The following is a 576716-nucleotide window of genomic DNA, read 5'->3' as shown; positions in this document are numbered from 1 at the left end:
TTCAAATGATAGATGTGTGTGCGTGTACCTATATATATTCATACATATGCACGTACACGAGGACATTTTCTGGTGTGTGTTTAGTAGATTATTGAAGTTCATTAATAATAACAATAATATATTTCAGTAGGTTCTCTTCTTTTTAATTAATATTTTAAAAAGGTTTGCAAAATTTCCCAGCAAACCCTACCTTGTTATGGAGTAGATGGTGGTGGTTTTAAGCCTGAATTGGGGGAAATTTTTGAATGATTTAAAAATAAACTTTTTTTCATATATTACCACTCAATCAGTGAGGGCTTACTATATGCAGAGCACTGTACTAAGTGCTTGGGAAAGTACAGTTACTACAAAGACCTGATAGATATGATCCTCGCCCCTTTCCCACGTATAACACAAATTAATTTTTGCATTTGATTTTAACCCTGCCAGCATTCCCCAAAAGGGAAATCCTTTGTTTATACTTGTAAAAACTTTGCTCAGAAGTATTACAGTTAGCATGTAGCAGTGCTTTCTATGAACTATTTTTCTCCCAAAGAGATCCAATTCCGACAAACGAGGAGTAACTTGTTGGCTAATTTTCTAGGCCGAAAGACTGAGGCAGAGGTGCTTTAAGGAAGGAGAAAATGTGCCTCAAAATCTGGTTAGGAAGCCGTGAGCATCTTAGAAATGGCCTCCAGGCTCCATGTCCAGAAACTTTGCCCCTAGTGCCTCAACAGAGCCATGTGGTTGCTGGCATATTCTCACAGCAGGCCTGGGGCTTTGATCGCTAAGCGACCTTACCTCTTGAGGGTTAAGGCATTCCCAGTGCCAAAAAATAGGCTAACTTTTTCTATACCCTTTGAAAAAAAATAGTTCATGGACAAGTGGTCCACACTGGTTACCAGTCAGAAAAATGTAAAGGGATGGAAGTTAGAGGGAACATCTATTAGAATGGGGTCAGGGTAAACATCACACCATTCCTCCAAACTTCCTCAGAGGTCGTGGTTGGCACAGAATATCTACGTTATATGGACTACTGGTGTGTCTCCCTGGTTCATTACTTATGCTTGGCCAGGACCTGTGTTTTTGGCTACAGCATTGTTGGGTAATTAAAAGAGACTGTATCTCCAGCACTGTGAACTTGTATGATTCCACGGGCCGCGGTGTCACGAGAAACGTTTATCAGTATGCGGGCAGCATCGGAATGGGTGAGTTCCACAACATGGGTTTTCTCCTTCCTTTGCAAGAATGGAATTCCCCTGCTACAGGAGAACCTGATATATTTTGCCCTGAGAGATGCATGATGTACAATGCCAGGAATCTTACCTGAAATTCCTTTCAGGAATTCCTGAGGAATCTTTTTCTATCCTTGAATTGATTTCTCAAATAAAATAAAGAGATCCTGGTAAAGGAAAGGAAAATGGATTCTCGGAACTAACAAGAAAGCCCTAAGGGAAATATTCTGGGGTGTAAATTGTGAGCAACACCAGAGGAGTCATAGTAAAAACACTCTGTAAGGAGAAAAAACAAGCCCGGATATTCCTGGTGTGATTCTAAAAGAACTCCATTGTCTTAAAAGTCAAATACAGTCATGTAGAGGGTGCAAATGTTTGCTCATGTGGAAGTCATTTTTATTTGTTTTTTGTTGTGTCACACAGGCTGGTTAGCTTAGTCTTATCTGTGCCCATTTCATAAACAATGAGGCTGAAGGACAGTAAGATGGATGGAGCACATAGGGGCCAGACCAGGCAAAGCAAAGGATGGAAGCAAGACAGAACTGGTATTTAGAGAATTCACCAGAGGTTCAGTTCCTCCCCTGAACTAGCCTTTGTACCTCTGACTGGGGAAACCCAGTCAGAGCACTGTTTGTTCTGCCAATTGCCATTTTAACAGGCCAGAAAGAGCTGCAGTCTTTTTAGTGCTGCAAATTTCTCCATACCTCCTAATCAAATGAGAAAAGAGCGCAGGAGGGGGTAATATGAACAACATGGATTTTTTTTTTCCAATTGTCCAGATAGTTGCTGCAACCCTCTTTTTTGGACTATGGAAACTGATCCCTGATGGGGTCAGGTCAGGAGGAAAATTAGCTGAGAGTAACTCAGAAAGCAAAGTTGGTGCAGTGTCAAAAATCAGTACATGAGGAACCCAAGGCCTTCAGAAGTCTAGAAGATTCTATCCCTCCTGTTTGACTGCCAGTGCTTGAAAAAACACTGTGTTTGCCCACAAATTGTGGCTGGCCTCTCTTTCTGCCTCTGTTGTGACACTTTTCCCCAAACCCCTTTCACCTATTCCCTGACTGCCCCCCACCCAAAAAAAAACAATCCCCAGAAATCAGGAAGAATAGAGAAGCTGTGTCCAGACCCCAAGATCTAGAAATCATTCTAGATTTCTGATGACCCTCAGAGTTGCAATTATCATCCAGTCCCTGTCTGCCCTAGCATGGCAACATGGGAGGTAAATCTTGAAACTCTCTTGCAGCTGAGAACCAAAACTCAGATTCAGGTGACTAGCTGTGTCATGCCAACACCCACAAAACTGTGCAGTGTTGTGGTCGGCTGTGTGCCTCAAGTCTGGCCCTTTATGACACCAAAGAATGCCCCAGATGAGGAAGATCAGGGCTCTTCCACTGTTTTCAGTGGAAGACTCCATTCATCACACACTGCACCAAACACCACCTCAGAGTTGTTCTATGAGTTGAACAATGGCAAGACTGAGAAAAACCACTCACTATAACTCCATAGGTCCAACGGAGACACACAAGCCAGAGAAGGAGAAAACATTTTGACATTTTTTAAAATTAAAAAAAATGGAAAATCCAAAGGAATAAACAGACCTGCAGTGTCACAGCTTGTTTGTGGCAAATCCAGGAAGCATAAATCAGAGCTACAGGCATATGGTTTTCAAAACATGCCGTACTCTGCCTCTCCACCTTTAATAAATATCACAGAGTCATGATCTTACAATTCAAGCACAGAGACCAAATATACATGAATGCACCAAGTCTGCCCAGCCAGGACCGAGGGATACGACGGTGACTCAAGATGTTCTGAGTCCCGGTGGTGTTAGTTCTTGGACCTTTCTAGCTCAGAAAACTGGATCCATAACTGGAAATCCAAGCCAAGTCTCCTAGCTGGCAGTATGGAGTAGTTGCCACAGGGTCCCTAGGTTAGACCAAAACTAACAATATTACTCCAGAAGAATATCACAATTTTTCCAATCATAGTCACTCAGCAAAGGCTTACAAAGTATAGGGGTGGGGAGGAGGAGGGAGAGAAGACTAGGGAAAAACTGGGTGAGCTTCTTCTGGTGCATGGTGGAATATTGTCACCAAAAAAGAAAAGAAGCCATAGTGTATGCCTTGCCTGAGAAGCAAGCCAATTATGAAAAGTTTTTTATTTATGTTTATTATCTATGTACGTGTCTTATTTTCAAGTGAAACTGGGTCAAGATCTGTTGTGTGCTGCCTGTTACAGTACTTCCTAACTCCCTGTAGCATTATTGTCTCTTAAAAGTATCTTATCCCAACAGCATAGAACATGGCCATGAAGTGGACTCATAGAATTCTAGGAGTAATTTATTCATCCTTCTTTTGCCTATATTTCTTCCAAGGAAGCTGGGCTGTGTTCAGCAATTTTCTCAACTTTGACTCTCTCCTGCCAGGGTAATTAGCAACCATTTCATTACATGATTTAAGAGATATCACACTGTTGGATCCATTAGGTGAGATACCAGGCTGAGCTTTGCCTGTTTTGTGATCCTGTTGGGCAAATCACTGAACTTTTATGTGCCTTAATTTCCTCATCTGTTATATGTGGGATTAAATACTTGTTTTCCCTCAAAAAGGAGAGCCCCATGTCTCCAACCTGATGTCTTGAATCTACCCCCAGCACTTACTATAATGCTTGGCACAGAGTAAGCACTTAAATACCATAATTTTAATATTATAAAATCACAAATTAAAAAAGCAAATCATCTTATTTGGTAAGTGCTTACTGTCAGACACTATTTTAAGTGCTGGGGTAGCTACACATTAATCGGGTTGGACACAGACCCTATTCCACCTGGGGCTCAGTGTCTAAGAGGTAGAGAGAAAAAGTATCTGTTCCCCATTCTACTGTTGAGAAAACTGAGGCACAGAGAAGTTGTGTTAGCCTAAAGTCACATAGCAAGCAAATTGACAGAGATGAGATAAGAAACTCAGATCTTCTGTCTCCCAGGCCTGTGCTCTTTCCAGGAGGCTGTGCTGCCTCTAGTTCTTGGAGAATGACCAATTTGCTTTTCTATAAAGTTCACTGGGTCCTTTTGGAGTTATTAAGTTGTACGTGTAACTTCTAGTTCCATTTGTTCCCCTGCAGCACAAGGAACTGTGCCATTCTATCCAGTGATTTTAGGTGGGTGAAGTTAAAGATGCCAGATTTCAAGGATGGGCATTAGTTTTCCTCTCACCTCATTAAAGGAAATGCCTTATGGGAACATGCTTTGGGGTAAGAGGAATAGCAATAATAATAATGGCATTTGTAAAGCACTTCTTATGTGCCAGGCACCATACTAAGCGCCGAGGTGGATACAAGCAAATTGGATGGGACACAGTCCCTCAATCCCCATTTTACAGAGGAGGGAACTGAGGCCCAGATAAGTGAAGTGATTTGCCCAAGATCACACAGCGGACAAGTGACAGAGCTGGGATTAGAACTCATGACCTTCTGACTCCCAGGCCCATGCTCTATTCACTATGCCATGCTCTTTCCCAAGTCAGTCAGTGATGTTTTACTGAGAACTCTTGGGGTGCACAGTACTCTCCTAGCTGTGTGTGACCCAAATTATGGAAAAGGCGTGGTTTCTACCAACTGGAGCTCATGATGTTAAGAAGAGAAGAGTCAAATGATCACGTAATCAAGATTCATAGGTAGACGTAGAAGCTCACCATAATGAAGCAATGCTCGTGGTAACTCTTCACCTGGGTGGGTCATTGGAGGAGAATGGGTGAAGCAGGATGTCCAAGCAGTTGCTTTTCAGGGAACAGAAAGGGAGCACACCCAACCCTGCAAAGGAAAAAAACAACAATGTAAAAGAAAAGTCTTAACCAATGCAGCAGGCAGAAATCAGGAGGGGTTTTTGTTCATCTTGGATAGAAGCCTCCTGCTGATCTGGATATAAGGACTATGGGCAAGAACTTGTCTACCAATTCTGTACTTTCCCAAGCACTTAGTCAATGGTCTCCACACATTAAGCGCTCAATAAATATGATTGATGGATTGATGGAAAGGGAGACAGATTCAAAAAGAAGACAGGCCCAAGATGGGACAGACTCACTAGATCAAGTATCTATCCTTACTTGTAAACAATGTGGGAGGGTGAAAGCTAGGGGTGTTAGTCATGCATGTGGTCTTTACACCACATTTGCTCCCAGATAAAATCTGGCCATCAGAATCCATCTTCAAATAAGGAGGACGACATTGTCCCCTGGGCTGGAGAATGGGTTAGTCCGAATTCTTTGAAATGCACAGTAATCAATTCCCCTTTCTATCTCAATTTATAAACCCACAATGAAAGAGGAATTACCATTTAATCTCCTAATAATCCCCAAACGTGGTTCAGGTATCTTTCAGGATAAGGCTGACTTTTGAACAATTATTTCATCCTGTGGAGGCAATTATTAATACTGAAATGCATCAATTTGCTTCTGCTTGGTTTCTGTCAACATATCAGGAACATCCATTAAGCACTGAGCCAAAGACAGAGTTCCTTGGTTTCATGAAATGACTTTCTAAATTGAAAGACTTAAACTTGGGAGAGAATGTTCTTTTACAAACATTCCCGAATAAATGAAATTATGATAGTATCATCCCGCTAATGCATAAAAGCATTGCTAACTACATCTCCTATTAGACCTAACTTCTTACATAAGGTATTTAGCAGCTGCTGTGGTTTAGTTCCTGATTTTAAAATAGATTATTTTAGAAAACCTGTATTTTTAATTACGGGCATATGCCAAAGAGTTTTGGCATGCTGGGAAATTTATTTTATCCCTTTAGATACATAAGGCAGAGGGGGAACTTAGGGCTGTCACCCTGACTGGGGTAGAACCTCTTGATTTGTCTTCCCAGCCCCTTCCCCAATGGATAGCTTGGTGGGTTTTTTGTTGTTTTTACGCTTTATCTTGGGTTTTAGTTTTTCTCTATTTTTACAAGGAAAATATATGTGTCCTCTCTAAATGTTTTACAGATTTGAGATGAATGGTAAGATTTTTTTCATCGTAATATTTGACTGTTTGTAGAGAAGACAGATCTAGTCACATTAGGAAATGTTAATATGTGAAACTTCCTTTTTGTTAAGGTAAATTTTTCAGTTAACTCTAAAAAAGGACAGGTGTTTTATTCAAGCAAGCACATCACCTTAAATTTATGCCTTTTGACCCAAAGGTAGCATGCCAAAAAATGTTGGTTGGTGAAAAACATTTTTTAAACAGATTTTTTGGATATTCTAGAAAATTTAGAAGTAAAGGTCTTTGCAAAGGCCCATCTCCCACAGTATCTGGGTACAGTTTCACCTCAGTAGTCTCAGAGTACTATTTCTAGCATATTGCCTAGTGAAAAGAGCACCAGACTAGGAATTAGAAGACAGGTCCTTGTCTTGGCTTACCACTTGCCTTGGACAATTCACTTAATGTCTGTATGCCTCAGTTTCCTCATCTGTAAGATGTGGATAAAATACCTGTTCTCCTTCCTCCTTGGATTGTGAGCCCAGTGAGTGACAGGGACTGTATACATTCAGATTATCTTGAATCTACCCCAGAGTTTAGCATATGGTTTTGTACATTAGTTCTAAGTGCGTAACAAATACCATCATCTATTATTATTATTTGTAGGTTTCCAAGCATAAAATGAATGTAGATTGTCCAGTTCCCTAAAGATCTGGGAGGAAATACATCAAAGCAAGTTGAAGATTTAAGCAACTTCCAAGCAAGTAGGATATCTAACCCAGCAAGCATTAAACAATACCTGTGCCCTGTGTAGGCAATGTAGCTTGTTTGGGTTGCATCTTCAACTGGATGAAGAAGCAAAAATGTCAGTTTTTCTCCACAGAAAGCTCTATTCAATGACCACAGAACTCACTCTTCCGCCATTTTGTCAGTGCCTCAGTCACAGCCCTTGACTTGGCTTTCTCCCCTAGAGAAGGGGCTTGGTTCCCCTAGGATTGCGAATTCTTGGGGAATCTTGTTTCGCACTCTTTTATACCATTAAGACAACAACTAGTCTTCATATTTTGTCAGTCACTGTTGGCGCCTAAAGTGTGCCGTGGTATCTACACAGGGTGCACCTCAGAGACGGTCAGTTAGGTTTTTTCACAGAGGGCAAGCCAAGGATGGTAACTCAAAGAGAGGGATTAAAGGGCTGTCCCTGTTTAACATGTCTGAAGTCCCTGGATGTGGTTACCCTTGCCTGCTGTTACTCTCCACAACTACCATCCTTAGCACAAAGCCAGTTAGAGTCTGGAAATGTAGGAGCGGGAGGTGCAGGATAAAGTAAAAGTACATACTACAGTTTTCACTCTCACAGAACAGTAGTTCAATACTTATCACAATAGCCAAAGACCTTCTGGCAAAATGATGACACCCCTTTATATGGGAAGTTGTTTCCATTCATTACCTACATTTTGCTGTACAACCTTACAGGAGCCCTGCTGGATGCAGGCACAAAAATCATGGAAGTAAAACCTGCATTAAGATAATACATTCGGTTCTTCCACAGAGTAGGTTTTCGCTACGCATTTCTGTTTAGAGTGCTGTTAGAGAATTAGGATGCATTCGTCCCACCACATGAGTCTGTTGGAAGTGAGCATCAGCAGAAACAGTTTGTATGTGGCACTGAAACAGGTGAGAATTTACAGTGCTAGTTTACCTTAATCTGGGGCTTCGCAAAATTGCAAACCCTGTGTTCCTGGAGAACTGGGTGAAATTCTTCTTTGTTTCCTTTTCTGCATGCTCTTTGGAGAGATTTCTGGCTTGGTTAGGTATTGAGCTGACTGAGGTTCTATTTTTCATTCTCCTTCCACTGTTTCTTCCCCATTTTCCCCTAATTACCCTGCAGTCAGCAGGTTCTTCATTTTGTAATGACTTTCCCTTCTTCTGGTTTGGAAAGCCTGAAAATGTAAATAATATTTGGTTAGGAGCAGGGTAACACGAGCAGGTCTGCAGTATTTTTTGCCTTTGTCTTTGATCAGTTTTTCTTTTAAGCTTAAGGTTTTATAGAATTAATAGTAAATGAGAAGAACAAGCCAAAAAGTTGTTTCTGAAGAGTATCAAGCCAAATCATATGGGTTAAATATTGACAGAAGAAAAGCAGAAAATCATTCGAGAGTTCACTGAGAACCACTTCTGGAATTTCTGAGTATAACCTTGGTTCCACTATATTAGAAATTGCTATGCTGGTGGAGAAACTGAGAGGCCGAAATCTGTTCGCAATTACCAAATCAAAATGCAATTAACTAGTCACTTGGAACAAACAGTGATTTCTTTAGATTCCCTTTTTGAAATGAAAAGTTGGTAATGAGGATCAGATTCCTATGGTTAGGATGTTTTCACTTATGGAATCATCTTATAAAATATCCCTCAGAAGACCACTAAAGAAAGGTTCCCCTGTGTGAAGAAAAGTGGTTGGTAAAACAAAGCAAAAAAAATTTTCATCTTGGCAGTTAGAGCTTCTTATGCTCTTAAAAGACTTCAAAGGATCCATCCCATTTCCTCTTGCTGGCATTTTGCTACAGACTGAAACATAATGTGTCAATTAATTGGCAACCTAAAGTTTGAATTTTGCAGGCACTTGACCTTTTCTGAATAATTATTTCAAGTGATGGATCTGATAGTATTAAGTTCTGTAATTCAGATGGAGGAAAAAAAAGATTCTGCTGCCTGTTAATAATAATGGAAATAGTTAAGCACTTACTAGGTGCCAATCATCGTTCTAAACACTGGGGTACATACACTCAATCAGGTTGGACATGGTCCCTGTCCCTGATGGGATGCAGTCTAAGTCATCATTGTTGTCTTACTTCATTTCCAAGAAAAGTACAGCAGAGTAAAGAAGTTAATATTTAGGGTTTTTTTTAATGAGTTCTTTATTCTCCTAACATCAGCCCATCCTTTGGGAATGGACTGTCAGTCATTCATTGGTCTTTCCCATCACACGCACAAAGATCACTCACTGTCAATCAATCAATTGTATTTACTGACGTTTACTGTGTGCAGGGCACTGTAATAAACACTTAGGAGAGTACAATATTACAGAGATGGCAGGCACAATCCCTGCCCAGAATGAGCTTACAGCCTAGAAGGGGAGACAGACATTAATATAAATAAATTATGGATATGTATATAAGTGCCATGCAGCTGGGGTGGGGGGGAATAAAGGGAGAAAAAACTGCATGAATGACAGAGGAGTGGAAGAGGAAAGGAGGCCTTAAGGAAGGCCTCTTGTGGGGAGAGCACGTTGTGGGCAGGGAATGTACTGTTTATTGTTGTATTGTACTTTCCCAAGAGCTTAGTACAGTGCTCTGGACACAGTAAGTGCTCAATAAATACAATTGAATGAAAGAATGATCATGCCTACAATAAGGCTTTGAAGGTGGGGAGAGTAACTGTCTGTTGGATATGAAGAGGGAAGGTTTTCTGGGCCAGAGTTAGGAGGTGAGTGAGAGGTCGATGAGGAGATAGATGAGATCGAGGTACAGTGAGTAAGTTGGCATTAGATCAGATACAGTCATCTTCAGGCCAAAGGACAGGGAACATTCGTTTTCTTCCTTTCCCCTCCAGCTCTCCCCTCCTCCGTACTCTCCCACCAATAGATGGTAACTAGACTTCAAGCTTCTTGTGGGCAGGGAAAATATCTACATACTCTGTTATAGTGTACTCTCTCAAGCACTTAGTACAGTGCTCTGTGCACAGTAAGCACTCAAAAAATGTGATTTGATTGATAGAGGCTTAGAGGTATATGGCAGGCTTTTTGCATGAATACCTGCAGGTAGGTTACTCTTTGTTGAGCTGTTTTGGTCAACTTCATACCTTCTCAGCGGCTCATTGAGCAGCACGAAATACAAATCAAAAGCAGCTCAACAAAGAACCACCCACTGAAGATCCACACCCACAGATGGATTCCTTCATTGGCCGAAGGAAAAATGTTCCCCACTTCGGCCAAAGGTATACATACCTGACTGGAATGGAGAATTCGGGAAAGGATTTTCTTCTGTCAGTTGGGAGCATTGTGGCCATCATCTGAACTTTCCAATCAAATGCATTGCTAGATGAAAAAAATGTAAGAAAAACATTATTTTGGAATATAATTGTAACTATGAGCTTAACAAAATGAAAGATGAATCGTGTGCAAAAGAATTCCTTGTCAGAAATTTATGTTCCATTGGGAAGTAAGCAATTGGCTTCTTGTACACAGAGCCCTTTTTGAAAGTGATGATGGTTTGCAAACCAAGGGAAGGATTTTTCAAGACACTACTCAGGTAGCCTTAGGATTGCCAGTACTATCAACTGGAGTTAAGCACCCAGATCTTTTCTCACTGCATTGGAAATTAATCCCTAAAGCCCTGTTAGTGGCATCAAAATCCATGGGAAGAGTGTATCTGCCCTCTCTTTTTTATGATACTTCGTTATGCTCTTACTATGTGCCAGGCACTGTACCAAATGCTGGGGTAGATACAGGGCATTCAGGTTGGACACAGTCCCTGTCCCACAGGGGCCTCACAATCTTAATCCCTATTGTACAGATGAGGTAATTGAGGCCCACAGAAGTTAGGCGACTCACCTAAGGTCACACAGCAGACCTGTGGTGGATCCAGGATTAGAACCCAGGTCCTTCTGACTCCTAGACCCAGGTTCTACCCACACTGCTTTTCACACAGTAAGTACTCAATAAATACAATTGAATGAATGAACTGCTTCTCTCATATAAGAGAAAAATGTCTCTGAAGGGAGCTGCCATGCTATTAAAGCATAAAACCAAATTTTGAAAAGCAGAGATTTAAACACACCAGAGGTATGGCTTCCTTAGGAGAGATGTATTTTTTTAGAGAACGATCACTGCAGCCAGGAGAATGAAACCTTGACTCCAGCCCAAGCTTCCACCGTGGATCTGTAGCTGAATGAAGGTTTTGACTGCCTCTGCCTTTGTCCTATCATCATGGTCTTTGGGGGGGGGGTTGGCTTTTTTTGCCTTCAGATTTTGTATAGCATTTTGTGAACTTAATTTCTAAATAAGGTCTATTATTTACTCCCCAAAGCTGCTGCTTGTTCCTCATCTCTCTCTGATCACCTCAGTGCTGCAATTCGGATTTACTTGTCCCCAACCATAATAGACAAAAGAAATAAATACAAAAAGGGCTGAAATCCACATTTTTTGAGTACCCTGTAGTGGGTGACTAATTAAATGGTACTCTGTGTTCTGAAAGAATTGTTACGTCTTCTAGAATCTCCAGGTTATTCAGAGCAAGTAGACAGCAGGGCCTAGTGGAAAGAGCACAGATCTGGGGGTTGGGAGGCACAGTTTCTAGTCTCAACTCTGTCTTTGGTCCTTTATATGACTGCGTGCAAATTCCTTAACCTCTTTGGGCCTTTGTTTCCTTATCCGTAAAATGGGGATGAGGTCCTTTCTCTCCTTCTCTCAGACTGAGAGTCCAACATGGGACATGGATTATGTCTAGTCAGCTTATTTTGTATCTAGCCTAGCACCTGACACAGTGGTTTGGGAAGCTGACATCTGTTTCTGACCCTCAAAACCCGCAACCCCAGTTCTCCAGAAGCTCACACTCCTAGCAAGAAGATAGAGCTACTTCCATGATGGTGGTTTGGGCTGCGTTCAAGGTTGCAATCTCCAAGGTGCAATGATCTTCTATTAAAAATGAATCTGAATCTCACTTATGAAGCCCTCATAGATGTGTTAAAAAAACAACTTACTGTCCTTTCAAAGTGGGGCTTCTTGGGGCACCTTCTCTTGTGCTTATCCTTGGACCGAGGCAAAGACACTCTTTGCTACTAAAATCAAGCAGCTTGGAGCATTCCTGAGCCTGGGAGCCTTCAGGAATCGCTGTTAAATGGGCAACATCTGATTCCCCAGGCAGGAATGCCATATGTCCAAATCCTGATTTTTCCAGATTTTCCACAGATCGCTTATTTGTTAGTTTTCACAGATATGTTCAAATGTGTTTTATTTTAAAAACAGTAACAGCTGGGACATCTAATCCCTTGTTAGAAGTGATGAAAATCTAAAAGATTTGCAAAGATGTTCACTTCACCTACCTCAGTGTTTGCGGGCCTATTTGGGCTTAGGTAGGGTTTTCAGATTTTCGTTCTTCTTGTGAAACTCCATTATCCTTGGAAATCAACCTGTGGTCTGCTCTAGCCACTGAACCATATCATCTGAAAAAAAAATAAGCAAAAGGAAATAATAATGATAAACATCCGAAGAAAAGAAGGAACACAATTTAGAAACTAAAAACTTTGGTGCTCTTTCACCAGTTACAAATCCACGAAAACCTTCTCAGTTCTAGAATCTTAAAATTGCGGGGGGAGGGGGAGAGGGGTGTCTGTTAATTTACCATAATTAAATGTACCATGTACCTTTATCTATCCTAAAAAGAACTCCGAAATTACGATTATGATAGCTCGAGCATTAGCAGAGGACTACCTGGTGTCTAACCTATATTTCCACTTATCTTTCTTTTCTCTTCTTTTGTGTCTCTCTCCCCGAACTAAACTGTAGGATCCTTGAAAGCAGGGATTGAACTCTCCCTAGTACACACAATAGATGTTCAAAAAGTACAACTGATTGAGAACCCAGAGGAATCATAAATGGTATTTATTGTGCACTTACTGTGTGCAGAGCACTGTACTAAGCACTTGGGAGAGTGCATTACAACAGGAATCTCTCCCCATTGATGGAGATCAACAGAAAACTTTAAAATAGCAGCAGTGTGATAAGTGGCTTATAAGCAGGCCAGATGGATATGTGTGAGAATGTTTGTAGGGCTATTTTTACTTTTCTCTTCCCCCTTTCTCAGAGGTAAAAATGGATTCAATTGATAGTAGTTTTTATTCTCTCTCCTACCAGGAAGAGCTACATGTCTAAACATGTCCTTGTTTTTCAGGTCCTAGAAACAGAAACCTACTTAGCCTGGAGTGGAGAATGGGCATGTGTCCAATTAATTGTCCAAGGTAGCAGCGTGGTGTAGTGGGAAGGGTAGGGAGCAGACTCTCCAGAGGTCTGGGTTTCTTTCTTAGCTCTGTTTCTAATTGTGTGTGCTTGGGCAAGTCATTTACTTTTCGTGGGCCTCTGTTTTCCCATCTATAAAATGGCATGGGGTGGATGAAATAGGATAATAGTTGTGAAAGATCTTTTGCGTTCTTAGGAAGAGACAATCCCATTATTGTCACAGTCTAAATGGTTGAGAGAACAGATACTCTGTGTACATTTTGGGCTCCAGTTTTCTCATCTATGAAACAGGAATAAGTGACTTGCCCAAGATCCCATAGCAGGCCAAGGGCAGAGCTAGGTCTAGAACCTAGGACTCCTAACTCCCAATCCCATGCACTTTCCTCTAGGCATTTCATAAACAGTAAACTACTTAGAACAACTATGTAGGGTCCGTCAGCCAGTTATCAAGTCTGTGCCGTTGAGAAAGCCGAGTGGAGGAGTGGTTGGTAGAAGGAGCTTGATGAGGTATGTCAAACTCATGTCTCCTTTCCCTGTGTCTCATTTTCTCTTGGTTGGAAATGGAGCAAAGAAAAATGGCCTACTGTCTTGTGTCTATGGCAGGCTCAGACTAACATCTGGGTCAGCCTTGTCAGCAGGCACGCTGGGTGGTCTGAGCTGAGGGAGCTGTCACTCACCTCCGGCGGGTTCGGGGAGGGAGTTCTCCAGTGAGCTGGATGAGTCAGTGAGGAAAAAGAGAGTCTCACTTCCCTTCCGCAGTGGGGCATAAGCCGGTGCATTCCACAGAGCTGAACGTTGGGAGTAGCCTATTGAAGAATTGGGTCCGCTGGGGCCGTTCTTGCCAGAGAATGACCAGTTGTGTCCTGGCTGTCTTTGGCACTGGTGCACTCCCTTGTTAAGCAGCTGCCTCACTTCTGACCAAAAAAAAAAAAAAGATAATAATAACATATCTCCTTTAAAGCTGGCTGAATGGAAAACAGAGAAATGTCCTTTTTTCAAGAATTCTGCCCTAATTCATCATCTAATTTTGGTGTCTAAAATAATCCAATGGGCCAGAGATTTCTCCATGATTAGGGCAAGAACAAAAAGACCAGATTTTATGAAGTTCAAATGGCCCTCTCCCCAGTTGAGACCCTCATTTCTGATTAGATCTCTTCTTGGGAATGTTATTGATCCCAAGGCTCAGTCTTGCCCACCTCTAAGGCATCTTGGGACTTGCGGCAGTCCAGTTCGGTTCTTGCCAGGCCCTTGGCTGTCCAGAACGGCTCTTCCCTTCCCTATTAGCTGCCACAAAGTCACAGGGTTGAGGCACTCTGTCCTGTAAGTCTCCTCCCGTACACAAACTTCATCCTTGCCCTCCCATGGCTTTCTGAAAGGAATAGTCCCACAAACTTCTCCCAGTTGTACTGAATCAATCAGTAACCCTGACTGAGCACCTACTGTGGGCAGAGCACTGTTCTAAGGTCTTGGGAGAGGATGCCAGAAGCTAAAGATCTGATCTTGGCCCTCACAGAGTTTACAATCTTATGGGGAAAAGAGGCAGACCTAAATCATTGAGATGAAGCAGGAGGATATTATTAGGTAGAAACAAGAGTCTTTCAGGATGAAATAGCTGAGTAGATAATTGATGGTATAATTGAATGTGCAAATACACCAAGGCCCTGAAGATGTGGGTAAATGCAGAAGCGCTAACTGCTCCAAACTCATCTCTACTGCTCTCTTGCTCTCTCTCCCAGGATTCAAAGTAGACTCCAAAAAATCTGGTGCTGAGAAGTGATTTTACCTAATAAAGTAGGCACCTGCCTGCTTCAGTCACCCAGTAAGTGACTTATTAGTGGCCCAGGAATCGGTAGGGGACAACTCAGCGTCAACATCAGAAGCAGTATGGCTTAGTGGAAAGAGCACAGGCTTGGGAATCGGAGGTTGTGGGTTCTAATCCTGCATCCACCACTTGTCTGCTGTGTGACCTTGGGCAAGCCACTTCACTTCTCTGTGCCCCAGTTACCTCATCAGTAAAATGACGATTAAGACTGTGAGCCCCATGTGGGACAACCTGATTACCTTGTATTTACCCCAGTGCTTAGAACAGTGTTTGGCACATAGTAAACGCTTAACAAATACCATAATAATTATTATTATTACAAACTCACAGTCTAGAGGGATCTTCAAAGATCTTTATAAGCAAAGAGTGAACTAGAAAAAGTGAACCTTTGTGCCGTTCTTCTCCCTGGGATAAAGTGGCTTTTTTGGTGGGGTGGGGGGAGCCGGTGGGTGGAGGGTAAAGCAGGGAAGTAGCATGGCCTAGAACAGCAGCCTTGGGAGTCAGAAGGACTTGGGTTCCTATCCTGGCTCTGCCACTTAACTGCTGTGACCTTGGGCAAGTCGCTTAATTTCTCTGTGCCTCATTTCATTTGTAAAATGGGAATTAAGACTGTGACCCCCCGATGGACATGGACTTTGTCCAACCTGATTAGCTTGTATCTACCCCAGTGCTTAGATCAGAGCTTCACATATAATAAGTGTTTAACAAATGCCAACATTATTATTATCCCCTCTTCACTTATGTACATATTCCTCTTCTCTGCCCCTTCCCCTACCGGTAATTTATGTTGATTCCTGTCTTCCTTCCTAAATTGAAGCAGCCCTGGCCTAGTGGATAGAGCATGGCCCTGAGTTCTAATTCCAGTTCTGCCACTTGTCTGCTGTGTGACCTTGGGCAAGTCATTTAAATTCTCTGTGCCTCAGATACCTCATCTCTAAGATTAAGACTGGGAGCCCCATGGAGACAGGGACTGTGTCCAACCCAATTTGCTCGTATCCACCTCCGTGCTTAGAACAGCACCTGGCCCATATTAAGTGCTTAACAAATACCACAGTTATTATTATTAAATTATAAACTCCTTGAGGGCAGCAATTATGTCTACCAACGCTATTGAATTGTACTTTCCCAAGTGGCTAGTACAGTGGTATGCACGGAGTCAGCACTCAATAAATACCATTGATTGAAATTTGAAGAGTACTTCGATGTGTGGTTCAGTGGAAAGAGCACGGGTTTAAGAGCCAAAGGTCATGGGTTCTAATCCCAGCTTCACCACCTGTCAGCTGTGTGACTTTGGGCAAGTCACTTAACTTCTCGGTGCCTCAGTTACCTCATCTGTAAAAATAGGGATTAAGACTGTGAGCCTCACGTGGGACAATTACCCTGTATCTACACCAGCACTTAGAACAGTGCTTGGCACAAAGTAAGCGCTTAACAAATACCAACATTATTATTATTATTATGTCCTGTGGGATTGACGATGACACAGATGGTGGAACTTTACCAGGAGGGCAGGTGGAACTACAAGGATAAGGAATTGCTGACCTTTCTGCCCTAGGCACATTTCATGTGATCTTAACTTTGCCTAAATTCAAAAGTAGGAATCCAGGTAGAGGGACAAACACTTCTTACTGAAAATAGGGTTTTTTTTGTTGTTGGGGTTTTTTTTAGACAGAAAGAATATAAAAATTATTGAAGGAGCAGAAAAGCAGCAAAATATGCCCCCCTCCCTAACACACCTCCAGCGATTTAACTTGGTAAAATTTACCTCCACTGTAGCATGCCTCTGTTAAGTTAAGAATGAGGTAAATGGGTCTGAGGATCAGAACACCCAAGTTCAGATGTTAAGCTTTTGTAGGAAACAAAACTTCAGAATTCCTTTCTGTTTATCTTTACATACAGATTACTGGAAATCGCCTTATTCCTGTAAATTCAAACAGACACATTCTTCCCTCCCTCTGTTATTTGTCCAAGGGTTACGCGGGAAGGCACAGCTGATTAGAAGGCCTGACTGGTAGACTGCTCTATTAGCAGAAAGTCTACCTCAATAGATAATTTGTTTAAGATACTCTGGAGCCTCCTCCCATCCATGGAAATGTTTCCTTTCCTGCCCTCACAGTGATAGCCATCCCTGACAGGACTGGGCTCCTTAACTCATTCTTGATGCAGCCGGGAAGGGGAGGACAAAGACCTATTCCACCATTTTGTGGAGAAATGTTATTCTGTAACTTGATAGAGCCCAGGCGTGTTCAGAGCCAGAGCCAGGGAGGGGATCTGCATGCCCCTGTACTCAAAATAAGCTGATTTATTTCAGACCACACAGCCCTTCTCTGACAACAAAACAAAAGGTTTCTTACAAAGTCCAATTCCCCACTGGAGACTAATCTTTAGTCCTCTGGGAAAACCAAGTTGACTTTTCATCCACTGCATATCCATCAAACTCTGACAAAGGCTAAATTAAGGAAATTCAGTCCACCTCCCCTGTTTAAATAATGACAGAAAATGTTATTTGTCCTTGTAAGTTTGCCAGTCTCTCAACACATATGGCATAGGCGGGAGTGTCTTTCAGTCCCTGCTCTGCCTCGTGCCCCCAAACTGCCCCCCACCCCCAATCCCCTCCAAACACCTCATTTTCAGTACTCTGAAGGGACTGACGGGACCTTATTCACTTTCCAGAGAAAATTTTCCTTAAAATCAGTCTCAACTAAAGCCCCATTTCAAGAAGTGGAACTCCTGAATGAAAAGTGAAATACTAAAGACATTTCTTTGTACAGGTAGCAGGTGAAAGTTTGGAAAGTGCAGGCTTTGGCCATTTTCAAGGGCACAGCCCAGTTCCTCAATAGCCTGTAGAGGCAGCACTGGTCAAAAGTGAATTATTTTTCTGGTCCCTCTTCCCCAATTCATAATTAATCTACGGGTGACCCAATCCATGGGTTTTTCACAGGGTTAGGCTCCCTTTCTGACATGATAAATTTGACTCTACATTATCCCAAAAAGCAGCTCATCATGAACAAAGAAGTAGGATAATGTTTATTGGCGGAGACACCAAAGTCTAGCAGAAAAGGTCCCGGGCTGAAGTGAGGAGCCTTGGCTGGTATGCTTGGCCCACCTGGGATTTGAAATTCATCAAAAGTAAATGACTGGACTGCTCCAGTCCTCTCAGCTGCCAGGCAGCTACTTTCTGACCCCCCACTGTCTGCAGGGCAGACCCCGTGGAAGGTGAAGAATCAGAGAAAATATATGCCATTAAAATTCCTATGATCCTTACTAGCCACTTTGCAGGGATAGTATGAATCCACAGAACTCTTTAGGGAACACTCAATTATCCCTTAGCCTTTGTTTTCAGTACTGAGAGCACCCTGTGTGCAGTACACTGTACTAAGCACTTTGGGAGGGTTCAACACAACAATATAACAGACACATTCCCTGCCCAGAGGAGTGACCAGGGTCTACAGCACATATACGTGATGTCCACTAAACCTGAGCCATTCAGACAGAGAGCTATGGACTGGAAGAACCCTGATTAATTTATATTACTGTCTAGATTGTAAGCTCAGTGTGTGCAGGGAATGTGTCTACTAACTCTGTTACACTGTACTCTCCCAAGCAGTTAATACAGAATTCCTGCACAAGGTAAGCACTCAATAAATGTGATGGATCGATCTACCCCAGCATTTAGAACAGTACTTAACACATAGTAAGTGCTTAACAAGTACCAAAATTAAGAGCCCAAGAGACAGGCCTCAGGGGATGAGGCTGGGGAAGGAATCTTAGGCAATGCTAAGATTCAGGCTTCCGAGTGAACTAGTGGACATGAAAGAGGCAATGGAGCTGCTCTGCCTAGAAAAAAGGTAACTCTAGTCACCCCCAGAGATACCCCCTGCTCCGGTTAACCATTTAACAACTAGTGGGCCAAATGGGTGGAGCCCTTTATCATGCACAGATCAGCAATCATTGTTTTGGCACAGAGAGATGACAGTCAATCAAACCATCCCCAAACATGGAAAGAAACAAGTAGGTAGTTTCTGATGTTGAGGATTTCAAAGGAATTCATGACATCTGGATTAGCCACTACTCAGAAATCAGAGAGACACTTCCACTTTTATTTTGGTCCCATGAAGATGGACACTTTTTGATTTTTTCCTATGCCTCAAACACTCATTTTTTAAAAACAACTTGGTTTATTAGGGTACAGGCCACTGTTTGAGATAAATAAATTCTTCCTCCCTAGAAAAATGAATATCGAGGCGATAAAAGAGCAGCTTTGCAGCTGAGATCATCTGGATCACTTTGGTTCATCAGGCATTGCCCTGAATTAAATCTGGGCAAGAAAAGGATGCCCAACACATCACAAACAATGCACAATCACTGGGTTGGAAGAGACTTCCACAACAGGGAAGGTGTCTGTTATATTATTACACTATACTCTCCCAAGAGCTTAGCACAGTGCTCTGCACACAATAAGTGCTCAGTAAATATGACCAGATATTTTCCAAAGAGACGCTTCATGGCCACGAAGTCCTAATGATCCAGATAACTGGCGAGAGAAGGATCACTCATGACCCTATTTCTACCCATTCTCAGCATTTTTAACCTAAATTTACTCATTTGTGTATTCAAACATTTCAGTCACTTGTATTTACTGAGCACTTACTGTGTGCAGAGCACTTGGGAGAGTACAACACAAGAAGCAGCGTGGCTCAGTGGAAAGAGCATGGGCTTTGGAGTCAGAGGTCATGAGTTCGAATCCCAGCTCTGCCACTTGTCAGCTGTGTGACTATGGGCAAGTCACTTAACTTCTCTGTGCCTCAGTTCCCTCATCTGTAAAATGGGGATTAAGACTGTGAGCCCCACGTGGGACAACCTGATTCCCCTGTGTCTACCCCAGTGCTTAGAACAGTGCTCTGCACATAGTAAGTGCTTAACAAATACCAACATTATTATTATTATTACAGTAGAGTTGATAGACTTAAAGCCTTATTGAAAGCATATCTCCTCCAAGAGGCCTTCCCCAACTAAGCCCTCATTTCCTCTTCTCCCACCCTCTTCAGTGTCACCCTTGCACTTGGGTTTACACCCTTTAAACCTTCCTCCCTCAGCCTCACAACATTTAGGTATTACTTTTATATATATTCATTTTATATCTATATATATATATTCAATTTACTTATATATATTCAAGTCTATCTCCCCTTCCAGACTGTAGTTTCATTATGGGCAGTGAGAGTGTACGCTTACTGTAATACTGTACTCTCCCAAGCACTTAGTACAGTGCTCTGCACACAGTAAGTGCTCAATAAATATGACTGATTGGTAAACAAGATCCCTGCCCACAAGGAGCTTAGAGTTTAAAGGAGGAACCTACAGTCTAGAGTTTACCAGTCTATATTGCACAGAGCCACAATCCATACCATTGAAATACTGTCACAGATAGCAAGAGAAGGTGGGGTGGGGTATCTGACGGTACATAAAATGAGGACTTTCACCTTACCTTCCCCCATCACCTACCCTTTGCCAGATGGTCTGCTGTCCCAAGTAAGCATATTCCTTGATAAACTGATCTGAGGTGTAAAGAGGACATTAACTTATACACAATCTGCTGCTCTAATGCCAGCATACTCATCGTGCCCTGATCTTGTGTGTCTCACTACCGACCCCTTTCCCTTGTCCTCCCACTAGCCTCTCTTCCGTCAAAGGATTATTAAAGTCACATCTCCTCCATGAGGCCTTCTCCGATTAAGCCCTTTTTTCTCCCTCTCTCCCTTCTCCGCCATCTATTCTCTTGAACCTGTGCCCTTTGGACATTTAATCCTCGTTTCACCCGTAAGCCCACAGAATTTATGTACATATCTTTAAATTATATATTATAAATTATGTATTTATCCATAGTAATGTCTGTCTCCTACTCTGGACTGTAAACTCATTATGGGCACGGAATGTGTCTGACCATTCTGTTGTGTTGTACTCTCCCAGGCACTTAGTACAGTGCTCTGTACATAGTAAGCACTCAATGAATACCATTGATTGATATCCTTTTGTTAAAACAATGTAAAGTAGACAGGACATTTTGCCTTGTTGTGACAGAATGCAGCTCTTCAACCTCAGGGAAGTCACATTTGGGTTGGGTTTCAACACAGGGTAAACCCTCTGTTGCCCCCAGACCACACAATGCCTTCTCTGCATATTTTCCTCTCCTAAACAGGGGTCAGGTCAGTAGTCCAGTCCACCATCTGGACTCTTAGCAATTCATCTGTTAACTTCTCTGTGTTCGCCGCTGCCTAGCTTGCTAAAACTGAACCTGATTCATATGGAAGAATCTTTATTTCATAGTCATTTAAGTGCAGTAAAAGAAAGTATCTTTGTTTTAAAATATTTGAAGAAAGAAGAACAAAAAGAAATTTCAAACCAAATGCAGCTGTGAATCTGCATGATGTAAGAGACTGGGTGAATCCAAACCTTGTATTTTATTAATAGACATGGTATAGTCCATTTGAGGCTATACATATGTAAAGATAGTACAAAAAGTGCCCAAAGATATCCTTGAGGATGAAATGGAAAATGTTAAAAAAATTTCCAGAAAAATATGGAGATTGAATAAATGCAAATGAGTTGTCAGATAATTTCATAGAGGCACGTTGTTTTATTGACTGTAATGGAGTGGATGTATTTTTGATCAATCTCAAAAAATAAAATATTTAAATCTTGAAATTAAATAGTATGACACTTTTTTTGGTTTAAATCATTGATATATGCTAAAAAAGTGGCACTATAGTATTCCTAAGAATATTCCTCCCTTTTTTACACCTATTTTGTTTACCTGAATCCATTTTTAGATTACTAAGTGTATGCATTTCTGCAATCTCAGGATGCTAGCCTAGAAAACCTGAATAAAAATAATATTTTTATGGGGAAGTGGAGAAACTATTACTAGCCTTTCAATCAACCAATGGTAATGAGTTCTAAGCACTGTACTCAGTCTTCAGAGAGTACACTAGAAGCAAGAGAAACACATTTCCTGCCCTGGATAAGCTTAAGATCTTATATACGTGTGTGTGTGTGTATATATATATATATATATATTTGTATTTGTTAAACATTCACTATACATCACACACTGTTCTAAGCACTGGGGAGGCAGGCAGAAAAATATTCTTTACACATGTTGGTAGCAGGAGAAAAAATAATTCTGTATTAAGGAATAGTGCAGTAGTGAGAGCGGCCCCCTCTCCTGCCTACCTCTCCCCCAGCACTGTCTCAAGGAGAACATCACTACCTTCTGCCTCTCAGCTCATCCCACACCTTGTCTTCACCCCCCTCCATTCAGCACTTCTACTATATTTTGTAACTCTAACTTGCTCTCCACCCCCCTTCGATAACAGAAGAGAGGAAGTGGCTACTGAGAGGTGACGAGCGAAGCAATCAATCAATCAATCGCTTCTGTGGCTTCCACTCCCAAATCTACCTCGCTAGCCCTGACCTCTCACCCTCTCTGCAATCTCATATTTCCTCTTGCCAGTAAGGCATCCCCACATGGATTTCCTACCAGTCCCCCGGGCCGCATTAACCAAATCCGGGGCCCAGGGCTGGGCCGTGGACCACAGCCTCTCTCATAACCCACAATGCAGATGATGGCATTCCAGGCCACCAGAGTGGTGGCAGAGACAGAAGGGAGCTGGGGGTGGCCTTAGTTTTCCGTACCTCCCGGCCGGATATGGGTGGCCCTTTGTCTGGGGGGTGAGAGTGAATGGGAAGCAGTGAGAAGTAGGAGAAGCCCTGTAGTTTCCAGATGAGCTTCCCCACCCTTCTCTCCCTCCTCAATCTGTGGCTTCTTCTTCAGAAAGAGAAGATGGCTGTAGGACAAAGGAGCCCTCCCATTCCCCTCACCCCTCAGCACTGCACAAAGGGGAAACACCCCAAACAAAGAGTGTACTTGTACATACACGCACGCGCACACACACACACACACACACATATTACCTCTGACCTGGTACCTCTGACCCAACATTTTGTGCCTGGATGGGGTGCCAGGTTTGAAAAGGGCGGAGTGGGAGAAGCCATCCTTCAGGTGCAGCCAGGGCTGCCTGGCCAGGACACCCTCTTTCTGGCGGAGCAGGGACCAGGAGGACTCCACCGTGACTGGGTGGCACTTCCTGACGGAGATCTTCTCACTGTTCTGCTGCTTCTCACTCCTCTGTGACTTGCTGTTCTGAAAGCAAAGGCTGTTTGGGGCAGTGGGGAGTTCCTCTCTTCCCCCATCACACTAACACCTCACAGTGCAGCAGGGCAGCTCCCTGATCAGCACATACACACACACACACACGCAGAGACATACATGCATCACCTCTGCCCCATAGAGAGCTATCTTTTTTTTTGGTCCTGATTCCCAAAACTGCCTGGCAGAACACCAAATCTACTTTCCTTCTCTATTGACTCTCTGCTCATTGACCCTCTCCAAACCAAGAAATCAACAAGAGTCCACCCTGGAGTACTGAGTTAAATTTTCCAAAGGGGAGGAGGGTCCGAGGGAAAGAGGGAGGAGGAGGGAGGAGAAGGAAGAGCAGATTTTAAAGAAACACTGTTAGGTCTGCCTGGGATGAACTCTTTCTTGAGCTGCCCATTCCCCACAACTTAAAGAGCACTGTCCCTTATAATAGCCAGAACCATGGCACAGGCTGACCTGTGGCAGCTGTTTTTAGAATAAACACCATCTTCTTAATGCTCCTAGCAGCAGGTATATTGGTGAGGCCAAGAGGGGATGGGATTTTGCCCTGAGGCCCTGTTTTCCCCAGCATTAATCCATCTCCATCAGGACCTTAAACTCAATATTTCTAAAACTGAACTTCACATCTCAATTCCCTATTTTCAAAACCCTACTTAAATCACATCTCCTCCAGGAAGCCTTCCCTGACTATTCTCTCATTTCCTTCTCCCCTTCCCCTGTCCCGCCGAACAGTGCTCATGTAACATATGTTCAAACTCTGTTGCTGCCCCATGGCCTAGTGGAAATCAATATATGGTATTTATTGAGCGCTTACTATGTGTCAAGCACTCTTCTAAGCACTGGGGGAGATACAAGCTTATCTGGGTGGACACAGTCCCTGTCTCACATGGGGCTCACCGTCTAAGTAGATGGGAGTAGGATTTAACTTGTCAGCTGTGTGACTGTGGGCAAGTCACTTAACTTCTCTGTGCCTCAGTTACCTCATCTGTAAAATAGGGTTAAGACTGTGAGCCTCATGTGGGACAACCTGATTACCCTGTATCTACCCCAGCACTCAGAACAGTGCTTTGTACATAGTAAGCGCTTAACAAATACCAACATTATCAGAGACTGCTCTCTCTAAGGTCACCCATGACCTCCTTCTTGCCAAATCCAATGGCTCCTACTCCATTCTAATCCTCCTTGACCTCTCTGCTGCCTTTGACACTGTCGACCATCCCCTCCTCCTCCATACCTTATCTCACCTTGGCTTCACGGACTCTGTCCTCTCCTGGTTCTCCTCTTACCTCTCTGGCCGGTCATTCTCGGTCTCCTTCGCTGGAGCCTCCTCCCCCTCCCATTCTTTAACTGTTGGAGTTCCTCAAGGGTCAGTTCTTGGCCCTCTTCTGTTCTCCATTTACACTGACTCCCTCGGTGAACTCATTCGCTCTCACGGCTTTGACTACCATCTCTACGCAGATGACACGCAGATCTACATCTCCGCCCCTGTCCTCTCCCCCTCCCTTCAGGCTCGCATCTCCTCCTGCCTCCAGGACGTCTCCACCTGGATGTTGGCCCGCCACCTAAAACTCAACATGAGCAAGACTGAGCTCCTCATCTTCCCTCCCAAACCCGGTCCTCTCCCAGACTTCTCTATCACCGTGGATGGCATGACCATCCTTCCCGTCTCTCAGGCCCGCAATCTCGGTGTCATCCTTGACTCGTCCCTCTCGTTCACCCCACACAACCTATCCGTTACCAAGACCTGCCGCTTTCACCTCTACAATATCGCCAAGATCTGCCCTTTCCTCTCCACCCAAACGGCTACCTTACTGTTACGGGCTCTCGTTATATCCCGGCTAGACTACTGTGTCAGCCTTCTCTCTGACCTCCCTTCCTCCTCTCTCGCCCCGCTCCGGTCTATTCTTCACTCCACTGCCCGGCTCATCTTCCTGCAGAAACGATCTGGGCACGTCACTCCCCTTCTTAAACAACTCCAGTGGTTGCCTATCGACCTCCGCTCCAAACAAAAACTCCTCACTCTAGGCTTCGAGGCTCTACATCACCTCGCCCCTTCCTACCTCTCCTCCCTTCTCTCTTTCTACCGCCCACCCCGCACGCTCCGCTCCTCTGCCGCCCACCTCCTCACCGTCCCTCGGTCTCGCCTATCCCGCCGTCGACCCCTGGGTCACGTCCTCCCGCGGTCCCGGAACGCCCTCCCTCCTCACCTCCGCCAAACTGATTCTCTTTCCCTCTTCAAAACCCTACTTAAAAATCACCTCCTCCAAGAGGCGTTCCCAGACTGAGCTCCTCTTCCCCCTCTACTCCCTCTGCCATCCCCCCTTTACCTCTCCGCAGCTAAAGCCTCATTTTCCCCTTTTTCCCTCTGCTCCTCCACCTCTCCCTTCCCATCCCCACAGCACTGTACTCGTCCGCTCAACTGTATATATTTTCGTTACCCTATTTATTTTGTTAATGAATTGTACATCGCCTTGATTCTATTTAGTTGCCATTGTTTTTACGAGATGTTCTTCCCCTTGACTCTGTTTATTGCCATTGTTCTTGTCTGTCCGTCTCCCCCGATTAGACTGTAAGCCCGTCAAACGGCAGGGACCGTCTCTGTTGCCGACTTGTTCATCCCAAGCACTTAGTACAGTGCTCTGCACATAGTAAGCGCTCAATAAATACTATTGAATGAATGAATGAATTATTATATGTAACCCCACTAAGAGTCAGAGAGTTAAGTGCCTTGCCCAAAGTCACAAGTAAGCAAGTAACTGGCAGAGCTGGAATTAGAACCCAGTTCCTCTGACTCCCAGGCCTATGCTCTTTCCACTAGGCCATGTTGTTTCTCACCTTTCCACCAGTCAGTGAGAGCTACTATATGGAGCAGAAGAGCATAGCATGAGATAATTTCATAAGGGAATAATTAAATCCTTGCATAATTAGTTGCTTCATTACACAGAGTGACTTACTTGATTATCAGTAAAGACACAGTAGGCCCCTGGAAGGGAGTATTACCCAGTGGGAAGAGGATAGGGCTGGGAATGAGGAGATGCAGGGATTTAGTCTCAGCTTTTATCATGGACCTGATGCATGACCATGGTAAAATCTCTTTTTTCTTAATGGCATTTAAGTGTTCACTATGTGTCAGGCTAAGCACTTGAGTAGATACAAGCTAATAAGTTTAACCTCTTTGGATCTCTTCCTTCATTAGTAAAATAGGGGCAAAATTCCTGCTCCCTAACACTCAGATCATGAGTTCTATGAAGGAGAAGGACAGGGACTGTTACAGAGACTGCTACATTAAATTTGAGGGGTCCTAAGAATGACGTTAGGGTCCTCAAACTGTACATATGAGAACACTGGAAGGAGCAAAAGAATGGAGTAGGGCAGGCAGGTCCTGGAAATAATACAAAATGGCAGGTACCATGAGCCAAATAAGTAAGTAGAACATGAAAAGGAGGATGGATTTAGGGCAGTTACAGGGGACAGTAGGGCTACAACAAAAACAAAGGAATGATAACCCCATACCACCAGGAAAACTATTGATATTGGCTATATTGAAGGGGCAAGAAAACTTCCTCAGACTCTCAGCCTAAGATGGTCATAGTAGCTGTCCCAATCGTGACCCTTATGCAAGAACTGTGCTTAGTACAGTGCCTAGCACGAAGTAAGAGCTTAACAAATACTACAATTATTATTTATTAACTGTGCAGACTCCCAACGAGGGGGCACCCCGTAATATGCAGGCACCTCAGGAACGCCCTAGACCACCCTGAGTGCCATCAGAGGCTAGGATACCCACCTTCAAGGCAGAACTGGAGAGGGGAAAGGAGTGGTGGAAGGGTATGAAATGTGTCCAGGGGCCAGTGGTCTTTCCTCTGACGGCCAGAATCCACTGGACCCTGCACCATCGTAAAGGTGAGGCAGCATACTACCTTGCTGTGAACCTCCATCCATCCATCCATCCATCCATCCATCCATCCATCCATCCAACATATTTATTGAGCACTTCCTGTGCGCAGAGCACTGTACTAAGCACTTAGTACAGAGAAGCAGCGTGGTTCAGTGGAAAGAGCATGGGCTTGGGAGTCAGAGGTCATGGGTTTGAATCCCAGCTCCGCCACTTGTCAGCTGTGTGACTGTGGGCAAGTCACTTAACTTCTCTGTGCCTCAGTGACCTCATCTGTAAAATGGGGATTAAGACTGTGATCCTCACGAGGGACAACCTGATTACCCTGTATGTACGCCAGCGCTTAGAACAGTGCTCTGCACATAGTAAGCGCTTAACAAATACCAACTTTATTTACTTTATTATCACTTGACCTCTTGAAATAAGGCCTCATTCTTGAATTGGTAATTATACTGAGGTAACAGATGGGTTGATGTACTTTCCCAAGAGCTTAGTATAGTGTTCTGCACATAGTAAGTGCACAATGGATTGATTGATGGATGTGGCTGATTTAGGAGCCAGTTGTCAGCAACAGTAGCTAATGCTATCAACTAATCAGTGCTATTTATTGAGTGCTTACTGCAGGCAGAGCACTCTATCAAGCGGGTGGGAGTATATAATACAACCTAGTCGGTAGACGCAATCCCTGCCCACAAGATGCTTACAGCCTACAAGGAGAGACAGACACTAAAGTGGATTAGGGAGAGGGGAGGGACTTCCAGACAAGAGCAACATCATGGGAAAGAGGTTGGTGGTGAGATAGACAAGACTGAGGAAGACAGAGGACATTGGTTTTAAAGAAGCAGATTGTGCAGATTGGGTTGAAGTAGGAGATCACTGAAGTTAGGTAGGAGGGAGAGAGCTGATTGAGTGCTTTCAAGCAGATGGTAAGTGGTTTCTGTTTCATGCAGAGATGGATGGGCAACCACTGGAGGTTTTTGAAGAGTGGGGAGATAAATGACAATATTTTTTTCAGAAAAATGAACCAGGCAGCAGAAAAATTGTGCACTGCAGTGGGGAGAGACTGGAGGCAGGAAGGTCAATTTGGAGGTTAAACCACAATTCAAGGCAGGAAATATAAGCGCTTGGATCAGCTTGATAGCAGTTTGAATGGAAAGGAAAGTGCGGATTCTAGGGATATTTTGAAGGTAAAACCAACAGGATTTGTTGATAGATTGAATATCTGGGTTAAATGAGAGCGCTGAATTGAGGATAATGCCAAGATTATGGGCTTGTGAGACAGGGAAGATGGTGGGGCTGTCTACAGTGATAGGAAAGACAGGAGAGAACAGGGTTTAGTTGGCAAGATGAGGAGTTCAATTGTTGATATGTTAAGTTTGAAATGTCAATGGGACATCCAAGTACAGATGTCCTGAAGGGAAGAGGAAATGTGAGATTGCAGAAAAGGAGCGAGATCAGAGCTGGAGAGAAAGATTTGGGAATCATCCAGCTAGAGATGGTAGTTGAGGTCATGGGAGCGAATGTGTTCTCCAAGTGAGTGGTATAGATGGAGAACAGAAAGTTACCCCATCTTCATTCTGCTATTCCTGTCCAAGCTCCTTGAGCAACTGATTTTCATCCTCTACCTTCTTCACTTCCTGCCCTTCAATCCTGCCCCTGGTCCTTGACACTCCAACTTTCTCCCTCTTCCTTGCCACTCCAGAATTTCCACCCCCTCAGTTATAGACATGTCCATGTCTTCATACTCAACTGCTTTATTTTAGCATCTGTCCCAACCACTAGATTGTAAATTTCTGGAGGGTAAGGATCCTGTCTACTGATTCTATGGTACCCTCACACGTGTTTTAATACAGTTATCTCCTCAGAATAAATGTTCAATAAATTCTGATTAATTGATAATCTACCCCCCTGCTTATAATGGTGCTTGGCATATAGTAAGTGCTTAGAAAAAGTATTAGTACTATTATTGAGTCAATAGGATACAATAGTGAATGGAGAGATCCTTCCTTAAACATTGAATGAGATTGATAAAAATATAAAAGATGGCACTAAATAGAATAAGATTGAATGAAAATTTATATTAAAGGAATTGTCATATTTAGGGGAAAGTGTTACTAGTTTGCCTTGACAAAAATCAAAATTGGACATGCGTGATCAGAAACACAGCAGTTGCAAAGTTCACAAATTGGTTATAATTTTCATTAAATGCATTAAAACTTATCATGATAGATAAAATAAGACTTTTTCACGGAAACTACATTTAAAAATAATGCAGTGGAAAAATGATTTGAATTCTTTTGGATTGTCCTCAAAAAAAAATGACTTTACCCTATTTGGGAAGTAGCTATGAATCGAGTGTAAAAAATGGGATACTTTTCAAATCTAAGTGGATTGTGGTGCTTTATATTAAGAGATTTAGCTTGACAATGCAATTATATGAGGGTCACTTGGATGGGGAGAAATGTTAATATAGAGTCAGAGACATTATGTATCGCCCATAACGGTGATATGAAGAAAATGCTGGAATCTCATTAAGCATGTCAAAAATATCAACCATCAGCCAATGTTATGAATCATTGATAAGTGGGACTGGATTGATTTGTATAAGATAGGCACAATTTTGTTTTAGTATATAAATATCTTTTTCAAATTTTCCTGAAATTGCTTTGCTGGTTAACACTACAAAAGCAAATTTATATTTACATTGGTTTTTGCAAGATACAGTGCTCTTGTCAAAAATAATGACACGATGTAACAGAGTTTATTGTAGTAGGACTCAGTCAAAGAAAAGCAGCCTGGTCTAGTGGAAAGAGCATGGGCTTGGAAGTCAGTTTGACCTGGAGATCTAATCCCAGCCCTGCCACTAGTCTGCTGTGTGATTTTGAGCAAGTCACTTAACTTCTTTGGCCTCAGTTACCTCATCTGTAAAATGGGGATTAAGACTGTGAGCCCCATGTGTCAAAACCAATCACCTTGTACTTATCTCTGCCCTTAGTACAGTACCTGTCTTACCAAATCCCATAAATAAAAAAAAAGAAATTTGTCTTTATATGTATCACAGCCAGTCAGAATGAACAGAAAATGGGACAAAAAGAGTTAACCAATTTTTTTCAAGAGCAAAAGATTCCTGAGAGCATCCCTATTTGACATCATTAAATTACCAATCCCACCTCTGGCAATGGGAGGGACAATAGCAGAGTTATAATTCGGGAAGAAATCCAGATCGTGACTGCCAACAAATTTGGAAATGAAATCAGTGAGGGAGAGGACATTTAATTGAGACAAGATGAGGAAAACAAAACAAAGCAAAAAGCTGTGTATGACAGGCATCATGCTTGCTGAAATTAAAGATGTTAAATGAATTTAGGTTGGTCAGTAGACGATATTTGGGGAAAAATGGCGTCTTGCAGAAAGTGGCACTTAGGTCATGCCCAGTTGAAAAGGGAAAAGGACAGAATGAAATTCCAACATTTATTACTCTAAAGCAACAGGTACTTAAAACAAATCTTGAGGATAAAATAAGTACACTTATTCTATTCAGTGTTAGAGTGCAGGTGAAAAACATGAAGATGCTGACAATATTGATAAACAAATTTGCAAAAGATGAGGTACTTTAAGAGAATCTGCAACAATTAGGAAGTCACCTGAAAAACTAAAGAATTATGTATCATTTTAAATACACCAATTTCTCTTATAAAGTGGGGGAAATGTGAGGGGAAAATGGCATTATAGTAGCTATTAATTGGGTAGGAATTATGAGTTTGAGAATATATGGTTTGAAGATACGGTATGACAGTTTGAAGCAAATTCCTCTATTATGATTATTCCCATCGCTGGACAATGCATTTACACCCTTGACCCCATTGTTATTTTGCTATATGAAATACTGTAAAGTTGCACAAACACAAAGTGCTTAGCAGTAAGGTTAGGAAGCAACTCCATCAATGCCACATTCACACTCCCAACCAATTCTACCTATAATCCAAAACCCTAATTGGCATTTCAAAATCACACCTGCCTGAACAAGCCTTTCCCAGTTAATTACCAACACCTGAAATCACAGCAATATAATGTCCCTTCTAGCATGTTCACATTTATCACTATAAGTATAGTCTTTTTGTATGTTTGTGTATATGCATATTCAATTGCACATTCAATTTTTCATTTTGTTAAAATTTTTCTGTCTCCACCATTAAGAATATAAACTTTCTGTGGGCGGGGAACGTGTTTCTTACTTCTGTTGTACATCCCCAAGCACAGTGTACAGAGCTTTCCAACCAGCTGATGCTCAGTGTACATCGTGACTCAATATGTCTATCATTGCCAACTTGTGGCTAGACTGTGAGCCCATCATTGGGCAGGATTGTCTCTATCTGTTGCCAAATTGTACATTCAAAGCGCTTAGTACAGTGCTGTGCATATAGTAAGCACTCAATAAATACTATTGAATGATTATGTCACATCAGGTTTGTGCTGTGGGAAGAATGCTCCCTAATTCTTCTGTAGTTTTCATTCGTTCATTCAATCGTATTTATTGAGCACTTACTGTGTGCAAAGCACTGTACTAAGTGCTGAATGAGAGTAATACTTAGCACTTACTGTATATCAAGCACTGTACTAAACCCTGGGGTAGATACCTGACAGTCCTTGTCTCACAAAGGGCTCATAGTTTTCATCCCCATTTTGTAGATGAGAGAACTGAAGCACAGAGAAGTGAAGGGACTTACCCAGGGTCACACAGCAAACCGGTGGTGGAACCAGGATTAGAACCTAGGTCCTTCTGACTCCCAGACCCGTGCTCTATCCACTAGACCATACTGCTGTATTGAAAAACTGTACTATAACAGAACTGGGTCTATATTTTAATTTTAGAATATAAGCTATGTGGCTATATTATAAAAGAGATGTTGGTATATGTTGAGAGAGGGATCAAAATTGAAAAATGTAGCACAAGCAGCAAGAAAAGATATTATTCAGGTTCCTTCAAGGTAAAAAAAAAAAAAGAAATAAATCAACTATTTATTATTCATAAAACATGTAATGATTACTATGACTACCAGTGCAGATATATGATGCTTGGAAATATCGAGGACTATTGTAGATATAGAATATTGTATAATAGATATAATTATAATAGCAGTATTTATTAAGAGCTTACTATGTGCCAGGCACGTCTTGCTAAGGAACTAAGCCCTGGGGTAGATACAAGATAACCAGATTGGACACAATCCCTGTCCCACAAAGGGCTCACAGTCTTCATCCCCATTTTACAGATGAGGTAACTGAGGCCCAGAGAAGTTAAGTGACTTGTCTAAGATCACAAAGTAGACAAGTGGAGGAACTGAGATTACAATTCAGGTTCTCTGGCTCCCAAGCCTCTGCTCTTTCCACTAAGCCATACTCCTCTCTCCCCCTTCAGTGTTATTCAGATAATTTCAAGGCATAAAATATATTGAGGAGATTAATCTTTTATTATCATGGACAACTCCTAAACACACACCCCTCTTCACATCTCTCTCTCTCTTTCTCTCTCACACACACATACATACACACACATCACCTTCCACCCCAAACCCATAGAAGTGGGGTGGATAGAAGGCTCAGAGCCTGCTCCTCGTGTACTTATAATGCCTCAAGTTCTCTCAGGAATCTCAGGATGGGGGAATCAGATGCCACAGGGTTGGGTTCAATACTCACCAACCCCACAGGGAAGATGCCAAGGGCTGAATGGAGTCCATGGACACTTGTGAAGCTATATCTTAGGGTAACTGAAGGACAAGTAACCTAATTGGGCTTTTAAACATTCGCGTCAGCTTCAATCAATGGAGAACGCGAATAATTTTTGCAAATAAATTCCCTCAGATTTGCCAGGAATCAGCAAGAGTCTGGGGGAAAATTGATTGAGGAAATAAGGATTTCTGGACTGAGAAAACCTATAAAGAAATGTCTTTGTCCTATTGAGTTCTATAAATGATTTACATGAAGAATTCTCCATTAGGCAGAATACTGGACTTCAATAAGTTTAAAGTACTATTTTTTTCATAAAGAATACAAAATGGCAAGTTGGAGGGTCTGACCCAATCAAAACAGTCTCCGGAGCATCTTTTCCATCTGCCACTTTCACAAAACACTGAGTTTTATGTGACTCAATAGTAACTGTTTCAAATGTATTTAAAATGTTTTTAAATGGCATTTATTTGTATGATTGTTCTGGGTAGTTTTGGTAAATGGGCCCAGGTAAGAATGGAGTAAATTATCAACTGAGGATGAAATAGGAGCAGCTCCCTCTGCTTTGCTTAGAATGAAAGCTCCTTGTGGATACAGCGTGTGTCTTAGTGGAGAGAGCACAGGCCTGGAAGTCAGAAGGACCTGCATTCTAATCCCAGCTTTTCCACTTAACTGTTGTGTGACCTTGAGCAAGTTGCTTCACTTCTCATGGCCTCAGTTACCTCATCTGTAAAGAGGGGATTAAAACTGTGAGCCCTATGTGGGGTTGCTTGTTGTGGGCAGGGAATGTGTCTATTTATTGTTATATTGTACCCTCCCAAGTGCTCGGCACACAGTTAGTGCTTAATAAACACGACTGACTGACTGGGACTGTGTCCAATCTAATTAGCTTGTATCTACTCCAGCGGTTAGTACAGTGCCAGACACATAGTAAGCACTTAAAAAATACCATTTTAAAAAAAGGGGAACATTCTTAATACTTCTGCAGTACTTCCCCATGCACTTACATTGCTTCTATTACTATTTTGTTGGTTTTTTAAATCCCTGAGTAATTGCGGTTTAAGCATTTTCCTTTTAGAAACTTTTGGCATTTGATTCTTGGCCAACACCCAAGATCAAGCTGACAAATTGTTCTACAACAATCTGTGCAACAAACAGAAAAAATTTCAGTTTTACCATAATCCTGAACATTGCTGTCTAGAATGTTCCTTTAGCAGGTGTCAGTGTGTGACTGGCCAAGTCAGGAGCAAAATGTAATCTGCTGGAGTACTCATTCAGGCTTTGAAACCACAAAATGAATAAATCTGGCTGTGCACTGATGAGCCCCAGCCGCTTTCAAATTTCTCTGATCCAGGTTCTACACCACAAGAGTACAATTACAGTGCTTATCATGTTCTGTCAGAGCAGATCTTTCAAGATAAATGGTGGGGGAATCAAAGAGAGAGTCATGATTGTCTCTTCCATTCTCAAAACACCATAGAAATCTTAAATAATAAAAGGGTGAAATCCAGACCAGATCCAAGTCCTCACACTTCCCTAATCATATAGACTTCCAAGGACAGCGATAATATCTACCAACACTACTGAACTCTCCCAAGTACAATGCTATACCTACAGGAAGCACTGACAGAACTGAAGATGATAAAAGAAAGAAAAGGAAAGTGAATCCATCCTGAAAACTCAAAGTAAATCAAATAAAAATAAAATTCTTAAGGTCCTCTCTAGTTTGGATAAGGACTTTTGCCTTCCCCAAAATCTCTGTCAACAGTCATCATCTCCCATGGGGTCTGCACGAAGGCAATGAAACAAAGATGCAATGGAAAATGAAAACAGGAAACAAGTAATATTCATATTTGTACATAAGGCTTGTGTATAAAGTGTGTGATGTGTATCATTCTGCCTCATCATCATTATTATTATTATGGTTCTTCTTAAGTACTTACTATATGCAGAGCACTGTTCCAAGCACTGCGGTGGATGCAAGTTAATCAGGTTGGACACAGACCGTGTCACACATGGCACTCACAGTCTAACTAGTAGGGAGTAGGATTTGATCCCCATTTACCAGATAAGGTAATTGAGGCACAGAGAAGTTAAGTGATTTGCCCAATTTTCATTCAATCGTATTTATTGAGCGCTTATTGTGTGCAGAGCACTGTACTAAGCGCTTGGAGTGTACAATTGGGCAACAGATAAAGACAATCCCTGCCCAACAATGGGCTCACAGTCTAAAGATCACACAGCAGATATGGGGCAGAGCTGGCATTAGAACTCAGGTCTTTTGACTTCCAAGCTTCTGCTCTTTCCACTTGGCCATCCTGCTTCTCTTTAGAAAGTAGGCTCTTAGAGGGCAGGCTGTTTGGTAGTATGTTTGGTCCAGCACCTAGAACACTCATTAAGTAGTCATACACCTACCTCTTTATAATTCCCTCACAACTCCCCTATCATTTAGCACTCAGGGTCCCTAAAATGCAATCTTTCTGGAGGGAGATAAGGAGTAGAAGGTGGGGAAACACTTAAATCTGGGCTCTGAGCTCATGTTAGGCCGGGGGATTCACTCATTCTTCGACATCAGGAAATGTCTTAGATTTCCTTCCCTTTGGGCACCCAAAGACTGCCACTGAGACACCCGACCTCTAAATGTGGGGCTCATGAGGCAACTGTGTTGTACTGGCACTGATGCCAGAGAGTGATGCCCTACTGCAAAGTTTGGCTGCATTTTAAAAGACAGCTGTGGCCTAGTGGATAGATCATGGGCCTGGGAGTCAGAAGGGCCTGGGTTCTAATCCCAGTTCTGCCACTTGTCTGCTGTGTGATCTTGGGCAAGTCACCTTACTTCTCTTTGCTTCAGTTAGCTTGTCTGGAAAATGGAGATTAATAATAATGGTATTTGTTAAGTGCTTACTATGTGCAGAGCACTGTTCTAAGCACTGGGGTAGATACAGGGTAATCAGGTTGTCCCAGGTGAGGCTCACAGTTAATCCCCATTTTACAGATGAGGTAACTGAGGCACAGAGAAGTGAAGTGACTTGCCCACAGTCACACAGCTGACAAGTGGCAGAGCTGGGAGTCGAACCCATGAGCTCTGACACCAAAGCCCGTGCTCTTTCCACGAGCCACACTCATATCCACCCCAGTGCTTAGAATCCTGCTTGACACATAGTAAGCACTTAATGAATATCATCATCATCTTCAGATCCTTATATTCCTCTAGACTGTAAACTCATTGTGGGCAGGGAATGTGAATGTGTCTGTTTATTGTTGTATTGTACTCTCCCAAGCACTTAGTGCAATACTCTAAACACAGTAAGCACTCAATAAATACAGTTGAATGAATAATCTCAGAACGCCCCACGGCTTGAATTATCCAGGGAATAAAGGCCACACTGTGGGATTTTTCCTGGTATTATTGGGACAACTGGCTCATGTCCCAGCTTCTCTTTGCCTGGAAAGACTGGCTTGAGGGCAGATTTTTAGGGCTTTGTTATCTGGGAAATCAGTCCATAAAGAACCTGCAATCCCACAGGAAAAGCTAAATCTATTCCCTTTCTCTTAATCTCTGAGGAAAGCCATCTTCATCCACTTAAAAAAGCAAGCCATTCAAGTGGCTGTCGTGAATTGTCTTATGCTGTCAAGTCATCTCCAATCCGTAGCGACACCATGGACACGTCTCTCCCAGAACTCCCCACCTCCATCTGCAATCATTCTGGTAGTATAAAGTGTTTTTTTTGGTAAACCCTTACCATTGCCTCCATTCACACAGTAAATTTGATTCTCTGCCTTCAACCGTCTCCCAGCACAGCACTGAGGAGTCTTGACTTATAGCAGACGGCCTTCCACTCACTAGCCACTGGCCAAGCTAGGAATGGAATGGGTATGCCCCTGCTTGACTCTCCCTTCCATAGTCGAGAGTGGTAGAGTACTGGAAACTCTCCAGGTACGACCCTGAGAGGGGCAAGTGGCTGTAGACCTGTTAATATTGAGGGAAAGTACCATATTTTCAAATAAAAATTGCTGATGACACCAGCTTCAGTTTTGTTAATGAATTGTACATAGCCTTGATTCTATTTAGTTGCCATTGTTTTTACGAGATGTTCTTCCCCTTGACGCTGTTTAGTGCCATTGTTCTTGTCTGTCCGTCTCCCCCGATTAGACTGTAAGCCCGTCAAACGGCAGGGACTGTCTCTATCTGTTGCCGACTTGTTCATCCCAAGCGCTTAGTACAGTGATCTGCACATAGTAAGCGCTCAATAAATACTATTGAATGAATGAATGAATATTGAACCATTCCCATATGCCCCTGTTGGTTGCTAATTTTGGATTGATGGAAAAAGTGCAAAATTACGAACTCATTGAAATGCATTAAAAACAATATGGCCTGTTAGATGTGAGGCTTAAACACCAGAGATTATTGGTCTCATGCATCACTCTGCAGTGGGCAAGTCTCTCAGTCCCTTTGAAAGCTCTCCACATCTGGAGGGCTGTGAATAGCCCCACTGTCAAAGCAAACAGCTCCCATACCTGGTTTCGTAAGAACTAATTACAACTTCTGAACGCCAGAGTTAGGAGAGTCAGGGGGCTTGTGACCGGAGTTTACGTGACCTTCTTAAGACAAAGGAAAGCCTGTTCTTCATTAGGTTACTATACTTCATTAGGAAGTGTGTTTGATCACTGGTTACATTAAGAATCGCTTAGTTAAGGCACAGTACTTTGTGATTTTGCAAACATTGACTCTAAGCAGCACCTTGCATTTTTGCCCTGAGTGATAGGTCTGTTTCATCAGACTTTAAATGTGATTTGTGTCACTGTTAGGAGTGGTGGAGAAGAGGAGAAGAAAATCTGATTTCCCAGAAGTAAAACAGGGACAGAGAGTGGAAAGGTGAGTCAGGAAGATTATGGCTTGGTATATGATTGGGCAGGAGTTGGCCAATGTAATCCCTCAAAAGACAAAGAACTCGGCAATCCGACTGGCTCTCATTTGAATACCTTCTGGAACAGTTTGCAATGGAACTGTCCATTGCTCTGAGGGATTCCTGACCTGTCTGAATATCCCAGACACATTCTACCCAACAGGTTCCCCAGCTATAGAGTGAGATCATCAAGTGGAAGATGGGGCATCTCTGCCAGTCCTCAGCTGTGACAGCAGAAAGATGACCATTTGTCATTTGTGTAATGAAGAGTGTCAGTCTTTTTGCTGGTGTGGTGTGGACAATTGCCTGGAACTATTTCAAAAGAGTCATTAAACTCTGAAGCCCAAGAGCCCTGGCACTGTGGTGGGAGAAGGTTTGTCTCCTCTCCTTTCTCATGACTCACCGCCACCATCGATGAAGTACGGCTTGATAAGAGAGGGATGGAGGAGGGTTGTGCAGGTAAGGGAGAGGGGAAAAGTACCAGGAGCAGCATTAGACTTTCATAGGCACAGGTGACGGTACATAATGAATTTTGGGTAAGGAGTTGCTGGCTCCAGGTTTTACTGTAGTATTAAAGAAGCAGTATAGCCTAGTGGAAAAAGTGGTGGCCTGGGAGTCTGGGTTCTAATCCTGGTTCCACCACTTACCTGCTGTGTGGCCTTGGAAAAGGCACTTAACTTCACTGTGCCTTAGCTTCCTGATCTATAAAATGGAGATTCTACCTGTTCTCCCTCCTGAGTAGACTGTGAACCCCATGTGGAAGAGGGACTGTGTCCAACTTGATTATCTTTTATCTGCCCCAGTACTTAGGACAGTGGTTGGCACATAGTATTCATACTAATGTCCGTTTCCCCTCTAGACTGTAAGCTCATTGAAGGAAGGGACCATTTCTGCCAAATCTGTTGTACTGTACTCTCCCAAGCAGTTACTACAGTGCTCTGCACATAGCAAACACTTAATATGTACCACTGATTCATTAATTGATTGCTAGTAAGTGCTCAGCAAATACTGCAATTATTACTATTCACTGAATCATTATTATGGCTAGAGACCTCTACGGATTCCCCTCCTTGCTGCTCTCCCTCCGTTCCCACTCACAAAAATGTTTCCCAACTCGAATTTTCATGGCCACATATTTGCAGGGAAATCAGCAGACACTAAGAGGGGGAAGCACATGGGGGCATATGGTGGGGGAGGGGAGCGGGGCAGTGGGTAGAGGAAAGATCTCTCTTCATTGGCAGCAGAACGGACCAGATAATTGAATCGGCCTTTTCCATCCATCATTAAAATCCATCACTTTTAATTGAGTTAGAGCTGCAAAGCTTCCGCCCAAAATTGAATCATAACGAAAAGCAATCTAACAGAGGTGGGAGAAGTAATCGCTCTTAGGACACTGCATCGTTTCTAAAGTAGCTGTGCAAATTAACTTCAACAGCCAAAGAAGCTAGTTAGTGCCCCCCACTCCAGCTCAGATATCATGACCAGGCAAAGTTCCGAGGGCCCCCTTGGTTAAGATTAAACTACTGAATTCTTCCCTGGCAGACGATCTGGCCTTTCCCTAGAAATGTGGTGAAGCCAGTGTTTCATTCTGGTTTTCAAGAGCAGCCTAATTCCTTTCTAGACTTTGGGAAGGGAGACGGTCGGGTGTTGAAGGCCTGGACAATGCACCGGAAAGCAAATCATCTTTTTGCCCCAAGGGATGAAATTTGGACTCATTTCCCAAAGTATTTACTCCGAAAAATATGTATTGAGCTAGATTTTCCCACGTCCCATGCATAATTTAGGCCTCTTTAGAAAGTGCATTAACTTTTCCAGTCATCCAGGGAACTATTCATAGGCATGACTTATGACCTCCGAGTGACAGGCTCTGAGCCCCAGGGCCCTGGGTCATGTCAGCACAAAGCCAGCTCAGTTGGGATTGGGCAAAGTGTGAACAATGTCCCAGCCTCCGCTAGAGTCCTGCCTGGTACAGATGAATAGTAACTGAGGCTCTGCTGAAGTCCCCTCAGAACTAGATCCCAGGCCTGAAGGACCCCCAGACCTGGACTCCAGGCCATTATGTGTTGAACCTGCTTGCTATTCGGAGTGCAGGGATCCTGTTTTCTAACTCTATTATACTCTCCCAAGAGCTCAGTACGTCAATTCAATTGTATTTATTGAGGACTTACTAGGTGCAGAGCACTGTACTAAGTGTTCAATGCCCTACTCATAAGTAGGTACTCAATAAGTACTACTGATTTTTTGGATGTCTGTGACACCTCACTATCTGCACCTTGACTGTACCAGGCTGGCACAGGTTGGATCCAGTGCCAAGTGAGGCTCATAGAGTAACTGAGGGAGGCTGGGTGAAGGCTGGGTTAGGCAAGACAGGGCAGAGTTACTCCCGATAACTCTACACTACAGATACATTTACAGTTACAGATCAAATACATTAACTACAGATGCTGAAGTAGAGATTCAACTTCAGTTATTTTTAGAAGAAATGACCTCTATCTGGCGTAACCTGGAACATTCTTTTAACAGCTACCATGCTCATCCAAGCCCTCATCATATCCTGCCTTGACTGTTGCATCAGCCTCCCTCAGTCTCCAGGCCATACTTCACTCTGCTGCTTGGATCAGTTTTCTGAAAATCTATTCAGTCCACGTCTCCCCGCTCCTCAAAAACCTGCAATGGTTGCCTTTCAACGTCTACACCAAACAGAAATTCTTTAGCATTGGCTTTTAGGGATTCAGTCAGTTCTCTCCCTCCCATCTTGCCTTGCTGATCTCCTACTACAACCCAGTCCTCAAACTTCACTCCTGTAGCCCAAACAATTATTCTCCCCATCTTCAAAACCTTATTGAAGACACATCTCCTCCAAGAGGCTTTCTCTGACTAAGCCCACATTTCCTCTTCTCCCACTCTCTTCTGCATTATCCTTGCATTTGGATTTGTTCCCTTTACTCACCCTTCCATCAGCCCCAAAACATTATATTCATATCTGTAATTTATTTATTTATATTCATGTCTGTCTCCCCTTCTAGACAGTAAGCTTGCTGTAGGCAGGGAACAGCTCATGGTGGGCAGGGAATGTGTCTGCTTATTGTTGTATTGTACTCTCCCAAGCGCTTAGTACAGTGTTCTGCACACAGTAAACGCTCAGTAAATGACTGATTGATTGCAAAATCCAGTCAGAAAGAAAACTCATGCTGGAGTCATGTTAAGTGGTACCACTTACCTGCACCCAAACCACTGCGTTCAGCATGATGGTGTGCTGGATCCAGATGTTGATGATAATAACAATAGTAATAATTGTTAAGTGCTTACTATGTGCCAAGCACTGTACTAAGTGCTGGGGGAGATAAAAAATAATCAAGTCCCACATGGGGCTCAAAATCTAAATAGGAGGGAAAACACGTTTTACATTCCCATTTTGAAGATGAGGGAAGTGAAGCACAGAGAAGTTAAATTCCCTTAGGTCATACGACAGACAAGTGGCAAACCTGGGATTAGAAACCAGGTCGTCTGACTCCCAGGATCAAGCTCTTTCCGCTAGGCCATGCTGCTTCTCAATGTTTGGGGAACATTCTCTAACAACATTCTAGACCAAACCTGTAGTGGACACATGCACGCTGGCAAAACTGCGGCATTCCCCTAAACACTGTGCACTGTTTTCTTAGCCCCTCCCCTCTTTCACATTAAGAGACTCCACGGATTTGAGCACAGTTTTGTCATCGTTATGTTTACTAAGAAATTACTTTATGCTGAGCACTGTACTAAGCCCTGAGGTGGACACAAGAGAAAGAATCAATTAATCATATTTATTGAGCACTTACTGTGTGCAGAGCACTGTACTAAGCACTTGAGCGAGTACAGTATGACAATATAACAAATTCCCTGCCCACAACAAGCTTACAAAGACGATTATTTTTAAAAACACCTATCATGTAATTTGTAACGATCTCCTCATTAGGTAAATAAGAGAAAATAGATTTTTTCAATGTGTGTGAAAGTTATTTGAAAATTACCTACATCCCTGAATAGGCAAAATGCTGCCCATTTGCTGAATTTGTGCTAAACTCGGACTGTTTTCTCTCATGAACAATTTCAGTGAGACCTCTGGGGGAGTGTCACATCCCATTGAGGGTCAGCCTCACTATCTGTGCATAAAGGGCATACAGAAATGCCAGGAAATGAAATGACGTGATGTCCACTTAGCAGCCGTGACTGCGGCAGCCATGCAGGTGACCAAGATGAAGTGAAAGGGGACAGCCGACAGCCACACCATATCCTTCCCTGTGCTTGCTCACCCCCAAACCTCCCTCAAGTGTTCACTCCCTAAAGGGTACTTCCGACAGCATCTCGAAAAACTGTGAGGGACTTGCTGGTAAAAGTAATGATAGCATTTGTTAAGTGCTTACTATGTGCCGAGCACTTTTCTAAGCCCTGAGTTAGATACAAGGTTATCAGATTGTCTTAATCCCCGTTTTACAGACAAGGTAACTGAGGCCCAGAGAAGTGAAGTGACTTGACCTCTGACTCCCAAGCCCGGGCTCTTGCTACTAAACCACGCCGCTTCTAGGAACACACCTCATTCTCCTATGATGTGCTTTTGCAAAACCCGGCGTTCAGAAGAGCTCACTGTGGTACTCACCTCACCCACCGTGATTACATCCGCATCTCTACCCAAGCCCACAAACCCCTCCATCCAGCACCATGTCCCGCTGCACCCAAACAGGATCACGCCACTGGAAAAATATTCCCTAATTCACCAAAGGCGCTCTAATCCAAATGCAAAGGGAAAACAGGTGTTCTGGCAGGATTGTGGTTACAGAGTATTCCGATTCTGCACATTTCCTAGTGGGGCTGTGAACTGATCATGCAAGTGAGCTTTGGATCCACTTTTCTTTGGTCTGATCACATATTAGTCATGGGAAACAGGGGTTAACCTGAGAGCCCAGGCTCAGTGAGTGAAACAGTGCTTTGCCAATAATGTACTTCCTGCTCAGACTGAAGCATGCCTAGGATGGATGGTGGACACAGCTGCAGTGTCTCCGGGGCCCACAAGTGTCACAGATCAGAAATCAGTCAGGATGTCGTCATGTCAGGCGCATATTGAGTATAAAGCTAAAAATGGATTGAGCCTAGTGCTGTCCCAGTTTATATTCTCCAGAGACTATGGGAACGGAAATCCGAAAAGGAGAATACGAAGCTTCTTTGGATCACTGTTCAAATCCTGGGCAACTTCCATTTAGCTCAGTTTTTGGACAATCCACGCCTCTCAGTGCTCATTAAGAATTATGGTCTTTTATTAAGCACTTACTAAGTGCTGAGTACTTTGCTAAGCCCTGGGGAAAATTAATATAAAACAGTTCAGACCTAGACTCTGTCTCAGAGTGGGCCCACAATATAAGTGAGGAAAGATAGGCATATAGTAAAAGGAATAGCAAATCACCTTGAAAACAACCAGAGAATGGACACTACTGGTAGTGGCACTGAAGCACGGGAACCAGCATATAGTGGAAAATCACAAGGTCAGATGGATCTGAATGTGACCTAGAAATATGAGGAGCAGCCGAAGTGGATAAAATAAGCAAGGGGAAAGTCCAACTAGCACCATTAGTGGTGAATAAAACAAAAGAAGCAGAGGTAACATGGACAGAAACGATCGTAAAAATATATGACAAATCAGGCATAGACTTGCCAAATATTGGAAGAGAGCAATCTAAACCTGGCATCAAAAACAATAACGATGGAAATACATTTCTACATTTCAAGACCCAGCCCCACTACACATCCATTCTTCAAGCATAGGCTTATTGAATTCACAAAAATGACCCTGCCACCATTCAGTCTTTTGGGATAATATCTTGGGAAGTCAGGCAGAACAGTTTTCTCAAAAAAATAGGAAGACTTCTTTCAGTTAGAGAGTGGGTCTGATTTCTTATATAATTGAAACAGGAAATTTCTCTCTGTCTGATTCTCAAACCCAGTGAGAGTTTACTGAAATTGTCAGAAATAGGCCAGTGACCTGAGCTCCGGGAAATGGCCTATTCTGTGAATCCCACCATGTCAAAGATCTTCCAAATGTAGGTTCGCAACGTCACCCCACAAATCCAAGACAATTCAGCTCTCCCCATGTTCCAAGCCCTCCTAAAATGCCTCCTCATGCAACAAGCTTTCCCCCATTAATTCCCACCACTCCAGGTCATATTGACCCAATGGCCACTTCTCTTTATATCCATTCCCGGCCCTTTGTTTATTTGTATATTCAACTGTAAGCTCTGCTACTCCACTTGAAAATATTTTTTGTCTGTCTCCCCCCTTAAAGTGTAAGTTTCCTATGGGCTGGTAAGTTCCTTTTGCTTTTGGTGTATTTTCCAAAGTGCAATGTACAGAGCCTTGGCCCGAGTAGACACTCAATAAATACAACTAATACAGCCAGGACACTAGGTATTATTCTTCCCTGAGCCCTCCTGTGAGACTGAGTTTGGGTTTTCACCCACCCCAACACCATCCGTCCGGCCACCACCACCCCTGCCCTTCCCCACTGGCTTGGAGGACAGCCAGGAGTTTCGGGAATTTCTGGCCCCTCTCTCCCCTTATGGAATCTTCTCTTGCCTTTCTTGCTTCCCTATGATAAGGTCGAAAAGCCAGTAACTGCCAGACAGGCGAGGAAGGTCTCTTCCGGAGAACATGGCTTGATTCTTATTAACCAAGTTGAGCACTTTTGGCCAGAGGCCTATTCAGTATCAAAGTATCGCCCACTTAATTCTCATATCTTCAGCTAAATAACATTCACTTTCTGTATCTCAGAAGGAGGAAATGCTATGATAGCACCTGCTTTTCCAGGAAATCTAGTCATTCAGCTGATTGGCCCTCAAAGCAATCCGGAATGAATGAAATGAGGTCAAGTTTCTCTCATCTCTGAGCCACTGCTTGTACTTTACTCCCAGCCTGGGATTCTCTTCCCCCTCAAATCAGCCCAGCCACATACCCGCTTTAAGTCCTCCTAAATTAGAGAAACCTTCAAGATTGCCTTGATTTTCTGTCAGCTATGAAAACTTTCTTCCCTCTGCCCAAATTGAATTTTATCCCTCCTCCTTCTGACCATTCCAACAGCTTTATGCTGAATCTCATACACTTTAAGATAGAAAACGCACATTTTTGTCCCCAGCAGCCTTTCTTTGAAAACCCAAATTCCCATGAAAAATACAAACAAAGGGAATAGAGAGCAGGGTATTTTATATTCCTTTTGATCCACTCCCTGGTAAATTTTTTGTCTCTCCCACCCACCCCTATTTCTTTATACTCTGGGCATGTGCTTATTTTCATGGTTGGTAGAACAGCCTGTGTCCTAAAAAGGGAAAGAGACACATTAAGCTTTAATTGCTTGGCTCTTTAAAAGAAAAAACACTGGAGTGACAGCCTCCTCCTCTGAATTTCCCAGGTTGTAAATTGAAGCGTAGATTCCTCCAGTTAGTTAAGCATAAATTCTTGGACAATTTGGAACTATTTTTTAATTCTCACAGTAGACAATACAAGACAATTCAATGACATTCTCTAACCCTTTAGGTTTAGAGTATTAGACAGGCTATGTTGGAGGTAGGTAATGTGTCTGCTCACTGTTGCATTGTACTCCCCCAAGCGCTTAGTACAGTGCTCTCCACACAGTACACACTCAATAAATGTGACTGAATCTAAAGAGGTAGAATTAACCCAGTTAGATCAATGGCCCATGACATGATGGGTCGCCACAGTGGGAGAATAGGTTGGAGAGGGAGAAGGAGGTGGAGAAAAGAGTTGATTGAAGGGAGCCTTGCTCTCCTAATCTCTCCTCACCCCTTCACCACTGAGAGGGGGAAAGACCCACCAATGGGGAGCGGGGGGGAGGTGAAACCCTCCAACTTTCATGGTCAAGTCTTCCCATAACCCACTACTGCTGGCCCACCAATCTTCACTGAGCCACATTCCCCAACCATCAGGCAGGACCTGTGTGATTTGAAGAGAATCTCCTGGCATTAGCATAACGGGATCTGATCATTAACCACCATCCATGCTGAGTTGCTAGTTCTTCTAGAATGGGTGCCTTTATTTTGGGATGCTCTTCTAACACCATGAAACTTTCTGGATAGAACCTGATGCAGTGAAGGGAGAAAGGCAAGAACAAGGTCATGTATCAGGGCATAAGGACTCAAACACAGTGCTTGGTTCTTCAAGAATGAGATTCCTATATTGTAAGAGAAATGACTGTAGAATAGACCCCAGAGAATGTGCTTATTTACAAAGCCAAGGCAGTTCATCGGGGTCCAAGGTAATGCTACCTTTTGGCCCCTTGGGATTTCCTTGGCCAAAAATCTCAGTCAGGTTTACCTGTGCCTGGCCTCTCTAGACCCACAGGTCCCATCATTACCTGTGCCTGGGAAACATCAGAGATGCTCGTAAACCGCACCTAGCCTCTCACCCCACTTGTTGAAGTATGTGTTTGCTACAGTTTACCCAGGAATCCCTGCCACAATCCAGCAACTTGAAAAATGATTTGGAAATACCACTGGAAACCACTGGAATTCCAACGGCTGAGGTAAAAACCTACCTTATTGTTCGTCTTCACACAAGTGAGGTTATAAACGAGGGTAGGAATACCCAGAGCACCAGATTCTGGTAGGAATACCCAGAGCACCAGATTCTGCACACAGAAAATTCTTTCCTCGAAAAATGATCAGAAAACTAAGTATTTTGCTCAAACTAAAAAGAGATTTGAAAATCAGAAAAAATGCACAATGGATAAGAACTTAAAATTGTAACAGCATCAGAACTAGGCAAAACCAGCAGAAAATAAATGCCAAGACAAAGTATGGAAATTTTCCCTCTCACGAGTCAACACGAAAATGGAGTCTAAAAAATTTTACACACCCTTTCCAAGCCTGGTCTAAGCTTTTCTTCTCAATCATCCAGCCTCATGAGGTTTCTCTGCCTAGGGCTTCTCTGAAGTCTCGGTGAGCTTCACTCCAGTTCAGAAAGTCCAAGAATTTTCCTGTCTGACCCTCTAGATTGAAGCTGTCCTCTAGTCTCAGTGCCAGCCCCAATTCCTAATGCAAGACCGACGCAGACTCCTGGAAAGTCAGTCAGGTGGAGAAGCTCACTCCGTAGACTTGAGTGTTTTCCTCCTAACTTGTTGTTTTGAAAGCCCATAGGACTTAAGAAATGCCATTACAGGGTCAGACTAATGCTCCCTCCATCTGTCTTCTGTCTCCAACAGTGGCAAGGATATGTTTGGAGAAACCATGTGATGCTTGCCCTCTTGACATCCATTCTAATGTTTATAGATGTACCATGTAAAGTTCCAAACATTTCCCTCTACATCCCTAGCTTCCCTTACCATTACTCCATTAGTAACCACATGCAGATGAATTTATCCAAATCCACGTTGAACCTATGGAAACTTTCAACCTGCACAACTTCCCGGGGAAACACATTCCGTAGGTTTACCATCTGCTAAATGAAGACATGACACCTTTTATTCGTTTTAAAACTACCACTTCAAAGTTTCAATGGGTGTCCTCTGGTCAGAGTGCCTCAATTTTTGAACCTCAATTTTATGTTCTTTTTGATCATGTATTTCCATCATGTCACCTCTCCAGCTTTCATATTTCCAATCTGAAGAGTCCTAATCAATATTATTTGTTGAGTGCTTACTTTGTACTGAGCAACTGGGGAAGCACAATCAAATCTTTTCAGTCCATCTTCACATGGAAGTGCATACATTCCCCCATTTATTTTGGCTGCTTTCTCTCTCCATGCCTTCTCCTGATCGACCTGAACTGCATGCAGTGTTCAAGGCCCAAGTGAACTGTGGTTTACATAATGGCAGGACTATGCCTTATGCTTTGCTTTCTATCCCTTCCTGATGAAAGCAGATGTTTGGAAACTATGAAATTACAGATGAATTTCCATACACAGGTCTCTAATTTTAGGAGATCCTTGCCCTAGGGATTAGCCCCAGGCTAGTACGAACCTTGAAAAATGACTTTAAAAAAAACTTGCAACACTTCAGAATCAAGAATTTAAGAATTAAAACATTTCTACCAGAGTGTTTTTGTGGGTTTTTTTTTTTTAAGAAGAGCTTTGGACCATCTGTCACATACATATCGTGGTAGAAGATAGTATTCCTCCTCTCAGGGAAGCATAATGTGAGAATAAATACATCTTTCCCAGATGTAATGTCCAGATTGTTTCAAGATCACCTTTTAGTCAGTGAAATATTTCCCTCTGGTATAGATCAAAGTGGTCTGATCACTGGATCCCTCTTTCTCTTATCCATTTTTCCTATTCTTATATAGTCACCACAGTTTATCTTGTTACAATGTGACTGAGGCTTACAAGAATGCCTTAATATAGCTCCTCAGTCTTTCCAAAGAGACAGGTACTGAGCACTGGAAATCGTCAGCCAAAGAGGGGAATAATTAAATCTGACTCCCTCAAAGAGGAGTGGCTTCCGTTACCTATCAGGTCTCTAAAAGTCATCCAGTATCACTGTCTCTCCTAGGTCATGAGATGACCTGGAAGGACAGTGTGCCTTAAAATGGGAACCATTTACCTTTTCTGCTCCATCTGGAAGTCCCAAGCCTCTGACTCCAGGGGAGACAGAATCAAAATATGAGTGGTCAAGTTGTCCCTAGTTTTTTGGGTTGACACAGTCACTACCATTTTCTCTGTTGCTCTTAGAGTTATCAAATCAACCCCTGAAAAAGTACCTGATGCCATGAGGGAATATACCCATAAAAAGTCACTATGAGAAAGCTAGTAGCAAGTGCTCCCTGTGTCATGAAGCTAGAAGGCTAGATAGTTGGTATAATGGGTATCTCTTCTCTACACTAGTCAGGCAATGATACTAATGGAAATAATAAAAATAATAATTATGGTATTTAAGTGCTTACTATGCACCAGGCACTGTTCTAAGCACTGGGGTAGATACAAGATAATTGGGTTGGACACAGTCCCTGTCCCACATAGGCTCACAGTCTTAATCTCCATTTTACATATGAGGGAACTGAAGCACAGAGAAGTTAAGTCACAAGGTCACACAGCAGACAAGTGGCAGAGCCGGGATTAGAACCCAGGTCCTTCTGACTCCCAGGCCAAAGTTCTATCCACTATATCACAAGGAACTTCCACTTTGTTTCCCTCAGAGGAATTCTTTGTGGGTAGAGAACATGATTGCTGCTTCTGTTGTATTTTACCAAGTGCTTAGTCCCATGTGTTGCACTCAGTAAATCCTGTGCGTGCTATGTTTTCCATCAATTAAGTGGATGGGAGGGGGAAAACTTACCCCTTTCTCTCACCAACCAAGGTTTTGGGGCAGGATGGCTACGTCTAGCAACTAGGCCAGGGATGACTGGTTGGAAGTGTTCCCAGATCAAAGTTTGCTCCCTTTTGCTCTCCCTGGAGCACAAAGATCTCCATGAGTATTCTCCCTTTCTGGGCCCTGTAGAGAGCTGTAGACGCAAACAATTGTGGCATAAAGATAAGCTGTTGGGACAGCCAGAGTGAGAGCCCAGGACAGTGCTGGGCTGAACTCTTCTGAGCCCAGTGGCCTCTGGTTGAGTTAAAACCCAATTGGTGGGGGTCAAATATCAATCCCTGATCAAAGACAAATGCTGAACTGTTCAAAATAACATCACATTGAGTATGCCTTTTGATGTGCATGCAGCTTGAACTGAAAAAAAAAATAGCACCGCTAATTACACTTTTACTTTTATGGAAATGTGAATGCTAATTTTTGTTATAATTAACCTGAGAAGATAATGAGCTTTTTAAAGTTAAACAACAAGTCTATATTTATGCCTGATTCAATGGAAGGATTTTGTAAACATAAATATTTATTTTGCATCCTATTGTAAGGCTTCATAAATAAATATTTTCCCACTTCGGGTCTTAATTTCAACTGTTTAAGTTTTATTTGGAAAGCAAAACCACTTGATATTCACTCCACTTTCCGCACCAAAAAACTTCTGTACATAGACTTACACTGTGCCTGATCTGTCATTCATTTTAATATCTGTCTCCCCTTCTAGACTGTAAACTCCTTGAGGGTAGGGATCGTGTCCATCAATTCTATTATATTGTATTATCTCAAGCCCTTAATACAGTGCTCTGCACACAGTAAGCATTCAATAAATATTACCGATTGAGAGATCATTTATTTGTTAACTTCTAATAAATTCTAAGATAGCTGAAGTCAGGAACTGTATCTATGTTTGCAACATCTTCCCCAAACAACTTGCATCATCTGTCTTTCAGTCTTCAGGAAAACAGGAAAATATGCAGTCAGTAACACTATTAAGAAGCCAAATAGAAGCAGTGTGGCTTAGTGGATAGACCATAGGCCTGGGAGTCCGAAGGACCTGGGTTCTAATTCCAGCTCCTCATGCCTGCTGTGTGACTTTGGGCAAGTCACTTAACTTCCCTGGGCCTCAGTTACCTCATCTGTAAAATGGGGATTAAGAGTATGAGCCCCATGTGGGACCGGGACTATGTCCAACCTGATTAACTTCTATCTACCCCAGCACTTAGAACAGTGCTTGGCACATAGTAAGTGCTTAACAAGTACCATAATTTTCATTAGTAGTATATACAGAAAATTAGAGATTCTCTTTTACCTGAAGTTCATTTGATGCAATTCCATGGCTCCTTTTTCAGGTAACCATCCTTCACTTTCAAAGATACTACTGAAAGTAGAATCCACCCCACGGATGCAAGTGTGGCTATACCTGGGCATGTTTCTTGGAAATGGCCGGAGAGTCCGTGTCTGATTAACCATCAGACTTAGAGTGGACCGACAAGGAAAATTCTTTTTGGCCTTGGCAAAAGAAACCGATCAACCACTTTGCTTGTTAACTTCACTGCACATTTAGCTTTCCATTAAAATTTAATGGAGTTCTCCACAGAAAGAGAAATGTACTTCAAAGTGAATTCCCTGGGGCATTAGTAATATTTACTATTATCAGTTCGCAAAGCTTAGATGCTTTGAGCACAGGTTAGGAATCTTGTTCGACATCAATATTTTGATTATCGAAAGGAATCAAAAATAATTTGAAAATGCTTCTGGGGAATCAAAAACGTGGATTATATCCAGGAATCCAAATTATACGCAGGGGCTCAGGACTGTACGCCACCAGAAGCAGCTACTATTGGGGAAAATATCACTGTACGTCAATTGGGCATTGTTCTCAGCATAGATTTCCACATTTACTTCAAGAGGCCAGTGCCCTCAGCCTGTTCCCACACCTACATTAAAGGCAGCATTGGTGAGAGCCTGGTTGTACCCTTGAGTGTGAATGCTCTGGAGAGAAAATCACTTGCACACACACTCCATCAAAATGTAAGAATAGTCCTTTTCTGGCTCTGTGCTATTTGTGTAAGCAATGCCCACAACTCCTATACTTAACCCGAGAAATAAAAATCAACCCCAAAGAGCTAGAACATGATTCCGGGAACAACAAAAACTGCTAGGAGAGCTGTTGGTGGTTTAAATATTATTCTGTCACCCCTGCTGCGACAGGCTCCCAGATACTTCCAATACAGCCCTGTCAGAGGGATTGGTAGCCCCAGCCACCATGGCCCTGGCAGAGGCTGTTGTGTCTGGCCCCAGCTTGCCTCCGCTCCCACTCTTCCTTCCTCTCAGCCACTTGCTACCACCCCTGCCCTCCTGATCTTTTTACTTTCCCTCACGCTTGGCCCCATGAAAGGGGCCACAAAAGAAAATAATTTTTCACCTCCTGTGGCTTAGCTTGGCCTTGCAAAGAAAGAGCATCTGTTTAGGTAGCATAGAGGGCATCTGCTAAATGTTATCTCTTGATTTTGACCTTCTCAATTCTCCCTTTCACCCACCCGCTCCTCAACCCCCGTCCCTCTCTCCTTCCTTCCCCCATTCTTTCCTGGAACCAATGGCTAGAATTGTTAGTGATGCTATACTTTATGCCATGCTACAAAAGCTACCCAGGCCAGCTCCTGCATGCCAGGAGAGCAGATTTCAATCTTTCAATCCTATTTGTTGAGCACTTACTGTGTGCAGAGCACTGTACTAAGTGCATGGGAGAGTACAATGTAACAATAGACACATTCCCTGCCCAAATGAGCTTACAGTCTGGGGGGCGGGGGGGAGACAGACATTAATATATAAATTACATATATGTACATGATTACAGATACGTACATAAATTACAGCTCCCCGTGGGGCTGAGACCCAAGGGTGCAGGTCCAATGACAGTCTCCATGATGGCACGAGTGTGTCTGTGGAGGGCCGAAGGACGGGGTTCCGGCTCTGCTTTGAGAGCAGCCTCTCTCCATGAGGGGGTGGTGGAGTGTCTGTGTGTGCGTGTGTGTGTAGGTGGTTCCCCACCCTGTCTCCAGTGGACCCACTAGGGCCCGGGGCTGAAGGGAGGGAAGCCACGGTGTCTTAAGCCAGCTTGGCATGGCCAGAGTCAGGGGAGGTTCAATGAATCTCTGATTTCTATGGCAGCTCCCACATGAGGACGTTAACAATATTATATTAAGTGAGAAAACACCCTTCCTACACAAAACTCTTGGATTAGGATTTTTTTTTTTTGGAAGAACCGACTGCAGTGATTCCAACAACTGGCATGAATTTAGAACCACAAGTTGCTATTTATCCAGCACGGACTATGTCCCACATTGGACCTTATGCTCACACCCCCTAAGCCCGTCAAAGGGCAGGGACTGTCTCTATCTGTTACCGATTTGTACATTCCAAGTGCTTAGTACAGTGCTCTGCACATAGTAATCGCTCAATAAATGCTATTGAATGAATGAATGAACCCCCGCATGCAGTTCCCCCCCTCACAATATTTTCCCCAAAGGATAAGGAGGGAAACATGACAATCAAGTCTCGAGGCCATTTCTCGCCGCATCCAATTCGGAAATGGCCAACAGCATTACGCATCCCAAACAAGCAAAATCTTAAACCCCACAACTTCCTGGCTTGTGAAGCTTAGTGCCCTCACGATATCACCGCCCGGGACCAAGGAGGAGGACTGTGGGCTATTCGGGGGGGGTGGGGGGAGAGTCAGGAGGAGATAGCCAAAATAAGCACAGAGCTAGTTGAAAAAAGAAGTGTGTGTGTCTGGCTCTCCCTATGAATTATGACTATTCAAAGAATAAAGTTGAACGCTTGCCAAAAAGACTGGCACGTAAAGGGGGCAGCTGGAGTTTGCTGCCGGGAGACACAATGCATTACTGTTCAGGAGGAAAAATCAGAACACTTGTCAGAACCACTCACACACTGCAGAAGACACAAGCTATCTCGCCGATTGAAGGTGTTTTCCTCAGAGGAAAAGCAGCAGGTATTTGAGGAAAAGAATGGAAGGGGTTTCAGCGAAGAATGCTTTGAACCAACTGAGATAGTTACTATTTTTTTCAAAGTTTTTAACAAATAGTCGTGTCTGCAACAACGCGGGTTTTCATTAAGCAATTTGGATAAAATGCAGTGGGAATACCAGGAAGCATTCTTCCCACAACACGAGTCTGTGCTGGAATGACACAACCCACAAGTTAGCACAAGTAGATCCTGTTAGGAAAGAAATAGTTATGTGCACTTGGGAGGTATCGGGTTAGTCATGAAGGGGCTGTGCTTTCTAGCCTCACTGTTCCATGTACTATTTCTTAGTGTTTTCACAACTTTACAGCATTTAATACAATAAAATAAAAATGGGTAGACATAATAATCATAAAGTCAATCATGATGGCATAGTCAAACCAACCACCTCCTAGCCTATTAATTCCCAGTGAGAAGGTGGTTACTCTAACACCACTTTCCAGTAGTACAAAGTTCTTCTAGAACACAACTGCCAAGTTCGAGCAGAACTGACTGTATTGTGTAGAGACCGCTTGGGGCTTCCTAAATTGTGCCATGATTTCTCTAATTACTGCATTGTTGAATATACTAACTCTTAATCACACTCTCCTTAAAAGATTCAATTTTCATAATACAAGAAAGATTTTCGCAAAGGAAACTGAAGGAACTATCATGTGCAAAAACAGGAATGAATTGACTGTTAGTTTTTGATGGAATCTCCAGATTCAAATGTTATCACAAGCAGTGGACATGGAATAAATGCCATCAATCGACACACCAATATTTTCAACAATGCTAAAATGACTGTTAAAATCATAGGGATATATATTCTACAGCCAAGACTACCGAAGCTTAGAGGATAAATTTAGGATTTGTCACTCTCAGAATATCTTACTCCAGTGAATACGAGCAGGGATAGTAGAGGACTATACAACATTAGTGACACATCCCTGTTCACCACCCAGGATGCGATCTCTACCAAGTTCCCACGGCCATTATCACAGGACTCTGAAGCCAGGTTTGGCCGGATCCAAACAGCTTTCCTTTTTTCCCCTTTCCTCATTTTCAAGACTGGCCCAACTTGGCCATTAACCACCACTTACCAATCTGATGCTAAAAATCGCGCTAGAGGGCTCGAGAATGGGACAAGTGGTTGGCCTTGCTTTCTGAGCTGCAATCTATTTTAAATGAAGATTAGTAAATAATCTTGAGATGGCTTTTTTAGCATGATTTTTCTAGTGTCATTTTTACATGAAAAACATACATCAGCCTTTCGTAACAGGTACCCCTCTGCTTTTCCCATTGGAGGCTGACAAAGATGCAAGCCGAAGAAAAAGTACAAAGAAATTCTTATTTTAATAGAAACTTGTATTGCCCATGGGAAACTCAGACCTATCATTAACAGCCCATTTTAGGAAAGTATTCTATAATCATTTCCAAGACCTCCCACCTAGTCAGCAGCAGAATTTATTGAGCACGTTACAGTATGTACTTGGGAACATACAAATAAAAGACATATTCACATTGCCTTTAGGCCACACTCAGAACTTCATGGCATCAGAGCCACAGAACCAAAGATGTAGTCCGAGAGGACTGACACAGAGCCTGTGGTGTAATGGTTACTGCTCTGAATATCTGGATGTGTGTTTTTTTGAAAATAGAAAATTTCTATGGAAAATTCTGGTTTGCATCTGAATCAGTATAGGGATACCTAAGCTAACAGTAAGGATGACCCACACCCTACTTGTCCCAGCCTCAGACTCACCCTGATGTCAGTCACCAGTCTTTCAGTCAAATTTATTGAGCACTTACTGTGTGCAGAGCACTTTGGTAAGTATTTGGAAGAGTACAATATAACAGACACATTTCCTGCCCACAACAAGCTTACGGTCTAGAGGAGGAGAAAGACATTAAAATAAATAAAATTAACATTACTATAAATAAATACAATTACATATATATATATGTGTGTGTTGTGGGGCTGAGAGGGCAGAGGAATAAATGGAGCAAGTCAGGGCAACACAGAAAGGAGTAGAAGAAAAGGAAAAGAGGGCTCAGTGAGGGAAGGCCTCTTGGAGGAGATATGCCTTCAGTAAGGCTTTGAAGCAGGGGAGAGTAACTGTCTGAAAGATATGAACAGGTTGAGCATTCCAGTCCAGAGGCAGAACGTTGGCGAGGGATCGGTGGTGAAAGAGATGAGACTGAGGTACAGTGAGAAGAGCAAAGTATGTGGTCTGGGTTGTAGTAGGAGAGTAGCGACGTGAGGTAGGAGGTAGGAGGAGGTAGGGCAAGGTGTATGAGTGCTTTAAAGCTGGTGGTAAGGACTTTCTGTATGAAATTCAGCCCATGATGTCAACCCATCAGCCAGAGAGACACACAACACTTTATCCTTTTCCACTTCCCCAGTGTCCCTCTGTACACTGCTGCCCAGCTTTCAGAGAGGCTGGTGGGAACGCTGGAGATGGTGGAAAAGAGGAGGGCTGTCAGCACCCCCAGGCAAAACCTGCCATGAACAGCTGACCCTAGCAGGAAGTGGTGACGTAGCCTAGCCCTTTTCAATTCCATTGAGCTAAAGTGCTAAACAAAGTACTAATTCATGGTATCAAATTCTCCTCACAATAGCTGGCTAATATTAGCCATTAAGGTGCAGGCAGATTCCATTAAATTATGTTAATCCACTATGCCTTTTCTCCCTCGTATGTAAGACTGTGAGCTGCTTGTGGGACAGGGTCTGTGTCTGACCTGATTAACTTGTATCTACCCCAGTGGTCAGTACAGTGCCTGGCACATAGTAAGCATTTAACACAATAATAATAATAATAATAATGATGATGAGGTCTTTATCCAAGGTATTAAGCCTCAAAAACAACTCAACATCACTAGTAGAAAGCAAAGGCAAGGAAAGGCTAGTATGTAGGCTTTAAACTTTCTAAGTACTTGAAAGCAAAGTCCTTGGCATGTATTTGGGTACCTTAGAAGAGTGCAAGCAAGGAATCTTTGAGATTGCCCGAATCGTCTGGATGCATGACGAGCAAGCAAAGTTGTACCTTTGGACACTTGCACCTCGACAACGGCACACAGTAACGGTGCATGACAAGGGTGCATAATTGTCGGGATGCGTAACAAGTATGCAAAATTGTTCCTTTGAACACTAGCACCACGACAAGGGTGCACGATCATCTGGAAGCATGAGAGCATGCAAAGTCATTAGCACCACCCTCTCCTAGGCACCGCCCCAGCAGGGGGAGACAGTTTCATGAGGTTCCTGATAGCAGAGACTGGGTCCAGTCAAACCAGATCACCAGGGAACATAGGCCACTTGGGCCAGCTTCTTCCTGCCGTGAGGCCACCCTGAGTCCCTGGAGGTACAGGACATCAAGCATACCCTTTCATGACTCTGGGGGGACAGAGCTGGGCTCCCTCGAGGAGCAAAAAAGGAATCAGGGACGATGAGTTTCATTACGTCTCCCACCTCAAAGTCTCATACCTCCCTTTTGGCATTATATTGGGTTCCATAATGGGCCCCATGTTTTCTAGTGGCCGAGACTGACAATAAACTGGGCTTCGGTTGAAACGTGAATAGACTGATTCATTTCACCCTCAGTGATGTCTTCGAGTACAAAGGGCAGTTATACATATCAACTAAATCACATAGATATCGATTAATTCACTAACTCAGAGTCCACTGCTCTTTTCCCAGGAACTAATTTGCTTCCAACTGCTGCATTTATTCTTCCAAAAGTTCAACCACAGGGAGAGACTGATTTTCATTGCTGTGCCTTTTAGTTCCCTTTAATAGAATAATAAGGGTAACAAATGTCATATTTAGGAACATGAACAGAAATCAGTGCCTTCAAAAATGACAGAACAAAAGCGAGAGACATTGTTCCTGTCTTCAGAAACCACAATTAACAAGACCTGCCTTTCTCCAAAAATGAAATCTTTTGATCTGCATTGAGACTAAACAGGGGCTTCTCTGTTTACTTTTGGAAGTGCTGAGAACTGAGAAGCTTACTCTGGGGGATAAAATATTAAAGAAGCTTTCTTTGTGTTCGGGGAGCTAAAATCCAACATTTGAAGAAGACTTTGTCAACATAGTATGAGCAAATATGGTGACAGAATCATAGGTACCCAATTGCACAATCTATTTACAAACTTGCCATAGGGTTTTAGGGGTTTACAAGGTAAGTGGCGGGGCTGAGGGGGTGGGGGGAAATGTGAGCATTTCAAATTGCATTTTTAAAACTCTATCTCCATGGTCACCATTCTCTTCCGACTTGCTAGGAGACCTGTTGACATCATGCTTCTAGACTCTGCCAAGATCTGTTTTAGGTTCAGAGAGTATGTTTGTGTCTCACGGTTTCTGTGTTCATTGCACAGCTCTGAAAATGGTGAAGAATTTTTCACAGGAGTTTCTTTGAGCTTATTATAAATGTGCCCCTAGGCCCAAGACATTCTAAAATTCTGTATATACACTGCCTCCTCCAATTATCAGAATGCACAGGCATTTGAGAGGGTTTGTATTTTGCTGAAAAGGGGTGCAGAGGAGGATACTGACCTCTGCTGTGGGTCACTGTGCCTGGTCTTGGCCAGGCGTGACCAAAGAAACTCAGCTAGAAATGCCTGTCTCACCACCAGCAGCTGACTCTGTTACACAGTTTGGCCTAGTGGATAGAGCAGGAGCCTGGGAGTCAGAAGTTCATGGGTGCCAATCCCTGCAGTGACTTGCCTGCTGTATGACCTTGGTCAAGTCACTTTACTTCTCTGTCCCTCAGTTACCTCATCTGTAAAATGGTGATTGAGACTGTTAGCCCCACATGGGACAGGGACTGTGTCTAACTTGATTTGCTTGTATCCATCCCAGCACTTAGTACAGCAACAAACGCCATTATTATTATTGATGAGCTGCCTTCGCTTCCATTCACAGCTTGAAGTCGAAACTCCTCCATGGGGACCACGAGTGTCACCTCTCCCCTGCCCGGCCCAGCTTTCTAAGCAGGACCCCCAGCCCTGCTCATTCCAGGGGTCTGAGAACATCTAAGAATTTCAATCTGGACTGAAAAAACCCCAAATGGTGGCTTTCTGGCCCTCTAGCTCTCATTCCCCTAAATCCCTGACTACTTAATGTCTGTCTCCCATGCTAGATTGGAAGCTCCTCGAGGGCAGGGATTCTGTCTAATACCTCTATTGAATTGTATTCTCCCAAGGGCTTAAGTGCTCTGCACTGAGCAAGTGCTCAATAAAAACTGTTCACTGACGGATGAATTTTCACCCCTGTGCCCAAAATGGAAAGGTGTCAAAGTTATACTTCCAGCTCTGGCTATAAACTGCCAATCTGACTGCGCTTGCCCTATTTAGAAATACTAGGTTACTGGGATGGGAGGGGTCATCCAGGCTCATGGCTCCTGCCTTGATCAGAGTAGGTGGTCCTGGGAAGCTGCAAAGGGAAGACCTGGAAAGGAAATGTGTAGCTGGGATCCCCATTACCTTTATTTGCACCAAGATTTGTCACTAGCATCTCTGCCCCACTTCCCTATGTTGAGAAATGGTATTCATTACCCTCTACCTCCTGGTTGTCTTTGTGGCTCAGGGGGAACTTTAGGCTTGACAAAACATACAGGAAGTTCACCTGATCTCAATTCAGGATTCCTCCTCAATAATTACTGAGCATTCATTGTGTGCAGAGAACACTGTACTAAGTGCTTGGGAGAGAGAAATAAGGTTGATAGACTCAATCCTTGCATTTTGCTTCAGTTTTGAAAAACATCTTAAAACATGTTTTCATTTGACAAGAGCTTCACAATCACTATTCCTGCATTTTCCCCTGAGCTCAAATTATTTCATCCTTTCAGACACCAATTATCCTTTCCTGCTAAATACATGAAACATCAAAAAATAAAATCATCGACCTTGCCAGTTAAATAACTGTCAATTAAAAATGAATCCGCCCCTGAATAGAGGAGACCAATATCCCTGGATTGAAACACTGCAATTTTTAATAAAACTTGCATTAACTCTCTCTTTATGGAAAAAAAAAGCCCAACACATCCACTCAACTAAATGCATCACGACAAGTTTTTGCAAGTTCTTTGATCGTCACTGCACTTAGATTAAATGACTATAAATATTATGAGAGCATGGGAATTCTTGAATAACATAAACCAGTATGGCAACGATGACTGAGTGGACATCCACTGGGCAGGAGCCTCAGCTCCACCCCATTTTGCTTCACAGCACCTGTGTTCAGTTCCAAATCATTCACTCAGCCTTAGTGTCTAGGTGAGCATGGAGCTGTTCCAGGCCTTCTCAAAAAAGGGCAAAATCCTGAGAATCCTGGTGAGGTGAGGGGACAGAGACAGTTCATGGGGCAAAAAAAAAATCAAAGAGCCTCAGGACAGGATTAGGATAGGCCCTGACCATATTAAAGAACTCTTTCCTGATAACCCATTGTTGGCCCCACTCTGACTTTTCAGATATGACAGACGTACATTACCACGTTACAAAATCTAATAATAATGTGGGTATTTGTTAAGTGCTTACTATGTGCAGAGCACTGTTCTAAGTGCTGGGGTAGATACAGGGTAATCAGGTTGTCCCATGTGAGACTCACAGTTGATCCCCATTTTACAGATGAGGGAATTGAGGCACAGAGAAGTTAAGTGACTTGCCCACAGTTACACAGCTGACAAGTGGCAGAGCCAGGATTCAAACCCATGAACTCTGACTCCCAAGCCTGGGCTCTTTCCACTGAGCCATGCTGTTTCTCTAAAATCTAACATATGCATCTGATGACCCCCACAAAAGAGTTCTTCGTGGAAATTTGCAGAACCTGTACAGTTGCTGAGCTGAATGAGGGCACTCCTGACTCTCTGCACCACCCCCAACCCCCAGAGCCATTGTGTCCCCCTCCCAGAACCTACAAACAAATGCAGAACTTGATAGTGAGAATCAAAGTGGTTAGAGGCTAGGCATTTAAAAATAACAAGGCTGGACATGAAGGTGACCGGTGCCCTCTCAATACACAACAGGGGACAAACCAACTGAGAGCCCCTTGAATATCAACCCTACATGGGGTGGGGTAACCTCTGCCTCAGCCCCTCTATCAGGGCAGGGATCCTGTTCACTAATTTTTCTGTCCTCTCCCAAGTGCTCAGGACAGTGTTCTGCACATAACAGACACAAAATGCTATCTATAGATAGATAGCACCACTCTTCAGTCAACTCTAGGTTGATCAAAGTTCAAAAGAGGGAATCAAGAGAACTTGATTCAGTATTTCCCTAGTCTTCAAATAGTCTCTAAATAAAGTCACTCTTGAGACGCAGACTCTGCCCTGCAAAGAGAGCACATATGTCTGACACTATTTTATATGGCAGTATTTCATCAGGTGACCAACAGAAGGGGTGAAGTGAAATACAATCTTGGCAACTGCCTGGAATATTGTAAGCCCCTAACACCAAAAAAATGGGGAAGACCCGAGGGAGTGGGGCCACAGGCTTGTAGAGGCAATAAATTGCTCAAGGGTTTTTACTGTTGCTATTTGCAGTCCCATCCAGGTGACAGGAGATGGGTGTCTTTTAGGCAACTGTAACGTCTAGTGGGCATAGAGCCGTGACAAGCATCCCTGCAGGATTTTATAGTCGATGGGCTATAGGCTGATTAGAATTGCCAGGCTGATATAGGCTGATATAATTGTTCAAGCCACAGACAGACACCAGCCTCCAAGGCTTTTTACATTTATTAAAGTTGTTGTGAAGTTGCTGAGATGATACATAGCTAGCCCCGCAACCCTGTGGTGGTTTGGAAGGGACCCCTAAAAAAGATTTAAGTCTAGAAGAACCAAAAAACAAAAGCAAATGAAGAAGATAAAGGCAGAAGACAGTCTACAGTGGGATCATCACATTCATTTTGCTCTAATTAACGTGAGTGTTAATACTCCCACAACTAATGTACATTATGACAGCACTGCCCAGTGGATAGAGTACAGGTCTGGGAGTCTTAATTCCAGCTCCACCACTTATCTGCTGTGTGTGACTTTGGATAAGTCATTTAGCTTCTCTGTGTCTCAGTTAATCTGCAAAATGGGGATTAAGATTGTGTTCAACCTGATGAGCTTGTGTCTACTCCAGCCTGTCACACAGTAAGCCCCTAACAAATACCCTTAAAAAAGAAAAAGCAAGACAAGCTGAGTGGAGACTTGCTGCCATTTTCAGTATTCACACCATTCCAAGGCTGGCACCCAATTAAAAGAGCCGTTCTTTGCTGGACTGAAAACAAGCTACTTAACCTACTGGGCCTGTGGATGGATCAGGATCTGGGTCAATGTAGCATTTTCAAAGGTTGCAGAGAAAACAGGTATTTTTGTGGTTGTTGCTGAGTGAAAAAAAAAAAGACTTATGATCATTATCCATTACCTGGAGAGGGATCTTTCCAAATCTGGCACCCCACCATGACAGAGCCTGTGGCATGCATCACTGGGTGGCATGAGGCAGCGAATAAGGTGGCTTCCATTGCTCCCAGGGCATCTAGGCACATCCTAGATTGAAACACAAACGGAAAGGAAATGAATGGTCTGGCAATCGCTTATTTATTCTGCTCAGTCTTCTCTGGAGATATTATTTTTTTCCTAGGGGGACAGTAAACATAATGGGACCGACTCACGTTTACCTTTTAGCAAAAGGACAGATGTTCTCCTTTTTATCAAAATAAGCAGTAACGTACGACCGGATGTGTGGTCGTAAGACGATATCCACATCCATCAGATGTGTCCTGGGGAACCAGAAAGAAGGACTTGGACATATAGGTGTTTTTCTGTGCCTGCACACACTGGAGGGCATTGTTCTCTGTTTCTGCTGAAAGCATTAAATGGGAGTTTTGAAAAGAATGTATTGTATTTTTTAAGCGCATGGTTCACTTTGGGGAAATTTCTGCCTCAACAATGAGGTATCCAGTGGATTGGGTGTTCATTTTAAAATCGTTTCAGAACAATATAATCTAAGAAAAATGATTCAGTTTTGTTGCTGTGGTTTTTAATAGTTGCCAAAAGATTTTACCTTTTTTTAAAAAAAAATAAGCAAAACTTTTTACTCTGCTACACTACAGGTCAACTAATGACAGGATCATTTCTCTATGATAAAATGTATAACTGCATATTGTGGAAATGCTTGAGTAAACAGAAAGCAAGGAACCCTAAGTAGTCCCCGGGCTAGGCACCTTCAATCTGAACATATATCAATTGGCATTTTCACATTAACATTGTGGTTATAATAGCAGTAATATTAATTGTGGTTTTTATTAATCCCTTTCTGTGTGCTAAGCACTGTACTAAGCTCCTGATGCAATCAGTACCCGCTAGCTTGATGTCAGTCCCACCAACCGAAACCAATATTTTTCCTTTGACCTGGTGACCCCCCCACAGAAATGTTAAGCTCTCTCTGCCACTAATAAAAGTGCTGGGTGTAACTGGCATTTCTTCTTAGATTAAAACGGCTCCTTAGAGTCAAGGAGTTGAGTTTCTGTTTCTAGGAAAGCTTCACATCGATTTATTTATATTAATGTCTGTCTCCCCCTCTAAACTGTGAGCTCATTGTGGGCAGGGAATGTGTTTGATGTTATATTGTACTTTCCTAAGCACACACACAGTACGCACTCAATAAGTACAATTAATAAATAATAATAAATATTTCTTGAGTGCTCTACTAGGTGCTTGGAAAAATACAACATGAAGAAGTGGTGTGTTCCCTGCCCTCAAGGAACCCACATTTTAATGGTATTTGCCTAAAAATGTGCCCTTTGTTTACAGTGGGCAGTCTACATTTTGTCAGTTGCAGCAATGTGTTGTTGCTCTCTTTAAGGTTAGCACTGATTTTTTTCTTCTCTACTCCTTTTGACTCTTTCAGCTTTCCACAATCCTGGTACAGCAGTAAGGACCCTGTGGGAATTCAATAAATACTTTGGTACCAACAGATTTTCACCCAACTGCCAAGCCAGACCTGCAGAGGATGGGTGAGAGGGATGGCCAACCTGAGGAAAGGGCAGAGGAGTTTGAAGGGGTTGCTTGAAACTTTTGCAGACTACAGTTGGAAGACCTTTCAATAGAATTATGCACTTAGGTAGATCTCTTCTAAAGGACTCCTAGTCCCTCAGGCTCGAGAGGTGGGTCTGAGTGCCCTGTGAAGACAGGAGTGCCCACCCAAATCAAGGGTATTTTTTCCAGGGGGACCCCTGGGTCTTCAGTTTGGCCCAGAGCTTTGTTTTTTTTTCTTTCCTTTCCTTTTCCTTCCTTTCTTTCTTACTTCCTTTTTTCTCTCTCTCTCTTTTCTTTTCTCCTCTCCTCTCTCTGTCCTCCCCTCACTCCCCATCCTGTAGATTCCTGTGAACATGGATGGATGTTTCTTCTGGGTATTGGGACTTGGAAGCAGAAGTAGAGAGAGGCTGGGGGCTAAAAATAAAAATACCGAACAGGAAAGGTGTCCATGGCCATATCCATTGCAGAAGATGGGAGACAGACTGGCTGAGAACCAGATTGTCTAGGATAAAAGTGGACTAATGTCTTCCCTACTTCCTACAAGAAAGATAAATGGCCTACTCCCTTCCTGCGGTCCAAACTCCATTCAAAATGCCAATCTGCCTGGCAAAAGAGGGAAATGGATATGCTCTAAGGCCCAAGCTGTTCGGGAACACTCTTGTTTATCCTGTTTGAGCCCAAGTTCAATTGCCCTGGAAGCCATCCCATAGAAACACAAGGGGATGAAGCTGTGACCGCTACTCGGGATTTGATATTGCATCAGAAATATCAAGATAAAAGAGACTTTGGCCAAACTCTGTGGAGCCTGGGGCATTTTCATTCTGCCGTCCGTCTGGCAGACGCAAGAGCGGCTGAAATTAGAGCTCTGGGGCCAAATTCCCGTCGAAGCGTCAGATCGCTTTGCGAGAAGAAATGTCTTAACAGTCCTGGCTCTCTCTGGCAGATTTGTTGTTTGCAAGATTCAGCCAGAGGGGACGTGGGGGCCTTCATCCAGACCCTGAGCCTGGGCTTCCATTAAGAAAAACAGGAAACCATTTTGTTCTCTTGAAATCAACGCGCCTTGCTTTTGAAGGCGTTTCCTCTCTCGCAAGAGTGAGATCAGACCTTTGCTCTTGACAACAGGGCCTTTTGGGATTACAGTTCTTTGGGATCCATGACGCCCCTGATCTGGACCACAACCCTCTAAGAAACAGGCAAATCCTTTCAGAGTAGTGTGGAGAGAGATGGCAGATAGCCTGGCACTGACTGAAAGCCAGACTGCTATCTCTTCAAGAAACGGATAGGGGCCCGACCTGCCAACTCCTTTCTGGAGTACGTACAGTTCTATTCTCTTTCCTTTTTTAAAAAAAATGTCATGACCAACTTGTTTTGTATTTTTAAACCCTTGCTAAATATCCTACTCTGGCCCATTACATCTTGTCTTTGGCTCCCCATAAAAGCCCTGAGAAATAATAAAATAATTATGCAGGGAGAAGGTTCCACAACGGAAGTTCTGTTTACTGTCATCATTAACATTTATTGACCACTTACTAAGCAATGACTGAGAACTGTACTGGATACTGGAGAACATTCAATAATAATAACAATGAAGATGGTGGAATTTATGAAGAACTTACTAGGGTGTCACTGAGCTGGAGTAGCAGTGTGACTTAGTTGAAAGAACTCAGGCCTGTGAGTCAGTGACCTTGGGTTTTAATCCCGGCTCTGCCACTTGTTTGCTGCGTGACCTTGGGCAAGTCACTTAACGCCTCTGTGCCTCAGCTACCTGATCTGTAAAATGGGGACTGTGAGCCCTATGTAGGAAATGGACTGGGTCCAACCTGATTAGTTGGTATCTACTCCAGTGCTTAGTACAGTGTCTGACATATAGTAAGTGCTTAACGAACACCAGTAAAAGAACAACAGAGAACAAGATAATCAGTTCAGGCAAAGTCTCTGTCCCTCATGAAGCAACAGAAGTAAAAGATTCACTCTCTAAACTTGAGGAGTTTGCCTCGATAAACGATTTAGTAAGTGCTTACCCTATGCCAAAGCACTGTCCTAAGCACTGGGGTACATACAAGAAAGTCACTTAGGGCAATTAATGTTGGTATTTAAGTGCTTACTATGCACAGAGCACTGTTCTAAGCACTGGGTAGATACACCGTAATCAGGTTGTCCCACATGAGGATCACAGTTAATCCTCATTTTACAGATGAGGTAACTGAGGCACACAGAAGTTAAGTGACTTGCCCACAGTCACACAGCTAAGTGGCAGATCTGGGATTCGAACCCATGATCTCTGACTCCCAAGCCCAGACTCTTTCCACTGAGCCACGCTGCTTCTCTGACTTCATCCCACACAGAGATTACAGTGTGTGTACACCTTGGGAGCCTTTTTTTATAGAATTTGTTGAGTGCCTACGGAGCCTGGCAGTGTACTAAGCACTGGGTTAGGAACAAGCTAAGGCTCACAGTCTTAACTTCCATTTTACAGATGAGGTAAGTGAGGCAAAGAGCAGCTAAGTGACTTGCCTAAGGTCAGAGAGCAGATAAGTGGTGGAGAAGGGATTAGAACCCAGGTCTTTCTGATTATCAGACCCGTGTTCTATCTACTAGGCCATGCTGCTTCTCTGGTTAAAATAAAATAAAGCATGCCCAATACCTCTCCACTGTTTCTCCCTTCCTAATTTCCTTCTCTCACTTGTCAGATTACAGGCTACTTCTCTGATGACCTAGGCACTGTTGGTGGTGATGAAGGTGGCGACTCCTGAGAACTGTTCAAGTTTCCTTAGTGATGCTTTTAAACGGTGAATTTAGCTTGTTTTTATTTGAACCGTACCCGCACTGTGCTTTGTGTCTGATCTCCCTCATTTAGACTGTCAGACTCTTGTGGGCATCTATTTATTGCACAGCTGACTATGCTTTGCACATACTAAGTTTAATAAATGACAGGGCAGAGGGGTAAAAGGAACAGATTCATGATCCAAATGAAAAGAATGCTGAGCTAAAGTCTCAAGTTGAAAACTAGTGCAAGACAAGAAGAGAAAGATGTCCTCTACACCAACCCCAAGCTCTAGTAGAGTTTGGGCAAGGGCATCAGAGTGTCTTACACATGAGCCTCATGTCTTAGTATATGGGCCCTCTCGAAAGGGTGTGGCCTAGTGGATAGAGCATGGGCCTGGGGCGTTAGAAAGACTTGGGTTCTAATCCTGGCCCCACCACTTGCCCAAGGTCACACAGCAGACAAGTCATTTAACTTCTCTGTGCCTCAGTTACCTCATCTGTAAAATAGAGAGTAAGATTGGGAGCCCCATGTGGGACATGGACTGTGTCCAACATGATTAGGTTGTATCTACCCCAGCTTATTACAGGGCCTGGCATACAGTAAGCACTTATCAAAAAGCAAAAAGTCAGTTCTGGCTTAACCCAGGGGGCTTGAGGTTGTGTTTTTCTAGTACTTAATCCTCTAAACTTTCTCTGCTCTTAGCAGGTTTGGCAACACCAAGAGAAGCTGGCCATTAGTTTCAACTTGCTGACTCCCAGCAGCAGTGCCAAGCAACCCAGGAAGACATTTCCATGCACCTCTTTCACTTTCCAGCACTTACTTCCCTTTCTCTTCCCTAAGTGAGGGCAAGGGAGGAGCCTTAAAAGGACAGCAGCCCATGGGAGCTGTAGAAGTCAGAATAAAACACTGGCTGGCCAAGATTCATTCTATACACCTATCATCTGGGCCCTGCCCCTCCACAAAAAGTATAAGCAGTAACAACCATGAAATGTTCAGCAGTCTCTCCTATTCGCCTGGCATCGACTGGCAACTCTGACAGCCTAGATGAGTGGCTATTATCAGAACTTGCCCTACTTGCTCCTTTCCATGTTCGCCTCAACAATCCTGATGACCAAAGACAGTATTTCCTCATTAGCTATAAATGTCCTATTTGGGTATCATAGTGTTTGTTTTTTTAAACCCCCTTTCCAGCTTCTCTTCACGATTCTCTTCATTATTTTCTCTTTCTAATGTACAACAAATGACTTCTTCATTAACCCCACACCAAATGGTATCTAATTCAGCATCCACATCTGTGTGGCTCACTGCTGGGTCCTCCATAGCAAAATCGAATCTGCCCTAAGGATCTTATCATTTAAAGGAGACTTTGCTGACAAACCGACAGCTTGGTTTATTAACCCTCGGAGAGATAGAGAGAGAGAAAGACACTCAAATAGGGGAACCTATAACTAAATATCAAATAAGGAACAGAGTTCAGAACTCCTATTCTCTCAGGGAGCACCCCCCCGGCCCCCATTGCTTCAGCTACCACCTCTCTGAGGATGACTCCCCCATCTCTCCAGCGAACTCTCCTCGCTGTTCTCCCAAACCTCCATCTTCTCCCTCCAATCAGTAGTACTTATCGGTTGCTTACTCTGTACACAGCTCTGTATCAAGCACTTGGGAGAGTCCATTAAGGTTAGTAGGCTTGTGCCTGCCTTTTATCTACACCAAATGCTTCTGCGTAGGTCATCTTGCTGACACATCACTCGGCCCACATCTTGCTTCCATTCAAAGCCCTCCTCTGGCTTCCTGTATCTCTCTGAATCAAGCAAAACCACCTTATAATTTCCTTCAGAGCACTCCACCATCTGACTCCAATTTTCCTATCTGCTCTAAGCGCCTGCTATTCACCAGTTATCTGTTTTCTTTCCATCTAAACCAGCCTTCTCACTCCACCTGCCTCCCTCCTCTCATCTACAGTGCTCTGCACACAGTAAGCGGTCAATAAATACAATTGAATGAATGAATCTACACCGTTTCTCCTAGCTTGGAACCCCTTCTCTCCCATATAAGTTAGACCTTATTTTTCCCCATTTTTGAATCCCTCCTAAATCCCACCGCCTCCAACAAGCTTTCTGTGATCATTTCCTCAGCACCTTGACCCATATCATCTCTCCCTCCAACTCCAGCACTTAAGAACTTTCCACCCTTAACACTCACATATTTGTCTACTTATATACATCTATCATCTTGTCTATATCGATTTATATTGACCTTTTTATTTGTAAATAATTTTATATGTGTTTCTACGGTTAAAGTGTAAACTTTTTTAGGGCAGGGAATGGGTCACTTTGTTCTTCTTTACTTCCCAAATACCAAGAACAAGTCATTGCACCAAGTGAACGTTCAGTAATTGCTGCTACTACATCTCCTTGGGCGGGGAGCTGTCAGTTCAGCAAGATCAACGGTTTGGAGGGCCTTCAGGGCAAAGACATCTTTGAGAGTTCCTTTGCTTCTATACACTCTTCTACCTTGCCCTTCCTCATCTCCCCATCACCCCCCGCCATGTCTCTTCCCTCCACACCGCCCATTATCCCTCACTTCCTCCCACCCAGCTCCTCTCTACTCTTCCTCTGAAATCCATGTGTGCCCTGCTCCATCTGCGGAATTCTCCACATATGCAGCTGCCCCCGCAGATCCGGCCAAGATCTCTTCCTTATAATTGGCTCTTTTTTGGTTATTTGTTTTAATCATACCCTATACCGTGCCTTTTTAAAAAAATTCTTCAAACGTATTGTTTCCTTGAGATGTTAAATGAGGCTAATCTTCTTCGGCATCCATTCATCACTTCAGCTGTGTGCAACTCTGCCCGAAGAACCCTCTTAAATTAATTCAGCGATGGGGCTTTCCTTAAGGTTTAATTCAATAAAATGTATTACTTGGCTTCTTTATGTGTTGTTTAATGGAGGGCAAGGCTACCAGGCCATGGTGGATGCTTTCAATCTCTCCACTGGGTTCAGGCTACGCCGGTGACCACATCTAAATGTCCAGAAAAATATATGTAGCTGGAGGCGGTTTGTCGTCCCTTCACAACAAGGAGCAAGGCGCAGGCTGAATCCAGCTGTTTTCTAGGAACTTAACTAGTTCTTTTGATGGTGGCGGAACAGTTACAGATGGGCTGCCCAATCATGTGATCCTAATTAGGTATCCAGCTGCCGTTACTTTACATTTTTTCAAAGAATAACTAGTTTCAATGCAGCTTCCAGCGGGAGTTGATGTTTCAGCTCTTGCAATGTTTTTTAAGGGAATTAATAAAGTGCACCAGGGACTGCTTTTGATTTTTATTGATTTACCTCTACCCCTACGAGATTTATAACCCATCGTTTCCTGTATACGCCATCGCGATGTATTTTCTACATTCAATTTGCTGACCCTGTAACCATCAATTCTGATAACAGAAGGCTTTGAAATAAAAAAATCTGGCTTTGAAGCAAGGAGCTGAGAGTCGACACATCACATGTTGGAGGCACAGTCACTGGGTGAAGAGTTTAGCAACTTAAGAAAAGAGGATTCTGATCATAAACATCCAGATACGTGGAAAATGTAACTATAAATAGGATCTAGGATCTGCTGGGCCAGTTGAATCAATCAGTGGCTCAAGCACTCTCAGAATCCTAGCATACAGTTCAATCAATCAATTGTATTGAGCACTTACTGTGTGCAGGACACTACGCTAAGTATTTTGGGTAGTAAAATATAGCCGAGTTGGTAGATAGGGTCCTTGTTCACAAGGAGCTTGCAGTCTAGAGGGGGAGCTTACACTTGGGGCACATTTGGAAGGTAAAATAGAAGCAGGATGACCTTATCCTCCCCAACAGAAGACTTCCAAAGCTGAGGATGAGCTAACTACAAATCTCTCTACGTGAATTAAGTTAGGTCCTGAGAAACAATCTGAGGAGCAGTGTGGTCTAGTAGAAACAGCATGGGCCTGGGAAGCAGAAGGACCTGGGTTCTAATCCCAGATCTGCCACTTGTCTGCTGTGTGACCTTGGGAAAGTCACCGCATTTCTCTGTGCCTCAGTTACCTCATCTGTTAAATGGGGATTGAGACTACGAGCCCCACATGGGACAGGGACTTTGTCAAACCAGATTAGTTTGTATCTACCCCAGTGCTTAGTACAGTGCCTGGCACATAGGTAAGTGCTAAACAAATATCATTAAAACAAAAAACAAAAAAAAGTCAGCTGAGACTCCAGCAGTAGGAACGTGCCAGAATCCACTGAGAGAAGACATAATCTTCCTAAAGCTGACTAGTGTGAGTCCATGGGGAACCCATTTGGAGAGAGACTCTTAGGAAGTCAGGGATACCTAATGTAAAAAAAAGAAATTAATTCACACTTGGGCAGTGACCTTGTCTTCTATCTGTATTTCCCATCAGCACCTAGGCAGGAAGTTTCTCCAAGAAGATGGAAGCGATATGGAGTAGTGTATAATACAGGGTTCTGGAGATCAGGAATTCCTTGCCTGAAGATCCACCCACCTCCCACCAAAATTTGATCTGCTAAATTTTTTTGCATTAAACCCATTCTATCAAAGTCTGAATGTTCTTTTTTTATGGTATTTGTTAAGCCCTTACTATGTGCCAGGCACTGTACTAAGCTCTGGGGTAGATACAAGCTAATCAAGTTGGACACAGCCTGTGTCCCACATGGGACTCACAGTCCTAATCCCCATTTTACAGATGATTTCAATGAGTCACAAAGAAATGAAGTTACTTTCCCAAGGCCACACAGCAGGTGAGTGGCAGAGATGGGATTAGAACCCAAGTCCTTCTGACTCTGTACTCTATCCACTAGGCCACGCTGCTTTTCATCTGCCAAACGGGGTTGATAATCTCTCTACTTCACAGGGGCATTCTGAGGACCAAGGGAGATAAGGATGGGAACTTGCTTGTTTGGAAGATGAACAAGCACTAAATACTAGAGATTATTAGACTAACTGATGCTATTGATTATCCTGTTTCATTTCTGACTTTGGACATAGGGTACAGTTATTGTTTTAAGCCTCTGCCTTACCTGTAATGCACATTCATTCTGGAGATTCAGTGAGCCACTTGGAGATTTGAGCTGCTATGTTTGCCATTTCACTTCCTCTTGGGGAAGGGGCAAGGAGAGGAGGTAGATTTAGATGTAGGGAGCAATTCAGAGATGTATTGTGCACGGTAATGTTGAATTCAAAGGTTTAATTCCTCTAGATTGTAAGATCCTTGGTGGGAGGGAACATGTCTACCAATTCTGTTGTCTGTCCGCTCCCAAGTGCTTAGTACAGCACTCTGCACACACAGTAAACAATAAATATCATGGATCGATTGATACAAAATGGGCTTTTCGAATGCCATACTGAATGGAATTGTGGATATGGTTTCCTTATCAACCAACTGTATTTATTAAGCATCTACTCGGTACAGAGAACTAGACTAAACACTTCAGAGAGTAGAGAAGTTGTCCTTTTGTTCACGGATGATGCAATCAGTGGCTAGACTAGATCTATGAATTTTTGAGATTGATTGTTTCATCCACTGACAGTAGCTTGGAGAAAGAAACATACATCTGTAGGAGGTCGGAGGCAGTCGTTACCCTCTGCGTGTCTCTCATTTATCTTAAAGTGCAGGCTGATGGAGAGAACAGTCACAGGCCTTCAATTAGAAGAAGGTTTATGTCTGCTCCCCGCTCCACCCCATTTCTGACTTTTCTTTCTTTTCCTGTTGCTTCAGCTGCTGCTTCTCATCCCTTTTGTCTCAGAGAATTTTAAGCCTTCCTTAGGAGATGATTCCCTGGCCTGTGTATGTATATCATCAGCAGCAGCAATAGTATTTATTGAGCGCTTATTGTCTGTAGAGCACTGTACTAAACACTTGGGAGAGTATAATAGTCATGTTCCCTGCCCAAAACAGATCTAGAGGGAGCTTTGTCTCATAGGCCATGTCTGGCTGTGCTCTGTAATTCAGAAGCGACTCCTTCTGAATAATAATGATAATAATAATAGCATTTATTAAGAGCCTTTTATTGGCCACACACTATATTAAGCGCTGGGATAGAGACAAGAAAATCAGATCAAACCCAATCTCGGTCCCACAGAAGGCTCAAAGTCCAAATACAAAGGTTATCAAGCCACAAATTCCCATTTTACAGATGAGGACACGGAGGCGCAGAGCAGTTAAGTGATTTGCCCAAGGTCACAAAACAAGTAAGTGGCAGAGCCAGGATTAAAACCCAAGTCCTCTGACTCCCAGGCCCAGGCTCTTTCCAACAGGCTGTGCTGCTTCTCTAAAGCAGGATGGCCTAAAGTTTCCTTCTAAATTTAAAGCTTCAGAGGGAAGCAAGATTAGGCTTTAGCAAGGCCCACTCAGGTTCTACCCAATCAATGATATTATTTAGGGAAATGAGGACTCCTTGCCTTCCATTAATACTTAATATTTCAGAAACAACCATATCCCACAAGGTTTTCCTTGACATTGCCAAATAAGCTACTCTAACCATTACTATTCAATCAACGTGAAGCTCTCCCAACCACCCGTCCACACACACACACCCCGCCCCTACACGTGCACACTTTTTATGGTATTTTTGAAGTTCTCACTATGTACCAAGGACTATACTGAGTGCTGGGGTAGATACAAGATACTAGTTTGGACCCTAGTCCCTGTCCCACATGGAGCTCACAGTCCAAATAGGACAGAGAATGATTTAGCCCCATTTTATAGATGAGGAAACTGAGGCATAGAAAAGTTCATTCAGCCATTCAGTCGTATTTGAGCGCCTACTATGTGCAGACCACTGTACTAAGTGCTTGGAATGTACAATTAGGCAACAGATAGAGACAATCCCTGCCCAACAATGGGCTCCCAGTCTAAACGGGGGAGTTAAGTGACTTGCCCAAGGTCACACCACAGACAAGTGGTAACATGACAATTCATTCCAATAATCAATCATTCAATCAATCAATGGTATTAATTGAGCACTTACTACATGCACAGCACTGTATTAAGTGCTTAGGAGAGTACGGTACAACAGAATTAGCAGACACGGTAATTTCCAGAAACTGCCGAAGTACTGTTTATTGTTTGACTATCTTGAATTCTCTTTGCCAAGTGTCAGCAGAGCTGATAGTAACAGAAATAAAGCAATATTCACCCCAAACCGCTGTGAAGCAGTGTGGCCTAAGACAGAGCACTGGTCTGAGAGTCAGAAGGACCAGGGTTCTAATCCTGGGTCTGCCACTGTCTGCTGTGTAACCTTGAGCAAATCACTTCATTTTTCTGTGCCTCAGTTCCCTCATCTGTAAAATGAGATTAAAACTGTGAACTCCATGTGTTGTGTCTAGCCGGATTAGCTGGCATCTACCCCAGCATTTAGTAAAGTCCCTGCAACATAGTAACCACTTAAATACCATAAAAAATTAAAAAGAAAAAAAAAGCCTGTCCATGAATGGATTATAGAAACAAGGTTGGTATACTAAGCCAATTACTACAGTATCTTTTCCCACTGGCAAGGAGTCTGTTTAAATCCTGCATGAGAAAATTGAAATATCAAGATTTGCTCAAAGCAGTTTTGTCCTTAATTAGATAGTGAGCGTAACTGAGGACACGGTTTCCTTATCAATTAGTAGTATTTAGTGAGCACGTTCTCTGTACCTAGAATTGTACTAAACATTTTTGAGAGCCTTGACGCTGTCCTTCAGTTCGTAGATGATGCAGTCAATGCCTAGACTAGCTCATGGGTTCCAATCCCAGATCGGCAACTTGTCTATTGTGTGACCTTGGGCAAGTCACTTCACTTCTCTGTGTCTCAGTTAATTCATCTGTAAAATGGGACTTGAGACTCTGAGCCCCGCATGGGGCAGGGACTGTGTCCAACCAAATTTGCTTGTATCCACCCCAGCACATAATGCAATATCTGGCCCACAGTAAACCCTTAATAAATACCATAATTATTATCTAAATATTTATTTATATTAATGTCTGTCTCCCCCTCTAGATTGTAAGCTCATTATGACCAAGGAACGTGTCCACTAAATCTGTTATACTGGCCTCTCCCAATTGCTTAGTATAGTGTTCTGCACATAGTAAATGCTCAATAAATATCACTGACTGATTGATCTATGAATTTTTGAGACAGGGTTTCTTGTACAAGTGCGCATCCCTGTGGGCAGGGGATGTGTTGGTTAACTCTGTTGTACTCTCCCAAGTACTTAGTATAGTGCTCTGCACATAGTAAGTGTTCAATAAATATCACTGATTGATTGGTCAAAAAAAATACAGTAATGCACTTTTCTGGGCCCTTGTCATTCGTGGTATACTGAAGTACAAAAGAGGTGAAAAACAAAAAAAAAACCCACAGTCCCTGTCCTGAAGGAACTGATAAAACTAAATATAATATGGGATACCATAGATGCTAGGGTTTTTTTTTCTCTTGATTGACACATTCAATCTCTTCTGGAGCCTTTTCAAACCAGAACAGACGTGATCAGATCAACCTGTGAATTATTAATGGCTTTCCAGATTTTGCAATGGGACCCCATCAGTTTCCCCCATAACATTTAAGGTGTGTAATTTTAAATGGCCCAAGTCCTACCTGAGAGAACAAAGGGTCTCAGAAGCCCGAGGAACTCATTTCATGGCTGGGCAGCCCCGCAAGAGGTGAGGTTGGGCCATCAATCAACCAATCGATTGTATTTACTGAGCACTTACTGTGTGGATATGCCTGAGGAATGACTGAGAGGTGCCACGCAGGGCACAGCGGTGGCTTTTCTAATAGGAGAAATTTCCCAGTGTCCTGCTGCGATTAGGCCCAGCCAGGCAGGACAGGATGCTTTGGAAGTCTAAAGGACCTACGTTCTAATCCAAGCTCGACCACTTGTCTGCTGCGTGACCTTGAAAAAGTCACTTCTCTGTGCCTCGGTTACCTTATCTGTAAAATGGAGATTAAGACTGTGAGCCCCATGTGGGACATGGATTGTGTCCGACCTGATTGACCCGTATCTACCTCAGTGCTTAGTACAGTGCCTGGCACATAGTAAGCACCTAATAAATGCCATATAAAAAAGAATGTCCCCAGGATGGGGGGAATATGTGTCTGACAAAGACAGGTCCTATTTCCTCTTTCCTGGCAAAAGGGCCAATGCACAGGGTGCAATTTCCCAGATAGATGGAGACTGTAGGGAGAGAAAGGGTGACAGAGTGGTCTGATTGCTGTAAAATCCATTCATTCAGTCATTCAATCGTATTTATTGAGTGCTTAATGCGTACAGAGCACTGTACTGAGCGCTTAGGAGATTCCATTTATTGATACTGTTCTTGTCTGTCCGTCTCCCCCGATTAGACTGTAAGCCCATCAAAGGGCAGGGACTGTCTCTGTTACCGATTTGTACATTCCAAGCGCTTAGTACAGTGCTCTGCACATAGTAAGCGCTCAATAAATACTATTGAATGAATGAATGAATGAGAATACAATATAACAATAAACAGACACATTCCCTGCCCACAACGAGCTTACAGTCTCGAGGCTAGATGATGCTAGCACCAACGTGTGTGGGGAAGTGGAAGAATTGTTGGCATGTGTCTTAGAGAAGCAGCATAGCTTAGTGGAAAGAGCACGGGCTTGGGAGTCAGCGGTCGTGGGCTCTGCCACTTGTCAGCTGTGTGACTGTGGGCAAGTCACTTAACTTCTCTGGGCCTCAGTTACCTCATCTGTAAAATGGGGATTAAGACTATGAGCAATACGTGGGACAACCTGATTACCTTGTATCTCCCCCAGTGCTTAAAACAGTGCTCTGCACATAATAAGCGCTTAACAAATACCAACATTATTATTATTATTAGGGGGATGAGTGAGGAATGGTGTGAGTCCTTCCCAAATGACTCATCACTTGATCCAATCACATCCCTTTCCAGAAGAATTTTTCAAAGGGGTGTGGTCTACTGGAAAGAGCACCGGCTGGGGAATTAGAGGCTCAGGGTTCTAATCCCAGATCTGCTACTCATATGCTGTGACCTTGGGCAAGTCACTTAACTTCTCTGTGCCTCAGTTCCCTCATCTGCAAAATGGGAGCTCAATACTTGTTCTCCCTCCTGCTTAAGACTGGGAGCAGCACTGGGGACCTGATCATCTTGTATCCACCCCAGGGCTTACTACAGTCCCGGACTCAAAATAAGCACTTAACAAATACCATAATCATTATTATTCAAGATGCCATCTTGACAGTAAAGAGCAGGAAAATACCCACTGTCGACCCTTCCCTTCTCCTCCACACTTTATCTAACCTTGGCTTCATGGACTCCGTCCTCTCCTGGTTCTCCTCTTATCTTCTGGCTGTTCATTCTCGGTCTCCTTTGTGGGCTCCTCCCCCCCCACCCCCCATCCTCTAACAGTAGACGTTCCTCAAGGGTCAGTTCTTGGCCTTCTTCTGTTCTCCATCCCTTGGTGAACTCATTCACTCTTACGGCTTCAACTATCATCTCTACGCAGATGACACCCAAATCTTCTTCTCCCCTGTTCTCTCCCCCTCCCTCCAGGCTCGTATCTTCTCTTGCCTTCAGGACATCTCCATCTGGATGTCTGCCCGCCACCTAAAACTCAACATGTCCAAGCCTGAGCTCCTTATCTTCCCTCCCAAACTCTGTCCTCTCTCTGGCTTCCCTGTCACTGTGGACGGCACGACCCTCCTTCCCGCCTCACAGGCCCGCAACCTTGGTGTCATCCTTGACTCTACTCTCTCATTCACCCTACACATCCAATCCGTCACCAACACCTGCCGGTCTCGCCTTTACAATATCGCCAAGATCCGCCCTTTCCTCTCCATCCAAACTGCTAGCGTGCTGGTACAAGCTCTCATAATATCCCGACTGGATTACTGTGTCAGCCTCCTCTCTGATCTCCCTTCCTCCTGTCTCTTCCCGCTCGAGTTTATTCTTCATTCTGCTGCCCAGATCATCTTCCTACAGAAACGCTCTGGGCACGTCACTCCCCTCCTTCAAAAACCTCCAATGGTTGCCTATCAACCTTCACATGAAACAAAAATTCCTCACTCTTGGCTTCAAAGATTTCCATCACCTTGCCCCCTCTTATCTCATCTCCCTTCTCTCCTTCTACTGCCCACCCCATACACTCCTCTCCTCTGCCGCTCACCTCCTCTCGGTCCCCCGTTCGCACCTGTCCCTCCGTCGACCCTTGGCTCACGTCCTACCGCTGTCCTGGAATGCCCTCCCTCCTCTCATCCACCAAATTAACTCTCTTCCCCTATTCAAAGCCCTATTGAGAGCTCACCTCCTCCAGGAGGCCTTCCCAGACTGAGCCCCCCCTTCCCTCTGCTCCTCCTCCTCTCCCCATTCCCCCTTCTCCCGCCCTCTGCTCTTCCCCCTTCCCCGCCCCCCAACACCATGCATATTTGTATATGTTATTTATTACTCTATTTATTTTGTTAATGATGTGTATATATCTATGATTCTATGTATCTTGATGATATCTACGCCAGACTACTTGTTTTGTTTTGTTCTGTTTTGCTTTGCTGTCTATCTCCCCATTTAGACTGTGAGCCTGTTACTGGGCGGGGATTGTCTCTATCTGTTGCCGAATTGTACATTCCAAGTGCTTAGTACAGTGTTCCGCACATAATAAGCACTCAATAAATATGACTGAATGAATGAATGAGTGCAGTAATACAATTTAAAGAGTGTAAATTTTTACCTCTGCAGCTTCCATACATCAATTTAACAATTTTCAGCAAGAAAGATTTATTTTGTAAGTCTCTGAAACCAAACTCCAGTTTTAATGCCCAAGTGCTAAAACAAATATAGGTTTACTTGGAGAAGCTTTCAAAAGACCTCGATCCTCGCCCTGATTCACTCTAGTACAGATTTCCTGAAAAAGTCATGCACAATTGACTAGCGTTTGAATAAATCGGATGCAATTATGTTGCTTGGCTCAATTGCACTTGACAAAATAGAATATAGCTTCATTGTGCTTGAATAGAACTGTCAGGTTCATCTCCACGGTAGTGGCCTTGGAAACTCTTTAAATGAAGTTATATGTCTATTTTGGGTGCAATTCAGGAATACCTTGCCCAGTGTAATCCTTGGATAGTTCATTTCCTCATGGTAAATCCATTGCCTTTTACATCAAAAATCTTTAGAATTCGCAGTTAAGAAATGAATCCTTAATTCCTCAAATAAAATTCAAGACAAATCTATGAAGAAGAATGTCACCTCTCATCTCTCATCCTTCCATGTATGTGTTTCCCTGCCAAAACATACTGTGACTCTTGTCCAACAATATTGTACTATCCTCATAATAAAAATTGTCTAGAGGGCAGCCCGGGGTAAAGGCACTGAAATACGGTGGCTATCAATGGCCCTTATAGAGAACAGAGAGACACATGGGAAGCAGTGTGACCTAGTGGAAAAAGCAGGGGCCTGGGAGTCAGGCGACCTGGGTTCTCATCCCAGATCCACTACTTTCCTACTGTGTGACTTTGGGCATGTCCCTAACCTTCTCTGTGCCTTAGGTTCTTCACCTGTAAAATGAGGATTAACACTTATTCTCTTCTATTTAAGACTATGAGCCTCCTGTAGGACAGGGGCTGTTCTCAACCTGATTATCTTGTATCTACCCTAGTGGTTACTATAGTGCTTGAGTGGCACATAGCACTTAATCAATGCCATAATAAATAAAATGTGACATGCCATGTCACCTGAGATATTGTATGCACTACCTTGTGCATGCAGCATCATAGAATGACATCGTATGGGCTATTTTACTGGTTTGCCCATTCATTCATTCATTCAGTAGTATTTATTGAGCACTTACTATGTGCAGAGTACTGTACTAAGCGCTTGGAATGTATAAATCGGCAACAGCCCATGGCCACCCACCTCAGACTAATAATAATAACAACTGAAGCTGTGTGGCTTAGTGGAAGGAGCCCAGGCTTGGGAGTCAGAGGCCATGGGTTCTAATCCCGGCTCCGCCGCTTGTCAGCTGTGTGACCTTGTGCAAGGCACTTAATATCTCTGTGCCTCAGTTACCTCATCTGTAAAATGGGGATGAAGACTGTGAGCCCTAAGTGGGACAACCTGATTACCTTGTATCTACCCCCGTGCTTAGAACAGTGCTTGGCACATGGTAAGCGCTTAACAAATACGTGTGGTATTTGTTAAGTGCTTCCTATGTTACTGGGCACTGTACTAACCACTGAGGTGGATACAAACCAATTGGGTTGGACACAATCCTTGTCCCACATGGGGCTTACAGTCTGAATCCTCATTTTACAGATAACTGAGGCACATAGAAGTGCAGTGACTTGCGCAAGGCCACACAGCAGACAAGTGGTGAAAATGGGATTAGAACCCATGACGATGATGATGATGATGATGATGTTGGTATTTGTTAAGCGCTTACTATGTGCCGAGCACTGTTCTAAGCGCTGGGGTAGACACAGGGGAATCAGGTTGTCCCACATGGGGCTCACAGTCTTAATCCCCATTTTACAGATGAGGTAACTGAGGCACAGAGAAGTTAAGTGACTTGCCCAGGCCCATGCTCTAGCCACTACTCCAAGTTGCTTCCCCATCTGGTCCAGAGTCTTGGCGTTATCCTTCCAGGTCATCATGAACATGGGTGCTGCTTGTGAGTCACAGGACTTGGCAGCAGAAGCCAAGGCAGTGGGCTCAGCTACAGAATAAAATCATTCAGTGACAAATCCATGGCAGACATGATCCAGACAGACAAAAAGCAAACTCCCTCATATAAACTCAGACCTCTGGCTATCCTTCATTATGGTGAGAAAATCACTAACTCTAAAATCAATATTTGGGTCAATAACTTTCTTTTTTGCTTCTACTTTTGTATTTCAACCTATAAATGGATTTCAGAAGTGAAAAGAAAAGGAAAATGTATGGTCTCAGGTGGCTGAGCCAGGGCTTCTGGGTTACCCTTTCCCTTTCATTTCTGTCTTCCTTCTGATTGTTTTCTCAAAGAATAGGACAGGGCATACATGGCAGCCAAGAATCTGCACCGGTGCCAACCTACTTCTAATCACGAACCATATTTCCCTTTAATGAGATGGGAAATCTGGAGCTATAAACAAATAATACATTTTAACTGTTGCATATTTCAGACACCACCCAAGTCCAATCACTCCTTGCTCCATTAAGTCCTTGGAAGAACATAAACAAATTAGGGATTTGGGTGAATAAAATACATCGTGTTTATGCCTGAAAATTTTATTTAATGGGAAAACTGAAATACAAAGTGATACCAATCCACTCCCAGCATCAAGTCCTGTGCTGTATTTCTAAAATGCAGATGGACATTCTAGAGTGGACTTCACCTCTCATCGTATGGTAGGATGAGAGGATGGAAGACAAAGCCATTTATAAAATGAAACATTGGGAAAAGTCAGACTCATGTTTTTAAAGGCGGGCAGGGTTTTCATTGAAAGGGCTACAGTTTGAAGGTTTTCCCATGTCTGACTTACTCAAAGAAGTGCTCTGAGGGATCCTGGGGTTTATTTTAAATGGAATGACCAGCTCTGGCTCAGACGAACTGCTATGGGCCACCTGGACCTGCTGAGAGCAGAACCCGATTCCCCATGTAATATTTTTACCTCATCTGCCCCTGAAGCAGAGAAGCGATCACCATTAACTGTCCCTGAGGTTGGATTCCCTTGAACGAAGTGGACCAGTGTTTCTGGGGGTCCCTAGGATGATGCAGTAGCAATAAGAATAATGGTTTTTTTAAGTGCTTACTGAGTGCACTGCACTGTACTAAACACTTGGAAAAGTACAACCGACGCAAAACACATGTTCCCTGTTAGGAAGGTTTAGTGTCAGTTTTTTATGAGGGGGGCGGATATGGCATTCATTAAGCACTTACTATGTGTCGAGCACTGTTCTAAGCGCTGGGATGGAAACGAGATTATCTGGTTGGAGACAGTCCCTGTTCCACATAGGCTTCACTGTCTAAATGAACAGATGAGATACCTGAAGCACTGAGAGGTTAAGCGACTAGTCTAAGGTCACACAGCAGTCACATGGAGGAGAGTCAGGATTAGAACCCAGACTCTACACAGAAGCTGTCATTTTAGAACAAGGCTTAACCCGGTTCTCTCACAGTCACAGAAGTCTCATATAAATCCATCTTTACATTCCCCATAGACCTCAAGGACTCTTTCAATCGCAAAAGGACCACTAAAGTTGGTTTGATCCGTCCTCTTGGGGAACAATCCATGGAGAGCTGCTGTTGAAGGTCTGCTTAGAGAAGCCCAGGAATGGGATTAAGGCATTTGCTGGGCTCTTGGAGGGGGCTTCTAACTTTTCTTTTAGTGTTTGCCTCTCCTTTAGCACCAAGCAGTCTTACTCCTGTGGGATGTTTTTGGTTTTGACCTCTCCATTAAACAACTAATTTGCCTCTCTCAGGGATATAGAGAAAGTACAAGGTAAATCAATCAAAGCAGACTGTAAATTGGTCACGGGCAGGGAACATGTCTGCTAATTCCGTTACTTTTTGCTCTCCCAAGTGCTTAGCACAGTGCTCTGGATATAGTAAGTGCTCAGTAAATACCACTGGTTGATTGATGGACTGATCATGGAGATAAGAAGAATTCTCAGAGTAAGTGAGAACCAGGAGAACCATTCCTAGACTTTCAGCTGATTTGGGTTCTGTTGCCTCAATATTTGCCGCTATTTGAATGGTGACATTCCAAATTCAAGAGCTCTTTAGATCACCACCTGATAGTCTACTCTAGGAAATGATTTGGATAATTGAGGCCCCCACAGTACATTTTGACAAGCAATCTGTCTCTCACGTCCCCACTGCTGGTTTGAATCTGAGGAGCTTGGATTGTAGTGAGTCATGTGATTTAATTCTGACGTTCTGAGCCTTCCTTGAGCATCTCATGGCAAAAGTGGTGATACACCCCATCTTCTCTGCTTCTGACTTTCTTTTCAGGGTTCCCAGAAGAGGAATAGATCCTCCTGCCATCTTTACTTTTAATCCATTCATTCATTCATTCGATGGTATTTATTGAGCACTTACTATGTGCAGAGCACTGTACTAAGCGCTTGGAATGTACAATTCGGCAACAGATTGAGACAGTCCCTGCCCAATAACAGCTCACGGTCTAAACGGGAGATAGTCATCCTACCTTACTCAATGCCTGAAGTCAACCAGCTATGTTTCCAAACTTCACCTCTCATTCTTCCTACTGCTGTTTAAATGTCATCCTTATGACTTGATGGAGGCTTCCAAGATAATGTGTACCTGAAAGTCCCTCCACAGTGTACATGTAAAAGCTATTCTTTTTGGGACCGTTGCATTAACAAGGCAGGCTCAACAGAAAGGCTCAGTGCCTGTTATTTTTATGGTGCGAAATCTGGTAGAAAATGTACGGTAAGAACAACCATGCTCCGGCCACTGGGCATAGACACCACCATGCAGAGAAGCAGCATGGCTCCGTGGAAAGAGCCCGGGCTTGGGAGTCAGAGATCATGGATTCTAATCCCAACTCCGCCGCTTGCCAGCTGTGTGACTTTGGGCAAGTCACTTCACTTCTCTGTGCCTCAGTTACCTCATCTGTAAAATGGGGATTAAAACTGTGAGCCCACCTGGGACAACCTGATCCCCTTTGTATCCCCCCAGCGCTCAGAACAGTGCTTTGCACATAGTAAGCGCTTAACAAATACCACCATTATTATTATTATCATGCGTGAACAGCCCTTTTTCAGAAAGAATAATACTTGTGTGCAAAGTAGGCAGAAATGAAGCTGATATTCCAATGTTCCATTTAGAAAAGGGTTAACAAAATATGCCTATTCCCTGCTCCTAAATTTTGAGCAAGAGATGTGCCAAACCAATACTAAGGAAGCTCGTTTCCTATGAGGGAACTGGGTGATCATAACCACTGTCACTGCAAACTCCTTGAGGACAGGGACTATGACTCTATTGATCTCTTCCAAATACTTGGTACAGTGCCCTGCACACAGTAGGTGCAGATACGAGGTGACTGCAGTCCCATGTTTGAGAATGCTGATGCCTCATCTGCCTCACAAACCTCTCCCAGCCCGAGGTTTGCCCTCAGTCTAAACCCAGACTCTACTTCCCTCCCTCTCTGCTTCCCATTCACTCTCTGTGGCACTTATAAGTAGAAGGAAAAGAAAGGGGACCATAACGGCTCTCATTTAAATATAATAGCAATGATAATATTTGTGATTTACTTATTATATGCCAAACAATGTTCTAAGCACTGGAGTAGATAGTGAATAATCACATTTGACACAGTTTCTATCCCAACTGGGACTCACAATCTAAGAGGCTGGGAGAACAGATATTTTATTATTATTAAGTGCCGTCAAATCACTTCCGATTCATAGCGACTTTCTCTAGAACATCCTGTCCTCTGCCATAATCTGCAACCTTCCTAATAGTTCTTTCATAATCACTGTTATGGTCTCTATCCATCTAGCTGCTGGTCTGCGTCTTCCACTTTTTCCCTGGATTTTTCCTAGCATTAGTGTCTTCTCCAGAGAATTAGTCCTTCTGATTATGTGCCCAAAATATGCTAATCTAAGTCCAGTCATTAGGCTTTCCAAAGACCACTTTGGCTTAATTTCCTCTAAAATCAATATGTTTGTCTTTCGGGCAATCCTCTTTATTTAAAGAAGAGGGCACTGAGGCACAGAGGAGTTAAGTGACTTGCCCAAGGATACACAGGAGGCAAGTGGTAGAGCCGGGATCAAAATTTGGGTTTCATGATTCCCAGTACCATCCTCTTTCCACGAGGCCAAAATTGGGATGGATGTCCCCTGGTGAACTTTTATCAGGACAATGGGTGAGATTCCTCAAGAAAAGGGGCTGACCAGATCTAATACCTGGAGTGGTCAGCCTGATATTGGCCCACTGAATTGGTGCAACTAGGCAGTGCTAGGACAACTGTTTATGTTCACCACAAATAGGGTCTAAAACATATTTCTCACTGTAAATACAGTATTTTACTGAGGGTACAGATCACTGTGAGTCTGTTTGCAGGAGCAATTGGATTCCACGCAATAACAATAAGCAATGGGAGAGGGAACACTCAGTAGAAGTTTGTTGATTTTGGACCACAACTTCAAACAGACTTTTGAGTTAAAAGAAACTAGGTACTCACTTCCCCAAATAGATTGCCTGCAGAAATGAGCAACCGATGTTACACTTAGGGTCTTCCTCAACTGTATTCAGATCTGCCACAGTGAAAGATGAGAACAAGGCTAAACCTGACAGATAAAAGTGAGGAGGAAAAAAATCCTTCCCAAAATCAATGGGGCCCTTCAGCCTGCCCCTCCATTTCCCGGATCGCAGATCTCATTCTACCCATACTGAGTAAGTAGTCTGTGATGTCTTTAGCAGATGGTCTTCAAGCAGCACCCTGAGCATAAATATTACTGTTAAGGTAGTTCAGCTTCAGACTGTTAGCCAAACCCTCTCCTCTAGAGATATGTGAGAGGTCAGCTGTACACAGGTGGGAGGGGTGGAGGGAGAAGTGGTGGGGGGGAGAAGAAAAGAGGGAACAAGGAAATGAGGATGAGAAAAGTAGGTGCAGAGAGTGGGGGAAGGGGAGGGATGGAGAGAGAGGGAAAACACCCAATTCATTCTGTTTCCTAGGCAGCCCACTGACCAATGGTACACTGAAGAAGTAAGTAGAAAACCAAACTAGGAAGGCCAGCACATCCTTTGGGAAACTGCCAGTATGTGGCGGCCATGGGATAGCAGTCTCCAGACCAAACTGAAGGTCTGCAGAACTGTAGTTTCATTCAAACTTTTCTCTAGCAGTAAAACCTGAACCCCAATCAGGAATCACATCTGGCTTCTTGAGCATTTCCATCATCTTTTACAGGCCATATTCAATGTCAAACAGCAAGACAAGATCATGAACCATCTATCAACCAGTGTTATTTATTGAATGCTTACTATGTGCAGAACACTATATTAAACACTTGGGAGAATACAATAAAATCGGTAGACTCGATCTCTGTCCACAAAGAATTTACCACGAACAGTGAAGTTCTGGAATGTAGTCAGTCTTCTAGCATCGAAGCTATGTTTGTCTTAACACAGCTATAGTGGGTGGGACGTGTGAAGAAAATGAGAGAAAACAAGACAGCCAACAACTGCTAAATGGAAAGCCAAAATTGAGAAGCCAAAAGTAAGAAGGGGAGAAGCAACATCTCTAGGACAAATTAAAAGGGAACCTCAGGCAATGCTGAATCCCAGCTGAACACTGGAAGACAACTGCTGAGGAGAGATCAGCACGGTGTACTGCTATCAACCAAAGAGTGCCTGACAGACCAAAAGTTTTGTTAGGAATAAGACTCAAGAAGGAAAAAAGAAAAAACAAGATCAGGTGGTGCAAATATTAAGCATGGGTCTCAAGATACGGCCTTTTTTTGTGCACAATATGGTTAGGACTGTAGATCCTGTGTGGCCTTTTCAGCTACATGTGAACACACAGGGGAACTTCGCCTTCAGTGGAGTGTTCTTTGAACGCAAAGAACAATGATATATATATATATATATATATATGATCTATGTCTAGATAGATGATATATAGAGATATCTCTCTATATAGATATATAGTGATATAAAAAATGATATGTAATGATAAAAAACATTTTATATATATACATATATATCTTTATATATTTGTCCTTTATGCCCCCTCCATCTCCTAACACCCTTCCCCTGTCCACATGAATTTTCCAGTATTTCACATCTTCCCCATGGCAATTGTATGAGATAGTAAGCTCCTAGTACCAGACTACAGTTAGAGACCCCATTTAGTACCCAATTGCAGAGGAGTGTCTTTCTTCCACACTGTGAGGGCTGATAAAATTTGCCATTCCCTCTCACTCTCCAAAAGGGGAAGGGAGAAATGGGCTCAAATTTGTCATTTTAGGTCCATTAAAAAAAATGGTTATGACTTCAACTTAGTGATCAAAATGACAGAGGTCCTAGAGAACAGGCAGAATGACAGTAGTTTCATCTCAGGAATTTTTTTTCCTGCAGGTGAAGCAAGAACTGAGGAATAGGGAGAAGTTAGTGAAACTCGAAACTCACAAAGGCCTATGTAATAATGACGGTATTTGTTAATTGCTTACTATGTCCCAGACACTGTTCTAAGCACTGGGGTGGATACAAAGAAATCGAGTTAAACACATTTGGAGCTCACAAGTCTCAATCCCCATTTTACAGATGAGGGAACTGAGGCACAGAGAAGTAAAGTGCTGCTTAGAGAAGCAGCATGGCTCAGTTCAAACAGCACCGGCTTAGGAGTCAGAGGTCCTGGGTTCTAATCCCGGATCCGCCACCCGCCAGCTGTGTGACTTTGGGCAAGTCACTTAACTTTCTCAGTGCCTCAGTTACCTCATCTGTAAAATGGGGACTAAGACTGCGAGCCTCACATGGGACAGCCTGATTACCGTGTGTCTACCCCAGCGCTTAGAACAGCGCTCGGCACATAGTAAGTGCTTAACAAATACAAACATTGTTATTATTAAAGTGACTTGACCAAAGTCACAGAGCAGACAAGTGTTGTTTATACGAGATGTTCTTCCCCTTGACTCTATTTATTGCCATTGTTCTTGTCTGTCCGTCTCCCCCGATTAGACTGTAAGCCCGTCAAAGGGCAGGGACTGTCTCTATCTGTTGCCGACTTGTTCATTCCAAGCGCTTAGTACAGTGCTCTGCACATAGTAAGCGCTCAATAAATACTATTAAATGAGTGCAGAGCCAGGATTAGAACTCATGACCTTCTGACTCACAGGCCCGTGCTCTATCCGCTATGCCATGCTGCTTCCAATGACTATCATGGGTAGCAGACAGGGAGACTTGGTGACATCACATAAGTTAAACCGGGCATAATTCAATGATGTCATTAACATTTCGTGGAAGTGGCGGTCACCTTGGATGTTTCTCCAGGGGAACACCTGACCTCCTGCAACTTACTCTAACTTGCTTTGCCCTCCCAGATCTCTCAGAAAACAGGCACCACTTCTGAGCCCTGGGGCTCAGAGGCAGGCTGGGCACTGAAAATAAAAATGTCTTACATAAAGGCTTTCAGTTTTGGATCCATCCTGGGCAGGGACCAGAGAGCTGAAAATCGGACTGCTACAAAATCGAATGACTAGCCACCTAAGGTACAAGGCTACTTGCCAGTGATAGTAAAAACCCTAGGATGCACTAGAAAACTATGCTGTTTATGTCTATGGATGTCATTCCCCACAGCTCCCGTCCCTCCTCACTGGTTAGCCTTCCTAGTAAAAGAATCAGGTCCTTCCAATGGCAGAGCAAGTGGAGTGCAGTGCTGGAAATTCATCCAACGAGGAGAGATGTGGAACGTCACGCTGGAGACACTGCTTGGGAGTGAATGGTCTCCTCTACTATTTGAGGTGTAGTAGTATTTACGGAGCACCCACTTAGTGCAGGTATTTAGTGAGCGCCAAGTTAGCGCAGCGCACTGTACTAGGCGTTTAGTAAGACCAAGGAAAGAAGTAGCACGTTTGTGGCCCACAAGAAACTTACACTCTAATAGGGAAACAAGCATAAAAAAAGCATTCTGCCAATAATATTTCCAGTCATTAGTGGAAACGAAGCCAAAAAGAATGATCCTTCCCCCCATCTCCACTCTTTTTTTTTCCCCCTTTTCCACTTAAATAAACTAGCAACTGAACATAAAGCTTTCTGATTTGCCTGATTGCATTGCACAATTAAGCATCCCAAAGTGCTGCTTTAATCTCCATTTGCACACTTAAACCGATGAGTATAATGAGCTTGAAAAATCATGTTCCTCCCACACTCCTGTGAAATAGGTGGAATCTGTCATGATGCTTACCCCAGAGGAAAAGGAGAGAACTGAGATGGTAAGAGACTGATTGCTGGTCACAAAGTCTAGTCAGTTGGCAGCACAGCTGGGATTAGAGCCCTCTTCACCTAAATCCATCCAGCTTCCTCTTCATTAGATTTTATTGCCTATTTAGTGTGAGGAAATGAAGGTTCAGGCTCTCAGGACTGTATTTCTATTACTCTGTCCACATTTCACACGTGTGGTATTTTGGATTGAGAACAGAATATGCTATAATGTATACAGAATATGGATTACGTGTAAGTGTTAATGTTACTCTGGTACTGTTCACTTTTCCATTTCCTGACTGAGATTTGTTTAAATTCACCACCTTATCGCTGTGGCGCTGTAGTTTTCGGCAGAAATGTGTGGGGATGCACATGCCGGAAAACGGATTTTGCTTGACACCCCATTGAGTTCAGCCAATACACATTACCAATGTCAACAGTCCCTACACCCAGGCTGGGCTATGAACATGCAAGGAAGGCCCTGAAAAGGTTCTGGCCTCCAGCCTTTGGAACCCACCCACAGCTGCTTGGAACCTGCAGTCCAGATCTCGGGGACTGACGTTACTGAAGAATCTGACATTTCTCCCTCTCCATCTCACAGCCATTCCTGGACCCGGGGGGATCATTCTGAGACACTCTCTGACTGATGTAACAAGGCCCAAGTTGGGATGAGTTAATCAGCCTCTAGTGTAGCTACGAAGAGGATACACTGAAGTAGCCCCCACCCATATGAGGATGGTGTTAAAATCTCTTAATGTCAGGTGAGACAAACCCTTGGTCTAAGCAATACCTGACACTGATCTTCAGGCCTGGGATTTCTTCTAGAAGGGATTCCAAGAGTAGAAGGGGCGTTAGGGTGAAAATTAATCAGGAAGAATTATCGTGAGTGATATTCAATAGGCCGTAGGCTACCCCAATTGAATTTTAAAGGACAAACATCCTATAAAAATCCACAATCATTTGTTGTGAGCATTGCCAATCTCCTTCAGACAAGCTTGGACTTTCTTTCGTTCTTCATGGACCCTCCACTTTGAAGCCAGAGTCAGGCCTGCCTGGGGAAGGGGAGGGGGGGAGATGGGTCAGGTGATGACTCTACGGAGCAGGGGCAACCAACCCCATTTTGGTATCGGGATCACCATCTCCTCTTGGAACTGTTTCAGCCCCTGCGGGGTTCTTGTTGAGCTTTTTGCCTTCCCTCAACCCTGGAGTGCTGTTGCCTCTTCCTGGGAAGAGCCCAGCCAGAACCCGGACAGCTCACCCTGCCCCTGCGTCTACCTTGGCCAATCCAGGACCCAGTTTGGCCCCTTTTCTCTAAAACTCTCAAAGTATCCTGTCCTAAAGACTGTTCTGTTGCCTCAACTGTTCTTGAAGCTGACCTTAGAAACAGGGTATTTTCCCTTTTTGTCTCCTCTGGGGTTTTGGGGGATTTTGGTGGGGTTTTTTTTGTTTTTAAAAAATATTAGAAGTCACTCAACTTTCTGGCTTTACCATTCCATCACCCTTTAGTTCTTATGTTACTGAGTTGTTCCAGAGGAACCCTCAGTAAAATAATCCCAGAGAAAGGTCACTGGAAATACACAAGAAAAAAAAAAAAGAAAATGATCCATGGGTTATGTACCCAAACCAAGATAAAGGGGGTTTCACTCATAGGAAAATGTATATTATTACTTTCATCTTTTCTCTTTCCCTCCCCTTCTCTCCTGCTGTCTCTCCTCTTTTCCCCCTCCTTATCCCTCTCCCTCCCTTTCTCTTCAGTGAGGCAGGAAAATTAACTCCAGGATCTCCAAGGTAATCCCTTGTTCTAGATTGGGAAAGTCTTATCAGTCAGTAAATTAAATTCACTGAGCACTTCCCACGTGCAGAGTACTAAGCAATTCTGAAAGTACAATAAAAGAGAGTTGGTATATGCGATCCCTGCCCGAGCCTTCCAGAACAGACAGTAGCCTTAAAAATACATAGTTCTGAGCTCTTGGAAAGATTTCCCAGCCCTTCTTAACAGGGTTCTTGCAAGGGAGACTTGCATGTCCATTTGATGTCTTTTATAATAAAGAAAACCTATCCACTGAATACCTATCATCAGACTTAGTTCAGTTTGCATAAAAACAAGTCCTTCTTGTAGTGCTGATTTGCATTAGCACTATTGCATTTTAGTCTCATACTTTGCAATATCAATCCGGTTTTGTCACCCCTGAGTTGTGAGCACTGAACCTCAGAAGAGACTCTAAGAAGCTACTTAGTTTGTCCAATCAGTATCAGTCCTTCCCTCTCTACTCTCTCTGACAAAGGATAGTAAAAAATGATTTCCCTTGAGCCATCTCACTACTTTCTAGAAACTCTGCCGTAGCCTCCTACATCAGAGAAGCAGCGTGGCACAGTGGAAAGAGCCCAGGCTTGGGAGTCATCCCGGCTCTGCCGCTTGTCAGCTGTGTGACTTTGGACAAGTCACAACTTCTCTGTGCCTCAGTTACCTCATCTGTAAAATGGGGATTAAGACTGTGAGCCCCATTTGGGACAACCTTACCCCCTTGTATTCCCCCCAACCCAGCACTTAGAACAATGCTTGGCACATAGTAAGCGCTTAACAAATACCATCATTATTATTATTATTATCAAACTGAGTGCATGACACCAAATTCCCCAATGGATGCTCAAAAATTGGTCCATAATTGAGCATCCATAATACCCAAGAAGTGGAAAGGGAGAAATCCAACCAGATTCAAACACTTCATTCCACTAATTAAACAGGCTTCAATAAATATATAAGCAAGAACAAATATTCAGTGTTTATTGAATATCATTCAGATCATTCAGCACAGGAGCCAGCAGTCAGTCATTCATATTCATTGAGCACTTACTGTGTGCAAAGCACTGTACTAAGCCCTTGGGAGAGTAAAATTTAAGAATATAATAAACAAATTCCTTGCCCACAATGAGCTTATAGCTTAGAGGGTGAGACAGACATTAATATAAATAAATTACAGGGAAGGGAAGAGAACCGGTCACTTCTGCCATTCAGAATTTGAACTGCCCCCCTCCCCCACTTCCTCCAGATGGTAAACTCATTATGGACAGGGACTGAGTCTGCTATTTCTGTCATATTGTACTCTCCCAAGTGCTCAATATGGTGCTCTGCACATAGTAAATCACTCAATAACATTGACTGATTGCTGATTGGGTTTCATTCCTGGAAGATTCTGGGAAATGTAGGGCTCCAGTCTCTGGGAAATGTAATTCTCAGGCAGCAAGTGTGGCAAGAAGAAGCTTCTCAACTCCACTTTAGTCCCCTTTGATCTCTACCTGCTATAAGAGCTTGATCATTTACACAGCCAAGCTCTACCAGCAGAAACCTAGTCAAGCCCAGATTTAATTGCATGCCTAAAATATGAGGGTTCAGAATAGATCATTAAGCTTGTTGTGGGCAGGGAATGTGACTACCAACTCTGTTATAGTATACTTTCCCACGTGCTTAGTACCGTGCTCTGCACACTGTAAGCACTCAGTAAATACCACTGATCGGTTGATGGATCATTTTCTCAAAACAAATCCCACACACTCTATTTCTCCCTTCTCCTTTCCCTCTTTCCTCTCTCTTCCTCCCTCTCTCTGGATTTAAACCTGTGGGTATGCATCCACTGAGTGACAGTAATTGAGTAACTGTGTGCCTCACTTTATGATCCACTCCAGAGAAACTTCCTCCTCATGGAATTTCTAGGACACCACTTGAAAGAGTGGTTTCTCCTTTCCTCCTATTTTCCCGTCACTCTTGTGCATGTGGTCATGAAATCCTGAGAGTGGGCACATTTCTAGAGTAGGCACTTTGTTTAGCGTGAATAGCACATCTGTTATCTGTACCTACTTTTAAGTAAACAAAAAAAAATGAAAAAAGTGATGATGCAGCTGTCCTTTTTCCAAAAGGTCAGATCTCTAGAAAGAGATGAAATATGTTATTTGTTCATTCTTGAGCCTGCAGAGAAGAGGCTCACCGCCATGATAGTGGAAGGTCTTTCCCAGACTGTGTCAAGGGAAGAATGAGTTCTTTTTTTTGCTGATTCTGAAGAATCGCTCATTCTCTTTGAGACTGGAGAATTTCTCCAGTGGTACTAGGGGAAGTTAGGATTCTGACTTTGATATTATGAAGACTTAATCTTCTTACATTACAAGGCCTCCTGCCTGCCAAATAAACTAATATACCTCTCCTCAAGACTCCAGAATCAGAAATTGGTGTTGTAATGTATAAAAAGATCTGGAAAGTTTCCAAGGGATTTCAGTTCTGGTCTGTAAAAACAGTAAGCACTGTTGCACAGTCAGCAGAGTCTATCAGACTCCATCTTTGATGGAATTTGATTAATCATTTAATTTTAGGAGGGACCCTGGTGTGCAGGCTCTACGCTGAGCATAACTAATATACAACCCAAAGCGTTAAGGGTAGTTTTCACTCCAGCTGTCTTTCCTATTTATTACAGTTACATAACTGAACTCATTGGTGAGCACAATCAGACTCCACTTTTCCCACCATAAATTATAGCTCTAGAGCAGCAGTTCATCGTGGATAGATAGCTGTGTTGGCAAATATACAAAGAGACATCTGTAGGCTAAAATAAAAAGCATAGTTTTGCCACTACAGAAGAGCAGGGTTCATCCACACCTCAGTCAATTAATCAATCATATTTATTGACTGCTTTCTTGTGCAGAGTACCATCCTAAGAGGTCGAGAGAGTACACTGTAACACAGTTGGTTGATGCATTCCCTGCCCACAAGGAGCTTACAATCTAGAGAACTAATCTAGACTCTAATATTACAAAGGGCAGCTGTGGTCACTATGACTTAGGAAGCAAATAAATGAGTAGAAAAAGATACAGAGGAGGGACGCTAAAATAATCTGGTTTGATAGGAGATGTAAGTTGAGTCTACAGAACCCCAAAGAGTCTGGACCCACTGAATGTAGAATTGTTATTCACTGAATCTTGTCCCAGCAGACCTAGGGACATTCAAGTGATTTAGAGAGGGGAAGATACAAGGCAAACCAAAGTTGATGACAGATATTTTGGAACTGGAACTACAGGATATTTCTCAAGCAGATAACAGCAACAGATTTAAGAAGAATTTGGATTACTTCTGAATACCTCCCTCCAGGAGACTTTCCCTGATTCATCTCTCACCTGCCCATCCCATACTCACCCATTAGCTGCAATCTCAGCACTTCCACATCCTACGACCACTTGGCTCCTCACCCTCTGCCCGCTGTAGCATTTTTGGACCTACTGTATTGCTTCCTCCTACGTGTAATTCATTTTAGGACCTGCCTCTCTGTGCTAGATTGGAATTTTAAGATCCTTGAGAGCAGAGATCATTTCTTCTTTATTCGTACCTTCTCTAATGCTTAGGAGAGTGCTCTGCCAAGCATAGGTACTCAATAAATATTACTGATTTCCTCTTAAAAAGGAGTTGAAATTGTTAGAGAGAAAAGTTAGGCACGATACATTATTCATGAAGGTTTCAAATAAATTCATTGACAATCGTTTCATGACAAATTAGGAGAGGGAAAAGCAGCGGATGTTAAGTTTATCCCTTACCATAAGGGTGGATGTCAATCATACTTTACTTTTTGAAAATTTATTTTTCTGAAGTGCTTACACATCAGTTATTTTATCCTCTCAGCATTCTTGTGAGGTAGGTATGATTATTCCCATTTTAGTTAGAGAAACTGAAGAACAGAGTGGTTGAGTGACTTATCCAAAGTCACATAACAGGACTATGGCAGAGCTCCCAGTACTGTACCCTTTCCTCTAAACCACACTTCCTCTCAAGCACAGCAACCATCACAGTGTTCTTCTAAGTATCCTTGAATGCCCCCAGGAGTACTGGATGGGCCATTGGTTGGCTCAGTCTGGCACGACTTCTTTTCTAATGAATTTAGCTGTTTGCATTGATTCCTCAACCATCCACTTCACTTATGACCATTAAATATCACTTGTTACCATTTGTCAGGGCCTGATTAACCAACAGGCTAGGGGCAGATCAGCAAATATTGCCAACATTCCCTCCCTGAACCTGCACTGCTATTGTTATTACTACTAATAAAATGATTGTGGTATTTATTATTAGTAGCAGTATTAGTATTTAGGTATGTACCTAGCACTGTATTAAGCTGTAGGGGAGACACAGGATAATCAGGTTGGACACAGTCCCTGCCCCATATGGGCTTCACAACCTAAGTAGGAGGGAGACAGGTATTTAATCCCCATTTTACAGATGAGAAAATGGAAGCACAGGGAATTCAGTGACTTGCCCAAGGTCACACTGTAGGCAAGTGGCAGAGCAGGGATTAAAATTCGGGTCTTCTGACCCAAGCCCTGTGTTCTCTCCACTTGGCCACACTGCTTCAGCACTACAGGCCAAACTATGGATGCTGGATTCATGCTAAAAGAATATTACTGTTAAATTTTCATAAGATTAGAGAGCAAAGCAAACATTTGGGGTTGGGCACTAAATCTGGATAAAAACATACTGGTCATTATTTACAAATAGCAGATTAAAATTTGGGGCTTCTGGCCCATTTTCAGAAGGCTCTCTATACTACTTGGTACAAGAACTCCTGACAAATCATATTTTTTAACTACACTGCTGGAAAATCAAAATAGCCTAGGCACTTTTATCTTAATAATGATCACTGTTTCTAAATAAGTAGGCACGGAACCTTTTTGCTGAAGGAACCCATAAAACTGTGGAGTTCTTCAAGGACAGAACCTAGACTGTAAGCTTCTTCCCCGACTGGACTGTAGGCTCCCTGAGGGCAAGGATCATGTTTAACAAGTCTCGTACTCTCCCAAATGATTAGTAGTGTTCTGAATGCAATAAATGCTCAATCAATCAGTCATATTTATTGACCACTTAAGATGTGCAGAGCACTGTACTAACCGCTTGCGAGAGTACATTATAGCGGCCACATTCTTACACAAGCTTACAGTCTAGAGGGGCAGACAGTAATATAAATGAATAAATTACAGATATGTACATAAGTGCCCTGGGGCTGGGAGGTAGGTGGGGAAACGAATCTTTTGACAGTGCCTTGGACTCAGTACATGCTCATTAAGTACCATATTCCTACTATACTTCTAAAAATCTCTCAATGACTAATATAGGGCTATGCACAGAGAAGAGTCTGAAATATTGATAATGCAGCGGATCACGTTTTCTCTACTTCTATTAGGGTATTTATTAAGTACGTTCCTGGCACCAAGCACTGTGCTAAGAGCTGGGGTAGCTTCGAGATAATCCAATCGGGCACAGTGTCTCTTTCATGGGGCTCTCAATCGAAATGGAAGGAAAATCAGACATCTTAACTCCATTTTACAGGTGATAAAAGTGACTTCACTTACAAAGAGGTTAAGTTACTAGCACAGAGTAGTCAGCAGACCAGTGACCCAGCTGGGACTAGAACCTGAGGCTCACAACTTCCAATCCCCAGGTCTTTCCACCATGTGAAGCAGTCTCCATGGTAAACTCACAGCAGCCAGGTCAGCAGGGACAAGGGTATTTCTTTAAGATCATTTTTCCCAAGGAAAATAATCTTTTGACCAGAATTCCCTCAAGGCAAATCTATCCTTTGACGGTAATATAAATTAGCGAGGGTGGCTCGGTGCCAATCAGGCTAATGCTTTTATTGGCCCCGGTCACTTGGCTACCGCAAGGTCTCACCAGAAGCCCTGAAATCACCATGCCCACAGGGTTGGCCATTTTTTTTCCTGGTATTTGTTAAGAGTTTACTATGTGTCAAAAACTGTTCCAAGCCGTGCTGATAGATACAAATTCATTTGTTTGGACATAGTCCCTGTCCCACAAGGGGCTAACAGTCTACATAGGAGTCAGTCATTCAGTCAATCATATTTATTGAGTGCTTACTGTGTGCAGAATACTGTACTAAGCTTTTGGGAGAATGCAGTATAACAGACACCTTCCCTACCCACAACGGGCTTAGGAGAACAGGTATGGAATCCCCATTTTACAGTTGAGGAAACTAAGGCACAAAGAGGTGAAATCACCTGCCTAAGGTCGCACAGCAGGTGATTGGCAGAGCTGAGATTAGAACCCAGGCCCTCTGACCACCAGGCCCGACCTCTTTCCACTAGGTCACGCTAACTTTCAAAAACCAGTACCGGTTTTGCCTAAACAGTCTCAGCCACTAAGGCCTCAACAAATATCACTCCTAGGCTTAGGAGAAGACTAGCAATCTGTGAAGATTGCTGTGCCTATCAATTCTGTTATATTGTACTTTCCCAAACACTTAGCGCAGTGTTCTGCACCAGGTAAGCACTCAATAAATTCCACTGATTGGTAATAACACCCATTAACTGAGTTCCCTCTAGTCTAGTTCTCCTAGACTGTAAGCTCCTAGTGGGCAGGGAATGTGCCTACCAACTCTGTTATATTGTACTCTCCCAAGTGTTCAGTACAGACCTCTGCACACAGTAGGGCACTCAAATACAATCGATTGATTCCCCTCACCTGACCATTTTCTCAATAGGTTTTTCTGGACAGGGGAATCTTAGGTGAAAGATGAATGGTCCTCAAAATTTCAGGAGAGTGTCTATTCAGGAGTTCTGGTTACCTCTGTGTCCATATGAGTTACCAGGATAATTGAAAGCTACAATACAATTGTCTGGGTATTTCATGCCAAAACTTCTGTTTGCAAAAAGACATCCATGCAATTAAGTTCTACTTTGGGGGCTTACATTACCCATGCAATCTGTGACTCAAGAAACATTCCCGAAGGATGTGCCTGCCTTTTTAGAGAAGTGATACTTATCCAAGAAAACTGAAAGTAATCAACATATTTACTCTCTGGAATAGGTTTTTTTAAAAAAAAATGACTTGCAGATTAATTTCTCTATTTAGGATGAAGATGATTAATTTTCTTGTAAATGTTCCATCGAGTTCATTTCAATCAGACATTCAGCTCTTTCTTATTAAACACTGCACTTAGAGTGGGATTTTACAATATCTGCAACATGTTCACATTTTAAAGGCAACTGTTACAGTCTATGTGTTTAATTACAGTCCATATCCCTGGCCCATCTCCATACTAGTATTAATTAGGTTGCTTTGGAAATATTTATGCACTTTGACCACATTGTTTCACTGTCTTTATGTGTTGTCTTTATGCACTGGGTCCCGTTCTAAGCTTTATTTTACACTGCTGGTAATGAGAACATTATCCTCATGACAGAACTTGAAACTATATAGAATGTGTCTCAGCTAATATTGCTTGGGGAAAATCTGGGCTATGTCAAATTGAATCTTGCGAGCAAGGGCAATATAATATGGGAAGATTTTCGTTAAGTTCCTTGGGGGCAGGAAACATGTCTATCAATTCTGCTGTAGGCTATTCTCCCAAGTGTTTAGTGCAGTGCTCTGCACATGGTAAGCCCTAAATAAATACCACTGATTTCTCCCCACCCTGAAAACTCAGTTATCAATACTGTGAATTAGATTGTACAAAATATCTAGAAGGAACCAAGTTACTGACCACTGGATTGCCTAGTGAGAAACCCAACTTGTTTTCCATATTTAAAGTTAGTTGCTTTAAATAAGTTTTAAAACAATGTAGGGTAATCAGAAAGTTATAGTCCTCAAAAGTGGGCCATGACGCATTATAATGGGATAAATCCTGGCTAAATCCATAATTATGCATATCCTTCACCAAGGAACATGTTGAAAGCTAGCTAGACTAACTACTGAGGATTTTTTGTTCTCTAGCTTTCTTCTGCCTTCTCTGGTCTCTCAAATTTTCTTTCATGCAGAATGCATGGCCATTCTAATGTTCAGCCCCTGCTTGTGAATCTGCAAATAGCTGAATGAATCATATCCTAGCTATGCATAAGTAAGGAGTCTAATATAAACCCTTCACTTCGAGCTAGGACTGAAGCTGTCAGTGCAGCAACCAAAATAGCAGAAAATGAATTAAAATCACACTCCCTGCCATAGTGTGTACAGAGACATTTCACAGTCCTTTAATCCTTCACTTTTTTTGGCCACCACCAGTGGTTAAACAAAGGATCAGGTTAAAGTGGTCTTCAAACTTGAAAAAAAAAATGAAAAAACCTTGCTGCATGTAAGGTCTACTTTAACCCAATCCTAGTATATATGTGGCTGTTCAAAGCCACTTCCATGGTAAAAGTCATGAGCTGACCACAGTCTGGCACTTTGAACAATCTATTAGCTACACTGATTGCTACTGTAGAGAGAAAAAAATCCGAAATAATTGTGCATTTACAGGGCAAATGTTGATTTTACCTGTATTAACTCCTCATGACTTGTGAAAATCTTCTTTGCCACTTACAATGTAAAGGGATTTTAAGACTAAAGTGGCTTTCTATGCAATGCTGCCCAGGCCAAATGTAAAACTGCATTTTCAAACATTGTTTAAAGTGCCTAAACAGGATACACCCAGTTCTTCTAATATGCAGGAATTCCATTTTCACAAAACCCCACATTAAAGTACATTTTCAACCATGCTCACAAGCATGGGATGGACTCAAGATGATTCCGTTTGAGCTTGTTTCAAAAAGGAATTAAACTGAGAGGAGAGATGAAGAATATACATTTGGGATTTAATAACAATCCAAGATGGCTTTAGGGGTGCACCAGAAGATAACATCAGGCAATTGGAGTTACTCAGTTGGCTCGGAATTTCACTGTCTCTGTCCCAAAGAGGCTGTCCCCTCTTCCCATTGCCCAAGGTCCCTGATCCCTGTGTCAACACCTTCCCTTCTGCCCACCCCTTCCTGATCTCAAATCCTTCTGGTGAAATACAGCCTGCTCTCTGAGCTCCTTGTAGGCAACGGTCAGCGTGGCTCAGTGGAAAGAGCCCGGGCTTGGGAGTCAGAGGTCATGGGTCCGAATCCTGACTCTGCCACTTGTCAGCTGGGTGACTGTGGGCAAGTCACTTCACTTATCTGGGCCTCAGTTCCCTCATCTGTAAAATGGGGATGAAGACTGTGAGCCTCACATGGGACAACCTGATTACCCTGTATTTCCCCCAGCGCTTAGAACAGTGCCCTGCACATAGTAAGCACTTAACAAATACCAACATTATTATTATCTCTACCATCTCTATTGTACTGTGCTCTTCTAGGCATTTGGTACGGTGCTCGGCACACAATAAGCACTCAATAAATACTATCATTAGTAATAATAATAATAATTATGGTATTTGTTAAGCATTTATTATGTGTCAAGCACTGTTCTAAGCGTTGGGGTAGATACGGTAATCAGGTTGTCCCACGTGGGGCTCACAGTCTTAGTCCCCATTTTACAGATGAGGTAACTGAGGTGCAGAGAAGTTAAGTGACTTGCCCAAAGTCACACCACTGATTAGCGGTGAAGCTGGGATTAGAACCCACGACCTCTGACTCCCAAGTCTGTGCTTTTTCCACTGAGCCACACTGCTTCCCTTGCTGTCGTACAACTACAGCAAGCAGTTGCTCCTGATTCCAAAGTGTGCTCATGTTATCCGACACGCGTTCTGTGTGTCCCCAACAACATTTCAGGCAAAGCACGTATGGAGATGTGTTAGAGTGGAAGTGAGTGTGTGAATTTTTTTTCGCACTTTGATACATTTACAATTGGGTTTCAGAAAACAGTTCGGTTACTTCTAGTTTCAGCAGTGGGCTCTCCCAGAAAATTCTTGCCCTGTAAATTCTGAAAAGCTTCTTTTCAGATGAAGATGGTACTGTAAATGCTGCTTCGGACTGGTAACAGCCCTGTGAAAGGATACCACGAATGAAGAATTTAGCAAAATCCCAAATTCTGAAAAGGGTCTCTCGGCTTTCACCATGTCAAAGGGTCTAGAATATGCATCTGGGCTGCTCTGTCTCACGGTGAAAAAAGTGTGATATATACTAATCAGGGCCCAGATGGATGGATCCACAACAGACTCTTCATTGCCCAGCAACAATAAATCAATCAGTCATACTTATTGAGCGCTCGTGTGTACAGCACTGTACTAAACACTTGGGCGAGTACAATATAACAGGGTTGGTAGACAGGTTCCCTGCCCACAACTGGCATACAGACTAGAGGATAACTGCACCGTGCAGTCTTAAAGCAGCGTACTTTGGTCCCAGCATTAATAAGTTCCCCAAAGAGATCTGAAGACAGAGTCTGACCTCTAACTGACCCGGAAACCCCTAGCCTCTGAATGGCTTTTATTTATAGCTAGTGAGGAGGCACTGAACAGCCTCCAGATGTGCTTCCAATAGAAGCTTGGGTAGGAAATTCACTTGAAACAGCTGGCCTTTGTAGTTTGGGATTCTTTTGCAAACTGCTGGAAGCAGGAAGGAAAGGCTCACCCCGTCCACTTCAGGAATGCAGTGCTGCCATCCCCAGTTGCTGCATAATCATGCCAACGTGTGCTCAGAGCTGGAGAATATCAGAACATCTAGGGAAGGGTCTGAGGCTTAAGTTGGGGATTTGGATCTCTAGTTTGGAGGCAATGGGAAGAGGCTTCCCCTCTAGACTGTAAGGTCATTGTGGGGAAGGGATGTGTCTACTTTATTAAGAAAATCGACAACATCAAGTGGGAGCTCCCTAAAATGACCCCTGCCCCTCTTCGGTCCTTCCTCATCCCGGCCCCCTCTTCAACTCTCCCATCCTTCCCAGTAGATTCTCTAGCGGAGATCTCCTGCCTCCTCTCAAAAGCCACCCCCTCCACCTGCGCATTTGACTCCAGTGCTTTGAACCTTATCGAAACTCTCACCCCCATCCCTTCTTCCCTCCCTAACAGCCATCTTCAACGGTTCGCTCTCCAGTGGCTTCTTCCCCACTGCTTCACTCCCATGCCTTCAACTACCACCTTTATGCAGATGATACTCAAATCTAAAACTCCAGCCCTGATTTCTCTCGCTCTCTCCAGGCTTGCATCTCCTCCTGCCTTCAAGACATCTCTACTTGGATGTCCTCCCGTCATCTCAAACGTAACATGTCCAAAACAGAACTTACCTTCCCACCTGAACCCTGTCCACCCCCTCACTTTCCCAATCACTGTAGATGGCACCACCATCCTTCCCATCTCACAAGCTCATAACCTTGGCATTATCCTTGACTCCTTTCTCTCATATATTCAACCCATATATTCAATCCATTACTAAATCCTGCCAGTTCCGTCTTCACAGCATAGCTAAAATCCACCCATTCCTCTCCAACCAAACTGCTCCCACATTAATACAATCACTCATCCTATCCTGCCTGGATTACTGCAACAGCCTTCTTGCGGATCTCCCAGACTCCTGCCTCTTGCAGTTCCAATCCATACTTCACTCTGGTGCTCGGATTATTTTTCTAAAAAAATGTTCTGGACACATCACCCCCCCCCCTCAAAAAACTGCAGTGGTTACCATCCACTTTCACAACAAGCAAAAACTCCTCACCATTGGCTTCGAACCACTCCACCACCTTGGCTCCTCCCACCTCATCTCACCTCTCTCCTACTACTCAGCCCACATACTTCACTCTAGTTCTAACCTTCTCACTGTGACTCGATCTCGCCTGTCTCACCGCCGACTCCCAGCCCACATCCTGCCTCTGACTTGGAATAACCTCCTTCCCCGAATCCAACAGACAATTACTCTCCCCCCGGTTCAAAGCCTTATTGATGGCCACATCTCCTCTAACAGGCCTTCCCAGACTAAGTCTCACTTTTCCTCATCTCTCACTCCCTTCTTTGTCACCCTGACTTGCTTCCTTTGCTCTTCCCCACTCCCGGCCCCACAGCACATATATACATATCTGTAATTGACATCCGTTATGTGGGAAAATTGGCATTTTGCTATGATATTTTGAATGAGTATCTTAGTTCCGTTCAGGTTACTAAAAGAAAATCATGCAACAGATGTATCGGCTCCATCTAGCTAACCGGGAGCCATTTCTGAGAGAAACTTCACAAGGGCAAAATGTACAAACATGTGGTTTGGAGAAAGCACTGTGTCAACAGAAATGTGATTCCCCCACTCTAAGACTGTAATTCAGTAGTGGGCAGGGAATGTGACTGTTTATTGTACTCTCTCAATAGCTTAGTACAGTGCTCTGCACACAGTAAGTGCTTAATAAATACAGTTGAATGAATACCAGCTCTGTTATATTGTACTCTCTCAACTGCTTAGTAGAATGCTCTTCACACAGTAAGCACTCAATAAATACTACTGATTGATTGACTGATAGATTGGTCCTGTTTTCTTAGCGTGGCTGAAAATATTATTCCCCCAGGGCTGCCGTCTCTGAGAACTATACTTCCAGGCATTCAATAAATACCATTGCTTCACCAATAAGGTCTCGAAAAGCCTCAGCAATTGCTGAGACATTGCAGCGAATGTGTTTATTGTTATATTCTACTCTCCCAAGCACTTAATACAGTGCTCTGCACACAGTAAGCACTCAATAAATACAATTGAAAGATGTTCTGATGAAGACCCTAATTCCATAACCAGACATCATGATTTTGGTTATTAATCTGCTTTCTCTTTCCTTCTCCCTTTTTTTTTTCCTGTTCCCGTCACTCCTTCCAACTTCCTCCTGCTGTTTTTGTCTTGACATTGGCAAGAACCTCTCTGTCCCTCATGGGATATTATTGTTCAACAGCAGCACACATTTCTGTTGACACAGTGCTTTCTCCAAACCACATGTTTGTATATTTTGCCCTTGTGAAGTTTCTCTCAGAAATGGCTCCCAGTTAACTAGATGGAGCCGATATCTCTGCTGCATGATTTTCCTTTAGCAACCTGAACGGAACTAAGATACTCCTTCAAAATGCCAATTTTCCCACAAAATACAAAGTCTCATTTCAATGAACCATCTTATATAAGTTCCTTTCACTGCTCTATAAATCAGTATTGAAGAAGAAAACATGAGGGTGTTTCTTCACCCCAGAAGGCACCAGTGACCAAAATAAATTATCAGAACATTAATTAAAGAACCATGCTCGCCTTATGCAGATGCTTAAAACTTTGAAAATAATTAATTCCCACAACTAAATTCTGGGTACAGAGCTGGCAGTTATTTTGACAGTGAAATTTTAGATATTTCCTTGAGTTCTGTCTGAGTCCACATAATCAGTTTTATAGCAAAATTCAGGTTAGCAAGAGCCTCTTGCAGACTGTCCCTCTCTGTCTCTGCACAAGGACTTTTATAAGTCAAATGTTTTGTCAACAATTCATCAAGAAAACTAATGAGATGGTTGACAGTTTTATCTTGATGTACTATGTTTTCCATTTGTGAGGTCTTTAAGGTATCTGTCACTTGGGGATGCTATGTAAAAGAAACATTTTTTAGGTAGTAACTTCAGTAGGTAAATCACTGTCCTCCTTTATTTTCAGGTCTGGAATCCAGGCCTGACAATATGGCCAAGTAACCTTTCTTTAAACTTCATTCTTTCGCTTAAATAAATGTTCTGTCTAAATGAATGTTTCTTGGGAGGACTAACAGTTTGCTGCAAGAGTGAATCTAAATTTTAACTAGTTCTGCATTTGAGATTGAATTTTATTTCCTTCCCTCCATCATTCCTTCATTCAATCCTATTTATTGAGCCCTTACTGTGAGTAGAACAGTGAACTAACTCATTAAGTCTGACCCACACTTCACTTCCCCCATCAGGTTGAAGATTTTTGACCTTGGAACCACGTAGGGTGTTCCACAACGTGGACAAGCTCAGCCGGAATCTAAAAATGGGTGGTTGGCTTACATAATTAGCCATCGTCGGCACTCTGCTGTGTTCTCTTTGGACGCAGGTGGGTTATTAAAAGGGTCCTGCACATAATAAACCTTTATGGGAACGGAGAGAATGAGGAGTGCTGCACAAACCACCATCATTACAATCATTTCCTTCTCACAAGTTCTCGGTCCTGAAGACTTCGATGCAAACAAGGCTCATGGGTCACCTTCAATGGGAGAATCTGTTAGCAGTTAATTATTAAGTTGAGAAGAACTTTACTTCCTTCTTCAAACATAACACTACCTGGCACTGATTCTGTAATAATAATAATGATGGCATTTGGTAAGTGCTTACTATGTGCAAAGCACTATTCTAAGCGCTGAGGAGGATACCAGGTGATCAGGTTGACCCACGTGGGGCTCCCGGTCTTAATGCCCATTTTATAGATGAGGTAATTGAGTCCCAGAAAAGTTAATTGACTTGCCCAAAGTCACAGAGCTGACAAGTGGCAGAGCCGGGATTTGAACCCATGATCTCTGACTCCCCAGCCCGTGCTCTTTCCACTGAGCCACGGCTCCTTCTCTAAAAAATCCAACAGGTCCCACCTATGATAGACAAGGGACAGAACAAAGAGTTAGACATGTATTACTACTACCTGTAATAATAATGGCATTTAAGCACTTACTATGTGCCAGGCACTGTACTGAGCACTGGGGTAGATACAAGTAAATCAGGTTAGGCACAGACCCTGTCCCTCTTGGATCTCACAGTCTTAATCCCCATTTTACAGATAAGGTAAATGGGGAACAGAGAAGTGAAATTAATTTGCCCCAGATCATGAAGCAGACAAATGGCGGAGCCAGAATTAGAACCCAGGTCCTTCTGACTCCCAGGGCCGTGTCCTATCCATTAGGCCGCGCTGCTTCTCCAGCTGAGCTGGAGACTAAAGCAGAGGGTGAACAGAGGATGGGGGAGACAGTGCTTGGTGTTTCTCATGAATGTACCTTAACCACCCTGTGTACAAGCTTGTATACCTGTGTGCAGAGAAGCAAACTACTGATTCCTCCCCCTCCCATTCACTGACATGGGGCACACATGTAATGGCCCTGAATCTCAAAGGCTCAGCTCCTTCTCTTAAAAAATCGGCCCTACCTGGACTCTGGCTGAAGGAGAAAATCAAGGAAAGGCTGGTTGGAAGAAGGGTTTTCTCCTCTGTGACCCAGAAGGATTATCATCAATACTCTCCGAGAGTTTGAGGAAAAAATTAAACTTTTATTCCTGTTTACCATTTATCAGCTATGCCATTAGACCAATATAATAATTATGGTATTTGTTAAGCACTTACTCTGTGCCAAGCACTGTGCTAAGCTTGGGGTAGATACAAGGTAATCAGGTTGAACACGGTCTTTGTCCCACTTGGGGCTCACTTTCATTCATTCAATCGTATTTTTTGAGCACTTACTGTGTGCAAAGCACTGTACTAAATGCTTGGGAGAGTACAAAGTAGCAATAAACAAGCACATTCCCTGCCCACAACAAGCTCACAGTCTAATCCCCATTTTACAGATGAGGTAACTGAGGCACAGAGAAGTGATGTGACTTGCCCAAGGTCACAAAGCAGACAAATGGTAGAGCAGAGATTGGAACCCATGACCACTGACTCCCAAGCCCATGCTCTTGCCACTAAGCCATGCTGCTTCTGTAATAGGAGTTCAATTTGGAACTAATCTTTAACTATCGACTATCGAAAGCATCCACCAGATCTGTGTCCCCTATTTACATTGTAAGGTCCACATGGGCAGGGATTGGATCATCTGCCTTTATTGTATTCTCCCCACTGCTCAGTTCAGGTCTCTGTACCCAGTAATCCCGGCTCTGTCTTTTGTCTGCTGTGTGACCTTGGGCAAGTCACTTCACTCCTCTCTGCCTCAGTTGCCTCATCTGTAAAATGGGGATGAGAGTGTGAGCCCCATGTGGGACAGGCACCATGTTCAACCTGACTAGCTTGTATCTACCCCAGCACTTAGTACAGTGCCTGGCACATAGTAAATGCTTAACAAATACTGTAAACAAACCAGCAGTAGGCATTCAAGAAATAGGATTGACTCACTGATTGATAAAGGGCACTCGTATTTTCCCGCAACCACCAGTCACTTTACGCTCCTTGAAAGAAATCCTATTAGGCTATTAAAAACTGTTCTTCATGAAGTCTTGTTGATCCATTGACCGAGTGTCCTGGAACCTTCGGGGTATTTGCAAAGGATATTTTGACTGTGTTTTCAGAATATTTTCAGATTTTGAAGTTATGCAGATGGACCCTTTCCTATCAATCAATGGTACTGAGTCCGTGAGCAGACCACTGTGCTAAGTGTTTAGGGGAAGCAGCATGGCATAAGGGATAGAGTATGGGCCTGCAAGTCAGAAAGTCATGGGTTCTAATCCCGGTCTGCCACTCGTCTGCTGTGGGGCCTTGGGCAAGTCACTTAACTTCTCTCTGCCTCAGTTACCTCATCTGTAAATTGGGGATTGAAACTGAGCAGGAGAGAGACTGTGACCAACGCGATTTGCTTGTATCCACCCCAGTGCTTAGTACAGTGCCTGGCACATAGTAAAGGCTTAATAAATACCACAGTTAATGCTATTATTATTGGGAGAGTACAATACAATCGAGTAAGTAGACCGGATCCCGGCTCACAACGAGACTAGAGAGGGAGACAGACTTTAAAATAAACTACAGGTGGATATGTACTTAAGTGCTATGAGGCCATGAGTGGGGTAAAACTCAAATGCTAAAGATCACAGACCCGGGCAATGGAGAAAGGAGATCAAATAGGGGAAGTTAAGCACAGCGAGGGAAGGCCTCGGAGGAGATTTGATTTGAGTAGGGCTTTAAAGATACGGGGAGTGCTAGTCTGTTAGATGTGACTGAAGAGGGAGCTCCGGGCCAGAGACACGGACAAAGGATCAGCAGGGAGAAAGATGAGATGGAAGTACAGGGAGTAGACTGGCATTAGAGGAGCAGAGTGTGCCGGTTGGGTTGTAGGGCAAGATCAGTGAGGTAAAGTAGGAGGAGGCTAGCTGATGGAGTGCCTTAGCATTCCGCTACTCTCCCAAGTGCTTAGGACAGTTCTCTGCATCTAGAAAGCACTCGATAAATACTCCTGATTGACTGATCGATGGATCTGTCGGTTGAACAAATGTAAGAGTTCTTTATTGGTGAGCCATTAGTAGAAATAAATGGAATGTGCCTGAGTGCCTGTCATGAGTGCCATTTGAACAAGGCAGAAAAATTAATCTAAGTGTGGATCCAACAAGCAGTGTGGCCTATAAAACATGGGCCTGAGAGCCAGGGGCCCAGGGTTCTAATCCCAGCTCTGCCACTTGCCTGCTGTGGACCTTGGGCATGTCATTTGACTTCTCTATGTCTCAATTTCCTCAAGTGCAAAATAGGGATTCAATATCTGTTTTCCCTCCTACTTAGAATGTGAGTCCCGAGGGAGACTGTATCCAGCCTGATTAACTCATATCTACCCCAGCACTCAGAACAGCACTTGACCCATAGAATGCATTTAACAGATGCCATTTAAAAAAGGGCAAGGAGTTACAGTGTGAGGACATTCACTTTCCAAACTGGTTCCCCATCAGATCGACCTTACCTCCATACAATAACTTTTAATTTCTCAAACAAGATCGTATGTTTGCATCTTGTCATGGTGAACTAGTTTTCCATGTGGGTTAAATGTTACCATATAATTGAGAGAAAATGTAATTGGAAATAATTTAAAGTTGTTACTTTCCTTTAGACTTCTTGGAAAAGCATCTTGTTCCCACAGGTATGCCATGTATATAAAAGGTTTATGTTCCCTGCAAATATTAGAGCCAAGAATATTTCACAATATGCTATAGGAAATTGTAAACAATACCATATGTGCATAGCCTGAGAGAAATACTTGGAAGAATATTGTCCTCTATAGATTTTTGGAGCATGTTCTTTCAGCTGCACGTGGAAAAATATAAGACGTAAAGTTTTGGTTGTGAGCCTGGATCCGTGGTTTCTCATTGTCCAGTGATACTTTAACAACTTTTCATAATTAGCAAAGTATCGATTTTAGGGAGGTTTGAATTGGCCACTGCTTTGTACCCTTGAGGTGCCCAATATTTGCAAGTAAAAACAAACCTGAACTTAGAGGATAATGAAGTCGGGGGGAGGATTAAGAACCCGTAAATTCAAAGGGCCTAAAGAGGAGTGTTATATCCTCTACTCTGTGGAGTTTCCCCACATGGCTGGGTGTGGGATAAGACTACACAGTTTGGGAGTAGCTACTCGATTCTCCCATAACATGGCCTAGTAAATAGACCACAGTTCTACGAGTCAGAAGGACCTGGGTTCTAATCCTGGCTCCGCTACTTGGCTGCTGTGTGATCTCGGGCAAGTGACTTCCCTTCTTTGTGCATCAGTTACCTCATCTATAAAATGGGGATTAAGACTGTGAGCCCTATGTGGGACAGGGACAGAGTCCAACCTGATTAACTTGTATCTACCCCAGCGCTTAGTACAGTGCCTGACACACAGTAAGCGCTTAACAAACACCACAATTATTATTATTATTCACTTAGTAGGTGCTAAGTAAATACTACTAATTGCTTGATCGAAGGAGCCCAGCTTTGTACTAAAGGAAGTAAAGCTTGCTTACACAATCAACCAATCATTAAAATAAATCACTGGTAGAGTAAGCAATTGAAAATAAAGATATAAATATATATATATATATAAGTGTTATAGGGGTTTATGAGTACTTAAAGTGCTTAGGTGGTGCTTAAATTGAGGGGTAGAAGCTGGTAGAGATTAGAAATCAACTAGAGGTTTGAGAGTCATTTAATTTTGGCACTGTTACTTACTGAGAGCTTACTATGTGCAGAGCAGTGTAGGAAGTGCTTAGGAGAGTACAACATAGTTGGTAGACACCCCTGGTTAAAGTAATAAAATTATCAGTGCTTTCCCTGCAGATAGTGAGTTTGTATCTCGGTCTCATCAATGATTGGTTAGGTAGGGAGTTTTCTACACACACACACACACACACACACACACACACCCCAAGACAATACAGCTCTCCTTTCCTTTTCAAAGAAAAATGCACGCTGGCTCCTCTCCTGGGGACAGAGGACTCCAGGAAGAGAGCAGAATGTGGGTTATTTCCCTTGGCAGCTTTAGTTTTCCAACTCACATTCTTAATAACATATTAGGATGTTGCTAAAGGGCAAGGATGGTGATTTGAAGAGGCGGAAGTTAACTTGCCTTTTCACTGGAGAAGCAGTGAAGCCTAATGGAAAGAGCACAGGCCTGGGAGTCAGAGGACCTGGTTTCTAATCCTGGGCTCTGCCACCTGCCTGCTGTGTGATCTTGGGTAAATCATCTAACTTCTCTGTGCCTCAGTTTCCTCATCTGTAAAATGAAGAATGTTCCCAAACTGACTACCTTGAACCTACCCCAGCTCCTATTCAGTCAACTGTATTTATGGAGTGCTCACTGTGTGCAGAGCACTGTACTAAGTGCTTGGGGGAGTACATTACAACAATGTAACAGACACATTCCCCGCCCACAACAAGCGTGGTGCATAGAAAGCACTTAACAAATACCACAATTATTCTTTCTTTTTGGTTACTTTAGCGAGGCAGAAGTGTAAGCATGTTTCACTGCAGGCAGAGCATTGGAAGATTAGGGCCCCTGTGCACTGTGGCTCTGGACTCCACGTGGCGCCCATCTGGGGCCAAAGGAAAGGCGATTATGCTTGGATGCACCTGGTGATCCGTTGTCCCCAACTCGGGGTACGCTCTGTTTTTTCTCCACTGTGGGCTGGAGGGCCGGAAGGGACCCAGCAGCCTTCCCAAAGTCCCAAGTCTAATCCTCACAGTCTGTCCGTATACACAACCCTGCTTGCATTTAGCCTCCACGGGGAGATTGTTGATTTTCTTCTGGGGCTTTGTATTTTCTCTTCCTATCATGCATTTCTCACATTAGATCTGGGCAAAAAGACCCTGCCCAGCTGGAAAAGTCTGCCTTTGCAGGACGCTTGCTCCTCAGAGCTCCCCCGAGTCTATTCCAAGCAAATGTTACTTTAAAAGAGAGAACAGTCCAAGCCTAGGACAAATAGGACTGGTGTCTATCTAGGGTTGGGGGACTCAGAGGGGAAGCAACTTTGGACCAAAATTTTTAAATCCATATCTTTCTTTGGGAGAGCATCTTGCTCTGTTCCAGACAATTTGTTTTAGATGCGGAAGAACAAAGGGAATTACACAGAAAAAGGATAAAGGCAAACCCATAAAATCTAAGATGGAATGAAAAAGAGAGTCCCTGCTTTTCCTTCCCATCCCCCACCAAATATTATGCCACTGTTCACTTCCATCTCACTGGGACTGCCTGGAACTACCTCTAACCCGGCAATTTGCCAAATTTCTGTCACTAGTGTTTATGTTCATGTGTGGGTACGTTCATGATGTATGTGTTCCTGTCACCTAATAGGCATTTATTTGAATGTGTTCTGACCCTGCTGTTACAATGTATGTCCCTTGAGGTGGGGTGGGGAGGGGGATGACAAAGACGTCTACTTACTTTGGGATTCTCCACAATACCTAGGCAAGCAGGGCATCAACCACAGTAAATTTTCAACAAATCTTGACTGACATCTGGGAAAGTGGGGCTTCTAGGGAGCAATTGCTAAAAGAGAGGGAAGAGCCGAAAGAGGGTGGAGAGGGGAACAGCGAGATGGGACAGAAAGAAAGAGGAGATGAAGGTTCCATTCAGACCCAAGTGGTAGAAGATGGTTGTGAGGCTCCCCACACCACCTAGGGTGAAAACTGGATTCTAACTGTTCCACCTTGACTTTTCCCAGTAGTTTTTTTTATGATATTTGTTAGGCATTTACTAAGTGATGGGGTGGATACCAGCAGTTTGGTTTGGACACAGTCCCTGTCCCACGTGGGGCTCACAGTCTCAATCCCCATTTTACAAATGCGGGAACTGAGGCCCAGAGAAGTATAGCGACTTGCCCAAGGTCACACAGCAGACAAGTGGCCGAGCTGGGAGGAGGAGCCAGGTCCTTCTGACTCCCAGGCCCGTGCTCTATCCTCTAGACCACACTGCGTATCTATTGAGTGCCTACTGTGTGCAGAGCACTATAACAAGCTCTGGGAAGAGTACAATATAAGAGCTAGTAGGCAAATTTCCTGTCCACAATGTGCTTACAGAACAGAGTAGGAGATAGACATTAATAATTATAATAATGATATTTGTTAGGTGCTTACTATATGTCAGGCACTTTACCAAGCATTGAGGTGGATACAAACAAATGAAGTGACTTGTACATGGACACAGCAAAGTGGCAGAGCCAGGATTAGAATATATTAATATAAAATCAACAATTTATGGATATGTACCTAAGTGCTGTGGGGTCGAGGGTGGGGGCTGAGGATGAGTCCTTGAGGGACCAGCTCCCTTGACTATTTTCTAGTTGGCCTGTGTGGGAGCACCGGGCCTGGTGACCCATCTTGTCAGCCTGAGACTCTCTCCGGTTCATACGTGTTCCTGTGCCTCTAAGGCAAGTTCATCCTAACATGGAAACTCTTCCTTCTGCATTGAATAAGTTACTTATATGAAATCGAAACCCAATTATCTGCAGCTGTCCGGAATTCCTAGAAAAGGGTCATAAGAGGGGATGGCTAGGGATTGTTTGAAAGGACCTGGCCAGCCCTGGATGGATGTAAACTGAGCATCATGCCTCCTGCAGACGTCCTCTGGTGCCACTGTCAGGGGCGGAGTAACGGGCCGAAGGGATGACTGATCTGACCCATTAATGGCAACTATGTTCCTGTGTGCCTAACGAAGCATGTAATATGTCAGGAGCCTCCGATCCGTTTCTAAGAGCAATTTACTTTTATTTATAGTTATTGGCCCTCCTTGCTATACTTCTGCCATAAAATCCTTCTGGACAACATAAACATGAAAAATTAAAATGTGGTCCTTTGTAAGAAGTGACTGATTTCACAATAGTTTGACTATGTGTGGACTTGATCACTTCCAGCAGTTTTCTCTCTATTTGGTTTATTTATTAGCAACAGGAAACTGTTTTTATTTTGTTACAAGAAATGATAAACTTTTAAGTAATTTCCCATACATTTGCAAGTTGAACCGAAATAAATAACGCAGTGATATTTAATACTAAAAAAGGGAGTTTTCCTCTAACTTGATTGTGAACCCCATGTGGAAAAGGGACTATGTCTAATCAGATTACCTTGTTTCTTACCCCAGCAATTAGAGGCAGGGATCATGTCTACCAACTCAAATTACTCTCCCAAGAGTGGAGCTCTGCATACACTGAATGCTCAATAAATACCACTGAGCTCAATAAATAATTAGCACAAAATATTTAATTAGCATTACTATTAATGATGATGATAATAATAATGATAATAATCACTGCAGGAGGTATGCTGTTCAAGAACTTTATATTATGAGAAAACTGATGTAGGGACCCGATTAAATGAAAATTAACCAGTTAGTGGGTAAAGAAGCAGCATGGAATAGAATAGAGCAAGAACCTGGGAATCAGAAGGTCATGGGTTCTAATCCCACTTCCACCACTTGTCTGCTGTGTGGCCTTGGGCAAGTCGCTTCACTTCTCTGGGCCTCAGTTACCTTGGGCAAGTCGCTTCACTTCTCTGGGCCTCAGTTACCTCATCTGTAAAATGGGGATTGAGGCTGTGAACCCCATGTGGGACAGGGATTGTGTCCAACTCGATTTTCTTGTCCACCACAGCACTGAGTAGAGTGCCTGGCACACAGTAGTAAGCACTTAACAAATACCATGATTATTATTATTAGGTAGAATTTATTATTAGGTAGAGTTTTTTATTATTATTAGGTAAAGTTTGATGATAACATTTCCCATACTATTGTCACGCCACCATAGGTAGAATGCTTTACGTTCTTGCCACTCATTACTAGTTTATCAAAAACCGTAAAATTATAAAAACATGAAATACTTTATGGTGCAGTAGAGTATGGCAGAGACAGAGCCTGGGAAGTGTAACAACATCATGCCTCGACTATTACACACTCAAGTGCCTATCTGTTATTTCCTCCACCAAATCCACTTGTGTCCGCTTATAGATCTTAAATCAGAACAAATTCATATTGTGAGACAAACGTTCCCTAATCCCCCTCTGGACTGAAAACTCCTTGTGGGCAAGGAACATGTCTGCTAACCCTACTGCGTTATACTCTCCCGTGAGTTGAGTACAGTGCTCTGCACGTAGTAAAGCGCTCAAAAAATACCACCAATGATAATACTCCAACAATATTGTATCTGAATTATGTAAAGAAAGCATGTATTAGAACTGGGTGTAATATTCTTTGGAGGGGGAATGGAAAGGCTATTGGTAGCTGCTACAGCCCAGAAACTCCAGCTTTTAGGTTTTGTGTGACTTTCTCAAAGAAATTGTAGAGGGGAACACATCTTCCAGCAGCGTTCTAAACACACGTCATTTTGCAGATATAGTCTGAGGAGCAGAAGACTGAGGTTTTAGATAGCTGCACATCCCAACTAATAATAATAATAATAATCATAATGACATACGTTATGCACTTGCTATATGTCAAGCCTTGGTAGTTGTTAAACCCAGGGGTAGAAACAAGATAATAAGGTTGGATACCATCCCTATCTCTCATGGGACTCACCGAATAAGTACTAGGGAGAACAGGTACCTTATCCTCACTTTGAAGATGAACCGACTGAGGCATAGAGAAGTTAAGTGACTTCCCCAAAGTCACCCTGCAGGCAAGTGGCACAGCCAGGATTAGAAATGCAGGTCCTCTGACTCCCACATCTGTTCTTATTCCACTATGCCATGCTGCTTCACCAATACAATAAAAGAACATTTCTGTATAATATACAGAATATGCTCAGTTGGTACTCAGTAAAATCTGTTGAGGATGATGGTCGGGCAAATCTAAAGTGAAAGCAGTCTTCAGCCACTACTCTTAACAATGCTCTTAGTTTCAACCTGAGCTATTTTGTCAAGGGGAGGAATATCTTCCTGTATCTCAGAAATAAAGATGTTGAAAGTCCAGATTCCATTGATATCTATTATTGCTTTACTCTTCATAAAGAAAGTGAGGAAGCAAGACAAGGTTCATCCATGCAAAAAAATTTGGTCCAGTGTCTGTGTCAAATTGGGAAACACCAGAATTTGACTGCCCCTTCATTCAGCTGCCCCTTCATACAAACCAAGCAGGTCTAGTGGCTATCGGTCCTCTTTTCTAAAATTATACAGCATTTAGGTATTTCTCTAGAGATTTTGTTAACCCCTGCATGTGTATCCATTGGATAATTTCACGGCAAATGAACCCTAGTTATCTATCTCTGACCTATGTAGCTCCATGTCAATAATCTGGGTGGAATTGGATTTTAACCTGGCTCGACCCGATCACTTCAGCGACAGTCTGGAGGCTTAGTACGTCTCGAGCTGATCCTCTCTAGGCTATGGAGGTTATGGTTACATCTGGAACTAGATTTCCAAATGATGATAATTTGGTGAAATTCACTCATAATGTTTAGATCTAAATCCAAGGATATGTTCCAGGATAATTGCCGCAGGGATGTCATTGTATTTGTGCATTAGAGTGTAGTATTCTGCTTTACATCCTTGGGTAAAAGTCTATTGAAATTAGACCCGAAGGATAATATTCTTAAACAGTTCTGGGATAAACAACCATTGTTGTTGTTCAACTGAAAATGAGGCTAACGAGATTCCTAGTCTTAATACCGTAATGTAATAGTATGAGTCCCTCTCACCCCATCAACACGGCCTGCCATTTGGCAGTGCCTGGGGGTTGGCTACATGGAGAGCAGGCAGGGGAGTGAGAATGGCTGAACATGGCCTCAGCTGAGAATCAAATCAAGCGTGTGTCCTGCTGGCCGAAGGCTAGCCCCGCAAAAATGGGCATTATCACATTTGGCTCTTGGCTGGGGAGAAGGCAGCTCAGTGGGAGGCTGAGCAGCACTATGTGCGATTGCTCTGCCCAGCCCAGGGCCATTGGGTGGGATGGTTGGGGGCCCTGGAAAGCTCTATGATTCTGGCCTGGGTAAGAGCCATAGGATTTGTTTGGGGTTCTTGCCAACCTTTTGTTTATGCTGAGAACCAGACCTCTTCGTTACACACTCAATCTGGGTTTGAAAAATCAAAAGGAATATGAGAATAAGTGCACAAGAACCCTCCAGATCTTCAAAAAAGTTCCCAAATCTTTCGTCTCTTTGGAATGGGATAAATACTTTTTCTTCTGTTCCCCTTTTAACTCAAGTCACTTCACCACACCTGCACATATTCTGTGCTCAACTTTATCAACATTTACTCTTCTCTTCAAAGATGGCAGCAACTCAATCTTGTAATAATAATAATTGTGGTTTTTGTTATTCAGTCATTCAATGGAATGTACTGAGTGCTTACTATGTGCAGAGCCCTGTACTAAGCGCTTGGAAAGTACAATTCAACAATAGAGAGAGACAATCCCTGCCAACACAGGGCTTACAAAGGAGGATAGGAAGGGGCTTAGAAGGTAGGAGACAGACATTAAAACAAGTAAATAGGCATCAATATAAATAGAATTATAGATATATAGTCACTTAACTTCTCTGTGCCTCAGTTACCTCATCTGTAAAATGGGGATTAAGACTGTGAGCCTCACGTGGGACAATCTGATTACCCTGTCTCCATCCCAGCACTTAGAACAGTGCTCTGCACATAGTAAGCGCTTAACAAATACCAACATTATTATATATACACATCAAAACAAACCAATAGGCATCAATATAAATTAAAAAGATTATAGATATGTACATATATGCACAAGTGCTGTGGGGTGGGGAGAGGAGTATAGAGCAAAGGGAGCGAGTCAAGGTGACATGGAGGGAAGGGAGAGCTGAGGAAAAGGGGGGCTTAGTTTAAGCGCTTACTGTGTGCCAGACACCATACTAAGCACTGTGGGGGAACACAAGCAAATCGAGTTGGACACAGTCCCCGTCCCACATGGGGCTCACAGTCTTAGTCCCCATTTTACAGATATGGTAACTGAGGCACAGAGAAGTGAAGTGACTTGCCTAAGGTCACACAGTAAACAAGTGGAAGAGCTGGGATTAGAACCCATGATCTTCTGACACACAGGCTTGTGCTCTGTCCACTAGGCCAGGCCGCTTCTCAGGGAATGTGTTTGTTAAATTGTTCTATTGTACTCTCCCACGTGCTTAGTACAGTGCTCTGCACACAGTAAGTGCTCAATAAATACCACTGAGTGACTGACCTTATGTGTCAACAGCAGAACTAATGGGGTCCAACATGATCCTCATCAAGAGCAATGAATGCCATTTGACTTTATGTTTTCAACCCAGTGGTATGTATTAACCCTATACTATGCACCAAGCCCCGTGCTAAGCACTGGGGTAGAGGAAAGATAATCAGATCTGCACAGTCCTTGTCCCGCATGAAGCTCAGCGGACACGTGTTGGAGTGATGATTAGTACTCCGCCACTCTTGTACCCGCAATGCCTGGTGCCATTTTGGAAACGGTCTAAGGTTTACCAGCAGTATCAATATCATCATCAGGATTGAATGGCCTCTGTGTGCCAGGCACTGTATTAGCACTTGAGGAACATACAGATGACAAACGGACCTCAATTCTCGAGTAATTTAAATTCTAATGGAAAGCAACAAGGCCTAATGGAAAAAGTACACTACTGGGATTCAGGAGGCCTGGGTTCTAATCCCAGCTCTGTCACTGCCTGCTGTGTCGCCTTGGGCAAGTCACTTTCTCTTTGCCTCAGTTTCTTCATTTGTAAAATGGAGTTTAAAGACCTGTTCTTCTTCCCCACATTAGACTGTGAGCCCCATGTAGGACCTGGAACCATCTGATCTGACTGTATCCACCTCAGCCTTTAGCATAGTTGGTAGCACATAGTAAGCACTTAAATACCACTTTATTGTAATTTTTATTATGAAAAGATAAGCAGGCATAAATGGATGAATATCCACAATAGAGAATGCGAAAACAATTCTCTTCCCCAGCTTGGCATGTCCAGCTGCAGAATATGCTTTCCTACTTTCCCCCTAACCTCCACCAAGTCCAAATAAGAAAGGGAGGATTGGTCAGCAGTGAATGCATCAAGCTGAAGAGAAAAGAGAACTCTCTCTGGCTCAGTTAGATATAGTCTGAACCGCCAATATTTCCCACTAAAAAAGACATTGACCCTTGCAAACCTGAAGACTGGAGCAAAATATGATATGAAGAATCACACTGTGACTGTCTTTCCAGTAAAATATGATCCAGGCGATAGGTGGGGTGGGGGTGGGGGGCATGATTTATGGACTATTTTTCCTAAATTTTAGATTTTATAAGAAAGCCAGTGGTGTATTTTTCTTCTTTCCTTTTAGTACCTGGTAGAGAGTGTCCTTTGCAAGATTTTAAAGGCCATTTCATCTATTTCTCTACATAAATCCTCAAAGCTGGTATTACTCCCGTGTAACTTGGAGTTCTATTTTATGATGCCCACATAAAAAGTCTCCCCTCTAGCCAATACTAGATGATAAGTGGAGAAAGAGGAGTAAATAGTGAGACAAATTCATTACAATGTGCATGGTCCCGAAGGCAAGAAGCAGAACAACCTCAGTACCAATAGATGCTTCACTGATAATTAGATTGGATGCTTTGATGGCATTTTCTAAAAGTCTTTACTTGTTTTAACACGTGGTGGACTCTTTAAAATATAATTTTGCATTTGTCAGTTTCATAAGGTACACAGCATTTCCTAGTGGTCTTTTGTGAACTCCAAATTTATAGCCCATATGTAACAAAGTCAAACATAAAGACCACATTTTCCTCCTAAGGTGGTAATTACACTTCAGTTTATATAGTTCAGATGTTGTTGGGAGATCTTTCTAACTTACCCCTGGGGAGAGAAGTGTTCTTTGCCTTTGGAGGGAACTTTGAAACTAACATCCTTGCAAATTGGATAAGTGTTACATTACAGTGGTTTGCAGTTCTTTGATAGAGACTTATCTGCTTTGAACTTCAATAACAGCATTAGAAAGAAAGATTAAAATCCCCTTAACAAGCAGCCACTCACTTTCTAAAATGTCTCGGATTTCCCAAGCATGAAAGACTTCAGTTTCCAAAGCTTGGACTATGGCACAGGAACACAGGCTCCTCCTCAAGTGATTAGAATGGCTGAAGTCCTGAGCATGATTTTATTCTGGGATTGTCAGCAGACTAGGGAAAACAAAAGCTCTCCTTTCCCTCACCAACATCGCTGTCTTCTTTCACATCATATTAATGTACATGTTGCTAATGAACAGTGCTTGGCACATTGTAAGAGCTTAACAAATACCATCATTATTAATAGAGAAGCAGCGTGGCTTAGTGGAAAGAGCCTGGGCTTGGGAGTCAGAGGTCAAGGGATCGAATCCCGCCTCTGCTACTTGTCAGTTGTGTGACTGTGGGCAGGTCACTTCACTTCTCTGTGCCTCAGTTCCCTCCTCTGTAAAATGGGGATGAAGACTGTGAGCCACACGTGGGACAACCTCCTTCCCCTGTATCTACCCCAGTGCTTAGAATAGTGCTCTGCACATAGTAAGCGCTTAACAAATACCAACATTATTAATAGACCATCCCTGCTAATTCTCTTGTATTGTACTCTTCCAAGCATTTAGCAGTGCTCTGCACATAGTAAGTGCTCATTAAATACCACTGATTGATTGTCCACTTCAGACTGGATTTAGAGAAAAGCATCATTCACTGAGGAAATGCTATTTTTCCGTTATTTGTAAACAACTCTGTCCCCATCCTCTTACAAAGATATCTCGAGATTGAGAGTCGGAAAGCAGAACTGACTGATATAATCCATGCTGTTTATGAGTTGTAGGAAATAGTCTTTAGAGACCCAGTAAAATAGCTGCTGGCTTTAAAACTTGACATAAGTTTGCCCCTATGATGCTGTGCTGGTATATCTCATATGGAACGTCTTTTTCGGGGCCGTGAGTCAATTCACCATGCAATGCTTCATTTATGCTGGACTGGAATTTTTGCTCACTGTTTCTGAGCTCAATCCCGCAGCACTTACATACATATCCATAATTTATTTTAATGTCTGTTTCCCCTTCTAGACCCTAAACTCCTTGTGGGCTGGGAATGTGTCTGCCAACTCCGCTGTACTGCACTCCCCCAAGCTCTTAGTACCATGCTCTGCATACAGAAAGTGCTTAATAAAAACCACTGTATGATTGTGACGCATGCAATAGGGCTCTCTTTCGGGAGAGAAGCAAGTTAGTGCTGATGTCCAAAGATGTATTTCACAGTCATGATTTTGGACCTATCTGAAAATGTGAAACGTTTGCCTTGCTGAAAGTCCTGTGTGAGCCAAGTGTGACATTACCATCCACCCTTCCATCCAGGTGAGAGAGTCCTTGGTTTCATTTGGAAAATGTTACCGTTGATCTTCCGAGCTCTCTCCGATGACCCCAACTTGTATCTGAGGAGAACCCTTATGGGAACTGTCACTTCTGTGGCAGCACAAATGTTTCAAATTGCTCCGACATTCGCAAACCTTCAATGACTCAGAAGTCCCACTTTTAGTCAATATCAAAGAATCAGGGCCTGAAAATAGGGAGGTAATCCATTTTTAATGGTATTTATTAAACACTTGCTATGTAACAAACGTAATCTAAGCACTGGGATAGATAGAAGATAATCAGGTTGGACATAGTCTCACAATCTTAATCCCCATTTTACAGATGAGGTAACTGAAGCATAGAGAAGTTCAGTGACTTCCCCAAGGTCACCCAGTAAGTAATTGGCAGAGCCAGAATTAGAACCCAGGTGCTCCGACTCCCAGGCCCATGTTCTACCCACTAGGCCACGCGTCTTCGGTTCTGAGAGGAAAGCAAATACATTATAATAAGTGGGCTAGCAAAGCCACTGTGTGGGGCTTTTAACGTTATTATCAAAAATAATATTAAGTGATATTTGTTTAAAATGTATTGTGTGCCAAGCACTGTACTAAGCATTAGGCTAGATTAAAGATAATCAGCTCGTACTCAGTCCCTGACCCACAAGCGGCTTACAGTCTAGTGAGGGGAAGGAAAACAGGCATTTAATCCCCATTTTACAAATGAGGAAACTGAAGTACAGTTGAGTTAAGTGATTTGCCCAAGGTCATATGGCAGGTAAGTGGGGGAGTTAGGATTAGAAACCAGGTCCTCTGAATTCCATTCTGCTGCTCTTTCCAAAAAACCATGCTTTCTCTCTAACCTTAACTTTTCACCGCTCAGTTGATGAACCTATGAACTTGCTTGTATCAGATAATTTGACTAGATTAATTGTGGAAAAGGTGGCAAGTTCAGTTACTATGTATTAACAGCGAACACTCACATTTCTTAGTTCAGTGTGTGTTTAATACTACATTACTACAATTACAGCTATTTTAAAGTCAGTTGAGCCTCAGTATTTATTAAGCTCCTTTTGGATATAGAAAGAACCCTGTACTAAGTTGTGGTAGCTCACAATAAAAGTCAAAGGTATAGTCTCCACCCTCGAGGAAACTGTGATCTCCAGCAAATTCCCCAAAAGTATGAGAAGTAAGAATACGCAAGTTGTCATGATCCACTGGGCCAAGATACCCTATCCTAACCCATTCACTGCATCTGGTGCAAATCCTGTTGTGTAAACTCTTCATCATGAGGGGTCTTGTTCTTTTCTTGGGCAGTGCTAGAAGCCACAGGGATGGGCACATAGAGGGGTCTTGGCCTTAGGCAGAAACTCTGGTTTGAACTATCAAACTCATATTTTGTGTTTTCATGAGCTCTGCTGCAATTTGCTTCATTGATGCAGCCTGTAAACTCCTCACCCTGGCTGTTTCGACTGAGCTGTTTCTGAACGAGCTTGATGATTGCTATTGTACAGTGCCGCTGCCAGACTCGGAGTGATTTACAGGCAGAAGAGATTCGGAAGATATTGCAATTAGCTGGAATTCTGCTCAGCTTTCCATTTGTGTCTCTAAAGATTCCACTTTCCCTTACGTTGTGCATTTCCCTTGGGGATTGCCTTCTCTTGGTCTGAATTTGTTATGTGACCTGTGGATGAGGCATGTTTTCTTAGTTGGAAACTGCCTGGCTCCTTGGTGATCGCTGCCATATGTTGCAGGTTTTTCCTTTGTTTCTCAGCCCCGTTCCATTAAAATTTTTTAAAAAAACTCATTATTTGGTGGACCATTTATTTGGGTTACCAGGTGAGAATTTGTCCTTTTTCTGAGAACATGAAATAGTATCCATCTCTGCAAGGGAAGTGTTTTGGTGTTTATTTGTTACATTGCCTTGAGAAATCCTATCGGTGGATTTTCATGTGAGTGAGAGGAATTTCAACCACAGATCTGAAATGGTGCACACTTTCATCCTCAGAGAGGATCAGACCCCTTTAAAGTACTTAAAGCAAAGCTGTGTGTCTTTGGTTTCTCCAAATTAGTGGGATTTTCAGTTTGAATTTGAAGAAAAATTGGGGTGGTGGTGGAAGGGGGCATGGGGGGGGTGGGGGTGGGAGGTGGGAGGAGAAGACAGGAAGGCCAGGCATGTCCCTGATCATTCAGGAATCAATGCATCAATTAATAGTATTGAGTATCTACTGAATGCTGAGCTCTGTACTAAGAGCTTTGAGAAGTACAAAGGCAGCAAGATACGTCCCCTACCCTCAAGGATCTCATAATCTAATGGAGGAACCTGGCAGATGCATTTTTTTTTACAAATAGGGAGAACAGGAGAAAAATCAAGGATATAATAGATATATATTATCTATTCTAGCATCCCAAGGAACAGGAACCAAGTCTAATTTCCACCTGAGTATTCTGTCCCTGTGCTTAGTACAGTGCTCTGCACAAAGTAAATGCATAGTAAATACCACTGTTACTATGTCAGCTGAATTTTTAAATGTATACTTGAACATATAAACATAAGCAGTGAGAACTGATCGAAATACGATAAAACGTTAAGGGCGGCTGTTAGGTGGAAGCAAGTAAGGATGTTGGGAATTGATTCATTCATTCAATCACATTTATTGAGCACTTACTGTGTGCAGAGCACTGTACTAAGCACTTGGAAAGTACAGTTTGGCAACAGATAGGGAAAATCCCTACCCAAAAGTGGGCTCACGGTCTAGAAGACTTCCTGGAAAAGGTAAGCTTTCAGGAGGGCTTTGAAGATGGGGAGGGCCGCATCTAGCAGATCATGGAGGGAAGAAGGTTTGAGGTGGGGAGAACAGTTTGAGCGAAGAGCTGGGACAGATGACATGAGGGAACAGATGACAAGTTGAAGTGAGCTCAGGAAGAGCAAGCGGTCTTAGCTGATGAGTACTAGGTAAGGAGAGCCAATAGATAAGATGGAAAAAGCTAGTGGAAAGCCCTGAAGCCAGTGAAAAGGTGTTCCAGCATGATGCAGAAGGAAATTGGTAGTCACCAGATGCTTTTGAGCATGGGAAAGACATGCAGGAAACATGTGTGCCAATTCTGCTAAACTGTATTCTCCCAAGTGCTTAGAACAGTGCTTTGCATAGGGTAAGCACTCAAATAAAATTGATTGCTTGATGTGTCAAGCGATGTTTTGGCAAGGTGAGCAAGGACTTTCCACAGTTCCAGAAATGATGGCTAAATACCTTGAAATATCCTTGAGGGAATAATTAAGGTATTTATTGTGTGTCATGTCTAGGTCAGAGCCTTTTTACTGGTCATTTTTAATTACTTACTATGTGCCGGGCACTGTACTAAGCTCTGGGGGAGATCAGTATATACTGGGGAGAACAGGTATTGAATCTCGGTTTTACATATGAGGTAACTGAGGAACAGAGATTTGCCCAAGGTCACACAGCAGACTAGGGAAAGATCTGGGATTAGAACCCAGTTCATTCATTCATTCAATCGTATTTATTGAGTGCTTACTGTGTTGCAGAGCACTGTACTAACTGCTTGGGAAGTACAATCCAGCAACAAATAGAGACAATACCTGCCCGCAACGGGCTCACAGTCTAGAAGCAGTTCCTCTGATTCCCAGGCCTGTGCTTTTTCCACTAGGCCACACTGGAGAAGACCTTTTTAGCCTTTCTTTTTCCAGAGATCATTGTGAGATGAACACATGACTCCCTTCTTCCTCACTGCACTCCACCCTTCTCCTTTCCAGTTGATCTACATTGCCACTTCCAGAGGAATAGGATGAGTTCTTCTAAATCATGGGAAAAGGAGATAGGAGCCTAATGAACCACTCTTTGGATAAATTTGGGGAGATTAGTTCCCTCTTTCAGATGCAGATTCTTCCTAGACTGCCCAAATCCTGTTCGCAGACTTCCAAGGCAGAAGTTCCTGATTCCATAATTGCCTCTTTTCTTTAAAATAGTGCCATGGCTTCCTTCAGCCCCTGAAAAGGGCCTCTCCACAAGGTATAATTCTGTTCTTCCCAGAGAATCAGTGGTCCTTGATTAAAACCAGCAGCAACTGCCATGAAACTCTTCCACCCCATTTAATCCAACATTCCACTACCTGTGTACTCATGATCCTAAAATCATAGACTGGAAGGGGCCTGGGAACATCATTCAGCCTTTCCCCTTCCTGGGAGGCAAGATGGAATTTAAACCTGTAAAAATATGCATCCAATATGCCTCAGAGTTTCGTTCAGAAAAAGTACCAGATAAAGTTCTTGGAACAAATAGCGCTTCCTCTCTCCCCATTCTACCACCCACCCTGAAATCACCTTTCTAAACCTCCTTTTAAAAACATCTTCATTTATCGTGGGTGGCACTCTGTTGCAATAGGATTAGAACTATGAAAAGATCATCTTGATATATGTAACTAGCCACTTGATGTCATTCTTTCCTATGCAACAATTCAGCCAAAAATCTATTTGGCTGAGCTTTTTTCAACCATCACCATAGAATGACCGGATTACTTCAACCTAAGGTCGTCTGTCACGCTCAATAGAGTCACATCAAACTCACCGTTTGATTATCAAACATCCCTCTAAACTGTAAGCTCTTTGTGGGCAGGAACGTGTCTGGCGAGTCTGTTGCATTATATTCTCTCCCGTGTCTAGTACAGTGCCTTGCACAAAGTAAGCACCCAATAAATACCATTGATTGATTCAACAGTAAATCTGGCTAGGATGAAAGCTGATAAACTTTCTTGACTTAGCCGAGGGAGTGGCCTTGCTAAGCAAAGGAGGCTACTTTCTCAGATCCTGTTGGGCAACTTTGCAGAATGCTCAGGTACAGGGAGAGATTGCGATGAGGATTAAGTCTGTGAACGCCATGTGGTACAGGGACTGGGTCCAACCTGATTAGGTTCTATGTACCCCAGCTCCTACTATGGCACATAGTATGGTCTGGCCCATAGTAAGCACTGAGCAAATACCATAAAAAAGCGTCAACTACAACAGCTCAATGCTACCTATGGAAAACTCAGGCAGATGAGTATTGCACAAAGAAATAAAAAATGAAATTGAAAATGCAAGGAAGAAAGTCACTCCTCCTCAAGGAAAAAATGAAAGACGTATTTTTCCTCCATCAACTTTACAACTCCCCATCTCTACTGAGAAGCAGCTCTCAGGGACCCTGGCTGATCCTTTCCAAATTAAAGCAAACCACAGGACTCCCCCCCTCCCTATTATTCTTAGAAGACTAACTGTCCATGTTGAATGGGATCGCCCCTTAAATCCTTTTCTAAATAGTAGGAAGGCTCCCAGGGGAGCTGGCTCAAACAGTAAACAGTCAGAAGAATAATTTGTGGTGACAAATGAACTATTGAGTATTTATTTAGCGTTATAAAAACTGTTTGAATGAAAAAGAATGCCACAGGCTGACTGAGACCAACATTTACTTTGGGCTTCCTGTTTCTGCTCTGTTCTCATTGTTCCCCGGAGGCAGAGGAAGCCTTCAGGATTAATAGCGGCAGATACCTCCAAGGATCTCTTTAAAGTTTTTGTAACAACAGTGGTCATAAAAAAAATTTTAAATCTAATTATTCCTCTCTTTGGCTACATGTACTTATTTCGAATTAAGAATGGCCAGAATCTGCCAAAGAATTGGAACCCCCCTGCAAAAGCTCCAGTTTACATGTTTGCTAATCCTGCCGTATTGTACCTTCCCCAGTGCTTAATACAGTGCTCTACACAGAGGAAGCGCTCAATGAATACTACTGATTAACGGATAAAAAGTGACAAGTACAGTGATACCACATTTAGAGCTACATGTGGCACCCAAATGACTTTGACCCTGTGCTGGGCGTATTTAAACTAGGGTGTAGATGGTCTGGCCTGAAAACTGAATCCATACCACAGGGCAAGTTGTTTCATTTGTCTCTTGCAATTCATCTTTGCAAATACCAAGATTCCCACCTGCAACACCAACACATCTTCCCAACTATCTCCCGGGAAAGGCAAAGCCGAGGATTGAAGATATTGGAGCTACGCTTCTAACACTGTCATGGGGGGGCGGGGGTTGCTCAGAGGGGATTTCAACAGTGTTATTAAGTTCTTCGGGGAACTGCAGAAGAAAAGCCTAGCATTGTTCAGGCAGCCTCTCTCCTCTCTCCTCCTCCTCACCGGCCTCCTCTCTCCCTCAGGGCTGTTTCTGAGAACAAAGCAATTTGTAGGCTACATAGAAATAAAACTACCTAGGTCTGAATGCATACAAGCAGAACAGGACAGTGTGATACCTTAAAGACAAACGAAAAGAGAAGAAAGCATTCAAGGTTGAAATAGCCGTTGAATTTTTTTTTTTTTTAATTTCTGCAATCTCTCAACATTCTGGCCTGTCTCAAGTGGGAAATAATCCACTCAGTAAGCGCTCGATAAATATGATCGAATGAATCTAAAAGCATTAGAAAGTATTTTTCTACTAAAGGAACTTTCCCAGATATGTTTTTAACATGTTCAAGGACCAAAATAAGGAACCTGAAATACTTCTCATCTATCCACCATGCCCTATACCTCTTAATGTACACATCAATCAATAGTATTTATTGACCGCTTACTGTGTGCAGAGCACTGTACCAACTGCTCAGGAGAGTACACTACAACAGAGTTGGTATACATAACCTGCCCCCAGTGAACTTAAGTCTAGAAGGCATCATTGTTCTTTTCATCTATCCTCGGTGTTCTGCCACAGAATCCATCTCTGTTCCTTTTTCTTAGATTGTGAGTCCCTTGGAGACCAGGGCCCAAGTCTAATTTTCAGCCATTTATCTTTTCCGGGGCTTAGTTACAGTGCTTGGCATACCATAAGTGTTCAATAAACACTTTCTAATAAACATATTGAAAATAAATGATTGGCACAAGTCTGCCTAATAAAAAGCAAGTTGAATACATCTCCCCACGTTTAAAGCTCATCCTGCAGATCACCGATTCCTTTGTATAGCTTCTCGATCCCAAAGTCTCAGGACGAAGCCTCTTCCCTCTACCTTTTGGGGAGACTCCATCATGTTAAGGAAGGCCCAGTCTCCCGGCATATACAGAGGAGATTGGGCAGTTGAAGGGCAATATATGGCCAAGTAGTTTTCCGCCAGTATCATAGGTACTGAAACAATCGAGCTGGTTGTGAAAGGCCTAGAAAATAGGGTGGCCACTGACTTGCTGTTCCCACCCAAGATCACGGCAAGGGAGCCTCATCATGTAAATGAAGAATGAGTCTCAGCCCACTCATAAATTCAGGAATTGCATGCAAAAAATTGATTAGGGTTCTAGTGCTTTACCACTGGCCCTCCCTCATCCATGCCAGTTATGCATAGACATGCAATACGTTGCCAAGTCCACACCAAAATTTGATGAACATAGCATCATTAGAAGCAGCATAGCCTAGTGGATAGAGCACAGGCCTGGGAGTCAATAGGTCATGAGTTCTAATCCCGGTTCCTCCACTTGTCTGCTCTGTGACCTTGGGCAAGGCACATCAATTCTCTGTCCCTCAGTTACCTCATCTGTAAAATGGGGATTGAAACTATGAGCCCCACATGGGACAGGGACTATGTCCAACTTGTTTTGCTTGTACCCAACCCAGTGCTTAGTACAGAGCCTGGCACATGTAAGTGCTTAACAAATACCACCATCAGCAGCAGCAGCCCACATTGGGCCAAAAAGACCTTAGCAGAATGCCAGAGCTCGTTAAGAGCAATCAACCAATCAGTTATATTTATTGAGGGTTTACTGGGGGCAGAAGACTGTACTAAGCACTTGAGAGAGTACAGTACAATAGAATAGGTAAACTCAGTGCCCAGGATAGATCCTTTGGTAGCCACTACAGCCTTCACTGCTCCTGCTAACCTACTATGTTCAGGATTCCTCCTGAGTCTGAGGTATTTACAGTAATGGTTCTGTTTTTTGTATTTTGTTTAAATGGCATTTAACTGCTTACTATGTGCCAGGAACTGTACTAAGTGCTGGGGTAGTTACAAGCTAATCTGGTTGGACAAAGTCAACATCCCACATGGGGCTCACAGTCTTAATCCCCAAGACTATAAGCTCATTGTGGGCAGGGAATTTGTCCGTTCATTGTTATACTGTACTCTCCCAAGCTCTTAGTACAGTGCTCTGCACACAGTAAGTGCTCAATAAATTTGTATTGAATGAATGAATGAATGCAGATGCGGTAACTGAGATACAGAGAAGCTAAGGGAGTTTGTGAGAGGTCAAGAGAATAGGGTGGCCACTGAATTCCTAGACCAGAGATGGTGCCAGGGTTGGTGCCTTAGTGATGGCTGAAGTCTTTACCACCTGCATTAGCAGGGTATTTTTCAGGATCATTGATTTACTCAGCTGGTCCTCATGGCTTTTCTCGACCATAAGCTCGTCTCTATACTAAGTTTGTCGTGGGCAAGGAGTGTGTCTACCAACTCCGTTTTATTGTACTCTCCCAAGTGCTTAGTACAGTGCTCAATAAATACTATTGATGATGATGATGATTCTGGAAAGCCTGTCCATCTTACATAATGTCCTTACATAGTTCTTCTGTCAGAAACCTTCCCAACCAATGGCATAGCTCTAACAGGGCTTTTGGGTATGTTTCACCTTCCCATCATGGTGGGGTGAGGATCAGACACACACATACACACACAAACACAAAGTACCAGACAGTACCAGCTGAGGAGCAGTGACCAGACCAAATTGTTGACCTTGGGCACCTTACAAGAGAGACGGTAAGATCCAGTTAATAGGTCATCGGTTAGCTGGTTCTCTTTCTAGGACAAAACGGGGTGTCATATCACAATATCAGTAAATGCTGAATGATGAGGAGGTGAGCTAAAAATCAGCTTCTAAAATTATTTGAACTCTTTAAATCAAAAAAGTCTCCAAGAAAAGATTTTACTATCTGATACAATTCTGGCTTATTCAAAAGACAAATGCATAAACTACTCTTTGAAGTCTAGTTATAGCAGGTTGGCTATTAGCATTTCCCAGGTACCTGAAGCCATTTTCAATTCAACATCAGTTGAGCTGGTATCTGTTAAAGCCCTTCCCCCTAACCCCCTAAACGCACACACAGACTTTATGGGTTATTGCTTCCTTACAGCACTGAATGTGTGGCAGGACTCCAAAATCCTCTTGGTCTGTTATTATACTGTTGTATTTCTCCAAAACAGAGGGAAAGGGGCTTTTTTTCCCCCACTTTGAAATTGTTTCCCATGCCTTTCTTAGACCTTGGTCACTTTCCAAGACTTTCCTAATCAATCTAGCATTGTAAGCTGTCAGATCTCATTTTCTTGCCTGCAAACGTGTATGACACTATACATTTAATATTTGTCCCATACAAATCTTGCTTTTTCTGTTCTTCCTCTTTTATATTAGCTCCTTTGTTCCCTAAAAGGTTCTGTCTTGTTCCTTGCAGGGCTCCCATTGAGTTATCTCCAGTTTTTAAGGCTAGAGATCTGGAAACATTTTTCATGAAAAGCAGAATCAGCGATCTTTTTGACACCTCTGAGCAGGTTGTTAGAAGATCTTTCCCCCATCATTGCTGCTTAAGAGCCTCTCCACATGACAACCCAGATTGAGCAGAACCTCCTAGATGAGGCAATAAAACTATATCATCCAGGAGGAGGCTGCAGACTTTGATTTACCAAGCACCTAAGTGGTTTCCATGCCTTTGAATTTCAATTACCCTTGGTAGGGGGTTGTGTACACAGATCTAGGACTGGACATGGGGATGAAAGCTTAAAACTGAGGTCTCTGGGCAAGGGCAAAATGGCCCTCTACCAATCTATGGAAGCTGAGGGACCTTGAGATGTTGTAGGTTCTTTGGCAGCCTCTTCCTGAGGCCTTGCTGGACATTTACTCGTGTTCTGCGTTTATACTCTTCCTAGATCTTAGTATGGTGCGTTCACCATTGATTGATAGTGATGGATCATCATCAGTGGTATTTATTGAGCACTTACTGTGTGCAGAGCACTGTACTAAGCACTTGGGAGAGTATATTAGAGTTAGTAGACATGTACCCTGCTCCCAACGAGTTTGCAGTCTAGATGGGGAGACAGACCTTGATGTAACTATGAAATTCACAATATGTAACCTGTAGATCTGTACATAGATGCTGTGGGGCAAATAGCAAATGCCCAAAGGTCACAGATCCAAATACATAGATGATGCATAAAATAGACCTTAATCGGGGAAGACCTCTTGAAGGGGATGTAACCTTTATAAGTCTTTGAAGGTGGGAAGAGTGGTGGTCTGGTATATAAGGAGGGGTGGGTGTTCCAGGCCAGTGTGAGGATGTAGGAGAGGGGTCAGTGGGGAGATAGAGAAGATCAGAGCATAGTGAGAAAGCTGGTGCTAGAGGAGTGAAGTGTGTGGGCTGGGCTGTAGTAGGAGATAAGTGAATTAAGACAGGAGGGGAAATATGCTCGAGGGCTTTAAAGCTGATCTATAAGGAGTTTCTGTTGGATGTGGAGGCAGATGGGTAACTACTGGAGGTTCTCAAGGAGTTGGAAGAAATGGAATGAATGTTTTAAAGAAAAATGATCTGGGCAGCAGAGTGAAGTATAGACTGGAGTGGGGAGAGATAGGAGGCAGGGAAGTCAGCAAGGAGGCAGATGCAGTAATAATAATAATAATAACGATGGCATTTGTTAAATGCTTACTATGTGCCAAGCACTGTTCTAAGATCTGGAGGGATACAAGGTAATCAGTTGTCCCACATGGGGCTCACAGTCTTCATCCCCATTTGACAGATGAGGTAAATGAAGCACAGAGAAGTTAAGTGACTTGCCCAAGGTCACACAGCTGACAAGTGGCAGAGCCAGATTTAGAACCCATCACCTCTGACTCCCAAGGCCAGGCTCTTTCCACTGAACCACACTGCTTCTCTAAGCAATAGTCAAGGAGGGATAGGATAAGTGCTTGGATGAGCTTAGTAATAGTTTGGATGGAGAGGAAGGGGTGGATTTTAGTGATATTGTGAAGGTAAAACCAAGAGGATTTGGTAACAGATTGAATATTTGGGTTAAATGAGAGATGAATCAAGGACAATACCAAGGTTATGGGCTTGTGAGACAGGAAGGATAGTATCATCTACAGTGATGCTAAAGACAAGGGGAGGACAGTGTTTGGGTGGGAAGATAAGAGATGTCAGCTGGGCATCAGGTAGCAATGTCCTGAAGGCAGAAGAAAATGCAAGACTGCTGAGAAGGTGAGAGGTCAAGGCTGGAGATGTAGATGTGGGAATCATTCACACAGAGATGGTAGTTGAAGACATGAGAGTGAATGATTTCTCCAAAGGAGAGGGAGAATAGAAAGGGAGCCAGAAGTGAGCTTTGAGGGACCCCCACTTTCAGAGAGTAGGAGCCTGGGACAGAGACTGAAAAGGAGAGGTCAGAGAGCTAAAAGGAGAACCAAGAGAGGACACTGTCAGTGAAGCCAACGTTGGATAAAGTAGCAAGGAGAAGGGGGTGGTCTATAGTGTCAAAGGCAGTTGAGACGCCTAAAAGGATTCAGATGAAGTAGAAGCTGTCAGATTTGGTGAGGAGAAGGTCACTGGTTACCTTAAAGAGTAACTCGTTCTCGTAACTGGTTCTCGTGGAGTGAAGGGGACAGAAACCAGATTGGAGAGCATCAAGGCGAGAATTGGAAGAGAGGAAGTGGAGACAGCAGGTGTAAACAACACGCTCAAGGACTTTGGAGAAGAATGGTAGGAGGAAGATTGGGTGATAACTAGAGGTAGCCGTGGGGTCAAGGGAGAGTTATTTCAGGATAGGAAATATGTAAGCATGTTTGAAAGCAGTATTTATTAAGGGCTTACTATGTGCAGAGCACTGTCCTAAGCACCTGGGTAGATACAGGGTAATCAGGTTGTCCCACGTGAGGCTCACAGTCTTAATTCCCATTTTACAGATGAGGTAACAGGCACCAAGAAGTTAGGTGACTTGCCCAGAGTCACACAGCTGACAAGTGGTGGAGCCGGGATTAGAACCCATGACCCCTGACTCCTAAGACCATGCTTTTTCCACTGAGCCACGCCGCTTCCCTGAGAAGCAGCAGCCACTGGAGAGTGAATCAATCAAATAAAGGCATTTATTAAGCACTTACCTATGTGCAGAGGACTGTACTGATTGGGAGAGTACAATACAACAGAGTATGCAGACACATTCCCTGCCCACAAGGATCTTATAGTCTTGAGGGGGAGACAGACATGGTTGAAGACAGCAGTCAAGAAGGGAAGAAGGATGGAGGCAAGTATTTTAATAAGGTATGAAGGGATGGGGTCAGAAGCACAGGTGGAGGAGATGGATTTTGAGAGGAGTCAAGAGATCTCGAGATACTGCAGCAAATATAAGGAGAGTTAAAGAGGGCAGAAGAGAGGTGAGGACTGGAGAGGAGCTGGGGAGATTTTAGGGAGACCATGGTCCAATGGTTTCAGTTTTGTTCACTGGAGAAGGGGACAGAAGGGAATTAAATGCCTGGAACAGCTCTGATTTCTCTCCTTCTCTGAAGTCTCACATTTCCTCCTGCCTTCCAAGCGCTTAGTACAGTGATCTGCACATAGTAAGAGCTCAATAAATACTATTGAATGAATGAATGACATATCTACTTGGATGTCCTGCCATCGCAGCGTGGCTCAGTGGAAAGAGCCCGGGCTTGGGAGTCAGAGGTCATGGGTTCGCATCCCGGCTCTGCCCCATGTCAGCTGTGTGACTGCGGGCAAGTCACTTCACTTCTCTGTGCCTCAGTTCCCTCATCTGTAAAATGGGGATGAAGACTGTGAGCCTCACGTGGGACAACCTCACTCCCCTGTATCTACCCCAGCGCTTAGAACAGTGCTCTGCACGAAGTAAGCGCTTAACAAATACCAACATTATTATTATAATTATCACCTCAAACTTAACATGTCCAAAACAGAACTTCTGATCTTTCTACACAAACCCTGTCCTTCCCTTGACTTTCCCAGCACTCTAGACAGCACCACCATGCTTCCTGTCTCACAAGCCAGTAATCTCGGTATTATCCTTGTCTCCCCTCTCTTATTCAACCCACATATTCAATCCATCACTAAATCCTTCATATCATCACTAACATCAGCCCTTCCCGTGCCATCCAAATTGCTACCACGTTAATCCAAGCACTTTTCTTATTCCTCTTTGATTAATACGTCAGCCTCCCTGCTGACCTCCCTGCCTCCTGTTCCTCCCCACTCCAGGTCATACTTCACTCTGCTGCCTGCATCATTTTTCTACAAAAATCTTCAGTCCATGCTTCCTCACTCCTCAAGAACCTCCAGTGGTTGTCCATCCACCTCTGCAACAATCAGAAACTCCTTGTCACTGGCTTTAAAACACTCAATCAACTTGTCCCCTGCTATCTCACCTCGCCACTCTCCTACTATACCCCAGCCCGTACACTTAGCTCCTCCATTGCCAACCTACTCAAGAAGCAGCGTGGCTCAGTGGAAAGAGCCCAGGCTTGGGAGTCAGAGGTCATGGGATTAGAACTGTGTGACTCTGGGCAACTCACTTCACTTCTCTGTCCCTCAGTTCCCTCATCTGTAAAATGGGGATTAAAACGGTGAGCCCCACGTGGGACAACCTGATCACGTTGTATCCCCTCAGCTCTTAGAACAGTGCTTTGCACATATAAGCACTTAAATTCCACCATTATTATAATTATTACCACCATAATCTTGTCTCTCTCACTGCTGACCTCTCACCCACATCCTGCTTAGTCTGGAACACCCTCCCTCTTCATATCCAACAGACAATTACTCTCTCCACCTTCAAAGCCTTATTGAAGGCACATGTCCTCCAAGAGGCCTTCACTGACGAAGCCCTCCTTTCCTTTTCTCCCATTCCCTTCTGCATCACCCTGATTTGCTCCCTTTATTCACTCCCCACTTCAGACCCATGGCACTTATGTACATATCTGTAACTTATTTATGTATATTAACGTCTGTCTCCCCCTCTAGACTGTAAGCGTTGTGGGCAGGGAATTTGTTATATTGTTATATTGTACTCTCCCAAGCGCTTAGCACTGTGCTCCGCACACATTAAGTGCCAAATAAATATGATCAATTGATTATATTCTGCTGCTTATCTCTATAATTTATTTTAATGTCTGTCTCCCCCATTAAATTGTAAGCTCTTTGATAGCAGGGATCGTGTCTATGAACTACTGTACTCTACTAAGTGATTAGTACAGCATTCTGCACACGGAAAGTGTTTAATAAAAGTCATTGATTGATTGCCCTCGAGGAAGTTTCAATCTAGTGGAGGGGAGACAAACACTAAAATAAATTGCAGACAGAGGGAAGCAACAGAGTTTAAAGATACGTACATCAGTGCTTAGAACAGTACTTGGCACATAGTAAGTGCTTAACAAATACCATAATTATTATTATCATAGTTATTTTAAGTGTTTCCAGGGTGGGTAGCAAGTGCCTAAGCTATGTGTATCATCTTTAACCAATCAATCAATGGCTTAATGCGTGCAGAGCATTAGACAAGTGCTTGGGCGAGTACCACACAACAGAGATGGTAGATACATTCCCTGCCCAGCAGGAGCTTACAGTCTAGAGGGTGACACATGGTAAAATCAATTGTTACTAGACTCCTTCCCTGCAAAGGTCATTTGATTACACTGATGTCAGTGTTCTACTAACAGCAAAACATGGATTTGGGAGGCAACTGTATTAAATTTATTTTAAATAAGTTGACTTTGATTAAATAGCTCACAGTGATTGTTTATTTTATTTAAGGGTACCATTGGAAAATACAAAGACGTGGATGTTTAATAAACTTTGAGCCATCCATCCTCTGCTTGACATGAAAAGACCAAAAACAAAGTCTTTTTCTTGCCTCCCAAGAGCATGTCACTGATTTGGTTGCCTGGGGCTATTCAATTCCACGTCCCTAGGTTAAAAGCAGGGTGGGTAACTTTTCAGAAAAGCATGCTTCAATTTTACAATTTAAAGTAACATCCTCTGCCTAGTTCGATTTATGGGTTAAAAAAAAAAAAAGATTAAGCATTTGTCCAGGCCATCACCCTGAATTGGGGGGAAACGGATTCTGTTCCACCATTTGATTTCTAAAACATCCAGAGTCAGACAGAAACCCCAAAGTATTTTCCAAGCTTGTTTCCCATTTTAAAACTTGTGTAGCATGTAGCCCATATGTTTCTGATTCATTTACACTTAATCTATCAAGACACGGTTGGGAAAAACTATTTGATTTCCACCACGCCTGGGGAGCCATTTTTTAAAAACCTTCCTAAGCCTCTCGTCTTTAGTTTCTTCTGACAGAATTACTGGGTCTAACGTCTCTAAAGGTTGGAATTTATTCAAATTTAAGACCCTCTATGAAACTGTCCATCTCATTTTTTGGGCCCCCATTTTTCTCATCTTTTTTCCCTGAGGGCCATGTTTCATCCCCTCAGTCCGACGTGAGCCTCACTGATGGAAAACATTAACCAACAGCTTCCGCCTCAGCGACAATCAACAGAGGAATGTTAGCCTGGACTTCAGGTGGTAATAATAATAATACTAATAATGATAATAATCTATATGCTAACAAGTCACTTTGTGCCAAGTACTGTTTTGTAGAATTGGATAGTCCTAGACAACCAGATCGGTGACTTGCCCTGGGATAGATACAAGATAATCAGGTTGGACATTCATTCAATCATATTTATTGAGCGCTTACTATATGCAGAGCACTGTACTAAGCGCTTGGAATGTAAAGTTTGTCAACAGAGACAATCCCTGCCCAACAACAGGCTCAGGTCCCCATCCCACATGGGGCTCACAGTCTAAGTAGGAGGAAGAACAAGTACTGAATCACCATTTTACAGATGAGGAAACAGAGGCATAGAGAAGTGAAGTGACTTCCCACGGCCGCACAACCAGCAAGAGGGAAAGTTTGGATTAGAGCTTGGGTCTTTTCATTCTCAGGCCCATACTCTTTCCACTAGTATATGCTGCTTCTCTCACTTGCCCATTACTAAAAAAACACTGGGTAAATTAGCTTCCCCAAAGCACATCCCCACCTTCTATGAAACTATTCTAAAAGAGGTCACCCCCTCCAGGTTCACCAGAATCCTGAACCAAAGTTATTGATGAAATTTAATACCCCTTTGTTTCCTAGCTCCAGTCTCAGACCCAGAGGTTGAAGTCCTCGATCTTTCCTTTGAAGAAAGAACACCACGCTGATCATTTGGAAAAATTGGCATTGACTTTAAGGGTAAGAGCTTGACTTCCTTTAAACATTAAGTTAATTTTCCCCCTCTATTGCAATTACTTGAACACTGATTTTTTTTTCCAGAAACAATGATTTCCTTTAGACACAATAGCTAACTACTGAACTTTTAAGACTGAGTCCTCTAAAAGTCAATAGATCCGGAAGGTCATACAGGTTATGGTAAAACATTTGTGTGGCCACTCATTCTTTCTTGCCATTGACCATCTTGCTTCCAGCTCTGAAGCTGATTTTTTTTTTCCAGTCAGCAGAAAAACTCAATAAAGAACAAAAAAAAAGAGCAAAACTGATTTAATCCTGCCTTCTATTTCAAATCTCCCCAAGCTGCTCCTGCTCCTTTTCCGTAGCACCTTATTAAGACTGAACATATATGTGTAGGACAGCATTTTGTAATGCATTTTGCAATATAGCCTCTGCTTTTGGTGAATTACATTTGAGCCCTTACCCATGTCCATAGCCTACTGAGTAATTAACACTGATTCAGGGAGATATGTCCTCTATATGGACCAGTGACAGTCCCTGAAACTCACAGGTCTTCATTCTCTCAATGAAGTCTTCAGCTGGCAAGCTTGTAATAATGTGGGTATTTGTTAAGCGCTTATTGTGTGCAGAGCACTGTTCTAAGCGCTGGGGTAGATACAGGGTAATCAGGTTGTCCCACATGAGGCTCACAGTTAATCCCCATTGTATCTACCTTAACGCTTTGAACAGTGCCTGGCACATAGTAAGCACTGAACAAATACCTTAAAAAAAAACCTGACCCAGCTCAGGTTCTGGTTCTTCCTCTTCTTCGCTAGCACATTTCCCTCTAAATATTTGTTATCATATTTTTACGAGCTTACTTTGTGTCAGGCACTGCACCAAATGCTAGAGAAGTAGCAGGGGATAGTGGATAGAAGCAGGGGCCTTGGAGTCAGAAGGTCATGGGTTCTAATCCCAGTCTGCCACTTGTCTTCTGTGTGACCTTGGGCAAGTCACTTTACTTCTCTCTGCCTCATTTGCCTCATCTGTAAAATGGGGATTGAGGCTGTGAGCCCTATGTGGGACAGGGATCGGGTCCAACCTGATTTGCTTGTATCTACCCCAGTGCTTGGTAAGCGCTTACCAAATACCATTATTATTGTTGTTAGATACAAGCTAATCAGGTTGGACACAGTCCATGTCCCACATGGGGCTTAGAACAGTGCTCGGCACATAGTAAGTGCTTAACAAATACCAGTCTTAGTCCCCATTCTACAGATGAGGTAACTGAGGCACAGAGAAGTTAAGAGACTTGCCCAAGGTCACACAGCAGACACATGGCAGAATCAAGATTAAAACCCACCTCCTTCTGATTCCCAGGGCCATGCTAGATTCGCTAGGTCTTGTTGCTTCTCAGATCCTGGTTGGTTACACCAAAGACCAGGGAGGTATTTACCTGGCACAGAATGGCTAGTCTTCACTGCTTCTTGGGAGGACTCAGAGTTGAATTAGCTAATTTCTCTAATTGACTTAAGTAGGGTAAGGGTGTCACTGGGACTGTTCCCTCCTTTAACTTCCCAAGTGAAAGAAAGATCCATGTTCCCTTTGTCTATGTGTTGCACAGTCTCAATTAATGTTTGGATAGTGGTCTTTACGTCAGGATATAGAGGAAGTGGTGAAGAAGAATATTCACTGAAGAAATAATTCTTAGCTAGAGACCAGCCCTTTAGCTAGTGTTCCTCCACATGAAGGGGAAGACGGCCCACCGGCACGGGGGCTACAAAAGGTTCTTTCAACTTTCCCTTCCTGCCAGGGCTAAGACAGGAACCAAATGGAAAGAGATTGAGAAGCTCAAGTGGAGAAAGCATGAAGGAGGGCAGAGAAATGTTTTTAAACACTCCATGGAACAAAACCTCAGCATAGCCGTGGGCAGCTGGTAGACAACAGCTGTGGGCAGATCAACCTGGTGTGCAGCAGTTAGAAATGGAGCACCTCACAGCAGAAGTGGCAAGGAGATAATAATAAAGATCATATTTGATAAGTGCTTAATATGTGCAAAACACTGTTCTAAGCACTGGGGGGATACAAGGTGATCAGGTTGTCCCACATGGGGCTCACACTCTTCATTCCCATTTGACAGATGAGGTAACTGAGGCACAGAGAAGTTAAGTGACTTGCCCACAGTCACACAGCTGACAAGCGGCGGAGCTGGGATTAGAACCCATGACCTCTGACTCCCAAGTCTGGGCTCTTTCCATTGAGCCAAGGAGATGGTATTAACAAGAGGGAGACATAGAACCATGCCAGGGGCTGTGGGTAGAATGCCACGCTGCTAAAACAGTAAATGTGGGTATGGCCATTGTGGAATGAGTTATCTCCTAGCAGACATTATACAAAATGTTCTCTTCAGTCCTGAGCCTCCCCGCACCCCAACACAGGAAGGAGGTTGGCACGTCTGATCCATAAGCTACTGGAGAGTGGCCTCTGGACCAGGATTGCTCTCATGACCAACCTCCAAAGCAACACCCACTCACCAATACAACTGCAGGACCAGTGGTTTTAAATACCTGCGCTTTCTTTTAAGAAAAAAAAAATTTCTTTCACCCCTACAGAGGACATTCTTTATGCACACATGACGCAGAAGGAATTTCCAGACATCTACACAGTGATCTTATCCTTTTTTAATGGTATTTGTTAAGCATGTACTATGTGCTTGGCACTGTATTAGGCATTGGAGTAGATACAAGTTAATCAGGTTGGACACAGTCCATGTCCCACCTGGGGCTCATAGTCTTAATCCCCATTTTACAGATGAGGGAACTGAGGCACAGCGAAGTGAAGAGACTCTTTAAATGTCACACAGCAGACAAGTAGGGGAGCTGGGACTAGAACCAAGCACTTCTGCATGCAGGAAGTGCTCAGTAAATGGAAGGAAAGCTGTCCCCTAACTCTGAATCGTGCTTTCCCAACATCTTAGTACAGTGCTCTGCATGCAGGAAGTCTCAATAAATGGCCAGAAAGGTGTCTGCTAACTCTGAATCATGCTTTTCCAACATCTTTCTCAACTGTGAGCCCGTTGTGGGCAGGGATTGTCTCTCTTTGTTACTGAATTGTACTTTCCAAGTGCTTAGTACAGTGCTCTGCACACAGTAAGCACTCAATAAATATGATTGAATGAATGAATGACCTTCTGATTCCCAGGCCCATGCTCTATCCACTAGGCCATGATGCTTCAATTCAGCCCTTCACGCTATGGGTCTTTAGAAAAAATATCTTGCAAGAAAGTGCAGCAGGAAGGAAGCATCCCTATCTGCTGAGCCAGGGATTCACAGCTCTTTCAAAGGAACAGCTGTGGAAAAGAAAGATTTGGTCCTTTGAACCCAATTTTCAAAGCAGGAGTATCTGAATAGCACATGCCGAATATGCAATTGAATGTGCCACTGCAAAGGAAACAATAGCCAACTGCATGCATAATTACCCACATAGTTTCCATGGAGAATTTTATATATACTAAAAATTGAAAAGCAATCAGCTAAACCTCTTCCACTAGCCAAACATAACAAAAAAAACAGGTTGCAGACACTGCTTTAGATCTTACTTTTGCAATGTTTTTTTGCCCAGAAAAGGAATCTAATCGCCTCCTGTCCCTTTCTCTGGGACTTCCAAATTTGTTGGTGACATAACTACGGAAAGTATTTTTTAAAAGCAAAAGCATCGAAGTGGGAAACCACGGGCTGCCCAAATCACCAAATTTCCCTGTGAAAATATCCAGTGCTTTAAAGTGACTCAGTCGGGTATTCGTCAAGTCGTATCTACAGAAGGAAAGCAATTCCTTCATCCCTCCCCACCAGACTGTAAACTTGTTGAAGGCAGAGAATGTCACTGTTTATTGTTGTACAGTTAGTCACTTAGTACCATGCTCTGCACACAGAAGGTGCTCAATAAATACACGATTGAATGAATGAATGAATGAATGAAAGAAATACTTGGTCTTCACTCCAGGGCCATCATTCCCTGGTTTTGTATTAGTCACTTACACAGCCAAGAAAAGTGGAGGCAGGGAGCAGAGTCATCCCATACATCAGTGCACTTGTCTATGCCAAAGTGGTCCTCAAAGGCCCAATGTGGGGAATGCTATTCGACAGTGGAGTGGGCTTTAGGGCAGTGATTTGAAAATCTCAGACTACCAGCCAACATTGGGCCTTCTGGGGCGGCAGGAGAGGAGGGATTAGGAAGAAAGGAAGGAAAGAGAGAGGCAGATTCATCAATCAATGAAGGATATCTATTGAGTGTCTCTATATGAGTGTCTAAGTACTGCTAAGTACTTAGGAAGGTCAAGGGAAGCAAGATGTCATGCTCTCTGTTGTTATCAAGCTCACGGTATAATGGAGACAGCTTAGACAAAAACTGAATAGCTAACTTACTTGAATATATAAAAATATATCATTCACAATTAAATATGTACAAATATATTTAAGTGATAGGAATAAAGTACATAATTACTAAGGGCAGATCATCTGGTTCATGAGTGGTTGAACATAAAAGGAGACATTGACCTAGGGGTAGTCAAGGTCTGTGAGACTTTTCTCACTCCCTTCCTACCTTCCTCTTAACCCTAACCTTCTCTTTTACTGAATCATGGCTTTTAATTTTCTCTGTGCCTCCATTTTATTTCTCTGTAGACAATTAAAACTTGTGGTCCCTGATGGGAATGTTCAATTCTCAAAGTAAGTTAGGGTAATAAGTAGTCCATTTTTATAAATCATCCCCAATCATCCAAGCCTGGCTTTGAGCCCAAGCTAGGGGCTAGGGGGTATGATGAGCAGGAGAAGACTAATTCTGGGGGCTGGATCTGGAAGATGTTGGACAACTGAGGTTGATCAGAGTCTTCCCAAAATCTCCTCCCCATCATATATTTCTGAAGCCAAAGCATTGACTTTCCAGGTGAGCTTTGAGTGCTTGTTTATATGCCCCAATAAGCGAGGAGCTCATATCCCATTCCTCAGCAGTCCAAGAGGAGAAGAACCTATTGTTATGTAGTTGTTTATGTGGAAACAACTGTCTTCTACTACAAACTTCTCCAGCTATGATGGGCCCAGTGAAAATTGCACCCAAACATCATGCTGGTACAAACAAGTTTGCAGGGGAGGAAGTTGCAATAACGCTGTTCAAGAGTTCATTACTCATAAAATTGGAATTGTTTCTAATCTGTCAGAGGAGAGACGAAAGCTTTGTTTCCTCACTCTTTCCTCAAAATGGTAACATATCTCAATGTAGTTTTAGAAGCCTTCTTTCTCATATTACTAAAAACACTGCTGAGGCATTTTTTGTCTTCTGCTACAGGCTGTTTCCTTTACAGAGATTAAAAATGTTGCCTCGATTTTCCAAAGGAAAAAAAAACACCTCTTTTTTGTGGGGTTGGGGAAATAGGATGTGAAGAGGGGATGTTAAAAGTAGCCTCATGAGATATTGCTTTTCTAGATCACACTTTCATTAAACAACAATAGAAGAAAAATAATTGTAATAATAATAATAATAATGTTGGTATTTGTTAAGCGCTTACTATGTGCCGAGCACTGTTCTAAGCGCTGGGGTAGACACAGGGGAATCAGGATGTCCCACGTGGGGCTCACAGTCTTAATCCCCATTTTACAGATGAGGTAACTGAGGCTCAGAGAAGTGAAGTGACTTGCCCACAGTCACACAGCTGACAAGTGGCAGAGCTGGGATTCGAACTCATGACTTCTGACTCCAAAGCCCGTGCTCTTTCCACTGAGCCACGCTGCTTCTCTACATCAGTCATTGAATAATACAGACACCCCAGATCTTTATAGTTTCTTTAAGGTCTGATTTCTTTTGTATGTGAGCCAAAACACACTTGCCAGAGATTACAGTGAGGAAAAATGTGCAAAGCAAGACCAATCGTCAATAAAAGCCAGAGTAACTTTCCCTGCTCTTTCCTCCTCGCTTAGGGCATCATCTACCTGAATCCTTGATCACATGCTGCACCACAACAACCTTAGCTTTCAATACAGTTTTAAAAAACTAGTGAATCAGAAAGGCAGTTATTTTCCCCCAATTTTTTTTCCTTAATGCCGAGAGACATATTTCAGCAAAATGGCAATCATGAAGAAGGTTTAAACTTTATATGCTGAAGTCATGCATTTGACACAATTTCCAAAACCTTTTCCAAAAATAATAATCTGGACTGGTGGCAACTGCGTCTCAAAGGTAACTCCTGGGATATGAGGGTATACAGCTCAAGACACTGCTTTGCAGAATGAAATCTGGTTATGTCTTACACAAACAAATCTGTGATTCTATAAGTTGTAGCAATAGTCATGGTTCATTTATCTGTAGGGCATACAGAAAGAATTGAGAAGCTATTCAGAAAAATAGCAAGGGCATTCATTTGTTATTTACTCAGTCATTTAAATCAAAGATGAAGGCCATCTCAAGTTTATATACTTCCTTCCCCTGAGGTAGGTCAAAATGAAACCGTGCAATGACCCAATACAGTCTGAGGAAGACACTAACTCTTAACAAGATAAATGGGTAAAAATTGGAGATGTAATAATAATAATAATGGAATTTTTTAAGCACTTACTATGTGCAAAGCACTGTTCTAAGCGCTAGGGAGGATACAAGGTGATCAGGTTGTCCCACTTGGGGCTCACAGTCTTAATGCCATTTTACAGATGAGGTAACTGAGGCCCAGAGAAGTGAAGTGACTTGCCCAAAGTCACACAGCTGACAAGCGGCGGAGCTGGGATTTGAACCCATTACCTCTGACTCCCAAGCCCGTGCTCTTTCCACTGAGCCACACTGCTTCTCTAGCATACACAGCGTGAGGCAATTCCTTCTACTTTCTGATTTTGTAAGACTGTCTCCTTCAGGAATAGAGACTGTGAGGTATGCTTGGTTGTCTTTTTCATGTCTGGACTTCTATTCACATTCTTGGACGACTACTTCCTTATCTAATGCATATTCTGGCTGAATAATGGCACAACACCTCTGCCACCACCTACCTCATAGGGATGATAAATCATTTGTTGTGTTCTTAGAAATTGAAACAGTTTCAATTCTTACAGAGTCTTTAGAAAGTCATTTGATTTTTAACTCCTCAAAACGAGAGACCAACTTTTACGTTTTATTGTACTCTCACCAAACAACTAGTTAAGTACAGTGTTTGCACAGAGTAGGTATTCAGGAGTAACTATTGAATGAACTCAAAGCAAATAATTCCCAGCCTTTCTTTTATTTTTTGCTTGACTATTTCAAAGTGTTAATCCTTAAAGTGTTGCAGCATGCATAACCTTGTATTTATTGAGTGTTTACTTTGTGCAGAGCACTGTACTAAGCTCTTGGGGAGTACAATAGAGCAGAGTTTATAGATACATTCCTTTCCCACAAGTTCACAATCTAGAGGGTTGCTTTCTTTTCTATTTACTCCTTTTATGACCCAAAATTACTTTAACTGAAGCTCCATTTACCAGTAACAAAAGCCAATCCTTTCATTCCCTCAAAGAGATTTTGCTCCCTTTAATTCATTCTTCATTGAGTCTACGTTAAGGTACTGAAGAACAACACACCAACTACCATTTCCCTATTTCCTACCTTCCTGTGTGGATTCATATTATTCCTCTAATGTGAAATTTGTCCAATCTTAAAAAAAAAAGCAAATGCTGAGGGAATGTCAGGGACAGGATAGATTCATAAACAATTATTCTGAACATAAAATGGTTTGCAAGTAATTGAATTTAATAGCTTATATATTTACACACTTATTTAATCTTTAGAATTTGCTCCAGAGGTGATCTCAGAGGGAGTGGTTTTAAATTGAAGGTTGGAAGCTCTTTTTCCTATTATTTTCAATTTAAGCACATTTTACTCTAAATTCCTCTGTATCAATAGGCTTTTTTCTGATTTTGTCCCAAATTGTATAATAATCACTGAAAAATATTGATTTATATAATATGTGTGAGGTAGAATGTACAGCAAACTCTCTGCTTTCTACATTGCTCAGGTAGGCAAATTTTCCAGATGACTCAGAGGGTGGCAAGAATTTCGGCTGAGCCTGTCCACCTCATGAGCCGCTCTAAGTGTTTCTTAATCAATCAATCGGTGGCATTAATTGAGCGCTTACTGTGTGCAGAACACTGTACTAAGTGCTTGGGAGAATACAATTTAATAGGGGTGTTGTCTGTCCACAATGAGAAATCTTCGCCACCAATGGTTTAGCAAACCTTCTAATCTCAGAGCTAGGACTAAACCCAGGTCACCTCCATTTCCAGGGTTGAGTTTTTTCCAACAGACCGCCACTCTCCCCAGCCTCAAAGTCTCATTAAAATCATATCTCCTCCACGAGGCCTCCCCTAACTAAGCTCTTATTTCCCCTACTCCCTCTCCCTTCAACGTCACTCTTGCACTTGGATTTTTACCCTGTCAGCACTTGATATTCACCCCACCCTCAGCCCCACAGCACTTATGTACATATCTGTAATTTATTTTAATGTCTGTCTCCCCCTCAAAACTTAAGCTCCTTGTGGTCTGTGAACATGACTACCAGTTCTGCTATACTATACTCTCCCAAGCACTTATTTATTCAATCATATTTCAGTGCTCTGTGCACAAAAAGTGTTCAATAAATACAACTGATTGGTTAATTCCACCAGACTCAGTGTTAAACTGAGTAAAAAGGTTGCTTAAGAGAAGATGAAACAGTACATTTCTAAGAGATACACTATATAGTGGCCCATTCCACTCTGACCTTTAAGCTGAGTTACAATTAAAATCTTATTTCCAATTAGAATGCAAATTATAAAAGAAGGTGGGTTATAAAATGATACAGGATATTTTGCTGTTTCAAATTCCAAATTACTTTTACCCTGGTTTGGAGGGTAACAGTTGTTTAAAAGGCAATTTATTCCCCTCTGTAATGGTCTAAAATGTATTAGTCCAACAGAACACTGGTGGGAGTTGGCAGGAGGGTATCAATTAAGTGGCTTAGTTCCATGTAGAAGGAAGCCTTCCCCCAAAGTTGAAAACCACTCCTTTAGAAATAATGAAATAATCCTTTGAAATTTAATGGTCTTCATTTCCTCTCATTAGAAGCTAGTAAAGAATTTGGTCAAATTTTTTCTATTACTCTATTCTAAATACCTTGGTTCTAGCAAACTGGTTATCTTTTCATTAGAGTGACAATAAAGACAGCTTCCTTATGATAACAAAAACAGTTGAGTGAAAACACAACAAATCACCTGGAACACTCGGTACATAATTCAGCTATGGTTAATTAATCAACCAAGAGTATTTATTGAGTGCTTACTGTGTGCAAAGCACTATTCCAAGCACTTGAGAGTACAATAAAATAGAGTTGGTAGACGTGCTCCCTGTCTGCAATGAACTTACAGTCTTGAAGGGGAGGCGGACATTGATATAAATAAAAAATTACGAATATGTACCCTGGGGGTGAGGGTAGGGTGAATATCAAGTGCCCAAAAGGTACAGATCCAGGTGCAATGATGATGCAGAAGGGAGAGGGAGTCGCGGAAAGAGGGCTTAATCTGGGAAGGCCTCTTGGAGGGGATGTTACCTGAAAAAAGCTTTGAAAGTGGGGAGGATGGTGATCTGGCATATAGGGAGGGAAGGGAGTTCCTGGACAGAGGGAGGATGTGGGAAAGGGGTCTGCAACAAGATCAGGACACAGTGAGCAAGCGGGCACTAGAGGAGTGAAGTGTGTGGTCGGGGTTGCAGTTGGAGATCGATGAGGTAAGGCAGAAGGGGACAGGCTGACTGAGTGCTTTAAAGCCGATGGTAAGGAGTTTCTGTTTGATGCAGAGGTGGATGGGCAACTACTGAGAGGGGAGATCAGTTTTAGAAAAATGATCCAGGCAGCAGAGTGAAATATGGGCTAGAGTGGGGAGAGACAGGAAGATGCCAGGGAGATCAGCGAGGAGGCAAGACAAGTGCTTGAATTAACAAGGTAGTAGTTTGGATGGACAGGAAAGGATGAAGTGTAGGGATGTTGTAAAGGTAGAATCATCAGGATTTGATGACAGATGGAATATGTGGGTTGTATAAGAGAGATGAATCAAGAATAATGCCAAGTTTATGGCCTTGTGACATAAGAAGGATGATAGTATTGTCTACAGTGATGGAAAAGACAGTGGAAGGACGAGGTCTGGGTAGAAAAGTAAGGAGTTCTGTTTTAGACATGTTTCAAGTGTTGGTGGGACAACCAGCTAGAGATATCCTGAAGGCAGGAGGAAACAAGAGACTGCAGAAGAGACTAGTGCCCCAAAACTCTAAATGGCATTACCACAGTAGCTTACCACTCTGCTCTTCTGATTTAAAAAAAAAAAAAATGAAAGATCTAGATTTGAAGCTTTAAAGTGTTCACAACAATAATGACTGGCAATTTCCAATTGGAGTAATATTTTGGAATGTGAATAGGAAATTATTTTCATACTTTCCTCCTCAAAACCTCCCAGTGGTTCCCTATGACTCTTCACAGACAAAAAACTGGCACAATCAGCTAAGACTCTCCATCATCTGGCCCCACCTTACTTATTAGCTCTCTTCACTCTTTGTCTCTGTTCCCCCTAAGCTAACTTTCTATCTCATACTCAACTCTGCCATCTCTAGCCCCTTGCTCATGCAGTTCCCCTAGCATGGAAATCTCTCCCTCCCTACATCAGGCAGGCCACAGTTCTTCCCACAGTAAAATGCCTCTTAAAATCCCAAATTCCCTGATTGATTTTCTAACACCCTGAGTCTTATCATTCCTTCAGCCCACTCCAGTGGTTCTGAACTTATTTATACCCTCCTTAACCCTCATGTACTTACGTCTGTTCAATTAATTTTGACAATTATAGTTATATATATTTTAAATGTCTCCCCTGTTAGAGCAAAAACTCGCTAATAATAACAACAGCAGCAGCATGGCTTAGTGGATAGAGCTCAGGTCTGGGAGTCAGAAGGGCCTGGGTTCTAATCCCAGCTGTGCCACTTGTTCATTCATTCATTCGTATTTATTGAGCACTTACTGTGTGCAGAGCACTGTACTAAGCTCTTGAAAGGTACAATCTAGCAATAAAGAGGGACAATCCCTGCCCACAACGGGCTTACAGTCTGGGGGGGCGGGGGAAGACAGACATCAAAACAAGTAATCAGGCATCAATATAAATCAGTGGAATTGTAGATATATGCATAAACGATGAGGGGCGGGGCAGGGAGCAAAGCACAAGGCAAGCATAAGGTCACACAGTACTTGTCTGCTGTGTGACCTTGGTCAAGACACTTAACTTTTCTGTGCCTTAGTTACCTCATCTGTAAAATGGGAATTAGGACTGTGAGCTCCATGTGGGACAGGGACCGTGATTTGCTTGTATTCACCCCAGGGCTTAGTAAAGTACCTGGCACAGAGTAAGCACTTAACAAATACCACAGTTATAATAATAAAAATAATAATATTGTTAAATGCTTACTATTTGCCAAGCATTGTACAAAGCCCAAGGGTAGATGTAAGATGATCAGATTGGACACAGCTCCTGTCCCACACGCAGCTCACAGTCTAAGTAGGAGGTAGAGCAATTATTAAATTTCCATTTTATAGATGAGAAATCTACAGCACAGAGAAGTGAAATGATTTGCTCAAGGCCATACGGCAGGCAAGTGACAGACAAGATTAAAACCCAGGTCCTCTGACCGTCAGACTTGTGCTCTTTTCAAAGGGCTACACTGCCTCTCACTTTATTAGTCAGTAGTTTCCAAATGCCTAGCCCAGCGCACTGCCCCAGTTGGAAACTCGATAAATGCTGTTGCTGCGGCTGCTGCTATTACTGTTTTCACTATCATTACTATGACTACCCTACTGAGGACACATCTCCTCCAAGAGGCCTTCCCAGACTAAGCCCCACCTTTCTTCATATCCCACTCCTTTCTGCATCTCTCTGACTTACTCCCTTTGCTCTTCCCCCACCCCCACAGCACTTATATATCTGTAATTTTATTTATTCGTATTGATGTCTGTCTCCCCTGCTCTAGACTGTGAGCTCATGGTCAGGGAATGTCACTGTTTATTGTTGGACTGTACTTTCCCAATGCTTAGTACAGTACTCCGCACACAGTAAGCGCTTAATGAATGCAATTGAATGAATGCATGAATACTAGAGAGGAGCAAAAGAGCAAAAAGGAAAGTCTTGTAGTTTGGGGAAAAAAATTATTTAGGAGCAGGCCCCACTTCCCTTAGTGATGCCTGACTCAAGCTGCTGTGGCTTCAGATGGATAGAACTGTCTTCCTGACTCTACTGAGATGGTCACCACTTGAGACATTATTGAGATGGTGCCCGAAATAGACTCCCAAAATGGCCACTGCGCAATGTCGGAGGAGAAAAAGAGTTCGCGTGGACCTGTGGAGGAGCGCCTGCTTGGAACTCGGATTTGGCCAGAGCCAGAAGACAGGGTCTGGACCCCATCTGCCTCCCCTCCCTGCCCCACAATGGGTCCCAGTAAAATCTGTCAGGGAAAGGACAGAGGTCCTGGATGGGTGCAGATGTGGCAGTCTTGACTTTTGCCATGTGAAACTGCCCAGTCAACCTCTCTTGCTAGCACATGCTTTACCACTCCACTGCCCTTACTGTGGCCAAGGTCAGAAGTCAGAGCAGGGCTTTTTGCTTCAAGGGTGGGAAACTGGAGCAAGTGCCAAGAATGCTGAAGACATTCAGTACCCATTTGACCCATTTTCCCTTTGGCCCAGCATCTGCTCCCCTTACTGAGCACTCAGCCAGACAGTGACACTCGCCCTTTCCCCCAGCAAACTTTCCTCTCCACCTGAGAAAGGAAAAGGGCTTCTCTGGTACATTAGGAAGGTGAGAGGGTTAGGGTGAGAGGGGTCCTCACAGATCTGTCCAGTCCCAGGACCCACCCTTATCTACTGTGAGGAATTGACTATAATACTTGTGGTTTGTGCAGCCAGTTGTATTTTCATGAGAACCAGATCCCCTGATTCCCAGAGTCATGCTCTCTTCACTGAATCAACTGTCTGTCTCTGGCTCAAACATATTCTAGCACATACAACTTCCACCTTTCCCTCTTCTGAGTGAAAATTCTGCTTCTCGAGCTTCATAAATCACACTAAGTTACTCCAGCAAGGATGATTGAACATGTAAGCAATATCATACTGGGTTGGATACTATATTCAGTAGTGACAACAAAGGATGATTGCACGAACTTTGAGATTTGAGGTATTCAAAAATTGTCCAGAGAAAAACATCCCCCCCTTTTTTTAGGGTATTTGTTAAACACTTACTCTGTGTCAAGCAGTGTTCTAAGCACTGGGCTAGATAGAAGATAATCAGATTGAACACAGACAGGGGCTCACAGTCTACTTCAGGGGCGTTAATCCCCATTTTACAGATGAGGTAACTGAGGCTGATAGAAGTTCCTCTCCCTTTCCATCCCCACAGCACTGTACCCGTCCGCTCAACTGTATATATTTTCGTTACCCTATTTATTTTGTTAATGAATTGTACATCGCCTTGATTCTATTTAGTTGCCATTGTTTTTACGAGATGTTCTTCCCCTTGACGCTGTTTAGTGCCATTGTTCTTGTCTGTCCGTCTCCCCCGATTAGACTGTAAGCCCGTCAAACGGCAGGGACTGTCTCTATCTGTTGCCGACTTGTTCATCCGAAGCGCTTAGTACAGTGCTCTGCACATAGTAAGCGCTCAATAAATACTATTGAATGAATGAATGAAAAGTTAAATGACTTGCCCGAGACCACACAGCAGACAAGTGGTGGAGCTGGGATTAGAACCCAGGCTCTCTGGCCCCCAGGCCCATACTCTTTCCACTAGGCCACGCTGCTTCCCTTCTCATACAGCCAGAAGGGAATTGGAAAGATCTTCTGACCAATCCTCTGCTTCCAGGCAGATGTAATTTCCTCTAATAGCTGTGAAGATTACAAATGAAAAAGCAGCTGTTCTTCTAGCAATTTTGGCACAGTTTATCCTTACAGGGAAAGAAAAGAGTCCTGGGACTGCCAACATCCTCCTAGTCTCACAGCCAGGTTTTGATCTGGATTTAGAGAAAAAGATTCCTCAACAATGTTGGCCCTGGAAGATGGAGGTGGGGTTGGGGGCTCTGATTAGGTGATTGGTGGGGGTCGGAAGAGGGCAGAGCCTTAAAAATAGTCTCCTCCATCCACTCATCTGTTCGTAGCATATTGTTCCTTTCCACCTATCTTTTTCATCATTTTATGCTTAAGGTCTGAGCCCTGCATTTTGGTGCATTCCTAAAGAACAGGAGCCCTATTAGCAGAAATGCCACTGACTGATAAAGGTAAGGAGAAAAAACTTTGAAATATCATGAAAGTTTGTCATATAGCAAAATGAAGACAGTCATATTTGTTTTAATGCAGTATTTGGATTCCTGAAGAACCTCATGTTAGGAGCAAATTACATTATATCAACCACTAATTCAAAGGGAATTAATTAGTCAAGCATTAGATGGTCCAAGAAACCACCCCATGATAGGCATTTTTTGGTACACATTATACTCATCACTAGCAGGATGGTTTACACCCTTGCCACAGTGTCAAATATTGGGAAGCTTCAAAAACACAAAGTTCTGTATCATACACTTGACTGAGGCTGAGGCAGAGACTAGGAAGCTGGTGAGCAGCATGCCTTGACTGACACCACATGCATTTACAAGCAGACTGGTTTTTCCTCCTGAATCTATTTGCACCAACTTAATGACGTTATATCCAGAACAGATATGTTGTGGGCAAGATGTTTCCTAAAACTTTCATCATGTTTCAGTAGTAAGTCCACACATCATAGCAGAATTAATTGTTCATTTATTGAAAAAAGCACAAAGAGCAGTGTTTTCAGGAAAAAGAGGGAAAAGATGGAGCTAATGGTCACCTCTCCTATCTTGTATTTCTCTCACCTGATGACAGTCTCATTTCTGCCACTATCTCTAAATTTATTCTCAGCTTATGTAAATCCATTTAAATCCAGAGTTTAAAAGAAAATTTGCTTAGGTCATTAAAAAGACAGTAAACAATTCTGCATCTCTAGGTCACATAGCGCTATCTTTCCTGGTTATCATACAATCTTCCTGCTGCCACTTGAAATTTAACCCTGATACTTTTCCCCTTTGTTTAGGTTTTGTGTCTTTAGGGAGAAACTATGTGAGGGCTAGCAATTAGCATAATTGATTTCCACTTGGGAGAGCATTTTCTTTTAGGTTGAAATAAATTGTTCAGTTGTATTGCGGTTGCAGGAGTATACACTCAGACCCGTGCACCCACACACTCATCAATACAATCTGAAGGAGTTATTTGATGAGAACTACTGAAGGTCACTCCAGAGGAGAATCACAAAATATGGTCAAGTTATTGCGAGGAGAGATTTTGAGGTTTGTCAAATTTACTTAGTTCTTTGTTTTAATCAGCAAAACGGTCCATCATTAGACTTGGCTTTGCCAAACCAAAACAACTATAAATTGCAGAGCTTCCAGGGGTGAGGTAAGCTCCTCAGATATGTGGGTTAGATACTTGTTCTCAAGCCCCTATCGAGGCACAGTAGAAAACCAATCATCCAAACTAGTTGAGACCGAAGCTTGTTCTGGGAACAGGAAGGTTGGATAACTGAATAGAATTGTATTTCAGACAGATGTTCATCCAGTTTTGTTGGGAGTCTGTGCTTTTGTTTATTATTGTCCACATTAGCTCTGGTAAATAAGTTTGAATTTGGATCGAAGCAAAGTATTTCTTGGATATTCATTTGTTTGGAGGCCCCGAACTTGACCCCTTTTTCCACAACTTCAATCAGTAAACATTTATCGAGTATCCCCAGTAGATTTGCCACAGGATTACACCCTGGCTGAATTGTAAAGTAGATGGTAAACTCCTTGAAGACAGAATCATGCCTACCAATTCTATTGCAGTCTCCCAAGCTTTGAACACAGTTCCACTCGATCAGTTCTCATGATTGATTCCACATGTGTTTTCTCCCTCTTTCCATTTCTTCCTCTGACTGTCAGGGAAAATTCTACTTCTGATCCATTTAAACACTAGGAAGGTCACAGAAACGTGTCTGAGAGCTATCTGCTCTAGAAGAAACAAAATGTTGCTTTTGTTATTATTACCTAGGATTTTCCCTATTATTGCCCTGACATCTTGGCCACATAGTATCCATCCTCCCTGAACCCGTTCCCCTTTCAGATTATTAAAGACTGTGAGCCCCGTTTGGGTGCCAAACCACATCTGATTCAATAACCATGTCCCTTACTCCAGCATTTAATGCAGACAACCACAAGGTTCATTCAATTGTATTTATTAAGCACTTATTGTACGTAAAGCACTCTACTAAGCGCTTAGGAGAGTACAATACAGCAACACTCACATTCCCTGCCCACAGTGGGCTTACAGTCTCCAGTGGGGGGAGACAGACATCAATACATATAAATAAAATTACATATCTGTACATAGGTGCTGAGGAGCTGGGAGGGGGGAAGAGCAAAGGGAGGGAGTCAGGGAGATGCAGAAGTGGGGCTTAATCTGGGAAGGCCTCTTGGATGAGATGTGCCTTCGATAAGGCCTTGAAGGGGGGGGAGAGTAATTATCCCTCGGATTTGAGGAGGGAGGGCGTTCCTGGCCCGAGGCAGGACTTGGGCTAAGGGTCGACGGCAAGACAGGCGAGATCGAGGCCCAGTGAGAAGGTTAGCACTGGGGAGCTAAGTGTGCGGGCTGGGTTTTTGAAGGAGAGAAGTGAGGTGCATCTAACTAGATGAGGACAATTATGTCTCTTGAGGGGAACACCAGATAGGCCCCAGGACTGAGCCTTCAAGATCAAGAACCTGCAAGAGGGAATTGAGTATAATGCTAGCGGTTTGCACACCACTCACGCTCCCTCTTCTCTACCAGTGAAGGTGCCTGGAGCAATACACTGCACTCAAGGGTCACTCAGTAAATATCAAGAGTAGTAGTGCTACCACTGGGACATGGAATGCAGAGAATGAGTAGGAAGGCAGTGTTGCCGACAATCAAAACAGCTATAACACATTGCCAATAGTTTGCCACAACTGTCCTTACTGCCCACATTAACCAACTGTTCTGCGGGACTCTTCAACCTGTAGTTATTGTTGTAGTTAAGGTATTCATTGAGTCCCTATCGAACACGAGTGAATATTAAGTGCTCGGGAAAGCCAAACGGGAGCACGATACACTTCTCTGTTTACAGGGAGCTGACATTCTAAAGGGGGAGACGGACATAAAATATTTACTATCAATGGAGTCAGAATAAGTGGGTTGAATGTTTCTTCCAATATGCACATATACACATGTGCAGAGGATGGGCATAAGTACAGGGGTTGACTAATGGGCGGATTCAACTTGGGATGCTGATTAGTTGGGGGTTGCTTCTTGGAGCAGGTGGACTTTGAAGGTGAGAGGGCTGAAATCTGGCAAATTTCTAGGGCCAGAGAGATCACAGGAGCAAGAGGTTTGGAGGTGGGAGTGACCTCAGAGAGGTGCGTTATGGGGTGAGCTTGGCGGGAGTGAAGAGTGCAAAATGAGAGAAATGGCTTAGGAGAGTCAATATGTTAAGAGAGCCAGTAGAGATCCTGGAGGTCAATGGCAATCAATGGCCTGGACACCTTGAGGAAAGCCCTAGGTGTTTCTTCTGTTAAAAATCTTTTCCACCGATGGCCTAACCCCAACTGGTATTTGCAGAAGCCAGGACTTGGACCCTGAGCTCCTGATTCCATGAGCTCAATCCTTTCCACTGAGATACCAACAGGACTAATATATAATAGAGAAAATAATAGATCAATTAATGGTATTTGTTGAGCACTTAGTATGTGCAGAGCACTGTACTAAGCGCTTGGAAGAGTATAATAGAATTAGCAGGCAAGTTCCCTGTCCAAAATGAGCTTACAGTCTAGAGGGGGAGGGAGACATTAGTATAAATAAAATATAATTACTTGATATAATAACATTAATATTGTCATACTATATTATTAATATAATAATAATAATAAAAACAATACTGGGTGCTTTTAGGTTATTCCTGAAGGATTTCTTTCTCTGAAAGGCCATGATTATTTCAGTTTGACTTTCAATTTGTTTACAGTCTCTGAACATTAATCTCTAAATTCTTGACCACAGAATTTAGTTCTTTGGTATAATTCATTCATTTTTATTGTTAAATTACCTCTGGGGAGCTTGGTCTATCTCACCGACGCCTCACCCCTGTCCTGCCTCTGGCCTGGAGCACCCTCCCTCATCAAATCTGACAGACAATTACTTCAAAGCCTTATTGAAGGCACATCTCCTCCAAGAAGTCTTCCCAGACTAAGTGTCCCTTTCCTCTTCTCCCACCCTTTTCTTCATCTCTTTGAGTTGCTCCCTTTGTTCTTCCCCCCCACCCCCCCCCCCAGCCCCACAGCACTTATGTACATATCTGTAATTTATTCATTTATATTTAATCTCTGTCTCCTTCCCTCTAGGCTGTAAATTCCTTGTGGGAAGGGGTCATGTCTGTTTATTGTTATTCTGTACTCTCCCAAACACTTAGTACAGTGCTCTGCACACAGTAAGCTCTCAAATACACTTGAATGATTGAGCCCAGCTTAAATAAAAGTAGGATAATTGTAAGAGAAAATGGCACCAGAGCAAAGTTCTTTCTAAAACTCTAGCAGTTCAGCATGTTCAATCAATCAATGAAGTTTTACTCAATAGTCCTTCAAATAGAAACCAAAATCTCAGGGTCCATTCCCTGGCAGAGCACTGCTTCTTTGAGCTTTTCTTGGACCCAGAAAATATCGTAGCTTCAATTGGAGAAAAAGTGAGGGACAGAAAAGGAGATGGGACTGCTTTAACCCTCCCAACCCCCCACCAAGGAATAATGTTTTTCACAGAAGTAGACTGGAGCCATAGGCCAGCATCTTCTTTTAGTATTATTTAACAGACTTTTTGCATATCATTTTGCCCTGAGGAAGGATAGTAAAAGAAAGGGAAAGGGGAAAAGATGCAATTAGCTTTGGAAAAAAAAGGGGTGCCGCCAAGAGTTTTGACTCTTTCCCCAGAATCCCCTTTTATGCTCACTTCTCTCCCAGAACTTAGTTCAGTGTTCTGCAGACAGTAAGCATTTACCAAACAGAACACCTTTCTCCCCCTCTCTCTCTCTCCCCACCTCCACCCCACCCCAAAGGACATGGAAAGCTGGTGCATCCCTGGAAAAAAGCACTTTATCTATGGAGATTTCTGATTTCTTCTCCCACTGTCTTCTGTCACCCTTGCACTTGAATTTGCACCCTTTACTCATTCCTCCCTCAGTCCCACAGAACTTATATAAATTTCAATAAATTATTTATATTGTCTTCTCTCTCTAGACTGTAAACTTGTGGGCAGAGAATGTGTCTACCTACAACTCTGTTGTACTCTCCCAGCCCTTAGTAAGATGCTCTGCACATGGTAAGTCCTCAATAAATACCTCTGATTGATTGACTACAGTGATTTATGAGGAAGTACTCAATAGCTTTACTGATTTGCGTTATAGGTAATAGGGTCTAACAAACCAGACAATGGCTCTGATAGAGAACCTAGTTGAGTCTGATTTCTCTTCACACTTTCAGAAACAATTAGGGTAAGAGAATCATTGGTATGCCTTTACATGCACAGATGTCATGATTTAGCACCAATATAAAGCTGCACTCTCTTGGTTTAACTAAATGATTAACATCTGATATAGTACGTTTTTCCTCGACTTGTTTAATCAGAGCTAAACAAAAGGCAAGAAAGAGGTTTTAGAGTCTGGTGTTGAAATTCTCTATGATCACAGTCCTCACTAATCAGGCCTAGATTAAATCTGTCCAAAGTTTGGTGTACATACGGGGAAGTGGATCAAAGGGGGCTTGAGTGTGATTTAGGAACCCAGACTGACTGATTTTGAGAAATGACAGGGGGAGGGATAAAGAACAAGTCTTACAGAAAAATCCTGACTGCTTACCACCCACCCCGAGAGAAATCATTTTGGATCAAAGATTTCTCACCCTATTTTCCCTGTCTTTCCAGGGGTCTTAGCCTTTAGCATGATAATCTGCTGAAAAACAATGTTTAGCTCAGTTTGTGAATAAAAATGTGAAGCTGCTAAGTGACTGTGAGTGTGGAGATTCTGGCATTTAAGATTCTAGACAGCGGGAAGCCTCTGAGAGGGAAGACCGAGACAGCTGTCTCAACCGCACGCAAGCTCCTCTGGGTTTCCAAATGGCCTGCAGAAGAGTCAGTATAGGGTTACTCAGTGGCAAAATTCATAAAGATGCCCAAGGGAAGAGAATCTCACTGGAGAAAATGGAAAACCAAAAAAACACCCCCACCACACTACTAGCTAAATATTAAAGTCTGCTCTTCTTCTCCAAGGAGATTAACCTTTGGGGTCAGCAGGTCCTTTTCAGACAACAGAAACTGCTAAAGGAACTCAGATAGTAATGTATATGTTTTTTCAATAAATAAGATAGGGCCATTCAGTGTGAATATTTCATTTGGGGCACCTTTAAAAGTACTCTGTGCTATGCACTGTTCTAAGCGCTGGTAGATACAAGGTTATCAGTTTGTCCCACCTGGGGCTCACAGTCTTAATCCCCACTTTACAGATGAGATAATTCAGGCACAGAGAGTTAAGTGACTTGCCCAAAGTCACCCAGCTGACAAGTGGTGGAGCCGGGATTAGAACCCACAACCTCTGATTCCCAAGCCAGCGCTCTTGCCACTAAGCCATGCTGCTTCTCAATCAGGCTAGACTCAGTCTCTGCCTCATATGAGGCTCACAGTCTAATAATACTAATTGTGGTATTTGTTAAGCACTTACTTTGTGTCAGACACTGTACTAAGCATTGGGGTAGATGCAAGATAATCAGGTTGGACACAGTCTCAATCCCCATTTTACAGATGAGGTAACCGAAGCACAGAGACGTTAAGTCACTTGGCCAAGGACACAGAGCAGACAAGTGGGGGAGTCAGAATTAGAGCCCAGGTATTTTTGACTCTCAGGCCCACACTTTATCCACTAGGCTGTGATGCTTCTAATAAGTAGGAGGAAGAACAGACATCGAGTCCCCATTTTACAGATGAGGAAACTGATATGCAGAAAAGTGAAATGACTTGCCGAACACCATACAGCAGATAACTGGCACAGCCAGCATTACCCCCAGGTCCTCTCATTCCCAGCCCTGGGGTTCTTTTCACTAGGTCATGCTGCTCCTTTATTAAATATCTCTTTATCTCCCTTTCCTTTCATTTAACACCTGATCTAAAGAGAATAAGAGAAAAATTGTTGGAAGGATTATCTGGGAAATATTCTACCCCTCGGGCAGGACACACTTCGGGCATTCAAACTTGTTTTGCCACTCACAAATACTTGAGAGAAAATGAGAATATAATAATAATAAGGTTGGTATTTGTTAAGCGCTTACTATGTGCAGAGCACTGTCCTAAGCACTGGGGTACATACAGGGTAATCAGGTTGTCCCTCGTGAGGCTCACAGTCTTAATCCCCATTTTACAGATGAGGTAATTGAGGCACAGAGAAGTTAAGTGACCTGCCCACAGTCACACAGCTGACAAGTAACAGAGCTGGGATAAGCACTCACCCCCCTTGGTTGCACTTATGAACATATCCTTATACTCAGATATGGCTCTGGCCTGGGAGCCAGAAGGACCTAGGTTCTAATCCTGGCTGTGCCCCTTGTCTTATGTATGACCTTGGCCAAGTCACTTCACTTCTCTGTGCCTCAGCTCCTTCATCTGTGAACTGGGGAGTAAGACTGTGATCTCCATGTGGTTCAGACCCTGATTAGCCTGTATCTATCCCAGCACTCAGTACAGTGCGTGGCACATAGTAACTGCTTAACAACAAAAAAAAAGGAAAAAAAGAAAAGAAACAAATCTACCTGTAATTTATTTTAATATTTTTCTTCCTCCCTTCTTGAAGGCAGGGGTCTTGTCTACCAATTCTATTGTACTCTCCTAAAGACTTTGTATAATTCCATGCCTCTTGCCAACTGTGTGACTTTGGGCAAGTCACTTAACTTCTCTGTGCCTCAGTTACCTCATCTGTAAAATGGGGATTAAAACTGTGAGCCCCACGTGGGACAACCTGATCTCCTTGAGTCCACCAGCGCTTAGAACAGCGCTCTGCACATAGTAAGTGCTTAACAAATACCACCATTTTAAATGCTCAATAGATATAGTTGATTGTGAGATTGTAGAGAAAACCCACTGAGCACAAGGGTCTGTAGTAAGCTCTTGGCAAAGGTCAACAGAAGCCCAAGAAATCTTCCTGCCTAGAAGCATCTTACACGCTAGTGGGGGAAGCAGACATAAAAATATTTACAAAAAGCAGATTCAGAATAAATAACTGAATGTACAATTGGATATCCTCTTGCTCTCATTCAACCACATATTCAATCCATCACCAAATCCTGTCGACCCCACCATCACAACATCACTAAAATCCACCCTTTCCCCTCCATCCAAATTGCTACATCGCTAATACAATCACTCATCCTATCCCACCTGGATTACTGTATCAACCTCCTTGCTGACCTCCCAGCCTCCCGTCTCTCACCACTCCAGTCCATACTTCACTCTGCTGCCCTGATCGTTTTTCTACAAAAAACATTCGGGACATGTTTCCCCACTCCTCAAAAAACTCCAGTGGTTGCCCATCCATCTTCACATCAAACAAAAACTCCTCACCTTTGGTTTTAAAGTACTCAATCACTTTGCCCCCTCCAACCTCACCTCACTTGTCTCCTATTACAACCCAGCCCGCACACTTCGCTCTTCTAATGCTAACCTTTTCACTGTGCCTCAGTCTCGTCTATCTCGCCGCCAACCCCTCGCCCCTGTCCTGCCTCTGGCCTGGAGCGCCCTCCCTCATCAAGTCTGACCGACAATTACGCCCCCTTCCTTCGAAGCCTTATTGAAGGCCCATCTCCTCCAAGAGGCCTTCCCTGACTACGCCCCCCTTTCCTCTTCTCCCACTCCCTTCTGTGTCACCCTGACTTGCTCCCCTTGTTCTTCCCCCACCCCAGCCCCACAGCACTTATATACATATCTGTAATTTGTTTATATTAATGTCTGTCTCCCCTGCACTAGGCTGTAAACTCGTTGTGGGCAGGAAATGAGTCTGTTTACTGTCGTATTGTACTCTCCCAAGTGCTTAGTACGGTGCTCTGCATACAGTAAGTACTAGTGAATGAATGATTGAATGAATTAATATGCACAGTTTCTGAGGACCGAAGTATATATGTAGTCCTCGATCGGGTGTTGGGATTTCATCTGGGAAGGCTTGTTGGAGGAAGTGACATTTTAGGAGGGCTTCGAAGGTGGGGAGGGTTGAGTTTGTGTTCAATCATTCATTCAAAAGTATTTATTGAGCGCTTACCCTGTGCAGAGCACTGTACTAAGTGCTTGGAATGTACAATTCGGCAACAGAGAGAAAATTCCTGCCCGATGACGGGTGGATTTTGGGGTGCTTGGAGGGAAGCCAACCTTCTCATGGTCCACTGCTCTCATCTCTGTCTTCCACCCTTGCTCAGACCCTCCCCCAATTTGGAATTCTCCTCTCTCTTCAGGTCCACCAGACCCTGGCTCTCCCTACCTTCCAAGCCCCTCTGAAGTCCCACTTCCTTCAACAGCCATATCCCCCACTTCCTTCCCTTGTCATAGCCTCCCAATGACCAACACACTCACCCATATAACTTAGGTTAGTAGAACATATTAACACACTCCACTATTTAAGCACTCATTCACTTGTTTGCCCATTCTCTTGTACCTCCCAACGAAATATTTTCATATCTGCCTGCCCCATTCCTGGAAGAGCAGGAATCATGCCGTTTGTCTGTAAAATACTCTCCCATGAGCTCAGTACACTGCTTTGGATTCAGTAGACATCCAATACATACTGTTAACTGATACTCTGTGATCATATGTAGCATATATATTTTGTACATTTACAGGGCATAAAAAGATCCTTTTTTTAACCAGAATTCTCATAATACAGGATATCCAAGTGAAAACATGAACTTGGTCTAGAAAAATACTTATCTAAATGTGTTTAAAAATGCATTAGTGCCTGGTGGGGAGAACACAGTCCTGGTAGTTGAATCCCAGCTCTGTCGTTTGCCTGTTGTGAGACCTTTTCCAAGCTTCTGTGCTCAGTTCTGTGCTCATCTGTAAATGGGGCTTAAATACCTATTCTCCCTCTTCCTAAGACAGTGAGTGGGGACAGGGACTGTGTCCAGTATACTTATTTTGAATCTATGCCAGCATTTAGTACAGTGCCTATCATATAATACTTAACGCATACCACAGTCACTGTTATTGTTATTAGTGGGAACAGAGAGAGGGCATACAAGTTGTCAGGACAAGACAACTGAAAACACTAATGAGGGCCATGGAGCAAAATCAATCTCAATCATATTTTCAAAACTTTAATGTTCAGTCAGTCAATCCAGGGTATTTATTGAGCACCTACTTTGTGCAGGGGACTGTATTAATGAGACACGGTTGGATTTGCGCGATGCAAAACGAGCAGCCCCCAAATGCAAAGTGACTCCCCTGCCAACCAATAACCAATCTACTCCTTCCAAATATCTGTTTCGGGGCCTGGGATTCACCAACCAGTGACAGATGATAAACAGGACCCTGCTCTGTAAAGTGTCTCTCTCTCTGTGTCGAATTTTTAAAACTTAGAATTATGCTGTAAATTTTTCGGTGAATGAAAGTAATTTTCATTCTTAACAGAGGCAACCTGTACTGGCTACTGAGAGAAGTGATAACATCTGGGAACGTGGTCATTAAATGCAACTGGATCCGATGCTAAGGGTATTTCTTTTTTTGGAGGGAGGAAAAACCCCCTCCAACCTCTGCGTCCCCCCCACTCCCCCCTCAAAGTAAGAATCACAAGAGGCCATTATGGCCTGTAGTGTCTAGCAGCTGGCCCTATTGTAAATTAGAATTTGTTAACACAGTTGGTGGTAACTGTCTATTTTTTACACCCTGGTTTTTCCGTGGTGGAATGTCCAGGAGGTGTTAGCATGTTGTACTGATCCATCAGCACCTCATGAAGGTGAGGTGTTACTGGATCAGAAGCTGAGTGCAATTCTTGTAACAGGATTCATACGATGGGCAAGCTTCAAGCTGCACATAGGGGAAAGAATTGAAGAACAGACGAAGAAAAGCGGGTAAAAAAAAGTCCTAGGAAGTATTTTAAGGCAGCCAACCGGGTGGTGTTCTTTAGAACCCTGAATTTTATTGTAAGTGTTTACTCTTTTGAGGTAATTCTTGGGTTTTTCAGACCAGTCAGGCAGACCTGTTTATAAAGTGTGGGATATTGGACTCCTAACTCACCAACTCTTGACTTCAATGGAAAAATGCAACTAGGGTAAGATTGCTCAATTCAAGCAGAGAGCCATAAAACCCAATGCCACATGGTGGGATTCACATCGAAAGTCCCCTGACTAACCAAATTAAACTGAGAGCATCCAGAAATGAATTGAAATTAGGTTTTAAATAAAGAAGATTTGATTCAGGTGACGCACTGGAAAGCAGTTGATTTCTCCCCAACCTTTGCACACAGCAAGCGCTCAGTAAATATCACTGATTGGCTAAGTAAAGAATCGCTCAGGAGGAGAATTGACACCCAATTTTTTTTTTCAGCTAAGAACCCCTGTCTTGTTTCGCCTAGAGTAAAGTAAATTTCATTCAACTTTGAATTTCATAGTCCCACTACCATTTGACCCTTTTACTGAACATTTAATGAGTTTGATTCAAACCATTGATTGAGTAGCTTACTGGGCTTCCCTGACTCATCCCGCTCTGCTCTTGCTTCTTGAGTTTTAATAGGAATCTAGAGATATTGTTCAATCATTCTTCAAAAACATGTATATTTATAGACACTAAATCTCTTGCTGTGAGACTAAACCATTTTAAATCTTTTTTCAGATAATAAAAACACCAGATGGGGGCCTGTGTCCTTTGGCCATGTGCTATTCGCCCCACCCTTAGCCCCCATAGCACTTTACATATCTATAAATGATTTATTTATATTAATGCATGTCTCCCCCTTTACACTGTAAGCTTGCTAATCAGTTAATGAATCAATCACATTTATTATGTGCTTACCCTGTGCACTTGCTTTTGAGCGGAATATCTTACTATCCACTACTGTGGAATTCCTGAAAATTTTGGCTTTACTTTGAGAAACCAACTTCACGTTCATATCAACCATTCGAAGGTAGATACTGAGTGCTCACTGTGGGCAGAGCACCGTACTGCTTGGGAGAATAAAATAGAGTTGGTAGACTTGTTCCTTCCTAAAAGGGGCTCACAGTCTAGATGGGGAGAAAATTATAAAATAAATAACATATGTACATAAGTGCTGTGGGGCTCAGGGTGGGGGTGAATATCAAGTGCTTAAAGAGCACAGATCCAAGGGAATAGGCAACAGAATGAAGCTTGTGAGAAGGGAATATATCTATCAACTCTGTTAAATTGTGATATTGTGTTCGCCTAAATGCTTAGTATGGTGCTCTGCACACAGTAAGAGCTCAGTAAATATAATTGGTTAATTGATTGATTGAGAGGGAGTAGGGGAAATGAGGGCATAGGGAAGGCCTCTTGGAGGATATGTGATTTTGGAAAGACTTTGAAGGTGGGGAAAATGGTGGTCTGGTGGATATGAAGGCAGAGAGAGTCCCTAGCCAGAGGGAGGACATGGACAACGAGTTGACACAGAGATAGATGAGATCAAGGTTCAGTGACTAGATTGGTGTTAGATGAGCAAAGTCTGTGGGCTGGGTTGTAGTAGGAAATCAGCAAGTTATGGTTGGAGAAGGTGAACAGCTTGAATGCTTTACAGCCAATCCAGTGATCACTGTGTCCTGTGCACTGTATTAAGTGCTTGAGCGAATACCACAGAGATGATTACCACAATACCTGCCTACAAGGAGTTTACAGTCTAGAGAGATAAGTCTTCATTCTTGTCAAAATCCAGAATCGCAAGGACTCAGATAACTTTCAACTTTATTCTCTCCTCTCTGGGTCCAGAAAAGAGTTGCCCTTCTTAGGATGGGCAGCAAATTTTTTTAAAAAGTATTTTTTCAGTGCTATGTGTTTAACACTAGAGTAAATAAAAATTATCAGATCAAACAGACACTGTCTTACTTGGTGCTCATTATCTAAGAGGGAGTGCTGGGATCTTATCTTCAATTTACAGGTGAGGAAATTGAAGCCCAGTGAGGTTACATGTTTTGCCCAAGTCACTCAGCAGACAACTGGGAGAGCAGGACTAAAACTCGGGGCTTTTGACTCCCCAGACCTATGCATTTTCCTCTAGGCCATGTGGCTTTTCTTTCTAAACAGAGTGCTTTTGTTCCCAGGGTTGTCCTCTTCCCAACCACTGAGTCACAGCTCTGCCAGGGGATGTCATGAGGACCTGCTTGCTCTCAATCCATGCCAGTGCATCAGGCCACTGCTCCCCTGAAAGGAGTTACTGAATGGTTGAATCACCTTAACCTGATCACTCTCCCCTCCCTGCAGTACATTACCATTCTAGACTTCCCTGTCCAGTCCAGCTATGCAGAATAACAATGAAACCCCAGATACAGGCGTTTTAACAACTTCTCTTCCTCCGACTGTCCAGGAGGGAGAGGAGAACTGGTCATGGAATGTACACCCATCCAGGAAGAACATGGCAATGCACCCTCTTACAGCAGGAGGGGGATGAATCTTGCTTCCACCTCCCCACAGTTGCCCCAAAGAATGCTCCGCCCAATCTTCTTGCCCACACTCCTAGAAAAACAGGGTGGGGAAAAGTTTGACACGGATCTTCTGGGCATAGTTACTGGGAACATTTTGAGGCAGAGAGAGTGCATCCTAGTGACTCTCTCTACTGCCAGTCCCAAGCAGCCCCTTGGCACACAGATGCAAAGATGGGTGACAATCTCCCCTTCCCTGAATAGCCATTTCACTTTCTAAAATTCTATCTCCATATGGGCAGGGAACACGTCTCCTAATTCTGTTGTATTGTACTCTCCCTAATGCTTAGTACAGTGCTCTACACATAGTAAGTACTCAATAAATACGATTGATTCATAAGGGAGCAATGGCCAATAGACTTCTATCCCTTCCACTGGATGAGATGTAGAGATTGTCAATACAACACACACCATCGCTAATATTTGAAATAAATCGAGTCTGAAGATCATTCTGAGACTGTTGATCCTCAGCACAAATCTCATAAAACTGCCATTTGGAGTCTCATTTTGTATTTTTGACTCCCTGTAAAGGTTAGATAAGCACTGCAGGGCAAATGGCTCCTCACAGTACGGAATAAATGAAAGCTTCTCTAATCTCCCAAGAATCTTGTACAGTTATAAATTGATAAGGAGGATGAAAATCTTGATAGGAGGAAAATATCAGTCATCAATTGGATACAATTGCTCCCTGAAAACAAACAAGCAAAACATAATAAAGGCTGCCACAGCTATGGTATTTGACTTCAGTGGTAAAAGTTTTCTATTTTGGTAATTTAGATAAGAAGCTGCAAAACGTTTCATAGCAAAATGAAAGGAAAATTAACATCAGGACTTCACTCATTTACTTTTTGTAACCTGTATAAAAATCCTGTGGTAGATTTCAAAGTTCTCCTATGCTCTATCTACTAAACCACACTGCTTCAAGGAGGGAAGCCTAGGCCATGCTGCTTCGGGAAGGAAAAGAAAGGAAAGCCTAGTGGAAAAAGCAAGGGCCTGGGAATCACGAGGCCTAATAATAATGACTGTGGTATTTGTCAAGTGCTTACTACATGCAAGGACTGTACAGTAATAATAATAATAATAATAATTGTGGTATTTGTTAAGCACTTACTATGTACCAGGCACTGTACTAAGTGCTGGGGTGGATAAAAGCAAATCGGATAGGACGCGGACCCTGTCCCACAGTCTCAATCCCCATTTTACAGATGAGGTAACTGAGGCACAGAGAAGTTGAGTAACTAGCCCAAGGGCACACAGCATACAAGTGGCAGAGGCAGGATTAGAACCCATAACCTTCTGACTCCCGGCCCCGTGGTGTATCCATGACACTATGCTACAGGGTTGTATAAGCACTGGGGCAGATAAGATCACCAGGTCCCACATGGGGCTCACAGTCTAAGTAGGAGGAAGAACAGGTATTGAATCCCCATTTTGTAGACAAGTTAAGTGACTTGCCCAAGGTCACACAGCAGCCAAGTGGCAAAGCGAGGATTAGAACCCAGGTCCTCTGACTCCAAGTCCATGCTCTTTCCATTAGGCCATGCTGCTTCTCTGGGATTCGACCTGGGTTCTAATTCCAGAACTACAGGCAAGTCACAACTTCTCTGTGCCTCAGTTTCCTCATCTGCAAAATGGGGATCAAATACCCATTCTTTCTTCTCCCATGAAGGACAGGGACTGTATCTCATCTGATTCTTTGTACTTACCCCCGTGACTTAGTGTATGGCACATAGTAAGCACTTAGATTCCACAATTATTATTGCAAGTCATGGAATCCTCACCGATAATCCAGTGATTTGATTACTTAGAAGGGTTATGCTAAGTCTCTTCTGCTAATTCTAATCACTTCGGTGAGCTCCTAGAAAGAGTTTCACTGAAAGATTGCTTATGAAACAGTGAATCCCCTTGGCCGTGCCGAGGACATTTTCCCAGGCTCTTCTTCCTTCCACCATCAGAACCCAGAGCCAGATAACGTAACACCACAAAGGGAAAAGACACACTAGATGGGTGTGTGTGTGAGTGTGTACTCAAGGCCAATTTCAGAGGAATTTCAGAGGATCTTCTCTAGCGATTTGAGCCAACTGGCACTGTGTACTGTCTGACCTTTGACTCGGGTTCTGCATCCTGCTTCTCTATGCTGGGCTTTCCCACAGGAGTGACTGCAACAAAAGAATAAAGAAACAAGCTTCTGCTGTTCAGTTCACCTTTCAGGACTCACCAAAGCAACGTGGAATCGGAGACCCTGGAAGTTGGCAAATTTCCCTGGAGGCTATTGCTTGTGCTCATCAGTTGTACCAACAAAGAAAAGATTCTTGTGAATCTATATCTTATCTGAGATTATAGGTGGCTTCAAGAAAATAAATATCTAAGTGGTTAGAGAAGACTCAAGTGCAAACTGTGCGTTGTAAAAGAGACTCATTGAAGGATGGAATGTCAGACTCTGTATTACACAGTGTAATAGCATAGGGAGGAGCCTGGGTCCTTTGGGTGATTTTACAATCAATTTCTAGAACTGGAATGGAACATGTTATCTGCAGCCCACCCACTGCAGTCTTCAGTATGTGAAGTTCAAGATATCAGGAGAATTACACCTCCTGTATTCTTCGTTCTCTCAAGACCACATCCTGTCACAAGTTTTTTGAACTGCAGGCAAACACCTTGGCTGTTGAAGGCTTTTTAAATTCAAATTTCTGAACAATGAGGAGATTCGAACTTCATTTCCTCTGGACCTCTTAGTAGATAGGTGAGAGAAGCTTAATTCTCATTATTAAAAATCTCTATCTTTTCTCAATCTGCCCCTTTTCTTTGGGAACCTTGTACATTTTTTGCCTTTTCAACTTTCTCTTCTTTTTTATATCTCTTAAGCACTTACTAGATCATCAATCATATTTGAGTGCTTACTGAGTGCAAAGCATTGTCCTAAGCACTTGGTACCGTACTATATATCAAACACTACTCTAAACACTGGGGTAGGTACAAGTTAATTAGGCCGGACACAGTCCCTGTGGCACATGGGGCCCTCAGTTTAAGTAGGAGGGAGAACAGGAATCCCCATTTTACAGCTGAAGAAACTGAAGCACAAAGAAGTTAAGTGACTTGCCCAAGGTCACAGAGCAAGCAAGTGATAGAGCCAGGGTTAGAACCCAGTTCTTTCTGACTCCTTGGCCAGCTTTTGCTCTCTCCACCCTGCTTCATTTCTTTTCTCTTCCTCTTTTTAAATTCCATATCAATTAACAAATCAAAGGCATTGATCTGCAAAGCACCTAAACTAGTGAGAATACAGCAGGGTCCCTGGATCACAAGCTAAGAGGAAAAGCAGTGAGGTTCTAGTCAAAAAAGAGCATGATAGTGGGAGCCAGGAGACTTGAGTTCTCATTCTAGTTCTTTCACTGGCCTGCTGGGTGATCTGAGGCAAGTCTCTTGACCTCCAGAGGCCTCAGTTTCCTCATCTGCATCAGGAGGATAAGATCTACTTGCTCTCCCTTATCTCTTAGATTCTGAGGCCCATTTGGGGCAGGAACTGAGTCTAACTTGATTCTCTTGTATCTTCCTCAGCTCTTTGTATTCAGTAAGTGCCTCAATAAATGCTTAGTAAATACCATAACTAACAGAGCCAAGAAGGGTGGGAATGGACACATAGGAAAGACATTCTAAAAGAAACAATTCAGGAACAGTGAAAGGAAAAAATTAACACCACCTCATCAACTCAGGATTCTCATTACTCCAGTGGTGGTGCTCTGTTTAAACTTCCAGAATGTTTCCAACATTCTAAATGATGTTGTTGTGGGGGAGAGTGGCAGCAGGAGAATGGAAAGAGGGAGACTGGGTTGACTCCAGAATTCCCTTGTGGGGTTTCAGTTTTGGGGGCTGGATTCCACCCATCCTGTATCTTATTGCATTGTAGTGGGGCACCTGCATGCATTCCTTTGAGAATTTCCCCTGCTACTTGGCTTGGCTTAGTTGCAAACCCTCCAAACTCCTATTTATCAGATGACCCACATTCAAATATACCACTTGCCCATACCATCCTCCAAACTCTTATCTAGGTAGTGGTCTTCACTGTCTCCCTGACCTAAGCTACCCTATAAACAGCATCCCTGATAGGCACATCACCAGGCCTTCATCATCTTTCTCACAAAATCACAAGGATGGGAATACAATGTTCTAGAGAGAAACAGCATGACCTTAGTGGAAAGGAGCCAGGCCTGGAAATCAAAGGACCAGCTCTGCCATTTGCCAGCTCTGTAACCTTAGGCAAGTCACGACTTCTCTACGTCTCAATTTCCTCATCTGTAAAATGGGGATTAAAATACCTGTTCTCCCTCCCTTTTAAGACTGTGAGCCCCATGTGTCTGGCACATAGTAAGCGCTTAATGAATACCATAACTAATTATTATCTGCTTTTATTGTAACAACCCCAATGCTTAGTAGAGTGTGTGGCATACAGTAAGTGCTTAACAAATACCAGAAATTATTATTGATTCTCTGATCGGATTAGAGATATAATACGTGCCGGAAAACATGGCACAAAAGTGTTACCTGAAACAAGCTCTAATATTGGGAGGGAAGGAGTCCAGCAATTATCTCAAAGAGCAAGAGGGCAGCACAACCCGTGGAAAGACTTGTTTTGAATTAAGGCTCCTTGACATCTAAAATCAAATGTTCGAATAAAGAATTCTTAAAAATTTCCCTTTACATGCTCATTTTGGGATATTTCCAACCCCATTAGGAGTGAAATGGACTGGAACTGGAACAACAACAAAAAAAGCAAGCAACTGAAAAACTGAATATCTAATATTCTGATAAAATAATCCACCGCCTGTGGGTCTGTGAGTGTAAACCTCTATGAATACTGTCCTTCAGATTATTAGATTTACTGAAATATGAATACCCTAGAATAAATTAAATCATTACCCTGTTCACAAAATACTTCAGGCTTATTTCTCAAAGACACAAGAGAGTGTATGACAAACACCAGTAATATCTATTTCAGAAAGAAACATTTCTGTTTATGGAATATCTGTTATATTTCACTGCATACTGTCTCAACTCTTCAGGGCTTTTCCCTCTGGTCTTGGCACTGGTGGAAGGTTAGCAGATGACAAAACTTGGTTATCAACCTTTTCAATCAGAGGAAAGGCTACCAATGGGAATTATGTCACAGAAAACAAACACACATTTTTAGGTTGGATTACTCCTAATAGCATTTCTACATCAAATAGAATTCTATGTCATTAATATGAAGGCAAATGAGTACAGGGCTACAAGCAAATCCTAAGGAAAAAATGGGTGACAAAGAACTTTGTTTGATTCTTAATAATAATAATAATAATGTTGGTATTTGTTAAGCGCTTACTATGTGCCGAGCACTGTTCTAAGCGCTGGGGTAGACATAGGGGAATCAGGTTGTCCCACGTGGGGCTCACAGTCTTAATCCCCATTTTACAGATGAGGGAACTGAGGCGCAGAGAAGTGAAGTGACTTGCCCACAGTCACACAGCCGACAAGTGGCAGAGCTGGGATTCGAAATCATGAGCCCTGACTCCAAAGCCCGTGCTCTTTCCACTGAGCCACGCTGATTCTTACAGTACTGGAAAATAAGAAGAATATAGCGAAGTGAAAATAATTAATTCTGGTTCCTAAAACTAGTCATCAGTGTCCCTGGTGGTGGATCCTGGCTCTCAGGAAGATCGGATCGGTGCCAGAATTCTAAAGATGGCTCTCGAATTCCCAAACTGAGCCAGTCTTGCAATCAATCAACTAATTCACAATATTTTATGAGCACACAGTAGGTGTGCAAAGCACTGGCCTAAGTGTTTGGGAGAGAACAATAGACTTAGTAGCTGTGATTCCAACTAAGGGTCCTTGGGACAGTAACTGGCAAGTATCAGGTGTCTACAGGCCAAAAGAGGACTCTGTTTGTCCAGGGTCCATTTCAGACCTGCTGCTATCCAGAGGTGGCTGCGACCCGCATGATACCAACCCATCAAATGGCACACACACACACACACAATATAACATCATATGGAACATTTTGCAGAAGAGCATTTCTCCATCACCAGTCCCTTCACCCACGAGGCAGATCAATCAATAGTATTTATTAAGCGTAAAGCACTGTACTAGGGACTCTAGACTGTGAGCTCATCGTGGGCAAGGAATGTGTCTGTTACACTGTTGCGTTGTGCTGTCCCAAACACTTAGTACAGTGCCCTGCACACAGTAAACGCTTAATAAATACAATTGATTGATTGATTAGAAAAGTGTAACAGAATCAAGACACATACTCTTGCCTACAAGGAGTTCACGATGGGAATAAAAGAAGGGCAGTGATTTTTGGCAGATGTCACCAGCGGGAATTCTCAAATATAGCCTCTTGAATCCAGTTGCTCACCCCATTCAAACCTATTTGGTACCTATGGGCTTGAGGGGTGGCTTACATGTTACTTTGCCAGAATCCCCTCTGAGCTAAGATTCTGCTTTAGAAAAATTTAACATGAATGGAAACTAAAATGCTTTGGTAGTGCATTGTTAACAAGGATATCATGATCACTGAAAGCACTCTAGTGGATAGAGTCTGAGCCTGGGACTCAGCAGGACGGGGGTTCCAATCCCAGCTCCATCACTTGTCTGTTGTATGACTTTGGGCAAGTCACTGAACTTCTCTGTGTCTCAGTTACTTCAATCTTAATCCCCATTTTACAGATATGAGCCCCACGTGGGACGTGGACTGTGTCCAACCTGATTACCTTGAATCGACCACAGTGCCCAGTACAGTGCCAGGCACATAGAGCTTAACAAATACCATTTAAAAAAAATTGCGATATGTTGGGAGTGTATTGTCTGGAAATTTGACTCCAGAAGGGGGAAACCATACTCCACCATTTCTAGACCTGTCTCTTCCGTGGCAGCAGAGGGCTTTCCACCTCCTTTGCCAGTTCTTCCCCACAAGAACCATCTGGATGAAATGGTGGCACAAGAATGGCAGGGGTGGCGAGGGCTGGTAACTCATTATAGAGCTCCTTATCCAGTTGTTCTTCCTAACCCTCTTGACTGTAAACTCATTGTGGACAGGGAATGTGTCTACCCATTTTGTGTCTACTGTAGTCCCCCAAGAGCTTAGTATAATACTCTGCACACAGTATATACACTCAAAAAATACCACTGATTGATTGATTAGCCAGCTGTGACTGACCCATCATCTGTGGGAACCTGAAGATTAACATGTCGGATTTCTGCTCTGGAATGGCTTCCTGGAAGCCAGTGATTGGATTAGATGATTTCCATAAATCCTTTTAGTCCTGCGATTCTGATGATTTCTGTAAATCCTTTTTGCTCTGTGATTCTGTGAAAAAAGAACCTGACCCATCAAGGCTTTTTGGTTTGCGATTAACAGTGGTGATTAATGAAGGTTTATTTGCTTTCATTCTAGGAAGTGAGGAACATAATATCAGAAGAAAAGACAAGTCAGTGATTCTGCTCGAAGTCAGTGCCCTTTACGTATTCTTGTTGATGGGTCGCCAAATGTACACTAGTCCAGGTAGTGGAGGAGAAAAAAATTTGAGTAAGTGAAATTACGCTAAAATAATCATTTGCCTCAAGATTCTGGTTTTGATCTACAAACCACAACAGGACTGCCAACTCCATCTGGTCTCCATAAATTACCTGTGCGCAACACAGATTGCTACTGCTGTCAGCCTCCGCTTAAAGTAGTTCACAGGTTGGATTAACAAGGGGGTGGCAGGTGAAGGATGAAATGCCAGCCACAGGGATAAGCTTAATTTGAACCAGAGTCACAGGGTCGGGTCATGAAAATGCACATTATACTCTGTGGCAGACCTAACTAGTACTGTAAGGTGTATCCATGTTGGAGTAGAAATGTTGGAGAAAACCTCTTCTTGGCACTGTTTATAAACAGCCAAGCATTGGCTTCAGGGGCAGTTGTGCTATGTAGGAAAATTAATTTTATAAGTCTATTTCTCACTTTGGTGCTGAGAATTATCTCTGAAAAAAATCTTCCAGCCTCGGGCTCCTTTTGGAAGTTAGTCTACTCTCTGGTGTTTCCTTTAACAAAGGGAGGCTCAAGGAAGCTTAACAAAGCTTGGCAAAGAGATATTCCTCGTTCATCTACTTGGATTGCTGAAAGTCTGTGTATATATCCCAAGGGTCTTTTCTGATAGAACCAAGCCTATGTTTTGACATTTCATGCGATGCTTAGTAAGACTAAAAAATGCTTGTAAAATAATATAACCTTTGGGCCTTTGCTCTTTCACTTCTCTGCCTCCCCTAAAGCGTCCCTCCTAACATTTAGCTAGAGCTTCCACCCAAAACCCAGGACACTGATGAGCAACGGTAGTCCTTAATGAACTCACCAATCTCAAGCATGAGATAAGGAGGATTTATTGATTTTGATGGAAGGACCATTCAGAGACACACTCCAGTTCTTCAAACACACTGTAGACCGGCCACAAAATCCCAATTGAATCCTGAAAACAGGAGCAGTCTATGGATGCTAATCATCCAATTGCTGCCTAGGACAGTGATGGCATTCTTCAGGCAGGGGTCACAGACCCTGTTGCCAGTCTCTGTGAGGGCAGAAGACCTTCTTCAAGCAGCCCTGGTCTAGGGATGCAGATTGAAGCCTTCTCCCCCAAGCACAGTTGCCAGTTCAGGGACAGCCCTTGGGTGCTGCTGGTTCAATCGTTGGAGGGGCAGAGATTCTCCCCTGAGACAGATTGAACCTGGGTACCCAAGCAAGTTCTTTGGAATCAATCCTCTTGTTTTCCTAGCCAAGAATGATTTTCTAGCTGGTCTAGCCATAACAATAATAATAATAATGTTGGTATTTGTTAAGTGCTTACTATGTTCTAAGCGCTGGAGTAGATACAGGGTAATCAGGTTGTCCCATGTGAGGCTCACAGTTAATCCGCATTTTACAGATGAGGTAACTGAGGCACAGAGAAGTTAAGTGACTTGCCCACAGTGACACCGCTGACAAGTGGCAGAGCTGGGATTCGAACCCATGACCTCTGACTCTCAAGCCCGGGTTCTTTCCAATGAGCCATGCTGCTTCTCCATGCTGCTATAGCCAGTAGTAACCTGACTCTCCTGGCCTGTGTTCCTTCCAGCTTCTACCAATTCACAAGGGGTGACTTCCTTTCCTTCCTTTTATAGAGCTACCTTAGTTCCTCTTTCCTGGGGTCCACTCTTAACCTCAAGTGGAGAATAAGAGATATCTGAGCAAGGACCCCCCCCCCCCTTCCTTGTTTACCCTAACAAGAAAGGAGCTGCTAGTCTCAAGTCAGATTAAGATATGCCAACCTAGGCTTTCTGAGGCAACGAGGTGAGGAATTGGTTCAGTAACTAGATGCTAGCGAAGCCCCCTTAGTAAGGCCCTTGCTTTCAATAACACCATGAAGCTCTCAGGCGACTTAAAGTTTAAGGATGCCACAATGCCAAAGGACAACATGAAAGCCAAGTTCTGAATGACTGCAAGGATGCAGACTTCTCTTCTGTATCAATTGATCATATTTACTGAGCACTTACTGTGTGCAGAGTACTGTACTAAGCACTTGGGAGAGTTGGTAGACTGTAAGCCCGCTGCCCACAGCGAGCTTACAGTCCAGAAGGGGAGACAGACATTAGTATAAATAACTGTGAGCCACCTCGAGAGTGTGAGCCCACTGTGGGCAGGGATTCCCTCTCTTTATTTGCTGTACTGTACTTTTCAAGCTCTTAGTACAGTGCTCTGCACACAATAAGCACTCAGTAAATATTATTGAATGAATAAATTACAGATACGTACATAAGTGCTTGGGGGCTGAGGGAGAGGTGAATAAAGGGACGCAGAAGGGAATGGGAGAAGAAGGAATGAGGGTTTACTCACTGAAGACCTCTTAGAGGAGCTGTACCTTCAATAATAATAATGATGATGGTATTTGTTAAGCGCTTTCTATGTACCAAGAACTGTTCGATAAGGCTTTGAAGGTGAAGAGAGTAACTGTCTATAAGATATAAGGAGGGAGGTCGTTCCAGCCCAGAATCAGGACGTGGGAGAGAGGTCAGTGGCGAGATGGATGAGATAGAAGTACAGTGAATAGGTTGGCATTAGAGGAGTGCAGTGTGTACATCTGTACATCAGTGGGGGAGGTGAAAACCCCACAGTAGTTGCTTAATAAAAGGCAACCATCGTAGCAGGACAGCCAACACCGAAGACCACAGAAATGGCTGGATAAAGTTTTCTAAAGAGATGGCCTGGCCCTGTAGCTTTCAAACAGCAATTCTCAGAGACCTCAGCACCTGTCTTTGGAACAAACATTTCAGAAACTTACTTCCAGCCCACAGTTGAGCTTGGAAGGCTAATTGGCAAGGTTCAGGTTCTTTCTTTAGTGAAGCAAATGCGTTGACAAAGTGTGCAGAGAAGTGATTAACTTTTACTTTGATTAAACCATAATTTGGGTTTCTATTCAACTTCCCAAATCTAATCTAAGCCTTTGAGAATAGACTTTATTTGAACACAGTTCTAAGAATAAGTGTGAATTTGCAGTTGTGTTTTTGAAATGTTCCGATCTTGGAACAAAAGGGATGTGATATGACAGAATTAGTACATCCTGGGCTGTTTTGGCCAGATTCAAATTTCCATTCTCACTGGACACATCACCTCTATCTTAATGAAAACCATAATCTTTGGAAGATGTATTGTTCAAACTTCCCCTGCCAATTCTTGCTGAGCTATAATATGCATGTCCATGAAAATCTGCTGTAATTCCCTTGGCAGCACTCTCTACCCCTACACCCGCTTCAGGGAAAAACTAACAAAACTAACAAAAATAATTTATATTTACAGAAAATTCAGCAGAAATACCTAACAGAAGCTTTTTTTTTTATCTTTTAAAATATTATGTCCAGTTCATTCGTGCCAGTGCTCCACTAGTAAGGTGTCTAGATAATGTGGAACCCTTAAAAATACATTTCATATATTTCCGGTACCCAAAATCTGGATATTTCAGTTCAAAAACATTTTCAATCTGCAACTGGTAGAAAATTAAGGTCAAAATGGTTTGGAGCAGAGGGAGGGCAATATTATCAAGAATGTTTGCTAGTGCAGATAGCATTTTTGTGGTTCGTGGTTGGTAGCATCCCTCTTCATTATTCATTCCAGGGAAAATGACTGTTATATCTCAAAAGATAAATGATGACTTCACACCACGAAACAAAGGACACCCAGAACGTCAAGCTGCATTCCAAAAAATACATACAGAGATTAATAAACTATAGAATTGATGGGAAAGGCTAAAGTTTCCATTAGGATTTATACCTCTTGAAGGGACAGAACACATCTTTAACTGATGTAGAATCTCAGCACTTATCAGAGGGCTTTGCATGCAGTAGGCACTCAAATACCAGCCACCTTGTGATTCAAAATTTGAGAGCAAAGAATTAAGAGTTTTTCAGCTCAACATCTTTAAAGCGAACAAATATTAATCGCTGCCTCATCTTTATTCCAAATTTCTTCCTGTTGACCTTTGAAGTTTATATTCCACCCATTATTCTCCTCTTAAACTCCTCCACCCAGGGATATTTCATACATTATAAGTGCTTTACACAAGTCATTAGCTCTGTTACAGGTGAAACTTGGGTTGCAGTCAGCAGCTTGGCCTAGTAGAGCACAGGCTGGAAATCAGAAGGACATTTGTTCTAATCTGACCTCCTCCACTCCACTTGCCTGCTGTGGGACCTAGGATAAGTCACTTAACTTCTCTGTGCCTCAGTTACCTCATCTATAAAATGAAGGATGAAGACTATGAGCCCCAGATGGACATGGACCGTATCTACTCCAGCATTTAATTCAGAGCCAGGCACATAGTAAGCAATTAACAAATGCCATAAAAAAATACCACAATACCGGCAACCAAACGTAGATCCTGCACGACTGCTGATTTACCTCAGCATATAAAAGTCCCACTTGGATGTTATAATAATTATGGTATTTGTTAAGTTCTTACTTTGTGCCAGACACTGTACTAAGCGCTGGGGTGGTTACAAGCAAATCGGGTTGGACACCGTCTCTGTCCCACGTCTCCCAGTCTCTATCCCCATTTAACAGATGAGGTAACTGAGGCACAGAGAAGTGAAGAAACTGTGGTATTTAAGTGCTTACTAAGTGCAAAGCGCTGTTCTAAGTGCTGGGGGATACAAAGTGATCAGGTTGTCCCATGTGGGGCTCACAGTATTTTAATCCCCATTTGACAGATGAGGTAACTGAGGCCCAGAGAAGTTAAGTGACTTGCCCAAGGTCACACAGCTGACTAGCGGCGGAGCCGGGATTAGAACACGTGACCTCTGACTCCCAAGCCCGTGCTCTTTCCACTGAGCCACGCTGATTCTAAGTGACTTGCCCAAGGTCACAGGGCAGACAAGTGGTGAAGCCAGGATTAGAACCCAAGACCTTCAGTCCTCCAGGCCCGTGCTTTATTCACTACGCCATCCTGCTTCTCTGTTACGTGAAGTCACTGCAAATAAATCAATCCCCTTCATCTTCCTTCTCTCTCATCACTCTAGCTCTAGCTGCTCTCTCTTATTCCCAGTGATTTTCCCGCACAGGGTAGGAGTTCAGAATTTGGGAAGGTGAGGTTGGAAGGCAGAAGGTTGCTGGGAACAGGAGTGGGAGAGGAGGGCAAGATCATACTCGTGAATCTAAATGGACAATTTTTATACTCAACAAAGCAATAATTATGCAATTACAGCCACATTTTCAAAGAAGGTGATCCGATTGTCTTGTGAGGTGTGCCTGGACTTTATTGACTTAATCTGTACTCCAGAGGACTCATTTGTCTCATTCATTCATGGTCATAATCATACCGGTAATTTGACTTTGAAAGCCAGTTTACTGAAGCAAAGATAATAAGCTTTTGGGTCCAAATGACTATTCATTTTGCCAAAATTCACCAGGTAATTGCCGAGTCCCCCTTCCACTTTAGCTGTACAGACCAGACGAGTGAGTATAGGGAGTACGGGAAGCAGCGTGACTCAGTGGAAAGAGCCTGGGCTTGGGAGTCAGAGGTCATGAGTTCGACTCCCCGCTCTGCCACTTGTCAGCTGTGTGACTGTGGGCAAGTCACTTCACTTCTCTGTGCCTCAGTTACCTCATCTGTAAAATGGGGATTAACTGTGAGCCTCACATGGGACAACCTGATTACCTTGCATCTACCCCAGCGCTTAGAACAGTGCCCTGCACATAGTAAGCGCTTAACAAATACCAACATCATTATTATTAAGTACTCATTCACTGGTGTATCCCTTAACGTTATTTTTTCATTGAATTTGGTAAGTGCGTACTATGTGCCGGAAATACCTAATGACAGAATAATTCTACTAAGGATTGGAGTAGATACGAGGTTGTCAGTTTGGACATAGTCCCTATCCTACGTGCTCTGAATCCCCATTTGACAGATGAGATAACTGAGGCACAGAAAAGTTAAGTGACTTGTCCAAGGTCACACGGGAGACAGGTGTCAGAGCTGGGATTAGAACCCAGGTCCTTCTGATTCCCAGGCCTGTGCTCTATCCACCAGGCCACGCTGCTTCTATACTGCCTCTTCTACAGCTGACACAGGATTATACAGTTTGAGAGAAGCTGTGTAAGGGCAGACCACGGATAATAGTAAAAACACATCTACAACAACAATAAGTAAGACCTCTAGGCATCTCCGTCATCCAACAGTATGAAGATGACATTTTGACAGAAAGGGAGCTTCAAACATCATTGAAATATTGCATAACATTTTATGGACTATAGTACAGGAAATTCTTAAAGGTTTGGCAAACAGTAGGGTTGAAATGGAGTTCTCAGGACAGTCATAAAAGGTTCTGGCAGTCTCATTCTTGTCCCAATATCTGTATTTGCTAACAGCTAAAATATCAAATTTCAAATGTATTTTTCTATGGAAATCTCCCTAAAGACAGGGACTTTCTGACTTCTACCATATATTCCCCAAGCACCTAGTTTAGTGCACTGTATATAAACTATTTAACAAATACCATTCATTAAAATGGTATTTGTCCCCAGTCAATGGTATTTACTGAGTGCTTATTATGCACAGAGCAGTATTCTAGGCACTTAGGAGGGTAAAACAGAGTTGGCGGACATGATCTGCCAACCCATAATGTTAGTTTTTCAGAGGTGGTGATATGATCTAATTAATCTTTGTAATGACCCATCAGTGCACAAGTGATGCAGCCTGGTCTAATGGGCCGAGCCCAGGCCTGGAAGCCAGAGGACTTGGGTTCATTTACCTGCTGTGTGACCATGAGCAGGTCACTTCACTTCTCTGTGCTTTAGTTCCTACTTATGCTGTGAACTCCATGTGGGACAGGGACTGGGTCCCACTTGGTTGTCTTGTATCTACCCCAGCACTTAGTAGAGTGCGTGGCACATAGTAAGTGCTCAACAAATATCACAATTTTTAACACCTTGAGAGCAGGCATATGGTGGTTGAGGATTACTGAAATGGTTGTAAAGGTGGAGAAACAGGGGCAGGGTGTTGTTAGTCAGAAAAAGCATCAAGCCAGAGTTGGAATTTAAGAAAGACTTGGCATGCCTAGAGAAACAGCGTGGCTCGGTGGAAAGAGCCCAGGCTTGGGAGTCAGAGGTCATTGGTTTGAATCCCGGCGCTGCCACTTGTCAGCTGTGTGACTGTGGGCAAGTCACTTCACGTCTCTGTGCCTCAGTTACCTCATCTGGAAAATGGGGATTAACTGTGAGCCTCACGTGGGACAACCTGATTACCCTGTATCTCCCCCAGCGCTTAGAACAGTGCTCTGTACATAGTAAGTGCTTAACAAATACCAACATTATAATTATTATTAATGCCCATTTTGGCACCACCACCCAGATTCAAATAATTATTTGATTACATGATTATCTAGCCAAATTCTTCTTAACTCCCCTCCGGAGGTTCATTAAACCCTTCGGAAAACTTCATCACTTCTCTCAGACTTCCGGGGTCCCATTCGTGCTCTGAAACACTAATCGATCTTTGACTCTGAGAGAGTCTGACCCAGCAAGTGCCTGGATGGGTCCGTCAAGCCCAGGTCAATGGGGAGCATAAGCATTCTCAGCTTCAACTGCCACTTCAAACCTCTTGAGTTGCTTTCTAGGAAAATAGCCTATGGAGAATCCATATTGTTTTCCTGATATTTTTCAGAAGGGTTCTTGCTCCACCTACTCAATCGATAAGGACTTACCCAGCCCTTCAAATTCCATTTTTGGGGTCAAGGCAGTTCCCAGGGCTTTTTCAACTTGACTTTGAAAAGCTAAGGTTAAAACTTCATTTATTCTCTCATCAACGTCAACAGAAATGAGGAGCCTGGCAAAGTAAAGTCTCCAGAATTAGGTGGCCATTTATTTCATTTTTTTTTTGAAATGCAAAATAATGAACCCCCCCAAATTTCCAAAGTAATTTGGATACTATCACTCAACGCTTAGGCAAGACTTGGATCGCAGTTGCGTTGGCCCAAGTTATTCAAACCCTTGACTGACTCATCTGTTTCAGAACTCTCAAATTTCCCTCTGTTGCAAAGTCTTTGACGTCATCGTGGTGCAGTCTTTTAGATTTAAAGATTTTGAGCATATGCAAAAAATGTAGTCCGTGGCATATAGCTATAGCGTAAACACATAGTATGTCAAGAAAATATTTAAATGAGGTTCCGATTTCCAGTTTCTTATGTGTTCCCAGGTGCCTTTGTTTAATGAAGTGGTATAGCTCTGAACTAGAATGTGAGTGTTTTTTTTTTTACATGGGCTCCTTTTTGCTAACTGCATCTCTGAATACTTTCAGAGAAAAATAGAATAATACCCCACATGTTCAATAAAGTGTACACTGCAGATTCATTTGAAGATCTTCTTCCAAGGAATTAAAAATAATTTACACACAATAACTCATGCATCTTCAGAATCTTCCTGGGGATAGGTGAGGAGTAGGTTCTATTTTGACAAATTGGGAAACTGCAGCAGAAAGATTATCCCAGATCACAGGATCTACTCAGCGTACCTCAATCTCACCTATCTCACTGCTGACCCCTCACCCACATCCTGCCCCTGGCCTGGAACTCCTGTCCACTTCATATCCAACAGATGATCAATCTCCCCCCTACCCTTTTTTCATGGTGTTTGCTAAGCGCTTACCATGTGCCAGGCACTGTACTAGGTGTAGATTCAAGCTAATCGGATTGGACAGAACCCATGTCACCCATGGGACTCGTGGTTTTAGTCACCATTTTACAGATGAGGTATCTGAGGCACAGAGAAGTTGAGACTTTCCCAAGGTCACACAGCAGACAAGGTGTGGAGCCGGGATTAGCTCCAGGTCCTGCTGACTCCCATGCCCATGCTCTATCCACTAGGCCATGCTGCTTCCCACTTTTAAAACCTCATTAAAAGCGCACCTCCTTCATAAGGGCTTTTGTGACTCAAACCTAATTTCCTCTTCTCCTACACTCTACTGCATCACCCTTGCACTTGCAGTCTTTATTCACCCCTCCCTTAGCCCCACAGCTCTTACATACCTATCTATAATGTATTTTACCTCCTTAGACTGTAAGCTCATTGTGGGCAGGGAATGTGTCTATTATTGTACTGTAGTCTTCCAAGTACTTAGTACAGTGCTCTGCATACAATAAGCATTCAGTAAGTAAGACTGAATGAATGTCTCTCTCCCCACCCTAGACTGTAAGGTCGCTGTGGGCAGGGAACATGTCTACCAACCTTGTTTTATTGTATTCTCCCAAGTACTTAGCACAGTGCTCTAAAATTGCTCAATAAATATCATTGATTGACTGACCTAGTAGCAGAACAAATAACAGAACCCAAGTTGTCTAACTCAGGCCTACAATTTTAGCTCATTGCGGGCAGCGAATGCATCTGTTTATTGTGATATTGTATTCTTCCAAGCGCTTAATACAGTACTCTGCAACACGATAAATGCTCAATGAATAGGATTGACTGACTGACCATTTGACAACATTAATTCCTTATCAAGAAGTCTCTTAGGAAGAAAATAGTACTTCTTCCTAAATGGTATGAGGACTGGTATTGATTGCATGTCAACCAAAGGCAAGCAAGTATCTTGGATGAGTTCTGGTGACTACTGAAGTGATTACATTGTAAGTGGAAAGACCCCAGGCTTGGGAGTCAGAGGACGTGGGCTCTAATTCCGACTCCGCCACTTGTCTGCCGTGTGACCTTGGACAAGCTCCTTAACTTCTCTGTGCCTCAGTTACCTCGTCTGTAGAGTGAGGATTAAGACCGTGAACTCCACGTGGGACAACCTCATTACCTTGTATCCACCCCAGCGCTTAGAACAGTGCTTGGCACATAGTAAGCGCTTAACAAATACCCTTATTTTTTTTCAGAGAATCTTTCTTGGCCTCTTTTTATCTTTATTTCATGTGCTCATTATGAAGCAAAACTCATTCGATTCTCTGGCATAGAATACTGTATGTGTAGTCCTGGTCATTCCATTTGGTGAAGGGCATCACTCAGGTGGAGAAGAGCAACAAGGGTGATCACATTTTGGGGAAACTGCTGAACAAGGAGAGTAGGTTCAGACTCGAAAGACAAAGGCTGAGCGGAAACATGATTCAGATCTATAAAACCATGCATGGGGTGGATTGGGGGAAGAGTGAAATTGTTGTATACAAATCCTGTAACACGATGAGGGGGCATTCACTGAAGCTTGAAGGTGATAGCTTCAAAACGTTAAAAAGGAAACACTTTTTCACCCAGAGGTGACGAACATATGAAAATTGTTACTACAGGAAGTTGTACAAACCAAAAATACTAGCAAATCCAAGAGAGATTTGGATACATACAATGGGGAGCAGTTCACTGCTGACCAGAGGGGAAATTGAGGAGCGTTAGCTGGCACATCCCTAAGCGTTAGGATAGATGGACAGGACTGTATCCATCCCAGCGCTTAGTAGAGTGCCTGGCACATTGTAAATGCTTAACAAATACCATCATCATCATCTTCTTCAGGCAGCTTTCATCATTCAGTTGCATTTATTGAGCACTTACTGTGTGCAGAGCACTGTAGTAAACACTTGGATAGTACAATTCAGCAATAAAGAGAGACAATCCCTGCCCACACCAGGCAAAAGTTTCCCCAGAACATCCTTTTTGTCATGGTTACAGCCATGATTAGACCAGAAGGAAGACAATCACAAAGGAGAATTGAAGATCAATCGGTTCTATTTATAGAGTGCTTACTATGTGCAGAGCACTGTACTAAGCACTTGGGAGAATACAATATAACAGAATTAGCAGACACTTTCCCCGCTCATAGTGGGTTTACAGTCTAGAGGGGAGACAGACATTAATATAAGTAATTTCTCATATATAATTTAAAGATATGTATGTAAGTGCTGTGGGTTTTGGGGTGGGGCAAATATCAAATGTCCAAAGGTCACAGTTTAAAGTGAACAGAAGACACAGAAGGGAGAGGGAGTTAGGAAAAAGACAGCTTAATCTGGGAAGGCCTCTTGGAGGAGATGTGACCTTAGTAACATTTTGAAAGTGGAGAGAGCGGTGGCCCAGCCTTTATGGAGGAGGAGGGAGTTCCAGGCTAGGGGAAGGTTGAGGGAAAGGGGTCAGCGGCAAGATAGATGAGATTGGAGCACAGTAAGTAAGCTGGTGCTAGAGGAGCAGAGTGTGCTGCCTGGGTTGTAGTGGGAGATTAGTGAGTGGAGGTAGGGGAAGAAGCGTGGCTCAGTGGAAAGAGCCCGGACTTTGGAGTCAGAGGTCATGGGTTCAAATCCCAGCTCTGCCACTTGTCAGCTGTGTGACTGTGGGCAAGTCACTTCACTTCTCTGTGCCTCAGTTCCCTCATCTGTAAAATGAGGTTTAAGACTGTGAGCCTCACGTGGGACAACCTGATTACCTTGTATCTACCCCAGTGCTTAGAACAGTGCCCTGCACAGAGTAAGCGCTTACCAAATACCAACATTATTATTATTAGGATGGAAAGAGCTGAATGAGTGCTTTAAAGCCAACTACAAGGAGTTTCTGTTTGATGCAGAGGTGGATGGGCAGTCATTGGAGGTTCTAGAGGAGTGGGGAGACATGAACATTTTCACCAATTGAATAATCAGCCTCTAAAAAAACTGAACTCTACATCTTGGGGAAAGATGGAGAATGATGATAAGATCCAAGCAGAAGGAACTAGAGCTCAGTCAATGGAATCAAGTTTAAATGAGTTCACAGCTTTCTTAATTGAGCCAACAGACAAGTTATGGAGAAATAATAAGCAATGGATGGTAGTTACGCATTTCCCACTCCCTAGTTGGTATTTTCTACAATTCTAATTTTGGGGAAAGGATGTCAATTTACTTTTTCTGAAACAAACTTATTTTCATTCTTAGGTAGAGCACTGCAACTGTGGAAGTGTTTTAGGTTCCTTTTGTTTGATGGTGGAGAGATACCTAAGATAAACTAATTCCTTCCATTGCACCCAATTAAGGGTTTTGTTTCCAATACTTTCCCTGGAAAGTTCATTTCCAGTTTCAGATGTGGAAGGAATTCCTTTCCTGACTAAGGAAAGGGCTCGGGTGATGAACACAGACTACATATGTCTAGGGTCCTGGGTAGTTCAGGTGTCAGAATGAGGTTAGACTCTTGACTGTGCATCCACGAATTTCCTCAAGACACCGAGCAGCCAACACGGCAACTCTCCTGGACAGAGCACAGAGAGTTCTTTGAGCAACTTGAAAAGTTCACATTTGTTCTTAATCTAGCAAACGCTCTTACCAATGTTCGCAAACACAGATTCTGAGTGTTCTCTGAGGTTATAACTCTGCTGGGTTTTACGACTTCACGGAAATTGGTCTCGTCCCACTGGCAGGGTAAGATTTAAATTTGGGCCGTTGTGTTGATCTCTTTCTTCTTTCAGTGTTAATAAGTTAGAGGAAAGTTTTACACAATGGCCAGTTTTTCTATTGCTATCTTCAAGGTAGAGGTATGGGTTTGGGGTCATTATTTGAGCCAAATGGGTCGGTTTGGAAGACACAGACTGCGGCATCCTCTGAGGTTACCGCTGGGTTCTGGACAAGGAGGTGAGCTAGGCATTTCAGATGGAAACTCCAGAAAAGAGAGACAGGACAGTGGGTGTGAGATTGAATTTCTCCTGGTGAGCGCCACTGATTTCCAGAAACATACCAAATGCTTAGCACAGTGTTCTGCACATGATAAGCACTCAATAAATGCCACTGATTCATTGACTGGGAGAATTAGGTGGGGAATTGATATGTAGTGTTTACTCACATAGAATAAGTGACATGGAGGCAAGATTAAAAAACAGCAGTAGCACACCGACACAAGGGGCAGACAACATTGACATTTTCAGCCTCATATTCATTCATTCAATTGCATTTATTGAGCACTTACTGTGTGCAAAGCACTGTACTGCACTCATAGATGAATTTCACTGAAATTCACCATATTCAATGATGAATATGAAGGACAGTCACTTGGATAGCGTTTGATAAACAGCAATCGTAGCATGTCCAGATATGTCGCATTAAACTTGGCCGGACCAATATCGGGGAGTTTGCAAAATGACTTGGTACTGAGTATTTATACTAAAGAGATCTTGACCTAAGAATTGCAAAGATAACTGGGCTGTCAGCATAATCGGAAAGAGGTCAGTGTACTTGAAGATTTTAACTAAGACGTAGGGACAGAAGAAGTGGGTATGAATTTGAACTTTTCTTTCCCGGTGAAGGTTCCTTCTCTGGATAAGGAATACTTTGGTTCATCTCTCATAAGTAGCATGATCCAGTGGAAAGAGCATGGGTCTGGGAGTCACAGGCCAATTGCTGCCAATTGCTTGCTGTGTGAACTTGAGTTGCTTGCTGTGTGAACTTGAGCAAGTCACTTAACCTCTCTGTGCCTCAGTTTCCTCAACTGTAAAATGGGGATTCCATGCCTGTTTTCCCTCCTACTTAGATGTGAGCCCCATGGGGGACAGGGACTGTGTCCAACCTGATTAACTCATATCTATCCCAGCACTTAGAACAGTACTTGACACTTGGTAAGTGCTTAATAAATACAACCACAGTAATAATAATGATAATAATAATAATAATGAAAGAACATAAGGTCGTAGACTGCCACAAAGCTGCCCTACCATTATGATGGCGGGGGGGGGGGGAAGAAGATTGTTATTCTTCTTCATTCTCTCCATGCCTGTTGCACTTTATCAATGGGTATAGGAAGGCTCACTCTGCTTCTGCATCCAGTTAAGGATGGGACCGGGAAGCTGATTGTTTGGGTTTGTACGCTATCGACACCACTAGAACAGAAAATGTTTTGCATCTATCTTTTGCTCCAGATTCATCCTGCAAGAAGCTCTGAGAAATCTACTCCTCCACAACAGAATGTGTTCTGTCCCTTTCCTTCTCCCTGTGTTCTTACAGAGATTTGTTTTCTTTATCCCACAATGGCAGCCAAAGACATTTGAGCCGATAATTAGTTGCAGTGCGTTTTCCCCATTTGGCTCTTCTTGAGTAAAATGCTAACACTTTCTGGGAGATGTTCTCTGGTGAAATTCAAGCGTGAAAGAAAGGCATTTTATATGGGTCTATGTGGGTCAGCAGCTTATTGTTTCCCTGCTTTGGCTAGGGTGCCAGGTATTGGAACACAGAGACTGACCCGCAGGCTGAGAAAAGGAAAAAATGAGATGCTTAATGAGCAAAACCAAATGTCATCACCGGCTTCTTTGTGTGGGTTGCTGCGTCAGAAGCCATTCACATGTAAAAAGGACTTTTATCAAATTGCAGCCATCTGCGGGGTCAGAGAAACTTACAACACTTCCGTCTCTTGAGGGTCCCTCATTTCCATTTAGAGTATTTTCAGGGCTGAAGAACAAACCTTCCAGATTTTTCCTTGGGCCTTTATAACAGTAGACCCATTCTCTCTCTTGTAGGAGTCAGAGGCTCAGCTTGGACTTCTGGAACCAAAACCTTCTGGAATCATTTGGGGAATAGCAGTCTTGGCCAAACTGGCCCCACCCAGTCTAGCTAATGGAGAACTGTTGGCATTCTCCTTAGATAAAGGCTTTCAAATAGAAAACTTCATGTCTGTCTGTGTTTCTTAGAGGGATCTCGCTTGAAGAAAGACACCTGAAAACTCAAATGTGAAATTCCCATGGTCTAACAGTTTGGCAGAACGTAAGATCTTGGCTTTGTCTCCTACCCATAATAATGACCATAATAATAGAAGTGGTATTTGTTAAGCTATCGTTATAGGCTGAGCACTGGGCAAGGGCTAGGGCACAAGGTAATCAGGTGGGACTCCGTTCCTGGCCTATATGGAGCTCACGTTCTGAAAGGGAGGGAGAAAAGGAATTTAAACCCCAGTTTACAGATGATGAACTTGAAGCCTAGAGAAGTGATTCGCCCAAGATCATACTGTGCAGACACCCATGCTGAATCAGTGACTTTTTTCCTACACTGGTTACCCCCTTCCCTGCCCCTCGGGGTGACATTTCACCTCCCCATCCCTATTTTCATGGCCTGATATGACCTCCTGGCTGTCTTTTTAACCCATGTGAGTTCATTCTCCTCTCAACCTCGGACTTAAGACTGTGAGCCTCCATGGGGGACAGAGACTGTGTCCGACCTAATTAACTTGTACCTACCCCCAGGGCTTAGAGCAATGTTTGACACATAGTAAGAACTTAACAAGTGCCATAAAACAAACTAACCTTTTCAGTCATTCTGAGCCCTCTCCTTTTCTTCTGCTTGCTTTGATAACACAGGGGATATATTTGGTTGGTCGTTTTTATCAGGATCACCTTTAAGCCACATTTGCCATCAGATGGTTGAGCAAGATAATAATAATAATAATAATAATAATAATAATGGTATTTGTTAAGTGCTTACTAAGTTCCAAGCACTGTTCTAAGCAGTGGGAAAGATACAAGGTTATCAAGTTGTCCCCCTTGGGGCTCACAATCTTAATCCCTATTTTACAGATGAGGTAACTGAGGCACAGAGAAATTAAGTGACTTGCCCAAAGTCACACAGCTGACAAGTGGGGAGTCGGCATTAGAACCCACAACCTCTGACTCCCAAGTCCTGGCTCTTTCCACTAAGCCATGCAGCACAGGACCACAGAGGCTCTGCTCACTCCCACAAACTTTGCTGGGAGGGTCATGTGAGAGAACAGACCTCAAACAGCAGCTGTACGGTGGTCAGAAATTGGACATTTTAAGGATGCAGTGAAATGCGGCCTCCAATAATGGGGCATAACAGAAATCGGGCCGGCGACTACGGCAGCACGTACCCCAGTCTGGCTTCGACCCTGAGATGGGCGGCACATTTTAAACCCATGAACTGCTCTCCACATCTAGAGACTGAGAAGATTGGATCATCAAGGGGCTGACTTGAAAAAACACTAAGTAGGGCAAATAACAAACCCAGCAACCCAGCAAAGGGGCACAGGGTGAAATGACTTAGAATGCATAGATCTCTTCTACCTCCCACCACGTATGGACAATCTCTCGTCATCACAAGTGTCATCTTTGAACCAAAGAGATACGCGTACATATACACACACATGTTTATATAATGTAATCTCTGTTTACAGTCACAGCAAGATAGGAAAAATTAAACAAATCTGAGCAGAGCAGGAGTGACAAATTGAACTAGCCGGGTGCCAAACATGAAATAAATGAAATTTGGAAAAATTTCAAAGCCAAGTGAGCCCACCACTTTCCCCTGAAAAGTGCCGTCCTCCTAGCTCCCCAGAGCTCCGAGACTGATCTCTGTTATGTTTTAACAAACACCCGGTGCACATGTTAACAAACCACACATGTGGCTTCTAAGCCTTTGGACAGAAAATGCCAATACAGTTTGTTCTGAGAAACACCAAATTCAACTAGTAGGTCCAAAGGAGGAAAAGACTGCAGCTGCAGGTTGCCTAGGGACCAAATCAATCAACTTCATCTGCATCGGTAACGGGGATGGGGGATTTCTCCGTGAAACAACAGGCAAGTCATTTAATACAGAACTCAGAATTTGTTCACCCGTATTGATGGTATACCCAGAAAAAAAAATACCATTTTTATTCCTCATTCATTCATTCAGTCATATTTATTAGGTGCTTACTGTGTGCAGAGCACTCTACTAAGCTCTTGGAAAGTACAATTCAGCAATAAAGAGAGACAATCCCTGCCCACACCGGGCTTACAGTATGATCTATTCCTTAGTTTCAGGAGTCTCACTATTGAAAAGCAAGGAGATGAAGAATAAGCTGTAGGAATGAGGGCCATCTCTCAATAAAGTAATTTGCTGATTGTCTCCTATACAATGGTTTTTGGCAATTTCCCACATAGCTTGCAAAGAATCGCCTAATACCGCACGTGATCACAATCCCATATTTACCAGACTGAGAAAGTTTCTCCCTAAAGTGGGATGTAAACTAGCTTTTTCCCTCACAGAGGGCAGCAAAGAGTTGCTAGGATGAGTGCCCTAAAGGGTTATCGTAAGTACCACGAGTTTCTTTTTTTTACGGTATTTGTGAAGCGCCTACTACATACTAGCCACTGTATAAAGCACTGGAGTAGATACAAACTAACCAGGTTGGACACAGTCCACATGGGGTTCATAGTATTTTACATTTTACAGGTGATGTCACTGAGGCACAGAAAAGTTAAGTGATTTGCCCAAGGTCACAGAGCAGACAAGTGGCGGAGCCAAGTTTAGAACCAGTTCCTTCCAACTCCCAGGCCTGCACTCTACCCATTAGGCCATGCTGCTTCTTTGCCAGGGTTCCCACCCACGAGGCATCCATCCTTATGGGTACTGTGAGCTAAGAACGAGTGACGTGTCCACATAGCAAGTTGGGAGTATAGCAAGTTGGGAGTTCCGACAGGCAAGAGGAAGCAATTTACCCTTCCCAGGTATCACCACATCAGCATAATGCACAATCGTCCAAGACCTCCTCTCAGGTGTGAAAGGGAGATACAGGCTCATGACTTTTGTTTGCCCTGACAGTTCCCATTTTTGAACCTCTTTGATGCCTTAACACAACCAAATAAGCAGAGCGATGACTTTGTTTCCTCTGATTCTGCTCAAAGCCATTTTAATGCACTCTTCACTTTATGACACAACATTTGAAAAATAGCAACTCCAAAGTAAATAATTTTCAGGGAAATCAAATTCAGTAGAGCAGGTCTTCAACTTGAAATAATCACCTAATCTGTGTCATTATTTGAAATCACTGCAGTCTGTTGTATCGTGAACACCCTCTGGATGTTTCCATTAAAATGAAGTATCGTAGACGGAGGGCAGTTTTTTTTTTAAAGTGAAAGGTCTAAGCTATTCTTAATAATCTTCTGTAACAGTGAAACAAAACCCACACTCTTTCTGTCACACCAAGGGTAACACCCATGAACTTTAACTTTCAAATACAAAAAAAAATTATAAATCAACTGAACTACATCTGAAAGCCACAGACTTCTACTGCAATCTTAAAAGGAGCCAAACAGTATTTCGTGTTAGAGAAGCTACATCACACTGAAGAGAAAGCAGTAATAACAATAACCGTTATTTCAACACACAAATAAATAACAAGAGTCGTCTGAGAAGCCAGAATTTAGTCCTGTCATTTCAGTTCAGTTCTTTCCTCCTCTGATTTGAGATTTCTCTACGAGCATGTTTCGCTGGACCCAGTCTTCGTCTTTTCCTAGGGAATATGTTAAGTGTTTTCCTTCTGCAGAGCAGAAGACGAAAGATTGTGGTAACTTTTCTGACCAAAATCTCCCCAGTGACCCATGTTTAGTTTGTTTTCAATGTCCTAATGGAAACATCACTTAAAAAAGTCAATTTGAAGCAGATTCACTTTGAATTAGACAAAGATCTTTGCTTAACATGGGCAAGAAGTCTGGTTTCTTTTTCCAGGCAATTTGTGTTAACAACATTATTTTTGCTTCAGTTCTCATAGTTGCTCAGCTCCAGTGTTTTGCTTTGAGTCTGAAGCTCCACACTCATCCAGACACAGAAATGAAACTGCCAAACTTCACTGTGATTCCTCACTCATTCCTTCAGTAGAAGTTACTGAGCACCTATTGTGGGTACAGGTGCTTGGAAGAGGTCCTGAAAGTAAAAGAAACTATCCCTGTCCTCTAGGGTCTGTGGATCAGACTTCAAGTCTCACCTGATTTCCACCCATAATTTTGACATTTAGGGTTGGTTGCCAAACAAGCTCTAGTAGATCAACCAATCTGAAAGTGGCAAGTCCGTAGTTCAAGATTTGGGTTTCTAACAAAGTCAAAAGCCAGGAAGAAGTATTTTGTTTCAAATTTCATTACCAAATGGCTTGCTCACCTGTATTCATTGCCTTGAAGACACGTTGGAATTTCCACTGTTTTGAACTTAAATAAGAACTTCCTTGTTTCTAGTGTCTATGGTATGATTCTAACAATTCCTTACTAAACTGACAGTTCAAAAATCCTGAATCTTATGAAAGCCCACGTGGAAATCTAGTAACTAAAGTCACTGTTTTCTTGGTCGCTATGTGCCTTCTGCAGTTTCACAAACCATGCATACTTGTGCCAGAGAAAATATAAGATCCTGATATTTTCAGAGTTATCATGATATCCCAAACAATAATAATAAAAAGGGTTACAAATTTTAAAATTAAATCTCTTTTTCATAAATCAAAGTGTCTTTGGTCAGAAATGGGTTAGAGCCCGTCACCAGGAAATGTTACAGATATTTAAGAACGAGGAAAATCCAAGTTCCAATTCTCTTCAATGTTAAATCCCATATATCGTAAGGAAAATTTCACTGAGATACTTCATTCATTCAGTCATATTTATTGAGAGCTTACTGTGTGCAGAGCAGTGTATTAAGTGCTTGGAAGAGAACAGAATAATGATAAACAGAAATATTCCATGCCCAAAATGGCCTTAATGATCGCAACAATAACTGTGGTATTTGTTAAGTGCTTACTATGTGCCAGGCACTGTGCTAAGCACTGGGAGAGACACAAGATAATCAGCTAATCAGCACATAGGTCTACAATCTAAGTCCTTCTGACTCCTAAGCCCCTGCTCCATCCACTACGCCAAGCTGTTTCTTGGTAATTGGTAATAGTTAAATCATGGCCCAAACAGAAACAGAACTGCCCCTTACTACCTGTACTCCCCTAGTTGGGCGTTTACAATAGAATTGTATTGTATTGTACCTTCCCACCCACTTAGTATGATGCTCTGCACAACAGTAAGCTCACAATAAATACCTTTGATTGACTGATGGATTGGAATTACCCCACACAGTCAGAAGAATATAGGAATTGCCATACTCAAAGAAATTCAGATGGCCCACCCGTAATTCTGACCCCAACAGTGATAACAGTGAAGAAAAATGGAAATCTCTCACAAAATATCTGACTTTTCCCCCTAACATCCTTAGTTTCCTTTCTAATTAATCCAAGTACATTGCAAACTGTGCAGAAATTCTCATGATCCAGCTCTTGTTTTCTATCAAGTTTTCTCAATAATTTTCTTTGGCTGTTGAACCTTGAGGGCTCAAATCATGCCTGCCCTTGTTGATTTTTCTCAAGGTATCCAGCACCATGTTCTACTTGCAAAAGACTCTCACAAAAGGGTATGATGGATTCCATGCTATCCACCTGTTCATTTTGTTCTGTGTTGCCCATCGCTATCATCTCCCCTCTCCACCCCGAGGACCCTGAACTGTGCCTGTGGGGAGCTTGCTGCCTTCAGAACACCACATGGGCCAAAGGGGTCAGCTCTTTGAGGGTAGGAATTGTGTCTTCCTTTTGCTTCATGCTCCCAAGCATCTGGTACAGTGATCTGCACACGGAAGGTATTCCACAGGGCAGTTGATGGTAAGAGACAGAGGAAGCCCCAGGACCTACTCTAGATCACACTATAACGTCCCACCCATTAGACCATAAGCCCATCAATGGGCAGGGATTGTCTCTATCTGCTGCCGAATTGTACATTCCAAGCGCTTAGTACAGTGCTCTGCACATAGTAAGTGTTCAATAAATACTATTGAATGAAAGCATCGTGGCCTAGTGGAAAGACCACGGTCCTGGGAGTCAGAGGACCTGAATTCTACTTCTGGCTCTGTCACTGACTTGCTGTGTGTCCTTGGGCAAGTCTCTCAACTTCTCTGTGCCTCAATTTCTTCATCTGCAAAATGGGGATTCACTATCTGTTCTTCCCCTTTAGACTGTGAGTCCCACGTGTGACAGAGGTTGTGTCCAACTTGATTTTCCTGTGCTTTAGAACAGAGTTTGACACATAGTAAGTGCTTAGCATACTGCAATTGTTATCATGTCCCCAAGGAAGGAAAATGCATCTCTTGCTGCCACCCTGGAGATGCAGATGGAATGAGGTTAATGTGTGAAAAGAAACATCTGGTTTCTATATCCCAAATTTCTTTGTTGTGAGCTTATATATCTTCCCTGCTTGAGACTTTTTTGGCAGAGGAGGACTTTTCCCATGACACTTGCTATCTGTTCAGGTTTAATTCGTGGGGCAAGGCAGGGTCACGAGGGTTTGGTGTGGTGCCCAAGGCATCTCCAATACCCAAACCAGGTGTGTCCCTGACAGAATCCAGCTTATTTTCTGAACGTCACTGGATTTTACAAAGGATGGTGGGCTGGATTCAGTATTTAAATCGGAAATTCAAGTTCTTAATGTGTTACTAGTAGAAAAGGTAGGGATGTTGGATTGTCCGTGCTTACATTAGAATGGATGTTAAGGAAGGCAGCCATCACATGGTTCCTACCAGAGGGGAACTGGCTAGAGAAGAGGAAGAATAGTTTTCCAATTTCCCATACACGATAAACCTCTAAAGTAGCCCCATGGCAGCCAGGCACGAGCTTGAGCCAGCCCCACAATTTTCATCCTTCATTTCTGGAGAAGCAAGGCTGAGGGGAGGGGGTGGCGGGGAGAGCCCCCGAAATGTGAAAGGGACTCAGGAAAAGATAGGGACTCCCTTGACTAGAAGGCTGCAGGCTAAGATGGGACCAAATCAAAGGCTACAGAGCCTGTGGGAAGGACTAACAGAATTATTCTCCAAAGCCCAGGGTAACAGAAAATGGTACACCCACTGTAGCTTGAAGGTGGCTGATTCTAAACAAAAAGATCAGTCAGTGGTATTTTTTGAGAACTCGCTCCATGCAGACCACTGTACTAAATGTTTGGGAGACTACAATAGGGTTAGTAGATATGATCCCTGCCCTCGAGGAGCTTATGGTGCAACAGGGCAGACAGATTCTAAAATAAACTCCAGGTAAGAGGAAGAGCATATAATGATACATACATATGTGCACAGGGGTTGGGAGGAAAAGAGAGAGGGAAGAGGGAATTCAGAGGGGGCTAAGGATATGGGATTTGTGTTACCCAGAATGTTGTTCAGCCAGAAATCATCAGCAGATCCCTGAGATGCTTAGGTAAATTTATATACAAGCTGTCCTTGGGGGGATACTAGTAGAAAAGTCAGGGATGTTAGCACATGCTTGCCTTAGATGGTACATTAGAAAAGGCATCAAGGAAGACAGCCATCACATGGTTCCTTCAAGTATCTGGAAATAGAATATTGAGTTGGATGGATCATTAATTTGACCCAACAGTGCCATTGCTTACCTCTGTTGTACTCTCCTAAACTCTTAGTACAATGCTCTTCCCCCGGGAAGTGCTCAGTAAATATCACTGATCGACCGATTGCCTGCTTATATTCTTCTCTTCTTAATTGGAGGATAGAGTAGTGGAGTGATTGAGTGAGACAGCCTGTGGGGTGACGCCGGCTCAATCCTTGGGGCTCATACCCACTCAGAGCTGTCCTGGCAAATGAAGCAAGCGAGCAGGCCATCTCATACCCCTACCGAGCCCCAGAAGTTGGCGGGTTCCCATTCTCCTTTCCCATCCCCAATGGAACATCCCTCCACATTCATTCATTCAATTCAATCTTATTTACTGAGAACTTACTGTGTGCAGAGCATGTTCTACGGGCTTGGGAGAGTTCAATACAACAATAAATAGGGACATTCCCTGCCCAAGAGCTTACAGTCTGGTGGCGGGGTGAAGGGGAGTGGGGGGACAGACATTAATATAAATAAATAAATTACAGATATGCACTTAAGTGCTGTGGGGCTGGGAGGGCTGGAAGAACAAAGGGAGCAAGTCAGGGTGACGCAGAAGGGAATGGGAGAAGAGGAAAGGGGGGTTTAACCAAAGAAGGCGTCTTGGAGGAGATGGGCCTTCAATAAGGCTTTGAAGTGGGAGAGAGTAATTGTCCGTCGGATTTGAGGAGGGAGGGCGCTCCAGGCCAGAGGTAGGATGTGGGCGACGGGTGGGTGGCGAGATAGACAACATCCAGGCATAGTGAGAAGGTTAGCACTAGAGGAGTGAAGCGTGCAAGATGGGTTGTTGTAGGAGAGTAGTGAGGTTAGGAAGGAGGGGGCCAGAATTCCTGGGACAGACTCTGCCTTTCAGAAATTCTGGAGAGGGTGTTCCTAGAAAGGGGTTGAAGACACCATTTTTATTCATTGCCCTACTCCCTGGGACTCACATTCAGTCAACCGACTCCATGTCCCACAGTCCCTTTATGACCCCTAGTCAGTACAGCCTGTCCCCCATTTGATATGATGGAAATGAATTCTCGGTCCTTTTTTTAAAAACTGATTTTACCATGAAAATTTAGACCGGATTAAAGCTAATGCAAGAATAGACCCAGTCCTGGCCGGCTGCCCTCCATGTGGTTGTTACTGAATGTACTATTTCCTGTTCGTGTTAAGAGTTCCAGGAGCTAGAATAGACATTGCTCTGACTGTTTTGTCATGGAGAGCACTTTTAAGCAATGTGAACTAATAAAACACTGGCTCCAAACCATAATTTTTATCATTAAGCTATGGTTAAAGCAGAGTTAGTACAGTAAAAGTGCAAGAACTATACAGCTGTTATCATATGAGTCTGGTTTATTAAGTGAAAACGACAATAAATCTGTCATGACTATAGGAACGCTACAGCTCAGAATCTAAGCCTCCAAGTAATAATGTGCTACAACCCGCTGAAATCAAGTTTTATGCCTGCATCTGCTTAAATTTGCTGTGCTAAATGAGTTCAAAAATAATAGCACGGAAAAGGGGTTTTGCTCTGAGAGATTTTATTTCTAAAACACTTAGTGCAATGTTATTCTCAGAATGCAATCCTCTGACGGTAATTTGTGAGGCCCTGAGGAGGTGTTAAGAGGGATGGGGGAGACCTGGGGCTTATGGGACGAGTGTGGGACCGTGAATTTCAGTGTGGAGAAATGGGCCTTCGGAGGTAGACTGGTCAGATGTTCCCTTCCTGAGAGACTGTCCTTTCACATGGGGTCTCAGCGTCCCGAGAGGTCTTTTGGAGGGTAGCCAACGGTCCCGCCATCCCTTTCCAAATTGGAAACTGGAGATCATTTCTGTGGGCTCCTCTTGTCCAACAAAAGCATGAGCCAGGACCAGTGCAAGAGACAAATCGTGAGATGGATTCCTTTGAAATACGTCTACCGGCTCTAAGGTACTTGCCCAAGCAAGCAGCGTGGCTGAGAGAAGCAGCGTGGCTCAGTGGAAAGAGCACGAACTTGGGAGTCAGAGGTCATGGGTTCGAACTCCGGCTCCGCCACTTGTCAGCTGTGTGACTGTGGGCAAGTCACTTAACTTCTCTGTGCCTCAGTTACCTCACCTGTAAAATGGGGATTAAGACTGTAAGCCTCATGTGGGACAATCTGATGACACTGTATCTCCCCCAGCGCTTAGAACAGTGCTCCGCACATAGTAAGCGCTTACCAAGTACCAACATCATCATCATCATCAAGTACGTAGTACAGTGCTCTACACGTTAAGCTCCTTGTAAGCCGGGAACATATCTACCAACTCTGTTGTATGGTCCTCTCCCAAGTATTTAGTACATTGCTCTGCACTTAGAAAATGCTCAATAAATATTTATTGACTGCTCTGAACACAGTAAGTGCTCAATAAATACTACTGATTTCTTGATTAAGTCAAAAAATTCTACTCCTTGGGTCTCTTAAAAAATGGAAGAGAAGGTTGGGGAGGAAAGGTTTTCTCAATCTGATTATTAATATCACTTGAGTGGTCTCTATTTCTTCCCACCCATAAGCTAAGAGCTTCCAGCGGAGGGCAAAATACTCATTCCCTACCCTGCTTCCAGCATGACTGGATCTGAAAGCATTCCTGAGGTTGCCCAAGCTGGCAGGACAGTGAGGAGAAAGAAATCAATAACAGGAGGGGAAAAAGCCTTGGAAATGCTGTCAGCTCAATCAACAAGTGGATAAAAGAATTATTTGAGCAGGTCCAGGAGGAAACTCATGGTTCCATCAATGTCTGTGTGACTGGCACACAGTGTCAGGTTTGGCCTGGGTGGTATCCTGCCCAATCTGGGCATTCTATTACAATGCCAGTCAGCAAAGCCCGTCAAAGGGCAGGGACTGTCTCTATCTGTTGCCGACTTGTTCATTCCAAGCGCTTAGTACAGTGCTCTGCACATAGTAAGCGCACAATAAATACTATTGAATGAAAAACAGTGTCATCTAGTATGGCCCTGGTACATGGACACTAGATGATGTATTTGCTGAACTTTTGAAACTCCCCTCACTGAATGTGGGAAGCTAACTCTGAACCAAGGGGAGCTAATTGATCGTGGAATTTAAGTGCTTGCTAGGCACTACGGAAGATACAAGAGACTGAGATCAGACACGGTCCCCATCCCATTTGGGACTAACACATGAAGACGTAATCCTGTTGTGCAAATTGATGAAATCAGAGGTACAGAAAAGGTTGAGCTTGGACTAAAACCCCAGACTTCTGAATTTTAGTCCCACGCTCCTTCCACTAAATCTCATTGTCTCCAATGGGTGCAACTTTGCAAGTGCCTATCTACGTCCTGAGAAAACAGTGTTGGGGAGCAACATGTTCTTTTTTAAAAAATGTTATCGGTTAAGTGCTTATTTTCATATGGAAATTTGACCAGGTTAGGTCGTAAACTAAGGCACAGTCAACTGGGAGAGTCAGGGAAGGCCTTTAGTAAACCTGGTATCGCTTAAACTTGGTGTCTCCAATGGGTGGAACTTTGCAATTGCCTATCTACGTCCGGAGAAAACAATGTTGGGGAGCAACACGTTCTTTTTTAAAAAATGTTATCGGTTAAGTGCTTATTTTCATATGGAAATTTGACCAGATTAGGTCGTAAACTAAGGCACAATCAACCGGGAGAGTCAAGGAAGGCCTTTAGTAAACTTGGCATCGCTCAACGGCCACTCGGAGGGGAACGGAGAGTTTTAGTCCACTGGCAGGAAAATGCCACCTTAGTCACAGAATCATAACAGTATAGAGCTGGAAAGACCCTCAAGCTGCAGACAGGATGGAAGTGCACTCCTGCTGCCAGATGGGTGTTTTCTCTACACTGTTTGGCTAAAACATGATGACAGACTTAAGGAATGGTCTGCCGACAACATATGTCTGTCTGGATACACCACTAGACTGTAAGCTCCTTGATGGCAGGGATCCTATCTACCAACTCCCTCGTACCGTACTCTCCCAATTGCTTAGCAGAGTGCCCTGCACACAGTAAGTGCTCAATAAATACTACTGGTCGATTGATATGGCGAGACGTGGTCAGAGAGAGCGACTTCGTGCCCGCGCACGGCACCGGACGCAGGTGAGCACCGCAGCACAGGTTTTTGTGAAACAGAGCTAGGCAGGATGGCAATCTCTATGTCGTGTGAGAAATGAGTCTACCTAGTGCCCCAGCAGTGTCCCGGCCAACTACTTGCCAAACCCAGGCCTTCTAGTGACTGAGATTGAACCAGATTGGGCTCAGTGAGGCCATCGGGAGGTGTTGTCCTACTACGAGGGTAGCCACCTCCTCAATCCAAAGACCAAATTAACCAGCAAGGCCTGAGAACGTAGATCCCGGTAAGGTTCGCAACCGTCCCGGACAATGGGTTAAATGGGTATTTTTGCGGTGAGCTGGCAATAGCCCTCGTAAATGAAAACTTTTGCTTTGAAGTTGTATTCTTTAGAAAGTTACTCTGACGGAAGGTAATTATGGTCACTGAAATTAGGAGTAGAATTATGGGTGAGCTCTAAATAACATGGCCGTTGCTGGAGCCTTTATTTAACTGCCATGCAGAACAATTTTGGGCAATGGAGAGCAGGGTGTGTTTGGGGAGAGCTCTAATTTTAATTTGGGGGTCGCCAGCGGGTAGGGTTTTCAGTGCTTCCTGCAGGGTAGGAGAGGATCTTAAGGGACCTCTTCCCTAATGCTCGGCTGTCTAGAAATAAAGCATAAAGATTCCATTTTAGACAATGAAATTCTCTTCTTTTTGTTAATAATTATAACAATTATCATTATTATCGTATTTGTTAAGCACCTACTATGCCAGGCACTGTACTAAGCACTAAGGTGGAAAAAAGCAAGTCGGGTTGGACCCAGTCCCTGCCCCATATGAGGCTCACAGTCTCAATCCCCACTTTACAGATGAGGTAACTGAGGGACAGAAAAGTGAAGTGACTTGCCCAAGGTCATCCAGCAGACAAGTGGAGGAACTGGGATTAGAACCCAGGTCGTTCTGACTCTCGGGCCCCTGTTTTATCCGTATGCCACGCTCTTTCTCGACTTCATCTTGACATTTCACCACATCAGCCAATTAGGAAGGATTCAGAGTTCAGTCGCTTTAAAGATCAAATGGATTCAGATGATACATCCGTTTCATTAATTTTGTCCTTTGTGAAAGCTAAGGTCCCTGTTTCTGACTGTTCAGTCAAAGGGCTTATGGACTTGAAGCCCTATTTTCTGAGAACTAGGATTCTTTCTCTTCACTAATCCAATTGTCCAAAGAGGCAAACAGTCCCAAATCTCTCTTGTGTGATATTGACATCATATATTTGGTACTTCTGCCAAGGGTTCTTAGTTTTATATATGTTTAAACTCGAAAGAAGAAACGTAGGGGCATTTTGAAAGGTAGACACTTTGAGGCAGATTATTCAGGTGCCTACAGCACTCCACTGGTGTACATTTGCTGATTTAGGATGCTAACAGAGTACATTTTAGCAAAGTGAAATGAGAGTCATGCTTTCAGACCTCCAAGCTATCACATTTATGCCCCAAATTATAACCCCACCCAAATCCATCCTAGTCAACCAACCTCCATTGCTTGATGCCTTTTTAAAACACAAAAATAGTATTTGTTAAGCACTTACTATGGGCTAAGTGCTGGGGTAACTATCGGATAATCAGGCTGGATACAGATCATGTCCCACACAGCGCTCACAGTCTTAATCCCATTTCACAGATGCAGCAACTGAGGCACAGATAAATTAAATGACTCGTTCCAGGTCACACAGCAGACAAGTGCCAGAACCGGGGTTGGAACCCAGATCCTCTGACTTTAAAGTGTGTTCTCTTTCCGCTGGGTTATGCTGCCTTATCCCAGGACTACCCCAGAGCCAGGTCCCGAAGTTCTTGCTGAAGACAACAGGTAAGTAAATTTATCCATGCCTCCTTCCCACTTGAGCTAAAATTAAGCAATCTTGGAGGAAGTTCTGCCCCATTCTGTCAGACTTTCACAGCATCAAAAGTGCCCCGGTGCAGAAAATCAAAGAATCTATTGACTGAAAAAATAATTTAGAAGTGGATGATGCAGTTGCTCTTTACTTAGCTGTATCTCATTCAGAGGAAGCACTCTCCACCAAGGACCTCGTGGAACTTCAGCAAACCAATGCATCACTTCAAGATGCTGAAATAGATAAAGGAGTGGTCATGGTTCTAATTCTGGCTGGGCCAATTGCTTGTTTTGTGATCCTGGGAAAGTCACTTAACTTCTCTGTGCCTCAGTTTCCTCAACCCTAAAATGGGGATTAAATACTTATTCTCCTTCCCACTTAGACTTTGAAGCCTCATCTGGAATGGGGACTTCATCCAACCTGATTGACTTGTATTTATCTTAGGACCTAGCACAGTTCTTAGAACATAGTAAGTGCTTAACAAATATATTAATAATAACACTATCGACTGTTTTTCCACCAATAGCTAAAAATTCTGGATTAAAAATCCTTACGTGAATTTTCAAAAGAGTAAATGAGCTTCTAAACATGATGAATGAAGAAGACACTATCATGGAGAGACAAGTTCAAAGCTACATGGAGGTGCTCGGAAGGAGTTAGCCTGCTACAAGGTAATTTGTGAAGAAAGGAAGAAAGCTGCTGTTCAACGTAAATTGGCCGAATTCTTCACTTGGGTTGAATGACCACTACCCAAATCTGCAGGCCAATCTCCTAGTTTCACAGCCTCATATAAAGTAAACATATTGCAACTCCTTATTAACACTGGGATCTTATGCTTTGTACTTTAATACAGATTAAACTGTACTGATGCTTATCATTACAGTAACATGTAAAAGAATTTCATCCTACTTTCCCAAAGGTTCTGGAATAGAATTTAAAACACGACAAGGTAGGCTACATGAAAATGTATCCCACGATACCACTATTCCCAGAACAAGCACACATAACCCCATCTTCTTGCTGGCCATGCCTGTATTACAAAATGTATTGCTTCAATCTGCCAAATTCTGCCCCGGCAGATGGAAACCGGGAATGTACTTTTCACTAGTCACACGTACAACCAAAGAGTATTCTGTCTCCTGGGACAGTCTAGTTTGAAGGCTGTCATCTGGTTGGCACCAGACAGGACCAGACAACTACAGGAACTCACGGTCCCTCCTTCACAATATGGCTCCGAGCTGCACAAGTAGCTGCTGCAAACCCAAAAGCAGCCCTCGAGCCTGGCCAGGTGAAACGTGCGTATCCTCTCATCCGAACACTCCTTCCCCATCCCTCATCACTCCTCTTTGGGGAGGGACAATTCCTGCAGGTGAGTACCAATCATTGGTATTTATTGAGCACTTACTATGTAGAGAACACTGTACTAAGGGCTTGGGGAAAGTATAGTGCGCTAGAGGGTTTTTTAAGGTATTTGTTAAGCACTTACTATGTGCTAGGCACTGTATTAAGTGCTGGGATAGATATAAACTAATCTGGTTGGACACAACCCTATCCCACATAGGGCTCATAGACTTAATCCCCATTTTCCAAATGAGGTAATTGAGGCTCAGAGAAGTGATTTACCCAAGGTCACACAGCGGACAAGTGGCAGAGCAGTAAGTCAGTGACCCAAGGTCCTCTGACTGCTAAGCCAGGGCTCTTCCCACTAGGCCATGCAGCGTGGCTCAGTGGAAAGAGCCCGGGCTTGGGAGTCAGAGGTCATGGGTTCGAATCCCGGCTCTGCCACTTGTCAGCTGTGTGACTGTGGGCAAATCACTTAACTTCTCTGTTCCTCAGTTCCCTCATCTGAAAAATGGGGATGAAGAATGTGAGCCTCACGTGGGACAACCTGATTACCCTGTATCTACCCCAGCACTTAGAACAGTGCCCCGCACATAGTAAGCGCTTAACAAATACCAACATTATTATTATTATTATTCTCAAGAATTGGTAGACACCATCCCTGCCCACGTTGACTATTACAGAGCAGCTTATGCTTGGCAAGGCAGATCTGGGGGTGGGGAGGAGTGGGATGAAGGGAAGGTGAAGACACAGGGATTGGTCACATTGGAAGAGGGAAGAGGAAACAACATCTTTGGGACCGAGACCATACAACCTGAGATATCTGAGGGTACATCAAATGGCCTAATGACATCTTCCGGTGCTTCCCTAAATCCATCCTGGATAATTTTTAAAATCCCAAATGTATTCTTTGTGGTCCCTCAGTTTATTCTTTTTTGGGAACTATTTGACTCATCTTGATTCCATCTCATGCATCTTGGAAGGATGAAAAAAGACTCTTCTTAATATGGCTCCTTGTTCCCAGACCAACAAAAGAAGCCTACTGAGAGAATCTTCTCTCAGACAGAATTTGCAGACTATAATTACTTATCCTAGAAAGTTTGGAGTCAGATGCAAATATAAATCTAACATCTTTGGGGACACTAAATCAGCATTCAGACAGTAAAGTGAGTGAAAGAAAATTCTATTGTCCAAGACCTAGACCTGAATTCTGATATGGAGAAAACATAAATCCTTCCCATTAGATTGTTACTTTTCTTCTCAGCTATTCCCCTTTCTCCTGATTCATGGTTTGTGTGCTCCTTTAAGGATCAAATTAGCTTTTACTCTTCTTGCAAAATATGCCTGTAGGACACAGTAGTATTTTCTCTGTCACACAAACAGAAGCCCCAACTTGAACAAGAATGTAACCTTTCTTAGGAAAAAACATTTTAGTGAATTAGGCTATCAGTACCGGCATTCCTAGCATAAGGTCTCACTGACATTAAGAGCAATGTATTATTTATCAAGAAACCTGCTAAACTTCTTTCTCTCTCTTTAATGGGGCCACAGAAGTTTGACAAAAACTCAACTCCTCGGTGGAAAAGCTGCAGCTGGGAAGCAAAACAGTTTGCATTTTTAGAAGGAAGCAAAGGAAAGCCCTTTCACAGGATCCAAGTTTATTTATGGCATTCAGGAAATGAATTAAGATAGTGGGTGTCCTGCAGCTGAGCTTAGCTGTAGCCCAAACTGTACAATAAAACACAATTTTTATCCAACTGTCTTTGTTCCCCTAGAATAGCATCTGCATCTCAAATCCCCTAGGCCTGTATTAAACAAACCAGACAGCAGATTAGAAAAAGTTCATGGATTTTGCCACGCTCACTGATACAAACATTCCCTGACTCTTTAGCCAGCTGATGAAACTCGAGAAATATAAATATTTGGTCTCAGTTCAGCACTGTTGGGATCCTGCAGAGAGAGGAGTTTCGTGAAATATAGCATCTTTAGCATATCTCCTGATTTGCTTTGCTGCCCAATTAACACCTGTTGTCCCTGAGGGTTTAACACAGGAATTGTGGGCACAGAAGCCTGGCCAGAAAGAAGGGCATCTGGGGAGGTGGGAAAAGTGGACACGGGAAAATTTTTCCCATGGGAGTGAAACTTTCTCTGGCTTCCTGGTTATCACCCAAATCCATCCTTTCACTGATCCATCCCAATAGTCTTCCTATTTCCCTCATCCTGTCTTCTTCTCTCCCCATCCCAGTCTAGCCTAGGGCATCTACTTATTTCTAAATCATGGATTTAAAGATGATGAGATGTTCTTGAAATTGAACTTGGGTTCTAAGCTGTCAATATAGCCTGTGTTAAGAAAAGCTGATTTGGGACAAGTACCGTAAAATACCTTAAACATTTTTTTCCACATATTTGTCAAGGATTTCAGCGTGAAGATCTGGTTCCATGTTCAGGGAGTCATAAAGATTGGGGATTTTCTAGAGAGTGTAGAGAAGGTGATATATGAAATTCTGTCAAACACCTTTATCAATGGGAAGGGAGAAACAAGGTGGGAAATCCCCCTCCCCACCCCAGAAGTAGTTTCAACAGGAGATAAAGTAAAGCGAATCAAATAAGCAGCAAATTAAAATAGTAAGTAGTGATGTTGGAAGGCTTTAGTTACGCGCACGGATGGCCAGTTTGGAGCAGCAAGGGGAGACGCAGAGAAAAGGTGTTTAGAAAGGTTAAGAGATGGTTTTCTGAAGAAAGTTTTCCAGATACTTAGTAATGGATGCTTTTGGTTGGGAAGGGGAGGACAAAAGCAAAAAATAAAAATAAAAAAGAGATCATGGTTATTAAATTTTAGAAGAGAATTATGATAAATGTGATTTTATCTAGGAAATATCTGAAAGGAGTAACTTAAAAAGCAATCTAAAATAACCTTTAAGAAGTTTAATTTTTAAAAAACAGCAGAATAGAAGTCAAGGTGAAATGGAAACCACAGAACAAAGAAGCTAAGTAATCAAACACAGAAAACCTGCAGAGCTAACTGTAAAATAGGTTCTTCTGAGGCAAAAGTCATCCTTTAAAAAGTACAAAGCTCACTCAAATGAGAACAGGAAAATCTTTAAAATCAGAAGGTCAGGGGCTAATAGGAAATTAGCAGCGTGAAAAAAGAGAAGAGCATTTTTCCAGCAACGTCAAAGCTAACACCAGTTTCTTCAAATACAAAGAAGCCTGAACCAGCTTAGGGAATCAGAGGGGCCATTTAATGATGTTTGTGTAGAAAGTACACTCAAGAATGGAAAAAGGATAGCAAGATGTTCCATGAATTCTTCGGCTTTTTTCCCAGGAAGGGATGACGGAGATTCCCACACTCAAATTGCCCTTCAGACGAGATAGATCAGAGGTACTGGCTCAAACTGGGGCAAACCCTCAGTGTGTTTTAGGTGCTGTTGATAAAGTGGCTAGATATAATGCTTGATGACTTGGTGTCATTCACACAAGAGTCCACGGGAGAACTTGGAGGGAGAGTCAGTGAACGGTTGGCAAAGAAGTGGTAGGGGAATTTACTGAGTGCCCACTTCATGTTGTGCATGGAACTTTGAGCCCATCATTGGGCAGGGATTGTTTCTATCTGTTGCCAAATTGTACATTCCAAGTGTTTAGTACAGTGCTCTGCACACAGTAGCGCTCAATAAATATGGTTGAACGAATGACTAGATGCTTGGGAAGTTCAGACAGTAAAGCACTTGGGAGAGTACAATATAGCAGTTTGTAGACAGGATCCCTGCCTATAAGGAGTTTATAGGAAAGACAGACATTAGAATAAATTATGAGTATGTGCGTAAGTGATGTAGGGCTGAGGGTGTGGCACATATCAAGTACTTAGAGGATACGAGTCCAAGTCCAAGGGTGACGCAGATGGGAGAAGGGGTAGGGGAAATGAGGGCCTAGTCAGTGAAGGCCTCTTGGAGGAGATGTGATTTTAGTAAGTTTTTGAAGGTGGCGAGAGTGATGATCTGTGAAGGGGGAGGGAGTTGGAAGCCAGAGGCCGGGCAAAGGTGAGGGGACGGTGGCAAGATAGACAAGATGGAGATAAAGTGAGTAGGCTGGTGTTAGAAGGGCGAAGTGTGCAAGTTGCGTTGTAATAAGAAATCTTCCAGGTAATGTAGGAAAGAGTGAGGTAATTGAGTGCTTTAAAGCCAGTGATGAGTATCTATTTGATTCAAAGTTGGATGTATAATAATAATAATAATAATGTTGCTATTTGTTAAGTGCTTACTATGTGCCAAGCACTGTTCTAAGCGCTGGGGGGGATACAAGTTAGTCAGGTTGTCCCACATAGGGCTCACAGTTTTAATCCCCATTTTACAGTTGAGGGAACTGAGGCCCAGAGAAGTGAAGTGATTTGCCCAAAGTCACACAGCTGACAAGCGGTAGAGCCTGGATTAGAACCCATGACTTCTGACTCCCAAGCCCGGGATCTTTCCACTGAGTCATGCTGCTCCTCTTTTTTTTTTTTTTTTTAAAGTTCAGTTCATGTTTCCGTACGCCTTAAGAACCTCCAACGGTACAACCGTTGAAGGTTCTCAAGGAGTACGGAAACATGAACTGAACTTTAAAAAAAAAAGATCCAGGCAGCAGCATGAAGTATGCAACAGAGTGAGGACAGATAGAACGTAGGAAGGTCAGCGAGGAGGCCGACGCAGGAGTCAAGGTGGGATAGTATAAATGCTTGGATCATCTTAGAAGCCGTTTGAATTGAGAGGAAAGGGTGGATTTTAGCGAAGTTGGGAAGGTTGAATCTATAGGAGCTGGTGACAGATTGAATATGTGGGTCGAATGAGAGAGTTCCCTGCCCACAAGGAATTTATGCTCTAACGAGGTAGGTGAACATAAAAATAGCAAATGGTCTCCATAGTGAAAGTTTCATGGACCCTCCCAATTAACTCCCATCTGGAAGTGGGGCTCCCAAAGTGACCTTGAGAATTAGGCCAGGGTGCTTCACTTCTCTATTGACAAAATTGGATGTTAAAGTTTAGTGTCACTGAGCAGTTAACCAAGTATAAACAACATTTTCTGAAAGGGAAAATCATGCCTAACTAATCTGCTGGAGATGTTTGAATAGATTAGCACATAAACAAGGTACAAGTGGGCAAGAACGCGTTAGGCTTCTAAATGGCCTTAGACATGGTTCCACAGGAGAGGCTTTATAAAAAAAAAACCTTGAGAATTGTGGGGTGGGAGGAAATGTCCTACCAGGGGTAGAAAACTGTCAAACAGATTGAAATCAAAGGGAAGCAACAGCCACTTATTTGGATGGAGAAGTAGTAAAATGATGGGACCCTCCCAGAGAAGTGCTATAACTGGCTTTATTCAGCATTTTTGTGAACAGTCTCATAAAGGGAGTGCACAGTGAAATCTTCTGGTTCTCAGATTAACAATGGGTTCCTCTAGGTGGCAAAATGCCATGCTCATGGATAGAAACTGCAAGAACACCTCATAAACTGAGGAAGCGGGCAGCAGAGGGTTTTAGTGTAAGTGTATGGTCTTGTAGCTGAGGAAAAATAATAGGTGGTGATAGACCCTCAGCTGACCCACACCACTAAAAGATGGTATTGGAATTATCGACTTGATTCTTTCACAACAAAAACCAAGAAAACACTGGGTATTGAAAACAAGAACACAAAGGAGAGTGTGACAACTTTCTAAAACTGTAATGTATCTTTACCAAAAATATGGTGGGCATTTTTAGTTAATAATAATGATAATAATAATAATTGTGTCATTTAAGTGCTTACTATGTGCCAAGTTCTATACTAACCACTAGGGTAGATACAAGAAATCAGGTCCCACATGGAACTCACAGTCTCAGTAGAAGGAAGAACAGGTATTGAATCCTCATTATGTAGATGATGGAACTGAGACACAGAGAAATTAAGTGACTTGCCCAGTCTCATACAGTGACTTGTCCAAAGAAGAATTAGAACCCGGGTCCTCTGACTCTCCGGTCTGTGCTCTTTCCCCCAAGCCATGTTGCTTCCCTATAAGTTCCACATAAGCTCTTGTAAGCACCTTGTGGGCAGGGATCATGCCTACCTATTCTATTGTAATGCATTCTCCCAAGAGATTAGTAATAATAATCATAATTATGCTATTTTTTAAGTGCTATGTGCCACACACTGTTATAAACACTGGAGTAGATACTAAGTAATCAGGTTGTCCCAAGTGGGACTCACAGTCTTAATCCCCCTTTTACAAATGGGGGAACTGAGGCACAGAGAAGTGGCTTGCCCAAGGTCACGGAGAAGACAAGCGATTGAGCCGGGATTAGAACCCTCGTCCTCTGACTCCCAAGGCCGTGTTCTTGCCATAAACCAGGCTGCTCTGCACACAATAGGTGCTCAATAAATACCACTGATTGGCTGACTGATGAGGAAGAACATAATTGGAAAAGATACAGCAAAGAGCAAAGAAAAAGAATAAATCGCTTGGAGCAGATTTAAAATGATATGCACCTTTTGGTGTGAAAAAATGAGGACTGAGAAGCAGGATTGGGGCATCATGAAGGATTGGCCGATCAGTGGTGGGACTGAGTAAAAATGGAATCATTATTCATCAATCCCACAATCAAGACTGGAGGCTATGGGATCAAGGCAAGCCTAGGAAAATATTTCTTCATCCAGTAGGTAGCAAGTACACGTGTGGGGTCTTATTCCACAGCAAGCTCTGGAGGTAGAAATATCAATAGGCCCAGGAAACGTGGGGATAAATTCATGGATGAGAAGTGCATAAGAAGTAACTGAAGAGGAAATTTTAAGTTGGTGTAACACGCAAGATTTCCCCATGTAGATTCAGGTGATATAAGCTCATTGCGAACAGGGAACGTGCCTGCTAATTCTGTTGTATTGTACTCCCCCAAGTGCTTAGTACAGCGCTCTGCATGTAGTAAGCGCTCAATAAATATCGCTGCTTGACTGAGTGATTGAAAAGGCGTTTCCAGAAGAATAGGCATAAAAGAATATGGTAGACAAAATAGAGCCCACGAGGAATGCTCTGCTAACTGTTGTTATTATTATGGTATTTGCTAAGTGCTTACCATGTGCCAAGCACTGTTGTAAGAGCTAGGGAAGTTGCAATTTAATCAAGTTGATGACTCCTGGATGATTTGCAATGTGATTACTACTGTAGTCAAAGTTGGGAAAACAAATACAGCGCACACCAAAACATCAGTGCCCATTTATGAGAGTTAAGAAGAAAGCATCTGTACTTCCCTGCCAGATTTCTACGGGAACAGTACCATGTGTCCTATTGCTCTGATTTAGTTTAACGTCAGGGCTGAGAGGATGGTCATTGCAAAAGAAATTCCAGGAACCCTCAGGATTGGAGGTCAGATTGATTCCAAGTGGGCCCCCCTTGCTCTGGCAGCTGAATCCCGTCACTGTTGGTGAAACATATGGAATCTAATATTACGCAGAATCTCTCAGGATTCTGAGATGCAAATACAAAATAGAGGGAATTTAAAATGGCGATATAAGGAACAAACAAAAAAATTAGTATTTTTTTAAAATTTCCTGCCTGCTACTTTCCTTTTCTAAAATTAAATTATGGAAAGCTGACCTATTTTAACATATATTCATTTTACAAAATATATTCATTGTAGGTCTGAATTGAATTGCATTTTTCTTTTGTATTTACTTGGGAATTTTATACTGAAGACCTTAAAAGGAAAATAGGGTTTTGACTGGGGGAATCAAACTCTCTACTTCTGCTTTCTCTTTAGGGAAAATGTAAATCTTCCATGACATCATAGAGATGATGTCCCACAAAGAGAACATTATTTGGTGACTACTAAAAAGAATTTGGCAAAAATCAAGATTCTGATTTGATATAAATGTTGCTGCTAAGGGCAAACAACAGGAGAGAATTCCAATTCCTCACTGGAATTATAATTACATAATATATATAATCCCAAGGATCTTAAAGCACTGTGGGAAATGATTTGCTTCAGCCCCAAACTCTGGAACATTCAGATGATCCACAGAGAGCGTTAACCCCTGTTGAAACTGCGGAAATTGAAGGTTTCGTCAAAAGTTGAACAGGATGCACTACGGGAAGTGAGAAGCAGCGTGGCAGCGAGGCCTAGTGGAAAATGCACAGGCCTGGAAGTCAGAGGACATGGATTCTAATCCCAGCTCCCCCACTAATCTGCAGTGTGACCATGGGCAAGTCAATTAACTCCTCCCTGCCATTTTACCTCATCTTTAAACTAGGGGTTAAAACTGTGAGCCCGATGTGGGGCATGGACAGCATGGCTTAGTGGATAGAGCACAGACCCGGGAGCCAGAAGGACCTGGGTTCTAATCCCGCCTCTGCCACACGTCTGCTGTGTGACCTTGGGCAATTCACTTAACCTCTCTGTGGCTCAATTACCTCGTTTGTAAAATGGGAATTAAGACGGTACACCCATGTGGGACAGGGATGGTGGCCACCCTGATTAACTTGTACCTAGCCCAGATCTTAGAACAGTGCTTGCCACACAGTAAGCACTTAACAAGTACCATAATCATTGTTATTATTATCTGATTATTTTGTATCTACCCCAGTGCTTAGTATAGTACCTGGAACATTGTAAGCGCTTAGCAAATACCATTAAAAAAAAAACAGTAAAATGTATAGGGTCATAAACCCTTTGAGCAAATGGTATTACCCATATTGTTTTTCCAGACTAAACTCTTCCTAATTTTTTTTTTTTTTTTTTTTTTACAAAGATTCCAGTGAAACTACTACTTTCGAAACATTCACCGAGGAATGACTTCTCAACAGACAACCTTGTGCCTTTATATTCTCTTGCACCGCAATATAAAAAAAAAAATCGTTTGTGATTTTAGGGTTTTACCATTCAAGGCAGATTATTTTATCAAAGCAACAGAAAAGTTTCAACACCAGGAGATCGTGTGAGAAATAAATTGTTTATGACTATGATGCTTTCCTAAACTATCATTCTCTATCACGTGGCTGAGGGAAAAACAGCCTTCATTGGTACAAAAACATATACGCTCCAACACATGTTTATGCTATTCATTGTGGGTAGGCCTTGGAGCTTAAAATTCACTAACCGCAAACATGTAATAAGAAACTCCATATCCCCTCTGATAGGACCTAGTCCCATGAATCATTCAGATTCCCCACGTAACCCCAGCACCTCTCTTCTGAATGTATCCCACTGTGCTTTCCACTCTCAGGTAAAGGGATTCATCCGAAATTACTCAAACCCCAAGCACTCGTTTTGGGGGGTGGGGTTTTGGTTGGGGCTCTGTACAGACAGGGAGGAAATTGATTCTGCAAGCTCTCCAAGTAAACACTTCTTGGTTATCAAACTGGGTTTCTTACCAGTGTTTTCTCTTTCACTCCACAAAGAGAAATGAGAAAAGTCAGTGTTTATGGTGGCCGGCCATTTGTCCAGCAATGAGTTCCAGATGCCGGAGCATTTCCGAAGACTAGGCCTCTGTTGAAGATCTTGGGAATACTAGCCACCAAACCTCCAGGGAGGAAAGCTGTCTTTCAAGCCCTAAGATCCATTTGAAGAATAGTCCCCCAAACTCCCAGCTCTCAATCCACCCTAAGTTGCATGTGAAATGAAACCAGGAACGGGCTTGAAGATGGGTAGTTGAAATATGTGTTGCTGTTTGTCTCTGATGCAAGTGACAAATAGCAGCATGTATTCCACTGAATCGGGTTTCCCTTCCTTTTACGGAAAAAATAGATCCCCGGCTCACTTTCCTATTGATTATGCACTGATCTAATGTGTCTGTGTGGGCTAATGCATTTACAAATATGTGAATGTTCAAGCTGTATTTCTCCATGCTTGTGTGTTTGTTGTGTATACAGGATAGTTAAGATAAATGCTATGGAGGCTAACTAGTTCTCTCAAAGCAAAGTCACTTTCAAAATTCAGTTTCTTCCAACCTTCCAGTGCCTGGAAAGGCCAGTGTGCACTCTTGTTGAGTTTTGCTCATCTTGAGAAATCCATGAGTGAATACAAGACAGATATGCTTAGGAAGCCCAAGATCCTGCTCTCAAATCGCACTGTACTCAAGGATTGACGCTGAGGGTCTACCTAGGTGGTCCGCTCCCTACCCACCTGATGGGCCGTGATACAGGCGGAGAACAAGGAAGAAGTGAGAGGGGTCAGGAATGGCATCTGAATAATGACAAGAAATTTGGCTGCTTTACAGGGCTTGAGGTGGATGAAGCTAACAGAGGGAAGAACCTTGAAAAGGGGGATAATAATTGTGTTTTGTTAAGTGTACTTACTATGTACCAAGCACTGTACTAACTGCTGAGACATACAAGATAATCATGTCAGAGGGAAAATGAGGCCAATCCAAGGAAGGAAAGGGAGAAGTGGAGGAAGGAAAGGAAAAAAAACTGAGGGGAGAGGGAAGAAGCCTTCCAGACTAAGCCCCCCTTTTCATCAGCTCCCCCTCCCCTCTGCCTCGCCCAGACTCGCTCCCTTTGCTCTACCTCTCTTTCCCCGCCCCACAGCACTTGTGTTAAATGTACATATCTATAATTCTATTTATGTTATTGCCTGTTTACTTGTTTTGATGTGTATATATCTGTAATTCTATTTATTTATATTGATGCCTGTTTACTTGTTTTCATGTCTGTCTCACCCCTTCTAGACTGTAAACCCGGTGTGGGCAGGGATTGGCTCTCTTTATTGCTGAACTGTACTTTCCAAGCCACCCTCTCAACATTGCACCTGGAGAGTTTCCAGTACTCTTTCAGTCTTGGCTGTGGGAGTCAAGCAGAGGCATCCCCATTCTATTTCTAGCTTGGGCTGTGACTAGCGATTGGAAGGCAACCTGCTACAAGCCAAAACTCACCCAAGCTGGGCAGCAGCGGCATGGGAGAGAGCCGAGGGTGGACACTCAAGTATACTGTGCAGAAGGAGGCAGTAATAAACCCCTTCTGTATTTTTACCATCAAAACTCTATGGATACACTACCAGAACAATTGCAGATGGAGGTGGGGCATTCTAGGCGATATGTGTTTATGGAATCGCTGTGGGTCCGGAAATGACTCGACAGCACAAGACAAGACTTTCCAAGTGTTAGTACAGTGCTCTGCACCCAATAAGCACTCACTAAACACGACTGAATGAATGACTGAATGAAAGAAGGGAGCAGAAAAAAGGGGCAAGGGGCAGCAGGGCAATCCTGTCTCCTCCTGCTCCTCCACCCTGCTGCAGCCTCATTCATGTCAGGTCCATATCCCCTATGCACTTTGAACAGAATATTAGGCTGGCAGAAAAATGAAACCACATTCTTTCAATTTACTGATCTTAACTCTTGCTATAACCAGGTTACGTTCCTTGAAATTGTGGTTTTGGGGTTTTGGGGTAGGGTTTTTTTGGGTTTTTTTTAGGATTGGTTGGGTATGTTCGCCCAACAGACCTCTTCATTATAAATTAGGATCCGCTACAAAACCCCGGGGAAAATAACTAGGTATTCCTTTTAGTCTCCACAGTGTAATGATAAACATCTCTAAACTATTGTCTAATCGTTATTAGGCAAACACTTAGAACGGTGCTTGACACATAATAAGTGCTTAACAAATAGGGCTATTATTATTAATAATAAAATAATGCAAAGCATAACATCACAATACTAAAATAAATAAGGGGATGTAATAAATTTGAGTCTTCGCAGGAGTCTGTAAAGTAGAAGCTTGTTCTGATAGCTATGATGGGGTTTTTAACTTTAGTGAAAGATATGTTTGGTTTACTCTGAACCTTCGCCTTTTCTTCTTAAAATAACTTGTAGCAGGCTGACTCCTATGCACCTTTGAACTCATCTTTCCTCTAAGGCAATTGTTTTGCATCCTATTTATAAATTCATCTACTTTCTTAAAAACTGATGCAGGACTTTTTAAACCCAAAATCTTTGTTTATGGCAGAGGAACCCATAACTACTATTTCATCCATTTTGGCATCTTGCAGGGACACATTGGATCGCTGAAGTTTGATAAGTCCTCAATCGATCAATCCCTGACATTTTTATTGGTTGTTTAGTGTGTGTAGAGCACTATAGTAAGTGCTTTGATGAGCACAATAGAGTTGGTAAACCTAATCCCTACCTACAAGGAGCTTACACGCTGTTGGGGAAGGCAGACATTAAAATAAATTGCAAAAGGGGGAAGCAGGAAAGTATGAGGATATGAATATAAGTGCAGTGGATGGGGGAGAAAGGGGGAGGTCAATAGTAAAGTACAATAGTGGTTCTCCTGGGCGTGCTAGCTGGCTTCTCCAGAATTCCTTAAGGAAGGGCGAAGACTATACCTGCAGGTAGAGCTACCGGAGTGGGTGGGGGAAAGATTGTCTCTTCATGGCGTTTAAAGCACAACTCTACATAACTCCAAGTTAACTTCCCAGCTCTATCTCCCTCTCAACTCACCTGCCTCTGTCCTCCCACTCACGCTGTTCCCCCAGCTTGGAACTTCATCCCTCCCCAAATCCGACCGACCACATCTCTTTCCACATTCAAAGCCCTCCTGAATTCCCACCTCCTCCAACAAGCCTTCCCAGCTGAGCTCCCAGCAAGAGAGTCGAATAAACCCACAACCAACTCCAGCATTTTTATGCTTGTTTATACCCACTGTCAGCACCTGTAATGCTGAACATTCAGTTATGGATTTTGATTGTCTGTATGAATATATTTTTATGCCTGCCTCGCCATTAGTGTGTAAGTTCCTTGTGGGCAGGAAACCTGTCATTTCTAAGTGTTTTACAAATGCGCAATGAAGAAAGAGAAGCAGGATAGTCTAGTGGATAGACCATGGGCCTGGGAGTGTGAAGGACAATCTCAACTCTGCCACTTGTCTGCTGTGTGACCTTGGACAAGTTACTTAGCTTCTCTGTGCCTCAGTTCCCTCATCTGTAAAATGGGGATTAAGACTGTGAGACCCATGTTGGACAGGGACCTTCCAACTTGATTGTCTTGTATCTACCCCAGCGCTTAGTATAGTGCCTGGCACATAATAAGTGTTTAAAAAATATCACAGTTATTATCATCGGTACTACTATGTAGACTGCATTGCGTGCTCAATAAATACTCGGGGCTTCTTGATGGTAAAACAGAATTCACATCTCCTTAGGGAACTGTAAGCTTTCTTCAGCTCCACTGGACTCCACCGTTTCCAACTGCTTTACTCAAGTCCAGTGAAAACTTATTTTATCTGGTTGATGGTGCTCCTTCATATTCATTTCTGTCCCATGTTGGTCTCAAAGTGGGACATTCTCCCTTTAAAACCCTCTTGAGCTCCTCCCTCTCTCTGAGGATCACTTCAAAGAAGGCCCCTGTCCATGACTGGCTCCTCTACTTTCTCCATCCAGACCCCTCCTCAGGGCACTCTAAGAATCTGCTTGAAGAGTGTGTGACCTGCTTTATTGTTTCCCCAGCAGATGTCTGGGGATAGTCCCATTCCCACTAATTTTAGCCTTTGGAACTTTGTTGACATAGACAAACAGGGTGTGCACATGTGCAAAACACAGAATAAGTTACAAAATTACCCCAAGAGAGAAGTAAATTGACAACCTTAAACCAAATGTGAAGGTTTTCTAGGATTATCACTCATTTCAGCCAGCAGCTTGACCTTATTTCTCCAGTTCAGATTTCACGTGGGGAAGGGCAATGTTTAGTACCCGGTAGCAGAGAGCTCTGCTCTTCCTTTAAAGGGTTCAAGTATTGGTTCAGTTTAGGGGAAGACAGGTCACATTATGAAATGTTCTGAAGACCAAGCAATCTGGGTTTTCTACTTGAAAACCACTCAGAACGGCACTTCTGTTCTTTCAAAGTAAAAGGGTGAAATCTTCTAATAGTACAGCTCTCATCACATGACTGAACACAGACTTAGAATGAAGAAGTTAGATCTTCCAGTCAAGCCATTTTCCATCAAAGTTCCGTCTTGCTCTGAGTACCAGAGACACTGGCATGCACAGCCAAGCCTGAACGTTAGTATTCCTTACACTTGGGCCAACGTCTAAGGAAACCACTAACTCCATGGTCATAGACCCATGAGACTGTAAGGTGAAAAAAGTCTCTATGCTTTTCATAATGTGAAGGCTGAGAAACCTGAAAAGTAGGAGGAAAGAAAAGTTGAACAGATTTTCTTCCCCCGAGCTATCTGGGTGGCACAATTCACCCTTATTCTGGTCCCAAATGATGTTTGAGTCATTCAGTCAAGTACTTAAACTAAATATTAGCACAAGAGAGAGAAGGGAATAATGAGGAAATGGGCTTATGTAAACAGCATCCTTACAACCATTTGCATTATTCTTACATTTCAGTTGAACAATAGCTAGGTTTTTCCTGCACTGAAACACAGATGGGTTTTAGGTTCCAAATATAAATTGTATTTATTTAGTTCTTCAGTGACAGTTTCTGCTTAAACAATGCTTTCTTGTTTTCTTTCTGGAGGCTATTGTAATGGACAACTGTTTCTGACTCACAGGAGCTGTATAAGAGACGGGAGAAAATTTCACAGTAATATCGCCTTTGTTCAGATTTCCCCAACCTACCAATTATTTTCAGAATGAAAATTTTGATTTTTTACTGTTGCTCCCAAACCATAAACTCTGAAACACTGTCATCTGCTGAATATTAGAAAAGATCTGCAAAGTTCAACCCATTCTATGGATTCGTCACAGAATCAGCATCAACAAATGCTTCCATCCGGATCCCTGCTAGAACTTCACAATTGAAAGAGCAAAGGTGACTCAAAACTGACAACAACCTTCCTAGGTGAGACCTAAACTCTGTTCTGAGATGACTATTAAACGTGTTACATGGTGATGCATTGTGTAAAAATAATAATATCGTTAACAACAAAAATGGCATTTGTTAAGCATTTACTATGTGCATAGCATTATACCAAACACTGGGGAGGATACAAGATAATTGGGTCAGACAGAGTCACAAGACAATCAGATGGGATGCAGTCCTTATCCCACATGAGACTCAAAAATCTAAGGATAGGAGAAAAAAGGCACTGAACCCCCATTTTACAGATGAGTAAACTGAGGCACAGAGTGTTAAATGAGTTGTCCAAGACCACACAGCAAGGAAATGACAGAGCTGGGGTGAGAACCCAGTTCCTTTTACTACAGGATCCATGCTTTTTCCACCAGGCCTCACTAGATCTACTCTACAAACATGTCAATAATAATAATAATTGTGGTATTTATCAACTGCATAGTATGGGTTGGAGTAAGTACCAGATAAAAAGATCTGACACAGTCCCTATCCCACACGGTGCTTACAATCTACAAAGTAGGCAAATGCCTTACTTCCAAACCTCCAAATGAAAAAAGCGAAAGATGAACAATCCAGCTAACACCTTTGTTCCAGCAAGTCATAAAATCAATCTAACTAATCAGCCTCGACTGCGAATTGGGTTTTCTTAAGGTGCTTTATCTTTAGGGACAAGAAGTTGCTGTCTTATAGACAGAAAGGAATGTGAAGTGAGCGGAAAAGAGTATATTTCCTGTCTTTCAACTACAATGAACCCAGAAGAGTCGATTCAAGGATTAACAATTTAGATGGACATCTCTTCTGTCAACATCACTGTTTCTCTCTGTCCCCGTGGTGATATTGGAATCAGCCTGTGCAATCAAAGGTGAGAGAAAAGAAAAAAGAATCTTCCAATCCACCACAGATTCAGTTAGTCAAGCGATCCAACTCATACCCACTCAGATTTTTGAAAATTGAAGTCAAATTTTAAAGGTTGATTTTATTTTTTCTTGGTCTACTCTCCTCATGCTAGTATTTCATATTAAGGAATAATGATATTTATTAAGCCCGTACTATGAGCCAAGAATACAGCATCTGAAGAATATCCACACAGATACATTCCAAAGGCACAAGAGGTTTGGAGAGAACAGAATTAAAATCTTTGAACTCTTTAACTGCTTAGTCTGGGTGGAGCTTGCATTTTCCTTAAAAACACTATTTCTTCTCTAACCTGATGTTGACTAAACGGCTTTGATTTTGAAAATGGAAACCAGCTTTAGGCCTTTGCACTGAATGAATGAGCTTATGTGGAGAAGGCAAGTCTGTAGGAATGTCCCGGCAATCTCCCAATGTGTTCATGGTAGTAATTATGGCCAAGGAGAACTCTCCTGAATGAGATATCTCCAGGGGACAGTAAATTGCCCACTTTTGAGGTAATTTCCTAATGAAGATGCTTTTAGCCTCTGCTATGAAATCTCCTGGACACCTCCCAGGGAGTGAGGGATTGACTTGGGTAAACAACATAATGACTACGTGTCAGAGAGAGAGTGATAAACTGTGTGTCTTCAAAGGAAGAGAAGGGGCCCAAACTCTCCTTCCTACTGTTGATATGAGAAACATAAACTCAGCCCCCAAGACATTTGAACCTAGGTTTTCTCTTTGCACAGGAGGGCAATTATTCTTCAACACAACTAAGTGCCTCCAGCCAGCTCCTACAAATATCCCCTTTTATTTTTCAGTTTACTCAATATCATGTGAAGTTGATTTTTATTCCCCAAGCTCTATTTACAAGGGAAGGAAATCCAAATACTTGGGATATGCCATCAGCCAAATCCATCCAACTCAACGAGCCTAATCCTCCCCTTTCCACTACAGAAAGCCTCCAGGATGACTACGGAGGCTATTTGCCTGCAGGGTGGCTACAGAGGCTATTTGTCCACTTTTCTGTGGATGGTCTGGATTCAAAGTGGTCAAGTGCCAGTGAGTAGCCACGTTCTGCATCACCAATCCTGTGCCGAATCCTGACCGGGGAGTCTCAGAAGGGGAGGAAGTCAGGGAGCACCAGAGGTTACTCACGAGCCCGCATCAGCCCCACAGTCAATTGGCTACTTGGTTTGAATTTGGCCACACTCCTTCAGAACCTTCGAGGAAATGTTCGAATTGATTTGTTCAATGAGCCCCATGTTTTCAGGCTCTGAGGCTGTTAAATCCACTTTAAACCTAACTGTACCTTCTCCAGTTTTCTGCCAGATTGAAAGTGAGAATTGTCCTGCAATTTGAAGGTGACCCCACTGATGAGAAACTATCCAGATACCCAGGTTGTTACCCAGTAGTGCTGCATCTCTTCAGCACCCTAGAGATCAGTGCTCTGGAGTGCCAGGATGCCTATTCGTGAGGGCCTTTCAATTACCAGACAGAAATATCCACAGGCTCACTCACTGGGAAACTATGGACAGACGGGTGGCGAATGGCTCCACGGGTCCATTCTATCCCCTCTCTTGCCAATCAGTCAAGGACATTTATTGAGCACTTCGGGTGTGCAGATCACTGAACTGATCACTTGGGAGAGCCCAGTAAAACAGAATTAATAGACAAGTTTGCTGCCCACTAGGAGCTTTATAGCCTAGAAGAAACTTAGAGTCTAGGGAATGAATGTATCTGACAATGGCACCCAGTGATGATTTGGAGAAACGGGATGATGATTATCTTCCTTGGTATGGGTCCACATGGTTAGGAATTGGCCTTCTAACATCTCCGACCTTGCCCTCTAATGATCTATCGTGCACGGATTTATTCAAACTTAACTAGTATTTTCTACCTGTAGTAATGAACGACATGTGCCTACTTTAGGCACCAAAATGAATTGTACCCTATGTACTAAAGTCAGTCATCTTTTTCAACCACAATTTGTCTGTGATCACCAAGCTTTAAGATCAGTGCAGCTACCTTGTCTGAAACCCACCATCCCTTCTGGTCCAAGCTGAATCATCCCAAGCCAGATTCCTTCCTGGAGGAGACCAACGCCACGGCTTCCCCCGAGGAGGGCAGATCATTGGATCTGGGGACTGTATAATCTCTGGGTGGTAGCGACAACCCAGCCTACAAAGTGAAGAACTCATTTCGGCATCTGGCCAGCTCTTTTAAAAGGATGGCCATACCTAGGTCAGCAAGCCAAACTGTCCAAAGGTGACAAAAAGCGTGACCTAGCATTTCTGGAAAAATGAATCAATTAAATTACTAGATGTGAGGTGCCCTGGTGACTGCCACGTGGTCATGGTCTTGGTCACTGCCCTGGTCATGGGTTCTAATCCCAAATCTCCCACTTATCAACTGCGTGACTTTAGGCAAATCATTTAACTTCTCTGTGCCTCAGTTACCTCATCTGTAAAATGGGGATTAAGTCTGTGAGCCCCAAATGGGACAACCTGATTACCTTGTATCTCCCCCAGTACTCAGAACAGTGCTTGGCACATAGTAAGCGCTCAACAAATACCATCATCATCATCATCACTTGGATTAACCTATTTTCCTGGGAGCTACTCTTGTCTGCATCTTAATTCCTATAATGGCTTTAGTTACTCTATTGCACCATATAAAGAGAAAACTAAAACACACATATGCAATTTAAATATGAAACTACTTCCCTGTATATTTAGGAGAATACTGCATTACCCAGGATTATTTTGTTATCAGTCGGTGACATGAAAGGTTAGACGCTCAGTAGCCCTGAACTAAGGCTCCCAGCATTATAGCTCCATTCCACAGGACACGAAAATAGAATTGATGACAGTAGTAGGGATAATAATATTAATAATTGTGGTATCTTTTAAGCTCTTACTTGGTGCCAGGCACTCTTTTAAGCTCTGGAGTAGATACAAGCTAATAGGATTGTACACAGTGGCTGTCCCACATGGGGCTCACAGTCTTCATCCCCATCTTACAGGTGAGGAAACTGAGGCACAGAGAAGTGAAGTGACTTGCCCAATGTCACACAGCAGACAAGTGGCAGAGTCAGAATTAGAACCCAGGTCCAGGCTCTAACCACTAGGCCATGCTTAGCACCGACTTTCAAAGTGACACATTCCCTGCCAGAAGAGAGCTTACACTTTAACAGGAGAGACAAACGTAGAAATATTTACATCTCAAATGGTCAAAAGAAATGAGGACCCATATATACATGAGCGCTAAGGGGAGTTCATATAAGTTCATAAATGTTAAAGTTGGCTGAAGGGATGTTAAGGATCTCGGTGCTGGGAAATCAATCAGGGAATGCTTGTTGGAGGAGATGGTGTTTGAGATGGGCTTTGAAAATAAGGATATTGGATGTGGGAACGGTGGAGGGCCGACCTGGGGAACAGCATGAGCCAGCAGTCAGGGGCCGGGAGGAGCAGACTTGAGAGTGAGATGCAGATAAAAGGTTGGGAAGAGAGAAACAAAGGCAGTGAAAGCAGGGATTGTGTCTACCAACTCTATTTTATGCTCTCCCCAGAGCTCAGTATAGTGTTCTGCACACGGTAAGGTTTCAATAAATACCAGATTGACTGGCTCACTGGGTGAAGCGAGCAGATACGTTAGAAGGAGTTAGGGGACCTGAAAGGAGGCCCAAAAAGCAATTTCAAGAGAAACACAGCCTCAGACAACAGACGGAGCAGTAGGGGAGCCCCGGCAAAGACAGACCAGCCTCGTGGACAGAACTTGAAGGAAGGGCAACTGCTCCTTGAGCGAAGGCTTTTTGAAAGCTGGGGTGCCAAGGGGAAGGCTGAAAAACAGAGAAAGGCCCAGTGTGGGGGCTACCCCTTAGCACCGGGAGGATCTACCCTGACTTCACTGTGTGAGAGGAAGCGCTGCTCCTGGAGCAGTCTTTTCAGCCATATTTGCATGGATCATCTTTGAACACAAAAGATACCTCTGTAAGTAAGCACTATTTCCTGCTGGAGAGTTTTCCTATCAGACATTAAGTTGCTACACCAGTATCTGTATATATCTATATATAGTGGCTGTAGCAATGGGAAGTCTGAGAGGAAGACTATCCAAGAGCAATAATGTTATTCCTTCAGGCCTTAAACTGTCTGAGGAAACAGTCCAAACTATTATACAGTGATGCCAAATGGATCTGTATGTGCACAAAAGTAATAAGACATAAAAATACACACTTTACATTTAAAACTGAAAAAAAAAACCCCTCTTGTTTTTACAGCTTGCGTCTTGAATGAAGTCCTCACTTTCAGGAATTTTTTTCTGAATTTGCTAAAAATTAGTATTATCAAAGCTCATAAAAAAACCTTTCACCATCTATTGCTATTCACTGGGGAAATACGTTACAGATCTGCAAGCTTTTCTGTATCTCTTTCAAATGTTTTCTGGGTATTAAAAAAGGCCTTGAATGAAGCCCTATCTTACATAGACTGTCAGTACAAATACTGAACAGAGAATTTGACCATTTTGAAACCATAGAACTTTACAAATAGAAGAACTTTATTTCTTTTGCATGCCACTGAAGCTCTGCGGCACAGTGCTCTGCCCTAAGAATGCACCTGAAATGCTGTTAATCCTGTTGCAGTATATCTGAGGGATAAGCCAAGTCAAACTTCTCATTTCCATCTCTATAACCTATTCTAGGAAAAGCAGTGCATCCTAGTAGAAAGAGCATGGGCCTGGGAGTCACATGACCTGGGTTCTAATTCTGTGTCTGCCACTTGCCTACTGTGTGACCTTGGGCGAGCCGCTTTACTACTCTGTGCTTCAGTTTCCTCATCTGCAATATGAGGACTAAATTACCTGTTCTGTCTTCTGCTTGGGACACCATGTGGGACAGAGACTGTATCCAGTCTACTGGCATGATATCTACCCCAGCAGTTAGTTCTTTGCTTGCCACATAAGTGCTGAACAAATATTACAATTATTATTTTTATCAAAAGATAATGAAGGGTAAGCAAATTTTCAAGCTACAATTAATTCCCATGGTCAGGGTAAAACTCTTGGGGAAGAAGGTGCGTGACTTAGTGGAACGAGCACAGGCTCGGGAGTCAGAGGACGTGGGTTCTCTGCTCCACCACCTGTCTGCTGTGTGACCTTGGGCAAGCCACTTAACTTCTCTGTACCATAGTTACCTCATCTGTAAAATGAGGATTAAGACTGTGAGCCCCACGTGGGACAAGCTGGTTATCTTGTATCTATCCCAGCGCTCGGCACCAAGCGCTTAACAAATTCCATAATTATTAGTATTATTAGAAGGTGAGGAGGCAGACATGGCAGAATGGGGGAAGGGGCAGTAGCAGTCAGTGCCTCATTCTCTCCATCACTCACCAAGAAAAACATCACTTCATGTATTTACGGAAGGGACCCCAGGAGACCCAGCCACCCCAGAACCAGACAATTAGAAGTCTCAACCAACAGCCTCCTTGAAAATTTGCTTTAAGGAGGTTGTCCAACCCCACTTGACCTACAGATTCTGCCCTCCAACCTCACATAAACCAAAGTCTTTTTCTTTATATTCCTGAGCTCCATTCAGACTCTTGACTCCAGTTTCTTCCAAAGTTTAGCTAGTGGCCCCAAGAAATGAAAAATGAAATAAATGCTTTGGCAAGAATTTTGTATATCGTAGCATCATATTTGTGAGTCAGTCATTCAGTTGTATTTATTGAGCACTTACTGTGTGCGGAGCATTATAATAAACACTTGGGAGAGTTCAATATACCGGTAACAGACACATTCGTTGCCCACAATAAGCTTACAGTCTAGAGTGTGAATAATGTGAGGTGACAAGGAGTATTTAGTATTTATAAACTTAATAGCCTTCAAGGTAGTTACCTTCAAAGGTGTCTAAAGCAAATACTGATTTCTTCTAGATAATTTGAAAAGAAATGTTCTATTCATTTTGCTCCATTTCACCTTTGGAGTGAGCGAGTTAGTTCAAAACTTGGGTGTTTTAATCTGGTTTTAACCCAGTTTCCAAGACCTCTTTACAGATCCTTTTTTCCTTGTATTCTCAGAACAAGAGTACTACTCTTTACTACTTTACAGAGGAAGCAACTGGCAGCCAAGGAGATTAAATTTTTTTCTCTAGGTCACTGGAAGAATTAGCAGGGAGACAGATTTATGGCTTAGAGAGGCTAAGTAACCAGTTCAAGAACTCTAAATGGCTATTTAGGGGCAGACTGGGACTAGTATCCAGGTCTCTCTACCCCAAGTCTGTTGTATCTGTTTAATGACGCTGCCTTTTTCTACCCTTCAGACAAAAGACTGGCCTGTTTGTTTGGCTTCAGGGTGTCTAGAGACTCACCACTCACATATTCAGCTTTGAATTTTTTTTTTTAGCACCATCTAGCATAGTATCTGAGGTTCTCAAAAAAGATGTCAACAATTATGGGGAGAGCCTACCTTTATGTCATGCTCAATGACTTGTGGAAGTGACTACTAAGAAGCAGCAGCATGGCTTAGTGTAAAGAGTATCGGCCTGAAAAATCAGAGGACCCGGTTTCTAATCCCAGTTCCGCCAATTGCCTGCTGTCCAACCTTGGGCAAGCCACTTATTTTTTTCTGTTTCCTCCTCTGTAAAATGGGGATTCAATACCTGTTCACCCTCCCTCTTGGACTGTGAGCTCCATGTGGGTTCAGAACTGTGTCCAATCTGCTTACATTGTAACTACTCCTGCACTTATACAGTGTTGTACCCTTAGTAAGCACTTAAATACCACAATCATTATTATCATTATTGAATCAGACAAGCAAAACAGAATTAAAGTCTCCTTCCATCCTATTTCCCCAGCTTGGGAACTAAGAGGATCCCCATGTGTACCAAAGTTGACTATAAATGAAAGTGATAGGTGTGGAGGAAGCAGATGGGGAGAGAACTAAAGATTCAAAAATTAGGGGTTCGAGAAGCAGCCTGGCCTAATGAAAAGAGTCCGGGCTTGGAGTCAGAGAACCTGGGTTCCAATCCCAGTTCTGCCAATTGCTTACTGTGCGGCCTTGGACAAGTCACTTGACTTCTCTGTGCCTCATTTTCCTTATCTGTAACTTGTCGTCTTATGCCGTCGGGTCATTTCAGACCCATAGCAACATCAAGGACACATCTTTCCCAGAACGCCCCGCTCTCCATCTGCAATCGTTCTGGTAGTGTATCCGTAGAGCTTTCTTGGTAAAAATCCACAAGTAGATTACCATTGCCTCCTTCCGCGCAGTAAACCTGAGTCTCCGCCTTCGACTCTCTCCCATACCGCTGCTGCCTAGCAGGGGGGAGTTCTGATTTGTAGCAGATGGTCTTCCACTCGCTAGTCACTGGCAAAGCTAGGCATGGAATGAGTAGGTCTCTACTTCACTCTCCCTCCTGTAGCTGAGACTAGCAGAGTACTGGAAACTCTCCAGGTGCGACCCTGAGAGGGGACAGCTGTAACTAATAGGTATTAAATACCAGTTCTCCCTCCCTTTTGGACTCTGAGCCCCATGAGGAACAGGGAGCTTGTCCAACCTGATAAACTTGCGCCTACCCCATCGTTTACAAAAGTGCTTGACACATAGTAAGTGGTTAAATACCGTAACAGTTATCATCGTCATTATTATTCAAGCTATCCACTAGATCCACTAGGATATCCACTATCCTGATGGTGGGAAAGGAAAACCACTGAAGATCCCAGAAGTCCACCCCTGTTTCCCACTGCACTACAAGGTCAGAGATGGCCAGCGGTGCCAGCTGCACTTTCAGGTTGAGGATATCGTGAAGACTGACTCTCCTCCTAGGCTTGACAGCTGAGCGAGTACATGAACTGACATTTAACGCTCTTCGCTTTTCAATGGAGAACTCCGATTTTTATTGGGTACAGGTATGAGTGTGTTCATTTCTAAATCCCTTTCGTTGTGATCCTGTTGATTTCTTAACTCAACAGTGAAGTTTAAAGGCATGACCATAGTGCTGAGAGGTACTTAACTTTTAAAAAACCTATTGATCTGATATCATCTTAAAGAAAGTAGGGCTTTCAAAAGAGATGGTGGCATTTATCTCCTCCGATAACATTGGCATAGTTCCTTCACTTACCACAGCACTTATGCACATCACTGTAATTTATGTAATTTATTTATATCAATGTCTGTCTCCCCTCCTCTAGTCTTTGAGCTTATTGTGGGCAAGCAATGTGTCTGATTATTGTCATAATAATATTGATAATAATGATGGTATTTGTTAAGTGCTTAATGTGTGCCAAGCACTGTTCTAAACACTGGGGGAGATACAAGGTTATCAGGTTGTCCCAGTTGAGGCTCAAAGTCAATCCCCATTTTACAGTTGAGGTAACTGAGGCACAGAGAAGTCATGTGCCCAAAGTCACACAGCTGACAAGTGGCAAAGGCGGGATTAGAACCCTTGACCTCTGACTCCCAAACCTGTGCTCTTTCCACTAAGCCATGCTGCTACTCTTCCAAGCACTTAGTACAGTGCTCTGCACACAGTAAGCACTCAATAAATATGATTGAATGAATGAATGGGGAATTTCCCCAAGATAGAAAGCAAGGGAATTAGAAAACAACATCCCCATCACTCCCACATACAAACCAGTTTCATTTTAGAAACAGCTTTTCAAAAAAACAAACACTGAAACAACTGGAGAAAATGAACTCAGTTTGCTGACCCAGCAATACCCTGAATATCATTGTGTAATCATCTTAAAGCATCTTTATTACCCTTATAAAAGGCCAGAAAACACACTAATCATAAACACATTGGTCCCTCACATTAACTAAGCTTCTTCAATTCAAGTCCACAAAACTGTTTTCATTCCGACACAATTAGCTGCAGGTGGTGGTGCAAAAATCCTTCCCTGGAGACTTTATGCAAATAGTCTAGGCAGGAAAGCTAAATGTTAAAAGGACCTGCCCAATGGTGGATTCAAACATTAGAGTTCTATTCAAACTTGCATGGGGCATTTTAATTATTTTTCTCTCCTCTGGGGAAGAGAAGGGGAAAATCTAACAAAAGTAGCCCATAAAGTGCTCAATTCAGCATTGCAGACTGACACTCCTAAGAGGGGTATTTTGTTTCATTTTGACTTAGCAGGTCACTTGGCAAGCATCAGATCTCATACTGTCATCAGTGGGGATGCTGAAAATTAAATGGATGAAGCAAGTCCAGTTGATTTTTTTTTTTCTGATGGAGATTTCTCTGGCTTTCTGGCTTGATAGTCCAAGGGGATAGTTTGGGAGAGGAGTGTACTGGAGGTGAAAATCCACCATAAAAGAATCTGATAAAAAAGGAAAGGGTCTCAAGTAGCTTATGGTCTCTAGAGTCTTTACACTGAATTACCTTTGGTGTAAAGGGAATGCCTAAACTGATATGACAGAGTGCTGAAGACCGTATTAGCATACCAGCATGGGAAAACCACCCACTTTTTCGAGGACCATCAGCTCTGCAAAGTGTGATAAAGCCCTGTCACAGCAAATTCTACTAGACAAATGCTTTCATCATCATCTTCCCCATTATGAATGGGCATTAATTGCACAAGAGAACACAAATCACATGCTTCTCCCACAGCGTGGGGTTATGTTTGTGAGGAAAGTTGGTTAATAGAAAACTTGCATTCTGGAATGTGTACCTGGAGTGATGGTTCTTCCTGGTCCCTTCAGGAAGCATTTGCTATGTGAGAAACACTGTTCTAAGTCCCAGGATAGACACTCACTAACCAGGTTGGACACAGTCCCCGTCCCACGTGGGACTCACAGACTAAATAAGAGGGAGAACAGGTCATGGATCTCCATTTTACAGTTGAGGAAACTGAGGTTAAAGAGAAGGGAAATGCCTTGCCCAAGGTCTCACAGCAAACAATTGACAGTCACGATTAAAACCTAGGTCCTCTGACTCCCAGGCCCATGCTCTTTTCATTTATTCATATATAGTAAGCTCTTACCATGTGCAGAGCACTGTACTAAGAGCTTGAAAAGTACAATACAGCAATAAAGAGAGAAAATCCCTGCCCACAGTGGGTTCACAGTCTAGAGGGTGGGGAGACAGATATTGATACAAGCAAACAGGCATCAATATAAATAAATGGAATTAAAGATATATACGTAAGTGCTGTGGGGCGGGAAGAGAGGGAGGAAAGAGCAAAGGAAGCAGGTCAAGGTGATATGGAAGGGAAGGGGAGCTGAGGAAAAGGGGCCTCAGTCTGGGCCACTAGGCCATTCTGGTTGTGTATTATTGGGGGAACAGCCCTAATCCGATAACAGTGCTCATCCCAAAACGTTTAATGAAAGCATGTGATGTGGAAGAATAGAGTCCTCTGCTCCACAAAGGTTAACACTGGCAGTTGCTTTTCCAAGAGCTGTTTCTTCACTCACCCTCAAATCCAGCTCTTTTTACAGTTCTGGTTTTTATTTAACTTAGGGTCTGCATTTTATTTTATTATGATAAGAATCACCAGTTAAAATTTCTCAACAGTCTCTCTTAAAAACATCCAAAAATCTCACTAAGATTGTCTATTTCAAGTTCTGTAACATGAAGAGATTCCCCATAGGAAGTTGCCACTTCAATCAATCAGTTACCATATGCAGTATGTTGTTCGAAGCGCTTGGGAGAGTACAATATAACAGAGTTGGTAGAGTCATTGCCTGCCTATAACAAGCTTACAGTCTAAAGGGAGAGACAGACATTAATAAGAATAAATAATTTATAACATAAAATAGTAATTTATAATAAATGTCACTTGAAATAGATTTTAGGAAACAACAAGGAAGAGTTTGACTCCAGTTCGGGGCAGGCTGGCTCAGAAACAATCAAGAAATGGATTTGTGTGGGGAGAAGGAGGACAAGAATTAGAGAATGAGCTTCCTTCTCCTGTGTGTTAAGCATTCATTCATTCAATCGTATTTATTGAGCCCTTACACTGTGCAGAGCACTGTACTAAGTGCTTGGGAGAGTACAATATAACAATAAACAAATATAAGCCTGCCTTACACATGTAAGCTTATAGTCTAGAGGGGGAGACAGACATTAATATAATAATGTTGGTATTTGTTAAGCGTTTACTATGTGCAGAGCACTGTTCTAAGCGCTGGGGGAGATACAGGGTAATCGGGTTGTCCCACGTGAGGCTCACAGTCTTAATCCCCATTTTACAGATGAGGTAATTGAGGCACAGAGAAGTTAAGTGACTTGCTCAGAGTCACACATCTGACAAGTGGCAGAGCTGGGAATCGAACCCATGACCTCTGGCTCCCAAACCCGGGCTCTTTCCACTGAGCTACGCTGCTTCTCGTTAATATAATTAATATAAATTAATTGGCAGAGACCGAGTTCAACAGCCAGCCTGGCCGTGGCAGCCAATGTAACAGTACTGACAGTGGTTTTAGAAAATAACGATAAGCGATGCGTGAGTGTGTCTGTTTAGACACGAGATCATATTGGCTCCAAATATCTTACTGGATATTTGAGAGGAGAGAAGGGCAGTATGCAGGTAATTTTCTTGTCTTCTCCCTTGCCCTGAGCTGCTCCTTGGCCCAGACTTAGTAAGAGCAGCATGACAGAAATAAAGACTTTAAACTCGTCTCTAGACTATGAACACACTGTGGGCAGGCAACCTGTCTACCGACTCTTTCGTACTGCACTCTCCCAAGTGTTTAGTACAGTGCTCTGCACACCATCAGTGATCAATAAATACTACTGATGATAGTGATGACATAGTGGAATTTCCATAAATCGCACAACTTGATGAGGCTGACCAAGCCACGCTGGTCCACCAGGATTTTCCTAGCATCCTCCTGGGTCACTTTGGCTCTGAAGGAGAGCATGTTGACAATCTCTTTCACGATGCATGCACATGAAGCATACTCCTTGCTGCTCAGTTGCATTTATTACCCACACAGCACCTAGTTTTTGTTCCACTTCTTGGTGACACTACTCTCCTGAAAGCTCTTCTCTAAAACCCATACCTCTCACCAGCAGGGTGGCTTTTGAATCAAAAGACAATTTTCCGATAGGTTTAGAAATGAACTTCTCACAGTGAGCGGGGAAGGAGACTAAAATATGCCCCTAAAAAACAGCCTCGTTCACCACAGGCCTGCCACTGCCAAGCTTCCATCAGGCTATGGAAAAATCGAACAAATATCTCCCGTGTAGCGGAAGGAACCGTTGGTCACCCTTCAGTCACGCCCGCATACTCTGATTATATCCCAGCAACAATAGCATCATCAAGGGCAGTAATTCATTCCTCTCTATTCATCACCTTACCTCTATTTTGAAGCTGCCAAATATTTGAAATTGGGAATCACTGACAAATACATGGCATAGAAAATAGGCAGATTTAGGCTGAGGCTAACTGGAAATGTTATGAAAAATGTTATAATTCATTGTTTCATTTATTTCCCCTCTATCCCATTCCTGCTGCTATCTTCCTGCCACCCCCCCTCCAAAAAAAAATAAACAGGGAGAAACCTTTTCTTCATCCTGTCCATTTGCTCACCAATGCAGGAGGCCTTTGTGTGATATTCTATTTCATTTCAGAAGTCCCCAGTGATGGAGGCTTCAGCCACCCCTTTGGGAAATTAGTCTGCCATCTAATAACTCTTGGTGAAAGGAAATTTCTCCTGACATTCTGCCTAAGTGTTCTATTTTCCTTTCCATCTTTCTGCACAAATCAATCTCTTCAATGGGCTTGTGCTACTTTCCTCTGCAATCCCATCAACAAATCTGTTTTCCTAGTTCTAGAATGGCCCGTACCACCCTGACTATTCTAACTGCAGTGTCACCCCTCACCATCGTTGGGCCATTTCATTTTTATTTTTATTTTTTTTTGGTGGGGGGGAGTTTACCATGCTGCCAGCCTCGGACCCTCACACTTGCACTCTGAAGACGATAACGCTTTTACACTCAAGCCTTCCCTCTAGGCTTCCACAGATCCCAGAGGAAGTAGGGATGGCCGGGGAAGAGGGGGTAAGGAAGCAAAGTGGCAGAAGTTGTTGTTTGGGTGTTTGGAAAGGCAGCTCAGGCCCCCAGAATATGAGTGTGGGTGCAGGGCCAGCTTCACTTATTTGATCATCCCCTCACAAAGTCTCCAGATCTTTACCTCTCTCACCACCTTAAACTGGCCCCAAGTGGGTGGCGGGGACTGAACGGAAGCATTTGATTGTTGAGGCAGTCCAGGATAGCTAGGTGGAGGCTCCTTTGGGTACTCACCAAATGGTAGTTCTCTCATTCATTCATTCAGTCATATTTATTAAACACTTACTGTGTGCAGAGCACTGTACTTAGACCTTGGGAAAGTACAATGCAACAACAAACAGTGCCATTCCCTGCCCACAACGAGCTCACAGTCTAGAGGGCGGGAGGGAAACTGGCATCGATACAAATAAATAAAATTATAGATATATACATAAGTGCTGTGGGGCTGGGGTGGGGGAAGAGGAAAGGGAGCAAGTCAGGGTGACGTAGAAGTGAGTGGGAGATGAGGAAAAGCGGGGCTTAGTCTGGGAAGGCCTCTTGGAGGAGATGGGCCTTCAATAAGGTTTTGAAGCAGGGGCCCTAAAATCTATCACAGAATGACTACTTTACTGGTTCTCTACCTGCTAGATCATTAATTCATCACCATGGATCTACCCCAGACCAAATGCTTAATAAATATCACAATTATTATTTGCCATTGATTCATTTGCATATCCCCCCTCCTACTTCTCCTTTGCTGGTTTTTACCACAATTTCTCCATCTTTTTGCTTCATTTTGCAGTTGCCTTTAATCCAAAGTGGAAGATTTCTGTATTCTTATATTTTCTTTCCTCCCAGAGCTCGTAGACTATTAAGTGACTATTTTGTTCACATACTTCACCTTTGCATTTCCATTTATTCCAAGGTTTATTCTCCCTTACCCTACCAAGTCTTTTGTGCTTTTCAGAGGAATTAATCTCCTCTGTTTTTATGCTTCCCCTTGAGATTCTTCAGTTTTTCACTCACAAATTCTATTTAATACTTACTCCCTAGACTTTTCTAATTTTCTAAGCTTTCCTTTGAAGTTAATACCCCTGTAGTTCTCTATCTCATGACTCTAGCTATTGTGTACTACATTAGAGAAGTGGAGCTCGCTAGCATTAAAGTTGCCGGATAATCTCACATATCCAATCAATCAGCTCCTGTCAGGAAGCAGTCTATCATACCTTTGCCTCTGTTCAGATCAGTTGATTAATAGTATTTACTGAGCACTCACTATGTACAGAGCTCTGTACTAAGCATTTAGGAGAGTACAAGCAGCGTAGCTCAGTGGAAAGAGCATGGGCTTTGGAGTCAGAGGTCATGAGTTTGAATCCCAGCTCTGCCACTTGTCAGCTGTGTGACTGTGGGCAAGTCACTTAACTTCTCTGTGCCTCAGGGTACCTCATCTGTAAAATGGGGATTAAGACTGTGAGCCCCACGTGGGACAACCTGATTCCCCTGTCTACCCCAGCGCATAGAACAGTGCTCTGCACAAAGTAAGCGCTTAACAAATACCAACATTATTATTACAATACATCAGAGTTGGTAGACATTCCCCTATCCACAGCGAGCTTACAGTCTAGAGGGGGAGACAGACATAAATTATCTGAAGATAAGTGCTGTGGGCTGAGGGTGGGGCAAATATAAAGTACTTAAAGGACAGAGATCCAAGAACATGGACGATGCAGAAGAGAAAGGGAGTCAGGGAAAAGAGGGTTTTAACTGGGGAAGGCCTCTTGGAGGACATGTGGCCTAACAAGGCTTTGAAGGTGGTCTGGCATATATGGAGGAGGAGAGAGTGTCAGGCAAGAGGGAGGACATGGAAAAGGGGTCGGCACGGCAAGATAGATGAGATGGAAGCACAGTGAGCAAGCTGGTCTTACAGGAGCTAAGTGTGTGGGCTGGGCTGTAGGAGATCAGTGAAGAAACGTTGGCGGGAACAAGCTGATTGAGTGCTTTAGAGCTGCTGGTAAGGAGTTTAGCTGGCAGTAAGGAGTTTAAACACACATATGAAACCTCTGAATGTGAGTCTAGTAAGTACTTGCTCCCCTCTGTAACTAGGACAGTGTGAGTCCATTGAATTGATTTCAGAGTCTCACTAGAAAAAGTCTCACTTGCCACAAGTTCATGGAAGGCTACCTCTTTGGACATATGATAAGGGACAAATTACCCTCTCTTTCTCTCTTTTCTCCCTCCAGCCAGAAGAGCAATAGAGAACAATCCCCCTAGTGCCCAAATGGTGGTTCCGCATATCCTGTGGGGAGGGTGAAGCTAACGATTTTGTTGTGAGTACGGGGATTGCAGCTCTTCTCCCCATAGAAAAGTTCCCTTGAAATAGGAAATGTATGTCTCTGTCAGGACAGTCCACATATGCCACATCCCCCTGAGAATAATTCTTTGCTCCAATCAGCAGTCGGCCCGGTTGGAGCAGAGATTGAGGGAGGAGCCCAGGAGAGAGACTTGTCTTCCCTCTGCAGGGGTAGGGAGCCTTTGCTATTCCCACTGGAAGCCCAAGGAAGCTCATTTTAATTTGTCCATGGTGAATCCCATTTGAACCCAGCAATTTGTTGAGAGTTTTGAAGCAATTCTTAGATCATAAAATCGGTCTTTTAACATTTGGAAAAAATCCAGGCATGATTCAGGTTAGGCTGTACTTTTTTAAAAATTGGTATTTGTTAAGGGCTTACTATGTATCAAGCACTGTTCCAAGCGCTGGGGTAGATACAAGTTTATCAGATGGACAGTTCCCTGTCCCACATGGGGCTCAGAGTCTATGGTGGAGGGAGTAGAATTTAATCCCCATTTTACAGCTGAGGAAACAGACACAGAGAAGTTAAATGATCTGCCCAAGGTCATACAGCAAGCAATGGGAAGAACAAGGATTATAACTCAGGTCTTCTGACTCCCAGGCTGATGCTTTTTCAACTAGGCCACGCTGCTTCTCCACTTGTAGAAAAATTAGTTATCAGGACTAGCAATCTATATGAACTCAAGAGAGTTTGCCTAGACATATTATTTATTTTAGCTGGACAATTGGAGCAAATGTTTTTCAGCCCCTTTTCATCTCTTCTCTGTAGGAGATATCTAAGTTCCCCGATTTTTCTTTCCTCCTATCCTTCTCCCAAAATCTATACATTCTTCATAGTGTCACCTGCCTAACCATTAGACATGTTTGGGCAGTTTCCAATTCTTCCTCCTCTCTAATTTGCCAAATAGCTTAGACCCCTGTGAACTGGCCCTCCACGAATGAGAAGCATACCGTGAGACTTTAAGACAGACTGCTCAGTCATTACCTCCTTCGATTCTTCCCTGAGTTCTCAAGGTCTAATTTGCCTAATGTTGGCTCTGACAAGAACATTGCTCATACCTAAATAAAGGAGAGACCAGTTATAAAGTGGTTCATTAGACTGTGAATTCAGTTATCACACCCACACCAGAGAGGCCCAATTTACTAGAAAAATGAGTGCGTATGCATAGTTCTATAAGGCATCACCCATCTATAATATAGTTTGGTTGAAGTCCGCGCTTTACAAGTTTCCATTATATTTCTTTTCTTCCTACAGACACCAGTTTCAGCTTCTATAAATACAGACAAGATTATTAGTTTAAAGATATAAATGCTTGCAGAGGTTTCTCATAAAATATGTTGGGGGGGGGCAGCAAGGGGGAGCTCTCCCAGTTTTTTAAAATTAGTGCTCAGTGTCAACTAATTGTCTTGAATAAAGAAAGACATTCCAATGGCCCATACATCTATTCAATGGGGCTTATTTTTTTATTAATAAGAAATCTATCCCCTCCTTTGCATCTTATATGCCTGCCTCCCAGAATTGCCAATGGCTCGATGGAACAATGCATCTTAAGAGTTCCATGTACGGTGAGGGGGAAATTGGCAAAGTGGATAAAGCATAGACCTGGGAGTCAGAAGGTCATGAGTTCTAATCACAACTCTGCCACTTGTCCTGCTGTGTGACCTTGGGCAAGTCACTTCACTGCTCTGTGCCTCATTTACTTCGTCTGTGAAAAGGGGCATGAGACTGTAAGCCCCATGTGGGACACAGACTGTGTCCAGCCCGAGTAACTTGTATCTACCCCAATGCTAATAGTACTTGGCACATAGCATGCACTTAATAAGAACCATAATTATTATTATTAGACTCTAACCTAATGAACATACCACTCAGGAATGGCCATGGCTGTCTCATAAAAATGCTCTTTTGATGGTTAGTATTGATACTCGAGGTCAGCATCCTGCTGTTGCTGCCCATGCTAAGCTCTTCCTGAGGTCTTTACAGATTTTTCTATAACTGATGGCAGGATATGGCCCTTAGGTTGGATTTCTGACCTAAGATCCTAGGTGCACCTAAGGGATTACTGGGGCTATATGTGTTTCTGCGACCTGTGTTATTTTGGCCTGGAGTGTGCCATTTTGCCTCTCGTGGAAACCTTCACTTAGTTTTCAACTTATTCTTTTCTTTAGAAGCTAAGTACTTCTTGTTGACCGCTCAGTTTAAATGGCTTGTGAGTCCACTGTAAGTTGTAGAAATCATTATGACGTTCATCAACTCCACCTCTTGCCTACTGTGAGAACTTAGGTAAGTCACTTAACTTCTCTGGGCCTCAGTTTCCTCATCTTTAAAATGGAGGGAGAATATCTGTTTTCCCTTCCCTCAGACTATGAACCTCATGTGAGAAAGGGGCTATATCTGACCTAATCACATTTTATTTAACCCAGTGCTTAGCACATCGTAAGGGCTTAATAAATATTCTTAATTATAATCTCAGCATCACAGCCATCCAGGTGGAGAAGATTCACGGGGTGAGTCGTGTCTCCCAAATTTCATAGTGCCGTGTCCCAACCTACTTCATGCCATCACCCTGCCCACACTCCTCCTAGTGCCAAGTAGTCAAGGTGAATGCCTCTCCTCCGGGCACTGTGCCACTGCCTCCAGGATGATGTGTGGTTTTTATAAAACGGCTGAGGTGTGTAATCTATAGAAAATACAATTAGCGCTGATTCCCACCTATTTCGAAAGACATGTCAGGTCAGATCTGGGAAAACTGCTAGGAACGGGAATGTGCCGGTGGTCTGAAGATGTTGGCAGCACCTTTGACCCAAGCAGGCCCACAGAAGTGGATTTATCTGCTCTGCAGAATATGGGAAATTGTATGTTCTCATTTCATGAGAAATTTTTCCATGTAAGATTTTTAATGCTATTTTTGGCCCTATTGTATCTACAGGAACAGGAAGGATAAATAAGGGCAGTGTGCTTTTTTTTTTTTTTTTTACTATTTTTAAGGTGTTGAATTTTTTAACTTACCAAAATTAAGTAGTAATATGATAATTTATATGCTTTGTGAAAAATAGGTTTAATTTGAAAAATAAGAAGGAAAAGGAAGAGGATGGGGGCAGACAAGACAGGATGAGGCATAAGAATAAAAGTAGAAGGAAAGGAAGGAAGAGAAACAAGGAGCAAGTACAGGAGAAGCCTCGGAAGAATTTTACATCTTCTCCACACACATCACCACTCACACACTCTCTGTCATATAGTCACTTGGTCTTCTTCCTCTTGAAGTCAACAGCAGCAGTCCAGTTGGTAAAGGTCTTAAGCGTGGGCTTTGAACTACAAGGTGACTGGGAACCACCTAGAACTAAAAGCCTCACGGAGGGCTTTGAGCTCAAACCAGTAGGTAGGAGTGCAGGCAGAAAAAATACCCAGATGGGCTCTCGAGTCCTAGGAGGACAGAGCTTTGGAAGGTCCATCAGGTGGATGATGGCAACTGATGCTTTGGCTTTTGAAGTGGATTCTCAAACATCAATTTTCGAATGGCCCACTGTTTGGGGGACTCTCTAAACTTTTCCTTAATTTTGGAATATTATGGTGCCCGGGGTTTTAAAATCTAATATTCCACAACTGTAACGCCTGTGGTTTAACATCAGTAAGAATTTGTTTGAACATTCAGTTACACATTCAAAATCCAACAATATTTCCAACGATTTGAAACAAACTGATGAAAAATTTCAACTAGCAGGATCATTTATTTTTGCTTTCACAGACTCCACAGGTCTATGTGTGTGGGGGCTGATTAATAGTTGGTGGGGAAATGTAATCTAACTTAAATATCTGTAATAGTTTCCACTCCATGAGAAAGATTTATTATAACTCAACTAGTGGGATTTGTGCTTGAGGCCTCAAAATGAACAAGCACTCTTTCCTTTTCCTACCTGATTGTTTCTCGAATAACACAGTTCTCTCTGGAAACCCAAGCTCTGGCTGTGTAGTAGTAATATTATTTATTAAGTACTTATCATGAGCAGATGGCTGTAATAAGCACTGGGAGAAAATATACAGGTGTGAATTGGACACAGTCCCTGTCCCTTGAACAGCGTAGAGAAGCAGCACAGTTCAGTGGAAAGAGTCCGGGCTTGGGAGTCAGAGGTCATGGGTTCGAATCCCGGCTCTGCCGCTTGGCAGTTGTGTGACTGTGGGCAAGTCACTTCCCTTCTCTGGGCCTCAGTTCCCTCATCTGTAAAATGGGGATTAAGACTGTGAGCCTCACATGGGACAACCTGATGACTCTGGATTTACCCCAGCAGTTAGAACAGTGCTCTGCACATGGTAAGCGTTAACAAATACCACCATTATTATTATTATTGAAGAGCTCACAATCTAAGTGTTTGTGCTGTTCTAAGCTTTATGGGGAATGCAATGCCATGTAGATCAGATTTATGGAGGTTAAACTGGGTTCTCCCTCTAATAAGGGGAGGAACGACGTGAGCATTCATTCACAACAAAAAACAGGTAAAGAGAATGGTACAAGTATTAAAATGTACCCACATCCTAGTACTAGACAGAAGAGTAGGGATCTTCTCATCTACCTCTTGAATTCTCCCAAGTGCTTAGTTCGGTATTCTGCACAAATTAGGAGCCCAGTCAATGCTACTGGATTGACTGCGGGAATGTGAAATTCATCAGTAGAATTTATTACTTTCTTACTGAGTGCAGATCACTGAGCACACCAAGTAAAAGACAAGAATCCTACCCTCAAGAGGCTTACAGCCTAACGGAACTGGTATTAATCCAAGAACGCTTCCTGGCTCGGGTGGATTTTAGTTGGAACATGTGGGAAGAGAAGGATGTAGGATGCAACTGCAGGTCTAAAGCCTCTCCTTCTAGAGGGAGAACATTATGTAAGAGTAACAGTCAGGTGTGTCTCATGGAAACAGAGAATACAAAAGGTGAACAAAAGATGAGAGCCATTAGGATTCAAATGATGGCGCGTCTTGGCGCCTAATATTAGGAGCTTAATTCTGATCTGAAAGATTAGAAGCTGATCATAGAATACTTAGTTTTCAGAGATTTAAAATTGTATCCACCATTCATTATTTTTGGTTTCAATCAATACTATTTATTGAACATTTATCGTGTGCAGAGTATTGTACTAAGTGCTTGGGAGAGTACAGTATAACAGAGTTGGTAGACAAGTTCCCTGCCCACAACGAACTTACAGTCTTATTTTCAACATCTTGATAAGCATCCAGAAGCATATCGCTATAGGGTCTAATTCAGTTTAGCCAGCCACAATTAGCACGTGTAGCTTCAGGGACCCCGGATTGGAGTGAGTCACTGGGCTAGCTCCCCTCAGTCGGCACTTAGTCGAAACAAATATTCCCACTGACCTATCATCTGCCCCAGTGAACTTGTCTCTCCTCAGAAAATAATTTAAGAACGTAATCCCCCCGGAGAGTGTGAGCCGTAGCTTTTACTTCTTTCGTATTTCCCGAAGTACCTAGCCCACTGCTTTCTAGCCTTCAAATCACGTCTCCTCTCAGCCTCTGAGAGGTCTTTATCCATTCCAGTCTCTTCTCCAGGGTGAGGAGAAATCAGAGAAACAGGGGGAGGGCTCAACTGTCATGGAGGTTTAGAGACTAAATCATTTAGAGACTCCACGAAAGGAGATGCAGCTCCACCTTCCTGGGTCTAGTCATACAATTCACACCCGGGTATTTACGGGAAATGAATCTGTAATTCCGAGAGAAAGAAGGTTGCTCCCATAAGCCTAGAGACAGTGTTCTGGAATAAGCAGACGTCATTAATAAGGCTGAAGTAAACAGCTGCCCAGAGCTATACCCAATACCAACAAAGTCATAAAATAAGAAACGTTCCTGGGAGAACATCGGTCTCCGGCCTGCCCGTGTTCATAGCCAATCATCTGGCAGGACCGACGAACATGCCTAGCAACAGATGCTCTGTGGGGTGTGAGGTTTCAACTAAGGGAGTCCAAGTCAACAGAAAACACGTTCCAGGTAGTCACGCAAAAATTCCCTGACCTTTGAAAGTAAATGACGAATCTCAACCATCCATGCCACAGGGAAGCAGGTAAAGGCAGAGCCACTAAACCCAGACCTTTATTAAAAATAGACGCTAACTGGCAAATTGAGTTTCTCCATTCGCTCTGTAGACTCAAGAAAGGATCAAATGTCTTGCCCAAGTAAATGCGTACTATTTGAGGAATTTTTATGGTGAATATATTACTCTTTCTCTCTGTTTAGAATACACTTTGCTTGTTTTGCAGAAGCAGAGGAGTGGACTGGCCCTCAAGAATAATAATTGTGATACTTATTAAGCAGGTACTATTATTGGACAATGCAGTCAGATCAGACACAGACCCTGTCCCTCAGGGGACTCACAGTCTAAGAGGAAGGGAGAACAGGTATTTAATTTCCATTTTACAGATGAGGCAACTGAGCCACAGAGCCATTGGGAGAAACAGCATGGCTTAGTGGATAGAGCACGGGTCTGGGAGTCGGAAGGTCCTGAGTTCTAATCCTGGCTCTGCCACTTGTCTGTGTGACCTTAGGCAAGTCACTTCACTGGGCCTCAAGTTCCCTCATCTGTGAAATGGGGATTAAGAGTGCGAGACCCATGTGGGACTTGGACCGTGTCCAACCTGATTAACTTATATCTGCCCCAACACTTTGAACAGTGACTGGCACATAGTAAGTGCTCCACGAGTATCATTATTATTATTGATTGGCTCTGGGTCACACAGCAGGCAAGTGGCAGAGCCGGGATTAGAACTTGGGTTCTTTCTACTAGGTCACGCTGCTTCTCGTTTTCTCCAATCCCCAGCCTGGAGGCTGGGGAAAGATGAGGGAGGACGAGATGGGGCGGGGGGCAAGCAGCAGTGGGAGGACCACTCAGGGACCGCCGCTTCTTAGGACTTCCGTTACCAGGCGACACACAGAGCTAGCAGAAAAATTCCACTGGATCAGTGTGGCCCTCTTTGGGTCATAGCTACAACCAGGCAATTCCTGGCTTGCTTGGAGCTCAGAACAGGGAAGGAGCACCTAAGGAGAACAGTGGAGAGAAGCCGAGAAGCATGGGCCCCTCAAGCTTATTGCCCCACTTAAACTTTCATGCCAGGATTTCCCAGGAATGATGCCGGAGTCATCTTGGCCCAGTATATACATAACAGTGATGGTGTTTATTAAGCTCTCACTACATGCCAAGCATTGTGCTAAGTGCTGAAATGGGTACAAGATAATCAGATTGGATCCAGTCCCTGTCCCACACAAGGCTCACAGTCTAAGAAACTGAGGCACAGAGAGGTTAAGTAACTTGTCCAAGGTCACACATCAGGTAGGTGGTGTTGCTGGGAAGAGAACCCGGCCCTTCTGACTTTCGCTAGGCCCACTCCGCCTCGGATTGGCGATGGTATTAAAAATCAGAAAATACAAAGCTCAAGAGGTTCCTTGGGACGAATTTTTGCCCTTTTTTCCCCTCTCCCATCCACCCACATACACAGTTCCTCTCTTCCTTTCACAGGGGGCTCAAGACAGTTTTTTTAAAAAAAACTTCCGTAGCTCTCTTCCAAAACTTTGCCCATTAAATTACAAACACGGCTGACTTTTGTTCTTAACAGAGACATTTTCTTCAGGGGATTACACACTGCAGTACAGGTGGGAGGATCTGGAAACCCTTTGTCTAGCAACACAAACACTTTGCAGCCTTTACTCCTCTTTTCCCGGTGGCAATCTGCCCAAAGGAGCACAAAGACAGAGCAGTTTCAACTCATTTGGCAACAGGCCGCACGTTTTTAAAGCAGACTAATGACACATCAGACCACTTCACTAACCTCCCAGAAGGCAATCCCCACACACTGGTCTATTTCTGAAAGTGACTGCAGCCCCAAGCTCCAAACTGATTCCTGGGACAGCAACTAAACAACCAAATTTATCCAACACAGGAATAAATTCATAGTCAAAGCTAACACCTGGGGTCCCTGGAACCTCTTATAGTTCAATCATCCTCTACAGATAATGTTTACTCATCTCACTTCTGCTCAGCACGTAGTTTGTGATATGCTAAAAAACTGCGTGGACAGACACAGTTGCAGTATCGGTCTTCCAATGCTGTGACACCTCTAGAAGGTACAGTCTAAACAGATCACACCAGAGCACACACAATGAAGGATGTACAGCAAAAAGCGTACTTCAACTTTAGAGACCAGATAACAGCAAGGGTATTAAGTACTTACCCAGTGACCAGATTTTCGTGTTCCTGGTTCTTGGGTCGAAGGGTGCGTGACAGGACTCTGGGAAGGCTTCATGGTACAAGTGGGATTTTAAGGTTCTTTGAAAGATGACTTTAAAATAAAGGTTGAGAAAGCCCAGAAATAAACGTATTCAACATAGTAAGGGTGGAGGCTGGGAGTTGAGAGTAAGAAAACTGTGCGGTGCAAGAAGTGAGCAGGCTGTAGCACAGACCATCTAATGAGAACAAGAAAGAGAGGAGGGATTCTGGGGAACCCGAGAAGATCTGATGGAAGTCCAACGGAACCGAGGATGAGGAATTTGAACTTGGAATGGGTCTGGGAGCAGTGCTAAGGTTCCAGAAATGAGAACACATGACTGCAGTGACCCGTTAAAACACTTGACTTAGCAGAACCTTAAATGTAGGCTAGCTTCTGGAGTAACCTGGAGGTTACCATGACTCAGACTTGGAACAGGGAAAAGGGATCAGAGTGGTGTTCCCCGATGGGGAGAAGTCGCAAATCATTCTGAAGCTCCTTGCTTGAGAGACTATATTATAAATTATCTATACTGGCCTCCTCCATTAAATTGTTAGCTCTTTGTGGGCAGGGAATATGCCACTTGTTCATTTTGTACAAGTGCTTAGTACAGTGAACTGTATTCAGTGGACACTCAAATAATAGCATTAATATTGGAGCGGAGGATTCTCCAGAGTCACCTTGATCACCCTGCACCACTCCAATGCTGACAGCTGACACCCTGAGCGTTGAGAGTTGACTGTAAGCTCCTCTAGACTCTAAGGTTGTTGTGGGCAGTGACTGTCTGTCGTCGTACTATACACTCCCAAGCGCTTAGTACAGCACAGTTAGAGCTCAATCAATACGACTGACTGACCGACAAGGGGTAAGGCCTGTATCATTTCCCTTTCACCAATACCCTAAAGAGAAAACCTATCACCTCTGGAGGGTGGGGGTAACAGAGGAGGAATAGTTAGAAGTGTGGCTTCTTACTCTGAGCCAACTGTGATGGTTAAGAGAAAAAAAAAAACAAAACAAGTTTAAGGGTCCACAAGGCCCTACTCTTACGAGGTAGTTGTGCCTGCCATTTCTGCTACGCTGTCCCAGAGTGGACAGTTGTTCAGTGTTGCAATTTTGTCACTTGCTGACAGTGCAATTTGAACCTTAAATATTTCTGAAGCTTTCGAGGGAAGTAATAATAAGAATAATGATGACGGTATTTGTTCAGCGCTTACTTTGTGCCAGGGGTACTACTAAGCGCTGGGGTGGATACAAGCAAATCCGAGTTGGACACAGTCCCCGTCCCATGTGGGGCTCACAGCCTCAATCCCCATTTTACAGATGAGGTAACTGAGGTCACACAGCAGACAAGTGGCAGAGCTGGGATTAGAACCCATGACTTTCTGACTCCCAGGCCCGTGCTCTATCCGCCATGCCATTCTGCTTCTGAGTGTGTCTATCCCAGTTACAATAGAATCTTCTTGAGTGCAGGAGCTCTGGGCATGTCACCCCCCTCCTCAGAAATCTCCAGGGGTTGCCTCTCAACCTTCACATGAAGAAAAACCTCCTCACTCTAGTCTTCAAAGTTCTCCATCCCCTTACCCCCTCCTACCTCAACTCCCTTCTCTCCTTCTGCAGCCCAGCCCGCACACTCCGCTCCTCTGCCGCTCACCTCCTCACTGTGCCTCGTTCTCACCTGTCCCGTCATTGACCCCTGGCCCACGTCCTACCTCTGGCCTGGAATGACCTCCTTCCTCATATCTGCCGAATTAGCTCTCTTCCCCCCTTCAAAGCCCTACTGAGAGCTCACCTCATGCCTCATGACACACCCGGATCTAGAAAACCTTATCCTCGGGAGTGTTCCAGGGGTACTTCTTGCCTAGAAACTGTAGTTAGAAGTTCATCTTGGAGACATAACTACTAATAGCTTGAAAAGGACTTTAATAGTTCAATGGGCGCTTTGATGAAGCTTGGTTTGTCCATGGCCCTTTCTTCAAGCACCATTAAGCGACCCAACATTTGTCCAGCTAATAGTCACGTCACAGAGCTAGATATAAGAGCAAGAGTGCTAGAAAACATCCATGCTCAGAGACAAACCCACTGACTGTATGGGAGGTTTGATAAGAGTTGGTCAGAGTTACAAATTGTTCAGTTTGGGCTATTCGGACTCTGTCATTACAATGCTTTGATTACAATGCTCTGAGTTCCATAAGCACAGAAGAGAAGACAAAGAGAAGAATCTACTCCTGATGTATCTGCACCTCTCTCCTGCTCCTTTCAGAGAACCACTGCGAGGTAGCCATCCCTTTTATTCACTCTTTCTTCAATCTTTTATCTTCTGACACCAACCTGTTTCCACAGCTGATTAGAGCAGAAGTGCTCTTTGGATTGGCAATTTAAAATTTGACCCAATAGAATGCCCGGGTGAGGTCTCTGTGCTCTGCATTTCACGAAGGAATTCCTGTGATAACACGGGATTCAGTCCAATCAAGAACACAAACTGCCCTCTGCGTTAACACCATTTTATCAGATCGCAGAGGGAACTGAGCTGCTAAAGATTCCATCTTTCTTCTTGCTCCAATTATGCGAGAATTAGAAAGGTTTGGAGTTAAAATCTAAATAATCCCAACAGGCTGTGTGACTCAGTCATTACCCCATGTCAGAGAGGATTAAATAACATATACTGCTGACCTAGTAGATAAACTTTCTCCAGTTAAATCTGTATGGTCAATATATGAAACATTCTGCACACAATTGTTTATGTTGACAGTGAGTGAAATAGTTAAAGCCCTGTTAGATTGTTACTGCAACAAGAAAGTGTAAATTATTTTAAAGAAGTGTACTCTCAAGTGACTTTATTAGAAAAAAACAAAAAAACATGATGGGTGGTCTCTAGAAATCCCCCAGTCTCAAGCACCTTTTTCCTGCCTTTCAAATACTGAGTTTCCACTGATACCAGAGAATGGATTTCTAAGGCTGATGGTGGATCTTGTCCTACCCTAAGACCTTGGTCTTATAAATCACAAGTCAAGTAGAAATCTTCCGCATGACCAGGTCAAACTTGTCTGCAGTTAAAACTAACCATTATAGGTTGGATGAATAGAAAGGAGAAGTTTTAATAAATAAGAACACTGGCTTTGGAAGTAAATAGTAGCCTAGTTGTAGAGAGAGGGTATTTCTAGAGGTTTGGTCAAGTAAATAGAAAATTGGGACCGACGAGTATTGCTTGCTCTTATTTATAAGGCTAAAGGAAGTCACTGTTCATTTCTCAGCTGTCCTAACTTTTTATTTATATTTTTCTTCTCCTGCTTTCTTACAATATATAGAAAGGAAAAATGGCCTCTTTCCAACCTACCAAGTCAACATTTAGGTGGGAGAATCCACTTTGAGGCTAATGCATATGACAGAAGTATTATTTTCCCTTTTCAGGAACAGAACTGAAATGTTTCAACATAGCCTCAAAAAGAAATTTGTTTAAAGCAAATGACAAAGAGAAAAGAACTTCACCAAGAGAATCATGGGACATCCAGCAATGAAAGAAAATCTGCAAAATCAACACTTGATTTGTAAAGCCTTGAAGACTGACCTAATATGGAGGCTAAAGTATTTCAAGTCACCACCTCTCTTATGGTGGCATACCCAAGGTTGTAAGTATGGGTTTATACATATGCAGACACACAATTTTTTAGAGGTAACTCTGACAAACACAAATCACCAGGGTGCCTCTTGGCCCGGGAAAATAGACTCCAGACAGTTCCATTTTATTGTAGCCCCGATTTGCACTAATGGCCCGCTTGCAGTTGTCAAACTAAATTTTCTCATCAACCTCCACCAGACCAAAAGAGGGTTTCGGGCACCGGGGAAGGAATGATTCGAAAAGGTAAATATTTTTCACCTCATGAATAGCTGGAGTGCTCCCATGCTCCACAGTAACCTATGACTCACTGGTGCACCCTTTCAGAGGAAATGTTGAGCACAAAGACTGATGCCTCACACGGCTCCGATACACGCCAAACCCTCCTCGCCTCACTCCTCTCCCTCCCCCTTTACCCCACACGCTGCATGAAACCCTGGGCTGAAGAGAACATGATGTGTGAAAGCCACGTCTACACTTTCGGAGAGAAACAACTCTTGTTAGAGGATGACCTTGAATTAATGGAGGGAAAGGTCTCTTTTCAGTCACCATTATGGATTTGGTTGCCTAGAAGACTTCTGCTCATGAGCTTCAAAAACACTTAAGTCAAGACTTCAGTCAGAAAATGCCTTATTGTTTTTCAGCTGAGGGCTGCCTTCAGAAAAACTTTTGAAAACAACATCTGGCGTTGGATGGAAAATGAGTACCAGATATGCTTCCTTATCCTGTGTTTCGGTACACATGATCAGAGTGCCAAAAATGGTGGAGAGACTGGTGGTTAATTCAATTTTTTTCTTGTTTTCGAAGAAATGACAAAGCATATCTTTTTAAAACAAGGAACATTTTGGGGTGGATGGGGGTGTTGGAGGTGTTTAGGCCACACTTACAGGTAATGGGGGAGAAATATTAAATATTGTATGGAAACAGATGAGAAGTATACAATACATCCCACAGTAAAACTACTCTGTGGATTTCCTTGGAGTGATTCCATTTCCAGACATGAGAGTCTACTGCAGGTTCTTTGTCCTCCTGCGTTTAAAAGCCCAAACTGGGAAAAAAGCCATAGATGGCTCTATAAACTGATTTTTCAAATATGTTGGTGAACTGCCTCTGACCTACCGAGACTAGATTCTTAGGATATATGTGTTTCTCTGCAACAGGTGAGAGGCTGAATGGGCTCAGACCCCGGAGGAATTGTATATCTTAGTTTGAAAGCCATGGGAAAACAGCAGTGGGTATTTCTGAATAAGACAGCATCAGAAAATGTTTCATATTATGTAAAAAATTGCTGATATTGGGGTCAGAGACTTTTCATTTAAGTGAAACCGCCGGTAAATCCTGCAAGACTAAATAGTGGTCAGCAATTGCAAACCAAGGAGGACTCTTGAACCTCTTTTCTTACAGGTGCATGGAAATTTTAAGAATAAGTGAACTTTATTACTTACATTTCTCGTCTTTACTTGAGACCAAAGTTGTGACACGGTGACAATTTCATCACTCAGTGTTGCCAGTGGATTTGCAAGAGGACTTGTTCCGTAGTAGCTCATGATGCCAAGTCATCCCTTTGTCATTAAGACTTATGCACTTCAGACCTTCAACTGTTTCCCAGACTCAGAATAAGAATCCTGTTGTCGGATTTGCACTCTAACTTCATTTAAACATGATCTTTACTTGCGCAGCTTTGAAAATATAGTCCCCAACTTGCAAGTGAGAAAATTGACTTTAGTGAATGTGTTTCCAGCTTCCAGTGCATTTTCCAGGTTCTATGAGGCCTAAATCTCCAGCAATCCATTTTTATATCTCGCTTCTGGAGTTCAAATCGGTCAGGATTCTAGACAGATATATAGAAATCCTCTTCTGCTTAATGCTTCCTAGAATTGACTTAAGGTTCTTCACTATCTGCAAAAAAAAAAAAAAAAAATTAAGGTTCAAACCATTTGATAGCCTAAGGCATTTTACCTCAGTCCCTAAGACACACACCACTATTCCCAAGAAGTTTCCCATCTAAGGGGAGTAGCATATACATTATTTACACATAGTGAGGGCTGGAGAAAAAACAGTAAGTATAAACAGTTCAGGTTGAAATGGCTGAATAATTGAATGTAAAAGCATGGAAACAGAAATATGCATATGTAAATAAGCGCTGAGGATGGAAATAAATTCATTAATTCTAAGGGTAGATGTGGGGTTAAAACAACTGAAGTGTGGTTAATTAATGAAGGAACAGTGTCTAGCAGACTTAACGATACATCTAAGATCCTGGAGACCCAGGCCTACTCGCTGCCATTTCCAGCCGTGATTCCATCGGCAATTCTGTGCAATTCATTTCACACCAAGAAGTGAAAGCAGTGTGGCTTAAAGAAGGAGCACAGGCCTGAGAGTCAGGAGGACCTGCATTCTAATCCTGCCTCTGCCACTTTGTTGTTTGACACTGGGCAAGCCACTTCACTTCTCCGTGCCCAGTTTCTTCTCCTGTAAAACGTGGACTACATATCTGCTCTCCCGGCTTTTTAGACCCTGAGCCCTGGGAAGGATGGGTACTGTGTCCAACTTGATCATGCTGTATCTGCCCCGGTGCCTAAATCGGTGCTTGGCATGTAGTCGACGTTTAACAAATGCCACAGTTATTACTGTTTTAAATCAGTTTTCCTATCTTTAAAATGGGCATAATGCTTCCTAATTCCATTTGCTTGGTGACAAAGAGGCCATGAAAGCTAAAAGCACATTATTCTTTGATTTATATGTGCAGTTCACGTTTAACATTATTGAATGGGTAAGATCCTGAATCTCCTCTCAATCACGACTACAGGAGGCAGAGTCAATCAGAGGCATATCCATTCCATTCCTAGCTTGGGCAGTGGCTAGTGAGTGCAAGGCAATCTGCTACCAGTCAAAACTCACCTATGCTGGGCAGCAGCGGCATGAGAGAGAGTAGAGGGCGGAGACTCATTTACTGCGCGGAAGGAGGCAAAGGTAAACCACTTGCGCATATTTACCAAGAAAACTCTGTGGATACACTCCCAGAACGACTGCAGGTGGAAATGGGGCGTTCTGGGAGAGGTGTGTCTACGGCGTCAGTATGGGTCGGACACAACTCGACAGCATAAGACAACAACAACAAGTTCCTGAATAGTGCAAACTCAGAACAAGGTCCTTGCCCTCTAGATTGTAAGCTCTTTGGGGGCAGGGATCATGTCTACCAACACTATCCCAGTTCTGCCACTTGTCAGCTGTGGGACTGTGGGCAAGTCACTTCACTTCTCTGTGCCTCAGTTAACTCATCTGTAAAATGGGGATTAAGACTGTGAGCCTCATGTGGGACAAACCTGATTACCCTGTATACCCCAGCGCTTAGAACAGTGCTCTGCACATAGTAAGCGCTTAACAAATACCAACATTATTATTATTATTGTACCCTGTACTCTGTGTGCTCAGTAAATACCATTGATCGTCCCTGCCCAAAGTACACTTTAAGGCAGAAAGCTCTGATGACTGTGTCTTTCGCCATCCTGATTTATCCTGAACACACTGGACCACCTAAACCAAGAGCTTCCTGAAGCTCTCAGGGAGATTTACCCTCGGGATCCTCCCATGGCTATCCCAAATGCCTGCCTCTAGTTCCTTCCATTGATGCGGGCCGGGGGGTGGGAGTGGAATTAAATAAAGTATCTCCTTGCAGTGAAGGGGAGAGAATGGGACCGGGAAGCACAGGCATCCCTTCCACCAGGGAGGGTGGGAAGGAGTGAACTTTGATCCGGAGGGTCAACCCTTCCTCCTCTGCACCGGGCCCGCTAGAGCTTTGATCTGACCCGAACATCCAAATTTCATTCACTATTGTTGATTTGTCAGCCTTGCGCTACAATTTGATGTTGTTCGCTAGAACAGTTTCGACAGAGGAGATTCCTCCTTAGATCAACTTCTAAAGGGGCCGGAGAAAATTCTCCAGGCTAAACAGGGATCTTGCTTACTTGGCAGTAGATGATGAAATAAGGGCTGCGCCCTAGGTTATATAGTGATAAATAAAATCAGATGGTGTTGCCATATATGCATCTTCCTTTGATGGTAGGGCTGATGCGAAGATGAAGCATCCAAACAGAGTGGGGAAAGTTGAAACAAATGGGAAATGCAATCAAAATGGTAGGGATGACTAAAAGCCAAAGTATCTAACAAAATAGTCCCATATCCCTTTTGTTACTGCATGAAAATTAAGGACCTCGGCTATGCTATATTACGATATACACCCACCCACAGGAACAAATTTGAATTTCTCAAAGAGTTGGCCTTACACCTTTTTCTGAATTACTGAACGGCCAACAACACATACATCCCTCATTTGCTGGGTCCTTGGGAGAAAGAATGACAAAGGCTCCGAATATTCATTTTTATTGGCTTAAACTATGGAATTTTTTCTTTTCAGTCAGCCAGCAGCCACATCACAAGACCAGGACAAGATTAATCTTTCAATTTAATGGGTAAGAGAAGAGCCAGAGCACAGAGGCACATGTATATACACGAGCCTGCAGAACATATGTTTCAAACATACATAATCATGTGTATGTGGGTGTGGAGAGAGGATATGTGTATGTATGCATACTCCCACAAGTAGCTCCATTAAAATGATGCCTGGAAGACCTAGCCAGACTGAATCTATTTAGTATGAGGTGATAGAACCCAACTCTCTCCTGACATGGATTTAAGAAGGGTGACGGTGACACATGCAGAAAGAAGGTGGTTCTGGAATCTAAATATTCCTGGAATTCCAGGTCCTAGAATAATCTCCACGAACAAACCGTCAGGCAACAGTCTACACCGGAATCCAGTAAAGACAGAAGGATTTCCGTGAAAGAAAGATTTGACTTCTGAGAAAGCTTACATCCTGCTGATAATGCTTCCCACATTTTAGAAAGGGGCGAATGGGGAGCTTTCAGAGCTCTCTCGAAATGGCATATGGAAATCACGAAGAGGGTGGTTCAGACTGTGATGTAATTGCTAGTGTCTGAACTGCTGTGGGTGTAACTTCATTCCCATGTGGCTAACAGTGGGCATCTCCATTTTGACACATTGGCCCGGTTGGTCATCAAGCTGACATTTAAGGTCCCAACGGTTAGGCAGCTGGGTCATGGGAATGAGCTGTGCCCTGGACATGGCAGTGATACTTCGACTGCATGTCCAATGAAGGCCAGGGACTATGCCCAATTTGATTATTCTGTATCTACCCCATTGCTTAGTACCACGTTTGGCACAGAACACTTAAATACCACAATTATGTGTCCAGAACTGCTCCTTGCCTCACGACCCCTCACCTTAACCTGTCCCCTTGCTAGACCTGAAAAGAATTACTTATTGCCACAAAGAGAGTGATTGAAACCTCATACTCTTTTTCACTAGGTTTCATGATGACATGTGGAAGGGATTATTAATTGAAATATAGATAACAAAAGGCACCCAAAATACACTTTAGCTTCACTTATCTGACTATTCTTTGAAATAATCAGAACATAGGGAAATAGAAGAGGCAGGAGAGTGATTGCACAGGACTGGCAGTTAAGAGATGGCACTGGCCTACTGGGTCACTTTGGACAAGTCACTGCTCTGAGCCTCAGTTTCCCCCAGTACAATAATAATAATAGTATTTGTTAAGTGCTTACTATGTGCAGAGCACTGTTCTAAGCGCTGACCTGCTTTTCCTATCTTAGTTTGGGATTCCTGGGTGAAACAGGGACTATGTCCAATCTTATTAACACATACTTAGTCCAGCTCTTGACACAGGACTTTAACACATAGCAAGCTTTAAATATCATAATTGTAATCTAGTTGTCTAGACAATCCAATTGTCATTCAGAAAAGCCACCTTTGTAGACCCGTGTATGCTGGCCTTAGCTTAGCGATATGGAACAAACAAGAGGAAATAGACGATAAAAATGATACACATATGTATATCATTACCCACAGGCAACAAACTCAAACCCTGAAACATGGAATGATTATGCAAGTGTTACCATGGTTTTGAATATCTTAAATGAGATATTCCATGTCCTTAACACTGAGTTTTGGGAAGAGAGAGCTATTAGCGCAAGCCTTTTATTTAAGCCAGTTTCACTTAATTCAATCTTATTTTGTGAGAAAACTGTAGAAGTGAGAAGTTTCCCCAAAACATTTCACTTTCCAACAAAAACTCTCTAGGTTGTTTTTTTAAAGACTACAATTCCAAGTGGGAGAACAATCCACATTCCCATTCATCTGTAACTCTCTTCCTTTTCTCTTAGAATACCCACCTCCCCCCACATTCTGCCCTGACCTTCCCTTCCCTTACCTTATGTTCTGGTCCTGAGACCTCCAGAACGAAACCCAGGTGACCGTCACGGTTTTTCAGGCTGCACTTTGAGAGAAACTAGTCTGGATTCAACGCAAACGGTAGAAGGTGTTCAAATAGCAAAGCAGTCATTTCCACAGAGCCCTGGGGAAGAGTACCTGAGGGAAAGCGAGCCGGGAGTCCACTGGCCTAAACGCTCAATGAGCATCAGCTGGCTAACTCAGCTGCATCCCATGCCCTCACCTCGTTATCTGGGGTTACTGGCTGTCAGGTTTTAAGTCGAAGAGAATGGGGGAAGGAGAATCTCACAGTAGCCCTGCTAAGGGTCCTTTTTTCAAACCGTGCCTTTAGTTGAGCAGGATCCAGGAAGAAGGACTAGAGTATCTAGTGTGATTTTTTAAAATGGTATTTGTTTAGCACTTACTGGGGTAGATACAAGCTAATCAGGTTGGGCACACAGTCTCAATCCCTATTTTACACTAACTGAGGCACAGAGAAGTTAAATAAATTGCCCAAGATCACACAACAGACAAGTGGCAGAGCTGGGATTAGAATCCAGATGGTTCTGACTCCCAGGCCCGTGATCTAACCACTAGGCCACACAACTTTTGAAGCCACTCTGACGCCTGAGGAATAAGCAGTCCTCTATGCAGCTTTCCTTGGCTGCCCCTGCTCAATTTAGACTGTAAGCCTGTCAAACGGCAGGGACTGTCTCTCTCTGTCGCCGACTTGTTCATTCCAAGCGCTTAGTACAGTGCTCTGCACATAGTAAGCGCTCAATAAATACTATTGAATTAATGAATGAACTTAATTGTATCATTTGAGAGACAAAAGGGCATTGCTCCTTTAAAGATCAACAGCTAGATTTAACTCCACTTGTCAAAGTCAGCAATGCAAGATATACCATTAAAAAAGAGACAGCGATCCCCACCTGGGTTTGAACCCCACAAGCCATAGCAGAGTCCCCTCCAAATGGGGACATTCAATTCAATAGTATTTATTGAGCACTTACTATGTGCAGAGCACTGTACTGAGCGCTTGGAATGTACAAATCGGTAACAGATAGAGACAGTCCCCGCGCTTTGACAGGCTTACAGTCTAATCGGGGGAACCACTCAAGCGCTTAGGACAGTGCTCTGCGCACAGTAAGAAGCAGCGTGGCTCGGTGGAAAGAACACGGGGTTAGGCGTCAAATGTCATGGGTTCTAATCCTGGCTCCGCCATCCGTCAGCTGTGTGACTTCGGACAAGTCACTTAACTTCTCTCTGTGCCTCACTTCCCTCATCTGGAAAATGGGGATCAAGATTGTGAGCCCCACGTGGACCAATGTGATAACCTTAGAACAGTGCTTGGCTCATAGTAAGCACTCAACATATACCAAAATTATTATCCTTAGTAAGCGCTCAATAGCTCTAAACCTTTTTAGAGAAACAGCGTGGCTTAGTGGAAAGAGCACGGGGTAGGGAATCAGAGGTCATGGGTTCTAATCCCCGCTCCGCCACTGATCAGCTGTGCGACTCTGGGCAAGTCCCTTGACTTCTCTGTGCCTCAGTGACCTCATCTGGAAAATGGGGATTGAGACTGTGAGCCCCACGTGGGACAACCTGATCACCTTATATCTAGAAGCAGCGTGGCTTAGCAGGAAGAGCCCGGGCTTGGGAGTCAGAGGTCATGGGTTTGAATCCCGGCTCTGCCACTTGTCAGCTGTGTGACTGTGGGCGAGTCACTTCACTTCTCTGTGCCTCAGTTACCTCAACTGTAAAATGGGGATTAAGACTGTGAGCCTCATGTGGGACAATCTGATGACCCTGTATCTACCCCAGCGCTTAGAACAGTGCTCTGCATATAGTAAGTGCTTAACAAATACCAACATTACTATTACTCCAGCGCTTAGAACAGTGCTTGCCACATAGTAGTGCTTAACAGATTATTAAGCACTATTAATAATACATTATTATTACTCCCTGGAGAACGTATGAGAGAAAACACTCAAATAGTGGTTTGTTGCAGTCCAAGGGTCCTTATAGTCCCATGAGGTGGTTGAGCACGTGTTGCCTACAAATTGACAGCTGTGCAATTTGGGGTCATTTACATAATCCCACCCCCCGGGTGGGGGAGGTGGGGGGGCAAACTCTTTACCATCTTTGATTGGTTTTCGAGCCATCAATCTATTCCTGCAGCCAATCAGCAGCAAGCACTCAGGGTCGCTGGAGGGCCGGGAGTTGGGGAGGGGCGGGCAGAACGACACCCACCACTCCACTCCAGAGCACGGGGGGGGGGGAGGGCGTGGGGAGACTTGCCCCTCATTCAGTCATTCATTCATTCACTCATTTATTAATAATAATAATAAGGTTGGTATTTGTTAAGCGCTTACTATGTGCAGAGCACTGTTCTAAACGCTGGGATAGATACGGGGTCATCAGGTTGTCCCACGTGAGGCGCACAGTCTTAATCCCCATTTTACAGATGAGGTCACTGAGGCACAGAGAAGTGAAGTGACTTGGCTACAGTCACACAGTTGACAAGGGGCAGAGTGAGGATTCGAACCCATGACCTCTGACTCCCAAGCCCGGGCTCTTTCCCCTGAGCCACGCTGTGTGCAAAGCACTCTACCAGGTGCTTGGGAAAGCGCAATACGGCACTGAAGAATGACAATCCCGGCCCACAACGAGTATATAGCCCAGATGGAGAGATGGATGTTAATATAAATAAATTACACAGAGTAATATAAATACATGAATGACAGGTTTAATAATAATAATTAGGGTGTTAAGCGCTTACTATGTGCCAAGCACTGTTCTAAGCACTAGGGTAGTTACAAGGCTATCAGGTTGTCCCAAGTGAGGCTTACAGTTTTAAGCCTCATTTTATGGATGAGGTAATAATAATAATGGTATTTGTTAAGCACTTACTATGTGCCAAGCACTGTTCTAAGTGCTGGGGTAGACTCAGGGTGAATAGGTTGTCCCACGTGGGGCTCACAGTTTGAATCCTCGTTTTATAAATGAGGTTACTTAGGCAGAGAGAGGTTAAGTGGCTTGCCCGAGATAATAATAATAATAATGGTATTTGTCAAGTGCTTACTATGTGACAAGCACTGTTCTAAGTGCTGGGGTAGGCACGGGGTAATCTGGTTGTCCCACGTGGGGGCGGTCACAGTTTTAATCCCCATTTTACAGATGAGGTAACTGAGGCACGGAGAAGTTAAGTGGTTTGCCTAAGATCACACAGCAGGCAAATGGTGGAGGTGGGATCAGAACCCACGTCCTCTGACTCCCAAGCCTGGGCTCTTTCCACTGAGCCACACCGTTTCCCTCCATCCCCGAGAGCTTATGTACATACCCACAATTTATTTGCATTAATGTCTGTCTCCCCCTCTAGGCTGCAAGTTTCTTGTGGGCAGGGAACGTGTCTATCACCCCTGTTGTAGCGTATTGTTCCGAGCGCTCAGTACAGTGCTCTGCACGGACAGACCGATCAATCAATACCATTATTTGACTGTCCTCCGTAATTTGTTTTTTTCTGCTTATGTCTGTCTCCCCCTTTAGACTTTAGTAATAAATAATTTTGGTTTTTGTTAAGCGCTTACTATGTGCAGAGCACTGTTCTAAGCGCTGGGGGAGACACGGGGTAATCAGGTTGTCCCACGTGAGGCTCACGGTTAATCCCCATTTTACCGATGAGGTAACTGAGGCACAGAGAAGTGAAGTGACTTGCCCACAGTCACACAGCTGACAAGTGGCAGAGCGGGGATTCGAACCCGGGACCTCTGACTCCCAAGCCCGGGGCTCTTTCCACTGAGCCACGCTGCTTTAAGATCGTTGTGGGCAGGGAACGTCTACCAACTCTTATATTGAACTTTCTGTCTCTGTGGAATGTTGGGCAAGTCACTTCATTACTCTGTGCCTCAATTACCTCCATCTGTAAAATGAGGCTATGAGCTATGGCACATCGTAAACGATTAATACCACAATTATTATTAAACGGTCTCCCTGACTTTGTGAGCAGGGAGTGTGTCTGTTTATTGTTATATTGGACTCTCTCAAGCATTTAGTACAGTGCTCTGCACACAGTAGGCGCTCAATTCATTCATTCTTTGTGCCTGGCACATAGTAATAATAATAATAATAATGTTGGTATTTGTTAAGCGCCTACTATGTGCAAAGCACTGTTCTAAGGGCTGGGGTAGACACAGAGTAATCAGGTTGTCCCATGCGAGGCTCACAGTCTTAATCCCCATTTTACAGATGAGGTCACTGCGGCACAGAGAAGTTACACATCTGACAAGTGGCAGAGCCGGGATTCAAACCCATGACCTGTGACTCCCAAGCCCAGGCTCTTTCCACTGAGCCACGCTGCTTCCCATAGTAAGCACTTTACAAATACCATAATTATTATTATTCATCCGGTCGTATTTATTGAGCCCCTACTGTGTGCAAAGCACTGTACTAAGAGCTGGGGAGAGTACAAGTGGGAAGCAGCATGGCTCAGTGGAAAGAGCCTGGGCTTCGGAGTCAGAGGTCATGAGTTCGACTCCCGGCTCTGTTACTTGGCAGCTGTGTGAGCGTGGGCAAGTCACTTAACTTCTCTGTGCCTCAGTTACCTCATCTGTAAAATGGGGATTAACTGTGAGCCTCACGTGGGACAACCTGATGACCTTGTATCTACCCCAGCGTTTAGAACAGTGCTCTGCACATAGTAAGCGCTTAACAAATACCAACATTATTATTACAATACAACAACAAACAGGCACATTCCCTGTCCACAATGAGCTCTCAGTCTAGAGGGGGAGACAGACATTAACAAACATCAATATACATTAATACAGGGGAAGCAGCACGGCATAGTGGATAGAGCACGGGCCTGGGAGTCAGAAGGTCATGCGTTCTAATCCTGCCTCCGCCTCTCATCTGCTGTATGGCTTTGGGCAAGTCACTTCACTGGGCCTCAGTTACCTCATTTGTAAAATGGAGATTTAAGACTGTGAACCCCATGCGGGACAGGCACTGCGTCCAACCCTATTTGCTTGTATTCACCCCGGCGTTTAGTACAGTGCCTGGCACACAGTAAGCACTTAACACATACCGCAATTATTATAATAAATAAATAAATTGCCTGTTTACTTGTTTGGATGTCTGTCTCCCCCATTCTAGACTGTAAACCCGGTGTGGGCAGGGAACTGAACTTTCCAAGCACTTAGTACAGCGCTCTAAACACAGTAAGCACTCAATAAATACAATTGAATGAATGAATACCGATATATACATATGTGCTGTGGAGATGGTGGGGTAAATGAAGGGAACAAGTCAGGGTGACCCAGAAGAGAGTGGGAGAAGAAGAGAGGAGGGCTTAGTCAGGGAAGGCTTCTTGGAGGAGATGGGTCCTCAGTAGGCTTTTGCAGGTGGAGAGACCAATTATCTGTCTGATATGAGAAGCAGCGCGGCTCAGTGGAAAGAGCCTGCGCTTGGGAGTCGGAGGTCATGGGTTCGATTTCCGACTCTGCCACTCGGCAGCTGTGTGACCGTGGGCAAGTCACTTCCCTTCTCCGTGCCTCAGTCACCTCCTCTGTAAAATGGGGATGAAGACCGTGAGCCTCACGTGGGACAACCTGATTACCCTGTATCTACTCCAGCGCTTAGACCAGCGCTCTGCACATAGTAAGCGCTTAACAAATACCAACACTGTTATTATTATATGGGGAGGGAGGGCGTTTCAGGCCAGAGGTAGGATGCGGGCCAGAGGTTGGCAGCGAGATGGACGAGATCGGGGTAGAGTGAGAAGGTTGGCATTAGTGGAACGAAGGGTGCGGGCTGGGTTGTAATAATGTTAGTATTTGTTAAGCGCCTACTATGTGCAGAGCACTGTTTTAAGCGCTGGGGGAGATACAGGGTAATCAGGTCATCCCACATGAGGCTCACAGTTAATCCCCATTTTACAGATGAGGGAACTGAGGCGCAGAGAAGTGAAGTGACTTGCCCACAGTCACACAGCTGACGAGTGGCAGAGCCGGGAGTCAAACCCATGACCTCTGACTCCCAAGTCCAGGATCTTTCCACCGAGCCCACGCTGCTTCCCGTGTAGAAGGAGAGAGAATAGGGAGGTGAGGTAGGAGGGGGCAAGGGGATTGAATGCTTTAAAGCCAATAAATACGATGGAACGAATGAATGAGAGGAGTGAGGGAGAGGTGGCTGGTGAGCTCCAGCCTCAGCTCTGCTTTTTGGTAACCGCTGCCCGTCGGCGTCGCGTTATCCGGTCCGGCGGCCTAGCGTCCCCAGGACACCCTCTTGCAAATGTTGTCCACTGAATGTTCCCTAAAACTGCTAACGGCATTCATTTCCTCAGAGCATTCGGGGACTGGGGCTAGAGATGTCTGTCGTATCACTTAACCTCCCTTTCTGCCACATCTCCAAGGTTACCCTGTAACAGAAGGGCAGCAGCTGGCCACGGAAGCAAAGGAGAAAGAATGAATTGCATTCAAAACCTTTATTTCGCTCTCTATATGATCATTATTTAATATTTAGCGAGGGCGGGCTGTGCGCTGGAAAGGACACAGAAAAGAATCCGGCCCCTTCCAAGCTGCAGTGTAAGATTTTCCTTTCACACACGGCGCAGGACCGTGAAGGAGAGATGAACTGCCACCCCTTTCTATAAACCGGGGTGGCTTTGCCCTCGAGGTAAGGTAACCAAGGAAACGGCCATTTACAAAAAACTACACACTCATTCATTTTGTTTGATGTTGAGAGGCTTGTGAGACACCAAAGTACACAACACACTAGAACCCTATATTGGAATCTTTTATTCCTTTTTTCTCCTCCTTGTCTATTGAGGGCTCTCTCAAAGCCCCTAAAAGATGCCCGAGGTCTCTTTAGGTGGCTATATTCACTTTCCAGAGAGGATAATGCCCTCGGATGTGTCTTGCAAGAAAATGTCTGGCCACTCAGGGAGGGACTCCAAAATAAGATCGTTTTATTGCTTTACTGTGTAAGATTTCACACTATAGAAACTTTTCACGTCTTTCCTAGATTTTCTATTTAAATCCAGGTACAGGTGAAGTGCCTTTTAACATTTCACTTAAGGCTAGCCGAGTATTGTTTTTCATAAATCCACTTGGTAAAAGTGAATACAGACATTTTATTCTATTGGAAAATGGAGGACAAGTTTTTTATTTTATTTCATCATACGAGGCAATAGCTGAGCAAATCAAGATGCTCTGAGTACTTCTCAGCAAGACGTTTGTTCTTGCCAGGTACATGGCAAATTATTGAAACAGAAAACTTGTCAGTGATTATTTGCTTCTACAGTCTTCACTTAGTCAATTTCTGATTTTCTGCAGAAGGGAGAGGAAAGTCGAACTGCTTTCTAGTTGGTGGCCCTTATTAATAATAATGCTAATTGTTATTATTATTATAATGTTGGTAGTTGTTAAGCGCTTACTGTGTCCCAAGCACTGTTCTAAATGCTGGGGTAGATACAAGATGATCAGGTTTGACACAGTCCCTGTCCCACATGGGGCTCACAGTCTCAATCCCCATTTTACAGCGTGGCTTAGTGGAAAGCGCCTGGGCTTGGGAGTCAGAGGTCATGAGTTCGAATCCCAGCTCTGCCACTTGTCAGCTGTGTGACTGTGGGCAAGTCACTTCACTTCTCTGTGCCTCAGTTCCCTCATCTGTAAAATGGGGATTAACTGTGAGCCTCACATGGGACAACCTGATGACCCTGTATCTCCCCCAGCGCTTAGAACAGTGCTCTGCACATAGTAAGCGCTTAACAAATACCAACGTTATTATTTTACGGATGAGGGAACCGAGGAACAGAGAAGTGAAGTGATTTGCCCCAGGTCACACAGCAGAGAAGTGGAGGAGCCGTGATTAGAACCCAGGTGCTCCTGACTTCCAGGTCGGTGGTCTATCTGCTTACACCACACTGCTTCCCTTAGATGGGCGTCACCCACATCACCCATGGCTATCTCTGTGGGGCGACATAAAACCTGGCGAATTCTTTTCAGGGAGAATCAATTGCCCCAAAACCAGCCGCCCACCCAAGAACAGGTCTCCAAATCTCTCAGTGGAGAGAATAACAATAGAACTGATCTGATGTTTGCATGGCAGAATTAGATCATGGAAATTCTTGTCCATGTTTTCTGGTCATTTACTTCCTTAGTTTTAGTGCTTTATCAGTATCTTACTAAAAGACAACGATTCAAGACGCAATTTTTTTGTTAATTTACACTTCACAGAATAACGAAATCTAATCAAAATCCAGTAAAGCAATTAAAAGAGAAGGGCCCAAAGAGTGTATGCCTTGGATACCTGAGGGGGACAATACAAACAAAGTCAATTAGTGCAACCATCTGAAGTTTAAGATTAGCTGCCAAAGCCCTATAGGGACTATTAAGAGAGCCCATCCTCCTTTAGTGAAGGTTAAAGGAAAGTTAATATGAATTTCAATAAACTTTATGAAAGGAGGAACTAGTCGTTAGAGAAACTCATGCTATAATCCAGCCAGATCTGAAGTGGTCCCTTATAGCATCTAGACCCATTTCAAAATGTTTTCGCTGAACATCACAATCTCCCTCTCACTTTACCTTTTCCTCTCTTCCCTCTCTTCCCTCTCTGAATCCTCTTTTCCCTCCCCCACCCTTTTCTCCCTCTCTCTTCCTCTGCCTCTGTCTTTCTCTTTTTGTTTTCCTACTTTCCTGCAACCGAGAAGAAAAGTATATAGATAAAAATAGTGTGCGTTCATCCCCACATCACCCCCGATTGCTGTACCTGGGGTTCAAAACTGCCTGCTGCTTTTTTTTTTTTTAGGAATTACATCAGATTTATATCTGTGCACACTTCATCAAACATTTTCTGGACTACCTTCTAATCCCCAAACATTAGCTTGGCCTTGAACTCTTTTCTGGCTTTGCTTAGCACAGTAGGCTGGCTTCGGATACAGAAACACTTCATCTATCGCTTTTAGGTCATCTTTTCCGTTTCACATCTGGAAGCCAAAACTGACTTCTTTGATGGTGGAATCAGAGTTTTCAGGCCTTGGATGTGTCACACTCAATAGTCAGTGAGCAGTCACAGTTACTGCCGAGCGGCCATGCGGGGAAATCCAGCTAGGGTGGCACAGGGGTGGGGCCAGTTGCTAGGCTGGTGCGTCCACCCAGAATGGTGAGAATGATGCTCTCCTAGACCCTTCCCACCAGCCTCCTCACATCTCTTCCAAGTTGTCCTTCCCTGGAAAGGCCCGCTTCAGGCAGCCGTTTGCTCTGGGCTAAAGATAGAATTAGTGCCCATCCCTATTAATAATAACTGCGTCGTATTCTAAATGTTTACTATGTGCCAAGCCCTGTGATAAGGGCTGAGGTAGGCACACTACAATCAGATCCCAAACAGTCCCTGTCCCACAAGGAGCTCACAGTCTCAGGGGAAGGGAGAACAGATACTGAATCCCTGTTCTGGGCATGAGGAAATTAAGACAGAGAGAATTTAAGTGACTTGCCCAAGATCATACAGCAGACAATAATAATAATAAAAATGTTGGTATTTGTTAAGCGCTTACTATGTGCAGAGCACTGTTCTAAGCGCTGGGGTAGATACAGAGTAATCAGGTTGTCCCATGTGAGGCTCACAGTCTTAATCCCCATTTTCCAGATGAGGTCACTGAGGCACAGAGAAGTTACGTGACTTGCCCACAGTCACATAGCTGACAAGTGGCTAGATCCGTGTTTCGAACCCACGCCCTCTGCCTCCCAAGCCCATGCTCTTTCCGCTGAGCCACGCTGCAGACAAGTGGTGGCCCTGGGATTAGAACCCAAGTCTCTTGACTCAGTTCTGTGCTCTGTCCATTAGGCCAGTCTATTTCCCCACGCTGATTCTCTTGGTCCTTATATTAAGTCTTTTAGGTTGAACCAAAGTTAAGTTTAACTAAGGAAAACTCTAGATTCATTCATTCATTCAATTGTATTTATTGAGCACTTACTGCATGCAGGGCATTGTACTAAGCGCTTGGAAAGTACAATTCACCAAAAAAGAGAGATAATCCCTACCCAAACTGGGTTTAGATCTTCTTGTGCCTCTCTCAAAGTATTATTGCCATTTATTTGGGGGGGGGTTAACCTTTTTGCCTTTTTCACCACCAACTTGGTTCTCTTTCTCTGTTATTTTTTGTTGGTTTGGAAAAAGGATGACATTAAAGATGACACAAGAAAGGACAATTGCTTTGTGTCAATCGATTACTGAAATCTTTGGGTACCCAAAGAGTAATTTTTACTCAAGGAGTAATTTTTAAGAAATCAAAGTTAGTGAGAAGTTTTCCAAGTTAATCTTTGGTCCCTCTGAATTTTTCTTTCATAGTAGCCCATGGAACCATTACCAGTGGTTCCTTTGTCGTATTACACTTCTCATTTTAATCCTATGCTTGACTAGCATCTCTGCCCCAACTGTTCTTTTTACATCAGTCAGTTGACGATTCTTATCTCAGTGCACACAGTATGAAGAGGTCTGTCTTGGCTCTCCAAGCAGCTTCCAATTTATTTTGCAATCTTAATGTGCAGCACTCTCCCTCGATTCTTTGTGGTTTCCCACTTCCAGGGACCTGAAGTTCAGATCCCTGAAAAACCTTCCTCCTAGTTTCTCTTACAAAATTCTCAGATTCTCGCGTAGCCCTCGACAACTCATTAACATTTGAGTGTTCTAAGTTCTCCAGAGGCCCTTCTTGATTTGGCAATGGAGTCCTCATGCCCCATTTCTTGTTTTCTTTCTGAAATGCCCTGATTGGGTGGAGTGGATCGGTGGAAGGCGGCCAGTAGCGACTTCTAGCCGGGCAAGGAATCAGTTAGAGAAAGAAATTCTCTGCCTTTATTTTGCCTAGGCTTTGGGGCATTTAACTCCCTGGCAGAATGTTCCTGCCTCATTCCCCTTACTCTTTGAGATCAAAATTCAAATAGTGATACTAGTCCTGGATATCTCTCATCCACTGGGTATGAACATGCTCAGTACTAGTAGTAACAGTATTTATTAAATGTTTATTGTGTGCAGAGCCCTGCACTAAGCACTGGGAGAGACTACGTAGGTGGGAATCAGACATGGTCCCTTCCCTCGGGTGGCTCACAGTCTAAGAGGAGGTCTCCCTTTACCCTCCCCGCTTACTTAAATTTCCCACTGGGTGGTAAGCTTCTTCAGAGCAGGAAACCTATCAGATCAATCAGTCAATCGTGCCATACAGTGTGCAGAGCACTGTGGTAAGTGCTTGGGAGAGTACTGTGAGAGTTGGGAGACAAAATCTCGATCCACAAGGAGTTTACAATCTTGCTTATTCTTCACACTTAGTATTCACTCATTCATTCAACTGTATATAGTGATTGCTTACTGTGTCCCGAGGACCGTACTAAACACTTGGGAGAGAACATTACGACAGTAAACGGACACATTCCCTGCCCACGAGGAGCTTTCAGTCTAGAAGGGGAAGAGACAGACATTAATATAAATAAATAAATGGCAGATAAGTACATATGTGCTGTGGGGACTGGAGGGGGGATGAACAAAGGGAGCAAGTCAGAGCGACAGAGAAGGGAGTGGGAGAAGAGGAAGGGGGGGCTTAGTCAGGGAAGGCTTCTTGGAGGAGATGTGACCTAAATAAGGCTTTGAAGGTGGGAGAGTGATCGTCTGTCGGATTCGAGGAGGGAAGGCGCTCCGGGCCAGAGGCAGCATGTGGGTGCGGGAGGCAAGATCAAGGCGCATCAAGAAGGTTAACATTAGAGGAGCGAAGTGTGCGGGCTGGGTTGTAGTAGTATAGCTAGATGAGGTAGGAGGGAGCAGGGTGATTGAGTGCTTTAAAGCCAATGGTGAGGAGTTCAGTAGGTAGTTAATGAATACTACTCATTAATTGACTTTCTCAAAAGCGACCCAAGTGGCACAGCAGGAATGTTTTAGTATCTTACAAATCAGCTTTGCAGTTCTTGGAAGAAAATAGCCCACCCAGTATGCCCAAATTATATATTTAACTCTCTAACTGTTATCATTTTTAAAATGCCGAGACTCCTCAGACCACCACGAACCGTGACTCAACGGCCGAGCAACTAAGGAGGACAGCCCACAGATGCTCAGTTCAAGTGGCTTTTGGAGCTGTTCTTCTAGCTGTGCAATCAGTACATTTCCGGGTTTATCTCAACCTTTCAAAAGCTCAGGATTTATTGAGATATCACTAAGGCTGATGTGACTTGGAGAAGCCTAATTTGTAAATACCAAACGGCTGCGAGCTAGCAAAAGCTAAGCTACTCCATCGCGTCCCCCCATAAATTGTCCATCGATTGAGGGTAGCTTTCTCTGGAAGTTTTCTCAGGGAGAAGCAGCGTGGCCTAGTGAATAGCACAGCGGTCCGGGAGGCAGAGGACTTGGGTCCTAATTCCGCCTCCGCCACTTGTCTGCTGCGTGACCTTGGTCCAGTCACTTCATTCTGTGCCTCAGTTACCTCATCTGTAAGATTGTGAGCCTCATGTGGGACATGGATTGCCTCTAATCTGATTAATTTGTAGCCACCCCAGCACTTAGAACAGTGGCTGGCACAGAATAAATGCTTAACAAATACCATAAAAAAATTTTTACCCTACATAAATGTGAGAGTTTTACCAAGTGTCAGATAGGTAAATATATTTCATCTTGGGTATCATTTTCAGGGGTTAATAAGACAGCCAGGTCCCCCAGTTAAACACAAATACCCCTGCCGGGAACAGCATATTCCTGCACTTTGCTTCTGAATAGGCTATTTTATTTCCAGCCCTCTAGGGAGTCATTTATGGCATCAGGCCAGCAATTAGAAAGCCCGTTTCTTCCAAAGCCACTCTGGTAGCCTGGAAGAATCAGTGAACGGGTCTTGATGACACAAGTATGCCCAGGGGCCAGGTTGGCCTCCCTTTCGGAAAAGATGACTGATGGTGATGTTGATTTGGGCCAGTGAGGGGGCTGGAGATGGGTTTTTTGGTATCCGCACTCAGGTTTCATGGACAAACTCAGTAAAATGTGAGTCCAGAGTCCAGCCCGTCCGCTGGCACTGAATGCTGATACCAGTGAACTCCATTTAGTGAAATTCCCTGGCTGCACAGTGAGGAACTGCCTTGATGGCAATGGGAGAGCGCAATTGTGGATTAGAAAATTCATTCAATAGTATTTATTGAGCGCTTCCTATGTGCAGAGCACTGTACTAAGTGCTTGGAATGTACAAATCTGCAACAGATAGAGAATGGTTGGGTTAGAGAGGGTTGGTTGGGGAGGACAGTTAGCCAAGCTCCTATCTCCAGCCCCCAGGACAACACTTTCCCTTATTGAAGCCCCCTGAGGCGTGGTAAAGGATATGGGATAATCTGCAGAATTGGGAAGAGTACTGGCCAGGCCAACTTTCTTCTGGACCAGGATTCCACACTGGAAACCATGCCACCAACGTCAGAGGATGGAGTAGGCAAAAGCTCTCAACCCTGTACTCCCACATCTTACGTGTTATCAGTTATTTATTTATTTTGATGCCTGCCTCCCCGTCTAAACTGTAAACTCACTCCTGGAAGGGAAGTTATCTACCAAGTCTGTTGTATCGTATTCTCCCAAGCACCAGTACAGCATTCTGCACACGAGTGTTCAGTAAATACCATTGATTGATCGATAGATAATACTCCCCGGGATCTGTGCAGCACTAACCCATAGCATCTGAAAGATTTAGGAATCACAGTTTGCCTACATGAGAAACACCTTACGTTTCCATTTTTGCTGTTCTCTGGTTTTCAGTTTCATCTTCTGAGCGACTCACCGTTTTGTTTTTTTTTCAATGTCAGATTAATGAACCTCCTTGCAGTGTATTAATGAATTCAGATGAATGGTATCCTAGCAACCTGACACCATCATTTACACTTGACCTATCCGTCCCAGTGAGTATGTGAGGCTCAGCCTTTTCTGACTTAAGCACGTCCTCCCATTTTAATCCCGGAGCACGAGTGACAAGATTACCTCAGGAATATGACACTTGGCTAGAATTCCCTGTTGCTCTCCAGACTTTGCTAAGTGAAAATCTGTCACTTGGAAAAGGCCGAGGGGAGTAGACGATGTTCATTCCTTCCTCTAACCTCATAGCAAATGACTAAAAATGTTTTAAGACATCTACACGGGCCAGGAAAAAGGGAAACTTGTCTTTCGCATATTGTGAGCAGCTTCCCCACCAGCAGGGGCCTAATAAATGCGCAAATCACAATAACGGTGGGCTCCGTTGTGCCCTGAGAGGAGAATCAAACTGCTCACTTCTGGGAGGACCACCATTCTGCCGACCCGCAGGGTGTGATTTCACGGTCCGTCCGGAGGAAGGGGCTGAACGGCACCCTGGGACCCTGAAAGAATGACCACCCTTACAAAACGGAGCAACATCTCACCGAAGGAGTCGGGTTTCTAAAGAATAGCACTTCCTTGGTTCCCACAAGGAATAACGGTTCCTAGGATGTCTGGTATTAATCTTTGCCACTCTCTTGCCTAAGACTCCATCCAGAATGGGAAGGGTGGATTCATGGGTTCAGAGAATTAGTGAAAGAAAACAGAATGAGATTATACTTTTAAATAAAAGCTGTTTCACTCATTTCGGAGGATATTTATTAAGCACTTACTAGATGTATGCTCTGCTGCTAGATGGTAAACTCCTTAAGGACAGGGATGGTTTCCACTCTACTGAATCTTCCAAATGTTTAGTACAGTGCTCTGCATGCAGGAAGTGTTCAATAAACACCATTATCTTTACCTCAGTTTCTTCATATGTAAAATGGAGATTAAATACCTGTTCTCCCTCCTACTTTGGCTGTGAGACCCATGAGGGGTAGGGATTGTGCCCAACCTGATGATCTAGTTTCTATCCCAGAGCTTGGTGCCGTTATTATTAAATTAATATTACTATCACTAGTAGGTTGATTATTAAGCAGCGGGGAGGTACGAGATGATCATACTAGTCATGGTTCCCGTCCCACGGGGTTCACAATCAGAGAGGTAGAAAGAGTAGGTAACAACTTCATTTCATGGGAGACAAAGCACAGAGAGGTTAAGTAATTTGATCAAAGCAACACAGTAAATTGGAAGTAGCAGAGCTGGGGTTAAAATCCGGGTCTAATGACCAGTTCCTTGGTCAGGTCCCGTCTAGATTAGGGCCGAAGCCCGAAACCTACCTTTACTTTCGTATAGGTTTGAGGAGATGGAATTCTACTAGAAATAGGGAGTTTTCCTCATGGAATTTTTGGAAGATACTTCTGTTTTAGCCTTGTTCCCATACAGGATAATAGAAGCCCAGTGCCGGATTCCCTAATAGGGTCTAAAGGCCCCGAACTAGGTGGAAAGGTTTGAGAAGATTCATGTGGGACTAGAGAAAGGTGGCAATTTTTCTGGAAAGAAAAACAACCGAAAAAATGAACAACAGTGCAGCTTAGATGTTTTAAAGGGGACACAATGCATGGACTAGTGGAAAGAGCACAAGCCTGGGAGACAGGAAACCTGGGTTTTAATCTCCTCTCTGCCACTTTAATGCTGTGTGACCACTGGCAAGTCACTTAACGGCTCTGTGCTTCAGTTTCCCTATCTGTAAAATGAAGATTAAGTATTTGTTTTCCCTCCCTCTTAGACTATGAGCCAAGTGTAGGACAGGGATTGTATCTGACCTCATTAGCTCGTATCTACTCCAGTGCTTAATACAGGGCTTGGCACAGAGTAAACCCTTAACAAGTATTACAGTTATCAATCATCATTATTACAGTGTGGTTGGATTCTTCGTGATGATGATGATGAAGGTGACAATGAGGATGAGGAGAGAGTTGACCGTTGTAGCAAAAAGCCTAGTGGAAAGAGCACAGGTCTGGAAGTCCAATTCTTGGATTCTAATCCCGGTTCTTCTCCTTGCCTACCGTGTGACCTTGGACAAGTCACATAACTTCTCTGTGCTTTAGTATCCTCATCTGCAAAATGGTGACGAGACACCAGTTCTCCTAGCGTGGCTTAGTGGAAACGACACGGGCTCGGGAGTCAGAGGACGTGGGTTCTGATCCCGGCTCCGCCACTTGTCCGCTGTGTGAGCCTGGGCAAGCCGATTCACTTCTCTGCGCCTCAGTTACCTCATCGGTAAAATGGGGATGAAGACTGTGAGCCCCACGTGGACAATCTGATGACCTTGTATCTACCTCAGCGCTTAGAACAGCGCTCGGCACCGAGTAAGCGCTTAACAAATACCATCTTTATTATCCCTTAGCTGTAAGGCCCGTGTGGGACAGGGACTGTGGCCGACTTGATTTAGTATCTATCCCAGCACTTGGCACATAGTAAGTGTTTAACAAATATCATCACCAACAGTGGCACTCACTGAGCATTTACTGTACGCAGACCACTCTACTAAACGCTTGAGAGGATACAACGGCCTGTTCCCTGCCCCCAACGAACTTAGTCTGGCGATCAATATGATTATAATAAATAACAATCCAGCCTCAGTTCAGTCACACGAGATCTACCCAAAGGAATTAATTATAATGGTACTGGTTTGCTCAATTCCACTCTTAGTCCCTCTTCCTTGCCTGTGGTTTTCCCGTTGAGGCACAGGATACAGTGAGTGCTTGCGTGGGCAGAGATGCAGCACATTGCAAAGCGCAGCGAGCATTTTACATAATAATAACAGGGGAAGCAGCGTGGCTCAGTGGAAAGAGCCCGGGGTCATGGGTTCGAGTCCCGGCTCTGCCGCTTGGCAGCTGTGTGACTGTGGGCAAGTCACTTCACTTCTCTGTGCCTCAGTTACCTCAACTGTAAAATGGGGATTGACTGTGAGCCTCACGTGGGACAACCTGATGACCCTGTATCTCCCCCAGTGCTTAGAACAGTGCTCTGCACATAGTAAGCGCTTAACAGATACCAACATTATTATCGTTATTATTATTATAAACCTTCTTAGAGCCAAAATCACCATAGTCTCAAGTCCTGAATGACCTCAGAGCAATCCTCACAGGTCACAGACCAGGGACCAGATGTGGGGTAGAAGGAAAATCAGGACCCTCGGTAACCATGAACATCGATTGCCCCCAACATTAGGCAAGCTAGCCCTCCGCCAGCCATTTGGTCTCCACTCATCCAACCTAGTGCCCCTATGTTTAAAAAAAAATAATCGAGCAATGCCCAAGCCTCCTCTGATTGACCTGAACCAGAAATTGGCACTGTCACACACAGACAGTACCCACCCTGCTTCTTCTATTTATTCACCTATTTATTTTGTTAATGAGGTGTACATCCCCTTGATTCTATTTATCATGATTATGTTGTCTTGTTTTTGTCCATCTGTCTCCCCCGATCAGATTGTGAGCCCATCACTGGGCAGGGATTGTCTCTATCTGTTGCCGAATTGTACATTCCAAGCGCTTAGTACAGTGCTCTGCACAGAGTAAGTGCTCAATAAATACTATTGAATGAATGAATGAATTCTTCAGAGATTTTGCTGACTTCACCCACTGTAAATTTGGTTACAAATGGCCTAATTCCATTTGATCAGATTCCAGGGGAACAATCACTGATTGCAAACCCAGAAAGGCCCTGACATTAGATCTAGCGTGGCTCAGTGGAAAAAGCACGGGCTTAGGAATCAGAGGTCATGGGTTCTAATCCTAGCTCCGTCGCCTGTCAGCTGTGTGTTTTTGGGCAAGTCACTTCACTTCTCGGTGCCTCAGTTACCTCATCCGTAAAATGGGGATTAAGACTGTGAGCCTCACATGGGACAACCTGATTACCCTGTATCTACCCCAGCTCTTAGAACAGTGCTCAGCACATAGTAAGCGCTTAACAAATACCAACATTATTATTATTAATAGATCTCTTGGAGACAGGTATGTTGTTGGGGGGGAAGAGGGGTGTCAGAAAGGCAGAAAACACAGTTCATCCAGAAGGGAGCAGTTGGCACCCAGTTTTCCTCGGTATCAACCCATCTATCCCTTGCCTGTCATTGTCTGCCCCTTGTTTTCACCCTTTGGGATGAAAAGGGGAGCAAATCGAAATGCAAGGGCAACACGGAAGAGAGTGGGAGAAGACAAAATGAGGTCTTCATCAAGGAAGGCCTTTTGAAGGAGATGAGAATAATAATAACGATGGTTATTTATTAAGCTCTTATAAGGCACTGGCAAATTAGGCCAGTGCTTCGAATCTCCTCTCTGAGGGGGTGTGTGTCGGGGGGGTGATTGGGCAGGGCGGAGATGCTTCAATTCCTTGGCCAAAAACCGTAGCTTTAGAGTGAGCTGGATTTTCCGGGATGGCCCTGGGAATAACAGACTCACTCCTCTGTCTCATCCCAACCCAAGGCCATTGTTCTCTGGACCTCACAATAAACAGATGGAATGAGTCACCCTGGTCTGTGAAGAACTGGGGCTCCAGAAAGTGATAAGGAAGGAGGTGAGAATGTCTGTGGTGAAAATAGGAAGGTAATGATTAATAATAATTGTGGTATTTGTTTAGGGCTTACTATGTGTTAAGCACTGTACTATGCTGGGGAAGATACAAGATAACCAGGTTGGACACATCCCTGCCTCACAAGGAGTTCACAGACTAAGTAGGAGGGAGACCGGCTATTTTAATCCTAATTTTAGGAAACATTCTTCCAACACCACACTTCAGCTTGGATAGAGTGTGATGTAGTGTCAGAAGAAATGTTTGTATACGGGCACGCTCAAGATGTGTACCCTACAACCTGGGTTTTCTTCAGTGCTGGCTTCTTCAAAAACCTAACCCCCGCCGGGCTGAAACTTTCCTAGAAATTACCTCTGCCTTTTGACATTTTAGTTCTGATGTTTATAAATGCAGTTCTCCAAGGGCTAAACACAGCTAAGAAATCCTGTGGCCTTAATTTCTTAAATAGATAAACCTAATCAAGAAAAAGCCCAGTATTTGCCTTAAGCAAGAGTAAATGACTTTCTCTAAGTTTCAGGGTAATTTATTTTTCCGTTGAATAAAAACTGCTTCTAAACAGCCTTGTTTATTTTCCCACAAAGACTATTTATCTTCCACAGGCAGTCTTATTCACAGGCATCCGATGTTTCCTGTTAATAAGGGTCTCTCTTCTCCCTCCTTGGGAAAACAACACGAGGGTCTCTCCTTGCCTGTTTTTCTCCTACTCCTCAAAGATTTCTCTTTGATCTCCTTTTGCTTTCTCCCCATTTATGGAATGAGCTCATTACAGTGTCTCGGTTGTACGGGGGAGGAGAAATGATGTGCAGTTTGTCGCTCCTGGAGACACCTTAGTTTTCATCAGGTACAAATACCGCGAGCTGCTTCATCTCCGGAGAGCTCACTTCTGTTCTGTTTAATGAATCCTGGCATTTCAGTCATCTTAGTCATTAGGAAAAAGGAAGGGATGGAAGCAGGAAAGCCCTCATTTATTCTCCGTGGCATGTGTAATTACACTATTTATTTCCCCGATGGCCTCACACTTTCACTTCACTTTTTCTTGCGGCATATTTCTAGAGGGGCTCATCAAGTTGAAAAGAAAGAATGACGGACAGAGAACAAAGAACACATTCCTTCATCTGAAGACAACACAAGCAAGGGCAAAGATGCCATCTGTCTGCTAATTAAATAGAAAATATCCTCTAAAAGAATGTGTGTCTATTTTAGAGCTGCTGATTTTTAATCGGCCTAAGGTGTTGGCTCCACCAAGAGCGTTGCAGTTGGGCTGTAAATTACAAGGTAAAAGGGGTTAAGTTCATTTGACTTTAGGGACTGGAGGTCTACGGGAACCACACAGATACATTCGTTTTCAGTTTTATTAACAAAATACATCCTCGAGGCACGTGTGCATCAGTGACCGAAGCAGCTGTTGTAATAGCAGCAATATGTACATGGTTGAGGACCCGGAGGCAGCCATTATAGCTGCTCCACTCACTCCCCTCCATCCATGGGGGCCCCTCCCCTCAGGGGATCTACAGGGTGAGGATAGACTCCCATCTGTTGGTAGGGAATTAAGTGCAGTAGGCTTGGAGAAAGGCTTATGCACTAATTGAACGTTGATGGATTTTATGAGAAAGGTCCTGAAGCATCTGAGACCAATTCTCACTCTCTCTTCAAAAAATTCTAATTCATACACAATCCCCTCCTGAGGAGAGATGGAGTTTGTGCCGCTCAAAGGCGGGTTGATCACATGCCCCTCTTGAAAGACCTTTCTGGGAATAACACCTTGAATTTGAACAGTGCTTTCATTTTTCTTCAGCGCTTAATACACATCAGTGATCACATTTTAGGCTCATTACATCCCTCTGAGGCGAGAAGAAGCAGTTATAGCACTCCCTGTTGTACAGATGAGAAAACAGGTTCGGAGAGGTTAAGTGATTTTTCCAAGGTCACTCGGCCTGTCAGGAAAACCCAGGTGCTCTGATTCCCAAATCTATGCTATTTCCACAACACCATGCTATCTCCAGGCACACTGCTTTTAAGTAAGGGAAAATCCTAGCCATATTTTGGTCCAGAGTAACATTTGGCCCTGGGAAACAATGAAGCAGAGCTATGAAGAGGAGCGCTCAGAATAGTGCTTGACGACGCTTAACAAACACTGTAATAAATACCATAATCATATGTAAACTCAGTGAAGAAAGACCTGCATTAAGATGTCGGAAATGAGCTATTAAAGGGAACGGAGAGTGAGGATAGGCCTTATATAGCCCTAACTACAGGGATGGACATTCAGGAGGCAAACAATCGTATGTATTGAGCGTTTCTATGCGCAGATCACTGTGCTACGTGTTTGGAAGAGTGGCAACCACAGTACTGTTCTTTTCAGCATGTTTCGGTACCTCTGTCAAGGTGGAATCCTAAGTGGACGGTCATTTTCACTGACCTGGTTTGGAGCACGCACACATACCCAGCCCAGATGAGAGAATAGATTGGAACATGACTTATGACCTAAAGAGATCGCTAAATGAAATTATTATGAAATTTATTCCAACAGAGTCTGACCTCTCTGAAAAGGAAAGACGGGAGATATTCTGACTCACGGCAGATGAGTCGATAAAACCAGGTGGTCAACAATGTCAAATGCTGCTGATCCAAAAATTTTAGTCCTGACATGCGATCTTTTCCCGATACCAAGAGCTCTTACCGACTAGTCCCTCCTCCCAGAAATATCTTTGCCCTGAAACAAAACTAAGAAGGTCAAAAAAGTCAAAAAACCCCAGATGGCATCAGAGTTGAATTCCCCCAGGCTACTGGATACATTTTCCAAAACATGAAAGTCAGGGGGGAGTAGTAAAAGATTTTTAAAATCCAGCAATGCCTTTTTAGCCCAAGGCCCCACTGGTGCTTCCTTTAAAGCATTTAAGGTCCTTTTCCTATCAAAAGAGATCCAGGCACGTCCCACAAATTTTTGCTCGAACTGGAGAAACAATTTGTGTTTATGGAGTTGTTGATGAAAAAGGAGGTTGTATTTTCTATACATGTTATATAGGGTGTCCAAATTTCTATCAAGAATCACACCCCCACTCCAACTCACTTCATTCCATTTGCTTTCATCAACGAAACAGGGGGTTAAAGGAGAGTTTTCACAGTATTCCATAACACCATATAGTTCACTAACTCCAGAACTTCGGTAGCTCAAATTGCCTGAAAACAGGCCTGTTGATTTTGCTATTATTCTATGTTTCTGGTTCTTTGAAGTTGGGCAGCCCAAGTACCCAGGTTTTACCTGCAGAGAAAATGGAAAACTCCTCACACCATCCTCATCTAGGATATACCTTGAAAAACACAAATAGTCAGGCTTGGAACATATGAATGAGCTTGACCTGTTTGCCTTGCCTCTTCCCTGCCTCATGTGCAGATTGATTCATTCAGTAGTATTTACTGAGCGCTTACTATGTGCGTTTATACTGGCCTATCATCCTGAGACTGCCTGGAAGAAAGGCTTACCAGACATTAAATAGTCCCCCCAGAAATTTCTTCAATCTTTTTCAGGATCATAGCCAGGCTCTCTCTCTGATTTAGTAACACCGCTTCATTCATTCAATCGTATTTATTGAGCGATTACTCTGTGCAGACCCCTATAATAATAATAATAATAATGTTGGTATTTGTTAAGTGCTTACTATGTGCAGAGCACTGTTCTAAGCGCTGGGGTAGATACAGGGTAAACAGGTTGTCCCACGTGAGGTTCACAGTTCATCCCCATTTTACAGATGAGGTAACTGAGGCACAGAGAAGTGAAGTGACTTGCCCACAGTCACACAGCTGACAAGGGGCAGAGCCGGGAGTCGAACCCATGACCTCTGACTCCGAAGCCCAGGCTCTTTCCACTGAGCCACGCTGCTTCCCAATTGCTACACTAAGCAATTGGGAGCACAATAAACAGACACATTCCCTGCCCACAATGAGCTTACAATCTAGTGAAGTAGCATGGTGTAGTGGATAGAGCATGGGCCTGGGAGTCAGAAGGTCATGGGTTCTAATCCCAGTTCTACCACTTGTCCGCCGTGTGACCTGAGGCAAGTCACTTCTCTGGGCCTCAGTTACCTCATCTGTAAAATGGGGATTAAGACTGTGAGCCCCTTGTGGGATGGGGATTGAGTTCAATCTGATTACTTTGCATCTGCCCCAGTGCTTAGAACAGTGCTTGATATAGTAAGTAAGTGCTTAACAAATACCACAATTTGAGGGGAGACAAACATTGATATAAGTAAATTTCGGATATGTACATAAGTGCTGTGGAGCTGGGTGGGGGGGTTGAGTAAAGGGAGCAAGTCAGCGTGACAAAGAGGGAGTGAGAGAAGAGGAAAGTGGGGTTTAGTCAGGGAAGGCCCCTTGGAAGAGACCCACTTGCCTGCTTGAATCACTGAATCACAGGAAAAGCAAGCCCTCAGTGGTCTGTGTTAGTGTAGTTCTCTACCAGCTGTGTTCACACACAGTGAAGGAGGCTTCCATGTTCCTTTGGTCGGGGTTCCCAAAGACCAAGTGGCCTTGGGTGGATGATATACTTTGAAATATCCTTAGGGGTTCTCCTGGTTCTCCTAGAGGGATTCTTCCTAACATGGACTGTTCCCCAGAGTCCACCTCAGAATGGTTCCCATAGGCTTCCCGAAGTAGTTACGCCTGACCCGAGGAGCAGACAAATTCCTAATTTCTAGGTTTCCAGAGACACTGTTAAGACGCTGGAATTCCTTCTCATTCATTCAATAGTATTTATTGAGCGTTTACTATGTGCAGAGCACCGTACTAAGCGCTTGGAATGGACAATTCGGCAACAGGTAGAGACAGTCCGTGCCCACTGACGGGCTTACGGTCTAATTCCTGGCTCTGCACATCACACAGCAATGCCCAAGGGAACCTGCTTCCAGGATGCTTAAAGTTATGATTGGACTGGGACTTCCTAGATGGTAGGATCAATGCCAGCCACTCTGTTCCCCATTCCCCGAACCCACGGCTTGAGCCAGAAGGTCGGTCCTATTGGAGTCCCTAATCAGAACACAGGGGAAGTGATCCTCTCCCTCTCGTAGTCCCCGGGAGGGCACCATAAATCAGTCAAGCAGAATTTATTAAGCTTCAGTTGGGAGAGTACAGTATAGAAGTAGTAGACTGTGAGCCCTTAATGGGCAGGGATTGTCTCGGTTGCTGAATTGTACTTCCCAAGCGCTTAGTACGGTGCTCTGCACACAGTAAGCGCTCAATAAATGCGACTGAATGAATGAATAGTAATAATAATAATAATAATGTTGGTATTTGTTAAGCCACTTACTATGTGCAGAGCACTGTTCTAAGCGCTGGGGGAGATACGGGGTAATCAGGTTGTCCCACGTGAGGCTCCCGGTTAATCCCCATTTTACAGATGAGGTAACTGTGGCACCGAGAAGTGAAGTGACTTGCCCACAGTCACACAGCTGCCAAGTGGCAGAGCCGAGATTCAAACCCATGACCTCTGACTCCCAAGCCCGGGCTCTTCCCACTGAGCCACGCTGGACACGATCCCTGCCCTCAGGGAGTTTACAGTCTAGTGGAAGAGTTGACAGTCTAGAAGAGGAGTTTACAACTGGTCTTTGGACTGGGGCCTAGGTTCTCAGCTCCAAACCCTGTCCCAGCCTCTGACTTTCCCAGCCCTGTAGACAGCACCACCATCGTCCCTGTCTCACAAGCCTGTGCCTTAGCACTCGTCCTTGTCATTCAAACTGCATATTTAGTATCACCAAATCCTATCTGTTCTACCTTCACAGCATCACTAAAGTTTGCCCCTTCCTCTCTAACCAAACTGCTACTATGTTAATACAACCACTTATCCTACCCCGTCTTGACGATTGCAACAGTCTCTATTGCATCAGCCTCCTTGCTGACCTCTCGGCCTCCTGTCTTTCCCCACTCCAGTGAATACTTCACTCTGCTGCCCAGATCATTTTTCTAAAATAAACATTCAGTCCGTGTTTCCCCACACCTCAAGGATGTCCAGTGGTTACCCATCCATCTCGGCATCAAACAGAAATTCCTTACCATGCATCTAAATGCGGCTGAAAGATGGGTGTGCACAGAAAAAGATTAATCATATTCATTGAGCATTTAAATAAATGTTATATTATATTATAACATTATATTATATATTATATATGTTATATTATATTATATGTCCTAGCGCAAGGAATTGAAGCAGTGTGGCCCAGTGGAAAGAACCTGAGCCGGGGAGTCAGAGGATTTGGGTTCAAATCCCACCTCTGCCACTTACCTGCTGTGGGACCTTGGGTAAATCGGCAAAAGGGAGATTCGATACCCGTTCTCCTTCCTACTTAGATTGTGAGTCATATCCTTGTAGGACCTGACCATCTTGTATATACCCCAGGGCTTAGTACACTGCTTGACATGAATACAGTAAGCACTTAACAAATATTGCAATTATTATATATTATTATATACTATATATCATATTATTAGTATTATATGGGGAAGCCCTGTGGCCTGCTGGAAAGAATATGGTCCTGGGAGTCAAAGGACCTGGATTCTAATCCCAACTCTGCTGCTTGTCTGCTGTGTGACCTTCGAGAAGTCACTTTACTTCTCTGTTTCTCAGTTATCTCATTTGTAAAATGGGGACTAAATCCTACTCTCTCCTACTTAATTGTGATTCCCATAATAATAATGATGGCACTATGTGCAAAGCACTGTTCTAAGCGCTGGGGGGGATACAAGGTGATCAGGTTGTCCCACGTGGGGCTCACAGTCTTAATCCCCATTTTACAGATGAGGTAACTGAGGCACAGAGAAGTTAAGTCACTTGTCCAAAGCAAAGCCGGTATTAGAACCCATGACCTCTGACTCCCGAGCCCCTTCTCTTTCCACTGAGCCACGCTACTTCTCCTAATTGCTTCCCACGTGAGACCTGATTATCTTTCATCTACCCCAGAGTTCAGTACTGCACTTGGTCCACGGCAAGAACTTGACAATTAAGATATTCTTGGATGTAAGAGGAGCTCCCTGAAGTCTGAGGGTTCAGAATGGAAAAGATATAAGTAATACAATTCAATTTCCCACCCCTTTCTCTGGTCTACCATTTGTCTCTTGGTACTGTAAATGATCCCCACCTCCTCAACCTGAACTTCCAGGAGAGCAGGGAGCTGAGTTGTTCTGTGTTCGAGTTCCTGCTGCAGGACCCAAATTTGCCTTTCCAGAGGACCAGCACCTCCGGGGATAATTTAGCACTCACCAACAGAGGAGGTCAGATGTTTCTGGTCGTCCAGAGAGATTCTACGCGCAGGGCTCTGACGATGGCTACCCAAACCTCAGACTCGTTAGGTTTCGAATGAACATTATCGCTCCTGTGAGATTCAATTCATTTATGAGCCTGGGATTAATGATCTGTAGTATACGTTAGTGAAACGGCACTGGTCGATGTCAAAGTTGGGCTTTATGTTCTAGGCAAGAGCCTGAACATATCGTACCATCGCTATCTCACCTCTAGTTGTATCCGACTTGTTTTCAGCAACGTGTGAGGACAGCAGACCTAGTTGCATACAGATGTGAATGATGAAATGGGAAATTTGCCCCAGGTGTGGCCATCAGTGAGTTGCAAGGCCCAGTAAAATCTCTCTATAACTGACTCTTTTATAACCTAAGCCTATGAAGTCTTTCGGCGGGCCCGGCAGCTCACTGTGTAATTTGAAACTCTTAAAAAATCCACATAGGTTGAAATCCCATAAAACAAAGCCCCCTTACCCAAACTGAGCCCTCCCATTTGATTATAAAGACGTTTTATTGTAAGTAGTTTAATTGTGGAGCAGCGAGGGAGGCACGGGGGAAGGCAGGCAAGTTAAAAATAATCAAAAAAAGTTACAATGAGCAGGAGGTGCCTGTGAACAGAAGGTCCACTCTCATGGGCCTGGGCCCAGAGGACAACTTGGGGATGTGGAGACAGTAGAGTAAGACTCTATTTCTGGGCAATGTCCACCTAGTTGCGCCACTATCTTCATCCCGGCCATCTTCCTTACAGCTCCACTCCTAGAAAGGGTAGAGATGAGCCCTTGAGGGATTGTAGAGCTATCCTACCTACATCATTTTCAAAGAAATCCATTTAATCCACAGCTAACGAGCATTAAGTACAGAGAATTCTCTAGAATGCACTGTGTTCCTGCAGTGCCCCTTGTTACAGAAAACCATATAGTATCCGTTGTTTCAGTGGAAATTCATGAGTGATGTGGTCCCGCCGTGGCAACATTTTAAAAATACAAATCGCTGGTTTATTTTTCTGTCCAACAGTAAGCAGCAGAATGGTCTTACATCTTGGTCACACACCACTATTTTACTTTATTGAATAAATAAACAGAAAGAAACTCAAAGTACTGTATGACCGAGGCAAAGGCTGGGAACGGTACACCTTAACTAACACCACATACATGCTCACAGTTGTTTCTTTCTACATCAAATCTCCATGAACGACCCTGAAGCTCTTGTCGTTTTAATACAGAACGATGCTGTGGGAAGAATGCTGCTTCCTAATTCCTCCATCAGGTTATATAATAATAATGTTGGTATTTGTTAAGCACTTACTATGTGCAGAGCACTGTTCTAAGCGCTGGGGGAGATACAGGGTAATCAGGTTGTCCCACGTGAGGCTCACAGTTAATCCCCATTTTACAGATGAGGTAACTGAGGCACAGAGAAGTGAAGTGACTTGCCCACAGCCACACAGCTGACAAGTGGCAGAGCCAGGAGTCAAACCCATGACCCCTGACTCCCAAGCCCACGCTCTTTCCACTGAGCCACGCTGCCATGTGTGGGACAAAACTCGTGGCTAGCAGAAATAGGCATGTAGTCAAATACTAGGCAAGACACACAGTTTTGGAGCTGATTAACTTTGAAGAAATGTATTCAGATGATTTTTGGCCACTGTATCATCAATCATCATCAGTGGAATTTATTGAGCATTTACTGTGTGCAGAGCACTGTACTAAGCGTTTGGGAGAGTACAATACAAGAATGGTGTAAGAAATGTTCCCTACCCACAACAAGCTGGAAAGAGCCCGGGATTGGGAGTCAGAGGTCATGGGTTCTAATCCCGGCTCTGCCGCTTGTCAGCTGTGTGACTTTGGGCAAGTCAACTTCTCTGTGCCTCAGTTACCTAATCTGTAAAATGAGGATTAAAACTGTGAGCCCCACGTGGGACAATCTGATCACCTTGTATCCCTCCCAGCGCTTAGAACAGTGCTTTGCACATAGTAAGTGCTTAATAAATACAATCATCATTATTATTACAGTCTAGAGGACTATATTTATTTATTAAAAAACTACCAATTGTAACTGAACTTATTGTGTCACCCTCCCCAAATGACAACATGAAGTACCACAACTATTTTTTATTTGTGTCTTCATCTTACTGCTTACTTTTTCTCATTTTTCCAGTACTTGAAATACTTAACAATGCTAAAATAGACTCATTCAAGAAAACTGGACGTTTGTTGAAAAATAGTTGCTCCCTCTCACTTTGGGTTTTACATCTCAATCTTTACAAAAGCTAAACCCTTCTTTTAATAAGCAAAATGACAGATTGTCAATTATGTCCAGACCCTGTGGGAATAAGAATAATTTGCAAGGGAAAACTTGGGGATAAATAAGTCTTTCTCTTGTCAGTTATAAATCTCAGTGATTTGTTTTTTCTTGATTGCTGGAAGAGATAAGTTTTCAAGACCTAAAAGTTTGCAATTCATGGATAAACCCTTTGTCTGACAGGTAAAAGTCTTTAGAACCCTCCCTCCCCCCAACTCCAATCTGATTCTGAATTACCACTACAAACCGAACTATAGAGGGAAAAGATGAGAGAGGGACCGGGAGAAAAACAGAGAGACCGAGAGAGAAAGAGACCATATAATGTAATTTAAGGGAATGGTGAGCAATAGAGACTCAAACAGGAAGCTAAATATAATCAGTCTGGGGTTCAAAATCTGTCATACATAAACGAAATGAGTTGCCTTAGTGATTTATGCGATTAACATAATAACAATGAAAAGTTTCAAGAGTCTGGGAAAGTGAGGCAAAGAAACCTCTACATTGATCAAAAATCCATTTCTGCCTTGAAGAGAATTACTGCAAATTACCAAAGCTCTGCTCATTCATAAATCCTGAGCGAATTTAAGACAAAGGCAGCCATAGCATACTCCGGGGGGGCCCTATCGCGTTCATCCTCCAACTTTTCCAACCCAAGTTTTCCGTTGAAACTTCTCTGGCCTTTCAAGCACACATCACCTGTCCAACCAAAAATCGGACAGGAGAATGTCATGATTTCACACTGCTGAGGAGGGGAAAAGGCCGGGCGTAGCTTTCGTTTGTTTATCCAGGGGAAGGGTACTAGCTGAGACAGGCAATGTGGGGAAGGTGGCAATGAAAAAAGTGATAGAAAGTCAGCACAGTACTCTGCATGCATTAGGGAATCATAATAATAATGTTGATATTTGTTAAGCGCTTACTATGTGCCAAGCACTGTTCTAAGCGCTGGGGTGGATACGAGGTCATCAGGTTGTCCCACGTAGGGCTCCCAGTCTTCATCCCCATTTTACAGAGGAGGTAACTGAGGCCCAGAGAAGTGAAGTGACTTGCCCAAGGTCGCACAGCTGACAATAATAATAATAATAATGTTGGCATTTGTTAAGCGCTTACGATGTGCAAAGCACTGTTCTAAGCGCTGGGGGGATACAAGGTGATCGGGTTGTCCCACATGGGGCTCACCATCTTAATCCCCATTTTGCAGATGAGGTAACTGAGGAACAGAGAAGTTAAGTGACTTGCCCAAAGTCACACAGCTGACAAGTGGCGGAGCCGGGATTTGTACCCATGATCTCTGACTCCCTAGCCCGGGCTCTTTCCACTGAGCCACACCACATGGGGCTCACCGTCTTAATCCCCATTTTGCAGATGAGGTAACTGAGGCATAGAGAAGTTAAGTGACTTGCCCAAAGTCACACAGCTGACAAGCGGCAGAGCCGGGACCTCTGACTCCCAAGCCCGGCCTCTTTCCACTGAATCAGTTTGTGTCACCTATTGACTGTTGAAAAGACACAGGCAGGGAAGCAAAAGGAGGAGAGCCTACCACCACCAAACATCTGTTGAGAGCTCTGTAATCTCAGGCCCCTGCATTCCCCTCTGACTGCAAAGAGGGATGTGGCAACGGCTATCAGAAACCCTGCAGCATTCAGTGGTGTTCGATAGAGCTCTGCAACACTCTCCCATTTCCCGATTATTGCAGAAAGAGGAGACGCGACAATAGCCAGAGAGAAGTTTAATGCTCTTGAGATTCGTCCTTTGGAACCATCTGCTAGTCAGAAAAGAAACGACGATGGCGCTCTCCGTCCCTCACACGCACCCCAGAATACATCCGAGGAACGCGACCTTTCAAGCGACGGCAGCACGGCTCAAATACGATTCCCGACTGTGGACTGAGTGTTCTCCTGGAGGCCGGGGAAGCTTCCTTTCCGCAAGACCCTCAACGGGCTGCTTGGACCATTCCCTCGAGAACGGGTTTTGGAAGTCGACGAGGTCCTCACCCCTCCCGAAGAGGAATAAACAGAGGAAAGCAGGACCAGGTCCAGTTTAGCAGCTCATACTGTGCTGGGATTGTTACAAAGCGAAGAGACAGCTGTTGGAGTGTGCTGTCTTGGATCACAGTAAGTGAAAACAGATGGGGGGGCAAGGAGTAGAGGGAAAAGTCCAAACAAATAAAGATCTAGAAATAATTTTCAATTCTACTCTTCCTGCATCCTCTTGTCTCGCTCTCTTTCAATGACGTTTACACTGCTTGGATCAAGCTGTAGACTACTGAGAAGTCAGCCCTTCAACCGATAGCGAGATTGATCTACGCGCTTCCTGATGGAGAGAACGCAACAGTGGAGGCAAACATATTCTTCCCTCGAGAAACTAAATTTGGGACATTCTGAGCCTCCCTACCATGCAGCTGACTATAACTCTCCCTAGTTATATGAATATAACTCCCCCATATTCATATGGGGACGATGAATATAACGTCCCCATGTATGAACGTTATATGGAAGTTCAGAGAACTTCCAGAATATCTACTCCTGGAAGACTGGAGGTAGATTTCTGAGGTCACTTCATCTATAAACTGCCTCCGAACGGGATTGGATTTTGATGGGAGGAGTTTGCTAATCCTAACCTGAAAATAGAAGCAGGGCGAAAAAAAGAAAAGGCAGATGAAGAAGTCATTTCGAGCCGCAGCTCTCACCGTTTTTGCAATTGCTGGGAAATGAAAGAGGAGATGGGGGAGAGCAAGCGCTAAGGGAACAAAGTGAAATTGGGGGGGGGGGGCCCAGCAGATGTGAAAGTCGGTTAATATCCAAGTCCTCCTCCTCCTTCATGATACCAAAGGGAAAGAGGAAGGATGCTTCTCGGCTTTGATTCTCCCTGGGTTCTTAAAGGTCTTTTTCTTGACTCATCCCTCTCCCTGGAGTATACTTTGTCACTTTCAACAGTTCAGTGCTAAAATATGTACCTCAGCGGGTGGGCACGGTAGGAAACGAAGAAGCAGTGAGAGAAGCAGTGTGCCTTCATGGATAGAGTGCGGGCCTGGGAGTCAGGAGGAACTGGGTTCTAATCCCAGATCTGCTGTGTGAGCATGGGCAGGTCACTTAACTTCTCTGTGCCTCATCTCTAAAAATAGGATTTGAGACTGGGGGCCCTAGGTGGGACCGGTACTATGTCCAACCCTATATCTTGTATCTTCCCCAGCGCTTAGTACAGTACCTGACACCTAGTAAGTGCTTAACTTGATTCTATTTACTGCTATTGCTTTTGTCTGTCTGTCTCCCCCTGATTAGACAGTAAGCCCTTCAAAGGGCAGGGACTGTCTCTATCTGTTACCGATTTGTACATTTCAAGCGCTTAGTACAGTGCTCTGCACATAGTAAGCGCTCAATAAATACTATTGAATGAACAAGTACCACAATTATTATTATTCTTTGCGCCTCAGCTACCTCCTCTGTAAAATGGGGATCGAGCCTGTGAGCCCCATGAGGGACAGGGACTGTGTCCAACCTGATTGGCTTGTATCCACCCCAGTGCTTAGTACAGTGCCTGGCACATAGTAAGTACTTAACAAATAGCACAATTATTATTACTGTTATTATTATTATTATTCACAACCTATAATTCAACACATATTTTCATAATTATTTAAAAGCAAATAGTCACCCAATGGATCAATCACTGTGAGCTCATCACTGGGCAAGGGATTGTCTCTATCTTTTACCCATTTGTACCTTCCAAGCGCTTAGTACAGTGCTCTGCACATAGTAAGCGCTCAATAAATACTATTGAATGAATGAATGGTAATTTTTAAGTACTTACTGTGTGAAAAGCACTGTTCTAAGTGTTTGAGAAAGTACAATACAAAGTTTGGTAGATGTGATCCCTGTCCATAATGACTTAGCATAAAAACTTAATTCCACTGCTGGGCTTAACCAATGGCCAATTCAGCCCGGGACTTGATCTCTGACAGGGTAACAGGAGGCCTGTGAGAGCTGCCCCCTTGACATCCATCCAAAAAAGCCACCATTTTTTTTTAAAAGCACATCTAGTGTGAGAAAAATCCAAGCACTGTCTTTGGAGTCAGTGTTTATTTCAGTAAAAACAGAGCTTCTCCATCTGGCAGCCAATTTCCCTGGTTTCCTTTTCTAATTAAAAAAAAAAGGGGGGGGGGCGATGAGTTTGGATAGAGAGGTTGAATGGTAGGGAGGATGGAAGGGCCCATAATATGTCTTCAGAGAAAGTCAGATCTTCAGAAAGATGAGTGGCCGGTGAATTCAGGCAGTCAGTCTGGGCTTACTCATGTCTGTGATACACCCGAAAAGCACGTCGGTTGTGCTAGATGGGGAGACACAGTTCTCAGTATTGTCCAGTGACCATTTATTTCCTCGCAATTCCACTGGGTGTGGTGCTTATGGCATCCAAGCACATCTATCATTCTCCTGGACTTCTTCTTAGCCTTGGGGCTGGGTTATTTATGTGTCTTTATTCCGCACGGGAAAGCCCAGCTGTTAAACTTTTCGATCCCGGGAGAACAGTTAGGCCTTTCAATTTCATTTTTTCCTCCTCTTGGAGGGCTAAAAGAGTCTGCCCTAACTTTTAAAGAAAAATTGCTCTGTGTTAGGTTGAAAAAATGAAACATCTGGCTGATTGGGATTTTCTTAGTTTAAATCACCATAATACAATAATAATGTTCGCTTTGTATTTACACTTGTGACCTCCCAGAAGGCCTGAGCTCTTGGCGGCTATATCATTCTCATTCATTACAGCCCCACGAGGGAACCAAGGAGCAGGTATATGTCCTCCTGGTCTTCAACAGAGGAAAGAACCATGGCGAGGTGAAGAGGACACCAGGATCAGCCTCCTTGCTCCTAGGATGCTGCTGCTATACTCACAGTGGCTTTCAATAATAATAATAATAATGGCATTTGTTAAGCGCTCACTACATGCAGAGCACCGAGCAACCAATGCTCAGCTGGTATTTATTGAGCGCTTACTGTGTGCAGAGCACTTTACTAAGTGTTTGGGAAAGTGCGCCACGATAGAGTTGGTCAATGTGAACCCTGTCCACGAAGAGACAGACATTAAAAAAGATCAGGGGTAGGAGAAATGGTAGAATGTAAGAATACTACGTAAGTGCTGTGGAGCTGGGGTGAATAATGAAGTGGAGAGAAAGTGCTCCTATCATATTACTTACGCTGTGTGTGTACCTGGGGATGTGCTTAGACTGCAAGCCTGTCAATGGGCTCTATCTGTTGCCGAACTGTACATTCCAAGCGCTTAGTACAGTGCTCTGCACATAGTAAGCGCTCAATAAACACTACTGAATGAATGAATATGCTCAGACATTTCTAGATGTACAGATGTTAAACATGTGTTTTGCCATTGTGGCTAAGTTTCTACAGAGTTAACACATACCTCAATGAAAAATATAATGAAGGATCATCTTCCAGTTAATGTTTGTCATGTCTGTATGAGTCAGTAGCCTTTGAACTCTTTGTAAGAGCTTTGATTTACACTATTTGTAGTCAAAGGCACTTACTGACCGCTTAGTATGTGAGGAGCAACGTACTAACCACTTATGAGAAGTTATCCTAAAGGAAAGTGTTCCTGATCACGTTACTCATGCTGTGGGTGTACCTGGGGGTGTGCTCACACATTTCTAGGTGTACAACTGTTAAACATATGTATTTTGCCATTATGCACTAAAGCTAAAAGGAAAATAATCCACCTAAACTGATTGAGAGTTAGGAAACTTTATATTTAGGAGAAATATGGTTGAGAACTTGCATGTCAAATTCTGACCTGCCACGGATGTTAACAGAAGAGATTTAAGGCCCTAAAAGGAGGTGTTTATGATAGAAACACTAACAGATTCTTACCAGAGAGCAATTTCTGTGGGAAGGTCTGCAACTGGGTTTATGGGACCAGAACTGGCAGCCGCTCTTATAAATGTCACTTTGGCTTCATGGTTCATTCCTTTCTGGAATGAGGCAGGACTCCATCTTGAGGAATCAGAACCATAGGCAAATTTGATGACCCGGAGTCACCTCCTCGCGGGAAAAAAAACTAATGGGGCCCAAGTAATTTATAAATCTCTATCTTTAGCTTACTCAGTTAAACGTTATAAATGCCCTTCCTTCTGCAGTTTCAAAGGAAGAGGCCGGTTTGATTTCAAGATATTGGAACGGAACCATTCCTTGAGCACATTTCTCAGCATCATATATAAAGTAGTTACAGTTCAGTAGCACCTAGGGAATAATTAGCAGGATTTGGAGGCATTATAACATAAATGCTGTGAATTAGTAAAAACCTGTGGGTGGAAGCAACAGGAAAAGAATGACTATTATCTCTGTCCTGCTCAAGAGTATTTTCAGAAAGAACTCTTAAAAAAAACAAACAAAAATCCTCCAACCAATTTCTAACTTGGGGGTGTTTCAATTTATTTCAAGTCCAGAGGCACTGAGTTCCTCTCACTTTTCCGTGAATTTTAACACTGTCTCCTAAGGATGTCGTTAGATGCTTTTCATATTTGGATCCAAACTCTTTTGTAAATATGCCTAATTGTGTCTATCCTAATTCCCTTTTTTCTAGGCTTACCAAATTGTTCTTCCTCACCGTTTAAGGGGTTCAGAATTGCATTATAGTAATGGCATTTAGTGAGCACTGACTGGGAAGCACTGTAGATGGGAAAATACTGCAGAAACCAAAGACATTCTTCCCGCCTACAAGGACCATACAATCTACAGCTAAAATACCACATACAATATTCCCCTCCCTACCAACTCCACATCATTTCCCTACATGTCTTTAAATTATATATCATAAATTACATAGTTAGTCATATGAATATGTCTCCCCTCTAGACTGCAAGCTCATTATGGGCTAGGGAACGTGTCTGCCAATCCCGTGGTAATGTATTCTCCCGAGCGGTAGTACTGTACTCTGTTCATAGTAAGCGCTCAATCAATACCCTTGATAGACTGATTGAGAAAAATTTGTTCGCTGGGTCTGTGTTCTATCACCTGTCAGGAAGCACCCCTTGACATCCAACCAAAGTCTCTCCTGCTTTAATTTGAGATTATTTGCTCCGTTCAATCATCGGTATCCTCTTCCTAAAGACTGTTCAGGTGTTCACAGGCAGAATTTCTATTATCTCTGAGCTGTCTCTTTTCCGGACCGAAGCAACCCACATTCTTTCTTCATAGGAAAAGCTTGCTATATTTTTATGGTATTTAAGGGCTTACTATGTGCCAGGCATTCCAAGTGCTGGGTTAGATACAAGCTAACAAGGTTGGACACAGTCCATGTCCCATATGGGGCTCAGAGTCTCAATCCGCATTTTACAGATGAGGCAGTTGAGGTCCAGAGAAGTGAAGTGACTTGCCCAAGGTCACATAGCAGACAAGTGACGGAGCTAGGACTAGAACCCATTGTGAATTTATTTGAAGGACTTTAATGGCGATATTAAAGACTTTGGAGAGAAAGTATTTCCAAGCCGAACTTACTGTAGCTCCAAAAAAAGTTGTGAATTTGGGATCTTACAGGATTCTGCCCAACTTAATCTTGGCATATTTGCTTTGGAAAACTGAGAGTGAAAGTTCAGATCGGACTATGGGTGCTCTTTCGTTCTGGACAGTTTATGACTTTCTCTCCCAAATCGTGTGTCCCATTACCTGGGAATTTTACATAAAAGATGCTGCAGAAGAGGCTTAACCCAGTTGTTGGGAATTTTAGCAAACAGCTGGGGGTGGCAATTAATGAGTTATACCAGAAGTCCCGGGGAAACAGAAGATAGAACCGAGGGCATACAGAGAATGCCCCCAGTTCTGACAAAACTCTTGTACTCTTGTTTTCAGTAGTCCTTTTGGCTAGAACAATGCTAGAAAATTAGGGAATGTTCACCTGACAATTTAAGCCTGTCTATTTTGCTGGTGTCCAAGGGCCTGGCATTAAGTTCAGCATTTTGAGAGAAACATTAACTCCTTCAATTGTACTCTTCCAAGTCCTTAGTTCAGTGTTCTAAGCACCGTAAACACTCAAGTAATATGATTTATTGATTGATTGATTTAAAACCACTGAAATCAGAAAGCGGTTACACAGCATCCACAGTGTGGGCCAGTTGCAATCTTCTTCAATTGGCTCTTCTGAGTTACCCACAGGGAAGTCTGAGAAAGTCATTTAGCCCTTAGATCCCTCCCCTCTGCAGTTTTGCCAGACTATCTGAGAACTTTTACCGGAAAAGTCCAGGTTATGTGATGAAGGGGAAAGGAGGAAGGGGAAATGGTAGGAGGTGGGAGGAGGGCATCCCACATCAGATATGGTGGATGGTCCTCAGAACTGAGGCTGTAGGACTGAGAACCGGTGTGAGAGGAACGAATTGTGATGCTAGTTTAGTGCCAGTCTCAATCTCTTGTCCCTGCTAGCCATGTTTCCAATGGGGTACAGAGTGTAAAAAGCAAGGAGGTGACCACGGGTGTAGCACAATGCAAAGTCATAATATGTAGTCTATGCCCACATTAGACAGTTATGAGCAGAACTGGGGCTAGAAACAAGGTCTCCAAATTTTTAGAGCAGTGCCATTTCCACCAAACCAACAACAAGCCTCTCAGGGTATGTATCTCCACGCCTGAGAGCACTGAAGTCATAGGATGGGGAAAGACTGTAAATCACCAGCAAATTTCTATTACGTGGCTTCTATGGTACTATTTGTTGGTGATGCTTCCCTGACCCAAGCTTCCTCCCAGGAAGGGACTCGCTGGTCAATAACGAAAAAGCAGTTGGGTTATTAGAAATGGTGTACTTCCTTCCTCCAATTAAAATATTTATTACTTTGCATTTTTTTCACAGATGGACCTGTTATGGTTGATGCTATGCAAACAAACTGCCCAAATTGAAAACAGATTTTGCTCTTCCAGCTGTGACAAATTCAATGGTCTCAGGCAAAATCCACATTGGGTACCTTTTACCGGCCGAGCTGGAAGTTACAAAATACCATTGACAGTGTGTTTCCTGCTAAAAACTTACATCAAAGATTACCTGGGTAAAATGAACCCCAAAATGATAAAACGAGCACTAGAAAATGCAAAGGAAAACTTGGGGAAGTTCCATTCTATTTATGCATTTATTTCTGGAACAATTCACTTTTTCATGCTAGCGTTCAATATCAAGTGTAATCATCATGGTTAAACATGGTTCAATCATAATAGGGTGTTCGTATACAGTGGCCTGATAGGTTTTTATGGTTCACCTGAATTCGGAGTTTGGAAAAGGAGTAGAACTTGGAAAATAATTCTCTTGGGTAAGGACAAATGCAAAATATCAGTGGAAAGAGCACAGGCCTGACTCTAATCCCAGGTTTTAATCCCAGTTCCCCCTATAAACTCCACAAGGACAGGGCACATGTCTACCAACCGTTATATTGCATTCTCCCAAGCGCTCAGTACACTGCTCTGCACTTAGTAAGAACTCAATAAATGTGATGGATTGATTGCCACTTACCTGCCCTGTGACCTAGGGCAAGTTACCGAACTTCTCTGCGCCTCAGTTTCCTCATCTGTAAAATGGGGATTAAATACCTATTCTCTTTCCCCCGAGACATGAGCCCCAGGAGGGAGGGAGAATGTGTACAAAGTGTCTACCCCTTGCACTTAGTATAGTATTTGGATACTAAATGGAAAAAGCCTGGGCTTCAGAGTCGAACCCACGACCTCTGACTCCTAAATATTGAAGTCTGGTTGTCAGAGGTCATGGGTTCGACTCCCGGCTCTGCCACTTGTCAGCTGTGTGATTGTGGGCAAGTCACTTCACTGTGCCTCAGTTCCCTCATCTGTAAAATGGGGATTAACTGTGAGCCTCACGTGGGACAACCTGATTACCCTGTATCTACCTCAGCGCTTAGAACAGTGCTCTGCACTTAACAAATACCAGCATTATTATACTATGCACTTAACGAATACCAGTTATTTTGGGGGGTGTGGTGCAGATTGGAAGCAGTTAGCTGTGCAGGAACCTAAGTGGAGCTAAGTAAATTCAGGATGGAACTTGGATGTTCCCAGCTCATTAGACTTTGGGACGGAGCCACGGCTAAAAATGGGACTGAGATACATCATCAGCAATTAATGATAGACCGCCGAGGTGGATTCCTATCATCTCTAGACCCAACTAAGGATTTCATATACCTTGGCACCGGAAAACTTCTTAAAAGAAACAGCCATGCAATAAAGTGAACGGTGCTATTCTGTTGAGAAGCAAATCTGAGCTTGGTTGCTTACAAAGAATGAGGGGTAGAAGGGAGTGTAAAGAACATTTCTAGGGATGGGCATTTTCAATTGCTTTTCCAAATATTATCCTTCCTCATCTGGCAAAAGGAAGAGGGTAGAAGGTCATGGGCAGTTGGTTACTTTGGGATTGACCTAAATTGGTGTGAAATATTGAAGTCTGGTTGCCTTTCTCCCCCTTGGTGAACAGCATTAGAGCAGCACGGTTCTCTCTTCCCTTGGGAATTATCACTGAGGCTTGCTGATTAGGATTTACCACATGGAGAGAAACAAAAACAAAGCTGTTTCCAGAAGGGCACGATCTTTATATCTCCCCCAAGTAAAGCCTCATTAAATTAAAAACAAAAGAGTTTGGAATTAACCAGGCACAGATTATGTGCTATTTTTCTTGGGGAACAATAGAGCATCAAATCATCTGAAGAATAAGAGCTACTTCAGCATATGCCTGCTTTTGAATAAAGTGATATTATACTGAGATGTGACTGTACTGTTTACTTGCTTTGACAGATGCCGTCTATTTTCTCACTTCTGGGGAGGAAAAGGGTGAGCGGATATCAATCTTATTTAAGCATTTACTTTTCCTGCTCTATTTCTCATTAGCTGCTCCAGCGGGATTCACCTGCCTTATATTATACCTATCTCCTCCTCTAGGCTGTAAACTCATTTCGAGCGGGGAATGTGTCTACCAACCGTTGAACTGTAGCCTCCCAAGTGCTCCGCACACAGTAAGCACTCAATAAATACCGTTGATCGATTATGGGGAATGTGTCTCTCACCACACTTCAGTAGACACTTGCCCGTAATGTAGTGGCTCAATTTAGGAAGTGGGCAGTGTTTTGCCCAATGAAACAAGTGTCTTGATGTGCTTCCTGTCTTCGTGAGAGGCAACTACAATCAACTCGGATACCAGGAACACCAACGTTCAGTATAATAACCCTGTCTGGCACGGGTAGGGATGTGTAGTCATGGCTTCAAAGCTCGCCATCACCTTGCCCCCTCCTACCTCACCTTCCTTCTCTCTTTCTACTGCCCTAACCCGCACGCTCCGCTCCTCTGCCGCTCACCACACTGTCCCCCGTTCACACCTATCCCGCCGTCGACCCCTGGCCCACGTCCTACCGCTGTTCCGGAATGCCCTCCCTCATCTCCACCAAACTAACTCTCTTCCCCTCTTTGAAGCCCTACTGAGAGCTCACCTCCTCCAGGAGGCCCAGACTGAGCTCCCCAGTTCCCGCTGCTCCCCCTCTTCTTCCCTTTCCCTCAGCTGAGCCCCCTTTCCCTCTGCTCCTCCCCCTTCCCTCAGCACCGTGCTCATCTGTATATATTATTACCCTATTTATTTTGTTAATTAGGTGTACATCCCCTTGATTCTATTTATCTTGATGATGTCTTTTTGTTTTGTTCTGTTTTGCCGTCTCCCCCGTTTGGACTGTGAGCCCATCATTGGGCAGGGACTGTATCTGTTGCCGAATTGTCCATTCCAAGCACTTAGGACAGTGCTCTGCACATAGTACCAGCTCAATAAATACTACTGAATAGCTACTAGCTTGATTAAACATGCCCAGCTCTATATGTGTGGGGAAAGCACACTTTTTTTTTTTTACAAATTTCCCCAATGGACTCTAGCTAAGCAAAAAGGCTGTACAATGGCAAGGCTTGAATTATGCTCGCAAAAGCATTTCTGGGGGAGGAAGACAGAGCGGGGAATGAGGCAGAATAAGTGTACTAGTAGTTCCCAAAATGCTGATCTTCTCTTTATAATACATTCCCTGATAACAGGTTGCACTCACTGCTAACCTGCCCAGTTCTCAAAATGGAGTTTTCTGGAGAAAAATGTTACTTTCAGAACACTTCTCCAGTTGAAAAGCATCTAGTATGGGAGACAAGGTTTACAATCCAAAGGTACCTCAGGAGGTGTTGAAGTCAACAGCTAAATTGTTTGCAAAACATTAAATACAAATAAGTACATCCTGCATTTCTGTACCTGATTTACTACTTTTATTTTTCCCATAAGAAGATTGTGTTACTAATAACGTGATCGGAGACAAGTGCAATAGTGATTTGAGTTAGGGATTTATACAATGGAAATTCATATATTGTAGCAGTTTCTACCAGGTTGAATTCTTCCTCCTCCCCTCTCCATAGACTCCTCAAAATGAGAGGTGCGGTTTCAAAGGTAGCTTGTCTGGATTTGTGGATTGTGTGCCTCACCTTCCAAACCTGTGTCACAATTAAGTTATACATTTTACTTGATTTTGGCACATCAAAACCTACAAGGCTCCTGGTGCATTTCCTTAAAAAAAAAAAAATCTAGGAGTTGATGGTTTTCTTACTTGAAATAATGGAGATTGGCACCAACCGCTTAATAAATACGACTGATTGATCAATCGAGGGCAGATGACCAGAGAGAGAACCCAAAGGTCATCAACTTTTTTTTCTTTAAAAAAAGGTATTTGTTAAGTGCTTACTATACACTAGGCACTGTACTAAGTGCTTGCCTCAGGCCAGGGTCTGCTCAAAGGATAGCTTACTTTCACGATAGCTTAGAAATCCCCTAGCTGGAGCTGAAGGCAAACCTGAGACTAGCATTTGGCAGAGAGTTGTGGCTTTGTTCTGATTTGCTCTCTCAAGGAGATTTGCTACACCACTTTTAACCAGTCTTCATCATGCCAGAAATTGCACATAAACCATGGAAATGACAGCTCCTATCTGCTTAGGGGAAAGGCAGGAAACAGATATCGTGACTTTTCCTCAGATGTATTCCACAGTTCTTTCTGAATGGCTCAAATGGGTTTAAAAATGAGACAGCTTCTCTCTTCATGCAGGAATAATCCACAAGAGAATCAACTATATAACCTGAAATTGTCTTATTTCTCTAAGAAATCTTTCTCCAGGCCCCCGAATGGTGTGCAAGTAGCCAAAACAATAACTAACAAGGTCTCCTCAATATTGAAGATGTTTCATAAATTGTTTCTGGGTAGCATTGTTTTTTCAGATTAATTTTCATTTTCTGTTGGTAGGTGTAGCTTTTATTTAGGATATGACAAATGACCAGGATCCTTTTTTCTCTTCTCCCCAGGTTACATCCTCCAATTATCTCAACATTTTTACACTACCTTAGCACTTTTTCACTCACAATTTGCCACAGAGCTTTTGTACATCTCGCTTTACATATTCTACCATTTAACCACTTCTTCCTAGCTGCAATTTATTATAGGGCTGTGCCCCATCTCAGATTTTAGCCAGTAGTAGCGTCTCCTAAATCTACACTAATCTCCTGAATGCTCAGTACAGTGTTTGCACGCAGAAGGCAGTCAATAAAGGCATTCACTGATTGATTTTTATAGAAGATAGTATTGGCTCAGTCAGAAACCTATTTTTAGGACATGCCCACTGCTAAAAATCACATATTTCACTAGGAAAAGCAGCCTCTTAAAAGCAATGCTGGAGAGGTCTTAGCTGAAGAGTCAATTGTGAACTGAGTTTGTAAAACAAAAATCAAATCAGAGTTTATATAATAGTAGTTGACCCTAAACAATCCAATTTCACTAGTCAAGTAATTTTATCAACAATATGAAGAGCACTAATTTTTACAGAGTATAGTGGATCCTCTGCACCCTGACCACTTTTTTGGGGGAGGGGGGAAGGAGGGCGCATTTAAACATGACTATTTAAAGAATTCAAAAGGAAATGTGTAGTTCTACGTAACGGAAATTTCCATCCTGTCAGCCTGAGTGGTAGGACTGGTGAGACCTGGTGTTTTAAGATACTTCATACAGTGTTTAAAACAAGCAAATGTGTTCAGTGACTAAAAGTACTCAGCTTGATGGCAACGGAGTGCTTTACCTTGGGTAGGCCCAATCTGATCTGGTGAATTTAACAATGAGGAAGATCCCAAACTGCTGTGACTACATTCTTAGGCTCGAATTCTTAAAGACATTTCGTTATCATTTAAGCTCGTAGTAACTTCGCCAAGGATTATTGACCATTTTTAGAGATAGGATATTCGAACTTAGTGGCTTAAGTATATTTCTTAACGCTCTTTGCACCGGCCAATTATAAATCAGAAGCTAACAGATAACAATGAACTGGTACAAAATCTCATGCATGAGGAATAAAAAAATGACTTTATAAACCCACATTTAGGAAGCGAGGAAGTGAAAATACTAATTTAAAGATCGACAATAAAACTATTGAAATCAATGTATGGGTAACATTTAACAAATTGTCCTAATTAATGAACCTCCAGTTTGGAATGCATCTATCTTCAATTCTATCTCCCAGATAAATCCTTATTACACGTAGACTCACAGCTTTTAAGGACTAGTTCTTAGTTTATTAATGAATTGCTCCTTAGCACCATGGTCATATTTGGGATTTCTTATTTTATTGTGCTGAAAACAATGAGACTTCCTACAGTGGTGGGTGAAGAAAAGATTTCTTTCTCAAGGCAAATGTTACAGGAAGCATATTGGTATCTTAATGATATAAATACCGCAGAGATTGATTCCGTGTTTATGACAATGTAATAAACTTTAGGTTTTGCTCAGAGTGAAGGTACTCATTAAAAGTGCAACGCTAATTGTCTATGGAATACAAGAAGCATTTAGTCACTTAAAATAACAATTTTTAATGCTCGAATTTTAACCTTTTCCTAATTTTAGAAAAATGTTCATCCCTGAAATATTCTCATTCTTTAAAGATGAATATCATTTCTAAATCATATAGACAGTAACTTGAGTAAATTTATTGATCAACTTTGTTCTATTGTATTTCAGGTCCTATTCTATTCACTTAAAATCAAAATGCAAAGCAACAGAATGGCCATGATAGGAACAGTAATACCAAATTGATAATTGCATCCATATCACACTTCTGGAATTAAACCTGCATCTTAATTACTCATATAGCACCAACATTGGTCCATTTTCAAGTGAAACAGAGAATGACAGTCATGAGTCTCTCTGACCCAATGCATCAAGAGCTGATGAATCACTCTTCCCATTGTTGTTTCCTATAGGCAAGTCCTTTTATTCTCCGAAGTCACATAGAAAGGAAACTCTGTGTTTTCCAACTGTTACTGCATAAACAGAATGCTGAAGGCCATAACAATACAGCACACTGCTACATAAGGACTCTTTCGTTCACCTGTGGAAAAAGGAGAGCATCGTTATTGACTATTATTTCACAAGAAATTAGTTTTTCTACATGCAACTTTGAGTAGCTTTAGAAATCTCCCTGAAGGGTTTATGTGGTAGATTGATGACAGAGACATCATGTCATCATGATTAACTTGTACCTACTGATTTACCTCTATCTACCCTAGCGCTTAGAACAACTACCATAATAATAATAGTAATCATAATTAAAGGACGTAAGGATGGAATGAAGCAGGCTTTAGTCAGTTAAATCTTTTCAAAAGCAGATTTTAAAAGTGTTTTAATAGATACAATAATATGCTTATCGATTCACTTTACCATTTACAATACCATTATGACTTCTACCTGCCATAGTCTTAGAAATGCTTCTAAAAGGATGAACAGATACACCTAGAATCCAAGGCTGGAGGGGGAGAAGGGGAGGTGGGCCTATTTCCTCTGGTGTTAAAGGATCGTTTATGCTGGCACAACTTAGGATCGCAGCTTGGTACTGGCTGGTCGCCGTGGACGCAGCTCCAGCCCTGGTTTCCCCAGAGGCTCCAGGCTAATGCGCCCCTGAGGAAAACAGTGCGCTTCCAGGCAACAGAAAAGTCTAACCCTCCTTCCGTCCCCTGCTCCACCCCCTCTTCAAGAGTCCAGACGAAAGTGACGCTTAAAGGACTTGGGCAAGCACTGAATCAGCCCACCAGGTCACCCTCCCGGCACCCAATCTTTAAGGGATTTGCCCAATAGCAGCACCATTTCCAAAAAGGCTCAGTTACTTCATGGAACTGTGGTAGAGAGGAAAGGACAGATTTTAGCAACGTTGAGCAGGCAGAACCGAAAGAATCTGGTGACAGATCCAATATGAGGGGTAAATGAGAGAAATGAGATGAGGATACTGCCGAAGCTACGGGCTTATGAGACAGGGAAAAAGGATAGTGGCGTTGTCTACAGTGAACAGGAGGACGTGGATGCCTTTTGGGACTTTAGGGTTTTCACAGCAATTTTTCTGTTCTGTCTTCAAGAAACTATACAGCAGTAAGTATATCTCAAACTTCAAGAATGCTACCGATTACAGATATAAATTGTCCATTATGTGATAACATGAAGTTTTTCTGGTTGAAATGGCTTAGAGACTAGTGATATTGATATGCTGTTTTCTTAACCAAATATCCTTTTATCATGACAGAGACTACATCCATGAAAAAGGATGTGTGCTTAATAGGGAAAGGCACAACACGAATCACCTTATCGCTTGACACATCACATGGCAACAACTGTTTCACATTCACTGGTTTGTGGACTTTAAAACCAGCCAAGTGGTAACACATTTACCCCATTCAAGTAAAAGGATAGTGGGTTCTGGCAAATGATAATCTCCTTTAAAAGAATTAAGGACAGGAAAATAAAACCCACATGTAAATTGTAATTCCCTGAATTGAAGTAGGAGGAGGACTTCCTTACAAATTAATTTCAAACAGATGGAAAATTGCAGACAATATTAATTTTCTTGGTTGTTTGAGTTTTAATAAACCATATGCTAGATAACAGTGTCTGCCATATGAGCATTATGGCAACTGTTTCTTGTAGGAGATATCTGAAAAATTTAGGAGTAACTGCTCTTTGAAAATGTGGAGATTTGCCATCAAAGTTTCTGAGTTTCGGGAACAAGTGTGTTTAAGAGAAAGCATCTTCAGCTACAGTAATCCATATGGTATGCTGCTATTTTAACTAGTGGGACTGGAAATGAATTTTTTTCTTGTCCATTTTTGGGAAAAGATAGTACAATTTAGAGGTGAATTCTTACCCCCAAATTTGGTGATGTAAGTTTTTTTAAAAAATGAACATTGACTTAAACCCACCTAACCGTATGAATGGAACATTATGGACAGATACTGATATGGCACAGTGTCTAGATATGATTATTTTATTTCGAGCACTTAGCAAGGTGTTTTGACCTAGAAATACCCATGAACCACGCTGATCCAAGCAGTTACAGCATCCTGCCTCGACAACTGCATCAGCCTCCTCACTGACCTCAACGTCTCCTGTCTCTTGCCATTCCAGTCCATTCTTTGCTCTGCTGCCCATTTTTCCAAAACAAGTTCAGCCATATTCCCCCATTCCTCAGGAACTTCCAGGGGTCGCTCACCACCCTCCGCATCATACAGAAACTCCTTACTACTGGCTTTAAAGCAGTCAATCTCTTTGCGCCCTCCTACCCTAACTGATTTCCTACTACAACCCAGCCCATTCACGTTGTCTAATACCAACATACTCCCTTTACCTCGATCTTGTCTGACCCCTTGCCCTCATCCTCTCTCTGGTTAGAAATCCCACCTCTATCATATCTGACAGACCACTAATCTCCCCACTTTCAAAGCCTTATTAAAATCGCATCTCCGAGAGGTCTTTCTTCAATAAACCCTCATTTCCCCTACTCCCTCTCCCTTCTGTGCTTCTTATGCATTTGAATCTGTACCCTTTAAGGACTTGGTATTCACCCCTTGGTAAGTCCCACAGCACTTAAGTTCAAATCTATCATTTATTTTAATATCCATTTCCCCCTGTAGACTTTAAGCTCCTTATGAGGAGCGAATTTGTTGTACTCTAGGCTCCCAAGCACTAAATACAGTGTTATGCAATTGATCGATCATATTTATTGATCACTTACTATGTGCAGAGCACTGTAGTAAGCGCTTGGGGAAGTACAATTCAACAGAATTAGCAGACACATTCTCTTCCCACAGTGAACTTACAGACCAGTAAGCTCTCAAAAAATACCATTAATTGATTGAGAAAGCGGACTGGGCGATTAAGTCACCTCAAATATAGCACCATGTTTTCTTCCAGATTTATTGAAGATATTAGGCTTTCCATTTTTATTACCCGGCCAATGAGCTATAATTTCTGTACTTTATTCGGCCTAGTTTTACATCCCTATAGGCAAAGATCTTTGTGAAGACCTGCCAGCTTGTGCACAAAAGAAGAGATCAGAAAAACTTGCACTTTAAGGTGCTTAATATAAAAATGGGTTATTAGAGCTTATAGCTAAAGGGGGAGAATGGGTGTCCATGCCTCCACACAGGTAGAAAACTCGTGCACATCGGATTTAAGGCCGCAATCAGCTCTCCTCCCAGCTTATCTTTGCTTTCCTACTTCTACAATTCAACCCACATGTTTCGCTCTTTTAACAGAAACCTATTCTCTGTACCTCCCTGAGTTTCTAGTTCAGGCCCCCCCTCCTGTCTGGAACTGCCTCCACTCTTCACATCAAGCAGACCACTGACCTCTCCTTCTTCAAAGCCCTTCTAAAAATCACATCTTCCCCAGAAGACCCTTCCTGACTCAGCTCTGACCCTCCCCCTACCATTTCTATTTCCTCCCTACTGTCACTTCAATGTGTCCATGTCACCACGGAATTGAGTCTTTCCCCACTAAATACTTGGGTAACTCATCCCATTTCTTCATTATAGCACTCATTTACAAATCCTTAAACTCTAGTGCTTGTCCCTAACTTGCAATTTATTTTAGTTTCACCTGCTAGATTGCAAGTTTCCTTGAGGATAGGGATGCCTACCAACATGGTTGTATTCTACCAATGCTTCATACAGTGTTCTGCATAATAAATAATATTGATTTACTGATAGCAGGGGGAAAAGAAAAGAGAAACTTACCAATTCTGGCACACTTCCAAAACACACCCAAAACTCTGGGGGAAAAAAAAAGGTCAAGATTGTAATTACTGTTAAGTCAGAATTTTTTTGGGGGGGTATTTGTTAACCACTTACTATGTGCCAGGCACTGGGAGGGATACAAGCTAATCAGGTTGGGCACAGTCCCATGTGGAGCATTCAATCTTAATCCCCATTTTACAGAAGAGGTAACTGAGGGACACACAGAAGTGACTTGTACAAGGAGAGGAGATAAGTGAGAGAGCTGAATCAGAACTGAGGGCCTCTGACTCCTAGGTCCGCCTCTTTCCACTAGGCCATGTTGCTTCTGAAATGGCTGCTTCTCAATGGTTGTTATATTACAAGCCATCAAATTTCTTTCTTCGTAGCACACCCTAGCCATTCATCTTTGGAACCTCATGCCTGGCCCCAATTATGCATAAAGCAAGACTGCCATCTCATGCAAATAACATGGAAGATGTGGTGTTGCAGACCGATCTTATAGCAAATAAACAAAAAATACCTCCTCCAAGAAGCCTTCCCTGACTCTTCTCATTTTTCTACCTTATCACCACTTCCTTCAGTGTCTTCAGTCTGCGCCTCTTCAGAACTTTGATACTCACCCCACTCATGTACAAATCTCTACACTTTGCTGCTTCCCCTATCTGTAATTTACTTTAATGTCTGTCTCCTTGAAGGCAGAGATCGTGCCCACCGACTCTATTCGTATTGTATTATCCCAAGTGTTTCGTACAGTTCTCTGCATTAAACAAGGGTAAGTGCTCAATAAATGCCGCTGATCGATTGGGAACGGTAACCTCGTTAAACCTAACTGAAGATCGCTTCGATTCCTCTGGAGCATGGATTTAAACAAAATCAATGTTTAGAAAACTATAGTATCTAAAGATTTCCGATTTGACGTCTTTAAGAATGAAGACACATCTTTATTCATCTATCGAATGGAGCTCTAAACCTAATTCACCCTAAACCATGAACTCCGATCCCAGTATTTGCTGACTTTAAATTACTATGTCAAGTAATGATAAAATTGCTTGTGCAAAACCCCCTGGAATATACAGCATTGATTCTATTTCAGGAAAATTAATTTTGGTCCACCCTTACATTTGTAGAATATATACATATTGCAATAACTATTTATTATTCAAAACCAATATTCCAAATGTGGGAAATGATGTTATTTGTAAATAAACATTCAGAAAGGATACCTCTTCAGAGTTTAATAAACTTTTGTGAAATTATTTTCGGCTATGATTGCATGTTCCTACCTACCATTAACTTAAAACACAACATGCCCTGAAAAGATGTATGAAGGCTGAGGTTTCCAACAAGTTGGGAAGTACTGGTATGTAAAACAAATGGATAAGGACAGGTCAATAAGATCCTTATTTTCCTTAAACAACAACTAAAATGTATATATCTATAAATGAAATATTCAGGGAAAAAGACTGAGCTGGGCTTGTTTTTATGTCAGGCTATGGTTTGATATTTTACAGTATTGATATAAAATTTAGAGAAGAAATGTATATCAAGCCTTCTTGTTTAACTATTGAGGTGGCCAATGAATGACACCATTTGAGTGGCTAAAGAAAATGAAAATACTGATGCAATAAAATTCTATACTCATTCATTCAACAGTATTTATTGAGCACTTACTATGTGCAGAGCACTGTACTAAGCGCTTGGGATGAACAAGTCGGCAACAGATAGAGACAGTCCCTGCCGTTTGACGGGCTTACAGTCTAATCGGGGGGTATACAACTACCTCTTCCACCACCCAAGTGTAAAAAATAAATTTCTAACTGCAAAGAAAAACGTTTTTCTTAATTCGAAATGAACTGGACAAAAATGTAAGCGGAAATGATGTTGGTGGGTATGATCGTTTTATTAGAGTAATGAAAGAACAAAGGTCTTGAACATGACATAGCCCTGCACGGCTTAATGGTCCATACATCACTCAACTATCACTTCAAAATCTGTTCAGATTTCTTCCTTAAAAGATGAAAGACATCTGGGTGATGATTCATTTATACTTTATGAATTGTGCTGTTCAGAATGTATCTTTATAAATGACATATAATTCCAAAATAAGGAACTTAGTGAACAGTTTTCCAACAACGAAATAATTCAATTTTTAACTTTTCAAAAAATATTAAAATGGGATTTTATAGCTAACTACTTTTTTACATTAGCCATAGCTAGTAAGTCTTGTTTTAAATTAAGTCAAGAACAAGTGGTATAGGGGGTAATCACCACCTGAGATCTGACTTAGAAAATAAGATTCTTGGAAGCAAAAATATACAGTTCTCCTTTTCAAACTACCCTGCTTCCATAATTTCGATGTGCAAAGACCATGCACATCAGGTTGTAGGGCAAATATGATAAAGAAATAGTGATTTTCACACCTTACCCTTACGCCATTTGCAGACTGAACAAACTCTTTCTAAAATGGGAAAATTGAATCTGATATGCAATTACCCATAGTAAAAGAGTGAATATAAATTATATTTAATGCACTACCCCCTTTGAAATGTGGGGGAATAGAAATCAACAAGAATTTGGTAATTCAACAACAAGAACAGTGTACTATGTATTTTCAGAGTTTCTTAAGTATAAAAATATAAGAGGATGGGGACTCGATGGCTCATCAACCCACCTAACGTTTTTATATCCACATAAATCCTTGTAACTATCACAATACCATTTCATCAAAAACACAATTAAACCAACAGCTGATGAAAAATATCCCCCAATTGTGCTATTTAGTTACTAGGTATACCTATCAACATATGTTCCTATTAAGAGTGATATCAGGAACCTGTTACTGTGAAGAACACGTAGACAAAGAACCACTATATTTTTGCTGCTAGCGTCACTTGATAGATGCAATATCTGGTGCAGAAGAGCATGGGTCTGGGAGTCAGGGGACCTGGGTTAAATCTGGCTCCACCACTTGTCTGCTGTGTGACCTTAACTTCTCTATACCTCAGTTACCTCATTTGTAAAATGGACATTAAATCTTACTCCCTCCTATTTAGATTATGATCCCGATATGGGACAGGGACTGTGTCCAACTTCATTATTTTGGGTATTCCCCAGTGCTCAGTAGAGTCCCTGGCACACAGTAAGCGCTTAACAAATACCATGAAAATAATTTAAAAAACCATAATTACCCAACATGAAAAACTCTAACATGTCTTGAATGAAAATAAAACAAATTCTAATTTGTCAATTCTCAGCTGCATCCTTTAAAACTATGGGCCCTGGAGTAATAGCGGGGACCACTGCGGTTGATATCATTTGGCATTAGGGAAACAGCTCCAGGTTAAAGAACATATAGTCTATGTGAATATCAGTTTTAGAATTTGAAATTGATAAAAATTAATACTGGAACTCCTTACTTTATATACATAATTTCCTGTTACACCCTCCATTAGCAACACAAAAAACATCTCACACTTCCAGTGAATTAACATCTCTTCTTATATACATGAGGTCAAAAGAAATCCTCACATAAATAGTAAGTAATCATACATCTTTTTAGTAGAGGTTGATTTTATATTCAGCAAATGGATAAACTTTATTTTGACAAACTGCACAAAGGCTCCTGGTGGATAGAGAGAGTACCTTCCTCTTCTATTGCCCACTCCAAACATTCAGCAAAATGCTCAGCACACAGCAGATGCTCAATACTATTAATCGATTGACTGTGAGATCTGTTCTCATGCTCTGCATCTCTTTTCATAACAGTTGTCAGCAACTCCGAACGGGTAAAAGGGGATTCCCATGTGAAAAAAAATCTCAGTTCAACTTTCTTTGTTGGATAAAGAGCCAATCAATGATTTAGTAGATGAGTGGGGAGAAATATTTCCCTTTATAAGTTTGCAAAAGTTGGATTTAGTTATTTGATGGGATGAAGTTTTTTCCATGGGCATGATTCTTGGAACCATGAAGTTTCTAACAGATGAAAAGTGACATTTAAATCTCGATCTGTACTGTACATTGTATTTTACTTCACAGTCCCTTCAAAGGTGCACTGTGTGAGGCTTTTGTAGAGAAGCTGGATTTCAGGTTAACTTTGTAGAGAGCACAATCTTGTACCAATAGAGAAATAAATTAAAATACAATCTACTTTAAGGGTTCCATAAATACGTGCGATACTCAGTATACAGAAGATAAAATGTGATCCAAAAGGAAAAGTGACCTAAAGTCCTTTCTCCATTTGTAAGCTTGAGGTTTCTATAAGAACTTGGTCAAGGAGCACCTTTGGAAGTCATAAATCAGTACAATGGGCTAGAAGGGAAGATTTACAAAGGCTTTTTAACTGTAAGATCCCAGGTTCATTTGTCAAATCTATCCCTTTGGAGTAAGGTGCCCTTAAATGTCAGAAACATTTTTACTTTTAAAATAGAGTGAGAAAAATAGGAATACAAAACCAAAATGAAACAGCTCCAAAGCTTTAATTACAAAATGAGAAATATTTATAAACTGAGCATCAGTGAGGGCGAGTTACAGTGATTAGACAATAGAAACATACCCCGTCTTATTTTTATCCAGTAGGCTGGGGGCCAAGGATCGGATATAAGCACAGGTACATATGAGCAGCAAGATTACTGTCAGTAGACTTTGAAAGTTGAAGATGGCAGACTAAAAAAAAAAGAAAAAATGAATTTTATCTCTAATAACATTAATCTTCTTGAAATACCTGTCCTTAATTTTCACCTCTTTACCTGCTACTTGCCCTCATAGAAGAAAAAGAATCTGAAAACTTGCAGTCCATTTAGCAACACTTTTTTCTCCACTGGGCAAATACATTAAGTAGATGCTGATCACAGAGCCGAATCTTACCCCGAAAGGGGCACAAACTCATTCAATTACTACTCACTTAGCAATCCTTTTCATCTCTGGCTAAATCATTTTATTCTGTATTTTGGGGACACCTCTTCATTTTTAAGATCGAAGCAAATTAAGTATAGCTTTCATGGACTTGGGGGAAAAAGAAGCACCTTAAATAATTAATTGAATCAGCAGTTTAAGGAATAACTTCTCAGGGTCACACCTGGAGAGTTCCCAGTACTCTACCAGTCTCGACTAAGGGAGGGAGTCAGGCGGAGGCATATCCATTCCATTGTTAGCTTGGGCAGTGGTTAGCGAGTGGCAGGCAATTTGCTACAAGTCGAAACTCACCTTTGCTGGGCAGCAGCGGCCTGGGAGAGAATCAAGGGCGAAGACTCTCAAATTTACTGTGCAGAAGGAGGCCAATGGTAAACCACTTCCTTATTTTAACCAAGAAAACTCTATGGATCTACTACCAGAGCGACTGCAGATGGAAGCGGGGCATTCTGGGGGAGATGTGTCCACGGTTTCGCTATGGGTTGAAGATGACTCGACGGCTTAAGACGAGACTAAGGAATAATTGACCTTCACCTAGGAAATCTGAGAGGACGGTGGAGTCTGGAGCTGCAAAGAGCTCAAAAGCCGTTTGATGGTGGCAGGTTTCTGGCTCCTCCACAGCATCCATCTTTCTCCTTTTGCATTTAGTCCCTTCCAGCCTTTGGGATTTGCTGGGTTGCCAAGAAAATAAAACTAAGGGCATTTTCGGGGAATGAGGGATAGACAGTGGAGAGAGGGATGCACTGATTTCCTACTTCAACCCAGCCCTCTCACTTCCCTCCTTTAATGCCCGGGTTTGGGAGTCAGAGGTCATGGGTTCAGATCCAGGCTCTGCCACTTGTCAGCTGTGTGACTGTGGGCAAGTCACTTAACTTCTCTGTGCCTCAGTTACCTCATCTGTAAAATGGGGATGAAGACTGCGAGCCTCATGTGGGGCAACCTGATTACGCTGTATCTACTCCAGAGCTTAGAAAAGTGCTCTGCACATAGTAAGCGCTTAACAAATACCTACATTATTATTATTATTATTGTTAACGCCAGCCTACTCACTGTACCTCAAATTTGTCTCTCTCCGCCAAATCCCTTGCCATGTCCTTCCTGTTCTGAAACTGCTTTCCCTTCATAGCTGACTTTTCCCACCTCCAAACCCTTATTAAAATCACATCTCTTCCAAGAGGACTTCCCCAACTAAGCCCTCATTTTCCCTACTCCTTTTTACATTGGATCTGTATCCTTTAAGCACTTAAAGTTCACCCCTTATTACTTCATCTCTTACATATACATGTTTAATTTATTTTAATGTCTGCCTTTCCCTCTAGACTGTTAAGTTCCTCATGGCCAGTCAACATGTCTACCAACTCTACTGTACTGACCTTTCCCAAGCACTTAGAATATTGCTCTGCACACAGTAAACACTCAGTAAATACTGTTGATCGATTGATTACGGCCATGAGGAAATGACAGAATGAAAAAAAATTAAGAACCACTGCTTGTGTCCCACGTATAATGGTCACTTGCACCTGTTTTCAATTGATCTACAAAAATGTCATTAATTACAAAGCCAGATTGAGAGGAAATACATGTATCACTTCAAAGAGATAATTTAATTGGAATTTGCAGAAAGAAAATTCATTCATTCACTCAATCATATTTATTGAGTGCTTACTGTGGGCAAAGTACTGTATTAAGTGCTTGGGAGAGTACAATATAACAGATACATTCCCTGCCCACAACAGGCTCACAGTCTAGAGGGGGAGACAGATGTGATCAGAGGAAGAAAAAATGAAGAAAAAGATCAAAACAGCGGCAAAAATCATAACAGGTAGTGAAAGTTGTTAAAAGAAATTATATTCTCCTCAAATCCTCACTATGACAAGGTAATTTTAAGCCAACCTGAAAATAAATTACAATACTTTTCAAATCACATTTTGCTCTTGCTCAGAAATGAAATAGTATAGTTTTAGGCCAAAGAGTTTATTTTTATAAAAAGTTTAAAATATACTACAGGAAAATGTGTAGGTATGTAAGTGAAAAATCAGTGAATATTCTAAATAACTGTAAAAATCCTGCATGGTCAATTTTTTTGAGCTGGAGCTATCCCTAATGGATTTTTGTAAGCTGTTGCAGGATACCTACGTAAATATGTAGGGATCATAATAATAATAATAATGGCATTTGTTAAGCACTTACTATGTGCCAAACACTGTTCTATGCATGGAGTTAGTTACAAGGTAATCAGGTTGTACCTTGTGGGGCACACAGTCTTAATCCCCATTTTACAGAAGAGGTAACTGAGGCATAGAGAAGTTACGTGACTTGCCCAAGGTCACACAGCAGACAAGTGGCGGAGTGGGATTAGAACCCACATCCTCTGACTCCCAAGCCCGTGCTCTTTCCACTAAGCCACGCTGCTTCTCAATATCTATCAGCAAAATAGTTACGACATTTATTGTGTAAATGAGTCTTCTCTCCAGACTTTAAGCTGGTTGAAGGCAGGGAATGTTGTGTTTTACTCTCCCAAGCACTTAGTATACTGCCCTGCACACAGTAAACTCTCAAATACAATTGATTGATTGATTCATGTGGTTACCAAATTCGCAACACTTGAGAAGTACTAATAAATTTGACACACATTCTCAAATGCAACAATAATCTCCCTATTTTTACTTTTCTTGGAGTGGGAAGCTGGATAGAATCAGCTGGTGAGGAGGGTGAGGCGTCTCAGTATGAAGTGCATACGAACATAAATGCCTAGAGAAAATCTTTTAAGATTAAAAATTTAAGACAGTGGTGGAAAAGTTAAATATTCAGCTAGAAAACATGGTACATTTGGTTTCTGAAGAAATATTTTACCTTTTTCTCTGTGGGCTTTCTGGACATAGCCCCCCAACTCACTGCTATTTGTCTACAAACCATAGCACCTTTTGTGTAACTGCAGAATTAGATGGAAGGAAAGCAGACCTTCAATTGTGATTTCTTTAAGTCCCTCAGCAGGCATCATTAGTCATTATCTATGAAAAAGCCTGACAGCTACTAATTTTCCTGAATTGCTACACCATTTAGGTCTCAGTTGAAAACAGTTGCAACCTCTGTGGTCCTTTGGTCTCTCAATCTCAGAGGAGTTTAATTTCATGTTAGACATTTGCTAGCGAGGTTTTGTGATTTGTTTATTACAATAATTAGACTAACTTCGTGAACTGAATTTAACTATTTTTTAAAAAAAACCAAAAACAAAGTCACAATGTTTAACCTATTAAGAACTACAGTTCTCCTGTTTCCTATTAGGTGTTAAATACGCCAATATTCGCATTTAAAGGGCCAGTGCTAATTCGGTTAAGGAAAATTTAGGAGTATATAATTCATTTTGTCTTCTCTCACACACTGGGGGAGAGTTTAAACCACTCGAAATCTGAAATTTAAGAGGCAATGGGAAAAGCGAGGGAAAGTTCAGCCACCTTAAACGACTCAACGTACTTGGTGTGATGCAGACAATTTTTATGATGATTTCAGCGTGGCATATTTTCAATGAAATGAATTTTGAGTCTGAATTTGGATCTACAGGCGGAGACCCACAATCATGGGGTTTGAATGGAACACTAGAGTTGGAAGCACCCGACCCTATTTATGGCTTCCACTATTTCAAGGTCCTCTTGAGCCTGAAGAGCCCGGTTGGACTAGCATTCGACCTAAAAGGCTGCCCTGACCCCTCCACTGTCTGACAGGAAGATAAAGGAAAAGGGAAGGAAAGGGGTAAATGGAATTTTAAATGTCATTCTTTTTTTTTTTTTTGCTTTTGGTCTTTATTTCTGTTGACATAAGCCAAAGCCAAGATCCCCTAAACAGTGTGAGTCTATTAGCTGCTGCTGCGGCTTATCAGAATTGGGTTGAGACCAGGCTGCACAAATAGGCCCAGGCAACAGCACTCATTTAAATGGACTGTGCTCCTTTGAAATGGCGGCACTATTAAAGGCAAATCTTTAAGCTTTTTGGGGCATTTGGGCATCTCAGACCCAAATTCCTCAAAGTCCGTTGGAGTCGGGCTCTTTAAGTTCTCCCTCTCTACCCCCCGTCCCCAATTTAGGACACACGGGGTCCTGCTCCATGCTTCAGTTTCTCCATATGTAAACTCGGGACAGTATCTATTTTCTTCATTCTTCCAGAGTGGTCATTAAATGGTATTTAAATTATAAAATTAATATTATTAAATGGCTCATCTGTGACAACATCCCAGTGAAATACATCCCTGAAAGAAGGATTGGGCCATTTTGCGTAATGACTGCACCTAGGAGAGAATAAATTATTTTTCATGACAAATAAGTGATCATAATCTTCTGCAGGAACTCCTGGTCTGGGCTCAAAATTTAGCAACTCCTTTAACCAAAGCACCAGTACACTGAATAAAGGAACTTTTTTTTATTTAAGAGGGGCTTTCTGCCCTGGGCCAGTTGAACGGGGTATTTTATTCGCTTGGAACAAGGTGTTTTTCACTAGCTATATGGTTTAATCTCCCTAAAGAAACAAAAAAGCCTGTTTTAAAAATAGCATGGCCAGCAGCAACCCCTATTTGCAAGCAGGTCTGCCATAGGACCTTTTTATTTTTTGTAGATCATTGTCTTCACAGCAGAGAGCACTGTAGTGCCTCCAGACCATGACAATTCCACTGGCCCCCCAAATAATTTCTAAGGATGGAAAAGGTTAATAATGCTTACAGTTGAAAGGATAAAGAGGGTTTTCTGAGGTGGGGGGAAAACAAAGGAAAAGAAAGGCAGATGACAGCGATCCTTCTGACGACACAACATTTCAGGTCTTTTAACAAGATAGAACAATGCTGTCTCAAGCCTTAACAGGTTTTAAAAAGAATAAAAGGTGAGACAAATGTATACTCCAAAAAGACAACATGAAGAATGTTTTCTAACCTAGACAGTTTTCAACCTGTATAATGTGAAATCGGTAAATTGGTAAGTTTGAAAAATGAAATCTTTTGGAAGATAATGAAGAAAAGTACCCAGGTTGTTGATCCCCAAAAACAGCACTGAATACCTGAGTTCATTTGCATTTACACTCTGGCGCACATTTCAAAACACACATCAGAAGTCTAGTCTAAATAAAGCCAAAAATGATGAAATGATGGGTATGGTCTGTCAACCAAAAGTACTTATCGAGCCCCTACTCTGGGAAGAGCACTGTTCTAAGTGTTGGAGAGAGTGCAGTAATAATATTTGTACTCGATATACTGGAATGGGAAAAGACTCAAAATTTACTGAAGCAGAGAATGGCAAGCATGACAATTAACAGAGTCACGATGGCCAAGTGGTCTACGGCACCAACCTAAAGCTCCGTCCTCCCTTTGTTGGGGGTTCCGATCGCCACACAGAGGTGTGGGTTCCAATCCCACTTCTGACATCTCTTTGAGGCGCAGCATTGCCTAGTGGAAAGAGCCCGGCCTTGGAGTCGGAGGACCTGGGTAATCCCACCTCCAACACTTGTTGGTTATGTGACCTTGGGCGAGTCACTTCGCTTCTCTGTGCCTCAGTTCTCTAATCTGTAAAATGTGGATTAAGACTGTGAGCTCCACGTGGGACATGGACTGTATCCAACCATGATTAGCTTGTAGCTACCCCAGTGTTTAATATAGTGCCCGACACATAACAAATGCTTAACCATTACCAAATACCAATACCATGGGGGAAAGGTACTTCTAATACGCTGATACTCTTGAAAGATAATTCCTATTTACCTTTCATTCATAACCTGATAGGCACAATAAATGGCACAGCCTAAAAGGTTGCTGATGGAGAAGAGAATGTATTTTTGAAAACAAAGCACAGGACAGGGAGTAGGTATTGACAAAAGTTTCTTCCTTATGCCAAATTATGGGGGCTGCTGAAGATGCGCTGAACACACCTGGGCCACGGAGACAGACCACTTAGAGCTCCTCTCCCCGTCCCTCCCCCAGTACTCACTCCTATTAAGGGAGCAGCAAAGAGATGGCAACCAGTGGTCGGCCGGGTGTTCTCTACCCTACCTGAAATTCTTTGTCTCTCTTCCCTCCGGACTGCCAAGCAAAATTGTGGGGAACCCCACCCTCCTTCCCAAAAGGCTCTGCGCACGTGAGGTCACGGGGGATTTAGTTGTGGAAACATGCAGCTTCTACAAGGTTTTTAAGGCTGGGAAAGACTTGAATATGACTGGGTTTGGATGGCCCTTGGTGGCAGGACCCCAAGGTCCTCATTCGGCTCCTTTGTCACTGGACTTCTTGGAATCTAAGCTTTGTCTCCTTTTATATTTTGGGTTTGCATTACTTCAGTGTTCCTAGTGTTTCTACGGCCAAAGCCCTCTCCACCTTATTGGGAGACCTTGGAGGGCCAGGAACTGTGTCTAATTCTCATCTGTGTATTTTTTTCCCTGGTGCTTTACACAGAGTAAGCACTTAATATCTCTCCTCCTCTAGACTACAAGCTCATTATAGGCAGGGAACTGTACTCTCCCAAGTGCTTAGTACAGTACTCTGCCCATAGTAAGTGCTCAATAAATACCCCGATTTATATCACTATTATTATATTTTAAAATTTAATGAGCCTCACATACAAATGTTGAAAAATTTTGGAAGTACATCACATAGATCATAATAAAAACACAGAGTACTCGGGGAAAAAATGAAAGATAATATTTCACTCTCCCGTTCTATTTTAAATAGCTCTTTAAATGAGATATTAAAACATCACTGGAAACAGCAAAAATGTATAGCTAGCAAGAGGAGCCTTAAATTTAGATTAAAAATGTGTTTGTTATACCACCCATCGAAAAACCTTGCTACAAGCTACTCCGGTCAAGCCTGAAATCTGTTTCACTTTCACATAAACCTGAACCCTGGTAGACAGTAAGCAGTTAGCTCTATAAAGGTTATTTACCTTCTTCCTCATAACTGTGCATGAAGTCCCAAGGGCTGACAAATGAAGACTCTGCATTATGCAGTTTCCAACAGTGAAATATACTCAACCTGATATTAGCCTCCTTTTGCATTTCTAGGCCATTGTTACAAGACATTCTGAGTCTCCTGCAGGTTTTCAGTCATCAATTAATCAGGGTATTTTTGTCAACAGCAACAGGGAAAATTAAACGCAGAACGTGGCCATATCATTCATTACTGACACATAACATGCAGCCTACGGAAATCTGAGTTTTTAGGTAAGTTGGTTACCATTATTTCTCATTTGAAAAATTAAAAGACTATGGTCTCTCCAGGTTTTTTAGAATAACAAAAGCCCAGTGCCCAGAATCAATAATGCAAGTGCTTTGTGGGAATCTGCCGCTTAACCACCTCTCCCTACTAGTACTAAAAGCACTGATAATAAGAAACTTACCTGTGACATAATCTTTTTAAAACACGACACAGAGTTTGTGAAGTTTTTCTCCCACATTTTGCAAATACACAAAAATCCTCATCAGATTTTGCGGGATGGGGTTTTCCACAGACCCCCCCCCCCCCCGCCGCTGGGCTGTGAACATTAGAACTTGGCTATAGGAAGGTGATAGCAATTCTTCATGGCAAGCAATTCTTTTTTCTCTCTTCACAGGTTTCTAACCAGCTTTCCCAAGATCATTAGCTAACCCTACGTTATAAACTCTTATAACTGCTTCTATATATATAAACTGCTTCTATAAACGTTATAGAAGCAGCGTGGCTCACTGGAAAGAGCACGGGCTTTGGAGTCAGAGGTCATGGGTTCGAACCCCGGCTCTACCACTTGTCAGCTGTGTGACTTTGGGCAAGTCACTTAACTTCTCGGTGCCTCAGTTACCTCATCTGTAAAATGGGGATTAAGACTGTGAGCCCCACGTGGGACAACCTGATTCCCCTGTGTCTACCCCAGTGCTTAGAACAGTGCTCGGCACATAGTAAGCGCTTAACAAATACCAACATTATTAAACTCCTTTTGTGCAGGGATTGTCTTGGATTTATATCTTGCTTGTCAACTAGAGTGCTGTGCAGAAGGTGTCAATGATAAAAAGCACGATAAATACTCAGAATTCCATATACAGGTTGGCATCCTTTAGATTTGTTGTGCTAACCACTTTATACAAACCCTGTCTGAACCTGTTACCAGTTGTACTACTAACCCATCTGGAGTTTTGCCATATGCTTGATTTAGCTAGGCTTTTTGGCTACACGGCTAAGGAATCAGATCGCTCATCTGACAACATGGGTCCGTTTGAATACAGCGCGGCAGGGTTTTGGAAGAAATGGCTTGTGTTCACATGCACTGAAGCTCGAGTTTTTCTTAACAAGGGACTTTGTCTCCCATGTTAACGGAGACAACTGAGAGGTGGCCATAAGGCCCTTTCATACTAACTGAACATGTATTGGAGGGTGTCAACCCACGGCCATCATTATAATTGATTTCTATGGAGGGGCTGCTGAGAATTAAACATGGTAGACACTGCCAGGAATCTTCTGACTTGGGGTCTTAATTCTTTTGACTATCAGCATGATATTAATCTTATCTAGCACTGCTTACCTCTTAGACTACCTGTCCCACGTGGGACAGGGACTGAGTCCGATCTATTTATATTGTTTCCTCCCGGAAGAGTGCTTGGCACATAGTAGGCACTTAGTAAACACAACTATTATTATTATAATTACTTCGTGCCACACCGGTTCGCCTGCAGGCCGATCAGACGAAGTTTGGGTACATGAGTACGTGTACTCACTGGAGCAGCGTGTGCTTTACCTAGACTTCATGAATGCCAAGGGGTTTCACCTCAACCCCGCTGCTCCCTGCCCGGCTACTGCCAACCCCTAGGAAACAAAGAGCCAGAAGCCTTTTTTTTTTTTTAATAGAAAATGGTATTTGTTAAGTACTTTTTAAGCGCCGGGGTAGGGACAAAATAATCAGGTTGAACAAAGGGCTAATCCTTCACTGGGCTCACAGTCTATGTAAGACTAGAATAGGTATTTCATCCCCATTCTACAGATGAAATTGAAGCGCAGAAAGGTTAAGTGACTTGCCCAAGGTCACAGAGCAGGCAGAGGGCAGAGCTGAGATTAGAGGTCCTATCACTTTCATGCTATTCTGAAGTTCTAATTCTAAATTCTGCTATTCTCGGGAAGAGTGCTTGGAGCCATGAGAAGCATGAACTAATAGTGTGAGGACCCATCCGGAAGTTAATAATAATAATAATAATTATGGTATTTGTTAAGTACTGCTCTAAGCGCTGGGGCAGATACCAGGCAATCAGGTTGAATACAGTCCCTATCTCACATGGGACTCAACAGTCTCTATCCCCACTTTACAGATGAGGTAACTGAGGCACAGAGAAGTTTAATGACTTGCCCAAGAGACCTTACTCTCTTGTCAGAGACTTCTTGCTCACGAGGTCCTTCCTGGATGGAATTCCCTCCCTCTTCACACCTAGAAAACCACTACTCTCCCCACCTTCAAAGCCCTTCTAAAAAAATAAAATAAAAATCACATCTCCTCCAGGAGGCTCTCCCTGGTTAAGCTCTCATCTCCCTACCCTAAATCTCCACCTACCACCCCTTGAAAGCTTCCCCATCGACTAAGCAGTTGGATACTCAGCTCCCTCTCCAATTCTAGTAGCACTTCAGTACATATCCTTAAACTCTGCTGCTTCCTCCACTTTTAATGTTTCACCAGCTAGACTGAAAGCTCTTTGAGGGTATGGATTGTATTGACTGACTCTACTGTACCCCTCTAAGCACTTAGTACAGGGCTCTGCCCTGAGGAAGCACTTAACTGAGGGAAAAAGTTTTCATCACATCTAACGATTCCAGCCCGTCAGTGGGCAGGGATTGTCTCTATCTGTTGCTGAACTGTACATTCCGAGCGCTTAGTACAGTGCTCAGCACATAGTAAGCGCTCGATAAATACTACTGAATGAATAAGAAATACCCTATTTGTACGGTGCAGTGGAAAGTGCATAGAACAGCGAATCACCGGGTCCTCGTTCTGATCCCGGCCCCACCACTGGCTTACGGTAGAAGTCACTGAGCTTCTCTGAGCTCCTCAAATGCAGACTTGGGCAAAAAATAAATTTTTTTCTTCCCACGTGGATTATTTATGAGTCCACCTATCAGTAGGTCTAATCCATTTATGGCTCACTTTGTTACCACATGGACAGACATTCCAGGGCAGGTGGATAAGTTAATTCTAACCTCTGAGTCAGAGTCAGGACAGGAATCACATCTTCCGGGCCTCTGAAATGGTGGAAGCACTGGGAGAACATTCTACTTGCCCACAGAGCGTGGGAAACGGAGGAGGGATGAGGGCTAGGGATAAAGAACACATTAAAAAAAAATGTTTTGGGGCATATGTGCTTTAGAGGCCTTCCCAGACTGAGCTCCCCTTTTCTCTCTGCTCCCTCTACCCACCCCTTCACCTCTCCTCAGCTAAACCCTCTTCTCCCCCCTTTCCCTCTGCTCCTCCCCCCTCCCGTCCCATCCCCTCAGCACTGTACTCGTCTTCTCAACTGTATATATCTTCATTACCCTATTTATTTTGTTAATGAGATGTACATCACCTTGATTCTATTTATTTGCTATTGTTTTAATGAGATGTTCTTCCCCTTGACTCTATTTATTGCCATTGTTCTTGTCTGTCCGTCTCCCCCGATTAGACCGTAAGCCCGTCAAAGGGCAGGGACTGTCTCTATCTGTTGCCGATTTGTACATCCCAAGCGCTTAGTACAGTGCTCTGCACATAGTAAGTGCTCAATAAATACTGTTGAATGAATGACTATGGATTTAATATGACAAAAATAATAACGATAGCATTTGTTAAGCACTTACTAAGTGCAAAGCTGGGGAGGATACAAGGTGATCAGGTTATCCCACATGGGGCTCACAGTCTTAATCCCCATTTTACAGATGAGGTAACTGAGGCAAGGAGAATAATAATAATTATGGTATTTGTTAAGCACTTACTATGTGCAGAGCACTGTTCTAAGCACTGGGGCAGATGCAGGGTAATCAGGTTGTCCCACGTGGGGCTCACAGTTTTAATCCCCATTTTACAGATGAGGTCGAGGCACAGAGAAGTTAAGTGACTTGCCCTAGGTCACACAGCAGACAAGTGGTGGAGGTGGGATTAGAATGCAGATCCCCTGGCTCCCAAGCCCGGGCTCTTTCCACTAAGCCACGCTGCTTCTCAATACCACAGGCAACAGAAAGCAGAGCTTTATCTCCTCCATCAACAAATATTTACCGAGTGCCTATTCTCTGCCTGGCAGTGTCTCGGACATTTATGGAAAATGATGCATCTGTCTTTGTATTGAACAACAGTATTTCAGGGCTTATGTGCAAAGCACTATGCAGCACACTAGGAGAAAAATTCGTAGATGAGGTATGGGGAAATTTAACGTTTACATTTCTGGAACAGTGAATATTCAATCGCTTTGTTTAATTTAGTCATTTAATTTAGTTCGTTACATACAAAAAGGTCAAATAAAACCTTATAATTTAAAAAATCCTACATTATGGAAGAGTGACATTTAACTTGCAAACCCTCTCTCACATACACATTTCCCTTTTTCTTTGAAATATTATACAAAACCTTTCTGCCTATTAACTATTCACAATCTTTCTTGAAGGGTAAAAAAATTATTGGGGTCACTTTCTTCCCATTTGTAAAACTAGGTCAGCATTCTCCAAGATGGCTTTCTTTCTCTTTAGAAAGTCAGATCAGAATTGTCTAATTTAAAAACCCAGGTTTACAATTCAAAAATAAACTTGCTCAATCACGTAAAGTTACACATTCCCTTATCCATCCAAGTTTGGCGGCTATAACCGATTTCGGGTTTTTTGGCAGCCTTTTTAAAAGTACAGTGTCGTATTACCCAACTACCTCTTTTAAAAATTAATACCAAGAAGTAAAGCTTAGAATACTGTCTTTCACCTTTGAATGGGACATATAATTGTTAAAATCTGGAGGCTGGCAGAAGCAGTTTTGCAGGTAGCTACTTGTTTCCTAGAATGAGGACTACTGTCTCCCCCTTCTAGGCTGTGAGCCCGTTGTTGGGTAGGGATTGTGCCTATCTGGGGCCGAACTGTACTTCCCAAACGTTTAGTACAGTGCTCTGCACAAAGTTAGCGCTCAATAAATACGACTGAACGACTATTTCTGGGTTGCCAGGCTGGGAACAGATGCACTAAGCCTTCAGGAATACAGCAAGAGGAATGGTAAGAAACCAAAATAAAATAGCTTAAATTAGAGTACACTCAGCACAGATAGTCTGGCTAAGGTTTTTCTACTTTTCTCAACACTTCTCTGAATTTCAAAAGTGTAAAGTCTGACTTCCTCTGTTTAAACATTAAAAACACTTGGTGTGTTATACTGTACTCCAATTCAAACACTCAGTCTTAACAAAAAGAGTTCTTTAGACAGATGTTACTTCTCCTTTAACTAGTGGCTGCAGTTTTGAAGAACCCTGGATTAAGGAGAAATCTCACTGCGATCTTCACCCTGTGCCTGATGCCACACACGAGCACAACGGCGTCTGCTGACGTGGCACCGTGTTCAAGCCAGACAGATGCGTGCCTTCGGAAGAATGCTCCCTAATTCCTTAACGGCAATCTATCCAGACAGAAGTTTCATTGGGAGGCTGCACTACAACCAACGGAGAAAGAAAGCAAACGCTCTGCTTACTCCTAGTACTCAGGATTTCTTCAATTCTTTGTTTCAATGTTGACTTCAAGTATTACAGAGATTTAGCTTCCATCTGACAGAAATTCCATCTTCAGTGTCACCCTGTCCACTGTCTTTTCCAACGTACCACTCGCTTTTTTCCCCTTAGACAAGAATCATTCCCCAATCTAAGTTCTCATTTAATACTAATCTCCTCACACTTTGGCAATACGATCTGTCTTTGCCACTGTTGATATTAACTCTGCCCGGTTTCAATACTGCTGCGTTATTTCTTAATCCATCCTCTCTTCGAAGGAACTCGAACTCCAAAATCTTGACCTAGATAACAGGCTACATGGAACCACGCCTTGCTCCGGGCAAATATATGGCTAATAATAATAAGAATGATAATAATGTTGGTATTTGTTAAGCACTATGTGCAGAGCACTGTTCTAAACACTGGGGGAGATACAGGGTCATCAGACTGTTCCATGGGAGGCTCACAGTTAATCCCCATTTTACACATGAGGTCACTGAGGCACAGAGAAGTTAAGTGACTTGCCCACATCACACAGCTGACAAGTGGCAGAGCCAGGAGTCGAACCCATGATCTCTGACTCCAAAGCCCAGGCTCTTTCCACTGAGCCACGCTGCTTCCCCAAATGTCATATCTGATCTAACTACAGGTCCATCAACCACTTCCGGTACATCGGTGCTGACCAAAAACTCCCGGGATGCCCCGCTTCAATCATAGTAAGTGCTTCCTGAGTGCCAAGAACTGTACTAAGCACTAGGGTGGATACAAGTACACTGGGTTGGACACAGTCCCTGTCCACCCACGTGCGGCTCACAGTCTCAATCCCCATTTTATGGATGAGGTAATAGGCACAGAGCAGTGAAGTCACTTGCCCAAGGTCACACAGCAGACAAGGGGTGGAGCCGGCATTAGAACCCATGACCTTCTGACTCCTGGGCCTGTACTCTATCCACTGCGCCATGGGAAAAAAAGAGGGACACGTGGGTAGGTGAGGAGGCCAAACTTTGGGAAAAAGGGAATATTACCACTGAGGCTGTTAGGATGGGTCTGGAAGAAATCTCTAGAAACAATTTTTCCAGTCCTCCAAGACCGCCCCCAGGTCATCCTCAAAAGCCAGCAACCATTATCTCCTTAAAGATGATTCTAATACGTCTCCTTCCTTTAGTAACCAATTCTGGAATTTAATAGTTTCATTTTGTGACGTTCTTCTTTAAATTTACCCAAGACCACAGTTAAAGCATTTCAAAGGCAAGAGAGAAAAAAACATTTCGTTGCACAAAAAGATGGCAAACAGAGAAGGAAGCCTAATTGGAAAGCTAAAGATTTATATGAGGAACTGAAAAACAAAAGAAACTTTATAAAAGATGGATGCTGAGACAGACTAGCAAGGACAAATACAAAAGAACCGCCAAATGTAGGAATAAAGTTTGAAAAGCTGAAACCAAAAGGAAAAAAAACCGAATCACTCATATTTACACGGCTTCATCTATTATCAGCTTCCTTCGCCAACAAGGCAGTTCTTGCTTTCAAAAAAAAAATTCATTTTTTTCCCAAAATGGCCACTGTGGAAAGGGGCAGAATGTGTGGAAAATATGAAGTCAGAGGCCAGAAACTACATCAGTCAATTGCAATTATTGAGCACTGTGCTAAGCACTTGGGAGAGTACAATATAAGACGCATTCCCTACACAAAATGAGTTTATAGTCTAGAGGATCTCTGGCCTTCTCTTTTAAAGAAAGGCATCCGGAAATGATTCAAGGGAGAGATGAAGTGAGGTTTTTTTTTTTTTTTTTAAAGAACAAGCAAAATATAGCTTTCTAAGGAAACGGATTCTAGATCTGGGCATTATTAATGAGCAAGGCCAACGAACGATAAAGGTCCTGAAGAAACCAGTGAGGAGGTGGGTGAGGAGAAAGTACGGAGTGGAAAGCCAAGACCAAGCAGAGGGCACTGCGGCAAGATGTTTCAGAACGGGCCTGAAGAAGGCGGGGTTGGAGACCACAGAAGAGCAGATGGAAAGGGACAGGAAGGAAGTCCTAAGACTAAGTAACTTTTACGGACACCTGCGCTCAGTTCCTCACGACACAGTTACACATTTTGGACGGGATGTAGTACAACGTCTGAAGAAAAGGCTGCGTGTGCCTGCCTGGTGCTGCTTACCCGTCAGGAATGCAGATCCCTCGTTAAGTGAGTGATTTTTAAATGTTTTTTTGGGGGGGTACAAGTGGACAAAGTGTCATGGGTGATAAGGAAACTACATTTTGACCGAAGCATGGGCCTGGGAGTCAAAAGACCTGGGTTCTACCCTGGCTCTCCCACTCGCCTGCTGTGTGACCTTGGCAAGTCACCTAACTTCTCTGTGCCTCAGTTCCCTCATCTGCAAAATGGGGATTCAATACCTGTGCTCCCTCCCACTTAGACCATGAGCCCCATGTGGGACCTGATTGTCTTTCACCTCTTCCAGCGCTTAGCTACAGTGTTTTACCAACAGTAAGCGCTTAAATTCTACAATTATGAAGATGATTATAGCATACGACTGGTGGTAAGTTTTAAATTCCTTTTTACCCCCGCTGTGTATGGATGATGCCTGGGACCTTTTAAACGTTGCTTTTTAAAAACCTTCTCTCATATCCTATGGAGACATGGGACTGATAAGACAAAATGAGAAGAACTTGTTTGAATGGGAATGATGGTTTGGGGATGATTTAATGAGATTTTGATGCATTTGGCTGTGCGAGGGGCGTGAGAAAGTTTTAAAGGCCGGCACCCACGGCTGGACAAATGCAGGGAAGGCTCTGGGAGGCCAAAAAGGAGAAACGGAATGACCGGGAACCCGGTCCGGTAGCCCGACTGGGGTTGATTATGAGAGGATAAGCACACAGCTTTGACAAATCCACCTCAGAGAAGCTTATTCGGTATCTAAATACCCATAACATCCTCGTTTTCACACAGCACACAGCATGGCACTGTCAAATCTGTTGCAGTTATCGTTCCGCAAAAATCTCCACCCCCCCTTTTCGGTTGGACTTTCAACCAGCCGGTCACTGTTCAGATTCTGCACTGATTCCTAGGGAGCAATGCTTGCTCTTATCACTCTGACCTTTATTCTTTTAACGATCAGTACGACAATTTGATTGGATCATTCTGATTTCCAATCTCACCCTTCAAACAGTCAGCGAGGCTGCTTAAAACTAAGAGTCCAGGTTTCGAGGAAAGGCCTTAAACCGCCACTTTCCAACCTGGGTCTCCAACCCGTGGCACAACCGCATTCAGCGTCCGCCCGGCCAGCATGGGTGTCCAGACTGTCTCCCCCTTCAGCAGGCCCCACCATCTTCTCCTTATCGGAGCTACTCTCACCTCTCCTTAGGTGGAACGAGTTGGGTTCTAATCCCAGTTCCTCCCCTGGCCTGCTGTGTGACCTCGGCCAAGTTACTTAACCGCGCCGTGCTTCAGTTTCCTCATCCGAACAATGGGGATTCGGGACCTGTTCTGCCTCCTACTTAGACTGCAACTCCGGTGGGGGTCAGGGATCAAGACGGTATTTACTGAGCGCTTACTAAGTGGAGAGCATTTGGGAGAGTACCACAGAATTAGCAGACATGTTCTCTGCCCATAATGATCTTACAATTTAGAGAGGGAGACAGACATTAATAGGAATGAATAATTTATAATACATAATTTAAAGATGTGTACATAAAGGCTGAGATACGTACACAAGCCCCGCCTGATTATCTTCTTACTCTTCCCCAGAACTTGTACAGTGCTTGGCACATAGTAAGTGCTTAAATAAAGAACAGTGAGTCAAGAGGACCCACAGCTATCACCACCTTCTAAAGTGGGATAGCCCCCGTTAGGCCCTAATCGGATTTGGGGCAGTCGGTAATTCCTACGGGATCTGCAGACTAGGCCCAAAGCCAAACATACTTTGCTTCACAGCCCTTTTTTTTTAAAAAATTTTAAAATGCTACTTATTAAGCGCTTACTTTTTGCCGGGTACTGTACTAAATCCTGGAGTAGATAAACGTTGATCAGGTTGGACACAGTCCCTGACCCACATGGAGTTCCCAGTCTAAGTAGGAGGGAGAACAGGTACTGAGCCCCCATTTTACAGATGAGGAAACCGAGGCACAGAGAAGTTAAGTGCCTCGCTCAAGATCACACAGCTGGCAAGTGGCGGAGCCGGGATTAGAACCAGGGTCCTCTGATTTCCAGGCTTGTCATTTTTCCACGACGCCTCACTGCTTCCCCAACTTCCTTAAGCTCTCCCAGCTCGGGTAAGTAACCCTGACAACGAACCTTATGCATTCGATTTCACTGGAAATATATAGTGTATCTATCCACTATATTGTTCACTCTCAAATGCTCAGTACAGTGCTCCACACAAGTGCTTAAGAAATAGCACTTATTGATCCCCATCTCATTGTCAGCTGGGTCGCTTGTCAGCTGGGTGACCCTGGGCAAGTCACTTCGCTACTCTGTGCCTCGGTTCCCTCATCTGTAAAATGGGGATGAAGACTGTGCGCCCCATGTGGGACAACCTGATGACCTCGTATCTACCTCAGCGTTTAGAACAGTGCTTGGCACGTTGTAAGCGCTTAACAAATACCAACATTATTTCCTCAGCAGCAGATTTCTGGACAATTTCTGTTTTAACACAACTGTGCTTCTAGTTGCTAGTAATACCAGGGAGGGCCCAGGCAGGGAGACTACCCGCCCATACAAGGACTGGCATACGTTCTCTCGACTTCTCTCACCTTCTTCCCCGCCCTGACGCACGACATCGCGAGGCCACGTCTAGATGGCTGACATATGTGTAATTTCATTAGAACAATCTACTATTTCCCAGGGATGCTACCCAATTATCCCTGGCCTACCTCAGGAAGGAATGCGTGTTGAGTCTTAAACTCAAAAGGATGCCCAAGATACTTATTCTGTGTTTTATAACTACCAAATTAGCCTGTTCAAACTCTCATTACCCAGGCCTCCCAACATTCGGATTGCATCTGTTGAAACCTCTGACTTCCCACGTGCACGGGAAGAGATGTTGTCTTGTTTTTTTTCCATCTGTCTCCCCCAATTAGACTGTAAGCCCATCATTGGGCAGGGATTGTCTCTATCTGTTGCCGAATGGTATATTCCAAGCACTTAGTACAGTGCTATGCAATAGTAAGCGCTCAATAAATACTACTGAATGAAAGATCAGGTGTGAGGCGGACCGACTTATGAAAAACATTTATTCATCACCTACCTGGCAGAAAAGAATTATTTTACCGAGTTCTACCTGTGCAGAATCACTGCTTATTTTTATAGGAAAAACACTTTAGAAAAGCACTTACGTAAGTCTTTTCATTGAACAGTAACAGGTAGAGAAGACATTACGGCAATCGAAATACGCTAGCCGTATTTAATTCTTAGTTTTAACCCATGTTTGTGAAACAAAGTTTGATCCTGGTCACAGAACACACATTCTGCAGCTCAAGATCAAGGTGCTCCGCACAAGGTTAAGCACACAATACCACTGGATTGACAAGCAGGCACGCCACCGAAAAATCTAGTTTCAAGACTGATTATCTTTCAGGAAGGGGCACTTTACCGACAAACCATTTTCACCATCAGTTGACGGTGAGCAATTCGATCCTTACGGAAAACTTTCTGTGGTAGGAGGGTATCACGAGATGGGTTGAACGAGAAAGTTGAGAGAGAAAGGGAAGGATGACAGCCCTTTTTAGGATCACCGGCAAAGGCCTCATGTGCAAACTTGGCACGGCTAACGGACCACGATGAAGAAAGTCAAGGGAGGACGCCCAGGATCACAAGGACTGTAATCTTTTAAGACGAGAAAATCCTAAAATCTTAATACTGTATCTTTCTTCTGTATTCTCCCCAAGCGCTTTAGCAGCACCCTGCAGACAAGTTACACTAAACTCCCAATTTTGTTTCTGCTTAAAGTCATTAGGGATAGTAATAATAATAATAATAATGTTGGTATTTGTTAAGCGCTTACTATGTGCACAGCACTGTTCTAAGCGCTGGGGTAGATACAGGGTAACCGGGTTGTCCCACGTGAGGCTCACAGTTAATCCCCATTTTACAGATGAGGGAACTGAGGCAGAGAGAAGTGAAGTGACTTGCCCAGGGTCACCCAGCTGACAAGTGGCAGAGTGGGATTCGAACCCATGACCGCTGACTCCCAAGCCCAGGCTCTTTCCACTGAGCCAAGCTGCTTCTCTAAATGAAGTAAATGAAGTAGACTACGGCAGCCACTCATCTGCCTTTCGAATGATCAGCGATGGAGTTCGGTGGACTTACTGCTTTTGCGCATTTCCAGGCTGCTATTTTTAAGCATAACAGATCGGGGAGAACTGCACACATTTAAAAGGTCGTTAACACCCGCCGTCAACCTCGAACAATCGAAAGTTAAAATGGAAGGGAATCCTAGTAACACAGCCAGGTCCTCACATCACCGGTCAAGCCTAATTTACACCTCCCCTGTCTATGGATTAAAACAAATTATTCACCATATCAGATATTTTCAGACCAGGATCTTCCGGGCCTGATCAGGGAGGAAAGTCAGACGGGAAAGCGTGAAGAGAAGCAGAATGGCCCGGTGGAATGAAACGAGGTCTGGCCACCGGGAGAGGCATATTCTAATTCTAGCTTCATCACTTGCAGGTTATATGACCTTGAACAAGTCACTTAACTTCTCTGTGACCCACTTTCCTCATCTGCCGAATAGGAGTAAATACCGGTTCTTTCCTCCCCCTTAGTCTGTAAGTCCTATGTGGAACGGGGACCGCAAACGGTCTACTTATCTTGTACCTATCTCAGAGCTTAGCAAAAGATCTTTGTGCGGAATACCCCAGTTTCTATTATTAATGGCAAAAGAGAGGGAGTTAAAAAAAAAAAAAAATCAGTTATTGTTCGCAGAAGAAAATGGGACAAAAATAGAGTGAGTCAAAAGGAAAAACAAGCTGAGAAATACAATCGGTAAAAGGGGCCATCTGGATTCCTCTGAGATCGGTGAAGAAGCACCGGCCCGGGAGTCGGAGGACACGGGTTCTAATTCCAACTCTGCCGCATGTCTGCTGTGTTTTGGGGAAGCCACATAACTTCTCTGTGCCCCAGTTACCTCATCTATAAAATGGGGATCAAGACTGTGAGCCTCATGTGAGACAGGGATGGTGTCTAATCTAATTACCTTGTATCTGCTCCAGTGCTTAGAACAGTGCTTAAATACCCCAATATCAACATCATTATTAGGAGATTCAAGCAGAGGTTTTTTTTCTTTTTACCTTCACCCAGTTTCCTAGGAGAAAGGGCAAAAGAGGAGGAGCAAGGTGACGGGATCGGCACAAGAGCGGCGATTCCTGGCCAGCAGCCAGGGGACCTAGCGCCCGGGAGTCATTCCTTCATCCATTCTGTATTTATTGAGCGCTTACTGTGTGCAAAGACCTGTACTAAGCGCTGGGGAGAATACACTATAACAGACACATTCCTGCCCACAACGAGCTCACAGTCTAGCGGGGGAGACGGACGTTAATAGAAATAAACTGCGGCTATATAGACATCAATACATATGTGCTGTGGGGATGGGAAGGAGGATGAAAACAGGAGCAAGTAAGAGTGGTGCAGAAGGGAGTGGGAAAAGTGGAGAAGAGGGCTTAGTCAGGGAAGGCTTCTCGGACGAGATGGGCCTTCAATAAGGTCTAGAAGTGGGGAAGAGCAATTATCTGCCTGATAGGAGGAGGGAGGGCGTTCCAAGCCAGATACAGGATGATGATGATGATAATGAGGGCGGCGATATTTGTTAAGTGCTTAATATGTGTCAAGCACCGTTCCAAGCGCTGGGGTGGATCCGAGGTGATCAGCTTGTCCCACGAGGGGCTCCCGGCCTTCACCCCCATTTTACAGATGAGGTCACTGAGGCCCACAGAAGTCAAGTGAGTTGCCCAAAGTCACACAGCTGACAAGTGGCGGAGGTGGAATTAGAGCCCACCTACCCCTGACGACTCCTAAGCCCGGGCTCTTCCCGGGGATGGGCGAGATGGAGGTGCATTAGGTGAGCATTAGAAGAGTGAGCATTATTCACTCATTCAATCGTATTTATTGAGCGCTGACCCATGACCTCTGACTCCGAAGCCCAGGCTCTTTCCACGGAGCCACGCTGCTTCTCGTTCATTCGTTCAATGGTATTTATTGAGCGCTTAATGTGCGCAGAGCACTGTACTAAGCGCTTGGAAGGCAAAAAACTCCTCACTCTTGACTTCAAAGCTGTCCATCCCCTGGCCCCCTCCTACCTCACCTCCCTTCTTCCTCCTCCAGCTCAGCCCTCACACTCCGCTCCTCTGCCGCTTTCTTCCCCTCTTCGAAGCCCTACTGAGAGCTCACCTCCTCCAAGCGGCCTTCCCACACTGAGCTTCCCCTTTTCCCTCTGCTCCCCCTTCACCTCCCCTCAGCCAAGCTCCCTTTCCCCCCTCCCCTCAGCACTGTGCTCATTTCTATAGATTTTTATTACCCTATTTATTTGGTTAATGAGGTGTCCATCCCCTTGATTCTATTTATCGTGATTGAGTTGTCTTGTTCTTTGTCCGCCTGATCAGACTGTGAGCCCGTCAATGGGCAGGGATTGTCTCTATCTGTTGCCGAATTGTACATTTCAAGCGCTTAGTACAGTGCTCTGCACATAGTAAGCGCTCCATAAATACTATTGAATGAATGAACCTCCTCACTGGGCCTCTTTCCTGCCTGTCCCGCCGTCGACCCCTGGCCCACGACCTCCCGCTGTCCCGTAATGCCCTCCCTCCTCACCTCTGCCAAACTAATTCTCTTCCCCTCTTCAAAGCCCTCTGGAGAGCTCCCCTCCTCCAGGAGGCCCTCCCAGACTGAGCCCCCATTTCCCTCTGCTCCCCTTCCCCCCGACTCCCTCCTTCGGCTCTACCTCCCTCCCCGCCCCACAGCACTTGTGCAGAGATGTACACATTTATTGCTTTATTTGTTTTATTACCCATGTGCCTTTATCTACGGTTCTATTTATCTATTTTATCTATTTCGATGGCGGTGACGCCTGACAACTTGTTTCGTTTTGTCGTCTGTCTCCCCCTTCCAGACCGTGAGTCCGTCGTCGGGCCGGGATCGTCTCTCTCTGTTGCCGAACTGTAGTTTCCGAGCGCTCAGCCCAGTGCTCTGCACACAGTCAGCGCTCAGTAAATACGATCTGAGTGAATCTATAATTCTATTTATTTTGATGCTACTGATGCCCGTCTACTTGTTTTGCCGTCTGTCTTCCCCCTTCTAGACTGTGGGCCCGTTGAGGGCAGAGATGGTCTCTATTGCCGAACGGTACTTTCCAAGCGCTCAGTCCAGTGCTCGGCACCCAGTAAGCGCTCAATAAATACGACTGAACGAATGAACGAGAAGCGGCGTGGCTCCGTGGAAAGAGCCTGGGCTTCGGAGTCAGAGGTCATGGGTTCGGCTCCCGGCTCTGCCACTTGTCAGCTGTGTGACTGTGGGCACGTCACTTCTCTGTGCCTCGGTTACCTCATCCGTAAAATGGGGATTAACCGTGAGCCTCCCGTGGGACCACCTGATGACCCCGTATCTCCCCCGGCGCTTAGAACAGTGCTCTGCACATAGTAAGCGCTTAACAAATAGCAACATTGTCCTTACTATTATGAATCTATACTTCTCTTTCTATTGACGCTATCGATTCCTGACTACTTGCTTTGAGGGTCGTTTTAGGCCGGTGCCCTGCACGCAGTTAGCGCTCGAAAAACACCACTGAATGTAACTATAATTCTATTTATATTGATGCTACTGCTGCCCGTCACTGTGAGCCCGCTCTTGGGCTGGTCTCTCTCTGTTGCTGAACTGTCCATTCCAAGCGCTTAGCGCAGTGCTCTGCACCCAGTAAGCGCTCACTAAATACCACTGAATTAATGTATAATTCTATTTATATTGACGCTACTGATGCCTGGCTACTTGTTTTGTCGTCTGTCGCCCCCATTTAGACTGTGAGCCCGCTGTTGGTCAGGGCTGGTTTCTATCTGTAGAGAAGCAGCGTGGCTCAGCGGAAAGAGCTGGGGCTTGGGAGTCAGAGGTCATGGGTTCGAATTCCGGCTCCGTCCCTTGCCAGCTGTGTGACGGTGGGCCAGTCACTTCACTTCTCTGGGCCTCAGTGACCTCATCTGGAAAATGGGGATTAACTGTGAGCCTCACCTGGGACCACCTGACTACCTGATGACCCTGTATCTCCCCCAGCGCTTAGAACAGTGCTCTGCACACAGTAAGCGCTTAACACCAACATTATTAATACTATTGAATGAATAAATGAATTCCAAGCGCTTAGTACAGAGCTCTGCACATAATAAGCGCTCAGTACTATTGAATGAATAAATGAATGAATTCTGAGCATTTAATACAGTGCTCTGCACACAGTAAGAGCTCAATAAATACTATTGAATGAATAAATGAATTCCAAGCAATTAGCCCAGTGCTCTGCACATAGTAAGCGCTCAATAAATACTATCGAATGAATGAATGAATTCCAAGCATTTAGTCCAGTGCTCTGCACATAGTAAGCGCTCAATACTATTGAATGAATGAATTCCAAGCGCTCAGTCCAGTGCTCTGCACATAGTAAGCGCTCAATACTATTGAATGAATGAATTCCAAGCGCTCAGTCCAGTGCTCTGCACATAGTAAGCGCCCAATACTATTGAATAAATGAATTCCAAGCGCTGAGTCCAGTGCTCTGCACCTAGTGAGCGCTCAATAAATACTATCGAATGAATGAATTCCAAGCGCTTAGTCCAGTGCTCTGCACCTAGTGAGCGCTCAGTACTGTTGAATGAATTCCAAGGGCTTAATACAGTGCTCTGCACATAGTAAGCGCTCAATAAATACTATCGAATGTATGAATTCCAAGCGCTTAGTCCAGTGCTCTGCACCTAGTGAGCGCTCAGTACTGTTGAATGAATAAATGAATGAATTCCAAGCGCTTAATACAGTGCTCTGCACCTAGTAAGCGCTCAGTACTCTTGAATGAATAAACGAATGAATTCCGAGCGCTTAGCACAGTGCTCTGTACAGAGTAAGCATACATGAGAAGCAGCGTGGCTCAGGGGAAAGAGCACGGGCTTGGGAGCCAGAGGTCATGGGTTCGAATCCCGGCTCTACCACCTGTCAGCTGGGTGACTGTGGGCGAGTCACTTGACTTCGCTGTGCCTCAGTTTCCTCGTCTGCAAAATGGGGAGGAAGACTGTGAGCCTCACGTGGGACAACCTGATGACCCTGGATCTCCCCCAGCGCTTAGCACAGTGCTCTGCACAAAGTAAGCGCTTAGCAAATACCAACACGAATTAATTAATTAGTAAGCGCTCAAGAAACACTACCGAATGAATGAATGCATGCCAAGCGCTCAGTCCAGCGCTCTGCACCTAGTAGGCGCTCAGTACTAGTGAATGAATGGAGTCCAAGCGCTTAGTCCAGTGCTCCGCACATAGTGAGCGCTCAATAAATAGAAGCAGCGTGGCTCAGTGGAAAGAGCACGGGCTTTGGAGTCAGAGGTCTTGGGTTCGAATCCCGGCTCGGCCCCTTGTCAGCTGTGTGACTGTGGGCAAGTCACTTCACTTCTCGGTGCCTCAGTTCCCTCATCTGTAAAATGGGGATGAAGACTGTGAGCCCCGCGTGGGACAACCTGCTTCCCCTGTGTCTACCCCAGCGCTTAGAACAGTGCTCGGCACATAGGAAGCGCTTAACAAATACCAACATTATTATTAAATACGACTGAATGAAGCAGGAGGAAACGAGTGAAAGGAAAAGAGAGAGAGGAGGAGGCGGCGGTCCCGGGCCTCGCCCCCATCTTACCATAGCGACAGGTCCTCGTCCCGGGCGGCGGCGGCGGACGGGGGGGGGGGCGGGGGCGTCGGGGTCCGGCCACCCGGCACTTCCGGGGAGCGGGCGGAAGGGGCGGGACCTCGCCCCCTCCCGCCGCCCTCTCATTGGTCCAGGGCGCGGCCGCCGCCCGCCCATTGGCGGGCTGCGCCCCCCCCTCCCGCGCGCCCGGAGTGCCCGGATGCGAGGGGGGCGGGGCCCGGCCGGAGCCGGAGACCGTGGGGATTGGGCGCGCGCGCGCGCGCGCGGGGAGGGGGGGGCGCGAGAGCGGAAGTGGAGGGGCCGCAGGTAGGTGCCGCCCGGCCCTCGGGGGGGGGGGGAGGGGAGGGAGGGATCCCCCGCCCCCCCCCTTCCCCCCAGGACCGGCCCGGGCCCCGCGTGGCTCAGCGGGAAGAGCCCGGCCTGGGGAGCCTGGGGGGGGAGTGAGAAGCCACCGGTTCGAATCCCGCCTCGGCCACTTTCCTTCAGTAGGATTTCTTGAGCGCTTACTATGTGCAGAGCCCCGGACTGAGCCCTCACTTGTCCGCTGGGTGACCGTGGGCCAGTCACTTCCCTTCCTCTGGGCCTCAGTGACCTCAGCTGCAAAATGGGGATGCAGCCTGATGGCCCTGGATCTCCCCCAGCGCTTAACCAATAACATTATTAGTATTCAGTAGGATTTCTTGCACCTAGAAAGCGCTTAACAAATAACTTTATTATTATTCAGTGGTATTTCTTGCACCTAGTAAGCGCTTAACAAATAACTTTATTATTATTCAGTAGTATTTCTTGCACCTAGTAAGCGCTTAACAAATAACTTTATTATTATTCAGTAGTATTTCTTGCACCTAGTAAGCGCTTAACAAATAACTTTATTATTATTCAGTAGTATTTCTTGCACCTAGTAAGCGCTTAACAAATAACTTTATTATTATTCAGTAGTATTTCTTGCACCTAGAAAGCGCTTAACAAATAACTTTATTATTATTCAGTAGTATTTCTTGCACCTAGTAAGCGCTTAACAAATAACTTTATTATTATTCAGTAGTATTTCTTGCACCTAGTAAGCGCTTAACCAATAACATTATTAGTATTCAGTAGTATTTCTTGCACCTAGTAAGCGCTTAACAAATAATATTATTAGTATTCAGTAGGATTTCTTGCACCTAGTAAGCGCTTAACAAATAACATTATTAGTATTCAGTAGGATTTCTTGCACCTAGAAAGCGCTTAACAAATAACTTTATTATTATTCAGTAGTATTTCTTGCACCTAGAAAGCGCTTAACAAATATTATTATTATTCAGTAGTATTTCTTGCACCTAGAAAGCGCTTAACAAATAACTTTATTATTCAGTAGTATTTCTTGAGCGCTTACTATGTGCAGAGCACTGGACTAAGCGCTCACTTGTCCGCTGTGTGTCCGTGGGCCAGTCACTTCCCTTCTCTGGGCCTCAGTTCCCTCATCTGCAAAATGGGGATGAAGACTGGGAGCCTCACCTGATGGCCCTAGATCTGTCCCAGCGCTTAGACCAGCGCTCTGCACATAGTAAGCGCTTAACAAATAACAACATTATTATTATTCAGTAGTATTTCTTGAGCGCTTACTATGTGCAGAACACTGGACTGAGCCCTCACTTGTCCGCTGCGTGACCGTGGGCCAGTCACTTCCCTTCCTCTGGGCCTCAGTGACCTCAGCTGCAAAATGGGGATGCAGATTGGGAGCCCCACGTGGGGCAACCTGATGGCCCTGTGTCTACCCCAGCGCTTAGAACAGTGCTCTGCACATAGCGGGGCTCAGTGGAAAGAGCCTGGGCTTCGGAGCCGGAGGTCATGGGTTCGAATCCCAGCTCTGCCACTTGTCAGCTGTGTGGCTGTGGGCAAGTCACTTCACTTCTCTGGGCCTCAGTGACCTCATCTGTAAAATGGGGGTTAGGACTGTGAGCCTCATGTGGGACAACCTCATTCCCCTGTATCCACCCCAGCGCTTAGAACAGTGCTCTGCACATAGGAAGCGCTGAACAAATACCAACATTATTATTATTATTATAGTAAGTGCTTAACAAATACCAACATTATTATTATTATTCAAGGGCCTGGGCTTGGGAGGCAGAGGTCATGGGTTCGAATGCCGACTCTGCCACTTGTCAGCTGTGGGACTGGGCAAGTTACCTCCCTTCTCTGGGCCTCACTTCCCTCATCTGTAAAATGGGGATTAACCGTGAGCCTCACATGGGACAACCTGATGACCCTGTATCTCCCCCAGCGCTTAGAACAGTGCTTTGCACATAGTAAGCGCTTAACAAATACCAACATTATTATTATTATTATTACCCTTCGCTTCAGCGCTTAATGACAGTAGGAATAATCAAAATAATGGCACTTGTTAAATGTTGAGAAGCAGCGGAAAGAGCCCGGCCTGGGGAGTCAGAGGTCACGGGTTCGAATTCCACCTCTGCCACTTTCATTCAATAGGATTTATTGAGCGCTTACTATGTGCAGAGCACTGGACTAAGCTCTCGCTTGTCTGCTGTGTGACTGTGGACAAGTCACTTCCCTTCTCTGGGCCTCAGTGACCCCAGCTGGAAAATGGGGATGAAGCCTGGGAGCCTCACTTGGGACAACCTGATGGCCCTGTATCTCCCCCAGCGCTTAGAACAGTGTTCTGCACATAGTAAGCGCTTAACAAATATTAACATTATTATTCTCTACCCCAGCGCTTAGAACAGTGCTCTGCACATAGTAAGCGCTTAACAAATATTAACATTATTATTCTCTACCCCAGCGCTTAGAACAGTGCTCTGCACATAGTAAGCGCTTAACAAATACCAACGTTATCATTATTATTATCCTTCACTTCAGCGCTTAATAATAATAACAAGGATAATCATCATAATCATAATGGCAGTTGTTAAATGTTGAGAAGCAGCCGAAAGAGCCCGGGCTGGGGAGTCAGAGGTCATGGGTTCCAATCCCGCCTCCACCACCTGTCAGCTGTGTGACTGTGGGCAAGTCACTTCACTTCTCTGGGCCTCAGTGACCTCATCTAGAAAATGGGGATGAAGACTGGGAGCCCCACGGGGGACAACCTGATGGCCCTGGATCTCCCCCAGCCCTTAGAACAGGGCTCTGCCCGTAGTAAGCGCTTAAATACCAGTATTATTATAATTATGAAGCTCTCACTATGTGCCCAGCACTGTTCTAAGCGCTGGGGGTGGATACAAGGTGATGAGGTGGTCTCCCATGGGGCTCCCAGGCTTCATCCCCATTTGACAGGGGAGAGAACTGAGGCCCAGACATTAATAATAATAGTAATAGTGGTATTTCTTAAGCGCTCACTAACAGATAATAATAATAATAGTGGTATTTCTGAAGTGCTCTCTAACAGACAAGAATAATAATAGCAATGGTGGCATCTCTTAAGGGCTGTCTATGTGCCCAGCACTGTTCTAAGCGCTAGGGGAGACATGAGGTCAGCAGGTTGTCCCCCGTGGGGCTCCCCGTCTTCATCCCCATTTGACAGAGGAGAAGACTGAGGCCCGGAGAAGGGAAGTTGTTTGCCCAAAGTCACACAGCTGATGATAATAATGATAATGATATTTGGTAAGCGTTTACTATGTGCCCAGCACTGTTCTAAGCGCTGGGGGATATACGAGGTCAGCAGGTTGTCCCCCGTGAGGCTCCCAGGCGTCATCCCCATTTGACAGAGGAGGTCACTGAGGCCCAGAGTAAAGGGCAGGGACTGTCTCTGTTACCGATTTGTACATTCCAGGCGCTTAGTACAGTCCTCTGCACATAGTAAGCGCTCAATAAATGCTATTGAATGAATGAATAAGAATAATAATCATAATGGTGGTATTTTGTTAACTGCTCACTATTCGCCCAGCACTGTTCTAAGCGCTGGGGGAGATACGAGGTTCAGCAGGTTGTCCCCCGTGGGGCTCCAGGCTTCATCCCCATTTGACAGAGGAGGTCACTGAGGCCCAGAGAAGGGAAGTGACTCGCCCACAGTCACGCGGCTGATAATAATAATAATGATAATGGCATTTGTTAAGCGTTTACTATGTGCCAAGCGCTGTTCTAAGCGCTGGGGGCGGATACAGGTGATGAGGTTGTCCTCCGTGGGGCTCCCAGGCTTCATCCCCATTTGACAGAGGAGGTCACTGAGGCCCAGATAAGAATAATAATAATAATAATAATAATAATGGTGGTATCTCTTAAGCACTCACTAACAGACAATAATAATAATAATGGTGGCATCTCAAGTGCTCACTATGTGCCCAGCACTCTTCTAAGTGGAGGGGGAGATACAGGGTCATCAGGTTGTCCCCCGTGGGGCTCACGGTCTTCATCCCCATTTGACAGATGAGGTCACTGAGGCCCAGAGAAGGGACGTGACTGGCCCAAAGTCCCACAGCTGACAAGTGGAGAAGCAGCGTGGCTCAGTGGAAAGAGCACGGGCTTTGGAGTCAGAGGTCATGGGTTCGAATCCCGGCTCGGCCACTTGTCAGCTGTGTGACTGTGGGCAAGTCACTTCACTTCTCTGGGCCTCAGTGACCTCACCTGTAAAATGGGGATGAAGACTGTGAGCCCCACGTGGGACAACCCGATTCCCCTGTGTCTACCCCAGTGCTTAGAACAGTGCTCTGCACATAGGAAGCGCTTAACAAATGTTATTATTATTATTATACGTGGCGGAGCCGGGATTAGAACCCACGACCTCTGACTCCCCGGCCCGGGCTCTTTCCTCGGAGCCACGCTGCCTGGCTGGAACAGTGCTTGGCACATAGTAAGCGCTTAACAAATACCAACATTAATCGTCCCGCCTCCTGTCTGCTCTGTGACTTGGGGCAACACCCTGCACTTCAGTGACCTCATCTGTAAAATGGGCATTAAGAGTGAGCGCTCACCTCCTCCAGGAGGCCTGCCCAGACTGAACCCTCCCTTTCCCTCTGCCCCTCTTCTCCTCCCCATCGCCCCGACTCCCTCCCTCTCCTCATCCCCCTTCCCCTCCCCACAGCACTTGTGCGTATTTGTATATATTATTTCTTTATATACAAATATTTGTTATTCTATTTTATTAATGATGTGTAGCTATCTCCGATTCTCTTTATCTGTTTTGATGGTATCGATGCCTGACTCCTTGTTCCGTTTCGTCGTCTGTCTCCCCCTTTTAGACCGTGAGCCCGTTGTTGGGCAGGGATGGTCTCTATCTGTTGCCCAAATGTACATTCCAAGCGCTTAGTACAGTGCTAAGCACACAGTGAGCGCTCACGAAATTCGACTGAGTGAATGAATGAGCGAATGAGCCCCACGTGAGGGCGAGAGCACAAGCTTGGGAGTCGGAAGGACCCGAGTTCTAATCCCGGCTCCGCCGCTTGTCCGCTGCTGTGCGACCTCGGGCAAGCCTCTTAACTTCTCTGAGCCTCAGTGATCCCCTCTGTAAAATGGGGATTAAGGCCGAGAGCTCCACGTGGGACGGACCGATTACCTTCTATCCGCCCCAGCCATTAGACAGGTGCTCGGCGCATAGCAGGCGCTTAATGATTACCGCCGTTATTATCGTTAATAATAATGATTATGGTATTCGCTTGCTATGTGCTGAGCACTGTTCTAAGCGCTGAGCAGCATGGTGTAGTGGATCGAGCTTGGGTCTGGGAGTCAGAAGGTCATGAGTTCGAATCCCAGCTCTGCCACTTGTCAGCTGTGTGACTGTGGGCAAGTCACTTAACTTCTCTGTGCCTCAGTTCCCTCATCTGGAAAATGGGGATGAAGACTGTGAGCCCCACGTGGGACAACCTGATTCCCCTGTGTTTACCCCAGTGCTTAGAACAGTGCTCTGCACATAGTAAGCGCTTAACAAATACCAACATTATTATTATGGGTTCTAATCTCGACCTCTGCCTCTTGTCTGCTGTGTCATCTTGGGCAAGTCACTTACCTTCTCTGGGCCTCAGTTCTCTCTTCTGTAAAATGGGGACTAAGGCTGGGAGCCCCGTGTGGGACAAGCAGCGTGGCTCAGTGGAAAGAGCCCGGGCTTGGGAGTCCGAGGTCATGGGTTCAAATCCCGGCTCTGCCCCTTGTCAGCTGTGTGACTGTGGGCAAGTCACTTCACTTCTCTATGCCTCAGTTACCTCATCTGTAAAATGGGGATTAACCGTGAGCCTCACGTGGGACAACCCGATGACCCCGTATCTACCCCAGCGCTTAGAACAGTGCTCTGCACATAGTAAGCGCTTAACAAATACCAACATCATTATTATTATCTTCTATCCACCCCTGCGCTTAGAAAGGTGTTTGGCACACGGTAAGCGCCTAACGAATACCACCGTTATCATTATTATTAGTGAGAAACAGCATGGCCTAGTGGATAGAGCAGGGGCCTGAGAGTCAGAAGGTCGTGGGTTTTAATCTCGACCTCTGCCGCTTGTCTGCTGTGTGACTTTGGGCCAGTCACTTCACTGTGACTCAGTTCCCTCATCTGTAAAATGGGGATTAAGACGGTGAGCCCCGTGTGGGACGGGGACTCTGTCCAACCAATCATCTCGTGTCTCCCCCGCTGCTTGAAACGGTGTCTGGCACAGAGTAAGCGCTTAGCAGATACCATAGTTTAGAACAGCGCTTGACGCATAGTAAGCGCTTAACGAGTACCGTAATTACTGTAAAACGCCAAATGGAGAGGTTGGGTGTCTGGGGCAGGCCGCTGGGGCCTTGGAAGGGGGGCTGCCCCTTGCCCAGACCGGGACCTTTGAGGTGTCTGAGCCAGAACCCCATGAGGGAGTGAGCCCCAAACCCTCCTTTTTTTCCTGCCCTCGTTCGCTGTCGGAGAAGCACCGTGGCTTAGGGCACAGGCCTGGGTGTCAGAAGGACCTAGGTTCTAATCCTGCCTCTGCCACATAGCTACTGTGTGACCTTGGGTAACTCACTTTGCTTCTCTGCGCCTAAATTACCTCATCTGTGAAAAATGGGGGTTAAGAATGTCGGACGGGGACTGGGTCCAACCTGAGTAACTTCCATCACCTCAGTTGTCACATAGGTGCTTAACGAGTTCCCTCATCTGTAAAATGGGGATGAAGACTGTGAGCCTCACGTGGGACAACTTGATGACCCTGTATCTACCCCAGCGCTTAGAACAGTACTCGGCACACAGTAAGCGCTTAACAAATACCAGCATCATCAACGAGTAACGCAGTTATTATTGCTATTATTAATTACCTGCTTCTTAAGCATCCCATCTCCCCCTGCCCTTATTCGCTGCTTCTTAAGCGTTCCATCGCCGGACCTTTCCCAGTCTCTATTTGTGAGAAATGACTCGTTTTCTTTCCCACTTTTCCTTGGCCCGATTCATTTCACACTGACAAAACTCGGGCAATCCCAGTCTGGAAATAACGGCCCCGATGAGCAATTTGAGCCTACATATACTCTCCCTATCTGGGATTCCCCTCCACCGGCAGGCGCTTGGGGATAACTGATTTTGCTAATATTTTTGGCCAGAGGTCTATTTATTTTCAGTTTAAGCGGCTTAATGACTAGCACCTGGTTTCTGAGGGTCTCTCTGTCAAACAAGGCACTAGATAAGACTTGGAAGAAATGGAAAGGAGGCTCTCTTTCTGCAGTGAGATCCAGTTTGTGATCTTCCCCGGGGTTTCTTTTAATGTAAAATAACTGTGCATCAACTCATTATCTTCTGATGGAAGTAAGATGCAGCCTTTATGGTTTTTCTGAGGGCTATATATTGAATTTTGCCTGCCATCTGATTGATGTGGGTTCAACAGAATGCGCATCAGAAGATTCAAGTTGTTCCTGGAGTTGGAATTCAACTGAAAGGAAACGACACCGAGCTCCTCCTGGAGCGGCAGTTCAGCTGAAATGAAACAACGCGGAGTTGCTTCTGAAGTTGGACTTCAGTTGAGATTAAACAACACTGTCTTGAATAGTTTTGCTCCAGTATCTCTCTAAAGATAAGTCCTGAAGCTACAGTCAGGGCTATGGTTAAGTGGATAACCAGAGATCACCATTGAAAATTCCCTTCTGAAGCGTTTTGGTAACTTTACAAAAGGGCATTTGAATCAAGGTGCGGAAGCATTTAAGACTTCTTGACTCATTTCCTTGGAATAATGCAAACAACCCACATCTGTTGAACAGACTGGTTCGGCTCAACAAAGCAGCGGGGCGTAGTGGAAAGAGCACGGGCTTGGGAGTCAGAGGTTCTAATCCTGGCTCCTCCACTTGTCAGTTGTGTGACCTTGGGCAAGCCACCTCCCTTCTCTGTGCCTCAGTTACCTCATCTGTAAAATAGGGATTAAAACCATGAGCCCCAAGTGGGCCAGCCTGATTACCCTGTATCTGCACCAGTGCTTAGACCAGTGCTTGGCACATAGCACTTAACAAATACCATAATTATTATTATTACACCGTGAGAATCCAGCCAAGATGGTAATAAGACGTGGAAGTCTGATCCACCATCAATGTGTGTCATTTTGTGTTGTGTCAGAGATGGATAGTTTTTGCGAATTAGTAATAATGTCGGTATTTGTTAAGCGCTTACTATGCGCAGAGCACTGTTCTAAAGGCTGGGGTAGATACAGGGTAATCAGGTTGACCCACCTGAGGCTCACAGTCTTAATCCCCATTTTACAGATGAGGTAACTGAGGCACAGAGAAGTGAAGTGACTTGCCCACAGTCACACAGCTGACAAGTGGCAGAGCCGGAATTCGAACCCATGATCTCTGACTCGCAAGCCCGGGCTCTTTCCACTGAGCCACGCTGCTTCCCAGTTAGTGTAAGAATGTATCCAAATATCATGCTGTCTTCTAGAGAGAAAAGAAAAAGTGAAAGGGGAAAAATGAAGTTGTCTCCCGTAGCACAGGCTACATTTGTTTTCGCAGATGAGCCAAATGATTATGAAGGGGATACTAGAAGGGAGAATTTTTTTTATAGGGCTACAAAGGGATCATAGTAGAGGTATCTTTTCAGCTAAATTGCTAAAGTGGAAAAAGATCCACAGAGGATTAATAAAGTCCAAAAATTGGGTCTACAGTGTAAAAATAACTTTTGCAGAAATCTGAGAAAAGATGGATTTTGAATGGAGTGGGCAAGTCGTTTGACCCTTTTTATTTTGTAGACTTTAATAACTTCTCTCGATGTACATCTCAGAACCGTGAACGTTCCGGATTTTTCTCTTGTTCCTTAAATGTCCATTTGTACCTTAGTGCTTGGTTTCATACCCCTCTGTACTCAAGCAGATTCAGGCTTCTGGGTGGCAGTGTTGTCATCTTCTTCCAAATACAGACTTGTAGCTTCTGCCTTTAGTCATCTTTCACTGATACCAAAATTCCCAATGACGTCTACTGACTGGCCATCCGCTGCATCTTTATTCCAAGAGGATTTTGGCACCCTTTACTATCTGCTTAATCTATACCAACACATATCTTCTCAAAGAGTAACAAGAGTCCAGAATACAGGGAGTTCTCGTGATAATCTAGACGTGGTGCTTTGAAGAGCCTTGTGTTTGGGGAAGACTGAGTTAGCGTAACCTTGTGGATTACGTTAGACCGCCATCGACTTAGGCTGTGAAGGAATGTTCCCTGATTTTACCACTGTGGCCTTGCCAGATCGTGGAATGGAAACATATGCTGTAACAGGACTGGGTGTATGTGAGAATTGAGACTGTGAGCCGCACGTGGAACGGGAACTGTGTCCACCCTGATTTGCTTGTATCTACCCCAGCGCTTAGTAGAGTGTCGCGCACATAGCTTTTAACAAATACCGTAATTATTAATAATAATAATGTTGGTATTTGTTAAGCGCTGACTATGTGCAGAGCACTGTTCTAAGCGCTGGGGTAGATACAGGGTAATCAGGCTGTCCCACGTGAGGCTCACGGTCTCAATCCCCATTTTACAGATGAGGTAACTGAGGCACAGAGAAGTGAAGTGACTTGCCCAGAGTCACACAGCTGACAAGTGGCCGAGCTGGGATTCGAACCCACGACCTCGGCCTCCAATCCCGTGCTCTTTCCACTTATTATTATTATTACTACCCCGTAGTCTCCGTTTTTCTGGGTCCGGGTATAAGATTGCAGAATCTTTGACCTTTGATCAGCCCGCTCCACAGAACCCTACCCCTTTCCTTCCTTATCCCGTTTATTTTGTTGCTGCCTCCTTATTTAACATCCAGACCCTAATTTCAATAATTGGAATTAGTTTTCAGCATTCTGTAAACCGGTTAAGAGCCTAACTCCTTTTCGGTCTGCAGCAGTATCGAAAGGCAGGTTTCTGAAAATGGGTTCCAAAACTGAGCAGCAGAAAATGAGACTTCACCGAGATTCTCTTAATATGAAAAGATAAGAAAAAAACACAGCCTAGGCCAGCAGGTATCGCTTTGCTTTGTTTATCTGAAGCGTATTATGTAAAGGCCATTGGTAATTTGGCAAGTGCTCCTCATTTCCCCGACAATCAAGCCCCAGAGCTGGCTCAGAGCCCTGCTCAGGTTTTCGAGGCCTGTGTCGATAAAGTGCTGGCCTTCACTTGAGGCAAATCGGTGTGTTGACTGTTTGGCACCTCAAACTGGCATTCATAAGGTGTTCATTCATATGTTTGTCTTCCCTCCAGAAAAAGCTAACTCCAGGATATTGTAGTTCAGAAGAGGATAGTCGGATCTGCTGCCGCAACTGCATTCTCTTATGGACTGTCACTTCTTGGACACGAATTTTCCAAGCACTTTTAATCCGAAGTCTTGATATTTTCCATTTTTGGCCTCAGATTCATTCAATCATCTTTACTGAGCGCTTACTCTGGGCGGAGCACCGTACTAAGCGCTTGGAAAGTACAATTCAGCAATAAAGGGAAACCATCCCGCAGCGGGCTTACAGTCTAGAAGATAATTATGGTATTTGTGAAGTGCTCACTCTGTGCGAGAAACTGTACTACGCGCTGGGCTAGGTACAGGCAAAATCGGGTTGGACACAGTCCCTTGTTCCACGTGGGGCTCCCAGTCGCAATCCCCATTTTCCAGATGAGGTCACTGAGGCCCAGAGAAGTCAAGTGACCTGCCCAGCGTCTCACAGCAGACAAGCGGCAGAGCGGGAATTAGAACCCATGACCTTCGGACTCCCAGGCCCTTGCTCTATCCACCACACCAGGCTGCCAGTGTTGGCTACGACGTTTGTTAGTCAGATGTCACATTCCACCCAAGGGCAGTTGTAATCTAATAATTCCTACGTTTTAAAATATATAAGCCCCGGCGTACAGCTTCAGAATCATTAGCGGAAGTGTAGCGTGAGCACCTTAATCTGCAGAACACCATACTAAGGCTTTTTGGCGATACCCAAGAAGTGGAGAATGCAAACCCTGCCCTGGATTACTATTACTACAATAATTGTATTTAAAAAGAGAAAATAATAAACATGAAGATCCAAAGAAATGAGCAAGTCTGAAATAACTTAACCACTAATAGAGTGATAATATGAATTATACGAATGTTAACCTATGGATTTAGAAAATGCCAAAGGGGAAAGAAAGTTCTGCCGTAATACTTTTTTAATGTTCTATGGTGGGAGGCACCTCCAAAGTTTCGCCACCTCACCCTCTATTCCACCCTCCTTGGCTTTTTCCTGCTTCTCTGTCCTCCGAATCCACCCCCGTCTATCTGTTCTACGGAAACATGTACCCTCTGACCCCTAAAAGCACTTGCTCCCATTCTCCTCCCATCCTCCACCGTCATCGTCCACTTCTCACTCTTGATTCCTTCACATTTACCTTCACCAAGCCCAAGGCTCCCCCATATTTAAAAAGCCCTCTCTCAGTCCCACAGACCCGTGTAATAATCGTTCTGTTGGTTAAGCACCGACTGTGTGCAAAGCACTGTACGGGAATTGAGATTTTCTCAGGTGGGATACAGCCCCTGTCCAACACGGGGGTTTCGCTGACTAATTAGCAGGGAGATGAGGTATTTAATCCCCATTTTCCTAAAGAGGAAACTGAGGCACAGAGCAGTTCATTCAATAGTATTTATTGAATGCTTACTATGTTCAGAGCACTGTACTAAGCACTTGGAATGTACAGTTCGGCAACAGATGGAGGCAATCCCTGCCCAATGACGGGCTCACAGTCTAAACGATAATGGTATTAAGTGCTTACTATATGCCAAGCACTGTTCTAAGCACTGGGGCAGATAAAGGGTAATCACCTTGTCCCACGTGGGGCTCACAAGTTTAATCCCCATTTTACAGATGAGATAACTGAGGCACAGAGAAGTGACTTGCCTAAGGTCACACAGCTGATAAGTGGCGGAGTCGGAATTAGAACCCACGAAGTGACTTGCCCAAGGTCTCACAGGAGGCAAGTCAAAGAGCTGGGATTAGAATCCAGAGCCTCTGGACTCTCCGCCTGCTGATCCTTCCATTAAGCCACTCTCCTTCAGTCATTCATTCAATCATATTTATTGAGTGCTTACTGTGTGCAAAGCACTGTACTAAGCGCTTGGGAGAGTACAGCACTTAGTCCAATGTCCTGCACGCAGTAAGCGCTTAACAAATACCATTATTATTATTACGGTATAACAATAAACGGACACGTTCCCTGCCCACTATGACCTTAGATGGCGATGATGGCATTTGTTATGCACTTCCTATGTGCCAAGCACTGTTCTAAGCGCTGGGGAAGATACCAGGTGGTCCCCTGTGGGGCTCACAGTCTTCATACCCATTTTCCAGATGAGGTAACAGGCCCTGAGAAGGGAAGTGACTTGCCCAAAGTTACACAGCTGACTAGTGGCGGAGCTGGGATTAGAACCCACGACCTCTGGCTCCCGAGCCCGGGCTCTTTCCACTAAGCCACCCCTCTGACGGCTATCCAGTCTCCTTGCTCCCATTCTACCCAAACTTCTAATAATAATAATAATGTTGGTATTTGTGAAGTGCTTACTATGTACAGAGCACTGTTCTAAGCGCTGTAGATACAGGGGTAATCAGGTTGTCCCACATGAGGCTCACAGACTTGCCCACAGTCACACAGCTGACAAGTGGCAGAGCCGGGATTCGAACCCATGATCTCGGACTCCCCGGGCTCTTTCCACTGAGCCACACTGCTTCTAGTCATTTTCACTCCATCCCTTCCCTTTCTCTCCACCCACTCTCTTGACCCCCATTGCGATGGGTCGTTTGAACCTGACAGCCCATGGAGCCTGCGTTTGCTGAGGTCACCGAAGACCTCCTTATACCCAATCCGGTGGGCTCCGTTCCCCGACTTCTCCTTGACTTTCGACTTCCTTTGAGGCCGCGGACCACTCCGTCGTCCTTCGGACACCTTCAGGCATCCCATTTGCTAACCCGCCGCGAACCCTTGTTCTTCTACGTCTGCCGGCTCCTTTTCGGTTTCATCCTCTGGCTCTTCTTCCACCGTTCATCCCTTAGCAGTCGGCGTCCAGCGAGACTGTGTTCTTGGCCCCCTCCTCGGCCCGTTCTACCCACACTCTCTCAGGGAGTCCATCTGCTCACGAGGCTTAGCCCGCCACCTCTACGCGGGCGATTCCCGAATCTGTCTCTCGAGCCCTGATCTCTCATTTGAACTGTATTTCTGCAGCTCCTCTGGCCTCCGGGAAAGCTCCGCTTGGATGTCCCGCAAGCGCCGTATATCTCCAACGGAACAACTCATCTGCCCCTCCGATTCTCCTCCTCGCTCTAGCTCTCTTCTCTGCCAATAACTCCATTCGCTATCCTCCCTGTCCCAGAAGTCTGAAACGCCGGTACCGTCCTTGACACCTTGTGCTGCTTCAGCTCTCACCCAGTGTCTGGCACATAGTAAAGTGCTTAACCAATACCATTATTATTATTATGTCCGTTCTACTACCTAGTCGTTCTATGTAGCATCTCCTGCATGGGTCCCTTCCCCTCCCCACAAACAGCTTCCACTTTCGACACAGACTAATAATAGTATTTATTAAGTCCTTACGGTGCGCAGAGCCCTGTACTAAATGTTGGGAGACGATTCGCAGGAGAGAATTAGACTCGATCCGCTGTTCCTCCCTCAAGGATCACTAAGCAATTGCAAGTTCTAGATGATTTCATCAGCCTCCTTGCCCCCAGGCTCCCTCTTCTCCAATCAACACAACAGAATTTCAAGTACAATTCAGTAATAGAGACAATCCCTGCCCACATCAATATATGTGCTTTTGAATTGTATGTTCAATTGCTTATTTTGATTGCTCTTTTTGTTAAAAAAAAAAAAAGTATTGGTCTCTTCCCCCATTACAGTGTAGGCTTCTTTTCGATAGGGAATGTCGCTCCATTTGCCATTCCCGAGCACTTAATCCGGTGCCTAGCACCCAGTGGGTGCTCAATAAATGCTATGAATTGTACTACTGAAACTCCAAAACATATCCCCAGCATTCTTTTTTTTAATTCTCAAATTAATTTCTTGTACCAGTTCACGAATTCTCTTAGCCGATCACGTGTAAAATAGGCATGCAGTAAATTCCATCTTGGTGTTCTTTCAACGCTGTTTTCAGCGACTGGTGTCTTGTTCGAAAATATCGATCGAATCAATAAGATGGTGAAGCAGCTTCGTGGGTAGGGATTGTCTCTATCTGTTGCTGAATTGTACTCTCCAAGCGCTTAGTACAGTGCTCTGCACACAGTAAGCGCTCAATAAAAACGATCGAATGGACGTTATGTGCTTTTAATAAATTTCATTTCGGGTAGCAGATTCCAAAGCAAATATTTTCCCTCGATACCCTGTTGGACTACAGATTTTTTCGATTTCTAGCCTAATGTTCATAAGGGAGATGCTTTATGGAAAAAGCATAGTGTTCTTTCGCAAGCCACTCTAAATAGACCTCCTACTTGTTATCCACTGTCTAGAGGCATTACATTTTGCCAGATTGAATTTCTTACCATGGGGTAAAAAACTTTTATAAAGGTGTGAGGAGATTAGCATAATCAGTCGAACAGTGATCTGACATTTATTGAGTGGCTGTGGATTTTTAATATAGCATATAGATGTAAAGATTATAGAACAAAAGCAGAGTAATAAAGGCCTCAGAAGTTTCACCTTTTTGCCCTTATTGACTCCTAAAAAGAAATAAGTTTGACCTGGAGACCAATATTTATATTAGGAAAAGAAAGGCATCAGATTTTCAAGAGTGCCTTTAATTCCAGGTATTTTGATAACCTAGGTATGTCCGTGGAAAAGCTTTACTTGGTGACTACTTTTTTATTTTAATTGAAGTGTGGGATTCCTGTGGCTAGCTCATTAAAAAACACTGGAAGAAAGACTGGCTCCATTCCGTGCACAATCGGCCGTGTCCCTCCCCAAACCTGGATATTCATTTTCTCTGCTTCTTTCTTAAAAATCCTTCCAAAAGTCTGAATGGAAAATTTACTACCTGCTGTTGCATTTGGAGGGGTTTTTTTGTTTTTTATTCTTAAAGAATGAATTCCAAGATGCTTTAGAAGGGGTAAAAGTGTTTTTAATTCTGAAAATGTCAAATAAAAACGATCAGGTGTCAGGCCATTTTTATAAACATTAGCGATGAGGCCTGTCTCACTAAAACTGGCCATGCTAGGACAGGAGGGGAGGTGGAGGGAAGAATGAAAGGCGTGAGAAACTGAACCTGAGAGGCCCCCAAAAAGTGTCTGAGCCTGAAAGTGAAGAACTAACTGCCCAGGTGGTTCTAGGACTCTGGATTGATGAGTGCAAGGGGCAGGTGGGACGAGAGCTCAGGCCTGCCGGCAGCAGTTAACCAAATTAAGAGAGGGAGGCCAACGGCCGTGGGAGGTCAGAGGCCTTCAGATACTGAACAAGGTAAGCCATCGCCTCAGCGGCTAGTGCCAGAGGCAATTTCCCAGCCCCATTTAAAGATGGCGGGCACACAGCTTCTAATTATGGTGGTGGGATAGTAATAATAAGGTTGGTATTTGTTAAGCGCTTACTATGTGCAGAGCACTGTTGTAAGCGCTGGGGTAGATACAGGGTCATCAGGTTGTCCCCCGTGAGGCTCACAGTCTTAATCCCTGTTTTCTAGATGAGGTAACTGAGGTACAGAGAAGTGAAGTGTCTCGCCCACAGTCACACAGCTGACAAGTGGCAGAGCCGGGATGGAAGTGATCTGTTAGAAAAGCCGAGCTACCCGGGGTGCTCGGCAGAGTTGGTGGCCAAGAGTGCTGCATGACATCATTACTTTATGTTGTGTGTGTCCGCGCGCTTGTGTGCTGCAGCGTGACTTTGTGGCATATGGAACAGGACTGAGGGCAGCCAAGTCTCCCCATCCGAGGAGGCACGGTGTTGGAACCTGGCCCCGGAGGCATTAGGCAGGCAGCGGGGGAGAGAGCTGGATCCTGGCAGTTCTTGTCTCTGCTCTTGGTTCTATATTGCAGTAGGCGACAAGAATATGTGGACAAATAAGCCAGTATCACTATAAAGCGGCGAGACAACAGTCACAGAGAGAAATGGATTAAGACTAAGATAATTGAATAGTGAGAGTGAGTTTTCATTTGGAGTCTTGGCTGTGAAGTGAATTCATTCATTTCCTCTTTTAGGGAAATTAACGCCCTCTTTATCGAATACCATTAAATCCTTTATTTGCTCCTGAAGTCTCCTGTTGTTTCAATTTGAAGATGTCTTCCCTCATATTTGGAAATCTAGATGGGTGATATCATCTATTAAGAAATTCACGATGGTTGTCTTCAAATTGGGTTGCTCTTCTAGTCTCTAAATTTTACCTTCTGCTTCAGAGATCAGTACTTTAGACCCTGAACCCCACGTGGGACAGGCCCTGTCTCCAACCCAATTGGCTTGTATCCACCCTGGCTCTTAGTACAGTGTCCGACACATAGTGAGCGCTTAACAGAGACCACAGTTAGCATTTTTATAAATGGAGTATGAGCCCTACTGTATGTGAATTCAGGAAGGTGGGTTAGAACAACATTCCTAAACAGAATACTCTGTAGAATTACTGAATTGACTTTTATCTTGGTAAATAGCTTTTGACATTATTCAATTTGGGGGCAGGACCCTCCTCTCTAATGAAACAAGATAGAACTGTCTTCTCTCTTGCTTTTTTTGTTTTCTTTTTATGATATTTGTTGAGTGTTTACTATGTGCCAGGCACTATACAAGTGCTGGGGTAGATACAAGCCGATCGGGTTGGACACAGCCCACGTCCCACAGGGGGCTCACGGTCTTAATCCCCATTTTACAGACGAGGTAACTGAGGCTCAGAGGAGTTAAGTGACTTGCCCAAGGTCACACAGCGGACCAGTCAGTCAATCATATTTATTGAATGCTTACTGCATGCAGAGCACTGTACTAAGCACTCGGGAGAGTACAATAAAAGACATATTTCCTGCCCACAACGAGCTTACAGTCTAACAGGTGAGACGGTCATTAATATAAATAAATTACAGATAAGTACAAAGGGAAGCAGCAAGGTATAGTGAATGCAGCACGGGGCTGGGAGTCAGAAGGTCACGGGTTCTAATCCCAGCTCCGCCGCTTCTCTGCTGGGCGACCTTGAGCAAGTCACTTGACTTCTCTGGGCCTCCGTTACCTCATCTGTAAAATTGGGATTGAGACTGTGAGTCCCATGTGGGACAGGGACTGTGCCCAACCCGATTTGCTTGTATCCACCCCAGTGCTTAGTACAGTGCCTGGTACACAGCAAGCACTTAACAAAAACCACCACTGTTATCATTATTATAAGTGCTGTGAGGCTGGAAGGCGGGGGATGAATAAAGGGAGCAAGTCAGGGTGACACAGAAGGGAGTGGAGGAAAAGGAAAAGAGGGCTTAATCAGGGAAGGCCTCTTGGAGGAGGTGTGCTTTCAGTAAGGCTTCAAAGCCTGGGAGAGTAATTGGCTCCTGGATATGAGGAGGGAAGGCATTCCAGGCCAGAGACAGGACATGGGTGAGAGGTCGGAGGTGAGATAGACAGGATCGAGATACGTCAGAAGGTTAGCATTAGAGGCCGGGTTGTAGTAACAGATGAGTGCCGGAGCCGGGATTAGAACTGTCATCCTCTGACTCCCAAGCCCATGCTCGCTCCACTAGGCCACGAGATTCATTCATTCAGTAGTATTTATTGAGCACTTACTATATGCACAGCGCTGTACTAAGCGCTTGCAATGTACAATTCGGCAACAGATAGAGACAATCCCTGCCAGGTGGCGGGCTCACAGTCTAATCGGGGGAGACAAACGGACAAAAACAAGCCAACTTAATCACAATAAATAGAATCAAGGGGATGTACACCTCATTAACAGAGATAATTTGGCCTTATGATTCTGAAAGACATTCTCAAACCTTTGGCCAGGGTGGGAACAGAGGCAGGATTAAATACAAGAACATTCATTGAATAGTATTTATTGAGCGCTTACTATGTGCAGAGCACTGTACTAAGTGCTTGGAATGGACAAATCGGTAACAGATACAGTCCCTTCCCTTTGACGGGCTTACAGTCTAATCATAGTCACGTAGTTAGAATGTAGGAGCTCCAAGACGTCAAGAACTGAATTTGGTCAGTTTTCCCTGTGTGTAATCAGTGACTGGTGCTACTATTTATTCCTTTGAATTTCTCAGGTGATGCTGGTAAGCATTTCTCCCATACGGATCACCCTGCTCCTATCATCCATGGATGTTGGAATATTTTCACATTTGTTAAAAGCAGTATTGGGACTATATATGTACCCTGTCATTCTTGGGAATTTCCTTCCTCTTCATAATTTCATTCTCTAAGAAGAGGGATTTAATAAACACCGTTTTAAGTGCTTGGGAGAGTAAAATAGGTTTTGAAGATATGACCACTATCCATATTAGATTCTTTGTGGGATAGTTCAATAGGCTTCCTTTCAGCAAGGTTTTTTTTTTTCTGAAATACATGTCACTTTATCTAGGGATAATGTCAGTTTCCTTATTTTGGTTTAGACCGAAGTTGGTTATGTCCTTTCTCTGAACAGAGAGTTACTTTCTTCCCACTTCTTTTCATTTGTTTTTGAGGCCAACTGAAACACCATAATTTCCCATTAAGCCTTATCAGGAATAGGGTGAGGAAGTGATCATTCCTTGGGCATCCTAAAGCATAAAGTGCTTCCAAAGACCTTCCCAGAGGGAGGCTCAATCCCAACAATTCTATATCTGAAGACTGATGTTGATGACTTCACCGTGATTTAAAAGTTGCCAATGTTAGCTTAATCAAATCTGTTTTTCTACTTTTGTCGATTTCTTTCAAGAACCCTTACATTTCCTAGGTTGGATTTACTGAAATAAAGTTCCAAATTTTGGTCCTGAAATGTCGTGAACATGCCCTAGTTGGATCCCCCTGTCCCTGACTGTGAGCCCGTTGTTGGGCAGGGATTGTCTCTATCTGTTGCCGAATTGTACGTTCCAAGCGCTTAGTAGAGTGCTCTGTACACGGTCAGCGCTCAGTAAATACGATTGAATGAATTGCAGCCACTGACCCGTCTCTTAGAAGGAAGATCTTCATATGATACTATACTACAAAAAGTATGCATGTAGACAGATGCCATAGGCCTGATTTCTTCTGCCCTCTCTCTGTAACTCTGCTTGATTTTTGCAACCCCTCTAGACTGCAATCTCCTTGTGGACTGGGATCATGTCTACCAGCTGTATTTTATTGTGCTTTCCCAAGTGCTTAGTTCAGTGCTCTGCACACAGTAAGCACTCAGTAAATGCTATCGAGTGATGGATTGAACGATGGTACAAAGAGAGCATCAGGGCAGACCAACAGTAATACCTGTTTCAGTGGCTGAGGTTAGGATGAAGTTAAAACTCTCGCCTCTTGCCACCTCTCACTCCCTCTATTCACGGGTGTGTATTTAGTTGTTTCTCCTAACTGAAATTTATAAAAAAATATATTTAGTACAATCCCCTGGTAGATTGTAAATTCCTTGAGGACAGGAATTATGTCTACTTAATCCATCGTACTCTTCCAAGCATTCAGTACAGTGCAGTGCACCCAGTAAGCACTCATTAAATGCCACTGCGTGATTAATTAAAAGAAAGGCAAACTGCTTCTGTGGGTGTGCGAGCTGGGTCTTCTCTACTTTTCTACATGTGTCTTTTGGGAGTAAAGGGTGCTGTTACTTGACGGTACTTCTTAAGGGCAGAGAAGAGCCTCCTGTCAGTTGAAATCCAATTCAGGAAGCTCACCTGTGAGCAAGGGCCTCCTTGGATTAGGTAAATTCTCGAGGAGAGGAACAGGGGTATGTTGAAGCTAAGGAGCGTCCAGCACAAGGTTTGTGTTCTAAGATAACAATTCTAGATGGTGGGGCTCCAAACTGGAGAGTACCCCTCTGCGGGAGGGTGATGTGTGTGTTCCCGACAGGAGTAAAAGTTGGTCTTACTGTGCAGAATAGTTCTCGGGTGAATGTTTGCAAGAAGCTTTTGAACCGCTTCTTCGACTTCAGTGTTCATGCGCTTTCAATTATGTATATTGATGTTTGTGTTCTGCTCATGCAGTTTTGTTTTTATATATTCAATCCCTTTTCACGTGCAGGTTGCCAACCTCTCAACCCTGCTTTCAGATTTTGAGCCCCAGGGGGCCAGGGGCATAGTCTTCTTTACATTTTATGGTATTTTTCCCCAGTGCTTAGTACGGGGCTTAATAAAGAAATACCATCGCATGAATGAGTTTTGACTTATCTAAAAAGGTTTCTAAGGGAGTGTGTGGGTGTTTGTGTGTTGTGTAGTAAGTGATCCTTCCATTCCACCTGGACACATGACAAGTGACTGTGTTCAGGAAAGTGGGCCCTGGGGATGATTAGGTTCCCCTACAGGGTGCAGTGGACCCACCGGGAGAAATGTTCCACTGTTGTGACCCCTTTCTCTCCTCCCTTTTCTCCTTCCAGTTTAACATCTCTCTCCTCCTTAGAGTAACAGCACCCTCTCTGACTTTGTTTTAATATTCTCCTGTTTTTATTCCTCTATCCGGTCACATAATTCTCTCCTTCTCTTCAGCCTTGATGCTAGATATAGCACAACCCTCCAGTCTTTGTCATCACTCAGGGGTATCTATTGAGTGCTTACTGTATGCAGAGCACTCTACTAAGTGGTTGGGAGAGTTCAATACAACAGAAGTGGTAGACACGTTCCCTGCCCACAAGAAGCTTACAGGCTAGAGGGGAGAAATAAACTGCGATTTTGTATGTAAATGCTTTGGGGCTGACTGCAGGGTGAATTTAATGCTCAGAATTTGGAGTGACAATGCTTGCTATTTATGTTGTGTTGGATATATGTAGCAGAGTGCAGTCGATCAGTGGTATTTATTAAGCGCTCAGTATATGCAGAACTACATACTAGACACTTGGGAGAGTACAGTCCAACAGAGTTGGTAGACACATTCCCTGCTCACAAGGAGCTTACAGTCTAGAAGGGGAAACAGACATTAAATAAATGACAGATATGCACCTAAGTGTTGTGGGGTGGGGAGGTGGGTTGAATAAAGGGGCAAATCAGGGTGATGCAGAAGGGATTGGGAGAAGAGGTAAGGAAGGCTTAGTCGGGGAGGGCCTCTTGGAGGAGATGTGCCTTCAATAAGGCTTTGAAAAGTGGGGGGAAAGTAATTGATTCTTCTATCTCTGACTTTAGTCAGTTGCCCTCTGTAAACCATTGGATTGAAGGCAGATAACTCCAGTACTCCATGCACACTAAGTGCTCAGTAAATGCAGTTGATAAGTAGGAAGTCACTATTCCCTTTTCCAAGTAGGAAGTCACTATTCCTTTTTCCAAGTAAGCCTTGTTAACCGTGTTCCGATTTGGTAATATCTTTCAATTGGAAAAGCAATCTCACTGCCCTTTTGGCCTTCTCGTTTCTGGATGACTGGTTCTTTGTGTTTCTCAGGAACTTCCTCACTGCCCTGACATTAAAGTTGAGGTGGAGACAAAGAAATGTAGGTCTAAGAAAACCACGGTTACTGAGCTTTCACTGAAAACCTCTTCTCCCTTAAAATATATGACAGTTCAGGTGTTATCTAGTGTGTTTTCCTTTCCTCCTGAAAAGAGTCAGTATCTCTTGAAATTCTCTAATTAGAACTAAAGTATCCTTGGAGAAAGCTTGGAAAAATCATTTTGCAAATCATTGAGGCTACACTCAACTTACTGCAGTGGCTAGACAGATCTAAAAGGAAGTTGTAACCTTGAGATGTGGGTGTTCTTGTGGATTCAGCTGTTTCTCAAAATGTCATTTAGGAGTTAGTAAAGCTAGAACGAGATATGTGACTTTTAAACTTTTTGATAGGTAACTCAGTTTTTGACAATATACTCCAGGAAAGAGAGGCTTAGCTCTTGTTGGTTATTACCTTCTAGTCTTTTTTTAATTTTCGTGTCCCCTGCCTTCTGAAAACAGGAAAGGGAAGAGAGAAATGTGACCCTGGGATGACTGAAAACAATTTTTTAAAGTATTTGGAATCGTCGAGTGGAGAATTGATGACATAATGTTATGCTAATTTAATAGAATTAAATATCTAATAAATGTGTAGGATTAACATTCTTACTGATATATTTTGCTCAGTCTTCTATTATTGGCAGCTGTAGTTACATTTTTAACACAATTTCCAAAAAAGGGATTTTAGATTATTTTAGCAGTGCTGCAGAAGTATTCTACAGTACTTTTTTTCGAAGATTGGAAAACTCCATCTTGTAAAAAAGTGATTTAGAAGAACTCAGAATTTCCTTTGGCTTTTGGTGGTTATCTCACACTATTTGCAAGTGCATAGGTTTGGAAAGGCAGAGGCAAATTGAATTTCAAAGCTTTTTTCAAGGTTTTCAAATTCCTGTAGACTTTCAACTAAGCCTTGGATTTCCTTTGACTCACTAAACAGAAGTAGTTTTTGATAAAATTAAAGAAAATGATGTTAGTCCGTCCTTACATAATATTGGTAGAAGCGTGAAGGTGACTGACATTTGCTTCTTTTTTTTTTCTAATTTCAACAAAACCCTAACAAGTCAGGAAGCACTTTTTTCGAACAATAAATTTTCCTGAATTTAGACTGATTACTTGTATATTTGCTAAATGAGAAAGTTATGAATTTTAAACCATTTATGTTTAGCTAACAACACTGTCTTCAATGCTCACATTTTACCAGGTGAGCAAATAACTCAAAAATAGAAGATCAATCACCCCCATTCTGTTTTGCGATTCAAATGCCTCTATGCCACCCGCCCCCATTTCTTTCTTTTTCTCTTTATTTAAGCTAAGGTCAAACTAAACAGTGTCACCAGGCTTCTAATTACAGACTATTAACAGCATACTCTGTGTGCTAATCTTTTATTCTGAAATCACTTTAGCTATCAGCCTACTTTTCTCAACCAGGGCGCACTTAAGTTAATTGCTCCATTAGAAACATGCAGTTAGCTTTCTGATCTGTAAGTTGGCATCGTTTGCATAACTGGAAAATTTTAAAACACCTGCAGCAAAAGCAATTTGAAAAGGGGCCATTACTCCCCACAAAGAAAATTGAAAATGCCCAAGTTCAAAATGGTGTTATCAATGATAACTGTGTTGTAACGGGCTGAAAGGAGTTGGCTTCTCCTCTATGACTTATCACTATCCAAAAGGACATACATCATTCTTTGTAAACTTAATTTTAAAAGTGGCTTGTTTATTCAGAAGCTAGTGTGAAAGGTATTTGTTCACAGTGAAGTTCCCCATCAATTGCATACCAGCCAACAGCTGATGTCCCTTATTAAAGAGTAGCCAAGCACCAAAGACACAAAGTGCTAAAGATAAGCTACTCAATCCTCAACTGTTCCGGGCTCTCAATAAAGCTACTGATTTACAAATTTGGGGTGGGACTCAACTGTTCCCACCTGCAGGCTTGTCTCAGATCCTGCCTCTGACAGGCTGAGGTGCTGATACGTGGTGTGACCCTTAGTGACCTTAGAAACAAAACACTGTCTTTCTCATAGCCCTAATCAATCAGTCCTTCTGAATCTTTTTTATTTTTTTTTCTTCCTGCAAGTAATCTAGGGCTACAAACTAAGACTGACTCCTCTTATTTACGGAGCTGGTGAAAGCAGAGACCATTGAGCCAGCGTGACGGATCTTGAAAGACATTCCAGGAGACCCCTCCGTTTCTGCCAAAGCCGACTCATAGATGTTTTGTATGTTTCGTTTAATAAGAGGCTGACCTCAGTAAGAGAATGTGGAACTTTAAAGAATGGTTTCATTAGTGCATTTCACAAAATGATTTGTAAGAGGCCTCAATTGATGATAAAGAAAATGTTAAAAATGGGTACTGTCAGCCAAGATACTTAGGTAATGCTGACTTGACTATCACTTGACTATGAGTACATGAAAAACTAAAAAACTGAATGTGTAAAGCAGCATTTGGAGTGCTGCTCTTATTTTACCAACAGTTACTCCTTACGTACTGCCTCTAGTAGGAAAACACAGTCAAACTACATACCACAACCTTCAAAATTGAATTACATTTATTTTTGCAACTGTGGTAGTAGAAAACTTGAAGAAATATTTGTCAAACACAAGCAGTCTAAAATCCAGAAAATTTAGGGAGGCCGTAACCTTGGTGTCATCCTTGACTCCTCTCTCTCATTCAACCCACAAATTAAATCCATTACCAAATCCTGTCGGTCCCAGCTTCACAACATCGCTAAAATCCGCCCTTTCCTCTCCATCCATTCCGCTACCACGTTAATGCAATCACTCATCCCATCCCACCGGGATTATTGCATCAGCCTCCTTGCTGATCTCGCCGCTTCCTTTCATTCATTCAGTAGTATTTATTGAGCGCTTACTGTGTGCAGAGCACTGTACTAAGCGCTTGGAATGTACAAATCGGTAACACATAGAGACAGTCCCTGCCCTTTGACGGGCTTACAGTCTAATCGACGGGCTTACCGTCCCTCCCCACTCCAGGCCATACTTCACTCTGCTGCCCGGATCGTTTTGCAACAAAAATATTGAGGACATGTCACCCCCCTCCTCAGAAAATTCCAGTGGTTGCCCATCCACCTCTGCATCAGACAAAAACTCCCCAACATTGGCTTTAAAGCGCTTTATCACCTTGCCCGCTCCTACCTCACCTCGCTTCTCTCTTTCTACAACCCAGACCGCACGCTTCACTCCTCTAGTGCTAACCTTCTCACTGTGCCTCCATCTCGTCCCTCTTGCTGCCGACCCCTAGCCTTCGTCCTACCTCTGGCCTGGAATGCCCTCCCTCAAATTCAACAGACAAGCACGCTCCCCTGCTTCAAATCCTTATCGAAGGCTTATCTTCAAAAATCCTTCCCAGACCAAGTCCCACTTTTCCTCATCTCCCACTTCCTTCTGCGTCACCCTGACTTTGTTCTTTCCCTCCTCCCAGTCCCAAAGCACTTTTTTTCCTTCGTTTTTAAATCATTATATTTTGAATTTTATTCTTAGGAAGAGCTGCTCTATCTCCTTTAGAGCCTCTTAATTGCTTATCTTATTTGTGATTTAACAGCTATTGCATTTTGCTTAGCTAACCTAGCGTCTCAATTTGGTACAGTTAAAACCTCCCTTTTGATATTATAGTTGTTGTTGACTAAAAACACCCTTCGCTAATTGAATTGAATGGAAAAGGAAAGAGTAATTTAGTAACATGCAGTTTCCAGTAATTTTCAAAATGAAGTATGGTGAGACATCAGGGTAGTTTACCGCACAGTGGTGTATTGATTAATTGATGGAGAAGGAAATCAGAACCAAATGAGAAAAACATTTTAGAATTAAGATCAAAGAAAATCGAACAAAGAGGCCTCCTTGTGGTCCAAACTAAATTGTTTTGCTTGTACTAGCTGAAATTGTTGAAAAGTTGTTGGAAGTTAAAGCAGGAAAATCAGAGGTCAAGTGAAATGTTTTTGGGTTTTTCTGAATTACCTATCTTGGTAAAATTGTTTCAGTATGTTGATAGGTTCTTTATTCTTAAGGAAAGAGTTCTTTATTTTTTCTCTCTCTGAAGGGATAAAGAATGTCAAGAAAGCCTGGAATTTAATTTCAAACATTTTACATTTATCTGTGACTTAAGCTTATAAATTAAGGTAGCTTTCTCCCACCATACCCATGCTTCTGTGTACTGCCTTGTACAGATTTTTTTAATGCAAGTGGGATTTAAAATCGAAGATACAGATTGGGTCTCATAAGATAAAGACTTTGTAAGAAATGACGGCTTCTTGAGACTTCATTCCATGAAGGTTCCGTGCAGTTTCATGTGCCATTTTCTCTTTATTGAAGGTGCCTTTATATGTAATCTGTTAAGGATATGCCTTTTTGTCTTTCAAATAGAAAGCTTAATACTTAAGAGAAATGCAGTTAAAGAGGTCAGATCTTCTGGCTAGGTGCAGCAGGGGATTTTTACTTAGGGGGAAAGTCATTTATTTGTCATCACCCATTTCACACTGTTATGCTACATCGTGTGCCTCATGGGATCTACACTTAGGGTTTTTTACCCCTCAGAAAAAAGTGTCTGTTATAGGTGTGAAATTATGGTTAATTGCTGAATTTCTAGTTGATAGAGCTTTAGGAAAGGAGTAAATGAATAGAATAGAGTGAGGCTACAAGGTGAATTGTTCATGCTGAGAAGCACCTACTTGATTGACCATGTGGCATTGGAAGCCTGTATAGTTTAACAGGAAGATCTGCAGAACCTTCAGTCGTCCTCCAAAATTAGTGACTTCTGTGAATGAAGGGGATAAAAGTGAAGAGGCTTAGTATTCTGGGCCTAGGCATCAGGAAAGTGATTTTTTTTAATGCTATTTATTACGTGCTTACCACGTGCCAAGCACTGAACTGAGCGTTGGGGTAGATACAAGGTGATCAAGTTGGACCCAGTCCATGTCCCACATGGAGCTCGCAGTCTTGCTCCCCATTTTACAAATGAGGTAACTGAGGTACAGAGAAGTTAAGTGACTTGCCCAAGGTCGCAGAACAGATGAGTGGTGGAGTCGGGTTTAGAACCCAGGTCCTTCTGACTTCCACGACTGTGCTCTGTCCCCTAGACCACACTGCTTCTGTTCTCAATTAATACTTGATGAGGATGAGTGAGAGAAAAGAGGGATAAGAGGAAGGATTTGGAAAGGGAATACATTCCCATTCACATGTTGCTTCTGTTAAAGTCATTGAGTGTGGCCAACCTACTATAAAACTCAGTTTGTTTTCCTCATTTTCCCTGAGTCCATTGGGGAAATGAAGTGATTGCACTTGGTGGCTTAGAAAAATTACAATTGTTCTGCTATAAAGTAAATTGTTGGTGCATTTATAAAGTACTGTGGAGCCTAGAGAATGGGTAAACATTTGGGCCAGTTTCAGTTCCAGTAAAATCTCATCAAGCTGATATTGGCTTACTGACAAGAGTGCATAATTTGAAGCCATTGCTATTCCCTGGATGACTGGATACCCCATTGTTCTTTAATATAACTATCAACTAATCCATAGATGGTTGATTAACTCCATTTTTTCCCCCAGCCCTTGGCATCGTGATTTAGTTTTCCAGTGATTTCTTCTTCATTGCCTAACACCAAATGCTTCAGAAACGTTTTTAATTTCTTACATTCTTTGCTGATTGAAGATCAGGTTGACAATGAAAATAGGTGTGCTGAAGTGAATAATTTGAATTTTTTTTAAGTTGAGCATTTCAGTAAAACGAAAATATTTCTATTACCTTTATTGACTTAATTTAGTTTTCTCAGTTTTATTGCTTAGAACACATTGCTACTGGTGTTGCTAAGTCTTTAACCATTTTAGTGCTTCATGTTTTCTTCTTTTCTCCTTTAAAGCACTACTAAATACTAACAGCAAAGGTATTTATTGACTGTATACTAAGCACTTGGGAAAATGCAATAGAAGTGACTGCTCACAAGGAGCATTGTAAATTCTTTACTCAGTCAAAGGTGTTTACACAGAATCATTTCTGTGGCTGTGCTGGGCGCTTTTTTTCCAGCTGTAAGATTTATAGCAGTGAAAAGATTAACTGCAAATCGAGATACATACATATACACACGGATATAGTCTTTCGATCCACTTAATTAAAAAGTTCACACAAAAACTGACCGAAGTACAATACGGAACTCATTAAAGCATTTAGTGATGCCGACAGGTGAAAATAATTTTCTGATTCTGAATTTCTCTTTGATAGAGTAGCCTTTCTTGGTCTTTTTATAGCCTTGGAAATATTTATTAGTTAATCCACTCAATTATGCCAGAATATAAATTTTCACTGGAGAGACTGGTAGAATTAGAAGTGGTTGTCTTTCAATCAGTGATATTTACTAATCGATTACTGTGCACAGAACACCATACTCAGTACTTGGGAGAGTACAGTAGAGTTGTGGGCACGATCTTGCCCCAAATAGCTTGCAATCTAGTGGATGTACATCTAGATAGAGCCCAGGGTAGTTGAAAGAAACAGATACCTGCGCGGGTGTGCGACTTCAGGCATGGGAGGAGGACTTCGATCAGAGTTTTCCCTACTAAGGGAACCCTTGAATGCAACCCTGTCAGAGAAGCAGCGTGGCTCAGTGGAAAGAGCACGGGCTCTGGAGTCAGAGTTCATGGGTTCGAATCCCGGCTCGGCCACTTGTCTGCTGTGTGACTTTGGGCAAGTCACTTAACTTCTCTGTGCCTCAGTTCCCTCATCTGTAAAATGGGGATTAAGACTGTGAGCCCCACGTGGGACAACCTGACTCCCCTGTGTCTACCCCAGCGCTTAGAACAGTGCTCGGCACATAGTAAGCACTTAACAAATACCAACAATAATATAGGAGAAGTGAGTGTACTTCACTTTTGTCATTGTCGGTGCAGGGATTGAGCTGCCTGTCTTCTCGGAAAGGACTCTAAACCTGGGTCTGCTCTTTGCTATTTTTAATATGATTCTATCATATAGTTTACAAAAAGCTTGCACTTCCTCTATAAATATTCATGCTCCTGAATTGGGGTTGGAGTAGCTAATTAAATGGTTGATCTTTTAAATGAAATTATGATCTAGTATATCATTTTTAAGTTATTCCTAGACTTACGATACAGCTTGTCTGTTGTACAGGCTGCCAGGTTCCTCTCCCTTCTGCTAGGCCTGCCTATCATCACTTCTCGCTCCATAATTCCTCAACCCTCACTTTTCTCTAAACTTTTTTCCACTCCCTACTACCCGCCTTGATTTTCCTTAGGGATTTCTGGGGAAAGGTAGAGAGGTGAAACCCAACTCAAGAGTTATCTGCCTGTCAGTTGATATCATCTTTGCTCTATTGTAATTAGTTGTAGTTGTAAAACTTCTTGTGGGTACAAATGTAGAATTCAATACTTGAAGCAATAAATTGTATTTATTGATTACTTTGTGCAAAGTGCTATACTAAGTTCTTGGAAGAGTATAATAGAACAAAATCAGTAGACACGTTCCCTGCTCACAATGACTGTACAGTCTAGAAGGGAGACAGACATTAATATAAATAAATTAAATTATGGATATGTATATAAGTGCGATAGGGCTGGCTGGGAGGAGGGGGCATGAATAAAAGGTGCAAAATTCTAGTGTAAGGGTGACACAGAGGGAGAGGAAGAAAAGGAAATGAGGGTTTAGTTGGGGAAGGCTTCTTGGAGGGGGTGTTTTTAAGTCTTTGAAGGTAGGGAGAATGAACATCTGTTGGATATGAAGAGGGAGGGTTTCTAGGCCATGGGTAGGATATGTGGATGAGGGATCGGTGGTGACATAGATGAGATTGAGGTACAGTGAGTAGGTTGGCATTAGAGGAGCAAAGTGTGAGGATTGGGTTGTAGTAGGAAATCAGGGAGGTAAGGTAGGAGAGGGCAAGGTGATTGAGTGCTTTAAAGCTGATGGTAAGGATTTTGTATGTGAAGCCAAGTGGGGAAACATGGACTGAAACGGTTCTGTAGAAAAATGATCTGGGTAGGAGAGTGATGTATGGAATGGAGTGGGAAGAGACAGGAGAAGGGAGATCAGTAAGGAGGTTGATGCAGTAATAAAGGCAGGTTAGGATAAGTGCTTAGAGTAGAGCTGTAGCAGTTTGGATGAAGAGGAAAGGGCAGATTTTAGCGAGATTTTGAAGGTTAGAACCGATAGGATTTGGTGACAGATTGAGTACGTGGATTGAATGAGTGAGATGAGTCGAGGATAATAATGTTGGTATTTGTTAAGCGCTTACTATGTGCCGAGCACTGTTCTAAGCGCTGGGGTAGACATAGGGGAATCAGGTTGTCCCACATGGGGGCTCACAGTCTTAATCCCCATTTTACAGATGAGGTAACTGAGGCCCAGAGAAGTTAAGTGACTTGCCCACAGTCACACAGCTGACAAGTGGCCGAGCCGGGATTTGAACTCATGACCTCTGACTCCAAAGCCCATGCTCTTTCCACTGAGCCACGCTGCTTCTTAACGAGGATAATGTCGAGGTTACATGCTTGTCAGACAGGGAAGTTGGTGGTGCTTTTTACAGTGGTGGGAAATTCAGGGGGAAGACAGGGTTTCAGTGGAAATATGAAGGGTTCGCTTTTGGAGTTGTTAAATTTGAGGTGACAGAAACTACTTCAGAAATAGTGCCATCCAATAAATGTATTCTATAGATTTGTTTATTTCATTCCATACGTGTGAATATGCACAACTTTAATCACCTTGAAATTAATGAATTTCTTCATTATAAACAAATGCCTAATACATCACTACCGTCTCTGGGCAGGTGACACCCAAATCTACTTCTCTAGCCCCGACTCCTCTCTTCCTCTGAAATCTGGAGTTTTCTCCTGCCTCCAGGACAGTTGTACCTTAAATTCAATATGAATCAAACTGAACTTCTCATCTTCCCTCCCAAATCTTCCTTTCCACTTAACTTTCTCATCACATTTGATGATACTACATTCCTCCTTATTTTCAAAGCTTAGAACTGTGGCATTCAGCATGGCTTTCTCTTTGAACCCCTATAAACAGACTGTTGCTACACTGTTGTCTTTTCCTCCACAACATTTCCAGGATCCACCTCTTCTTCTCCATCCAAGTGGCCACTCCTGCTCCAGGCACTACTTGTATTCTCGCTTGATTAATTGCATCAGCCCTGTCGTTGTTCTCTCTGCCTTTGGTCAGTACCCTCTCCAAGCCGTACTTCACTCTTCTTGTCTGACTGTTTTTCTAAAGTGTCGTTCTCCCCTCTCAAAAACCTCAAAATCCTTACACATTTCTTTCTGCAACAAGGAGAAACTCTTGACCATTGGCTTAAATCACTCAATAAGCTCTCCTTCTTCTCCACATCAACTCACTTCTCCCACTACACCCGAGCTCGAACTCTTTGTTCCTCTCAATCTAATCTACTCACTGTGTCTTTTCCTTGTCTCCCCCATTGCTGACCCCTTGCTCAAGCCTTTCTTCCTGCCTGGAACTCGCCTTCACATCAGACAGACCACAGTTCTCCTCTTGTTTTAAAGCACCTCTGAAATCACATCTCCTCTAGGAAGCCGGCTCTGATTAATTTCCTAATCTATTTTATACTCTGCCTACTGCCTCTTCAGCACTTCTGCATCACATAAACCCTTAAATGATCTCTAGTAGTATTTTTGTCCGTATCTTATATTCACTGTTTCTTAAGCGGTAACTTATGTACAGATCCGCTTTCCTTCTTTCTCCTAGCTGATGTTTAATTTAGGGTCTTCCTTCCCTGCATGATTGTTAACTCCTCGAGGGCAGGGATCATGTCTACAGTTTTCCTATACCGAGAGTTCCTTAGTACAGAAGGCACTATAATTACTATTGAGTGGTTGATGGTGTATTCTCTTAATCATCACTGGCGAGCAGTAGCCACTAATTGGATTTCCACTTCTTGATGAATGTATATAACTAATTTGTACTCGATATAGTTTTGATTGTCTTGTATATCAATTGTGTGTCATATTGAGGCAGTAGTCAAACTGAGAATTCAGATTTTGGGGTAGGTCAGAGGAAATGTGTAGATGCATACTCATGCCGAATATAATATTGATGGCATTTAAGTGCTTACTATGTGCCAGGCACTAATGTCTTGATATTTTTAAGTAGAACAATAACTTATTCTTTGTCCTTTATCATTTTAGGTGGCTAAAAATGGAAAGAAAAATGAGCCAAATCTCTCTTGTCTCTGAACCCAGCAAAATATATTTTCTGCAAGTATTCTGGGAAAAAGAACTGAGTACTGGGTTTACCGTATCGCTTACTGATGGTCTGTCAGTGTGGACTGGAAAAGGTAATTCCAAATCTAAATTGCTAAGACTGTAATTTTTTCTAGATCTTCATTATATCTGCAGCACGTTGAAAATTTTCTGCATATAACTTTGTTGCATTCAGTATTGTTATCTAATTTATTCCTGTATTTATATTGTCAGTCGTCCTAGCACATGTTTTGGATAGAATGTTATTGCCGATTCGGGAATGTTTTTCTGAAAACGTGTGCCTGGCTAGAATTCAGTGTGATATTAGACACAGTGGTTGTACACACACGTATGGTGTTAGTCAAGACATGAGTGTTGTAACACTAGATTTCCTTGAAACATGGTTCAGCAAAAATGCAGCCCAAGGCATTTGAGAGAATTGATTTAAAAATGTTTCACTATAAGGAATTCTTTTCACTAGAAAATACTATGCTTCCTTGGAAATATTTTTTGCCTTTTGGTTTTTCAATGCGTCTTTGCATGTCCAATAATATAAAATGCCTTATTTTTAATGAATTACTTTAGGAAACAGTGTAAATTGGCTTTTTGTATACATTTACTTCTCACATACTTACACCGCCTTTCTCTTTCCTAATCGATCGTCCTAGGGAAAGTTTATATCAGTTAGTGGAGAGCATACTGGTGCTTGGGATGCTTATTAAAGAACAGCAAGGTTCTTCTGACTCAAATCGAAAGGAATAATGTCTTGACTATCAGGGTGATGAAACGCTAGAAACATCTTCAATGGGAGGCTGGGGACCCTCCATGTAGAGATATCTGTAAAAAAGAATAGGCATCCAAACAGTCTTTGATTCGTGCTAGAGTTTGCCGAGGGCCGGTGTGGCAGTTCATTCATTCAGTAGTATTTATTGAGCGCTTCCTATGTGCAGAGCACTGTACTAAGTGCTTCAAATGTACAATTCAGCAACAGATAGAGACAATCCCTGCTCAATAACGGGCTCAGGTCCCCCTGGGCTGGCTTTATCACATTGCAAGTGGGAGTAGAGTGCCTCAGGCAGGGATGGGTCCTGGCCCTCCTTCATTATATTCAAGCCCCATATCCATCTGTCTTAGATGGCTTAGTCATTCCCCTGCTTACAATGGTCTAGATTGGTTGATCTCTCCTGGTCAATCTGTGATAATTATTGGGGTCTACCTGGTGCAGAGCAGTATACTAATGACTTGGGATAATACAATAGAGTAAGTAGATCTATCCCTGCCATCAAGGACTTTACAGTCTAATGTGGGGGACAGACATTAAAATAAATTGCAGGTAGGGGAAGCAATTGAATATAAGGATATATACTTAGTTCCTTGTGGGTAAGGAATTTGTTTACCAACTTTCTTGTCCTGAACTCTCTCAAGCACTTAGTACAGGGCTCTTTCCACTGTAAGCGCTCAATAAATACGATCAACCGATCGAGATCGAATGGGTAACTAAGTGCTCAGAGGATACAGGCTTAAGCACATTAGTAATGCTTGAGGTGGGAAGATGAGAGATATGGAGAAGTTGTGATTCTGTAGGACTTTGCAGATAGGAGGAGTGGTGGACTTATCCTTGAAAAGGGGAGAGAGTTCTAGGCACAAATGAGAGCAGAAACAAGGGGTTGATGGTGAGAACGAGGCAGAGAGTGTGGGCTGGGTTGTAGTGGATAGGTAGTGGGGTGAGAACTGAGCCTCAGAGCCGACGGTGAGGAGTTTCGCTAGATGCGGAAATGGGTAGGCACCCAGTGGAAACATTTGAGGAAAGGGAAATGGGTTCAGGATGCTTTTTTAAAAAATGAAAATGATACGGGCAGCAAAGTAAAATATGGACTGGAGAGGGGAGAAGGTATAGAGAGGAAGGTCAGCAAGGAGGCTGATGCAGTTTTCTAAATGGAAAATGACAAAGATTTGGACCAGCATGGTAACGATTTGGATGAAGAGGAAGGAGCGGAGTCTAGAATTGCTGTGAAGACCGAACTGACGGGATTTGGTGACTGAGTAAATATGTGGGTTGAAGGACAGAGATGAGTCAAGGATCATACCGAGGTTTGGGGCTTGTGAGAAAGGGAGAATGATGGTGTCGTCCAACAGTAATGAGGAAGGTGGGGGGAGGAGAGAGCTTGGTGGACAGATGAGGAATTTAAGCTTTGGTTATGTTGAGTTTGAGGTGTTAGTGGGACATGTAGGTAGGGGTCCCTTCAAGACAGGAGGAAATGTGAGGTTGTAGAGGAGGAGAGAGGTCAGAGCTGGAGGAGAAGTTTTGGGAGATATCTGTGTGGAGATGAAACCGTGGGATGGATGCGTTTTTCAAGGGAGTGGGGCTAAAATGAGAATAGAAGGAAACCCTGAACGAGGCCTTGAGGGACCCCCACCAGAGTGTCTGGAAGTCAGAGGAGGGACCATTGTAAAATAAACATACAATTCTTTTTCTGAAAAAGGATTGCGTTATATGCATTTAATCATTTTAATGTAATTACTTTCACATTCAGGAACAAAATGTGTAATTGAATTATTTTACCCTTTTATTTCAGTATTAAGGGACCACCAAGTATAACTGTGAGATTTGAGACTTGTCAGAAATGTAGTGAGATTACTAAGACATTTAACTAAATAGGTAAAATTTGAAAATTAATTTTCTACCTATTGCTCATCCTGTTCCTTTTTCTTATATGTTTTGGCGTCTATAACCTTCAATATGGGTTATTTTTCCTTCCCTTTGAGTGTCACACTTCCTTTCAAAGTGAAGTTAAGATCCTTAAAGTCTTTTTAGTCTGTTACACATCAAACATCATCAGGATAATTGCTTTAGCTCTATTTTTAGAATCTCAGCATGAGTGTGATGTTTCGTATGATGTTGAAATATCCCTATTAACTCAGCAGCCTGACTACTAATTATAATTGTCATACGATTCTAGTTACCTGTAGGCTATTAAGAGGTAGTCAGAATCATTCGAACCAAAACAACTGGTCCCGTATTGTCCTCTAAAAATCTCAAATTTGAACCCCTCCTGTGATATTCAGTAGTATATAGTGAGTTCCCCATGGATTTGGCTAAAGATACGGAGAGTGTCAGAACTCAGAATGAAACCAAAGTTTTCAGATGCTAGTTAATAGTGTTTTCAAAATCATTTTGAATCGAGAAACTTCAAATCACTCCGAAAATTGATATCCTCGATGGTTGTCCAAGGAAACGAAAGTACCAAAGTCCTGTTCTATTACCAAATGACAAATCATCGAACACTCTCTGTGACTGTGGGCAAGTCACTTAACTTCTCTGTGCCTCAGTTACCTCATCTGTAAAATGGGGTTTAAGACTGTGAGCCTCATGAGGGACAACCTGATTACCCTGTATCTACCCCGGCGCTTAGAACAGTGCTCTGCACATAGTAAGCGCTTAACAAATACCAACATTATTATTATTAATGATTTAATGACAGGATCATTTTTCTATGAAACCGTTCAGTTCGTGTTTCCCCACTATTCAAGAACCTCCAGTGGTTGCCCATCTACCTCCACGTCCAACAAAACCTCCTTACCATTGGCTTTAAAGTACTCAACTCCTGCCTCTAGCCTGAAAGTTTCCTGTGGGCAGGGAAAATAATAAAAATAATAATAACTATGGTATTTTTTAAGCCCTTACTATTTGCCAGGGATTGTTTTAAGTGCTGGGGTAGATACAAGATAATCATGTTGGACACAGTCCCTCTCCCACATACAGCTCCCAGTCGGAATCCCTACTTTACAGATGAAGTAACTGAGGCACAGAAAAGTTAAGTTAGTTGCCCAAGGTCACACAGCAGGCAAGTGGCAGAGCTGGGATGTAACCTTTTGACTCCCAGCCCCGTTCTCTATCCACTAGGCCATGCTGCTTCTCAATGCCTCAGTGCTTAATAAAGTGCTTGGCACATAGAAAATGCTTAACAAATACCATAATAATAGTAATAACAACATCTACCAACTCGGTTATATTGTTCTTTCCTAAGCACTTAATACAGTCCTTTGCACACAAAGAGCACGGGCTTGAGAGTTAGAGGTCATGGGTTCTAATCCCGGCTCCACTACTTGTCAGCTGCATGACTTTGGGCAAGTCACTTAACTTCTCTGTGCCTCAGTTACCTCATCTGGAAAGTGGGGATTGAGACTGTGAGCCCTATGTGGGACAACCTGATTACCTTGTATCTACCCCAGGGCTTAGAACAGTGCTTGGCACATAGTAAGTGCTTAATAAGTACCAACATTATTATTATTATCAAGCAGTCACATAAGATTGTTAAATCAAAACCAATCACATTCTATTGACAATCAGTGCAATTATTGCACCCACTTTCCCAGGAGAAAGATGATTAACATGACAGTCAATCAGTGGCATTTGAGCACTTGCAGTGTGCAGAGTATCCTGTGTACAGGGCTGAGAGAATGTGGGTTATACTGCACAAATATCTGGATTTTCATCTATTCTTTGGCATAGGTTCTCTGTCTCAGTCTTTGTGATTGAAGACAGCTTATCCATCTTCATGACAAGAGACTCCATCATCAATCAATCTAGCCTGCTTCTTTACTCATCCATTTAGTAACAGTATTGTGGTGACAGTTCCTTGGCTGATGCCTTTCTGTGAACCCTCCCCCTTTTAAAATGTTTTTGTGGTATTTGTTGAACATCTCGTAGGTGCCAGGCACCCTACTGAGCATTGGGGTAGATACAAGCCTATCAGGTTGGACAGTCCTCATCCCATATGGGGCTCACAGTCCTGATCCTAATTTCACAAGTGAGGTAGCTGAGGCACAGAGAAGTTAAGTGACTTGTCCAAGGTCACCCAGCAGACAAGTGGCAGAGCTGATATTAGAGCCCAGGTCCGTGACTCCCAGGCCTGTGCTCTTTCCACTAGGTCATTATTATTTGTTATCAAGTGCCGTCTTAGTCGTTTCCAATTCATAGCGACTCTCTGGATATATTTTCTCCAGAACGTCCTGTCTTTTACCATAATCTGTAACCTTTCTAACAGTTCTTCTGTTATCGTTGTTATGGTCTCTGTCCATCTAGCTGCTGCTCTGCTCATCAGGAAACTGCAGATAGTTTACTTGTCGTTCCTCTTCATCAAGGCACCATTCAGCCATTAATATTTGCAAATAAATACCGATAATTTTTCTCCTCCCCCTAGTATTTATGTGGTCTTAAGTAGCAACACTACATAAAAGATATCGCTGTGAACTCATTCATTCAATCATATTTATTGAGCACTTACTGTGTGTGCAGAGCACTGTATTAAGTGCTTGGAAAGTACAATTCAGCAACAAATAGAGACAATCCCTGCCCACAACAGGCTCACAGCTGACACCATTTCCTCTAAACTGTAAGCTCCTTGTGGGCAGGGAGCATGTCTACCATTTCTGTTTTAATTCTAATCAATCTGTTGTTGATATTGTACTCTCCCAAGTGTTTAGGTCAGTGCTCTGCACCCAGTAAGTGCTCAATAAACATGATTGATTTGGCCAATGTACCCACTGTTGCTGGTGAAGCCTGAAACACTAATATCTTCTCAACCCTCATTGGTTTCCCCAAGCATCTTTTTCTTCTCTACATTTACTTGAAATTTAATCATGTCAACAGAAAAAAAGTTTCTCCTTAATTGCACTTTAATTTTAGCTTTTTTTGAGCTTCCATATTCTTCATTTATCAAGCCTAAAACATCAGTTATTCAGGTTAGAGTTTGTTCTTAGTTTTGAAGGTCAAGGTGGAGGAGACAGGAGAGGGAACAGTGATTTGAGTAGGTTTGGCTCTCTTGGTTGAGATTTCTCTTAAAGCATTGAATTCTAGAAATTTCCATTCAAAGACCAAGGTAGGGGAGGGAAAAAACTCTTAGGAATAAGTCCATATGCGAATTTGTCATCAGTCATTCAGTTGTATTTATTGAGTGCTTCTGTGTGTAGAGCACTCTACTAAGCACTTGGGAGAGTGCAATATTGGTAGACTCGTTCCCTGCCGTGATCTTAAACTTCAGAGATTTTTCTTAGTTTCAGTTCTCATATGTCATACTTAGAACATTTGCTGGAACTCTACTGTAAAGTCATTTTGTATACCTTTGAGTTGGGAGAGGTGGTTTTTGAGGTTTTTCTTTTCCTTACGATATTCCTAAAAGATCATCCATTATCTTTTGTGGGAAAACAATTTGTTAGTTAATGCAGGAAGCAAGTTATAGCTTTCAGCATTCAGAGGAACAACTTCAATATCATATGTTTTGCAGGAAATCAAGGCATATCATGAAAGTGAGGCTCTGGGCAGTTCATTTTTCTGAATTGCATATCGTGTTTCAGGAAGCAGGGCTAAGAACACATCGAAAACAAGAAAGAAATGTTAAAAGAAGCGATTTGGAAAGCTCAAAGTAATCTGCGATTTTAAAGAGGAGAACATTCTACGATCCAGATGATCTGCCAACCTAATTTTAAAAGCTGCAAAATATAAGCATACAGTGCCCATTAACTTATTTCAAATTACATTAATGAACAATAATAATTAGGAAGGTGATACTGGGTCTTTTGAAGGGGGAAATTTAGAGAGTATGGAGGTGTCTCTGCATATAAAGAATCTTTGACTCAGTGGCATGCTTTAAGCCTTCTCTGTGCACTTCTTTAGTAATTCCAAGTGTAACTTCACTCATCCTGCTTTCCATGATTCTCACATCTCCATACACTGCTAGACTAGAACTAAGAAGCATTAAAGAAAATAGAGGCTGTGGAGGCAGGAGGCTTTTCACTGGAACTCTGAGGAGTGCTTAGAAATATACGCTTCAGGTTCTAGTTCTCAGATGCAATTTATGCCACTACCCCCTGGTCACCTCCATATATCATCCTTTTTTTCCCATCTTTCATTTACCTGCTGAGGTGATTCAATAGGTTGTGTTTTCTTTATCAGAGACAAACATCCAGACTATCTGGTTAAAGAAGCAACTAATACTAATGAGCTCTTTTTATCAAGCTGACATTAGCAGGTGGTTTATACATCAACCCCAGGCATCGAGGCGCCATCTGCTCATTAACTCATGGGACTTGGAAGTCTTAAATCACCGCCTTTAGGTTTGATTCCTACAATAAGACCATCAGGAAGGAAGGTGTTATTTCACTGTTATAACTCTTCATGGAGTTCAAGGAGTAATGTGCTTCATTTCGCATGTATGGCCATAACTACATGCCTAGATAGGAACTCACATGTATTCTCTAACACTTCCTTTCTCACCACCCCTTTCTCCTTTTCTCCTTCCTTTCCTCTCCAATCTCTTCTCCTCATTTGCTTCCCCCCGCTTTTTATTTCATCAAGAAAGCCATCATTTTGCTGTCCTTTCTCTTTGCCCTTTCTATAATAATGTTAATGATGATAATAATAGTGATATTTATTAAGCATTCATTCATTCCATCAATTGTATTTATTGAGGGCTTACTGTGTGCAGAGCACTATACTAAGCACTTGGAAAGTATAATACAGCAACAGATAGAGACAATCCCTACCCAACAACTGGCTCACAGTCTATAAGGAGGAGACAGACCACAGAACAAAACCAAACAAGTAGGCAGGCATCAATAGTCTCAAAATAGATAAGTATTGAGAGTATTTACACATCATTAATACAATAAATAGAGTAATAAATATGTACACTTACTATGCACCAAGAACTATTCAAAGATAACCAGTACAGACACAAACTCTGTTCCAGTTCTTGTCAACAGGAAGGGAGAAGATGTATGTATTTAATCCTAATTTAGCAGAGAAGAAAACTGAGGCATTGAGAAGTTAGGTGACTTTCCCTCCAGGTTATGCGGCAGGCAGATGGTAGAGCCGGGATTAGAACCCAGGTCCTCTGACTCCCAGGCCCTTCCTGTTTCCCTGAGATAATACCACTTCCCTCTAGTAATAATAATAATGGTAGTAATTATGGCATTTGTTAAGCACTTACTTTGTGCCAGGCACTATACTAAGCAGAGGGGTAGATACAAGTAAATCGTGTTGGACCCAGCCCCTGTCCCACATGAGACTCACAGTCTCAATCCCCATTTTACAGATGAGGGAACTGAAGTCCAGAGAAGTTAAATGACTTGCTCATGGTCACATAGCAGACAAGTGGTGGAGCTGGGATTAGAACTCATGACCTTCTGACTCCCAGGCCCGTGCTCTATCCACTACACCACCTCGCTTTTCCTCTTCCCATTTCTTCTTCTTTCTCCCTCTCTTTGAAGTCTGAGATAGAAAAGGGGAAGTGTTGAGGCCTGTTCCCTTACCCATTTCTTCCTTTTGGGTCTCACAATTTTCACAATTTATTTTCTGGGATAGTGGAAGGAAAGAATCAAACATTAGCACGAGTAGTATTTATACAACAATTAGGAAATACAAAGCAAAGACTGTACACGTTCCCTGCCCACAAGGAATTTACACTCTAACTGGGGAGACCGACAGAAAACTATTTACATATCAAACTACGAAGGTAAAAACCTCATCGTCAAATTGAAGGAACATATATACAAAAGTACCGAGAATGGTACGCTAGTGCTAGAGATTGCTGTTGGATTTATATGAATTAGAGTGCTGGGAATTAATCGGGGAAGGATTTTTGAGAAAAGCGCTCCGCTCACAGTAATTGCTGAAGCATTATTGATTGAAAGAGAACAAGATGGGAAGTAAGCACGTGAAGAGACCACCAGATATGTAGGATGGAGTGAATTGAAGAATTTTTGCTTAATGTGAAGAGACATGGGAAGACGATAGAGGGTTTTGAGGAGTGTCCCTAGTGACTCTTGGAGACGATGATGTGTATAGCGGTGTATGATATAGAGAAGCACTGCCTAGTGGAAAAAGCCCAGGCCTGAGAGTCAGAGTACTTGGGTTCTAATCCTGGCTCTACCATTTGCCTACTGTATAATCTGGGGCATCACCTAATTTCTCTGTGCCTCTGTTCCCTCCTCTGTAAAATGGGTATTCATTTTACATCATTCAGTTCACTGATCATTCAGTTCAGTTCCCTCCTCAAACTGTGAGCCCCATGTAGGACTGTGTCTGACTGGATTAATCTGTACTTACCTCTGTGGTTAGAACAGTGTTTGACACATAGCAAGCATGTAACAAATACCATTTTTTTTTAAAAAGCGGAATAAGGAGCAAATAGAGGCAGGGAGACCTGGGAGGAGTCTGATGCAGTAATCTAGCTGTGGCATGACCAGAGTTTATAACAGTGTGGTAGCTTTTTAGATGGAGATGAAAGATCGAATGATACTAATAAGAATGATAACAATAGTGTTATTTAAGTAGTTCAGTCTACCACGTGCTCTACTAGATTCAGTGTATGCGGATTGGATTCAGCCTAAGCAGGAGGGGAACAGGTATTGAATCCCCATTTTACAAATGAAACTGAGGCACAGAGAAGTTAAGTGACTTGACCAAAGCCACAGAGTAGAGCTATTGGAGCAAATCCAGGAGATGTTGTGTCAGAAGAATTGGCAGGATTTGGCAGTAGATTGAATATGAGACATGAAAGACGGTGAAGAATTGAGGATGACACTGAATTTGCAGGTTTCTGGGACAGGGAAGATGATGCTGTTATTGACAAAATGGGATAACATGAATAGAAGCATTTATTAATCTATGGCAGTATATTATTAGAAGAGTATAGTGCTTTTAAATTTAAAAAGCACTTTATTAAATTGTAATCTTTGCAATCTGATAATATTAGTCCGTTTTTCGAGAAAAAAATGTGGCTGCTTGTACTCTGTGTTGCATAAAATGACACCAAAGTGACATTTCCAGTGATATATGGGGAGTTTCTCCAAGTAGACAGGAATCTCTCTGCTTCAGTTCACTTTCGAGAAACATAATCCATTACTATCTTACTCCTGATGACAGCTGTTTAAAGGACCATTAGCTGGACTTGATGCAGTCTGGATGTACCATTTGTTAGAGTGACCTTAGATTTGTTTTGTTGGAAACATATGTCATTTCATCCATTTTTATCAAGTTGGTGATTAATAGTTGAGTTGGATTTTGGAGTATGGGTCGATCAGCCAAAGCTCTATGAATCCTTTCTTTGAGACATTATGACCTGTAATACTTTAAAGTTGTTGTTGTTCGCGAGCTCCTCCTCTGCTTCCCACCCCCTAACTGTGGGTGTCCCTCAAGGCTCAGTTCTGAGTCCCCTTCTATTCTCCATCTACACCCACTCCCTTGGAGAACTCATTCACTCCCATGACTTCAACTACCACCTCTATGCGGATTAGACCCAAATCTACATCTCCAGCCCTGATCTTTTCCCCCCTCTGCAGTCTTGTAGTTTCTCTTGCCTTTGAGACATCACTTGGTGGATGCCCTCCCATCACCTCAAGCTTAACATGTCCAAAACAGAGCTCCTTATCTTCCCACCCAAACCCTGTCCCCCCCCGACTTTCCTATCGAGAAGCAGCATCGCTCAGTGGAAAGAGCATGGGCTTGGGAGCCAGAGGTCATGGGTTTGAATCCCGGCTCCGCCGCTTGTCAGCTGTGTGACTGTGGGCAAGTCACTTAACTTCTCTGTGCCTCAGTTCCCCCATCTGTAAAATGGGGGTTAGAACTGTGAGCCTCACGTGGGACAACCTGATTTCCCTTTATCTACCCCAGCGCGTAGAACAGTGCTCTGCACATAGTAAGCGCTTAACGAATACCAACATTATCATCACGGTAGACGGCCCCACCATCCTTTCAGTCTCACAGACCTGTAACCTTGGCATTATCCTTGACTCCTCTCTCTCATTCAACCCACATGTTCAATCCATCACTAAATCCTGTCGATCCCACCTTCACAACACTGCTAAAATCTGCCCTTTCTTCTCTATCCAAATTGCTCCCACATTAATACAGTCACTCATCCTATCCTGCCTGGATTACTGCATCAGCCTCCTTGCTGACCTTCCAGCCTCTTGTCTCGCCCCACTTCAGTCCATACTTCACGCTGCTGCCCGGATCATTTTTCTACAGAAACGTTCAGAACGTCACCCCGTTCTTCAAAAAGCTCCAGTGGTTCCCTCAGCTTCACCTCTGCTTCACACAAAGACTCCTCACCATTTTGAAAGCACTGCACCAGCTTGCCCACTCCTACCTCACCTCGCTACTCTCCTTCTACAACCCAGCCCGCACACTTCATTCCTCTAATACCAACCTTCTCACTGTGCCTCGATCTCACCTGTCTTGCCGTGGACTCCTGGCCCACATCCTACCTCTGGCCTGGAACACCCTCCTTTCTCAAATCTGCACAACTTCAAAGCCTTATTGAAGGCACATCTCCTCCAAGACACCTTCCCAGACTAAGCTCTCCCCGCTTTTCCTCATCTCCCAATCCCTTCTGTGTCGCTCCGCCTTGTTCCCTTTGTTCTTTCCCCTCCCAGCCCCACAGCACTTATGTATACATCTGTAATTTATTTATTTGAATTGATGTCTGTTTCCCCCATCTAGACTGTGAATTCCTTGTAGGCGGGGAATGTGTCTATTGTTGAACTTTCTCAAGTGCTTAGTAAGTGCTCAATAAATACGATTGAATGACCGAATAAATACAGTAAATGGGAAGGTGACATTCAGTTCTTCATTTTGAAGTCCAACCCAACAGTCAAACCACTGGTCAAGTCTTATTCATAATCCAAACCATCCATTATTTTGGCATTGCCGTTTATCCTGGTAGTATCATTAATGTGACTCTTACCAAGATTTAGCATTTCTCAAAGTAGTGGCTCACTTTCTAGCACAGAGAAACCTAAAAAGGTGCTTTTTTGTCTTGTTTGCATTTATTTATATTAATATCTGTCTCCCCCTTTCGACTGTAAGCTCTATGTGGACTGGGAATGTGTCTGTTAACTGTTATATTGTACTCTCCCAAGAGCTTAGTAGACTGCCTTGCACACTCAATAAATACAATCGAATGAATGAATTGTATGGATAATCTAAGATAGTGTTCTTGCTATTTTTATCAGAAGTTATCGAGCACTTCTTCTTTAACCGTAAAAGCTGGTATTTGTTGAGTTGAGAGCAGAGCCAAAATGGAAGATTTGGAGAGGCGGGGCAGGGCCTGACAGATTCATTCATTCAGTCATATTTATTAAGCACTTACAGTGTGCAGAAAACTCAGCGTGGCTCAGTGGAAAGTGCCTGGACTTGGGAGTCAGAGGTTGTGGGTTCTGATCCCAGCTCTGCCGCTTGCCAGTTCTGTGACTTTGGGCAAGTCACTTAACTTCTCTGGGCCTCAGGAATCTCATCTGTAAAATGGGGATTAAGACTGTGAGCCCCATGTGGGACAACCTGATCACCTTGTATCCCCCCCAGCGCTTAGAACAGTGCTTTGCACTAAGTGCTTACCAAATACCACTATTATTATTATTATTATTACTAACTGCTTGGGATAGTCCAGTACAACAATAAACAGTGACATTCCCTGCCCACAGATGTCCAGATAGCTTTGAAGTGGTGCCCCACATCCCCAGGACAGGGACACTCATATTTATGTCTCTGAGGTTTACTTTTGAACCCAGGGATTTCAAGCTGTTTGCTCTGATAACAGAGACCCAGTGTTCCAGGAAAAGAAATTCACGCAATGCCTTTCTTTGCAAAATTTTCACATTTGATATTGGTCGTGATCACTTCCCAGATAGATAAGGAGCAGTCACCCTTTTCCCATTTGACAGAGGACACTGAAATCCTTAGAGAAGTTGTTGTAAAAGCTCATGGTAAACAATAATCTTACACAATTTTTTTTCAATTTATTTGAAATGGTATTAGAAGCATGAGCAGGCTCAGGGACAGCTCTTCAATATCTTTAATTTAGCATTCTGCTTAGAGGCAATTGATTGTATTTATTGATCACCTACTGTGTGCAGAGTACTGAACTAAGCGCTTGGGCGAATATGCTATACCAGAGTTGGTAGACATGTTCCCTGCCCACAGCGAGCTCGCACTCAAGAGGAATAACTAAGAAATTGGTTTCTGTGGGTGGTATTCTAGGTGGGTGGTAGATGTCTCTGCAGGTTGAGATGCTACCTTTCCACGGAGGCATCTCTGCCCTATTAGCTTTCCCTCCCCCACCCCACCCCCAATTCCCCTATCACTTCACTTGCTCTCTCCCCGCAGGGTAAAAAAACTTGGGAAACAAGGCTCTTCACTCTTTCTGCCACTTTTGAGGAATTACATTTTGTTGATTGCCAAATGCATTTATGGATGTCATGTCCGTTCTCCTGCCCTCTGCTCTTCCCCCTTCCCCGCCCCACAGCACTTGTGCATATTTGTATATATTATTTATTACTCCATTTATTTTGTTAATGATGTGTATACATCTATGATTCTATTTATCTTGATGATATTGACTCCAGACTACTTGTTTTGTTCTGTTTTGTTGTCTGTCTCCCCCATTTAGTCTGTGAGCCCATTGTTGGGCAGGGTTTGTCTCTATCTTTTGCCAAATTGTACATTCCAAGAGCTTAATACAGTGCTCTGCACATAGTAAGTGCTCAATAAATATGATTGAGTGAATGAATGTATATAGAACATAAATCATATGCTGCTCTTACTTGCTCCATTCATTCTCCCTCCCATCCCCACTGCCCATATGTATATATCTGTAATTTATTTATTATATCTATTCATTTATTTACATTAATGTCTGTCTCCTCTTCTAGACTGTGAGTTCACTGTGGGCAGGAATGCGTCTGATTGTTATTGTGCTCTCTCAAGCACTTAATACAGTGTCTTGCACACAGTACACTCTCAATAAATACAATCCTGTGAAAGAATGAACGTATGGCATATGTGTCATGTCTTTATGGCGTAAATGCCATAAAAGCATCCACACAGACAGATCCCTCTCCCCTACCTTCCCCAGCTAAATGTCTCACATGAATGGTGGAAGGCAGCCGCAAGCAAGAGCTGGCATAGGAAGGGTAGGCAGGGAGCGCAGCTTGGAAGAACGGAGGGGAGAAATGGTTTGGGGCCAAGGGGAGATCCAGCTTCCTTGCCTTCCAAGGGGAGACTTGTCTAGAGAGAAAAGCTTCCCTCTACCCCTCAACCTAGACTGAAGAAGCAGCATGGCCCAGTGCACAGAGCGTGGACCTAGGAGTCGGAAGGACGTGGATTCTAATCCTGGGTCTACCACGTGTCTACTGTGTGACCTTGGACAAGTCACTTAACTTCTCTGTGCCTATTACGCCATCTGAAAAATGGGGAGCCCCATGTGAGCCCCATGTGGGACAGGGACCGTGTCCAACTCGATTACCTTGTATCTTGCCCTGTGCTTATTACGGTGCCAGGTACATAGTAAGCGCTTAACAAATACTCCAATCAGGTCCTTGTTGCCTCCTGGTCATTCTAACCCTGGTGGATTCTCTTGCCGGCCCCGGCCCATTGTTGGGTAGGGATTGTCAAATTGTTGCCGACAATTTGTTGCCGAATTGTACTTTTCAAGTGCTCTTTACACAGTAAGTGCTCAATAAATATGATTGAATGAATGAATAAAACATCTTGATAATAATAATAATGGCATTTGTTAAGCGCTTACTGTGTGCAAAGCACTGTTCTAAGCACTGGGGGGGATACAAGGTCATCAGGTTGTCCCACGTGGGGCTCACAGTTTTAACCCCCATTTTACAGATGAGGTAACTGAGGCCCAGAGAAGTTAAGTGACTTGCCCAAAGTCACACAGCTGACAAGCGGCGGAGCCGGGATTAGAGCCCATGACCTCTGACTCCCAAACCCGGGCTCTTTTCACTGAGCCACACTGCTTCTCCTAAAGATCTTCCTGATAACCAAACAACATCTTTCCTAACAATCAGGCAGTGGTCTTTGAATGCTTACTGTGTGCAGATCACTGAACTAAACATTTGGGAGAGTACACTAGAGTATTAGTTTATTTTGGTTTGATTTTATTTATGGTATTTGTTAAGCACTTAAGCCTGGCACTGTACCAACCTCTGGGTTTGATACAAGTTTATCAGGTTGGACAGAGTCCCTGTCCCACATGGAGCTCATGGGACTCACAGACTTACTCTCCATTTTGCAGTTGAGGTAACTGAGGCGCCGAGAAGTTAAACGACTTGCGCAAGGTCACTCAGCCGACGAGTGGTGGAGATGGGATTAGAATCCAGGTCCTTTTGACTCCCAGACCCTCTAGGCCATGCTGCTTCTCGGAGTAGGGTCGACGCAATCTCCGTCCTCATTGAGATTCCTGGGTTAAAGTTGTGTGCATACAAATTCAAATGCTGTTCAATGAAAGTATGAATTAGAAACAAAATAATCTGCCTATATTGAATAGAGATTAATTTAGGTTAGAGGTGTATATTTCTGAATGATTTGTCTTCTGGGAAGTTATTTATTATTCTCTTCATTTGAGTAGATTCTATTATTCTTATAGATACGTGGTTTGGAACAGACAAGTTAATTCTCCCAAATCAGTCGTATTTTTTGAGCATTTACTATATGCAGAGCACTCTACTAAGCTCTTTGGGGTGTACGGTATAATAAAGTCGGTAGAGACATTCCCTGTCCTCAAGAAGCTTACAGTCTAGAGCTCCAAGGAGCTTCAGTCTTACATTATTAGGAATTCATTTCCAGATTCTATAATAGACTTTAAATTTTCTTCCATAGTGTCTGAAGTGGATATTTCCAGAGAAGCTGAGGACATGGCAATGGAAAAGGAGAAGTACATGGACGAACTGAGAAAAGCGCTGGTTCAGGAAGAAGGTTCAGCTGACACGTACAACTTCGACTTTTGTAAAGAGAGTGGTCATTTCTTCTATGAGAAGAGCCTGAGGGACGTTTCGGTAAGTACGGATTTCCCATAGTACCTATAGTAAACTGAGCTCCGGTGCTGAACCGAGAATAAATTGTGCTCTGTGTGGAAAACAAGAGGCACAGTGCCGTCAGAGCACATCCATCCCAGATAAACTTTGGCAACTGCTGATTTCCACAAGGAGGCCGACTATGTTTTACCTATTTCATTAGACCAATAAACTTTCAAAATTACTTATATGGCGTATTTGGTCAATGATTTTGGTAATCTAATGACTGGTGAGAGAGCCTCCTTTCGGTAATATTTTCTTACATTTTATCGCTAGGAGTTCACATATTATAAGCAGTATGTTTTTGTAATAATGTATGTATTGTAGTTGCATATTAAAGAATTCTGTTTTAGTTTAAAGGCTTCGTCTAATATTTACCGTATTTCCTGTGGCGCAAGCTTTGTTTCTGAAGTTTTACTTAAACGCTCCAGCTTGTATTCATGAGACAGGACTGTCAAGCTTTATGGATTCAGTACTCTGGCATGCAAACGAATTATTATCTCGATGTCTTGGCAACTGCCTGGATTCTTTGGTCACGGCCTCACCTTATATCTTTCTATTTAATGTATACTTTGACTTCCCCGAGAAAAGAGTTGGCTTGTCTCAAGTGGTTTTGAGGTGAATCCTGATTCGTTCGGTAGATCTACAGCCAATTAATTTATCTGACCTTTATGGATCTAGTTATTCCCACTGGGAGGAAAATCTATTCGAAAGGGAAAATAATGCTCGCAATGTTCTCTACTTGATTCAAGTAAGTCTAGATGTTTTTGCTTCACTTGTCCCTGGAAGGGGCAAGGAGCTCAAAACCGCATCTCTGTGGCAGAGAGGCCTATCCCGAGGAACTCGTAGCTGGGGGGTTCAGGAAACCTGGCTTCTAGTAGTCACTGAAGCAGGATAATAATAATAATAATAATGTTGGTATTTGTTAAGCGCTTACTATGTGCAGAGCACTGTTCTAAGCGCTGGGGTAGATACAGGGTAATCAGGTTGTCCCACGTGAGGCTCACAGTTAACCCCCATTTTACAGATGAGGTAACTGAGGCACAGAGAAGTGAAATGACTTGCCCAAAGTCACACAGCTGACAAGTGGCAGAACCGGGATTCGAACTCATGACCTCTGACTCCCAAACCTGGGCTCTTTCCGCTGAGCCATGCTGCTTCTCTTAGCCACACTGCTTCTCTTAGGATCTGAGCTGAAGGTGCCCGAGTGGAGAGTGGAAGGAGGAAGGGAGAGAGGGATTGGGAAGAGGAGGAGTGTGGGAATTAGGAATAATAATAATAATTATAGTATTTGTTAAGCGCTTACTATGTGCCAAACACTGTTCTAAGTGCTGGGGTAGTTATAAGGTAATCAGGTTGTCCCATGTGGGGCTCACAGTCTTAATCCCCATTTTACTGATGAGATAACTGAGGCCCAGAGAAGTGAAGTGAGTTGTCGAGGTTCACACAGCAGGCATGTGGCAGAGCCGGGATTAGAACCCAGGTCCTCTGACTCCCAGGCCTGTGCTCTATTCATTAAACCACACTAGCTCTGTGTCCATGAGCAAGTAAATTTCCTAATGCACAAGTTTTTTCTTGAGGAATGTAATCATCTCTCTCTAACCTCACATTGTTATGAGAATAAAATAGGGTTATATAGGAAAACTGCATCCAACTTCTTAAAAAGGAGTATACACGGTATTGTCAGTTTTATATTGGAAAAACTGCGGCATTTCCTAGATGGCGATGATGATCTCCCAAGATGTTTTCAGAGTGCCAAAGGTAAAATATGTGGAAACCAACCCAGGTGCTATGAGCTCTTCTAATAAGGAATAGTCTTCAGGAAAACAGTTTCTACTGAACTCAGTTGGTGTGGATGGCCCTTGCATTGATTCTTCCAGTGATATATTAGTCATGTTTAAAATGGTAAAAAAAAAAAAAAAAAAGGTAAAACTGTTCACATTATATGCATCAATGTAGGAGATATTTTGTAATGGGTCAAAAACCCCTTCATATTGGTCTAATCATCGCTTTATTTAGCCATTTAGGACTTACGTTACTCATCTTACTAATTTTTATGAAAAATAAGGTAAGCTAAAGGAGATTAGACGAAGTCGTTTCAAAAACAGCCAAGAAAATTGTATATCGATGCCATCTGTCTTTGCGGTTTGGGGGAATCTGCAATCAAAAGACTGTTTCCTGAAGAAATATGAAAATTGGAGTGAAGTCTGCCCTGTGTTAATGGTCCATGCTTTCACTCTGCCAAACCTTTTGTCATCCTTTTAATGATTTTCAGGTTTGTAGTAACATGGGTTGAAAATTTATTTTGGTACAGAACTGCTGCACAGAGAGTCTATTGCCTCTTATTCCCTCAAGAAGTTCATTCAAGCTCATCTGCCATTTTTATATCGGAAAAACTGCACAGTATCTGTCTTGAGTAGATAAGGGCTGTCAAACAAATATCCCAGAGTTATCTTACTTTGTCAGGTAAAAGAATACACCTTGGTACCATTGCTGCTTTATACTCTTAAGAAAACAATCTCATTATTGGCAAAGTTTTGTCTTTTGGTAGGTCATTTCCTGTTTTTCATATACATTTTAGTCTTTCTTAATTGGATGGTAAGCCCGTTTCTCAATATATTACAATTTTTGGTGTGTGCCTTTGAGAAAGATGTTTTGTCATTAGGAAAGTGTAAGCTTTTTTCTAAATTTAAGGGAGGTATCTTCACCAGATTATATTTGCTTTCAGGTGTTTTTTAGTTCACTAAAACAGTGTTTTGTTATTCAGTCGAATGAATGAATAAATGAATGAATTTATACCCAAAAAGAGCTTTATTTACTTTGGCAAGATTAAACTTCTGATTTTCAGGTGTTGAGCATTTGTAGGTTGCTTTCTGAGAAAAATGGTAGGGATTTGAATTCACTTGGTTAGAACAAGAGATTCCATGTCTTTTACAGAATTTAGATTGGCATTTGAAATGGCATTAGTCAATCTTTTGGGGGCTGGCTTCAACTCTGAATGCACACATTTAAATACTCCCAGCTTATCTATATTAGGCATCTGTAGCTCATATTTGGCAGAACAATGTGCGTGACAAAAATTTTGCAGGATGGCTTTTCGTGCTTTTGCCTGTGTAATCAGTAATAGACTCTCAAGAGTACAACATTTGGAGGAATTACAGCAAGAATAAGTATACATTTGTAAATGTACTATATTTGGGAAACCACAGCAGATACTTTAACTGGAGGCCTGGAGGAAATCATGCCAACAGAGTTTCTAGTTGGCTTATGTTTAAATTCATCACCCTTTTCCAAAAGCAAAGCATGATGTTCTGTTCCTTTCCTGCATTTCCTACTCTCCCTCTCGAGTTTTCAGTGTGTGCTCTTTGCAGTTAGTTATTAAAACAGAGTCCTAGGTTGCTTATAGACTATTCAGTAAATGATATTTTCCTTTCAGTGTTAATAATCCATTTTTCAGACTTACATGGAGTCACTATCTATAAATGAGACCCCGAGGGTAAATTACACACCCATTAAGGTCTCTTCACTTTAATTTAGTTCTATAGCATTTGGTTTAGTTTCCAGAGATATAGGGCACCAAAACAGTTGATATATAGTGTACCTTCGTGTTTCACCTCCTCACGATATAGGAAAAGTTCACCTTCCCATTTCAGGTATCAGGCTTCTTTTGGCAATAATAATAATGATGACATTTGTTAAATGCTTACAATCAATCAATCAATACTATTTATTGAGCTCCTGCTATGTGCAGAACATTGTACTAAGAGAGTACAATACAACAAAGTTGGTAGATATGTTCCCTACCTACAAGGAGTTTACTATTTACTGTACTAAGCACTGCGTAGATACACGAGTCGTCTACACTCGCTGCCTAGAATTCCTTAACTCCCATTCTCTCCTGGACCCCCTCCAATCTGGCTTCCGTCCCCTCCACTCTACCGAGACTGCTCTCTCTAAGGTCACCCACGACCTCCTTCTTGCCAAATCCAATGGCTCCTACTCTATCTTAATCCTCCTTGACCTCTCAGCTGCCTTTGACACTGTCAACCATCCCCTTCTCCTCTACACCTTATCTCACCTTGGCTTCATGGACTCGGTCCTCTCCTGGTTCTCTTATCTCTCTGGCCGGTCATTCTCGGTCTCCTTCGTGGGGTCCTCCTCCCCCTCCCATCCTCTAACTGTTGGGGTTCCTCAAGGGTCAGTTCTTAACCCTCTTCTGTTCTCCATATACACTCACTCCCTCGGTGAACTCATCTGCTCTCACGCGTTCAACTATCATCTCTATGCAGATGACACACAGATCTACATCTCTGCCTCTGTCCTCTCCCCCTCCCTTCAGGCTCGTATCTCCTCCTGCCTCCAAGACGTCTCTACCTGGATGTCTGCCCGCCGCCTAAAACTCAGCATGTCCAAAACTGAGCTCCTCATCTTCCCTCCCAAGCCCTGTCCTCTTCCTGACTTCCCTATCACCGTGAATGGTACGACCATCCTTCCCGTCTCTCAGACCTGCGACCTCGGTGTCATCTTTGACTCGGCTCTCTCATTCACCCCACACATCCAATCCGTCACCAAAACCTGCCGGTCTCACCTTTATAATATCGCCAAGATCCTCCCTTTCCTGTCCACCCAAACGGCTATCTTACTGGTACGGGCTCTCATAATTTCCCGGCTGGATTACTGTGTCAGCCTGCTCTCTGATCTCCCTTCCTCCTGTCTCTCCCCTCTCCAGTCTATTCTTCACTCCGCTGCCCGGCTCATCTTCCTGCAGAAACGCTCTGGGCATGTCTCTCCCCTTCTTAAAAACCTCCAGTGGTTGCCTATCAACCTCTGCACGAAACAAAAACTTCTCACTCTAGGCTTCAAGGCTGTCCATGACCTTGCCCCCTCCTACCTCTCCTCCCTTCTCTCTTTCTACTTCCCACCCTGCACGCTCCGCTTCTCTGCTGCCCACCTCCTCACCGTCCCCCGTTCCCGCCTATCCCGCCGTTAACCTCCCGCAGTCCTGGAATGCCCTCCCACCTCACCTCCACCAAACTAATTCTCTTCCCCTCTTCAAAACCCTACTTAGAGCTCACCTCCTCCAAGAGGTCTTCCAAGACTGAGCTCCCCCTTTTCGTTCTGCTCCCTCTGCTCCCCTTCTATCCCGTCCCCTTCACCTCCCTTCAGCTAAGCTCTCTTTTCCCCCTCTTTCCCTCTGCTCTCCCCTTCTCCCTTCCCCTCCCCTCAGCACTGAACTCATCCACTCAACTGTATATATTTTCATTACCCTATTTCTTTTGTTAATGAGATGTACATCACCTTGATTCTCTTTATTTGCTGTTGTTTTATTGAGATGTTCATCCCCTTGATTCTATTTATTGCTATTGTTTTTGTCTGTCTTTCTCCCCCGATTAGACTGTAAGCCTGTCAAAGGGCAGGGACTGTCTCTATCTGTTACCGATTTGTACATTCCAAGCGCTTAGTACAGTGCTCTGCACATAGTAAGTGCTCAATAAATACTATTGAATGAATGAATGAATGAACAGGATAATCAGGTTGGACTCAGTCCCTCCCCCTCAGAGGGCTCACAGTCTAAGTGAAAAGGAGAAGAGGTATTGCATCCCCATTCAACAAGTAAGGGAACATGCAAATATTTAAAATACTTTTCTAAATTCTCTTTATTATTGATCAGTTTCTAAATAGCCGAGACAACTGGAACGCCCTCCTTAATATATGACAGACCACCGCTCTCCCCCCACTTTCTCCACTTTCAAAACCTTATTAAAATCACATGTTCAACAAGAGGCCTTCCCCCACTAAACCTTTATCTCCCCTATTCTTTCTCCCTTCTGTGTCATCTCTGCACTTGGCTCTATACCCTTTAAGCACTGATATTTATCCCACCCTCTCCCCCTGCGCACTTACATACAAATCCATAATTTACTTTAATGTCTGTCTCCCCTGCTGCCAGTCTTTTTCCTCTCCAGAAAGAGACTTCGCTCAGCTATTTAGATCACTTCTCTAAGACATCTTTTTGCATATCTCTCCATTCCTCAAAACCTTCCAATTTTTGCCCACCCATCTCTGCACCAAACAGAAACTCCTCACCGTAGGCTTTAAGCTTCTCAATCAGTTCATCCCCACTACTTTTTCTAATGGCATTCGAGTGCTTACTATGTGCCAGGCACTGTACTAAGCACTGGAGTAGATACAGGCTAATCAGGTGGGCACAGTGTGTGTCCCAAGTGGGGCTTACAGTTTTAATCCCTCTTTTACAGATGAGGTAATGGAGGCACAGAAATGTTGGGTGACCTGCCCATGATCACACAGCGGAGAAGTGGCTGAAGCGGGATTAGAACCCAGGTACTTTCACTGCCAGGCCCACAGTCTTTCCACTAGGCCATGCTGCTTCTAATAATGTTGGTATTTGTTAAGCAGTTACTATGTGCAGAGCACTGTTCTAAGCGCTGGAATAGATACAGGGTAATCAGGTTGTCCCACGTGAGGCTCACAGTTAATCCCCATTTTATAGATGAGGTAACTGAGGCACAGAGAAGTGAAGTGACTTTCCCACCGTCACCCAGCTGACCAATGGCAGAGCCAGGATTCGAACCCATGACCTCTGACTCCCAAGCCTGGGCTCTTTCCACTGAGTCGCATTGCTTCTCTAGACTGTAAGTTCATTGTGGGCAAGGGATGTGTCTTGTTTATTGTTGTATTGTACAGTGCTCTGCACACAGTAAGCGCTCAATAAATACTATTGAATGAATGAACTTATCCTTATTCTCCACCTCTCTACTTTCCTCACTCCTCTTCAACTATAACCTCAGCTGCGTGCTTCACTTTCCATTTAAACCGCATTCTCTTCTCTCTTGCCATTGACCTCTTGCTCATTCCCTCTCTTCTGCCTGGAACTCCCTTCCAGTTCACATCCTTCAGATCACTGCTTTCCCCATTCATTCAGTAGTATTTATTGAGTGCTTCCTATGTGCAGAGCACTGTACTAAGCGCTTGGAATGTACACTTGGGCAAGAGGTAGAGACAATCTCTGCCCGATAATGGGCTCCCCCATCTTCAAGGCCCTTCTTAAAGCATGCTTTATCTGATTTCTCTCTCTTCTCCCCACCCTCCATATTCCACTTAAGCACTATCATGTCACCTAAGCATTGGGTACTAAACCCTCAACCTTCCGCCGTAAGATATATGTAGATATCTTTAAACTCTGAGCTTCCCCCTTCCTGAAACTTATTTTACATGTCTTCCCCTCTAGATTGCAAACTCCTTGAGGGCAGGGAGCATGTCTACCAACCATATTGTAATTTCTCTTGCAATAAGTACAGTAGTGTGCGCAGAGTAAGTTCTCAACAAATGCAGTCGATTGATTATCGATGCAGCTGTGTAGCTGTCCACTGCTGGGGATTCCACCTAGGGTGTGCCTTCGGCATCGAGGATGAATATTATTGTGCCTGGTCTGCTTGGAGACCACATGCTGGCATTGTGGGTGTCTCTCTAATGCTATTGCCGGAAATTCTCATCTTCGCTTTCCACGGTCAGGTTGCCTTCTTGCCCCGAGGGACAGAAGGGATCTGAATGGTGGGCATGATGGCCCTTTTTTCCCCTCTCCAAAAGAGAGATCCCCAAAGTGTAGCTTTGGGCTCTAAGCCTATGAGAAATTGGGTGGGTGTGAGTTCCTTTAAAATGCTGGCCACAGGACCTGGAACTAGGAAATTTGGGCAATTATTTTTTCCAGGACAGGAATCGGGCAGTTCTTTAAAAAGACTCTGTCTAAATTTGTGTTTTCCTAGCTAAGTGTTACTTCCCTAAGGTTGCTTACTGATATTGCTTTACCACCTGATATGCTACATTTGCCTCTGCCTCATTTACTTTGTTCTGTTGAAATGCTTCAGGAAAACCAAACAAAAGGTTCTGTGCTGTTGAATATCTACCATGACATCCATTTGCTAGTGAGCTTTGTGATCTCTCGTGGTTTTGGCCTCATGTGTACCTTCCTTCCCATTACTATGTTACATGTTCCCAAGGCCCTAATATGATTTTTCTGCCCATAGTAGATGCCCAATAAATGCTGATAATGATGATAAACACATTCGAATTCCTGTTAATGCAGGTGATGAAAAACCTCATAAGAATAAATATCAGTGGTCACATCAGTCAATCCATAGTATATAATGAATGCTTACTGTGTGTGTGGATCAGTATACTAAGTGCTTGGGAGAATCCTAAACAATAGAGTTGGTAAATATTTTCCCTGGCCAAAAGGAGCTCACAATTTTCAGGGGGAGACAAACATAATAAATCATGGATATGTGCCTGGGGCCCGCATTTACGGAGCTTATCAAGTGCTTAAAGGGTACAACCAAAGAAAAAGAATCTAGATCAGGGACAGAGAAGTGAAGGGAAAAGTTTCTTGAAGAGCTGCCCTGATCTTTTCACAACGCCTTATTTGTTTAAGGCTAACAGTGAGCAGAGTGCTGTATTAAATGCTAGTAAATAATACACAGGTGAGAAATGAGCAAGGTGCTCACCCCTCGGGATGCTCACTATCCAAAAATAGGGGACTGGCAAAAGACACGTCAGGAGAGATGAAATATATCTCTGACAAGTTAAAATCAAAAACAAACTCAGTAGGGTACTGAGAAGCAGCATGTCCTAGTGGAAAGAGCATGGGCCTGGGAGTCAAAGGACGCGGATTCTAACAATGATAATAATAATAATGTTGGTATTTAATGTTGGTATTTGTTAAGCGCTTACTATGTGCCGAGCACTGTTCTAAGCGCTGGGGTAGACATAGGGGAATCAGGTTGTCCCACGTGGGGCTCACAGTCTTAACCCCCATTTTACAGGTGAGGGAACTGAGGCACAGAGAAGTTAAGTGACTTGCCCACAGTCACACAGCCGACAAGTGGCAGAGCTGGGATTCGAACTCATGAGCCCTGACTCCAAAGCCCGTGCTCTTTCCACTGAGCCACGCTGCTTCTCTATAATGGTATTTATTAAATGCTTACTATATGCCAGGCACTGTACTAAGTGCTGGGGTGAATACAAGCAAATTGGGTTGTAAGAAGCCCCTGTCCCATGTGGGGCTCATAGTCTAGATCCCCATTTTACAGATGAGGAAACTGAGGCACAGAGAAGTGAAGTGATTTACCTAAGGTCACACCACAGACAAGCAGCAGAGATGGGATTAGGACCCATGACCTTCTGACTCCCAGGCCTGTGCTGGATCCACTACGCCAGAAATCCTGACTCTGCCAATTGGGCAAATCACTTAACTTTTCTGTGGCTCAGTTTCCTCATCCGTAAACTGGGGATTAAATACCTGATCTCCATCCCACATAGACGGTGAAGCCCATGTGGGACAGGGATTTAGTTCTATCTAACTAGCTGATATTTATCCCAACACGTAGAACAATGCTTGACTCATACATAATAAGTGCTTAACAAATACCACCGTTAATTACTGTGATTAGAGGAGCAGAATTGCGGGCTCCTTGTGGCTCAGAGTCCAGTTCAGAGCCCATTAGTAAGGGCTTAATAAGTACAATTGATCGATCTGGCTTCAGTGTACAGAACCAGCATTACCACCACCTACCAGCCCCTGCCTCTAGCCACTGTGGAGCCCCTAAATCGGCAATCCCACGGGTCCATTTCTAAAGAAAAAGGATTCTCTGTTGCCACCATTTTACCAGGTGTTGGTGATGCTGCAGTGATTCTGTCCAGAACCATGTCACGTCTTTCCCCTCGTCATCATTTAGGCCATATTAATCACACAATAGCATTTGCGAAATACAAAAACCCCTTCGAGGTGGAAAGCCGATGGATCTTCCAGAGAGTTTTCCGAGGTGAAACTAAGCAAAAGGAAATTTAGACTGAATCTTGCGGAAACATTTTTAACGGTGTGATTTATTTAACCTAAATAATTTGCCAGGAGACCGAAAGTCCTTCCAAGCGAGATTGGACGAGGCAGGGGAAACCTTCAGTAAGCAATGATCGGGCACTGGCAGAAGGCTCGCCTGTATGACCTAATAGCTACTTTTCACCTCTAATTTCCGTAGTTCTCTGCAGGGAAGCCCTTCGGGCGGTGATGCGTGATCTTTCCCGTCCAACGTGAAGGAAATAATAAGCAGATCGTAAAATGTGCCGTCGGTGGGAGGGATGCTGCCGGAATGGGTCTCTCATTTGGAGGTTGCTGCAGGAAGCCGGCCAGATGGTTCCCTTTGTTTAGGGTGACCCTTGAATGGTAGGGAGTCAAAAGCAACCTGTGCTCTCTACCACCCTGGAGCGTTGGAAACTCCAACTGTCTGTAGGCGACTCCCCTCTCCTGGACGTAACAATCAATGAAAGTATGCCCCGCCACTTAAAAGGAAGACTAAAACCATGTGGGCAACCTCTCACTTGGGGGTGAGTTTAGAATCTCTTAAACTGAGGCTTATTGGGTAGTGGGCGAGGCTCTGGGACACTCGAAACCGGCAGGCTGGCACCCTTCCCAGGAACTGGGAAAGGAAGCGTGAGAGGGCTGAGTGGAAGCTCCGTTTCTTCCGCGCTCAGTGCAGCTCTGGGATTTCTTTACTAGCCTGAGGTAGTCCCCGCTCAACATCCACCTGGTCTCAATCCCTCCCGGGCCAACAGAGACGTCAGGCCTGTGAGAAGGATCCTGGTGCCCTCCTGCCGTGTTCCCCCGGAAAGCTCATTTTCTTCCCTTGAAGCCCCTATATTGGACAGTGGAGGTTTTCAACCTTTTTTCAAAAACGTTTTACTAAAGTGCAAAAACAGAACCTAACCTGAAGGTGGCTTTGGAGGGGGAGTCAAGGAAAACAGTGGATTTGGGGGCAGAAGGAGCAAACACAGAATTGCTGGGAAGCGATCGGTGGTAACCAAAGCTGAATGTGTTGGGAAAGAAAGTGGAATGTGCTTTTCATCTCCCCCATTCCCCTTTATTCTTCCAAATGAAGAATACAGCACCAGACTGTCAACAGTTTCCATCACTAGCTCTTCACTTCATTTCAGACATATGACCAGTGATAGCAGCATGGCTTATTGGATAGAACGTGGGCCTGGGAGTCAGAAGGTCATGGGTTCTAATCCTGGCTCTGTCACTTGTCGGCTGCGCGGCCTTGGGCAAGTCACTGAACTTCTCGGTGCCTCAGTTACCTCCTCTGTAAAATGGGAATTAAGATTGTGAGCCCTATGCAGGACAGGGACTGTGTCCGACCTGATTTCTAGTACCCATCCCAGCACTTAGCACAGTGCCTGGCCCATGGAGAGGCAGCGTGGCTCAGTGGAAAGAGCACGGGCTTTGGAGTCAGGGCTCATGAGTTCGAATCCCAGCTCTGCCACTTGTCGGCTGTGTGACCGTGGGCAAGTCACTTAACTTCTCTGTGCCTCAGTTCCCTCATCTGCAAAATGGGGGTTAAGACTGTGAGCCCCACGTGGGACAACCTGATTCCCCTGTCTACCCCAGCGCTTAGAACAGTGCTCGGCACATAATAAGCGCTTAACAAATACCAACATTATTATTATTATAGTAAGTGCTTAATAAACACCACAAAAATTATTATTATTATTACTATCATCCACTACCTCGATGCTATTTGATGTCCTCAGTAATGGGGAGGTTTCCTTAAAAAAAATCATTTCTAAAATGGTATCACAATATTCTGTGGGGTCCATATTCATTATCAAAGCATTTATTTAGTGCCTGTGTAGGCACAGCACTGTACCAAGTCTATAGTATGTATTAATGATGGTATTAAGTGTTTACTATGTGCCAAGCGCTGTGCTAAGCTGTCAGATAGTTACAAATCCCCAACCCATATGGGGCTCACTATCTAAAAGGTGGAGAGAGTAGGTTTCATTCCCATTTCACAAATGAGGAAACAGAGAGGTTAAGTGACTTTCTTATGGTCTCACAGCAGGCCGTGGAATATTTCCTGCTTTTGATCGGGTTGATTTGTCATTTCAAGGAAATTGCACGACCACTTAAACTTCCAATAATTGCTAGTTTTGCTGTCTTACATCGTAGTTGGTTCAGTTAGGAAATTGAGTTTTTCATGTTATTTATAATTCACCATTTTTTTGAAAAACAAAAAAAAATCTGTCCTGCAGATGTTGGGTCCTTTACTAATGGTTTAATTGTTAGTCAGTTTTGAAAGTAAGTAGTATAATGCACTCAAACCCCAAGAGACTTCATTAAATGCCTGTCAGTTTTAAATATAATTATGGCTGTTTTCTTTGACAGTCTTTTGAAGCAGTGATCAAAGAAGTTGCACTTTGGTTTGTTCCAATGTCTTAAAATATTTAGTTTCTACCCAGCCTGCAATAATAGCTGTTCAAATCAGATGGAACAGGGAACTCCGTTGTTACTGTCTTATGCTGTCGAGTCGCGTACCTATGCTTTAGCTTTAGGTCTCGGGGTTTCTCTACAGGATAGTGCCCTTCCGCTAGAGGTTTTAGGGTTATGGGGGCAAAGTAGGCCAAGTCACATTAAAATCACAATTGGTTTGGTAGACAGTGGTACTTATGTGTCAAGCCAGCTGCAACAGGAAAATAGGCCACACACACACACAGTAAGGAGCTATTGAGGCTTGGCCAGCTAAACTGCTGCCTCCTAAACAAACAGCATCTCAGAGTCAGTGATTTAGTGCTTGATCTAAGTAGGTGACCACTTGGAAGTAAATCTCTCCAAGTGTTTTTGCTGGTGAGAGGGCAATATATGTGCGCACACATAAAATTCCTTGACTGATCGCTTTTCAAAACAAGTAATTTAGCTGATTAAATAGGACTTGATAAGCACAGATAAACAGACTTAATATTTTCTCGATGTTAATGTAGTCGGTTATCAAGAAATAAATATAGGCCCAGGGGTAATTCCTAGGAAGCTTCCCCTAACAACTATAATAATTCTTCATGTGATATTTTGTATTGGGCAAATGGGAGTCTTCGAATTATATTTCCTCTAGCTTTATGTTGCCGTTTGGTCCTCCTTATTGAGGTTACCGATCGTAATTATAATTTAGGAAATCATATCTCAAATCAAGATCCGTCTGATTTAAAGCATACACTTTAAGAAAAACATGTCACAGTGAGTTGAGGGCAGAAAGCGGGACTGGAAGCTGTAGTATGCCAAAAGTTTCCCAAATAATGATTTGCTAGATTAAGGTTTGAGTAGTTATTTAGGGTCAGGTTTGAAGGTATTCTGTTTAGATTTCAAGGGTCACTAGGAGTTCAGATCGTTTCCCAGGCAATTTAACTAACCACTCAATTAAAAAAATGAATCCTACTCTAAGATTGAAACGATGCTTTTGTAGATCTCTGAAAATATAACCTACATTGATAACTTATTTATTCCTAACTACCTAATTGAGAGACCACATTGTGTGTGCCCCATTTTTTGTGGGCACAAACTTGATTGTCTTGTATCTGCCCCAGTTCCACGTACAGTGGTACGCACATAGTAAGCACTTAACGGATACAACTGTGATGTCTAGTTCCTGTAATAAACATCATCATATTCTACTATTTCAGAAGATGTAGTAAAACTATTTTTTTCTTAACTCATTTTAGGTTTATAAATTGGTGGTACATGTGCTCTTTATCATGCAGCCGATAGTCCTCCCAAAGCTGTTCAATCGAGGATTTCTTGGATGTGCTTTCGAAGTTTCAGGAATTCTGTCCCATCCCGATGCATGGAAAGCAGTGTGGCCTAGTAGAAAGAGCACGGGCCTAGGAATCAGAGGACCTGGGTTCTAATGCTGACTCTGCCACATCTGCTGGGTCACCTTGCCTATTCATTCATTCATTCATTCATTCAATAGTATTTATTGAGCGCTTACTATGTGCAGAGCACTGTACTAAGCGCTTGGGATGAACAAGTCGGCAACAGATAGAGACAGTCCCTGCCGTTTGACGGGCTTACGGTCTAATCGGGGGAGACGGACAGACAAGAACAATGGCACTAAACAGCGTCAAGGGGAAGAACATCTCGTAAAAACAATGGCAACTAAATAGAATCAAGGCGATGTACAATTCATTAACAAAATAAATAGGATAACGAAAATATATACAGTTGAGCGGACGAGTACAGTGCTGTGGGGATGGGAAGGGAGAGGTGGAGGAGCAGAGGGAAAAGGGGAAAATGAGGCTTTAGCTGCGGAGAGGTAAAGGGGGGATGGCAGAGGGAGTAGAGGGGGAAGAGGAGCTCAGTCTGGGAAGGCCTCTTGGAGGAGGTGATTTTTAAGTAGGGTTTTGAAGAGGGAAAGAGAATCAGTTTGGCGGAGGTGAGGAGGGAGGGCGTTCCAGGACCGCGGGAGGACGTGACCCAGGGGTCGACGGCAGGATAGGCGAGACCGAGGGATGGTGAGGAGGTGGGCGGCAGAGGAGCAGAGCGTGCGGGGTGGGCGGTAGAAAGAGAGAAGGGAGGAGAGGTAGGAAGGGGCAAGGTGATGGAGAGCCTTGAAGCCTAGAGTGAGGAGTTTTTGTTTGGAGCGGAGGTCGATAGGCAACCACTGGAGTTGTTTAAGAAGGGGAGTGACATGCCCAGATCGTTTCTGCAGGAAGATGAGCCGGGCAGCGGAGTGAAGAATAGACCGGAGCGGGGCGAGAGAGGAGGAAGGGAGGTCAGAGAGAAGGCTGACACAGTAGTCTAGCCGGGATATAATGAGAGCCCGCAATAGTAAGGTAGCCGTTTGGGTGGAGAGGAAAGGGCGGATCTTGGCGATATTGTAGAGGTGAAACCGGCAGGTCTTGGTAACGGATAGGATGTGTGGGGTGAACGAGAGGGACGAGTCAAGGATGACACCGAGATTGCGGGCCTGCGGGACGGGAAGGATGGTCGTGCCATCCACGGTGATTGGGAAGTCTGGGAGCGGACCGGGCTTGGGAGGGAAGATGAGGAGCTCAGTCTTGCTCATGTTGAGTTTTAGGTGGCGGGCAGACATCCAGGTGGAGACGTCCCGGAGGCAGGAGGAGATGCGAGCCTGAAGGGAGGGGGAGAGGACAGGGGCGGAGATGTAGATCTGCGTGTCATCTGCGTAGAGATGGTAGTCAAAGCCGTGAGAGCGGATGAGTTCACCGAGGGAGTGAGTGTAAATGGAGAACAGAAGAGGGCCAAGAACTGACCCTTGAGGAACTCCAACAGTTAAAGGATGGGAGGGGGAGGAGGCTCCAGCATAGGAGACCGAGAATGATCGGCCAGAGAGGTAAGAGGAGAACCAGGAGAGGACAGAGTCCGTGAAGCCAAGGTGAGATAAGGTATGGAGGAGGAGGGGATGGTCGACAGTGTCAAAGGCAGCAGAGAGGTCAAGGAGGATCAGAATGGAGTAGGAGCCATTGGATTTGGCAAGAAGGAGGTCATGGGTGACCTTAGAGAGAGCAGTCTCGGTAGAGTGGAGGGGACGGAAGCCAGATTGGAGGGGGTCTAGGAGAGAATGGGAGTTAAGGAATTCTAGGCATCGATTGTAGACGACTCGTTCTAAGATTTTGGAAAGGAAGGGTAGTAGGGAGATAGGACGATAACTGGAGGGGGAAGTGGGGTCAAGAGCGGGTTTTTTTAGGATGGGGGAGACGTGGGCGTGTTTGAAGGCAGAAGGGAAGGAGCCCTTGGAGATTGAGTGGTTAAAAATAGAAGTTAAGGAAGGGAGGAGGGCAGGGGCGATGGTTTTAAGAAGGTGAGAGGGAATGGGGTCCGAGGCGCAGGTGGAGGGGGTGGCACTTGCGAGGAGGGAGGAGATCTCCTCTGAGGATACTGCAGGGAAGGATGGGAAAGTAGGGGAGGGGGTTGTTGGGGGGGAGGGGAGAGGCGGAGGGGTGACTTTGGGGAGCTCAGACCTGATCGTGTTGATTTTCGTGAGGAAATAGGTGGCCAGATCATTAGGGGTGAGAGATGGGGGAGGGGGAGGAACGGGGGGCCTAAGGAGAGAGTTAAAGGTCCGGAACAATCGGCGGGGGTGACGGGCATGGGTGTCGATGAGGGAGGAGAAGAAGCTTTGCCTGGCGGAGGAGAGGGCAGAGTTAAGGCAGGAAAGGATAAATTTGAAGTGTGTGAGGTCGGCTCGGTGCTTGGACTTTCGCCAGCAGCGCTCAGCAGCTCGAGCCTAAGTCACTTAACTTCTCTGTGCCTCAGTTTCCTTAACTGTAAAATGGGGGTTCAGTACCTGTTTTCCTTCCTACTTAATACTGTGAGCTCCATGTGTGACAGGGACTGTGTTCAATGAGATTAACTTTTATTTACCCTGTGCTTAGAACATTGCTTGAACCATAGTAAGGACTTAACAAATACCATAATATGTTTCCATTTACTAAAACATTTTGCAGAACATAAAGCAACCACGTCAGGCAGGAGCAGGGAATCTTCCTTTATTTTCGCTTTCTTTTAGAGAGGGGCAGGGGGAGGGGTAGGTGTGTGGGGTGTGTGTGTGTGTGTGTGAGAATCTGTTTGGGTGAAATAGGGGAATTGGGCCCAGATGGAAATTTCTCTTTATATAAAGACACTGACAATGTTATTTTGAAACCTCTGTTCTCTAGCTCATTCCCCACACACACTCTTACTAGGGTGGCTTCATTTAATGGTCAGACACACCTAGCACATAGTATAGCGGTCTGCACACAATAAGCAATTAATAAATACTATTCCTACTTATGTCAGAATTGTGTGTTTAGAGGAAATCAGAACCCAGTGTAAATATTCTTATTTCGTATTAGAGACTGTATGTGTTTGTGTGTGTGTGTGTGTGTGTATCCATCCTTATACCCTATCAGCTGAAACCCTGTGGGATTTAAATGATTTAACAGATTCATGTATTGTTCCTGTTTCTTTCATGAAAGATCAGATGGTTTATCCTTGAATGAAAAAAGCATTCCTGAAGAATGAAAGTACCCGAACCTCAAAACTTGGAAAAGGTGTATTGCTCTATTCATATAATACTAAGAATAATAATGGTATTTGTTGAGTGCTTGCTATGTGTCAAGCACTGTTTTAAGCGCTGGTGTAAATACAAGTTATCAGGTTGGACACAGTCCTTATATAATAATAATGTTGGTATTTGTTAAGCGCTTACTATGTGCAGAGCACTGTTCTAAGCAGTGAGGGAGATAGAGGGTCATCAGGTTGTCCCACGTGAGGCTCACAGTTAATCTCCATTTTACAGATGAGGTAACTGAGGCACTGAGAAGTTAAGAGACTTGCCCACAGTCACATAGTTGACAAGTGGCAGATCCAGGATTCGAACCCATGACCTCTGACTCCCAAGCCCAGGTTCTTTCCACTGAGCCACGCTGCTTATATCACACTGGGCTCTGTGAAATAGATCCAGTGCTTAGAACAGTGCGTGGCACAGAGTGAGTGCTTAACAGATACCACTGTTGTTATGATTAGAAAATTGTAGTGTGTGAGTTCCACTGAGGGACAGGATCCATGTTAAATTTCCCTCTTTGTACTCTTTCCCAATGCTTAGTATAGTGATGTACACCCAATAAGTGGTTAAAAAAGACGACTTCTACTATATCACCCTTGATGGGTGCATTTTTCGGGGTTACAGTTTATAAATGGACGCTGTGAATTTCGTCTCTCTGTGCAACCTGGCCTACGTTTCGGGAGCTAAATTGAAAAGGGTTAGATTATTGCTTATTGACAAGTCGGCTATCCCAGGAACATGTGACAGATAAAGGTGATCAGCAAAATAGTTTACTCAGTAGGGCTCTGAAGAATTCCTCCACAAGAGTGTATTCCAATGTTCTTCAGAAGGAAGAAAAGTAGTCTTAGCTACAAAACACCAATTACCTTGTCTGTAGTGCTCTTCAACAAGAATTTCACAATTCTGGGAGAAGGAATTTACTTCTTCCTCCCTGAGAAGGTAGTACCTTGGCTCAGTTCAGCAAAGTGAAACTGACTTTTGTATTTCTTAAAAGTAAGTTCTATCACTTATACATTTCCCCTGCTTGGAGTGGATGTGGAAGTTTTAAAAGTCCTCTTTACAAGCTTTATGAACGAGTTGAGGCTTAAAGTTCATGTAGTTTGAAGTTCTTCAGTGAGATTGCCCAACAGTATTCTGTTCATTAATCCATTTCTAAGCAAACTTGGTGTTAAGGGAATAAATCAATCAATCATTTATTGAGTGCTTACTATGTGCAGAGCACTGTACTACATACATCAGAGAGTACAGCATAGCAAGAGTTGGCTGGCCAGTTCCTCGCCTACAATTATCTGGTATTGGAGCAAATTATTTTGCTTTAAAAATGCTTGTTAATCGATTTTTAAACTTTCTGTTTGATTTAGTCAGTCATGTCCTTGTTTCGTCTTATGCTGTTGCAGCTTTTCCTACCCATAGAGACTCGATGGACACATCTCTCCCAGAACGCCCTACCTCCACCTGCAATTGTTCTGATAGTGTTTCCATAGAGTTTTCTTGGTAAAAATGCAGAAGTGGTTTACCACTGCCTTCTTCCATGAAGTAAACTTGAGTCTCCACATTTGACTCTCTCCCGTGCCACTGCTGCCCGGCACAGGTGAGTTTTGACTTGTAGCAGATTGCCTCCACTCATTGGCCCAAGCTAGGAATGGAATGGGCAGGCCTCTGCTTCACTCTCCCTCCCGTAACCGAGACTGATAGAGTATAGGAATCTCTCCACTTGTGAGAGATTCACGACGCTGGCTGCCCACTTGACTTCTCTAATGCCAACTTAGTCACTGTACCTCGATCTTGTCTATCTTGCTGCCGATCCCTAGCCCATATCCTCCCTCCGTTCTGGAGCTCCTTCCCTCTCCATATATGACAGACTCCCACTCTCCTCACTTTCAAAGCCCTATTAAAATCATATATCCTCTAAGAAGTCTTCCCCAATGAAACCCTCTTTTTCCCTACCCCTTCTCCTTCCTGCATCGTTTATGCGTTTGGATCTTTACATTTTTAAGCAGTTGATATTCACCCCACCCTCAGCCCCACAGCACTTATGTACATTGTCTTGTCTTATGCCGTCGAGTCGTCTCTGACCCATAGCGACACCGTGGGCGCATCTCTCCCGGAGCTCTCCATCTCTCCATCTGCAATCGTTCTGGGAGTGTATCCATAAAATACGGAAGTGGTTTACCCTTCCACGTGGCAAACTGGAGCCTCCGCCCTCAACTCTCTCTCCTGCCCCTGCTGCTCAGCAAAGGGGAGTTTTAATTTGTACCAGATTGTCTTCCACTCGCTATTCAGTGTCCAATCTAGGACGGGAATGGGTATACCTCTGCTTGACTCTCCCTCCTGCAGTCAAGACCAGTAGAGTACTGGAAACTCTCCAGGTGCGACCCTGAGAGGGGACTTACGCACATAGTTATAACTTAGTTTAATGTATTTTTCTCCCTCTAGATGGTAAGCTCCTCGAGGGCAGAGAATAGGTTTACCAACTCTTGGATTGCACTTTTCCAAATGTTTAGTACAGTGCTGTGCACACAGTAAGTGTTTAATAAATACCATTGATTAAAACTGTGGACTGGGTGATTCGAGTGTACAAATACTGTAACTAAATCACCTCAAGTCATTATTAAAGTATTGTATGTTCTTCAGTGAACATTGAGCTAGATTCACTAAATCATGAATTAGAAGCTTATTAATCGACTCCAAGAAGACACATTTTTATATAAGGAGTCTAATTTTAAGTCTTTTTAAACAAATACTTTAGATTATATCAATGTCCGTATCCAGTTAAAATCAGGAGTTACAGTCTTTCAAAATTTTGGGATTGTTTTTAAATCTATTTTGGGGACTGGAAAAATTCAGAAAACATCATGTTCAAATGTTAATCAAATCCCACTGATGGACAGAGGGTATACATTTACATTTTAATATCAGTGCCTTAAGATAATATGAGAACACTTAAATATGTAAATGTGTATTCTTTTCAGAACTCCAACTGATTAAAATAAGAAAGTATCTAATTTTTCTCTACCACAAAAATAACAAAAATAAACCTCATGAGAAAACATTTAACGGTATCTAAACATAAAGTTGAACAGAAACGAGCATGTCTGAACAAAATGTCTGAACCAAAAAAAGACCTCTATTTGAACACACATAAAAACCATCCATACAAACAGTCAGAGTCATGGAGCAATTTACATGAATTCACTTTTTCCAAATATTTTCTTTGTTCTCTGCATTGGACAGCTGCATTGTTTCTCTGATCTTTGTGCCTAACAAGTGACAGGTTGTATCACTTTAATTTCTCCCTTTCCCAGACCCACTCTGGGAAAAGAAGAATGAACAGCATTACCTGTTTAAAAGATGATTTGTCATATAAACAGTCCGCGTCATTAGTGAAATGCTATTTGGAAAGGGGTATCTTAAAAATGGAAAAGCACAACTAACTCTTCTTGGTAAATGATGAGTCCATTTTGCCTGAGGACGCTTGTAGAATTAAGGGCTTCTGATTATTTTAAAATTTTGATATAGGGATGCCGGAAGCATTTGCTTAGATGTTTGATCTTTCACTTGTGGTGGGATAATCATGCATCATTTATATATGAATACATACCCCCTAAGTCTTTTGAAGGATAAAGTCAGTTGAGTATTGAAGAGACTCATCAAAAGGTTTCCCTGGCCAGTTCAGATTAGGTCCATACACGATTGCTTTGTTCTGGCTAATTCCAAATGTCTCAGGTGATGAAGCTTTCAATGCATTCCTTGGGAGACTATTTCACCTTCTGACTTCTAAGAAATCTTTTCCTTTGTTCAGTTTCAAACCTTTATTCCAGTTACATCCTTTGGATCATCTAAAGATTTTTCTTTCCTCTTCCGCTCCAATCCGCCATTTCCCTGCCCGTCCAATTCGTGCTGACTTCTTGATAATCCATTCCTTGGCATAAGGGTCAAAAGTCCTTCAAGTGGTGAGGCCCAGTGGAAGGAACGTGGACCGAGAGTATGGGCTGAGAGTGGGGCGATTTAGGTTCTAAATCTCAACTTTAACTACCGGCTTGTCCCTGACTTCATGGGTGCCACTTAAGCTCTTTGAGCCTCAGTAGTCTCATCTGTAAAGTGAGGATGGTACCTGTTCCCTTGCTCCTCTTGAGCCAGTCAGAGCGATGCCAAAAGGGGAGTAGAAGAAAAAGAAACGAGCTTAGTCAGGTAAGGAGGAGACGGGCCTTCAGTAAGACTTTGAGGCGGGGAGAGTAATTGTCTGTTGAGTATGAAGAGGGAGGATGCTCCAGGTCAGAGGCAGGATATGGGTGAGAGATAGGCAGCAAGATGGATGAGATGGAGGAACAGTGGGTATGTCTACATTAAGGGAGCAAAGTGTGCGTGCTGGGTTGTAGGAAAGAGGACTTCATCTTCCAGTGATCATCTTATAGACTTAATCCTCTGAAATATATAATAAATCTTGCTATAAAGGACAAGAATTCAAAATTCATTGTAATTCATCTTTTCTATTTCAAATCCTCCAACTTTTGTAGAGAAATGTCCCTTAAAACCTTTGACCTATTTCATTTAATCCATAAGCCTTCATCCCAACTTGAAAATTTAGGTCATTTCAGAGGCTAGGGTATCTTTTCTAGGAAAGAAAAATGAAGGGGAGCTGCCATTTATAGTTCTGCACATGGAATGAATCGAATTGTTTGCTCACGTTTAGGCCCACGGCTTTTGAGTTCGACTGGTTATAATGGACGAAATAGTAGTTAAAGGGATCACGTAGCTGCGAACCGGTGGCAACTTAATATATGCTAGAGGTGTCCATAGAGCGTTTCTTACACAAAGGCTCATCTGATGGCTTGCTGCCCGAGCTGCATGTGTTCATCAAATGTTGTTCAATCACCGCTGCCTATTTATGCCATCTGGGATGCATGCGTTTCACTTCCTGAACAATGAGCTTAATCAAGGCCTCTACTATGGAAAGGCAAGAAAGATTAGTATACTCAAGCAGCGGGGTGCCAGAGTCAGCGCTGCGAATTCATTTGGCTAAGTGTCACATCATCTTTCTTGGGCAGTCAGTTTACACAGTGTGCTGTCTGAGAGCGAGCTCATGTGGCTGCATGGGCTGTTCATTTTAAATGGAGCCTAAACATTTTAAACCGGTGAACTTCCAGCAAGTAAAATAAACTAGAGCAATCCAAATTGGTGGCGACTGTACTGCTCGGGGTCCATCGGATGGCATCTTTGTTCTTTATTGTACAGGCCCTGGAACTTGTCTCAACACGAAACTTCCTCTGAGGAGAATGAAAGCTCAGTGTCACAAAACAAAGCATCTGTAAGCCAGACGTGCAGCTGCTCTGTGTCACGGCCTTATTAAACAAGTGATTAAGGCGAACGGAAAACCATTTTATTCTTTACGTTTTTCTACACACTTTGGTTTTCAGAAGTCAGAACCGGAGAAGTAGAGGAAATAGCCAGATAATTCAGTATTATAATAATAATTCTGATATTTAAACTCTTATTATGTGCCAGACACTATACTAAGCTCAGGGGTAGGTATAAGCTATTCAGGTTGGACACCATCTCTGTTCCACGTCAGGCTCAGAATCTAAGTAGAGGGCGTAGGAGTGGGTCCCATATTACAGATGAGGCACAGAGAAGTCAGATGATTTGCTCGAGGTCATTTGCTCCAGAGCAGATGAGTGGTAAAGGCGGGATAAAAATCTAGGTCCTTTGACTCCCGGGCCCTTGCTCTTTCCCCTAGGGCAGGCTGCAACCCATTAGGTCTCTCGCTTTTAAATGAGTTTTTCCTCCCAAGTCTTGCCACCTAAATTTTCCCGCCATCATCTAACCATTCTCTCTCTCTTTTCTTCCCCCAGTCCTTCTAACTTTACTGACTGAGGGGAGGCTGAGCTCTTGTGACTGTAAGGAGGGTGGGGTATGCAGTTCGGTAACGTCAGTAGGAAACCAACTTGGCCAGCAGTAGAATTATGAACATCCCTCAGCAAACTTTGGGTTGGACGGTGTGGTTGAGCCAGTGAAAGGGGGAAGGAACAGGTTTGGCTGTGGAAAGGGAGGACTGGGAAGATGGTTCAGTGAGGTTGGCCTATCCCGCAGCCAGCATGGGAAGCTAAACAGCGTGGCTCAGTGGAAAGAGCCCGGGCTCGGGAGTCAGAGGTCATGAGTTCAAATCCCGGCTCTGCCACTTGTCTGCTGTGGGACTGTGGGCAAGTCACTTAACTTCTCTGTGCCTCAGTTACCTCATCTGTAAAATGGGGATTAAGACTGTGAGCCTCATGTGGGACAACCTGATTACCCTTTATCTTCCCCCAGTGCTTAAAACAGTGCTCTGCACATAGTTAAGTGCTAAACAAATACCAACAAATACCAACATGACAGGACTGGTGGGAAAAGGGATCAGGGAAGAGGAGTTGAGAACGTTCTGTATCAGCCTGGCTGAACACACAGCCATTGTCCAGGGTGAGAAAACTCTGAAAGCCTCAGATAAAAATCGATAACTCAGGCAAGGTCTACTGGAAGATTTTTGTGTGCACAATCGAAGTAGGATGCTTGACAGATTACTTGAACCGAGGCATGTAGTAATGTATTTATTTACATTAATGTCTGTCTCCCCCTATTAGACTGCAAGCTCACTGTGGGCAGGGAACATGTCTACCGACTCTGCTTTATGGTACTCTCCCTAGTGTTTAGCACATTGCTCTGCATGCAATAAGTGCTCAGTAAATATGATTGATTGATTGGATTAAAGGGAGAAAGACCAGGAAGGAAACATCATGCGGAGCAGGAGGCTAGAGTCATTCATACAGAAGGTCATCAGAGTTTCTATAGAAGAGGTAGAAAAGAGGGTATAGAACTACAAGCAGTGGTTAGATCATCAGTGAGTGGCTATTGGCTTTAGTTCTGGGCACTTCAATTTGAAAGCGCTAAGGAGAATTTGGAGGTGTCTAGAGCAGAGCAACAAAATTGATTAGAAGGGTGAATCCTTCAGGTCCTTCAGGACCACTTGGATATGTGGCTTTCCTTTGGGTAGATTATGACAACCATTCTCTATGCAACAGGAGTGAGAAAGCTATTTCTGACTCCTCCAGAAAGCTAATCCTGGCTTTGCCACTAATCTGCTGTGCGACCCCGGGCAAGTCACTTGACTTCTCTGGGCCTCAGTTACCTCATCTGTAAAATGGGGATTGGGACTGTGAGCCCCACGTGGGACATGGAGACTGTGTATAACTTGTTTTGCCTGTATCTACCCCAACACTTAGTACAGTGGCTGACACATAGTAAAAGCTCAACAAAAGCAGCGTGGCTCAGTGGAAAGAGCACGGGCTTTGGAGTCAGGGCTCATGAGTTCGAATCCCAGCTCTGCCACTTGTTGGCTGTGTGACTCTGGGCAAGTCACTTAACTTCTCTGTGCCTCAGTTCCCTCATCTGTAAAATGGGGATTAAGACTGTGAGCCCCATGTGGGACAACCTGATTCCCCTATGTCTACCCCAGTGCTTAGAACAGTGCTCGGCACATAGTAAGCGCTTAACAAATACCAACATTATTATTATTATTACTGTAATTATTATTATTTTCCAATTGAAGCCACAGGGAAAGATAAGTTGCCCAAATATTTATGCAGATTGTTGAAGAAGAGGGTAGAATTGAATTATCAGAGAAGTGTGAGGAAATAGAGCAAGGAAACCATTTCAGGAAAACAAGTAGGTATGCAATGAAGTCAAGTGGCTAGGTTTATCATTTAGGTTACTTTGTGGATACCCTGCAAATGAGAAGGTTTGATTAACTGTAGAATGGGGTTTCATTTTTTTATGGTATTTGTTAGGCGCTTACTATGTGTCAAATGCTGTGCTAAGCCCAGGGTAAGTACACGTTAATCAGGTTCTGGGTTCTAATCCCAGCTCTACCACTTTTTTTAATGGCATTTTTTAACCACTTACTATATGCCAGGCACTGACTAAGATATGAGATAAACTCAATCTAAACAGGTTGGACACAATCCCTGTCCCGCTTGGGACACGGTATTAATTCCCATTTTGTAGATGAGGTAACTCAGTCACAGAGAAGTAAAGTGACTTGTCCAAGGTCACATAGACAAGTGGTGAGATGGAATCAGAACCCAGGTCTTTCTGACTCTCAGGCCCGTGCTCTATTCACTAGACCACACTGCTTCCCACTTGCCTGCCCTGTGACCTTTTGTAGTAGGTATGTTTGCATTAGAGGAGTGAAGTTTTGGGGCTGGGTTGTAGTAGGAGAGAGTGTTTCATCTTCCAGTGGAAGCTTAAAAAATGGTATTCATTTTTTAAAAAAAGGGTTGGACGCAGTCCCTGACTCACATGAGGCTCACAGTCTTAGTAGGAGGAAGAACAAGTATTGAGCTCCATTTTGCAGGTGAGGAAACCGAGGCACAGAGAAGTTATGTGACTTGCCCAAGGCCATACATCAAGCAAGTGGCAGAGCCAGCATTAGAACTCCGGGCCTCCGGCTCTCGGGCCCGTGCTTTTTCCACTAAGCCGTGCTGCTTCCCATTTGCCTGTTTTGGTGGGTATGTACCAGATGACTTCTAAATCTACTGTTCTACCAAGTCATATAATTTATCATCATTTTGTTTAGCTGCCTTTAAGTAGAAAGGGACCTTTTTAAATATAGGATGGAAAAGGTTAAAAAGATGTCAATAATTATTAGAGGTAAGTACATTCATATGAGAAGGACTCACATTTCCTGTGATCCTAGGAAAAAACAATCTATATCAGTTGGATCGAGGCAGTAGCCCTTTCTATTATGAGGAGGAGCTGCAGTTCTTTAATAATCACATTTTTAACCAGATAGCAGATTGATGTAGGAAGTCAGCTGTGATTGTCACTGATTAGTCTCCTGCTTTTCTTCAGTACTAGTTCCCAGACCTTATCTTCAGGTTGTTTGTAGACTGATATCAAATACTTAAATATTTCCACTCATTATCACCCTAATGTCTTCCAGAGTCAGTTCAGACTTCTCCTTATGAAAAACTGAACCAATTACAAAATACATTTTATCTCTCCCTCCCTGGCACAAAAATCCCTGGTGTATTAGCAGTTTTTACCAGACCTCACACTGAAGCAAGGATGTTCAGAAAAAGTTGATGGATTTTATTCCATGCATCCTCCTCCTAAAGGGTAAGTAGGATTTATAATAATAATTGTATTTGTTAACTGCTTACTCTGGACTGAGCACTGTACTGAGCACTGAGGTAGATACAAGATAAACAGGTTGGTCACAGTCCCTGTCCTATATGAGGCTCGCAATCTAAGTAAGAGACAGAACAGACAATGACTCTTCATTTTTCAGGTGAGGAAACTGAAACCCAGAAAAGTTAGATGACTTGTCCAAGGTCACACAACAGGCAAGTGGGAGAGTCAGGATTATAGACCCCAGGCCCATGCTCTTTCCACTAGGGAACGCTGCTTCAGTCCCATGCTTGAACATTTGATTCTTTACTTTTTAATAGCAGAATTTTTGAACACCTAAGTCAACAATCTTCCAGTTCTATCAAGCCTCACAGCTGATGCCTGTGAACATTTCAAGAAATTTAAAAATAGGCTGTGACTGAGGCACTGACTTTTATTTTTTCTGAATTCCCGCACTTTTTACACCCTCTCTAGTGCTCAATCAATGGTATTTATTGAGCACTTTCTGTGTGTAGAGTGTTGTAATAAGCACTCGATAGCGTACAATACAGTAGAGCTGGTGGACACAATTCCTGCCTTCAAGGATTTTACAGCCTACTAGCGGAGTTTCACTTCTTTTTGTTATATCTTATCTATGAATCATCCTTTGTGTTATTAATCCCTTCTGTCGCTCACACACCACCACAAAGTGGGTTTTTGCCTGCTTCTCTACCTGCTGCCAGTACAGGTGGGTGAGGTAGGGAATTCTTAGATCCCCCCAGAATTCACCTTCAGTGGCAGTGGTGCCTGAGGGGGCTTTTTTCATCTCTTGGTTCCTGCATCAACCATTTTTCTGCTGCTCTCTCAAGCCTGGATTTTCTCCCCCACCTCTGTGGCCTCTCACCACCATTAGTGCTGCTTGTTTCTCATGTTGCTGCCTTCTTAATTCTTCCATTTTTCAATCAATCGAATAGATTTATTGAGCACTTACTGTGTGCAGTACACTGTACTAAGTGCTTAGGAGAGTATAAGGCAACAGAGACAAGTTCCCTGCCCGCTAGGAGCTTCCTCTTCCCTCAGTGTGCCTATTTCTTCCCCACCCTCCTCCTTTATTTCTCCTGCTCCCCTTACTGCTAAACTTAATTCCCCAAATAATAGCTCCTCCTTTATTTGGGGGGTTATGAATTATGCAAACTGGTGCAATTGTGTGTTTAAACATGGTGTTCCATGTGATTAATGTGAACTGTTAGATTTCCTCTTTGAAATACCCCATCTTTGAACTTATCGTTGGCAAGGCCTTATTACTCGCCCTCTGCTCCTGGGAGGCAAAGTCGCGGCCCCTACAGGAGCAGCCTGGACCTCAGAAATTCTTCCATTCATCTCATTTCTTGCCTGCACAGGCTGTGTGATGCTCTGAGGATTGTGATCATCATCTTCTTCCCTCTGTCCCTCCCCCTGGGGTTCCCTCTCCATCCCCACCTCATCCCCCTTCTCCCCTTCTGCCCACAGTCCACCTCTTCTCTCTCCTTCTTTCTTTCCTCCTCTCCATCTCCCTCCTCATCTGTTTTTATTGAGCACCAAAAAATGGCACTAAGAATTTGGAACAACAATGAGGCAACAGTGATAAGAACAGTCTTGATAAGGGTGTGACGTAGAAGGGTCTGAGACCACATCAATGTAATCTGCCAACTTTGCTCACACTGATGAGATCTTACCATCAGTGGTGTCATCTTTGACTAAAGGACAGTCATATAATTATTAGAAATGAGCCAGAAGAAAGGAGCAGCCTGTATACTGTGTTCCTGTATTGATCTGCTACATCTGCGAGGAATAGAATTCTTGCCGCTGAATTTTGATTTAAGTACTTGTTCACTGTACCTATTAATACGCTCCTAAACACCCTTTGGATGAAGGGCATTTATGGCACAAGAAAAGAAAATGATTTTAAAAACGTTCACACCTCACATACCACTCAGTATATAAGGATGGCAGTGTTCCACTAAATCAATCACTTTCTGGCTTTTTTTGAGGTTTTTTTTTTTAATAGCATGCATCTTAGGTAGATGTGTCTTTGTTTAAACATATTTAAAGTTATTGAGTTTTAAAAGCATAAATGAAGAACAGATGGGCACTTGCACTTTAGGATTATTGTATTGTAGGCAAAGGACTTTCATCCCATCCCTCATGTTCATTTTGGAGCTGCCCATGTGGTGGACATCTGTGGCTTTTTGGCCAGCTCTTCTGCTGCTGTGTTGGAATCTCTCAGGTCTAGGTCTCCCCTTCCCACACTTGCTGATTTAAACATTCACACTGCTTAGCTGATAGATAATGAGTTGTTCAAAAGATTAGAAGGAATAAAGCAACATGAAATAAAACAAACAAAAATATCCAGATGAAATTGCTTAAGCTCTTTTCCTGTTCTTTTTTTTCCATTTTCCTTAAATTTTCTGGGATTTATTGTATTTCTTTAGATTTCTATAGTGTGTTTTCTCCCGGGGGCACAAAACAAGGTGTCAAAGAAATCGTTAGTTTCCAGTTCAGTAAGAGCCAATTGCATAATCTCAGTCTACCGAAGTCATGCGAGTCTAGATTATAAACTTAATATGGGCAAGAAATGTATCTGCTGATTCTGTTGTACTGGTCTTTCCCAAGCACTTAGTACAGTGCTCTGCACATGGTAAGCGTGCAATAAATTCCACTGGTTGAGAGATGTGGGTTTATATAGCTTATATAGGGAATTCTAAATTGTGTTTTAGTTGTCACCTGGGCTACCTTGCCCTCAGGGCATATCCTTCCTTAGAGCCTTCATAAATTATGGACAGGGGAAAAAAGGTCTTCAGAAATGGGGTATAGTTGTAGAGTCTGAGAAGGGAAGCAGTGGCCGAGGTTTCTTCAGCAGAACTTAAACAAACCTAGAATGATTTCAGGGTGTAGGTTCTACTGAAATTAACTTCATCCCTCGCGAGCAAGTAATCCCTCTACACTTAATGGTTCTCTTTAGTTAGCTTTCAGAATGACATTTCGAGAGCATCTCCAAAAATAAGGCTGTTCAAAGTGCAGGACTAAAATGTGTAAGATTGTTTCTTTGAAAATAGATTTGCGGAATCTTTATAAAGGTGAGGTTGATGGAGGCTTCTTATCGGAAATGGCAGGAGAGCCTCAATCCAAACCCGAAGTCTTTGGGACCGACCTTTGTGAATTGATTATAGTTCAGTGCCATTCTCCTGTTCTTGTCTCTGCCAGTCATGCTCATTCTGGGCTAATAGGTTCAGCAAGCAAGTAGGTGGGCAAGGATGCAGGACATGGCAAGAATTTTATGTACAAAACTCATTGGTAGCCAGAGTGACTCCAAGATAGTGCAAGAACTGGGACCTCTTGCCAGAAACCAGTCAGCAATTGCCAGCGTAGCCACCTGGGTAGCTGTGACACCTTACTGCCCACAGTGGGCAGTTATTTCCAGGGCTCCTCCTCGACCTGTCAACCATGCGAAGTGTTCTAGGTGGTTCTTTGGCCAGAAACCTCTCCCACCGATGGCAGAGCCCCAGCAGGTACCCCTCGACTCCCGCCAGCCACACCCCTCCGTCCCACTGCAGGGACAGGTCCAGTGAACTCTGGGAAGGAACAAGACAGTATGTAGCCAGTGGATAGATATGATAACGTAGCCAAGTAGTCATTTAGGATGCAGAAATCAAATTTTACTGTTCCTTTGAAGATGGCTTTCAAACATCTTTCCTAATTACGCCGGTATTTTACACCAACAAATGAAGTGTATTATAAACTATGCTTTTGAAACAATGAATCTGGAATTCAGTGGCAGGGGCCAGTTGAGGGGATTCTCAGGGCCTGCTCTTAGTGATAATGTTCAGGATTAACTTCTGAAAGTGTTCATAATTGCCAAGAAGTGGCACTGTAGAGGGTGAGAAGAACTGACCCAACAAGGTGTGACCGAAATTCCAGCTGAAAGAACATGCCCAAATGCCCGGTGCTGATTCACTTGAGCTGAATTTGGAGACGTGCTCAGATTCGACTGTACGTTACTGTGTTGATGCCAGGCAGAAGGTGCTTTCGCTACTTAGAAAGAGGTGGTCAGAAGCAGTGTGGCCTAGTGGAAAAACCCAGACCTGGGAGGCAGAGGACCTGGGTTCTAATTCCAGTTCTCCATCTGCCTGCCGTGTGATCTTCTCTGTGCCTCAGTTTCCTCATCTGTAAATTGGGAAGTCAATACTTGTTCTCCTTCTTACTTTGATTCTGAGTCCCATGTGGGACAGAGACTGCCTGACCTGATTATCTATCCCAGTCCTTAGACCCATGCCTGGCACATAGTAAAGGCTTACAGATACCACAGTTATAATTATTATTATCATTATTATTAGTAGTAGTAATAATAAGTGTGTTGGTTGAGGATTTGGGGAGATGAAGATGGTCTAACAAGGCTCATGTCTCCTGCTCTGTGAGTGAGAGGTTAATCCCCAAAATGGAGACCTTTACCACCGGAGCATCCATGAAAAGGGAGCGAAAAGTAAACTGCAGGTAATAATAATGATAACTGTGGCATTTGCTAAGCGTTTACAGTGTGTCAAGCACGGTTTTAAGTACTGGGGAAGATATAGGATGATCAGGTTAGACACAGTTCCTGTCCCTCACAGGGCTCACAATCTAAGTAGGTGGTAGACGGATATTGAATCTCCATTTTACAGATGAGATTACCGAGGCACAGACAAGTTAAGTGAGTTGCCCAAGGTCACACGGCAGGAACATGGCAGAGCCAAGATTAGAACCTAAGTCCCCTGACTCCCAAGCCCAGACTCTTTCCTCTAAACCACACTATTCCTCTTCTGGGTAGGGTAGGCTAGAGAAAGGGGCCTGTGAGGAGTGGGTGGCTCAGAGCAAGCTCACCATTCCTTTAGACCAGGATTCAGTGTGACTTGGTAGTGTACTCACTCTAAGGTCCCTTGACAAGTGCTCGTTCATGAAGATTGTGAAGTACTGATTCTGACAGCATAGGGGTGTTATTTCTTCAGTGAAGGACACAGTGGGTTTATAGTGGCAATCGGGATTAGAAAAGTACAAGAGGAATGATAGTAATAATAGCAGTCTTTATTTTCAAGCTCTGCAGTTTTATTCGTATTTTTCTGAAATAGTTAATTGCAGGAAGTCCTCATCTAGATATCCAGGGACAGCTTTTAATTAAAATTCTAAGTGTCAATACTCTAGAAGACCTTCATCAGAGTGGTTCTAATTGAATAAATCTTGAAGGTCTTTGATAGCGGTGTATGTTAAGATCCTTTACTATCCTGAAGAGGAGTTTTTTGTCCTCTGAAGAGAAGGTAAAAAGGGAAGAAAGATGTAAAGCCGGATCTGCCACTTGTTAATAGAAAATGAACAAAACCGACACATTATGTCATGGACTACTTGTGTCTCTCTGGGGAGAGGCAAAGACTGGGCTGAACTGGGCAGGACATCCTTCCATTAAGCAAGAACAGCTGGAGTTTGACATTTCTGTTCTCTAAAGCTGAAGATTGGCCGGAGTTCATTTTGGATCCTACCAGTCTTTTACGCATTTGGTCTCTTGTGTTCCCTCTGGCTTGGACTCTTTGGTTAGTGTGCAGTATGAAGCTGAGAAAAACGCATTCAACATGTAATATTTAAAATAAACAGGCTGGGTATTACTGTGGAAACCAGACAGTAAATATCATTTAAAAAGTAAAGTGATTTCAAAATATAGCCAGTGCCAGCAGTACTATCTTTCTTTTACCAGATTTTCTTCTGCAGCGATTTTAAAAGTCACCCTAAATTTAGATATCGTGTCTGTGGAAAGACAGGTAAGAAGGCCTCTATTTCCCTGTAAAGCGTTAAGAGAGCTTGGGAATCTCATCAGTTGTTCTAAGGTAGCAAAGGCACAAATAAACACTGTCTCCCCAGTAAGGCCAGCTCAAAACTCTGAGCCCTTCAGTCGAAAGTTCTCTGAACGTCAAAATTATTCTTATGCCTGTCACTTCACCCCAAAGACTGTGAGCCAGGTTATCTCACTGAAACAAAATCCTATCTTTTTTGTGGTATGTATATGGTTTTTCAGAATCTGGTAAGGAAGTGAGTTTTGGTAAAATAAACGAATGTAATTTTTTTCGTGTGTGAGGAATGAGGGGAAAGAGAAGATGCCTCTGGCAAGGGTATATCCGTGGCCAGCGTCCTGGGTGGAGATGGGGCTGCCCCCTCCCTTTCCTTCTCTCCAGGACCTACGGAGGGCCGAGAGGCTCTCAGTGTATTGATGATTGATCATTCCATCAACAAATATTTACAACCTTTCCAACTGGGCTTTCTAACCATTATCAAGTCATTAGAGAGACTTTGACCTCCTCAGCCCTTGAGAAGTGCTCCTCAGAGTGACGAGAGGAGCCACAGAAGGATTAAGTCACAGATGGTTAATGGAATCTCCACTCTAGTTCCTTTAAATTTGTAATTGGATTGTAGCAGCAGAATGGTCAAAAAATCTGGAGGGATGGCCTAACGAGAAATTGGTTTAGAAGGAAAAGCAAATTTTCTTTCTGCCTCTGAGCTCTAAAGATCTGAGTTCTGGTTTTAAAGTCAGTCACCGATTTACCCAAGAGGAGCATTTTTCTGGAAACTCCCCTTCTCGCCCATCTACAAACTAGAATTCTCTATGAAGTGATAGTTTACTGTGGATGTTGACAATATGCCTGGATCTTAGTTGGCAATGAGAGTGAACTACTGCTTAGTCCAAGACAGGGTGGTTCCTCTAGGTTTCTCACTAATGAAATAATAACAATGGAAAAGTTTGTTCCCTTTACTTCATCATGAGAGAGGGTTTTTTTTTTATTGGTGCCATTAATGTTGTTGTCTTCACAGGTTCAACAAACAGTCTGGGCTGTTTCTTTTTCATTTTCAGTGAAACACGTAGGTGATTACGCAAGTAACCGTGAGGAAAATTCTGTGTGTTGCCTCTCCAATAATTGTCATTTATTTACAATATTCTCTAGTCTTATTTCTGCACTTTCTTCCAGAATCCCTTCAGATAGCTTTTTACAATGGCCAAATCATTCTAGCAGTGAGGCGAGATGAGTTCAGCCCTTTCTGGTTGCCTTAGCACTGCTCCCGAATTGGCTACACTAAGAGGCTAGAGAAGTGTAAGCAATTTTTAGTGATACCAGCAACATGGGAGCGACCTGGCTCCCAAACTCCGATTCTCTGGATGAGCCAACTGAACTAGCAGTCTTCTTTCACAGTTTCAGTGAAAACTTGCTATCATGGATATTCATTGTAGTCTGAAAAAATCCATGTTATCAAGTTCCTAACTGGTATCCTCTCTTTTAGACTAAAAGCTCATTATGCGCAGGGGACATGTCCGCTAATTCTGTTGCATTGTAGTCTCCCAAATGTTTAGTACGATGCTCTGGGTGTAGTAAGTGCTCAATAAATACCGCTGATTGATTAGAGGAGTAAAGCTGAATTGTGTGGCTCAGTGGAAAGAGCACTGGCTTGGGAGTCAGAGGTCATGGGTTTGAATCCTGGCTCTGCCATTTGTCAGCTGACTGTGGCAAGTCTCTTAACTTCTCTGGGCCTCAGTTACTTTATCTGTAAAGTGGGGATTAAGACTGTGAGCCTCACATGGGACAACCTGATTACCCTGTATCTACCCCAGCGCTTAGAACAGTGCTGTGCACATAGTAAACGCTTAACAAATGCCAACATTATAATGTCCTTTGTGAGTGCCTTTGAGGGACAACAATTTGCACACTGCACCCATTCCTCTATTATGGATGACACAATAAGGCACACTTGAAAATGCTACTCCATACTTGTATATGCCTAAGAAAATACCCAATTAAGACTCGCAGGATCCTTTCCTGCCACCCAGAGAAGGCTGGTAGAATCCCCAAAGCTTGTATCTATGGTGGCATGGGAGGAATAATAATAATAATGGTATTTCTTAAGCACTTACTATGTGCCAGGCACTGTACTAAGTGCTGGAGTGGATACAAGCAAATCAGGTTGGACGCAGTCCCTGTCCCATGTGGGGCTCACAGTCTCAATCCCCATTTTTACAGATGAGGGAATTGAGGCCCAGAGAAGTGAAGTGATTTGCCCAAGATCACACAGCGGACAAGTGGCGGAGCTGGGATTAGAACTCATGACCTTTTAATTCCCAGGCCCGTGCTCTATCCACTGTGCCATGCTGCTTCACTAATGCAGAGGAAGTCTAATGCAGTAAGGGAAAGAAGCTACCTTATGTCATACTGACTGTAAATTCCCCCCGGGCAGGGATTACATTTGCCAGTGCTGTTCCTTCATACTTTCTCAAGTGCTTAGGACAGTGCTCTGCAAACAATAAGCTCTTGGGCCCATAGCCACTGCTCAGTAATAATAATAATGATAATAATGTAATTATGGTGTTCATTGAGTGCTTACTGGCTGCTAAAGGCTCTACTGAGTGCTGGGGACGATACAAGATAATCATGTTCCTGTTCCTCATGAGGGATGTTGCCAAGCAATGGATTACAGCAGGGCTGACTTGCCCTCTCTGCTTGTTTGCACCTGTTGTTGCTCCTTGAGGAGAAAGTGTGACTACTATATTGAAGGTGTATGTTAAGTGCTTTCTGTGTACCAAGCAGTATATTAAGTGCTGGGGTAGATGGGCTCACGGTCTAAATAGGATTAAGTTGCCCACTGAATCCCCATTTTACAGATTAGGAAGCTGAGTTTCAGAGAAGTGTCGTGATTTGCCCGAGGTCGCATAGCAAGCAAGGGGTGGTGCCGGGATTAGAAGTTAAGTCCTTTAACTCCTGGGTTCCAGTTCTTTCCACTATGTTTTTCCACTTCTTTATTTTGTGTACCTGACAGTGTTTGTGCATGTGTGTGTGTGTGGAGAGGTGCAGACTGCCTTATTTTCTATAAGAGGTTGACCTTATTCTTTTGTTCCATTATGTTTTGTGGGGTGGCTGCAGGTAAGGAGAGAGAGAGAGAGAGAATGTGTCAGGCATCCCCAGCGTAGCCCTCTGCCACACATTGCTCCATTTCAACTGGTTCCTTCCATCTCTTGGGATTTAAAATTCTTCTGGTGTCGTGCTTACTACAAACCGAATCAAACTCTGCCCTCCTGGTTCTCTTTCCTCCTTTTATCTCCTCCCCCTGGCAGCCAAAGGGACAATTCTGGAGCAGTAGAAATGAGGTTTCACCTGTGATGAGTATGACGAGGAGAAAGGCAGAAAGCCATGGCAAGCAGCTCATTACCCAGCACTTTCATGAGCTGTTGGGATATCCAGACCAGAGAGGTTTTGGGGGGCTGCAGATGAGCGTTCTGCAAGATGCTGCTCCAAATAGGACGCGGACCTCCCCGTCTTCTCCATTGGCTTGGCTGGTTTACGTATTTTGGATAGTGCCCCGTGTATCCCAGCACCTCCTGTTGATTAGCATGTGGCTATAGCGACCGCAATTTCTAAAACATTTGAATGCCTCTAAAATTCAAGTTACAGGATGAGCCAAGATCATGCCTCATAAGAAAATAATTATTGAATGTAGTATAATTTGATTACAACTACAATTAAGAATCTCTAAAATAAGCAAATGTCACCTGAATATTTATTTCCAGTTAATATGAAAGTTTCAGAAAAAAAAATTCTGCCTAAAGTTGTAACCAGGGTAATAATTCAAACACTGTAGCCAGAGTAATGATTCCTAACATCTACTATTATTGAGGAACAAAAATCTCTGGTGATCCCACGTTTTTCTGTCATACAATTAAAACAGATTGTGTCTATCCCCAGAAAGGTTTTTTATAAAACTTTCATTATGAATCAGGTCCTTTTCTTTTCACCATGGCAAGCAACTGGTTTGGAATGCCTTGGGTTTTGCTATATATTGAAGTGTTAGAACAATTCTAGGAAGGAAAAAAATGTTATAATTTAGGTCTTTTAACTCCTGGGTTCCAGTTCTTTCCACTATGTTTTTCCATTTCTTTATTTTGTGCACCTGACAGTGTTTGTGCGTATGTGTGTGTTTGTGCGGGTGGAGGGGTGCAGACTGCCTTATTTTCTATAAGAGGTTGACCTTATTCTTTTGTCAACTATAGTGGCTTTAGTGGCTGATTTATAATAATTTTGTTCTTAGAAATGTAATTAGAAACATATATTTCTAAGTACAAATTTATTTATCATAATGTTTTTAGTAACAGATGTGCTCTCTTATTCAAGATTTCTTGAGTGAAAACAGTAGACCGAAGCAAAACTAGGATTTCAGGGTGCTGGCTAGCATATTGTTTGGCCTGTAATGAAGCTAGGTTTCTGGGTTTTATGTTTGCTAACAGCAAGGTACTGTTCTATGTGATGTGATTTGTTTACATAGTTACCACAAAATAACACATGGTATTTCACTAAAACTATGCAGTAACTACATAACCTCTTTGAAAACACTGGTAACACTGTGACTTACTACTTATATTCCCTCCTGCCTAACTGAGTTTTAATGACCATATCTCATGATCTGGCCACACTGCTTTAGCACTCTGGGCTCAAAGAGTTTTAAATCCATGAAATTAGTACTATTGCTAATTTTACAAAAATGGTCTCGGGTTGATCTGTTTTTACTATCATAACAAAATGCCCATTATCCGAGTACACTATGATAATTTATTGTTGTGAGGAAAATTTCCTGGTTATGTATCCAGTATCTAGAAGTACACATTTCTGAATTGAGGCATCTCATAGAAATATAATCTAATTCTGACTTCACTGACACTTTCCTCTCCCTTCTCCTCTTGTCTCTCTAATTCTGCTAATCATGTTGTGTTGTACTCTTCCAAGTGTTCAGTACAGTGCTCTGCAAATAGTAGGTGCTCAATAAATACCAGTGATTGATTGATTGGCCTTTCTGGTCTCTCATTCTCAGCCTCTTTTACAGGCTCCTCCTCTGTCTCCCACCCCCTAACTGTGGGAGCCCTTCATCTATGTCCATCCCCTTGGAAAACTCATTTGCCTCCACAGCTTCAACTACCATCTCTATGCAGATGATTCCCCGATCTATCTCTTGAGCCACGATTGCTCTCCTTCTCGACAGTCTCACATTTCTTTCTGCTTTCAGGACATCTCTACTCGGACGTCCCGCCGACACCTCAATCAGTGGTATTTATTGAGTGCTTACTGTGTGCAGAGCACTGAACTAAGCATTTGGGAGGATGTATTATAACGGAGTTGATAGACCCGTTCCCTGCCCAAAACGAATTTACAGTCTAGAGTGGGAGACAGACCTCAATTTAACTTGTTCAAAACAGAACTCCTCATCTTCCCATCCAAACTCTGTCCTCCCTCTGACTTTGCTATCACTGTAGACAACATAACCATCCTCCATCTCACATGCCAGTAACCTTGGCATTAACCTTGAGTCGTTTCTCTCATTTAACCTGCATATTTAGTCTGTCACTAAGTCCTGCCCGTTTTACCTTCACAATATCTCTAGACTCCATCCTTCCTCTCCATCCAAACTGCTCCACGCTTAACTCATCTGTAAAATGAGGGTTATTATGAGCCCCACGTGGAAAAGAGACTGTGTTTTACCTGATGAGTTTATACCTACCCCAGTGCTTACAACAATACCTGGCACATAGTAAGTGCTTAACAAATACCATTAAAAAAAAGAGTAAAACCAGCAAACTACCATAGGATAGCATTCTTGTCCTTAATTTTTCTATAGTGTGCCCTAATGCATTAGATTGGTTCGGATTAATACATTTTGAATTAATGTAAGTGTTGGAAGGGAGAAAGATAATCAAAGAAACTATAATATCCTAAGGTAAGGTTAGTGTGATTTAAAAAGCAAGCCATTGAACACTGGAGGAAAATATTTTTAAAGAAAAACTTGAAACTTAGCCCTACTGAATTGAGAGCCAGGGCAGTCAGGTTTGCCACCCAATCTTCCCCAAAGTCCTGTGATTTTTACTGAATTACATCACAGATCTTTTTTCTCAATACAACTCTGGCTAGACTGCTTTAGGAAAACCTACACTGCCTTTACAGACACCTTCATGCGAGATAAAGGAAGCATTCATTATTCAGTAGTATTGCCCCTGCCCTTAAAGAACAAAATAGTACAATTGGAGGGAGGCTGACTCCAACCCAAAAAGCTGTCAGGGGTTGTGGGGTGGAGGAATATTGCCTTTCTTGCCCCCATCGAACTGGCACTTATGGGCTCTAACTAGGATGAAAAGAACTAGATTTAGGTAAAGAAAAGCTTATATCCAAGATTATGAAATATAGTATTCTCTAACACTGAGATTTGCTAAGTGGTGGAATGGTCTCCTGAAGGAAATTGTGAAGCTTCATTCCTAGAGTCAATTAAATTGATAGATTGAAGAAAGCACTGGAGAATAGGACATTGAATTTTTTTAGTGGTTGTAGTGGAAACAAGCAAATTTGTTAATCCAGTAAATCTTTTGCATTTCTAATTTATATGATTGATTTCAGGGCATTTTCAAGTGGAGTAAAAAGTAGAATAAGTACATTTGGTGGGATTTTTCCCCCTTATTAATAGGAGGTGATCCTCTTTTGAACACAGTATAAATGCATAGTTATAATTTATAGTTCTTCAGACCTCTATAAGTGGGATGTGACATGACACTAGTAACTTTAAAAAATGAAAGGCAATTTTATATTCAGGCAACTCAACATATGGAGAGCATTTAATTTCAAAAACTATTTCCTGGCCAAAACATTACTCTGGCCTTTATAGCTAAAAAAAAAAAATCAATTTTAGAATTAGTACATGTCTGAGGGATATAAGGAATATTTTGAATTGTATTTTCAAAAATGCTTCTTTTGAGAAACATTCTGGGGAAACGTCTTTAAAGAAGGAACATGAAAGATATTTAAGGCAAAGATAGTATCTGCTTTTTAAAAATACCTTGGGATATGTGAATGAAATAGTATTGTAACTGTTGGTTTTGTATAGACAGGTGTATCTAGTTTAAATTAGGATATAGAATTCTCTAAATATTTTTTCATTCTTTGAAAAGGGAACTGATAGTTTTGCTTTTCTTAGATTCCGGTATTGAATTCAAGGATCAAGGAGTTGTAGTCACCATCATGTGTTTGTAGGTAAAATTTTGCTTTCCAGATGCTTTAATTTATACCTACTCAATTCAGTTCTTGTCTTCTTGTCCTTGGAGAAGAACAAAGTAAAATGGAGTGTTGATTGTCATTTTCCTCTACTTCTTTTTTAGACTTTTAAATATTGAATATAACATTTCATAGATTTAGTCTTCTCTTTGGTTGCAATCCTTCCAGTTACACTGACCAAGTTTGTCTTTTTCCATTTCTAGTGAAGTAAATCAAAGCTCATAGTTTGTAAGATAGTGTATAGGGTAAAAAAATTTTTATAATTAAAATTTCATCTAATTCAAAAATGGATTGTCTTCCAGTTCTCCTTATTTCCTGTGGAGAATTTTAAGACTTACATGTTATTATCTTTTCTGGAAGAGAATCACTGCCTGTCGCAGAGAAGAGTGATTTACGGTCTTCCATTCAGTGTTGTAATTGCACAATACCATGAAGTGGATAGCATGTGGCTCCAAAGAGGCCATGCCTGGAATGTTCTCCTGTGCCGTATTTCATGCAGTTTCATAATATCACAAGTCACTTGCCTATACGATAGGGCGCCTGCTCTCAGCTTCTCTGGGGCCTCCCAAATTACATGGCAAGAGAGGCTGCTGCCAGCTCCGAGGAGGTGGCTTCTCCCTCAGAGCAGCTGTGTAATGCTGCTTTTTGCTATTTTATGACCAATTCCTTTTCAGGGCAAAATCTCAGACCGTTCCCTGGCTCAAGGGACTGTTGCTAGACATTCCTTTCTCTGCAGTATTTCCAGATATATCCTTTTCTTTCCATTCCTACAGCCATCACCTTAGTTAATCTACACCCTAACCTTATGTCTGAATTGCTACAAAAACTTCTCTTCCTGCATCCAGCTTCCCTTTTGTCCCATTCAGCTTTGTGCATCAGCATGATTCATCCTCTTTGAGTGTCATTTTGTCCTAATCACTCCCCTTCTCAAAAATCCAGTGGCTACCAATTGCTTCATGTCTTAAATTTAAAATGTTTAGTAATGAATCTCACTCAATATTCTTCTCCACGTGTTCCCCCCACCCCAACCCTTATCAATACTATCCCTGTCTTCCACTGTGCCCCAGGTTTGGCTCTTGGATGCCTTCCACGAGCTCACCTTCCAGAGAGCCACTTCTCAATCCATCAATTAATCATATTTAGTGAGCATTTACTGGGTGCAGAGCGTGGTACTAAGCACTTGGAAGAGTACAATACAACAAGAGTTGGTAGACACATTCCCTGCCCATAATGAGTTCACACCCTAGAGGTTCAGCTCCTTCATCTTCTGCAGCTATTTCAGGCAGGACCTAAAAAGCGTTAGAGCTTGAAAGATGGCCTCATCCAAAAGGTTGGGCGGGGGGGGGAAGAGAAAGAGAGAAAGAAGGGAACATTGAAAGAAGGAAGAGAGGGGATGGGGAAATGGCAAAGATCCAAATCTCATACTTCTGTCCTTCAGAATCTTATGAAAATCTCTTTCATAAACTCTTCCTTAAAAGATTTTTAGGGAGAGAGGTTAGATATGTTAGTTTGTACAAGGATAAATACACATCCAGGAAGGCAGCAAATATACTTTCCCTCCAAAAGTACTCTCTGGTGCCTTAGTAGGAGATACACTACTAGTGATGATGCCCAAATCTACATCTCCAGCCTCAATCTCTTTCCCTCTCTGCTGTCTCTCACTTCCTCCTGCCTTAGACATCTCTACTTGGACTGGCCTCCTGTCACCTCAAGCTTATCCTGTCCAAAACTGAATTCCTTATCTTCCCACCTGAACCCTGTCCTCTCCCTGCCTTTCCCTTCACTGTAGGTGGCACCACCGTCCTTCCCGTCTCACAAGCCCACAACCTGTGTGTAATCTTTGACTCCCCTCCCTCATTCAATCCACATATTCAATCCATCACTAAATCCTGTGAGTTCCACCTTCACAGCCTTATTAAAATCTGCCTTTCCTCTCCATCTAAACTGCTACCAGGTTAATGCAGTCACTCATCCTATCCCACCTGGATTTCTGCATCAGCCTCCTCCCTGACCTCCCAGCCTCCTGTCTCTCCCGCTCCACTCCATACTTCATCCTGCTGTCCATATCATTTTTCTACAAAAGCTTTCAGGACATGTTTCCCCACTTCTCAGAACATTCCTGTGGTTGCCCATCCACCTCCTCATCAAACAAAAACTCCTCACCATTGGCTTTAAAGCACTCAATCACCTTGCCCACTCCTATTTCACCTCGCTTCTCTCCTACTACAATCCAGCCTGCACACTTTGGTCCTCTAATGCTAACCTTCTCACGGAACCTCGATCTCGTCTATCTCGCCGTCGACCCCTAGCCCACGTCCTACCTCTGGTCTGGAACACCCTTCCTCCTTAAATCTGACAGACAATTACTGTTCCTCATTTCAATGTCTTATTAAAGGTACTTTTCCTCCCAGAGGCCTTCCCTGACCCTCTTTTCCTCTTGTCCCACTCCTTTCTGCATCTCCCTGACTTACTCCCTTGGTTTCTTTCCTCCTCCCAGCTCCACAGTACATATCTGTAATTTACTTATGTTAAAGTCTGTCTCCTCCCCCCCTAGACTGTAAGCTTGTTGTGGGCAGGAAATGTATCTGTCTATTGTTGTAATGTATTCTCCCAAGTGCTTAGCATAGTGCTCTGCGCATAGTGCTCAATAAATACATACGAATGAATGAAAGAATGGGCTGATGGATGCCTAGACCACCCCAGTTTAGGATGGAGTATATTCCTAACTCTTGGTACTCTCATGATGCCATCCACTGTTGCCTTTTTAGCACTTGTGTATATTTTTTCATGAAGTTTCCGGGCCAAGGTTTGTCTGTCACTCCTGATGGGAGATGTCATGAACCCATCAAACATCTGGAAGTCTACATATGCCCGTTGCTTTACATTTTTATGTTTTCCTTAAAGGCAAAACCTTAATCCATGCTTTTCTCGTAATCACCCTAAGAACACCGTTTAGACTGTGAGCCCGTTGTTGGGCAGGGATTGTCTCTATCTGTTGCCAAATTATACATTCCAAGCACTTAGTACAGTGCTCTGCACATAGTAAGTGCTCAATAAATATGATTAAATAAACCTAGAACTAGATCTAGGTGGGCACAAAATGAGATCTGGTATTATGCAAATGCACTTGGATTATTTCATTCTATTTGCTTTTGGCTTATTTCTCTTCTTAAATTGTAAGTTTTTCTTCATCTTTCTTTACTAGCCTCAGCTCACCTATGTCTAAGAGGACATCAACCTTTAACCCTAAATCTAATGAAAGGTGGTTCCTCCCATGTTAAGAAAGATGTTTTATCCCTATCACAGGGCTGCAATGTTAATTGTCTCCAAAGTATTTTAACTAGTGACATGATAACTCTTTTGTAGCCTATCTGCTAAAGCCTGTTGATTCTAGAGGGAAGATTTCTGTGGTCTTCACTGAATTTTCCTTATGCTCCCTGCAGCCTTGTCAGGACACCAGCACTAAGCAAATTGAGTGTTCATTCATTCAATCTTATTTATTGAGTGCTTACTGTGTGCAGAGCACTGTACTAAGCACTTGGGAGAGTACAGTGTAAAGAGTTGGTGGACATGTTCCCTGACCACAATGAGTTTACATCCCGGTAGCCACTGTATTTCCGTTACTGGCAATTTAGTTTTGTAATTGCTGAACCTGCAGAAATAGCGAGGCTGGGACTTGAGGAGAAGCCTTCACGTCATTTAGTGAGACTAATTTCCAACAGCTAATTCTTTGTGGTTTGTGTAAAATGATTTTGAAAAAACTACTGTAATAACTTTTTCCTCTTTCACTAATGGTGATGAAACACCCGTGCATCAGCATTCCCCACGGTGGTCCCCAAGAAGAGCTTAACAAAACTAATTTTGTTGAAATTAATGTATTCTTTTCAAGGGACACTCTTAGCACACTTTTCAGTGGAACAGTAGCAATTTATTGATACCGCATCCTAAACCGAGTTACTAAATTAATCCCAACCCAATTAAAAGGGGCATCACAACTAGCTCACTTTGTCATTTGTGCTGGACATTGAGGAAATGCATCAAATTGATTAAGGCTGTGGTCTGAACAGGGCTTTGGAATCCTCTGTGGGAATAATAAGCCCAGGAAGCTGACTGTTCCTGCTATGCATCTCTTTGGGTTTCTTTTGCATTAGTTGAATGTCATTCAGATGGTAATTAGTTCCCCTTGTCATGGAATCCCCTTCCCTAATTGCATATGACTCAGTGATGCACAGATAGACAAAGAAGCAGAAAACTGGAAATATGGGCCAACGGGTTCTTTGAAGAAGCACAGGCATCAATGCAGCTTATGAGACTCAATTCCAAACCAAAAGTCTGCAGAATAATTTTAGAGAAAAGACCTCAGGTTTTCCTCCAAAATCTATCAATTTGGAAGATTCAAGCAAGAATGTTTTGGGTTTGTTTGGGTTTTTTTTTTAACGTTTTCGGTTGACCACCCAAGTCTGTGAAACTTGAGTAAACCCAGCTGTCCCATATAACTTCCCGAGCACTTTCATTAGCATCACCGGCCTGCCATACTTAATGTCAAATGGTAAGGCAGAATTTCAAACAGTGCAATCCTGGAATGCAATTAGTCTACCGGCATCAAAGTGGGATACTCTTCGCAAGAGCACTTCACTGGGTGGGTTTTAGCAGGAGAATGTCTGGCGAGCTGGTTTGTGGCTCCAGCACTTAATCCAGTGCTCTGCACACAGTAAGTGCTCAATAAATACGATTGATTGATCGATTGGCACCGAAGGTGAAGGAAACTCAGGCTTCATTTCAAAGATAGAATGAGCCACCATCTCAAGTCATGCCACCAAGTAGCGGATAGGTTGGTGATCACCGAGGAAGTTGAAGAGCGGCCTGGTAGTCCGGCCTGCCGTGGTCAAGGATGGAATAGCTGTTTAAGGATGAGAGGCTTCAGGAAGATGATAGTTCGGAGAGACTGAAATGGAAAATAGCCTCCAAGTCCCACAAGTGGCACATTAACCAGCACTAGAAAGGATGATCTTCACTGATGCTGGATGCGGACAGGATTAGGATTCCTCAGTTTTCTCAGATACACCAGCACACCCATCTTTCGTGAACTCTGGACAGCTATTTGTAGGCACTCTCCATTTAGTCTTCACTCATTTTCCCCCTGTGGTGTGCCAACATTGCCTCATAATAATAAGAAGAATTATGGTATTTGTTAAGCACTTACTATGTGCTAAGCACTGTTCTAAGCACAGGAATAGATACAGGGTAATCAGGTTGTCCCAGGTGGGGCTTACACTTTTTCCCCATTTTACAGGTGAGGTCATTGAGGCACAGAGAAGTAACATGACTTGCCCAAGGTCACACAGCAGAGGAGTGGCGGAGGCAGGATTAGAACTCACGTCCTCTGACTCCCAAACCCGCGGTCTTTCCACTAAGCCACACTTCTAACCTGATTAAAGGGTTTGGCAAATGAGAACTGTGGCGGCTACTCAGCCATTTGGTTGCCTAGACTGTCTCACTACCATGTTAAGATTCCTACTGATCTAGCAAATTGAAAGAAAGCTGAAGGCTTGTGTGGGAAGGGAATATGTCTATCAGCTTTACCATACTCTCCGAAGTGTTTAGTGCTGTGCTCTGCACACAGTAAGGGCTCAGTAAATAGCAGTGATTGATTAAGCTGGTGTTCTGTATCCCTGAAGGAATGAAGTAAAGATTCTATTAAAGTTACTTTGCCCAGGCATGTTTCATTTTTAGACTAAGAGCCTTTTTTCACTCTGTTCAGGGTTGAGGGCAGGGAGGTGTCTTTTACTTTGTAATGTGCATTCATTCAATCGCATTTAATTCGATCACATTTATCGAGGCTTACTGTGTGCAGAGCACTGTATTGAGTGCTTGGGAGAGTACAATATAACAATAAACAGACCCATTTCCTAACCACAATGAGTTTACAGTCTGTGGCAGGGGGAGATAGACATTAATAAAAATAAATAAACTACAGCTACGTACCTAAGGGCTGTTGGACCAGGGGAGGGGATGAATAAAGGGGATGAATAAAGTCAGGATGATGCACAAGGGAGTGGGAGAAGAGGAAAGGGGCACTTTGGGAAGGCTTCCCTGAATGTGTTCTCCCATGGGCATATTCCAGTGCTGTGCATCCAGTAGGGACTCAAATACTAATGAATGAATAAATTATCTTCCCTGCTTTTGACTTCTTTGCCCCTGACTCTCCGAATATTGGCAATTTCACTATTTATTGCTGCCATGTCCATTAAAGAATGGGCCTGGGAGAAAAATGAGGTGAAACTCCAATCCATCACTTTTGCTACTTTATTAACAACACTAGTAGGAAATCTGGCATATTAGGAAGTTGAAAATATTAAGGAAAATGCTTTTTTGGAAAAATATTTGGATTGCATTAATCTGTGTTATTCCAGGCCCCCACAATAAAGAGTTGATTGTATTTTCTTTTGTGGATCTAAGATTGTATGACTATAGGGAGTGTGTTTCAAATTAAATGGAACTTACTACATTTCCTTAAGAATGAGCTTCCTTCCTAAGAAGAGGTATTTCATAGCTGTCCCTATTGGAATGAATTTATTTGTGCAGATCAAATGATGTAGGTTTGAAAATGCAGAGTATGATTTTTTCACTTTAAAACCATGGGGCAAAGTTCAATTCATCAAAATAAACAAAGTACATTTGTTTTTTAGCTAATGCATTATTGTACATCCCAATCTGTACAAAGACTGGGGAAATCAGATCAGGATGGGACTCTTCATATTGTTCATATCAGATGGATACCAGTTTCCCACACTGCTGACATTGGAAGACAGGCTATCTTCCGCCTAATATCAGTGCTGTGGAGGAATCGGCATGGATCTGAACTGCTCTTCCTATACTGAAGAAACCTCTGGGTCTGCCCTGGGTGAGATATACACAATCTAGATTCAGGCTTGTTATTGTATTATCCCTTGCCCGATATCAAGCCCAGAGGAAAGCCAAGTGAAATGTGGGTTACACATCCTTCCACTGGGAATGCGTGACTCCAATTTGGGCTGGTTCCCTTTTCTGAAGGCCCACTTTCTGGTAGGATGTGTGACCTAGATTGATAATTGACAATCCCACTCTGCTAATTTTTATCTAAGTATACAGCACTTTAGAGGAGCCTGCATCGAAATTAGGTCATGAATCCCACCTGAGAATGAGAGTGACTCTCTGCTGAGGGTGGGAGCCGGCTCGGCTCAACTTCATTTTAACAAGATAGCAAGACCACAGAGCTGCATCTTGTTATTGGGCACTCGGTGGTGGCCAGAATAGGATCCACGTGTCCTCTGGAGCTCATGACACATAGACATTTGAATAACCCACAGTTTTACCCAATGGATTCTGTGTCATGACTCACACTGGAAAATTATTTGAAGTTCTGAATTTGGAGAATTTATTTTGCCTCAGTCTAGGCATTATCTCATTCACATGGCTCTATATTTACTTTTCAATGAGAAAACCGAGAATACGATATTGAAGAAGCTTACCCCTCCTGCTATTTCATTTACAAGGGAGTGGGACCATCATAAGTGTCCAGTTTGGGAGTATCGGCTACAAGGGTGTATCAAGAAGCACTTTATAGTTTCCATTACATCGCTAGATAAAGGTCAGCACTTGAAGTAACTTTTCAAAGTTGGTTTGTGCCTATCTGACATTTAAGGCTTTGGGCATTTCAATTCTGCTTAAGAAAGTATCTGTCTAGTTTCACCCATCTGAAAGTGATCAATTGAGAGGTTGTTTCAAAATACTTATTTTACTGGAAGGCAGGATTTAATATGCTGTGGTGTTGGTTGTTGAAAGTATAAACGACATTCTGAATTAACGTAATTTTATCTGACAACATCACTAGCACTTCAGTGCTCCTTGCTTTAATTTCAAACATCTCTTCTGAAGGTACATTTTGCTGTTTGTACAACAATTCATAATCCCCACAGACTTTTTCCATGGGTCGGGAAGGAGGCTTGATATGTTTTTTTTCTTATGCTGTGAAATTCAAGGATTCAGTAGTTCATGTTGATTTTAATAATCCCCTAATAAATCTTCCTTTCTTCACTATAATTTAGTATCATTTCAAAAATTTCTTTGCAGAATAAATCAGATGAGGTCACAAAAATTCCAGTAGCAGCAATTTCACACTTTTCCAAAAAAAGCCCAAATTAATAAATAAAACCATTTCAGTGTGAATAGTATATTCAGTTTGGTAACAGAGGCACAAAAGCTCTCATTTCTTGCATAGATAGCATTTTTTTATCCTTTTGATGAATTAATAATTTTTAAGTTAAAGGAAATCCTGGTGAGATTGGGAATGAGCAAATAAGAAATGTTATTACTGGTTCAAGCCCGTGAGCCATCTGGCCCAGTAATCCGTCTCCAACAGGGACAATGGGATCCTTGGAGGAACTCTTTGTTAGCCTCCTCTTTGACATTAATTCTAATATTTAAAGGAGTACCAGCGAACATCCCTGACGTTTCCCCTCACCCATCACTTTCCTTCTAGCAACTCAGTAGTGAACTCTTGTCCTTGAATTTATCCAAAACCCTCTTGAACCTTCTGATATTTTCTGCCTATACAGCTTCCTGTGGTAATGAATTCCATATGCGTATCACCCGTCGGCGAAGGGCTTCCTTTCACCATTTTAAATCTACCACTCAAGCTTCAGGCGATCGTCCCAGCACTTTGGGGGGGGGGGGGTCACCTCACTGATGATGGGAGGGGAGGGGTTGGCCCATGAGCCCAGTGGAAGGAGAAGCTCGAGGCCCTTGTAAGATGTGGGAGTGAAACAATCCTCGAAGGGCATGTTCACCACTGCAGAGCTAACGGTCCTCGATTTCAAACCGCCACAACCTTCTACAAGTGTCATGAGCTTTCCTCGGGTGAAGGCAGGAGGAGAGAGTCTGGCCCAAATACTCGGAGGGGGGGCGTCCCTCACCCGCAGATGCCAGGGTCTCCGTGGAATGGGGACTCCGAGATATGTGGCTGCCAGGTTCTGTCCGTGCTCCATTCCTTTGGGGGGGGATGCTGCTTCATTCCCACAGTGGCCAGCATGAAGAGGGAGGCTGTACTAGACATTGGGGAGACGCCTGTGGACCCCACAGCCCTGATGATGTGGGCACTGCAGATGGAGGTCATTATGACTGAACAAATTAAGACATGAGGGAACCTAATGAGATTTTATCATTTACAATGTATCCGCCCCTGCTGTTAGTACAGTGCTTAGAACACAGCGATTAACAAGTACAGTTATTCTTTAGTAATGTGTGGGTGTGGGTGTGAAATTGTCACTTTAAAAATTAAAACAGTTCATATTATTTGGGAAAAGGACAAAGTTTTATATGGGAAGTGGAAAAGAAGCATATGAAGATGTTGTGATCACCCACAACATGTATTTGCCAGTTGGGTACAATGTGACATGGGACTCTTTCAGGTATTAGTATGTGGGATGCCGTTGCATGTCCCAAGTGGAGAAAACCGACGAGTGATTGTTTGTGTCAGGATGGAAGTGGCTTTTAGGAGAGGCCATTTCATAGGGTCAGGCCTCTGTCCATAGTGTGAGGGAGTAGATCTAAGGAGGAGTTCTAGGGGAGGGAAGGGAAAATAAGAAGAAGTATGGCTTAGGGGCAACAGTATAGGATTAGGAGTCAGAAAGCCCAATTTCTAGTTCCGGCTGTGCCACAGTGTGATACTTGAGGCCTTTCTGGGCCCCTGTTTTTTTGTCTGCAAAATAGGCATATGATCCCCTGTTCTTTTTCCCCGTTAGATTTTTGAATTTTGTTCTGGACAAGGACTGCACCCAGTGTGATTTTCTTATATATGCCCCAGTGTTTCACAGCACTTGACACAGAATAAGCATTTAATAAGCACCATCACTAACTTAACCTACATTACTGGAGGTACTCAGCCCTAAATCCTGGCCAGAAGAGACGGTGGAGTCATTTTAGGAGTGCCCAGATCCTGTAGGCCTCTGGTGGGTTCTAAAGCTCTCCAGTTCTTCCAGTACCATCAAGTTGGAGACCTCTACCTATTGTATTCCAGCACTTTTCTGAATCATTGGGATCATTGGGAATTAGCCTACAACTCCTTCCCTGGGGCTGGCAACATGAAGCATGTGGAGAAAGCTCTCCCTCCCACTCCTGCAGCTTCCCAGACCGAGGCATCTCCCTGGCACTTGGAGCTTCTCTTCCAGCCCCTAGAGCAGGCAGACACCAAGATCAGATCTATCATTTTTAATATTCCTCTTGAAAGTATTCTTAGGTAATAACCAAGGACAATTCCGGTTCAAACCACCTTTCCCTAGAGGTACTTTCTAGGGAACCCTCTGCACTTTCCTGTAGGCATCCCTGGACTCATATTCCTCTTTTCCTTTTCTCTTGGCTTGTCCCAGGTTCCAGTATTGCGTACCCCCTCTCCAAGTACTTTGGATAATAGGGTTTTTCCAGTGCCATTTCTCCCGCTCAGGGGCAGGAGCCTCATTCCTCCCGAGTCCTGGCTCTGGACCTTGAACCTTCACAGTGTCCAACCCCATTTGGGATCATTTCTGAGCATGTGGAGTGTTCACCTTCACAGTGTCCAACCCTGGGATCATCTCTGAACACTCCCTGAGCCTTTCCTTTCCGGGAGGCTTCAAGCTTCCCTATGTCCCGCTCTCCCAGGAACATAACTCCCCACCTCTCGGCTCAAAGAGGCCGAGGGTCTTCTTCCCCAAGTATCTGGCCTTCCTATTTCCTTCTCCATCCTTCCCTCTGATTGCTTATAAGGTAATTCCATATAAAGCATTAATGAGAGTTTTTTTATGGTATTTAAGCTCTTACTATGCGCCAGGCACGGTGCTAAGCACTGGGGTAGATATAAGCTAATCAGTTGCACAACAGTCGCTGTCTCACATGGGGCTCACAATCTTAGTCCTCATTTTACAGATGAGGAAACTGAGGCACCAAGAAGTTGAGTGACCTGCCCAAGGTCACAAACAGGCATGTGGCAGAGGCAGGATTAGAACCCATGCTCTGTCCATTAGACACTCTGCTTCTCAAAGAGGGACACTCTTCTAGTTGGAGTGAACCACCACACATTTCCAGGGAAGGAAGAAGAGGCTCTAAATGGTACTGGGTTTTTATGCCACTTAGCTGTGTGACTCTAGGCAAGTCACTTAACTTCTCTGTGCCTCAGTTACCTCTTCTGTAAAATGGGGATTAAGACTGTGAGCCTCACGTGGGACAACCTGATTATCCTGTATCTTCCCCAGCGCTTAGAACACTGCTCTGCACATAGTAAGCGCTTAAGAAATACCAACATTAATTGATTAATTAATTAATGATGGCACAGCTCTAAGAAAACACTAAACGTCTAATTTAGAAAGAAAGAGATCCATGCCAGTTTGCTTTTATTGCTACAAACACATCCAGCAAAAATCCTCTTCCTCAAACCTTATTCTGGTAATTGTCGATCTTTCTTTAGAAGGCTGTAACGATATCAAGTACCACTTGTGTATCGAATTGAAACTCCTGACCTAAGGATGATGTCCTTTCACCAAATGGTTTGCAGTTTTTGGAAACCGCACCCATAGCGTCTAAGGATAGGAGTTGCAGAGAGGGTATAGATCACTAGACTGCCGAATTGTACATTCCAAGCGCTTAGTACAGTGCTCTGCACATAGTAAGCACTCAATAAATACTATTGAATGAATGAACTAGACTGACTCTGAGGATTTTATGAGTCATTAGGAATGTTAGTCATCAATCAGTCATATTTACCAAGTTCTTACTGTGTGTAGGGCACTGTGCTAAGCACTTGGGAGACTACAATGCAACACTATAACAGACACATTACCTTCCCTCATCAGAATCAATGGATAAAAGACTTTAAGAATAGGGTTTTAGAGAATTCTAAGTTTGTGTTCATATGAAGAAATATTTTTTCTTCAGAAATCAATTTCATATCTGTTGATCCAGTTTGTAGTTTTTATGAGTATTTGTGGCTACTATGGCTACTTACTGTGTTTACTACTTCCATGGAATTTGAACTGACAAAATCAACTTCTGCTTTCATATAGCATCATGACAATATTGTGTAACAATATTACCCAGTTTTGCCCCACCCATAGACGTCATGATTACGGTTGAACAGTTTCTCTGGAGATAATGATGGCAGTGTTCTAAAAAATTTCAATCAGATTCATTTAACAAATCAAGGATTGTAATGATTTCCAGACCCCAATTTTCAGGAACAATACATCCTTGGTGGGAAACCAAGTGATAGAATCATTCACTCCTAGGTTGGTTTGTTTTAACCCAGAAAAACCCAGACTTTTGCAAATTTTCTTTTAAACTTCTTCAATGCTATTTACTTACTATTCTGACTCAGGCAAACCTTTATTATCTTTATCATCAGTGTTATTATTATATTGAGTGTTTTTTCTAGGTGTCAAAGCACCTGGGGTAGATCCAGATTAATCAGGTAAACCTACAGTCCCTGTCCGACATGGGGCTCACAATCTAGGAGATCCACCTATTCACTTTGCTTCTGAAAAATCTACTGTTTTCAATATCAAAAGAAGCAGCATCATTCAAGAATCACAGAAAATTATTGGTCTCTATGTGGTGAATGAGAGAATTAAGGGTGATAAGTTCCTCCTCCAGACTGTAAGGTCACTGTGGGCAGAGATTGTGTCTACTGTTATATTGTACTCTCCTAATCTCTTATTCGTTCAATCATATTTATTGAACGCTTACTGTGTGCAGAGCACTGTACTAAGTGCTCGGAATGTACAATTTGGCAACAGAGATAATCTGCCCAACAACGGGCTCACAGTCTAAAAGGGGAGACAGCAAAACAAAACAAGTAGTCAGGCATCAATACCATGAAAATAGATAAATAGAATCATAGATATATTCACGTCATTAATAAAATAGAGTAATAAATAATATATATGAATATATACAAGTGCTGTGGGGAGGGGAAGGGGGTAGAGCAGAAGGAAAGAGTAGGGGGAATGGGGAGGGGAGGAGGGGCAGAGGGAAAGGGAGGGCTCAGTCTGGGAAGGCCTCCTGGAGGAGGTGAGCTCTCGGTAGGGCTTTGAAGAGGGGAAGAGAGTTAGTTGGGCAGATGTGAGGAGGGAGGGCGTTCCAGGTCAGCGGTAGGACATGGGTCAGGGGTCGACGGCGGGACAGGCTCCAATGGGGGACCGCGAGGAGGTTAGCAGCAGAGGAGTGGAGTGTGCGGGCTGGGCTGTAGAAGGAGAGAAGGCAGGGGAGGTAGAAGAGGGCTAGGTGATGGAGAACTTTGAAGCCAATAGTGAGGAATTAGTACAGTGAGAAGCAGCGTGGCTCAGTGGAAAGAGCGCGGGCTTGGGAGTCAGAGATCATGGGTTCTAATCCCGGCTCTGCCACTAGTCAGCTGTGTGACCTTGGGCAAGTCACTTAACTTCTCTGTGCCTCAGTTACCTAATCTGTCAAATGGGGATTAAAAAAAAACCTGTAAACCCCACTTGGGACAACCTGATCACCTTGTATCCCCCAGCGCTTAGAACAGTGCTTTGCACATAGTAAGCGCTTAACAAATACCACAATTATTATTATTACAGTGCTCTGCACACAGTGAGCACTCAATATATATTATTGAATGAATGAATGAGTGAATGAATTGGGGTAGCAAGATACGAACCTTCCTCTACCTTATCCCAAGATGGATTAAAAGGAGTTATTGCTGTTCTTCGACATAGCTATAATTCAGATATACTTCTGGTGCTCTGTGGGACAGTGACTGTCTGATCTCACAACCTTGTAAGTGCTTACTAAATATTATGATGATGAATGTTAATAATAAATTAATAGTTAATATTATTAATAAATAAATGGAATGGGATCATTTTCAGCAATTAACAGAAAACTAGTTGAAAAATCACAAAGGATCTGTGGAAAACCCAAGACCTCAGCTTTCCCTCCTCTTTATCTGTGTACCTTTGTGTTTCCATTCTCCTTTTGGCTTTTTTCCCTGCTAGTTCTCAGGTTTCACCTGGACCTCCCTCCTCTGCATGCTCCCTTCCCCCCCAACCAACCCCAAATCCTTTTTCTTGGCTGTTCTTCACTCCATCTCACTTCTATTCATTTCACCCAGGTCTCTGGTTACAGAGCCTACATGTACCTTTCCATCCTCCTCTGTGCGGGCTCAGTAGATAACGAGACAGGGCCTAGCGGGTCATTGGGTATAAAATTTGGTTGCCGCAGTGAGTTTGGCCAAGCCCTCCATTCACGGTACTGTCTCTGCTCCCCCTGATGCTGTAAGCTATCTATCCAAAAAGACGGCAGCTGTGTAACAAGTCTGGAAAAGTTAAAATATTTCAGTTTCAGGTGGCAATTTGAGACTTAGTTGACAATATGACTCTGGAAACAGCCGTTTTTCTTATAAGAATTAGAAATGATTACTGCATGATCTAGTTACACAGTGCTCTGCTACAGTGCTCTGCACACAGTAAGTACTCAATAAATATTCATTCAATCATATTTACTGAGTGCTTACTGTGTGCAGAGCACTGTTCTAAGCACTTGGAAAGTACAATTCAGCAACAAATAGAGGTAATCCCTGCCCACAAAGGCTCACCGTCTTGAAGGATGATTTTTGAATCCCATGCTCCTGATGTCTAAGCCACTATGGTGCTAACGGTATATTGCTGCTTTTTGGTATTGCTTATATTCTAGTGACTTGGAAGATTTAATGCAGAGGTGTCTAGCGTTGGACACTGGAAGAATCTTATGTAAGTGTGGTTGGTCACACTGTTAAACCAAAAAAAAGGAATGGAATAGTCATGGTTAACCATTTACCGTCTCTGCCTATTGCTGAAACACACAAAAAATTCATTTCAACAATTTGTTTAGTGCCTTAAAAGAACTCTGCCTTATTTATATAATGAGTTCAATCAATCAATCGATGGAATTTTTTGAGCGCTTACTATGTGCAGAGCACTCTTCTAAGAGCTTGGGAGAGTACAGTACAGCAGCATTGTGGCTTAGTGTAAAGAGCATGGGTTTGGGAGTCAGGGGACATGAGTTCTAATCCTGGCTCCGCCATTTGTCTGCTGCGTGACCTTAGGCAAGAGACTTGATATCTCTGTCCCTCAATTACCTCACCTGTAAAATGGGGATTAAGACTGTGAGCTCCACATGGGACAACCTGATTACCTTGTATCTACCCCAGAGCTTAGAACAGTGCTTGGTACATAGTAAGTGCTTAACAAATACTAAAATTATTATTATTATTGTTAATTAGCATAAATGTTCCTTACCCATAATGAGCTTAAATTCTAGAGATCAGTGTAATTTCTTTCTAATTTGGTTCCCACAAAGCAGCTGGAGTGTTGAATTTTGATGAAACTTAAGAAAACTTACAGCCATTGCATGTAATGAATCAAAACTGGTCACATGAAACTACTACATCTGTAAGAATTAGTGGAGATTTAATCAATCAATTGTATTTATTGAGCACTTACTGTATATGTGTTACTACGCGTTTGGGAAAGTACAATACAGAAGGTAGAAAAGATCCTTATTTACAAAGAGCTAAAATTATGACATCTTCTAAGTTGTCAAGGAAGATACATTTTTTGATTTTTTGAATGAATTGATTCCATGGCAGGTACTTTAAAACCGATGTTATTAATGTATAACTTCATATATTAAACTAAATACGTTTGTTTTATCTCGTATGTAAGCAAATATGATGTTACATAAATGTATGTGTAACATGGCCATATTAATATATCTTTTGATAAATTAAAAAAAATCTTACCCTGCTATATCTTAAGGGAATTTTGCACCAAACATGAAATATCAGAACTCATTCCCGGCAGACAATGGTGCCATCAAGTCTGAGAGCTTTAAGTTTTGGTCATTTGGCAGTCATGGACATCAGGGGCGTTGTAGTGACCTGTCAGAAAATTACTGAAAAGTAAATTGCTTTTAGTTGCACACAAGTTTATTTTGAAATTTAAAATGAGTGACACTGTGCTAATTTTACGTTTCAAACAAATAAATGAAACAGGCCAACATCCATCTTAAGCTTTGTTATGAATACTTGGCAGAGGTAGGAAGATCGAATGCTCAATTTTACATTTTGTTGCGAGACCTGAGCTATCCAAAGGGATCGATCCATTTAGGGCATTATTTTCCTGAATTGGCTTAGATGAACTCTAGAATTAAATGTCATGATCTTTCCTGGATGCCCTCTCACTGAGACAGATGTAAACTGGGATTTGGGGGGAACTGAATCCAGAATCACTATATCTGTTTTGTGCCACTCTACTTCAACACCAAAAGTATGACTGAAGTTCTGCCCAACTCATAATTCTTTTAGTTAGCTAATATTTTGGGAATGTGGCAGAATTGCTTTGTGAAAATGAGAGCTGATTGACATTATCTCTTAAATATCTTCGAATAAGGATATTTAGAATTCTGTTTTTAAAACTTTCTGAAACTGAACCATTCATCAGTGATAATAATAATAATAACTGTGGTATTTGTTAAGCGCTTACCATGTGCCAGACACTGTGCTAAGCTCTGGGGTAGATTGGAATCAGGTTGGATACAGTCCCTGTCCCACATGGGGCCCACAGTCTTAATCTCTATTTGTTAAAGATGAGGAAACTGAGGCACAGAGAAGTTAAGTGACTTGTCCAGCAGACAAGTGGCAGTGTTGGAATTAGAACCGAGGTCCTTCAGACTCCCGGGCCTGTGCTCTATTCACTAGGCCATGGACACTTTAGTGAATGACTCATCTGATGAGGTCTGCACACACTTCTCCAGATAATAATAATAACAGTGATGTTGGTATTTGTTAAATGCTTACTATGTGCCGAGTGCTGTTCCAAGTGCTGGGGTAAATACAAGGTAATCAGGTTGTCCCACGTGAGGCTCAAGTCTTAATCCCCATTTTACAAATGAGGTAACTGAAGCACCAAGAAGTAAAGTGACTTGCCCAAAATCACACAGCTGACAGGTGTCGGAGCTGGGATTCGAACCCATGACCTCTAACTCCAAAGCCCGTGTTCTTTTCACTGAGCCATGTTGCTTCTCTAAGCAGGCATGGTAAGGAGTGGGGAGTAGGGAAGAGAGTTTAGAAGTGGAAGCGGATGTATTTCCACGCAGCTGGGCTCATCACTGGCTCCAAGCCCGCTGCAGAGACAGTGAGCAGCCCTCACATTTGCCATACCTCACAGCTGTGGGATGTAGTGAGGCCCAGGGTGCCAGCCAATCGATCAGTAAATCGATCATTGGTATTTATTGAGTGCTTACTATGTACAGAGCACTGTACTAAGCACTTGAGAGAATACAGTACAGCAGAATTAGCAAGACACAGGTTCCCTGCCCAAAACGAGATTAAGGTCTAGAAGGAGCTAGATTTTGCCCATTTTTGGATTTGTAGATTTGGCTTTTTAGATTTGGCTTTGTAGGATCCTTTTCTTCAAGATGTACCCCAAGGCACCAAACATTTTATCAACTTATGGACCTCTAAGGCAGGGAAAGTCCACTCCTCGAAGACCTTAGAGCTCTTATTCTTTTGAAGGTAGCTCTTCCTGACAGTGAGGTCCTATCATGCATGTGAGTGTGGGTCTGAGAATCAGTCAGTCACTGGTATTTATTGGGTACTTACTGTGTGCTGAACACTGTACTAGGTGCCTGGGAGAAGGCATCTCTTGTTGCATCCCCAAACGTGGCAATATAGAATAGGTTGAAGAGGATCTGCTTCACTCCAATAGTGTCCGGGAGGATATCAGCAACCTCGTTTCCACCAATCATTCCTTTGTGGAATCTCGGTGACTTTCCAAGGCAGCCAAATTTCATTAGTGACTTGATTTCCCCGATCTACTGAGTTGGTGTCAAATGGTTTCGTAAGGTTGTTCAATGTGGTATAGAGCCTTGACATTGCCTTCAAGATTGCCCATTTATTTTCCCTATCGTGCATATCAGTCATCTTCACCCTCTACCCACCGCCTCACACTCTATTTTTCCCAAGCTCACCTTTTAACTGTACCTCACTTTCAACACTTCTTCTTTCAACTCCTTGCCTACATCATTCTTCCACCTGCAAATTCCCTTACCTACCTTTCAAATATGCCAGGTCAAGGCATCCCTATCTTCAAAGCACTCAGAGAATCCCTCCCCAACACCATTTTTAGCACTTATGCTTTTGTACCCATCTCAGCACTCATGTGTATATATCCATATTCAGTTGTTGAATATTCTTTTTTTTATATTAAGCACTTACCATGTTCCAGGCTCTGTGCTAAGTGCTGGAGCAGGTACTAGATAATCAAGTTGGACACAGTCCTTGTCCCACATGGGGCTCACCTGTTAAGTCAAAGGGAGGAGGATTTAATCTCCATTTTACAGATGAGGAAACCAAAGCCCAGAGAAGTTGTGACTTGCCCAAGATTATACTGCTTAAAAGTGACAGAGGCAGGATTAGAACCCAGGTCCTCCGATGCCCAGGCCCATGTATTTTCTACTAGGCCATGCTGCTTCCACTTATTATTAGTTACCTGATATAGATCTACTCTGTTGTATCCTTGCTGTCCTACTTGCTCACACTGTTGGTAGATAAACATCTGCTCATCTAAAACTCTATGGATCCACTACCAGAACGATTGCAGATGGAGAGCGGGGCATTCTGGGACAGATAAACCCATGGTATCGCTGTGGGTCAGAAACGACTCAACGGCATAAGTCAAGACGAGATCACATTAGATTGTAACCCCTTAGAAGACAGAGGCTGTGGTTTTTTGTTTCTGGTGTTCTCTCCCAGGCATGTAGTAGAGTGTTTGGCACACAGTAGGAGCTCAGTAAGTACTACTGGTTGATTTATTTGCTCTTTGCATCTTTTCTGCCTCTGTCATGCTGCAAAGGTCACACCTGTTGTATGGTGCTTTATTTTTAAACCACACTGTGATTCAAATGGTGTACAATTGACTCGATTCTTCAACTGTCTGTTCTGGAGGACTCCAGTTAGAAATTTACCTGTAATGGAAAGCAGATTGCTCTACAGTTTTCACTTTCAACTCTTTCTCCTTTCTTCCCTAAAGTAGTGATTGTTGCCGCATCTTTGAAGGATTTTAGCATTTCCTCAATGTTCCATATGTTGAGGAAAAGTTCATGCACACATCTGGAGATTTGATGTCTTTGCGCTTCATGCTGCCTCTCTGGCCCATCCTCCCTATTTCCTGCTCCTTCCTTTCTAAACAAAGTGACAGTGAAGGGAAGAAAAAACCCCTCAAAACCTTCTTGACTTCCAAGAGAAAAGTCCTCAAAAAAAGAAGTTGCAATTGCTCAGAACTAAAACGCCACATTATTTGAAAGTGTAAGAAAAGAGATCATAGTCTTAGAGTGACTGTTTTCCAAGGTATAATGTGAAGATCTTCAGGAAACATTTCAAGGATCTTTAATTGGAGACAGTTGGGCCAAAAAATGAAACTGTTGAAATTGAGTTTTTTTATTAGCAGGTGTGAGGAATGCCTATTAATTATCAATCCCCTGCCCTGGATCGCCTCCGCAGTCTGCCTTCTGCATTCACACTGCAGGGAGCTGTTGGTGAGAATCCAGGCACCAGGATGACTTGGATCCACGTGTGATCATCCTCATTTGCTGTAACTCTGCCCTTTTGCCACCCCCCCCCCCCCCAGCAACATTACTTCTCCTCCCTCGAAGATGCACCCAGCCCCCACCCATGATTCCGGACCTTAAACTTCCTCCTGAAACCTGCAGTGCCTCCACTTCTCTCTCTCGTCCCGATGACTCACCAAATCTTTTGTTGACAAATCGGAAACCGTCAGGCAGGATCTCCCCTAAGTCTCCCGCCCCACCTCCACAGCCACTATGTCATCCTTCTCCACTTCTCTCTCAAGAGGAGCTGTCCCATTTGCTTTTGAAATCCACCCCTTCACCTGAGCCCCCAACTTCATCCCATCACATCTTATAAAAAAACATTTGTGCTCACTTCTCTGCTGGCTGCTCACTCTCTGATGGGTCATTCCCCTCAGTCTACAAGCACACCTACAAACTCCTTTATCCTTTGAAAGATCTTCTCAGGAGTTGACGTCACCATTCAGCGACTGCTCCTTCTCTTTCCTCCCAAACCCGTCCAAAGTCCTCTGATGGGTCGAATGACTGGTTTCCACCATCTCTACTCTCCTGAGACTGCTTTCTTCAAGGTCTCCAGTGACTTCCTCCTCATCAAATCTGGTAGGCTCTATTTTATCCCAAAGTTTTTTGACTTCTCAGCCTCCTCCAAAGAGAGTGGGTCCATTTCTTCGAAAAGCGCTGTCTGACCTGGACTGTGCTGACACAGAGGTATCCTGTTTCTTTGCTTACCTTTCTAGCCAGTCCTCCTCAGTCTTTTTTGTGAGATCCTCCCCTTCCTCCACAGCCCCTAACTTTAGGTGTCACTGAAGGCTCTGTTCTGGAGTCTCTTCTCTTCTGATTTTACACCCGCTTCCTTGGAGAGTTCATCCATTCAGACAGCTTCAACCAACACTTCCACAGGAGCGACTTCCAAATCTACCTCACCTACCCTGGCCGCTCTCCTGCGCTGCAGTCTCACGTTTCTTCCTGAGTCTCTCTCTACATGGATGTCCCACTAGCACTTCACATTCATTGTGTCCAAACCTGAACTACTCTTCGGCCCCAAACAAATCATCCCTTCCACCTACCTTTTCCATCACAGTTGGCATTGCCATGATCGTCACCGTCTCCGAAGCCCACAACCTAGGCCTTATCCTTGGTTCGTATATCTCATTCAACCCCATGTTCAGTCTTCCACTAAATATGACGCATCCTGTAAGTTTGTCCTTTTTTATGGTATTTGTTAAGGGCTTGCTATGTGCCAGGCACATAAGCACCCTTAAACAAAAATAATACTTTAGAAAGAATATCAGATATGAATTTAGGGGGAGGAGGTAGGGTTATGCAAATTTTACCAAAGTGCCCAGGTTTTTATGCCCAACACATATGTGTGTGTGTGTATATATATAATTGATAAACTTTGGCATACCTATTCTATATTTTCTAGTTTACCTTAATCACATTTTAACATAAAGCACTGTCTTAAATTCTCTATCGTTTGATTACATATTTTCTGAACCACAGGTTTTTTTTTTTTTCACTTTTATTCCATGAATCTAGAGAAACTAGTCCATGAAGCTTGTATTTGGTTGATATTTTGTAAATTGTAGAAGTGTGCTTTTAGGTATCACTTTGTAAGCTGTCAGTATTTTGTCACAAGGAAATACTGTAGTTGGAAATGTGAGATTAGTACTCTTATAAACATAGCACCCTTATCTCTCATAAGGGAGTCCTTATCAGGCTCCTTTCTCAAATGTAGCCACCTTAGGAGATAAATCTTACTGGTGGTTTCAACTCAGATAACAGTGTTTCTATTGTGGGTAAGTGTCTTTGTAGCGCATTTTAGGAGTTCGTTAAATAAACAACATGATAGCTCATTAAACTGATTTATATTCAGGAAGAAATAGGTATCTCCAACCCCAATTAATATATGTAAAGTTATATAAATTCAAAATCCAGACATTTGATTCTGGAATGCCGTATTAGTACCAGTAATAGTTTACAGGTACTTTGTCTTTCTATCATGGTGCATGAACTCTTAATTTTCTTAATTTTAGTATAGGATCATTATCAAGATAAATATGAGATGTTAATGTTTTAGGACTTTAGGAAGTTGTGGTCCTTGGATTTGTCTTTTCTTCCCAAAGGATCCCTTTGCTTTTATTGGGGACTTGTTCCCTCATAATATACAGTGTCTATGTAAATTTAAAATGTCTCTTGAAATCAGTTAACTGAGAAGCACTCTTTAAAATCCTGGGCAATTTATACATTTGATCCTAATTTCTGAATGACTTTCTAACAAGTTCCTATTCAAACACAACTCGTGAATTTTGAACCATGTAACTTAGGAAAGTGAAGTAAAATTTTAAAGATCTTCTTGCAGAAAGAAATTGAGCCGAAATCTTTCAAAGGGATTGAAGTATTGATATGTCATTGTTTGAAATTCACTTTGGAATTCCACCATTTAAAGTATTGCCACTTTCAGGGTTTATGTTCTTGAAGAACCCTAAGTTCCTACACCGATGTGCAATGGTTCCTTCCAACACCACTTCACATAACTAAACAGAAGCACATTGCCCAAAGAATCATCTCTAATCCAAAAGTTTTATACAGAAGTTCAGTGGAATCTGCATTTCATATTTCATATTCTATTTTAAAAATAGAGATGTCCCCTCCATAGCTTTCATTATCAGGGTTTATTGTAATGTTTGTAATTCTGAACCAAGGAACAGAGTGATGTGGAAAATAATAACGTTTTTAATTTGTGATTTAAGGTAAAGCAGAGAGATTGCATTTCCATTTATTTTTGCTATATATCTTTACAGTTGTTCTGCTGTGATCAAATGTATAGTAAGAATTCCTTCCCCAGTTTGCCTGCCGTAGCATCTAAGTGATGAAAAACCATTTCCATTCCGCAAATGTCCATCTTTGTTAAAGCTGTCGGGTAACTGTGATAATGAGAGGATTCGGTGTCACTGTGTGGGTTTAGGTTTTACTGATAATGCAATCTGACTTCTAAAAATAAAATAAGCTTAGCCTGTCATCTGCTCTGTTTAGCCTTAAAAAGTGATTTTGTAAAAGCTAAGGAGAAATTTGCCAAGTTCTTTCCATCTGTGTTGCTGACATTCAGAGGTGTGAAATTTTCGTCTAGCAGGCAAAATCAGTTTAACCAATTTTTTGAAGTTTTAGCGGATTAGCGATTTAGCGGAATTTTAGATACAGTTATATTTTTCTCGGACAAACTTCCCCCTTTCTTCCTTTTTGCTGTTTTTCCCCACTATGTAAGAAGTTCAGGTTAGAGCTCTTATGATCATTTGACTGTAGTTTCCAGGAGTGCAGCTAAATTAATTAGCTAATTAAATTAAATTTTAGTAATCAAATCAATTCTCCTCTTGAAACATTTCACTAAATAAATATTGGTAAGCGTTTATTTTGAATTGTGTATTTTAAGGACCACTTGGAATGTGTGCAGGTAGGCAAAAATTAGAAATATTAGGGCTATATGCTGTAAGTATTTGCAGTAAAATCAGTATTCGCCTTTCCAGCTCCATAACCCTCGTACCTCTCCCCTGGACAAAGAGAAAACAAATCAGTAGACCAAGATGAACAGACAGTGTGACTTGTGGTGATTAAAAGAAAATAAAATGCTATGTTTTCTTTCAAGCTATAGCAATGATAACAAATGCTTCCTTGATTGAAACCTTGTTTCCAGCATGTAAAATTTGTCAGCAAATTCTGAAGAAGAAAAATACCTATTGTTTTCCTTTAAACTGAAGGAAAGGGAATGTTAATAAATGTTGTTACAACCCAGCCAAATGGTCCTTTTGAGGCCTGGCAGGGATTCTGAAATGTTAAGCAAGAACTCTTTTACTCAAGGTTTTCTTTCAGAAGAGTTTAAACAAACTAACAAACATAAATCAGCCTTAAAATCCTACTCCACAGAGCTAAAACCTCAAATGGTCACAAGCTCTTAGGAAGTCCTTTGACATCATTTGAAAATACTGTGCACAATGGCATTGTGGGGAGTCCACTTGGTTAGTGCTTAACTTGAATTGTAAAATGGCAAACGGTCACTGGAATCAGAGTAACTGTAGAGGCTCCTAATAAAGGGAAATATTTCCCCCAATGTATGGGAGCTAGGACTCGCAATGCTTTTTGCCTCCCGTATCTTACTGATCAATTTGAAAAGGCACTCAAACTTCATCCAAAGGCTATTAATGAGGAAAATAGTTTAGGGTAAATTTGGAAAAATATGAGTTTAGGGATGATACGTACAAACGTGAATGGATTCTATTTAACAACATTTAATTTTTGAAGAGTTCTTCTTAAAAGAATCTTTGTAAAATTCTTAAAAAAAAAAAACCCTAAGGATTTCATTTTAGCATACTGATTATGGAGCTGTAAAACCAAGAATCTTCCTTTCCTATATAATCTGCTCTTCAGACTTTTCTTTTCTCCCAACTACACAAACATATTTGAGCTGTTTAGATAAGAGCAAACTGTGGAAGCCGGTGAGAGCAACTCTTGGTAAAGGGCCTTTTGCTCAAAAGTAATTTCACTTCATAATTTGTAGTAATGTTAGACTTGAATAAGGCTTCTGGCCCAGGAAATTGAAATTGGGGGCATTTTGCTACATATCTCCAATTTAGAAGGGAAATGAGCCATTCTGTATTTTGGGTTATTAACGGAAGCCAATGATTTAGGAATTCCATCGAGGATCCAGTTGTGAGGTCTGTGTAGGTCCGACACGGCTGAACCGGAGTCCCGGATACCATCAGAAAATACTAACGCGGAGGTTCACAAGGCATTCTTTAAAGGGTCAAGACTGGCAGAGCCACACAGATGATCCGATTACCTGAAGTCGGATTCTGTGTGTTTCCGCCGTGCAGCTGCCTGAGGACTAGTTTGGGGAGATAGCTAAAGGCCCGATAACCCCCAATTAACTTGTTGGAGCTCTCTTTCTACCCCAGGTATGACCTAGGCCAAGAAAAATCCTGCAGGAAGTTCTCTTCTGACTGAGTTCAGGGGAGCCCACTGACCGACAGCGCATTCCATAGCAAGGTCAAAACTGCATGACTGCCCTTTCCTACCTTGTCTCCCAGGAGAACTCAGCACTGGCACCAAAGACATTATTGTTAGAAGAATGAGTCACCTCCCAGAATGCTCCAGAATGCTCTGGGAAATGTAGGAAAAATCATCCCCGTGCATCATGAGGTTTATAGGTTGTGCTCCCTTCCCTACAAACTTCCTGCCAGTCATTTTAAGGCAAGTTGCTCCGGTCTTTCTCTCTATCAAGTAGTTTCCCTGCAGAATAATAATAATAATAATAATAATGTCCGTATTTGTTAAGTTCTTACTATGTGCAGAGCACTGCTGTAAGCGCTGGAGGAGATAGAGTAATCAGGTTGTCCCACGTGAGGCTCACAGTCTTCATCCCCATTTTACAGATGAGGTCACTGAGGCACAGAAAAGTGAAGTGACTTGCCCACAGTCACAAAGCTAAGTGGCATCAACCAATCAGTAGCATTTATTGAATGCCTAGGTGCATGGGTGAGTTGAATAGAATTAGTAGACCTGATCCCCACCTTAAGGAATCCACAATCTAGTGGGGGGAGACGGGCACTTAAATTACAGATGGGAGGAAGTATTGAGGATATAAAGTACGTAAAGTTGACGGGGTTGTGCATATTTAAGTGTTCAGGTGGTGTGGGGAGGGCTGAAGTGGTAATTGGGGGATATAAAGTTTGGAGATTAGACATTAATCGGGGATGGCCTCCTGAAGGAGCTGCGGTTTCAGAAGGGCTTTCAAGATGGGAGGGCTGTGATCTCTTGCTTACGACGGGAGCTCCAGGGATGGCGGGGAGAGTCGTGAGCGAGCGATCCGTAGTGGAAGAGACAAGGCATAGTGAGTGGGTTAGGCTAAGAAGAATGAAGAACACAGGCATAGGGAAGAGTCTGGATAAACTGGAACGAGAGAGGCATTATTGAGCATCCCTCAAAGCCTTAGTGGTCTTTAATTCTTGGTACAGCTATGAATAGTAAAGGAGTTAGCTATTTACGTTCATGTTGGGGAAATTATCCCGACCCACATTAATAATGAGCTTTGGGCTAAATGTATCTTTCTAACAAATATTAGGGCCACATTAAAGTAAGGAAATTACAGTGTTTGTGTAAACCAGCATGTTACAAATATATTAACATCTGCCAATATGGTTAATTACAGCCAACATAGACATAACTTGGGATTGTTAAAATGAAGTTAACATGCAAGCTCATTTTGGAATTCATTAATACATGGAGTCAGTCAGTGGTGTTGAGCAGTCACTCTGTGCAGAGCCCTGTATGAAGCGCTTGGAGAAGGACACTATTATAGGGTTAGTAGTCATGATCCCTGTCCACAAGGAGCACTCAGTCTAAAGATTTAATTGGCAACCTGTTATATACAAATGTATCGTTCTTCACAGTATTGAATATGCTGGAAACTGGACACTAAACAAAGGGAATACAAACAGAGGCCTGTGATCAGTTTACCTTCCTTCGCCCTGTTCTCTCAAAGAAATCAAGTTACTTAGCCCTGTTCTCTCAAAGAAATCAAGTTATGAGGCCCAGGGAAGGTGGATGTGAGTGTAGCTTGGCTGTGTCTCCTTCACAGTTGAGTATTTGGTGCAGCAGGTCTTTCTCAGACACTTGATTGCCAGAAGAGCAACCACTTTAGACCTTGTCTTGCCAATTCAATGATAAGAAGCAGTGTGGCCCAGTGGACAGAGACGGGTCTGGGAGTCGGAAGGACCTGGGTTATAATCCCGGCTCCACCACCTGTCTACTGTGCGGTCTTGGGCAAGCCACTTCACGGCTCTGGGCCTCAGTTGCCTTATCTGTAAAATGGGGATTAAGACTGGGATGCCCATGCGGGACGTAGATTGTGTCCAACCTGATTAACTTATATCTACCCCAGGACTTAGTACAATGCCTGGAACATAATAAGTGCTTAATCAATACCATTATTTTTATTCATCACACACTGTGTACTAAGCACTATGCTAAAAGCTGAGGCAGATAAAGAGTGAGAATGGACACAGTTCTTGTTTACATGAGGCTCATAATTCAATAAGGATGGAGAACAGATTCTTTTCCCATTTTACAGATGAGTAACTGGGTAATGGAAAAGTTGAATGTTTGAGAAGCAGCGGGGCATAGTGGAAAGAGGGCAGGCCTGGGAGTCAGAGGACCTGGGTTCTAATCCCAGTTCTGCCACTTGCCTGCTATGTCACCTTGGGCAAGTTACTGAACCTCTCTTTGCCTCCATTTCCTCTTCTGTAAAATGGGTATTGCATGTCTATTTTACCTCCTACTTAGACTGTGAGCTCCGTGGGAGATGAGAACGATGTATTGGAACACCCTCCCCTCTCAAATCCGACAGGTGATTACTCTCCTCCCTCAAAGCCTTTTTGAAGGCACATCTCCTCCAAGATGCCTTCGCAGATTAAACCCCACTTTTCCTCATCTCCCACTCCCTTCTGGGTCACCTGTCCCTTTGCTCTTCCCCCATCCCAGCCCCACAGCACTTATGTATATAGCTGTAATTTTATTTATTTGTATTAATGTCTGTCTCCCCTGTTCTAGACTGTAAGCTCGTTGTGGACAGGGAACGTCACTGTTTATTGTGTTGTACTTTCCCAAGCTCTTAGCAGTAAGTGCTCAAGAAATACGTATGAACCAATGAATGTATGTCCTGATTGTTTTGAATCTACCAATCAATTGTATTTACTGAGCGCTTACTATGTGCAGAGCACTCTACTAAGGGCTTGGGAGAATACAAGGGAATTAGCAGGTATGTTCCCTGCCCATAACCCTACACTACCCAGGGTTCGGTGCTTAGCACATAAGCACCTAAAAAAGGCACCATTATTATGAGTCTTGCCCAGTGTCACACAACAGACATCTGGTATAAGCGGAAATAGAGCCCGGGCCTCCTGACTCCCAGTTCCATGTTCTTTCCACTAGATCATGCTCTTTCCCAATGTAGCACGCAGTGCGTTGCCGGTTGGCAACAGAATCACTGCCAGCCATGGTGGTCTTATCCCAACAAGGAGCCATTCCAAAGTGGTTTCCAAGATGACTCAGTTCCATAACTAAAAAAGTCACAAAATGCTCCCTTTGTCTTAACCCCCTGTGAGAGTTAGAGAAAATGTCCAAATGTGGTTAATCTGTAATAGAAAATTTGAAAGAATAATGCAGGCCAGATCATTATCATCCCTGATTCATTATTTGTCCCTCCTACTTACTGTGAACGGGGATTGAGTCCAACCTAATTGATTTGTATCTATCCCAGTGCTTAGAACAGTGCTTGATGCATAGTTAGCGCTTAACAAATACCATAAAAAAAACCACCTGTCAAGATTTTCGATGGAAACTTTGTCATTAGCAAAAATCCAGCCAGTTTTATTTTTCATAAATCGATATACTGTATTAAACATTTGTCAGATTTTCATTTCAAGAGAGACTCAGATGTGTTCATAAGCATTTATTATTCTTCATTTGATTTACTGTCATTTGTTCCTGTTCTCCACTATTATTCTTGCCAGGCGCTTGACAAAGTATTGCTTTTTATAGTTTAGGAATGAAGTTATTTTAGACATGAAGGCAAGTGAATGATTATTCTCCATATTATTTGTCAAGGTCTATGACAATTTTATCAATATTCTACAATTCCCCATCTCCCTTAGCTTTTTACAGAAATTTTAACCATCTTCTACCAATATGTTAATGGAATATTTGGTCAATAATCCTATATCACCAGGAATTTGAGATGAGTATACTGTATAATATGCTTTTCTTTTTTACAGTGAAGAGTAAATTAAAATTTGTAGCAAACCTAAACTAAGAGGATAGTGCTCTTGCATTTTGCTTATTCTACATTTTTGATGAAATTCCATAATCTCTAGCTCTTAAATTGTTTCTTATAATGAATGAGCAAACAACCTGAGGGAAAAAAAAATTGAACATATTGCCCAAAGGTTACTATAAATGGTCCACATCCCAAATTTGTATTTTTCCTATTAGAAATTTCATGTCCGTGTGATAATTTTTGAAAAAAAAAAATGTCGGTTTTCCCTTTTATCCTAGTTTCAGCTTGGATCAGTAGAGCTACAGGAAGTCTCAAGCCCAGATGAAGCCATCAGGGAACTGATTGGGCACTGCTTTGATTGCATTACAAAACAACGGGCCAAAAACAAACACCTGCAGAAAGAGAACGAAAGACTCTTAAGTGACTGGAACAAAATTCAAGAACAGTAAGTGGAAAATGTGTATATTTTACATAGATTTATTGTCATGTGCGTGTTAAAGCTTGTTGTAGGCAGGGAGTGCGTCTACCAACTCTATTATACTACACTCTCCAAAGCGCTTAGTAAGCTCTACACACAGTAAGCACACAAAAATGATTGATGATTAAAAGTAAATAAAAGAAAAACAAATTTAAGATCTGGCTGTAAATTGTCATCTGCTCATTCCAATTTAGTTTGAACTTTCTTGGTTCTTAGGTGACTTCCTGGAAGTAAATTTGGAATGATCAGTAATAACGCTTGGTGGTCAATTAAATGCTGTCAGGACACTGCAGCAATGGGAAACATCCACCTCAATGGGAAGTGACTGGGGGAATAGGCTGAACAGAGAGAAATGTAAAGATCCAAATCTACTCTTTTATTGGAGTGAAAGATGTTCTTATTATTCATCCGCATCAGTCAGCTGGCTAACTGAAAATTTTCTTCTCTTGGTGGTCTTTGAGAAAAGTTGAAGTAGTTGCTCGTGTGTGCATTTGCGTATGAGTATGTGACTATACACTCAGTTGTCCAATAATCTGGTAGTTATATTCTTGCGGAACCACAATTTAAGGAATATTAACATCACGCTACCTGCACCTTGACCAGTTTGCACGCAGCCACTGTCTTCCAGATAACTACCTGTTATGACAAGAACGTTCCCAAAATCCCTAACAGGATTCTATCCAAAATACATAATAATAATAGTAATGATGGTATTTGTTAGGCACTTGCTATGTGCAAAGCACTGTTCTAAGTGCGGGGGGTGATACAAGGTAATCAGGTTGTCCCATGGCTTAATCCCCATTTTACAGATGAGGCAGCTGAGGCACGGAGAAGTCAAGTGACTTGCTGAATGTCACACAGCTGACAAGAGGAGAAGCCGGGATTAGAACCCAGGACCTCTGACTCCCAAGCCCCTGCTCTTTCCACCGAGGCACACTGCTTCTCTAATACACGGAGGCATTATTGAAGAACTGAGTTTAAATACTTGAAAAGAGTTATTGTTCAGGGTTTGAAGGTGATATACCAAATTCCCCTCTAATGGTGGTTGTGTTCTCATATAACTGCATTACAAAAAACTGACACTATACTAGTAGTCACCGTGCCCAGTGCTGCAAACCGGCTTGTACTGTCTGTCGCATCACCTCTAATTCCTAACCATGCTGTTCAAGTGAGTGTAGAGCACAGTACTGATCTTGGTCTCAGCAATCCCACTGGGCAGTCGGTTCTGCCTTCATAAATGCAGTCACTATGGGGGACCACCATCCTGTCCACATCATGGACATATACCGATTGCCTCCTGAGTGCCTGAGCCCACTTTTCATTCTCCTTCTTGGTTTGAGGTATTCTCAAAGCTACTGCTTTTAATAGGGTCATCCCAATTCTGAATTCATGTACAGCTCGTCTCTCTCTTGCTTCAGTTCCCCCGTTCTTTTCAGCTACACCCTATTGTCTGAGGTTTGGCTTCTTTGTGCCTAAAAATTTCTTCTTTCCTCCGTGTTTAACAGTTTTGCTCCCATGAGCTCATCAAATAGGGCATCTTGCTGTTTGTCTGATCTCTTCCCCAGACCCACCCAGTGAAGGTGTAATGCCAGAAGGATTGTTTTGAAGCTGGTTTACTGACTGAATTCCAGGAATTTGTTTTGGGTTCTCCCTTCTTTAGTTTCAACTTGCCTAACAGTTAATTTAGGAAGCACTGGGCAAGTCAATTAACTCTTTTTTCTAAAGTTTTCCATTTACGTAGTTAATTTGTGTGTGTACAAATCCCATCCTAAAGTACTGTCTTTAAAAGGACTATTGTACTCTCTACTTTGTACCTTTTTTACCTTACATCACCAAATTCTACTGTAAGTCAGAAATGGGTGTATAATATTCAGCTGCGAGGTGGAACACTGGAGATATGGAGACCTAAGTATATCTCTTCAAAAAATGTGAGTGGGAATTTTTCGTTCCATTAATATATATTAGCCCACACATGCCATTGATCAAAGCTGGAAAAACAAAATCTTGAAGTCCAGTTATTTTTGGCCTTCATATTATACAGCCAACTTTTGGGGGATGAGTGAATAAACCTGGTTTTATGAAATAAGCAGGAGAATAATTTTAAGATTGGAAACATAAATAGCAGAAAACTAAACCTGCATTTATATGCCATGCAGGTTAACACAATGAAATATCAAACATATGGAATGAAAAGAAATCTGTTGACTAATATTAGCAGTTTGGGTGTGTGTGTGTAATGTATTGAACAGATCAGATGAAAGAGGATGTGCTCTATATGACAAGCCAATGAATGTAAATTCAGAACTCCCTTAGAATCTCAGAATGGCAGGAAACCCAGTCCACAAATTGCCCACAAAAATGCAGACTTGGTGTTTGGTACTTGAACAAATTGCTTCAAAATGAGTGCCTGAGGTTGGACCATCTATTGTCTCATTGGTATTCAGAACCACTGCCCGGGGGGGGGGGGGGGGGGGGGGGGGGATGTGAGAGATACACCCTGAAATACACCCTGAATTGAAGCGCAGTGTGTCAGCAAGCCACATAAAGACTTTGGATTTGGCATTTATTTACCTTCTGGAAGTAGACAGGTATTTTGCTTGTATAGTGAAGTATCTTCTCTTTTTGTAACACCGGAATCCACTTGACCCCATGCTTAAGAGGCCACTACTTACTTTTTTCCACCCATCTACATTTCTACATTTCAAGCACAGCCACATGAACAGTTTCTTTTGGATGAGGTGTACTGCGGCTGGAATTAGAAAACCATCAGATTCGTCTGTGGTTCTATGTGGAATTGCTCTAAATTCTTCAGCTTCTGTTTTCTCTCTTTCAAACACTGAACTAAATTGTTCTAAGGGAGCGGAAGACTAATAAGAACAATAATGATGCTTCACAGTTCACTCTAAACCTCTCCCTTTCATCCCTAATTGTTTTATAATCCTTGGGTCAATTCTTCTGGGGTGTTTACTTCCTTTCTCACACCGGCAGCTTCCATTGTCTTGAAAGAGACACACATACTAAAAGGAAAATGCATCCTTAGGGTTTGGGCCTAGATTCCCTCTGGATGTGTAATTCCATGTGGAGTGGGAAAGGTGCTTTGTATCACTGACCACGAACACATACAGGCCCTTCAGCTTATGGAAACTACCACTGGGGTTTCCTTTTCCTGTTATCCTATTATCTATCAAGTTGTCATGTGGTTCAGGCTCCTGTCTCCCAGCAGTGCAATACCTAAATTTGTCTTGAGGAAAAACCACTTATCTGCCCTGCTCAAACAACTAAAATTAGCACCCACAAGAAGGGTTATCTAGAGGATGGATTTAGGGCTAAATTGAATATGTCTGACGGGGGTCACTATGTACTGTTTCCATAGCTGGGGGAAGTGGCGCTCCATGACTCCCTGCTTTCCATTCCCTCCCTCAGTCTCTGATTTTGGGGTGACTCTATGCCACCCCTAGGGGAACATGAGAGTTCAAGAACAGATGTCTAGGCCCGAGACATGCTGACAGTGGTCTTCCCCCAGAACACGTATGGGTTGGCAGGACTTGGAGTGCTTAAAATAGGATGTGGTTTCGTCATCATCAGTGCAATGGGAAAGAAGAGAATGGGGGAAAAGAGTAAGTGTTCAATCTTAGCCAAGAGTTTTGACACACATTTTCCTGTTTGTGACACTGAATTGAGAATCAGTGTGGTCTAGTGAAAAGAGCATGGGCCTGGGAGCCAGAGGTCCTGAGTTCTGATCTTGGCTCTGCTGTGTGTCCTTGAGCAAGTCACTTAACTTCTCTGTGCCTCAGTTATCTCCTCTGCAAAATGGGGATTGAATGCCTTAAAGTCGACCAGTGGGTAGCATTTATTGAATGCTTATTGTGGGCAGAGCAGTTGGGAGAGTACAATACAACAGAGTCAGTAGACACATTCCCTGCCCACAAGAGTTTACAGTCTAAAGGAGGAACATGCAATCTAGAGGACTAGCCAATGGTAAAGAGTTTCTCTTAGGTTCTTGAAGAGCGGGAGATATGGACTTGAGTGTTTTTGAAAAAAATGATCTGAGCAGCTGAGTAAAGGATGGAGTGGAATGGGAAGAGACAGAAAGCAGGGAGATCAGTGAGGAGGCCGATACAATAGTCAAGGTGGAATACAATAAGTGCTTGGATCAGTGGGATAGCATTTTGAAAAGGGAGGAAGGGAGAGATTCTAAAGATTTTGTGAAGGACTTGTTGATAGACTGCATATGCAGATAGAATGAGATAGTTTAGTTGAGGATAATGCCATGGTTACAGGATGAACGATAGAGTCGGGTATAGTGTTTGGAAATTCAGGGGGAGGGCAGGGTTTGGGTGAGAAGATGAAGTGTAGTGTTTTGAACAAGTTAAGTTTGAGGTGTAAATGGGCGTCCACATAGAGATGTCCTGAGGCAGGAGGAAATATGAGATATTAACATCGCCGTCGTACAAGGCTGCATTGTCCAAGTTTATTGATTAGTAGTTTGGGGACATCAGAATTAAAAGATTTTGCTAAAGTCAAAATAGCTCTCTCCTAAAAAGCTCCCAAATCTACCAGACCTATTATCTTGTCATAAAAAAATAGATAGAAGATCAGAAGGAGTAGTTAAGAGTGGAGTTCTGAAATATGTTCTGTGGGTTCTCAAGTTTGAGTTAATGTGAACTACTGTAAAGTTTGAGTGCTTTTCTGTAACTCTAAGTATAGTGCCACTAATGGGTTAATATCCCTTTGTTCGATGCATATTATGTTGGTAGTTGATTACTGCCCCTGATCTTTCATTTAAGAATTACTGAAGTGATCTATATGGAAATGCTGTTCAGCCATCTGTTATTGCATTTAAATTAGATGGATTATTTCCCATCTAAAATACTCCTAAAACATCCCATTCTGGACAAATTTAATACCTTATAAGGAGATTTTCTACTTAGTTTCACTTATTTAATTTCTATTGTGCATGCATGTCAATCAAAAGCGAAATGGGATAGCTGAAATGATTTAATGTGCATTTTTGCAGTTATCACAGTTAATTTAAATCTGTTGGGAAAAAGTAAAGGAATTCTCTACTCTAAAACCTTTTTGGAAGAATAACTATACTTCCAAAGTATCACCATAAGATGATTTAGAACTATGGTGATGCCTTACCTTTGATTTCTAGTGTATTATGTGCCTATCAACCCCTACACCAAACAGAAACGCCTTGCCATTGGCTTTAAAGCTCTCAATCCACTCTCTCCCTCCTATTTTACTTCTCTGTTCTCCTCCTACAACCCAGTCTGCACATTTCACTCCTCTAACGCCAACCTACCCTCTGGGCTTCAATCTCATCTTGCCCATGCTGACCCCTCGCCCGCATCCTCCCTCTGGCCTGGAACTCCCTCCCCCTTCCTATCCAACAAACCACTATTCCTCCACCTTCAAAGCCCTCCTGAAATCACTTCTCCCCCAAGAATCCTTCCCTGACTAAGTCTTCATTTCTCCTACCTGCCTTCCCCAGATGGCACCTATTAAACACTTGAAATAGACCCCACGCTCAGCCCCCTAGCAATTTATGCACATCTCCATCCTTCCATGCTGCCATTTCCCCTACCGGTAATTTATTTTAACGACTGCCGCCCCTTCTAGACTGTAAACTACTTATGGGCAGGAATTGTGTCTACCAACTTTATTGTATTATACTCTCCCAAATGCTTAGTACAGTGCTCTGCACACTGTAAGTGATTAATAAATACCATTGACTGATTGATGCCCTAGCAAACATGGAGTGGAAATGTTGGCAGTTGTACTCCCGAGCCTTCCAGCCCCTTCTCTTCAGCATAATAGTTGTGGCGTTTATTAAGCACTTACTATGTGTCAGGTACTGTACTAAGTGCTGGGGCTGGTACAGAATAAAGGCTGATACGATCCCCGTCCCTCACGGTGTAAGGGGAGGTTCAAAATGTTTTGAATTCCGATTTTAGAGATGAGGAAACTTGAGGAACGCAGAAGTTAAATGGCTTATCCAGAGTCACACATCAGGAAATTTGCAGAGCTGGGATTAGAACCCAAGTCCTCTGCCTCCAAGGCCTGGGCTCCTTCCATTAGGCAACACTGCCTCTTAGCATCTTTCACTTCATCATCTGCTCTCCATCCCCACCCCACCTTCCAGGAACAGTAGTCGGATTAATTTTTATTGGTCCCTGAAAAAAATATGTGCTTTCTGCTTCACTTAACATGATCAATTATATTGAATTTCCTAGGTTTTCAGATCCAGAATTAGTCTAAAGAGGGATATGGGGCTCTTGTGGTCACAGTCAAAATATTGGAACTACTAATTAATGCCATTGCTTCTAAAGAGGGTTATCCAACTTCAAGAGCTTCATAGACCATTTGAGCATCTGGAAGCAGAGGCAACATCCCAATCTTCACGTATGAACCACCTTCTGTATTGGGGACATATGTGCAAGCTCCCTGCTAGCTTGATGAGGTTCTCTATGGACCGAGAAGAGACCAAACTACCTGAAAAAGAAATTTCTGTGAACAAATCAAGGTTTTCAGACACAATTCAAGGACCTGTAAAACCAGAACTCTCAATTTTAAAATGTCAACCAGAGAATTGACGCCCCCGGCCCCCCCAGATAAAACCTGCAATATAGAAGGTGATTAGTTGTTGAATAAGAATTTCTTTTTTTACTCTGTTTTGATATGTGCTTACTATGTGCCAGGCACTGTACTAAGCACTAGGGTAGATTCAGGTTAATCAGGTGGGTCACATTCCCTGTTCCACATGTGGGTCACAGTCTTAATCCCCATTTTACAGGTGAGGTAACAGAGTCACAGAGAAGTTAAGTGATTCACTTAAGGTCACAAAGCAGACAAATGGCAGAGTCAGGATTAGAACCCAGATCCTTCTGATTTCTAGGTCCGTGCTCTATCCACTAGGCCACACTGCTTCTCTTCGATATTCCTGTTAGATATACATTTATACAGCATGCATTTTGAATTCCTCCCACTTGGCAGTTCTGCTTTGGGCTTTGGAGAATTAGAATTGATACAACTCCACGCTAGCTTGTTTGGACAGACCTGGAAAAGGTCCAGAGGAATAAAGAATCTAAGACATATCTGAATTAAAAGTACTTATTATACGTTATTGTGGGTCACAAATATCATCTGGAAGCTTAAGCCCTTTCAATGTACCAGGTGTCCAAGATTTATATTTTTAAAATCTCTGGGAAGAGGAGGAAATATCTAATTGCATTTAGTTTTCTGCTTTTGCTACAGCTCAGCATATATAATACTAAAGGGAATTTAGTAGATCTAATTATCTCTGACTATTGGGCAGCTAAGTACAGTTGGGTGCTTAAACTGTATTGATAAAAATATTTGCTGGGATGGAATGAGCGTCTGTGCTTTCCTTGAGATATTTAGAGTATTATCAATCGGTGGCATTTATTAAATGCTTACTATGTGCAGAGCACTGTACTAAACACTTATGAAAGCATAATACAACAGAATTAGCAGATAAGTTCCCTGACCATAATGAACTTCCAGTCTAGAGGACGAGTTTATGAGTAACACAAATGCTAAGACATGATCTGTGTTTTGTCATTTCAGGTTGGAAAAATATGTGAATGCCAAAGAAGTGCTAGAGGCCGATCTGTATAATCGATTTGTTCTGGTGCTGAATGAAAAGAAAGCCAAAATTAGAAGCCTACAGAAATTGATAAATGAAGGCCAAGCACCTGAAAAGGACACCCAGAGTGAAAGGTATTTGGTATTTTTAATTGGAAGCCCTGTTACTAAATGAAGCTATATAAATTTAAATGGCTCTTTAATGAATGGTGGCTTAAGAAGTGTTTCCAGGATAAAAAGGGTGCACATTTGTATGAATCAATGCCAAGAGCATTGAATTCTCTTTTTTGCCATTGCCTCAATGGGTGGCCATGGATGAATCATTTGACCTTCCTTTGTAAAATCAATTCCTTACCCACAGTGATACTTGCCACCTATCTCACCACGATGTTGCAACCGATCATGGTCGTGAGATACTTTGAGCTCTTTAGAAGAAAATTATCAGTTGGTGACCTTGGTTCTCCCTTTGCTGCTTAGAACTTCCTGTGGGAGAAGAGCCTCCCCGTTTTACCTCCTCCCATATTGTCCAACTTCAGATATGTTTTTACTTGGCTGCAGCTGCTCTCCTTTGGCTCCCGGGCCCATGTGCTAGCTGAGCGCGTTGACTTCCCTCTGCTGGCAAAAATACATGTCAAAGAGATGAGCCTGGTGAGCATGCTCCGAGGCCAGGGGAGTCCTAAACATGTTGTGCTGGAGGAAAAGGGAGAGAATCAGGACCGATAATAATTGATTTTTTCCCCTCTTTTACAATTATTTGCTTCTGACATATTGCGTGCCCCATATTAAAGCTTAGGGCAGAAATTTTCCAAGTCTGAACAGTAAACAAATGTGCAATAATCAATCTGAACATTATTTATGGAATCACAGTGAAGGTACATCGCCTCCAAGAGGCCTTCCCTGACTAAGCCCTCTTTTCCATTACTTTGATTCCTTTTTGCTTCACCCTGAGTTGCTCCCTTTATTTATTCCCCCTCCGAGCCCCACGGCACTTATGTATGTATCTGTCATTTATTTATATTGATATCTGTCTCCCCCTCTAGACTGCAAGCTCTCTGTGAACGGGAATGTGTCTGTTATATTGTTATATTTTACTCTCCCAAGTACTTACTACAGTGCTCTGCACAGAGTAAGCACTCAATAAATATGATTGGTTGACATGTACTTAAGTTTCCTTGGTAAATATAAAACAATATTTTAGTTAAAGGGGACTGAATCAAGAATTACTTCAGGGAGTGGAATCATGGAGGGAAATTCCAACTCCTTAATGTCTCTGAAATGTTTTTAATTTATTTATGAGAGTTGGTATTGATTGCGTGAAGTATTTTTTCATTCATTTAAGCTGAATATAATAAATGGTTGAATCAGAATTGCTTTGTTATTTTAAAAGATATTAGGGGAAATGCTCTGTGGTTGTGTAAAATCTTTTTATTGCGTGGTACTGAAAAATAATTTTTTTTACTTTGGTCCTAGGGACATGGCGCCCAAAGTCCAAAATAGCCCTGAAAGAGATGGTGTCTATGATGAAACTACGGATGAGGAAAGTGAAAATAAGAGTGAGCCCTCTGCAGTGGGTCCAGGTGAGGTGGAATATATTTCCTTTGTTGAACCTGTCCCTTGTTCTATTGAGAAACTAAAGAGTTAGAGCATTTCTTGACAAACCATCTTAGGATAGTGAGCATATGGAATTAGAACTTCATTATTTTCAACTCTTGAAAAAAATGAATTCTTTATGTAGTATATCCCACATAGAAAGTAAATTATTTTGCTCTTTACATAAAGAGTCTTTGTATGTATGTCTTATTTGCATGCGAGATGATTCTTTGATGTACAGATGTGATGGAAGCTTGAAATAGAAAGAGAAGCAGTGTTTCTTCCAATTTCTCAGTGATACAATAGGCTTGATTCTCCTTCCTTTTCAGAACAGCACACCTCCCTTTGAAGTCAAAGGAAATTACACTTGAAGAGGAAATATACAGTTATGTCTGAGAGCTGGAGAAATGGGTCCTTTGTTTTGTGTAGGCCATTTTGAAAAGACATTTTCAAGTAGGAAGCATTATTTAAATTTGGGAAAAAACTAGTCGGATTTATTTTGAAATATTTGGACCCTAAATACACTTGGAATTATAACTTTTCCATTATATTGAAGGTCCCATTTTTTTCAAGGGATAGTTAATGGGTATTTTCATTTCTTTACATCTGTCTCAACAATATCCTGTTCCTTATGCACTTTTTTATTTGCAAGAATATTTGGGGATGTTTTATTAGCATTTTAGTTTCCCCTTCTGATTTTCCTTTAAAAAAAAATCCAGGAAATTGAAGTTTGCCAAGATATAAATTGAAACTCAGATTTCAATTCTTGAGTTTAGTTCAAAAAATAGAATCCACAAATCCTGAGTAAGAATACATTTTAAACTGCAAAATGGATCCTTTCATTCTGATTTAATAAACAAATGGCCTTTATAGTTAAAGGGAAAAAAAAAACCATGCAAAGCAGCTGAATATTTGCATTTATCTTTGTAAGTGAAGGTTGTTCTGACTCTACAGCTAGAAAGGGAGCAGAAAAAAATGGTTGGTCTAATTGCATAAACCCTATCTTTGTTCAAACTATCCCTTCAAATTAGACTACGTACCTACCTTAGTAATAATTCTCATCTTGTAAAGTGCTTTAGAGTCATTAATTATTAAATCCACGTCAATCCATGGGAGATAAGCCTATGTCGTTATCCTTTTCTAAGGTTAATGAGAGAGGGTAAGTGACTTGCCCAAGGTCACCAAGGGGATCAATGGTTCCCATTCAGTAAATTCTCATATTCTTGTACAGATCCAGAAGTTAGGCATCTTGAAGCATGAAAAAAATCATTTACCGCATCAGTTAATCTGCCACAATCACATATTATCTTTGGACTTTGCTAGAAAACATACCAAGAATGTTTTAGATGCATCCAGAGATAAATATGTTCAGAAATAGCATATCTGGAAAACCAAGAATGATCAATATGATCATCTTTGCCAAGTAAGAGAAGTCAAGTCTTAAAGCTCTGTGCAAACATACTTCTATTTTTAGGAAGCATGATTGTATATATAATGCACTAACAATCAGTAATGAGGGCAGTCACAAATGGGAAAAATTATTACATGATGGTTAGTAATGATTTTCTACTTTACTAGAAAAAAATGATGCCAGTACTAAGATTTACTGGATTTAGAATGGAATTTCCTAGGGCCAGCCCAGATCCCATGTAATTTGTTATATGTTGTATTTGTTACATGTATCCTATGTGCCAGGTACCATACTAAGCACTGGGGTGGATACAAGCAAATTGGATTGGACACAGTCCCTGTCCCACATGGGACTCAAAGTCTCAATCCTCAGATGAGGAAACTGAGGCACAGAGAAGTGAAATGACTTGCCAAGCTCACACAGCGGACAAGTGGCAGAGCCGGGATTAGAACCCATGACCTTCTGACTCCCAGGCCCGGGCTGTATCCAGTTCACCATGCTGCTTCTCTATATGGTACCGCAAGCACGTATGGGTGCTCTTTCCTCGTGTCCTTGCTGCCTTTCACTAGGCACAGATTTAGACCAGTGGGATTATTTTCTTTGCGCCTACAGAAGTGAGACAAATAAGAGAAATAAACCAGATGGACTAGTATGAAGATGAAAGCCTAAGTGTCTTTCTGCAGCTTATATTGAAGGAATAGGAACGAGAGGGAAGAGTGAGGATGAAAGAAAAGAGATGGCCAAGGACCAAAAGAAGCAAGGGGAATGTGGCTGTCAGGCATGAAAGGGTGAAAGAAAGCCTGGGAAGCGTTGCTGAAATGGAAACAGCAAGTGATGAGCTTCGGTTGAGAAGGAAAATAGAGAAAGATAGAAATATATTAATTAAAAATACCATTTGAATGAAAAATAACTTTAGCGGCATTGAGTCCTGAAAAACCTTCAAATATTAAATTTAAAATGAGGTTTATAATCGCAAAATATATATTCATATGATCATTCTATTGAAATTGGAAGAGTTTTCCGTAGTTTGGTAGCTCTTAGAGCAGAAATCTAATTATTTACTATTCCCTTCCTGCATAATTTTGAAAATTCATCCTAAATCTAGTTCTCCCACATGTTTCTCTAACATAGCTGGATGTCACAAGAAAGATGAATACACGAATCACATAAGTGCCTATGTCCTCCAGTCTTCCACCTTCAAAGCCATCCTAAGAGCATATGTCCTCCAAAGAGGCCTTCCCAGACTAACCCTTTTGTTTCCCATATCCACCCCTCCCCTCTACTTCAACTCATATCCTTATACTCTTTTTCCCTATCCATAATTTATTTTTATATCGGTCTTCCCATGTAGACTGTAGTAAATTCTTTGTGAGCAGGGGTCATATCTTCCAACTCTGTTGTATTGTACTTTCCTAAGTGTTTAGTACAATGCTCTGTACACATTAAGTGCTCAATAAATACCATTGAATGATTGATTAACCAATGCCCACAGGTTGGGGTCATTAAAAATCTGCAGTGTTTCCCTATAGTCACAGAGCAGTATTCTAAAAGACAAACCAATGCAGATATTTGGCCAGTTTGCTATCATTTTTCAAATCAGGTGCACAGATAATAAAATAAAGTCAGCATTCTTTGCCAATTAACCCACCTAAACGTTAACCAATTCCAAGCCAGAGGAAGTGATTTAAGTTCTCAGCATGAGAAAGGAGAAATAAATGATATTGAAAATGGTCTTTCTCACACCAAACATCATCATATTACTTCTTTGGCAGGTTTTAATATATTTAACACGGGTCAAAAATGTTAAGAAAATGATCTAACACAAAAAGAGGTTCCATCACTTTATAGGGCACCAGGATAATATAGGACACTGGTAGTGATAATAATAATAATAATTGCGGTATTTAAGTGCTTATCATGTCCCAGACACTAAACATTGAGATCAATTCAAGCAAATCAGGTTGGAAACAGCCCCTGTCACGCATGGGGCTAACGGTCCTAATATCCATTTGGCAGATGAGGTAACTGAGGCCCAGAGAAGTGAAGTAACTTGCCCAAGATCACCCAGCAGACAGGTGGTAGAATCAAGATTAGAAACCAGGTCCTTCCGACTCCCAGGCCCATGCCCTTCACTGATGACTAATCTTGAGGCAAGGGTCAGGACTGATTGTGGACGACTGACCACACCTGGAGTCAACACAGACCCATGGAGCAAATTAGACTACCGATCTCTAAATCAGGGTAATGGTCTACGGGATCGTGATTTAACGGAGGCCCGTGAAGCAAATTAGACTAATAATAATAATAATGTTGGTATTTGTTAAGCGCTTACTATATGCAGAGCACTGTTCTAAGCGCTGGGGTAGACACAGGGGAATCAGGTTGTCCCACGTGGGGCTCACAGTCTTAATCCCCATTTTACAGATGAGGTAACTGAGGCACAGAGAAGTTAAGTGACTTGCCCACAGTCACACAGCTGACAAGTGGCCGAGCCGGGATTCGAACTCATGACCTCTGACTCCAAAGCCCATGCTCTTTCCACTGAGCCACGCTGCTTCTCAGACTAGTAGTCTGTAAATCAGGGTAAGGGTCTACGAAGTTGTGATCGTCGTCAGCCTCCTTCTTTGCGCCTACAGAAGTGAGACAAATAAGAGAAATAAACCAGATGGACTAGCATGAAGATGAAAGCCTTGGTTTCTTTAATATGACCCATAATCAAAAGGCAAGAGAGGATTACTAACAAAGGTCCTGGAAAACAGCCAGCCTGCCATGACCGAACCCCCCGCCTGCTGCAGCTAAGCTCTGAAAAACTGGATGTACATGAAGGATGGATGACATTAGACTGCTTAAGCAGCTGTTATGTGATGAACTAAAGTTAAGCAATTGCAAGGAGGGTGGGCAAAAGAAACGATGTGAGGACATGGCTGATACACTACTTTATCCATGCCGCAAAACAGCAGCAGCCAAACCAACCAGATATTACGGCAGTCAGAGATAGGGTGACTCATTTTGATCGAAAGCCCAACAAACAGTCCCTAAACCCAAGGTCAGAGTACTTGTGTACTTAACCTAGAAACAATTGCTAGGCTTATCAGGCGTATAGACGCTGGCAGATAGCCCAATACGCCATGTAGCCTTCTAATATGACGAACAATGATAGCATGGAATTGCCAATTAAAGATCATTTAACAGCACGCTGTATGTTTTAACTCTTAGTATTAGGAGCAGAAAATTATTAAGTTCTGCAACTTCTTAGGATATAGGTTAACTGCTTTAAAGGGGGAAAAAAATAAACTTTGAGCCTTGGAATTTAGTTGTCAGGACTTTTTCTTCCCCCTGCTTGTTAAGGAGACGGCTCAAGTTCAGCCAGAGGAAGGGCTAATAAGCTGAATGGGGAAGTTGACTCCTTGCTTATGGAACTCTTTCGGTCTCTCTGGAGTCCATGGATTTTGTGGCAGATCTTTATCGGAAGGGGCTCGTTAAGAAGCAGTGTGGCTCAGTGGAAGGAGCGTGGGCTTTGGAGTCAGAGGTCATGGGTTCGAATCCCGGCCCGGCCACTTGTCAGCTGTGTGACTTTGGGCAAGTCACTTAACTTCTCGGTGCCTCAGTTACCTCATCTGTAAAATGGGGATGAAGACTGTGAGCCCCACGTGGGACAACCTGATTCCCCTGTGTCTATCCCAGTGCTTAGAACAGTGCTCGGCACATAGTAAGCGCTTAACAAATACCAACATTATTATTAATACTTAAGAGCGGCAAGGCTGAAAAAAAGAAAAATAATGTTTTTAAGGGTATTTTAGATGTCTTAGATCCGCAGAGTTCACCCACATTTTCCCTGAGGAATATACATCTCCCGCTCCCTTGCATTTTCGACACTTTAAATTTGTGTTGCTTTCACCCCCACCTCCGGGCTGCTCCTAACTAGGACTGCGTTGGCCGTTTGCTGCCTTCAGATGACAGCAAGGATGCAGAGTAACCGATTTTCCAGTGATACCAAGAGCAACAGCTGTCAGTCCCCTTTCCACGGTCCCAGACTCCCATCTTAGAAATGAGTGGTGCATCGGGACAATGTGGAATTTTAAGTCTTCCTTAGGTCTCTTGTAAAACCTAAAACAACACTGGTGTGCTTCTTTTGGTTAATAACTTTGATCCAAGACATGGGAAAAACAAACGCATTTTAACTCCCAGCTGAGCTGCTACAGTTACGTTCTGTCTGGCCAAATCCTCTCGGAGAGGTCCAGAATTTGGCCATTCGAACACACATGATACCAGAAGATTTTCTCCTTGGCAGCCCAATGATTAGAATACTGTATTTAACATTTGAGTCATGTTTTTCCATTAGAGTTTTGGAATTGTTTTATAGTCTTTGACACATACCATAATTCTGCAAAGGAACTATGGATTATTATCCACAGTTAAAGAGATGGAGAGGTTCTGTACTCTCTTTCCTTCTTGGCAGATAATGCCTTTCCGTAGCAGATTCCTGTGATCCTACAATCCATAAGGTTTTCGTTTAGACCGTTTTTAATATCCCAATCCAAAATAGAAAGCCTTTGCTTGGAGCGAGGTCCTATATCTGAACACTTCCGTGTGGTTTTTCCAAATTCCATGTAATAGATCGGCCCATTATTGGACCTCCATTTTCATATGATGCTACTTTTAAATATCAAAGAAACTAAGTTTATACCCCATTGGTATTTTCATCAGGCATTGCATTCAATTTAAATATTTTGGAAACATTTGCCTAGCCTTAGAAATCCTCTCCTTCATAAATTCAAACGTTTACATTTTCCAGCACTGGGCAGTTATTTGGGGCCTTGGCCCTTTTGCCTTGATTTGTAAATGCCACCAATGCATAGTGAAGGCAGAGCTTGGAAAAGAAGAGTTTGAATTTCCCGAGTGCAAACACTTCCTCCTTCAGAAGCTCCTTCCTTTTTTTTTAAATGATATTCTTTATGTGCCTACAATGTGCAGGCTTGGCTCAGTGGAAAGAGCCTGGTCTTCGGAGTCAGAGGTCACGGGTTCGAATCCCGGCTCTGCCACTTGTCAGCTGTGTGACTGTGGGCAAGTCACTTAATTTCTCTGTGCCTCAGTTACCTCATCTGTAAAGTGGGGATTAACTGTGAGCCTCACGAGGGACAACCTGATTACCCTGTATCTACCCCAGCGCTTAGAACAGTGCTCTGCACATAGTAAGCGCTTAACAAATACCAACATTATTATTACGCACTGGGGTAGATACAAGCTAATCAGTCCATGTCCCACATGGGGCTCACAGTCTTAATTCCCATTTTACTGATGAGGAAACAGAGGCACAGAGAAGTTAGGTGACTTCTCCAAGGTCACACAATAGACAAATGGTAGATCCAGGATTAGAGCCCAGGTCCTCTGGCTCCCAGACCCGTGCTCTTTAAAATAGGCCACACTGCTTCTCCAATAGTTTGATCTGGAGCTGGCCTAGACTTACATGCCACCAATCTTGGGATTGTAATGTGACAGGCAGATGCTACCGGGATCTAGGGCCAGCGCAGATCGAGTTAGGAGCCAGGAGATTGGCCCACAGGCTAGATTGAATAGCTTGGCAGGATGTATTTTGTCCATCCCAGATATATTTATCTTATTTATCTTATCTGCTTGCACAGATAGTCTTCTACTAATGCTGTGCAGTAGCCAGAGAAATTTTGGCAAACAACTAGATTTGTTCTGTTTCTCTAGTATCACTGGGTATGTCTCTTGCCTGCAGAAAGAGGCCGGGCTTGGCAGGCAGAGGACGGGCCTGGAGGCAGAAGACCTGGGTTCAAAACCAAGCCCTGATACTTGTCTCCTGTGTAACCTTTGGCAAGTCACTTAACATCTCTGTGCCTCCATTTCTTTTTCTGTACAATGATTAAGTACCCCTTCTCCCTTTCCTCTAGACTAAGAGCCCCATGTGGGACAGGGACTGTGTCTGGTGTGATTAATTTGTATCTAACCCAGTGCTTAGTATAGTGCTGGGCACATAGTAAGCGCTAAGAAACATAATAACTTTAAGAATATTTATGAGAAACAGCATGAGTTAGTGGAAGGAGTAGGGGCCTGGGAGGCAGAGGAGGACCTGGGTTCTAATTCCTGCTCTGCCATTTGTCTGCCTTGTGACCTTGGGCAAGTTGCTTTTTGTGCCTCAATTCCCTCATCTGCAAACTGGGGATTCATTCATTTAATTGTATTTATTGAGCGCTTACTGTATGCAGAATACTGTACTAAGCACTTGGAATGTACGATTTGGGATCAGTTCTCTCTCCTACTTAGATTGTGATCCCCATATAGGACCTGATTATCTTGCATATACCCTTGCACTTAGCGCAGTACTTGGCACAAAGAAGGTGCTTAACGAAAAACACAATGAATAAAATTTTTATTTTTACACTATACAAGGTGTTTGCCATTAGAGAGGTGTGCTAAACAGTAACTTAGTGAAAGGAGAATGGGACTGGGAGTCAGGAGAACTGGGTTTTTTAGTTCCTGTTGAATTGCCTACATGCTAAATGATCTTGGGGAAGCCACTCAACTTCTCTGTGCATCGGTTTCCTCTTCTGTAAAAGAGGATTTCTTCTTCACCTCTTTCACTGTGAGCCCCTTTGAGCCAAGAACTATGTCCAATCCAATTTTCTAGTATTTGGCATAGGGCTCGGCACAGAGTAAGCATATATAAATATCATCGTCATTATTCTTATTTGTACTATTCAATACAAGATTGAATCCAAATGGAATTGAACAACCCATTATTATGGCAGTCACTGTTTATCTGAAAGGAAAAAGAGCAGAGAAGCAGCGTGGCTTAGTGGAAAGAGCGCGGGCTAGGGAGTCAGAGATCGTGGGTTCTAATCCCGGCTCCACCGCTTGCCAGCTGTGTGACTTTGGGCAAGTCACTTAACCTCTCTGGGCCTCAGTTACCTCATCTTTAAAATGGGGATGAAGACTGTGAGCCCCACGTGGGACAACCTGATTACCTTGTATCACCTCAACGCTTAGAACAGTGCTTGGAACATAGTAAGCACTTAATACCATCATTTCTATTATTTAGCTATTGTAAGAGAAGCAGCCTGGCTTACTGGAAAGAGCATGGGCCTGGGAAAGAGAGGACCTGGGTTCGAAACCTGACTCTGCCACTTGTCTGCTGTGTGACCCTCTCTGTGCTCCAGTTCCCTCATCTGCAAAATTTGGAATCAATATCTATTCTCCCTCCTTCTTAGATTGCGAGCCCCATATGGGGCTTGATTATCTTGAATCCACCCCGGCACTTAGTTCAGTGCTTGGCACATAGTAAGCACTAAACAAAGATCACAATTATTATTATTATTCTCTGCACATAATACAAACTCAAAACCTTATTGGGCATGAAATTCTTCAAATAGTAGTTGACTAGTATGCAAAATCTTGTTCAGGCTATTAAAAAATAAATGTAATCTCTCAATTTTTCAAACTGTCATCAATTTTTTTATTCCACCCCAGATAGGGCTGCTTTATTTGATTTACGAAGCCCACACTTAGATTTATTGCCATATGCATTTAGATTTTCTACACATTCTGTACATCTATGGATATCATCCCATCATTCCATTTTGTGAAGCATATCTAAGTGAATGATGCAAGTGATATTAAAATTAGATTTTTGAATATGGGGACTTCATTAATGTCAGTCCTTACTGATGGATTTAAACAAAAGTGATAGACTTCATGCCAGGATATAGTCCCTGCTATTACAAGATAAGTTTCATCTTTGAAAACCAATTAATGTGAGCCTAATCTAGAAAAATCTTTAAATCTCCTGAGAACAAAAGCTCTTTCTCCCACTCCTCTGAAACACATTATTTAGGAGCTCTCTGGAAGTATATAATATTTAGGAAAAAGTAAATAATAATACTTTTAACATAATTACTCAAAATTGTTGTTTTTCTGTCGGTTCTGAGTGTGAAAAGGGGCTGAGGGTAATATTGTCAGGCAATTACTGATGCAGAGTAGTTCAGTAAAAATAAGTGAACAATCCCATCTTTGTAAAATTTTCATTCCAAGTGGCATAATATGTAAATGACCACCATCTTTTCAATGGCTATTTTCCAATGATAAATAAGGAAATTGGCCTATGATTTTGTATAATAAAGCCACCCAAATGAAGTGCTGTCATTTGAATGCTTGGGTATTCACTGCTCTGGTCTCTGTGACTCTGAGTATCAGAAGGTGTGATTGGCAGCTCATCCAACCAGAACTTCAGAATGATTCCCTCTTTAAAAATTGAAGCTGACAGCACAGATGTTTATTAGCCTTTGTCTGGGGCTCTACTGATCCGATTTGATCACAAAAGCAAATGCTGTGATAAATTCAGAGAGCCAGTTCAGTTTCCTCCAGAATAGAAGGGTAATATTGGAGGAATTAAAATGTTTCTCTGTGTTGTTGCTCCTTGATAGTTCTGTTTACTTACTCCAGAAATTAGCTCAAGAGAGGCAGATCCAGCTCTGAATTGTGTCAAGCAGTGTGAGAGAATTAGATCGGCTCTGTCAGGATATTCAGTTTCTAAGTATTCTTCTATAGCTGATAACTTGTTATGCAGAAATTGAAGGAGGAACAGTAAATTTCAACAGAAATTGAAGTAAGGAGGAACAGTATTTTATGTTCCTGTGGTATTTATCTGCAGCTCAGGAGCCACAGCTGGCTCTTCAATCACTCTATTGTGACTTGCTAGATTGTTGACCCTGCCCTGTTTGATTATCTTTGCCTCTCTGTCTAACTCACCAGCCTGCTTTAGGCAAAGACCCTTTGTAAACCAGGGAAACAGATTTAGTGTCCTCCTTGGCATGCTACCCTGGTCTTCTGCCCATTTATCTTAAACTGTGACCTAACATCATGGCAGGCAAACTGTTGGTCTCATGTTCATACAGGACCCTCAAAAACTTGAATCAAGCTTTCCCTGACTAGTTATCAGCACCCTCAATCTTATCAAACCGTAGCTGCAACTTGCACTCAAGGATTTATTCATACCTTTTCTGGATATGTATATATATGTGCACATATATATACACACATTCATTCATTCAGTATATGTATGTAGACACACACACACATATATATATATATTATATATATATATATATATATAAATAATAAAATTAAATGTTCAGCTGGTGATATATATGTGTGTGTATATAGATATATAATAATAATGTTGGTATTTAAGCGCTTACTATGTGCAGAGCACTGTTCTAAGCGCTGGGGTAGATACAGGGTAATCAGGTTGTCCCACGTGAGGCTCACAGTTAATCCCCATTTTACAGATGAGGTAACGGAGGCCCAGAGAAGTGAAGTGACTTGCCCACAGTCACACAGCTGACAAGTGGCAGATCCGGGAGTCGAACCCATGACCTCTGACTCCCAAGCCCAGGCTCTTTCCACTGAGCCACGCTCCTTCCCTATATGTGTATACACACTTATATGACTGATTTTACTTATTTGGATTCTATCATTCATTACTATTTCCATGTCAAACTCCATCATTACAGTATAAGCTGCTTGTGGGCTGGTAATGTGTCCTGTTTTTCTTTTGTAGAGAAGTCCTTTGGCATTTGAGAATTTTTTTGTTCATGGTTTTGTCTATTTTCTATCGACTGGACCCATATTTGGGACCATGTGGTGGGCTCTGTAACTGCCCTCAACCCCTGCTGTCCCTCTGGTCACCAGCAGCCACAACCTTGCCACTTTCCCTCTCCTCTCTCACACAGCCCAGGTGGCCATGAGTTGTACGACAGACTTTCTGGTGTTTTAAGTGCAGTTGCCTTCTGGCGCATATGGTATTTGCAGCCTCACCTAATTCGCAGGAGTTGGTCCAACCGATTCTCTGCTAATCCCAATAGACTACTGTAATTCCCAAACACTAAATGCTCTGTACTCAGAGGTTCATTAATTACCATTTCTTCCACTACTGCTACCAAGCAATGGTTTTCATTTAGAGTGCCAAGTCTCAGCTCTTGCTACCAATTCCCGTGGCTTGGAATCAGGTCCCCTAATGACAGAGACCCAGGAGGGGAACTCACTGGCTCTGGAATAAAGTCAGGAGTCCTCACGGAGTTAACTTCTGGGCTCTTCAGATTTCTATAACAGTTTCCAGGTGATATGAGCATGTAGCACTTGTTACTTTGAGGTCATCAAAGGTGGGTCTTCAAAAGCACATCTGGTATATGCGAGGTCATCAGTGGCCATGCTAGCCTTCTGGGAGGGTATATTTTCCACAAGGTAGCTTCCAAGTGTACAAATCCTGAGGGCCCAGGAGTTTACTAGATTGACCACAGCTGGCCAGCACTCCTGACTCCAGATTGCCTGGGCTGCAGAGACCCCCATCCCCATCCCTCACACCCAGAGAATGCAAAACATGATGTACAATCTTTCCAGCTGTGCAGATTGACATTAGGGATCCCAGAGGGAACTTAGAGATGGGACAAGTGCTGGGTGGCTACAAAAATGTTGGTTCCACTTACCCATCACAAGGTTGGGGCTTAATATTGCATCTGTCACGCACAGAATCTGGCCCCAAATGCCGTATTCCTTAGGAAAATTATCTTCCAAAAGTGTGCTTGGTCATAGATTACTGCATAAACTCCCAACTCATAGTGGTGTAATTAGAGTTTTTCTATAAAATCTGACAATAAGTCTTTGCAGATTAGAGCTGACTGTGAGGCTACTAGACTCCCTACCTCTAAATACATCAATATTATCATAGGCAATCATATCTGATTTGATTGTGCAATTCTAAAAATTCTCATTCATGACCATTTAACAGCTGTTTCATTACAGAGTAATGTCAGCATTTTGAAATATAAGAACTCAGTACACTAATATATTTATCTATGAAGGTCAGACTATTCTTTGTCACTCCAATGTAAAAATAAATATTCTTAGATGAAAGAGGGACTGGGCTATTACAGCATCTCTTCACTGGCAATGCTGACCATTTTTAAAGTTTAAGCCTTTCCAACTGACTTCAGGGGGCCTGCTGATTAAGAACACTAACCAAGCGCAGACGCTCAAGATTCCCCAAGGTTGTCTGTTCCATCTTCTACTACTTATCCCATGGATTGTCTCTCTCCAAAAACGCTCTTAGCTGCTCACAGTTTTCAAACCTAAACCAACCAAAAAGCTGGTGCCAAGATAAGCAAAACTCCCACATGTATAAGGCATATAAAATTCAGTTAAATACCCAGTACGCATCATCACAGAAAAAGACATTTTCTTTTTAGTGGACTTTAGATTCCACTGTTGTTTTCTCCAGTGCAGAATATTTCAGTTGAAATTCACTTTCACCCAGGTACTGAGAAGCAGCGTGTCTCAGTGGCAAGAGCCCGGGCCTGGGAGTCAGAGGTGGTGGGTTCTAATCTTGGCTCTGCCGCTTGCCAGCTGTGTGACTTTGAGCAAGTCACTTCACTTCTCTGTGCCTCAGTGTCCTCATCTGGAAAATGGGGATGAAGACTGTGAGCCTCACGTGGAACAACCTGATTACCCTGTATCTGCCCCAGTGCTTAGAACAGTGCTCTGCACATAGTAAGCACTTATCAAATACCAATCCGGGTACTTACACCTTCACAAAAAAGTTGTTTTACTTCTCATTTATTTACTATGCCTGAGGCTTCCACCAATCACTGGTATTTGGGCACTCTCTGTGTGCAGAGCCCTGTACTAAGTGTTTGGGAGCCTTCAATTCAACTGAGTTATTCACATTCCCTAAACAAGGAGTTTTACAATCTGGGGTGGGGGTGTGAAATAGACAATAGTATAAATAAACAAATTACAGATATGTACATAAATTCTGTGGGACTGAGGGTGGGGTGAATATCAGGTGTTTCAAGGATATAGATCCAAATGCATAGGTGAAACAGAAGAGAGAAGAAGAAGGGGGAAAGCAGGCTTAATTGGAGAAGACTTAGAAGGTGAGGAGAGTGGTGGTCCGTTATATGGAGGGGGAAAGGATTCCAGGCCAAAGGGAGAAGACGTGGGCAAGGGGTCAGCAACAAGACAGGCAAGGCTGAGGTACAATAATAACTTTGGTGTAGAGGAGCGAAGTGTGTGGCCTGGGGGTGAGTTAATTGAGTGCTTGAAAACCAGTGGTGAGGAGTTTCCATCTGATGCGGGGGGTTATATTTTTTATTTTTCATTTTTATTTATAAACCCCCTGAATCCTTTCTGAAACATAGTCCAAGGTCTAAGAGAGAGTGGGCAGTGTGATCCAGTTAAAAATGAGGGTGACTCAGTAGAACCTCTTCTGTGACAACTGGAACTCCTGTTCTTTGAACAGTGCTTTGCACACAGTAAGTGCTTAATAATAATATAATAATGTTGGTATTTGTTAAGTGCTTACTATGTGCCAAGCACTGTTCTAAGCGCTGGGTTAGATACAAGGTAATCAGGTTGTCCCACATAGGGCTCGCGGTCTTCATCCCTATTTTACAGATGAGGTCACTGAGGCCCAGAGAAGATAGGTGACTTGCCCAAGGTCACACAGCTGACCTGATTAGAACCCATGACCTCTGACTCCCAAGCCCGGGCTCTTTCCACTGAGCCACGCTGCTTCTCATAAATATGATTGAATGAATGAAGGTTCTTGACTTCAGTCAGTCAATATGTATTAAGCACTTACTATAGGCAGAGCAGTGTAGTAAGCGTTTGGGGGAGTACACTTCAGCAATCAGCATACGTCTACTCTAGACATGCAAATAGTTTTAATATTGGAGCTGCCTTCACCTTCAAGCCTATCCCTTTAAAATCAATCTCTGGGTCTCTTCATTCCCATAAATGCTGTGCGTTTTAAAATAAAGAAAAATGACAGAAAAATCTACAAGGAGTTCGGTGTGCCTGAGGCTGAAGAAATAATCATGCGGGTTATAGCAGCTTCACAAATTTTGTGTAGAACTTCCTAAATTAATTGTGAATATTAACTAGTAAATCCCTCACCACTCTAAACCAGAAATTACCGTGGCATTAATGAGGTATCTTGTCAAAAGGCTGATAAAATGTCATCTCTTGTCACATAGTTTGAATGGGTTTGAAATGGGTAAAGGGTACATGAAAGTGGACCTGGATGCTTCTTTGTAAATCGTTGTACCTGCCAGTATGTTTAAATAATTAAAGCACAATATTTATGGGCTTTGACTGTTTATACTTATTACCTGCTTATGCTTTCATTGGCTCAACATCAGTTTGGCCTAACTGTTTATTTTATGCCCCGTCACAATGCTAAACAAAGCTCGGTAGTTAGGGCTTTCTTTTGGCATGGTTTCTTACCTATCTTTAAAGGACAAAGTGTGTTTTATACTGGTCGTTTTCATCGAGCGTCATCCTAACACTTATTTAAACATTGTGTTTTGTCCAAATGAGCATTAAAGCACTCTATTCATTCCTTGTCCTTGGCTAGTTTGCCTCTTACACTCAGATTACATTGACCATGATTGATTGTAAGCTGCCTAAGAGACCAGTTTGCTTGGATTCGTCATATTTTAACAGTAAAAGTGAGTCACAATTCCCTTTGCTAGCTAATTTTATATACCACGAAATGTGTTTTATGCACTTCCAGAACAACACTACTTTTTTTTGTCTTTCCCTCTGTTTTAAATCTCCATTTAATAAAAGGTAACAACCGTCCTACCAATATTGCACATTTCTACTGTGTATATTCAAAGGGCTTTTTTGAAATCTAAACTGAATGTGTCCACAAAATATGTTTAATACTACCCCCAAGTCCTAAATAGTACCTTTTTGAAAAGGTCATGGATCTTTAGAAACAACATGTTGTATTCAGTACTTTGAAGCTCAGGAAGCAGTGTTGCCTAATGGGTAGAGAGCACAGACTTAGGCGTCAGAAGGACCTGGGTTCTAGTCCCAGCTCTGCCACGTGTCTGCTCTGTGACCTTGGGCAAATCACCTAACTTTTCTGTGCCTCAGTTCCATCATCTGTAAAATGGGAATTAACACTGTGAGCCCCTCGTGGGACATGGATGGACTGGGTCCAACCTGATACGCTTCTGTCTACCCAGCGCTTAGTACAGTACCTGACACATAGTAAGTGCTTAACAAATGCCATACAAAAGCAGTCAGTTATCTCATAGGCTACCCAAAACTCCTTTTTAACATCTTTGAAGACTTATGCACTAGAAAAAATATACAGTGGAGTCAGCACCAAGCATTGAGAAATCAAGGCCATAGTAGTGCTTGGATTAGAGTACTTCTTAGATGAGAAACGATGTGGCCTAGTGGATAGAGCACGGACCTAGGAGTCAGAAGGACCTGGCTACGAATCCCACCCCGGCCACTTGTCTGCTGTGTAACCTGGGGCAAGTCACTTAAAGTCTTTGTGCCTCAGTTACCTCATCTGGAAAATGGAGATTAACACTGTGAGCCCCAAGTGGGACAGAGTCTCTGTCCAACCCAATTTGTTTGGATCCACCCCAGTGCCTAGTACACTGCCTGGCACATAGTAAGTGCTTAACAAATACCACAATTATTTTTATTATTACTAAAGTCCCTTGCGTGCAGAATGGCAATTTGGGATCAGGTACTGGGTGTATGAACAAGTATGAGTCCTGAGGGAATTTAAGCAGAAGGAGGTTGGAAGAGAAGAGCAGCAGTTCTCCCATCTAGCTACCGTAATCCTGAATTTTCCCAGAATGTAATGATGGTGTTTACTAAGTGTTTACTCTATGCCTAAGCACTGGGGTTGATGCAAGTAACAGAGCCTTGTCTCACATGGGAATCACAGTCTAAAAGGACGTGAGAGCAGCTATCTTATCCCCATCTTACAGGTAAGGAAACTGAGGCCCAGAGAGGTCACGTAACGGGACACACACCAGGCTAATGGCAGACTGGAACTAGAACCCAAGTCCCCTGAATCCCAGCCCATATCGTTACTCTAGGTCTCCCGGAAAGAAAAAAAAATTGGAACAAATGATATAGGCACTTGCCCAAAAACTTGATCTCTACTGCTAACCTCATGTCTATCCTTCAAACTATTATTCAAGCTCTGAAAATGTTGGGGACTGCAAATATGCAGCTAAAAGCTGAATCTCAGCACAAAGTCAATAGTATCAGTAACTCAAAATGTCACATTTATAGATAAGTAACATCTTGAGAATTTCTTAAGGTATTTAAGTATTTAGACATGTTTTAGGTTTTTTCCCACACAATACACTCTTTAACATCACAGTTTAAAATGATTAATCTCAATCACGACATTGAGAAGGCTCAGTCAAGTAGACTGAAATCCACTGTGGGTCGGGTCTGTTTCTATCGACTCTGTTATAGTGTACTCTCCCAATCTCTTAGTACAGTACTCATCACACAGTAAGTGCTCAATAAATATGCTGGAGTGATTGGTCATCTTTTTTTGTGCATTTGTATGTGTGTGGTATTTGTTAAGTATTTAATATGTGCCAGGCATTATACTGAGTGTTGGAGTAGACGCAAGCTAATCAGGATGGACACAGTCCGTGTCCCGCATAATAATAATAATGGTACGTATTTAGCACTTACTATGTGCACTGGGGTAGATACAGGTTAGCTAGGTTGGACACAGTCCTTGTCCCCCAGGGGCCTTACAGTCTTAATCCCCATTTTATAGTTGATGTAACTGAGGCACAGAGAAGTGAAGTGACTTGCTCAAGGTCACACAGCAAATATGTGGCAGAACCTGGATTAGAACCCAGGTCCTTCTGACTCCCAGCCCCGTGCTCTCTCCGCTAAGCCACGCTGCTTCAGGGGCTCACAGTCTTAATCCCTGTTTTACAGATGAGGGAACTGAGGCACACAGAAGTGAAGTGTCTTGCCCCATGGTCACACAGCAGACAAATGGTGCAGTCAGCATTAGAACCCAGGTTCTCTGAACCCCAGGATCATGCTTTAGCCATTAGGCCATGCTGATAACATGAGGCATTATTATATATACTAGAGAAACAATCAGAAAATAAAATATGATTGTGGTACTGGAAAAAAAACAGGCTTAGTTGTAGAACCTCTAATGGTTTTGAAATTATTTTCAACTATTTTGAGAGAGCAAAATAAGTATTCCAGTACCTCCAACTAGAAACATTAACACAGTTATTTTATAAAGACCATCCTGAGAGGAATATGTTCGCCTCTTGGTATTTTTTTCAGGTAATTATATCAAGGAAGGAAATCCAAGCATGTTTTCTGTTAAAGAAAAGTTTGTTTTATTATCTTTGGATGTCCTTTGATAACAAGATCGACACTCTTCTGTTATTAGTGAAAAGAGATCTGGGAAAAGTAACAGGTGTTTCAATAGTGAGAACTGTAGTAAGAGCCAAAATCATTTTGCTGCAATATTTTTCATTATCGTATCCCCCAAATGCAGGGGTTTGAAATCAGTCTGTATGCTGGTTTGAGGGTTCACAGTAAGGAGAAGTAGGAAATGAACTTGACATTATCGAGATTAATCTTAAAACCGTGATGTCAAAGAGTGAATTGTGTGGAAAAAACTCTAAAAATAGGAACTCAGAAATCTAGGGAAATCCTGGCTTGATACCATTGTATAGATTTAAAGTGATGTCAATATTTTTCTATTGACATTATCAAAAAGGATTGAGAAAATGAATCACTGTGAAGCACAGCCCTTCCATATCTCTTAGATGAAGCATCCTGGTAGAATTCGGGAAGGTTCTTCTCTGACAATGTAAGTCAGTCAATGATGTTTCTTGAGTACTACTATGTGCAGAACACTGTACCAGGTGCTTGGAAAAGTTCACTCTAGTATAGTTGATAGACATGATCTCTGCCCACAAGGAGTTTACAGTCTATAGCGGGAGATAGACACTAAGGGTGTAATAGTAGGGTATAGGACTGTCTATATCAGGGCTAAGGGACTGGGATGAATATCAGAGTGTTTAAGGGATACACACCCATGTGCATAGGTGACATAGAGGGGAGAACAAATGGAACAATGTGGATTTAGGGAAGGCTTCTTGGAAGAGATGTGATTTTAGGAGGATTTTGAAGGTGGGGAGAGTGATGGACTGTCAGAGAGAAAGAGAGAGAATTCCAGTCCTGAGGGAGGACGTAGAGATGGGAATGTGTTCACTCATGTGAGCATATTAAGTCCTTCTGGTTGTGAGGAAACAAGTTAGAAGATTCAGTTTTCCAAGGCTAATGGCAGGCACCTTGGTTTTCTGAAAGAGTGGTGCATTGCTAAGCACATTCTTCTTCAGCGGGAACTAGGCAGGCTGCGTATGGAAATAGGGAGTGCCTAAAATCAGAACTTAACACCTAGAGAAGCACAGAGACGCCGCACTCTCTCCATCCTGCCAGTCAGGTTCTGCTGCGGCGGAGCAGTGACTCTAAGGAGCAAGTTGGTGGGGTGGGAATCGCACATGGAGAAGCAAATGTGTGGTCTTCAACCACATTAGTCAACCACAGGAAGAACTGGGGTTAGAACCCAGCTCTCCCAATTCCCAGAAGAGAGAGCTTTCCACTGGACCAACAGCAGGGTTTAATTATCTGAATTAATTAAACATCACCAACACCATCAACGGATTTTTGCAAAAGGACCGTTTGTGCTCTGGTATATCTGTTCCACCTTTCGCTTCAGCAGAGATCTGTGCCGTCACGAGGACTTGGGTTCCATTAACTTACAAAAATCCTGGCCCACTGATTATAGAGTGCTTTGAAATATTTACCATTGGAAAAAGGCTAATATTTATACTAGTTACTTGAACAATGCAGTGTTTGGATGCAAGTAAAAAAGAAGCCCTAAGGTTTTACTTTTTTCCTTTAACTGGTTTTAAATAGTGGCTTATAGTACAGAGTTCCACAAACCGTATCACACTTACCCATGGCTCTCCTGGGTGATCACTAAATTTAAGTGAGTAAAATGTGCTCATTTTCTAAAATAATAGTGTTACTCAGTTTTGTTTTTGTTTTTGCTTTTTTTAAAACTGCTGAAAGGCAAGGTAGAGCAGTTTATAATTTTCTTTCATTTGTTTCATTCAAAGATTTGGAAATAATGCGTTCTGCAGATGCTCATTATCTACTTTTCTTTGAAAGATGCTGGTTCTTTGCTAGGAGGTCCAAAAGTAGAGATGTTTTTCAGCTATGTTAAGAGTAAATTACTGAAATGTCCAGTTCTTTTAAATGTTTAAATCTGATTAAAATTCAAGTTGCTACTTAAAAATGACTAACAATTTGCAATTTACTGTACTCTTTCCACAAATAAATTATCATCATAAAGTTATTTTCTAGATCACAATCATCATTTTTCTTATGGAATATACAAAACCCCTTTGGAAACTGAAACATGCTAATATTGATCATTTTAGTAGCTTTTTTCTTATAGCTTCAGACTTATTTTTCTACCCTTATGCAAGTTGGTTTCAAAGAATTGTACATATTCTATTTGTCATTCATTCACCCAAAACACTAAAACTCTAGTAGTTCCAGTGAAATAATATAAAGAAGTACGCTCATATATACTACAATTTTAGAGGAGCAGTGTGGCCTATTGGAAAAAGTATGGGCTGGGAATCAAAAAACCTGGCTTCTAATACAGGTCCCGTTACTTGCTTGCTGCGTGACCGAGGACAAATAAAATAACTTCTACGTGCCCCGGTTCCCTCATCTGCAAAATGAGGCTTTAGTTCCTGTTCTCTCCTATCCTCAGGTTGTGAGCATGATGTGGAACAGGGACCAGTTCCAACCTGATTACCATGTATTCTACCCTAGTGCTTTCTATAGTGTTTGGCATGTAACCCTTAGCAAATACCATAGCTGTTATTAATTTGCGTTTTCACTTAGAGATTTTGACAGGCCACAGTGGAAACATAGAATAACAAAGTTATCTTTTGGGTGAGATGGGGATTAGATACCTGATCTGCCTCTCTCTTAAACTGTGCTCCCTATGTGGGATAGGAATCATTTCCAAGTTGATTATCTTGATTCATCCCTAGGCTTAACACAGCGCTTGACAGAATTAAGTGCTTAATAAATAGCACATCCATTCATTATTATTACCATAGCATGGTTTTGAAATGTTTGACTCACTTCCAATTTTATCCTTATAAAGCTATCAAAAACTCTTTTGTCTCCTGCAAAATTCTTGAGTTTCACTGTGATAGAAAACATATTATTTCAATTGTTTTTGAACCTTCTTCCTCCACCCAGAATTTTTGGATATCACGGGCTTTGCAAAAACACAATAATATTATGTTGGAGGAGGAAGGTTGTGCATTTAAATGTAGACTGTAAACTCCTTGTGGGAGGGTTCATGTCTACCAAGTCAGTTGTAATTCCCAAGTGCTTGGACCAGTGCTCTACACAAAGTAAGTGCTCCATAAATAGCATTGCTTGATTGATTGATTAAATAAATCAATGAATTACAGAATCCTATATAAAGGGGAATTTTCCAGCGGTACGATTAGATCTGAGAACATAAAAAAGTCATGTTAGGTCTTGGGATCAGCGGTGAAATGAAGAATAGTATGTTTTTTGCCTTCCTTGCAACAGTAACTCATGCAGAGCCTGATGTGGACTCCAGTTATTGTGCTGTTTTGTCCTCACCCGGCTTCTGAAACAACATGGTTGCCAGCTTCACTCTGCTGCCATCACTCAGACTATTCCACCCCTGAATTCCCTGAACAGTCCCCAAACTGGATGACTACACCCATCAAGGAAGCTCCTGTCAGATCGTTCATTCAGTCGATCGTATTTATTGAGCCCTTACTGTGTGCAGAGCACTGCACTAAGTGCTTAGTGAACTTGCTTTCTTTTAGAAAGATAACAGGGGGCCACTCTACCTAGGCTTTTATTCATTATGTTGAAGGATATTAGAAGTGGAAAGACTACCCTTCATTTTACAAAATAAATAATCCCAATGTGAATAGAAAATCACCAAACAAATGACATTCAAAATATATTCATGTTATTCTTAATGGTGATATCCTCCAGGGTCCTCAAAAAGTGAATCAAATGCGTTCACGGAGACTGTGGCAGCCTTTTGATCCATCGATAGTATGCACTGTGTGTTTACCCCTTTAGACCGTAAGGTCGTTCGGGGCAGATAAAGTGTCTGCCAACTCTGTTATACTGTACTCTCCCAAGCACTTAGTAAGTACAACACACAGTAATTGCTCAATAAATACCACTGATTGATTGACTTACCCTGTGCAGAGCACTATACTAAGGAATTTGAAGAGTACAGCCAATCAATCAACGGCATTTATTGAGTGCTAACTGTATACAGAGCACGTACTAAGCATTTGGGAGAGTACAGTACAACAGAGTTGGGAAACACGTTCTCTCCCCACAGTGAGTTTAACAGTTTAGCATATAAGAGTATTAGTAGACAGAATCCTTACCCCCAAGGAGATTGAAGCTTTGTTATGAAAAATGCATATAAAACATGCAGAAAAATGATAGTGTGATATGAAAGTTGAAGTCTTTAAAAAAAAAATGCAATATTCTCATTCTTAGGGTCATTAACACCTTAGTCAAATCTCAGTGGATTTCATCTTAACTTGACATCCTTAGAAAAAGGCTAAGTCATATAGGCCTAACAAAGCTAACTTGGATTTTTTTCTCACAATTTTTTCTATTATGCTATTGATAGAAATTGTACCAATATATCTTCCAGAAAATCATCTGCACTAATGTATCTTTTTCAGGTTTTTCAGGTTTCCTATACTTTATACACATTTCACTCCTGAATCCATTATGATTCATTTATGAAAATCTAAATGACTTCAGTATATTTTCCAAGGATTCCAAAATGACATCTTAAATGTTGTCTTCCACAGTTGAAAAGGCTTTTAGAAAGCGTTGCCAATCACAAAAAAGAGTATGATTGTGGGTAGCAATTTACATATCCCATTATTACACTATTCTTCGCTGTATTCTCTGTATTTTATTGCAGTCTTTAACAAACCTAAGCGAACTTGCTTTCTTTTAGAAAGATCACAGGGGGCCACTCTACCTAGGCTTTTATTCATTATGTTGATGGATATTAGAAGTGGAAAGATTACCCTTCATTTTACAAAATAAATAATCCCAGTTTGAATAGAAAATCACCGAACAAATGACATTCAAAATATATTCATGTTATTCTTAATGGTGATATCCGTGATTAAAATGTTTTGTTTCCAACAGAACAGTGAGGGAATTCTGAGATGAATTTGTATTAACAGATACTTCCCCTTCAACCTGGTAGGTTTTTTGAGTCAGTCATATTTGTTGAGCGCTTACTGTTTGCAGAGCACTGTACTAAGTGCTTAGGAGACTACAATATATCGATGAACGGATATATTCCCTATCCTTAATGAGCTTCCCAACCTCCAGGTTTATCCAAGAATTGTGTTACATCCATGTATCAGTAATTGTTCAGTGGGAAATAATGGGTTAGGGAGAAGGTAATGCTGCCCAGTCATGTGTTTGGTTTGAGTTCTGGTACTCACTTTAAGTGGCACATTCAACTCCTTTCCATGTATGTGCTGTACTCAACATCAAATGGAAAGATAGGATCACAGACAATGAAGTCCTGGTACAAAATCATGCTGACCTTGACGTAGCTTCTGTGGATGGGGGATGGGAGCAGATTGGAATATCCAAACAGCTCTATAAGATGAGGTGAAATGAAGCAGTTAGAAAATAGGCTTTCCAAGAATTTAGAATTGCACAACTTCAAGCAATGAGACATTGTAGCTGAAAGCTGATCAGTCTTGGATCCTGTCATCAAGAAAGAAGTGACTCTTTTTGCAAGAACCCCATAGAGGATCTTGAGACCAGGAGCCAAGAGTGAAAATTGCATTAGGTGCTACAAAATAATAATAATGATGGTATTTGTTAAGCGCTTACTGTGTGCAAAGCACTGTTGTAAGTGCTGGGGGATACAAGGTGATCAGGTTGTCCACTGGGCAGGGATTGTCTCTATCTGTTACCAAATTGTACATTCCAAGTGCTTAGTATAGTGCTCTGTGTATAGTAAGTGCTCAATAAATACTACTGAATGAATCCCCATTTTACAGGTGAGGTCACGGAGGCACAGAGAAGTGATGTGACTTGCCCAGAGTCACACAACTGACAAGTGGTGGAGTTGGGATTAGAACCCATGACCTCTGACTCCCAAGCCCGGGCTCTTCCCACTGAGCCACACTGCTTCATGAATAATCTTATATTTGCCTGATGCGGATGAGACTGGCAGTCCCATATTGACTTTTTCGTCTTCCTTTTCCCCCATAGGAAAGAGTCACCATAAGTGATGTTACTTTTGAAATTGAAAGATAACAGTGCATTTTTAAGTTTATGTTATTATCATTGGTATCAAAGCAGGGAAGCATCATGGCATAGTAGATAAAGCATGGGCCTCGGACCTGGGTTCTAATTCTGTCTCCTCCTCTGGCCTGCAGTCTGACCTTGGGCAAATCACTTCACTTCTCTGTTCCCCAGTTTTCTCAACTGCAAATTTCATTCATTCATACATTCATTCAATAGTATCTATTGAGCCCTTACCATATGCAGAGCACTGTACTGAGCGCTTGGAATGCACAATTCAGCAAGAGATGGAGATAATAATAATAATGTTGATATTTGTTAAGCGCTTACTATGTGCAGAGCGCTGTTCTAAGTGCTAGGGTAGATGCAAGGTAATCAGGTTGTCCCATGTGAGGCTCACAGTCTTCATCCCCATGTTACAGATGAGGTAAATGAGGCACAGAGAAGTTAAGTGACTTGCCCACAGTCACACAGCTGACAAGTGGCAGAGCCGGGATTCGATGCAATACCTGTTCTCCCACCTACTTAGACTATGAGCCCCATTTAGGACAGGGACTCTATCTGGCCTAATTAGCTTGTGTATACTCAATGCTTAGAATAGTGTTTGACACATACAGTACAGTATTCATTTATCTTATTTATTGAACAATTACTGCATGAAGAGCAATGTACTAAGCACTTGGGCGAGTACAATATTAGAGTTGGTAGATGCATTCCCTGCTCACAGTGAGCTTACATCTAGAGGGGGAGACAGACCTTAATCTAAATCAATATATTACATATATGTACATAGGGGCTGGGTCTAGGGAAGGGTGAAAAAAGTGTGCAAATCTAAGTGCAAAGGCAACCTTGAAGGGAGTGGGAGAAGAGGAAGGAAAGGCCTCTTGGAGGAGATGTACTTTCAATAAGGTTTTGAAGGTGGGGCGAGTGATCATCTGTTGGATATGAAGAGCGAGGGCGTTCCAGGCCAGAGACAGGACATGGGTGAGAGGTCGGCAGTGAGATAGGATCGAGATACGGCGAGTACGTTGACATTGGAGAAGTGAAGTGTACGAGCTGGGTTGTAGTAGGAAAGAAGCGGCATAAGATAGGAGGGGGCAAGGTGATTGAATACTTTAAAACTGATGGTTAGGAGTGTGTTTTTGATGTGAGTGGATGGGCACCCACTGGGGGGTTTTGAGGAGTGGGGAAACAGACTGAACAGTTTTGTCGAAAAATGATCTGGGCAACAGAGTGAAACGTGGACTGGACTGGGGAGAGAGAGGAGACCGGGAGGTCAGAGAGGAGGGTGATGCAGTCATCAAGATGGGATAGGATTATGTGCTTGGATTAGTGTGGTAGCAGTTGGGATGGGGAGGAAAGGGTGATTTCCGTGATATAGTGAAGGTTGAACTGACAGGATCTGCTGACATATTATGTGGGTTGAATGGAAGAGGTAAGTCAAGGATAAAGCAAGGTGGGCTTGTGAGACAGGGAGGATGGTGGTAGTGTCTACAGTAATGACAGGGAGGATCGTGGTAGTGTCTACAGTAATGGGGAGGACAGGGTTTGGGTAGGAAGATAAGGAGTTCTGTTTTGCACATGTTAAGTTGGAGAGGTCAGAGGACATCCAAGTAGAGATCTTCTGAAGGCAATGTGAGACTGTAGAGAAGGAAAAATCTGGGCTGGAGATGTAGGTTAACAAATACCATCAAAAAAATCAACGTGTGCTCTTATTGTAACTTTGATCCTATTGGAACCTTTTAGCAACATTCATTCTTAAATTATATTTTGGCAAGGGATGGGTAATAAACGCTTTCCCAAGTCTTTCAGTTACATCTTTCCATTTACTTATTCATACCTTCTGGAACTAGTCCAAGTTCCAGTAATACAAGCTGAGGATTACCGTTCCTTAAAGGGCGTTAAATTGTCACTTGCCTTCCCCCAAAAAAGAGCACCAAATTATCATACCACCTCTTAATCTGTATGTGTGAAATTGAAGCCATCAAGTATGAACTCTCCCAATTCTCCCCCTCACCATCCCAACCACTCACTCAACCTTCCCTACCCTCTCACTAGAATAGACCTCACACTTGCTTTCAAAATCTCTCGCCTTCCACTTGTGCCTCCAACCACAGCCCATTGTACCACATAAGTGCTTCACACATAGCAAGTGCCACAGCCCATTGTACCAGATAAGTACTTCGCATATAGTAAGTGCTTAACAAATGACATCATTATTAAATACACTCACATGCACTAGTCTTCATTCCTTGACTCTCATCTTCAACCATTCACTCTACAATGGCTCCTTCCCTCTGCTTTCAAAAACACCCATTTTTCTCCTACCCTAAAAAAAAATGCTTTGGATCCTACTAAACCATCCAGCTTTTGCCCTCAACACCTGCCCACCATTTCTGTCCACAGTCCTTGAATAAGTTATCTATTCCCACTGTCTCCACTTCCTCTTCTCCAGCTCCCTCACTGATCCTCCAGTATGCAGGCTTCTCCCCCTCCACACCACTAAAACTGCACTTTTCAAGGTAGCCAACCTCTTCTTTGCCAAATCCAGTGGACTCTGTCATGCCAAAGTCCTTCTTGGTCTCTAGGCAATCCTTTGACACTAAGGACCACCCTACTGTCCTGAAAACACTATCTAACCTTGGTTTCACTGACAGTTCTCTCCTTGTTCTCTTATCTCTCTGGTGGCTCCTCCTTGGTCTCTTCTTTTTCTAGCTCTTCCTCTATCTCCCACTCCCTAACTGTAGCTGTCTCTCAAGACTCAGTTCTGGGTCCCTTCTATTCTCTATCTACACCCCCATCCTCTGGGGTGCTCATCCATAGCCAAGGCTTCACCTACTATCTCTATGCAGACGACCCCCAGATTTACTTCCTTTGTCCTGACCTCTACATCTCAAGCTCAACAAGTCCAAAACTGAACTGGTTTTCCTTCCCAAGCCCTTAATAATAATGTTGGTATTTGTTAAGCGCTTACAGTGTGCAGAGCACTGTTCTAAGCACTGGGGTATATAGGGTAATCAGGTGGTCCCACATGAGGCTCACAGTCTAAATCCCCATTTTACAGATGAGCTCACTGAGGCACAGAGAAGTTAAGTGACTTGCCCACAGTCATACAACTGACAAGTGCCAGAGCCAGGATTCGAACCCATGACCTCTGACTCCCAAGCCCGGCTCTTTCCAGAGGCCCTCTACCCATCGCTTTCTCAACACTGTTAGTATCGCCATTCTCTCTGTCTTACAAGTCCACAACCTTGCATTAGCCTTGATTCCTTTATTTCTTTCAACCCCCGTTTCCAGTCTGTCCCAAAATCTTGTTGGTTCTTCACATTTCAAGAATCTGCTCCTTCCTCCTCATTCAAACTGCCACTGGGAGCCTATCATTTCCCTATTAACTACCACATCAGCTTTCTCCCTGATCCCTCTGCCTCCAGGCTCCCTCCTCTCCAGTTCATACTTCACTCTGCTGCCTGGATCATTTTCCTCAAGTACGAACATGGGCTTCGGAGTCAGAGGTTGTGGGTTCTAATCCCGACTCTGCCACTTGTCAGCTGTGTGACTTTGGGCCAGTCACTTAACTTCTCTGGGCCTCAGTGACCTCATCTGTAAAATGGGGATTAAGACTTTGAGCCCCACGTGGGACACCCTGATGACCTTGAATCTACCCTAGCACGTAAAACAGTGCAGGGCACACAGTAAGTGCTTAGTAAATACCAACATCATTTTTCGCACTCATCTCCACTTCTCATAGTCCTCCAATGATTGATTACTCGTTCCTCTCCATATTAAGCCATAACTCCTGAGAATTGCTTTAAGGTACTCAATCATCTGTCTCCCACTACAATCCAGCCTGAATGCTTTGCTCCCCTAATGCCAACATATTATGCCTAGTCCTTGTTTCTCACCATTAAACTCCCTCCTCGCTTTCTCAGGCCTGGAACCCTCTCCTCCCTCATGTCCAGGAGTGAGAATAGGGCTCTTCCCTGCTTCTCTTCCCTGCTCTTCCCCGCTTCAAAATTCTTCTAAAAATCACATCTCTTCCAAGCAGCGTTCCTTAAGTATTTTCAACAAATCCCAAACTCATTGATCAGTTTTTCTCTCTCTCTCTCATAAACACACACACACACACACACACACACAGACACACACACACCCCTCACAAACACAGACACACACAATATCAATCATAAAATACATTACAGGTAGGGGAAGCAACAAAGTTTAAAGATGTATAAACTGCAGGTGTGTCTGTTCGTATTTTTTTGGAAGTGGTTGAGGTCACCACTGAACCCTTGGATGGGCTTTGAGCATACTGCCCCCAGGCAGCAAATTGCTGATGGGGCTGAGCTGCAAGAATGACAATTATCAGAGCAGAAGGAGAAAGGAAAAATCAAGAAAGGGGAAAAAGAAGGAATGGATAATGAAAAATCAGGAAAAAAGAATGAGGGAGCTGGAGAAGAGGAAGTGGAGACAGTGGGATTAGACGGTTTATTCAAGGACTGTGGACAGAAGGCCTGACTGAGAGGCCGTAGGCAGGAGGATGGAGCTAGAAAGCTTTGCACCAATAAGGTATCTGAAGGGGAGATAGGTGGCTGAGTTGGCCTCTGTTAGAGAGTTCTGGTTGGGGAGGAGAGGGATGGCAGAGGTTGGGAGTGGGGACATGGGAAAAGCATAGACACAGGGGCACAGAGAAGGTATTCCTGTTACCCTGCTCTATAGCTAATGCACTAGCAATAAATGAACTTTAGTATTATATATGCACTTATAAAGAAACATTTCTGTTCAGTTACTCATTAGCTCAGTCTACTCCTAAATGATTACAATGTAATAATCCGTACAATAAACGTAACCTTTCTAACAAATCCAGAATTTACTGTTCGTTGATGAAAACCTAAAATTGGACCTGAATATCTCAGAAGGGTTTACAAATCACTCTGATGAGAACACTCAAAAATGTCTTGAAGTTCGTAGAAGTTAGTACCTGCCTTACAACGCAACAATGAAAGCTTTATTTGGTCCTCCGAACCCTTCCTGACATGGGTCACAGGCAGGGGCCCCATTATGAAACCTGTGAAAACTGTGAAATTGTAGTTTGGTTATCTGAAACCCATTAACCATTAAAGCTGCTTTCCAAGGTTTATTATTTATAACGGCTCCGTGCAGTCAATGGCAATATTGATGGCTTGAAGTTGTTCTTTCAGAGTCTGTCTTTTTCCTCCTGTGTTTCCTGACTAAACAGTTCCTGGCTTGTTTGGCAGCCACACACTGTGTTCTTTCAGTGTTCTAGTGAAAGTTCAGATTTATCACCTCCTTTTTTTAAAAGTTCTTTTGCATCTTCAATTTACAAATTAATACATGAGAATTGCAGCCAAGAAGAGAAATTTTAATTCACTGTGATCCCATCCAAATCGTCCGAATTTCAAAATAGATGGTCATTTTGGGCTCGTGGAAAGATCGCCAAGGTTGCGAAGCAATCAACTTGGGTCTTTGCCTCAGCTCAGCTCAGAGACTTAAGGTCTCTGGGTATCCATTTTCTCAATAGTAAAATTTGTAGAACAGTACTTATCCCTTCTTATCTGATAGTATTCTTGGGAAGACAAATGAGAACTCATTGAAGGTTTTGGAAAATGTAAATGCTTTGTAAATTCACAAGTTAATAGTAATGATAATGTACAAGACTTCCAAGACAGGAAACGTTACCAGAACCTGTAGGCCATTTGAGTTTCTTCATCTCCTCTTGGAATGCCCTGCTTCCTACTTTTCAGGATTTGTCTTATTTTTGTCCCAGATTGGGTGTCTGCAAGAGTAAAAAAAAATTTACAAGGAAAAAATGAAAGTGTCTAAACAAATAGAGAATGTAGGAATAGAGAAAAATGAAAATGATTTCCCCCTCTAGACTGTAAGCTCATGGTGAGCGGGGAATGTGTATTTATTGTTGCATTGTGCTCTCTGAAGTGCTTATTACAGTGCTTTGCACACAGCAAGCACTCAGTAAATACGACTGAACTGAATTGAAATTTAGAAACTTGAAGGTTGTTGTGAAGATAGAAATGGCAAGTCTCTTTCATAATGAAAACATCGACTTGCACTACACGTGAGGTGTGGGAGCTACAGTCAGATTATGATTCTCACCCCCTGAACCGTATCTGTGTCTGTAGTTTTTCATCTGTGGTCCACCCTCATGTGACCCGGTTTCTGACACCGAAGGTGTTGGATTTCCAAAGATCGCCACTTGGGTTACCCCTGTGCCTCAAGTGGCTTTTCTCATTAAGTCTAACCTCCAGCTGGGTTGGTTAAGAGAGGAGCCTGGCTCCTGAAAAACACTTCTAAAGAGGGTCTGGAGCACTGGTAGTTATCAATTATTTACTGATTGTGGACTAATAGGTTAACCCATTGACCTTCTGGGTAAGATGGTCATCAGTGCAGTCATTTACTTTAAAATGGGAAAAAGGGGAGAGCAATTCATTAAAGTTTTAAAAATGGATTGTTTGAATGGCAAAGAAAACATACTGTCCTTTGATTAGATTAGAAGCTCAATAGTCTACCTTAAGATATTAGCAATTACAGTATGGTTAGCTAGCCTTATCTCAGCCTCTTTCCCCAAATCATTGTATTCTGGTGAATGAGTGAGATATGGGGCTGATATGGAGCCTACACTGTTTGTTTTTCTGAGCACAGAGGAATGCAATTTTCTGATTTTTACATCCAAATCTGTTGCTTTTGCTTGCCAGTTCATGGAAAAGATAGCCTTGTTTTTCAAATAGTGTAAAATTTGAATTTCTTGTAATCTTTGGAGAAAGGGTAATTGTTCTTGATATACCCAGTGAGGGAGAATAAAGCAGATTATACATCTTCTGTCAAAGTGTTTTGTGACATTAGGCAAGCCATTTATTTTTTCTAATTTTCAGTTTCTCTCTGTTTTGTAATAAAAAGATGGTTTCTGCTATCTATTGCTGGAGGTGGTGGTGAAGGTTAGTGAAAAATTTTGAAGGTGATCTTTGAATTCATTGGATTAAACATGCTGTCTAGAAACAGATGCTGACTTTTAAACTGTAAATGAAGATCCTCTGAAGGTACAGGGGATTTGAAACTAAGAGGAAGAGAAGAGAAACCTCGACTTTTTGTAAATGCATTATTCAGGTTTTTCTTTTTAATTGCATTTTCTCATTTAAATGTATTTATTTCCTCTGTGATCAAAATACCTAAGTCTCCTTCATTAGAAAACTTTTCTATTGACTTTGCAGGGAAGATTGCTAAGATCAATAACTTGAATCGTTTGGAAGGCTGACTTATCTCACCCCACTCACTTTTTTTATTGGCGTTCAGAGGCCCTTGTAAGGTTTAAGTAGAGTTAGAGACTTTTAGTTCCTTGGAGAGGGAGCTCCATTTCCTTCTCAGAAAAGAAAGCAAGGAAGTCTAAATCTAAGTGGAGGTACACCTCTGTGGAGGTATGAGGCAGAATAACAAAGTTGAGCATTTTGTGGTTTGAGAATCTTAAAAAGATCCATTCATTCACAGATTTTCATTAATGGGAAGCACACTCATATTTCTGGTGACATTTACCCACCCACCCCCTCATCAAATAGAAACTCCTTACATTGGCTTTAAGGCACTCAATCAGCATTCTTCTTCCTACCTAACCTCGCTAATCTACTACAACCCAACCCACACACTGCCCTCCTCTAAAGTTTACCTACTCTCTGTACTTTGACCTCATCGATCACTGACCCCTTGTCCAAGTCCTCCCTCCCTCCCCCTTCATTTCTGACAGTTCACCACTCTCCCCACTTCAAACCCTCCTAAAATAACATCTGTTCCAAGAGGCCTTCTCTAAGTCCTTATTTCCCCAATCTACCCCTGCACATCAACTGTGCACTTGGCTGTGTATCCCTTAAGCACTTTAATACTCAATCCAGGCCCACAGTACTTATGTTAAAATATTAACCTATTTTCCCTCTGTGAATTTATTTTTATGTCCAACTCCCCCTGCAGACTGTAAACTCCTCGAGGGCAAGGATTGCATCTGACAACTTTGCTGTATTGTACTTTCCCAAGCATTTAGTGCATTGTTCTTCATACAAATAAGTACTCAATAAATACCCCTGATTGATTTAGAACCCACAGAGAATTTCATCTTGTGGCATTTTCATTTTGAAATGAGACCCACAAGGCATCCGATGTTCTGTCTGTTTCACATTTGAGTTTATATTTGCCAAAGTTCCAGGAGTGTTCCTCTGTTAGAAGAAAAGAGATTGCTTTAGTGGAGAACCACCATGAAAAGACTTGTATGAATCAATCAATCAGTGGTATTTATTGAGCACTTATGTACACAGCACTGTACTAAGCGCTTGGGAGAGTACTATACAACAGAATTGGTAGACAGGTTCCTGGAGACCCATCATTTTCCAGTTTAAGGGAACTTGAGAATGTGAATTTTTTTCCCCAGTTCTATTGTGGAATATTTGGGTAGCCTGTAATATATTCACCTCCATGTGTAGACAAGGTAGGTGTTTTGGTTTTGTTTTTTTTAATTCCACAAGAAACGGCATGCCATTGTAAATAGAGAATGGGCCTGGGAGTCAGATGCTTATGGGTTCTAATCTTGATCTCTGCCACTTGTCTGTTGTGTGACCTTGGGCAAGTCACTTCATTGCTCTGGGCCTCAGTTACCTCATCTGTAAAATGGGAATTGTGACTGCGAGCCCCATATGGTCCAACCCAATTTGCTTGTATTCACCCCAGCACATTTCAACCCAGAAATTCCAGATAATTGATTTTAAAAATCACAATAGAGTTAATTTTATTTTGTAACTTTTCTTTCTTTCTCTCCTGCCCCCACAACACAGACTCACCACAACCTCACTGGTGAGCAAACTCTGGGCAATTAGGTTGACTCTCTTTGTAGTAAAATTCTGGTCCTGTGTTTTCCCAGAATAGATTGGTACATAGCCTTGTTTGTTTGTTTTCCTGCCTATTGTCAATCCGTGGAATTGTTAACTCTACATTGGAATCCAGCAGACTGGGCCTAAGCAATGTAGCTGTCTTTGAGACATCTGTAGGCTATTCGGTGACAGAATAGTCATCTCAGAGTTATTCTTTGAACTTCTGTATCTGTTATGTGGCAGAGATCAGATCATGTCTACATTTTGGCCTGAAGCCAGTTATGATTTATGGGTAGCTTAAATATGTTTTTTGGAACTCTGTCCAGAGGGATTCTGATGATAATCTTGCTGACAATGGAGAGCAATGAGATGCTCTGATAGTTTCTGCCTCTTCTACCATTCTTCTTGCAAGTGGTGATTATGTTGACAACTTGGAGGTGTGTGTCACTGGGAGTAACCTCTTTTTATGCCTTCCTGTAGCTATTAATTGAATGTGCTAGCAGTCACCATTAAATTCAGAATTCGACCACTGCAGAATGTACTGATTAAACATTAGAAGATGGAAATAGCAACTTATTTTGTAAATATTGCCAATGTTCCTGAAACGTGAGCATCACTCCAAATTGAGCCGACTGGTATATTCTTTTCTCAGTTTAATTAATTCACCTGGTTTCCCTGATGTGTCCATCAGCTCTGTTATTGTACTCTCCTAAGTGCTTAGTACAATGCTCTGCATGTAGTAGGTACTCAATAAATATGATTGTTTGCTTTCTTTATTAGTATTAATGTTGAGAAGCCACTGGATGTAATGTAATAGAAAGTTTTATGTTCTCTGCCCACAAGGAGCTACATGCTCCCTGGAGAGATAGACATGCAAATATTTACTGGTAAAAGTAATATAAGGATTGTGGTAAAAAATTCTGTTCACCTTAGGCCCTCAATCAATGGGACAGATGGATCGATTTGACCCAGGCCCCATGCTATTTGGGTCAAGAGTGGGATGGGATTGTTTTGATCTGGTCACTACCAAGTTAATCTACCCCAATCCAGACTACATAAGAAATCAGGTAGTAGGGAGAATGCTTCCAAACCCTTGTCAGCATCCATAACTTAGCACCTGTCAAATTATCTAGTGATTTTCTTGATGTGCAGACCAAACAAAAAGCAAGGGAGCTAGAAATTTATGGAGTTTAGTCCCTGGTCATTTTGCCTTCCAACCTCTCATATCTCACTTGACCTTCTGCTATAAAGGATGAAGATAAAAGGGGAAGGAAGAAGCAAAGCTCAGGGAAGGAGATTCAGGTTGAGATTAATTGAGAAGAACTAGGAAAAGATGAGGAGAAATCAGCGATATGAGAGGGAAGTGGAAAATGGGTAATATCAAGAAATAAAGTCAGTAGAATGGTAAAACATTGGTCAAATAAAACTATGGTCTGCTTCTACTGTAATGTTACATAGTGAAGGTTTGTGGGTATATTGAAACTTGTGTGTCTGTGTGGGTGTAGGCATTTGGAACTGAGTTGAATTGCCCCCTTCTCATTCCAGGCATTAAACTAAACTTCTGTGTTTAAGTCATCAGTTTGTGGAAAATGTCTGGAGGTACCATGAACTTTCCTCAGTTTCTTCCACAGTGATATTGGCACACCAACTCGCTAAATGTCAAATGGATAGTCAGCTTGTCATGACTGTCCAAGAAAGTGTACAGTTGAGAAATATCAGTAAATAGTATTTACTGAGCGCCTGCTATGCACAGAGCTGTGTAGTAAGCATTTGGGAGAGTACAGTAGAAGTGGTATACATGATCCCTGCCTCAAAGAGCTTACAATCTATGGGGGGGGAAACAGACACTAAAATGAATTACTGATAGGAAGTAAGAAAGAATATATAAGGTATATACCCAAGCGTTTAGGTGGTGCAAAAGTGCTGAAGTGGCAGTTGTAAGGAAAACCTCCATTGGCGGTATACATCTACTTGGTTTTTTTGATTGCATTGACAGCATTTCTTTTCCCAAGTTGAGTTTCACAGTAAAGTATGGTAGAAAGTGCCAACTGTCACTTACTGAGTGGGTTGAATTGTATAGCCAGATAGTCTGCACTTTCAAAAGGCCATGCTTAATAATAATGGTAATCAGAGTTCAACAAATACACTGAGAAAGGTGGGGAGAATCCCCTTGATTTTATAATTACCTAACAGAATAGAGGGAGACAGGGAGGTATTGAAAGAAGACAACAGAAAAACAAACAAATGGATAAACAGAGCTAAGAACAGTGAGCAATGACAATTCTATTTGACTGGACCTAAGTCAACTCTGATTGAGGCCTAGGTATAATGTATCTTCATTAAATCTGGTTCACAGAATAGCTAGGGGAGACTGAATGTCTCATAGGAGCAACGTAGACAGTTATAATTTTGACTTTTATGCCATCAATTCGTACCCAACCCAAGTCATTAGCAATTGAAGTTCATGGTTTTCAAAACATATGAGCATCAATAAGATCACTGCACTATGTAGCAAATGATTTGTCATTGCAATAGGGGCTGCACCATCATTCACATCTAATCATCTGAATGTATAGAGTATTCACAGTTAGGTTTGGCTCATCTCTTTTAAATTAAGGCCCAAACTATTACCTTCATTACTAGAATAAAATGTACAGTTAGTTTAAAAGGGTAAAAATAAAATCTGGTCCTGGGTGATTAAAGCCAATATTTAACTAGAATTGTATTTTTTCAAAGTTAATTGCTTGCTTCTAACAATATTTTGTAGATGATTTATAGATGATAGCTTTTCAGGAAGATCGATCTCATTCAGCATCAATTTAATAAATCATTTGTTTTGAAGTTTTTGATCTGCATGAAAATGTGTGCATTATATATATTTAAAAATCTATTTTAGGATCAAGGAAAATAGCATTGTAGATACATGAATAGGATGATTCCACAGTTTGACAAGTCTTACATTTCTTTTTTCAGTTTTTAAATACAGGGGAAAAAAACATTTTGGTTCACTCCTAGTTCTAGAGGCTGCTTCTCTTACCAAAACCTTGAAGATAAACAACAGTGAAAAATCACAGTGCCTTTATGATTTGTCTTTCCTTATTCTATTTTCATTATTTAATTTAGTCTGGTTGTTAACATTGCAAACACCACTTGTGCTTTATTGTGGCCTTCTTCAGAGACTCCTAGAGCTGGAAGGGACCTTCTCGTTGACCTCCCTGCATACTGTCTCTCCCCACTCCAGTCCATACTTCACTCTGGTGCGTGGATCAATAAAAAAAAAAAGTTCAGTCCGCTTCTCCCCACTCCTCAAGAACCTCCAGTGGTTGCCTATTCACCTCTGTGTCAACCAGAAATTTCTTACCGTTTGCTTTAAATCACTCAATCAGTATACCTCCTCCTATCTTAACTCACTGATCTCCTACTACAGCCCAGCCCACACACTTAGCTACCCTAGCTCAGCTTCGTCACGGTGCCCCATTCTCATCTATCACACTCCTGACCCCTTTCCCATGTATTTCCTCTGGCCTGTAACCTCCTCCCCCAATCCTGCCGGTCCCACCTTTACAACATCGCTAAAATCCACCCTTTCCCCTTCATCCAAACTGCTACTATGTTAATACAGTCACTCATCCTATCCCATCTGGATTATTGCATCAGCCTCCTTGCTGACCTCCCAGCTTCCTGTCTCTCTCCACTCCAGTTCATACTTCACTCTGCTGCCTGGATCATTTTTCTACAAAAACGCTCAGGAGGTGTCACCCTCTCCTCAAAAAAAGCTCCAGTGGTTGCCCATCCATCTCTGTATCTCCTCACCATTAACTTTAAAGCACTCAATCACCTTGTCCCCTCCTACCTCACTTAGCTATTCTCCTACTACAACCCAGCCCACACTCTTCGCTCCTCTAATGCTAACCTTCTCAGTGTGTCTCGATCTTGCCTATCTCACCGCTGACCCCTCGCGCACATTCTGCCTCTGTCCTGGCACCCCGTGCCTCCTCAAATCAGACAAACATTCACCCCCCCGTCAAAGCCTTATTGAAGACCTCCAAGAGGCCTTCCCTTACTAAGCCCTCCTTTCCTCTTTTACCACTGCCTTCTCTGTCACCCTGACATTGTCCCTTTGTTCATCCCCTCCCCAGCCCCACAGCACTTATGTACATATCTGTAGTTTATATATATATATATATATATATATATATATATGTGTCCATCGCCCCTCCTCTAGACTGTAAGCTCATTATGAGCAGGAATGTGCCTGTTTATTGTTTTGCTCTCCCAAGCACTTAGTACAGGGCTCTGCACACGGTAAGTGCTCAATAAATACAACTGAATGAATGAACCATCATTCTCTCTACCTTCAAAGACTTATTAAAATCACATCTCCTCCAAGGAGTCTTTCCTGATTAAGCCCTTTTTTCCCTGACTCCCTCTCCCTTCTGCATCATCTAGGCACTTGGCTGTGTACCCTTTAAGCATCTTATATTATATTCACCCCACCCTTAGCCCCATAGCACTTTTGTACTTATCCATAAGTAATTTATTTATATTAGTGTTAGTCTCCGCCTCTATGCTGTAATCTCCTTGTGGGCAGAAAGCGTGTCTACCAACTCTGTCGTTTGGTACTTTCCCAAGCACTTAGTGCAGTGGTCCACACACTCAGTAAGTACTACTGATTGATTGAGACGCCACAGTCTTCCTCAATAGCCTCTCAGCTCTGCCACTTGTATCATGGGTGTCCTTGTGCAGGGCAAGTCACTTAATTTATCTGTGCCTCAGTTCCCTCATCTGCAAAATGAAGATGCAGTACCACTCTAAACTGTAAGCTCGTTGTGGGCAGGGTACATGTCTATCAATTCTGTTGTATTGTACTCTCCCAAGCATTTAGTACAGTTCCCTGCACATAGTAAGTGCTCAATAAATGCCATTGATTGTTTGATCCTATAATATTTTATCACCCTTGCAGTCAAGGTCTTGCTTATTTCAAAAAGAACTTATGTCTTACTACAATTTCAATTAGTCTTTATTCAGTCCTTTGTAGGAAACTTTTTTTCCTCAAAGAAAGTTCTTCCAATGCATCCAGATGTCATTAAAGCCAACCTTTGTTAATCTTAGCAATCATGTTTCCTTTAACCTTTCTAATCAGGGACAGTTTTCCATCACTTTTCATGTAGAAATTTATCTACATCATACCATTTTCTTCAGGCAGGTACCCCTTTTCTGAGGTAGACATAATAGTCATCAAGGGCTTCCTATGCGGTTTTTAGAGATGAGTTCATTTAAACTGAAATCAAATGATTTGTTTAAGACAATCCAGGAAGCCGGTGTACAAAACAGTTAATGGGTTCAGATAACCAGTGTTAGGGAATGGCCTTACTTGAGGTTTAATCTCTTTTAAAACTTCCCATTATTAGGTGAAGAAACCCTAAAATGCAAATGTGTGAGCAGTATACACCTAGGAGGACCTACCACACATCAAAAATACATAGGAAAGCTATTTATTTTCTAAAAAAAAATTTTTTTAAAGATGTGATTATTCCTGAGCTAGATAAATGGTCTCTGAAATTGGAATGAATTAGAATCATTGATGATTCTCTTTTTGGAAGCAGCGTGGCTCAGTGGAAAGAGCCTGGGCTTCGGAGTCAGAGGTCAAGGGTTTGACTCCCGGCTCTGCCACTTGTCAGCTATGTGACTGTGGGCAAGTCACTTAACTTCTCTGTGCCTCAGTTACCTCATCTGTAAAATGGGGATTAACTATGAGCCTCACGTGGCACAACCTGACGATCCTGTGTCTACCCCAGGGCTTAGAACAGTGCTCTGCACATAGTGAGCACTTAACAAATACCAACATTATTATTATTATCTTCTTGGAAAGCTTAAAACTGGCAAATTGCCTGTGTCACCAAAGTGTTATAGATGGAAACTATCTCCTAGATTGGCAAGGATGTTGGTTGGTACTCAGAATATCTCAAACATCAGGCTTATCTGGTCAGCCAGATTAGATTCATTTTGGTATTCTTCATACTTTTTTAACCCTCTTTGGTTTCTCCCTCTTGAGCTGTCATTGAAATTAGACAACACCTGTCTATATCTCCTCTCCTCAGTAAACCCCCTTGTTTGCTGGCCAACCCTACATCTCTTAACTGCTACCTCAAGCTTAACATGTCAAAAAGGAGGCCCTTATCTTTCCTCCTTGATAGTTACATCCTATTTTTCTATTATTGTCACCATTCTCTCCATCAATCAGGCTTCCAACCCAGGGTGAACAAGAGATCCCCAGACCCAAACAGCTCACCAGCACTGAGGCAAAATATGTTCCCAGAAACACAGCCTCACTAGGCAGGACTCGAAAGGACAGCAACTGGCTACAGAGTTGCCAAGCAGCTGCGGCTGCTGAGAAAGATGAAATTTAAAGGAGGCACTAACAAGTAGGGAGGCCAGAGCAACCATTTTTAAGACCCATTAAATCCCGATCTAGAAAATGTTACATAGTTGTGGTCTTTTGACAGACAACAGAAGCTTATAGACCAACCTGGCCACAGTGATGGACAGAGGCTTCCCTAAGATTGGGTTAACAAGGGGCAGTCATGAAAACAGACAGAAGTCCCTTATATGGGGCAAATGAAGTACCATAGAAAGGAACTACCCCTATATGTCCACAGTGCAGAATACAGTGTCAACCGTGCATCACTTTCCTTATTTATCCCTTTTTTATTCTCTACCTCAAGAGAAACTAAGTAGACTGTTTTGACTGCCTGGTTCTGACCTTCCAATGTTCTTCCGATCTTGTTTGCATCAAATCTCATTTGACTCTTTTTTTTCACAAACTGAGGAAAAGGGCTAATATGGTCAAGAGGGTACTCTGTTGGTGATTCTGGGAAAACTTACAGATTCTTTTTGTTAAATGGTGGATTGTTTTGCTTCCTTTCTTTGGAAACAATAGTGAACCTTCCAGGCCTGAAAAAATCTAAAAGCCCATTCTTTTCAAGTTTTGTTCCTCTCATTAGTATGTTCAAAAAAATAAATTTTCACTTAGTGAAAGACACTGATTTGCAAAGGCCTAAAATGCTAAAACTGGTGTGGTTGATGTGGTCTTCAACTTCAGACACTCTGACCTCGGTGGCAAAGCCTAGGCAAGTGGAGGAATTGAGGAGTGGAAAAATGTAACAGAACCACTCACTTCCTGCCTGGAATTAGAAGATATTAATTCTGTTGTGACAATTTCTGAATCTTAGTTCCACAGAGATTCCCTTCCAGTAAGCCATATTTTTTAGCATACAGACATTACTCTTTTCTCACCTATTTCATTTATATTTTCTTGGTTATTTTTGGAATATTTCTGCTTAAGAAAGCAGTAGTTTTAATAAGCCCCAGTTTTTAAATTCCTCAGCCATCTTGTCTATTGGCAGAATATGCCTCCATGTTAGAATTCTGTTATATCATGCCTTACTCTAGCTACTTTGGCTACAGAGAAGCAGCATGGCATTGTGTAAAGAGCCCAGGCTTGGGAGTCAGAGGTTGTGGATTCTAATCCCGGCTCCGCCACTGATCAACGGTGTGCCTTTGGGCAAGTCACCTGACTTCTCGGTGCCTCAGTTACCTCATCTGTAAAATGGGGATTAAGACTGTGAGCCCCTCATGGGACAACCTGATTACCTTATATCTTCCCCAGCTCTTACAACAGTGCTTGCCACATAGTAAGGGCTTAACAAATTCCATCATTATTATTATTATTATGCCAGAGGCAGAGGGAAACCTTTGTATGTTTGCAATTAGAGGTTTAGAGTTGTTACTTCATAACCATACGCTCTTTGCAATATCTGTGACTGACTGGGCAAACCTCCCAGGTTCATGCAGGGTATACTGGATATGGTAAGGGGGCTGGAGAATAGGGGAACCAAGTGTTATATTAAAAGATGCATTTATGATTTTTAAAATGAAATTTTCTATGGAAAAGAGTTGGGTGAGCCTACTGAAAACCACAGTGAGTGAACTAACCTAATGTTATCCATCCTGGACCTCTCAAATGCTAATGCTCTAAATTGGTTTTAAAATACAGATTTATTTGAATATGCCTCGCTGCTTTCAACAGCGGATGGGTTCGTTCACCTTATAATGAGTGAATTAATCACAAAGAGTAGTTTGCTCAGCCCTGAGGCAAGAATTTGTTACACTGTTGTAGGCAAGCATGTTTCGTATTCTTTATTAGCCTTTTGTGCCTAATTGAATTATGTTTAGATACTAAGGTTAGAAAGTTTGATAGAGTGTACCTTTCCTAATACTTAATATTTTAGATTATTATGCTTTTAGACTGTTACATATTAGCACAGAGATATTGTCCATTTTAAAATTGTTACATTTCACTCCTACAATTCTGAACTTTTTGTCAATAAACAAGGAATATGGGAAAAGATAAAGTTGCCCTGAGAACCCTATTCTTAGTTGCTGCCTGGTTATGGACAGGCTTAGCTTGGGGAAAAGAAAAACATTCTGGCAGTCATTTGAAATTAGGGAAAAAAATTAAAGATGATTCAAGTTTTTGAGTTAAAACATGTGGTCTTCTAAAAAGTGCTGTTGGCTGCTGAGGCTGTACAAGGAAACTCTAGAGGCACCTTATATGTGTGTGTGGGAATCTTCCAAAGGCCATGAGAAAGGAAGATCAAAAGTATCTGAGCTTCCTTGAAATGAAACTTCAAATAAACTCTGGGTTCTTTTTTGAAGCTAGTTGCATTTGTTTTAGAATTTGGAGGGAATTTGGATTGTACTTGGAGGAGGAGATGATCCATTGCTATGTTTAAAAATATCAGATACGAGAATTATCCACACATTCTGTTGTGGCCATTTATTCTATTTTAGAGGACTCCTATGATGGCTTCAGCTGTGTAAGTGTAATTGGGATGGCGTATCCTTTGTTGGTCCTCTCATTTTTCAAAATGGGCATTTGCTCGTTTTCCACTCCAGGACATTATTTTATCATATTCTTCCGTTGTAAGTTTCATTTCTCTTCCTTCCAAATCTTGGCAGAGCATATGTAGACATAGCTACCACTGCCTAAAAGTGGCTTTTTAAAATCAGTCCTTGTTTATGCCATCTCTGAATTAAATGGCCCCTGTTTCAGTAGGACAGTCTGTGGAAATAGCTTTTCCAGCTTAACCAGGAGCTAACTTCAGGCTCACTCAATCAATTAATTGATCAGTGGCATTTATTGAGTGTTTACTGTGTGCAGGGTACTGTATTGAAATCTTGGTAAAATACACCCGAGTTAGTAGGTGGATCCCTGCCCACAAGGAACTAACAGTCTACATGAGGAGACAGTCATTAAAATAGATTACGGATGGGGGAAATTGTAGAGTATAAGAATATTTACATAAGTGCCGGGATGAGTATCGAAGGATACAGTAAGCGTTCAATAAATACGATCGAATGAATGATTGTCTCCAAATATAATACTAATTCAGTTAAGTCCAGTTACTCAAAATTAAAAGATTTACGTACTTTATTCAATTTAGCGTAGCAAACACTAGTGGTGGACAGTTGGGCACGTAGGAGAGCAGAGTAAGCTCCTAGAGCAGTTGTCCAACTAATTGGCCAAATTGCTCTTGGCTTGTCCCTAGCAGTTCACCCGGTGTCCCCAACACTGCAGGAGAGCACAACCTACATGTAGTCACTGATTAGTATCTATGGATAGGATATAAGCAGGAGTTGCATCATCTCCATTTTCATCACCATTATTCTTAGTTAAGTCCCTGGTGGCATCTCTCTGAACGTGAAACACCTCACTCTCTCCCTTCATTGTGGGACAACTCAGAACAGTAATATGATAGCACAACTATTCGAAGAAGATGTCATGGTAAGACAGGAAGCAGCAGGGACTAATGTACTTTTCTGTAGCCTTTATATTAATGCATGTCTCTCCCTCCAGATTGTAAGCTTGCTGTGGTCAGAGACTGTGTCTGTTTCTTGTTATATTGTACTCTTCCAAGTGCTTAGTGCAATGCTCTGTATTCAGTAAACACTCAATACGAATGACTGACTAATGGAAAGAGGCCTGGGAGGCAGAGGACCTGGGTTCTAATTCTGTCTCTGACACTTGTCTGCTGTGTGACCTTGGGGAAGTCCCTTAACTTCTCTGAGACTCAGTTACTTCATCTGTAAAATGGGGATTAAGACTGTGAGCCCTGTGTGGGACAAGGAACTGTTTCCTATGAGCTAGTTGTGGGTGGGGATGTGTCTGTTGTTATACTGTACTCTCCCAAATGCTTAGTATAGTGCTTTGCACACAGGAAGCGCTCAATAAATTCAGTTGAATTGAATGATTATCTTGAATCTACCCCAGCAGATGACAGTGCCTGGCACATAGTAAGGGCTTAACAGAATCCATAAAAAAACACAGGTGTGTCTGATGTTGATGTTTTAAAAAAGACTTTGCAGTCTTTGATAATGTCTTTCTTCTTTTCCCTCCAGCCACTTCAAGCAGAAAGGATTCCATTGTTCTAAGTCCAGATGTCCCAGACATTGCACCAAGTAGAAAGAGGAGATATCGCATGCAAAAAAATGTTGGAACAGAACCTAAGGTGTCTTCTCAAGAACCTCAGCCACAAGAAAAGAAAAAGTAAGAAATCTTTACTTTTCATTCCATTAATGAAACGATTTATGCTAATGCAGTTTTTTGCCTTTAGTGAAAAGTGTCCATAAAAGTGTCCAATTGTAAACATTACATTCATATTACGACAGATTTGCTAGTGTGGATGAAGAAAAGAATTGACTTTTAGATATAGCCAAGAATCAAAAGCATATCATAATGACTGGAAAACTAAAATGCATGGATCAATTTGTTTTTAATCTTTTTTGTCTGCTCCTGCAACTGCTTAATTCCTATTTAGGTCTGAACTGTAAATGACAAAAGTATTACAAATTATTCTTGTGGAACTTAACTGATGAAGCCCTTTTAGATCAAAATCCCAAGTTAGATTTGATTAGCTCTTTAAATTTGGGAATCTTTCCCAGTTTATTTTGGTTGCCTTTTGGAATGTGTGCTTTCAGCCTTTATTATTTGTCTTTCCTTTGTCTCTTATTAACCTCCTCCACCTTTTCCACATGTGGAGTAGAAGATTCCAACTGTTACATAGGATGAGACATTGATCCAGGCAACATGTCAAGAACGGTCTGATGTTTCAGTCTTGAGCAGAAACCTCTGTCTTTCATTTATACCACCACTGGGGTGGGTTTGTCCAGACACAGAAACACAGTTCTGTCACACTCTGGCATGCTTCACTCCTCCTAACCACACACAGCTTCTATGTCAAGGTCTTTATTGCTATTGAAATCCTATTATGAATGAGGCAGAAGTGTAAAACCATTTCAGAAGAATAGAATCGGGGGCTGAAACAGCAGTGTATGAACATTCATCTGGTATATTCGCTCCGATTGTTATTTAGCTGTTTTCATCATTCAGATCCTAGAAGAGAACAACCTGGACATTTTAGATTTACAGTAAAATTTCCACAGTAAACCCACGTTACTTTGCCTGAAACGCCCTCCCTCTTCGTATTCGACAGACGATCACTCTCCCCACCTTCAGAGCCTTATTAAAAGCATGTCTCCTCCAAGAGGCCTTCCCTGTCTAAGCCCTCATTTCATCTTCTCCTATTTCCTTCTGTGTTGCCCTAGCATTTGGACTTTCATCCTTTATTCACCCATTCCCTCAGCCCCACGGCACTTACTTACATATACGTAATTTATTTACGTATATTAATGTCCGTCTCCTCCTCTAGACTGCAAGCTTGTTGTGGGGAGGGAACAGAACTCCATTTGTCTTTACATATTCATTCACAAAGAAAGGGAACAGCAAACCTACATTCATTCATTCATTCTTTCAATTCAGTCATAGTTGTTGAGCGCTTACTGTATGCAGAGTACTGTACTAAGCGCTTGGAAAGTACAATTCGGCAACAAATAGACATAATCCCGACCCTGCAATGGGCTCACAGTCTAGACGGGTGCGGATAATATACCCAAGGTAAAGATGTAATCTGGGTTAGGATGTCACCGGTCACTGTGTAACCACAAGTACTGAATAAATAATGATTTTGTTAAGCACTTACTGTGTGCCAAGCACTGACTGTTCTAAGCGCTGAGGTGGATACAAGGTAATCAGGTTGTCCACGTGGGGATCACAGTCTTATTCCCCATTTTACAGATGAGTAACTGAGGCACAGAGAAGTTAAGTGACTGGCCCAAAGTCATGCAGCTGACAAATGGCGGAGCCGGACTTAGAACTCACGTCCTCTGACTCCCAACCCCGTGTTCTTTCCACTAAGCCATGCTTGCCTTGATTTCTGATTCATTTCTTGGAGAACCTACCATATGTTATCATATGTTCAGTTGCAATCAAGTAATAGCCAGTTTGGGGAGGGGAAGATTAAAGACTTTATGCTTGTAAACCATAAGAAAGTGGAAAGTGGATTCCTGGAATTTCTATAATATACTCAGAGTTTTGGGAAAAATTCACTTGGGAAATGATTTTGGGTGTTCTTTAAAGCAAATGAACAACACATTTGAGTTCATTCCAGCAACTGAAATGTATTGTGCTCAAAACTATTTTTCATGTTTCCCGGATTGAGTTGCACATTAGCCAAAATTAAAAGTTACTGTGAGAAAAGTTGTATCTACTGGTACTGTTGAGTATTCAGATTTGGAGCATAGTCCAAACTCAGATCTACAGCACAAAATAGTGTGTTTTGTTTATAATAAATCTGAAAATTTGTTTTCAGAAGTGATGGTCATTCATGGAGCAGAAAATGAATATTGAAAACAGAAAACCAAATCTATATTTAGAAATCTCATTAAGAAATAAGTCCAATGTTGGCCTTCTAGGAGTAATTACATCTTTGGAAGAAGCACTGAGGAGGCAGAGAAGTATTTGGGCACAGACATGTTCTTATTTTGTTTTTAAGAAGAGTTCTACTTCTTATGCACTGTAAGATAATGCTGGCACTTGGCATCTGATAAAAACTTAAATCTTAAAATAATACATTCTTCCATATGCCTTAGCTTTAATCTAAGGATCTTTTTAGTCAGCATTTACTCGAGAAACCTGGGACTTTTCTATAATTAAACCTTTTCTCTGCCATCAAAACTCAATGCTATTCAAGACATTCCCAGCACAGTGTCCCTATGCTTTATTTCCACTAGTGCTTTTAGTCAAACAATGAATGATATTTATCGAGAACTTAGCAGAGCACTGTACTAAGCATTTATAACCTAACCTAACCTACTCATACCTGTAATTTTTTGCTAGTCTTTGAAAATATCTTCAATCTCCCCAAGACCTCAAAGTAATAACTACTCAGGGACCCTTCACTTATTCAGTCAATTCATTTGGCAGGATGAGGAGTAGGGTGAGAGGGAGGAAAGCACATGAAATGCCGAAGGAAAAAAGTGAAAAGCAGTGGGATTCCGTGCTTCCAAGATATAAACCCTAAGAAAGATTGAGATAATTGCATAGGGGAGGGAGTGCTGTATACTTGAGGAATCACATATATGACAATAGCACAAAATTTACAAATGCTGGCATGAATACACTTGATTGAGATGATAGTCTGTAACATTGATTTACTATTTTCCTATTTTACTATAACTGAGGTTATCTTTAAGAGTCAAACAATCAGTGGTATTTGCTGAGTGTTTACTATATGCAGACTGCTGTACTGAGCCCTTAGGAGAGTACGATACAACAGAGTTGGTAGACACATGTCCTGACCACAAGGGCCTTATAGTCTAGAGGGAGATACAGATGTTAATATAAATAAATAAGTGCTTTGGGACTGAGGGTGGAGTGAATATCCTGTGCTTAAAGGATACAGACTAAGGGCATAGGTGACCCAGAAAGGAGAGGAAGTCAGGAAAAGAGGACTTAATTGAGGAAGCCCTTTTGGACAAGATGATTTTTGATTTTAATAAGATATTGAAGGTGGAGAGGATGGAGTTCTGTCATATTTGAAGAGGGAGGGAGTTCAAGGCCAGAGGATGGACATGGGCAAGGAGTCATTGACAAGATAGACAAGATTGAGTTACCGCAAATAAGTTGGTGTTTAGGGGAGCAAAGTGAAGAAGTTGGGCTTTAGTAGGAAATAAAGTAAGTTAAGATTGGAGAGGGCAAGGTGACTGAGTGTTTTTAAGCCATGATAAGGAGTTTCTGCTTGATTTGGAGGTGGATTGATAACCACCAGAGGTTCTTGAGGAATGGGGAAACATACTCAATGTTTTTTTAGAAAAATAATCCAGGCAGCAAAGTGAAGTATGGACTAGAGTGGGGAAAGGCAGGAGACAGAGATGTCAGCGAGGAGGCTGATGCAGTTGTCAAGGCAGATTGTGATATATGCTTGGATCAGTATAGTGGCAGTTTGGATGGAGAGGAAAGGGCAGATTTTAGCGGAGTTTGAACGTAGAACTGACAGAGTCTGGTGATAGATTGAATATGTAGGGTGAATGAGAGAGATGAGTGGAGGGTAATTCTAAGTCGTGGACTTGTGAGACAGGAAGGGTGTTGGTATTGTCTACAGTGATGGGAAAGCCATGGGGAGGACAGAGGTTGGGTGGGAAGGTGAGGAGTTCTGTTTTGGACATGTTAAATTTGAGCTGTCAGTGGGCAATCCAAGTAGCGATGTCCTGAAGGATGCACTTAGCTTGCTGATTTGAATATCACCGAAGACAAGCATGAGAAGCAGCGTGGTGTAGAGGAAGGAGCGCTGGCCTGGGAGTCAAATGTGTCTAGCCCAGCATTTAGAAGAGTGTCCCACTAAGCCTTCTTTTTCCCTTCTCCCATTCCCTTCAGTGTCACCCTTGCACTTGGATTCACACCTTTATTCACCCCTCCCTGCTCGTAACGAGGTTAATAAATATCACGGATTGATTGATTGGCACATAGTAAGCACTTAACAAATAGCATAAAAATTACATGGCATCAGTGGACAGATTAAAAGTTGGTCTTAAAATGCAGGTCTTAGGTTTGAGATCCTGATTTGTAGGCACAGAGGAGTTTAGGTATCCCAGGCAAGATTTTCCTTAAAGATTTAGTAAGATAAAGCTCAATAATTTGTCACTATTATGGGAAAAGAAGTTAACCAACCTGTCCAAGCCCTATCCCTGGCTTTTAAATTAAGTTTATACCAGGAACATGACTGATCGCCTGGACTATTTCCTCCCCTCCACCCTCAAAAAAGCTGGATTGATTTAACACCCATATTCAGTTTTACTGATGTGATTCAGATGTTGCTCACAAATGAAGACCTAAAAGCCATAACTGAGTTAAAACAATGGTCTTTCCAACCCAGTGTTCTGGCTGTCACAGCAGTCACATGGTGTCTGTCAGGGAATCGGTGTGGCCTAGTGGAAAGAGCACAGACCTGGGAGTCAAAGGACCTGAGTTCTAATCCCAGTTCCACCACAAGCCTCCTGTGTGACTCTGGCCATGTCACTTCACTTCTCTGTGCCTCAGTTACCTCATCTGTAAAATGGGGATTACAAAACTGTGAGCCCAATTTGGGACTTGAACTGTGTCCAACTTGATTATCTTGTACCTGCCCCAGCACTTAATAGAGTGCCTAGCACACAGTATGTGCTTAACAGATACCTTTAAAAAAGAAACAAGATGGTTGTCTTCCTTGCTACAGTGTCAGAATTATACCAGCTCACAGGTTTGGGAGTCAAAACCGTTCAGTCTGTGTTTCCAAACATCTCAAGAATTTCCAGTGGGAAGCAGCGTGGCGCAGTGGAAAGAGCACGGGCTTTGGAGTCAGGGCTCATGAGTTCGAATCCCAGCTCTGCCACTTGTCGGCTGTGTGACTGTGGGCAAGTCACTTAACTTCTCTGTGCCTCAGTTCCCTCATCTGTAAAATGGGGATTAAGACTGTGAGCCCCACGTGGGACAACCTGATTCCCCTGTGTCTACCCCAGCGCTTAGAACAGTGCTCTGCACATAGTAAGCGCTTAACAAATACCAACATTTATAGAATGGAAGTTCACTGTGGGCAGGGAATGTGTCTGTTTATTGTTGTATTATACTCTCCCGAGTGCTCAGCACACAGTAAGTGCTCAATAAATACAAGTGACTGAATAAACCTCCTCATCAGATGCTCCTTACCATATGCTTTAAAGCACTCGATCACCTTGCCCGCTTCTACCTTGCCTCCCTGATTTCCAACTACAACCCGGCCTGCACACTTTGCTCCTCTAATGCCAACCTACTTACCGTATCTCATTCTCATCTGGCTCACCTCCAACCGCTCATCCACCTCCTTCCTCTGGCCTGGAATTCCCTCCTTCTTATTAACTGACAGATGATCACTCTCCCCACCTTCAAAGCCTTATTAAAAGCACCTCTCCTCCAAGAGGCCTTCCCTGACTTAAGCCCTCATTTTCTCTTCCTCCACTCCCTTCTGTGCTGCCCTTGCACTTAGATTTGCACTTGTGATTCACTCCTCCCTCAGGCCCGCAGCACTTATGTACCTATTTGTAATTTATTTATTTATATTAATTCCTGTCCCTCTATACTGTAAGATCGCTGTGGGCTGGGAACGTATCTCCTAACTCCATTATATTGTGCTTTCTCAAGCACCTAGCACAGTGCTCTGCACAAGTTTGCACTTGATAAATATGATTTATTGATTGAAATATCAAAATAAGCATTCTGGTAAGAGTTTGAGTTCATTCACAAATACAGTCAAGCTACTGGCTTTCCTAAATGGTTTCCAAACTTTTCAAAGTTCCAGCCAAAAACGGGTAATACCCAACCATTTTGGGAGTTTCATAAAATTAGGTAATCTCTTTCGCTGAACCAAACTGTTTGTTTTTAATTATAAAGATAAATTCAGAAATCCATTAGATAGACCTTTTTGATCATTTTGGTTGCAGCCTTACTGCCTTCTTTCTAGTTAATACTAGATGTTTGTCTGGTTTTCCTTATAGATTAAGAATTGGCAAAGAGTTTATTGGCGCTTTCTATTCTCAAAGTCCACGGGATGTCTCAATAAATTAGGGCAGCTAAATTTATAAATATGACCTCTGCCGAATTCATAAGGAAGGTTGAACTGTTAGGATTTCATTGAAAAAGGTGTTTTGATTTTGTTCGTAATTTGTCTGAGAACTTGATATCTAGAAAAACTTTTTTGCTTGACTAATACCATTATATTTTCATTATTATACTGTGCCTCAGTTTCCTCATCTGTAAAATGGGGATTCAATAAATTGTATTCATTAAGTACTTAGAGTATACTGAGTACTGTACTAAGCAAATGGAAAAGTATAGTACTAGAGAGTTAGTAGACACACTCCCTGTCCCCAGGGAACTTACTTATTCTCTCCTCCTTCTTTTCTTTTTTTTATGGTATTTGTTAAGCACTTAATATGTGCCAGGCACTGTACTAAAACCTGGGGTAGATACAATTTAATCAGGTAGGACATAATCCCTGTCCCACATGTGGTTCACCATTTTATAGATGAGGAAACTGAGGCACAAAGAAATAAAGTGAATTGCCCAAGGTTACAAAGCAGACAAGTGGCAGAGTCAGGATTAGAACCCAGGTCCTTCTCAATCTCAAGCCCATGCTTTATCCAGTAGGCCATGCTGCTTCCCACCCTTAGATTGCAAACCTCATATGAAGTCTGATTGTCTTCTATCTTCCCCTGTGCTTACTACAGTCCTGGGCACATAGCATGTAATAACAAATATCACTACTGCTATTATTTTTTAAAAATAATACCAATGGAGATATGTTCCTTAGGTAAATCACTATGTGGTAGATTATCTTCATTGTTAAATATGAGGGAGAGGCAGCCAGGGAATTATTTCAATCATATTGACTGAGCGTTTACTTTGTGCAAAGCACTGTACTAAGCACTTGGGAGATTACACTATGACAAAAAACAGACACATTCCTGCTCATAATGAGCTCACATTCTAGAGGGGGAGCAAACACGTATACATAAATGAATAGATGAATAAATAAATAAATTACAGATATATACATAAGAAAACTTTCATTGCAGCATGAATTAGAACTAAAGGATGTTTCATGTTCCAGGTTACTGACAAGAACCAATACAAAGAAAATAATAGGCTTAGAAATAGTATCTTTTATGATGATTGGTGTAGTGGAAAAGTCTAAGGATAAACTTCATAATAAGAAAAAAATGTTTAATTAAACCCATGTTCATTTCTTCTTTAAAATTCAACTTCGAGCACAAATTGTCTATGTGAAGTGATTTTATTATTATTTGCAAATAGCGTTTATGGAGTTCCCTCCTTGTGCATGACATTGTTTAGGAGGGGCCAGACAGACATCTTAATATAAAGATACGTTCCGTGCTCTGCACCCAGTAAACATCAATAAATAGCATTGACTAGCTTTTCTGGCAGTTCTTTACTTGCCAAAAATTGTTGCCTTCTGACATTTTCTTTACTAAGTATCTGACTATCACTAATTACGTTGATTTAAGATTAGCAGGGCCGTGGCATGAGAGAGAGTTGAGGGTGGAAACTCAAGTTTGCTGCACGGAAGAAGGCAATGGTAAACCACTTCCATATTTTTACCAAGAAAACTCCTTGGATACAGATATTTATCCCAGTCCCACCATTGCTCTCTCTAATGCATTATTGGCATTAAAACCATTCTTGATCAACAGCAATGTGCCCTAGTTAATTGCAGAAAGGATCAAAATCACACATCTTGTAGCACACAATGTCAAGTATAGCAGAAGGCCACTCTTATCCTGAACTCTCCACTCCCTCTTCCGGCTCCATCCTAACAGATGAGTCGAGTAGAACTTCTGCACTCATGGGGCTCTGGGATCTTCTGGGTGTTACCTGAGGACCAGAGTCTTCCCCATCCTGCCTTTGCCAATGTAACAGATGAGCTCAGCTCCCCACTAGAGCAGAGAGTTGGCAGAAACCTATCGTCCCAACATGCCGGTTGTTGGGGAGATTGCTCTCGGCTTTTGGCGGTAACAGCTCCAGGCAGCTACCCACATGCTGCCCCTACTCCATCATCATCAGTAGTATTTACTGAGCACTTAACTCTGTGCATAGCCCTGTACTAAACCCTTGGGAGAGTAAAACAGCAATAGTAGGCATGATGCCTGCCCTTAAAGAGTTTACAATCTGCTGGGGGAGACAGACACTAAAAGAAATTAGAGGGAAGGGGAAGCAAAATTTGCATATTTTACTGCTGTGATTTTCAAATTAATAATTATGGTGTTTAATAATAATTATGGTGCCTGCCACAAGTCTACCAAGTGTCCTACTACACCCGGTAAGTGCTCAATAAGTATAACTGATTGATTGATTTAGCAATTCTAAATTCGGAGGTGGCTGTCAGATTGGTTGCACTGCCTGTCCCACACTGGGCTCCCAATCTGTTTTATTCCCATTTCGCAGATGAGGAAACAGAGGGAGATTAAGTGACTTGCCCCAGATCACATCAAAGGCCAGTGACATGGCTGGAACTGAAACCCAGTCCTTCTGGTTCCCGGTTTCATATTTTTTCCACCATTGTTGGTGGGATTATATTCTCATCACTTTTTGATCTGTTCTCACCATTTTGTGAATTTCTAGTGTAATTAGCCCAATGCCTGGTAAGGGGCTTTGCAATTAATTAATATCAAGAAAATAAAGCCCTAGTAGCCTCCATTATCAATCAATCAATATTTAGTGAGTGCTCACTGTCGGCAGAACTCTTGGGAGAATACAATATAACACAGCTGGTAGACACATTCCCTGTCCATAGGGAGCTTATAGTCTAGAGAGGGAAGCGGACATTAATATAAACGAATATATTACGGATATGGCCGAAGGTGGGGTGAATAAAGTGTACAAATCCAAGTGCGAGGGTGACACAGGAGGGAGTGGGAGAAGAGGAAATGATAGCGTAGTCGGAGAAGACCTCTTGGAGATGTTCTTTTAATAAGGCATTGAAGCGGGGAGAGTGGTGGTCTGTCAAATATAAAGGGGGAAGGTGCTTCGTTAAATGGACTCATTCTCTTGAATGGGATCTTTCACGCGTTTACTCAGGGAGCACTAAGCCTTTTACCCATATTGTTTCATACATATTTATACATATTGTTTGAGATAATCAGGTCACAAGTAATAGGGAAATTAACAGGACAGGAGGTGACTAATGCCAGGTTGTATTGCCAGGAAAAATATGGGTTCCTGCCTTGTTCACACTCCCCTTTCTTCCATGTGAAACTCCTTCCAGTTTCTCCCTGTGCCTTTGAGGAAATTTGTGCACATGGTTGTTAATATTTTCCATTAATCCTTGGTTTTAGGGAAGTTTTTGAAACTTGCAGCCTTTTTTTCAAGGGTTTTAAATTAAGTGCTTACTATGTGCAGCCACTATTCTAAGTGCTGGGATAGATACCAGATGATCGGGTTGGATGTAGTCCCTGTTCCACATTGGCCTCACTAGCTTAATCCCCATTTTACAGATGAGGGAACTGAGGCATAGAAAAGAAAAGTGACTTGCCCAAGGTCACACAGCAGAAAGGTGGCAGAGCTGGGATTGAAACCCAAGTCCTTCTGGCTTCCAGGCGCGTGCCCTATCCACTAGGCCACAGTGCTTTTGCATCTGGGCAGCTGGCTTTGTTTCTCCCCTTTGTCTTGCTCTCTGCTTCTTCCTCTTATTTTGTCCTCTCTCATTCTCTGCCATCTAAGCGATGTATTTCAGGAGTTGCTATAAGAAAATTCATCCCTATCATCGCCCCTACCCCCAACCCTATCCAAAAGAACACATTTGCCAGCCATGTGGTGGCCCATCAGAGGACAGGCCAACAGTCCCCCAGATTGCCCCCAGTTCTTAGTTCCTGCCATGGTAACAGGCTGCCCCGTGCTTCCCACCACCCATCCAGCTGCAGCTTCATTCTTGGAACTGTTACTTTTGGCAGTTGACTTTTCCTAATGAATTCTTTTACTCTTCCAAAATGCTGACACGACTTCCCCTCAGTGAAACCAACTTTGTTACCATCGCGGGCCTCAGCGCAGTTAGAGTTAGAGCTTGGCTTTGTCCTGTTAAGATGCAGGCAACCAGTTGTAAAATCCACAGGCAAGTTTATGATTATGATAAGAAAAGGTGAGCTTTATTCTCAGCTATTACTGAGTGTCTGGCAGTGGAAATAATTCTTCTAGAGCTTTGACAACATTGACTTAAAGCTGATAGCTCTTAAGCAAGTAGTAAGAAGAAACAGAGACCAACAATGGTGCTTTCAACTCTCACTGTCACAATATTGTGTCCAGAATGTTGTCAAACCAGTGGTCTGAATTATTTGCCCGGGGGTATGTTTTTAACAAGTGAGGGCTTTTACACAAGACCTCTTTGACATTATTTCTTTCGGGACTTGGAGGTGTTTGGCAGAAAGCCCCCTCGAAAATGGAACATTTGGGAATTTGTGTTTGATTCCATCTAAATATATGTATGTTAAGTGCTTAGTGCAGTTCTATGCACACAGTAAGTGCTCAATTAATACAATTGAATGAATGAGTGTATAAACTAACTGCCCACAAAATAATACCACTCCTATGAATTCAAGTAGATTATGCTGTGTTTAAAAAAATATATAGCAGCAAAAATGTCATCAAAGCAGGTAAGCACTTATTTCCCTGATAGTTTTTGATGGCAAACTTAGGGTTTTTAAGTTTGATTCTTTACTTGGCCTTCTGCAAAAGAGATTTTGCAATGCCCACCTTTCCAGTACTTAAAATTTTGGCTGGCCACTAGGGATACCTATTCTTATTTTTTTTTTAAAGTGTTCTGTGCACCCAAAGTAGTCCATCAAAGCAAGAATTTACTCTGAAGTGAAATTTGGAATATTCCTTGCTTGTTTTTAAAATAAAATTTTTAGCTAGTCCTGCAAATTCAGGATCAAGTCTTTTTATTAATTCCAGATAATTTTGATGCCTAAATTGATCCTCAAAGGCTAAATTTTTAAAACTGGAAAACTTTCCAGTCATTTTCCCCAAAGGTTAAGAAACACATGAAGTTTGTCCTGACCAATATAAAATTTTAGGATTGTTTCTGGAATTGCCTCACAGAGAACTAGAGTATTGCCAACCTCCTTGAGCTGTGGACCTTTGGATAAATGCTTTTTCTGTTTACTGACCAGTTAAACCAACAAACAGATGATGTGTCTTCTATTCTTCTTCTTGAAAGTGCTATAAAACTAATGAGATGGAAGAACATAAATTCTTCTTGGCCATAATTGAAACAATAGCTGAACTTTTCTACTCAGATTAAAGTAGGCCTACACAAAGATTCTTTAATTGGACAGTTGAAACTCAAAATAAATAAAGAGGGAAAACCATGATTTTGTTTTACTTTGGAAGCAATTAATGGCCCTTTGATAGCTGAGCTGACAATTTCCTCTCTTCTTTTCCCAGCATGTCCTTTTGCTCTTCTTTAAAAAGCTCCTGCTTCTTGTGGGTTTATGTGAGTATGTTTAGCAGGTGAAGAGTGTCCACTGTTGAAACAAAACAGAGGCAAGGTTTGCCTGGCCCAAATGAAGCCAATTTGAGGAACTATCCCCATCCCACGCGAATAGTTCAGAACTAAAAAAAACAATCATCTTCAGGGCCCAAATTGTCTGCTTGGGGTTTTGTTCTCTCAGGGTTTTATGCTTTCTTTAGGCCTTAGATAAATCTGCTTGGTTATTTTTCTCCATGAACTACTTGGAGAGTTATGTCATTTTGTCTTATCCAGGCCCAAGTCGTTTTATCTGTTAAGGTTTCCAAGTTTTAGGAGTGTTTGGATGACATTCCTTAAATCCTGTGACTATTACAATAGGAGGAGCAAAAAACAAAACTCTGTTTTACTTTTCTTCTTGCAATGACAATTATTAAACAGCCTTCATTACAGGATGATTCCATATTAGAATCTTCTTAAGGATGGCTTTCTTACTAAATACTTTGATAATGGAACGATTGTAGGATCTTCCTTAATTATTTTGTGTCTGTCTCCCCCCAGAATTCTTGAAGGCAAGAATCGTACATTCTAACTTTTATACTTAGGGCAATATTCTATACATGATAGTAGGTAGTAGTCTTTATTGGGCATTTACTATGTACTAAGACCTGTGGTAAGTGTCAGGGTGAGTAGAAATTAATCAGGTCAGTCACAGTTCCTATCTCACAACCTCAGAGGCAGGAAGAACAGGTATCTTTTCCTCATTTTACTGATGGCTCTTGTTACTCTATCCATTAAGCCAGTCCCTACTCTCAACTCATATGTAAACAAGTTGAGGAAAAATTCTTAAGTCTCTACTTTGTTCTATATGTCCTCTGGCTTATAAAGCTTATTTCTTGCTTTCTGTCCAAAATGGCTGTCGTTAAACTTAACCTGGAAAGTGATAAGCAGTAGCGTTTTACAAATACCTTTTACAAACTCAGAGTACTGATAGAACAAATTGAAAAATTAGCAACACTCCTGAAAAATGGGTATTTATTGAGGCCTTACTTTGTGCAAAGCACTGTACTAAGCATTTGGGACAGTACAATAGAACAAGTAAACAATCTCGCTGCCCCATGGAGCTTACAGTCTAGTAGGGGAGGCAGACATTAAAATACAGGTGGAGAGAAAACATCAGAGTATAAGGATATTTACACAATTGTGTAGTTGTGGGGTATCAAAGAGGTCAGGGGTACAGACTTAAAATGCCTATGGTGATGTAGGAGGTGGCAAAGATGACAGGTTAGTCAGGGAAAGTTTTGTGGAGGAAATATGATTTTAGTACGTCTTTGATGATGAGTGAGGTCTGTTAGATATTCATTCATTATTTATTGAGCACTTACTGTGCGCAGATCACTATACTAGGCACCTGGGAGAGTACAATAAAACAATAATCAGGCACATTCCCTGTAAGAGGGAGGGTGTTCCGGACAGAAGAGAGGGTAAGCCAGAGGTCAGTAAAGGCACAGTAAATAGGTTTGTGGATAGAAGACTGAAAAGTATGGCATGGGTTGTAGTGGGAGAGGAGCAAGCATAGATTGGGAGGCAGAATTGGTAGCAGGTGCTAGAAAGAGTTAGTTGGTCAAAATAACATTCTTTTGGTTATATTATTAAGTAATAACTAATTGTCATTAAGTTTTAGAATCATCAATTTGGCCCAATAGGAACTTAAAAATTAGTATCCAGACCTGATGAATTATTAAAACATAATTCAAGTGTGAACTAAAATAGCGGTGTCCTTTTTAATACTAAAAATAAGTCTTAGGGATATTATAGTTTTTCCCAAATAAGTGATTAGAACAGTTTCAGCATTCAAAGAGCTACTTAACAGATACTCTCTCTCAACCCTCCCATATATCAGGCATACAGATGGATTTATCCTTCATTCCAGAGGGGTAAGATTGAAAACAATCCCCGTTGTGACATCCTTCACCCCACCTAATGACTTAACTTTCCACTGGAGTGTTGAATGTTTGACTCAGCTGAACACCAAATGAAAAAAGTACTAAGCAAAAAAAAAATCAGTTTCCCTCCCTGTAACTATGGAAAGAACAAACCATGTGAAATTGAGCTTAGACCTGAGAAAAGCTTAAGCTTCAGCCTTCTAAAGAAGCAAACGATGGCCTCTAGGAACTGGGTAAAAGCCAGGCTCCTGTACTTCCTGGCCCCTCCTCCTGAATCCCCCATCTCTAGAAAACAAACAAGTCCCGACAAGAAGGATTTGGTGGATCAAGAGACTGTCCCACCACCCTGAGTGCGACTGCGAGATGAAATTTATCATGCTAATTAACCTCTGGTTCTCAAATTTTGCCTCATAAAATTATACTTGGGCTGGTGAGGGAGTTTCCTCCATCCACCCAAACCCTTCATGTTTGGACTTAAGTTTGTCTTTTAGCGATAACCCATCAATCTCATGACTTTTGGTGCACAGCTTTGCTTAGCTTGGGACAATATCTATTGATTAGAGGTGTTCTTTCTGCCACTGAGTGTCTCTCCACACAGGACCACAGTCTAGGAGATAGGGAGAGCATTTTACAGATGAGGAAGACTGAGGCACAGAGAGGTTAAGTTCATTCATTTCATTCATTCAGTCATATTTATTGTGCACTTACTGTGTGCAGAGCACTGTACTAAGCGCTTGGGAGAGTACAATACAACAATAAACAGTTACATTCCCTGCCCATAACAGGCTTACAGTCTACAGTGTCTTGCACATAGTAAGCATTTTACAAGTGCCATAATTATTATTATTATTATTAGAGATGGAGAGTTACTTGCCCAAGGCTACCCAGCAGGCCAGCGGGTGAGGTGGGATTAGAACCTGGATTTCCTGACTCCCAGTTCTGTGTTCTTTACACTAAACCACTCTACACTTCTTCAACATCATGTTTTAGCTTGTCCATGTTGAATTTTGATAATCCCCTAATCAATAGGCTAAAAAGTCAAGTAAGACACAGATTCAGGACCTTTTTATCAATCGGCCAGTCTGCCTCAATCTTGCAGTGGTAATTTTTCACTACCCTCTGTCTGATCTACTATCTGAATTTCCCAGATGGCCTAGAAATTTCATTCATTTAACTTTTTGTTTCCTTTTTGAAAAGTGTAAGGGTTAGCACTTGCTTCCTTTGAGAAAAAAATCCATCCCTTTTAAGTGGCTTGGCCTTCATTGTTGTGGCTGACCTTTCTCCACTGAGGCCTTTTGGTTAATTGTTGAAGTAACTTCCTCCTAGTTTACAAAACAAATACCTTAGCTCAATCTCAGCTGGACAACATGTCAAAACACTCATCGTGATCCAAGGATTCCTGAAATCAAAGATGGTCTTCCCCTTATATGTAAAAGTGTCGAGGATACAGCTGTTGCTTATACTCTCCCAAGCACTTATTGCGGTCCTCTGCGTATAGGAAGTGCTCAATAAATGCCATTGATTGATAATACTACAATGCATAAATATATAAATTCATGTTTGTTAGTTCCCCCATTCTTCCTATCCCTTCAATTTTCTATCTTTCACTCCTCCCAAGCTTGAAGATAAAGGTTATAATTTTGCTTAGCTAGTAGCTGGTGAACATCTGCTGACGAAAACTTCAGACAAACTGTCTGTGGCTTAAACATAAAAACATATGTACTAAACTACAATATGACTTACTGTACTGTTTTATATAGTTCAGGCTTTGTAGTCTCTAATAAGCTAAATATGTCTGTTTACCTTGTTTTGAAAAACTGGAGTTGAACATGAAAGTCTCCAAATGACTCCTACCCTTCGCCTTCACTTCTGGCATCCAAAGGAAAGACATTAGATACATATTCCATCTACCCCACCTCACTTTCCAGACATGAATGAACTTGTTAAATATTCTGCGTTGCATTTATTGGAGGGTTTTTTTCTCATCTCTTAATTATCCTGAAAGGGGAACAGTGTTGCCAAGTTAGAGGCACATGAGTCAGCTAGATATCACTCTCCTTTGTTTGAACAAACATCTGTTAACCCTTCCTCCTCTCACTCACCGTATCTTTTCCTCAAATGTTCAGAGGTGAAATTACTACCTGGGTAGTAATCTGCATCTGGGAAACAGGGAGAGAGTATTGACAGATTCCTCTGAATTCTGAATTCTGCTACCATGGAGTACATTATCCAATCACATACAGAGACAAAGGTGGAGAAAACCAAATAAAGAAAGCATGTATTCCCTTGAGAAAGGAACAAAGAGAGGAAATGGAACATCTCAGTTCATGCCAAATTAAAGATTTACAGAGCTGTAATAGAGTCCCAACTTCTATAGGACTGTGGAAACTGGATCTACCCCAGCTCTCTTTTCTGGTTTCTGGAGCAGTTTTATGGGCCTCAATTTGGAGTCACAGATGGATTTTCCATTGAGCCTAGGTCTTTCAGCCACCTCATATGTATGAAGAGGATTTTACCATTAGCAGTCCCATCTTCAAATATGAAGTGTGTATTTGTGCCCTTCCCCTCCATCCTCCTTCCCTTCCTATTCATCTGTATTAGGTATCAATGAATAGGGCACACATATAAAAAAACCTAGTAAATATTTTGGATTTTTTAAACGGAATCAGGTTTAGACAGCAGCAGATTATAAATTACCCACATTATTTAATACCATGGTGGTACTATTAAAATGAAAATTTAAAGAAATTAATGATAAGAAGGATCCTAATTTATTATTTTGTGTAAGAAAATAAACTTCCAGAGTTGCACTATATTAAGAATTTTATTGAGATGCAGCATGGCCTAATGGAAAGACCACGGGCCTGGGAGTCAGAGGACCTGGGTTCTAATCCCGGCTCTGCCACTTTTCTTCGGTGTGACCTTGACGAAGTCACTTAATTTCTCTGGGCCTCAGTTTCTCATCTATAAAATGGGGATTCAGTACTATGCCCTCTTACTTGATAATAGCGTTTGTTACACACTTAAACTTACGGGGGTAGATACCAGTTAGGTTGGATACAGTCCCTGACCCCCATGGGTCTTACAGTCCATATCCCCATTTTATGGATGAGGTAACTGAGGCACAGAAAAGTTAAATGACTTGTCCAAGGTCACACAGTAGACATGTGGCAGAGTCGGGATTAGATCCCATGACCTCTGAGTCCCAAGCCCGCATTCTTTCCTCTAGGCCATGCCACTTCTTTCTATTTAGGTCTGTGAGCTCCATGTGGGTTAGGAACTGTGTCCAATCTGATTATCTTGTATCTACTCCAGCATTTAGGATAGTGCTTGGCACCCAGTAAGCATTAGCAAGTACCATAAAAAAAGAATGCTTTAAGTGAAATTATAATTTAAACCAAAACTCACTGTACAGCTGTTTCTCCACAATAAATTTTTATACTTCTTGTGCCCTATAAGTGTCCAGGATTAAGATTTGGGGTAAATGTGAAACTATAAAAAAAGTCAGTTTAGCAACATCTTTGTTATTTACTGTTTTAAATACTTCATGATCAATTCTTAAAATTCCAGGGGAAATCAAATTCAGAAGCCCATGAACAAGAAAAATATGGAAATTGGGAAAATGTGAATTTAGTAAGCAAAAACTCTAAAACTTTTTAGAATTGGATTCATATGCGATAGATTTTCTCAGAAACAATTCTGAACACTGGAGGGGAAATATATCCCCAAACTGGGTATACATGCAATAAAAGCTGAATCTCTCAATTGGCTAACGTCTTCTGACATCAACATACAATATGGCTACTTAGTAGAGTAAATTTTGAATTGCTTTTGGATAAATTGTAATTTGGATGGATAATTTTCTCCTGCTTTCAGGGTAACAAAGTTCAGGTCTTCCCACCTGCCAGATATTGTTTGGAAAGGACTCCTCATCTCCCCAGTCAAACCCTGTCTTCCCTCTGTCTTTCCCAATACTATAGAAAATACCACTATGCTCTCTGTCTCAAAAGCTCATAACCTTGGCATTGTTCTTGATTTATCTCTCTTATTCAATCCACATATTCAATCTGTTTCTAAATCTTGTCTGTTCTGCCTTCGCAACATTGTTAAAATCTGTCCTTTCCTCACCATCCAAACTACTACTACGCTGATCCAAGCACTTATCCTATTCTGCCTTGACTCCTGCATCTGCATCCTCACTGACCTCCCTGCCTCCTGTCTCTCCCCAATCCAGTCCATTCTTCACTCTGTTGCCAGATCACTTTTCTATAAAACCATTCAGTCCACATCTCCTCACTCCTCAAGAACCTCTAGGGGTTGCCCATTCACCTTTGCATCAGCGGGAACTCCTTATCATCGACGTTAGAGAACTCAGTCAGCTTGCCCTTGCCCCCTCCGACCTTTCTTAAGTGATTTCCTACTAAAGCCTACTCTGCACACTTTGCTCCTCTAGTGGTAGCTTGTTCACTGTGCCTTGATCGCGTCTGTTTTTCTGGGTTTTTGTTAAGTACTTACTACATGCCAGACACTCTACTGAGCCCTGGGGTAGATACAAGGTTATCAGATTGGGTACAGTCACTGTCCCCCATGGGTGTCACAGTCTTAATCTCCATTTTACAGAGGAGGTAACTGAGGCACAGAAAAGTTCAGTGACTTGCCTGAGGTCACACAACAGAGAAGTGACAGAGGCAGGGATAGAACCAGGTCCTTCTGACTCCCAGGCCTGTGCTATATCCACTAGGCCAAGTCGCTTCTACCGACCTTACCCACATCCTCCCTCTGACCTGGAACCCCTTCCTCCTCTATCTACAACAGACCACTACTCTCCCCACCTTCAAACTCTATTAAAATCCCATCTCCACCAAGAGACCCTCCCCAATTTAGCCCTCATTTCCCCTACTCTCTCTGCTTTCTGAAGGTGTCTATGCGCTTATATCTGTACTCTTTAAACCCTTGCTATTTATCCCACCCTGAGCCCCACAGTGCTTATGTGAATCACTGTAATTTATTTACTATTAATATCTGCCTTCCCCCTCTAGATTGTAAACTCCCTATAGGCAGCGAGTGTTTCTACCAAATCAGGCTCATTGTACTCTCCCAAACACTTAGCACAGTGCCCCGCATGCAGTAAATGCTCAAGTATCATTGATTGACTGTTTTGGAAGGAGGATATATAGTTTAGAGGTGGGAATTAACCATGAATCTGGAGAGTGTCACGCTTTATATTAGTGTGGAAGAGAAGAGAAAAAGCACACCAGTTAAAAGTGAATGAAGATTAGCTTTCTGTCATGGGGTGGGGAAGCAGGGAAATTGTTATGAGCTTCATTTTAAAAATATCCTATTGCATTTTTTTGATCTACCAGGCAGTTGAAATGAATAAAAATTTGTAATCCTCCCAGGGTAAATCCATCTTGCACATAGTCATTGGGAAATACCTAGAAATCAAAATGGGGTTGGCCGTGCTGCTCTATTGTGCAAAAATGTAATATTAATCAAAAGGTTTTTGTTATTTCGTTGCCAGTGTCCATGAAAATCAAAAGTAATAATTCACTTGAAGAGGACAAACATTTTCTTGCAATTAGAAATAATATTCAATTTTTTGATCCTTTCGGTAATTCCTTTGGGTATGGTTTGGATAAATTTTATTCATGGGTGGAGGCTTGGCTTTGGGCCTTCCTACTCTCACTCCACCCTCCTGGAATGTTGCAGCTGATTTACAAAAGTTAAAAACATGACATGACGTCACAGGAGCTATTTTTTTTCCCCCACAATGTGCATTAGAGATTGAACCAAAATATCCCCTGCCCTTGACATATTTCTCTTTAGGCTAGCACAAAGGTCCAGCTCTTAATTCCTGATTAATAAGGTAATATCAGTAACAGGGTGAGGTCCTAGAAACAGAATATTATGGTGTAACAGGCTCCTGACTGAATTCTAAATCTGACCCTGGGGGCCCGAGGGCCCCGAATAGGTTGTCTGTGTGATCTCCCTGTCCTGTCTTCATTTATCAGCCACGTACTTCGGACTTCTGCAAGAACTCCTATTAGGGACACTAATCAAAGCTCTGATGACCCCTACTGCCACTATATTTTATATCGATTTTCTAATCTAGCAGCCCTTTATTCAGTTCTACATTTCCCTAGCATTTAATCCCTTTAGTATGTACACTTTAGCAAGAAAATGTCATTGTAGGTAACCTAAGTATGTATTTTGTATGAGTGGAGATTTACTCCACTAATGACACTTTTCCATGAGATTTGCAATTGTCCAGCATATGAATTAAAGCTTACTTTATATGTAACAATTTTCACATAGAAAATTCTTCAAAGGAATATTTTATTTCTACTTCACTCTTCTCAAAAGTAGAAGCCAATGTTACATAGGCATAAATTACGATAAATCCGAATTCCTTTAATTTATACATCAATCAATAGTATTTATCTAGTTCTTACTGTGTGCAGAGCACTGGACTAAGCACTTGGAAGAATACAGTAGAGTTAAGTAGACCTCAATGTTGCCTTCAAAAGGATCTTACAATTTAGCAGGACAGGCATTAAAATAAATTAAAGGCAGGGGAAGTGACCGAGTGTAAAGATACGTAGATAAAGTGCTGCAGGGGTGGAGTGCTTAGCGGTAAGAACTCAAGTAATAATGTTGGTATTTAAGCGCTTACTAGGTGCCGAGCACTATTCCAAGCACTGGGGGAGATACAGGGTCATCAGGTTGTCCCACGTGGGGCTCACACACTTTTAATCCCCATTTTACAGATGAGGGAACTGAGGCACAGAGAAGTTAAGTGACTTGCCCACAGTCACACAGCTGACAAGTGGCAGAGCCTGGAGTCGAACTCATGACCTCTGACTCCGAAGCCCAGGCTCTTTCCACTGAGCCACGCTGCTTCTCCTCAAGTCTTAACATCTCAACTCTTAACTCTGAGTATTAGCAAATGCTCAAACATTCTAGAATCCAGTGCCTCATTCATATAGACATGACATCCTAGGTAACAATTTATTTCATTCAGAACTTAGCTGTCTGTCCCATTCCACCTCTCTCCCCTTCCTCAAAATAGCTCTGGGGACATGGGGGAAGGTGAATGGGAGAGAGACTTTCCTTGTCTCTCCTTCAGCCCCAGGTGATGCTGGTATACTAATGATGGTATTTGTTAAGCGCTTACTATGTGCCCAGCACTGTTCTAAGAGCTGGAATCGATACAAAGTTATCAGGTTGTCCCACGTGGGGCTCACAGTCTTAATCCCCATTTTCCAGATGAGGTAACTGAAGTATAGAGAAGTGAAGTGACTTGCCCAGCAAAGTCACCCAGCAAAGTGGTGGAGCCGGGATTAAAACCCACAACCTCTGACTCCCAAGTCCTTGCTCTTTCCACTAAGACGCACTGCTTCTCTATGGCCCCCAGGATTGGCTCCTGCCTTGTATTAGCTCTACTCTTCAGTAAGGCAATCACCAATGATGGGAAATCACTCCCTTAGCTGAACACACACTCAAAAAGCTCCAGGAAGAGTTGCAAAGGTTATATATATTAGATAAAATGTTTTAAAGTGTAGGAGAGAAACTTGGATCTGGACCTTCCTCTAATCAAGTCTTTCCTCAATGGATCATCACACATTTTATGCATGCGTTATCCTCCAATGCCATTGGATGTCAGTGTGGATTCCTCTGTATTTCCTGTGAAGAGTTCTCTCTCCTAGAGAGAGTAGTGAGTAGTGGTGAATGAGATAGTAATTAGGAAATATTCATCCAAGGGTTATACATTTCCACATAGTATCCCACGTACCATCTCTGGTCATATTCCTTTCACCCAGAAATTTGTCTCCTCAACCATGACATCCTAAAATAGTTGTAATCCTAGATCTAATATCCCAGAAGTAACCTCTGACTTCCCTTCCACAATATCTAATTATATGATTTTATAGTGCTTTAAAAATAGGAGCTTTCCCCCTTAATTCCTTTCATTTGGAGAAAAATTGAAACTGATGGTTCAGCCTGATCCTAAAACCCCCTGCTGAATGCTGCTATTGAAAATGCTGTGGGAATTTCTGAGGTCAAAATGTTCTTTGGTGAAGTGATGAAGGCTGCTTATCTCAGGGGGAGCAGCCAGAAAAAGTTTATTTACCACCTTTTGTTCACAAAAACAGTGATGTCAAAATCTGAATGCTCACTGGCCCTCTGCCTACTCTTTTTGGAGACATTGTGTATTAAATCTGTTCTGTCCACCCTTCCACTTTGAGTCAGTAACTAACAGCCTAGGTACAGTTTCTCAGCTTTCACAGCTGGAAAGGGTATCTTGTATTCCTTTCTGCATTCAATTTTTCAGTGGTAATGCTGTTTTGAGGTAAATTCTATACAGTGCTACTATTGGGAAGAGTTAGCCTGTGTAGTGGTAGAGATATTGTTTTCGGTGGGCATCGATGCAAGTATTTTTATAGCATGGAAAAGATCATTTCTGCAAATAAATCCTGGAACAGCCAATCTGGAGGCACATGGGGAAAATGGCGTGACCCTTAGTATGGTGCAGGAAAGAAAGAAAGAAGGGGGGAAGTGTGGATATGGAGATCAAGCTCAAATTTTAAGCTGAATCAGATTGCTTGAGTGATGATGATAAAAATAATAATTATTATTATGGTATTTGTCAAGTGCTATTATGTGCCAGGCACTAATCTAAGCATTGGGGTAGATGCAAGCAAACTGCACTGGACACAGTCCCTGTTCCACATGGGGGACAGGGTCTTAATCCCTATTTTACCGATGAGGGAACTGAGGCACAGAGAATTTAAGTGACTTGCCTAAGGCCACACAACAGACATGTGGCGGAGTTGGGATTAGAACTCATGACCTGACTCCCAGGCCCGTTCTCTATCCACTAGGCCATGCTGCTTCTTATCAATAATGATAATAATAAGTGGAGTATTTATAAGCACTTAATGTGTGCCACATACTATACTAAGGGTGGATACAAGCAAACTGGGTTAGACACAGTCCCAGTCCTAAATGGGGGGGGACACAGTCTTTAATCCCCATTTTACAGATAAGGGAACTGAGACACAGAAAAATGAAGTGACTTGCCCAAGATCACATAGCGGACAAAGGCAGAGCTAGGATTAGAACCCAGGTGACTCCCAGGCCCATGTCCTATCCACTAGACCCTGTTAGAAATTGACTGACTCATGGGAGTTGGAAGATTTGAACTCTAGGATCAGCCCTTCTAGTGGCTTCCTGTTTCTGACTTTGGGCAAGTTAATTAACCTCTCTGTGTCTATTTCTTCTTCAGCTCTAAAATTGGAATGGTATTTGCTCCTCCCTATTTCACAAGGATATTTTGAGGACAAAATAATATCAATAGTGTCGAAAAATCTTGGGAAAAACATACTTCAGGGAAAGCATAACTTTTTACCTTACTGACCATGGAAAAGGGAAAAATAACCCTTGTTCAAAAAGAACTCACATGATTCTACCGGCTCAAACGTTCCCATAATCAATTTCAAGCAAAGGAAAGAGGATTTCCAATCAGTTCTCTTTGTTGCAACATTCAAATCAAATTCATTGTGGTCTTCCCACATAAAAGAATTACAGTAATAACAATAATAATAATAGTGGTATTGGTTAAGCACTTACCAAGTGCCAAGGACTGAACTAAGCACTCAGGAAGGTATAAGATCATCACATCCCACATGGGGCTCCCTGAATTCCCATGGTGGAAATCCTATTGTAGAAGTAGAAAGGGGAACAGGTACTGAATTCCCATTTTGCAGATGAGGTAACTGAAGCAGAGAGAAGTTAAATGACTTCTCAAGGACACACAGCAGGTAAGTGACAGAGTCAAGATTAGAACCCAAGTCCTGTGACTTTCAGGCCTGTGCTCTTTCCACCAGACCACGCTGCTTCTCTACAAATGTTGGTGAAATGAGACTCTGTATTTAGGAAATATTTTGATGCTAGTTTTAAAGATATGGGTGGGTTGCAGAAAGGAATGGTCCTTGGAAAATAGAACATCAGCTCATCTCTTTACACTTTATGTAACTTCCCTTCCACAAAAGCCGGTCATTTTCCAGCCCAGAAGAGGTTTTAACACATCTACTTCCATCCTCCACATCTCTTCACTTCTTCACCCTCTTGGCTTTTCAGCTTTCCCATTCCTCAATGGCAGTAGACCTGCAAGAGAGCAAGTAATGAATTAAGGCACCCTGCTCCTCTCCTTTCTTCCCTCTCTCTCCCAACCGAGGCAGCACAGATGTGAACTCTAAATTCAGGGCACGATAACTGGTAACGGATGGAAACACACTGTCCATCAGGTGAGCAGGCTGGTGTCAGGGTTGTTGCGGTGAGCTCTCACAAAGATGAAGGGCTCTGCCAACTTTCCCCCGACTGTATGGGCTCGACCCCATTCCTCACTCTCATTTGACCCTATGCAGACTTGGGTCAAAATAGATGCTTCCACTGAACAAATCCTCAATAAATGTCATTTTATCCTATGTTGGCTTAGGTTCCGGCAATACCATAGTCATTTCTTTCTTTACTTGTATAACGGCTGGGTTTCCGCAACCTACTTTAGTGTAGAAGGGGCCTAAAGGTGACACTTGACCATTTGAAGTCAGCACCTGTAGCGTCATACTTAGTTCTCCCTTTCCTTAGTGTGTGTCCTGTCAGCATCTCCGGGCCCCTACTTTTCCCCCATGTCAACCTCCCCCTCCCCCTATTTGACAGTAACCCCCAACCCCTATTCTTCCTGTTGCTGCTGTTATTATTTAGTCATGGATCATCACTGAGAGTAGATCACTATCCAGGTTTGGAGGTGTGATCAAACCCATCCACGAACATTTATTAAATACTGTCCTTCCACTGCAGCTGTAACGATCGCTTGCAACTCTGGCTCCTCGACTCATTTTGCCCAACGAAAGCCACCCCATTCAGCTGATCCATCCGTGGCAGTTGCCACTCTTCCTTAGAAACTGAGGTTAATAAAAATAATTATGGTATTTGTTAAGCACTTGCTATGTGCCAGGCACTGTTCTAAGTGCTGGGGTAGGTACAAGATAATCGAGTTGGACACAGTCCCTGTCCCACATAAGTCTCACAGACAATCCCCATTTTACAAATGAGGGAACTGAGGCACAGAGAAGTTAAGTGACTTTCCCAAGGTCACACAACAGACAAGTGGCAGAATCGGGATCAGAACCCACGACCTTCTGACTCCCAGGCCCGTGCTCTATCCACTACACCATGCTGCTTCTTGTTCTTTTCAGCATGTTGAAAACATGTCGTCTCTCCTCCCCATTATCAGACACTCCACTTCAACTCACCATACAGCAGCAGGCAGCAGCAACCATATCAAAATCCATGTCAAAATCCATGGGCTGCTGTGTGGTGATGACATCACTGGGCTACCCTTAACATTAAATGGCAAGCCAAGATCACAAAGGATTGAGGTTCTGGGACACAGTCAAAACAAAAATCATCATAATAGATAAATAGAGAAGCAGTTTTGTGATCCAGTGTAGAAAGCACGGGCCTTGGAGTCAGAGGACCTGGATTCTAATCCTAACTTTATCACTTGTCTCCTGTGTGCTCTTGGGCAAGCCAGTTAACTTCTCTGTGCCTCAGTGACCTCATCTGTAAAATGGAGATTAAGTCTGTGAGCCACATGTGGGGCATGGACTGGGTCCAACCTGATTACCTTGTACCTACCTCAGTGTTTAATACAATGCCTGGCACAGTTGTCAACAATTGTTAAGCATTTAGCAAATATCATTTTTTTAAAAAACAATTCTCCATGGGTGGATGTGGAGGAACAAGTAGGTGCTACAGAGGGAGCATAGGTGGGGAGGGAGTCAGAAATATCTGTAGGATACAGTGAGCTCCTGAGAGAAAACAGTGCCTGAAAAACCTTCCTGACACAAGGCAATCAGAAAGAGGGTGGTCCCCAGAAATGGGATGGCTGAAGCCATACCTTAAGGATGTGAGTGATCCTGAAAGGAAGAATCCAGAATTCATTCATTCTATTGTGTTTATTGAGAACCTACTATGTGCAGAGCACTGTCCTAAGCACTTGGAATGTACAATTTGGCAACAGGGACAATCCCTTACCAACAACGGGCTCACAGTCTAAAAATGATGTCAGGCAAGCACTAGGTGTGGCTCCCTTTATGGCTGCACATTATGGAAGGATGTGTCACCCAGAGGTAACTATTTTCAGTCAAACCAACAACTCTGGAAAAAATGAATCATCCATGTCTATCTCTACATAAGTTTATATAGTATTAAATATTTTCAGTAATTGGGAATGCATCTTATGCTCGGTATTTGTCCAGAAATTGTAGATGACTTATAAGCATATTGACAATGTTTTTAGTCTTTAAATGTATTAATTCCACAATCTAAAAAGTATAAAATAATTATTAGCTTTACGCAATATCTCTTCTCCTAAACATTTGACGAATAGAGCAGAAAGAAAATAAATGATTCTCAAGCTACTGTCAGAAACTCCCCACAGGACAGATTTAATAAATATATCTTTCATATCATCATCTATTCAGTATTATGAGAGCCATATAAAAATATAAGAAAGACCAGAGAACTCTCACCAGACCATAATTTAAATGGTGGTGAAGTATATCTCTTTAGAGGTAAAGAAATAATTCCTGGTTGTGATACCTGTGATTGTCAGACTAATTAGCTAATCCATTGCTCTCTTCATTTACCACTCCTCTATATTAAAGGAAATAATGTTTATTTCAGAATTATTCATTTAGAGGATTCTAATAAGCTATTGAAATGGCTGAATTTTCTTGAAAATGTCTCCACATGAATTAGCAAGTTAATGTTCATTTCTGCAGCAAATCTTAAAGTTGACCTACATTTTATATGCCTTGTAGCTGAAAATGAATAATTGGCTCACCAAACTGTCTAGCATGTACTATTTAGTTAAGAAAATTGCTCAAATGTATATAAATCATTTTAGCTTCTGCTTCTTCAGCAATCTCTCTTATCATTTCTGACAGTGTATGAAAGGCAGATTTCTAAGATCAATTGGAGCTTCTAGAGATTTGGATAATTACTGTTGCAATAAAGGATTTCAGTTCTCCAAGCATGGCAATTATGGGTATAGAATGCAGTCTGTCTTGGAAATCATTCCACCGTGTGAATCTCATATTTTTAACACTACTCACATTTGAGTGATAGAAAACACATTATTATTCTTCAGTTACCACTGCTCTATATTAAAGGAAATAGGTTTATTACAGGATAATTCATTTAAAGCATTCTAATAAGCTACTGTCTCCCTCTCTAGACTATAAGCTTGTCTTGGGCACTGAATGTGTCAGTTCATTGTTATGTTGTCCTCTCCCAAGTGTTTAGAACAGTGCGTGCACACAGTAAGTGCTGAATAAATACAATTGACTGACAGTGAATGAAAGGGATTGTTTTCCTTGTGTTCCCTGAAAAATATGTGTTTTTTTAAAAAAGAGATAAGATTTTATCTGTTGGGTATTCAGGACCATGAGGCAAGTATGGAATTAAGTGAAAACACACAATCAGAATACGTCTGTTTAACGTACGACAATTTTCTGTTATATTTTTCAACATTAGGCTGGTCAAGAAATGTGTTCTAAGATTCAAGCACAGGAGGGCCCTTACTGACAAACATCAGTTCTTTTTTTTGTCACTGCTGATTGCTTTTACTACTATCATCAGGATGATGCCATCCTCTGGAATTGAGCCATGGTTAACCGTTTCCATTGCCTATTGTAGTTTGGTAATCGTGTCATTGGATGTTTCCATTTGGAATCCCGGCAGCTTTCAGCCTTTCTTCCTGGTTGAACAATGCCTTTACATTCCAACGCAATAGTGGATTCTTCAGTGACAATCAAAACTGGGAATTGCTTTTCCTTCTGCCGTTCGCGCCTTCTTCCTTGGAACTTCTCAAGAAGAAGTAGCGAAGCCCCTTGAAACCTCTTCAACTGGAACCATCTTCTGGGTCCCCTAAGTATTGGAGAAGGTTTGTTTTCTTAATCATTTGAGCAAACAGCATAGTCAAAATTATTTTCCTCCTTCAACAGTTAAAATTGGGAATCTCACAACAAAATGGTTTTCTCCTTCTAGGCAATGTGAGAAAACTGCTCTTCAAAGCTTATAACCCATGTTTTCTTTCTGTTGACAAGAGATCTGAGCCTTCTTCCTATGATGGTCTTGTAGGATTAAGGGGTTTTCATTTTTCATCGTGGGCAGTGATTATGCATGTCACAATCTCCAAACTCATAATCTGTGAAAATTCCAGAAATGATGTATTATGCCCATGCTTCTCACTCTATAATTATATTTGGCTGTGGTTCGTATCTTAAATGGGGTTAAATTCATCTCACTATTGCCTGCTGAATAATCCTACGGGTTCTGTTCTAAGTTAACCACTCTGTCCACCGCAGACTTCAGCGGAGACTTTGGAGGCTCGAGACTGCCTCAATTTAATGGGACGGTAGCCTGTATTTACATAACTAGTTGTCTCCATTGAGGGGAATCAAAAATAGTAGCCTATAAAACCAGTGTCCTTTGTAACCTTCTTTTGGGCTTAGATATATAGTTGTGTTTTTTTATCTTTTTTAATCAGAAGAATCTGGGGCTAGATAGGCCATTTAATCAAAAGAGAATTGTGAAGAAAAACATCAGTGTTTGTTCAAGTTACTGAGTTTTCTGAAGACTGATAGTGTGTTGGAATAAAAAATGGTTGAATCCAGTCTTACATCAGATCTACAGCAATGACCGTTTAATTACAAGCCATTCCCCTCACAACTCAATTTGCTACAGAGCCTCTAGGGTTTTTGCCAACTATGACCTAAAACACTGTCCTCCATTTTGACTGCACCGTGGTGTTTTAAAGGATCCTGTAGTCATATCAGGTTCACAGTGCTCCAAATGAGCCTACACAAAAAGCCAAGAACAGCTACTCAATCTATCATATTTATTGAGTGTTTACTGTGTGGAGGACACTCTACTAAGTGCTTGGGAGAATAAAACACATCAATATAACAGACACATCACAAGCTGACAATCTAGGGACCACAGACTGCAGGCTACAGTCCACACAATCATGATTAATACTGTGGCCCTTTTCAGGTCTATTTATGGCTTTGGCATCAGAATAAGTTCCTTGTTAATGTCATCTATTTATTGAGTGCACTTTGGGTGCAGGGAGTAAGCACTTAATGAGCAGGGAACATGTCATTTCCGGGTTTTCCACTTCAAAAGCACTTAGTACGGTGACTTGTATCCAGAGGATGCTCAATAAATAACATTACCAGGTAGGTGGCATCTGGAGTTATGGAGGAAGAAGGGCCAAGGCAGCAGAATAAAGTGAAACAGAAGAAATTATGTCATTTTTGGCCTAGGTTCACCTTAGGGGAGACATGGGATTCAAACTGTGTGTGGCCACGGGAGAATAGAGAGCTGTGGGCAAAGAGAAGTTGGAAGAGAAGAAAAGAAAAAGGGGGGCCTAGTGGAAAGAGCACAGTATAGTGCCTGTCACATAGTAAACTCTTAATAAATACCATTAAAAAAGGGCAAAAAGAATTTGTAAAGGCTAAAGGAAAGAAGTAGGAGAGGTTAGAAGAAAGAAAGGGTTGCTGTTGGACCAAAGCTCATTGTGGGTAGGGAACATGTCTACTGACTCTGTTATAATTAATTAATTCTGGTACTCATTAAGCACTCACTATGTGCCAAGCACTTTTCTAAGCACTGGGGTCTTGTTTCATGCTGTCGAGTCATCTCCGACCCATAATGACTCCATGGATGCATCTCTCCCATAATGCCCCGCCTCCATCTGCAATCGTTCTGGTAGCGTATTCATAGAAAACACTGGGATAGATATAAATTAATCCGTTTGGACACAGTCCCTGTCCCACGTGGGGTTTCCACTCTTAATCCTCATTTTACAGATGAGGTAACTGAGGCACAGAGAAGTTAATCAGTGCTCTGCACACAGCAAATACTCAATAGATACCATCGAATGATTAAGCTGGTTTGGCTCCTGGGGCCTCCACTGCCTCTGCTCAGCAGGAAGCGGCAGCCCTGGATCATCTAGAGGCCTCTATTACTACTACTATTAATAATAATGATACTTGTTTAGCACTTACTATGGGCCAGGCTCTGTACTAAGCTTTGGGATGGATACAAGCAAATCGATTGGATACAGTCCCTTCTCCCACGTGGGGCTCACAGTCTCAATCCCCATTTTACAGATGCGGTAACTGAGGCATAGAGAGGGGAAGTGACTTGGCTAAGGTCACACAGGTGGCTGAGCCGGAATTAGAACCCATGACCTTCTAATTCCCAGGCCCGTGCTCTATCCATTGCGCCTTACTACTTCTCTGGTACTCGAGGATGCCCTCAGAGCTGGTCCTAGGGTTCCTCTGGCCACCTACAAGCCAGACATTGAGGGGCAGACTGAACTCCAGACCCGACAGTCCCTGTTTGCAGAGCTGCTGTAAGATCAACTGGGAGACTCATGTGGGACGGGGACCGTGTTCAACCTGATTAGCTTGTGTCTACCCCAGCACTTAAAACAGTGTTTGACACATAGTGAGTAACAAATGCCATCGTATTGTCACTGTTATTATCAACAGATAGGCCTATTTCACCCATGACCTGAGAGCTTTACGGTGAACTCAGACCTCGAACAATTCCCAGGATATAGAAAGGTAACCCTCATCACAAAATATGATACTAACAATGAATCATAGGCAATCATTTCCTTTCATTTTAGAAAATGACTCTCTAGTAGAAGAACACGTTGGGGGGAAAATAATCAGTGCCCTTTGTGCTGAAGGAGGGACCCAGGGGTTTTCAGGAACAATTCCCTTGTGACAATATAATCTCTCCCCCAGAGTTGGCAGCCTCACTGATATTTACAGTGCTTTACTGCCAAAGTACAAGTTAAGTAAATTATAGATCTGCTTTGAGTTGATTTTAATTGACCTAACGTTTGGAAGATTTCCAAAATGGTTAGCTCAGCCAATATGTAACTCGATCATTCCAATCAGATCCTCTCCATTGCTTATTTTATGCACCCCATTCTGACACTTCGATTGTGTTCACTTCTTCTATTTGAATCTTTCACATGACTGTAGATGCCTTGTGGGCAGGAAATGTGTCTACCAACTCTGTTGTAATTGTATTCTGCCAAGCGGTTAGTGCAATGTTCCGCACACAGTAAGTGCTCAGATGCCATTGACTGATTGACCTTAACTGAGGCACCAATGTTGTGGCATGCACTAATGAAGATAAAATGATTGATATCATGAGTATACATGATCTTGGCAAGGACATGTCACCGTGTCATTCTTTGGACTAGCCATTCTTATTAATGTCATTTATTCTAGCCAAATGTTGGGTCCTTGAATATTAAGTGATGCTTTCTACCAGTCATTGGCATTGACTCAATAATTCAAGAAGGCTGTGATTAGTGAACAACGTCCTCTGTTTTTGCTACACTACAATATTATACAAAAGCATCTTAACTTCCCTCCTTTTCAAATGTGAATCATATTAACAGGTGCTCATCCATATTCTATGAAGATGGAAAGTAAAGAAAATATTATGCCTCTTTGGCGTTTATATGCCTCATCCACTTGCAGTCCCTTTGTGAAAATAAAGAGAAACATTTCTTAACTGTTTCATAAGATGTTCGGCGGATCAAGCACCAATCAATCAATGGAATTTGAGTGCTTATTGTAATTAATTAATTATGGTATTTTTTAAGCGCTTACTGTGTGCCACACACTGTTCTAAGCGCTGAGGTAGATACAAGGTAATCAAGTCGGACACAATCCCTGTTCAACCTGGGGTTCACACTCTTAATCTCCATTTTACAGATGAGGTAACTGAGGCACAGAGAAGTTAAGTGTCTTGCCCAAGGTCACACAGCAGACAAGCGGCATTAGAACCCATGACCTCTGACTGCCAAACCCGTACTCATGCCGCTAGGCAATGCAGCTTCTCTATACTGTGTGCAGAGCATGGTATTAAGCACTGGGGAGAGTACAATACAATAGAGTTGGTAGAGGTGATCCCCACCCACAAGGATATGTCTTCAAAGAATAAGAAAATAGAGTAGCTTTGGTGGATGAATAACATGATATACTAGAGAGAGTTAACAGCCTGGTTAGCTGGCCCTGTCCGTTCATTCATTCAATCATATTTATTGAGCGCTTACCGTGTGCAGAGCACTGTACTAAGCACTTGGAAAATACAATTTGGCAACAGATAGAGACAATCCGTACCCAACATCAGGCTCACAAGCTAGAAGGGCAAAAAGACAACAAAACAAAACAAGTAGACAGGTACCAGTAGACAGGCGTCACTACCATCAAAATAGATAAATAGAACCATAGATAAATGCACATCATTAAAAAGTAAATAGCGAAGTAAATATGTACAAATATATATAAGTGCTGTGGGGAGGGGAAGGGGGTAGAGCAGAGGGAAGGAGTAGGGACAGTGGGGAGGGGAGGAGGAGCAGAGGTAAAGGGTGGGCTCAGTCTGGGAAGGCCTCCTGTGGGAGGTGAACCCTCAGTAGGGATTTGAAGAGGGGAAGAGAGTTAGTTTGGCAGACATGAGGAGGGAGGGCATTCCAGGACAGAGGTAAGATGAGGGACAGGGGTCGACGGCGGGACAGGCGGGAAAGAGGCACAGTGAGGAGGTTAGTGGCAGAGGAGCGGAATTTGCGGGCTTGGCTGTAGGAGGAGAAAAGGGAGGTGAGATAGGAGGGGGCAAGGTGACGGAGAGCTTTGAAGACAATAGTGAGGAGTTTTTGCTTCATGCAAAGTTTGATAGACAATGCCTGGAAATTTTTGAGGAGTGGAGTGACATGCCCAGAGCGTTTCTGCAGAAAGATAATCCGGGCAGCAGAGTGAAGTATAGACTGAAGGGGGGAGAGACAGGAGGATGGGAAATCAGAAAGGAAGCTGATGCAGTAGTCCAGTTGGGATATTATGAGAGATTGTACCAGCAATATCTATCATCCATTACTCTATCTCTATCCATTATCTCTGTCCATTACTATCAAGGAATAGGCCCTTTAAAAGCACAAAAAAATCAGCCAGAATGTGGACACAATCTTAGACCCTATACTTTGGGGGAGCAGCTTCTTAGTCAAAGCCAGGAGAAATGTCGTGTGTCTAGTCCCCTCTACAGCTATGAGACCTGACCCTACTACAAAGAATCATTGGCTCCTGAAGCAATTTTATCAGTGCCATCTTTGAACCCTTTTCAACATGGTAGGACAACAGGACTTTACTCACCTGAGCACTCATTTACTCACACCTCCTAGAGCAATTATACATATCTTACCTGCTCAGGTGAATATTTCCTTTTCCTTCCTCCTATCTGCAAATTATTTTAGTGTCTGCCCCTCTCACCAGAGAGTCCTTGTCTACTAACTCTCCTCATACTTCCCAGAGGTTGGTACCATGCTCCACACATAATAGGCACTTAAAAAGTATTATTAATTCATTGATTTGATTGAACAGAGTCTTAAATAGTCATCTCATCAGCAGTAAAATAATGCTTGGAGCAACACAGCTCCTTTGGACAGCACATTTGAGGAAAATGGATGGCAGCAGGGTACCTGAGTACTAACTGTATGGGGAATTGAAACCGGAGCATACAGAGAAGCCCAGAAGGGTTGAAAATGATAACGAGAGGATCAAGCACAGTCTCAAAGTGAATAAGTAGCTTGTGGGCAGGGACTGAATCTACCAATTCTAGTGCATTGTTCTTTCCCAAGCATGTAATTCAGTGCTTTAGTCCCGTCAGCACTCAATAAATATGATTGATTGATTGTTTGATAGCTGTGGTCTTTTGGGAGACCAATACATCAGAGAGTCCAGCCTGGCAGACAAAAGTTGTGAAGGGGGTTGTTCTCCTAAAACAAAGGCTTTGAGAAGTGCTGATTATTGTTATCATTATTATTATTATTATTTTGTAGCACTTACTATGTATCAAACTCTGTTCTAAACACTGAGGTAGACAGTTAATTAGTTCATATAACAAGACGATCAAAAATCGAGACAGGTTTAATGTGAGACAAACCCAAATACCATCATCATCATCAGTAAGGCAACTTGGGTCCGTTCTTATAAACATCATGGGAAGAATTTGTCAAATTGACATGGCATGCAAGAAGAGGACCTCACTGTCAGTACCATTACCTTCAAAACGGAAAGACGGTTACAGCTATTTTTATACAGACGTAAAGAAAAATGGCACAATCCACACTTGAGGTTTAGTGTGAGGATGAAATATCGGTGAAGCTGATGAAATTGAAAGCTAAGTCTAGTTGCCAAAGCCGTGTGGAAAGCTGGACAGTGTTAATGCTCATCGTATCGTGACAGCATTGGCCTGGACTTGGGAAACCCAGTGACCATGGATTACCCAAACAACCACTAAGGAGTAAATTGCAGTGGGGTGACTTCAAGCCTGGTAGGCAGAAAAAGAAATCTTAAAGATCCAGTGAAGCAAAACCTCAACCCAGGAGCATAGTTGTGGACTGCAAGGAACAGCAGCCAACAGAGCAGCTTGGCATGTGACAATCAGCAATGAAGTGGCCACCTTTGATCAGAAGCTTCTGTTCCTAGTGGCTGCATCAGCCCTCTGCCCACAGGGGCAAACCCAGAGAATATCACCGTCAAAGGTGACCTCTTCAAGTGGGAACTACAGCCAAAGGACACATTTTTTTATCAGAGAAGGCTGCTAAGCACCGGAATGGGTCCTGAGGGAGACCATAGATTATACCGAATAGGTTGACATTCCTGAGTCTATGCCTGAGGATTCTTCTTGAGAATAGAGGGCAGCGGTTTGGGAAGGATAGGCAATCTGAATGATCTCTAAGGCTGTCTCCCATGATTCTGTAATTCATCCAGCGTCCTCTTTCTCCCCTACTCTACCAAATCAATCAGTGGTATTTATTGAGAGCTTACCTTCTGCAGGGTACTGTCCTAAGCACTAAGGAGAGTACAGTGTAACAGAGTTCATAGGCACATTCCCTGCCCACAAGGATCTTGTGGTCTAGAGAACTTCCAAATTTCTCCAAGTCTCATCCCTTTCCTTCTGTAGTGACCCTCCCTGACTCTCCCCAGTCAACCGGAGAACCATTTACAAGTACTTTAGTCAGCCAACAGACTATGCATTTCCTTCCCCACCATGCACCAATATTCTGGTGATAATGTTCTTGCACCAATCTATTAAATTACTTGGCATTAGTTTTGTTTTACAACATATCTCACTGGTGGAGAAGGGAAATAGGCATTCCATTAAAGGGAGACTTTTTGTGGAGACAGAGAAAAAATTCAACAAGAGGACTGCTTGTTGAATAATAAGCATTTTAGCCATTACATAATTGCAATAATAACTGTTAAAAGTTCAGCAACGTATGAGGCCACTTTTCTGAATTAAGAGTATAAATAGGAGTGTTCCTCAGGGATTGCTATTAGGACTGATTTTATTTCCCACTTCATAAGTGTTCTGGAAACAGGAGAGTGCCTGAAACACCAGGTTTACATATGACCCTAAGCTTTCCTTGGTGTTTATACTGGTTTTGAAAGTACGGCAAATTTCCCTGCAATGTGGCACTTGTGTTCTTAAAGGACCCCCTGATAGCCACGTCCAGCAATGTGCACATGCACACAACTGTTTCTTCCAACACCACATTACACTGTACCAAAAAGTGTGTTATCAAAACACATTCCATAATTTTGCCACTGACTAACTGGTCTACCCCAGCGATTAGTACAGTATTTGATACATAGTAAGCGCTTAAATTCACCAATAATAGTATAATGCGCAGGCACTGCTACTCTTTGACAACATTTCCTAATGGATGGGGATAAATTGTAGGAAGATCTGGTAAGCCTGAGTGAATGGACAGGACAGTGGCAGGTGAGCTTCAATATGAATAAGTGCAAATGCTGCATCTAGAGAAAAAGAATCCAAAATTCATGCCACTGGGTTCTAAGCTATTAGGCATGATCCAGGAAAAAGATTTGGGGAGTAATGGCCAAATATTCCCCTCAAAGTAGTGGTACCATGAGTGGTGACAGCCTCCAATCCCCAGAAATGCTGGAAGTCATGAGAAAATGCATAAAAAGGCAAACAAAGGACATACTTTCACCACTACATAAAACCACAGAATGTCCTCATCTAGTTGCTACATCTTAGGAAGGAGGTAATAAACTGGAGGGAGGTACAGAAAAGGGTAACTGAAATGATAGGTGGAATATAGTAGCTTCAGGAGGAGAACAAAATGGAAATATTAGGAAGCTTTAGCCTGGAAAGGTGAAGCTTGAGAAGAAATACGATTGGAATCTACCAAATCATAAAAGAGCTCAAAGTGAACAAGGAATTGTTTTTAGCCCAGTTACACCAGACCAGGATTAGTAGGCACCACTGAAACTGGAGAGTATAGGCTCAAAACTGACAAAAGGGAAAACTTCTTCACCCAGCAGATGTTAAGGATATGGGATTCATTATCGCAGGAAGTTATGGAGACAAGAAAATTAATAGATTTAGTAAGGGGTTGAATAAATTCATAAATGCAACATCCTTAAAACGCTGCTAGAGGAAATTTTAGGGATGCTAGAGGGAATGTTAAGAATATAGAAGGCCCAAGAAGCTTTGAATAACTGAATCTATCTCAGACCCATGGTGAATTCTTAGAGGGACAAGTTAGGGATATTTGATTTTGTTCATTCTTTACAATCTGGGTGGGTTTCAAGGTGAGCAATCAGTCTGTTCCTCACCACAGGCTTTGTTATCACTGACAGGTAACCTGGTCTGACCCACTATAGTATTTCTTATGTTCTCATATTGTTATTTCTGTCAAAAAAGAGGGTGAATTTTTAGTGGAGCTGAAATTTTTTGGATCATTGCATTTTGGTTTCTCTATTGATAACACCACAATTGATTAGTTGAACATCATTGCCACTGAACTTGCTATTTGGAATACCTAGCTCTGTTTCAATTTTGTAAAGAAATAATTTAACACATTTGCAAGATTTCTTTGAAGATGTGGACATTTTGTGTAAAATCCTCTAGTTCATTAAGGAACTGGGTTAATATGGAGACTTTGTAGGAGATTAGAACTGTTTTACCATAAAAATGCATCAAAATCATCCTCAACACATATTTGTGCTTTGATCCTTTACATTCTTTGGGATTTATTTCCCAGCACTGCAAATTGATATTGCGACGGATAGCCATATAATCGTGATGTTAGGAAACCACAGCAGACATTCTTGCCTCCTGGCTAGAGTGAGGGAACTGATTAGGCAATAGAACTTTGGATCACTGAACTGCTTCTTCATGCTTAGTTTTCATGAGCCTTGGCAAAGTGCAAAGGCAGAGAGGTCTGAAATCCTGGCTCAGCTTTTTATGTGTGGGTGAGGCATAGAGAAGAAGCAGAGAACAGTAAGACAGTGAGAAGAAGGAGTAAGTGGGTAGAGAGATTTTGTAACTCTCAGAAGTATCTCCCATTTCTAATTGGCTGGTTATATAGTACCCCCATTTTCCGTTAGTGGGTGTAAGAATGTCATAGAACTGAGATGAAAATTTCTAGTAAACTTCATGCTTTTAGAGCTTAGGAATTCTTCTACCCAAAATAGTTGTGATAGAACATTATTTTTGAGGATCTTGTATTATTTGCAGTATAAGGGGCCATCAAGAAGCAAACAGATGAAAAGAAAATTGAGAGAAAGTAAGCTGAACTATGGAAATAGGAAAGTCCAAATGCTATCATCGTCCCCATTGTCTGGGGACCAGTAATTCTACTCATTATGCACACACACACACACGCACCCTTCCCCATTCTTTTCCTTCAGACAATCCATTCGCTAATTCCTCCACCTGGAAAAGCCTCCTCTCCTTGGCTCCAACCATTGGCTTTAAAACACTCAGTCACCTTGCCCCCTCCTACCTCACCTCCTTGCTCTCCTAATACGACCCAGCTCTCACTCTTTGCTCCTCAGATGCCAATCTACTCTCTGTACCTCGATTTACTCTCTGTCTAGCCGCTGACCTCTCTCACCCATGTCCTGCCTCTGGCTTGACATGCCCTCCCTCTTCATATTTGACAGATGCTCACTCTCCCCACCTTCAAAGCCTTATTTGAAGGCACATCTCCAAGAGGTCTTCCCCAACTAGGCCCCCATTTCCTTTTCTTCCACTCCCTTCTGTGCTGCCCTTATTGGATTTAATTCACCCCTCCACTTACATGGTGAGCCCTGTGTGGGACAGGGACAGTGTCTGACGTGTTCACCTCGTATCCTCCCCAGTGTTTAAAATAGTGTTTGACACACAGTAAATTCTTAACAAATACCACTATTATTATTATTATTATTATCTGGCACTGAACACTTTGGCTAAGTACAGCTTTTGTTCTATCTAATTTCACTAGTCTCCTTTTGAAATTTTACTTCATGGGGTGTAAGAAGGATACTCTTATTATCTAATAGAGTTTAGTGCTAACTCTTTTCTGTGATGTAATTTCCTAAATTTATTGTATTGTATTGTAAGCATTTTAGGTTTAATTGAAGAGATGGTTAAAACGTATTTAATTTTCTTTGAGCACATAAGGAATTGATGAAAATTTGAGTTATTTGACAAAATATATGCTTTGTGGCAGGATTCTAATTTTTTTCTCAGTGACATAACATTGGCTCATTACCTCAGTAGTACCCTGCCTTGAAATTCCTAAAATGGGAGCTGCTTTACCCTGCTAAAAGAAGTGAAAACTTGGGAAAAAATTTGCCTATAGAACAGTAGAGCATCCGGGGTTTCTTTCATGATAACCACTTTAATTTGATGAATATTGAGAAGCAGCGTGGCGAGTGGTAAGAGCATGGGCCTGGGAGTCAGAAGGACCTGAGTTCTAATCCCAACTCCACCACTTGTCTGCTGTGTGACCTTGGGCAAATCACTTCACTTCTCTGTGCCTCATATATATCATATCTAAAATGGGGATTATGACTGTGAGCCCCACAGAGGACATAGATTGTGTCAAAACTGATTAGCTTTTATCTCCCCTAATGTTCTGTAGAGTGTCTGGCACATAGTAGGTGCTTAACAAATACTATAAAATAATATTAATATTCTCTCTAGACTGTAAACACCTCGTGGGCAGGGAAAATGTCTACCAACTCTCTCAAGCACTTGGTAGAGTGCTCAATAAATACCATTTAATGATGGATTATTAAAATAAGATAGCATTTGTGAAATTTAAGTTTCATTTAAACCCCTTTGGGATCTTGGAGAATTATTGGGTAATATTTTTAAGGCAGCATGCCCTGTTCTTACATTTTCAGGCAATCATACTCCCAAGTTTCAGCTTCAAGGAATAAGAGATTTCAAAATTACTGATTACTGCTCTCTGTCTTCATTTGATGATAGTCATAGGAACAAGGAGAAAGAGCAATAAATGAGCCACTGGGAAAGTGGAGATAGAAGAATTTTAGAATCAATTTTATATGTTATACAAAGTCAAAAATGATTGCCTAATGAAGCCATAGTGGATGAAGCTTTTTAAAATTTTCCATAATTTTGTCAGTCAGAATATAGCAATGGTTGTTAACATCAGATCCTGGAGGGAGGAAATGCAAGAGAGCAAATCAGAAAAACTAAAAAGATAGTATGAGGCTTGAAAAAGTAAGATATGAAGTTAAGCCAAAGTCCACTAATATAAATGCTAATGGATTAAATAGCTGCTGCCGATGCAGTCTCCTGTCAGGAATGATGGATGAACTTTAGTCCTGAGAAACTGGGTGAAGGAGTTGATTCTAGTGCTAGTGATTTGCACAGCACCACTGACCCACACACTTCCCTGCCAGTCTTGTTTCCTCTGGGGCATGAGGTGAAATGTACAAGTAGGCAAGAATGGGTGCAACAAATTGGCATGGACATGCAACGAGTGTTTATAGTAAAGCTGTCTGCACACAGTAAGTGCCCAGTAAGTATCATTGATTGATTGATTGACGAAGGACCCATTTATGGCCAGAGTGACAAGCATAGTGCTGATGCTGTGTTTTAGGTCTGTAACCTGGTAGGCAGTTGCCTTGTGGCCCCTATGGTCTTAGCCAGTTATATTCCAGGATTTTGACTAGACCTGTCCACCTCACAGAGTGATTTGTTAGTTTTTTTGGCAGAAAACTTTAGCACTGAGGGCATAAAACCCAACAGATTTAAGGAGAGAGAGGCAGAGTTTCACTGGTCTCTGTGGGAGGAAGGAACTCCCTGCTGGACAGGGAAGAGAAAACCCCGGAGCCTGAATTTCAACTGAAGTTAAAAAGGAGACTAGGAAGTTGGGGATGAGGATCCTGATGTAATATGTCAGGTGAGGCATGATTCCAAGTTAGTGTACCTCTCCATAATCAAAATGAAACAATTTGCTAAAATAGAACCTGGATTTCACCACCACTAAACTTTCCAGGTCTATGCCACAGAAAGTGAGGAGGAGAAGAAAGAGAATATGTGAGGCAACTATGGAAAGCCAGATCAGAAATATCAATCAGTGGTATTTTTTGAGCACTTACTCTGTGCAGAGCACTGTACTAAGCACTTGGGAGAGATTACAATATTACAGAGTTGATAGACACCTTCCCTGCCCACATTGAGCTTGTAGGCTGAGTGGCTGGTCGAGAGGGTCATTTGAAGAGCGGGGAGAAAGGATCAAATGGAGGAGAGAAGGCAATAGAAAAATGAAAATTACATCAGTGGATAAAAGACAAATAGCAATACTTAACAGAAGTGCTCCCCCACCCCAGTGAAGGTATATAAAAAGAGGGACATTTCTTACAGTCTTTTCTGAAAGCTGGAATGGCGTGAAACATTTAGTCTGTGAAGAGACAAGAGAATTCCTTCCAGAGGAGTCCTCTTCTTTCTTCTAAGACCAATTTTGGCCCACCACTTTTCACTTTTAACCCAAGACCTCACTTCTACTGCTTCTCCTCTGTATTAAAACAGAAACAAATCTAATGAAAAGCTTTTGGTTGCAGATTATTTAGGCACAGTGTAGCCACATGTGCCTGTTAAGTAGTGTGTCTTCCCCAGTCTTCTCCCTTGCTAAGAAGCATACTTCCTCTGAGATTTGATCTTGGCAACTGATAAAATCACAAAAATGGCTCTTTTCTGGGAAAATAGTTTTTTACAGATGGCATGATGGTTCCAGCCAAGAAAGGGGGAATAGGTTCTTCCTGTAAGTGATATCAGAGGATGAAAGGAATTCTAAGGAGGAAGTGGTGCAACTGCACGCTTGCAAAATTCAACACATGCTCTCTGTGGTATGCTGAGGGCAGAAAGTGAAACTCTCACTTCTTCAACTGAACCACTAATACGGTTATAAGAAGGGTGTGTCCAGAAGATGCAGGAGACTTAAATCTGGTAAAGGATGAACTGCTAGATATTTTTTTGACATTGAAAATAAGCCACTACAAAATGAAGTGAATATTTTGCTCTTCAGGAAATATACTCCATCAGTCCTTTTCTTCATCACAACCCTCATACTTCTTCTTCCTTCCCTCTTGAGAGAGCACCATAGGGGGAGAAGGAATTAAACAAACCACGGTGGAGGCTAGGTGTCTTGAGACCTCACTTTGAATAAGTGACCAAGGGTGGATTATGTTGGGCAGCCAGGGCAGGGATCTCCAGACCTCACCTCCCACCCACTCATCCCAAGGGGCAGAGAAGAGATGTACATCCTGGATTTCTTCCACACTGGCCGTGGACCTCTTAGGTCCAGTTTAGGCAGCAAAGTTATTTATAATCCATTAACAACTAGGTGTACCTGGCAGCAAAGAACAGGAAAACCCCTCCTATTTCCCTCCTCCCTCCTTTGCCCAAATCACAGGACATACCTGCAATTTATTTATTTAGTTATACTAATGTCTGTCTCCCCCTCTAGACCGTAGCTCATCGTGAGCAGAGAATGTGTCTGTTCGTTGTTGTACTCTCCCAAGCACTTAGTACAGTGCTCTGCACACAGTAAGCGCTCAATAAATACGATTGATTTGAATGAATTAATGAATGAAGCACAGTAGTGGAGTACTTCACAGGCCAATGGCAGATAACAGATTTCCTTGCCACCCGATGAATTTGGTTAAAAAAAAAATCAAACATTCTAATGGTTAAATTTTGGTTTCAGATGGTTGTCTATATTGCAAACTACCATGAAAGAAACCTCCATGGTGGAAGTTACCATTAAGGAATGGAATGTCTCAATATTTCTCCCAATTTGAAAATAAGACAATTTTCTCCGAGTGAGTTTAAAATGAGATAAACTAATGCCAGTTTCATTTCACTTTATGGTGCTCCTTTAGAAACGCCACCTATTTCATCAGATCCTTAAGAAATGACTTGGCAAATTGTGCTGTGCTAGTGAGTCACTGACAGTGTTGCTGACAACAAGGATAACTGAAGTTATAGGATTTTCACGAAACAAAAGCCTTTGGTAGTGATTAGATGAAAAATCTCAAGTAAAGCATCAAGTTTCCATACCTTACGTCTCTCGAGCCGTCAAGTGGTGTCCAATTTCTGGCTTCTTTGTAGTTTTCCCATCATATCATTATTAACTAACACTGTGGCTCATCTTTTTGCTATCAAAAATGCTTTCAGGTGCTGAAGCAGCAGATCTTACTTGTGTATGATATGAACAAGTCTGTCTATCCCTATGGGATTATAACAAATTGCTTCTGCAGTGTGACAGAGTGCACAACATCACACTCAACACAAAATGCGTCGCCCAGGAACGGCAGTTCTGACTTTACCATCCCTTAAGTGGGGAAGAAGTCAGGGAAGGGAAGGAGAGGAAAGAATATTGCTTTCTACCTTTTTTTGGGGTATAAATATAAAGTAGCTTCTCAAATCCTTTCCTTGCCAGAACCACTGTTCTGAGGAAAATCCCCGAGGGGAAAAAAACACCAAGCTTTAAATTTACCAACCAAGCAAAAAGCTTCTCCCCTCCATGCCTTACACTCATCAATTGATTACTTGTATTTATTGAGTGGTTGGTGTGTGTAAAGTTCTTTGGAGAGTACAGTGAAACAGAGTTGGTAGGCACATTCCCAGCCCACAAGAAGCCTACGGATCAGAGGAGGAAGTTACAGGATATATATATATATATATATATGTGTGTGTCTGTGTGTAATTATACATCTCCCTCCCTTCCTCCTTGGCTGCCTCCCGGATTTGTCTTTCTGCCCCTTGTGATAACCACCGGGGTAAATTTCCAGCCAAACCAACACACATGGCTACAACTCACTGTCACTCTTCTCTTTGAACACAAGGGTAGGTATCTAACCATGCTTCCTCATTCTGCTTTGCTTTGTATTTCGAACCTTTGTCCAGATTCCTCTGAGTACTTGTAAAAGTCAGATCCAAATGGTATAAATCCCAGATGGATAAAAATTCCAATTTGGGGTTGGTAATGTAATATCTTGAAAATAGCATTAGCGAAAAGGGGAAATCACATAATGCATGGAAATTTTATTTCACAATATCACACACACGGTGAACCCTCTAGCAGAGCAAAAACTAACAATTTTCTCAAACTCTTAAAAAACACCGTCAGTTGCTAAGGGACACAAATCCTCCACCCTGCATAAATGGGACATAGGCCCACAGCACACTTGGTAAGATACATTAATCAATATTTACTGAAAGCTAACCATGTCGAGCACTGTAGTAAGTGCTTGGGAGAGTACAACATAACAGAGTTGGTAGAAACGTTCCCTGTCCAAAACGAGCTTGCAGTCTACAGTCTATAAATTCATTCTTTCAGACGTATTTATTGAACACTTTCTGTGTGCAGAGCACTGTACATACAGAAACTATACTCAAACACTTATTTGACTATAGCATTTCATCCTGGGATTATATAAATATTGTATAAATATAAATATTTTATAAAAATATATTGTAATATAGTATATCATGCAATTATATTATCTATTAAAATTATATTATACAATCATAGGTTGCATAATATATCGTTAACGTGATAATATTACATATTATATATGATAATTACATATATATACATATATATGATAATTACATATGATAATTGAGAAGCAGCGTGGCGCAGTGGAAAGAGCACGGGCTTTGGAGTCAGGGCTCATGAGTTCGAATCCCAGTTCTGCCACTTGTCAACTGTGTGACTGTGGGCAAGTCACTTAACTTCTCTGTGCCTCACTTCCCTCATCTGTAAAATGGGGATTAAGATTGTGAGCCCCACGTGGGACAACCTGATTCCCCTGTGTCTACCCCAGCGCTTAGAACAGTGCTCTGCACATAGTAAGCGCTTAACAAATACCAACAATAATAATATATTTATAATGTAATAAAAAATATAATATTAAAATATCCGCTTGCCAGCTGTGTGACTTGGGCAAGTCACAACTTCTCTGTGCCTCAGTTACCTCATCTGTAAAATGGGGATTAAAACTGTGAGCCCCACGTGGGACAACCTGATCACCTTATATCCCCCAGCACTTAGAACAGTGCTTTGCACATAGTAAGCGCTTAACAAATACCACCATTTTTTTATATAATTATATAAATACCTCTACCACACTACCTACCTGTAGGCCTCTTGAAGGGAGAGACCATATCTGTTGCTTCTGGTGTACCCTCCCAAACACTCCAGTCAATCAATAGTATGTACTGCGTACTTCCTGCAGAGCACTGAGCTAAGCACCTGGTGCTCACAGGAGGCACAATGTGTGGATTGCATGGATTAGCTATCGTGGTGTGTGGATCGCACAGGTTGGCTGTCCCAGTACTAGTGATAGTATTTATTAAGTTTTGGGAGAGAATAACACAGGTGGGAATTAGACATGGTGATCATAAAGACACTTTCTCCCCCCACTATTCAGGTCAAGGCAATACCCATCAACTCCTGTGACCAGAAGCCCTACAAAAGGGCGGAGAGCTGACATTGTGCCTCCGAGTACCAGAGCTTTGCTTTTCTCAACCTCTCCCTCAACCTCTCCTTATCCTGCCAACCATCACGTTTCCAAGGTTAGGTTGTGCTTGCTCACAAAGCAGCCGTGGATAAAGCCACGATAACTGGTAGAGGTGGAAGTGAGGAGATTTAAGATGTTAAGATGGGGATTAGTATTGTAATCCCCATGTGGCTCAGTGGCAAGAGCACGGGTTTGGGAGTTAGAGATCGTGGGTTCTAATCCCGACTCCACCACTTATCAGCTGTATGACTTTAGACAAGTCACTTAACCTCTCTGTGCCTCAGTTATCTCATCTGTAAAATGGGGATTAAGACTGCGAGCCCCACGAGGGACAATCTGATTAACTTATATCTACCCCAGCACTTAGAACAGTGCTTGACACATAGTAAGTGCTTAACAAATGCCATCATTATTATTATTTATTATCATTATTAGCTTGTATCTACCCCAGCGCTTAGTCCGGGGCCTGGCACATTGTAAGCATTTAACAAATATCATAAAAAAGTGTCATCTGAATGTCCATGACTGGAGCCTATCATGAAGGGCACTCTGACTTATTTTTAGAGATAATGGGAAAGTTTGTCAGCAGTGGAACTTTAAAGATCCATCAAGCCTCCAGTGGTTTCTAACTTTCTATATTGCTAAGGAGCATTAGCTTTGTGACCAGTTTCAACATTTCTCCATCCCTAGTGTACCACTTCATACAGCAGAACAGCATTTGTGTGGACATCCTGCCCAGATTTGTGGTGGGATATAATCGAGGCATACTCATTTGTGCCTTCTCACTGTAATGCCAAGGATTGTTGGCTCTGCAGATCACTAAGAGATGAGAATAGCCTCCTTGTGGCTTTATCTTTTCCAGTCTCAGCCAGCCTAGGCCTGGAAACTGAGCCTCACTGCAAAAACACTTGTCTCTTGGTCTGGAGGCAGCACATTACATCTTTTGTGACCACTTTGGCTAAGATAAGAAAACTCAAACACAAAGATGCAGCCAAATTCACCATCCAAAACATTAATGTGAATTTTCTCAAAGTCACAATTGTACTTGGAATACTGGGATAATCTATTTAAAATTTCTGCACATCTCATTTTTGCTCTAACCCAGCAGATGTGAGATAAACAGCAGTATGCACACCAATATTCAATGAGAACATAACCTAGGGTTGCCTTTTAATATATAGGGATGCTTTTATGGTGCATCTGGAGAATTGGAAATACAGCTTTTATTGTTCTAGTAAGACTAATAAGCAAACACTCATATTCATATATTTTAACGGTAGCGGTCCCAACCTAAGCCTGAATTTTGCTGTTTCGACTATAAAGCTAGGCTTCAATCAGTCACTGACATTTTAGAATGCTTACTTAGTCTTCCAAATGCTTGGGAGACCAGTATAAGAGTTGATTGACATGATCCCTACCCTTGAGGAGCTTGCAATCTAGTGGAGGAGACAGACATCTAACGATAGGTAGGGGAAGCGACAGAGTATAAGGATGTGTATGTAAGTGCTGTGCAGGGTGATATAAGAGGTCTGGGAACTGTTTCATATACAACAATAGATGATTGTCAAAGGTATAGAGTGGGTGAATACACAGTCACATTGAAAAAGGGTTGCTTGGCAGCTTTCCATGCAGAAACAAAGGTTTATCCGACAGGATCTGAATCATCTTAGGTCTTTGCACAGTGTCCAGCTCATAGAAAGTGCTTAATAAATACCAAAACTATTCCACTTGTGGATCAATAGCAGGCAAAGATAAAGCCAGGGGTCTGTTTCTTTGTCACCAAACATATCTTTTATAGGGACTTTAGTTGTTTTGTATGGGGAACTGCATTTTATTCCTAAGAAAGGACTTTCCATAGGCTGCTCATTGTTAAAGAAGCCAATTCTGTGTGGCCAGTGGTGAGTCACTTAACTTCTCTGTTCCTTAGTTTTTTCATCTGTAAAATGGAGACAGTATGCTCCTTTTGGAAAGAGAACATGTCTACTGACCGTGTTGTATTGTACATTCCTAAATGCTTAGTAGAGTGCTCTGCACACAGTAAGCATTCAGTAAATGCCATTGATGGATTAATACCTGTTCGCTCTCCTAGACTGTGGAATAAGCACTCTGTCCAAACTAATATTATCTACCCTAGCTTTCAGGCAATACTTTCATTCATTCAGTAGCATTTATTGAGCGCTTACTATGTGCAGAGCACTGTACTAAGCGCTTGGAATGTACAAATCGGTAACAGATAGAGACAGTCCCTGCCCTTTGACGGGCTTACAGTCTAATTGGGGGAGACGGACAGACAAGAACAATGGCAATAAATAGAATCAAGGGGAAGAACATCTCATTAAAACAATAGCAAATAAATAGAATCAAGGTGATGTACATCTCATTAACAAAATAAATAGGGTAATGAAGATAATATTTACCTCTCCCCTTCCCCACTGCTGCTGCTTCTAAATAACTGGGCCTTTCCTCTGCTTCCACCTCCTTCTCTATGCTGCTGCATTTCCACGCCCAAAAAGTGTTATTCTGTACTGTCCCAGGCACTCAGTACAGTGCTCTGTACACAGTAAAAACTCAATAAATCCAATTGGCTGAATGATTCTGGAAGTTTCTGGAAAGTCGGCTCTGCGCCCACCACCATCACACCGGAAGCCTCGAAGAAACAGTGGACAAGGGAAAGAGAAGAGGAGAAAGTGCAGGAGGAGAAGAAAGAGGGAGAGGAGGAGCAGGAGCTGGAGAAAGGGGGGCGATGAGGGAGAGGAGGAAAGGAGGAGGAAAGGGAAGAGGAGGGGCAGCAGCACTTTATTCCTGCAGTCGCATGTCCTCTCCTGCCAGTTTGCCTCCCCCATTAGGGTGAAAATGCCTTGTGGACGGAAATTGTTCTATTTCTTCATTTAGGACTTCCCAAGCCCCTACTACAGTGTTCCGTTTAAATCTACACTCAACAAATACTGCTACTATTTATTACTATTATTACTCCCTGGCCCCCAAAATGAGTTTTTTCCAAGTGGCAGGAAGAGAGCCCTAAATTAATACTTGGCACATAGCACTTAGTAAACACCATTGATGTTATTATTAGTAGTATTAATAATAATAATATTAAGCCGTGGAGAACTGAAAGCTAATGATAATCCAAAATAATGATAATAATAATTGTGGTATTTGTTAAGCTCTTATTTTATGCCAAGCACTGTATTAAGCCCTGAGGGGATACAAGTAAATCCCCTATCCCACATGGGGCTCACAGTCTCAATCCCCATTTTGCAGTTGAGGGAACTGAGGCCCAGAGCAGTGAAGGGACTTGCCCAAGGCCATGCAGCAGACAAGTGGAGTAGCTTGGGTTAGAAACCATGACCTTCTGACTCCCAGGCTTGTGCTCTATTCATTATGCCATGTTATGTCCAGTTGTTTCAGTCTTTTACCCACCTAACCTTTCTTAGAATGGCTAGCAAGGAACAGAATGGACTAATTTGAGTATCACAACTTTTTCTGGTGGAGCTCCCGATATCCGCAGTATTAGAATGCCTACAGTTTGCAGAAATCATAGTACCAGACTTGTTGGGAGCACAGAATAGAAGTGAGATACACAGTCCCTGACCTGGAGGAGCAATCAGTGAAATGAGGAAGCTTATAAACTGACAGCTTAAGAGTCAGGAGGAAGGGGCGATGGCAAACCGAGGCCTCTGACTAATCCCGAAATTTGCCAAGGAGAGTTATGTACACGTAGCCCCTTTTTCCCCAGCCCCCATTAGTACCAACTCCACCAGCTAGGCAAACGAAGCATTTCCTGAGATGTTATTTGGCCAGAGGCATCACTTTTTTCTTCCCAGTCTCCTCTAGTCTTGGGGTTTGACTGCCTTCCTCATCCCATCCTCTAGCCTGGGGTGTCAAAAGGTCAGCCTGCCTCGTTTGCCTCTTGAGGGGCCTGACTCAGCTTAGCTGAATTGTATTTTAGAAAGTGATGACCGAGCTGGGGACTGGCCTGCAGATAGATTCTCCTTTATCCAAGTATTCAGTCCATACCAATGCTTTAAATGTGGCTGTTGTCTTCTCACCAGCACCTCACTCCAATTCAAAGGAAAAAGCAAAATGAGCTCTCTCATCAGACTTTTTTTTTTAACATACTTCCTGGCGAACTCAAGTTAGGACCAGCACAATCTACTTGTAGCACATTTTCCATTCAAGTATTTGTTTTGGATAGCATTTTACTTTGAAGGAGAGTATAATATTATTGCTGATCCAAGATTAGTTTTCAATAATGTAGAGTTACATTTCCCTTGTCCCTTGCCAGAATGTGTCTTGTAAGGCACTTCTCCAGAGTGGAGAAAAATGTCAAATTTCAAAATCACATCAAACTTAACTTGACAGTTTGAAAAAAACAATCCCCCTCCTTAATTGCTTTCATTAATTCCCAGCAGATTGGCATGGAATTGTTAGAACTATGGCAAGGAGTTTTGATTACAGTTAACAATATGTTATTAAAAAGGTAAAAGAGATTGTACTTTCTTAGAATTGATGGTATGTATTCAGCCTTTAATCAAGGATAGAAGGTCATGATATTCACTGAATGGTTAAAGATTTCTCCAAAGAGATTGGAGCATCTATTTGCCCCTAAATTTATGCACTGGACTTGCAGAGAACGTACTAATGTTAAGGCTTTTACTTGTCTCCCAGAACCATGCCCATTCCCTGCAGAAGATCTCATTTTGCTTTTCTGTTGGTCATTTTTCTGGTATTTGTTAAGCACTTACTATGTGTCAAGGACTTTTCTAAAGTATTGATATTCATTCATTCATTCAAATATATTTATTGAGCGCTTACTGTGTGCAGAGCACTGTACCAAGTGCTTGGAAAGTGCAATTCGGCAACATATAGAGACAAGCCTTGCTCATACCGGGCTCGCAGTCTAAGGGGGTGACAGACAACAAAACAAAACAAGCGGACAGGCATCACTACCACCAGAACAGATAAACAGAATTATAGATAGGTACAATCATTATAAAATCAATAGAATATAAATATGTACAGATATGCCCGAGTGCTGTGGGGCAGGGAAGGAGGTAGAACAGAGGGAGGGAGTAGGGGTGATGGGGAGGGGAGGAGGAGCAGAGGAAAAGGGGGCTCAGTTTAGGAAGGCCTCCTGGAGGAAATGGGCTCTCAGGGCTTTGAAGGAGGGAAGAGAGCTAGTATGGCATATGTGGGGAGGGAAGGCATTCCAGGCCAGAGGTAGGATGTGGGCCTGGGGTTGCTGGTGGGCCAGGCAAGAACAAGACACCGTGAGGAGGTCTCTATCTGTTGCCGAATTGTACATTCCAAGTGCTTAGTACAGTGCTCTGCACATAGTAAGTGCTCAATAAATGCTATTGAATGAATAAATGAAGGTTAGTGGCAGAAGAGCAGAGTGTACGGGGTGGGCTGTAGAAGGAGAGAAGGGAGGTGATGGAGGAGGGGGCGAGGAGATGGACAGCTTTGAAGCCAGTAGTGAGAAGTTTTTGCTTCATGCGAAGGTTGATAGGCGACCGCTGGAGATTTTTGAGGAGGGAGGGTGACATGCCCAGAGCGTTTCTATTGAAAGATAATCCAGGCAACAGAGGGAAGTATAGACTTAAGTGGGGAGAGACAGGAGGATGGGGAGATCAGAAAGGAGTCTGGTGCAGTAATCCAGTCAGGATATGATGAGAGATGATGATATAAATTCATCAGGTTGGACACAGCCCCAGTTCCTCATTGGGCTCACAGTCTACTTGGAGGAGGAACGGGCATTGAATCTCCATTTCATAGATGAGGAAACTGTCACAGAGCAGTTGTGACATGCCCAAGTTCACACAACAGGCAAGTGTTAGAACCCCGGTCATCTGATTTCCAGGCCCAGGCTCTTACCACTGGGCCATGTTGATAGGCAAAAACTGTTTTCACAAAGGGAAAGTTATAATACCATCTGTAAATGAGAAAAAAATATAACAATTGAAGAGTTGAGTATTCATATTTTGTGTCATGTGTTTTGTATTTCAGAATCCTTAAAACACCACTTTCTAGTAGCCAAACTACTACTAACATAATTAAAGAAAATGGCCTTCTTCGTTTCCACTTTTGCTTTGTATACAGACTTTGTTTCCCAGCTTCAGTATAACTTGGCCATGAGCTTTGCTAAGTTCCTTTTTTTGTTTTAAACAGTAGCTCTGAAGGCGAAAATTAAGCTTTCCTTAAAAACCTATTTAATTGACTTTAGAGTTCCACTTTGTTTTATTGAGTGTGTGCTTGAATTCATGAAGAAAACAAATTGCATAAATAGATGGACAGTTTTCTAAAACTAAAACTATTTAGTTTCTAAAACTAAATAAAACATAGATGGTGACCATAGTACAGTGCTCTACACACAGAAAGTGCTCAATAAAGGCCACTGACTGATTTATCTGAGCTCTTAGCCGTGATGTAAAACATGGATAATTTACAGCATTAAAAAATTGTGCCTGCATTTATTGTCGAGTAAATAACATATGGCAGGTAGAAAAAACTTCCTATCTATACATCATTTTCCCCAATTATCTACACTATTGCCTTTCAAACAATCTTATAACAGATATTTTATGCTATGAAAAGAGAACAGTTCTTTCAGCTTAGATTTAAATTTCTTAAAAAAAGATTTCCGACGTAGATGTTGACAGAACCTTCACTAATGAAAGTCAGCAGAAGACAACTCTCCTTAAAACATTTAACAGAAAAAGGGTGATTATCTCTTAATCATCTGTAGCCAAGCAAAGTAACAGCCTCAAAAGAGAAGCTTGTACCTAAAACATTTTCAAAGTGCCAGTTGTCTTGTTTCCTAGAATTTTAGGTTGGATGTAACCGGATGGGGCTCAAACAAGTGGCCTTGTTATTAATAACCTAAGACTGATGTGTAATTGCGTTTCCAGTGATTCATCTGTATAACTGATTATTTTACATGGCAGCATCTGGTCCACATGTGCACAGTGGTTTTTCAGTGGTGATTGACATCCGTAGTCTTATAATAAGGGCCTAGTTTCACAGATGTGTGGTGCTGACTCCTTCCTTATACTGACAATACCTTCTTTCGAACTTTCCTACCTTTCCTGAATATGCAGTTCACATGTGCTGTGATTCACTTTCCCAGACCAAAAAAGAAAAAAAAATACTTGCACTATTGCTTGAACATAATGAAAATACTATATTTAATTTGTGTCTGATCAGTGTTTGTACAGCTGTAGCTACGTCTGATCCTTCCTCGTTGACTATGCTTATCTAAGAGCATAAACTCCTAGCAGGCAAGGATTCTGTCACTTCAACCTTGCACAGTGCCTATTATAGGACAGTTTGTGCTTAAGCGGCGATAATCATGCTGTTGGTAAAGACGTTCCACTAAGTTGACCTTAAGCAAACTGATTCTTAGGTTTACCTTTTGTTTAAGTCATTTAAAGCTGAATCTTCATTAGAGGGACAAATGTGAAGGAAAAAAAACTGTCATAAAGCATTTTCCATTTAGATATTAAAGGCTGTTTCCTGAAAATGCAGGGAAAATGATACTATTCAGTTACTCTGAACAGTGAATTCAGTTGACCATAGACAGCCACTGAATCCACTGTTCAGAGTAGACAGCAGATTCTCATGGGTTAGCCTTCCCTCTCTGGCTCACTTTCTTCAGCTGCAGGATGGAGCTCAAGCAATTCCTGCCCCTATCTCACAAAGATACTACAAGAATATTAGGTGGGAGAATTGGCATTCAATTCCCATTTTACAGGTGAGGAAACCGAGGCATAGGGAAATTGTGACTCATCCAAGGTCACACAGCGGGCAAATGGCAGAGCTGGAATTAGAAACCAGGCCCTCTGACTCCCTAGGACTGCTCTTTCCATGAGGCCCCGCTGCTTCCACTGTTTTTTATGTAACCTATCCATTAATAGAGGATCTAGACTTTGAAAAGGAACATGTTTGCCCTTGAAGAACTCCTGTTTCAGTGTTTACATTCTAACTAGGCACCTCCCACACCATGCACAGCTGAACACAGTATGAACTCAATAACATCATTAAACCTGAAGATTTTTCCCCCAAGAACACGTTTTTCCCAGGTTCCCAGTCTGTGAACTTTGCTAATTACCAGCAGCGCAGTGGCACTCTTTATAAGACTTTCTGAGACCTGAAGGTTGGTCTCCAAATCGAGCTGGATGGAATCTGTGGCTCGGGTGCAGAAGCAGCCAACCTCTTCCAGCTCTATTCTCCTGGGGAACACATCTCTTAGAAATGCTTCAAAGGGAGCTGTGTCTCCCCCGGCTCCCCCCCCCCCCCCCCCAGTGAAAGACGATTGAAAAGAAGAGCCAAGAGGGAATGGATCATGAAACACAGACAACAGCTCATGAAATAATAACAGGTTCTAATTCTAGCATTTTGTATATCCTTTTTTTTTGTCTGCAGATCTATTTGGTTACTTTCTGTGGTTTTACCTCACCAGTGAGACATATGCTAGTTTAGACTGGTTTTCAAACACGCTATCCCTTCCATCCTTCTCTTCAAATTAAAAATTCCCAACATAGTCAAATGGCTAGTAAAGTTGCACATGATGATAGTCCTGACCAATCCCACATTATTGGACATTGATGAAACCATCCTAAATTTCTAAACAGTTTTAAGGATTTTTAAATTCTCTGATTTTTTTTCCTCCAAATTTAAGCAACTCCTTAGTTTCCATTCACTCTCAGTTTATCATGAATAACTTTGTGACTCAATAACAGATTTATTTTTGGTGTGGTTGAGTCCACTGGAATTTACCCAAGCACATTGAATGTCTTTCTTTTAAAGTTTTCTTCTTTCCTGAATTGTACTGGTGCATCGTTCTGTCTCAGTGTTCTTTTTGGCTGTTTTGCTTTGTTATTTTTTTTGCTACCACCTTCGGTTTCACCGTCTCCTTCTTCTATAACTGCTTTCTTTTTTCTAATTTTAAAGATATGAATTGAGCCATAGCTAAATTTCTAGTGGCTTTGTTAGTTCCATCTATGTATGTAACTTTCTTTCAGCTGTAAAAATGATTAATTGATGGTGAAATTTTGCTAATCCATGCAGTTGTTGCTTGAGAAATCCAATGTGTGACAGAATTACGCATCATATGCACGCAAAGATTGCCCCTTTGCTGCACTTTGGACTTTTCACTCACAGTGCCAGACGGCTGTCACAACTCTGTGAAGCCTCTGGCAAGACAGTCACCCCAATGCCGATTTCTTCATGGTGTAAAGCATTTCTTCTTTCCCCTCTTTATGTGGTTTGCCCATTTCAGTCCACCATTGAATCCTGCCATCGGTCCATTTTTTTCCCCTAATGTCCTGCTCCGCCAAGGTGGGCTGTAACAAGCAGTGCTTCACCACCAGTTTGAGCTTATTTTCAGGATGCCATTCTTTCGTGATTGTCTCTTGCCCTTGAAGAGGCAAGGTATTTGCCTCATCACACACAGATGAGTCTAGAAGTCGATTGCGGTGCCTCTGTTAGGCCCAGGTGTCACAGCCAGGAAGAAGACTAGGCACTTCAGCTGTCCTGTTCAGCTTCAGGCTGGTCTATATCTTGATTTGTTCAATTGTTGCGCTTACTGTGTGCAGAGCATTGTATTAAGTGCTTGGAAGAGCACAATAGAACAGTGTTGGTAGACACATTCCCTTCCAAAATGAGCTTACAGTCTGGACGGGGAGACAGACACTAATGTAAATCAATAATTTATAGTATAGTATATATAGTCCATAAATATTGTGGGGCAAGTGCCAAATGCCTAAAGGACACAGAACCAGATGTATAGACTGTAGACCCGTCAATGGGCAGAGACTGTCTCTAGAGAAGCAGCGTGGCTCAGTGGAAAGAGCCTGGGCTTCGGAGTTAGAGGTCATGGGTTCGAATCCCAGATCTGTCACTTGTCAGCTGTGTGACTGTGGGCAAGTCACTTAACCGCTCTGTGCCTCAGTTACCTCATCTGTAAAATGGGGATTAACTGTGAGCCTCACGTGGGACAACCTGATTACCTTGTATCTACCCCAGCGCTCAGAAAAGTGCTCTGCACATAGTAAGCGCTTAACAAATAGCAACATTATTATCATTATTATTATTATCTGTTGCCAATTTGTACATTCCAAGAGCTTAGTATAGTGCTCTGCACATAGTAAGCACTCAATAAATACTATTGAATGAATGAGTGTAAGGTCCTGGTGGGCAGGGAACATGACTACTTACTTTTCATAGTAGTCTCTCAAGTGCTTAGTACTATATTTTGCAAAAAGTAAACATTCAATAAATACCATTGATTGACTGAGGGTGCTATTCTGTCAGATGCATATGGGATGGGAGCTCCTGGTAGGAGGGCCAGTGTGACATCACGAAGCGACTAGCAGTGACAGAACTCCTCGTCTATCCACTTAAACCCTGCCCTCCCCATGACTTTCCTATCACTATAGTTAACACCACCAACCTCTCTGTCTCACAAGCGCATAGCATTGGCATTATCCTCAATTCATTGCTCTCATTCATTGTTTATTGTTTACAATGTGTCTACTGTTACTAGAGGCAGCATGGACTAGTAGAGGCAGCATGGCCTAGTGGCAAGAGCACAGGCTTGGGAGTCAGAGGACATGAGTTCTAATCCCAGTTCTGCCACTTGTCTGCTGTATGATCCTGGGCAACTTCTCTGTGCCTCAGTTACCTCATCTGTAAAATGGAGATTAAGACTGTGAGCCCCACTTGAGACAATATGACTACCTTGTATCTACCCCAGTGCTTAGAACAGTACTTGGCACATAGGAAGACTTTACAAATACCATTATTATTATTATTACTGTTGTAATGTACTCTCCCAAGTGCTTCCAACAGTGCTCTGCACACAGTTAGCACTCAATAAATACGATTGAATAACTGAATTCAACCTGAACATTTAATCTGTCACAAAATCCTGTCAGTTCTACCTTAATAACATATATAGAATATGCCCTTTCCTCCCCATTCTAACTGCTGCCAAGGTGATCCAAGCACTTATTTCCTGCCCTTGACTACTACATCGGCTTCCTTGCTAACCTCCCTGCTTCCTGTCTCTCCCCTCTCCGGTCCATACTTTAATTGGAATAATTGTGGTATTCATTAAATGCTTACTACGTGCTAAGATAACCAAGTCCCACATGGGGTTCCCAGTCCAAGTTGGAGGGAGAAGTATTGAATCCCCTTTTTGCAGATGAGGGAATTGAGGCACAGCAAAGTTGTGACTTGCCCCAAGGTCATACAGCACACAAATAACATTGGCCTGCTCCCCAGATCATTTTCTCTGAAAGAGCATTCAGTCCGTGTCTCCCTACTCCTCAGAAACCTTCAGCAGTTGCCCATCCATCTCTGCGTCAAACAGAAGCTCCTTACCATCAGCTACAAGGCACTTGATCAGCTCCCTTCCTCCTACCTTAACCTCACTGATCTCTTACCACTATCCATTCCGAACACTTAACTTCACTAATGCCAACGTACTCGCTGTACCTCGATCTCATCCATCCTGATGCCAAAATCTCACCCACATTCTCCCTTGAGCCCTTCCCCTTCATAACCTACAGCTCACCACTCTTTCCACCTTAAAATTAATCAATGGCATTTATTGAGCACTTACTATGTGCAGAGCACTCTATTGAGTGTTTGGGAGAGTACAATACAACAGAATTACCAGACACATTCCCTGCCCATAATAAGACCTCCTAAAATCACATCTCCACGGAGAGGCCTTCCCTGGCTAAACCCTCATCCCTCCTATCCGCCCTCCCCTCTGCACTTGGCTGTCTATCCCTCAGCACTTTGATTCCCACCCCGGCCCCACGGCTCTTATGTACCTATCCTTAAACTCTACTATTTCCCCTAATTTATTTTAATGTCTGTCTCCCCTGTAGATTGTAAACTTCTTGTGGTCAGGGATCACGTTCACTTACTCTATTGGATTGTACTCTGCTGAGTGAGTACTCAATAGATACCACAGATTGATTGAGAGAAGGTTTGTATGCTTAAAGAAGCAATCCAAAAAATGCCCTGCTATAACTGCACTTTAACATTTGGATAGCATTTCTCAAGTGCTTTGTGACCAGGTTTTCCAGAGAGAGGGGTGGCTAAAAGCAGGAGTGAACTGGAGCAAAGGAAATAGTAATGATGCTATTTGTTAAGCGCTATGTGCCAAGCACTGTTCTAGGCACTGGGGTAGACACAAGGTAATCAGGTTGTCCCACATGGGGCTCACGGTCTTAATCCCCATTTTACAGATGAGATAATTGAGGCACAGAGAAGTTAAGTGACTTGCCCAAAGTCACTCAGCTGACAAGTGGCAGAGCTGGGATTAGAATCCACAACCGCCCAAGCCACTAAACCATGCTGGTCCACCACTTGCCTGCTGTGTGGCCTTAGGCGAGTCACTTCACTTCTCTGTGCTACAGTTCCCACAACTCTAAAGTGGAGATTAAGACTGTGAGTGCATGTGGGACAGGGACCGTGTCCAACCTGATTACCTAGTATCTACCCCAGCTCTTAGAACAGTGTCTGGCACAAAATAAACGCTTAACAAATGCCATAAAAAAAGAAAGATAAAAGACCCACCCAAGGTTATCTTCCATCTGAGCCCGGTGTTGAGCACTCATGATTGATAGCCCTAAACGTAGCCAGGCTGCCCCTGAAGACTGAGTGAAATGGCTGAAAAACCCCTCAACCATTCTGTCCAGTGATGACGGAACATTCATTCTCTGGCTGCAGTGCCTTGAAATCAGTGCTCCGGAGAAAACTAGTCCCTGGCCTTTACGAGTTTTAAAATTGGCGGGAGGTGGTGAGGGGGAGTGTTTGGAAGCACATCATTAAAAAGCCTGGATCATTTGAAAGAGGCAATACACCATGAGATATAAATCAAATACAGAATGTAAATTACAACAGGGTAATCCACAGTCATTTAGTTACGGACCATGATGGTTTGGGGGAGGATTAAATTTTAATCCAGCATAAAGACAGCCCTAATTTAGCACTCAACTGGTTCTGGAAAAAAAAAAAAAAGCTCTAAGTGAAATAGCATTAAGTTGAATTTTCCTATTGTTAGTCATTTAGAAAGTCTCGGTCCTAGAGGTTAGAGAGTGGTCTGACTGGTGGTCTGTTTTCACAACCCACTAAACAATTACGTTACGGTAATATCCATGTAGTGTCAGCAAGGAAATTCACATAGAATGCATCCACAGTTGGACTTTCTTTAGATCTTCAGTTTAGGAGCTAAAAGCCTATTTTCAAAACTTTACCCAGAAATTGAAGCAGGATTTTCCCTTAGGAATTCACATATATAGATTTTGCCCTCAGATCTGCCCTTAAGGGTTAATAAGTGATGTGAGTGGCAGGTTAGATTAACAATCTACTAAACAACTAGGTGTAAAACCAAATTGAAGAATGTAAAATGGGGCTGTGGTAGCAATACTTACCTTACTAAATGGAATAAACACTAGGCAGAGCACATTAAGTAGGGCACCGCATAGTTGAGAGAACCTTGGGTCTACTGAAGCATTCCCACCTACCATATCTCCTTAACACTCATTAAGTCTCCTGTTGTTCAGAGTCCTCAAAGCTCTGTCAGCAAATTCGGCCCCTCAGAAATTGCCCTTGACATCAGTGGTGCGCCCAAACCTGAACCTTCTGATCACCTGAAGAGTTCTTTGAAAGCAAAGAGTTCAATAATGCTCAATCCATGTCTCCTCATTCCTCAATAACCTCCAATGGTCACCCATTCTCTCCGCATCAAACAGGCTCTTTTTCCCATCTGCTTTTGTGTACTCAATCAGCTCTCCCCTTCATTCCTTACCTTGCTGATCTCCCACTACCACCCAGTACATACACTTTCTCCTTTAATGCCAACCCACTTATTGTGCCTCAACCTCATCTTCCTCACTGCCAACCCCTTGTTCATGTCTTCCCTCTGGTCTGGGACTCCTTCCCCCTTCATATCCAACCTGTCACCATTTTCCCCATCTTCAGAGCCCTTCTAAAATCTTATCTCTTCAAACGGCCTTCCCTGAGCCCTCATTTCCCCTATTTTCCTTCTCTTCTGCATTGCCTGAGCACTTGGGTCTGTACCCCTTAAGAGCTTTGATATTCACCTCACCCCACCCCTAGCACTTATGTACAGATCCATCTCTAATTTATTTTAATGTCCATCTGCCCCTCTGGTCTGTAAGCTCCTTACGGGCGGGGAACATGTACCAACCTCTTTATATTACACTCCCCCAAGGCCTTTGTACAGTGCTCTGCACATAGCAAGTGCTCAGTAAATTCCATTAATTATGTCCAAATATGACAATTCTGATTTTCCATTCATGGGAGCATCCCAGTAGAAAACGGGATTGGTCTGGGTGGCATTCAACACTACTTTTGGTCATATATGTTCATGGGCAGTCCCGTTTTAAAACTGATCATTTGGGGTTACCTGTAAATTTTACAGATTGCAGATTCCCTAATTCTGGGGGATCTTGGACCTTAGTCTTTCACTATAACATTTTAATTTGGACCTGTGGTTTCTGTCCTCTGACCTGCATTGCTCTCCTTGATTCGACAGTAACTATATCAATGGTATTTATTGAGTGCTTACTTTGTGCAAAGCACTATAATAAGTGCCTGGGAGAATAGAGTACAACAAAATTGGTAGGCACATTCCCTGCCCACAACAAGCTTACAACCTAGAGGGGAAACAGATATTAATATAAATAAACAATTTATTATTATATGGGTATTGGTGGTGAAAGGGGAGAAAGCTAGGCAATTCCTTATTGACAATAAAGATCCTATTTCTCCTAGGTACAGTGCCTGGCAAATTGTAAGGGCTTAACAAATACCAAATCAAAAAAACAAAATCAGCTGAACAGTAACACAGCGGCCTAGCAGGGAAAAACATCTCAGCCCTCATGACAATTATTTCACCTTCTGTTCTATTTATTTGCTATTGTTTTAATGAGATGTTCATCCCCTTGATTCTATTTATTGCTATTGTTCTTGTCCGTCCGTCTCCCCCGATTAGACTGTAAGCCCATCAAAGGGCAGGGACTGTCTCATCTGTTACCGATTTGTACATTCCAAGCGCTTAGTACAGTGCTCTGCACATAGTAAGCGCTCAATAAATACTATTGAATGAATAGTCCTGCTGTCTTTGGAAGTTGAATTGAAGGAGTTGAATGAGGCCTGAGTTTGAGAAGCTCACTTATAGCACCTCCTCACAAAAGAGTGAGAAGCTACCTGCTGAGAATAATGCAATCTCCTCAAAAGGATCAGCGAGCTAGCTCTTAGCCAGTTATGAAATCTGAATTCATCCAGAAAGTATGTTTCATGCTTTCCATGCTGAATCACAAAGTGGGTTGGCTTGGAAGGGAATACTCGGAGAGGGAGAGTAACAATAGCGAAATATTAGGTGTTTATGTGCTAAGGTCTGGGGTAGACGAAAGATAACCAGAGTAGACACTGGCCCTGTCCCACTTTGGGCTCCCAGCCGAAGAGGGAGTGAGAGCAAATATCCTATCCCCATTTTACAACTGAGGAAACTGAGGCCCACAGAGGTGAAGTGACTTGACCAGGATCTCACACAACAGGCCACGGGCAAAGCAGAAATTAAAACCCAGGTCTCCTGATCCTATTCACTACTTCTAGAAAGTTTGTTGTTTCTTGTTGATTCTGGGACTAATTTATGTTGACATGGATGAATGAGTTTGGTCCCACCAATGATTAGCAATATCCACGAGGACTTTTTATCAGAATCAATACATAATATACTTGTCATAGCAAGGAAGGGTCATTGATTATTCTCAATGTTTATTTGAGAGATTAAATTAACCTATTATTTAGTCTATAGATTTAAAAGATAAGAATTCCCAATTCTCAAAACTACTTTGACGAGTTAAACGAATGAATTTACGATTCACTGATTGTGCAGAGAACCTCTAGACTGAATTCCTAAACAAACAAAGGAAGTCCCAGCTGGACACTTTTGTGGTAAGGATGAAATAATCAAATCCTTATTTTTTTTTTCCTAAAGACGAGAGTGGTTTCAGAAGAGCATTTTAAAAAACAAGCTAGACCGCACAATAGAGTTACCACAGAAGTGAGCCACAAAAAAGTCATGCTGCTTGTCAAAAATAAATGTTTCAATTCAAATTGACAGTTCATTAAAAAATAGGTAAGAGGGTAACTTAAAGTTGAGGATTGGTTAATGTGTAAACATAATTTACGTGACTCTGGTCTAATAACAGATCACTTTCCCTACTTTTCCTGAACAACCCACAATAGGTTACTTTTTAGGCTGCAGAGTGAGAAAGTATTGAATGTACAGTACAGTTATGTGAGTACCGCTTTTGAGCAACGCAGGACATCACTTTCTAGAAAACTCTTTGTGCAGACTTCATTTACCTTTGACTGATCTTTAAGAAAACAATTTGTTTTTAAGATGTGTTGAATAATGAAAGCATTTTGGTTTAATGTTGGAACTTTTACTAGAATTTAAATTTAATGGAAGACATATGAAGGCTACACTAGTAGGACTGTAGTTTGGTAAATAGGCTGGGTATTCTCCTAATACATTCCGTACAGGCCAGATTCTCCATGCGGTCACATCTACATAGCACATTACTACACAGTGGAAGTAGAATACGTCTGGCCTCTCTATTTCCGAGACACCAGTGACTGGGTCAACTTAGCTGCTGCATGTGCTGCCTTCATTTCTGAGCTTAGCGTTATTGCTTTAGAGTCCGGCACGGCAGCCCCACTGGGCCTCTGTTCTCCACTGGTAATTTCACCTCTGCTTAGATGGCAGGGACGCTGTGGGAAATCTAGGTTGTTGGCAGGTTCTTGGGAGTGGCACTACCAGGTTGGCTACCCATGACCACGGTTCCCACTGGTAACTCTCCTACCTCAGAGTGGCAACATTTGGGATTTTATTAGGGGTGAATCTGGTACGATTTGGTGCCGACAAAACTAAAACTCTGAAACCTTTGAGCTGGGAAATTGGGGGAGCCACAAAACTGACCAATTGAAGTTCATTTCCCACTGCCCTACCTTGACTTCTGTCCCCAACTGTTTGTTTTAATCAACAAGGTGTCCATTTCCGTGTTTCTTGGTTTTCTATCTCCACAAAGGAAGCATGACTAATATGGAGTTTGGCCATTTTAATCCAAAATCCCAGACTTCTTTTGCATTGGAAAGAGATCTGATTTATCGAGCTCTCCAGTGGTTGTGATGAATGCAGGTGCACTTTAGCTTGGAGCCAAATGTTTGTACTTTAGGGAACATCCATTCGCTCCAGTATAACATTTGCTATTGCTGCAAAGTATGTAGCACTTTGATGAACAAACGACTCCAGTGTGTTATCAGTGTCAACATCTGCTAACTTAATAAGCCCAGAGGTATATTGGGAAGTGTGCTTTAAAAAAAAGCAGCAAAAAACCAAAATCCAACAACTTCAAACTGAAGCAAACATTGTGGCAATTTACTTTACATTTCTGTTGCTCTTTTCCTCTTCCTTTTGCTTCCTTGTGAAAACTGACAGTATCAACATAACATTTATCTTTTTCTTTTCCCTATAATGAAGACACAACCTGCTATGAGGGTGCAGGTATCTTCAGGCATCTGAGGGGAGGATTTTTCCTCACCCATTCTGAAATCATTTCTTGAAATGAATACATTTCTCTGTTTCTGCCACCGTTTTGCTTATCGAAAAGAAAAGAAATTACGGTGATTTGTAGATAGCTTCAATTGCTGCCAGGAAAACTAGCGCTGACCTTCTCTTTCTCTGTCTCTATCTCTTTCTCTCTCTCCCACACACGCACAAGTATGGCCTGCAGGTTTCCTTATGCCAATCAGTCAGACTTTCTCTCCATGCCATTAGTCATTCAGTCCTGAGACCAGAGACAAGCATAAGGTCCCTTGGAATTATCAGGCTGATTCTCAAGTGAAGAAAAGAATGCAGTGTTTTCTTAGGAGCAACGCTTTCACCCTTGCAAGCTAAATGAATTGTTTGGGAGCCCGGAGAAATGATTGCTTCCAAAAGTTAACGTTTTACATGGTCCCAGGGGCAGGGTCTGTATCCCCTCCGGTTTCCCTGTTCAGTTCCCTCCCAGAGACCACCGTGGCAGTGGTTTCCCAATCAGCGATCCCATGGAGCGTAACCGGGGGCATGTGACCTGCGACCTGACCATACCCACCAGGCAGAACCCCGTGGATACTATTGGCGATGGAGAACCGTGGGGCCCGGCTCAGAAGTCACCTCTGTATTTTGTAGTTTTGATCATGGAGTTCTATGGCTCATTATGAAATACTTGGAGCCACGATATGGTGAGAGACTTAAATGAACGTTGAGAACATAAGGGAAATAGATCCCCAAGCAAATCTCTTGGATAATAACAATTTCTAGGAAAATGTTTCACAATGAAACAGATTCATTTTTCACAATCTCCCCCCGCCTTTCGATATTGTGCTGAAACTTGGGAAACGTATCCCAGTAAAGGTCTTAGCGGCCTTGTGGGATGTACCAGCCTGCCAAGGCCCAGAGCCTCTTTGCTTCTGCTTGTTGAGCATAAACACCCCTTCAATAACAACGGTTTTGTCGCTCTGGCAGAAGCAGGCCCCGCTCCGTCTCGTGTACCTCGTGACGATTGCAACTCTGGACTGCTTTTCCGAGCTCGTTTCCTGCTTGGATTCCCCACTTAGAGCAGAAACAATGATCTCAAGCCTCCCGTAGGCCTCTCCTGCGGGATGCTTAGGAACAAAAGGCCTCTGGAGCGGCTGGCTTGGGGAGCTTTGGGACTTGGGGAGCAGCTGATCAACAACCGCCATTCCTGCACCCAGCCTATCCCCCAGCCAGATGGAAAATTTTATAATAATCATAATAATAATTATTATATTGGTCGAGCGCTTACTATGTGCCAAGCACTGTTGTAAGCACTGAGGTAGATACAAGGTAATCAGGTTGGAGACGGCTCATGTCCCTCCTAAGGCTCACAGTCTTAGCAGCGTGGCTCAGTGGAAGGAACCTGGGCTTGGGTGTCAAAGATCATGGGTTCGAATCCCAGCTCTGCCACTTGTCAGCTGTGTGACTGTGGGCAAGTCACTTCACTTCTCTGTGTCTCAGTTACCTCATCTGTAAAATGGGGATTAACTGTGAACCTCACATGGGACAACCTGATTACCCTGTATCTACCCCAGTGCTTAGAACAGTGCTCTGCACATGGTAAGCGCTTAACAAATACCAACATTATTATTATTATTGATCACCATTTTACCCGATGAGGTAACTGAGGCACAGAGAAGTTAAGTGATTTGCCCAAAGTCACACAGCAGATATGCAGTACTGCGATCTTCCAAAACACCTTACCCATTCCTTTTGTGTTATCTTCCCCTTACAACATCCCTGTGATTTAAGGAGAAGCGGGGATTATTATCCCCATTTCACAGATGAGGAAACCGAGGCTAGTGAGATCAGGTAACTCGCCCAAGGTCTCACAGCAGAGAATCCATACTCTTTCCACCACCCCACACTGCCTTCCTCATAGTCTCTCAAAGAAACTTTTTGTTTTTAATGGTATTTGTTAAGGGCTTACTATGTGCCAGGCATTGTTCTAAGCGATGGGGTAGATAGAAGGTAATCAGCTTGGACACAGTTCATGTCCCAGATGGGGCTCACAGTCGTAATGCCCATTTACAGACAAGGTAACTGAGGCACAGGGAAGTTTATAATAATAATAATAATGTTGGTATTTGTTAAGCGCTTACTATGTGCCGAGCACTGTTCTATGCACTGGGGTAGATACAGGGTAATCAGGTTGTCCCACGTGAGGCTCACAGTCTTCATCCCCATTTTACAGATGAGGTAACTGAGGCACAGAGACGTGAAGTGACTTTCCCACAGTCACAAAGCTGCCAAGTAGCAGAGTCGGGATTCGAACTCCGACTACCAAGCCTGGGCTCTTTCCACTGAGCTTCGCTGCTACTCTAGTGACTTGCCCAAGGTCACACAACAGATCAGTGACAGAGCCAGGACTAGATTCCAGCTCCTTTAGACTCCCAGGCCTGGGCTTTATCTACTGGACCATGCTGCTGGTTGGGGGGTTCCTCTGAGCCCTCAGCTTGTCCGAGAAGCAGCGTGGCTTAGTGGAAAGAGCACAGGCCTGGGAGTCAGAGGACCTGGGTTCTAATCCCAGCTCCACTACCGGACCTTAGGCAAGTGTGACCTTAGGCAAGTTCATTCATTCAATAGTATTTATTGAGCGCTTACTATGTGCAGAGCACTGTACTAAGCGCTTGGAATGTACAAATCGGTAACAGGGACAGTCCCTGCCTTTGACAGGCTTATACTTATCTGTGCCTCCGTTTCCTCATCTGTAAAATGGGGATGAAATCCTCCTCCTTCCTACTTAGACTGTGAACCTCATGTGGATGGGGACTATGTCCAGCCTGATTATCTTGTATTTACCACAGGATTTAGTACAGTGCTTGGCACCCAGTAAACGCTTAGCAAATACTCCCTTCATTATTATCAAGAGAGTGGAACAGAGGCTGTAAACTTCATTCCACAACTTGATGGGAGGTTACTGAGATCCTATTGCATCTAACAATAATAATAATAATGTTGGTATTTGTTAAGCCCTTAGTAATAATAATAATAGTGTTGGTATTTGTTAAGCGCTTACTATGTGCCGAGCACTGTTCTAAGCGCTGGGGGAGACACAGGGGAATCAGATTGTCCCACGTGGGGCTCACAGTCTTAATCCCCATTTTACAGATGAGGTAACTGAGGCACTGAGAAGTTAAGTGACTTGCCCAAAGTCACACAGCTGACAAGTGGCCGAGCAGGGATTCGAACTCATGACCTCCGACTCCAAAGCCCGTGCTCTTTCCACTGAGCCACCCTACCCTAGTATGTGCAGAGCACTGTTCCAAGCGCTGGGGTAGACACAGGGTCATCAGGTTGTCCCACGTGGGGTTCACAGTCTTCATCCCCATTTTCCAGATGAGGGAACTGAGGCCCAGAGAAGTTGTGACTTGCCCACAGTCACACAGTGGACAGGTGGCGGAGCCGGCATTCGAACCCACAACCTCTGACTCCCAAGGTCCGGCCTCTCTCCACCGAGCCACGCCGCTTCTCCTAGCTGAGAGTATGAACAGGGTTCATTGGCTTTTACATTTCTTAACATTTTTGAGTACAAACATGATTCATTATGTTGCCACTGCATTTTCCGTGGTTCCCAAATAATGCCAGTTTAATGCAAAAGTAGTTGACGAAGCAATTAATTAACCTATATTTCATCTAGGCAGTTTTACACTAGACGTGTCGAGGTCACTTCTACCCTAAATGTAAATACTGAAGAGAGAACCACACAGTCCCTTCAGCTTTGCATTTTTACATGTGGGTTTTATTATCAGAGTTAATTTTTAATAATAATATTCTGTGTGCTCCCTTTTTCAGACTGGATCCTTCAGTGCATCAGATATCAGGCTCAGAGTCCTTCCCAACAGAAAATTTATATTTGGAAACCTTAAAGAACAGTAGTTCAGAAGATCTCTTCGATGATGTTTAAAGGCTTCAGAAAAGTGAAAAATAAAAGCCTAAAGTTCCAAGACAACATTAGGTATTACACCTACCTTAACTTATTCTTAAATTATATTGGGAAAAATAATTTTGGGGAGTAAATATGTTGATTACCTACAGTCATTCATGCAGAACTGTTCAATGTCCAGTATGTATATCATTACACCAGAATTCTAAGTATCTTTGAATCTAGTTGCCATTTATTGATAAACAGGTTGGAAAAGTTCACTTTAGAAATAATAACATAGAACACATTTTAGTTTCTACATATTCCTTTAAGACATAAAAGTGAGTGTGATGTGAATTAATCTTTGGCTTTGTATGGTGAGATGTTTAAATTGCGACTAAAAGGCGGGGGGGGGGGGGCGATTATATTGGTCTATTTTTCATATGAACAGACTTGTTATGCTCTTAAAAAATAAATTCGTTAAAAGTCCAAAAGATTCAGTATTCTTTTTAGAATTTTTGATTTACAGCACAACAACAGCATTTTTTTAACCCCCAGAGTGGATAGATTACTGAACTAGGTGCAGTTTGGGAGGGTACAAAGAACGAAACTTATGGGAATTTACTAATTTTTCCACTGAAACACTACAGTGAAGAGGAAGAGGAAAAAGGAAGAAAATTAATTCAATAAATGCCTACTGTTTGCAGCACGCCTGGAAGTGCAATAGAAATAAGAGCTACAGTCTCAAGTGACCTCTTATCTTTCTCTTCCTTCTCACCTCCTTTCTTCAACCTTTCATTTATTTTCACTTTATTAAGTGCTTAGTATGTGTCAAGCACTGATATAAGCAATGGGGTGTGTACGAGTTAATTAGGTTGAACACAGTCCCTATCTGGCATGGGACTCACTGTTTTATGAATAAACTTAATTCTTATATGACCTACCTTAATTGTCCCTCCCCTTTTTTAATGTTAGAAAAGTTAGGGAAACCTGTGGAGCAATTCACTATACAAGTAAATTCTGTCCGTATCTTTTTAGATGATTAAGGAAAACAGTTTAGAGCCCATTTCCGAGAAGCAGCGTGCCTCAATGGAAAGAGCCCGGGTTTGGGAGTCAGAGGTGGTGGGTTCTAATCCCGGCTCCGCCACTTATCAGCTGTGTGACTTTGGGCAAGTCACTTCACTTCTCTGTGCCTCAGTAACCTCATCTGGAAAATGGGCATGAAGACTGTGAGCCCCATGTGGGACAACCTGATTACCTTGTATCTACCCAGTGCTTTGAACAGTGCTTGGCACATTGTAAAATGACCAAAATTATTATTATTATTATAAAATATTATTGAAAGAGCAAAATTGTACCTAACAAAGGTATAGTGTGGCTAGTGGAAAGTGCATAGGACTTTGGAGTCAAAAGACCTGGGTTCTAATCACAGCTGCCTGTTTGTCTGCTGTGTGACCATGGCAGGTCACTGAACTTCTCTGGGCCTCAATTTCCTCATCTGTAAATTAGGCATTAAATATTTGTTCCTTCTCCCCTTCAGTTGGGATTCCATGTAGCCCAGTGACCGTGTCTAATCGGACTGAATCGTATCTACCACAGCACTTAGCATAGTGCTTGGGACATTGTAAGCACTTAATCACATTATTATCATCAGAAGTAATAATAATAATGTTGGTATTTATTAAGCGTTGACTATGTGCAGAGCACTGTTCTAAGCGCTAGGGTAGACACATGGGAATCAGGTTGTCCCACGTGGGGCTCACAGTCTTAACCCCCATTTTACAGATGAGGTAACTGAGGCACCGAGAAGTTAAGTGACTTGCCCACAGTCACACAGCTGACAAGTGGCCGAGCTGGGATTTGAACTCATGACCTCTGACTCCAAAGCCCATGCTCTTTCCACTGAGCCACACTGCTTCTCTAGTAGTGAGAAGTAGTGAGAAGTAATATAGTAGTAGCAGTAGTATAGTAGTAGTAGTGAGAAGTAGTGAGAGTAGTATAATATTCAAGAATCGAGTAGCAAAATTTAGATTATAAAACTACTCTTTGTTTCATATGTTCCCCAACCTCCTGACCAGGACTGCCCAGATAACCTGGTTCCTTCCACACTGCTGGTGGGACAGACAGACAGATAATTATGACCGCTTCCCATAATCACCAAAGCACTATAGACTGATAGTCTGAAAAAGTCTGAGATTATGCCCCAGTCTGCATGGTCAGCTTTTTATTTAGTCAAGGATTTCTTTCGGTGATTCACTGCGAAATTCTCATATCTGTTTGTTTGTTTTATGGTACTTGTTAAGCACTTACTATGTGTCAAACACTGTTCAAAGCGCCGGGGTAGGTACAAGTCAATTAGGTTGGCCACAGAGTGGATACTCTAATCTCCCCCAAACAGCTGCTGTATGGAAAGATGAAGGGCACCAACTATAAACACAGTGGACAGAAGAAATGCTTTAAAGACACAATAAAGCACACAGTCAATCATATTTATTGAGCGCTCACTGTGTGCAGAGCACTGTACTAAGCGCAGGGGAGAGTACAACAATAAGCAGACACATGCCCTGCACTCAACGAGCTTACAGTATAGAGGGGGAAGTAGCATGGCCTACTGGATAAAGCACAGGTCTGGGAATCAAACTTTGCACATAGTAATCGCTTAGAGAAGCAGCGTGGCTCAGTGGAAAGAGCCTGGGCTTGGGAGTCAGAGGTCATGGGTTTGAATCCTGGGTCTGCCACTTGGCAGCTGTGTGACTGTGGGCAAGTCACTTCACTTCTCTGTGCCTCAGTTCCCTCATCTGTAAAATGAGGATTAACTGTGAGCCTCATGTGGGACAACCTGATTATCCTGTATCTACCCCAGCGCTTAGAACAGTGCTCTGCACATAGTAAGCGCTTAACAAATACCAACAATATTAACAAATACCATCATTAGTATTAAAAGGACCCTGGGTTCTAATCCTGAGGTTCTAATCCTGACTCCACCACTTGTCGACTGTGTTACCTCAGACGAGTCACTTCACTTTTCTGTGCCTCAGTTACCTCATCTGCAAAATGAGGATTAAGACTGTGAGCCCCATGTGGGTCATGGACTGTGCCTAATCTGACCTGCGAGAATCTACTCCATGATTTAGCACAATGCCTGCCACATATTAAGTGTTTAACAAATACCAAAACCAAAAACAAAACAAAAAAATCTAGAACCATGCGGCACAGTCATTGAAAGCAAAAGAGGTTAGAAATAGGGATTTGTTTTAGAAGAAAGGCTCTGGGAAGACCATAGCAATAGGAGAAGCATTGTGGCCAACCCTCTAAATTGTATTCTCCGAAGCACTTAGCACAGTGCTTTGCACACAGTAAGCGCTCAATCAATGTGATTGACTGATTGATGGCCTTATGGAAAGAGCTCGGGTGCAGAGTCAGATGACCTGGATTCTAACTCAAGCTCTGCCATTTGCCTCTTGTGAGACGTTAGGCAGGTCACTTAACTTCTCTGGGCCTCAGTTTCCTCATCTGTAAAAGAGGGATTCAATACTGGTTTCCCCTCCTACTTGAACTGTGGTCCCCATGTGGGACAGACTCTGTGCTTTTTATTTTTTAATGGTATTTATTAAGCCCTTACTATGTGCCAGACCATGTACTAAGCACTGGGTAGATACAAGCTAATTAGGTTATAATGATAATAACAATAATAGTAGTAATAATCGTATTTGTTAAACTCTTGCTCTGTTCCAGGCATCGCTCTAAGCACTGAGGTAGATACAAGATTATAGTATTGGACCCAATCCCTGTCCCACATGGGGCTCACAGTCTCAATCCCCATTTTCCAAATGAGGCACAGAGAAGTGAAGTGACCTGCCCATGGTCACCCAGCAGACAGGTCGCAGAGTCAGGATCAAAACGAATAACCTTCTGACTCCCAGACCCTTGCTCTATCCCATATGCCATGCCGCTTCCCTTCCCTCGCCATTTCATGGCACCTGCAGCCTTCCTGGCTGGCTGCCCCTCAAACACCCAAGTCCTGTCCCATCCCATCCCGTCTCCTGACCTTACCGAGCCACCAACCAGAGCTTGCAGACTGGCCCTTTCCCATCCCGGCCACGCTCGTAGACCCGCTTGTTATACTCCGGTTTAGGATTTCAGGTCTAAGGAAACGAGAAATTAACCGTCTGACATCTTACATTCGTAGACACTTTTATGGCCATTTAGCTATGAATCATAAAATCCAAACATATTTACTTAGCACACTTCGCAGCTTAGTACAAAGCCTTAGACCTGGAGAATGACATAATCACAAAAGCCCTATTCATCCATCCACTCCAAACCAGGGTGCCCGATTTAGAATCCTTCACTGCCCAACCAACGGGGTTTCCAATCAGGGCTTTTTTCTGGAGTGGGGATTGGCATGCATAAATATTCCCTGAACAAAGCTGAGCTGATTATTTCTCGAGTTAATCATTGCTGCATTTACAGGAATGGCAAAGTAAAACTGGAACTGTATGTTAGAAGGTACATCGGAGGGATGTCCAATTAATTTCCATCGCTTTCGGTGACCAAATTGCCCTTAATTAACACATCTATTAGCAGAGTGTTCCGGTAATGGTAAATCCCACATAGAGTAGGAATTAAGAATTAAACTTGTATAAATGTGATGGGGAAGGCATCACTTATGCTTCTGAAAACCCTGTTCTTAAAATTCCATTTAAGGGTCTTTACATACCGCTGAGGTTGTTTCTCTGTGGAAGGTTCCACAGTCCGGTGCCAGATTTGAGGATCTCTTAATGAAAACTAAACCTAATAGGTCTTTGGCAAACTAAACTGTCTCAATAAAGTCCAGAGCTCCCACTCTAGTCTCAGCAGCCTGCTCTCCAGCTTGATTATGATAAATGAATCGATAATATTTATTGAGCATCCGCTGTGTACAGAGCACTGTAGGAGGTCCTTGTGTACAAGGTCTAAGAAACACAGAGCCCCCAAGGAGCATACACGGCAAAGAATTGGTAGAGAGATATGAGGAGAGCCAGGGGAGAGAGAAACCAAGGATGGACAGCGTCTGTAGGAGACAGAGGTTGGTTCACATGGTTCACAGTGAACAAGCTTGACTACTTTAACCCTCTTTCCTACACACCTCTTCCCTGACAAACCGTCTTCTCCCCATAAAGAGACCTCTGATCTCTTGCCCCCTCCACTTACTCCAGTCCATCAGGCCCCACTGAGGCTTCCTACTCAGATTCCCCTTCCCCCGTAGCACAAATCCACATGCTCAAGGCAGCCCTCTCCACTGAACTAAACTCCTTCCAATCCCTGTCTCGCCTCAATCACGCACTACAATCTACAGCCCTGGGTCACCTCCACGTTACACTTCCTCTGCTCCTGCCACAGAGCACCGATGGAGACAAGCTCTTCATGCTCAACAGTTCATTCATTCATTCAATCGTATTTATTGAGAGCTTACTATGTGCAGAGCACTGTACTAAGCGCTTGGAATGTACAAATGGGCAGCAGATAATCCCTGCCCAACGACGGGCTCACAGTCTAAACAGGTCATCATCAGCGTCTGTGTTTGCTTTATGAGGTTTTACGTTCTGCAAGATTTACAACTGTTGCTAGGGGCGGGATCATATGAAAATAAATAGTGGTTGTTTTCTGGAGCAACCGCTAGGTAAAATACCATTCTTGAGGATAAACTATTGCCTTGCTTTGGCAGAATGCCCATGTCTGATTATTTTACACCCTCTCGGTACCTGTTTGCTAATCTCTGCACACCAAATCCACTCACTGGGCATCAAAACCTTTCTCAGTGCAAAAGAAAGATCATGGTTATTGGATTTTTCCTGCTTCACTAGTCAAGTTGTTTCAGGCTGCCTTGGTTGGATGCACTTGTTCCCGTCATTCACGGCAGAATATTAATGATGATGACAACTAATGATGGTAAGTGCTAGGGTAGACACAATACAATCAGCTCAGATACAGTCCCTGGACCATGTGGGGCAGACTGTCTAAGAAGAAGGGAGAATGCTTATTTAATCCCCATTTTACAGATGAAGAAACTGAGGCCCTGAGAAGGGACTTGCCCAAGGTCACACAGCAGGCAAGATGTCAAGCGTGGATTAGAACCCGGGCCTCCCAATCAAGCAATCAATTGTATTTACTGAGCACTTATCATATACAGAGCACTGTACTAAGTGCTTAGGAGAGTACACTATAACAGAGTTGGCAGATTCCTGACTCCCCATCCTGTGTTCTTTCCACTGATCCTTGATTTTTCCCTAGCTGTGGGGGAGGGGAATGGCCAGTATGTTCTCAGGCTGAGTCAACAGTAACAGACCCCTGCTGTGCCCCTCGCCTATCAACCAGAGCAGTGATGCTTAATAAACACTTACTGTATTCCAGGGCACTGTACTAAGCAGGTTGGGAGGGCACTGTACTAAGCAGGTTGGGAGAACACAATAGGGTAAGAAGAGGTGATCGATCACTGGCTTCAAGAAATTTACAGTCTAGCTGGAGAGATTCATTCATTCATTCATTCAATTCAATCATATTTATTGAGCTCTTACTGTGTGCAAAGCACTGTAATAAGCGCTTGGAAAGTACAATTTGGTAACAAATAGAGCCAATCCCTACCAAACAATGGGCTTACAATCTAGAAGAGGGGAGACAGACAACAAAACAAAACAAGTAGACAGGCATCAATAGCATCAATATAAATAGAATTATAGATAAATACACATCATTAATAAAATAAATGGAATAATAAATGTTTGCATATAACCACAAGCACTGTGGGGTGGGGAGTGAGGGTAGAGCAGAGGGAGATGGGGCGACGGAGAGGGGAGGAGGAGCAGAGGAAAAGGGGAGCTTGGTCTAGGAAGACCTCCTGGAGGAGGTGAGCTTACAGTAGGGATAGATAGATGCAAAATGATTTTATAATTAGAAGAAGAAAGGAGAAATGGTTATGTAAATCAGTATACTTAATCACTTGTGTTCATTGAGCGCTTACTGTGTGCAGAGCAAATGTACTAAGTATTCATAACAGAGTTGGTAGACACTTTCCCTGCCCACGACAAGCTTACAGTCTAAATGGGGAGACAGACATTAACATGGAAGAGGAGGAGATTCTTAATTCTATAGTCTAGATGGAGAGACAGACATTAACATGGAGGAGGAGGAGGAGATTCTTAACTACTAGGGTGTGAAAGTTGGTATGTTTGGAAGTACTCTCGGGTGGGTGAGCACCTTAGCTGGTTACCGACCAGATCCAGGGACGAGGAATCCCTGGGAAAGCTGCAAAGCTGGGAAATCTCCACGCTCTCTGTCTCCGCACTCCACCCTAAATCTCCTAGGAGTTCCCTAGGAATAGGGAGACTGAGTAATCAATCGGTCAAATATTGGACTAAATGATTGGAACAGCCTAAGAGAAGCCAGAGACATGGGCCCTGCAGTCAAGGAGTTTACAGGTTAATGGAAAGGCTGAATGTAAATTCTTGCACGGTTTGGGGGAGTAGGAGGGAAGAGCCCCCACTCCTAATAGGCACAATTCTCAAGTGGCCGCCCTGGGCCCACGCAGTCCTCCGGGCTTGGTGTCTCTGGATTAAGAACAGAGGTCTGAAGGTGGGTTTGTCAAGACTCCAAGGTTCCAAGGTGCCTAGTTGTGCCCACGTTTGTATCTGACAAACAAGATACACTTCTGGAGAAAATTTTGGAATGTTTTAGTCTCCCACTTGCCTCTGGCTGCACATCTAACCAACATTAGTAAGGCCCAAGTAAGTGCTCCACGGAGTCATTTCCCCCAAGGCCAGGGCCAAGCTCTTCCTGGCTGACCAAAGGCACAGACCCTGGGCAAGGCTGCTCGGGCACGGCCCCTCAGGCAGGGTCTCGGCTAACCGAGATACGACTATTTGACTGACTGGTTGAATGAATAGTGAGGCCTGGAAACGGCCACATTCCTTGCCTCAACTCTCGTGAGCCTGGTGTGATTGTCGTCTTTTATCTCTCCTCATTTTTCCCCATGTCATTTTGGATCCGCTAAACTCCGAGCCTGCAGCACTCCCCCGGCACAGCTGTATTTCACGCTGCTCTGGATGCCTGCAATAGATTTCCAAAGAGACGCCACTGGGCCAGGCTGCCAGGAAAGGAGTCCACGATCCGTAAACTGGAGCATAGGAGTGAAGCCGGGAGGACGAACACAAAAGGGCTTTCGGTTGGGGCCTAGAATGGCAACAGGAGCATTAACACCAGCAGGGTTCATTTCTACACCTCCAGACAAGGGAAAGGCTGTTCTCGCCAGACATGGCAGAGCTGGGTTTTCCATCTGTCTGATTTTTTTTAAATTTCCCTTTATTTTAAAGAAGTCTGGGGGGCAACAGTAAAGTTGAGATTAAAACCATGAAGCGAAAAGAAAATATAGAGGGAAAACCAGCTTGCTCATTTAGATCACAGAGAAGCAGCATGGCTTAGTGGAAAGAGCCCTGACTTGGGAGTCAGAGGTCGTGGGTTCTAATCCTGGCTCTGCCACTTGTCAGCTGTGTGACCCTGGGCAAGTCACTTCACTTCTCTGTGCCTCAGTTCCCTCATCTGCAAAATGGGGATGAAGATTGTGGGCCCCAGGAAGGACATCCTGATGACCTTGTTTCTACCCCAGTGCTTAGAACAGTGCTTGACACATAGTAAGCACTTAACAAATACCAACATTATTACTATTATTATCATAGGCTTTAGAGCAAAAAATAAGTATTTGCCCCTTTTGGTGCTGGAAAGAGGATACTACTTAGATCTTATACAACACTCATTTTCACTTTGTGTTTTGGATAGAATGCTTTTAGGGAATTGGGGAAAGACTGATGGGTGATCAGTCAATCAGTAGTATTTATTAAGCACTTATGTGTGCAAAGCACTGTATTAAGTGCCTGGGAGAGTACAATACAAGAGAGTTGATAGACACATTCCCAACCAAGACAATTAAATGGAAGAAATATGAAGTTGCTTCCTGAATTTTCTTCCATTTAATTTAATTCCTAGACAAGGTTACAGTCTAGAGGACAACACACATCTGTCTAGATGGAACATGACTGCCACGGCAAAATGAATGGCCGCTTGTAGACACGTGTGGCTTTGGTTGGGGAACACCTACTACCATGGGAGATTCCCATGATAATGAAATAATAATAATAATAATAATGGTATTAAGCCCTGAACTACATGGCAAGCCCTGAACTAAGTACTAGTGTAGATACAATCAGATTAGACTTGGTTCCTGTCTCTCATGAGGCTCGCCATCTGAGTGGAGGAGAAAAGGTATTTAATCCTCATTACGCAGATGAGGAACTTAAGGCCCAGAGAATAATTGTGATATTTGTTAGACTCTTGCTATGTGCCAAACACTGTACCAAACACTGGGTTAGATATAAGAGTTAGACATAGACCTTGTCCCATTTGGGGCTCACAGTCTAAGTAGAAGGAGGAACAGGCATTGAATTCCCATTTTAAAAATGAGGAAACTGAGGTACAGAGAAGTAAAGCAACTTGTCCAGGGTCACACAGCAGTCACACGTGGTAAGAAAGCGGTGGAGCTGGGCTTAAAACCCAGGTTTTCCAACTCCCAACCCTCCACCCTTTTCATCTGATCATACTGCTTCTCATGCCACCCAGTTCTCTCAATCAGTCGATCACATTTATTGAGCAATTACTGTGTGCAGAGCATCGTACTCTGTGCTTGGGAGAGTCCAGAGGAAGAAACGGACATTAATATGAGTAAATTACAAATATGTAACATTAATATGAGTAAATTACAAATATGTACATAAGTGCTCTGGAGGTGAGGGAGGGGGTGAATAAAGGGTACAAAACCAAATGCAAAGATGATGTAAAAGGGAGTGGGAGAAGAGGAAATGAGGGAAGGCCTCCTGAAGGAGATGTGCTTTTAGTAAGGCTTTGAAGGTGGGAAGAGTGACTGTCTGTTGCATAGGAAGGAGGGTGTCCCGGGCCCGAAGCAGGACGTGGAAGAGAGATCGGTTGGGAGATAGACGAGATCGAGGTTCAGTGAGTAGGTTGGCACTTGAGGAGCAAAGTGTGTGGGCTGGGTTGTAGTAGGAGAGCAGTGGGGTGAGTTGGAAGGGGCAAGGTGATTGAGTGCTTTAAAGTCTGTGGTATGGAGTTTCTGTTTGATATAGAGGTGGATATGCAGCCCCTGGAGGTTCTTGAGGAGTGAGGAAAGATGCACTGAACATTTTTATAGAAAAATGGTGAAGGGAGGGACAGGAGGCAGAGAGGTCAGCAAGGAGGTTAATGCACTAATCAAGGCAAGATAGATTAATGTGGTAACAGTTTGGATGGAGAGAATAGGGTGGATTTTTAGCAATATTGTGGAGGTTGAACCAACAGGATTTGGTGACTTTGAATATGTGGATTGAATGAGAAAGATGGCTTGAGGGTAACACCAAAGTTATGGGTTTGTGAGACAGGGAGATTGGTGATGCTGTCTACAGTGAGGGGTCAGTCATGGGGAGGACCAGGTTTGGGTGAGAAGATAAGGAGTTCCATTTTGGACATGTTAAGTTTGAGGTGTAGGCGGGACATCCAAGTAGAGATGTACTGAAGGCAGGAGAAATGCGAGACTGCAGATAAGGAGAGAGATCAGGGCTGGAGATGTAGATTTGGTCCATGTCTCCTCAGCCCTAGCCCATATATCAGTCCTCACACTGTGTCAGGACTGAGCACTGACAACAGAATTCACGGCTGAGTTCCAGCTGCTTGTCGGGGCCAGAAATATGAAGTCGCGTCCTGAATTTTCTTCCATTTAATTAGAGAGCGGCTGAAAATCCTGCCTCCCATTTTCCGCACATGGTTCCAATCACAGCTGCTGAACGGGACTGGCAAATTTGATAAAAGCAATGGACTCTCGCTTTCCCCCATAGCCATGAGTTGCTGTTATTTCTTCAGGGCCTGTACAATGTTCTCTTTCATTTTACTGGGTGATTGAAGTGTAGTGTTAAATACCTTATTTATACTAACAAAACCCTGGGGCCCAGGCGGAAAAAAGGTGAAGAGGGGAGAACAGCGTTCTATCAGAACTGGCTGCTGGGGCCCTTCAGGACCACGCACAAAGATGAAGAAATCAATCAATGGTATTTATTGAGTGCTTACAGTGTGTGGAGCACTGTACTAAGTTCTTGGGGGAGTACAAATACAACAGAGTTGGCAGATACAGTTCCCTGCCCATTTGGGGCTTAAAGTCTGGAGGGGGAGACAAACATTTAAATAAATTCTGGATATGTACTACAAAAGTGCTGTGGGGCTGAGGGTGTGTACAAGTCCTTAAAGGGAAGCACAGTAGCCTAGTGCAGAGATCGCGGGACTGGAAGACAGAGGACCTGAGTTCTACTTCTGGCTCTGCCACTTGCCTGCTGTGTGACCTTGGGCGAGTCACTTCACTCCTTTGGGCTTCAGTTTCTTCAACTGTAAAATTGGGATTCAATACCTGTTCTCCCTCCTACTTATTCATTCAATAGTATTTATTGAGCCCTTACTATGTGCACAGCACTGTACTAAGCGCTTGGAATGAACAAATCGGTAACAGATAGAGACAGTCCCTGCCCTATGACGGGCTTACAATCTAATCGGGGGAGACAGACAAGAACAATAGCAATACATAAACTCAAGGGGATGAACATCTCATTAAGACTGTGAGCCCCACATGGGCGGGGGTGTGTCTAACCCAATTAACTTGAATCTACCCCAGCACTTAGTACAGTGCCTGGCTCATAATAAGCCCTTAACAAATGCCACCAAACTGAAAGGGTACAGATCCAAATGTGTAAGTGATGCAGAAGGGAAAGAGAATTGAGGAAGATCTCCTGGAAAAAGATGGGATTTAAGTATGGCTTTGAAGGGGAGAGAGTGATGATCTGTCCGATCCCAAAGGGGAGGGAATTCCAAACCGGAGGGAGGATGTGGGCATTACAGAAGAGATCAAGGTATTGGGAGTAGATTGGCATTAGAGGAGCAAACTGTGCAGACTGGGCTGTGGTATGAAATTAGGGAGTTAAGGTAGGAGGGGACAAGGTGGTTGAGTGACTTAAAGCCAGGGAAGGCAGAGGGGAAGGAGCCATGACAAGTGAGAGGTTGAAGATGGTGGTGAGGGAAGGGAGGAGAGGAGAATCAACTGATTTTTGGAGGTGAGAGGAAATGGGATCAGTGGCCCAGGTAAAAGGAAAGGATTTAAAGAGCAGGTAGGAGATGTCCTCTTGGGAAACAGCTGGGAAATGGAGGAAAGATGAGAAAATGTTAGTGTTGAATGGGTGAAAGGGAGATTTGGGAAAGCTCATGCCTGATGGCTTCAATTTTACCAAAAAAAAAACCAGTTGGAGAGGTCATCAGACATTGGGAGGACATGTAGGTTTGGAAGAGCTAGTCAATGGGGGAGAAATAATGCAATCAATAATGGTACTAATAAAGTTTATACTAGGTACAATGCACTGAAATGCATTTGGGAAAGTACAACAGGTGCTCAAGACATGTTCCCCACCCATAAGGAGTTTACATACCAATGGAGTGCTCCTTCTCTGGCTCTAAACCAGCCTACAATCCTGTGTGGGATATTTCAGCAGGTGACTTGTCACTGGGACCCCAAGAACTATTATTACCTGGTAGACTCACCCTATCTTCTCTTTCTCTAAAATGGGCTAATGATTTCAGTACATCAGAGGGAAAGTGTTCAAATACATTGGTGGGAGCATAGCTGTGGAGTCTCTGTTTGAAGGAGTCCAGAGAAAAGCAAGTCACACTAGTGGAGGTAAGCCAAAATCCGAAGAAAATTTCCCACTTTCTGAAAAAATGATTCTCTTAAAAAAAATCAAAACTCTTAAGACCGAATTAGATGGTCTGTGCTGGAAATTCATAAACTGAAGCAGACCCCACCCTCCTTATCTGGAGCCAAGGAAGAGATTTAGCTATAAAAAGAACAGAGTGGATGATAGCATAAGAAATGCAGATATGGTAAACATACGAATTTAGGACGTTACAAGCAATGCAACACTGCACACATCTTGTTCTAGCTGCCATCCTGGACATATTATCCCTTCTGGATCAGGGAGAGTAAAAATTTCCCATTATCATCATCATCATCATCATCATCATCATCACTGTGGCTTAACCGTGACAATTGGGACAACACAAGCAGTCCACAGACCTGGTGGCCCGGCAGTCACCCAGTGGGGAGCACCATGTGAGAATTCAAGTCTTGGTGGCCTGTGTGCCCTTTGGCTTGGATAGGGTGATTGCAATATCCCCTCAACATAAGACTAGTAGGGGCCGAGGCTGCCCTGGGGCCAAACTAAAGCTCACTGCTCAGAAAAAGTCCCATATTCACGTGCTTTTACAAGAAGCTTTCCTGACTAAGCTCTCCTCTCCTCTTCTCCCGCTCCCTTCTGTGTCGCCTTTACTTGCTCCTTCATTCATCCTCCCTCTTATCCCCACAGCCCATATGCATATATCTGGATATATCATTTATTTATTTATTCATTTATGTACATTCGTGTCTGTCTTCCCCTCTAGACTGTGAGCTCATTGTGGGCAGGGAATGTATCTGTTTGTTATATCGTACTCTCCCAAGTGCTTAGTACAGTGCTTTGCACACAGTAAGTGCTCAGTAAATACGATTGAATGAATGAATAAATGCTTCTTAATGACAAAACTAATAATAATGATAATTATTATGGTATTTGGTAAGCGCTTACTATGTGCTGAGCACTGTTCTAAGCGCTGGGAGGGATACAAGGTAATCAGGTTGTCCCATGTGGGGCTCCCAGTCTTAATCCCTATTTTACAGATGAGGTAAGTGAAGCCCAGAGAAGTGAAGTGACTCACCCAAGGTCACACAGCAGACAAGTGGAGGAGCTGGGATTAGAACCCACTACCTCTGACTCCCAAGCCCGGGCTCTTTCCACTAAGCCACACTGCTAATTCTGGCTTCTTTTTAAGTCTAACAAGGGAGAATTCACAAGCCACAAATTTTGTCATAATATTTTTGGTCAGCTGAGAGCCACTTGTTCCAACCTCGCCAGGCCTGGATTTTGGTGCAGGCGAATATGCACTTATGCAGGCTCCCCTATTGGCTGTTACCCATCCAGTTGGTAGCTCCAGGGCTCTACTCTGATCCCTTCTCCAGATGCCCATCTACCTGGGCTTGGAGAAACACACAAGGGTTTCCCAGAGTGGCACGAGGATTGGGGAGAATGGCACAGGCAGCGGAGCCATCCGTTGATCCAGCAGATATGCTTGGGGAATCAATCAATCAGTAGTATTTATTGAGTGCTTACTATGTGCAGAGCACTGTACTAAGGGCTTGGGAGTGTACAATACAAAAGAATTAGCAGACCTGTTACTTGCCCGTAATGAGCATACAGTCTACAATCCTAACAGCGCTAGGGAGTGGGTGATGGAGAGAATTTGGGATGACTAGAATTTAGCTCCTAAAGCATTTGTTTTACTTACCCAGGGCAAATCTTATTAACATAGTGTTGGTGTTTAAAATTAGACTTGATCCATGCAGATTTAAGTCAAATAAAGATATTTTTCCCAAATAAACCCTGCCCCAAATTCCCCACCTGTGTTTGTCTACATGAATGGGGATAGTTTTCTTCCACTATACCTGAGCTCATGAGCAGGAACAAGACAGCTACCACCAGCCCTGGCCGATACCAGATAAGCAGGTGTCTTTGACATCACCTGTGCTCTGCTATGCTCACAGGGTGAACTTATGTGCTCTATTTTGTCAAAAGATGCCAAGTTCACCCAAGCCTAGAGCAGCTCTCCAGTGGATTCCTCGCCCTTCCCACTTGTTCCAGAGGCATCGCATTCCCCTCCCAGACCCCCGGGAACACTGGCACCATGTTTGAATCAGGAACTCAGTGGCAGGAGTCATGGCAGATGGAGGACAGCCATTGAAAAATAACATTCCAGGCATAAAGGAAAGTGGTGTGACCTTGGGGAAGTAGCACCAGAATGGGAGTCAGGGGACCCATTTCAAGTCCTGGCTCTGCCTCTTGCCTGCTGTGTGACCCTGGGAAAGTCTCAACTTCTCTGTGCCTCAGTTTCCTCCTTTGACAAATGGGAAAAAGAGCCTCTCTCCCTCCCTTTTATACAGTGAGCCTGAGGTCAAAAAGGGACAAGATCTAATGACCTTATATCCACCCCAGTGCTTGGCACATAGGAAGCACTTAATGAATATCATCATTATTTACTTGTGTCTACCCCCAGTGCTTAATCCAGCGCCTGGAATAAAGTAAGTGCTTAACAAATACCATAAAAAATACTGTTACTATTTAGAAATGCATATGGGGCCACTTTGAACAAGGGACAGACCAACTGAAATCCAGACAACTGGCCACGCTAGCAGGAACCCTCATCTTCAAATGTGACGGAAAATGGTTCCTTGAGGATCAGTGAATCACACTGTGATTCCCCACAGGAAGCAGCATGGCCTAGTGGAAAGAGCAGAGGCCTGGGAGTCAGAGGAGGTGGGTTCTAATTCCTGCTCCACCGCATATCTGCTGTGTGACCTTGGGGAAGTCACTTAACTTCTTTCTTCACCTCATCTGTAAAATGGGGATTAAGACGGTGAGCCTCATGAGGGACAGGGTCTGTGTCCAACCTGATTATCTTGTATCTAGCCCAGCAGTTTAGAACAGTGTTGGGCACATAGTAAGCTCTAAACAAATACCATAATTATTATTATCATTATTATTATTATTCCACTGTGCTTAGTGGCCCACAACTTCTCCTTCTGCTGTGGCTTCAGGCAGCTGAACAACAGTGAGAGTTAAGGATCACATTCAGCGAGGTCAGTAAATCACATGTAGACGAGTGTGACTCAGCTAAGCTCGGGTATCACGAGTCTGCTCCCAGGCCTGGAGCACTGGCTAAACTTCCCGTGGCAAGCGGGTGTAGACTGCATTTCTCCTTTTTATCTGTCTGTGAGATAATGATGACTCTTGCTCTGACACGGAGATTTGCTGCCAAAGGGAATTGATTCCTCCCCCACCCCACCGGTGATGACATCTGAAGGGGGAGAA

At 42.7% G+C, this 576716-nt stretch overlaps 2 protein-coding genes and 1 non-coding gene across 7 annotated transcripts; 1 reads left to right on the top strand and 2 right to left on the bottom strand.

Moving 5' to 3' along the window:
* Nucleotides 1–36672: 36672 nt before the first annotated feature.
* On the bottom strand, nucleotides 36673–36810 carry LOC114817339. Its single transcript, XR_003765197.1, has one exon. It is a non-coding gene; the product is annotated as a small nucleolar RNA SNORA7 (small nucleolar RNA).
* Nucleotides 36811–291924: 255114 nt separating this feature from the next.
* On the bottom strand, nucleotides 291925–325873 carry TMEM167A (transmembrane protein 167A). The gene is made up of 4 exons (XM_029060815.1): nucleotides 325832–325873; nucleotides 300930–301039; nucleotides 296378–296412; nucleotides 291925–292707 (listed from the first exon to the last, which is right to left on the bottom strand). Exons 1-4 carry the CDS (start codon nucleotides 325832–325834, stop codon nucleotides 292637–292639), a joined length of 219 nt encoding a protein of 72 aa, XP_028916648.1. The 5' UTR covers nucleotides 325835–325873; the 3' UTR covers nucleotides 291925–292636.
* XRCC4 (X-ray repair cross complementing 4) lies at nucleotides 316135–561140 on the top strand. Of its 5 annotated transcripts, none has more exons than XM_029060796.2 (8): nucleotides 316135–316153; nucleotides 357896–358044; nucleotides 373623–373798; nucleotides 441738–441904; nucleotides 449531–449683; nucleotides 451019–451125; nucleotides 494171–494318; nucleotides 560577–561140. In XM_029060796.2, exons 2-8 carry the CDS (start codon nucleotides 357906–357908, stop codon nucleotides 560686–560688), a joined length of 1002 nt encoding a protein of 333 aa, XP_028916629.1. In that variant the 5' UTR covers nucleotides 316135–316153; nucleotides 357896–357905; the 3' UTR covers nucleotides 560689–561140. The 5 variants fall into 5 exon arrangements, with proteins under 5 accessions (XP_028916629.1, XP_028916615.1, XP_028916607.1 ...); XM_029060782.2 differs by lacking the exon at nucleotides 316135–316153 and adding an exon at nucleotides 326127–326146; XM_029060774.2 differs by lacking the exon at nucleotides 316135–316153 and adding an exon at nucleotides 339476–339584.
* The last annotated feature ends 15576 nt before the right edge of the window (nucleotides 561141–576716 follow it).

Source organism: Ornithorhynchus anatinus, chromosome 1, assembly GCF_004115215.2.
Source record: "Ornithorhynchus anatinus isolate Pmale09 chromosome 1, mOrnAna1.pri.v4, whole genome shotgun sequence".
NCBI lineage: Eukaryota > Metazoa > Chordata > Mammalia > Monotremata > Ornithorhynchidae > Ornithorhynchus > Ornithorhynchus anatinus.
The sequence above is the reverse complement of the archived record's forward strand: the minus strand, read 5'-3'. Positions and strand labels throughout refer to the sequence as shown.

Bases quoted from the DNA above. Each gene is read 5' to 3' on its own strand.
- XRCC4 (XM_029060796.2), top strand. From the start codon at position 357,906: ATGGAAAGAAAAATGAGCCAAATCTCTCTTGTCTCTGAACCCAGCAAA. The intron at 358,045-373,622 runs GTAATTCCAAAT...TTTCTTCCATAG, and splicing joins GTCAGTGTGGACTGGAAAAG to TGTCTGAAGTGGATATTTCC. The intron at 451,126-494,170 runs GTGAGGTGGAAT...TTTTCCCTCCAG, and splicing joins GCCCTCTGCAGTGGGTCCAG to CCACTTCAAGCAGAAAGGAT.
- TMEM167A (XM_029060815.1), bottom strand. The intron at 296,413-300,929 runs GTATGTTTCTAT...TTTTTCCCCCAG, and splicing joins CTGGATAAAAATAAGACGGG to AGTTTTGGGTGTGTTTTGGA. The intron at 292,708-296,377 runs GTAAGTTTCTCT...CTTTTTCCACAG, and splicing joins TTGGAAGTGTGCCAGAATTG to GTGAACGAAAGAGTCCTTAT.